This window comes from Manis javanica, chromosome 2 (assembly GCF_040802235.1).
Source record: "Manis javanica isolate MJ-LG chromosome 2, MJ_LKY, whole genome shotgun sequence".
NCBI classification, from domain to species: Eukaryota; Metazoa; Chordata; class Mammalia; order Pholidota; family Manidae; genus Manis; species Manis javanica.
In genome coordinates this window covers 73,167,501-73,672,500 of record NC_133157.1, presented here as the reverse complement: position 1 = coordinate 73,672,500, position 505,000 = coordinate 73,167,501, and the positions used below count along the sequence as shown (strand labels likewise).

Here is a 505,000-nt window from a genome sequence, read left to right as displayed (position 1 = left end):
AAGAGCATGTTTGTTTTAGTGGCCGGTGCCGGTCCTTTTGCAAAGCATGAATATTAGAGTACATAGACATAAAAATATCCTCAGCTCTTCACTAAAGAAAAATCATCTTCCTTTTAGTCCAAATTAACCTCATCTTTCAGAGAAAAACACAGATAAAATCCCAGAACTTCACAAAGAATGTGCTTCTTAAGGTTTAGGTAGAAAGCTGGTATGGATTTTGCCTTCCCCCAAATCCTTCTTACCCTCAAGAAGAGTTTATATGTCTGAGAGATAAATTTTTGAGTTCATCCAGTAAAGCTAAAATGGACTTTGGCATCAGATTAACATGGTTCAATTTCAAGGTCTTATTGTTTAGCAGATTTCCTTGACATCTCGCCTGAAGGTTTCAGCCCTGGGCAAGTTCACTCTGGATTCATTGACACTGAATAACTACAATGGAATATCGGGGGTAAAAAGGGGCTCATACCAAGCTTTACTCTCACTGCAGTAGGTCAAGTGCTAGAATCCTATCTGCCTCTGGCTCAGCCTCTGCCCCAGGCTCTGCCCTCACTTCCAGCCTCTGCTCTCTGTCCTGCTCTCTTGTTCTCTTATCTAGGCTCTGCTCTTAGCACCAGGGGGACTTTCTTTACCGTAACACCAGCAGCAATGGTTTATTGCCAACAGGTGTAAAAGCATGCAGCTGTGCAGTAGGCTAAGTATTACATCAGTGCATGTATACAATGGGTAGATTAGATTAGGATTAGGTGAGGATCCTGCTTCCCTAGGCCTTCAATTTTCTCTATACTCCACCTCTTATGATTCTCACCTCATAATCTACCTGCCCTCAGTATTCTGTGATAGTCCCTGTGTGAGAAAGCTGGAGCATTGTAACCAGATTCCACAACAGCAGCAGAGGCTATAACAACATTCAAATAACAATAGAAATTATGATATAGATAACAACAAAATTATTACAATAATAGTAATCCTCAATCCTGAGATTTATTGCCACCAAGTGGTCATTCCAGCCATATTCAACCAGTTCTACTTAGATGAGTCCATGACTCACACTTTCCATAGGGGGCAGTAGTGGAACCTGTAGGGAGATTCATGCATACCCAGCAAGCTGCAGTTTTTGCTACCATGTGTGCCCAATCCACAAAGACATTAGAGGAGATTAACCTTAAGGGTGATAAAACACATGTTTTAATAACACCAACATAAGCAAATCTTGTCCATCAGCTAGGATACATGCAAGAGAGTGGTCCTGTGATAGTACTGTGGCAGGAAGGGGGTCCCATCTGGTTCTACTATGCCATACCTTTACCCCTTTTCCTATGAGGGCTACTGAAGGGTCTATATATATAGTGTTACTGGAGGTGCATTCACTGGCCATAAGGATAAAAAAAAAACTTTCCCGGTAAAATGCTTTTACCTTCTGGCCATTTAGGGTACACCACTGTGATCTATGGGGCCACTCTACTATTACTCTAGGAAGACACAGGAATCCAGCTTCCAGGCCTTGTCCCCAAGGTACCAGGAGGGCCAGCCATCACTGGTCCATGTGTCAAAATGTCCAAGGTCACATCCACTGAATGGAGAATCCAGGGTTTATTGCAGTTGGTGCTGGCAGCAAGATATTCTGGAGGCCAAACCCTGGTTTCAACAATTCCTCCTTGGTTTGTACTTGCAGTTGTATAGGGGAGACAGCAATGTATATTAGCATATTTATGGGGCTCAATGTCCCCTTCCAGGGCTTCTCATTCAAACACTGTAGCGCTGTCCATAAGCGGATTGACCATCCCCATATATTATTAGTGTCTGACTTCAGGCCAGATTTTATAACATTGTACCTCTCTATCATGCCTACCAGGTTGTATGGTACATGAAACTTCCACTTTATCCCTAATAGTTGCATGCATTATTGTAGTGCACATCCAGTAAAGTGGATGCCTTGATCAATTACCTGCAGTTGGCCATAGGCTGCAAAGATATACTTTCGGCCTCTTTTGGTCATTTGCTGGTCTGTGCAATGCACAGGAAAAGCAACCAGAAGTCCAGTAGCTGTGTCCACATGCGTCATGGCATACTGTTATCCTTCTGACATAAGCAGAAGCCCAATATAGTCTATCTGCCACCTGACAAGGGATATCGGCCTCTTAGTTATCATTCCAGGTTTCTATGGGACTCAATATAAATCCCTTTTAGAGTATACAATGCACTTCTGCCCATTCTGCTGACTTCTTCAAAGGTCCAAGGCAGGCCTCACCAAGCGGCTACAGTTCACATTGTTTTCTACCCTGCATGCAACAAACATTGATGTAACCACTGGGCCACATCAGAGGCAGGTTTTCCTTCTACCCAGCATACCTGGGCCAGCGTGTCTGCTTCACCATTTCCTGGAGGTGTCAGTGGCAAATGGCCTGTCACATGATATGTTGTAACTGTTTTAGTCTAACCAGAGGCCCATAGGTCTTGCCATAATTCTTGCCCCCAAAGGGGTTGGTGACCAACCATCCAGTTAGCATGGTACCATGTCAGTAGCCACAGGGTCAGGCCTTGATAGATGGTCCAGCTGTCAATGCAGACAACTACATGAGAGGGCTCCTGGGTGATCACAAACCATACTGCCCACAACTCTGCCCATTGACTGTTCTTCCCCTCTCCATTCTCCATTCATATTGTCTCAGTCTTAGCATGGAAAGCTATGGCCCTCCACTTTGGGGACTGGCCACTGCTGGAGCCATCTATGTACCATGCGTCTTTGGGTATATAGGGATTCTTCCCTCCAGATAAGGGCTTTCTGCTACTAATGGCTCTAAAGTAAATTCTGCCTGTCTTTCACTGGTATATGTCACTGGCTGCACTAAGCACTGGAGTTCTTCACTCAAGTGGCTAGTAGAGAGGGTGCTATGCTGCTCTAGGTATGCACCCCACTTGGCCAGTGTAGGTGTCTGTGCCATGCCACTCCATGGCTTTTGGGTCCAGTCTCGTACCCACCCCATGATGGGATAGGTGGTTGTTACCTTTATCAGGGTTCTTTGGGTGATGGCTCTGTAGCCAGTAAGGTGTGGTATATGGCAGTCAGTTGCCTCTCTATTAAGATGTGCCATACCTCTGCTCTTTTCCAGAGCTACAACCAGAATCCAATAGGTTGACAAGTTCATTAAAGCCACTGCCAAAAGCCCCAGCCATAACCATCTTCAGTTACATGAACATCCAACTTATAGGGTCTTGATGTGTTTATCACACTCAAGGCCTGCATGGACTTGACTGCCCATTTTGCAGCAGTAAAAGCAGATGTAAATGTCTCATACCACTCCCATCTGATACCCTTTCTTACCAAATGGTATAAAGAGCTACAAAATTTGTGCCAAGTGTGGAATAAACACTCTTCAGCAGCCTAAAAGACCCCAAAGCTCTGGTAATAATGCCACAATTATAGGGGTAGGGAAGGCCTGGAATTTATCTATGGCTGCTTCTGAGATAACTTTAGTCTTACCTGACCAGACAGCCCCCAAGAACTTGACTGACCAACCAGGTCCCTGAACCTTGGTGCTGTTCACGGCCCATCCTTTCTCCTCTAAATGATGCAGTAGTCTAGGTGCTACACCTTACAGGTCTGTAAAAGAATTGGAAGTAAGCATTATATAATACACAGTATTAGACACCCTATTCCCAACAGAATTCGAGCTTGTTTCACTCTGATAGCCTTATCCCTGTATTCATCTGTAACAGTCGAGGTCCCGGGAAACAGCTCAAGGTTGCAGTAAATCAGTGAGCATTCAGCTCCTGAGTCCACCAGAGCCAGGACACACTGCACATTCACTGGGGACCAGTGAATTGATATTTCAACATGTGGCCTTCAGTCCCCACCCAGTCCCCCAAGATAGATGCCTTGACCCTTCCCTCAGTCAAACAGTATTGCCCAATCATCTTCCTGCGAAGGTCAGGTGGGCTTGGCTTACTCTCCAACAGGAATTCCTGCAGAGACACAGGCCAGAGACACAGGCCAGAGACTGCATCTCCAGCCTCCACTTCTTGGTCCTCACCTTAGCCAACTGCTGAAACTGCTGCTCCAGCTTCAGTTCTTGCCACAGCTACAGTAAGATTTTATTTGACTTCCCCTCCAATTTCTCTTTATCTGCTCCTACCTTTATCACATCAACCCACATCTGGGTCCTTGTGACCTTCACAGAGTCCTTTAAACTCTTCCTATCAGTAGTGGACTGCACTCCCTTCCACGCCCACATCATATCCACCTCTCCCAAATCTGCCATGGTACAGGTGATCTCATTTAGGGGTTGCCCTAAGTGCGGTGCAAGAATGGCCAGAAGGGGCCCAAGGAGGGCTGGAGGAGCTGTCTGCAGTACCCCGAGGTAAACAGTTCCTTGCCTGGGCTGTGATTTCTGGAGTTATAAATGGTATTTTTCTTCCCCAATTCCTGTTGGAACTCAGTATACATCTGTTATCTAGTGGGGGAAGATGGTAAATTACCCTGATTGGGCCATAGAGTGCAAGGGGCAGCCATCAGCCAATTGAGGAGGGAGTGGTTCCCTGGCGTCTGGTATGCATTTTGTTATCACTGCCGCAGGGCAGGATGAGTTGTCAGGGAAGCCATCTTTCCCATTTCTAACGCAGACAGAATAATCCCATCCACCCCTACATCCCAAAGGTATAGGAGCTGGGCTGACATGGACACCAAGGGTTTCTACCAAAACCAGGAGCCCAAATCCATCAGCTCTGCCTAAATATTGGGGCAGAGCCCAGAGTGCTCCATGACCTGGGGATGGGGCTACACCTCTCCCAGAGGAACCCATGGTTGCTACATCTTTATTTTCTTAACTGCAACTGGGAAGGATTTCAGTAGAGGAGGGGTTGGTGCTTTCAGCACCACCTCCACCCCATTGTCCTCGTCTGACATATCTTCCACCATTTCCAGAACTGATGGCACCGCTATATCTTTATCTCCCCCACAGCACCTCACAGCCTGAATTCTCATGCTGCTTCTTCTTGCGCTATCATTACCTCCTTTACTCACTCCGCAGCAACTCACAGTGGTGCCATCTCAGTCATCAACAAATTTTTTACCTCCTCCATGGCACCTCACAGCTCGTGGTCTTGTGCTTCCTCTTTTCAAGCTTCTTGCAGGAGTACATCCTTCTCATTATGGCCTTTCTTAACACCGTGAGAAATAGTCAACTCATGGTTCCTGCCACCTCAATGGCATTCTGTTTCTTTAATGAATTCTCCATTTTGCAGAAGACCTCCTCTGTTGCCTCAGGCATCACCTCCATCTCCTTCCAGTCCTAGAGAGGGGCCCATTCCTCTAGAAGGCAAACCACCTTGACCATATATGCCTATTGGGGGACACCCAGGTGTCTCTCCATCCATAAGGGCAGCCCATTGAAGTATCCCTCCTAAGAGGGCAACTTGTTCCATTTTTCAGTCTGCAGCAAATCCTGTCAGACTTCTCACCTAAGGGTTCCAGCCCCATGCTTCTTGTTCTCTTCTCTAGGCTTTGCTCTTAGCACCAGGGGAACTCTTTTTATAGTAATACTGGCAGTAATGACATTGCCAGTGGGTATACAAGCATATGCCTGTGCAATAGGCTAAGTATTACATCATTACACATATACAATGGGTAGGTTAGATTAAGATCAGGTGAGGATCCTGGCCATGGGACTTCCATTTTCCCTACACTTGGGCATGGTATTTAACCCTTATAGCCTCAAATTTCTCATATGCAAAATGGGAATAATAGAACCCAACAGAGTTGTTATGAGGATTACATAAGATACTGACTTTAAATGCACACAGTGAATGCTTAATAAATGTTAGCCACCCATTGCTTACTTGGGTGTTTTATGGAGTAGGTTGCTATTGTATTTTGACTTATTGATCACTACTTTGGAATGGTAAAAATGCACCTATTAGAATTTTAATCTGCATGCTTTTAGATGATTTGGATCAATCATGTCATACCTGAAGAGTCTGGGGGTATTCTGCCATCTATATCCCAGTCTTTCTCTCATCTAATTCATCAGCCCAAAACAGAACTTTGAGAACACCTGCTCCAATATTTTTGGTGGCAGCTTAGAGCTGACCTCATTCAATTGCAAACTGCTTAACTTTCCATTCAAAAGACCTTCCCCAGTTGGGCCCTTGGGTCTACCTTAGAAATTTATCACCGTCTGTTCTCACCAAATGAAGTCAGTCAAATGCTTTCCCTAATACATAGCTACTTTTTTACCCCCTGACTTTGTTCATATAGTTCACTCTGTCTGAAGTGCACATGGCCTTCCACTACTTCCCAAAGTTGACTTACTCTTTAAGGAAGGCCTGGCTCAACAACTGTTCCCTCCATGAAGCCTGCGTGAAATCATCTTACTCCTCTAAGTATCTAGAACATGCTGTTATGCAAAAATCATGACCTACCTTTCTTATTATGCAAGCTTTATTAAAGTGTGAAACTTTCTTACCCATATTTTTATTTGCCATAGTACTTGACCCATCAAATCAGTGCTTCCCAAACTATCTGAAGAATAACCAGCTAAAAAAAAAAATGCAATCTGTTGCAGACTGGGATGTTTATAAAATACAATAAAAAGACTTATTAGAAAAATGAAGTAAAAAACAGACTTACAAAATACAAGCCTAAATATGTCATTAGTATTGTCAATAGACATAAAATTATCCTCTTGTAGTGCTATAAATTTACCTAAACTCTCAGTGTCTGTTCTTTTCTCATCTACTAGTAACAATTCATAGACTGTCATAAGATTATTTTAAAAAAGAAAGAAATATATATATTGGTCTCTGTCCAGTTTCCTGGCTCAGAGCTCTTCAAGTCCTTATAATTTCCTAAGTGATAAGAGCACTAGGAGCATCTTTTGTTCTAATTTTTTATCTTTGACCCTAGTTCCTGACATAGGCTTCCTAAAACCCTTGCAATTTCCTGGGTGATAGGAATGTCTTTTGTTCTAATGAGGTGACTCTGGGTGGGCTCCTGGGTGGCATCTGAATGGAGGCTGGTCACCAAAAAGACCAAGCTGTGAATATAAGCTTGGAATTTTCAGCCCAATACCCTCCCCACCCAGCTCTCTAGAAAAGGGCTGGAAATGGAGACAATGGTTGATCTATCTATATGATAAACCTCTACAAAAATCTCAAAAGTACTGGGTTTGGGGAGCTTCCAGATTGGTGAACCCACCCATATACTGGATTGTGACACACCCCCAACTCCACCAGGACAGAAACTCCTGCATGTCAGACCCTCTCAGACTTCACCCTACATATCTCTTCTTCTGGCTGTTTGTCTCTATCCTTTGTCATATACATTAATAAACTGGTAAATCTATGTATGTGTTTCCCTGAGTTCCATGAGCTGTTCTAGCAAATTATTTGAACAAGGAGGGGGTTATAGGAATCTCAGATTTATGGCCAATTGATTAGAAGAACAGGTGATAACCAGGACTTGCAATTAGTATCTGAAGTGGGGAGTAATCTTATGAGACTGAATCCTTAACCTGTAGAATTTGATGCTATCTCCAGGCAGAGAATGTCAGAATTGAGTTAAGTTGTAGGACCCACAGCTGGTGTTACAGAGAATTCCTTGGTGGGGGAAAATGCCCACATATCTGGTGTCAAAAGTAGGAATAGTAATGTGAGAGTAAAGGAAAAACACAGGTGGAAAACTGAGATTTTCCAACTCAGACTGGCAGAAGTCCACAGGCCATATATTGAGTAACTTGACTGTACCTAACTGCTATGTAAACATGTTCATTAAGTAAATGAATCCATGGAGTAGAGCATATTTTAGAACCAAATTTTTCCTTTACTTTTCAATTATTATTTGTCTCAGGGCCCATTCTTTAAGAATATAGGATAATTATTAATAAACTGATGACATTTGTTCCACATTGATTTAATGATTGCTGAATCTTATATTGATACATTTAAACAAACACAAATATGATTTTCCTTTTGAAGGAAAAAAGGGGCAGTAAGAAAATTGCTATGTAGTACAGAAGTTCAAAGATATTTTCTATTGAAGAAAAAATGAAAACTCACTTTTAGGCTTAGTGTTCTGCCTTAAATCATGCAATTTCAAGAAATATCTTTTAAACTGAAGAAAGATACATCATATAATTTACGTGGTCAGTCAGGAATTACACTAAAAATTTATTAGATCACATCTAGGGAATTTAAGTGAGCTCAAGTAAGTAAATTAAGTGCTGAGTTAATTAAATAGTTAATTAGTTAATTAATTGTTATAGTTTTAAGTAATGCCATTAACAAACTGACATAAATTTCAGTTTTACTTTCCTATATTTAGAAGTTCTTCATGGAACTGTAAAAGCTTGAGGGCCTAATTCTTTCCACAGAGTTTTGAACCAAATACTCATATAGTTATAATAAGATTTTTATTATTTGGGGTTGAAGGCAGTTTAAACCAATTTGTCTAATTGCCTTTATTTTTTGCTTTTGTAAGTCATAGGATACTCTCTTCATTTGCTTTTTCTTATATAAAATGGAATATCTAAGTGAAACAAACATGAAAACACTCACAGTGCATAACCATTTTGATGTATACCACCACAATTTTTTTTTGATATTGTTTTTAGGCATGAGGTTGTGGAAAGGCAGATTGCAGTTATTTGCTGTAAAACAAACCATCACAAAAGTTGGTGCTTTAAATAATAACAATCATTTATTTAGTTCAGAAATCTGCAAATTGTGCAGGGCTATATGGACAGCTCATCTGTCCTGATGAGGATTGGGTGATCCATATCTAAGATGGCTCATTCACGTGGCTGGCAAGCTGGTGCTGGCATTTGGCCAGGAGTTCAGCCAGAGTTGTGTCCTGGGGACTTTCCTCTCCTCCTGGGTCTCTCCATGAGGTTGTTTGGGCTTCATCACAGCATGGCAGCAGGCTTCCAAGAGTGAGTTCTAAGAGACCTAGACAGAAGGTGAAAAGCTTCTTATGACCTATCTTCAGAAATCACAGAACATTGCTTCTGTGGTATTATATTGGTTAAGAAAGTCGCCAAAGTCAGCCCATATTCAAGGGGAAAAGAATGATTCCACTTCTCAGTGGGAAGAACCAAAAATATAAAGGAGTACTTCAGTTCAGTAAGTTAAGGACTTGTAAACTCACATAGTAGGCCCTGATACTGAAAAAGATGGAGATTCAAAATGTTTCCTCAGTAAGGGATACCCCACAATGAGTTGAACATTATGAGCAATACCATGAGCAGACAATGCAATAGAAGACACATTGGATTTGGACAGAAAAATCTGGATTTCAGTTAAGGTTCTATTGTATTATCTGAGAAATTTTATCTTCCTAAGTCTGTTTCCTGATGTTGAAAAGGAGGATAATAATATCTGTCCTTTTGGTGTATATCTTAGAACAGTTGAGAAGTTCAATAGGTTACTGTATAGAAAAGTGTATTTTAGTTGGAGAAAAAAAATATAAGTGCATGGCTGGGTATTCTTACTGCCAGAATATACCCATTGTACTTTCTTCCTTCTGCACATCTATTGTTAATTAGTTTATACTGCATTTTCATTAATTTGTATACAGCAGTAGCCCATAATTATTATTATTATTTTTAAGCAGCCCAGAATTCTTGAACTGCTGTGATCATTGGGAAACATAACTGCATGACCTCAAGCAATGTGGTTGTACATTAGCAGGGTGGAATTACTACAACCAGGAATGTAGGAGAAAGCAAATTTCCCCACTGAAAGTTTGGACTTTGGAATGGGTGGAATTGGGGAGGTACAGGCACCTTACTTAATACTAAGTAGTACCTATTAGAGAGTGGTGCTAGACTGATTGGGGCTCACCCAAGGTTCTGCATCTACCAGGCTGTGACTCTGGGAGCATGAGTCAGGGTGTCTGTAGTTGCTAAGTGGTTGGGATTGTTGGTGGTGACCATGATTATTGCTCAGTGGGGGAAGCCAAAGTGATCTCAACTGGTTCTAATGAGGTCTTGTCATTAGTGAGCAATGCTGGGCAATTGGGCATCTGAGAGAAGTAAACATTGGAGATGAACAGGAAGGAATTGATTAAATCTAGTAGAGGAAGGAATTGATTAAATCTAATAGAGGAAGGAATTGATTAAATCTAGTCCAAGGAATTGTGGTTGTGGTTGCTTGATGAATAAGACTCTGATGTTCCCAAAGAGATCAAGACAATTCAGTGTCGTTCTCATGAAGGTAAAACTGAGCTTCTGGGCCAGCTGGTGGGAAGGAATGGGCCTTAGGGTATTAATTTCACCAAAGTAAGAAAGCCATAGACTTCCTTTAAAACTCTACAGGACTTTCTTTTACACTTTAGTCAGTGTTGTACATCTCATGTCATTTACTAGGTATGAAGTCCCTTAGGGCAGGCTCACTCCCTAATAGTCAGGGCTGACCCAATATTTGGTGGATTGTATTTTCAAATGAGTCTAAGATACACTGTAGCAAATGTTAGATTGGATACAAAAGAAGAGAGGTCTCATTGCACCCTGGTAATAAATATTGGCTTCCTTGAAGATTGGAAAAAAGAAAAAGGAGGCAAACCACTCTGGGTCATAAGTCAGCTACTTTTTGTTGTCTGTCTCTTGCAGTCAGTGTTCTTGGGTGCAACTGATGGGCAAAAATTGGTAAGATGACTTGACCTATACTTCTAAAAGCTCATAACTACAGTGGCGCATGTGCACAATATATACTCTGTAGAAGTGGAATTCTGCTCATGGTGGCAGCATTCACTGAATTTGAGATGGCACCTAACAATAATGTCCTAGATAGTGTGTGGGTAGAAATGGAGATAGAGAGCCAATAAAACAAATATTCCACATAATGCTTAACATGTATTTGCAGCAACTGAAGAGCACTTTTCTAAAGCAAGAGATCAATAGATGCAAAACAATATACAGTAAATTCTTTCATATTTGGACAGTTGGGAAATAAGTTGTTTATCACATATTCAGGTTTTTAGAAGGTCCTCCAAAGAGTATAATTTTTGGGGGGAAACACTGTTGATTATTTATTCAATACCCATCCTTTTTTTCCTCAGTAGCAGAACTCAAAATCGTTGGATCTGGTCATGTGCCTAGCATTAAAAGGCATTTTAAGACTTTCTTGAAGATAAGGGCACAAATAACAAGTATGTATTAAGTGAAGCTTTCCAATAAAGTTTTTCTGAATCAAAACTGCATTAGAAGGGACAGAATTGGCTGGAAACACAGGCTTTTGCCATTCCTGCATTTCTTTTCCTCCTGCCTAGACTGCTAACATTCTATTTGGAGTTGCAGAAGCTGTTTTGGGACCATGTGGCAAAGCTGAGAATGGAAATCACAAAATAAGTTGTGTATCAGAAAGAGAGAGCTGTGTTGCACATGACTATGGAGCTGCCATTCCAACCCCAGATTATCTACCTTCGTGAAAAAAATGTCCCTCTTCTCTCAATCACTATTATTTTTGGTTTCTGTTACTATTTGCCAAGAGAAAGTCTTTCTTTACAGTATAAAATATAATTATGTCAACAGTATAGAGATAATGCACTTATTTTATGTTTGTTTTTAACCCATCCTTATTCCAGAAATGATTAAAACTGGATTACAAGGATTATTAAAATACAGGATACCATAAGTTAAAAATGATGTCAACAGACACCCCACCCATGCCAAAAAAAGGTAAGGATATCACAAGAGATTCTCTGGGCATACTTTAATCTTTGTTCCCCTTAGTTTTATAACTCAAAGTTACATCAGGATCTTTAAGGCCATTTGGCCACATCATGGACATCATGTGTTAGAAATTCTGTTTCGCTGAATGCCACTAGGGAGGGCTTAGGGTAGTATAACAGAAACTCTCCTAACTGGCCATCACTGGTTTGACTCATCAGAGTAACAATACTCTCCAGTTCTTTGTAAAACAAACTGACTCCTGCCCTCTGTAGCTGGCTGGATAGTGGCCTGTGCAATAATCAGTTATGTTTCTTCCCCAGTCTCTATATACCAATTACACTTGTTACAGTAATGATATCGTTTAATTAAATATTGTGTGGTTTGGTTAACCTATAAGGGGAAAAGAAAAGAGTTATTTCTATGAAAACTAAATCAGATATTTGGAAATGCTATAATGATGAATTTTCCATAAAATTTTTCCTATGGATTAAGTGTAGGGAAGTCAATTGTAATGGGGAAAAAAAAAATCAGTCAAAAATCTTCCAGGTTGCTTTCGAAGGATCTTTGAAAGAGAGTGCATTTTGAGTGTGGTATGAAAAAAACTCCATGGGGAGCTCCAAGAGAGTGGACCCAGAAGCAAAGACAGCCCTATATCCAAAATTGGCTGATACATATATACTTAACTCTTTTAATTGAAAATAGCATGTTCAAGGTATATATATTTTTAAATAATTCTCCACTCAGTCGGACATTTTTTTGGATATCTTTAATGTACATTTACTTGAACAACATTATGGTTACTAGACTCCCCCTAGTATCAAGTTCCCCCCACATACCCCATTACAGTCACTGTCCATCAGCATAGTAAGATGCTATAGAATCATTACTTGTCTTCTCTGTATATATTGCCTTTCCCGTGTCTCCCCTGACTACAGTATGTGTGCTAATCGTAATGCCCCTTTTTCTCCCTTATACCTCCCTTCCCACCCATCCTCCCCAGTCCCTTTCCCTTTGGTAACTGTTAGTCCATTCTTGGGTTCTGGGAGTCTGCTGCTGTTTTGTTCCTTCAGTTTTTTCTTTGTTCTTATATTCTATAGATGAGTGAAATCATTTGGTACTTGTCTTTCTCTGCCTGGCTCATTTCCCTGAGCATAATACCCTCTAGCTCCATCCATGTTGTTGCAAATGGTAGGATTTGTTTTCTTCTTATGGCTGAATAATATTTCATTGCATATATGTACCACATCTTCTTTATCCATTTATCTACTGATGGACATTTAGGTTGCTTCCATTTCTTGGCTATTGTAAATAGTGCTGCAATAAACATAGGGGTGCATATGTCTTTTTGAATCTGAGAACTTGTTTTCTTTGGGTAAATTCCTGGGTCAAATGGTATTTCTATTTTTAGTTTTTTGAGGAACCTCCATACTGCTTTCCACAATGGTTGAGCTAATTTACATTCCCACCAGCAGTGTAGGAGGGTTCCCCTTTCTCCACATCATCGCCAACATTTGTTGTTGTTTGTCTTTTGGATAGTGGTGATCCTTACTGGTGTAAGGTGATATCTCATTGTGGTTTTAATTTGCATTTCTCTGATGACTAGTGATGTGGAGCATCTTTTCATGTGTCTGTTGGCCATCTGTATTTCTTCTTTGGAGAAGTGTCTGTTCAGATCCTCTGCCCATTTTTTAATTGGATTATTTGCTTTTTGTTTGCTGAGGTGTGTGAGCTCTTCATATATTTTGGATGTCAACCCTTTATAGCTGGCTCCTTTTTAATGTTGAACACCAAGCAGCTGCTACCAATCTATCAGCTGGCCCATGAAAAGAAATCCATCTGTGAACTGTAGTTTAGAGTAGGAGAGTGAAGCAGGCAGAAGTCATGGACTGGCATATCATTTGAGGCAGTGCAAGTGGGAAGTGTGTGTCCGGCTGGGATATCCACCATGATGTGGATCACTAGGGTTGTTCTGGACAACCCTGTTTGTATGTAGGGTCCCCTTCCTCTTAACTCCATCAGTGCTTCTTTCAGAACTGCACTCCAGATAGAGAGGATCATCTTGTCAGAGAGAGGGAAATGGCTATTGGGAGGCCCCTTGGGCTCACTGTGGCAGAGTCATGCCTCCACAGCTTAGTGTGAGAGCTGCGCCCTGGTGGCAGAATGTCCAGATTTGACCTTGGTGTCACCACTTCCTAGCTATGACTAGGGCAACTTCCCTATCCTCTTTGAGTTTCTCTTCTATCAATAGTGGGTTTATAAGGATTAAATGCACTAACGCATGAAAAACATGAAGGACTGGTTCCAGCACCTTCAAACCCTCTACAGCAGGGTTTTCTAAACATGAGCCCATGAATTCTTTGAAGTCCTAAGCACATTTTTATGCTCAGGGTCTGTGACTTTCATCAGATTCTCAGAGGAGTCTGGGACTAAAACCAAAGTAAAACAAAGCAAGAAAAAATTCAGACTTTCTTATTTAGAGTGCTGCTTCCACAGGTCTGTGGGAGGGTCTGAGGCTCTATATCCCTAACAATCTCCCAGTTGATGCTGAAGTTGCTGACCCACGGACCACACTTTGAGTAACAAAGGCTTAAAGTGTTGCCCCTTTATTTTCTTCTACCGTGCTGAGAGGCACGGTAACATGGTTATTGAAAGTATGAGCTCGGGGGCCAGACAGCCTAGATCTGCTTTCTGGCTTTGACCCTTACTAATTCTAAAATCTTGGTCAACCTGCAAACTTTTCTCTGCTTCACTTTCCTAATCTGTAAGATAGGGGAAATAATAGTACCTTCACAAAAGGGTTGATAAAAGCATTAAATGAGATAAAGAGTTAATAACAGTGCATAGAGAATAGTAATTACTATTTCTGGTTTATTCATCAACTTGTGAGTACAATCTCTATTGCCCTGCCACATACTTAGCTCTGTCTCAAGTGACATTCTGTGGATTGTCTCATGCCCAATGTAGTGTCTCCTAGTTGGCTTCCTCAGAACACCAATGACATAAGGGTCAAATAAATTTGTAAAACATAAAATATCCCTCTCTCAGGAAATAAGTATAACAGAAAACACTTGCTTAGTCCACTTTTTTACAAACTAATTTGATCACATAATTCAAAACTGTTTTTTTTCAATCTACCTCCTAATTCACACATGTAAGCCCTGATACCATAAAGTAGTCATCAGGGTGAAGTACTTACGGAGAGTGGCAGACAAAAGCAGGGTCACAGCAATGTAGGTGCTATTGCACCAGAGAGAGTGGCTCCTCCCAGTCATTTGGGGTGGAGAAGAAGCTTCGAACCAGTACTGTCCACCAGCTGAGTACCTGCCCTAGCGCCTGGAGCTCCTGCCTCCATGAGGGGCTGGGCACCAGTGAGGGCATTTCCTTATTCTTTCTTTTGTCTCTGCCACATGCCATCAGGCCCAGAGCTCACACATGAGCAAGAGGTGTCTAGGTGGGACGACGGCGACTTTCCTATCCAGTGTTAGGCTTATGCCGTCATTTTATTTCTCCTGTCAGTGTGATGATGTCTTTAGCGCTAATTCTCTTCTGAGGGAGCATGTGGAAACAATGATTCCTCTTCCTAACCCTGCCTTTTGGATCTATTTCTCTGCTCTTTTAAGGAAATCAAAGCTTGTGGCTAATAATGAAGCAAGAGGATATTTGTTTGTTTTTTCTAAAAAAGATAGGTCCTTGGGTACATGCAGATTGACAAAACAAATTAAGGTTTAGGATTTGACTAGTAGAGAATTTTTTTCTTTCAAAATCAGCTTTATTGACATAAAATTACACTGAAAAATGTGCTCATTTAAAATGTATAATTCAGTGAGTTTTGATAAATGTGTGCCTGTGTAACCTATGCTACCATCAGTAGATACTAGAACATTTAGATACTAGATATTAGAACATTCTTGCCACCTTGAAACATTTGCTTGTGTTCATTTGAAGTTTCTCCTGTCCTAAGTAAAAATGGATTGTGATTTGTATAGTCACAGATGTGCCTGCTCTTGAAAGAGAACCTTCATGCAAATGGCATTGTAAGAACAAACTATCTTACGTTTGGTTTCTTTTGCTCAGCATGGTTTTGAGAGTGATTATTTTTATTATGTATATCACTAGTATTAGTAGCAGAACGGTTTTAAAAATAAAACTTTCAGCTAACAAAATGTCAACCATTCCACACACATTATAACTTAATAATATATAAACATTGAAACATGCTTTTATGTTTTTAACGTAGGCCGACTCATAGGTTAGGAAGCCTGCAAGTGCTAAAATATTTGAGCAGCTGTGAATATCCTGTAAATGTGGAGGCTGTGTGGATAGTGGGAAGATGGTGGTCATGGAACTGGCCCTGTCATGGACATTGTGAGTTTAAGCAAGCTTCATCACCTGCTATGGCTCAATTTTCCCCATTTAAACTCCGTCTTGCTGCCTCCTGAAGCCCATCCTGGGTCTGACCTGTTTGTTTTGGGGATGGTCACTGAGCTGAGGAGCCAGCAGAGGGAGTAGGAGTCAACAAACGAATCGCAGGGCTCAGCCAGCATCTCCGAGGGCCTCTGTGATCTGTGCTGCCCTCGGCTCCGTGACCCAGGGACTACCCCGCCCCAGAGCTCAGCAAGTCCTGCAGTGGGCCAATTTTTTTTATTTTTTTATTTTTTTATTTTTTTTGAGAGGGCATCTCTCATATTTATTGATCAAATGGTTGTTAACAACAATAAAATTCAGTATAGGGGGGTCAATGCTCAATGTACAATCATTAATCCATCTTAAGTCTAATTCTCGTCAGTCTCCAATCTTCTGAAGCATAACGAACAAGTTCTTACATGGTGAACGAATTCTTACACAGTGAGTAAATTCTTACATGGTGAACAGTACAAGGGCAGTCATCACAGAAACTTTCGGTTTTCATCACGCATTATGACCTATAAACAATCAGGTCAAATATGAATATTCGTTTGATTTTTGTACTTGATTTATATGTTGATCCCACATTTCTCCCTTTATTATTATTATTATTTTTATTTTTAATAAAATGCTGAAGTGGTAGGTAGATGCAAGATAAAGGTAGAAGACATAGTTTAGTGCTGTAAGAGGGCAAATGTAGATGATCAGATGATCAGGTGTGTGCCTATGGACTAAGTATTAATCCAGGCTAGACAAGGGCAGCAAAACATCCACGGATGCAGAAGATTTCTCTCAAAGCAGGGGGGGTGAGGTTCTGAGCCTCACCTCTGTTGATCCCCAGATTCTCACCTGATGGCCCCCCTGCGACTGTGCCTGTCTTAGGTTGTTCCTCCCTTGAGGAATCTTACCCGTCTCTGGCTAACCAGTCATCTTCCGGGGCCATACAGGGAAATGTAAAGTTGATAAGTGAGAGAGAAGCCATATTGTTTGAAAAGGTTAGCTTTTTACTTCTTTGCAGATTTATGCCCTGTGGCTTCTATGCCCAGCACTTGTCTCGAGGTATCTTTACCACCTGGAGGAATTATGATACTCGGTAAATTCGATATGAGGCACGAATTCTATTTGAGGGTTGTAATTAGGAAGAAAGAAGAAAAGCTACAGATGTAGCATATGGAAGGAAACATGGGAGGACTGATTATTTCTTTGACATATCTTCTTGTAGAGTACCTTAAGTATGTATAGGTTTTAAACTACTAACTAATTTGCACACACATATTAACATAATAGGAATATGGTGACATAAACAAAGCAAATCTATAATTACCATCCATCTCCAGTGAAGCCAAGAAAACCATTTAGGCACCCTAGGCATTTGTGAAAATTTGTCTATGATATGATGGATATTGTCCAACTGTACTTGAACAGTCTGAGAGAAATCAGACAAATTAAAGCAGCCCATTTCTGGGATCTGTTCACATCCCATATGTTCTTTTAACCGTAGATAGTCTATAGTCATAAGATTTTGGAGTGCTACACCTTGCACCCCTCCCAACTCCTGGTTGAGTTCCAACAGTACAGATCCGGTCAAATTCGTTGTCTCACTGTATGCACATGCCAGCCTAGACATCTCCCTCCTCATTCCTATGGCAAGTCCAGGAGACGGTGGGCTGGATGCAGCCACAACCACAGCATCATCCGGATCCCTGTGGAGGCTTTTTGATGATCATCCCCCGGCACAAGTCCTCCAGAGAGTGCTGATGCTGGAAGCTCCTCCTCATATTGTATCTTAGTTCATTTTCTGGGTATCCAAGCTAGGCCTTGATCTTCTGCATAGAAACAAACAGACCCTTTGCGGTGGGCCAATTTTTAAAGTGACTTATGACTTTGGATAAGATTTCTCAAACAGATTTCTCTGATTAGGTGAGATTATAGAATTTTTAAGCAGTGTACCAGATCTTAACTGCAAATAAAAGGGGGGGTTAAACAAACAAGAGATCTCAGTGTGGACTTACTAGCAAATAAAATAGACTCCCATTAAACATGTATTTAAATTAACCTTTAAGATGCTGAAATTTAATGATTAGTACCCTAGAGAGGAACTGTAAAAAAGATCTTCAGAGTTTACTTTTCAAGAAACAAACATTAGCAAAATTAGATGGAGCTGTCAGAAACATAGTTCATAGAAGAGTCAAAAATAAAATATCATATAACATGTTTTCCAGAAGTAGCACTGAGTTTTCAAAAGCAGTTAACTGATTTCACTCTGAAGGCAGATCTAAATAAGCATAGTCCAATCGACATTTCGCGCCACAAAATTCCCCTCATCTATCAGCCCCGTACTTTTCAGCTCACAGAATTATTTGTTCTCTATTCACTTTGCTTCTATGCCCATAACTGATGTGGCATGAAATATTTATGATCTTATATTTGCTCCTCAAATTATTCTCTTCATAATATTGAATAGTCAAAACCAGGGAAAGGAATTAGGTTGGATGTGGCTTGCTGGGAAACATTCTGTAGGCTTTTAAACACTACTCCCACTACAAAACGTTGTTTTGAAATAACTACTTTGGTAATAAGTTTTGTAATTGTCAAATTCGCTCAGTAATATATGCTATTACTGGCACTTTTCAGACAAAAGGAAGAGAATCCTAAAAAGGCAAGTTGTAGAAAGCAAGCAATTGCAAAGTCTCTTGGGAGCAGCAGAAGGAAGGAGCGAAGAGAGGGAGAAGAAAACAAAGCGAAAGGTGGAAGGGAAGGCAGGCCCACGTGGGTAGAGACAATCTCCATCTATGTCATGTGTCAGGAAACCCTGTTTCATTTTTCCAGAAGCTACCTGTGAGACGTATATAGAAAAGATGAATCTGATGTTATTCTAACTAGCTCATACCACAGAGAAAGAAGGGAGCACCCCAGTTTTTTTTATTAGGAAAGCATAACTCTGATCTAAAAACCAGACCAAGATGGCACAAGAAGGAAAATCTAAGTAACCTCACCTATAACTGTTGATGCAATATACTAAGTGAAATACCATCAAATAGATTCCAGCCATACATTGGGAGAAAATACACCATGACCAAAGAAGTTTATGCTAAATGTTCAGGGATGGTTCAATATTAGGAAGGCTATAAACGCAGAGGGGTATGATGTAAAATAGGCTGGGCTGTTTTAAGATGAAACTGGAGGACCAGAAATTTGTCCAGTGGTTGCCTGGGGATGAGGATGGGGAATGTTCACTGCAAAGGAGCAACACAAGGGAATTTGAGGGTGACAGAACCATTCTTTAAGTTGAGTGTGGTGATGGATACATGCCTCTTTGCATTTGTCATTAGAACTGTACATCCAAAAAAGTATATTTTACTGTTGGTGAAAACAAATATTTAAAATATCAAATAAAAAGAATCTGTGTCATAGCCAATAAAGCCAATGATTGACTAGGTAAGAAGGTGAACATAATACATTCAGTTTTCTTAACTGTAAGATGGAACTAATAGTAATAATACCTGCTTCCCAGAGTTGTTATGAGATTCTGCTTAGCACAACATCTGACACAGAGCAAATTATCAGCCAATGTTAACCATTATTGGTAATCAAATGTAGCCATTAGGCACATAAATTCTGGAGCAAGAATGCCCAGGTTCCTGTTCTGGTCGGCCCACTGACTAGTAATATGGCCCCAAGTAAATCCTTTTTGCTTCTGCATCTGTGTGTTCTCTTATTTTTTAAATGTGGATAAGGACAGTCCCTACCGCAAAGGGTTATTGTGAGGGGTAGCTGAGTTAATTGAGGTGGGTTCCCTGGGACAGGGCCTGGCTGTGAAGGCAGAGGGATGGCTGGGAAGAAAAGGAGTGTGGCAGGGAAGCCCCTAGAGCTCCTGTGAGTTCAGAGGGGACAGGAGCATGAGTGTGGTCATGCACACATGTGTGCATAGGGGCAGTTGGTGTCGGTCTCCTGTTATCTGAATGAGCTGTACAGATAAGGCGAGTGGGAAAAAGTGTAAGAGAAAGCAAGTGGTAGAATTTCTCCAGTAAGCCTCTCAAGGAAGGTTTCCAGCTGTGGCAGACACAGTGGGCACAGGGCCTGGAGAAAAACAGACCTGGATACTCCAGAGACCAAGGGAACTAAAGAGAAAAGTCGACCTGGTGGTCGGTCCGTCAGCATGGTGTCAAAGGCAGGGTGAATTAAAATTTAAGGGATGCGCAAGTTTAAAGGCAAAGTAGGTCAAGAGAAAAGAGATTTAAATAGACCAGATTTTCTGTTTAATGATATATATTTCTATCCAGCTAACTGAAGAAAGAGGGAGGTTTCTCTGTGTTTGTATAACCATAGTCTTCACTATAGCCACTCAGGGTGGCTCCAGCTGGCCTCATGGAAGTGAGCCTCCAGTTGTCAATCACCATGTAGAAGTGATGGGAGGTCAGCAGACGTTTCTTGCCTCAGTGATTCGGAATTGACACCCTTTCACTGGTGGGCTGGTTGTGGTCACATGGAGCTGGGGAGTCCTCACTTGGATCTTTACCACTGGCCTCACTTTAAAGGATTGCACAAGTCCCAGTAAAATGGGGAAGAGAATATTTGATGAAAAGAGCTTTATCAATATGGTAAGAGAAAAAAACAGAATATGAAACAATATGTGGATCTAGTCTGGTTAAACACACAGCACAGGAAAATGACTGGACTGAAACACATGAAAATTGTAAATAGTAGTGGTCTCTGGGTGAGGATTATGGATGTCTTACATTTTTCCTCATATGTCTTTTATATTTTCTACAATAAAAGTGTTTTACTTTTGCAATTAGAAAACAGGAAATGACTACCATTAACTTAAAAGAAGAAGAGGTTCCCTTTCCATCTTCATAGCCCTACATATCATTCAGTAGCACAGATGGTTGCTACTTGGTATGCAAAGGCAGTGGTCACTTTAAGTGCTGACTACATTCTCTAACCTCTTGAAAGTGAAGCTCAGAGCTTCTCAATCTTATTTCAGCTCCAAAAATAGGAACCCAGATGTGGGTCAGAGCTGTGACCATGAGCCATCGTGGCTGGAGCTTGAATGGGAGTGAGTGCTCAAGACGTTTGTTCACAGCTCCCTATTCCCATGATATGCTTCTCCTTTGGGATCATTTCCTGTCACTTTGCTTGCTTTCCTCTGTCTCAGCTACTGTAAAAAGATGGAGCTTGCTAAGGCTGCCATCGTAAAGTGCCACAGGCTGGGTGGCTTAAACAACCCAAACTTATTCTCCCATGATTCTGGAGGCTGAAAGTCTGAGATCAAGAGTGTCAGCAGGGTTGGTTTCCTCTGAGGCCCCCCTCCCGGGCTTGCAGAGGGCTGCCCTCTCCTGTTTTCACGAGGTCTTCCTTCTGTGTGTGTGCGTATCCTAACCTGCTCTTCTTCGAAGGCACTAGGCATTGGATTTGGGCCTATCCTAATGATGTTGTACCTTAGCTATCTCTTTAAAGGCCCCGTCTCCAAGTATGTCACTTTTTGAAATACTGGGGATACAACTACGATATATGAATTTTGCCGGGGATGGGGCAACAGTTCAACCTGTAACAGGGTTGGAGTGCTTTCTTCTTAGGGGACCATATGGCTGCTCATAGAAAGTCAAGAGAGAACAGATGTAGGGCTTAAGAGAAAGGAAGCCCCCACCTCCACCCCCAAAAAGAGGCTACTTAAACCTCCTGGTTTTAGTTTAGCCCACCAGGTTAAGAAACCAGGGAGGAATTTGAGTAATCTGAGCCCACACTTGGTCTTTGTCCAGAGTGTCTATTCTGGGCACATAACCTTAAATCTGGCTGCATTGAGGCTGCTTGAGGATTTGGAATTTTGGTTATCTCCTCCTTGGAGACATAATGAATATATCATTCTGTTGAATTTGTGACCAAATTATCGGATAGACAAAAGCAAAGCAAATTTGAGAGCAGAGATAAGGTAGAATCTTATTCAGTAAATGATGGAGTGTGGAGGGGTGGGGTGTTAAAAGGGTGGTCCACTCTGGTCATACTACCCTTGATATTGCCATTCTCTGCCGAAAGCAAGAAGCATTCTGAGCAACTCCTATGGACTTTTAAGGCATGAGCCCTGGAAATTTTGCAGCATGGAACTGATATCCCTGACCTGTAGAGAGATAGAAGCCCAGGTCTATGAAGTTGCCTTTGCCCAGCCAGCAGATGGTGCCATTTTTCCAGGAAACTGAGCCAGAATTAGCTTGGCCTGCCTTTGGCCTGTGCTCCCAGCAGCGTGCTTGCAGCGTCTCTGTAGATGCTCATGCATAACCAGTTTCTGTTCTATAATGTTCTAGATGTCTTAAGTGTAGTTAGTCAAACGGAAATCTTCAAGCTTAAGAAAAACTTTAATTTTTCAACATGGGGATAATTAGAAAAAAAATCTTCGTGTCTTCTAGATGTATAATTCAGGATTTTATGCTTTCTTCTCCTCTTCCCATCTCCCAGCCCCGGTCTCCCAATCCCCTCCCCTAGTCACCTTGCTCCAACATACTGGCTGGCCTCATCTTTTCTTACTTTTTCTTCCTAAAGATCCTCTCATAATCTTTCATTGCTATGTATGGTGGTGGGTTTACTGAATTCTACAGTAAAATTATAACTCCTGAGGAATGAGTAGTTCTGAGTAATTTGGGGGATATGGAGCTGAGTATTTATCTTTTAAACTAGAAACACGTTTCTTCAAAAATTTTAATATAAAACTTAAAACATACAGAATACTTGAAAGACCAAAACAATAAGTGTCATATACCCATCATCTAGATTGAACAATTATTAACATAGGACCACTTTTCTTAATGTAGAAATGTGTGTGTGTGTTGTGTGTGTAAGTTGGTTGTAGGCTTTATGACACATCAGCTCTAAATATTCAGCATGAAACTTCTAAGGATAAAGACATTCTTCTAACTGCTAAGCCATAATCACAACCAAGAAAATTAACAATAATTTCCAAGTATTACCTAGTATCGGATCCACAGTCAAAATTTCTGAGTTACCCCCCACCTGTTTTGCAGCTGATTTCGTTTAGCTGGATTCTGTCAAGGGTCAGACTTTGCTCCTGGTGGCTTTGTTTGTTCCAACTCTTCCCCTCCTCCTACTTAAGATGATGGTCTTTTTTTCTTAACAGATGGGGCCTGTTGTCATTAGAATGTCCCACTCTCTGGATTTGTCTGATAATTTCCTCATAAGGTAATACTTAACCTTATGTGCCTAAGAAATCAGAGCCTAAGGGAAAGGCTTGTGTGCTCCCAATAATAGTGGTATTTCAAATTCAAATTTAGCATTAAAGGATATTTCTTACCTTCTGGGATTTTATAAATATATGTATATCTATATACAAACATAGTTATTATGTATATATATATATATATCTTTTCTTACACTAGTAACCTAAGTTCCTAATAACACTAATTTACTTATTTGCTTTACCCTACAATATTTAAAAAATAGCACCAATGTTGTCCATATGAAAACTAAGTGAAGATGAACATTTCTTTGTAGTTCTTGTCTTTACAGCATATTTAACGAAGGATGGATAGCAGTGTGCTAAGCTTAAAAATCACCAGAAATCATTTGGTCCTCTGTGTGGTTATGTCAAAAATTTTATATATATACTTGTTTATTTCATTTTGCTTTAAATTGCGCATTTAGTTTCTTTCCTTTTCAGTTAATTCTATTTTTGAATTATAGAAAACATTTACATGAGCCAAAATTATATAAAGATATAAAATCAGAGAATTCATATCTCCATCTTTATCCCTTCTACCTGGTCCTTCTCTGTTCCCTACAGACAACCATTTTTAGCAGTTTCTGGTTTATCCTTCCATGTTTCTTTTTGCCATAATGACAAATATGTCTTGTCCTCTTATTTTTTCTTCATGGAAAGTAGTGTACTTTTTTGCTCTTTTTACTGACTAATATGTACTAAAGAGTACCCCATATTAGTATATCAAGGTCTTTCCATTCTATTTTCATGGTTGCATGGTACTCCATTGTGTCGATGTGATTCATCCATTTCCTTATCAGTAGGCATATGAGTATGTGAAACTATTTTAAAACTTCGGTAAGTTTGGGTAGAAATTTTAAAAAATGTGTTTCTTACTCTCCTACCTTTATAAACAGAGTGCTGTTTTTCTTGCTGTCCCAGGTTCTTATCTGTTTGTTAGTTGTTGCTAATTTGCTTTGAACTTGAAAACTAGATCACCAGACTTATAACAATTGCTTGTTAAATAGGGGTCACAGACATGAGCAAGCTGCAGGGAGCTAGGAGGTAAACTACCCTATTCAGACCTATTCAGAAACTTTTCTTCCTTTTTATGCCTTATTTTGCTGTTTTGTTTGATTTACATTGATTTCCTGGTGAAGAAACCCTCTTACACTTCTAAGCTACTTTGGGATTATCAGAGGAAGGTAAATTTCCCCCCATATATTTATGAGTCTGGAAATTGGATCATGCACACCCCCATATGGAAGTAGCAAAACCTTTACTGCTCTGGAGACAAATTAGATTTGGTGGAGGGTGGAAAGCATGAGAAGCAAAAATGCTAGGAGTCTGGAAAGAGGGTCAGCACATACATACAACAATGTACACATACATACAGGTGAAAATATACCTGTAATTTAATACTTATATATACTTGTAATACCTGAAAATATACCTGTAATAATGTTATTTTTCTGCTTTCCTTGCTCCATGTTTTATTATAAGCATTTTACTATGTTACTAAGAACTCTATTAATTATGATTTTAAAATGGCTGAAAATAAAGCATTGTATAGAGCAGAATACTAAAAATCTACTTTTATCAGTGGGTCTCTTTCTATTCAAATGGAAACTGCAGAAAAATTCCATATGTGGGATTCTGACAAGATTCTGACAGTTTCATTAGGCAATTTTGGCCATCATATTTTAATTTCTTGCAGCTCTTTCTTGTTTTCTGTTTCATTTGTTCTTATTTCATGCGTGCAATATCTTTGCATTTCTCTGACATTCCTGGTTTTACAATTTTCTTGTTCCTGCATTAAGTTCCTCCAAACTATATTTTCCTATTTGTTTCAGTCTGTCTATTTCAGGAGGAAGACTTTCCTCCTGTTTCTAGGTTCTGTAGCTCTGCGTTGATATTTAAGAGTAAGACACTACAATGCTGACTGCATTCTGTGCAGATGGGTGAGGCCAGTCCACTGGTGGGCTTGACTATGGGATGATCGGGGCTAAGCTGGATCTTTGTGGTGGGGCCCCCAAATGCCTGAGTCTATAGACCTATTCTTTGGGACTGTTCATTCTTCCAGAGAAAAGTCCTGGAGTCCGGTGTTTAGAAGAAGGAAACCTGGTTGCTTGCCCTCTTGGATGTAAAACTGGGGAGGGGAGCTGAGAGTCTCATGGCTCAGTATACAGATTTTCACTTAATTCCCTATTTTAATCTGATGCTTCTTCATCACAACCCTTTGCCAGGCCTATGTCTTAAGCACTGAATCTCTGTTTCAGTGCTCCTGAGAATAGATCTCCTCTCTCTTTGGGGACAGTTAAAGGTCATTGGCTGACTGCGCAGAGAGGGCGGGACCAACTGTTCCCCGTACCAGTTTTCTGCCCCCTGCCTCTCCCACACCGCAGCTGACACTGCTGATTTCTGTGTCTCTCAGGGGGTTCGGTGTAGGTGAATCAGCATTTCCTCAGTGGTTTCTCCTTCATAGGCACTTGGGTGTCAGCTTCCTTCAGGTCTGCCAAGTCAGTCCTGACTTCTCCGTCTATTTACTACCCCCTGAAATTTTATTGACTTATCGTGTCCTCTATTGTCCCTTCTCTGGTTCTCTTTGTCCTTTGTCTACAGCCCTTAACTGTTACTTTAGTGGAGTTTTGGGAACAAGCTGAGGTAATGCTCATCTCCAGTCCTTCATATTTAACTGAAAGCCTCCTCAAGCAGTTTAAATCTTTCACTATATGGGAAATGTATTTAGTTTATGAAATATATGAAGATTCCCTAAAGCTCCATTACAGATTCTACTATATATTGTGTGATTATTAACAAATGGTTACCCTTGTGTTGGACATTTAGATGGTTTTCAATTTGATATTATGATAATGATGTGATACAAGCATTTTTGTACATGAATATGATCTACAGTTATGCATATTTTCTGTTAAAATTATTTAAATTTGCATTTCTTTAAGTGTACTTTTCCCCCACATGTGCATGAGATCTACATTTCTTTTGTGATTTATCTATTATATAGCATAATATTTATATTATGTATTATTATAATATTTATATGTATGTTATTTTGCTATACCAATTGCAATATTTTTCCGGTGTATTGTTTGCCTTTTAATTTTTGTTTACTTTTGCAGGCATAGACATTTCTAATTTTTGCACAAATGCACAAGATTTTTTTATTTATAATTTCTTCCATCAGTTTTAAACCTAAAAATATATTCTCCTGTAGACATTTAGTAAATATTTCTGATTTTGGAGATAAAGATGTGAGGATTATTGGCATAGAAGTTAGAGCTAGAGTTTTCTTTTGTATTAACATTTAAATATGTTTCTTATGTAAAAATTTTAAAGTAGAATTCATGTGGTATGTTCAAATTATATATGTAATAGATTTGTGACTGTTAAAATACATATAGAAAATTCTAGGAAGAAAAGACAATAAAAAATTCATAGTTGTCTTTGGGTATTAAATTTTTCTCTTCTCTCCTTTTCAGTATTTCCTATATTTTCTTAAATATGTGGGCATTCCTTTTTTTTTTTTTTTTATAAGATCTGAGTGTATTTTCTTTCTAAGAATCTGTACTTTAATTTTCTTTTTGTGAATTTTTTTTTTTTTTTTTTTGAGAGGGCATCTCTCATATTTATTGATCAAATGGTTGTTAACAACAATAAAATTCAGTATAGGGGGGTCAATGCTCAATGTACAATCATTAATCCATCTCAAGCCTAATTCTCGTCAGTCTCCAATCTTCTGAAGCATAACGAACAAGTTCTTACATGGTGAACGAATTCTTACAGAGTGAATAAATTCTTACATGGTGAACAGTACAAGGGCATTCATCACAGAAACTTTCGGTTTTGATCATGCAATATGACCTATAAACCATCAGGTCAAATATGAATATTCATTTGATTTTTGTACTTGATTTATATGTTGATCCCACATTTCTCCTATTATTATTATTATTTTTATTTTTAATAAAATGCTGAAGTGGTAGGTAGATGCAAGATAAAGGTAGAAAACATAGTTTAGTGCTGTAAGAAGGCAAATATAGATGATCAGATGATCAGGTGTGTGCCTATGGACTAAGTATTAATCCAGGCTAGACAAGGGCAGCAAGACATCCACGGATGCAGAAGATTTCTCTCAAAGCAGGGGGGGGTGAGGTTCTGAGCCTCACCTCTGTTGATCCCCAAATTCTCACCTGATGGCCCCCCTGCGACTGTGCCTGTCTTAGGTTGTTCCTCCCTTGAGGAATCTTACCCGTCTCTGGCTAACCAGTCATCTTCCGGGGCCATACAGTGGGCATTCCTTTTAAAAGTGAAAAATTAAATTCTTAATTTTCAAGACTAGTTTAGAAACAAAGTATGGATAAGTAGTTTTGAGAGACATGGTGATTATTTTCTTAGTGATACATTCTTTTAAAAATTTTATCATAAAAAACACTGTATGTAACTAACATATATAACTTGGTAAGTTTGGAGATAATTATATACCCATGAAACCATCACCACAATCCATGCCACAAACATATTCATCACATCCCAAGGTTTCCTCCTGCCCTCTGATTTATTATTATTATTGTCTGTGTGTGTGTGATAAGACCGTTTATTGTAAGACCTACCCTTCTTAGCAAAATTTTAAGTATAAAGATAGTATACTTTTAAGTATACAGGGAGGTTTTAGTGAAAGAGCTAGCACTCTGATACGGCTGCAGCTCACTATAGGAAAACGGGGAGAGAAGATTTGGGGCAGATAAGAACTGAGGCTTGGGAAATGTCCACAGCAAGGGAGGGAAGGAGAAAGTGGACTCAGTGAGGGATGAGCCAGAGAGGTCTATTGTGGGGCTGAGCACTCTGAGAAGTGGAGAGCCTCATGGAAGGCTGAGATGGTCCTGCTCAGCTGTGAGTATGCCGGTATGCCGATCCCCAGGGCATCCCTGCAGATGCTGCTAGGCACATCTGAAGACAACTTGTTGAGATAGAGAATTTTAGTGTTCCTTTTTTGTGTGATGTAAGTGTCTCGTGGAAGTGCCAAGCCCCACCTTAGCACTTAGTCACTGTCTTCTCAGAGACAAATTAAAATGTGCCATGGAATCCTGGCCCCCAGCTGCTCTTCTCCTTTCCTTGTTGAAGAAGTTATTAATAACTGAATTAGAAGGTTATTGTTTCTCACACACAAAGTTTAATTCCCAGAGCAGCGGTGTGCACCTTCCAAGAGCTATGGAACTCGCCGCGGTTGGTGGTGAGCTTACGATTTTCCAAACTGGGTATTTTGATTCTGCTTCTTCTAATTCTTGGGCTCATTCTTGGCATTTTCCTCTGCTTCTGACCCTTAATGCTGCTGCTCTGATGAGAAGAGCTCTAAGCCACTCTTTTGCAGTAATGGCTCCTGGAGAAAAACCTACTGTGTTTTCAGGGGATTGTGAATGGAAAAGCAATGCTGGGTTTATGAGGCTGTAAGACTTCTCAGGAGGGCAGGACAGCAAGAGGAAAGGTTGTAAACTACATTTTTGTTGAAGATAACATTTGCCCTATCATTTATTAAATGTACTTAGTTGCTGCACAAATATTTCAATGAAAACTAGGTTTGTGTAAAATATTAGACATTGTACAGTGTCTGGTATTTGGGGCTAATTCTTAATAGCATCACTGCCTGCTTCTGTTGGATTTCCACTGATTTCATTTAGATCAGTGACATATGAATACATCCTTAATGGTATAATCCATCACCTCATGGTCCACACTCAGGGTATTCCCACCAAATTACCCCTGTGCTAATTCTCTGGGTTTTGCAAAGATTGCTTTTCAGTTACAACTTGAACACATGGGTTTGCATGGTGGGGAGAAAGTGAAGGTTCCTATGGCCAGGATTCTCACCTGGACCTAGTCAGCTAGCTCATGTACACACGTGTGGGCAATATGTTATTATTGACTTTATATAAAGAGCTCTACCCAGTGCTCTGGCGACACTGTGGCATGGCTGCACAGCTGCACAACTGCAGGAGAGCAGAGACTGGAGTGGTGACAGCACCGAGGACAGAGACTGAGATGGCTGTGGGGCAGAGGGGTTCAGAGGCAGAGACGGGCTTGCTGAATACAGACTCGCTCTGAGTGGATGTAGATGAGATTCTAGTGACTGACCTGCCGCCAAGGGGATTAAGTTGGGTATAAACCCTTTCACTCCAAGAACGTTCCATTGTCATTTTTTGGTCTCACTGAATCTACAGTGACCTTGTCTGGAGCTGATACACATTGACAAGACACATGGCCTTAAAATCAATGCTAGTTAAAGTGACCCAAGCATAAGTCTTGGCTCTTGGTTTCCCATCTGAATGAAAATTACCATGATGAATAAGCAGTGACTCGAATAAACAAACATTTACTGAGTGCCAACTGTGTGCAAGACCTAGGGATGCCCTTCTGGTTGTGCTGTTTGAGCAGAATGCTATGTGTGTGACAAGGCAGGGAACAGAGGCAAGCAGGGCAGAAGAAATCTTGGAAAGTTTTCAAGATTAATTAGCACAAAGGTGGGGCATTTGGGATATCTGACACCAGATAGCAATAGCCGTACTAATTATACTCTCTTATTAAATCAGTTATGGTGAATGAGTGGGAGTCAATCAGCCAGTCTGGTCAAGGAGGCTGCAGTTGTTGTGAGCTTCTCTTTACTGTGTGTATATGTGGTTCTATAGCTCATATACGAGTGGATTGCATTTTGTTTTGCTGGATTTTTCTTGCAGAAGATTATCCCTTTTCTCAGTTACAGTAGAGAATGGAACTATAAGAGTAAGATGTACGAACATAAAATCATCTGGACTGACATATTCTTAGTCAAATCATTATGCCATCAACACTTTTTATTTTCAATAAAATAAATCTGCTGATTCCCAAGGCCATTCCTGCAAATGCTGCTAGGTATATGTGAAGATAGACATGTTGAGATAGAGAATTTTAGTGTATTTTCAGTTTCTTGGTGAGGGTGCTTTATAGTGCTGCAAAGGACATGTCAGGGAGCTCAAGGAATAAGTTCTAAATTGTGCTGTTTTATTATCAGACAGAAGAGTCTATGATGTGTTCTGTTCATTAATATTCCTATTGGGAGGTTAGATGGCATTTGAAGCTGAGTCGGGCTGGCTGGTGGGATCAAGGATGGGTGTTTTGCTCTTTGAGCACACACATGCTTACATAATATCTTTCTGGAGGTTCAGGTGAGTGGCATGTGAAGGCTGGTATGACCTTTCTTTAATTGGAGTCTTTTTGTAGGTTCATCACACTATAATTGGACCTTAGCCTTTAGGGCACTGAGAAGATATCTATGCCATTTTTCAGGAATTTAAATGACAGGCCCTCAATGCACCTAGTATTCAATATTCTCAAACAGAACATAAAAACGAAGAAAGTACATCTCTCTTTATTTTTAGAAAAAAAATTAAAATATCTGTGATTCAGAATGTTTACAGTTAAGTGGTCACATATATTTACATATGGTGCTTCCCAGAGGGAGACCATTCTGTCCTCTGTATTTTCTGTAATTTGGTAGTTAGATCTATAGTCTATCAACGCTAGAAGATCAGTCAAACTTGGATTATTTTTGTCAAGAATACTTGCTGTCTTGCCAATGGGTTTCAGCCCCGGGCAAGTTCACTATGGATTCAGTGTGACCAAAGAAATGACAGTAGAACGTTCTTGGGGTTATACCCAACTTTATTTCCACGGTGACAGGTCAATCACTAGAATCCCTTCCACTCAGAGCAAGCCTGTCTCTGCCTCTGGGCCTCTCTGCCCTGCAGCCATCTCAGTCTCTGTCCTCGGTGCTGCCACCACACCAGTCTCTGCTCTCCTGCACTGTGTCACCCAGAGCACTGGGCAGACCTCTTTATATAGAGTCAGTAACAATGTATTGCCCATACGTGTGTAGTGAGCTACCTGACCAGGGCCAGGTGAGAATACTGGCCACAGGAACCTTCACTTTATCCACACTTACATATGTGGTAGTGGGTATATATTTATTAAGTCATAAATGCTTGGTTGTTTCTCTGTTGTTAACAGTTAGTGGTTGTTGATGTTTGCCTAAATCTCTTAAACTCATTAGATTGCAAAATATTGATATTTTAGTTTTATCTTTCCTTCTTTGTCTATTAACTGGTATATTTCTTTAAAGAAAAATTTCCCTTATAAACTATTTGGTTAGACTGAGATAGAATTTATATGGGAAAACCAGGATAAATGTTTAATTTGGAGGCGGAATAGAGCTTGGATGGTTTCCAGCTAGTAAGACATCATTATGAGTTTTGGTTCAAATATCAATAGTATTTTAGGAAATTTAAACATATTAAAAATAAAAACTCTTTCGTGTTTACCCAGGTGTTTATTTTTTCTGGTGCTGTCAATTCCTTCTTGCAGATCAATGTTTTTAGCCAGTATTATTTGCCTCCAGCCTTTGGAATTTCTTATAAGGCAGGTACTTGCAATGAATTCTCTCAGCATTTATTTACACATGTCTTTATTTTTCCATAATTTTTGAAGGATATTTTTGTGGGCTTAAGAATTCTAGGTAGGTTTGTGTTTCAGTGCTTGAATGATGTCCTTCCATCATCTTTTGTTCTCCAGTGTTTCTGATGAGAAGTTGGGCATCATTTGTATCATTGGACCCTGTGTGTAACATGTCATTTTTCTCTGACTGCTTTAAAGTTTATTTCAATATTTGGTTTTCAGCTGTTTGTGGTATACCGAAGTGCTTTTTTTTTTTTAAAATCTTGATTGAAGTTTGCTGATCTTGTATTTATTCTGCTTGGAGTTGATGTGTTAAATCAATTTGGGGAAAATTCTTGACCTTTTACCTCTTTAAATATTTCTTGTGTCCCCATGTTCTCTCTTCTCTCCTTCTGGGAATCCAAAAACACACACACACACACACACACACACACACACACACACACACACACACACATATATATATTTAATATTGTTCCTCCAGTTTCAGATGCTTTATTCCACTTTTTCTCATTATGTTCCCCTTTCATATAGTTTCTTTATATCTGTTTTCAAGTTTACAATTCCTTTTCTCTGCAGTGTCCAATCTGCTGTTAAGCTCATTAAGTGAATTTTTCATTCCTGGTATAATTTTTACTTCTGGCATTTCCATTTGTCTCTTCTTATAATTTCCAGTTCTCTTCTGAAATCCCTCTTGGGCTCATATGCATTGGCCACATTCTCCAATAGATGCTTTAATATATTTTTCATATTTATTTTAAAGCCTTTGTCAATAATCCCTCCATCTGGATCTGTTTCCAATGACGGCTTTCTGTCTTGACCCTTCATGGGTTACATTTTCTTGCTCCTTCATGAAACTGTAATTTTTTTATTGTATACCAGCCATTTTCTTTAGACCAACAGAAGAGATTGACATAAAGAACATTTATTCCCATAAAAGGACAAACTCCTTTTTCTTCTAAGCAGCTTAGTAGTTAGCACTAATTTGTAATTCATTTGGATCTGAACTTTTTTGAAGTTTTAGGTTGATTCAATTCTCCACTGGCTTCAAATATTTCAGGGGCAGGATCAGAACTTTCTCTTCAGTAAGGACTGAGATCAGAACACTCATGAGATCTGGGAATTTCTTATTTTACAGATGAACTCTTTAAGTTTTGAACTATGGAAGATCTCTTCTGCTTTATAGCTTGGGTGTTTCAGCTTTTGGAGTCTTTGGGGAGTTCTCTTTGCTTTCTGGTTCTGCTCCTAGTATTTTGTGCCTGGAATAGCTGCACTACTGTCTTCCTCCAGCCTTTGGAGGGCTGCTTCAGTTTACTCAAGAAGGCCAGAGTGCCTCAGAGATATACTCCTTTCAGCTCTTTTGCTGAAAGAGAGAGAGGAACAGTGTAGTCAAAGGCATTGAAGTCAAAACACACCAGTTTGTTCAGGAGATTATGAAGCAATTGTTCTGGTTGGAATGCTGTGTAGAGATGGAGGGTAGTCAGCATGTGGACATCAATGCCTAAGATATTGGTTCCACTGTATTTAAGTGGGCTTTGAATGTTAAGACAACAAATTTGTACTTCTGCCCTATAGTAAGAAAATCTATCTGAATTTTGACCAAGAAAATGACATGCTCCAAATGGCAATTTAGAAAGATTCATACTGCAAAATTGTGCATGATGACTGAGAGCCAGTTTTGAACCAAGGAAACCAACAAGGTGATGATTGGAATATCCCAGACACAAGGTGCCAAGAGCTCTCATAAGGACCAGCAGAGAAAATGGGCCAGCTTCTCGGAAGAATTCTTCACCTCTCTGAGTTGTTCATACTCTTGCCTCCTTCTCCTAGAAGCTTCTAATATATGTTTTTTTTCATGAGCTTCTGTGTGTGACTTAAAAGGAAGAAGAATACATAATGCATATACATTATGCTACCATAGGAAAGAATTTTACTCAAAGATAATTGAAATATTAAAATAGAGTTCAGTATCTATCTTTTGCTGTAATTAATGTGAGGAGAAGGAATTACTCTTAGAAATTATATGTTGTTAGAACTTAATTAAGATCTGAGTAACAACTTTGGGGGGATGGTGGGTGTGTCTCAGTGTTGATAGACTGGGATATGCCATAGTAACAAATAACCTTGAGATTTCTGTGGCATAAGACAAAGCTTTACGTTTTCGTCACTACATGTCCATTTTGAATGTAAGGGCAAGGGGCATTTTGGCAAGGGGCACCAGCTGATGGCACACCCTCAGGAGCTCAGCTAGTGGAGCTGCTGCTATTTTGACCATTGCCCACCACTCCACCAGAAGGTGAGCCCCGTCTTGTAAAGCTTCTGTCCACAAGCGTCACAAGTCACTTCTGACATTTTACAGCCCAAACTCACATGACTCTACCAACTTGGGGTGGGGAAGTGCTGTCCTCTCATGGACTGGAGAAGTGAGGGCCTGAAGATGTATGATAAACTATAGTGACATCACTGAATCGCTCTAAAAATCTTATGAAAACTATGGACCTTCCCTCCAAAAAAGTTGTACAGATATGCATATTTTTGATACAATTTCATTTCTATCTCAAAGGGATCAAAGGCATTCTGAAACTGATTCCCTAAAAATCCAACTACAGGATAAGAACCTTACTTCTAAGTTACATAATCATTGCAATTTCTCTTATCAATATTGGTGTTATTTCTCCCACATCTCCTACCCCAAGAAAGAATATGAGCTCTTTTCACTTACTATGTGAAGTGCTGTGGGGGTCCAAACAGTATTAGATTTGGGGGATATGTTTTAGAGCAGCATAAGCTGGGACAATAAGTTAATCACTGCCCACTTCTTAGCAATGTGAGTGGGGCAAGTTACCTAACATTCTGTGTCTTGATTTTGTCTCCTCTAAAAGAGAAATACGAAAATCTTTACAGGCTTGTTGAACATTTGAGGGGACAGATATTTATGGGTCAAGGGCGTTATGCACTTTATGCCTAACAACCTTGCCAAGTTGGGTGGCATTGTGTATGTATGGGGTAGAGAAATGGTAATGACAATGGAACATAAAGGAGTATTAGAGGAAAGTAGCCCAGTGTTATACCACAAAAGGCATAGGTTGTACCCTTTCTGCTGATTTATGGCCTAATTACAGAAGCAAGGCGAATGGGAGCACTGAATATTGAAAGAAATTGTGAGGCTGGCATGGGTGATTGCCAAATGATTACTTTAGGTAGTAAGTGCTGTGAGTTCAGACTAGGAGGAGGATATTGCTATGGGTGGACGGATCCTGGGAAGACATTATAGAAAAGGCCAGATTTGCACTTGAAGAACAAAATTTGTCTTCATGGAGTCACAGAGGCAAATATAGTGGTTAGAAGGAATGATGAAACAAAGCCATGGAATTAGATGAAGCTATGTTTGTGAATGCTTTAGGCCTCTGACCCCAGTCATACCTACAGGCTTGCTGAGCCATCTGGAAGAGCCTCAGAGGCTTATAATAGCCAGGCCTAGGCCAAGAGGTGGGGGCAGGGAGCTGGGGCAGGAGGCATGTGACATTGGGACTTAAAATAAGAAATACGTATTTGGTTTTCATCCCTGTTTCTGGTACAGAACTCCTAAAACCCTTGGAACTTCCTAAGTGATAAGAAAGATTAAGGTGTTGATATTCATAACAAACCTCTTTCAACCACACCTGAGTTTATGTTCCTGAGGTGCTTTGGGAGAGCATCTAACTATGGGGTGGGGGTTGCCAGGGCGACCAACCACATGATCAGAGGGTGGACCCTTCAGTTCCACTCCCTGACCTCCAGGGAGAGAAGAGGAGCTGGAGGTTGGGATTAATTGCCAATGGTTCATAATTTAATCATCCATGCCTAAGTAATGAAGCCTCCTTAAAACCCCAAAGGGTGGGGTTCAGAGAACTCCTAGGGTGGAGAAACAGAGCACTTCCTCATGCCACCGTGCCAGGCTCTGAACTGCAAGGAGAGTAGCTCCTTTGTTAGGGCCCTCACCCTCGGTATCTCTTCCTCTGGCTGTTGATTCATGTCCTTTAATATCCTTTATAATACCTCAGTCATCTTGTGAATACATGGTTTCCTGAGTTCATTGAGCCGCTCTAGTAAATTAAATGAACCCAAGGAGGGGATGTGGGAACCTCTGATTTATAGCCAGCTGGTCAGAAGCACAGGTAACAGCCGGGGCTTGGAACTGGCATCTGAAGTGGGAACAGCCTTGTGGGACTGAGCCCCTACCCCTGGGACCTGCTGCTATCTCCAGGCAGATAGTGTTGTAATTGAATTGAATTATAGGATATCCAGCTGATGTGGGAGAATTGCTTGGTGGTATGAGGGCCTCCCCGTCCTGGGCCAACTCACTGAAACTGTGCTACCAGAATCTTCTGGGCACTTGCGAGGGCATAGGTAGCACTGCTGTTTGACCATGTGACTCAACCAGCTGCTTCTATTTCTGATTTGCACCAGTGCCCCCCAGGGAGCCAGAGCCACTGTGAGTTATTTCAGATCTTCTAAGAACCTAAGGAGGATCCGAAATCTTCCATTCCGCGGATGTTTACAATTGAATGGGGATCAAAATCATAAGCTGTAGTCATACATTCAAATGATGGACAAGTGAATTATTTAAAGTGGTGATTGTGTTTGGGGATCTTTCCAAAGCTATGCACCTTGTTTTGTAGCTGCTCCTGCCAAGGCTGCCGCACGCTTCACTGACGTGCTGCGGCATTCTTCTCCATCACTGGACAAAGGAGCAAAAGAGCACAGAGAGGCAGAGAGGCCCTCCACCCTTGGGTTAATGGTCCACTTGCCTTTTTCACCCCTCACAACAGTCATTACGGATGGGAGGCTTAGCAGAGTGCTCACCTCCAGCTTCAGAGAACCAGCCCCTGTTTTAGTATCTTCCTTAAGTTCATTGGCAGTGATGTAAAAAAAAAAAAAAAATAGTTCAGTCCCCTCTCTAACTCCAAATCAGGCATCCTTAGCAAAGAGGCCATCTGGGCTCTAAAAAGTTAAGTACTGCCTGTTCTATGTGTGATTGCCCCCAAATGGGTATTGTTAGGTTAATTGCTTATTGTCTCTATTCCTGTATCTTGTCAGGAGGGACTGATGGAGGTCTACAGGACTCGGATCTCTTAAAGTCATATGGAGCACTGTAAGGCAGAGTCCATTAAGCTTTAAGTTAAGAGTCATGTCTTGTCTCTGGTTTTCTAGTCCAGCAATGGGCCTTTCTAGGAACCCTGAAATTATAAGGTGGGCAAGTGTTCATTTACTTTTTGTTCTTACGTATAGTTTACTCTGATAAAGCATCTCAACTACTTTTGTGTATTGATGGGAGAGAGCCCAGTGTAGGCATCTGATAAATCACAGAGATTTATTATACTTTCCTCCTGCTTTAATTAATCTGCTAGTACAATTAAGAAAATAAGTTTGCTTAAGTGAGAGTGGAGCTGCAAAGTGTCCTGAGTATTGAAATACAGATTCCCTTCACGACTCAGCCAAACGGGGATGCAAACTCTAGCAGATATGATTTAGGAGAAGGCTGCCCCCTTCCTGAAGAGCATCTGTTTCCCATTGGGAAATTTCTCTTCCCCTGTGAGTGGGCAAATCAATCCAAAAACTAGGGCTTCTGTGCTCGTGGAGCTCCTGCTATGTGGAAGGGAACACGGAGAGGAGTGCATTACAGCTCCTCTCCCCACTGTCTCCATTGCTCCAGGCCCTCTAACAGGGCATGCTCATTCCAGCTTCTGAGCTTTGCAATTGCTATTCTCCTTGCCTGGAGGCCTGTTTCTCCACAATTTAACTCCAAGAGAGCAGAGATTTTGTCTTTTCAATTCACAAGTTATCCCCAATACCTAGAAGAGTGCCCAGCCTAGAGTACATTCTCAAAAATAAATAAATAAATAAATGGCAGTTGCTGAATCAATGAGGCCTTTTCTCCCCTCCTCCAGAGCAGCCAGGGGAAGAGGTGGTTGACCATAGGTGACTTAAACTTGACTTATATATAGTCCCTCTGTCCTGGAACTTGGACTCTTGAGTCAAGGCAGCAGGGTGGTGAGAGGCAGTGGGGGATACGGGAGGTGGCTCACTGGAAGGTGCCATGAGGACACACTGAGACTGGTCCTTGTGTGAGGATTATGGAACCAGCCTCATTTTTCTATAGCCCACACTTAATATTTGGCCCCTACATATACCTGAATATAGCCATACTATGTAATTATGGATTGTTTTCATCATTCTCTTGACTTCTGGTTTTGTTCTTCCTCTTCCTGGCTTATTACAGATAGCTGTCCAATCCCTGCTGTGTGAAATTGTGGCCAATTTTTATTTTTGCTATGTACCTTTTATTCCCTCTCTCAGAAAGAACTCTGTTTAATGTACATGCATTTTGTAAACAATTAGATTTTTGTATTATCATTTACACCTAACGGTGACCCTTAATGTCTTGCAGAAATAAAGGTTGAAAATGGCTGGCATAGAAGCCAAGATTTGGGGTTTTTCCAGTACTTGTGTCCATTAGAAGGGATGGTAGTCAGTCCTTCCAACTTAATTATTGTCTGCAGGCTGAATAAAAACCATTATTCCAGAATAATCAGAGGCTAAAAACCCTGAATTGACTTTTTAGGAATATATACCATGAATATTAAATAATTTCCTTAGTAATGCTTCCCTAGCCCAACAGACTTTTCCCCACATTTGGTACTTATGAAAATATGTGGTACCAGTAAACACTAAACATTTTGTTTAAATATTAAAGTTTATAAAGTGCCACATCAATTTTTAATGTGCAAGCTATCCTTGAAAGTCTCTGCTAGGTTGCTGTTCTGTATCAGGGAAACACTTCAGGGTCATTAGCCATGCTCTCGGGTTACAAGGAAAGGGCCTACTCCACCGCAAACCCTCTTCAGAGCATCTCTGAAAAGCCAGTATGTGAGCAGAGGGCTGGCTGGCTCTGAACCACTTTGAGGCTCTATTTCCAAAACTGCTTTAACCAGTCATATCCTCAGGAAGTTGCAACCCCAGGCACTTCTTCAGTCAACAGAACTCAGGGCTTCCTTCTTGCAAAGAATTGCTGACTGGAGGAGAATCTTCCAGAATATGCCAGTGTAGCAGTTTTTATTGGTGGAATTAGGGGCCCTGTGAAGGTGTCTCTGGAGGGAGAGTCGCACCCTTGTTTCCCCTGCCCCCCATCATTTCATGTGATGAGCTTCTGCAAGATTTGTGTGAGAGGTTGTAGTGTCTTGACTAATCTGGACTTCTATGTTAAGTGTTGCCATAGATGGGCACTCCACATTCTTTATCCACACATATGTGATATGCATTTACAATGAATGGGCTGAGGATGGTCAGGATCATGACGCCTGACTTGGAATGTGGGTGGCAATGGGGAGGAGGAGAACCAATCATGAACTTTGTTGATTTGATGCATTTGTCCATTCATCTGTTCCTTCACTTACTGCAGTAGTTAATTGAATGTCCCACAGCCAGAAAGCCCTGGCTATGCTTCAGGAATGTCAGACAGCTAGTGTGTTTGAAAATTAGTGGGATAGGGGAGAGTGGTGTGAGCTGAAATTGCATAGTCAGTGCGTAGGTGAGTTTGGAGGTTAACCTGTCATTGGTTCATGTACCTATTCAAACAGCCTCAGCACTACAGGCTCTCTCTGAGAGTAGGTACCATCTGAGCCTTGGACAGTTTTGGAAAACACATATATGGTAGTTCTCGACCTAAGACTGTGTTTTAAGACTTAGTTGCCAAGTCATTTGGGATATAAGCATGACAAAGGGGTTTGAAATTCAGAAATAATAGAAGATGGAATGGCTTGAAAGCTGCCTATTGGAGCTTCAAGAACCAAGGATTTTATAATGATTTGCAGCTTCAGGATAAACTGAATTATGAATAAGACAGAAAGGAAAGAAAATTATAATAGGCCTAGATCTTTACTAACCACCCAAAAGTACTGCTTGTGGTTGAAAATTTATGGCTCCTTTATTATGTGCATCTGTTAGCTTCACTGTCCAATAGGGTTGCCACTAACCACATGTGGCTATTTAAATTAAAAGTAAGTACAATTAAAAATTACTTCCTCTGTCACATTAGCCACATTTCAAGTGTTCAGTAGCTACATGTGGTTAGTGGCTATTGTATTGGGCAGCATAGTTATAGACCATTTTTATCATTACAGAAAGTTCTACTGGACAGTGCTGAACAATAATGTGAGGTGAAAACACCTGGCTGATACAGTGTTTCCCTCAGTCATTGTTCTGAGCCTTCAGCTCACTCAGGCTTTGTAGTCCACCTCCTTAGCACTTGGGGCAGGTGGTTGTGACTCCTACTTTCTGAGGAAAATGGACATTAGATGTGGACCTTTTAAAAATCTTTGGCCCTCCATCTCGATCACCTGCTTCCTTACATCTACACCTATTTCCTCATCCTTTGATAGGGAAGAAGCACCATCCTTCCTGTTTACTGTGAATCCCTCCATCTGTGCACTAGATTCAATTATTTTGCTTCATCGAGGAACAGGCTTGCTCACCCTATCTATCATCTATCTATCTATCTATCTATCTATCTATCTATCTATCTATCTATCTATCTATCTATATCTATCTATCTATCTATCTATCTATCTATCTATCTATCTATCTATCTATCTACCTATCTCTCTATCTATCATCTATCTATCTATCCATCCATCCATTTATGCTGTACTTTCATCCCTATTACTAATTAATATTATAATTGAGATTTTGTGCCTCTTTATCCCCTTCACCTATTTTACCCTCCAACCCCATGGTAACCACCAGACTCTTCTTTGTGTCTATGAATTCATTTCTGTCTTGTTCATTTGTGTTGGTTTTTAGATTCCACATATAAGTGAAGACACATGGTATTTGTCTTTCTCCACCTGGCTTATTTCACTGAGCATAATACCCTCTAGGTTCATCCATGTTGTTGTAAATAGCAAGGTTTCTTTTTTATGGCTGAATAATATTCTACTTCACATATGTACCACCTCTTATTTAGTCATTCATCTACTGAGGGACACTTAGGTTGCTTCCATATCTTGGCTATTGTAAATAATATGACAATTAACAGGGGTGCATATATCTAGGCAGGGACTTTCAATGTAAATCTGTATTTCTTCTTAAGGCTTAATAAAGTACTTTCACATAGCTTACAAACATTACAGGAGAAATAAATGAATCTCATTAGTAATTAGATCCCCTCAATATTAAAAGTGCCTGTTTCTTCATCTTCACTAGACTGTAATTTCTTGAGGGCCTGAAGTGTTTCTAGTTTCTATCTACTCTACCTGCAGAATGCTCAGCTCAGGGCATCCTGAATAAATTTTTGTTGGATAAAAGAATGAAGCAAAATGGACAACCTTGAAATGGGGTGCACTTCAAGTTAATCTCTTTCTCTTTGCTTATCCCCAGAGGAGGGTACTGAGCATAACATTAAGGAAGTATGGAAAAGAGTAAAAATTATTGATTGTTTAATACATTCATATGGCTGAATAGGCACTTCTGGTGTAGGTACAGTTGTATCTGCGCTGAGCAGCCATAGGAAGACAGAAGGCTACTTTGTTATTCATAATTTATCAAGTACATACTGACCTTTCTGCTATTGGACAGCTACTGAGTAAGAAAAAGAATCTATTCTCATCTAGCTTAAAGTCAGATCCTGTTTTGAGCTATTGTTGGTACAAAAATTCATGTTAATTTTTGGGGTAATTTTCTGAAATTTGGGTTATTTGTAGTTTTATTGAAATAAATCATGAAGTCAAATTTATTGGACTAAGTTTAGATTATAAACTCTATCAATGCTTACCAAATTCAGCATACAGTGTGTAAAAGTTGGCCATGGCTGTCGGGGGGATTTCGCTCCCCAACTCCAAGCTCTACTACAGAGCCACAGTAATCAAGACAATTTGGTATTGGCATAAGAGCAGACCCATAGACCAATGGAACAGACTAGAGAGCCCAGATATAAACCCAAGCATATATGGTCAATTAATATATGAGAGAGGAGCCATGGAATACAATGGGGAAATGACAGCCTCTTCAACAGCTGGTGTTGGCAAAACTGGACAGCTACATGCAAGAGAATGAAACTGGATTATTGTCTAACTCCATACACAAAAGTAAACTCAAAATGGATCAAAAACCTGAATGTAAGTCATGAAACCATAAAACTTTTAGAAGAAAACATAGGCAAAAATCTCTTGAATATAAACATGAGCAAATTTTTCCTGAATGTATCTCCTTGGGCAAGAGAAACTAAAGCAAAAATGAACTCATGGGACTACATCAAACTGAAAACTTTTGTACAGCAAAGGACATCATCAACAAAACAAAAAGACATCCTACAGTATGGGAGAATATATTTGTAAATGACATATCTGACAAGGGGTTAACATCCAAAATATATAAAGAACTTACACACCTCAACACCCAAAAAGCAAATAACCCTGTTAAAAAATGGGCAGAGGATATGAAGAGACAGTTCTCCAAAGAAGAAATTCAGATGGCCAACAGACACATGAGAAGATGCTCCACATCACTAATCATCAGGGAAATGCAAATAAAAACCACAATGACATATCACCTCACACCAGTAAGTCGAAAAGCATCACACAGCATCGAAAAGACTAAGAACAGCAAATGCTGGGGAAGATGCGGAGGAAGGGGGGCACCCTCCTACATTGCTGGTGGGAATGTAAGCTAGTTCAACCATTGTGGAAAGCAATATGGAGGTTCCTCAAAAAACTAGAAATAGAAATACCATTTAACCCCAGAATCCCACTCCTTGGAATATACCCAAAGAATACAACTTCTCAGATTCAAAAAGACATATAAACCCCTATGTTTATTGCAGCACTTTTTACAATAGCCAAGATATGGAAAGAACCCAAGTGTCCATCTGTAGATGAATGGATAAAGAAGATGTGGTACATATACACAATGAAATACTATCCAGCCATAAGAAAGAAACAAATCCTACCATTTGCAATGACATGGATGGAGCTGGAGGACATTATGCTCAGTGAAATAAGCCAGGCGGAGAAAGACAAATGCCAAATGATTTCCCTCATTTGTGGAGTATAACAATGAAGCAAAACTGAGGAAACAAAATGGCAGCAGACTCAGAGACTCCAATAATGAACTAGTGGTTACCAAAGGGGAAGGGTGTGGGAGGGCAGGTGGGGAGGGAGGGAGAAGGGGACTGAGGAATAGTATGTTTAGTACATATGGTGTGGGGGATCACAGAGAGAACAGTATATCACAGAGAAGGGACATAGTGGATCTCTGGCAACTTGCTGCACTGTTGGACAGTGACTGCATTGGAGTACGGGTGGGGACTTGATAATATGGGTAAATGTAGTAACCACATTGTTTTTTGATGTGCAACCTTCATAAGAGTGTATATCAATCATACCTTAATAAAAAAAATTGAATCTCTAAATATATACAAAGGATATTATGAGCAATTTCATACCAACGTGTTTGAAAATTTAGAAGAAATGAAAAAATTATTAGAAAAACAGAACTTACCCTAAACTGCTATAAGAAATGTAAATTCTGCATATCTCTTTATCTGTTGAATGTGTAGTTCGATAACCTTCCACAAATAAAACCCATCCCCTTAAAGAAAGCCTTTTAAAGAAGAACAAGTTGGAACATACTGATGGGTGAATTCTATCCCTCATCAAAGGAAGAAATAACATGAAATTTAACATAACCTTCCAGAGAAGAGAAAAAAAGAAGAAAGCCTTTCCCAAATTTTTTTTTGATATTATACAATCTTTATTCCCAAATTTGCAAATTTTGCTGTCTGCAACAATGGCGTGAAGGAGATGAACAGGACCAGCCTGTTGCTCCCTGGGGCTGAGCGAGAGGGCAAGTGTCGACGACTTGATCCTCCCCCTCCTTCTGAGGCAGGGGTAATACAAACCAAAACAGGATCTGACTTTAACCACACCAAGCCAGGAGATGTGTCAGCCTTGGAGGCGCAACAAAACTCAGCTTTATTGCATCAGAAGCCCAGTTATATAGGGGAAGATAAGGAAGTAGCAAAAGCCAATGGGAATTGATTATCTCATCTGTCACTAGGGTCTTAGGCAGGTTTTGGGTTAGGTGGGGAGGCGGAGTTAGGGCCAAGAGCGCACGTGCACGGGAAGCTAGTTAGGCCATGAATGTGGAAGTAGCGAGGGAGAATGGAAACCTCCAGTCTGCGGCCGTCACAGGCCTAAAAGAGGCAAAAGGTCCCAACACTAAAGAATGTTACAAAAAAAGAAAAATTAATGTCTTTCTTGAACAGAAATACCAAAAATCCTAAATAAATTATTAGCAAATTGAATCTAGTGATACTTAAAAGAATAATATATTGTGACTAAAATGAGGCTTAGAGAATGTGAGAATGAGTTAACATTCACAAAATCAACAGAGTAAAGGAGAAAAATCACATGGCTACCTGGATAGATGCAGAAAGACAATTTGATATAAATTCAACATCTATTAATAATGAAAACAATCTTAAATAGATAAAAACATCCTTAATTTCATAAATTTAAAACACCAAACTGAAGAACTGAAAACAAATACATCTGATAAGAAATTTTACAAGATTTCCCTCTGACTGGTGATGAGAAAGAGATGCTAAAATCATATTTATTCAACATTTGTACTGGAGGCTTCACTGATAATATAAGAAAAATAATATTAAAGATATAAGAAATGGAAGGGAAAAATAAAACTATCATTCATAGATGATGTGATTGTTAATGTCAAAATTTTAAAAGATATACTAGACATTAGATATAACAAATGAAGTGCAATAAATAATTTACACTTCTATGTAGTTGTAACAAATTAAAAAAGAATAATTAATTTAAAATTACTTTTCTATATAGTCGTAACAAATTTAAAAAGAATAATTTACAATATCATTAAAAACTTCAAATATCAAGCAGTAACTAATGAAAACTGTCTGAGATCTCTTCCCAGAAACTATAAAAGACTATCCAGAGACATTAAAGAAGACTCCATAAATCAATGAGTTAGATGAATAAGTTTTTTAAAAAGCTAGTGACCAACTACCTTAGCAGAAACAGTAAAAGGTGTCAAAGGGTTAATTCTCCACAAAGCATTTGTTTGTACCACTGCCCCTTCCACACTAAGAGCTCAAATTTGTGGCCATTATTTCTCTTACCTGGCAAAAGAAGGAGAGAATCCCCTGCCTTTCTTTTTGCATTACCATCTCCTGTCATGGGTGCATCCAGGTGACAGAGCCCAGGTCACATGCTTGTGCCCTAGCTGCAAGAGAGGCTGGCAAAGTAAATGTCTAGCATTTCTACCTCCTTTAGAGGAGATAATATTTATCTATCAACACTCGTAAGGTAGGCAATTCCCCAAACCTAAAAACAGGTTTAGGTGCTGGGCACTGAAAACAATAACATAAGGCCACTAGAAACATACATATTCTCACCAATAATGATTCCTCAGTTATTCTGGAGGTACTAGAGAGAATAAAAATCAAATAGGAAGTGAGTAAGTTATTAGTACATGCTGGGGTATGATTATTTTCCTAGAAAATCCATGAGAAACAGTGAAAATGGTTTCACAAACATTAATAGAATTCAGATAATCTACTGGACAAAATTAATAAACAGGTACACCTTCAGTTTATGGCTGGCTAAATGACATAGTGGAAGAAAAGTGGCACATAATAGCAAGAAGCATGAATGATCAATATAAAATTTAAAAGTGCTTCTGAGGGATGCAAAAAGATGACTTGAATAAATGGAAAGGTGCACCATATTTTTGGACAAGAGATTCAACATCATGAACATGTCAATTCTCTCTAAATAAATTCCTCCCTCCCAAAAAATTACCATTAGGATTTTTATTGGAACTTGACATTCTGATCCTAAAACAATATGGAGAAATAAATAAGCAATAATAGCTAGCAAAAATTCCAGAAAAGAGTAATGGGAAATATTTGTCTTATAAGTCATTAAAACAGCAAAAGGGTAAATATAGTACTTGAATATATATATATATATATATATATATATATATATATATATATATATATTAGTATTTGGTATATGATAAAGATGAAATTTTAAGTCATTGGGAAATGATGGATTTGCTCTTTTGATTGGCAGAGATTAGAGAATACTAAAATTACTAATATCCAACAGTGGAAAGATTAGTAATATCCAACAGTGGAGAAGATGTGGAGAAATGTGTAGTTATATAAACAGGCATGACTTTTATGGAGAGTATTTTCTTAGGATCTCTTTTAGAAATATGGGTAAGTCTTAGACTCAACAATTTCATTATAGGTATTCATCCTAAATAAATGCTTACATCTGTGCACAAAAAGTCCTTGGAGAATTGTTTGTAAGAGGAGAAAAATAGATTATAATCTGAGTATCCTTATAAACAAATTATTGTGTATCTATACTGTGGAATACAATGCAGCAGTTAAAATGAATGAAGTTAAAAATGAGGAAGATCATGTGAAGTGATAAGTGGCATTTCAAGGATGGATTTTAATGTTGAAAAGAGAATTATAGAATAATATACAATAGTGTGATTTCACTGACGCCAAACCATTCTCTCCTATGTACATATATGAGTTGGGTCATACTGTTATTTCAAGTTTATCAGTTTGCCAATGAGGAGAGTGAAGCACAGAAAAGAAAATATTAGGAGAAGGGAGGTTTGGAAGATTATCTGAGGGAAGAGCAATTCAGGCAGAAAAAACAAAGGCCCTGGAGCAGGAGTATGTTGTGCTGATTTGAGGAAAAGTACGGAGATCAGTGTGGCGGGAACAAGGCTGAGTGAAGGGGATTACAAAGAAGTGGCCAGATAATGTAAGGGACTTCATTATGCTGGGAGCCGCTAGAGGGTTTTGAGCACAAAGGTGACATGATTTGGCTCATGTTGAAAACCGATGGAAGAGGGGCAGAGGTGGAAGAGGGATGAGCAGGTAGGAGGCGACTTCAATAATCCCGAGACCTGCTGGTGGCTGGGACGGGAGGTGGAAGTGGTCCGATTCCAGATACACTCTGAACTTTTGTGATGGTTTGAATGGGGGAGTATGAGTAAAAGAGAGGACTTTTTGGCCTCAAGCAGCTAGAAGGGGAAGGTCAAGAGGTTGGGTTTTTGAGATGTTCAGTCTCAGATTTCTTTTAGGCATTCAGGTGGATATTTGGAGCAGGTGAGTGGGTATGAGTCTGGAATTCAAGGTGGAGGGCCAGGGTGGAGATGTCAATTTGGGAATCGTCAGCATATACATGTGGCTGAAATGTGTGAGTCTGGGTGAGATCGCCATCAGAGTGCGTGTTGTAGAAGAGAACAGGTCCAAGCTGAGTCCTGGGGGCTCTAGGCAGAGCTCGGGAGGAAGAAGAGGGCCCAGCCCAGGAGACTGGGAAGCGACCAAAGGATGGAAACCAGGAGTGTGTAGTGGCCTGAAGTCAGGTGACATGACGACTGAGAATCAGCCTTGGATTCCACAATGCTGTGGTCATTGTCAACCTTGAACAAGAGCAGTTTGGGTGGTGATGTGTGGGGAAGTCCCACTGGAGAGAGAGCAGAAGGAGAGGAATTAGAGACATGAGTACAGAGGAGACTTCTGAGGCATTAAGTTGCTGTGCAGGGAAGCAGAAATATGGGGCATTTCTGGTAAGGGCATGAAAGGTTTTTGTCGTTGTCATGGATGTGGTGTTAGCTGTTGCTTTTTAAAGATTGGCCAAACCACTGCATGTCTGTATGCTGAAGAGAATGATCTAGCAGCCATGGGAAGAACTGTTAGAGCCTCAAGAAGGTAAGGGCAGGGGACTTGGCTTTCACCAGGAGCAGAGCCAGTCCCTGTAGAAGCAGGAAGGCAGAGGAAATGTGTGTGACTCTGTGAGGATTCAGGATGTGGAGGTTCTCTGCTGATAGCGTCAGTTTTCTCAAGGGACTTGGAAACACTGTCTTCAAGCTGTGCATGAAGCTAGGAGGAGGGTGTTGGAGTTTGGAGGCTGAAGGAAAATGGGAGCATTTGAATGAGAGAGTGAATGGATTAGGGAAATGTAATATGACTTTCTTGTGATGGGGTCAGAGAACACACAGCTATTTTTAGAGAGGAGGTCTGGGCCAAAACAGGTTGTTTTTTTTCCCTAGGGAAACAAAACCTATCAATTCCCTGAGTCCCTTTCTTTTGATTTTTGTGTTTTTTTTTTTTTTTTTTTTTTGGAAACAACAACCAAGAAGTAAACTGTAGTTCGAAACTGGAAGACATGACTATCTAAGAGGAGGATCCAGTGCATTTCACATTTTCTGTTTCAGTGCTTGGGAAGCACAGTGTATCACATAACATGATCTTCAGACAGAATGTCTAGAGTTTTTAGAAGAAGAAAGTTTATGATGTACTGACCAATCCCAAACCAGACTGCTGTGATCACAAAGTCACTGGTAATGACAGAACATCCCATCATTCAAACTAAAGCTGCAGCAAGGAGCCACTGGCAAGACCAGAAGAGATTAAGTGCTTTTCTTACAGTCTGTTCCTTCCTGAAGCAGCCTGATGGACTGAATTACATTAAGTAATTAAATAAGGTGAGACGCTTCCAGAGCTATCCAGATACAGTCAGTCCCTCAATGTCCCTTCATAGCCAAATGTCCTGCTTCATGATCCCTGTGACCTAATTGTTTTCAACAACTTTCTTAGCATATCCTTGATAATGGACAACGACTAAAACCATCAATTTGTTTTGGCTTGTTTGACATTGAGTTGGACTGTGGTGAGAGCAAAAACTGGAAGTAATTTGAGACCGGATAACAGTTTTTAATAAACTAAAGTTTCAGTGAAACAGTGGTTTCAAAGAAAGGTCAGTTCCTTGGGATCTCACAGTGAACACCACTTTAAGTGTATAGACAGGCAAGTTCATCATATGTGTAGCTGATGTTTACTTTTTCTGTAATATTCTAACTATTCTTGTTAACTGACAGCTGATTTTTTTTAAATTAGGGCATTATTGATATACACTCTTATGAAGGTTTCACATGAACAACACTGTGGTTTCAACATTCACCCATATTATCAGTCCCCCACCCCCACCCCGTTACAGTCACTGTCAGTGTAGTAAGATGCTACAGAGTCATTATTCTGACAGCTGATTTCTTTATGCCACATAACTTGATCTCTTTTCCTCTTTTTAAGGAGTTATGTTAGTTTGGGTCCTCTGAGAAGCCGATACTATGATGGAATCATACATGCAAAAGATGTATTGGAGAAAGCATCTGTAAGAGAAAACAGGGAAGGAGCTGGACACGGTTGGGAGCACTGTCAGACTGCAATTCAGGTCTGACTGCTACGGAGGGAAGAGGGAGAGAAAAATCTTAAACTGAGGTGCAGTTCTCAGGAAGTTTTCACCAGGCTGATGGGGAGTCTAGAGTCAGAGCAGTCCATCGGAGGAGTCTTCCCTCTCCCTGAGCGGGCCTGCCTTAGTACCCCTGCCGTGTTAGTGACTGGTGGGGAGTGGCTCTGGGCAGAGTGCCTCACTTCCAGTGCAGCGATGGATTTCAGGAGCTGCCGTGAGCGCACTCCTTTATTAGTCTGCTTGGATTTGTGTACTAGCATACCACAGATGGAGGGGCTTAAACAAGAGAAATTTAGTTTTCACAGTTATGGAGGCTGGGAAGTCAGATCCAAGTACTAGCAGAGCAGGTTTCATTCTGCGGTCTCTTCTCTTGGCCTGTAGGCAGCTGTCATTTTACTCTGTGTTCACATAACCTCTTCATGTGTGGAGAGGGAGCAAGCTTTCTGGCATCTCTTCTTACAAAGATAATAATCCTATAATCAGGCCGCATCCTAATGGGTTCATTTAACCTTAATTACTTCTTTAGAGACACCATCTCCAAATATAGTCACATTGGGTTTAGGATTTTAACATGTGTATTTTGACGGGACATAAGCATTCAGTCCATAACGTCTATGCACAGTTGGAGATTTGAGAGGAGCAGCTTCAAAAAAAGAGTTTTATTGCATTATGTAATATAGCAAATTGCACAAGTTATATTTTATATCTCTTTAATTTTTTAATGATAAGAGAACTCTATTGAAGTGTAATCTATATACAGTAGAATGCATACATTTTAAGTATACAGCTTACAGTTTTTGACAAATGTATATACACTTCTGCTGCCATCACCTGCATCAAGATACAGATAATGTCCATCACTCCCGAAAGTTCTTGTGTTGACCACGATGTCCCAATAAATACTCTGGACACCTAAGCCCAGGGGAGCTTTCTGGTTGTAGGTAGCACTACAGGAAAATGTAGAGGAAGAAGGTAACTGGGAGTTCTGGCAGTGGTATTGAGGGAGTTAGGGTGACAATTTTAAGGAGAATGCCCAGGAGATACCTCTCCAGTAAGGTGGTCTAACCACTTGAAGGGGGCCTTCTAACAATTACTGTTATGTGTATTATGGCTGGTGTACCATTTAAGTCTGATTTTCAGTCATAATGAGTTTGGGATCCTGCACTTCTCAGACTTCTCACTCTTTTGACACTGTTGGGTGTGGGGAATTCCCAAGCAACTTATATTAAACAATCATACTTTTACATTGTAATAAGACAACTAAAACTTTTCCTAAAGAACAGATAACAGTTCTTATAGGGAACTTTGCTGTGTTCTATATTAATATTTAATGGATGGAGAATTGCTTTTATAGGTTCTGCTGAGATTCTCAAAAACAGATTCATTTACTCATTCAATATTTTATCTAATATAGTTAGTCAATAAACATTTGTAGAGTTCCTACTATGTTTGGTGTTTTGAACTAGGCACATGAGAAAGTCCAGGTTCTCACAGTCAAGAGTGGAGGAGCCAGAACTGCACATGAATTGTTTCTATTGTGAGTGGGACAACTTAAAAATAGTGCTGGGCTAGAGAAGACAGGAAGAATGGGCCACCAGAGAAGGGCACAGGTTAGTAACATGGTATAAATGGCACAATTGTGAGATGGGCTATAATGGCACAATGTACAAAATATTATTGGGGCCCAATGGAGGAAGAACTAATTATCTCAGGGAGCTGGGCTAGGCTTTACACAGAATACACTTTTTGCTCTCTTAATTCTTTCCTTTTAAAAATACTTTAAAAACATTTGTAATAAAGGTCAGAAAAATGTAATAGTATCAAAAGTATTATAACCCCAAATAGTAATCTCTTGCACCATCACACCTGCCACTCCGATCACATTCCCTAGAGGCAAACATTTTAACTGTCTCAGCTATTTCATTTTGTATTGATCTACATACTTCTTAAGATTATGCTTAGAATGATATTTCTTGATTTATTATCATTTTGACATTACCTATGGATTTCTTGTTAGGATAGATGAGAATTTCACCCTCTTAAATGTCACTCACTTTTCTGTTCCCCAGCCTTCCAAAGAATATTTTGATTAAATCAATATTCAGTGCTTACATTATTATGATCATGTAAATATTGTTCACTGTAGAGCCAAGAATTTTTAAATCTTTGTTTTCCTTCTATTAACATTGCATTTTTCCTGGAGTTAATTGCTACTTTTTAAAACTTGCATATTCCTGTGTACTCATCCTTAGATAAATTTTGTATCTCTCAGAAGATTTTTCCTCCCACATGCTTAAACAAATCAAGTGGTCCCTAAGTTTCCCTTTCATCCCCTCAAAGCCCTCCAACCTTTTGCTCTCCATCCTCTAAACTGGATTGGTTGCTTTATAATTCTCCTATCCAGCTCCTACCTGGGCATTTTATATCACCAGTGACCCCTGGGTTCCTGTATCTCTCATCTTCCTTGTTTTTAGTTCATTCATTTGTTTTGCTGGAACATATCTTCCATAGTCTTTAACAAGTGTTGCGGGTTGGCTTGTGTTCTCCAATAAGATATGTTGAAGTTCTAACTTCCAATACCTGTGAATGTGACCTGATTTGAAAATATGGTCTTTGCAGATGTAGTTAAGTTAAGATGAGGTCATTAGGGTGGATCCTGGCACAATATGATTGATGTCTCTATAAGAAAAGAGACACAAACAGACATACAGGGAGAATGCCACATGGCAGTGGAGGTAGAGATCATAACATGCTCTCACGGCCAAGAATGCCAAGGATTGTTAGCAAACTCCACGAGCTAGGAGTAAGGCCCTGATTATATTCTCCTTTCCCAGCTCCCAAGAGGGAACCAATCTTGTTGACACCTTGATTTTTGGACTTCTAGCCCCCAGAACCATGAGAAAATAAATTTCTGTTTCTTTAAGTCACCTAGTTTGTGGTAGTTTGTTATGGCAGTCCTGGAAAGAGTGTATTGGAGGTAAATAGAATCTTAGCAGAACTGAAAATGTCTTTATTTTACTCTCTTACAATAATAGGTCTTTCAATAATCAAAATAAGGCATATTGTCTGGGAACAGAATTTTAAGTTGAAACTATTTCTTAATCTCATGTGTGAAGGCATATTCCCCTTAGTAGTTCTAGTGGGCTGCTGAGAATAAGACTTGTTTTCTTCTTTTAGAAATTGGTAGAATAGACTCTGTATTTTCAGTCTACAGATGTGTCTTTCAGTTGTGAGTGACTTTCTTTTACTATTTCTTTAATATAGATTTTTTTCATTTTCATTCTCTCTCCCTGGTATTCTTTACTAGGCAGGTATTTATCTTCCTAGATTGATATAATAAAACTCTTCTCCTTGTCTCTGATCCTCCAACTTTTCATTGCTTTATTATTTTTCTTGAGAGATTTCCTTGGCTTTATCTTCTAATACTTTCCAGAAATTTAAATTTTGGTTATTATAATTTTAATTTCCAGAAGCTCTTTCATGTTCCTAGATTTTTCTTTTATATTCTAAAAAAAAAGATTAGAAGTACCAAGAACTGCCCTTGGGGAAAAAAAGAAACAAGGTCAAAGAAGTCCCCTAGGAGCGGAGGTAAACTTCCTTCCTCTAGGATTATCATTACTGCCTTTCCTTTCCTTGTGTTTCCTTCTCTATTTGCACTGCTTACCATTTCACTGCCTTAAACTATTTACTTTAAAAAAAGAAGGGATGCTAATGTCCCTAACCTGATACAAATCTGTCCATAGCAATGTAGAAAGGCCTTTGCATTATAGAGATTCTGATTCCAGAAAACAAAATGAAATATATTTTGACATTTTACCTATCCTTGCTCCCAACTATATCTTTTAAAAAGTGTTGAGCTAAGATTACATTTATTCTAAAAATCTTGGAGGGGATAAGCATGTGATGAGGGAATTAGAACTTAATGGAAGAGAGCTGGTGGAGTGTTAGGAGTGCTACTATTTCTTGTATTTGAATTTCAGAAGGTGGCTTAATATACTTTCCACATCATTGTACACTCTCATTAGTGGTTTGGGCATTCCCTTTCTTATTTTATTTATTTTCCCTATTTACCCATTTCCCCCACTCCCCTTCGTCTGCCCACTCCTCTCTACTCAGGTGACCATTCTAAAATGTATGAGGTGGAACCTTTAATTATGTTTGTTTTTGTACTATGTATACTATTTAAATATAGGCATTTAAATTTACTAAAATGGTGTGATGCTATAGACCTCATTCTGCATTATTCTCAAAACTATGTTTTAAAGATCTATCCATGTTGCTGTGTATTTATGAAGTTGATTGCTTTTAATTGATGCATAGTATTCTATAACATTATATTTATTCATTCTTCCAAGTAATGGATATTTGTATTGCCTCCAATGTTCTGTTCCATAAATGACCTTATGAAGAACATCTTTGTACATGTCCCCTCAAGAACTTCTGTGAGAATGTATCTGAGAATATATGCTTAGTCCTAGCAACATGTCTGCTTATTTTCACAGCATATTGCCAGACACAGCTCTAGAATGTTACACCAATCCACACATACACCAGCAGTTCAAAAGAGCTCCCATATCTCACATCCCTGCCAACATTCATATTATCCAGTTTTCTAATTTTTAACAATCTGGTGGGGACAGGATTATGTCTCATTGTTTTATTTTGCATTTCTGTAATCACAAATGAGTATGATCATCTATGAAGATGTTCCTCAAATTTTTGTGTTTCATTTTGTGTGACTTGTCTGTTATATACATTTTTTGTTTTGCATTTTTTTCTATGGGGCTTCCTGTCCTCTTGATGAATTACAGGAATTCCTTCTTTGCTGTGTGTTAGTGCCTTCTTAGTTCCAGATATTGAAAATGTTTTTCTCAATCCATTAGTTGCTTTCTAACTTTGTCCATGGTTTCCTTCATAGAACTGAAGTCCTTAATTTTGAAGTAGTCAAATTAATCATTTTAATTGTGCTGATGTTTGCACAACTCTGTGAATGTGCTATAAACCATTGAATTGTACACTTTAAATGGGTGAATTGTGTGGTATGCAAATTCCATTCACTAAAGCTCTTACCTGGAAAAAGAAGGTACTGTTAGATCGCCTCCCCAAAACAAAAAGCATTACTCAGAGTCCTGGCCTACCCTAAAAGATAAGAAAAAATGGGTCTATGACTGGGAAAGAAGGAATAAAATAGTTGTGATTTATATACATTATCACCTACATTAAAAAACTAACAAAATAAACAGTAAACTATTAGAGTATCTGGATATAAGATTAACTTAAAAATGCTTTACAATAATTATCAACCAGAAAGCATAACTAAAAAAAATTCATAGCAAAATAATTAATAAAATATCTAGGAATTAATAAAAAATTCACAATACCTCTGTGAAGTAAACTATTGAAATGGATAGAACAAATCTTAGTAGAGATTTTTCATGCTGTTGGTTGGGATGACTTAATATTATAAAGTTATTATTCCTCCCAAAATTAATATATAAATATAATGAACTCTCAAACCAAATTTCCAGGTGGGTATTTTAATTTTCTAAATGTTTATACTTATAGCCAATTTTAAAAGTCAGTTGTTAAAGTTTCCCCATTAAGTATTTGTCATACGTTTTTGGTATAAAACTGCTATCTAGTTAAGGAAGTTTCCTGTTTGCTGAAATATTTTAAAATAATAAATTTAGGTTTATGTTTCAAAAATGTCTTTATGTGTCTACTGAAGTAATTATGTGATTTTTCTCCTATAATGTATTATTATGGTGAAGTGTATTGATAAATTTGCTCAGGTTGAACCATTCTTGATTCCTAGAATATACTGTAATGATTTGAAATGATTTTTAGAATATATTGATGGATTTTCTTATCTAATATTTTATTTGGGTAGTTACACCTATGTTTACAGGTGAATTTTTTCTTGCATTATGTTTCTTTAGTTTTGAAATTAATGTTATAATAGCCTCATGAACTGAGCTGGGTTGCAAGTTTTATGGAACAACTAGCAGAAGATTAGCTATTCCTTTAAAGTTTGTTAAAACATCTATAAAATAGCATTCAGTATTTTCCAATTTTCTGGCTCTTTTTTAGTTGCTGATTCCAGGATTTAAAGATTTTTCTGGGATGTCTGTCTCTTTATCTCTGGCCTGCCTTCCTCTGCCTAGAAAACTCACTATTTAATTTTTCAAACAAAGTGCATGCATTACTCTGATTTTTAAGAAAGTTAATGTAAAACTATAAGGAAAAGCATTCATCACATGTCTCTGTAAAATCTACAAGTAATCCTGATAACAGAATCCAGTGTTAAAAACAGAATTTATGAGATTCCCATTTCTATAAGTTTAACAAGACTACAGACTAGATACTTTGAAATGCCCTCCCACCACAAAATATCCAAATGATGGATAAATTGGAGTAAATCTACTTTTAAATACATCGCTAAGCTCAAGGAGAATAAGGAAAGTACCCCCTGCTCCCCAAAAGAGACAGAAATAAATAACATGGACTGAAACTAGAATAGTGAATCAAGGCAGTCAGGTGCTCCAGAGCTGACCTGGAGGTGGGGGAGTGGCCAGGAACCCGCACTATTTCACCATCTTGTCAGGAGCAGAAGCTTCTTTTAGTTCCTTTGCAAATATGTGAAAGTGCAATCAATACCTTGATAAGATTTTATTACTATTACTAACAAGGTGTTCTATAAATGTATTTCTGTTCAGACATCATTCTGCCACACTGGGAGTTCATGTTTCTCACATGCCAACTGTAGAAGTTCTAGCAGCTGCCTGGCATTATTTTTTTTTCTGTGCATAAATAAAGCCATCTGAGTAAATATTGTAATTAGGACCATAATGGCACATTTTGATTGCTCTTAATAAATAACACCAAGCAGAATTGTTTCTTAGATGTGACACTAATGATCATTAATAGCCAAACTGTTCGATTTACATCAGAATGTCTTGGCTGCAAATTTTTGTGAGTGCAAACTACCATGCTATCAAAGCAAAAAATATAGGCAAAACTTTCTGTAATTGCCTCATTACCTTAGAATAATCTTCCGAAATCCATAACCAAAAAATTCAAGAAACTAGAAGCTGGCACAGCTCAGCAGGTATTTTTGTGAAGAAAATATGGGTAAAATTGAGAAAAAAAAGAGCAAGATTGGAACATTGTTAGCAAGTCTGGGCTCCATTCAGTTTTCATTTTAGGAAATGTTAATAAAATTTGGTTAAAAACAAAAAGTTGATACCTGGTGTTAGAGTCTGAAGCCCTCTCAATTTAGATTATAGAATTTTGCTTCTTAATTATCAAAGTGGTCAGATAAAGATGGTTCCTGTTGACATCACAGAGATGTGACTCACTGCTCTTTTTATGATTACATCATGTTACTATTTTACCTTGACAAAATTCAAAAAAGATTATGACACCTTCATTTGTTTGCAGTTTGCCCTTCTCTCCTTCCTAAACTTTAAGCTTTCCATTCTTTTACTATCTTGAAATTCATTGATTCTGAACAAATCCTTTATAGACTCAAAGTTTATTTTAGCTTTCTTTAAAAAAAGAAAAGAAAAGGGGATGGGGATTTTTGTTAAAAATGTTAAAGGCCAGCTCTGCAAGAGTTCCCATGAAAGTGCAGTAGTGACAGTGGTGTCAGACGCCAAGGAGAGGGCGAGTGAGCTGCTCTGCTGCCAGTGGGAGCACACACCCTGCTGCTGCCCCATCCCAGAACCATTCTGCTCATCGAGACAGACTACTCCATTCCTCTGGACAGAGCAGGCTTGGCAATATTGAGAAGGGTGCATTGTCTTCAGCACCCTCTCCCCACCCTCCATTTCTGTCACTGTCACTGTGGATAGAGTACCTTGTACCAGGCCACAGCCCTCTAAAGCCCCCTTTCTGCCAGCCAGGATGCCCAACTGGGGCTGTGCATTCATTCACCTAGTTCTGTGTGTGCTGACCATGTGCCTGCCAGTCATTGTGTTCACCTCACTTCTTAGGGGAAATAAAAAGTGGCATTGAACTGGGTCTTGAGGAGCAAGCACTAATCTGGGAGGTAGCGATGTGGGAGAGGCTGTTCTCCTTGATGGGAACAGCATGAAAAAGTCGTGGAGATTTCCAGCTACCTGACTTAGTCAGGGAAAGGCAAGAGGTCAGATGGGACTAGAGGTAGGTTATATGATATATGGAAGCCTGTTTGGGGGTAGAAGGAGGGAGAGATGGAGTTGAAGGGGAGGTGTTGGCCAGACTGTAAAGTGCTGGGCACTGGTAGAAAAGACAGAAGAGAAATCATCCCTCTTCTCCCAAGAAACATTGGATTTTGGGAGGCAATGTCTCCATCACAGTTGTTCACCAAGTCTTTAGCATGGTGAGAATTTTAGGATAAACTGGACTGGGCATGGAGATTTGTGCACAGTTGGCAAATTATGGCCTATGGGCCAAATTCAGCCTGCTGCCTGCTTTCTGTATATCCCAAGAGCCTTTAATAATGGTGTTACATTTTTTACTGGTTGATAAAAAGCTAGACATGTGAAACTTAAGTCAAATTTCAGTGTCCGCACATAAAGTTTTATTGGAACACAGCCACGTTCATTTGTTCTGCACTGACTGCTATTGTGCCACAAGGGTGAAATTGAGTAGTCATGACAGAAAACATCTGGCTCACAAAGCCTAAAACATGTACTAACTGGCTCTGTTTAGAAAAATTTTGCTGAGTCCTGTTCTAAGCCCTGCAGAAACAAAGAAGTAGAACACGGCGAGGAAGCCCAGATCAGGTTGGAGTCCTAGGAAGGGAGCTCAAGTTCTATGGGACTTTGTTCACACACACTATAAACTGATTAAGTCTAGGGACCATGATTCCCCAGCCCTTATGCTCCTGTAGCATACTTGGATGTTATAAATGACATGCTTTTTTCTAGTATGAAATGTGTGGATTAAATAACTTATTTTAATTCAAAATGATTTCTGGGAAACTTGGAAGACTATGTTGATAGTTGTGGCTGACATAAATTCCCAGAGGATTCACATGGTAGAACAATCATACAAAAAAGGAGTATCTTTCAGAATCAGGGATCAAAATCAACAGAAATAAATTGCTGAGAGCTTTTCTAACCTTTTTAAAGGTCATCTGTCTTTATAGAACTGTAATGCCAATCACATATTTCTCCTTTACTGTGGGTAATTCTAAAGTTCTTTTCATGAGGCTGTGACATTACCTTATACCGTATCTTTAAAACATTTTTTAAGCGCTCCTTATTTTCGGGATCCACAGAAATTATAATCACATATCAATCCAATTGAAGAGGAAAATTCATAATTGTGACGGTCTGGTTAAAGAAAGGTGAGCCAAGAATGTAATATGATAGGAGAGAAAAGCTGGTTGGTCATAAGAGCACAGTAGAGTTCTTAGGGCCACCTGCTGGTTGCTGTACAATAGCTCAGAACATTCAGCATTCCTAGCTGAGAACCTCCCCTGGAGTGCTAAGAATAGAGGTTGGATCCACTAGGGTTCAATTGTAGCAAAGAGAAACAATGAGTTATTTTAAGCAGAAAGAAGTTTAATTCAGAGGTTTAACTGTGTATGAAATCAGTAGAAATGCTGGTGGAGCAGGGATGTTCTAGGATGGGCCTTTGAGAATGACTCCATGGACACGGCAGAACTTAACAGCTTGAGGAGCAACCCCCTCTTCCATTAAAGTGGGGAACCAGTAGGCTGCTGCCAGATCAGGAACCTGCTGTTGTCTCTCCTATGGCTGATTCCCGTGGAACTGGGAATTGAGGGCTCTCAGATGGATGCCTCTGCAGAAATACCCCTCCACGACCTTATTTCCCAATGAAATTCAGCCAAGAGCGCAGGATTCTGCCTCACTTCCATGTTCCAGAATTTGCACAAGTGCTTCTAACTGGAGAGCCCTCACAGCAAGAGGCCCTGGGAAATGCATTTTAGATTTCTAGCCTCTATTTATAGGAGGGCACACTAGGAGGGGTGAAGAGAATGTTGAGGCTAACCACCTGTATTCATTTCTTCTGTTTTGAATGAATGCTATTCTTTCATTAGTGCTGTTACAAATAACAACAAGGTGTCTTAAGCAACACACTTTTATTATCTTATATTCTGGAGGCCAGAAGTCTGACAGGGGTTTTACAGGACTAAAATCAAGGAGTTAGCAGGTCTGTATTCCTCTGGAGGCTCTACAGGAGAATCCATCCATTCCTTACTTTTCTCAACATCTGGAGGCTGCCTTCATTCCTTGGCTCATGACCTCATCACTACGATTTCTGTTTCCATCATCACATCATTTTCTCTGACTCTAATGTTCCTCTCTCCTTAAAGGACTCCATGATTCTAGTGGCCCACCAGACAATCCAGGATAATCTCCCATCTCAAGATCATTAATTTAATCACATCTGCAAATTCTCTTTTTCCATGTTAGGTAATTTATTCACACAGATTAGTTGCTGACATCTTTGGGGGGATATTAATCAGCCTTCCATATTGCTCTTATCCAAATTAGTGAGGGAGGGAGCCAGCGTTTATGGAATATCTGCTATGTGCCAGGAACTTCATATATATTACCTCATGGAAAAATCACAACAACCATACAAAGTGGACATTATTATTTCTATTACAGATGAGAAAATGAGACTCAAAGCATTTCAAAAATTAACCCAACATTCCACGATAGAAAGAAATACGCTATCAGGCCATGAAGAGCCATGGAGGAATCTTAAATGCATATTGCCAAGTAAATGAGTCGATCTGAAAAGGCCACATGCTATATGGTTCCAACTGTATGACATTCTGGCAAAAGCAAAACCCTAGAGTCAGTTTAAAAAATTAACGGTTGACAGGAGCTGGGGCGGGGAGAGGAAGGGACAAACAGGCAGAGTACAGGGCATTTTTAGGGTAGTGAAACTGTACTGTATACCACAGTGGTGGCTACATGATATTATGCATTTGGGAAATCCCATAGAATTGTACAACACACTGAATGAACCCCATGTAAAATACAATTCATTAATAACAACTTATCAATATTGGTTCAACTGTAGCAAATATACTACAACTAATGCAAGATGTTAATAATGGAGGACACTCTAGATAGAGCAGGGGAGGGAGCATATGAAAACTTTGTACTTTCTGTTCAGTTTTTCTGTAAATCTAAATTGCTCTAAGAAATAGACTCTATTAATTTAAAAAAATTAACAACAATAAAATACTAGTCCAGCTGGTAGGTGGCACAACCAGTAGTTAATCTCAGAAATGTTTGGCTCTAAGTGTATGTGATTCAAGTGACACTATGAGTTCTGGAGGCTCAGAATTTCATAACAAGTGGGTCTACAAGCTGGTAGTGATGATCTCATCCCAATACTCACAGGTCTGCTTCTTTCTTAGTCTCTAGGGGTTCTTGCTAAGGACTCACAGTTGATAGTGTTGAATAGGGCTTAACAGGTTAACCTCCTGGTTTTGTTTACTTGCTGGGAGCTGTTACTTCAATCATCTTGCTGCAGTAAGTTCCAGGGGGTCTAATGGCTGTTGTATACCATCTACATGTGAAATCTGTTCCTTCAGTGTGAAATCTGATTCTCCACAAGTGAGTAAAGTGCTTTCCACACACACTGGTCCTATTTCCATTGTGATAGCTTAAAAACAACAACAAAAAGGCATTGTTTTTACTTAAACTGACTTGGGAAAAATATTCATTGATAAGAATTCTAAATTGGCCAACACTTCATACTGAGAACCCCCCTTTTCACTACCCAACCTTTGAGAGGAGGGCATGGTGTTTACACAAAATCACTTGAAACTAATTTTTCTGCCCCTTTTATAATGTCTTATTTATATCTTCAATGAGATTCTATCATCAGAGTTCCTAATTACTAATACTCTCCCCTCTACCATCTTATAACTATTACACTAGTGATACTTATATAATATATATATATATTTTTGGTAGAAGGATATTGGTGAGAAAATATAGATGAATAAAAGGACAATAACTAAATAAAACCACAGAATTCTTATCACCTAGATACAACTACAGTCAACATAGGTGTATATCTTCTAGATGTTTCCAATGCAAAAATACGCATATATAGCACGTATGATTTGTCACATAAATTAATGCTGAAGACAAGCTGTCCAGGGACCCAGGATTCCCAGATTTTGTTGTTCCCTTATTCTGTATGCATGTTTCCAATTCAAAGTCTGTGAGGGCTACCTGAGCTCCAACTATCATACATATTCTGGCCTGCAGGAATAAGGAAGGAGTGAAGAAGAGCACACACATTCCCTTTAAGGACACTTCTTTATACCGCATTGTCCAGAAGTCAGTTCAGAAAATATTTTCTTTATTCCAAGCAGCCCTTTGCTCAGTTAACCATCAGCAGCTGTATTATCTCAGGAGGAAAGGGAAAATGGATACTGGTAGATGATATTTTTTGCCAAACACACATTTTTTAAAAAATCATATTATTTTTACTACTTTCCTAACATTATTTTTTTCATGTTATAATCTAACATTAATGTCTTCCTAAGTCATATATGGGGATATACATATATACATATATATATATATATATATAAGCAAAATATTTTGATGACATTTTACAAGTACAATTTATTTAATCAATTCTCTGTTTTTGAGCAATGAGTTTTTCAAGTTTTTTATATTATAAACAATCATGTGGTAAATATTCTGGCATATACATCTTTTCATGTTTCTTTGACAGTTTTTGAGAATATATTCCCATGAGTAGACTTTCTGAGTCAAATGATAGACACATTGTAAACACTTTTCACATGTATTTTTAGAAAAGGTCAGTGGCTGGAGCCGTCACGTAGCAACTCATGAGAGCCAGTTGTCTGCATTTCTTCCTAACTTTGTATTCATTGACATATTATCTTGAAAACAGCCTCTGTGGGAGTATTTACACCATGGAAATTAGCAAATGCTCCAAATCAGAGCTTAATTTTTCTTCCGGAGAGCTGATTGTTAAACATTTACTAGTACACTACTGGAAAGTATATACAAATCTTCAGTCCTAACAGTTTATGGGGATCCATTATTTTCACCTCAAAATCCATTATCAGTGCTTAAAACAGTATATATTTTGCATATATTTTGTACTTAACCAGATCAGTGTGGTCCATTATGGACAACCAAAGTTTGCAGAGATTTGGCATGATTGCACAGTAACTCCAAAGGGAGTCTGTACTTTAGAAAATTGTGATTTATAAAAATCTTTTAAATAATTGCTTTGGCACACATTGTTGATTTGTAAGGTACACAAACTTAGCGACTCACAGAGAAGAAAGGGGAGAGTGATCTGAATCTATAGGTCTTTAACTTTCCATGATCACTCCATACACTCCATTAAGCCCATAGGAGGGGGTTCTAGACCTTGACCCCCTCCCCCAACCCCAATAGCGAGCTAACCACTCTATTAATGGGATTGTGTCTTACGTGTGTTACAGTGGAATAAAATTTGGGCCACTGAGTGATCTCCTTCTAAGAAGCTTTAATTCTATGAGAAATTATAGATGGAGAGGCAGCCTGGCATAATGAAAACAGCACTAATTTGGGAGTCAGGGTCTCCAGAATTCAAAGGTCTCACTCTGATTTGCTGACCTAGCCAACTAGTTGGTATTCCATTTTCCCTCCCCACTCCTTCTAGGTCTTTCCTACAAGGAATTCCCACATAGAAGAATAAGTTTTCCACCCAGCAAGAGCATAGGTGTAGCCACTTAACCTCTAGCTAACTGTACGCTCTTAGACAAGCCTCAGTTTTCCCATCAGTGAGATGCAGGTGTGTGTGGGGGTCGCATTCAGTTTGTGAGCCCTGCAGTTCAATGACTCTATGAAATCAGTTCACCTGTAGATCAAGTGTAGTGGAGTCAAAATAGCCTCACCAGTAGAAACTAAACTCCCTTGAAAGAAGCATTTGATCTAGCTTCTACAGAGTGCTGTGTGAGAACACAATGCTAAGATTTCATATTTTATGTATGCTGTTATTCTGTTCTCCCTGGAGGAGTGCAGCAGTGATGTAAGAGGTTATTGATGAGATTATGCCATTAGGGAATGCTTGTGCCCTGTGATTGTAAGGACTATAATTCACTTATACACACAGACATCAAATGTTATTGCAAAGTCATTGGGAAAATTCTAATTATCTTCAAGCCATGTATAGAACACCTATCTTTCATTAAGCAATATGGATAGGAAGTAAGATCAAACTGTGGATCTCAGCTGCTCTTCATACTCAGCACCTGTGGAGCATTTCAAATTCTCATAAGTCTCAATGGCAGTTACCCACCCAGTGTAAGCTGGAGGGTGCAATGAAATTTCCATCACACCCCAAAAATATCTTACCACCAATGCTTTTGACATGTTTGCTACTTGAGATGGAGAAATCCTTTTTCTACATTTTTATCTCCAGTAGTCCCTTGTTAAGAATATTACAATATAAATTGGTCATTAACACTGGCCTGAGATGGACAAGGCCATTGTCAAGTTTTTTAGGGCTGCTATAAAATATTACTACAAACTTGGCATTTTAAAAGAGCAGAAATTTATTCTGTCATACTTCTGGGGGCAGAAGTCCAAAACCATGGTGTCGGTAGAATTGGTCCTTCTGGAGGCCCTAAGGGAGAATGTGTTGCATGCCTCTCTCCTAGCTTCAGGTGGCGGCCAGAAATCTTTGATGTTCCTTGTCTTATAGATGTATCACTGCAACCTCGGCCTCCATCTTCATGTCACCTTCTCTGCTCTGTTTCTGTCTCAAATCTCCCCGTGCCTTTCTCTTTTAAGGACACCTGGCGTTAGATTTAAGGCTCACCCTAAATCCAGGATGATCTCATCTCAAGATCCTTAGCTTAATTACATTTGCAAAGACCCTTTTCCCAAATGAGGTCACATTAATTGGTTCTGGGGGTTGAACATGGACGTGCATTTGGTGTTGGGGGGAACCACTCAACCTCCTGTGCTGAGAGAAGCCCTGATGAAAGGTGTCAGAGTCAGCTGTCTGGTAGACAGACAGTAGAAGGGGAGAGGGGAGGAAGGCCACCGTCCAGTCTCCACCCAGAGACGCCCATCTCCCTCAGCCCAGCCCCTTTTGCCAGGCAGCACAAACATAAGCAGCTGATACCGGTCACTGGGACCTTTCAGAGCATGCGCGCTTAAGGAAGACATCGTTGCTAATGACCCCGAGGCCATCATAATATCATTATTAAATCATTTACATTATGGTTTGGGACCCACCGTAGGTTTCACTCAGATGCTCACGGGAAAAATGACAACACAAATGAGCAAAGAGGCTGAAGGAGAGGAAGCAAAACAGAGCCAAAGGATAATGGAAGAATGCCAAAATGGGAGGGAGGAAACCAAATAAACCCCCATAAAAGACACTGTAAAAACCCAGCGAGCCACTGCCTACCTCTGGTGTCAGCCCACTCCTCTGTCTCTGCAACGTAGTTTCCTTTCACTTTGCTAAATAAAAAAAGCCCCTATGGCTGTAACTCTCTATGGGGGTCTCTTGACTGAATTCTTTCCTTTGAGAAGACAGAAACAGGAATTTCACAATCCACTGCCTGGTAACATAGGGACACAGGATAACAAATTTTGGCTAGAAGGATGGTAAAAGAAAGGTTTTCAAAGATAGCATCAAGATAGTAGGTTGGAATTGGGGGAAAGTTTGGGGATGGGAAAAGAAGTAATTTCCATTTTACTGGATGGGCATTCTGAAAGGGGATGTGATAAAGCAGGAAGAAAGCTTTGCCCTCAGGCTCTCCCGGCCAATGGCATTCACTGGCCTAACAAGTTCTCTGGTACCAGCAGAGAATTAGGAATGTGAGTAGAACTGAACTGTCAGGTGAGTGATGTTTTCTCTGACTCCTCTCTCATCTATTTATTCATCATTCATCCATTTAGCAAACATTTTTTGAGCACCTACTATGTGCCAGGAGCATGACAGTCTGCCCCTTTCTCAAGTGCATCATGGGACTTTCTGTGTCTGTTTGCATCTGCACTGGGTTTGACAGTCTATGGAGTTTCATGTTATCAAGTCAGTCACTGAGATTACAATCAAGTAGAGTTTAAGTTGCCCCAGAAAATTCCTTAAAACATCTATAGAGTCACTCACATGGTTTTCTCTCTGTCTAAATAAATGGCTCAGACATAACAAGTAATCACTGGATGAAGTTGAATGGGGCACATCCTAGGATGATTAGGTTTCTTCTTCTAACATGATTACAATTGTTTTATCTCCCCCTTTGCAAAGCTTACAGAATTAAATTTGTGAAAATTACACATGTATTTCATGTTACTCTAGCCAATGCCACATGAGAAGTTAAGAGAGATGTAGCAATTGGAAACTTCTAAACTGGATAAACCAGAGGAAACTATAGGGATATTTTGTATACTTGTTGATTTAGAAATCATTGTTGGGTGGTTGAAAGAGACATGGCGTCAGATGGGTGTGGGTTTGAGTCCAGGTTCAAATTCTTTTGTTTGATACAGGTAATCAATCCCTCAGTAGACTCAGGTGGCCTACAAAATCTGGATTGCCTCATAGTTCATTTTTCATTTTAATGATGTCCTCATAAACACCAGTCAGCATCAAAGACAATAAAATCTTTCCTGAAATCTCACAAACATGCACTAGAGAGAAGAAGTCTGTACATGGTACATAATATACCTTTTTAAAATTCCCTCTCTTATATCCCTTTTCCAATATTTCACTCATCATAGATGGCAGTTAACTAAAATTACCACTTTTCATCTCTTAAAATTCTGGGAATTCTCCCAAAATTGTTTATACTCTGGCTCTTCTCTCTCTCTCTCTGTCCCCAGCCTCTGGCTTTCTTGATCTCAACTTCTTGCTCTTTCCACATGAGATGGTTTTAGCATTTTTTCAGTTGTCTTGACTACTTTTTTCCCCAGAGCCACAAAGCACAAAGCGAATTTACCAAAAAAATCTGGGTTTAACTTGGATTTGAATTGATCAGTCTGATTTTCCTAATTACCAGCTATGTGATCTTGGGCAGGTCACCCTAAACTCTCTGATCTTCTCTTTTCTTTCTTAATTCATAGAATAAAGCCAATAATACCAATTTAGTAAAGATAATTTGAAGATTAAGTGAAATGAAGTAATATATTTTCAGATTTCTATCACAGTACTGGCTCATCTTAGGCAATCAAAAATATGCTAGTCCTCTTCTTTGTAGACAGATCTCTGTGTACAGACAAATCATAATCAAAGTCTGCTGGAATCAGATCACATGAACAAAAGCTCTAAAGGCACCAAGGCACACTTTTGCACAGCAAAAGAAGACATCAACAAAACAACAGGCAACCTATTGAATGGAGGAAGATATTTGAAAATGATACATTAGATAAGGGATTAATATCCAAAATATATCAAGAATTCTTAAAACTCAACAACAAAAAAGAAACAACCCAATTAAAAAATGGGCAAAGCACCTTTACATTTTTCCAAAAAAGATGTACAGATGGCCAAGAGGCACATGAAAAGATGCTCAATATCACTAGTCATCAGGGAAATGCAAATCAAAACCACAATGAGAATATCCCCTCATACCAGTCAGAATACCTAGTATGAAAAAGACAAGAAATAGCAAGTGTTGGTGAGGATGTGGAGAAAGGAGAACCCTTGTGCCCTGTTAGTGGAAGTGCAAAATGGTACAGCCACTATGGAAAACAGTTTGGAGGTTCCTCAAAAAATTAAAACCAGAGATACCATATGACCCAGTAATTCCACTTGTGGGTATTTACCCAAAGGAAACAAAAACACTAACTTGAAAAGACACATGTACTCTTATGTTTATTGTCACATTATTTATAATACCCAAGATATGGAAGTAACCTAAGTGTCCATTAATAAATGGATAAAGAAGATGTAGTACACACACATACACACAAAGGAGTATTACTCAGCCATAAAAAAGAATGAAATCTTGTCATTTGCTATGACATGGAGGGACCTAGAAGGTATTGTGCTAAGTGAAATAAGTTGACAGAGAAAGACAAATACCATGATTTCACTTACATCTGGAACCCTCAGAACAAACAAACAAAACAGAAATAGACATAAATACAGAGAACAAACTGGTGGTTGTCATGGGGGAGGGAAAGGGGGCTGGGTGAACTTTGATTTTGTCTTTTTGGCCTCTTCTAGTTTCCATTACATGAAATTAGGAGTTATTATTCATCAATGGTATATTTCCACATGGCCAGAATATGCCCCATATTCCAGTACAATGTATTTTAGCATCATTTATGCCATGGTATCAGTATATAAGAAGTATTTAGTCAACTAATAGATTTTTAAATTTATTTTGCTTCCATGTTGGCTTTACATTCAAAATATTTCTCTATTATTATTGTTATTGTTATTATCATTTTCCTTTTCTTATCTCCATGGCTACCTGTCTTGGACTAAGCCATCACCATCTTTTGCATAGATGACAGGATGGACCACTGAGAGATCTGTGACTCTTTCCCCCAACCCAGCAGGATTGCTCCACATAGCAATTGAAATGGGCTTTAGAAAAACACACATGAGGTCATATTACTCTCCTGAAGGTTTCCCATCATTATTTTATCTGTAATAAAATTCTAACCTACCTGAAACTCGAGAGACTTAATGAGCTGGCCCTGTCTCTCTGAGTACACCTGCCTCTCCGCTCACGCTGGGTGTTGCAGCCACGCCGGCCTGACTTCTGTTAGTGCATTTGCCCTCATGCTCCATCTGCCTAGAGGTCACTTCCTCTTCATCTTTATGTGGCTGACTTCTTGTCATTCAGGTCTTAGTAGAGACTCCCTGATCACTTAATCTTAAGTAGACCTGACTGTCTCCTGGTCATTATCATATCATTCTGCTGTTTCTTCATACCATCCACTACCCTCTGACATTTTGAATTGATTGATTATTTATTTGGTTGCTTATTGTTTGTCTCTCTCCACCTGAATGTTCTGTGAGACCATATGCCTGTATGTATCTCTAGTGCCTAGAATAGTGCCTGGAACAAACAGAAAATGAACTTAATAAACATTATCTCTATGTACAGGGATTTGCTACAGACATGCTATAAAGAGCAAACAAATCCTTGATTCTTTCCCTCTCCTTCTAAGTGTCTCCCCTGTTAGGGATTGTCCCTTTCTAGTGCTTCCTGTAATCTGAGTCATTACCAGCCTCCTTTATCACAGAGAAAGAATCCAGCTTCCTGCGTCTTCCTCCTCCCCCACTCAATTTTTTCTCTACTCCAGGCTGCCTCTGCTGTGTGCAAAGTTCAACTATCTGCCTCAATTTTAATTATTCAGTGTTGAGTGAGTGTATTTGCAACACAAATATTTGAGGAATTGAAATGGTAATTAACAGATATATATTTGGTATTATTTTAAAATATCTTCTTGTCTTCCTGTTTCCTTAACTTCTGTGGCCCAGTAGTAATTCTGGTCTTAGTGATTCTTGCTTCTCCATGAGCATGTTTTCAGGTCTATGCTAACCTGAGTCAGAGTTCTGGAAGACACTGTCTTTGAATACAACTGAAAACTTCTATTTTGTTCCTTTATGGAACTTAGTGAAGGATTTCAAAAGGACATGCATTTCTTCCTATTGCTACCTGGTTAATGGGCCTCTGTTTTTTAAGGCTTCAGCTAGAAAGGAATTGATCAATAGTTGTAATTGTTTGAAGACCTGCCATGGAAAGAGCCTGGTGTTGGAGGCACTGGGGGAGATACAGAGAGGATTAAGACCAAAGCCTGTGCACTGGCCCCTTCGAGTCCCACCGGAGGGAGGAGGTGTGAGGACCAATAACAATAAGATGGCATAAAACATTTGCCATCCCGCCATGGAGTATGGCAAGGGATCGCAAGGGATTGCATGGCATGGAGCATCGCAGGGGAGCCATGCTACTCAAGCTGTGTAGAGAAGCTCAGTCTGGAAGAAGACCCCCGTAAGGCAGGGGCCTTCACAGCTGTCTCCCTCTATTACCCACCTTGATTTTATTATTTTCCATTATACTATTGGCTTTGTTTTTGCTTGCATTGTTGCCAAGGGTTAACTAACATTTGCTGAGCAGTGTGGAAAGGATGAGAACATAAACTTCCCAAAAGCTTTTCAGGACAGTGCTCCTGAAGAATAGAACACACAGGGACCAAATGGCGTTCTTACCATAAAGTACCGAAACCTGCTGTTAGTTAGTCAAACATTGACCACCCCATTTCCACTGAGAATGCCCCCCTTGTTTACAATGCTAGTGAAACTAGTGATGGAAAGTTTTCTAGAAATAGGGTTATGAGAGAATATTGAATAGAATAACCCTGTTGACAATTAATCATCTCATGTTTTCTTCCTTCTACTACTTCTATAGTTTTTCTTCTTTCCTAATTACAGCCCTTTACTAGAATTTGTGCCTCATACGTGAAATTACCAAGTACCATAATTTTCCAGGAAGTAAAGATACCTCAAAACAAGTGCTGGGCATAGAAGTCACAGAGCATAAATCTGCAAAGAAGTGAAAAACTAACCTTTTCAAAGAATATTACTTGTCCCACACCAGCTTTACATCTCCCTGTATGGCCCCGTAAGATGGCTGGTTAGCCAGAGACGGGTAAGATTCCTCAAGGGAGGAACAACCTAAGACAGGCACAGTCGCAGGGGGGCATCAGATGAGAAAAAGGGGGCCAACAGAGGTGAGGCTTAAAACCTCACCCCCCCAGTTTTGAGAGAAATCTTCTACACCTGTGGATTTTTTGTTGCCCTTGTTCAGCTTGGATTAAGACCTGGTCTGTAGGCACAAACCTGATCATCTACACCTGCCTTCTTACAGCTCTAAATCATGCTTTCTATCTATATCTTGCATTTACCTACTACATTAACATTTTATTAGATTCACATATAAAGTATAAAAATCAAATGAATAATCATACATTATATTTGACATGATTTTTTTATAGTTTAAGGTTTGTAGTTAAAACAGAAACAGTTTCTATGATATGAATGCTCTTGCATTGTTCACCATGTAAGAACTTGTTTAGTCCCTGCAGTAGTGGAGTCATAGAGACCTGTGTAGCATATGTCAGGGAGATTTTGGTATCCACACAGAAGAAATAGAAATGTAAATAAAAAGGGGAAATTTAGTTTGCTGCCTACTGTGCCCTATAAAGGGGTATAAGGTGAAGATATGAGTTTATGATTTTAGATTGCTTATAAATTTATTAAAGCTTCTAAGAATATTTTTGTGGGAAAGAATCCTAGCTAACTGTGGCACTAGGTGACCTGTATTTCACCCTGAGCTGATAGACTCCATAGTCGCTGCTACATACTGCACGCTCCTACAGTCACATGCACTACTTAGAAACTGCGTTGCATAGAAACGTAAAACACAATAGAGTACATGTTGATAGGAAAAGTTTTGGTCAAAGAACAAAAAAACAATCACTTGTCTAATGCTTGAACAACCATGAATAGATTAGAAAGTAAAAGAAAGAAAAAAGCTTGCCTATACTTATTAACCAACTGCCTATACTAATTAATCATCAGAAAAACAAAAAATTATCATATCCTTGTGCAAAATGGTGTAAATAAAGCTGTCATCGGCACTTTGTCAAGAGACTGCCTCCATCTGACTCCATGTCCTGTCTCTTCATACGCCGACTCCGTCCTGCACCTTCGGGCATCCCACCCCTAGGCTGGAGCTGGACTCCGGCACCATCCCCAAAAGCTGCCAGCTGTTACTGAATGGTTTTGGTGATCTCTGTAAGATTTTCCAAACAAAAAAAATAAAGACTCTCCTCTGTGGTTGTACATAAGTTTTTCAACTATGGAGAGGAATGGATCTATATCAGGTTTTTTTGTTGTTGTTATCTGAGTAAATGCTCAAATTAGGTTTTCATTGAAGTTTTGGTGTGATAATAGAACAGGCGGACCAACTAGAGACTCTACGTTCTAAAAGTGTTTTCAGAATAGTTTTCTTCTTCATTCATGGAAAGCAAGGTTTTGAGGACTGGGGTATGCGAGAAGGAATCCAGAATCCAGAAAAGGTAGGACCTGTGCCTAACTCAAATTTCTCAGTGAAGTCTAGAGGGATATTGCATGAATCCTTGAGAGTGGACAGAGCATTTGGATGACAGCATTTCTCAAGTGGTGCAGTTCCAAGCTCTGTAACCCAGGGAGTGGGTCAAGGAAGGCTTGATACACATGTTCATTGGGAAGCAAGTCCTCAACACTCACAACCCTAATTAAGTAGGAAACACCTTGTGCTAAGGGTCAAAGACTTGAGATTCAGTGTGATGCCCAGGCTGAAGAAAATACAACTAGAAAGACAAATGCTGCATCTGGGTGCTTGACTGCATGTTAATGTAATTAGATTTTTTTTTTCATTTCCTCTTGGAACTCCACTGGTCTTACAATGGAGAGATTTAGAGTAGGGAAATTCAGAGCAAAGAATTTTTTGCCCTCATTTAAATTGATGGTTTGTTGGACTTTTTAAAATATTACCTTCTATATAGTATTTCTGGAAACACATTGAATACTGAATTCAATACTTTTTTCTGAATGAAATATCACCATTGTGTAAGAAGAAAGATCAAGAGTCTTTGTTAAACAATTTAGCAGCATTTTTAACCTGGAATTTGAGGCATTATTTTAGGCTTCTATCATGAATAGATAATTCCTCTAAGGACATCAGCATTTGAAACCTAAGAAACCAGATACCTTGAACAAATCCTGCTAATTTTTCTCTTTTCAAGCTTGTTGGTTTACCACTCTTAATTACTGAGCTAAAAGTTTATGTTCTTTAAATCACATTATTATTTTTTCTGCAGGAAAACATTTTTATGCCATCTCAATGTAATCCCTTTGAGTTCTGCACAAACAGGTAAACTACAAAAATATTCAAAGACCTTTGTTGACATCTTTTTCATGTTCCTAATGGATATATAATGATTGTATGATTTAGTTTTATAGCTATAGAATTTTAACGTTGGAAACATCCACTCGAGTCTCCCATTTTTCCTAGGAAACAACCTGTTGATGTTACAGTCATAATCCAAAGGACTAAATCTCAAGTCTCTGACCATCTGCACATGGCGTTTTCCACGTCATCAGGGTTGTGGAGGCGGGTTGAGGATCCGGGCTGTGTAAAGGAGTACATGGTAGGGAAGAAGCAACTGCTTAGCTGAGCCATAATCTATGGCAGGAATTTTTAATGATTTATGATCCCCAAGCTTTTGGGACCTTTGCCTCTTTCCTTCTGGTGAATCTCTGGTGCATCTGCAAACAGCAGGTGTGAGAGTTATGTGGCCAAGTACAATTGGGTAAGTGAGGATGTGGACAACTCATTCTCAGGTGTGGTGGAAGAGCAATTGAAAGTGTAGTCAAGTGAGTACTCTTTCCTCATCAGTTGCCATGTTAGTATTTTTAGGTGGACTGCAATGGACAGACAGTGATGTCTAGCAGCTCAATCCCTGGGTTCCTGTGTTGGAATCCTGGTTTGACCACTGATGTGTATAATTTTAGGCAAATTGCATCTTTGTGTTTTAATTTGCACATATTTAAAAGGTGAATAATAATAGTACCTACTTTACACATTTGTTAAGAGGACTAAATGCTGCTAATATAAGATTAAATGGTATTTTGTGCTCAATAATCATTGGACTTTTTAATGAAATTTTTAATACAGTGGAATTTTAAATCCAAGATTTCAATTTTTGGGCATGTCAATAACCAATTTGGGGCCTCAGTCTTGCTGTCTCTGAAATGGAACCAGGTGTCGTCTCTGTTGTTCTGGATCTTGGAGGTTTGTGGCAAGGATAAGAGATAGACTCCCAAGACTTGGCACTAACTAGTATTCCACTTCCCCTGCAAAATACTTTCCCAATGGAAATGCGTGATGGGGCCATAAATTGAAATTTATGCTATAACTCTGAAACATGCAGTATTGTTTTGAAGGGACTGAAATACCTTCCTGTGTGAGGAGAGTGTGTAGAACTTGAACCAACCACTTTGAGCAGGGTAGTTCGAAAGGAAGCGGAGACATTAAGACCATCACTCCTCATCTTTAAGCAGGCTGCAGACCTGAGGCAGGCCACTGCCTCATTATCCTGATGACTCATAGATCCAGAGCACTTCTCTCCTCTGCTGTCCTTTCAAATTAAATTCATTGTTCTGCAAGATGTCTGCAGTTCCCAGAAATGACGCAAGTGTATGTGCCCTATTCAAAGCCAGACATTCTACTCTCAGAACATTCTCCCAGCAATCTAGGCCCTGCCACTTGCTACTACAGCCACTGACAATTCCAGTAACCCCTCTTTTTCTTTCTTAGCAGAAGGTCAGAGAGGATTGTGGCTATACAAACTCCTTTTTAAACAAGGCTTCCAAAGCCTATCCTAAAAAATGTGGATATTCCTGCCAAAACATGTAAGAAAACAATGAATTCCTTTTGATATTACTTGCCACAATGGGTGGTATTTGATCATCCACTGGGAGAAAAGCAGGCATATAATAGTTGCTTAAAAGCTAAATGAGGGACACTAGTTAGTACATATTAGTTAACAGTTAATGCACATTAATCAGTCTTCAGTCTCTTGTCTTCAAACAAGCTTGAAATGCTTTTAAATCCAGTCCAGGTGAGAGGCACGGTTTCTTGAACATCTTGTCACATGAAATAATTTAAAAGCAGCAAATATAACACAAAGTAAAATATATTTTATGTAAACATATAAAAGCAGCAAGAAGACTCCACCTGTCAGAAGTGTGGTTGGTCAGTATGAAAGTTAGCGTGGAAATGTGCCCAAAGGGTGAGTCAGCAGCTTCCATGCCAGCAACATGACATTTCTGAAAGGACGGTTTTGGTCAGGTATTTTTTTTACCAAATAAAAAGCTCTCCTTATTATTCCCCCTTCCATTGTTACTATTTTCCAATATGTATAGGGATATTAGCATCTGATTTTTTATAATCCTTTGAAGAAGCCATTATTTTCTCCATTTCACAGATGAGGAGAGTGATGATCAGAGAGGTCAATGAACTTGCCCGAAAGCACACAGCCAGCTGTTAAGTGCAAGTTTTGTGGTATGCTGGTCTGACCTCCAGGCAAGCTGGCTCTGTTACAGAAAACCTGAGATGCCCTCATCATGGCACTGACTGCAAAAAGAGCCCCGGCATGGAAGCAGTGCTGGGGTGTTTCTACAAGAACCTGAAAAGGAAAGACCCAGTACCATATGGGGTCAGGCAGTGGTAATTTGGGACCATCATGTGCACAAACCTTGCCATAAGAAACTTACCTTTCATGAGTAATGAATAGGCAGTCAGACATGTTATTGCTGAGAAATATTGCTAGCTGGAGTGTCTGCAGTGCCCTTTCCTGAAACAGACATCTCATCGTATGAAGCCCAGGTTCCAAAGCATGCATACTTGATATAGTATAGACACAAATTATATTATCTATTGTAATATATATTCTATAATATAATATAGCAATTTCACATTTTTACTGACTGCTGATCCATCCATAATTGACCCAGACATTCTTCTCTGTTGGGTTCTCTCTGTAGAGACCTTTGTTTCCACTTCTAGCTGCAGCAATATGTTTCTGCTCTCCTTGACAGACCCTTTGTAATAACAATAATGGCAGCCATGGGCCAGCATTTGGGTACTTTGCATGTATTATTGCATTTAACTTGGACAACTACCCTAAGAGGAACAATTATTCCTATTTTACAGATGAAGATGTTGAAGCTTAGAGAGGATAACTTGCCCAAACTTACTGAGACTGAAAATGGCCAGGTGTTCTGATTATCTATTGATATATAACAAATTACCCAGAAATCTAATGGCTTATAGTAACAGTTGTTTCATTGTATACCACACAATTTTGTGGGTCAGGAATTTAGGCAGGGCTCAGCAAAGAGAATTTAATTCTGTTCCACATGCCATCAGCTAGGGTGGCTTGACTGGTGTCAGAGAATCTCTTTCTAAGATGGTCCATCCACATGGCTGGTAACTGGGCTGTTAGCCAGAGTTCTTAGTTCTTCTCCATGTGGCTCTCTCCATGTAGGTGCTTGCGCTTCCTCATCACATGCTGGCTAGCTTCCAAGAATTCCAAAAGACAAGAAGTAGAGCCTGCCAATCCCTTAAAGCCTGATCCCAGAAACTGTCATGGTGTGGCTTCTGCTGTATTTTATTGTTTAGGAAGTCATGGGACTCATATAGATTAATGGAGAGGAAAGGTAGACCTGGCCTCTCATTGAAAAGAGTGTTAAATAATTTGCAGCCATGTTTAATCTACCTCAGCAAGAATGGGAACCCCAATTATAGTCATGACACCATATTGCATCTCAACTAGTACAATATCAGGTGCATTTCTCAATAACTGCATTTATCTCCTTGTATCATAGTAACTAGACTAAGAGCTCCATGAGCTACGTGAGGGAGGGATCTTGCCCTATACATCTTGGGTTAGGCAGGATGCCTATCTGAGTGTAATCAGTGATTCATAAATGCTGAAGGAATGAATGACAGGGAGGTGAATTCCAGTCCTGGCTCTGCTTCTTTTCTAAGCAGTTCTGTTAGTCCAAGCAGGATATTGAACTACCAAATGATGTAGGGTATCAGTTATATGCTATGTAGAACAATGGCTTCTCAATGTCCATGTCCTAATCCTTAGAACCTGTGAATATGTTAGGTTATATAGCAAAAGAGAATTATGGTTGCTAATCAATAGATCTAAGGTGGGGAGATTATCCAGGAGTATGCAAATAGGTTCAATGTAGTCACAAGGGTCCTTAAAAAGTGGAAGAGGAAAGTAGATGAGTCAGAGGGAGACGGGACTCTGGAAGAATAGTCAGAGAGATACAACATTGTTGGCTTTGAAGGTGGAAAGTGGAGGAAGGTGCCATGAATCAAGGAATGTAGGAGGCTCCTAGAAGCTGGAAAAGGCAAAAAAAAAAAAAAAAATGGATTCTTCCCTAAGCTTCCAGAAAGGAATGCAGCTCTGTTGACACCTTTAGCCTGGTGAGACCTATGTTGGACTTCTGACCTACAGAACCAACCATAAGATAATGAATTTGGGTTGCTTTAAGTCACCAAGTTTGTGGTAATGTGTTAGAGCAGCTTCAGTGGTCATTTCAGAAAGGCTTCCTGGAGGAGGTAGATTTGATCAACTTTTGCAGAAACATTGTTGGTGGAGAAAACCTCTGGGAGGTAGATTGGAATTTGAGTCCATCAGAAATATATTTTTTAATATTAAGGCTATATCATACTTACCCAGAATGTTTAAAATCAGAAGTGAAAGGGATAAAACTATTATCTGATTGTCACCAAATTCTCCAATGGCATCAGAGGCAAGGAAATCTTGGGAGTTTTCTCTGAAATGTTACTTGAATTGTGACCAACTTCACAGGCTTAAAAGCTGATAAAACACTTGTTTTACCTGGATGGTTTTTAATTGCTTAAGTCAGCAAAGAAACAGATAGAATCTGCAGCTTTCATACAGCTCATCACCTGAATGTGAACTGCAGCTTAATATTCCTATCAGCTTACTTTAATCAGATCCATAGACTCTGCTGATTTTTTTCACTAGGTCCTCCTGAATAAAAAATAACTGAATAATTACACATACACACACATGCACACACAGAGAGTACAAAAACCCTTCTCTATGTACATCTACTCATTAAAATATATTTATTGAGGATCTGTATATGGCATCAACTATGTTAGGAGTACATCACTGAATAAGACCAGCCAGGTCTTTGTTCCCATTGAGCTCACAGCCTGGTGGAGAACACAGAAAATAATCAGGCAATTTATAATAGAGTAGAAAATATAGGTTGCTATGACAGGATATGAAAGGGGCAACTGATTCAGTCTGGAAGTAGAAAAAGAGTAAGTCGGGGGAGACTTCCTGGAGGAAGATAACTTCTTAGCAGCATCTGCAAACCCTGAAAGAGTGTTTAAAAAGGGAATTCTCAGACCCAGTAAGCCTGAATTCTGGAGATGAGGCACTGGAACCTGTATTTTAGTAAGTTTACAAGTGATTTGGATACATTGGAAAGTTTGAGAACCAGAGGATCGTACCTGGGCTACACACCAGCCTCACCTGGAGCACTTTCACACCAGATTGATGCCGTGGTCCAACGCCAGAGATACTGATCCATTTGGTCAGGGATAGAATCAGGGGATCAGTATTTTAAAGCCCAAGTGATTATAATGTGATTTTGATGTGCGGTCCAGGTTGAGACCCCTCCTCTAAGCTGAGAGCTGAAGCATGAGTTAGCCAGGCAGTGGAGGTTAGTGAAAGGGCAGGAGGGGTATCACAGCTCAGATGTAAGAGAAAGTCTGAGGTCCGGGGTCTGGTAAGGCTAGAGAGTAACTCAACAAAACTCCTTGGCTTAAGGTAAAGTTCACAGCTATAAATGTAAGTGTTTATTGCAGTACTTCTTAAACTTCAGTGTAATAGAAATTATCTGAGGATCTTGTAGAAGCCCCCACCCTTACGCAGCAGGAAGGTTATATTGCCCCAGCTCCACTTGAGTATACATACCTGACAGTGGTTGGGGACTGCAGAAGGATGTACCTATGCATCAGCCCAGGACCCCCCTAAGGGCGCTCAGTTGGGGTGAACTGCGGATGCCGGTTGCTGGATGGGTATGTGTTGAAAGTAAGAAGGAAAGATGCAGCCTATCAGAACCTCCCAGCCTGTTCTTCTGATTGCTTTCCATCAAGGTCGTACTGCTTTTAGCTCAGCAATAACCCCTCACCCCAAATCTAGCTGAGTGCATTCCCTGGCCAGGCCGGCAGACCCAGCCTATTAAGTGACTGCGGAAGCTCTCTCTAACGTGCCAGCCAGTCAGGGAGGCGCTGGTCGAGGAGGGGGCTCTCCGGGGGCCTCTTTCCCTTCTTGCCACCCCGCCCTGGCCGACAGCAGCGGTGCCTGCGGCAGAGCCTGACTCTGCAGCAGCCCCTTGCACTTGGCTCGCACTTCTGGGCGCTGTCCATGGTTGCAGCATCTTTCGGCGCGCCACGTCAGGAGGCCGCAGCGGGGCCCTGCGATTGGCGGAGAAGCCCCTCGCCATCCCAACGCCCCCGCCCCCGCCCCACCGCCAGCTCCGGCCCGGCAGGCGCGTGCCAGCCAGCGTGCGGGCCGCGCCCTGGGGCTCCCGGGCGGCACACCCACTTTCCTTATTAGGGCAGAGCCCGGCGTCCAGAGCGTACGGCGGGGCGCGGGGGTGGGGCGGGGAGCCCTGGGACGCGACAGGCGAGGGCGCAGCCACAGCCTCAGCCGCCTCCGAGCGGCAGGAGGGAGCCGCCGGTCGCTGCGCCCAACCTGCTACTTTCCCGAGACTTGGCTCCTCTCCCCTGGGCGGAGATCTTACTCGGCGCCCCTCGGGTACCCCTGCTCAAATCTCTCGCAACGACATGGAAGAATTTTTGCAACGCGCCCAGTCTAAACTGGTAAGTTGAGGGGGCAAGGTTGTGTGCTTGCTTGCGTGTGTGCGAGCTGTGTGCGTGTGCTAATGGAGAGGAAAGGACATTGCAGCAGAGACAGAAGCAACTTTGCTACTTAGTTGTCAGGGTGTTCGGGCTGTCCCCGAGAAAGAATCTCTGAAACTCTGGTCCTTACAGCAGGCAGTCTGCCTCCAGAATCCTTCCCCACCGCCAAAGTGCTGAGCTGGGGTGGGCCTGGCCTGGGTGAAGTTGGGTCCTGTGTGCCCAGCTTTGGTCCCTTTGGCTTGAGGTTGGAGGCAGGCGGATCTAGCCAACTCTGCAATTTGCTTCCAAAGGCTGGAGGATGGATGAATGGGTGTGGTGCTCCTTGTGAACAAGAGCCCAGCCTTCTGCAGATACACTATATGTAGGTGGAAAAGGAAAAAAAGAATCCTTTAGAACTGTACATCCGCTGAAGGTGGTGGCAAAATGTGAGGAAGGCAGGGTGCTGACTAGGAAGGTCATGTGTGAATGCGGTTTACCCAAGCATCCCTCACACAGAGCTTGCTCCTTGGCAGGAGGTAGGGGTATTTTAGTGGGAACTGTGTGTCTCTCTGGTCCCTACTCAGATCTGTAACTTGAGGCAGAGGCAGAAGGGGAAAGCCCCAACTGTTGCTAATGATGTGAGATCTGCCAGACTATTGTTCTTCCGGGAGGACACCAGCTTGTTGGCTGGGTGTGTTTAACTGTATGGCTGTCCAAAGAGTGAACTGTAATTTCTCTGTGTATGTTCACAGTTGCTGCACATTCTAGAAAAACAGATCTAGCAGTTTCCCAATCCCAAATTGTTTGGCTTTCCAAAATATAGCATAGCAGTAATAAATATAATGGAAGGGTTTCTGTTTTGGCGCTCAGGAAAAAAGACTCTGTCCATTTGGGAGCAATATATTTAATGAACAGTGAAAGCATTTTTTATGGGTCTGGCATATGAAGAAATGCATAGTTTATGATGCCTTTAACCTTTAAACCTTCAGAGAAGCCAGAATGTGAAGCCTGCATTAAGGTGATGTCTTAATCACAGGGCAGGATATTTGCAGGGTTATTACTGTAAACTCATTAACCCTCAAACAACAAAGGGAGGACAAATTGAAGTGTGATTCTTACAATGATTTAACTGGAAGTATCTTTAAAAGGACCCTTCAAGTTGATTAATGCTAATAGAAGTACTTTGTTTTTTACCTTAAGCCTCCCAAATTGTTGAACATTTGTGGGCATTTCAGAACTGAAAATGTTTGTGATCATTTCTGTATTTAATACTTTTAGTTTTACTTGAGCACATGAAGGAAAATACTGACTGCAGAAACTCACTTGCATTTCTGGTAGTGTAAGTGCACTTTTCGTTCTTCACCTAAGAATGAGTGAGAAATGATCAAAAAGGAAAGTCAGTTTTTCTTTTTGTGTAGATGAAAATGAATGGCAATCAATGATAACACAATTTTAGACTGCACCTCTGCTCCATTGCCATAACATTTATTTTTACAATAAGTACTTAGATTGTGGGGTCTGGTGTAAGTAAGAAGTTTTTCTTATTTCTGAAGAGCAATTGCTCGAATGGAAAAGTTCCCTGTTCCAGGGCAATCAGTTGAAAGTAGTGGGTTTGTTTATTTACCAAGTCCCTTCATTAGAGAGCAAATGCTCTACATCATTAAAAAAAGAAAGAAAAAGAAAAAGAAGTGGTTTGAAATACTGTTCCTAGTTTCCTGCTTTTGCCAGAATAATTACAACTAATTTAATTTTTTCTTGGAATAGGTTTACTGTTAGAGATCAGATTAGCCTCTTGTGTTCAGACACAGAAAAGGTATTTCAGTCACTTTTAGTGTCACATTTCCTTTGAAAGATTACATTTTCTAGATAAATAAAATTTTTACTTAACATCCAACATTCAACTATAATAGCAGATAAGCTTTTGCTTTAGAGGATAGATAGTCTTTGTTTAGCAGAAAAAAGCTAAATCAATAATTATGGCATTCATTTGTGAGATGTGTATTCACAATAAAATGGTAGGATTTTTAAAACTTAGGCTAATCCTTTGGAAAATATTTTAAGGAGAAGAAAATTATCATGCTGGTTTTCACTTACACCTTATTAGACCAGAATTAGATAGAGTTTAGGTGTTATGTTTAAGCGGTTTTCCATCAGAAGTTAATAAAGATTTACATTTGCTCATATGTAGCAAAAGAGTTTTTCAGTTTCTTGGATAATTTTTTGGTCTGTTAAACTACCTTAAAAAAGTCTAATATGCAGGTTTTTGCCTATATACCTGACTTCTTGCTTTGATATTCTATAGGCATGATGTATAGTGGACATTCGTGGACATTAGTCAGTGTTCCTTCTAAAGTCTTCCTTAACAAAACTTCATCATCACTGGAGCTAGCTAATTCCAATAGACAAGAGGAATTTTCAGTTGCTAAATGGAGTAACTCCAGTAATCGAAACTTTGGAGACATTTTTTGTGTGTCTTTTTTTCCAGCTAGGGGCATTTATTATTCATCTGTCATTGTGAGTAGAGAAGGAGCTGTCCTATTCTAGGCCTGGCCCTGTGTTGAGCAGAAATCTTTGAAGGGGAAGGGATGTTTGTTAATTGTTATCAGGTAGTTCGGAGCTTTTTTTGGTTGAAACTGGGAAAGCCCTCTCTCAGTTCTAGTTTTCATCCCAGGCTGGTCCTGCTAGTCCTTAAACTAAGGGAGATACATTGACATAATCTTATCTCCCTTTTTCCTAAACCTCCCCTTCTAATACCCACCCTTCATTCCCAAGAACACACTGTGTTTCTCAGCAATGGCTAAAATAAACCCCAAGTGTGGCTTCACAGAGATTACTACCTCCTGGCACTCAAATGGGTCCTGCCTTCTGCCTGGGTAGGACAGGCTTGGGTGCATGGAACTTCTTTGTAAAAGCCCTTAGCTGAAGCTGGAGGGCAGCAAGGCGGGTAGTCACTCCTTCCAAGCACTGTTTCCAGAAATAGTACCTTCTTAACAAATTCGGAATGACAAATAGGAAACTGACACAATGATTGTTAAAAACCATCAAGACAGTAGAGTAAGCAGTGAGGCAGTAGAGATTGTTATCAAAGGGAGATGCCTTTCACCTGGCTCCACTTCCCTGATGTGAGGACCTAGCTGTGTTTCTGATCTGGACAGCCACTGCTAGAGCTAGAAATGAGAATGAAAACACATTTTCTTTTTCTTCTGCCATGTCCACCTGGCTTTTCTCCCACCTGCCCTTTAAAAGCTGGAATACGGACAGGGATCACATCCTGTAGTTGCAGGTCAGTCTGTAAGTTGTAGCCATGCTTTCCTTTTTTAGTTACACCATTTCTACGACACTGTCTTCGTCATTCTTACTTGTATCATTTCTATGGTAAGAGAAATTGAAGAAGGGTAGGGAATTCAGGCTCCCTGCCTTAGGCTGTTATTTAGGATATGTCCTCCAATTTCAGAGTGGTCAGCTTGAAGAAGTGTTCAGGCCAAGACAACCTCATGATGGCAGTAAATTGTCCAAGTTCCCAAGTACTTTGGGGCAAAAGTGTAGTCAATGAGGATCAGAACCCTGAGGCTCTGGCTGGCAGGAAGCCAGGGTGGACAGGCTACTGAGCCCTTCCCACTGCCCGGACCCCACCAGCTGATGCAATTCAAACAGCTGCTAATGGATGGGAGTCACTGCAGCCCACATGCCCTAAGATGTAGTCATTAGCCAGCCTTGGGTGTGTGTGGGGGGTGGGCGAGGACTGGGTTGGGAGAGTGTCAGCTGCCACTGGAAGGATACAGGCACATCAGTGTCTCAGGAATGCTGTTTTCAAAGAGAGGGTGAGGATAGGGTTGCCACTACAGTCTGGGGAATGTATCTGCCGCTTCAGCCATGACAGCTGCAGGTGAAGGGCTCATTTCTGCAGTGGGTATTAGTCAGTATGTGGACTTCTAGAGAAGAAAAATTCTGTGTGACCTAAATGTCGACTTATACTCCCTGGAATGTGGCATAGGCACAAGAAAGCACATTCAAAACCCTAAATGAACAACCACATTAGAGTTGATAGAAAGGATGGGGTTTAAACAAAAGAAAGGAAAACACTGCAGCGTGTCTATAATCATCTTGACTGAATAGGAGGAATATATTCTTCCTGATTTCCTTTATAGGAGGAAGGTTGTGCATGTCAATAAAAAGAATCTTTAAAGTGACTGTTCCATACCTTTTAAGGGGCTGTCATAAGGACTAGCAGTGATGGGGACACTGGAGAAGTAGTTTCTGATGTCAGGCCATGGGATCAGCTCCCTTCCCATCATAAGCAAAGGCTGATACACTTGAGACTGCCTCTTGCCAGAGCATTCAGGAGCAGGAAACTCAAGAATCCAAAATGCTTCTGTGGATGTGACCACCCGCTCTGAGACTGATGGGAAGAGAGCCTTGATTACTTGAGTCCTGGAGTCAGCTCCGTTTCTGCCTGCCTGAGCTTTCAGACCAAGGACTGTGGATTGTCCCAGCTCCAGGGCCTGTGGAGAAGACTCATACTTTTTCAGTGTATATCTCAGAGTAGATTGGTCTGCCTTAAAAGTAAAGACTTCGTCACTGCCATTCAGATAGCACCTTGGGTCTTGCAGGATGTGACCAGATGATCAAGGACACCCTTAATCGGTGATTTGGGGAATGTCCTCTGTTAACTAGGTAAAAAGGGAATAGCTTTCATATAACCAGTTTGTTTCTCTGTAACATTTGTTCCGACAGATATCAAAGAATTGGGGGTTGGTATATAAGTCCAGGGAGCTCTGTCTGGTAAGCAAAGGTGGCTTGATGATGAACACATCACTTTTCCTTTACTTCCACTCATCCCAGGAATGCTAGCTGAGCAGAGGAAAGGATGAGGGAGGAATAGCTGGTCTGGATGAGGCTGCAAAAGAGGAAAGAATATACGGGGACCAGAGATACAAAGTGCATGGTGTGGCCTTGGTCAAGGATACATTTTGAATTTTAGGGTTTATGGGACAGTCATAGAGTTTGGAATGTCCTTTGGAAAGAAATTGGGGAGGGACAGGGCTGAACATAGTAAGAGGCAGCATTCACATGGCCTTGGATGTGACGAGCACCCTCTGGGTTTGTTCAGTATGCAACCTGCACAATCATATGTGGCTGCCCTGCCAGGAGTTCCAGACTAACCTACACCAAACCTCTGGCAGTGTTCCAAATCTGTTTCTAACAGCCCTGTGGCTCTGGGATTTAGTTTCCAGGGAAAGGTGATCTTCTTAAGAGCTGTTAAGGGGCTAATTGGTCATAGATTGCCCTGAAAAATTGGACCCGTAAAGTCTGGGTTAGAAAAATTAAGCTGATAACACAGTCTTGAGTTTTAATCTGAAAAATGGATAATGATATCTACTTTGCAGGTTGATTATACAGCCAAAATTGTGTACCTACTGTCTTTAGCACAGAACCTGGAGCAATGGCTGCTTCTCTCCATTTGCCCTGAGCTGGTCTTTTTCTGTAGTTGCTTATCTTCGTGAGTAGCCTTATTTTTCATACAGTTTCTCCAGCTGGAAACTGCCTTCCCCATCCACCACATCCCCAGGTAGTCTCCATGTCACCTAGATAACTGCGATGGGGGCTAACCAGACTCTTGCACACCCATTCTCACTACTACCAGGGAGGTGGTTGTGAAAGCATCTTTTGCATCTCACCCACCCCTCCCTCAAAACCACATAAGCACTTTCTATTGCTGTCAGGAAACAGCACTCTTAGCATGACCCTGAGACCTGGACTGGTCTGCTGTTCAGTTTCTTCTGGCTTCTTCTCCTGCTCCCTTTGGCTTAAATAACTGTTAACTGTTATCTCTTCAGAGTAGATGAAGAAGGGAAGCCTTTGCTAAATGATTCCTTCCCATCATATCTCCCCACTTCATGAATCCAAGTCACATTTTTTGGTCACGTTTTTAGATTACTTATTTCAGTTTGTCATATCTCCATCGGGCATGCTTATTTGATTTGTAGGAGTAAGAACCAGGGTCTGTGTGTGACTTTGCTCACCATTGTTTCTCCGGAGCCTGGTGCAGTGCCTGATGTTCGGTCTGTAGTTCTGTTTTTTTCTTTTTCTGCAATTAATCATGCCATATTATTGTTAATTAAGTACAGACACCCTTCCAATTATGTCACCTAGACATCATTTTACCCATTGCTCTGTTAGGTGCCAGTCTCTGGGCTCTCTCTTCAGCCATGCTGAGGTGATACCTTTTCCTTGGGGAAGAGAAATCCATGGCCTTTGCAATTAACAAAAATGTTGGAAGCTGGCTGGCAAAGCTATTGCTACTGGCATCTTTCATAAAGCATACTGCAGAGCCAGGATGTCTCTCTCTGTTGGTGATCACACCAATTCTTCTCAGGTTAGCACCTCTAGTCACCCTACACAGGTTACCAGCATCAAACTAGCTGAAGTTGGTAATCTTGTCAGTTTCCAGATCAATCAGAATGGCATCGTTCACTTGGATGAGGGATCAGGGTAACAGATGGTTTGAGCGTGACCAGAAGAGGGATTCCTTTCGTGCTCACAGGAATCTTCCTCACTTTGCACAACTTGTACTTGCCCTCCTCGGGTGTAACACCGGGAACAGCAAAGCCACCTTTGATGTCATAGATGAGACAGAAATCCTGTCCGGTCTCATCAGTGCTGATCACATCCATACAACCAGCAGGGTGGGCTGTATCAGTCTGGACTTTGCCATCAGTCTTCATGACTGCTGAACATAGACTTCTCTACTTCATTTCCTGCCAGGGCATACTTAAGTATGTTCCTTAGAGAAGGGTGACTGGGAGACATTCTCTCAGCACATGGGGACCAGTAGCTGGACAAGGAACAGACGCAGAGGCCAGTTTATCCAGCACCCATTGCTTCGGCTGCTACAGGTTCCAGGTGCTTCTTGGGACTATAAGCCATGATTGTGGGAGGCACAGAAAGAGTGAAGTGTTTTTAGAATGAATGAAGCCATAAGGCAAGAATCTTGCACAAAAGATGACACATTGTAGTAGCTCAGTAAAAGTGTATAAGTGGATGGACAGGTGCAGACGCCTAGAGATCTGAATCTGAAGAAGCGCTGGTGACACAACGAGGAGTCCAGGTTAGTTTACTGGAAGGAGGCAAGAAACATTGAGGTCAAGGAACACCATGGAGTGCTTTGCATCGCTATGTACTTCACACAAAAGGTCAGTACAAAATGAGGAGGCTAGTTTTACACATGACTGCTTGGAATCTGTAACTGTTGGTTGAATTAAAGCATGAATGGATAGGAGAGAGTCAGGGAAAGGGAATGGAGCTTTGAATGCCTCTAAAAAACCACTTTGGATAGATCAGCAAACAGAGCCCATTAGAACCTTAGGTCCTCCTCTGTGTTGTTCAAAGACTAAAAATTAGACTCCCCCAGACGCAACCAGTACAACAATCTGCCCCACCTGTTCTGCTGCTGCCTCTGGACCAGTGATAATTTCCGAGTCCTTAAGCAGAAAATGAAGACATTCCAGACTGGCCTCATTGGTATTTCTGTCCAACCCTGGCACTACAGACCTGATGAATCATCCTGAGTCAGACCCCTTGTCTGGGCAGTGGGAAGGTATTAATCTCCCTTTGCAGCTGAGGAAACTAAGGCTCAGGGAGCTTAGAGGTTTGCTGAGGCTTCAGAGCCAATAAAGAGCAGAGCCAGGGTTTGCTTCCTGATCACCTGACTACAATTCCAAGACTCTGTCCCTCATATAGTAAGTGTCTCTGCCCACCAGATCTCCTGAAACACTTCATTCTCTTTAAATTAAAAGTAGACAGCTATATTCCAACTTTTAAAAAAGTGATCAACTTGACAGGCTTATAGGAGGTGGATGGTAAGCTTGCTTTGACCAAGAGGGTTCATTTCTTTGTGCTGTTTTATTTTAAGAACACTCAGACAACTGAGTAATCAACCAATATTATTAAGAACCTGTTATGAGAGAAACGTGGGGCTAGACTGTCTATGATTTGGCTGAATAAGTTGGGAGACACTCTCCCTCTAATGCCCAGGTGATAGAAAAATCAGACTGGTAAACTACTTGGAAGATAGGGTGTGTGACCAGCTGTTAGGTTAATCGGAAATACTGTGTGTAAAAATTCAGTGAATTTTTAATGATGAGAATGTATTTTTTTTAATGTGAAATTATCCCTCATTTACCCACCAAGGTTGATAGCACAACTTTGGATTTTGCAGATTTCTTCATTGTTTTTCTCCTTTTGCTGGAGATCTTAAGGATTCCTTTGATTGGTCAATTGGTTATAAGGTGGGGGTGACACCGCAGGTGACTCAGCTAGCAAGGAGGAGAGCTGGAATTAGGGCTCCATGCTCAGCTGCACCGAGCCTACGTTTGCTCTAAAGCCTGCTGTCTTAGCAGTGGCCAGGGAACTGCAGGTTGTATGGGGCACGCAAAGGAGAGAAGAAGGGAAAGAAGAGAAAAACGGAAAAGAAGGAAGGTGGAGGTGGAATTGCAAAGGAAAAAGAAGAAAAGAAAAGAATAGATGGATTCAGGGATGGTAGGGGGGAAAATGTGGCAAGGCATGGAAGAAAATCCTCTCCAAACCCAGTTTGGCATGGATGATAAGCACCCACAGTTCACGTATGTGGCGCTCATTTATCTGGCGACATCAGCCAACCCCATGTCTCCGGAACAATGGAATTATGCCAAAGACAGCTTTCCTTTTAGGTAGGTAAAATTTATTATTGAAAATATATGTTTAAAGTTAGTTCTTTTCTTACTGGAAAACCCCCCAATTCTATCTCTGAGCCTATATGTGACTTAATATGCATTTGACAGATTATTTGTAAGCTTGGTTTTCTCATAGAGAGGTGATGGAAGAAAAGGCTGCCAAAGGCTGTGATTGCTGCTGACTTACATCAGAGGAATTGCACAAACAAAACTGCATCAAACAGAATCTGTAAGAAGTAGACCCAGGCCCTCAAAGATGCTATTTACCCAGGGGTAAATAGTGCTAAATATCTGCACAGCCTCTGGGGTAAAGTTACCCCACTGATCTTCACAGTAATGACCCTGAATAATCAAGGAAGGAAGATCATTTAAGCTCAGTGTCCTGTGTAAGGAGATTATAGCAAGCAATTTCCAAAAAATTTCCAACTCAGATAATTAAAATAGAAAAAAAAATCAAAAGGAAATTGCTACATGGAGGGTAAGCTCTGGTAGTCCAGAAAAGTCTCTTGCATAGGAGACCTCATTCTTAAGTGAAGCCAGATATGTGAAATGTTATGGTTTATAACAAGTGATCATGAGTCAGGGCGGAGAGTGATGGTGCTAAAAATGTGAGCTTGCTGGGAGGAGGCATAAATAGGCTTGTAACCTGTACAAGATGTGAGAAACTCTGCTCCTCACTCCCAACCCCAGTCAAGAACTGGACTCCACAGAAAACTTGCAGCAGTGACCAGGAGCCTGTAAAATAAGATCCCTAAGGACAGCCTGAGAGGGAGAGGCAGCCCACTGAAGACCTTTCAATCATTTAGAAGGTTTTTATGGAAGAGTTTCCAGTCATAGGAACCATTTCTTTCCCTCACTTGAAAAAAAAATCAAAACAAAACAGAACATTTAGAATAAGTGGCTTTTTCAAAAAGAGGCCCATTGATTTAATAAGGTCCTTTTTTTTTTCCCTGGGAAATATTATCAATCAATTAACTGAAGGATGCAAAGAGAAATGTGCATGCTTGCTTCTTGCTCCCCAACATGGAAAAAAACAGAGGCAGAAGTTCATCCTGAATGAATGCTTTGCTCGGTTTTGCACTCTCACGCATGTTTTCTCTAGCTAGTGGATGCCGGCTAGGTCAGCACCTGGCTTGGGAAGACAGAAGGGTCACGGCAGGTGGACAGATCAGCTGCTCCATCATGAGTATGTCTGAGAGGACATGTGCCCAGCTGCTCCCCTGGGAAGGCAGTGCTCCTGGGCCCCTTTCCAGAGAAGCAAGGGGACAAGTTGTCCTCTGGCCCCCATTATCTGCTTTTTTTCCCCCTAGTTTTATTGAAAAATAATTGACATACATCACTATATAAGTTTAAGGTGTACAGCATGATGGGTTATTTACATATATTGTGAAATGATGACCACAGTACACACAGCTAGCATTCATTCTCTCATATAGAGACAATAAAAAGAAAAGAAAGAAGAAAAAAGGAGAGAAAAATTTCTCCTTGGGATGAGAACTCTTAAGATTTACTCTCTGAACAACTTTCCTAGCTGTCGTACAGCAGTGTTGGCTGTAGTCATCATGTACATTACAGCTCTGCTTCTGGAGTCATTGCACCTTCTCCCTGGCCCTTAGCACCAGGGTTTGGTTTGCATGTAACATCTCCTGGCTGAAATACCAGGTAGGATTCTCTCACCCTTTGGCAGCTACAATATAAACAGTCTCCCAGAGCCACTGCCTTTTAGAGGGCTGGATTATTTCAGGAAAAGGTGAGCAATATTGCAGCTGATCCTTGTGGATTAATATAAGCCTAAACTTCGATTCAGAGTTTGTTTTAGTTTTTGAATATTTACCAAAATTATTAAGAGAACTTTTTTCTTCTTTGTTTTCTTTTTAGGTTGTAGGCAAACTGAAAGTATGGCCTTAGGAAATCTGTACAGGTCATAGAAAAAGATAAATAGAGGGAGAATTTTATTCTCTAGCTAAATATTCCTTCTATTATTGTGCATTTGCTTTATAAGACCCTGAAATAAGACCATGCATGGAGCAAAGCACCTTCATTAGTCTGTGACTGATCACGTGTTTGCCAGGGGGCTGAAATCCTTGGACTGTGGCCTGAAGTGCCATCACTCTTGGGTCCAGTCTCCAAAAAAAATCCAGACATAAACTCACTGTGAGTGGATGCAGATCAAAATGCCATCCCACAGCTGGCTTTTAAAACATTTAAAAAATTTAATAGCTCTCCAAAGCCTTAGGTCACACTGAGCCTTATTGCAGGGTAAATGTATTTCTCACTTCTGTGGAATTATTTCATGTCAGAATAGCCTTCTGACCAAGCATGACATGGCTGTACAAACGAGGTCACACTCCCACAGTTTCAGATGCTAGCGTTTATGTAGACTGTTTTGATGAATCTCATCAACGCCAGGCCATGCTATGACTACTTGTCCCCCTTTGTTGGGCTTCTGCTGTCAGCAAGATTTAAGCTCAGCCACCCTGATGGCTACGTCACAGTCACATGGGACACTCCCTGGCTGACTGCAGACAGTGGTGTGGAAAGAGGCGGCAGGAATCCACCTGTTTAAGCACAACATTCTATAGCCATACTTTTCTGTTAGTGATTTCTTGCTTTGAAAACTGCTGTTTTAATCACAGACCTTTATATTTGAAACTATTGTAGTAATAATAAATCTTCAATGCCAAAAACAGATGACTTCGGACTTCTTTTCTGTTTCAACCTCTGGTATGTTGTAGGCTTCATTTATTTATAGGATAATTCATATTAAAGCAAATTGGAGAAATACAGGAAAATTGAAAAGTGAACTACAAACTTTAGGAAAAATAAATAAAAATAAAACATTACCCACTTTCATGGAGATATGTCTATTGGCAATATTTTGGCAAATAGTTTTCTTAGTCTTTCTTTCCTGTGCATAGGACCTAATATAGGATGTTCATACATTTGGTATGCTGATAATTGTTTTGCTTACATTATTGAATAATTTCCTGTGTTACTGAATTATATTACAAGTCAATACCTTATATAATGGCATGCAATTTAATACAGAAAATGTACTATGTTTAAACATTTTGATTACCCCTCCTTTATTGCCCTTGTTAATTACACCTATAACAGGCATCTTTGTACCTAAAACATGTTATTCTGTTTAGGATTGTGTCCTTGAAACAGTTTTTCAGATATATAATTATTGGAGCAAAAGATATAAATATTCTTTTGTTTTTTGATATCATTAATGTACATTTACTTGAACAACATTATGGTTACTAGACTCCCCCTAGTATCAAGTCCCCCCGCACATACCCCATTACAGTCACTGTCCATCAGCATAGTAAGATGCTATAGAATCATTACTTGTCTTCTCTGTATATACTGCCTTCCCCATGTCCCCCCTCTACATTAAGTGTGCTAATCGTGATGCCCCCTTTTCCCCCTTATCCCTCCCTTCCTACCTTTCCTCCCCAGTCCCTTTCCCTTTTGTAACTGTTAGTCCATTCTTGGGTTCTGTGATTTTGCTGCTGTTTTGTTCCTTCAGTTTTTTCTTTGTTCTTATACTCCACAGATGAGTGAAATCATTTGATACTTGTCCTTCTCCACTTGGCTTATTTCACTGAGCATAATACCCTCTAGCTCCATCCATGTTGTTGCAAATGGTAGGATTTGTTTTCTTCTTATGGCTGAATAATATTCCATTGTATATATGTACCACATCTTCTTTATCCATTCATCTAAACACTTAAGTGTTGCTTCCATTTCTTGGCTATTGTAAATAGTGCTGCAATAAACATAGGGATGCATATGTCTTTTTCAAACTGGGCTGCTGCATTCTTAGGGTAAATTCCTAGGAGTGGAATTCCTGAGTCAAATGGTATTTCTATTTTTAGTTTTTTGAGGAACCTCCACACTTCTTTCCACAATGGTTGAACTAGTTTATATTCCTACCAGCAATGTAGGATGGTTCCCCTTTCTCCACATCCTCACCATCATTTGTTGTTGTTTGTCTCTTGGATGTTGACCATCCTAACTGGTGTAAGGTGATATCTCATTGTGGTTTTAGTTTGCATTTCTCTGATGATTAGCGATGTGGAGCATCTTTTAATGTGCCTGTTTGGCCATCTGAATTTCCTCTTTGGAGAAGTGTCTGTTCAGCTCCTCTGCCCATTTTTTTAATTGGGTTATTTGCTTTTTGTTTATTGAGGTGCATGAACTCTTTATGTAAGTTGGATGTTAACTCCTTATCCAATATGTCATTTATGAATATATTCTCCCATACTATAAAATGTCTTTTTATTCTACTGATGGTATCCTATGCTGTACAGAAGCTTTTTAGTTTGATATAGTTGCACTTGTTCATTTTTGCTTTTTTTCCCTTTGCCTGGGGAGATATGTTCATGAAGAAGTTGCTCATGTTTATGTCTAAGAGATTTTTGCCTGTATTTTTTTCTAAGAGTTTTATGGTTTCATGACTTACATTCAGGTTTTTGATCCATTTTGAGTTTACTTTTGTGTATGGGGTTAGACAATAATCCAGTTTCATTCTCTTATATGTAGCTGTCCAGTTTTGCCAACACCAGCTGTTGAAGAGGCTGTCATTTCCCCATTGTATATCTGTGGCTCCTTTATTGTATATTAATCGATCAAATATGCTTGGGTTAATATCTGGACTCTCTATTCTGTTCCACTGGTCTATGGGTCTGTTCTTGTGCCAGTACCAAATTGTCTTGATTACTGTGGCTTTGTAGTAGAGCTTGAAGTCAGAGAGTGTAATTCCCCGTGCTTTATTCTTCCTTCTCAGGATTGCTTTGGCTATTCGGGGTCTTTTGTTGTTCCATATGAATTTTAGAACTATTTGCTATAGTTCACTGAAGAATGCTGTAGGTATTTTGATAGGGATTGCATTGAATCTGTAGATTGCTTTAGGCAGGATGGCCATTTTGACAATATTAATTCTTCCTAGCCAAGAGCATGGGATGAATTTCCATTTATTAGTGTCCTCTTTAATTTCTCTAAAGAGTGTCTTGTAGATTTCAGGGTACAGGTCTTTCACTTCCTTGGTTAGGTTTAATCATAGGTATTTTATTCTTTTTGATGCAATTGTGAATGGAATTGTTCTCCTGATTTCTCTTCCTGCTAGTTCATCATTAGTGTATAGGAATGCAACAGATTTCTGTGTATTAATTTTGTATCCCACAACTTTGCTGAATTCAGATATTAGATCCAGTAGTTTTGGAGTGGATTCTTTAGGGTTTGTTATGTAAAATATCATATCTGCTGCAAATAGGGACAGTTTGACTTCTTCCTTACCAATCTGGATGCCTTTTATTTCTTTGAGTTGTCTGATTGCCGTGGCTAGGACCTCTAGTCCTATGTTGAATAAAAGTGGGGAGAGTGGGCATCCTTGTCTTGTTCCCGATATTAAAGGAAAAGCTTTCAGCTTCTCATTGTTAAGTATAGTGTTGGGTATGGGTTTATCATATATGGCCTTTATTATGTTGAGGTAGTTGCCCTCTATACCCATTTTGTTGAGAGTTTTTATCATGAATGGATGTTTAATTTTGTTGAAAGCTTTTTCAGCATGTATGGAGATGATCATGTGATTTTTGTATTTCATTTTGTTGATGTAGTAGATGATATTGATGGATTTTCAAATGTTGTACCATCCTTGCATTTCTGGGATGAATTCCACTTGATCTTGATGGATGATCTTTTAGATATATTTTTGAATTTGCTTTGCTAATGTTTTGTTGAGTATTTTTGCATCTATGTTCATCAGGATATTGGTCTGTAATTTTCTTTTTTTGTGATGTCTTTGCCTGGTTTTGGTATTAGAGTGATGTTGGCTTCAGATATAAATATTTTTAAGTTTATTGGTAAATCTTTGCACATTAAGTTCTGGGTGAAAATCCACCAAAATTCAAGACTGACAAGAGTTCAGAAAGGTTAACTTGTCTCATAGAAAATTTTAACAAAGCCAGGCATTGAGTTCAGGTCTCTTGGTCTGTGCTCCTGACAAATTTGAGGGGTTGTTGAGTCTAGCAGGGAGGGTGCTCTGCTCATTTAAAAATAAGGATCTGAGCAAATAATGTGAAGCTGCCTTGGTGCTAAGTTAAGACTATCATAACATAAACTCTGCCAAGCCATTTATGACTGTTACTTGAGACCATGTGGTAGAATCTGACTAGCGAGGCCACCTCCTCTTTTTCTTTCACTTTCTCTCTTTGTCTCAAACGGATTGAGCCTTTTGAAGCAGTCAGGCTAGTTGCTGTTTTAATTCAAGACACAGTATTGTGCTTCGTGACTGCTTTCATCTACATGATCTTATTCGATCAACCTTGGATAGGGTGCGTGTTTATGGCTATGTCACAGATGGGAAGAACAAGGCCAGAGAGGTGAAAGCCAGCCTTACCCCAAGGACACACAGCTGATATGAAGCAGCACTGGGCATAGATTTCAGATGCCCAAGCCTTTGCTTCCAGTAGTATTTGCAGGAACAAAAATAGGTCCATACTTTCAAAAGATAGTTGGAAGGTCTCATTCAGAGTTCGGTGGCTTGGGTTCATCTCCATAAAAGAAAATGGCTGAGTAAAAATACAGGGTGCTTTTCCAAGAGAGGAATGTCCAAAGATAAAGCACATTCATGCTGAAGCTACATTTCAGAAAAGGCAGGAAAGCCAGCCTGTTGACCTTTGGGGTTTCATGTGATGGACTCTGACAAACAGCTTGCAAATATGAGATTAATGGATGTGCTATTGGTAGAAACATGCTGAGCTCCCTGGGTGCAGGAACCAAGTGTCCCCTGTAGTGGGAAGGAGGTGGCTGTAAGGCGGGTCTCTGAAGGGCCTGTGGGCATCATCCCATGTACTGTAATGGGGCAACAGGTGACTGGACGACACTTATGTTGACCTCAGCTGAGAGTTCTATGTAATGGAGGAAGGAGACTTACGTGCCTGTAACAAGAGCTCTTTCCCTGCACAGAAGAGGTGTGATTCTGTTAAATTCTCTCTCTCTGCCCATCCTCACTATTTCTCCATTTGAATCATATACATTAACTGGCACCAGACCTAAATTCATCCCACCTTGATCCGAGAAGAAGTACTTTTAGGTCACTGTAGTTTAATGTAGTAGAAGCTGAATTCTTATCTTTGACAAAGACTTGCACAGACAAACACATATATCTCCAGACCAAAATTTCTCATCATTATGGTACGACAGGCCACGTGGTTGCTAAATTCAGTGCTCACAGAGATGAAGCTGCAGCTCCAGCAGACACACGGGTCTGTGGACAGAGGTCATGGGCTGCTTGCTTCTTTCCATCTTCTCCTTTCCAAAAGGAGAACTTAATTAATTCACACTGGCAAAAAAAGTAAAACATTCAATACCTGACTGGAAGGAAATTTAGGGAGATGGGGCTCAAGGTTAGTCTGCACTTGAAATTCTGTATTAATGAAAATGTCAGGTTTATAGGACACCAGTTGTCCTGAAAGCCCGTCTTGATTTTTTTAGAGAAATCTATTGTCTATGGGATGCTTTGTATACAGGACAGCAATTCCTTTACAGATGTCAGGTTGAGAGGCTTTAATATATGCTGAGGGAACCATATTTGGGGTGATATTTTCTTGTAAGTGTCAGGATGGGAGTGAAAAAAGCTACCGCATCTGAGAGACTTAGCTGTGTGGTTGTTAAATCATGCACATCTGTTAAATAATTAGCAAGCTGTGGGTTGAGAGGTCCTGGAAGTAAATCCTTGTGTGCCACAACTCATAGCTATCCAGCTCCTTTCTGAATGCACTTCTGCTTTTTTAAAGACAGAGCAGTGACCATGGAGGGCCAGGTAGGAACACTCCAGTTAAGCTAGTGTCTTGCCATGACAAAGATAGCTTGCTGGGCCTTCTCTCTGCCTTGATTTCCTTCAAGTGTCTTTATCCTGCTCCTTAGCCCTGGCATTCACCCCTCAGCAAAACCTGCCCTTGGCCAGCAAGCAAGGGAGTTAATACCTGTCAGCATTTACTCTACCATTGATGTGTTTTACTTCATTTGATCTTCACAGCAGCCCTCTGATACGGGCATTATTATGCCCAATATACAGAGGGGGAGACTGAGATTCAGAAACGTCCAGTGACTTGCTGTAGGTCACACAACTGATCGGTGTTAGAGCTAAATTTCTAGGATCCTATACCTGGGAGCCTTAACTTATATTTCCACTTAAGCACACATGTCAGAGGCGCAATACGCCTGCTTCAGGAGGAGGGTGTTGCAGTGCCTCTTAAGCTTTCATGCGTGTAGGCAGCATGGTGATCGTGTTAAGATGCAGGTTGTGATTCAACACAGTTGGGCATGGGACCTGGAGTTCTGCCACTTCTAACAGGGTCTCAGAGGGTGCCGATGCTGCCAGCTCCCAGACCACGATTTGAGTAGTGAGGGTCCAGAGCACTGGTTCACTGGGAGGCCGAGGACACGGTTTGTGGCCCCTTTCAGGGGCATGCTGAACTCTGGAGGGGCTGCCCCCAACTGGAGAGGCTGTTTCTCCCCAGGAGCTGCCGCCTCACCGCATTTTCCTTCTAGCAGCTACTCAGTGTAATCACACTGCGGTGGAAGGGGCTGTCTTCTGGGATGTTAAAATCAAAGACGAAGGAAGAAATCTTTAGTGCTCATGTTTCCCGTGGGAGAAGAATTGGTGTGGGAGGAGAAAGGAATCTGCAGTCTCACCGCAGAGACAGACGTCGGTCTGATCACTCATTAGGCAGGGCCTGCACATCAGCCTGGTTTCTAATGTGTTGCTGTGAAAAGTATCTAATATCCCTTATGTTTTGCCCACGCAAAACAGTGGGGCCTCGTGGCTTTGGCAAGGACATATAACCGTAAATATGTTAAGGAAGTGGCAACATCTCAGGAAGTTCAGGGCTCCTAACTAGTCCCTTTGATTGATCCCAAGAGGAAAGCAGACTGGTGGTGGCTCTTTCCCCAGCACTCGCCAGCACTCGCTGCAGGAAACATGTCTGAATCACACTTGTTTTTTTTCTTTCAAGACAACACCATTCACATTTCCTCTCACCACTGTTTGGTCTCTCTTGATCTAATCTGAATTGTTTTTTATTTTTTCGTCTTTATTGATAACCATCTTTCGGGCAATCCTTTGGCGTGTGGATGCTTATTTGTTTCTGTTTCCTTGTCCCCTGTCCCTGTTGTAATGGTGCGTTTGTACAGGGATGCTTCATTAGGGTGGTGTCCTCTATTATTTATGCCCTTTCTCCTTTGGTGGTGGCTTTTGCTTAGTCACTGTGCTTCTTAGATGTGTTCTTTGCTCACTCTATTTCACACAACCCCTCTGCCTTTTCCAATTCCTTTTCCCTTAACACAGGATTCTGTGTCTCTTAACGCACTGGGGAGCCCAGTGTGGCTTGCGGAACCTTGTGTAGTTTGGGGATGACCAGCAAACATCTTCGAGTGTTTAGGGATCATTTTAGGTCCTGCTCTGTATCAATCAGCTTTCACTAGGTTATGCTCTGCTAGCAAAAATTCCCAGTGTCAGTTGCTTTCAATAGCAAAGGTGTAGTCCCCACTCATGTTACAAGTAGCTGAGGGTCGGCTGTGCCTCCCGGTGCCTCCATCATTCTGGGGTACAGGCTAGAGGGGCAACAGCTGCCTTGGGTAGGCTGCCTGCAGGGCAGGAGAAAAGAGCAAGAAAGCTAGTATGACCCAGCAGTGGTTACTGGAGCTTCTGCTCAGAACTGGAATAAGCCACTTCCACTTGTATGTCATTAGCCAAAGCAAGTCACATGGCCAAGCCATTGTTAGTGGAGCTGGAAGTATACTTTACCCATTGGAGGGCATGTACTGCAAGGTACATGATACTGCACAAGAATATATGATCATCCTTTATAAGAAGGGTAGTTAATAGTTAGGAATTGTATTGCAGTCTACTATGTGCTCTAAAACTAAAATTTATCCTGTCAGGTGGACATTGGATAGAATCACACTTGGTCATATCAGTGGGTAGATATTCACCAACTAAAAACTTTAAGAAACCTGAGATTCTTTGGCACTTTTTAATATTAATCGATTAAAATCTCCACCAGCTATTTAGTCATCTCCCATGCCTTCTGATGGGGCTTGGGTGGGGATCATTTCCATGGCCACATTTGGGATGACTTTAGGCTACATCTGTGTCCCCAAATTAGGGATTTGAGAAGCTGGTTAACTCCTTTAGGTCACCAGGGAAGCATTTATGAAAAAAGGACTGCCTGGGGAAAATCCTTTAATGCTCTGTGCTTCAGTTTCTTCATATGTAAATTGGCAATAATGATAGATGCCCCTTGCAGTGGGTCTTGAGGATGACATGAGATAGTAGATCTAAAACTCCTAGAATTGTGTTTGATACATAATAAAAATATTTGAGTGTTTGCTATGGTGATGGTAACAGCTTCTATCACTGTGGTATCTGAATCCCTGAAAGCATACTGAGAATTCCCAAACTGCCCATTTTAGAGCTGGTAGACAATGAGAACATACGTTTCTGAGTTTAAGATTTACTTACAGATAAATGAAATAAAAATTAACACCAAGTAAGGGCTCAAATTCCTGGACTCTTGATGAGACTAGCAATAATTTCTCTTAGAGAAATTGACCTCTAGATTGCATGTTCACACCTTCCAGTCTTTGTGTGCAGTGAACATCCTTTAAAAGTTGTTACGTAAAGTCCTTGATTTATCTGGTGACTACCATGCATTTGAGGCTTGTATGAGTGGGGACAGCTACATGGCGTGCCAGGAAATTCTGGACAAAGGCAGAGAAGAGAGCTAGGACTTTTGTCTGCAAGTCAGTGGCTTGGCCCCAGAGACTACTCTTGAGGGAAACTAGTAGAGATATGCAGGTTAGTGCTGGGAGCCCGTGGGGAGGGCGGGAGGGGGATTTCACTAGGAAGCATAATGAGACTTGTGGCCTGGACAAGCTGCTTCTGTCCCATCAACTCAGTCTGAGCAGCATCAAGATGAAGAGAGAGAGAGGGTCATGGAGTCAGAATGTCAAGCTCAGCACCTTTTCAGCTGTGAACTTGGACACACTTGTGAACATTTCTTAACCTCTTTAAGCTTTGATTTCCTCATAAATGTAGTTATTAGTTAATGTTAACCGGCCATGATCATGTGTAAGAGTATTAGATATATTCTTTAAATGTTCACAAAATAATTTTACTTTTCCAATAACCCTATTTGATAGGTACAATTATACCCATTTTGCACATGGAGAAACTGAGGTAGAAAGAGGTGAGTACTTGCTCACATCAGACAAGTAGAAAGGGGTGGAGCCAGGTGTTGAACCCAAGCAGCGCAGCTGCCAAGCTGCATTCATGTCCTCCACTGCCTCTTGGTGCAGTCAGAACTCTGTCTGGGCTTTGCTTCTGTCAAGTTAATCTGTTCATCTCTTCTGAGTCCTAGTCCACTGCCTGTCATGTAATAACTAGGTGCCCAGTAAACATTAATGGTTATTTCCTTTCTCCTTCCCTCGTCCCTTTCAGCTGTCCCCATAGACCCCAGAGAACCAGCATTAGCGGGGCTGAGGAATGGGAGCTCAGCAGCCTTGATTTCCCCGGGGAAGGCCTCACACAGCTCTCAAATGGACCTTGTATTTGCAAGTCCTGCTTCTGTCCCATGTACTGCATGAAGCTTTCTTGGTCCCGCCTTTACTGCACCGAGCTGGAGGGCGTAATGTCATCATATAAAGAAAGCCCTAAATGAAAAAGAATGATGGCGCAGTTTGGCATTCTTCTCAGTTTGCAATCAATCCTCAAATGAAACCCTTTCCTGCAATAACACACAGCTGATCTTTATATGTATTTTTCATCTGCTTTGGGCATCATCTAGCTTTAAAAAGTCATGAATTTATTCCCTTTAATCTACATAGCAACAAAATAGGGGCCTCCCCTCTCCTTCCCTTGGGACAAATAACCACTAAGCTTTGTTGCACACACAGAGCCACTGGCATGAAGATTTTAAATACATGACAAATGTTTTCAACGGTTGCTTCCTTAATTCTATCTCCTCCTACTAGTGATTCAATTTCAAATTGTCCCTGTGACTAGTGCATGTTCCAGAGGCAGAATTTTGTAGTGGAAAAATAAATAGCTATGGGGAGTCATGAGACCTGGATTTTAGTGCTTTCCCTTGTACGTGGGAGCAGTGTGACCTTGGCAAATCACTGACCCTTTCTGAGCTTCTGTTTCTTAAATTGCAAAATGAGAAGGTGCAGTTAGTTAACTGTTTGAGACCAGGGACTCCAGCACTTCAAGATGTCCCAAGGCAGGGATCAGTTTTAATATTTTAAAACTAATAGTGCTGTTAATGATAAATAAAAACTTTTAAAATATGGACTCCACAGAAAAAAGAGAAAATAGAAGAGGTCTTTGGTGGTAGAATATTGGGGAACAAGAACCAGTTCTTATTTATTTTTCTAGTGGTAGCTTCCTCATGGCTGGGCAAATCATTCACATCTCCAAGCCCCGGTTTTCTCATCTGTAAATCGGGGAACAATTTAGAATTTATCTCTGGAGTTCAGAGAGTTGCTGTGAAGATTAAATGAGATAGCGCATATGAAGTGCTTAGACGATGGCTCTCAATAAATTGTGACTGTTTTCCTAGTTCTTCAATGTGGCTTCAAAATTACCTATGGGAGATATATTATCTTTATCTTATTTTATTCATTTATTTATTCGAAGTATAGCTGATAAAACAATATTATATTGGTTTCAGCTGCATAATAGCAATTTAACACATATATACACTGTGAAATGCTCACCACAATGAGTGTAGTTACCATTTGTCATCAAAGTTATTACAATATTATTGGCTATATTCCCTATATTGTACTTTTCATTCCTGTGACTTATTAATTTTATAATTGAAAGTTTTTCCTTCTTTATGCCCTTCACCTATTTTGCCCATTTGCCCAGTGCCCTTCCCTGTGGCAACCACCCCAGTTTGTTCTCTGTGTTTACGATTCTATTTCTGTTTTTTTGTTTGTCTTTTCATTTGTTTTATATTTTAGTTTCTACAGATCAGCGAAATCATAGGGTATTTGTCTTTTCTCTGTCTTATTTCATTTAGCATAATGCCAAGGGGGGTATTTTAGATTAAACTAGCCCCTAACAGATTATTTCATAAACATCCTTAACTATTGGGTGGGCCTGGGGTTCTTTGGGATTATGGTGAACCCATGGATGAACCAGTTAATTCTTGCTTTCTGGGGAGCTGTAACCCAAGTGTGCTTTGTTCAAGCCTGTTAGCTAGAAATGTCATCAGTTAGTAGCATCTGGACCCAGCCAGAAGTAGGTGAGTGGGGAGGGGAGAAGAGAAGGGCAAGGGAAACATATGGAGACCCAAGTCCTTGGAAGTGATGACTGTGTACCTGTTTGTGGTACATGTGTTAATAGCATGCACACTCTCAACGATAATCGCTACCATTTAACCAGGTTTCACTATGTGCCAGACACTGTGCAAGGTACTTCACATACACTCTCTCGTTTAACTATCTTAGCTACACCATAAGCTCTTTTATCTATTGGCCAAAGCGAGTTTCATGACCAGTCCAGATTCAAGTGTGGAGAAATAGACTCACATCTTCTCCTCATGGGTGAAGCTGCACAGTCACATCACAGGCACATGGATAAACCATTTTTGCAATCAGTTTGCAGCAATCTTTGGAGTATAAATAACACAGAAGATCACATATTTCTCCAGAGTAACTTCTGTGACCAAGAAGAGGGGAGTTGGGTGCCATGCCTCCTAGCATCTTGAATCCCTTTCATTACATGCAGAGTCCAAGATGCAATAAAACTGAAATATGGTCCAGTTGTTTGATATACTCAGGAGCCATATTGTAATTATTTGGGGAATTTTGTGTTTTCTGAATTCACTTGGGTTCTTATGTTCAAAACAAGCCCCAAGCTAAGAATGTCACTTATCTATTATCTCAAAACTCTACCAAGCACAGCACAGTTAGTGTGGTACCCAAAGCTGTAAATATTTCCACAAGCCCTTCCAAAGGGAAGAGACTGAGTAATGAATCTTAACTTCTAAAAGTAAGCAAGGCCATAGCTTATTGATTCATGAAGAGTTGGTCAGGGCTGAAAAGTATTATCCAAAAATGGAATGTTTCATATTATAGGACATAAGACAATATAATGTAGCTCCTTGGACTTGAGGTGATTCATAAAATTCTCTTCTATTTGAAAGTGACACTGATTTTCCATATTTGGTAGTAATAATCTGGCTTTCTTTTGAAAAAATTTGCTTATATAAAAAACTGAGTCATTAAAATGTAAGCAAATGAAGGAGGTGTTCTATGAACAGTAAAAAACTTAACGGTGGTATGTGAATGATTCCTGGTAAATGGAGCCACATGTATAAAAATGTGACGAGGCAACCCCTTATTCAAAGTGAGAAAATTGGGACCTGAAAGAGGAAGTCAGTTACTGAGTGCATCATATCTAGTAAAGAGCATATCCAGGCTCTGACACAGGCCTCCCATCTCAAAATTCATTTTCTGCCAAGTATGCTCAACTACTCCTCCCCTTTAAGTCAACAACTTGAAATAAACAAAAATTTCTTAATATGCAAACATGTTTTATCAGGAAATGTTATAAAATGAATAATATTTTCCACCACTTACAATTAATCAGTTTATACACTTGGCAATAAGAATAGTGAGTATAATCACCATTTGCCAATATCTAAGGGAGATGCCTCGTAACTTTTTGTAGATTCGCTCTGTAAACAAATGCCTTTGTGTGCAGTTGACGTTTGTAATATGCTGTGACAAATATTGAGGCAGATATTACCTTATAAACACATTCACGTTTGACTATGTTAGATCAGAAAGAGATTTTCTAATCAGAGATCACATATGTACCTTTGAAAGAATATGTGAAGATGAATAATTAAGTAAAAACAAATATATATTATATGAAGTGCATGGAATGCATACTTCAACGTGGCTGGATCTTGTAAACACTATGTTGAGTGAAAGAAGACAGTAAAAAGTATCACATATTATATGACTCCATTTATATGAAATGTCCAAAACAGGTAAATCCATGGAGAAAGACTGCAGACTGGTGATCGCCAGAGCTTGTTGGGGTAGAGGGAGGCAATGCTTAACGGGTACAGGGTTTCCTTTTAGAGTGATGAAATGCTTTGGAACTGGTTAGAGTGGTAGTTTACCAACATTACAAATGTACTAAATGCCAGGGAATTCTTCACTTCCAAGTGGCAAATTTCATGCTATATGAATATCACCTCAAATAAAAAAAAACCCAAGCATGTATATACCTAAGCATATGTATCTATTTATATGCATGCTCATGAATGGCATTCTTGTTCTTTTATTAATTAGTATATATTTCTCAAACTTTCTGGTCTCAGGACCACTTTATGCTCTTAAAAATTATTGAGGATAACAAAAGCTTCCATTTATGCCTGTTGCCTCTATTAATATTTGCCATACTGTAAATTAAAATTAAAAAACATTCTAAAATATTAATTCATTAAAAATAACATAAGCCCATTACATGTTAATGAAATAACACATTTTATTAAAAATAGCAGCATTTTCCAAAACAGACCTATTTAGTGAGAAGCAGCGAATCAGCTCACAGTTCAACTGCACAGCTCAATTCCTTTTGCCTTCTAGACAACCAATGGTCTACAGAATGTACCAAAAATGCTTTCCTCATCTATACATCCCATTTTATCACAGAGTACTAAGAAGATGTGTATACTAGAGGTTTGAGATTTAATTAATTGTTTTACTTTTATCAATGACATTCCTAAGTGAAACTGGCAGTGTTTGCCCTGTGCCGTCATGGTGGTGAAGAAACCAGTGACCCTGGTCTAGCCCAGTACCACTGCCTTGATTCTTGCCTAGGCACCGGGGTCTTACCCACCATCGCTTTTCTACCATCACTGAAGTATCCACAGAGTGAAAAAGGCAAATAATGCCTTCTACTTTTTCATGCAAATAGATTTGCCTTCCCCTTTCAAGGGTAGCAGGGACCCCCAGGGGACTGAAGACCACAAAGGATGGACTCTGATTCCTCACAGTGAAGTACAAGGGTCGTGAATTATGAGTGCTTAAAACATGCATGGTTTTGTTTAATGTTAGGTCTTTTTCCAAAAAGACAGAGTAATATTTACAGTGGACATGAGCACCAGGGCCTTGTTTTAATCAAATTTGGAATCCTTCTCTCTGATACCCTCCCACCTCAGGGCCTTTCCTGGACCCTTTGCTCCGAGTGTTTTTCCTCCAGTTTGTGATCTTTTCCTCCCTCAGAGACTTTGAGGATTACTTACCATTACATCAGGCAGGAATATAAAGGCTACATAAAGGCAGGGATTTTCATCTATTTCTTTAACAATACCTAGAATACTGCCCAACACGTTGATGATCAGTAAACATTTATTGAATTGCTGTTTAATAGAGCATAGCTAAAATTCAACTGTAGCATTTATCATGCCTTAAAATGGTAATGCAGGGACAACCCCAACATGTATTTCTTAAGATGTACAAAGAAAAAGGGTTTTATGATCCCACAAGGTTATGAAACATTTCCCTCCCTTTACCCTCTCTCTCTCTCCTGCATGCACACCCACCCACACACATTCTTCCATACAGATGTGCAACAAACATGAAATGTCTAAGAGGCCCTGTGATATAGATGTGTGTTTAAATGGTAAACTCAATGCTTTCCAATTTTTTTACTATGTTCTCTGGAACATGCTTTGGGAAATGCTTCCCTGTACGCAGCCCCACTGGCTCACATTTCAGCATGACTGTGAAGGGCAAATGGGATAAAAGCAATGAATTTGCTCCATGTACCCTGGGGAGCTGTTCCACCTTCAGATATTATCATTAGTTCATCTAGTGAAAAATAAAATGCTTAATTTCATAATTCTTAATTTTCTGTGCTAGTAAAACATTTGGCGATACAAGTTATTTGGATTGTTTTTGTGCAGGTGAGGGTTAATCAGGACAAATAATAGTTGGACTTGTTATAATTTAAGGAGAGAGTTTGACAAATGTTCTAATCCTAGTGGTACCTGTCATGAAATCAATTAAACCCACAGAAATGAATACTCAACTCTTACAGATCATAAGGGGAGAAAATCCCGAAGAGACTACTTAGTAATCTTACTCCTTGTAAGAAATCCATACTGTGTGCCTTCTAACTTTTCTAAAGTGAGTGTTTTACCATATATCTCTTAGAAAACAGTCAACAGAGCATTGCCGTAGGCATTCAAGAACTTTCTCAATACAGGGCCATTTCTGGGGCTCTCTCAAAGTGACTTTTCTATGCAGCTAGAAGCTCAACTCGATTGTGGATGAGAAAAACCAAACCAAGGAGACAGTTGCTTCTTCACGACATCATTGTGGTTCCCCTCCTTTCTCAGGACACTCTCTTCAACTCCAAAGAATTCTCACCTTCAAGTCTCTTACACATCCATGTGCTTTAAGACTAAGGACTGCTCTACTGCTGTTCCCTTTTCCTTCTCTTTCTTGGCTGAATTCAAAGAGATAACTTGGCTCCTTAATCAGATGCCCTGTCCTTGAGGTCAGTCTGTGTCTTGCGCTGGTGGCCGTAAGGACTGTATGATGCACCCTGGTGCTGACCTTTCTTCTGCAGAGCACAGTTTCTGAGAAGTCAGCAGGGCCTGCAGCATCTTGCTTATACGGTTATTGATCCCTAACTCTGCCTTGCTAAACAGCTTGGTCAGCCCCAGAATCTGTCAATAACAACACCACTGCTAGCCCCCCACTTCCTGCAAAGTCCAGATCCCACTAAGGGTTGCAGTATATCTTTACACTGTACCTAAGTAGATTTTTATTTTCTGTCTTGAGCAAGTATATCCACTAGACAGATATTCTCTTCAAGGCCCAGGGGTTGGAAGTGATATTATACAAGCTGGCAGTTGCCAGTCCCTGAAAAAGCCTTTAGTTATGAATTATTTATGATCTAGAGAAAAATTTCCTTCTTCAAATAGTAGATTATTCATTTGACCATACTTGGTTACTGCACTTTAATGTCTAGATATTTTTAAAACCATCAGACAAACTGAGGAGAAATTCAACAGCCAAGGGAGACCTCTTTTGGGCAGTATGACTGGAGAGATTCCTAAAGGTCATTTCAAGACCCTGAGTGCAGTAATGCCTGGAATTCCACCATTAGGAAGCAATTCCTTTGATTCGTTTTAAGGGAAAAATGTACATGTCCTTTAAGATGCAAATCCCCTAGGATCCCTCTTTGATACTCATCTTCTTTTGTAGACTTGTTCTGGAGCATTAAAGCTAAAAGGAATCTTAGTGATCATCTGGTCCATCCTCCTTATTTTAGAGATGAAGAATCTGAGGCTGAGAAGACAGGAGTGTCTAGAATAAGGTCTCACAGCTAGTTAGTAGTAGAGTTAAGATCAGTACCCTGTGTCTCCTGCCTCTTTACTTGGAAGCTTTATTATCCTATGGCATCCTGAGGGGAAAACTTCCTTTCGAATATATCAACCTGTATTAAATTCCATCCCTAAAAATATTTCATGTAGTGCAGTTTGATTAACGTTTCTGTAGAGTCACAGAAATTCTAGAGGTGGCAGGCACTAGGGTAATTATATATAAAACTTCCTCTTGGGTTTAAGTCACTTCCAAGACTCAGTGGTTATTTTAAAACTGGTGCTTAAAGTGGCATGTTTGGGTTGTGGTGATATTAGGAACAGAACAATTGGGACGATTGGCAGGCATTGAAGATTTTTTTGTCAATTTCACTGAAAGTGGTGGGATGGTGTCAGGCCTCATCCCCACCCACCCCCACCAAGTGTAATAGGTGTGTCTTCATGCCTGGAGGGAGGGTCTCTGGGTAGCACAGAAAGAGGGGATAATACATCGAAGGAAGGAGAGGGAAAGTTTTAAAGGCGGTTGGTTATGTAAGCATGTCTGTGGAATCAGCATCACCCATTGCCTGCTGTGGAAAGTCCTGAAAAGTCCAAGGGAGATTGGCCCCAGAAAGGGGCAGGGCTGTGGCCAGGAGGAATGTGGTATGTGGCTCATGGACGTGGAATAATGCTCTTGCATTCCTTAGCAGAACCAGCTATTCCTCACATTATAGAAATAATCTTTGACAGTTCTCTGTGATTCACCTCAGTCAAATCCAAAGAGATTCTGATTCTGAGTATTAATTGTATATACTTATTTCTATTTAACTATTAAAATACTTTTCTTCTAAAAGTAATAGCAGACTTCTCTGTGTCCAGGTGAATTGTTTCTTTTGAAATGGGTCTTGCCAACAGACTTGTGGAAGTGATTTCCTCCGCCTCAGGGAAATAAGAGTTTCTATTATTAAAATGATAGAGAGCCATGAGTCTTACATTTTGATGTGCATCACACTCACCTGGGGAGCTTGCAAAAACACAGGCACCTGGGTCCCCCTTCAAATCTACTTGATCAGAATACAGCAAAGTAGGACCAGGGCCGTGTGTTTTTAAAGTTCTTTGTACCTGCTGTACCCTGTGATTTTAATTTTCTCTCATTTGAGACACATGCCAGAGAGCTGTAGACAGGAAAGAGGGATGGTTAGCAGTGAGGCGGCCTCAGTACTGGCAGAGCCCTTGCGCCTCAGTTCCTCCCTCATTCATTTAGGAACTGTGTTTGGGGCTCACTCAGCCCACTCAGACACAGGGCCTGCCTCAAGCTGTTCACAGGGTGGGATAGATAGCTCTGATGAGGTCTCCTGACAATTCAGAGACCTCCAGGACTCTGGCTGGTGTGGATGCTGGGGAGAGAACTCACAGAACAAGGGATATTTGAGCAGAGTTTGGAGGAGCAGCCACGGTTCTCTGGGGCCAATGAGGGGAGAGGGAGCTCGAGGTAGAGGGACCTGCCAGTGCCAAGGCTTGTGGATTAAAAGGTTACCGCCCTTCAGTTCCTTCTATGTCTGGAACATGCTAAGGGGTGTGTAGGAGGAGAAGAGCCTGGAAAAATGGGTGCACAGGCCTAAGGAATATGGATTTATTTTTACAGGGATGATCACATCTACAACAACTCCATTTCCAAATAAGTTCACATCCGTAAGCACTGGGTGATAGAACAAGTGAAGTAGGTGGTGTGCATGTGGAATTAGTGTTTTGAAACTGGTTCCTGACATTTTGGTGTTAACTTACTATTAATTATTGCAGTCTGGGGTACTACAGTCGCTCCCCAGACCCCTCTTTCTAATGGTGTCTTGTGGTAGTTTATATGCTCCTGCAGCTGCAAGGTCTTTCTCCTCTTTTCCTTAATCTCTTCTTTGGTATTTCCTGCATGCTCTGTATCTGAGGCATTGTGTGAGCCCACAGTTCCGGCATTATTCTTGGGGTCTGAATTATCTTATTAGAACGCACATGTCTGGTTCCTTTAAACATTAATTCTGAATTAAGCAGTGATGCTCAGTGACAATCCAGGGATGGGATGGAAAAGGTTGACTGTCTTACTGACAAGACTGGCCCTGGAATGTAAAAGTACTTGGTACTGCTTCAAGGCATACTTCCCAATATTTTGGGTTCACTTTTTAAGGGGTTTCATAAGAATCCTGTGAATTTCAGGGAAGGTTATTACTGTTATTTTCCCAGTATAACAGACGGCACAACAGAGACCCAGCTTGATTAACAATTTGCTGTACTGCTCATATTTCTTTTCTTTTCTTTTTTTTTTTTTTTGAGAGGGCATCTCTCATATTTATTGATCAAATGGTTGTTAACAACAGTAAAATTCTGTATAGGGGACTCAATGCACAATCATTAATCAACCCCAAGCCTAATTCTCAACAGTCTCCAATCTTCTGAAGCATAACGAACAAGTTCTTACATGGTGAGCAAGTTCTTACATAGTGAATAAGTTCTTACATGGTGAACAGTGCAAGGGCAGTCATATCACAGAAACTTCCAGTTTTCTGATCATATTTCTGATGTTTAGTGTAACTGGTATTTCCTGGGGCTCTGGAGGCTGGAGGCTCTACTTCCATTGAAAATTCTAAATAACGCCCCAACCAGAGAGGAGACTTTCCATGCTGGTGTTGCCTTTTGGTGTTTATAATGAAGGTAGCATTTATTTGAATTAATAATTCCACATCACATCTCCTAATAGATGTACTGAGCAAGCACCGTGGTGACAAGATAAGTTGCCCTGATTTGTTCCATATGTCTGTGTTCTAAGTATTACATAGTTTTAATTGGTTCCCTACAGAATAACGTTTACAAGCATATGGTATGGAAAATGCTGACTGCTTTTGTTTTCATGTGTTTTAGCACTTGTGGTGGCCCTGGTTCTCACAGCTTTACACATGAGTGTGAGGTCATTTCACGCACTTTAAGGGGTACTTTCTCTTAACCTGCCTACCGAGTGCTAAATGCCAGCAATGTGAAGTATCTGGTAGCCTGTTCACATTCGTGAAGATAACTAATTCACAGACGCTGTCCCTGTGGGCTCCGGTTGCCCGATACTTTCTCCTTCCTTGCCTCGTGCCTGACTTTCAAAGGCACTTTGAGGCCACCTGCAATTATGCTTCAGGGGAAGGTGTGCTGTTTGGAGCCCCAAAGAGCCAGGGGGCACAGTAGATCTCTCTGGTGCCTTGCGTGGGAGATTGACCAGTGGTGCCTTGAGAAAGGATTACAGATGTGAAATTGTACTCCTGGATTGAAGAGGGGCCCAGCTTTCTTTTCGGACATTAGAGCTTCTTTGGTACTTGGCTGGCTTCCTCAGGGAGAGCCATAGCAGAGTGCAGCTGAATTATTAATATTTCTGAGACTATGTACAAAACTGCTGCTTCTTTTTTAACCTTTGGATTATGGAAAATTTTAAACGTATACATAAATGGAAAGAATTGCATAATGAATCCTCAGTGGACCTGAGTTAGTGCACTGGGTTCCTGGGGCTGCCGAAAGAAAGTACCAAAAACCGAGTGGCTCAAACAACAGACATTTATTGTCTCACAGCTCTGGAAGCTAGAAGTCTGAGATCTAGGTGTCTGCAGGGCCTTGCTCCCTCTGAGTCACTAGGGAAGGATCTCTAGGCCTCTCTCCTAACTTCTCTCTGGCTTATAGGTGGCTTTCCCCTTATTTCTTCACATTGTCTTCCCTCTACAAATGTCTCTGTCCAAGTTTCCCCTTTTTATAAGGACACAGGCTACCGATGACATCATCCCCACTTCACTGATCACATCTACAACAGCTCCGTTTCCAAATAAGTTCACATCCGGAGGCACTGGGTGTTAGAACTCCAACGTATAAGTTTTGAAGAGACACAACTCAACTCATAACACTTACCTGCACTGCTTATCAGGGTTTTGCCAATCTGTTTCATCTCTTTCCACACCATACGTGTATACTTTTCTCTCCTGGGGCATTTTAAAGCAAATCACAGACACCATGCCATTTCAGCTGTAAACTCTTTGGTGTGCATCTCTGGTCAATAGGTAATTCATACGGGTGTGTGTGTGTATGTTTTCCATAACCATTATATCCCGTGGTTTTTAACATAAGGGGAAGCATAGAAAGAACAGTAGAAGCTGCTTCCTGTTCCGTCTCAGCCTGGAACGCTCTTACCTCTCTTCCTTGAAAGAAGGATGAAAGTCACCTCTGAGAAGTTTCCTGACACCTCAGAGCAGCTAATGGCTCCTGTCCTCTGTGCCCCACTGTTTTTCAGTGGCCTGTAATGTATGAGTGATTATGCTGTTTCCGTACAGATTGGTTCTTGCACCTCGTTGCCCTGCCCCCTCCCCCTTTCCTTAGCAGATGCTTTTCTACAAGCCTCTAGAGGCAAGGAGCTAAAGAGAAGCTCAGGGTGGGTGGGCTGAGGGAAGATTTGGCACGTCCACCCGAGCAGGCCTTCAGGTGGGCTGGCTGCTGCGACACTCGGCAGGGAGCAAGGGGACAGTCCCCAGAGGATGCACCTTCTAGTTGGCCAGGACTCTGGTAGGGATGGCATGGTGACTACTGTGGCTAGGTGGGGCCAAAAAGCAGTGGAAGCCTTCTGGAAGCAGTTGTCTGTGCTAATCTGTATAACGTTTATTACTTTCATTTTTCACAATGGTATTACCAATAGCATAATTTTTTCCAGTTACCATAGTAGTCCACACTTACCCCAAGATAATCGAGAGTTGGCCACGGTAATTTAAAAGACATATATGAAATGGCCAGAAAGGTAGAGTGAGGTAGGACCGAGGTCGGCCCCAGAGGCGCAGGATTATCGGAAACACTTCACGTGGCTGTCAGTCCACAGGGAAGGGACGTGGCAGGTGCACAGGCTTTGGGGCTCCCAGTCCTGGGGCAGCTGCCACGGGCAGGCCCTGCAGACAAGACTTCTTCTCTGAGGCATGGGCATGATAAAGGCATTCCCTTCTGGATTCTGAGAGTTTTGTGAAGTGGTACCAGGATCAGTGAGACCACAGAATCCACGGGACCAGCACAAAGATGCCCAGGAGACACAGTCACTTCGTGTGCTGTGAGTGGCCCTCCCACAGGGCACAGTCCCTGGGGGGTGTGAGTGGCACCTCCTGGGTCTGAGACAGTGAGGTTCCCTCTGCTGTCCTTACCAACTTCTTGTTGGCTACTTGAGTTTCTCTCTCCAGTTAGCTGGAATTTACCAACTGAGCAAGTGAGAAAAGGGGTCAGCTTCCCCCATCCGATGGAGGTACTGATGAAGAAATAGTCTTATGGGAAATACTTGTCAATTACTCTCCATATTTTTTGCCCACATTCTTTCCATATCTTTTCTTACTCCCACTCCACGTTTTACTTACTACCAGTACCCTCCTTCCACCCATCCTGAAACTTAAATAAACCCTCAGGGACTTTTTTTCAGCACCTTCTCCCTCCTTCCCACTCTGAGACTTTGAAAATCTGAAGATAAGAGTGAATTCAAAACTTGCTCATTACACACACACACACACACACACACACACACACACACACACACACACACATTGGGGAATCCTGCTCTCTATTTTTATTTTGATGAAAATTAATGTTTAATATGATCTAAAGACTTCTAATTGCAATAGGCTTCTGAAACAGAAGCAAAGAAAACACTCACACAAAAAAAAAAACAACTGTGGAGGAGAGCACAGGGTGGGATTTTGATCACTTTACGAAGATAAACAATGCTTTCTTAGTTCATGATCACTGCCAAGGTGTTATTACTCCCGTGGGTCTTCAAGCAGTAGATTCACATCTCTGGTTGTTGTTTGGTGAGTAATCGACAAGTATTTGTCATAAGACTATTTGTTTCTGTATTGGGATCTCCAAAAGCTTGACATCTGTACTACAGGCTGTGGGTTTGCATTAATTATCAGGTAGAAACCAATAGTTTCAAATATGTTGGATTTTCAGAGCGGACACCGAAGTATTAAGAAATCAGTATATAATATTCTAGTTGTTGTTGGAATGCCAGACTTCTGCTAAGGAAATTACTCAGAAAGAGCACTATGCTAAGGAAAACCAAATGGTAAGAAAATCTGAGTCTTTAATTAAGAGTTTTACATAACTCACCATTGAATGTAGGCACTAGCCAAAAATAAACAAAGATTTACTTTACAAGAAGAGTAGAAAATTTTAGAAGCTGATGTCATCCATTTTACAGCTGCTTATTCTGTTAAAAGATTTTGGTGGTTTGATGCATTTTATTATGTATTGTTAGGCTTTCTGTAGAATTTTAAAACCTTTCTCATCTGTCAGTCTTTGGATAAGTACTTTTTACTCTAAGTCCAATATGATACCTCCTTAAAAATTAAAATAACAAAATTTTCTTCTAATATACAACTTTCTTTTTTTATTGAAGTGTCTGTCAACACAGCAAGATGTTACAGAATCATTGACTATATTCTCCATGCTATACAGCTTTCTTTTTTATGTGACTGAGTTATTTAAAACATCAAGGCAGAAAAATTTGTTCAAATATTTCATATTAAAGGTATTTTCTGTAATCTATTCAGTTGATGATTTCCCATAAAATGACAGAAGTAAAATTCAAATTGATAGATTGAAAATTTTCCATATTAAGGGGCAATGTTTGGAGACTTCTGGAAATTCTAACTCAAGGGAGCGAACAAAGGGATAATATCTGGGCAGCTGAAAAATAAGTGATTTATTACTTAATACATAAAATCATATTATCCCAAGGTTGGAAGGTTCTGATGCTTGGAAGGAACTTCTCCTTAGGAAATCTGTTCTTATCAGAGTATTTCATTCAGTTAATGTTAACGTGTTTATGCTATAAAATATCAGTGGAATAATACAGAATTTACATATGCTCATAGTGTATGTCTGTTTCATCTCTGTCTATATCCTATTTACTATTTTGTGCCATACGACATGTATTTTAATAAACCTTTATTGAATGTCTAACTACCATGTGCCAGGTACTGTTTAGTTTGAAGAGTTTTCTACTTGGCAAGATATTCTGAGAGAGAGAGCAAGAGAGAGAATAAGAGGTCAGCTGGAAGGTGAGGGTTCTTCTGTCACTGAAAAACACACAGTGTAATAAATAATGGCATCATTAAAAACTGTCATCTTAGCAAAGTACAGTAATTGCTCTGCATATCCTTGTTCATTTCCCTGTGAACCTGCATAACAGCATCTTGCTGGAAACACACCTACTCCTCCTGCCTTCTTCCAGCCGCTTCTCTGTTCTTTACTGTCATGTCTGAGTGGGTGTCAGGCCAGGTGTGTGGTGTCACCTGACATCCATTCCAAATTCCACAGAATTTACACACGTGAGTATTAAAGCAATAGATCTTCCTGATGACAACAAAAAGCTGACTGCAGAAAAGCAAAGCTTCTGGGAAAAGTCTTCTGAGCACATCTTGGCTTGTTCATGAGGGGGAGAAAACCTGACTAATTAGCTCCAGCCCTTCCAATCTAAGGGAGAAAAAATAATTAAAATATCTGGAGCAACCTGTGCTATATAGTGCTTCGGGAGGAGGAGACATGTTAAGAGAACCTGATCTGAGAGAAGGCTCACGAAAATTCTGGGAACTTAGTAGAGTTGTAGAAGCCTTGTTTTGCTTTCTCATAAAGACTGCTAAAAAAAAAATTAAAATACTTATGAATCACAAAGTTTTCAATAGTAATGAAAATATTTTCATCAAGGAAAAAAAGTGAATTCCTAAAACTTTTAACAACCTTAAAGAGGAGAAAAAATAGCAACAAAAATTAGGACTATTCAGTTATTAAAATATGAATCTTCAGGGCAAATCTGAGAAGAAGTAACAAGCATAGCTTTCTAATCTTTTCTTTTCCTGATTGATGTTGTATTTTGAAGCTCTGTGGGTTGGATGTCGCTCATCGCTGGGCCAAGTCGTTTGTCCTAGAGCTGCAGCTGTGAGTTGCTCCAGCAGGGATTGCTTGAGTGACCAACCCGGGTGTGCTTCCATCTTACAGAGTTACCATGGCCCATGTTGATCTTTTAGTTCAGCTATTGGGAGAAGGGGGTCACTGCTCCAGTTTTCTCAAATCTTATGTAGATGTTAACAGTAATGTCATTTGCCTTTATTCCCATATGCACCTCATTCAAGGGGTTATTTATAATGATGGACAAAATAAACCAAAGCAGACCTGAGAGTGAACACTTATGAAGTAACTCAACAGCTGTGTCTGCACAAAGATCAACACCTTGTTTTTCAGAAAGGCCTACAATCTTAGTAGAAAGCCTTGAGACCGTTTGGAAGGGTAGGAAGACAGGTAAATTGAAATTCAAAGTGCATCAGATATTTGGTTATTTTGGATCTTTTCCCTCCATTTTTGATATAAGTTACTATAATAGTTTTACAAGAACCTTTAATGCATGTCATATATGTGCTAAGAGTCAGCCTAAATTTTCCCATGATATATTGATAAGAAACCATTTATGAAGAAACCTGCCATCTATACCTCCCTTGTGTTCAGAGGATATTTCTTCTTTCTGTAGATGGGGAAAGTGAAATGGGGAAATGGGTCTAAGTGCTCTAGTGATTCAGGATGATTGAAATCAAAGTTCTCCACCTTTTATAAATAACATCTAGTAGCTAATTATGCCCTTTTATGGTGGTTTATGGAGACTTTCCAGGGCCCAGGGTTTGACCTGCTGGATATACATGTACTTAATGCAGGTCATATTTTGACAGAGCTCCATGGCATCCTGGTTCACACTGCCTAAGACATTTAACAATAAAATTATTACAGTAGTTGTGTCTTCAGAAAAATGGATAAATTAAAATGTGGAATAGACTCAGAAGTGTTTTATGTCTTGAGAGGAAAGGGGGAAAATGTGTGATGACATAATAGGAATCATGAAATTTTTTACATTATAAAATCATTTAAAGCATTTTTTGGAACTTTGCACCATGAGGTAGGCAGAACACACATGTCGTAATGCTCTGGTGTGTGCATGTTCGTGTGTGTGTATGTGTAAGCAGAGAGAGAGCCCACCACCAAATGAGAGTTTGTCAAGATTGAGAGAGGAATGATTACTTGCAACCTATAATATAATTTTTAACTTTTGGGCTAGTGGGAAAGTGTTACTCCTAGTTCTGCTGTTTCTTAAGCATGTGACAAAGAGATGATACAAAAATTGAAAACTGCCTTTGGCCTAGATGTCATATCTGATATAATCATTTTCACTAACAAATGTTGATCTGAGCACCCACTCTGCAGAGCATGGCCTTGGAACTCTGAGTGGGCGATATGAAGTTCAAGATGTGGCCGGGCTGTCAAGGAACATCAGTCTGGGGGGACTGAATCTCTGATGTTGAGTAGCTGACCTCTCAATGCATGAGTGACTAGGGACTAAGGATTGAGAACACCAACACATGAATTGAGTTACTATTCAGTTTCATTTGTGTGGTTGACGTTTGTTCACACTCCACAGTACGAGTAGGACATTGAGCCAAAGAGGGAGCCTGGTGGACCGCAAGTGAGGGATGCAACTACTACCTGCTTCTGCTTCTCTCTCAGTCTTAGTTGTCTCATCTATAAAGAAAATGGTCTCTCACCTTGTTTGTTGTTATACAAACAGCATTAGTAAAAGTCTTTTGAGTACATTCCCTTAGGACATGTATTTATTTCTGAATTCTATTCATGTATTCCTACCATGAGGCACATTGTAAGATATATTTTTAGAAAACAAAATTTTAAAGGATGAGGTAAGTAGGATTTTGCATGGTTTCTTCTCTTACCCTGAGGTCTACTACCTCACTTTGGAAAATCATTGGTGGGTTTCAACTGGGTGAATCCTAAGGCCTCTTCTAACCCTAAACTTAAGTAAATTGAAATAATGTAACACCAATGATTCTCTCTGAAACTGTACTTGATCTAGAGCAACTCAAGCAGTCCCTTTCAAAAACAAAATGCAGACACATTCTGTAGTTGACAGAAGTCACTTGGTCCTTGGGAGCTAATCTGTTAAGTGCATGATTCCCAAACCAGTCACAATAATCTTAGGCTGTACAATGAATTACTCTGTCATATAAGACCTATGAATCTAAGTACACATATCAGGGATGAGGTGCAGAAATTTGCATTACAGTAATACCATAATAAGTGATTCTAGTGCACGCAGCAAGATAGCTTCACCGGAGTAGAAACTGCAGTATGCTTTTCTTTTGAGAGGCAGGGTCCAGTAAGGAACAGGCAGCCATGTGAGACAGTGGGAAGAATACTGAAATACATCTTTCCAGATCATTAGATATTAATGATCTATTAGCTATTACAAATAGGTAATAGATCATTAGCTGCTTTGATTCCATTTTATGGATATTCCATAATGCATCCAATGATTCCTTGACTGTTATACATTGAGGTTGTTTCTTCTTTTGCATTTTTTCTCCATTACAATACAGCTTCAATAAACATTCTTTGGGGCTTTATTAAATATCCATATTTAACAATGGATTAACCATATTTTAATAATAAGGCATTAAAATATTTATATTTATTGATTTTATTTCTATAATAAATTCCTAGAATTAAAATAAAAAAGTTGAGTCAAAAAGTATGAAAATTTTACATTTCAGTGAATACTGTCAAAATATTTCCACATTGGTTACTGCTGCCTGTAGTTTAACCAGCAGTGAATGCTATAACTTAATTCTTTGTTAATTTGATGGGCAAAAAAGTGACATTTTATTGTTTGTCTGAGTTGCATTTCCATGACTACTAATGAGGTTGAGTTTCTTTTCATTTATTCATTTCTTCTGTTAATCGTTCCCTCACATCTTTTACTTATGAACCCACTGGTTGTTTATCTTTCTAAATCAATGTGCAGGAACCCTTTGTGCATTAGGAATATTGCTCCTTTAACATCAAGATGGTACAAATATTATGCAATTTTATCTTTTACTCTATTATTTATCTTTTATCATTTTTATGCAGAATTGAAGAAGCTAATCATATGTTTTATATATATATTTATTGAAATATAGTTTGCATAAACATTATATTATTTTGGGTGTATAACATAATGATTCAATATTTGTAGGTATTGTGGGATCATCACTGCAATATGTTTAGTTAATATCCATCATCATGCATAGTTACATAATTACAATTGCTTTTTTCTTGTGATGAGAACTTTTAACATCTACTGTCTCAGTCCTTTCTGGTACTGTTGTCCTACCGAAATTTCACTTCTTGTAAAGACACCTAATGATACATTCAATACCTTAGATTTAAATTTAATTTGCATTATCATTTTTAAATGAGGCTAATTACAAAACAGAGGAGTATATGCATTCCAGTCAAGAGCTAGGAGACCAAGGCAGAATGTGATAGGTATTCTTGCAACATTTTCCAGCAAGCACAGTAGGTAGATCGAGGAAAAGATGGTACAGAGTGTACCATTGCTCTTTAGTGCTTGAAGTGATAATGTCACATTAAATAATGCATGCTTACTGTATACTTAATGCAATATATTGGACAACTTGTTCCGTAGATGCCCAAGGCCAGAGAACAAACTAAAATCTTATTTGTGTTACCAGAATTGAATACATCGATTATATTTTCTAATTTATTCACCAATGAAAGTAGGGTAAACACCCTAAAAAATACACAGAGAAAAATTCACGAAAAGTAGTTTGTCCATATGAAGACAATAATGGTGTCTATATGAAAAAATGAACTAAGATACTTATAATAAATCTTAAAAACATTAAGATACTATTTTATCTTTCAACGTGATAATGCTTAAACACAGAGTTGAAGGTTTGAAAATCAGGTGTTTCTATAGATGAAAATGTAAGTAAGTTTCTATGACCTTTCTGGTGAGCATTAAGATACTTATATTCTTTGACCCAGAAGTGTAAAATTTAAGAGTTTATCCTGAAAAATAACTAGGAATGGCCACAAAAATATTACCTTCCAAATAGTTCCTGCATTCTTGTTTATAATATCAAAGAGTTAATAGAACTTACATCAACAATAGAGGATTGACTAAATAATAATCCTTATTCAAGAATATTATATACATTAAATGTCATAATTATTTATTCATTCAATTTTTTCAATAGTTATTCAGCACCTATTGTGTGCAAAGCAAAAGGCTGGCAGCTGGGTTACAAAAGCAAGCACATGTCATCTCTGGCCATCACAAATCTATATTTTAGAATTTTAGAACACTCAGAAAGTTATTAAAAAAGAGAGGATAGAGTATTATGTATGATATGACCATAGTATTACAAAAGAGACACTCATAAAAAAAGTTGGAAGGAATACATTAAATACATTTTATGTTCATAGTGATACCTAGAATATATTAAAAGGTCATAGTGATTATTTTGGGTCTTGTGGGTTTTTTCTGCATATTATACATTTTCCACCTATTTCATAATGAACCTAAATGTTTTATAAAGTAATCAGTGTTGCTATGATAGTATAAAATAACTGTAAGTTTGACACTATAAATTAACCTTAGTTGACATAGGTGTAGGCTTCTAGGCATGAAAAACGTTCTTTTTCATCTGATCTTTAAAACTCTTGTATTGCCTTTGTTATCAATTATTTAGTAAAAGAAGTTCTTCTAAGCTCCCTCTGAAGTTCAGTTATCCACTAGGTGGTTTTTGAACTTTGGAATGACTCATCTGAAGATCTATCTTAGCCGGCTTGGGCTGCCATAGCAAAATGCCCTAGGCTGGGTGGATAAAACAATAGAAATTTATTTTTCATAGTTTTGGAGGCTGGAAATCCAAGATAAGGGTGCCAGCAGGTTGGGTTTTGGTGAGGACCCTCTTCCTGGCTTGTTGACATCTCCTTCTCCATGTGATCCCATCTGGCACAGAGAGAGGGGGAGGGAAAGCGGGGAAGGAGGCAGGGAGAGAAAGAGACAAAGAGCAGGTTTCTTATGAGAGCGCTAATCTCATCTTGAGGGCCCTACCCTCATGACTTGATCTAAAACTATTTTCCAAAGGTTCCATCTCCAAATACCAGTACACTGGAGATTAGGACTTTGACATATAAATTTGGGGGAGGGGGGCATGTAATTCAGTCCATGGCAAGGGGCACAGAAAGCAGAAGGTCAGAGGAGGCAAAGGAAAAGAACTGTGAACCTGAATGGATGTCTGTATGAAGCTGAATGAAAAAGACTACAGTTCTTGACTCTGGAAAGAGAGAGGCTGAGAGATTATAAAGACCTACAAAACCATGGAAGACAAAATTCTGGAATGGGACATCTATTTAAGCTAGAAGGAGGCAGCACCTAAATGGGAAATTGAAGAGCTACCCCATCCACTTGATAATAAATATATGGACACATTTCCCCAAAAAGTGCAATGGTTGGAAAACAATAGCTTAGAAAGCTATGTAGGACAATTCCTAAAGAAGCTCTTCAGGAAAGGTTAGGATCTGGGGAGACCATACTTTTGTCGTTGAAGCTGTGGAGGAAAAAAAATGGCCCTGCCCCCAAAACTGTCCTTTGAGCATATTGTCAGAAAAAGAATCTTGAGCAAAAAATTTGAAAAATTAAACGCTGTAAGTAAAATAACAATTCTGAGCCAAATCATTATTATGATCCTGAAGCATATAAACCGAATATGCAGTCAGTCCTTTAGTGCGCAGTCTGTTTTCAGGACGGGCACCAAACAGCTCCAGGAAGAATGGATGCAGCTGAGAAGGTGAAAGAGCAGCTGAGTCCAGGTCCAGCGTTCCAGCTGAAAGGAGCCTGACCCCAAGGGAGCTGGAGACCCAGACGGCCTGTCCAGGAAGGGCCTGAGGCAGCACTTGGGTCAGGCTTTTGGGTCCCCCACTGCCGACTCACAACAGCCTCGCATTTGACAAATATAGAAGGAGGTGCAGATGCCAGGATCTGAGATCCTGCTCCCTCCTTTTCCCCACGTGAGAGAAATTAAAGGAGGACATTTTTCAGCTTAGCAAGCAAGGCTGAGGGAAAATAGTACTGGGGTTGGGTGGGAGAGTGGTGAGGGGAGCGGTTATAGGCAGGATACTAACCTGAAATGATTAGGTTTTGGTTTTATCAGTGAGACAATGAAATCACCTCAAACTCATGTGAGTCTTATCATTGGAAGCTTTTTGCCTTTTCCTGATTCACTGGTTTACATTCACCTTGTATGCTGCTGTTTAAATCAGGACATATATGAGAAAACTAGGTATAAAATGCTTATGTCCTGAATTTGTAGATTCTGGTAAATGAAAGTAAATTATAGCTTTCTAGTCATGCATTATTATTTATTAATTAACCATTTGAATGAAATTAGACTAAGTGGCCAGTGGGCCAGATTGTCCTATTTGGCATATCATGGAGATTTAAAAAAGAAAGAAAAGAAAAGGCACCTGTCCAATTCCAGTAATCTCATATACACATAACCACACCCAGATGTGTCCACATGACTGCCATCAATAAGCTAAAAAGAATGAAGAAGATCTATAGTTTTGATCATGGAAAAATAAAAGTCTGTAGCACACTTTTTAGTGAAGAAAAGGAAGTTTCTAAAGACTGGGAGTAGAAGCATCCCATTTTTATAAAGTATATGTGTCAATATATATGTACAAACTTAAAATGTAGAATAATAATATGTTAATAGTAGTTATCTTTATCAGTTTTGGTTGTGTCTGACTTTTTATAATGGCATATATTTCTTTGCTTAGCAGAAAAGTAAAATTAAACAGGTTTCAATCGATGGGGAAAATCCCTGTGTTCTGGGGACCTTGTATGGATTTTTCACTTTTTAAAATCTTTGGTTGATGCCATGACCTTTATTCCCTCCAGCATTCTTTCCTTCTGGGTCCCAACCTTTCTCCAGCTAATAAGATTATGAGAAATTTAGAGATCAGGAGTTCTAGAAATCATCTTGAACTCAAGGCCAATGTCAAGAGGCATCTTGTTTGTTTACAAAAGAACATAGAATGTGACTTCACCCGTATCTGGCAGAGCTGACCCGGGGGCCTTTGCAGGACCAGCTGCTCTGGGTGTCCCCACAGCTCCCTGTGTCCTCGCTCCTTATCGGCTGTGACCCCTTATGCACCTTCTTCCACCTGGTTTTCCTTGTGATACTGACTGGGGCGGAGTTGGGGACCTACAGGGACACAAGCAGCATGTTAGGTTTCCTTCTGGCCACCCTCTGTGTCTTCTTACTTAGAATCCCGGCAGCCACAGGCACATGGGGAGGATACAGACCCTTTTCTGTACCCCTCATAACCAGCTCCAGGAAAATGTCTCATTGACTTGGAGTTCAAAATAGTCAAGGAGATACTAGCTCCATTGCCAACTCTTTCCTACGCCTGGGTTTCTTTAGAGATGCCATCCAATAAATCAAGAGACTTTTTAAAATTTTTTCCTTCCTTTTTTGGTTAAGGCTGAGAGACTAAGAAATGTGCCCTGCTTTAATGTGTGAGGAAAGAAGCTCTCTAATATCTGAGGGGTTTTTCTGCATTGTTTTCAAAACAAAATTCATTTCAATTAAATATTTTTTAAAAACATTTTCATAGGATTTTTTAGAAGAGAGGGTTGGGGAGGATGGGCAGCAGAGAAATCATAAGTGTCCTGCAAGGGCTTGTTGATTAAAGGTTGATTATGGGACTTTTGATGTGGGACTTTCATTATAGAACGTGATAGGCAGGAGCAGCTTTGTTTCTCAGAGGGAGGAGTCAGGAAATGCTGACTCAGGGCCCCAGGCTTACAGCAGTACCCTGAAAGCCCTCTTTCTGATCAGTTCAGTTTTCTGTGGGTGTGGCTGAAAGTGCTTTTGCCTGGCAAGTGCAGTTTCCTTTAATGGGCAGTTGAATCTGAATACTAAGGCATTTTGCTGGCTTTTAGAAAGAGGTAAGAAGTAAACTTCATTAAGAAGTCTCATTTTAGTAGTGTGTAGCATTTATACGTTTGGAAAGCATATTGAACTTGTGATCTGGAATACTGATGTGGTCAATATATTTTCTTTTAATCATTGATTACAGAAAGATGCTGTCCATCTATTTGGAAGTAAAGCATCTGTTTCTGCTCACTCTCAGGATTCCATATTGTGTCGGGCTTTTGCAGCACTGGGTTTAGGCATTAGCAATGAAATCTTCTGTCTCCTGAGATTCCATAATGCTTGGTGTGCCTGTCTTGAAACTAGGGAAAGGGTATTTACTTGCTGGATCCATTTGCTCCTGGCTAGAAGTTTACAAAGTCCCATTCAGAAAGTGTATACACAAGACAGTAAATATTTGTTGAACATGCTGGGCATAGTGTCACCTCAGAACCTTTACACTTGCTTTTCCCTTGGCCTGAGATATCCTTACATACTATTTCTTCACTTCTGTTCTTTAGTCAAATGCGGCCTTCTCGATGAACCTCATCCCAGTGCACCCTACCCCTCCACTTATCTAATTATTTATCTAACTACTTAGGTCATCGTATCCCCTTGCACTAAAATGCAGGTGCCATGAGGGCTGGGATTTTTGCTTGTTTTGTTCACTGCTGTATGTTACACACAGGTTTTTATTAGATAAATGACAGTAATAAATTTAATTTATAAAATTGTGCATATGTCACTTTGACTTGTGCATAATTTTTCTGCTTGTGAATAATCCAGATCCCAATTTAGACTGTTGCAAGGGACACAGATACTAAGATTAAACATTTGTGAGTCTATGTATGTGTGGTGATATGAAGTAGGAAGGAATCCACAGACCTGCAATGAGAGATGCAGAGAGTGTCAGTGTGGTCAGGAGTCTCTTCTGAGTTCCAGGAACCAAGCTTACTGCTGCCTCTACAGGTTGGGCCATTGCTGCAGAGTAGACCAGGAGCCCCCAAAGACCCCCTGTTACCAGCCCTGGACAAGTGAAATCAGTCCCTAGACTCTTCTGCCAGGACTGAACTCTGTGCTTACTCTGTTCACACTGCCAAGGTCATTTGCGGTGAGAAGCTTGAAACTGGGGCCTGTATTCTTTGTTTCTTGACCCCCAATTTGAAAAGCCAGATCCTGCACATTCCTTGAGCTCACCTACTGGTTGAGTTTGTATACTCATTTCATGTGTTATTTCTCCCAACAGTTGGGAGTCTGAGTATGATACATGTTATCTAACTTTTGTTACCCTCTAATGATATCTTACTGGATCTCGGTAGGAATCTGGTACTTAGGAACATCTGAGATATTTTGATGTTGAGTCTATCACTTCTAAGGCTCATTGGCAGGCACCAAACTTGTTGCAATGTCCCTTTGTCTGGTTCAACATTTTCGGCCAGCCTCAAAGTTCAGGCCATCTTTTTGGATTGTGGCATAATCCCTAGGAGGTCTCTTTAAAATCAAAGTATGTTACCTTAGTGGGTCACCCATTAACCCAGGAGTGTTCATTGGTATGGACTCTCCACTGAATTGCCTGTGGAGAAGCAAATAGATCACACAGAGCATGAGCTTCAGCATGGTGCACTTTGATGGGTTGGGCAATTTGGGAAGATAGTGTTGGAATATTGAAACTGGTGCATTGAGTGGAGATAGCAGAAATGGCACCTGAGAGGCCCTGACTTCGAGGGAATTTTTTGTGTGGGAGGAAGGGAGGTTAGAAGAGAAATGAGAGAGCATGAAAAGAGATGTAGCAAGAACCATCAGGGTTTTGTCCCATCATCTTCTACAGCCTCAGCTGAAAAATGATATGAACTTTTCCCCCTTTAAATCCTGAGGTATAAGAATTAGTCCAATGTGCTTTGGGTTCACAATCCTATTTAGCTCCTTTCTCTTTCTAAGTAATGATTGGTTTGGGTTTGGAAATGAATTGACACACATGCAAGTCATCTTACATCTCCATGTCTTCCTTCATGCAAGTTGAGTGTTGAGCACAATGTTGTGTGTAGGAGTTACAGAGCCTAGACAAGAGGGCAGATAGGTCAGCTCTGGGGTAAGTTTGATGCTATAAATGTCTGATGCCTTGCTGTATTTAGAATACATATTTAGCATTCTCTTTTCTCCTCAATCCCCATGCTCGCTCATTTTGTAGACATGAAGTCTATGGCATTTGTGGAGTAGTTGGTGCAAAGGAGAGGAGACAGGGCTCACTGCACTGGGCCATTGGTTCTGGGAACAAGCCTGGCCCTATCACAGACTCCACTGACTTATAAAAAGTGTTGTACATCTTCTTACTGTCTGCCTTACCAGGAGAAATGAGGTAATATCTACTTGGACCTTCAGACTTCTCAGAAGAACAGCGTTCTACAGTAATATGATTTCCTAATGCATTTGCTTGTGTTGTAATGGAGTATAATTCTACTTACCTAAATTTCTTTAAATACTTATAGAATATCTGACAGCCTTGCACAGGGGAAGCAGTCCCACTTTGAGAATGAGATCTGGGCTTAGAATTGCACCCTCACGGGGTACAAGGGAGCCTGCTCTAAATTTATAAAATTAAGGAAGCTGGAAAATGAAAGAATAGAAGCTAGAGTTGGTGGTGATGGAGGGAGGGAGTTGTAATTATTTTCAGAGTAAATCATGTTGTTTTACTAAAGATCAATATCTCAATATATTGTAAATGTGTATGTTTATTTTAATTTAGCAATATTACATATTGCATGACTCAATGCAGTATTGATCTTGCCATCATCATTCTCTGTATCAATAGACTCTTTACCGGAGACCTTTTTAACATTTACTTTATTATGTTCCTTGGGCCACAACCTGCTTTGTTTATCTTGTTTCTGACTCTGATACCAGCAGTTCCACACAAACGCTAACATCTTTGTAAATGCATCTGTAAAATAATAATAAGTTACTAAATAATGCTTTCTCTTTGTTCTGTGGAAAAAGGAACGTCTTTATAATTTTTTTTTGCAGTATAATTTTTTATGTAGACTTTTTGAGCCATATTACAATTGAGTTGCCTATTTAGTCACTACCAAAAGGACAAAAAATGGGGAAGGGTACATATGTGTCATCTCCAACATACTATAAACATATATATATATGTTTAATAGCAACTGATTTGTATTTTTAGAGCAATAATACTAATCATATCCCTTTCTCTGAGAAGAAAAATTACAACTTTCATTTTCCAGATTATACAATATAATGCATAGAGAACATACCCTGTCACCCAAAATGTAGCATGAAAAAATAATTACCAAATTATATGTTACATGCTAAGGACATATGAAAAAAAGTCACTTTGTCTCCTCTCAAATTAAGAATATCTTATATAAGGAAATGACACCGAATACCATGAAACTGCTCCTTAGACCACAATAATCTTACTAAAAAATTATGACTCAGAGTTACAGGTCATATCAAGTTAGATTGTGGAAATCTTAATAAAACCACGAATTTTGTAGGAAGGAGCATTTAGAGGATATGACTGCCAGTTGACCCATTAGGTGCACCTGGGCAATCAGAGGCTCTTCACCCCATCCCCTGTCCTTGGAATATACTTTCTGTCCCCTGTTCCCATAGTGGGGACATTTTCAAGGACACAGACTTGAGAGAGCAATGTGCTGTTGAGACTATATGTGGCTGAACCCAGTTAAGGCTTCCATATGAACTTTAAGATTCTGGTAGGCAGGTATGGAGGTCTACTTGTTGTATGGCTGCCCAAGACACAGCTTGTAATTTTCCTTGCTTATTAAAACTGCCACCGACCAATCTGGAGTGGTGTGCCACTCTCTTTGGTCTTCCTTGTCCTCTCTGCAAGGGGCCGGTTTCAGATTTCACCTGGGGAAGCTTCTGAGGTGGTAAAACAACAATTTTCTGTCCTGACAATTTACTAGAATTCAAACAAGCATTTCTGAATGTGAAACAAGTTATACAATTTTATGTCCTCATGTAAAACTTCATGATGTATGAAATTTATGAATTTCAGCAACTGTGTAATGAATAAAGCTAAGGCATCCTTTAAACAAAGATTGAAAAATGTCCTCATTATTTGCTGTGTTGCATGTTAAGTTGTGATGTTTTATTTGAATCTGTTTCAGAATCGAAGCAAACGCCTGGAGAAGGTCCATGTAGTTATTGGACATAAATCCTGTGACTTGGATTCTCTCATATCTGCCTTCACTTATGCTTATTTCTTAGACAAGGTGAGGGAAAAGAATGTTTTGCTTTTTATATTCAAATTTTTATGTAACTTTCAAGAACATTTTTTGGAAAAACAAGGGACCTGTTAGCTTTAATTTTTCATGTTCTGGTTTATTATTGAAGAGAATAATGTATTATAATCCACTAATCAACATATATTTATTGACTGTCTATATTAAGTGTTTTTCTGTTTATTTCTTACCAGCTGTCTTCATAATACATGGTTTCAGTCAGACCAATGTTTTCAAATTAAATTTTTTTTATAATAGTTGATTACTTTTATGGGAATTCAGAGAACTAACAAAAGTAAGGGTCAGAATTTCTTGTTTCCCTGTATCATCCTTGTTGTATAGTCTTGCCTTCAGGAGTAGAAAAATATGTGCAGAATAACCTGTGTGAATATTACATGAAGTACAGAGAATATTGGCTGGAATTTTCAGTAACAGAGGTATTACATTTCACATCTATATTCTGTTTTTGCCTTTTAGCCCTGACCTTCTACAAAAAGGTCATTCTCAGTCAGTGATAATCTCCCTTGAGCAAGAATTTTTGTATTCTGTGAAGTCTGTAGAGGTAGAAAAGACCTTTCAATAAATTGTTTTAAAATTTCCATTCCATAAAATACATCAGCCCATGATAATGTGTCACCCTAAAGCCTAAAATTATACATTATGAGTGTCGTAGTGCTATTTCCAAATCCGCACAATTTTTAATTTTCCGGAGTCTGATTTGTTTTAGTCCAATTTTGCTTGGATCCTTGGCTCTGAGCATATGCATAGCTGATCTACAGTGATTTAAATTCACATGAAACCCAGTCTTCCTGAATGAGCTGTGGGTGGCAAAAATGGCTTTAGGGCAGCAGCTGACAAAAATGCCAGATAAAATATTCTGATCTCTACATATGGGCTTTATATCACATTTATCTTTAAATCTGTTCAACTTTACAGGGGAGATTAATTGGTGTAAGGAGATAAATGTGCCTGTGTCAAGACATGGCATATTAAATACTAGTCTTATTAATTGGATTTTTCACTCCTAGAAAAAAATGTTGCTTGTTTTGAGAACATAGAGTTAACTGCCGGACTGAACTTTAGGCTGGTAGTGGCATGGAAATTGTGTAATAATTATAATAATACCACCAGCAACTCCAATGAATATAATAATGTCCAACAAAAAGAGTGGGAAATGTAGTTGTGATAGATAGATAGATAGATAGATAGATAGATAGATGATAGATAGATAGATAGATACATACATACATAGATAGATACATAGATAGATAGATAGATAGATTATAGTTAGGTATAGATCAATGTGTGACTTCTTCTAAGGCTTGCCAGTACGCTCTACTCCCTCTAGAGTATTAACACATAGAAGTACAGAGCTTTGCAGCTTCCCATGTATAATTCCATTGAAATACTTTTCACTCTGGTGGGTAGGTCCCATTCTATGGATTGGGAAAACTGAGGAGCAGAAAAGAAAATGACTTTTACAAAGTCACACAGCAGAGGCTGGGACTAGAACCTCGTCTTCTCACTGCAACTTTAGAATAAGTCCTGCAAGGATAGGCTCAGGCCACATGCTCTCAACTCAAGGTTCAATATCAAGAGTTAGATATACCTCTATCAGGTAATCAGGAAAAAAAGCTTGCTGGACATAAATTGCTACTGATAATTACACAACTGTGGCTCAGCATTAGCCTGACAGGTGGGAGAAGTACTTTGTTAGAATGGCTTTGGGCTTTGTGTACTAGTGCACTGGGTGATTCATTTGTTTCACTCAAATGTGCATTGTCTACTTTGTATCAGACTCTTCTACTCATTAGGGAACACAACTGAACAAAAAAGACAAAAATCCCTGCCTTCTTAGTGCTGAGACAGGGAGGTGGCTGATATAAATGTTAAAACCGTGTTGTAAGCACTTTGCTTGTTACAGAGCTGGTGATGATGCCATTTGCTTTTTGCAAAAACTCAGTGTCACCAAACCCCACATTCTCTCAGTGATGGTTAGGGTTAATTGCTATGCTTTCACAGTAATTGTTAAAAGCAACTTAATTTTTTAAATGCCTATAGAAAAATAAGTTTATTATTGTGAATCTGAAATTCTCTACTTCTACCCATTTCGTTACCCCCATTGCTACAGTTTTTTGGTAAGAGGTTTGTTAATGTAAGATTTTTTAAAATAACATAAGAGATCAACAGAGATCACCATCCTAGAGCCTGTGGGCCAAATCTGGCTTATTTGTGAGTTTTCATTAACCTACATAGTATTTTTAATTTTTATACATTTTAATTGTAACAATTAAACATCACAGATAACACCCCCAACCTAAATTTCTAGTTTTTCTTGAGTAACTGAAAGGTCTATCTATCCTGGACCTGAATTTTTTGCATGTTCCCGGTTAGCTGGAGCTAAATGGTAGGCATCTCATGCAGATGGGGCATATAAAACTTTCTGTGTCACCACAGTCCTCGCCTGCCCGGCTACAACCATGCTGGCTTTCTGCCAGTTCCAGAAAGCCATGTGAATTTGTTTCCCTGAAGAGGAGAATGTACATATTTTAAATGATGGAGGGTTTGAAATGAGACATGAAATATTCCAAGTAAGGCATGAAAAGGTTCATGTAGAGTTACAAGAGGTTGAAACATATTAAGGGCCACTTACCCATGGATAATACTGTACTAATCAGGTTCAGGAAAAGTTGGTTATGAATGTCAAATGGTTTAGCAAGGCCAAAGGACTTTAATTTCCTTTACAGTTGCTCCTGGGCTTGAGAAAATGTAGCTGTTTTGCTCCTGCTGGTGTCAGTGATTCAGTCACCTTTTTCTTGGTAGGTCAGCCCCCCTGGGGTTCTCTGTTTGCCAGTGCTGAACATACCAAGAACTGAATTCAACTACTTCACTGAGACCAGGTTTATTTTAGAAGAGCTAAATATCTCTGAATCATTCCACATATTCCGCGATGAAATTAATCTGCATCAGCTGAACGATGAAGGGAAGTTATCTATAACACTTGTGGGCAGCAACGTGCTGGCAAGGTAAGGCTCTGTGAGGTGCCCGAGGGAAGTTTGATCTTTTAAGTCTCTCCTGGGCAAAATATCACCTTGTTCAAGATTTTTGTGGCTTAGGGAGTCATATTAAACACAGAGGGCATTCAGAGGGAAGGAAATGTTTTTTCTTCTTTTATGTCAAATCTGGGCTATGCCCATCTTCTGTTTTTACTTTTGCATTTCAAATATGATATCTTTCAATGGAAAGTTCTCATAAAACTGACCAAAATAACGATTTTAAGCGATTTCAGTTTCTTAGAGCAACACAGCAGTCTTATGTATTGATGCTGAAAATGTGTAATGAAAATTGGAATTAAATGCTAAATAAAACTGAAAGGTTAAGAAAGAAATCTCAGTGGTGAAATGAAAAAATATACAGAGCAGCTATACAAGTCATTTGATGATTGGTTCATTCATTCATAGCATTTTATTTATTTTATACAAACAGGATGGACTTTTTAAATGTTTGTGTAGTTCACACTCCTTATTTTATGGATGAGAAATCTGAAATCCAGTGTTGCAAGTGACTTGTCCAAGGTGCTACATGCAGTTAGTAGAAGAGGTTGGATTAGAAATTGGGTCTTCTGCTTCCTTCAGTAAATACTTTAGAGTTGCTAATTGGTGCAAGAATCTAAAGGTACATCAAGAGAAATAAGATAAACTGTCTGCCTTCAAGGGCCTTACAATCCAACACAACAATGTCCTTTTGATAAGCTTTCTAGTGCTACTGAATGAAGCAAATCACTTGTTTAACATCGCAATAGTTTGAAATGAAAGAGTTTTTACATACTGCTTATTTGCTAATTGTTGATGACATTAACCAGTGGACCTTGACCTTGATATACATGAAATAAAAACCTGCAAAGGTATCTAATCTTTTATTTAACCTTTCTTAAGAAGCGTGTTTAGGTATGAATACATTGTAATGTCAGTCATGCAGTTCAGTTAAGAGTTTTGAAACTAATTTGCCCATGTGGGCTATTTTTATCCTCTGCTATTTGAAACATTCTTTGAATAATATTTATTGATCACTTATTGACAAGTGGTTGGGAGTTATTGGTAGGTTATTGGACTGATTTCGATTATCAGTGTTCAGGATGATAATGTGATTGACTAAATTTATGTGTTAACATCTTCAAACCAACTAATGCAAGTAAATATGGATAAAGATACTGCAAGAAGCCAAAGGAGTGAATTATGCAACTTGTGTCAGTCAAACTCTTAGGACAAATTTTGTAACCAGTGAAACTTGAAAAATTTGTGCTGGTTTTCAAACTAAAGTAGTGAATTCTAGCTTTGGGATTGTTTATGAAACAATGCTTTTTGAAAATAAATCGAGATCTTTGTTCCCTTCATTGCCACTCATTTGCTTTTGGCAGACAGAAAGAATGAAGTTAGTTTTATCCTCATCTTTCTTCCTGCCTTTGATAAAGCCAATTCTATCTCATGGTTAAAGAATGATTTTTTTGGTCCAGCACTGTGATTGGTCATATAAGCTTTGGAACCAGATTGTCAGAGTTTAAATACAGGCTAGTCTATTTACAAGCTCTATGACCTTGGACAAATTTCTTAATGTCTTTATGTCTCCATTTCCCCATTTGTAAGATAAGAATTTTAGTAGAAACTGTATCATAGGGTCATTTTATAATATAAAACATGATAGTCCTCTGAAAGTGTTCGTAATAGAAGCTCAATAAATATTAGCTATTGTTACATTATTATTTTCCAAGAGCAAAACAAGGAATAGTGCTAAGGTGTGAAGGTGTTCTAGGACTCTTGGAGGGGCAATTAGCTGGAACAAAATGTGGAAACACATAGAATAAGGTCCTCTGCTGAGTCATGTGAGCCTACTCATATATTTGGCTATTGAAAGAAAATCATTTGTGTGGGAGTGCAGATTAAATAATTCCAAAAAGGAAACATGCCATATATCTTTTTCTTCCTCTCTTCCATTTGCTTTACAGTGAGGACAAAACTTTAGAATCAGCCATTGTCAAAGTCATTAATCCAGTTGAGCAGAATGATGGCAGGCTTGAGTTCCAAGAATCTTCCTCCTCCCTCGTGGTGAAGGAGATTCTCCAGGAAGCTCCTGGGCTCATCACCGAACAGCTGGCTCATCTCCTCAGAGGTGAGAGATGACTCTTTCTATTAAATACTGGAAGGCTTAATGGAGTGTCTCTCGACTTGATCATGCAGAAAGAGTGCGATCTATTATTGGGTTAACAATCCCTTTAAAGACCACGGGAAGCTTCATCAGAGAGGCAGGGAGTAAAGAGTTTGTTAAAGAGTAGCATTATACTGAATATTAAAAATGTGCATTTAAAAATAAGCACGAAGGATCTTTGCTGTTTCACAAGAATATTAAATGGAGCTGCTGCACCTCTGTCGGGGAGCTGGAATAGCTCCTATGGTCATCTAACAGCTGCTGGAGATGCTTCTTGCCTTGCAATAGCGTGTGTAAGAGACAGAATTCCACATTCCTATATTGAAATAGCTCCTGATGCTTATATGTGTTTGGTTTACATAACACTGTTTAGACTGCAAAATAAGCACCTTTCATGTTGGTGATATTGTGTCAGAGCTTTCATAGCCATATTGTCACCTCTCTCGCTGCCCTCCTTCACCTCGTAATGTTCATTTTCACTCAACCTGCTTGAAGCACTGTTTTCTCAGCACATGATCATCAATTACTCTTATAATCTCTTTCAGCTCTGCAAGCAGAGCCCAGCAAATCCAAAAAGTGGTTTCCAGACTGGAAATAGTTCCCTTTGGTGTCACAAAACTACCACAAAAATTCAGTATTGTCTCATGTAGGACAGTTTTGAGTTGGTATAAAGTCTTTTTTTCTTTCAACACTCCATCTTGGTAGACGGAGATTTTTCTCAGAAGTATTTAACACAAGAAAATGAAGACCAGTGATTAACAGACTGAAAAAGTGAAAAAAGAAAGAAGACCTAGAGCTTGTTGACTCAGTCCTTCTGAGGACTCTCCTGCGCTTCCCATTTCTACCACAACTTTGGGAGAAGGCCCGAGTGTTAGATGGTTCCTGTAAATGTTTTAGAACGTATGGCCCCAGGAAATCTGTCTGAAACATTTTTTTGGCTGTGGGCATCTGTATAAATGCTCTGTGGTAACCTGAACCCTTAACTAAACTAAATAAGCATAAGCATTTATCTCTGTTGACAGAGCAGAAGGAAAATAAAGGTAACTGGGGATCTCAGTCAAGAGGGAAGTTGGTTGACAGAGCAAATGTGTTATGCAGGCAAACACTAGAGATACTTTGTTTAAATATCTTGCAAACTAAGAAGTTTAGTTTATTGTTCACAAAATACATGTGTTATTTACTAGGAAAGCAATGTAGCCTGTAGCCAATGAATAGCCCACCATCACAATTTTCTGTAAACAGTAAAATCATATCAAACTGTAATACATTGGTACAAAGATATGATTTTGCTGCTAATGATAATGATGATATTCAGATTTAGGGAATTAGAAGGGACACAGGCCCTTTTATTAGTTGCCTTAGTTTGCAGAGCTACCAAGAATTAGAGCAATGCTATAGGACATTTGTTTTTTTCCTGTCATTGGAGATTTTTCATAAAATTGGACTTGAAGTAGCATCAGGAAGCTGACAGAGCAGGGATATTTCATGTCACTTGAAAGTTGGAATGTGAGAAGATTAAGTGCCTCTACCAGTAAATATACTGTCATGAGAGAGCCAGAGTCCCTGAAGCCTGGGAGGTGGAAGACATAAATGAATTACTACAGCGGGAAGGGCTCCAGAGACCTTTGGTCAAAGTGTGCATGTATGTGTGTTTGTGTTCACATATGTGGAGGAGAGATGGAACATCACTGAACACTTTTGCCAAGAGGGAACTAAAGGATGGTGATCTAAGAAGTTTGACTTTACAGAGGCAACTCAGATACCCAGTCACAGACAAGAGGCCAATTTCTAGAAACTTCTGAATCTTTAATAGACATAAGAACACAATCAAGTCACCCTTCGCTCTGTTCACTAAACTCAAACTTGTATTTCAGAGTTTTCCAATCATGTATTAACACTAAATCTAATGGGAAGATTTATTTATATGCCAATAAATAATTTGAGGATTCTTTATTTTCATAAATGATTAATTCTCTTTCTAAAGGGTTTTCTCTATAAATGGCTATGATGTTACTTTGTATTTTGGGGTGCTCAAAGTGATCATTAATTTGACACGCATTTCTAGATTATATTTATGCATTCTTCTAGTCTTGAAGGAATGCAAAATTCCAATGCACACCTTTGCCATAAAGAATTTTGAAATATGTCTATTTCCAGATGTTGTGAGACTAAATACTTATGGCTGAGACTTGGAAGAATCTTTAAAAGCATCATAATTAGACCTCTGTTAAAGATACATTATTATAAACTTTTTACCAAAAAAAAAAATCTGAATTTGCCATTAACTAAGCACTTAATCAATTTGATTGGTCTTTGCCTTTTATTCTCATGGCCATATCCTAGGACAGATGCATCATGCTGAGGCACACTGTTGTGCTGTAAATAAATTTCAAGTGGCCATGACATTGACCCCCTCCCTCAGTCCCTGGTATGCTAAAAAAAAAATTATAACTTTCAATGTGTTCCTTAATATGCAAAAGGGTGGGTTTACTCTTCCTCAGTCTTGTATGTTAGCTCCTTCTCCTCTGTTCAAGTTCTAAGTATTGCAGTGCCCTAGAACTCTGTCCTGGGACATTTTTTCTCTATATATTATCCTTAGGTGACCTCATTTAGTTCTGAGATTTTAAGTTAAATCCGCAGACTGTGACCCCCTGTTTCTCCTGCTGTGACCTCTCTGTAGAATTCCACATTCATATCCAGTGCCCACCAGACATCTTCACATGAATGTCCAATTAGCCCTCACATAGCTGTAATGGAGCCCTTTAGGTCCCTGTACCTCCAAACCTGCTCTTACCCTAGTTTCCCCATATCTGTAAAAAGTCCTGCCAACCACCTGGTTACTCAAGCCACAATCCAGGAGTTAAACTTGATTCTTTCCTTTACCTTTCCTTCCACACGGATCCATCAGCAAGACCTACTGAGTCTACATCTACAGCATAACCCGAATCCATCCACTTTTCCCATGATCAAGCTGTGATTCTCTCTCCTTGACTAATGCAGTAGCTGCCTGACTGTTGCCCTCTTTCCTCCATAAAATCTGTTATCTGCACAGTTGTCAGAATGGCTTCTTATAGTTCTACCAATTGCTTACCTTTCTATCTATCACTAAGGTCCTCCCTCTTATCCCCTTAACTCCAGAGCGTAAGCTTTTTGAGAAAAGAAATCTCGGGTGTTTTTTCATGGTTGTGTCTCTGGTGCCTGTCACATAGGAGACCCTCAATAAATATAGTCATAAATGAATTTTGCAAGATTGTTTATATCTTTTCCATTTTTAGGATTCTGTTGATTTAGTTAGTAGGTCCATTTAATTCCAGCTCATCCCTCCAACCTTCTTAAGGTCTAGAATTTGGACATGGTTCCTGTTTCTTATTTACTTATTTTTAGTAAACCCGTTTCTTATTTGTGTTTTTTAGCTTTTACAAATCTTAGTAGAATTTGTTTTGTTATTTTGCAAGCATTTGTTAAATTGTCATCTTTTGGTTGTTTTAACCCTTTCAATGGAGTGTAGCACACATATAAAGAGGAATTCAAAACCTAAATATAAAGCTCAGTAAATTATCACAAAGGAACACACTTAACAATTACCTAGGTAACAAAATAGAACAAGATCTTTGTGCCCCTTCCAAGCACTACTCAGTTCCTCCCTGACTAAATGTAACCACATTCTGATTATTATAGTACACACTTCCTTGATTTTCTTTAGTTTTGTCTCCCCTGTATACCCCTAGGATACTACAGATTGGTTCTATTTTGTGTATTATATAAATGGAATCATATGGTTTATACTCTCATTGTTATTAGATCTCTACATTTATATTAAATGTAGTATCTATTTGCAAAGGTCTATCATCTATCATCTATCCATCTATTTATTTATTTATTTTATTATTCATATCCTCCCTCTATAGAATATGTGATGTGGCTTACAAACATGCATGGAAATAAAATTAAAAAAAGTCAGAGTCAGAAAAAATAAAAACATGTAGAGAAAAGAATAAGATCAAGATAGAATAAGAAAATTGAAGGAGTGACGATAGTATGCAAGTTGAAACTTTGGATATGAGCTTCCTGGAGCCAATGAAAAAATAGAAATCTAGTTAATTATAATGTTTTTATTATTACTAAAACAAATACATAGAACAGTTCCTCATTAAAAAAAATAAGTCTAAAGTATTTTTTCCTTGCATAAGCCTTCTTGAAAAGACACCTAATAACATAGTAGGCATCCTCCAACATATAGAATAGTGGTTAATTCAGGAACCGCATGCATTGTGTCAGGTACTTCCCACTCCTCAATCTGTTAGTGTATGGAGATTGTTTTAATTAACTTCACCTTTAGTCTAGTAGCTTTATTTTTCTGCTCCAAATTTCTTTTCTATACATGCTGAATTTTTTTTCTCTAAATACAGAAACAAATATTTAAATTCCATCATGCTAGAATCTGTTGTGGTCATATTTATTGCTACAGAGATATATCAAAAGGTTTGCACGTGGCATAATATTTATTTGAAGATTGAAGTAGAACCTGGCTATTGTGAGTGTTGCTAAAAGATTGTATACCAGTTAGAAGTAGGTATCACGTTGCCAGGGTAGAAACAGCGTACTCTTTCTCTCAGTCTCCCTTGTCACTGAGCCCTCTGGGCCCTGGCAGTTCAGTTACGGATAAAGGTCAGTGGGTTGGTTTTCATTCACAGCCGGTGTGTGTTCAGACTTCGTAGGAAATTGATGAAGTTGACATAATTTGCATTTTCTTACATTAAATTTCTTTCAATAGCTACGTCTTGCTTTTGTCTTTTAATAAGACATACCTCAAACTTAGAAATTTCAAGATACAGATCACTAGCATCACTTTCATCTGGAAAGGCACAGATTCACTGACATAGGTGACTTTCTAACTATTTGTGTAAGAAATTATTTGTCTAAGGAGTGTGCTAATTCCGATGAGAACATCAGGTGACCCTGATTTTTGGAAATGTCTTTCCACTTCTTCCCTTCCCCTCCCATCTCTAGTTGTGCTGCGGTGGTTCTTTTTCCCTTGTGTTCTTTCTCTTCTCCCTTTCATTTCATCTGTTTCTCTCCTTTTTGCTCCTCTCCTTCCTACAATCTACTTTTAATATCTTTTTCTTATCATTTCAAACAAGCTACAACATGAACCTATCTAAATGACCTTGTCACCTTACACAGTCTTGGGGGCTGAAAGGTGGTGTTTGGTTATGCCCTGAGTTTGTGCCAGAAACGTGCATGTGTGTGTGTGTGTGTGTGTGTGTGTGTGTGTGGTTTGGTGAGTCTGTGCGTTCCAGGTAACCTGCTGCAATGATGGGATTGCAGCCACTGATCGCGAGCTGTGTTTCCATCAAGACCACACTTCACCCAAAAAGCCTTTCACAATTATTTGTATGTCAGGCCTTGACAGAGCCACAGTATGAATAGTGAAACAAGTTACCAGCAATTATTCTCAGCTTAGAACATGGAAAAACTATGTGGTAGGTTTTTAAGAAACAAATTCTCTCCTTTCTTTGGTAGTTCCATTCGAACTTTAATAAAGAATAGTTGCTTGCTATTTTAGTAGCCTGGATTAACAGCTTCAGAAAGAGCCTTTTAAGGAGGTCAAATAGGAAAGGAAGAGAGCCAGATTTTTCCTTTTTTTTTTTTTCCCTCTCTTTCCCAAAGACTGAGTCATCTGTCTCCCGAAATGGTTACAAAGTCCAAAGGGAATTACATCGCTGTTTTGCTTAGGAAAATGGAAGGTCTGCCTTGGGGGTAGGGGAAAGAAATTTTTTTTCCTGCTAGATATAAAACTAGAATAATTCCTCAACCTCAGAGTTAATTATTTCTTCTGCCAAACCAAGATAAGCCTTGTTCTTAAATTCAGGCATTTTAAACTTATTAGATTATTAAGCACTTGAATAATACCTGCTTTTTTATCCCTTTCAGTCAAAAATGTGAGTCAAGTTGTGTCCTCTACCTTTTTTTCTCTTTCTCTCCTCTCCCCCTCTCTCCCTCCCTGCATTATTCATTCTTTAATTTTTTTGTTGCAGTATGAAAAAAATCAGTCCCAGGTGAAATAAGGAAAGAGGTTTAAATCCCTTCTTTTCTGCTAAGAATTTATCATGCAGAATATGCCTTTTCTGGGGTGAATGTTTCCCCAAACCACTTCTGACTTCATTAGATCATGTTTAATATTAATGTACTGCAATTGCTTTTGGCAAGAGGTCCTTCACTTCTCCATTCTTTGGAACAAAGAATATTGTGGTTGATTTTTTTTCTCATGGAATGAAATGTTTGTTACTATTTTATTGTAACTGCTATCTTTGTTGTTAATCGCACCCTCCAACCCCCCCGGGCTTGTGAATAGCTGGACACTTTGCGGTACATGTGTATGGATTTAAGTATTTTTTTCATTCTGTAGAATTTGCTGGAAGTTAAATCAACTCTTACTCCAAAAACAGGTTTAATTTTACTAAGATGTGCCTTTGGCTGCTGTACAAGCAGATGCTGATATTTTGCTAAGCATGTAGCTAAATAGTTTCTAATGTGAAGTTGAAAAATTTGCTATAGATGAGTCCTGTGGATAAAGTTGGCCCGTGCCCTTTCTTAATGCAGTAAAAGCAACTCAGAGTATGGGAAGCGTCTTTTCTGAGTTGTTTTTTTTCCCTCTTACGTCAGTATGTCATCGTTCTAATCATAAATCAGTGTCAAAAGTCACCTTCCATTCATTTTATTACTCTGTAGGACTCTGTTTAGTGAAGTATCTGTTAGATTACTTTTCTGTTTCTGTGCATTTTAAAGATCCCCCAAATCAAAGAAATTGGATTCTTGGTTTGACTATAAGCCAGCCACATTTTTGTGAAATTTATTCTGAAGTCTCTCACATTTTTATGCTATTACAGTTGTTTTCACTTTTAAATGTTATTTTCTAATTGTGGTTGTTTATAGAAATACAGGTGATTTTGCATTTTTAAACTTATTACCAGCAACTTTGGTAAGTGTACTTAATATTTTAAGCTTACTTGTAGACTCTCTGAGTTTTTTGCATTAACATGAAAACTGTGAGTTTTTTTCACCCGTGGGAAAGACTGTTGTTATTCCTTTTATTTTTGTATTATATTAATGATATATTATTTATTACATTACATAAAATTATACAGAAATGTTATCTTTTTACAGTTTGTTACTCATCTATCACTCTTACCTCATTATGTTTTATAAGTAATAAAATATTTTTAAAGGAAAAACTATTTTTAGTACTTTTTTTATTAAGCTATCATTGATACACAATCTTAAGAGGGTTTCACATGAGCAACGCTGTGATCACTACATTCATCCATATTATCGAGTCCCCCACCACCACACCCCACCACAGTCACTGTCCATCAGCTTGGCAAGAACACAGGGTTCCTACTTGTCTTCTCTGTGCTACACTGTCTTCTCCATGACGCCCCCACACCATGTGTGTGCCAATCATAATGCCCCTTAATTCCTTTCTCCCTCCCTCCCCACCTATATCCCCCTCCACCCACCCTGTCCCTTCCCTTTGACAACTGCTGGTCCTTTCTTGGAGTCTGTGATCCTGCTGCTGTTTTGTTCCTTCAGTTTTGCTTTGTTGATATACTTCACAAATGAGGGAAATCATTTGGTACTTGTCTGTCTCTGTTATTTCACTGAACACAATACCCTCTAGCTCCCTCCATGTTGTGGCAAATGGTACTTTCTTTTTCCTTTTCTTACACCTTTTACCTCCCTTGCTTGCCGTTTGCTTTGGCTAGGATTCACAATGCAGTGTTGAAGAGAAATGTTAATAGCAGGCATCTTTGTCTCATTCCTGATTTGAGGTGAGAGGGTTTCAGTATTCCACGATTAAATACAATGTTTGCTTTCTTTATTTGGTTTTTATAAATGGCCTCTATCAAATTAAGGAAATTATCTTCTATTTCTGCTTGGCTGAGATTTTATATAATGATTAAATCTTTGAGTTTTGTTAACTTTGACTCCTGGGCATCTATGGAGGTGTTTATTTGATTTTTCTCTTCTGTTCTGTTAATATGGTGAATTATACTGCCTGATTTTTTAATGTTAATTTGCCCTTTAATTCCTAGGAAACCCCTACTTGGTGACTGTAATATAGTATAGTACCCTATAATATATTGCTAATTTGATCTAGTTGGATTAGTTCTAAAACAATTTTCTTTGCATCTGTGTTTATAACAGACAGTTGCCTCTAATTCTTCTTCCTTGTTTAATGCCCTTATCAGATATTGGTGTCAAGATCATGCTGGATTCAGAAAAGAAGTTGGGAAGTGGTCTCTCTCTGTTCTTTGGAAGAACTTGTGTAAAGTTAGTGTATTTCTTTCTTAAATGTTTGAAACTATGGATATTAAACTATGGACATTTTTAAATAGATACAAAATCATCCAGATTTAAAATCCTTTTTCCTGCCAGTTTTGGCAAGTTGAGTTTTTCTAGAAGTGTCCACTTCCTCTAAATTTTAAAATCTAAGTTTGTTCTCATTTTGTAATGTCAGTAGAATCTGAGGTATGTCACTGTTTCACTCCTAATATTGGTAAATGATATCTTCTCTTACTCTCTCTCTTTTTTTTTTTTTGAGCAGTTTAAAAAAACTATATTAGTCTTTTTGAGGAATCAATGTTTTGTTTTATTAATTTTCCCCATATGTTTTTGTTTCCTATGTCTTTAAGTTTTGCTCTCATTTTGATTATATCCTTCTTTCTATATTTTTAATTGAATTTGCTGGAGTTTTTTTTTTTTTACATTTTATGCTTTTGAGGATATAAAATTTCCTCAGAGCAATAGATTTAGTTGCATCTCATAAGTATAAATATCATATTTTCATAATTGTTCAATTAAAATGTGTTTTAATTTATGTTGAGATTTCTTATTTTACCATAAATTATTTAAAAATGCATTGCTTAATTTTCAGACATTTGGGAATTTTCTAGTTTTGTTTTATCATTGATTTTCAGATTATTTTCATGGTGACCACAGAATATAATTTTGTGATTGTAATCCTTTGAAATTGTTAGGACTAGATTTATGCCTCAACAGGTGATCGAGTTTGGTCAATGTCTTTGTGTTAGAAAGAAAACACAGTCTGACATTGTGGATTACAGTGTCACTTAGGTTGTTTGTAACTCATGCTGCTCAAACAGCCTACATCTTTACAGATTTTTTTTTCCTACTGGTTCTTATAGCTCCTGAGAAAAATGTATTAAAAATTCCCACTGTGACTGGGTATTTCTTCCTTCATCCAGTTTTCTCAATTTTTGATTTATATATTTAGAAGCTGTGTTATTAGCAAATATAAGTTTACAGTTATTACCTTCCTGAGAGTTGACCCCTTAATAATAAAGAAATATTAGCCTTAATTTCAAGTCATTCTCTTGTTTCATGTCTGCTTTGTCTGATATTAGAGTATTATATTGATGTTCCATTTTCTTCTGTCCCTTTACTGCCAATCTTTCAGTATCATTATACTGAAGATGTGCTGATGTAAAACAGCATATTGCAATTGTAGTTAAGATTCACTCATTAATTTTTGTCTTTTAAATTAAGTATGTTTTCTCTTTATTTTGGTAAAAAACACATAACATTAAATTTATCATCTTAACCATTTTTAGAGAACCATTCAGTAGTGTTATGTAAATTCACATTGCTGTGCAACAGATTTTTAGAACTTTTTCATCTTGCAACACTGAAACTCTATTTCACTAAACACTAATTGTTTCTTTCACATGTAATATAATTACATTTGGGTTTTAATATATCAGTTTGATATTTGTTTTCTGTTGGTTTCATATTTTCCCCTTTTCCTCTCATTTTCTTACTGCTTTTATTCTAAAGTATTTTTGCTATTACATTCCCATTAGCTTGTTTGTTATGGATCCTTTCTAAAAAATTATTTTAGTAGTTGCAATAGACATTACAACATACAGTTAAAATACCATATAAATTATTTTAACCACTATCGTGATAATTCAAGAACCTTAAAACAATTTATCTCTACTTAGTTCCTTCTGCAGTTCGTTACCATTGAAATGTACTTAAATTACACATATATTTTAAACTCAATAAGATATTATAATGGTTTTATATAGTGAATATTGATTTATTCTTACCCACATATTTACATTTTCCAGTGTTCTTCTTTCCTTCCTGCATTTCTTTGCTTCCATCTGTAATAGTTTTCCTCTGCCTTTATTATTTTTTTTTAGTGTGGGTCTTGTGAAAAATATTTCCAGTTTACTTTTCTGAAAATGACTTTATTTTGCCTTCATTTTTGTATGTTTTCACTCAGTATTGAATTATAGATTGGCAACTATTTTATATCAGAGCTCTGAAAATATAATTCCTTGTCTTCTGACTTGCATTGTTTTAGATGAGATCAGCTCTCACTCTACTGTAGTTCTTTTGACAGTAATACATTTTTTCTTTGATTTAAATTTTTTTCTGTCTGTAATTTTTAGCAGGTAGTGTCATGTTTTTCTTTGCATTTATCCTGATTTGGATTCAGAATTTATCATGAATGTTAGAGTAATATCTTTAGTTAATTTTGAAATGTGATTGGTCATTGCCTTTCCAAACTTTTTTTCAGTACCATTTCTCTCCTATCCAAGGAGACCCCCTATTGCATATATATTAGATCTTTTCTCCATGTCCCCTATGTCCCTTATGCTTATCTCTGTATTTTTCACACCATTTTCTCCCCATGCTTCAGTATGAATATTTTCTTCTGACATATTTTCCAATTTGCTAATCTTTTCCCCAGTGTGTCTAATCTGTTATTAAACACATTTTCGAGTTCTTAAATTTGGATTAAATTTGCCATTTTAAAATTTCTTTTCACTATTTTATGTACTGATTATAATACTCCACTATAATTATCTTGTTAATTTTAAAAAATTTCCTATAGTTCTGATTCTATTTTTTTCCTCATGAGTTTTTTTCCTTTGGAGCTTCCAGTCATTTAGTTGTATTTCCTTTATGCCTGATGATTTTCTATTGATTGCTGAATATCATATATGAAAAACGTAGAGATGATGAGGCTATGGATGATGAAACTCTTTTGCTCTAGAAAGGATTTACTTTTACACCTAAAAGGAATTAGAAGAGTGTCAGATAAACTTTCTATTTTGTGTTTCAGCTCATTCGGATCAGAATTTCAGTCTTCTGGAAGACTAATCTATCTTTGCTTCACCCTTCTCCTATAGCAGAGGTCAACAAACTTACTGCATAGGGTCAGACAGTAAATACTGCAGGCTTTGCAGGCCTGCAATCTCTGTTGCTACTCAACCCTGTCATTATAGCACAAAGCAACCATGAATAATATGTAAATTAATGGGCGTGGTGTTTCAATAAAACTTTATATATAAAAAAACAGGCAGCAGGCAAGATTTGCCTGCCCACCATTGTTTCCCAACCTCTGTCACCCCAAGATGTAGCTCTCCAGGGGTCTCCTCTCAAAACCTGAGTTATTTAACAAAGACTCTTTCTCTGTGGTGAGCCCTAAACTCCAATTTTTGTCTCACTACCTGGGTGAAACTCCCGTTGTTAGATCCAATAACCTCAGCTCATTGGCTTCAACTTAAGAATCAGCAAATACCCACAGGGGAAAAGCAGCATTAAATGTTGGGCTCACATCTCTGCACTTACTTTCTTTCTAGAAACTTATCTTCTAAGACAGTCACGTGGGTAATGCTCTGATACCTTCACAGATTTTTTTTTTCTCCTGTTTTTGGTACAAGTAATCTATCAGAGCCAGAATCAGATGAAGTTCTTTTTTTGAGTTCAGATTCACCATTGCCTTAACAAAGAGTAGAAAATAATCTTTATGTTTCGGATTCTGTCTGAAATTGTCAGACAGAAGAGTATATTCAGAATCCAGTTGGTTATTCCCCACCTTTGAATGATAATTTGTTCTGAATCTGTCCATTCTCTGCATGCTGACTTCCCCTTCTTAGTTCTCATCTGAAACAGCCTTCTAATCCTCTAATATGCCTGTCTAATTTGTTCTTTACATGGTAGCCAGAATGATTCTTATAAAACATAAATTTGAACATGTTACCTCTCCCTGCTTTTTTTTTACCTCTCCCTCTGATATTTCCCCATTTCCCTTAGAATATAAAATACAAACAAAGATGGATTGTAAGTTTCTTTAATAAGTTGGCTCCCCTCTCTCTCTCTCCAGCCTAGTTTTTCAACATTTCCCCCTAAAACTATGTTACCTAGTTCTAATTAACTGCTTCCATTCCTTGAATTGGCCAAATTCCCTCTACCATAGTGCCTTTGCACATGATCTGCCTGCGTCTCTTTTATCTCTTTTAAAATCTCCCTCTTATCTTGTCTGCCAGATTCAAGTACCCTGTATTATCCCAGTGAAATTTCTTATCCCCCTTATATTGAAAATTTATGTGTTTACTTATTTGTAGTCCCTAAACTACCATGAGCTTCAAGGGGTAAGGTTATCTCTAGTTCAGCTTTAATCATTTATTAGCATCTAGTGCCTCACCCATAAGTGCTCAGTAGTTGTTTGCTGATGGAATGAAGGAATGAAACACTCGAAATATATTTACCATTATTTACTTTTCACTATGATGCTTTCATTCATTATTCTCAATACAACCTTTTAAACTGGAAAAGCAGTATTACTTCTGTTTTTAAAATGAGCAAATGGAAACAGAGGCCAGATGCCTTGCTTGGGGCTTTTTAGAACACTTAATGGTGAGGGTAGATCTAATCTCTAGGCTCTGTAGATCTCAGGATGTCAAGATTGTGTACTCTAGTTTTCCCCCACTCACTATTTCATTTCTACTCTTACATTCTTATCTCTCTCTTTCCTTTCCCTCCCCCTATGATTATAATTAAGGCCACATTGAAAGCTAGAGAGTTGCCACCTTGATTAATCAATAGGTTGGGGATTTTTAGAGTTTATAATTCATCATCAACAAAATTTGCTTTTCCCCTTGATCCTTTTGTTAGTCTGAGCTCCCGATGCAAGGGAAGGGGATGACAGGTGGCAACTCCTCCCTCTCATGGTAAGAAAATCCAGGAGTTTGTGACAGGTTGGCCATTCATATTGGCAAATTACTTCGTAAGCAAAACCTGTGACTTATACCCAGTTTGTGAATCCTTATAATTAGGTATAGTTAATAACTTCAAAATTGCCTGGAAGATGGGGAAGGGATTCCAGGTTCACCACTATGTCACATTCTTTTGCCTCTGACAGCAGAACTACACAGTCATTTAGCTGTTAAAAAGAGGGAGGTCCTATGTGAAATCAGAAATGCAATGAGTGGAACAGTCTTCTCTGTGGTCTCATAAAGGAAAACATTAAACCATATTTAATATTTTTAAATAGCTTACCATTAACCTCCATCCTGAAATCACTTAAAGCCAATGTATATCATTTTTCATGTGTTTGTGTGGGGTGGAGAAAAGCTATCATTTTGTTCCTTCATCCATAAATTGTGTGCCATAGAATGTGCTATAGTGAATTAAGCTGTAGAGGTTAAAATCTGGAGAACAATGAGGCAGAGCAGACAGTATCTGAGGTATTTTCTAAAAACTGCCTCTTGAATGCTTCACTGTGGAGGCCCCTGGTCCAGGCAAGAAACTGGAAAAGAAGCCTGAATGGAGAGGCCAGAAAATGTTGATTTTCCTGGCGCCTGTGCTGGCTTGGTTGGAAAGTTTAAGGCTATTTCTATTCATGCTTTTTAGGTAGTATCCTTTTCAAGATGATGACCATGGAGTCCGAGAAGATGTCAGAGAAGCAGGAGGAAATTTTATCTCTCCTGGAAGAAAAATTTCCTAGCTTGCCTCCGAGAGAGGAAATTATCAACGTCCTGCGAGATACCCAATTCAATGCTCAGGGTGAGTGACTGTCCCCAACGCTCAGGGTGAGTGACTGTCCCCCAGCTCTGCCACAGCTCTCACATGGGGATAGCCAATGGTATGGGGTACTGCCAGGCCCCAGGATGTGTACTTGAGTGCACCTCCACTTTCTTTATTGTTCATGCATATTGAAGATTTTCAGGCACTTAACGTTGGTTTACCTGGTAGCAGGTGGCCTGTGCTGCAGCCTCTCCTCTGAGGCCTTCATGTCTGGTTGTGTGGTTAATTCATGCATCTAACGTGCACCCCGGTGCATCATTGCTTGAAATCCCTGTGCTGAGAGGTTTCTATTTTGAGAATGCTGCAGGAACAGTGTAATGCACATGGGATTTCATAAATCAATTAACTTTAGAAAAAAGTAAAAGGGAAGACAACTAAGCAGATAAAATTGTTCACTGAAGCCCAGAAAGACATCTTTGCTTTCCCGTCAACATGCACACACCTGGCAGGTGGCCAGGCCAGGACTTAAAAACCCAGACCATCCATCTTTAAAGTGCATGGATTTCTCCCTTAGTTCATAATCCCCGGGACAGAGCCCCAGACAAAGCAGTGTATCTGGCAGGTGATCCCAGGAGACACTAAGGGGAGATGAGTACTTTACCAAGCAAGTTAGCTCAGCAGCAAACCAGGCCTTCACCCCACTGGGGAACTCTGGGAAAGAGTGTAAAATTACACCTCTGGGTTATCCCACCCATGGGCATCGTGGTGGTTTGGAATTTGTTCATCTGAAAACCCCAAGAGCTGATTGTTAAATTTCCAGGAATTTTGTGAGTTGGTTAATGTTGGCTTGGCAGCTTGAAACCAGCTGTGGTGGAAGTATTGACACTACAGAAATTAACAGATGCTGCAAATCAGTTTTTGTTGCTGGTTGATAAACATCTGTCAGCATACCACTGGACTGCTGATTGCTGCTCAGTCCCAGGGGCTGCTAATTCCACCAGTGTAGGCTCTGGTGGCCAGAGAGAGCCCTCGGGAAAAGAGATGCAGGTGCTGGTGGTTGAGTGGCATGCTGCGTGCCTGCAGTGAAAGAGTGAGGAATGTGGATGGAGCACGGACGTGTCCGTTGCACCGTTACATATACACATGTGTGTCAATGCACGTATACCTCTACGTAGAGCTGCTACGTGGCATGCATTTTGTCATTCATTTTCAAAACTACATAAAAATTTTAATGTCACGATATATTCTATACATCATTTTATGTGGCACTATGATGGATTGTGGTTTTTCAATGTTCAAGTTAAGGAAGAATGTTAAGTAGGTGTCTGTTTCCCCAGACTACTGTGATTGACAGAGCATCCTAAATTGGGAGGGCAAGTAGTTGGTGCTGGTGTCTTAACACACATCTGGGAAGGATATACATACTTTGCCAGGCTTCATCATGGTTTGGCCTGATCAGATATAATAAACTAGGGTGAGAATTGAATGTCAAGCCAGACCCTTTCCTGTTTTTCAGTGATAGATTTTACTGAAGCACATTGGTCGACTGTCTAAAAGTACAGTTCTGGATCATTTAGCTATTTTGGATTAATCCTACTGTCCTTGAAGGAATCTAATAGCTCCTATTGTCAGGGCTCATTACAGAGCAACCAATTCAATTATGATAGTTTTGTGAATCACATTTATAAAGTGCATTTTGAATTAAATTATACTTTAAAGCATAAGGGCTTACCTAAATACATCCTGAAAGGAAATTTTTGCCTTGTTAGGTATTATTTGGCTAGTTTGCATGGCTATGCTGGCTTTTCTTCATATGCCCACCTCCCCCCATTCCATTCTCTGCCCTTGTCTGCTATGGGCCTCCAGAGGTTGACCTCTGACCTTTAATCTGAGCTCCCCTGAAGATGACTGGCTTCTGGTTGGGTTTGGTCAATGGGAAGAGTTAGTAACCCATGGGACATGGGGGTCAAGGGAAGGAGACAAGAGAGGCTGTAGTATTTCTTCCCTGCTACCTTCCTGATGTGTTGTTTCTGGCAGCTCCTCATCTATAGTTCCAGACCTCTTTCCTTCCCTTGTCCCTTGCTAGGCTCCAGATGCCTCACCATCTTTTATTAATTTCCTCAGTCCCACCTACCTCTTTGTAAGTGTCCTGACATTAAACAATCTTCTTTTGCTTCATGAGAGTGAAGTGTATTTCCTACTGAGTTCCTAACTGATGCAAATACTGTCATGAATGTGATTTTTGCCTTAATATGTGTGTTTGTTATGGATAAAAGAGATATGAGAGGAAAACATTGAAGTTAACAGGGTGAGTTCTTTAAGTAATCCCTTGAGAATACCAAAAAAAAAGCTTCCCCAAGTATAACATCTTGTTTTTCCCCCTGTCATCCACAGGTTTAAGTATTGAACAGACAATGCTGAAGGACCTAAAGGAACTGTCTGATGGAGAAGTAAAAGTGGCCATTAGTACTGTGAACATGACCCTTGAGGTAAGGGTGGGAATGCTGTTTCAGCATTTTACACAATTGCAGTCTGAGCAACCAGAATACAGCGTTAGTCTTCTGCTGTGAAGGTTTCTTTGTGATATGTTTGGCTAGGAAGACAGATGATTATTTTGGGTGGAAAAATACTGTGTTAAGTCGGTGAACAAGGCCAAACCTGGATTCCCAAGATAAGTGTCATTTCATTTATCTCAATAAACTCAAGACCTAAATCACAAACACTCACATAACGTGTGTGTGTATCCTGTTTAAGCAATGATTATATGTGTGGTTAGATTCACTTTCTTTTTTTCTGTGCACTGCCCTGCATTGTCCATAGAATGTTTCTGAGAGAACAAGTTGTCCTTTGGCCTTCATAAGCTATTTGGATGCATGTCATTTTGGTAATCAATCGTGACAACCCAATATTAATAAGATCCTCTTTCCGATCTGTTAAATGAACGGCTCAGAGGGAATGTTATTCTTGTCTTTGTGTGTTTCCTTGGTAAATTACCTTTTGTCCACTTTGGGGGGTTTTCAATGACTTGTATGTTAATCTTAATTAACCTAATATGAATAATATTTTATGGAGGCACATTTGTGCTATGCAGAAGTCTGCACATTTCCCTACTGTTATTCTGCCTTGATCATGCTATCCGCCATTGATTGATGCTCTGAGCTCTCAAGTTAAGTTTATGGAGATAAAAATTGCTGTATAGGGGATTTATCTTTTGGTTTTTAGAATTGTAGGTTAGTCTTCTTTTTTTTTTTTTCATGATGATGGTGGCTATATCCAATATGTGTATTTCTAGGGAATAGCAGGCGTGCATAAGGGTATCCACACCTCAGAAAAACCCGAGAGCAAACCAGGTGCTTTTTCTGTGATTTCTTTGTAAAATTTATTCCCAGTTGATTGACATGGTCATTCAATTCATAGACCCATAGGAATGCCAGGAGGCAGACTGTTGTCACTAAAGGTAATCTCACCTGGTGGTTATATAGTGCCTCCTAGTTTATAGAGCACCTGCTCATTGAATGTAGTTGGCAGATTGACTCAGCTGTTTCTGTGGACTTTCAAATTGATAAATGCTCCATATAATTAGATGTTGATGTGACTCAATACAAGAAACACATGCAATTTGGGATGTAGTAACTAGATAATCACCTACAATTAGAAATCTGCTTTGTGTCTTGAAATCCAAGGAAAACATGGATCTTGCAAGGGTCAGTAGCTCTGAGAATCATTTCTCCTAGTTCAAGCCTTAGGGTTTTCTTTCTCTTTCCCCCTCCCCATGTCTCCCTTCATTTAGTGGTGTCTTATTAGGTTTTAAATGCCTTGTTTGGAATTCCTTTCTAAATTAACATAGAGTATCTTGTAATTGCTTGGGAGCTGTCTGGAGTTAGCAAATTATTTTAAGGTTATTATTATTATAGACTTACCGTAGCTTTAATGTACCTTCATTTATTTTATAGGGGTATACAAATGGCTTGTAAGATACGTTAAACTAAATGTACATCAAGCTATATAAATGATAAAATGATCATCTTAATCTTTACAGCAATTTACAGAGAGGTCCAGTAATTAATCAGGCAGTTAAATACATCTCTGAAAGTGCTATAAGATCTTCTCGGAGGAGAGAGAAGGACATTTGAACTTATAAAGATGGTTATACAGATTAAACTCTTAATGAGCTGAATGAGAGCTTTTCACTTGTGCGTAATGGGGATCTTAAAGATGACAGAGAAATGGAGAGGGAACTCCTTAGAAAGATTCTATATCTTTTTTGAAAGAAAAAATGTATATTGTTCAATATGTCAGTTGGAAAAATCCCCAAGTTAAGGGCAGAATTTGGTTTTCTCCATAGATCATCCTATGATAGAGTGGCATGTTCCCAATCCTTACATGTATTTAATTATATTTCAGCATTCCTTTACCATTCTCAAGGACCTCGCTTTTTAAAATAATGACAGAATCCCCACAATCTTATTTTGTGTGTTTTGAAACAGCTGTCTGATTGCCCTTTAAATCTAGATAGATTCTCAAAGAAATTAAATGCATACTGTATCCTAACTTAAATATATACTCTATCTTCCATTAACTTTTAACTTGTTTCATATGTTTAATTATGGTTAGATAACATTTTAAGTTAACTGAGGGTAATGATGATATCTGACTTCTCTCACCCTTTAACTTCCTGGCACAGTGTGGGGCACACAGATGATTGGTTAATACAAATACTACATATTGGTGTCCGCAGTATGTCCCTTTGGTATCTGACTTTTATTTCCTTTGAATTTAAATAAACATCTCAGAATGCAAAGCCACCAGCTGTTCATCCAGGGCAACCTATTTTGTTCCTTCTCAATCAGTTTCTTCCAGATAACTATGGCTGAAGGCTGAGATCAGATACATGAAATATGGCCCACATATTTATAGACAGTACTGCTTATCCAGCTGTCCCAAAATGGATTGGGTGGTTTTGCAAAATAGTTGTTGTCACTGGAAGAAATCAGCTGGAGGTTCTGTGGCATGTCAGGGAAAGAGAATTCCTTACATTTTCAAAGATCCTTTGCAATGCTGCAATTCTACAGTTGTATGTGTTATGGCCTTTATTTGCCTGATGACCTAATTAATTTTCTTGGGTGGAAATATTGAGAAAATTAAAAGAATCTGTCTCCTTGACACATACACAGCATGTTCTTCAGAAGGCACTGGTTTGGGAGGCAGGAACCACTGCCTCTGGCAGAAAGGTTAACTCCAGTCCTTTGTACTATAAGGAGAAAGCAACTAAACCCTTTGCCTCTCATTTTTTTATAATACATCACAAATGATCATTGTCATCTAATCAAGATTAGAGATGCTATTGAAAGATCTACCATAGAAAGCAAACACTTATAGTAATTTATAATACAGATTTTTTTCAATGCTTTTCTCCATATAGGAGGTCAGAATGAATGTGACTTTGAGGAACAGTGGATTAAAAAATGGCCTTATCAGAAGTGTGGCCCAAGGGGTAGCCCTTCTTACAGAGAGGATTTGAAAGCTAGGCCCATGGAAAAGACACTGCAGTTCCATTTCACATTGCCACTGGGCCATTCTGAGTCTGAACACAGCACTCTTCCTGTGGGGCGCACACACTCCCTATTGGAATCCACTTCTCTGGCTGTCAGTGTACCCGCTTCTTTGTGCCCTTTTCATTGCTTGCCAATTTGAGTATTAGAAGAGAAACAGGTGGTTTTGTTTCTGTTCCAACCCCTCATTTTAGTAGTGGAACCAGTAGAAATACAAGTTGCCAAAAACAAAATCCATGTTAAAAACTAAGAAGTATGAAAATCAAAAATAATAAAACCTTAATCCAAAAAAAAAGAGAGAGAGAGAATTTAGGGATATCATAGCACACGCTTAACAGGAATGAATTTTGCTTTATTTTTTTGCCAGTAGAGTGAAGTGGTGGTTACACATCCTAGGCCTAGTTTACTCCCTAGCCAAGCAGTGTATGGAGATGTTAAGAGGCAGGGACAGGTCTTTCTACTCTAACAAGATACCACTGAAGCGACCGGAGTTGCTCCTGCAGCACTACACTAAAGGGTCCCTTGCTAACACCACGCAGGATTACAGCACCTTTTAGCAACTCCTGATGGCTGTAAGTCATTAGCATCTTCCCTCAGGAAGAATACTTACCAGGCACCGAGCTGATCACTTTTCATTTTGATCAATCACATGATGATTTATTCCTGTGTACCTACTGTATCAGTTTGCTGAGGCTGCCGTAGCACAGCACCCCAGACTGTGTGTCTTAAACAACAGAAATTCATTGTCTCACATTCTAGAGGCCAGAAGTTTACGATCTGGTATCAAGAGGGTAGGTTTCTTCTGAGGCTGTGAGGGGGAACCTGTCCCAGGCTCTCTCCGGGCTTCTGGTGCCATCCTGGCCATCTCCCATGTTCCTTGGCTTGTCCCGGTATCATGTCTGCCTTTATTTTCACATTATCTCTTCTCTGTGCCTGTCTCTGGGTTCAAATTGCCCCTTTTTATACAGACACCAGTCATACTGGATTAGGGCCCACCCTAATGACCTCGTCTTAGCAATTTAATCCTCAACAACCCTATTTCCAAGTAAGGTCACATTCTGAGGTGCTGGAAGTTAGGACTTCAACATGTAAATTTGGGGGATGGATGCAATTCAACCCATAACAAATACTATTCATAAGAGTTGTCATTTTCCAGACGGCTTAAAAGAATAAAACTTATCATTAAGACTGAATGAACCTGTTGCCTGCCAAGCACAGTTCATCTTGTTACTCCCATGTGTTTTTATTTCAAATCAGTTTCCTTTAAATGAGGAACAATGGGGATTTTCTACTCTCGAAATTCTGTCCTCTTAATTTGAAGCTGGAGTCAGAGGGAATTGTTCAGGCCTGTTTTCTCTCTGGGGCTCTGCTCTGCCCAAAGCCTGGGGCCTCCTCACGGCCAGATACTCTGCTATTTGGAACTTGGGAGAGGCTCATGGGCTGCATTCTGGTAAGTGACTCAGACTGCTTACTCACTCAGCCCTATAAAGATGACCAGCCAAGCTGCACCCTGGGACACTGTGGAGGGAAAAATACCATTATTTTCCCTTCTCATTCAAAACACAGGCCAGAATGAATTGCCAAGATAACTGTTCAACTCTTCCCTAACAAAGGGAACATTTATTCAGGCTGCAGTGAAGCATTGTCGAACAACTGTAACTGGTGATTGAAGCCTGAGCAAACCAGTCTGAAATCTGGTTTACCGATTTTAAGGGCCAAATGCGATTTCTCCTAGGTGGGAGGTTTCTGATGGATCTGGTCTGGGCACAGCGTCCATCACTTCTGCTCACCTTTCATTGGCTCGGTCACATGGTCACACCTACCTGCAGAGAAGCTGAGAAGTGCAATCTAGTTTTGTGCCCCAGAAGAAGAACCAGTTTGAAGAATAATTTGCCAGTCTCTGCCACAACCTCCATCTTAGAGGTGGGGAGACTGGAATCTAGAGAAATTAAATTATTAGTGTAATGTAGAGGCAGGACCAAAATCCAACCCAGTTCTGTTCCAGTACTGGGTTCACTGCTTGGGATATGGTGACCACAGGCAAATGAATGGCAGAGTTGGAGCCTACTCAGGCATTCACTGGTAAGTCATCAGGCATCAGTCACTGCTCCAAACTCCAAGTGTCAGACAGCCTAGACATCCTGAGCAATCTGTGGTTTTCCCTACTCTTGGTACCAAGGCTTCCTCCTTATCTTTACATCTTTCCTTCTTTTAAAAATCATTTTAATTTTTGGTCTGTAAATATCATCCAATTTCTAACTATGCATAGTGAAAGAAGTTATGGGTCCCTGATAGAGAGGAGATTTAGCAAATAAGTCAAGTCCATAAAAGTCATAGGAAAACAGATCATGGGGCATGGACTGGATAGGACACACCAAGTAGGTGGGATAGGTAGGAGTTCTGATGTTTTTTTTTTCTCAGCCTGCCTCTAGAATTCAAGGACAAGGGCATTCTGGTTTACCTTGCTGTGATAAAACTTTTTCAAATCTGCATTTGAAATGGAGAGTAGCCTAAATCAGTGAAAAATTTTAATGGTAGAGATTCTTCATTGAAATGAAACAGTATTACTTTTGAGCACTATAGTAACTCCAGATGACAAAACTGAGCAGCTGTGGTGTTAGGAATTCTCAATTCTTACCTGACTGAAGAGTCCAAAGGGGTTTAAAATAAATGACAAACATGGTTAGTAACTTTCACTGTGTGAATTTCATAATCAATGGGTGTGAGGCATCTGAAATGGGAATCATAATTTGAAAAATTCCTATTTAAACAATGGTTTGTCAGATCAATGGCAATAGCACTTTGTCTTTGAAAACAATGTACTAAAAACTGAAGCTTATAGTATTTAGAATCCTTACAATTTGTATGTAGGTAGCACCTTCTGCAGATGGCCAAAAATATTTCAAAAACATCAAATAAAGTCTGCAAAACTAGCCTATCTAGAAATGCCTTGTAATGGAATTGCTCTAATCTGCAACTGAACTCAAGTTGGAGCCAATTTGGTGACTTACTCTGTTTATCTATTAGCCAACTTTAAATGGACTTAAATGATCCACAAAACTTGGTCCAGTAGCCATACTTTTCTATATTTATTTCCCTAAATGGTACCTCAGTACAGCTTTCCTAGCTCTCATTTTGCAGCAGGAATGAGCTAAACAATGATCCCAAGTTTAGAGATCATAAAGTTCTGCATTCGGCATTGTGCTTTCTTCGGCATAGGGTAACGCCCTGGACTCTGTCCTTCTCCCGCAAAATGCTGACAAATGTATTCACATGGAGGAGATGGAAAAGGGGGGGGTACAGAAAAGACAGAGCCTGCTCCAGGCATAAATTCTCCTTGAAGCTCAGGAGTCCCCACTGACTTCCTTCCCTGGGCAACTGTGCAGTGGGAATGAGATAATGAGATAAGATGCAATGAGGACACAGCCTCATCAAGAGGCTTAGGGGAATTTAGGTGACACTGGCCTCAAAAACAGAGAAGCTGCATGCCATTCCAGTGAGCCCCAATGTGGCTGAGTGGTAGTGAATGAACAGGGTAGAGTCAGTGTTCCATTTGATGGCATTTTACCTGGTGCATCTCTAGTGGACAATGGCTTTATGTGATGCAAATGTGGATGTGTATTATTCATTCCCATTCCCCCCTTTCATTATATCCCCACCCCCAAGATGCCCATGCATCTGCTTTTTGCACCAAGGGCTCAGAACAAAACAGGGCTGCAGTACCCTGACCTCAGATTCCTGAGGTCATACCATGGGTCAAGAACCTGGAGGCTTAAAACAACATATTATTACCTCTCATAGTTCTATGGGTTATTGGGTTCAGCTGGTGGTTCTTGCTCAGAGTTTCTCATGCACATGCAGACAGTGGTCAACTGTGAGCTCAGCTGGGACTGTTACCTGGCTTGTGTTTCTCACAGCATGTCACTTAGGTTCTAAGAGTGAAATATGTGATTTTTAAAATAGCTCTGTTTAATATGCAAACAATATCTTTGCAAGTTTACTGAAAATTTTACAGTAGTTCCCCCCACCCCCCAAACTGCACAGGTCAGCTCTAGCACTACATTGGGAGTAGACTCCAGTTCTTGATGTGGAGAACAGCACATGCATATAGGAAGGGAAGGAACTGAATGTGGCCCTTTTGGAGACTTTATCAAAGAAAGGAATTACTTCTGATGTCTGGGTTGTGTCATTAAGTTCCAGTCTTTCTTCTATAAATCAAGGAAAAGTAGAACCTTAATTTTTGATTCATAACTTCCTCATCTAGTTTCATGCACATTGGTCAGTGGTATCATATTTCTGACAGTTAATCGTGGCTCAGAGTGAGAGTAGGTAGGGCCACTGCAGCTAAAGGTAAGGTCATGTGTATAGTACTGAAGAGCCTCGAATCATTGGTCTTTAGGGTCTTTCCTGTTTGGACACAAAACATCGCAGGCGCCCTGCTTTCACTCATCAGTCACCATGTGGGTTGGGGTCTCAAGCTCTTGCCTAGAGGCCTTGTCCTCCCCACTGTCTGCCCTCATCTGTTCAGCTTGAGACACAGATCTTGCTCTCTTCAGTAATGCATACTGAATTGGTACCACTTTCCTCCTGAGCTTCAACCATCCTGTGCTGTGCTAGCGAGTTCTGATAACCCTTTTGGACCACATTTATGGATGACTTTAGATCCCTTGCAGCACTCCCCATCTCTCCTTATGTTTGCTCAGCTCTTCCCTCTTCCCTGTGCTCACCTGCTCCTTTCCAGAAACCCTGCTGCATTCTCCACTCCAACTTCTCCTGCCTGGGTATTAACCGCACTTCCTTCCAGGACTTCATGATGCGTATTTATCATTAAAAGGCCAATGAAAAGTTTTTCCATACGTCATCAAAATGCCTAAGGCTCTCCATGGAAATGCAGTATTTCTAGTACCCCTGTCCCCGTATTTGATGACCTCCCCTTTAAGCCCACAGTCACCTTTGGGGGCATGGGCATATTATCAGAAGGCATTTTGAATAAATTCATGTATTGCTGCATGATGCAGAAATAAAAATTGTGCATTTCTAGACCTTCAAAAGTCATAAGCAGGCAATTCTGTTTTAGTGAAATCCTTAGTAGGAGGTAAATTGATCCTTTCTTTGCAAAGGAAATCACTAATCATTGCCCACCCTGAGGAATGAGTTCCGTGATACCGGTAGAATCAGGCACCTCTCTTGTTATTGCCCTTTAATAAATGTTGGTATTTGAAAAGCTAAGAAGTAGGCTTTGGTTCTAGTCATTTTAATCATCCCATAAGATGACAAAGAAACTAGAAAACAGCCTGTTAATTCATTCTCAACTTCAGCACTCCTGAGGGAATTAAGAAATAGCATTTCACAAAATCTGTGACAATTTGAACCTTCTTCATAGCACAATATCTAATTCTCTTCTGCATCTTTCTTTATGAAAAGGGAAACCCTCAGGACATAGAGATATGCTAGGATGGCTGCTCTTTCACTCTGTAAATACATTTTTTAAGTGTACTATAATGTCATTTTGATGGTTTAATTTCTGGAAGGATTTGGCTAATTACATTTTTGGAATGTACTCAGACTGGTTTTAGCTGCCTGGTGTTACTTTTAATAGCAGCTGTTGCCTACCTTTCCTCTTGTCTATTTTCTCGCTCGCTCTCTCTTGCCTTCAGAGTTATTTTGCTGATTTGGAGACCTGACCTCAGTTTAAATTAGTTTGTGTGTAACACACCTGTGAATTACATGCAATATTTTAATGATTAATTACTACATTGTATCAGTTTGTCATACAGAAGTGGGCTGTGAAACAAAGAAAATTGTTGCCTCTTTTGGTGAGAGAAGACACCTCTACAGAAGAGAAGCAACAGTGTTGTGTTAGAGGACCCCTTTTCCATCCACATAGGTAAATGCTCAGTCGGTTCCTGAAGTAACAAGGCCTCTTTTTTCAGTGCACACTGAAATGAAATAATAAATTTATACTAATTTGCCACTGGCAATTCAGAGAAATAAGCAGACACAAACAAAGGAATAATTTAGGATAGTTACTTTCCAGAGCAGGCATCTTTTTTGTTGTTCCCCCCTCAACAGTGGTTGCTAGGATTGGCTGTGCAGTCGGTTGCAGAAGAGTGAGTTATGATAGGTCGGTGGTGTCCCCTAGTGGTGGGAAAAGGAAAACAGATAAGGCGCTAGAACTATGATTTGGTAATTACCGTCTTCTTTCCTTCAAAAGAATAATGTGTTCATTGTATTCAAAGCATGGCACTGAAAAGGTAGGTCATGGCATTTAGTATTTCCAGCTATGTTTTGCCTTCTAACAGTTCAGACTAGCATTTTTTTCATGATACCGTTATGAAATACATTGGCAGTTTCTTCTCCAATGCCATGTGAAGCACACCAGTTCTGGCCTTTAAAAGTGCTTTTTTTTAAAAAATCCTAAACCAAAAGCGAAATAGTCACTTTGTACCTACCTGCCCTTGTAGCCCAAACAATGAGGCTCCCAAGTCATTATCATCACCAGCTAAGCCTAGAGCACTTTGGACTGGCTGATGTGTCCTTGGTGCCCCAAAGTGGAAGAGAAGGGCTTGAGTGCATGCGCTCATTTCATCCATCCACTGACACAGCTATTTGTCAGCAATCATTTATCGAGCAGTTAACTAGGAGTCTGAAATATGGACTAGATCCTGCAATGCAATGGTTTCTGTCCTCCCTACGCTTACGAATGATGGCTAATTCTAATTGCCTTAATGGGCCAACACAGTAGATACCACAGTTTGTGACTCAATAGCTCTTCAGTGGGACCCAGGAATTTGTATATCTAGTAAGTTCCTTGGGATGCGGGTGCTGCTGGTCCAGAGAGCACTCTGAGTACCACTGGCTTAGAGCCACTCAATTCAAGTCCCAACTTTTGGATACATGGACACAGATGCAGAGGAAGGGAACTGGCATTCATTGAATATCTACTATATTACCAGCACTATGATAGGTGTTTTATATTAGTTATATTTTAAAATTGTGACAGCTTCCTGATGACATGCATAATTATTATATCTACTTGATAGGTGGGTTAAACTGAGACTCACAGAGGGAGTCTGTATTTAAATAAACTACCTCAAACCACAGACTAGGCATTCTGCCCCAGGAATATCTGATTCTAAAGTCCTTATTCTTTCCCCATTATTTTATGTTGGGTCACACGAAAAAAGCTAATTGTTACCATCAGGTACAAAAAATAAGTTCTGGTATGAGAGATAAGAAAGCCCCTGTATCCCCCAAACTTAGGGGCTTTAAGGAACAACAGTTTAGTATTTCTCATGACTCCACTGGCCTTGTAGAGCTCACTGGAGCAGCTACAGTCAGCTGGCGTCTCTGCCAGAGCTGGTTGATCCAGGGTGGCTTAACTCACCTGGTTGGGGCTCAGCTGGGGAGGTTGGGATGAATAGCTCATGGCCGAGCATCTCTCTGAATGTGGTCTTTCACCCCAGGCTTCTTCCCCCAAGAGCAAAAGCCGTCCTAAATGATGGAAGCAAGAACTGTGGGGGGTCACAGGTTCTGTATGACTACGTTCTTTTGGTCCAAGCAAGTCATGGGGCCAGCCCAGACAAAGAGTGAGTAAAGAGACTCCACCTACATATGGGAGGAGCTGGAAATAATTTGTGGCCATTTAAAGTCCACTAGAACCACCAAACAGGACTGTCTCTTTGTTACCTCATTACTCAAGTATTTGTAACTTTTTCCTGGTTTTAGTTGTCTTGGATTTTATTCAGATAAAGATCATGCTATCAAATGTTTTTATGTCACATTACCAGTGAGCATTGGGAGAGTACAGTGATGGAATGAAATTCTTTCTTTTTGACTGATGCATCTGAAAAACCTGTCTCCTAGGGTTGTCATTGTAGCAGATACAGAAATATTTATGACAGGCCAGCTCTGGGCCATGTGCAAGAGAGAGCCAGTGTGCATTTCTTAATAGATCCTGTCCAAGAGGACTGATGAAGTAGAAACAAAGCTGATCTCAGCTGAGAGAAGCTAGAGGCAGAGCCAGCTTCCTAAGGGCCGGTGAAGCGTGTATTCCAACTATTTAGCAGCACAGGGAATATAAAAGATGGGGGCTCCGGCAGGTCCACATGGAGCCTGTGAAGATAACCCATCTGTGAAGAGCAGATAGCTCTAATATTTAGTACTCCAAAAAGTACCAGTCAAGTAACAGCTGTCCTCCTCTCCCTACCTTACCTTACTTCCTTGTGCTTTAGTCCAGGGACTACAGTTGGCACAATGACTGAGGAGTGGAGGGACAGGTGAGGAAAAAATGGAGAGGAGATCACACTCCCTCCCACCAGCAATGGGCCTCCATGGAGGAGAGCAGAAGCTTAGCTCTGTTAAAGATTGCTATTTTGTCTACTAAATTGAGACAACATCTTGTGAATTGAAATGCCTGAAAAACTTCACCTGTAAGTCTAGAAAAATCATGGGGTTTACATGATTTATTTTTTTATGTAGGATCAGGGAAAGAATCAGCACTACAGCCTGACCCTACATCTGCACTTCATGAGTCCTGTTTGTTCCACGCATCTGTATATACCTATAGCAAAACAGGAGTTGCTGTTTCCTGGAAAATAAGGAAGGTGGTCCTGTCCCTTCCCTCATTCCATACATTCCTTCCTGCCAGGCATTGGTTCTTTTGTGAATTCTTTCTTCTTCAAAACCTTCTTGATTTTAATTATATGGGAATCCATTGGAAGGTAAACGGAGAAAGCAGTAAGAGCGGAAGCAAAATTTATGTATTTGCTTATGTTCCTGTCTCCTAAGGATATCCTTGGGCCTTCAACATTTTGGCTATTTGAACTGAAAAGAAGTGATTTGGAACTGAACCGTACTTGACAGGAAAGTGTGTCAGTATCAGCATTAATATTAAAAGCTAATACATCAAGGACCAGTTGTGTGGCATATTTTAAGCATGTTATATAGAGGCAGAGGAAGCTTTCTTTTTTGGAAGGACAGGAACACACTAATAGAACTTTCCAGTTATTAGTCCTATTTTTTATTTTTTGCAGACAAAGTTAAAATCAATGAAGCTTTCTCTTTTGTACTTAATGAAGATTTAGGTACAAGTTTGAACTTTTGATATTTAGTTTGATTTTAGTTTTTGATACTTGCAAACTTTCTTCCATTTTATATTCATGTATGTGTCAGGCATCAAGATGGTACATGGATTTGTTTTTGTTGCTAAGAGAAGCAAGTAAACATGTTAACATTTAATCTTCCAGTAATGGGATCAGAAACAAAAATCTCAGCGACTTACAATGCTGTTCAGAGATATTTTTCCGCTGCCTGTTGTGAGAAGTTAGGGTATGTAAAATAAATGATGTATGGAGCTGTAGGAATACGACTTTTCCAGACTACCTTATGTCTAAGGAACATTAAACATAGGGTTCTCGTTTAGCAAATAAATAACCATTCATTTCAATGGCTGCATAGTCTGGACTTTCGTGCATATTTTTGCAAAGATAAGAAGGGGCCATTAGGGATTTAATATAAAATAAATCGCCAAGGGGTCTTCTTGTAGTCCTAGTCTTTCTGCCACATGGTGTGTTACTAATGTGCATAAATGGGCTTAAATGAATTTGTTATCTGTATTGCATTTGCAGTATGTATATATTTATATATTATTTTTTAATTGTGTTTAAAAATAAAACATTAAATACATCATTTTGGAGAGTTGAAAACGTAGAATACGTAAATCAATCAGCTTCAATTAGTATTAAAAATGCAGTATATTAGATTTGCCTGTGGGTGTATTTACCCCACGGAGTTTAATATATTTTAGTTTTGTCATCTATGAGGTAGCCATATGGTTAATTTGTCACCTTTTAAGAATAGACTGTTACAATCCAAGCTCGATTAATGAGATAACACTTATGAGCCACTGAAAGAGTCCATGTCTTGGTTATTTTATTGATGCCCTAGGTCAGATTCTGAACATTGTCTCTGTGGAGTATTGATGGCTTCCAAAGGAGCTTTGCTACTTTACTCTCTTCCTGAGTCACTTTTACCATGTTTACAGTTACAGAGAGACAGTGACAGGAAATGTTCTGTATCATATTAAACAATTTGATAATTTATTATCGCATCCACAAGGTAATTGCCATAGAGTTTACTTTTTGACTTTCTTTTTTAAAGATCAGTGGAAATTGTATTTTTACAATGATAAATAGAATTTAATAAATTATAATCTAGTAAGAGTTAAAAGATAGATATGGCCTTTTATTAGATTATGGAACAATTCCAAGTGGTTTTGATAACATTTTGAAATGCAGTTATTCATCTCATAAAAATGGTTTTGATCTTTGCCCCATAGAAATAGCTCTTATTAAAGAAATCATTTCTTAAAGAAATTAGTTCCTTAGTAACACCAATTAATTCTTTATTATTTTTAGTTAATAACCTGCTAAGTGATGTTATATCGTATCCCTGCTAAATTTTCTATATCTCTTTCATATTCCTAACATAAACTGTGGCATAAATATATTCTAATATTCTTTTCTGCTCATCAATTTTATTTGAGGCCACCATATTCAAAAAGAGCAAATACTTTCTAAATTAGATGTATCAAATATTTCCTTGTTAAGCAGTACTTAAATGGATTTAATGTAATACTATCATAAGTAGAAATATCATTCAATTAAAATATTTATTAGATAACTATTAGACCGTGGTTAATAGCTTTCACTCATATTTGTTTCTGAACACACATGAAATCACTGTTTTATAATTTAACACAAGGAGAAAGGCAGTTCGTGAGCATGTGTGTATAAACTTTGCATTTGACTGATAAGGAAAATATCGCCTATTTTGACTTCTCTAAATTTGACCAATTTATCATTTGAGGGTTGTTATTCTTGCTTTGTAACTGCTTTACTGAAGATGTTTATGGTACATGGGCTTTATCAGCAGGAGGTGTTTTTTGAAAAATGTTAAGTGTAAAATGTATCTTATAATCTATTCATATGTTATTCAATGTTTGTTTCCACTCTCTGGCAGTGTACGCACACAATCCAGCACATATGAGTAGTCTTAAATAGATGAAAATCACCTTTGATTCTTTATCAATCCAGGTAAACAATCAGAGGAGCCGGGCCTCACTGCAGAGGTGAATTCTATGTCCAGAAGACTAGGGTGCAGAATCTTCCTTTTCAGAAGTGCTAATGGATACAAAAATTATTTAACCTCGTAGAGGTTAGCAATACATTTTCAAAAGATGCATTAGCATGTCAGGGTGATAATAAAAGATGTAAAAGAAGAATTGGAAATTAGTTTGGATATTTTAAACTTGAAAAAATAATTGCCCATAAGTGCCAGTAAAATATCATTTCATTTGCATTTTCTTTTGATATTTCCAAGTAAATTATCAATCATATCTCTGATAGAAAGATAGAGGGGGCTGGTATTCTAATCCCTGAATCTCGCATCTCTTGGGACTGCTGCTGCACAGTCCAGATGAGTATTTGCCATGTAGGGGAAACATGAAAAAAATAGGCACTTGGACAGTAGTTTCTACCTCCTTTGTGGTCATTGAACTCTTTCTAACTCAGATGTTTTTGTGCCTGTCACATTTGCATATCAGTAACTTCTAAACTATACTATGCAAGTCAGCATCAATTTTAACACAATTGCTACTAAACAGAACAGAATTTATGGTACCTATAAAGATATCCACAATGATCACACAATTCTCTTGTTTGCCCTCCTAGTCGGAACAGAACTTTTACTGCCCTGACCACCCTGGCTTAAGGCGCTCACGGGTCAACGTTCTTTCTCTAATGCACATGCTCTTTCTCCAGGGCCATCACGGCGTGACGCTGCTCCTCCTGTGCTTCACTTAAACAAATGATCACTACCCCCAGCCTCGCCTTGAATCCCATACCTTCCCTGTTCAGCATTCCATTCAGGCAAAAATAAGTTTCATACATGGATCAAAGTTTGGCAGCATGCTTATGGCGTGCTCCTGGCACATTCACTGAAAATCATTGATCTGAAAGTTTGATATCTTTGTCCTATATATGAAGCCTTCTTACCTTCATGACCTGGATTGGATCTCATGTGACTCTCTGAAGAGTTCTTTTGCCAAAGTTAGCAGCAGGCAGGACAGTGGATGAGATCCCCTTTCCTTGGAGCCTCTCCTGATCTGGGCTGACCATTTCCAGTATGAAAATGAGTCAGTGGAAGTTGAATCCAAGGAAAGAGAGATTTTACACCAACTCAGATTATTTATTACAAAAACCTCTTCCTCCTAGATCTATGGCTCGGTTGTGTGTTTAAGGACCCTCTAATGACAGCAGAGGGAATGGGGAGCCTGGAGCTTTCTGTGGCTCTTTCAGGTGTCCTGGTGTAGGCACATGAGATTATTCTGATGCTTACTATCTAGCTTTTTCCTCCTGGTAAGCACTTCATATTTTAGATTGTGCCATCGTTCACCCATGTTCACAGGAGCACTATTCACAGTGACCAAGAGGTGGAAGCCACCCATGTCTGTCAACAGATGAACAAATAAGCAAAATTGATTTACACATACAATGGAATATTTTTCAGCCTTAAAAAGGTGGGAAATTCTGAATGGGTGAACTTCGAGGACCTTATGCTAGGTGAAATGAGGCAAGTCATGAAAAGAGAACTACTGTCTGATTCCACTTTTATAAGATCTAGAGTGGCCAAATTCATACAGATAGAAAGAAGAATGGTGGTTCCCAGGGTCTAGGGAGATGGGGAAATGTAGAGTTCTTGCTTAATGCATACAGTTTCACTTCGCAAGATGAAAAAGTTATAGATATTGGTTGCACAACAGTGTGAATATGCTTAACACTTCTGAACGGTAGCACTTAAAAATGGTTAAGATGCTAAATTTTATGTGCTTTTTTTTTTTTTTACCACACTTGAAATTTTTTTTCAATGAGTTGTTATATTGAAGCTAAAGAAATTGAGCTCCATGTTGCTTTAGATGGGACAGAAGGGGAGAGAAATCTCATTCTGTGGATGCCACTCACTCTACCTGTTTATCTATGGGTGAAATCTATAAACAAAGAAGGAAGAAAACTCAAAGCACCAAAGTAAGATGCGCAAAAAGGGTGGCTAAGGTGTCTGGTGTTAGGAAGGAGAAGGGTGTTGGTTAGGCAGCCCCCCCCGTTACTCCCCTTCATACCCTGCCTATATATGTTCGAATATCTCAGAACTCTTATTTAAAACACAGATCACACACCACCTTCTTTTTCTCTCTCCTGTTCCAAATATGGTTCCAGAACTACCGTCGGGTCTGAGAGATCATCCACCCCAGGGAAACCTCAGGGAATTCTATGCACTCAGGATTTACTGCTGCTTCATAGCTGGCCATGTGGGCCCCTCCTGATCCTATGTACTTGGGGAAGTTCAAGGTCTTCTATGAAACACACATCTGTGAATAAAACCTTGACATTTGCATAAAGAACCACACTCTGCCTATAAAAATGACAACGTGGTATTACTAAACAAGGATACAAATTGGTAAATATAACATCTACATACCCAGACTTTGGGAAGACAATTTTTAAAATAATTATCTAACTTCATTCCTCTCAAATAATACTGAATGAGCACATAACTACATTTTTTGTTGTAAAGCATGCAAACATTACCCCCCAAAAATTTAGCAGAAAATCCCCTTGGTTATGCCTCAATCCCAAACCAGGAGTAATTGCCAGTTTAGTATTTTTTTTTCAGTTATTTCTCTGTGCATTTTCATATATATGTTCTAGTAGAAGTGTATACATTTTTCTTTATGTAGAATAATGAAAAGAGGAAATAAAAGAATATATTTTTTCTGGTCAGGTAACTCCAAGTGCTATTTTCAAAATAAAAATAACACACATGAAAGTTAGAAAAATTTAAGGGTACCCCCAAATGTCAGAAAGAAAAGTAAGCCTTTCTCTCTGTGCCAATCCCTCTCCCAAGAATAATACTGTTAAATGCTTGCATGTGTGTTTGTGTGTGTGTGTGATTTCATTTTGGAAGCAATCTTAATAATCGGAGAGATGCGTAAATAGTAGCTTTAAGCAGCATTCTTTCTATCCAACCATCTCATAATAAAACAGATTGCATAAGTAGCATGAAGTATGTATCAGGCCCTTTTGACATAAGTCAGGAAGAAAGGAGAGGCATGTGAAACAGAATCTTGATGATTCAATTTTTTCCCAGAATCCTCTCAGATTCCTGTCTTCTTATGAGGCATGTTTCTTTACATGTCCTTCATGAGGGACCCTGCTCTGTGCTTCCAATTCTTGCTGCTGTGGACTGTGACACTGTCCGTTTTGAGCTGTGCCCCTCACTGCGCCTCATTTCTGACCTCTCCACATCTTTTACCAAGCATCCATGAAGTCCTGTCAACTCCGTTGCCTGGTGACTCATGCAGCCCTCACCTGCTCCATCCCTAAAGCCTCCACTAGTTCAGGTTCTTGCTCTTCACCCTCTGGACTGTGTCGCACAGCTCCCTTCTGGCCCTTCTCCTCTTTAGATGAACTCCTCTGCAGTCCATCCACTGCACTTTCTAAATTACAGGCTATGTCATACTGCTCCTCTGCTTAAAACCCCTCCGTGCCTCTCCATCACCCACTGAATAAAGTCCTACTGCTAGTGTCCTTCAGCTGAGTCTTCTACCCTCCTTCAGAAGAACACTGTGCTGCATTCCTATCTTGTGGATGACTTGCAGACAAGGTTGGAAGTGCTGTGTTCTCTCCTTGCCTGTGCTTTAGAGAGGCACACCCTCACCTCTGTTGCTGTTCCTCCTCCTGTCTGCTGCCAACTCCTGAACCCTTGAGACTCACCATTTGCTTCCCCTGCCAATCCTCCTGTGCTTGAGAACTGGGGGCTCTGCCTCTTTGCTCTTCTAGTTCCATTTATATTCTTCAATCAGAATGTTTATTGCTTTATAATGAAACTTCTGGTTTGCTTAACTGCCTCCCTCTTCTAGACTGTGACTCTTTGACTATGGAAACTTTGTCTTCTTGCTCTTACTGTGAATTCCCCGCACTTATATAGTGTCTATGCTGGGTAGGCTCCCTGTGAATGCAGGCTGAGCAAATGAATCAGCCTGTGAATCCTATGTTAGCTGCAATTCTGTGTCTTCTAATTTTCATTATTTGCCTCACCCAGATCCTTTTTTTTCCTGTTTCTTTCCTACCACTTTCACCATCCTTTTTCTGCTCCTGTGTGTGGGGAGAATTATGACAGTGAGGTTTCTTTTGACAGCCCTTGCTTTTCAATGGTGCTTTTTCTTATTTTTGGTCATTGAGCCAACAGTTCCATGACACCTTCTGCAGTCTCTCTTCTTGGCTATTTAAAAAATTCCTTTGGAACTGGCAGGATTTGTAGTATGGGTGGTTGTCAGAAGAGTATTACAGTTTCCTTATCAGTTTATGTGGCATAATATTATTAATGACCACATTGCTTCTGTAAAGGAAAGGATTTTGTTTACCCAAGTTATACAAAAACTTAAAATTTAAATATTAAAGTCTAGATTGAACAAAATGAGACATCTGTGAAGTCAGGGTTTGAAGCAGTCAATGAGTTCCCTATGATTTGTAAGATTTGACAATGGTTTAAAGTAGCCTCCTAGTCTCATTATCTGTGAGTCTTGTTCTCTAAGAAATCCTCTCAATTAGAAAAGCTAGAGTCCAGGCAGAAGAGAGTAATTCAATACTAAATGATTTCTGGCCATTTGATTACAAAGTTATATGTGATTTTTATGTACACGTGAGATAGTGAATTAATGGGATATACTCTCCATCAACTACAGAAAATGGAATATGTGTTTCACAAAAACTACCACATTTGGATGCTGTTAATGAAAGTCTGTTTATTTAACATGAACACAAGGTTTGTATTTCCCTCTCCTTCCTTCATCTGCCCCTTTCTGTCCTTCCTTACTCTGTCTTTCTTCCTGAGACTTGTTTACAAGAAGCTATAAGGTAGCGATAACATGGTCACATCACTTGCAGAGAGCTTGACACTGGCTCTTAACACGGACCATCAGCAACTCAAAAGCAGGTTGGATTAAACTAAGACAGGTTAAGTTGCAAATTCTGTGGGTTGATGCTTCTCTTCAGGCTGTTTCAAGATCCAGGGGTGTCTGCTAAGGTGTAATTTAGAGAATGACACTGGAGGGACCAGGAATATGGCAGAATCTCTTTCAAAGGCAGAGGTTTGCGTCTAGTGCTTGGCTCTTCTCAGTGTCCATTTGCATTTTACCAGGTTGGTAGTTGTAAGATTATGCTTCTTTGACAGTGAGCAGATGTCTTTGAAGTCCAGGGCCATCTATGGTGGCATTGTTCAGAAGAAGGTAGCCTTGATTTTCCAACACGTGTGTGCCTAAGATGCCTGTGGCTGAGTCCTAGATGGAATAGCAGTTCATGCGAATCCATTCTGGAGGTTGGCCAGAGCTGTCTCTCAGCATCTGACAGCTGGAGCCCAGCCACCTGGGCCAGTGTTGTTCAACCAAGCCCCCATTCCAGGTAAGGCCTGTTGTCTCAGCCTTGCCATATGTTAGAGCAGCAGGAGTCCATCACCTTCTCCTGCCTTTCTGCATGTCAGGCAGGAGAGCATGGAGGTTTTTTTCCTTCTAGCAGGTCTAGGTCAAGAGACTGATAACTTGAGGGATACTAATAATACTTGGTAACAGGTGTTAAATGTTGAATATGTTCTGGACACTGGTAGTTACTGTTAGTAACCTTATTGTATAAAGCAGATGGCTGAGGCTTACAGAGGGTGTGCAACTCAAGATCACTCAGCTACAAAGTGGTGGGGAACCTAAGATTTATGCCCAGGCATTCCATGTCCAGAGATTGAGCACTTCACACCGCATCACCTCTGGGCGCCTTCTGAATGATAAGGCGTGTGGCCTGAGTCTGAATCCCCCCGTCTCTGCCTTTCACTTTATGAGCACATTTATTTGTTTTCTCAGAACCATAGTATCCCATCTGTGGAAAAGAAATTGAAAAACCTATTGCATTCAATTTGTTTTGAGGATTTAGTAATGTAAAATGCTTAGTAGTTCTTGCTACATATTAAGTGCTCAATAAATTGCTATTATTAAAATAATAGAAATTTTAATAAATTTATTAAATTAATACAAAATTTCTAGTCTTATGAAAACAATACAAAAACAAAAACAACTTCCTTGGCCCTAGATAAGCAATGCACTGTTGAGCAGCCAGAAGATGGTCTGTGGTTGCTTAAACCCTTACCAGGTAGGTTAATAATATCATTACAGGTCCATCCCTTTTTAAAAATCAGACCAGAAGGAATATCAGATGTGCTGAAATTCTATGTTTTGTTGTATGGAACAAAGAGCCATGAATTAGGAATTAAAAGACTAGAATTCTGGACCTAGATTTGTGATAAACTAGTTCGGTGAATTTAAGCTAATCATGTAAAACCCCCTCTGAGCCTTGTTTTTTCTTTTTTGTTTCAAGAACAGTAAGGGGCTGGGTGTGGGAATGGGGCTAGTAAATTTTGTGCTCTATAGAGCTTTTGAGTAAAAAATTCTATGATGTCAAACTAAGCTAATTCAGACTGTTATTGGGGTAGTTGAGCAAATGATGCCCAGAGTTTCTACTACCAGTTTTTCTCTTGTCTGAAAGGAACCTGGTCAGAGGTCAGGGACTCACCATCCTGAGCCGCTTCCAAGATACTCCACAATGATGTGTGTAGTCATTAGTGGCTCTAGCAAGATGGCCCCCGGATAGCTTTACCTTAGCCTGTGTGATTTCATTCTTTAGTCATTAATGATCCTGTCAGGCAAACATTTGTCAACATCGCACCCCTCCTTACAGAGACTATTTATAACTTTTGCTTGTATCTCTCCTCTTGAATTAATAACTATCATGTTTATTGCTTACTATGTACAGTATTATTTGTATTACTTACTTTGTTCTTTGTATACTTATCAGCTAGTGTTTCAGAGGGTATCCTTTTACTCTACTAATTTGTAACCCCTTTCAACACAAGAAGCAATGGTCTGAAAGCTCCCTCTACACTTCCCCTTATTTGTATGTTACAGATGCAATGTACTGCACCCCACATGGTATCACGGACTTGGACTTGAGAACTTCCTTATACTAGGTTCTAACTCTGGACAAATTGCTTAACTGTAAACATCAGTTTTGTCATCCACAAAGTGAAGAAGTAAGACCCAACTTTCAGGGACACCATGGAGAGTAGGGCAAATGTCATTGAAATGTAGTAGCGAGCTGGCAGTAGGTACTCGCCATCATTAGGTAGTTAACGTAATGATGCCCAGATCTAAAAAGGGGAAAAGAAACCTTTACATGAAAAGACCAAAGTGAAGACAAAGTTGAGAAAACGTTACCAGTTATTGGCAAATAATAATATCATCAATGTAGGAAGAACCTTCATAAAATAATTAAAAAACTGCTAACTCCCTAATTTTAATAAATGGATGAGGACCTAAACAAATAGCTAACAAATTTATGAAAAAATACTTTGCCTTACAAGTAATGAATAAAGTGTGCATTTAAACCCTAATATATGTTCTTTTTCTGATAGGATTATTCATATTTTTGTATAATGACGATGAGGGTGTTTGATCCCAAGCATCAGGCCTGCTTCTCCTGCCCAAACCATGCCATCTGGGCACATGAAGATGAATTGCCCAGCCTGTCATTCCTATCGTCCTGCCCTCCGGGACTTCAGTCCTGATCTGCGCCCCGCACGCACACTGCTTCCTCTCTTGCTCCGTGCAGGGAATGCAAACACTGATGTTGGCTACCTTCTCAGCCCTCTTTGGGATGTGGGCGCAGGTCACACCTATCTGAGGTGTTCCACTGTGCTTCCCCCCTTCTCTCCACCAGCCCTTCTTCAGAGTCCTGTGCATACCTTTCTCAAGGTCCCCCAGGATCCCCATTCTGATTCTTTCCCCTCCTCAGAGGCGTCGGAGCCTAGCCTGGAGGAACCGTGGTCTGGCTCCTTTTCTAGTCTTCTGTATCTGTCATTTGCTCCTTGATTCTCACTGTTCCTCAGTTGCATCACCTTGGCCATGCCCAATGGGTGCCCCAGGACTATTTCTATGAGACAGTAACCAGAAATTTAAATAAAATACTGGGTATGAAAAGCATGCTGTTTACTATATTAAAATGCTATTACGTACTATATCTCCTACTTCTTGTGTCTAAAGGCTGAGGATAAAGACGTATGTGGCAGGCCTTGCCTCCATTTGGCTCTGGCTAAAATGGCTGCAGACTAATATATATTCAGAGGCTACCAAGGAGAGCTGCTCTGGCTGGGCAAACCAGCCAACCTGGGGTAACCAATTTTAGAACCCACAAAATGAAAGGAAGAAACAATGGCTGTCAAGGACAGTTTGACTCCAGAGGTCTTTGATAAATATCTGTTAGTTGAAGGAGAGAATGAGGAAAAGGGTCGAAATGAAGAGAAAAAAGATGGAACAAAGCACCTGTACTGCCAGCACCATGATTCCGCTTTCCCATGTGATCCTGTTGAAGCCTCAAGGGGATGCTGGGCTACAGATCCATTTTTTCATCCCCATTTTGCAGATAAAGAAATAGAAGCTTGCAAAGGTTGAGTGATTTATCACACTGAGGTTAAGTGTCTGAGAAAGGACCCAAACAAAGCTATCTGGAAAGCCAAAATATAAACTAAAAAGAAAATATGTCCAACATTATGATTCTGTGCTGCTTGCAGTTTCTTTGTGGAGGTAAAAGGGCAACAACATTTTTGCTTTCTCTCTTGAGTTGTTCATTTATAAAGGCAAAACAAAAACAAAAAACACCACAAAAACAGAAAAACAAAACCCAGGCATTCTGTGTAGGAAATGATCTCTAGGTCTAAGACAGACAAATTCATGATTCTCCAAATATTTGTTCTAATGGATTTTGGCAATCTCCTTAAGACCCCTGCCCTATATTACACTTGGCAATAATAAAAATAGAAAAGTATAAGGACCATTTTAAGAACTAACTCCAAGTAATAATAAAATGTACTGTTCTTAATTTCAAAAAGTTTGGTCCTTAACTCTCTTTCATTGTTCTTGGAAGCCTCACTGGATTTCTAACTGTGGTGTTTCTTGAATGCTTGCTGGATATGATGACACTCCAAATAAACTGAACAGAATTAATTCAAGATAAGCATTTCTCCCTGTGTGTGTATGTCTTCCCACATTCGCCATCTGGGAAGCTCAGCACTGTTCTCACAGCAGCCCTAATTTATGGCAAACACATATCCACATTCAGTGAATATGGGAAAACACAGCCTTTCTCCCCTTTATTTTTATAAGCTTGACTGTGGACTTTTTTCTTTGCTTTTTCTGCATGGATTCTAATTTAATTAAATGGAAATTTCCTGGCAATAGGGGTGGGAAGTAGGTGGCCACTGTTGGGTGCAAGAAGAATGTCTACAATATCGAATTATATCTAGAGAGATGGAGAGAAGCAGGAAGTTTTATCATGACCTGCTTTGTAGATTTGAGCATCCAGAATCCACCATGACAGATGAAATGTTCTGATGTTGTAGGAAGATTCCCCATTGCCAATGAGGGGTCATTGCAGCTAGATGTCCTGCAGTGTTCTATAGCTGAATTATCACAAATTAATCTTTCAATTAATTCATTATTTCAATAAGCCAGGCCTTGTACAGGGCATGAGAATTGCACAGCGTCCTTCAAGTTGCTTCCAGGAGACCGATAACGATTTTAGCAAATCACCATAGAACAAAGCCAGGTGCTTACCTGCACTATGACCACAGCCATCCTGGAGAGTTCTGAGATAGCTTATGAAAGAAAGGAAGCTTCAAGCCATTGGGACAAGGACTACTTGTCCCTTCCTCCCTCCATTCTGCATTTTACTGGCCCATCTGAAAATCCCCTGTTGCAATTTCCCAAGGATCTTCTTCTCAACTAAGAAGTGACCCTGTCTCTGTTGCCTGTGCTCTTTGACCCCTGCTCATGATTGTCATATACTTATTATCCTTTGTAACGATGGGGTTGCACATATATCTGTGGGCCTTGTTACCTCATCCTTAGAACCAGGACGTTAAGCTCCTCCCAGCAGGACCCCTGCCGGCCCCTCCATACCTGGTACAGCATTAGACACCACAGAGGTGCTTAGTGAAGAGGTGTAGATATTCGTCCTTGGTTGTCAATCATCTGGGGCTTCCAGGATGTGAACTGACAGGGAAGAGCAGAGGCCCGGGCAGCACACTGTTACTCGATGGGGACGCCGGAAAGCTTCCTCCCTGACTGGGCTATGGCTGCACGTCCCTATGCTCTGGGAAAATCTTGTGGGGATGCTTCATGGTATCCCAATGAAGAGATCTCTGCCTTGCTCCCAGGTAGGCTCCAGATGGAGAACCTCCTAGGAATGATGCATATTCTAGTAGTAGTTGCTGTTTTGAATGTTGCTGCTAATTTATCAAATTCCATTTGCAAAGGGAAGCCTTCATATGGTGGCCCTTTAGAGGGAAAATGTTTAGAAAGAGCATGATTCCCTGATACTGGGGAAGGACCGCAGGATGAGAGGCTTGAAGGTTCAGGGTCGAGTCCTGGCTCCACCAGTTACTAGCACTGCCAACTTCAGCAAGCCAAACTTCTTTGAATTACATTTCTTCTCCTGTAATGTGGAAATAACAGTGATTACATCACAAAGTTGTGAGGTCTGATGGGACGATAGATGTGAAAGCCTTTGTGAAAGGTGGAACTCCACTGTCTTAGTAAATTCAGGGTACTATAACCGAATACCATAGCCTGGATGGCTTAAACACAAGAGAATTTTATTTCTCATAGTTTTAAAGGCTAAAAGATGCAAGTTCAAGGCACTCAGATTTGGTGCCTGCTGCGAGCCTGCTTCTTGGCTCAGAAACTGCCATTTTCTGGCATGTCCTCACCTGACAGAAGGGGCCAGGTGCTCTCTGGGGCCTGATTAATAAGAGCACTTAATCGCATTCATGAGGGCTCCACCCTCATGACCTAATCACTTCCCAAAGGTCCACTTCCAAATACCAGCCCACTGGGGCTTGGGTTTCCATGTAAGAACTGGGAGGGGACACAGATATTCAGTCTGTAGCGACTGCCAAAGGGGATGGGATTGTTTGGAAGCTGATGTTTCATGATGTTTGTATTGGCTCAGGATAGCAAGGTACTTGGAATGGACTTGTCTTGAAGCTGTGTGTTCAAAACATTCTCCACAGAAATGTAAAAAATACTGATTGCCCCTCTGAAAATACGAAGATGGAAGCTGAAGGAAATTCTGAGGTAGCCGTAAGCCCCCAGCAGGGCCTACCCTGGGAAAGAATGACTTTCAGGAGTTTGTACTCTCTCCTCCCAGCCAGGCATAATCAAGACAACTATCTTTTTATTTTTTATTTTGGTATCATTAATCTATAATTACATGAAGGACATTATGTTTACTAGGCTCCCCCCTTCACCAAGTCCCCCCCACATCCCTGTTCACAGTCACTGTCCATCAACATAGTAAGATGCTGTAAAATCGCTACTTGTCACCAAGTTCACAGTCACTGTCCTTCCACATAGTAAGATGCTGTAAAATCACTACTTGTCTTCTCTGTGTTGCACAGCCCTCCCCATGCCCCCCCAATACTATACATGCTAATCATAATGCCCCCTTTCTTTTCTTCCCACCCTTATCCCTCCCTCTCCACCCATCCTCCCCAGTCCCTTTCCCTTTGGTAACTATTAGTCCATTCTTGGGTTCTGTGCTTCTGCTGCTGTTTTGTTCCTTCAGTTTTCTTTTGTTCTTATACTCCACGTATGAGTGAAATCATTTGGTACTTATCTTTCTCTGCCTGGCTTATTTCACTGAGCATAATACCCTCTAGCTCCATCCATGTTGTTGCCAATGGTAGGATCTATTTTTTTCTTATGGCTGAGTAATATTCCATTGTGTATATGTACCACATCTTCTTTATTCATTCATCTACTGATGGACATTTAGGTTGCTTCCATATCTTGGCTATTGTAAATAGTGCAGCGATAAACACAGGGGTGCATCTGTCTTTTTCAAACTGGAGTGCTGCATTCTTAGGGTAAATTCCTAGAAGTGGGATTCCTGGGTCAAATGGTATTTCTATTTTGAGCATTTTGAGGAACCTCCATACTGCTTTCCACAATGGTTGAACTAATTTACATTCCCACCAGCAGTGTAGGAGGGTTCCCCTTTCTCCACAACCTCGCCAACATTTGTTGTTGTTTGTCTTTTGGATGGTAGCCATCCTTACTGGTGTGAGATGATATCTCATTGTGGTTTTAATTTGCATTTCTCTGATGACAAGTGATGTGGAGCATCTTTTCATATATCTGTTGGTCATCTGAATTTCTTCTTTAGAGAACTGTCTATTCAGCTCCTCTGCCCATTTTTTAATTGGATTATTTGCTTTTTGTTTGTTGAGGTGTGTGAGCTCTTTATATATTTTGGATGTCAACCCTTTATCAGATCTGTCATTTTTGAATATATTTTCCCATACTGTAGGATACCTTTTTGTTCTATTGATGGTGTCCTTTGCTGTACAGAAGCTTTTCAGCTTGATATAGTCCTATTTGTTCATTTTTGCATTTGTTTCCCTTGCCCAGAGAGATATGTTCAAGAAGAGGTCATTCATGTTTATGTCTAAGAGATTTTTGCCTATGTTTTTTTCTAAGAGTTTTATGGTTTCATGAATTACATTCAAGTCTTTGATCCATTTCCAATTTACTTTTGTGTATGGGGTTAGACAGTGATCTAGTTTCATTTTCTTACATGTAGCTGTCCAGTTTTGCCATCACCATCTGTTGAAGAGATGGTCATTTCCCCATTGTATGTCCATGGCCCCTTTATCGAATATTAGTTGACCATATATGTTTGGGTTAATGTTTGTAGTCTCTATTCTATTCCATTGGCCTGTGGCTCTGTTCTTGTGCCAGTACCAAATTGTCTTGATTACTGTGGCTTGGTAGTAGAGCTTGAAGTTGGGGAGTGAGATCCCCCCTGACTTTATTCTTCCTTCTCAGGATTGCTGTAGCTATTCGGGGTCTTTGGTGTTTCCATATGAATTTTTGAACTATTTGTTCCAGTTCATTGAAGAAAGCTGTTGGTAATTTGATGGAGATTGCATCGAATCTGTATATTGCTTTGGGCAGGATGGCCATTTTGATGATATTCATTCTTCCTAGTCAAGAGCATGGGATGAGTTTCCATTTGTTAGTGACCTCTTTAATTTCTCTTAAGAGTGTCTTATAGTTTTCAGGTTATAGGTCTTTCACTTCCTTGGTTAGGTTTATTCCTAGGTATTTTATTCTTTTTGATGCTATTGTGAATGGAATTGTCTTCCTGATTTCTCTTTCTATTAGTTTATTGTTAGTGTATAGGAAAGCCACAGATTTCTGTGTGTTAATTTTGTATCCTGCAACTTTGCTGAATTCCGATATTAGCTCTAGTAGTTTCAGAGTGGAGTCTTTAGGGTTTTTTATGTACAATATCATGTCATCTGCAAATAGTGACAGTTTGACTTCTTCTTTACCAATCTGGATTCCTTGAATTTCTTTGTTTTGTCTAATTGCCGTGGCTAGGACCTCCAGTACTATGTTAAATAACAGTAGGGAGACTGGACATCCCTGTCTTGTTCCCGATAGGAGAGGAAAAGCTTTCAGCCTCTCACTGTTCAGTATGATGTTGGCTGTGGATTTATCATATATGGCCTTTATTATGTTGAGGTACTTGCCCTGTATACCCATTTTGTTGAGAGTTTTTATCATGAATGGATGTTGAATTTTATCGAATGCTTTTTCAGCATCTATGGAGATAATCATGTGGTTTTGTCTTTCTTTTTGTTGATGTGGTGGATGATGTTGATGGATTTTTGAATGTTGTACCATCCTTGCATCCCTGGGATGAATCCCACTTGGTCATGGTATATGATCCTTTTGACGTATTTTTGAATTCGGTTTGCTAATATTTTGTTGAGTATTTTTGCATCTACATTCATCAGGGATATTGGTCTGTAGTTTTTTTTTTTGGTGGAGTCTTTGCCTGGTTTTGGTATTAGGGTGTTGTTGGCTTCATAGAATGAGTTTGGGAGTATTCCCTCCTCTTCTATTTTTTGGAAAACTCTAAGGAGAATGGGTATTATGTCTTCTCTGTATGTCTGATAAAATTCCGATGTAAATCCATCTGGCCCGGGGGTTTTGTTCTTTGGTAGTTTTTTGATTACTGCTTCAATTTCGTTGCTGGTAATTGGTCTGTTTAGATTTTCTGTTTCTTTCTGGGTCAGTCTTGGAAGGTTGTACTTTTCTAGGAAGTTGTCCATTTCTCCTAGGTTTCCCAGCTTGTTAGCATATAGGTTTTCATAGTACTCTCTAATAATTCTTTGTATTTCTGTGGGGTCCGTCGTGATTTTTCCTTTCTCGTTTCTGATTCTGTTGATTTGTGTTGACTCTCTTTTCCTCTTAATAAGTCTGGCTAGAGGCTTATCTATTTTGTTTATTTTCTCGAAGAACCAGCTCTTGGTTTCATTGATTTTTGCTATTGTTTTATTCTTCTCAATTTTATTTATTTCTTCTCTGATCTTTATTATATCCCTCCTTCTGCTGACCTTAGGCCTCTTTTGTTCTTCTTTTTTCAGTTGCAATAATTGTGACATTAGACCATTCATTTGGGATTGTTCTTCCTTCTTTAAATATGCCTGGATTGCTATATACTTTCCTCTTAAGACTGCTTTTGCTGCATCCCACAGAAGTTGGGACTTTGTGTTGTTGTTGTCATTTGTTTCCATATATTGCTGGATCTCCATTTTGATTTGGTCATTCATTGATCCATTGATTATTTAGGAGCGTGTTTTTAAGCCTCCATGTGTTTGTGAGCCTTTTTGCTTTCTTTGTACAGTTTATTTCTAGTTTTGTGCCTTTGTGGTCTGAAAAGTTGGTTGGTAGGATTTCAATCTTTTGGAATTTACTGAGGCTCTTTTTGTGGCATAGTATGTGGTCTATTCTGGAGAATGTTCCATGTGCACTTGAGAAGAATGTGTATCCTGTTGCTTTTGGATGTAGAGTTCTGTAGATGTCTATCAGGTCCATCTGTTCTAGTGTGTTGTTTAATGCCTCTGTGTCCTTACTTATTTTCTTTCTGGTGGATCTGTCCTTCGGAGTGAGTGGTGTGTTGAAGTCTCCCAGAATGAATGCATTGCATTCTATTTCCTCCTTTATTTCTGTTAGTATTTGTTTCACATATGTTGGTGCTCCTGTATTGGGTGCATATGTGTTTATAATGGTTATATCCTCTTGTTGGACTGAGCCCTTTATCATTATGTAATGTCCTTCTTTATCTTTTGTTACTTTCTTTATTTTGAAGTCTATTTTGTCTGATACTAGTATTGCAACACCTGCTTTTTTCTCTCTGTTGTTTGCATGTAATATCTTTTTCTATCCCTTGACTTTAAGTCTGTGCATGTCTTTGGGTTTGAGGTGAGTCTCTTGTAAGCAGCATATGGATGGGTCTTGCTTTTTTATCCATTCTGTTACTCTGTGTCTTTTGATTGGTTCATTCATTCCATTTACATTTAGGGTGATTATTGAAAGGTATGTACTTATTGCCATTGCAGGCTTTAAGTTTGTGGTTACCAAAGGTTCAAGGTTAGCTTCTTTACTATCTTACTGTCTAACTTAACTCGCTTATTGAGCTATTATAAACACAGTCTGATGATTCTTTAATTCTCTCCCTTCTTATTGCTCCTCCTCCATTCTTCATATGTTGGGTGTTTTGTTCTGTGCACTTTTTAGGAGTGCTCCCATCTAGAGCAGTCCCTGTAAGATGCCCTGTAGAGGTGGTTTGTGGGAGGCAAATTCCCTCAACTTTTCTTTGTCTGGGAATTGTTTAATCCCTCCTTCATATTTAAATGATAATCGTGCTGGATACAGTAATCTTGGTTCGAGGCCCTTCTGTTTCATTGCATTAAGTATATCATGCCATTCTCTTCTGGCCTGTAGGGTTTCTGTTGAGAAGTCTGATGATAGCCTGATGGGTTTTCCTTTGTAGGTGACCTTTTTGTCTCTCTGGCTGCCTTTTATACTTTGTCCTTGTCTTTGATCTTTGCCATTTTAATTATTATGTTTCTTGGTATTGCCCTCCTTGGATCCCTTGTCATGGGAATTCTGTGTACCTCTGTGGTCTAAGAGGCCATTTCCTCCCCTAATTTGGGGAAGTTTTCAGCAATTATTTCTTCAGAGACACTTTCTATCCCTTTTTCTCTCTCTTCTTCTTCTGGTACCCCTATAATGTGGATATTGTTCCATTTCGATTGGTCACTCAGTTCTCTTAAAATTCTTTCATTCCTGGAGATCCTTTTATCTCTCTGCATCAGCTTCTCTGCGTTCCTGTTCTCTGTTTTCTAGTCCATTAATGGTCTCTTGCATCTCGTCCATTCTGTTTTGAAGTCCTTCAGAGATTGTTTTATTTCTGTATTCTCCTTCCTTAGTTCTTGCATATTTCTCTGCAAGTCCATCAGTATGGTTATGACTTTTGTTTTGAATTCTTTTTCAGGAAGACTGATTAAATCTATCTCCCCAGGTTCCTTTTCAGGGAAGATGTAGCAGATGTCGAAGCTGTCTGTGTTAGTCTTATCTGGATCAGACTTTTTTTGCCTTTTCATGTTGATAGGTGCAGTGGTGAGCTACTGGCTTTCTGTCAGCTGGGGGAGCTAAAGCTTTCCACTTGCTCCTGGCCTCTTTACTGGGACAACTGCGACCCTTAGTGGCTTGTGTTGGTCAATTATGTGTAGACTGGGTCTCTGTATCTTGCCCGGCCGGTATGGAGGAAGCTCCCTTTCTGTTGGCATGGCCAGCTTCAGGCTGCTGCTCTGCTATGGCGGGGCCCCGGAGGGGTAATGGATGGGGGTCTGTTTGGCTATTTACCTCCGTGAGGGGTCTCAGAGCTGTTGCCCAGGGGGTTAGTGTGCCCAGAGTTCCCTGGAATTTCCAGCAGCTGGACTGTGACCCAGTATGTTTCCATCCAGCTGTGGCATCCCTGTCCCTTTAAGACTTTCAAAAAGCACTTGCTTTTCTTTGTCACAGGGGTGCTGGCTTTGGGACCTGTTCACAGGTCTTGCTGTCCTGTTTCCCTAGTTTCCAGCACTCCATGCATGCACTGTGTCTGCGCTCTGGTGCGGATGGCTGGGGCTGGGTGTTTAGCAGTCCTGGGCTCCCTCTCCCTTCCTGCTCGGACTCCTCTCCTCCCGCCAGGAGCTGGGGTGAGGGGCGCTCAGGTCCTGCTGGGCTGGGGCTTGTATGTTACCCCTTTCACCAGGCACTGGGTCCTCGCAGGTGTGCATGTAGTCTGGCTATTGTCCTGTGTCTTCTGGTCTCTCTTTTAGGATTAGTTGTATTTGTTATATTTACAAAAATATATATGTTTTTCGGAGGAGATTCCTACTGTCCTACTCATGCCGCCATCTTGGCTCCACCCTGTCGGACAACTATCTTAACACCATCTTGAACCTGAGATTCAAAACAACAAAACAGAGACTCAGATTTTGGACCTGACTTGCAGAACAGGGTGAACCAGACCTGTGTGAGCACCAACTGTGTGCCAAGAACTTAGTAGTTTCCCTGTACTTGCAAATCTGAGTTTCGCTCTTATAGGATTTTTGAGGCCAGCAATTTCCACTCACCAGCATGGCCCCACTTGGGTTATTGTCATCTGCACACTGGAGAAGTCACAAAGTGCATTGCTAGTGCTTAGACTGTGGCAGGCATTGCTCGAAGTGCCAGAATTCTGTGCCTTCATTTAATGCTCACAGCACACTGCCATCACCATTGTCATCAACAGCCCCATTTTACAGACAACAAAGATTGAAATTTCCTCCAAAGGCACATGGACTGGTAAACAGAGGAGCTTGCAGCCCAGGAAATCTGGCTCTATAATCAAATGTTTGACCACTTCCCTTGAAGAAGTTATGCTGAGGAGAGATGAATAGTTTATGAGTTTAAGGTCCAACATAGTAATTATCAACCAGATTCACAAGATGTTTTTATTCTTTTTAAAATGATGCATTTACCTGTGGTAACTCTACCTGTGGTAAGAGATGTGTTTCTTTTGACTGGAATAGATCTAGTTAGTGAGTTAATATTGGCTACTTCATGCTGTTTTGACTTTTGTGTCTTCAGTAAAAGTGAGGAAATGATTATTTAGGAAATTCCATGTCTTTAGGAGACAAACACCTTTTAATAAAAGTGGCACTGTGAGTTCTGAGGCTCTCAGAGTCTATTGTACAAGTGTTCTAAAATCGGATATAGGCACAAAGAATTTGAATTGCTGGTAGTGGCTTCAGAAGCCAGTGACTTTTGAGTAGAATTCTGAAGGGTGAAGAACCACGTGGAAGAAAGGGCAGAAGGCATCCTAGACAGAGGATGTTCTAGGGCCACGTGTGAAAAAGAAAGCAAGGTGATTGGAAATGGAAGAAGCCGCGTGTTGCTAAAGGTCAGGAAGAGTGGGAAGTTTGGTCAGATGTGAACAGATAAGGAGAAGCTGGGCTGTGCAGGGCCTTGGACGTCATGAGCTGGATTGGGCTTCCTTTCTGGGCATGGGAGACGGGACCACAGAGGGAGAGTCTAGTGAATGGGAACATTGCAGAGGCCGACGCGCTGAATGGACCAGGCTGCTGGGGCTGACGTGAACCGAAGCAGTGTCTGGTTGTGGAGAAAAAAGGATGAGTGTGGATGTGCAGGATTTCCTACCTCAAAAAAGAAATGAGCAAACTTCGTAAGAAGAAAAGAGACAATACATACAAAAAAGATAATAAACATGGCAAACAAACAGATTTTTAGAAGTCAGCAATGATAAATTTATTCTAAGTTGAATTAATGCTTAAGAAAATAAAATAATAATAAATAATGTATCAGTGTAATTTAAAAATAAGTCTAATAAAAACCACTTTGGTGATAAGAGAGTAAGAAAAGTTGTAGCAGAGAATAAAAGTGATATAGTATACCAAAACAATATAAGAAATAGTTATTTGGAATTAGGACTTTGTAAAAAGAAATTTTCAGAAAGTTTGAAGTAATTGATAGGACAGATAAAAACTGTGAACTCCTAATTGGAATTCTCAGATGTAGCAGATTCTGTGAACTCCTGAGTAAGGAGCGCAGGTGCAGAGGACCCTCGGGGACGGGAAGCCCTCTGGTCTTGCCCTTAATGACTTTGAAGGCCCGGGAGTAATCCACTCCTCCAATCGGCATTATTGGTCATCCTCTGGCTTCAGCGACCCCCTCCCGTTGGACCTAGTGTGCATTACCACAGGGAACCACTGGATTACTAATTCGCATGACTCATTGGGGATCACACTGTAATCAGTAATAAAGGGAGAGGAGTAAGTGCAGGTGGCAGAAGAAAAAGAAGCTGAATTTGATTTTGAATGTTTGAGTTTTACATACCTGAAGTTCATCTAAGGCAATATAGCCAATAGGTAGAGGCCGTTGGAGGCAATAAATAAGGGCCCGGGCATTCAGGTTAGTAGTGGGGATGGAAATAAAAATTTGAGAGTCACTGTTGTTCTTACGGAGAAGGACAAAACAACAGAATGAAGAGAGGATTGGTAAGTAATGTGTTGTAAGTAAAGATGAAGACATGGAAGCAAAAGCAGAAGCTAATGTGTATCACAAAAAGGAGCCAGTACCTGTGTTAGGAGAATTAAACTCCTGACACTGGGCCCATTAGTTTAAATCTGATGGACTGAGATCCCTGAGCCAGGCTTTACTGTTGACTGTGGTTCATAGGGATGAGGGACAGTGATCTCTCAAAGTTCTTTATACCTGTGTTTCTGTTGATCAGTGTGAGCTTCAGTCTATCTTTGAACCTCTGATGTTGATATCATTTAGAGTTCTTTTCTTCCCTATGAGCGTCAGTTCAAAGAACCTCATTCATTAGACCATCAATGAACAAAGAGGCCTGGAAGTTCAGAGATACATGTGGAAGCACCTGAGGTGCCTGCTCTCTGGACCTGGTAAATGATTCCTAAAAGATGAGAGAATTCAAAGTCTGGCTTCTGCTGAGAATTGAATATTCCCCCAACTGCCTGATGCACAACCCCAGCTGAGACCTAATGCAAGTATTTTGCTTAACAGAACTCGCAAATGCGAGGTGCTTCTAACAATATGTGTCAAACAGTGTGTAGCTGATGGTGGGAGTTAGATTTATGCATATTGTAGTTGTCCATTTCCAGCTGCTTTTGTGAAGTCAAACTTTTTTTATGTTAACAGATCACATTATTATCACATTTAGTGGAGAATAATGAGATATGATGGTGATACATCATTGGCAGCTCATAGCGCCATTTGAAAATATGCTTGTTTTTAAGTCTGAAATAGTGGGTCCAAGAGAGAGAGAGGCACACTTTGGTATGCACACAGCCATGAACACAGCTTTTAACAGCTAGCCCTGAGTAGCTCTTTGTAAATGCTTTATTGCCAGGGTGAATCTCACTCAACAGTGGATCACAAGGGCACCCTATTTCTCCCAATTAACAAAGGGCATAAAAACATCTCAAAGCTGAGGTAAGTGACCAGTGGGATTTGCTAAAATTATGAAGAGAACTGTGTATAGGATGAAACAGATAGATGTTACCCTTGAGGGTTAGCTCTGCATTGATTCTGTAAAAAGCTTGTTTGATGTTGTGAAAACGCACGCTCGGCTCACCCAGAGGCTATGGGAATCAATGGAGAACCCATCGTACCTGCCATCCTGGAGTGTCATCCCCACAACAAGTAGTCTATTCTCTCTTGCTCTGTGTGTCTCTCCTTTATCTTTCTTTCTCCATTTCTGTATTACCCTGGGAGGAGTATGGATGGGGAGAGAAATGAAGTGTATTATATAGGATAACATAAGATTCTCCACCTTGGCCCCACACCCCAAGTTTAGGGGTAGACCCCAAAAATGTTCCCTCTGTGGCTCTTGAATCCTGCAAATATATCTAAACGTTTTGTAATCAAGGTATATTTTCAGCATGTGGTAATGAATTCCCATAGGCGTTCCGATTTTTTGTAAGGTAAGATATTCTGTTTATTAAAAATGTTACGTCATTAAAGATTTAGAGGATGAAGAAAAGCCTAGGAGGCACAGAAATGAGCGGAGGAAGTCAAGATGGAAATCAGGTGGTCAGTGTCACTTTATAAAGTAGTTATTTTTGTACTTCCTTTTGTGTTTGTGTGTGGGGAGTATTTAAGGGGTTAAATATTCAGATGTTGTGTTTCATCTTGCTGTTTCCAGTGATATCATGTGCCTCAGTTGCACCAGATACGTGGCCTCAGTTGATAAAGTCACCAGCCTCTCTTATTGCCCTCCTCCTTTTGATGTGACAAATGACACATGTGAGCACACCCTGAACTTGAGTTGGGAACTACACATGAAGTTTTAGGCTTCTGGGCCTCACAAGCACTCTCTCTGCAGAGGGAATGATATGTAACTGACATGCCTAGGGAATTATAAATTAGACTTCGAGCACATGGGAGCAGGTGATGGTGATGACAAATGAGACTAAATAAAAGAATAGAGAGAGGCAGGGTCATGGGGAGCTGTAGTGCAAGGCTGAGCATTTGCACTTTATGCTGGAAGGAAAGATCAGGGAGGGATAAAGGGCTAAGTCTTTGGATTCTGAAATGCCGATGGTGTCCCTCAGGAGTTTTTCAGTTCCAGCAGTGATGATTTAAAACTAAAAACGTTTGCATAAGGATGTGGAAAATAGAATATGTAATTAAATCCCCACAGCTGCGTGTCTCACTGAATTCTTCCAGGTTAAAAACAGAAAGGTTGATCGGATACTAAGTAAGTGAAGTGACATCTTGAAGTCTTGCAAATGGGCACAAAAGTGAAAAATGAATTTCAGAGTGGACAAAGGCACTTAAGATGTTAGTGATTAGATAATTCTCTCCATAATCATTATGCTATCTGCTATCACATATAGTCCTGGGAAGGTCCTGAGACTCATTACAGACTTTCATTGGTGCTTGGACCAGTCCTCTGCTTCAGGAAAAACAGTCAACCGAATATTAGGCAACTAGATGACCATAGTCTTCAAATGAAATAGAAAATGTTTTTTTACCAATTTAGAAAGGTCACTACAGATCTGGGAACTAAACCTCAAGAAACGGATGTGACTGAATATATGTTGAGAACAGAGGATGTTGAGAACAGAGGTGCCTTGGAGATCAAATAAGGTAGAAAATGGAGGGTAGGAAATATGAGATTAGTCGGTCATGGACACACAGTTTAGGCAACAGAGCCAGAATCTTGACTTCCTGGCCTGTGGTTATCTCCTCCCTGCTTGTCCACCTCATGGTCCACACAGGATTCAGTTGGGTTTGTTACATGTCTTCTGAAACCATCAGGATCTTCTTGCCTGTTTTTCCCTTTCGTTGGGAAGGATCACTTAGTGACAGCATTTCAAACCCTGAATCATTGTTGAACAAAAATCCACAACAGAACTGATTTTCCTGTTCACCTTTTAAGGAGCACATCCATTTATGTTCGAACATCCTTCCCCAGTACACAAGCACTAGGCTTAGGCAAGACTTGTTGATGTCCCAAGAAGGCAGCAGGGTAACTGTCCCTGAGATATGTGAAAGTGAAGGACAAATACAGGACAGGAACTGAGCCAAGCGAGGAGTCTGTGAGGTTACATTCAAGAGGTCCAGACAGACCAGAGGAACCCAGGCAGAAAATGGGCAGTGCATTCTGGGAGGCTGGTGACTAGGAGGCACAGAAATGAGCAGAGGAAGTCAAGATGGAAATCAGGTGGTCAGTGTCACTTTATAAAGTAGTTATTTTTGTACTTCCTTTTGTGTTTGTGTGTGGGGAGTATTTAAGGGGTTAAATATTCAGATGTTGTGTTTCATCTTGCTATTTCCAGTGACATCATCTGCCTCAGTTGCACCAGATACGTGGCCTCAGTTGATAAAATCACCAGCCTCTCTTATTGCCCCCCTCCTTTTGATGTGACAAATGACACATGTGAGCACACCCTGAACTTGAGTTGGGAACTACACATGAAGTTTTAGGCTTCTGGGCCTCACAAGCACTCTCTCTGTCTGTTTCTTCACTGAGCACATGGAATATTAGTACTCACCTCACTAGGCTGTTGGCAAGAACAAATGAAATCACCTTGGTAAAGCTACTCTTAAGTGCCTGACATATACTAGGCCCTCATTCTCCTGAGCTCTCCTTAGAAGATTCCACAGTCCCAGTACTTCAGGGTTAAGGAATGCTTAAGCAGCTGACATACTCATGTTTACTAAGCATCTACTTTGTTTCTGTGCTTTTTCGTTTATCAGATGCAATACCTATTACATGTAGTGCTTTGGGCATTTTAAAAGAAACCAAAGAAATATAAGATACATAGATTATGTATGGTGGGCTGAGAGATCTTGGGATTGTCTAATTCAGGGCCCTTGTTTCATAGACCTAGAACATTTGTTTAGATCACAGAGCTCTAGGTAAAAGTAGAGTCAAGGATAAAAGCCAGGACTTCTAGCTTCCAGTCTTGTCCTCATTGTACCATGTAATTCATCCCCGCCATAAAGATGTCCAGTCTTGGGTGCATTGACTACTCAGAGAAATAATGTAGCGATGGTAATCTAAAATTGCATCTCTGCTGAGACTCTATGAGTGAACTAGCTCTTTGCTTATTGACCTTGGAGTATATTGAGGTGTTAAATATATATAATTTATTAGGATGTAAAGCAGTAGTACCCAAGAAAATATCTCCAAACCAAGCTATACTGCTTGTAACTCCAAAATTTTATTTTTACATAACATACTTACATAGAACCTAACACATGGCAGGTACTCATCCATGGATTTTACAAAAATTAATCCATTTAATCCTCATAACAACTCTAGGAAGAAGTACTATTATAGTCTCAATTGTCAAATAAAGAAAATGAAGCAGGGAGAGAATAATAAGAACTTTTCCCAAGATCATGTAAATATGAGGAAGCAGAATCTGGCTCCAGAGTTCATGCTCTTCACCATTTCAGCCAACTCCTTCATCCATGCTGTATGCTGTGTGCAAGGGATAGAGGGAGATAAAATACACAGTTCTCATCTGCATGGAGCTTTCAGTCTAGGGGGAGAGCTAGATAGTAAGCCAATAATCACACAAATAAGTATGAATTTCAAATGATTTTAAGAGCTATGAGAAAAAATATAGGGTGCTACTATGAGAAAATATTGTAATAATATAACCTAATATACTTAGATGGGGAGGTTGTGTAAAGCTTCCTTGAGAAAGTACTTTTTAAGCTTATAAATCAAGAATACACCAGAGTAGGAGAAGACTAAGGATAAAAGCATTGCAGACAAAGGGAACAGTGCAGAGGCTCTGAAGTAGGGAACAGATTGCCCCATTCAGGAAACTGATGGAATATCCATTAGGAACTGCATGGATTATAGTGAGTGTGGGGAGGAGAGAGGTGTGGATGGCTGGAGAGGTGGTCAGGTCAGATCATACAAAGCCTCGCAGGTCAGAGTAAATAGTTTGGATTTTATTCTATGGTAGAAGTCATCAGAGAACTGTAAAGGTAGGGACATGGCTAAGAATTGATGGGAAGGAAGTAAGAACGCAGGAGATGGAGTAGAGGCTCCCATCTTAGACCAGGGGAGCGGTGACAGTGACTTAGGGCAGGATGGGAGGCTGCGGAGCTGTAGTAAACAAGTTCAAGATACACTTTTGAGTTATAACCAACAGGATTTCTTGATGGACTGGCATGGCAATTAGGAGGAAAAAAACTGTCATGGATAAATGTCAGTTATGTTGCATAAAGATCGATGGAGGTACTGGATCATTTATAGAGTTGAAGAATGCTGGAGGTCAAGGTGGCAAGCACACCCCAGCTTTGCAGTGCAGTCTGCGTGGCCCTGGGAAATCCACATGCAGATGACTTTTGACGTCACTGTAAACTGACTCCACTGTGGCTCTCTCAGTGGCTGGCTCTGTGGGAACAACTGTCAACGCCTACAAAAACCCATCTTTGTTTTAGCTTCATCTTGTGCCTTGGTTTTAAATGAACCTTGGATACAAGTGACCAGACAAAATGGTCTTGCAACTTTTTGCCCAGTTTAGGATTTTTGATTTTTGATTATTTTTTTTCCTTCCTTCTGCAAATTTGTTCAATTCCAAATTAGTGAAGGCAGCAGACTATTTTGTTACTGGTTTACTGGCTGATAATCAGGTAAAGATAGAAAACATAACTGGATACCAATTTTTAAAATTCTGAGGTGGGGAGTGCCACTACATAGACATGAAGGTTTAATTACACCACTTTGGAAATCTCTTTTTATGCATTTGTTGAATTAGAGGCTAACAAAGATAACACCTTAAGAAAATACCATTATTTTTTCTAATTATGAAATCAAAGGTCCTTGTCCAAAGATGGATTTGACTAGTTGGAAGAATCTACCTAGTATTCTAGTTTAGTCCTTGTCCTTTCCTGTAGTAGACTTGTATTTTCTCAGTTGCATTCACATGATTTCTTTATGAAAAATATTTCTCTGTATAGAAGAAAGTTTATCATTTAGAATGTTAAATGCAATTATATTGACATATGGTGATAATGGGATAAAGCATACGGGTTAAAGGTTGCAGGAACCATGGCTTGGCAATTAGCGATGTAAATGAAACATTCATTATCCATCATGCTGAGAAGTTGATGAACTGTACAGTAAATCTGAGCCCACAGTCAGGACTGAGATAAGTCATTTCAGACAATACAGTGGAGTATTTATGAGCACCAGAGACAACATTGCAGATCCCTGTCATGGAGATTTCTTTACCTAGTAGTTTATGTGGAATAAAGACCTTACAAAGTCCAAACCACCATATTTTCCTTCCACAGTAATATATTTGGAATTCTAAAACTTTCTCTGAAAATTAAGCATTTTGACAGCTAAAGTGACTAGATGTTGACTATTGATGCTTTCCATAAAGTCCATGCCATAAAAAAGATGTATGGTAGATTATTTATCTTGAAGAAGAGCTTTGATGTCTTCCAAAATACACCTTGATTTTGGAAGAAAGCTATATACCTAGAGATCTTAGTTTTTCCCTAAAGAACCTTAATCCTGCGGGTTGGATTAGTAGCTGCTATTTTTCTTTTTCTTTTTTTTTACTGTTTCAATTAACTGTTTTTTTTTAATTGAAGTACAATTGATAGACAATCTTATATTGGTTTTAAGTATTTAACAGTGGTTCAACAGTTACCCATATTATTAAATCCTCATCCCCACTAGTGCAGTTAATATCTGTCACCACAGAAAGATGTTACAGAATCACTGGCTATATTCTCCATGCTGTACTACCATCCCCATGACCAACTTACATTATGCTTGAGAATTTTTGTGCCCCTTTAACACAAATTTTGTGCCCCTTCACAACTATGCACCCCTACTCCTACCCCATGGTGACCACCAGTCACTTCTCAGTCTACTGCTATTTTAGTACCTGGTGATTTTCAATTCTCTACTAAATGACTAAGCGAACATTAAGATACTTCAAAAAATAAGTCTATGTTTTTTTTTCACCATTTCCCATTTAATTATCTTGTACATATTCTAAAGTACTACCTGTGAACATCAATATTGCCTATCCAGAAAATTTGAATTTACATTGATTTTATATTTTAATAAAAACCTGTTCTTGAGTTTTTAAAAAAAAATTAATCACATAAAATAGTGTAATCAAAAATGAGAAAGGATTATTGGAGAAATATTAAAACTTCATTTATTTAAGGAAGCTCGTGACAAAGCCAGAAAGTTCAAGAAACCAACCAGAAAGGAAATATTGTATAGCTGCGGTGCTCAGCCTTTGCCCAGAACCAGAAATAACCTTTGTTAACAGCTAAATTTATTGAGGCTCAACTAAGGACAAATCCGGCCACATCAAAATTGCAAAAACTAGTAAGAGCAATATTTGACATTTCTTAAATTTCTAATAACCCAATGAAGTAGATCACATTATGATCCCACTTTATGGATGAGGAAGCTGAGCTCAGAAGTGAGAAATAATCACCCAGTTATCCAAGTTCGCACAGCTAGTAGAGTGGGCTGAGCCTCCCGTTCATCTGGTGCGATCCCAAAGTCCTCACCAAACCCCTTTGCTGCTGAGCTTGCTCCAAGCTCCTCTCCCCACCTCCAGCCATCCCAGGGTCCAAGTTTTGCTCCAACTTGGGGATTTTCTTCTTTTCATCATCAGGCAGCCAATGGCTTTCAGTTTTTAATGTCTCCCTGTACCAAACCAAAAGCAATTAGCCTTTTTAGATGTTAAGAGAAAATCATCCATGCTAATGAGTTGATTGGTTGAATTTATTGCCCCATATCTTTCTGTGGTGGTGAAAGGCTGCAGTTCTGCTCCAAGAGAATGCTGGTGTCTCTTGAAGAGACTGGGTCAGGGTGGTGCTCTTGCTCAAAAACACCAGTGGCCTACAGCAGTGGTCCTCAGCCCTGACTCACCTAGGAAACTTGAAAACATTGTATTCACAAGCCTGCCTCCAGACTGATGTAATCAGTCTAGGCTGGGGCCCAGTCACTGGTATCTTTAAAGGCTCCTTATAGTGGTTGTAATGTACAGCCAGGGTTAGGAACTCTCAGGTACAAGTACATGGTCTAGTCCCCTCTAACCTCATTTACTGTGACTTCCTCCCAATGCCCTGCCCACCCTGTTATAGGCACACCAACTTCTTTGCTGTCCCTGGAACACGACAAGCATGCTTTTGCCTCAGGGACTTTTGCCTGCTGTTCCCTGTGACTGGAACACTGTTCCCCCAGACATCTGCAATGAGCTCCCTGAGCTTGCTTCAGTTTTCTGTTTAAATGTCATCTAAACAGTGTGCTTCCCTGACTATAAAGTAATACTCCCCTTCCTCCTGGTATTTTCTATCTACCTTATAGATTTTAATAATCTATAATCAATTGACCTATAGATTATAATAATCTATAATCTATCAGTTATCTTGATAATTTTTCATTTGCTCGGTCTCTACCACAGCTGACATATGACATACTATCTTGCTTATGTATGTATTTTGTTTCTCCAACATGGAAATACAAGTTTCATGAGGGCTATATCCCCAGCATCTAAAAGAATGACTTGCACAGAGAAGGGGCTCAACAAAATATTTACTCAATTGAATAAATGAATAAATTTGGGAAGGAGAGACGGAGGACCTGCACCTGGAATTCATTTGTCCAGTCAGTCAGCAGACCATTTTGAGTGTCTTCTTTGAGCTCAGAGCCCTGAATTGTGGACACCATTTCATGGTGCCTGGCATGCAAGGCTCAGGTGGAGGGGCTGGTGTATGCTCTTGCCTGCTCCCCTGGCCCTCCGCATTTGCCTGCCTTCCTCTCATCCTTGTGCTCATCATACTTTCCCTCAATAGACTCTCCTTTTCCCCACAGTGAGAAGTGTAGTGTGAATAAGCCTTTCTATTAAACCTAAGGTTAGCACCCTCTCCCACTTCACCAGGGGATCCCTGAATCCTTTCCTAACTAGCCCTTAGTCCCTAGCTGTCCCCTAGGCCTGAGGTCATTGCAATTATCCCTGTTTGTTCTCTGCCCACCTCCTGCTTCTCCCCACACCCTCATCTCTCAGCAATACACAATCTCAAGGGCCATGGGGCAGGGACAGAAGAGAAGGAGCGTATATGAAGCTAGCTGGATGGCTGCACAGTGGCAGATGTGGGAACCTGACCTAGAGGAATAGTCTAGAAGTACTGAGAATCTCAGCTGATTGGAAGAAAGATCCAAGCCATTTTTCTGTGTGTCTGATGACAGTGAGAAAGGGAATTTAAGGAAGGTTTGATGACTCTTTAAACCACAAAATACTGCTTCATAGAAATGGGAAGGTTTATTCCAAGAGAGAGAACTGGAGCCAGCAATGTACAAAGCCCCCGAACTACAGGTTGTGATTCAGTTTTTGGAAGTGCTGGTACACCACTAGAACTATCTAGCAATATAATGAATTATGCGGATTCCCTTGTAAGAGAGTGAGGTTCTATTATCTATTCAAGGAAAGGATAGATGGTCACCATATAAACATAATATGATGTCATATATTCCAGTGTTAACTGAGAGAATCCAGTCTGTCAGTAAAGTCTTTCCGTTTTTAGAATGCTGTTAAACATCGATTAACAAGATATGAGGAAAAACATCTCTGAACTATGTGGAAATTATTGCTGTTTGAGAGGAGTTGAGAAAAAAAAAATAACCTTTTCTGGTTAAAATTCATATCACTTTTTTGGACTCCTTAACGATTCTTGTTAATTCCCATGTGATAGTGTTGTGATTTTATATGCCAATAACTGTACGTTGTATTTGATTACAACAAGGAATTACATTTAATCATCATAGTTTGCTGATTATTCATGCAGCCTAAGTTGATCACTTAAAACAAAAAATCAGAGGGAACAATGACCAGAAAAACAGATGCTAGTAATTTTGGCCAGTAATCAGGACTAAACTTCTGTAAGTCTGAGTGCTTACGAATCAATCCATCCTGATTAGTTACACCCTTGTGAAACAGCCCTACATATTTCACTGAATCATTTCACTTGCATTTACTGAATTATTATTTTTTTCTCATAAGTTGATTATTCTGGGAAACTAGAGATTTTTTTCAAAGTTATGAGGAAGTGATGTTTAATTAGTATAGTCCGTGTTTTTTTCTATCTCTTCTAAAATCTGGTACCTGGAAAACTGATTTAAAGTTTTTTAAAGGAAATAAGAGAGCATAAGTCTAGGAATGTTTCTTAGGAATGGCGATCATAGGACTGGGAGAGTAATGATGGTTAAAATAGAATGGGTAAGACCTAGTGATGGGCTAAGCCAAGAACAAGAGAGTATGCTCAGAAGTGTACATGTGCCATTGACCTGGAGACCCTGTGCATTTTCCAGAAGAATTAAGACCTAGGAGGATGTGTCTGAAATGGGATGATATAAAACCAGGTTTGCCCCCAAGAAAACATCCGGAGCTCTAGGGCAAATGTAAAGAAATAATAGTCCTTGCATACCTAAAATATAAGTAGAGGAAGAAAATGACATTTTTTAAAATGACAAACTATAAAATAGCCCTTTGCTATTGTAAATAGGTGAACTCTAGTTGGAGGTTTTCATTCACAGCCCCAACATCCTAAGACTGCTTTTTTGTCTTCCGGTCTTTCACACAGGTGTTTAGTGAACAAGGCCATTTGTCCCCATGTAATTTGATCTTCTGTAATCTGACTCAGCTCAGTTTGGCAAGTGACAGCATTTTTTTCTTCCTGTTGGGGACTTATGTATTGTCTTTATTATTCACTAAGCAATCTCAGGGTGCCAAGAACTTGAAGTAAATTATCTGTTTCTTACAGCATCTCTGTGGAGTGCACATTACTGTTCCCATTCTGCAGATGAGGAAATTGAAGCTTAGGGACAAAAGTCATTCGTGGCTGGTAACAGAATTTGAACTGATGTTCTGTCTCTAAAATATGCAACCTTTTCACTACTCAAAGGTGCTAGACTCCACCCCATCCCTCCATTTTTAACTATTTTATTTTTTAATCTTCAATTTTCTCTGGCTGGAGAAATGAACCTATTCCTTTTCCTCTACCCTGCACAAATTTTCAAGTAAATAATCTTGTTGTTATCTGAAACAATCCAGTTAAGTTTAAAAATACCTGTCCTCTCCTAGCCCTGCAGACTTAAAACAGATCTCCTGTCTTTTAAGTAGCCATTTCATTTAGTTCCTACTGGCTCCTTCTCTTTATAATTCTTATTTCTCTACTTGCTTTAGACCATCAATATTTTCCACCTTCTGTGGGGTTATTGTTACCAAAATTAATTAGTACGTGGGGTCTCCTAAGTAAGTTGCCTTGTTGTTAAATTCCCTTTTCCAACCAGTCATAAAATAGGTACAGGCATGAAAAGATCCTGACATTCTTATCGCACATATTTGTGTCAGGTGTATTAGTTTGTATGTGATGTGACTGCAGGGTGAATGTATGACAATTGGAAAGGCCGATGACATGAATAAGAAATAGATTGTCCAACACAGATCAACTTTTCTTTCAGTTTTTCATTCTGATATTCTCCACAGATTTGTATTTCTTCAATGGAAAAGGTTTGGGACAACTGTGGCTGTCTAATTCATTCTTTTTCAGTTAGCGCGTATATTAATACAAAGTTTTTTCTTGAGCTGGATGAATTCCAACAGCAACAAAAGCATCCCGTTTTGGGTAAATTTAACTTGGGAACTAACTCTGTGCCTAAAGTAATAATAATAGAAAGTAGGGAAAGGAGGTGGGATTTCATGTAGTAAATTCCAATTTAAGAAAATAAATTGTTCATTTGACTTGGCTTGACTTTTGCTTCTCAATATAATTTGCTCCTTTTCCCAGATGAGGTTTTGGAGCAAATAAGAACTTTCCCAGTTACCGGAAGGGAGCAAGAAGTGACATGGTTGTACTTCCCACCTGTCTTTAAAGCTGCTGCTTAGTTTTTAAATTCCATGTGTGTTGCCCATCAAAAGTTGCAGTTAGCTTTCCTTGGGGGAGAAAACTTATGCAGAGTTACAGAGGTTTGTCTTTTTCTTCTGAGAGTTTGCTAGAGCTTGAAGACAAAGCGTTCCCAGACTTTCCAGATTACACACTAATTGTAACAACAAATTGGATAGGCTTGACCCATCTCCTCCTCTGGTCACAGGGGCCCGAAATGACTACTGTCATGTTTTGAACAATTAAAGGGAATATTTTTGGCAAAATGATTGTGAATATTGAGCTGAAGAGTCCATCTCCCGGAGAGCCCTCTATACCTGCCGCTGAGAGGTTGCGACGACCTGTAACTTCTGTCTGTGGAGGGCACTGGCGCCGGTGCAAGGAGGAGCAGTGCATCTCGGCACCAGGATAGGGTGAAAACAATCAACAAAAACCTTTTTTCCTTCAGCACCCAGGGAGCAGAAAAGCCTTTCCTAGCTGACCCTCTAGTCTGAAGCTGGAGTGCAGGTCAAGGATCCATAGGGTAAAGGGCAGTTTGTGTTGCATGGGACATGCAGTTCTCTGACTTGTGTGGCAAACTATGTACTTGGCATCTTAATAAATCTACTGTTACATGCTGTTCGTGTTGTCCTCATCACAAACTGAGTGTTCTTTTAATCGCGTAAGCTGGAGTGGCTCTTCCTTCCTCCCTCGGTGTTGATGGTGCAAACCACATCTGACTGGGCTGCTGCCACGCCAGGCTGTGTCAGTAGGCTGGTGGCTTCTCCCCTCAGGAAGTGATCAGGAATAAAAGCAGAATGCATTCGCAGATTCTTGGGTCTACTTTTCAGCCAAAATGACATGTAGGTTTGGTTGTCCTGTTTTCTGGCTGTTGCTGAATTTTCTGAAAATCAATTTGTTGAGTGAACATTTAGCAAATTTTAAAATGATGTGATTTGCCACAAACTTTTGACATAAATATTTTACAGCCATTCAGGACTCTGTCCAATGTTACCTGAACACCATCCTTGAACATTCTGCTTATTTATTAATTTTCTTATTGAGTTGGATTTGTTAACCTTTTTTTAAAATTGAAGTATAGTTGATATAAAATTTTATATTGGTCTCAAGTATACAACACAGTGGTTCAACACTTATCCATGTTTTTAAATACTAACCCCAACTAGTATAGTTACTATCTGTCAACATAGGAAGATGTTATAGAATCACTGACTGTCTTCTCCACGCTGTACTACCATCCCTGTGACCAACTTACATTATGATTGAGAACTTTTGTGCCCTTTTATCCCCCTAACAGTCCCCACCCACCCACCCCAAACTCTCCCCCATTTCACTTCTCAGTGTCTATGAGTCTGCTATTTTGTTCATTTTGTTTTGTTTTTATATTTCATAAAAAAGTGAAATTATATGGCATTTATCTTTCTCCACCTGGCTTATTTCACTGAGCATAATATCCTCTAGATCCATCCATGCTGTTGCAAGTGACAGGATTTCTTTCCTTTTTATGGCTGAATAATAATCCATTATCTCTATATACCACATCTTCTTCATCCATTCATTTATTGTTGGGCACTGGTTACTTCCATTTCTTGGCTATTGCAAATAATATGGAAATGAAGATAGGAGAGCATATATCTTTTCAAATCAGAGATTTTATTTTCTTTGAGTAAATTCCTAGAAATGGGATTATTGGGTCACATAGTATTTCTGTTTTTAGTGTTTTGAGGAACCTCCAAACTGTTTTCCATAATGGCTGCACCAATTGACATTTCCATCAGCAGTATACAAGGGTTCCCATTTCTTCACATCCTTGCCAACACTTGTTATTTCTTATGTTTTGGATAGTGGCCATTTTGACTGGTGTGAGGTGATTATCTCACTGTGGTTTTGATTTGCATTTCCCTGATGATTAACAATGTGGAGCATCTTTTCATGGGCCTGTTGGCTATCAGTATTTCTTCTTTGGAAAAATGTCTGTTCAGGTCTTCTGCCCATTTTTTAATTGGGTCATTTGTGTTTTGGGGAACACTCTATTTAAAATCACCATTCCCACTCTGCTGTCCCAGTAATCCCTGACCCCACCTTAGTTTTCTTCATTGCACTACCCTCATGTGACATTGTAATGGTGTGTGCCTGCCTCCTGGCTAGCATGATGTTCCCTTGAGCAGGGACTTGGTTCATTTCTGTAGCTTTTGCTTTTGATGAGTAGCCAGCACATAGTAGGGCTTCAATAAATCTTTACTGAATGCTTAAATAAAAAATTTATGTTTAATGACTTTGGAGGATTTAATTTGTTAAAACAAGATGTATTATTCACATAATTTAAGTTTTTGGTAAAATAAAATGCTTTTGGTAGTAGAAATTACACAAAATAAAAATTTACAAGTCCTTTTTCTTTTAAATGTAGCACAAAATCCATGCAGAATCTCACACCATACAAATGTCCCATATTTGTGATGAAATCATAGGGTGAACCAAATTACTTAGGTGATAAGAAATTCAAAAAGAAGTGGTCAAAATAGGGTGAGGTGAGTTACAGAGTTCTTTTTCTGAATCAAGTCTCTTATGAAATGACTGCAACTCCAATTTTCTTTACAAGCCAAAGGAGAAGAGACCTGAGCGAAAATAGGAAGTGCCGGCTGGAGACAGAGACTTGGGAGTCATTATCACCAGCTGTTAGTCCAGGTCCAGAGCAGGAGCCTCTTTCCAAGGAAGAGAGCCTTACCTCTGGGATCCTCCTCTGCAGGCAGCCAAAGGAGATGGGGCCACATCTGACCTGCCACGGTAACGTGGAGAGCAATATCCAGGGCATGGAAGAAAGAGTGCAGAAGGTCAGGGAAATGTGACCGGGCAATCTGTCCCTACCTCCAGCTCCTCTTGCTTTTTCAGGAGCCTAAGCAAGGAACCAACAGGACTGGAAAGCCAGGGGAGAGGAGAGCAGCAAATAGTGGGACTGAGAGGTAACCGGGACAGTGGTCTGAATGAACACAGGAGACATCCTCTGCTATTGGTTGTTTTTTATGCCATGTTGGGTTGTGCTGGGAAGGCTGGATTTATTTAAAGACTCATGAGGGATCATATAATACATCTAGAGAAAGCCAACGGGTCCTGAAGAAAAGGAAAAGTCAGTAAAGGAAACAGGAATAAAAATGAGAGGGTTGTTGTGCTGTCATAGAAGCTAAGATTCTGGAAATTTTTAATTAAAGAAGTCATCAATGAGATCAAGGGCAACAAGAAATGGAAAACAAGAAGAAGAGCCATTCTATATGGATCATTATAGTCAATAGTCTTATAGATAGATGTGAGAGTTTATGCATTTGTCCACAGATATTCAGCCATCACTGTGCATGTGTGAGACACCATCTTATATAGTGGGCAATACAGAGCATAGCAGGAAATAAGACAGGTGAGGTCTGTGACTTCATGGAACTTACCTTCTCCTGTGGGGGCAGGTGTGATGGTGCTGGAGAGGTAAACAATAAATAGTAAGCAAGGAAAAGAAGATATCATTTGAATAATGATAGTGTGTGTGTGTGTGAACTGTGAGTGACAGTAGAAGGGTGGGCATAAAGGGTGATACTTCAATTGCATTAGACAGTACTTTAGAGAGAAATGCCTCAAATGTGAGAAAAACTGGAAATAGAACATTTTAGGTAGAAAAATGGCAAATCCAAAGGTTGAAAAGCAGGAGCAAGATTGACATATTCAGCCAATGTGATTGGACCTCACAATGTGAAAACAGAGTAGAGGAAGGTAGTACAAGATGAAATGAGAGAAATATGTAAGGATGAGACCGTGTGAATCAAAACAAGATTCCGTAAAGATATGGGTAGAAGACGTGCTGTCTGTGAACATGATCCAACTGTCTAAGAAGCTTAATTTGGTAGAGAGAAATAGAATGTTAATTGGTTCAGATGCAGAATCTAATAATACATGTTTTCTTGTACATAGAGGAGAATGAGCATCCTTAATGACAAAAAGAGAAAGATCCACAAGGAAAGAGAGAGTTGGCTTCTTTACATTGACGATTAATAATACATTCTCCCCACAAAACACACAGCCAGCCACTCAGTGCTGGTGTTAATCTGAAATAGGCTCTGCCTGGGGTATGGAACATATTGCATCCCCTGAAATTTACAACGCAGTTTAGAGCTAGTTTGCAAAATCCAAGAATGACACTGCACTTACATTGGTATATTTGTTCTGATGTTTAAAACCTTTAAAAAATAGGCCTTGAGTCAAGGATTTTAAAACTGGATCTTAGAGACCATCTAGTATAACCTCTTTGTTTTATAGGTAATCAAACTGAGGCACAGAAAAATACTGTTTGACAAGTTTAGAAAGCTAAACGGTAACAGCAGAGACCTGATTCTGTCCCCTAATACCCGATTCAAATGTCTTCTCACTAGTTAAGTCTGTGCCTTCTACATTTGAAGACTTAAGCCCCAAAGATGGATAGATGGATGCATGCATGGAAGGATATGTTAATGGATGCCTAGGTGGTTCATTCATTCATTAAGTTATGCAAGAAAGATTGAACAACCACTGGCCAGACAGTGGGCTGATTGCTATGAAAGCAAATGAGAGAACCATTCACAGTGCCTGTCTCCACTTTCTCGTGCCCTTTCTTTCTTAAATCGGCTTCAGGCAGGTTTATAGTCTCACCATTCTATTCAGACTTCTATTGAGACTTCTTTTGTCAAACTCACCAACATCTTCTGCTGTCAAATCTAAGGGTTTTTTTTTTAAATCTCTTCTTATCTTTCATACAATTGGCTACTTCCTGCTTCATTATCACCATTTTGTCTTGACTTGTATGACATTATTTTCTGGATTCCTCCAACCTGCTAGAAACTCCTTTTCTATCTTTTTTTCTGACTCCTCCTCTTCGGTTTAACTTCTAAATATTGGAGTTGCCAGCATGGTTTCAGCTCAACTTCTCTCCATGCCTGCTCTCGGTGATCCCATGTCAGTGTTCCCCTAAGGCACAGCTGCTGCTGAACTCAAAACTTGTATCTCTAACTTACCTACTTGACATCTCCACTTGAATGTCTAATAGGCATCTCAAATTTAATATGTCCTAAAAAGCACTCTTGACTTTTTCCTCAACTCTGCCTTGCACCATTCTTCTTCTTTGTAAATTCATTCCACAACACTTAACAAGTGTCTTCTCTGTGCTGTGGGCTAATCTAGACACTGGAGACAGAGTGATGAATGAAGCAAAAATCCCTGCCATCAGGTAGTTTATATTCCAGTGGAAGGAGAAGGATCTTATGGAAGCCAAGCAAATGGCTTTTTCTATCCAAAAAGCCCTGGACCACCACCACGGCCACTGCAATCTCCTAACTGGTCTCTCTGCTCCTATCCTTCTGCTGTCCAATCTCTACATAATTATCAGAACAATTTGTATAAAATGCAAAAAAACAAAAATTTTTAGTTGGACACCTCCCCAACCAACTTCAAACTTCTAGCAGCTTACCATGCTCTTCTAATAAAATCCAAACTTATTCCCATGACCCCCAAAATTCAGCATCATCTAGTCCTACCCACCACTCAGATCTCTCATTTGCACTCTTGGCCACAACCGCACCAACCTTCCCTCCGTTTCTCTCATCCACTGAGTTGATACCAAACCCTTTGCACTTGCTGTTCCTTCCATCCACAATACTCTCAACTCTGACTCTAAAGAAGCTGGCTGTTTCTCATCACTCAAGAATGTCAGCTCAAATATCTTACCGCCTTCCAGATCTCCCTGTTTAAACCTGTCTCCTACATCATCATGCTCTTCCCCATCACATAATGTTATATTCTTCATGGCACTTAACACTATAAGAAATTTTCTTTTTGATTGATTGATTGATTGATTGATTACCTCTCTGTCTCCACGCACTAAAATGCAACTCCAGGAGACCAGTGGCACAGTCTAGTCTGCCTCTTGGCTACTGTATCACCAGTGCGTAGAAGAGTGCTTGACACACAGAAGTTGTTCATGAATTTTTGCCCTGTGAATCAATGAGTAAATGAAATCAATGAGTGAGGATATTGTCCCTACACACTTGCCAACTATGTAATCTTATAAACCCTATGAAGTTGAGATCTGCAGGGCAATTCTAGACGTGTCTCTTTAGGAAGGCTAGTCCAAAAAGGAATTCCCATCTTTGCTGGTATCTCTCAAACCAGGTAATGCACACTAGGCTTAGAGATGTTTCCTTTCTTCTCCTATTCCTTGACTCATGGATGGCTCTTACTGCCTAACTGCAGCAGAAAGTTTCCTCTTCCCCATCCTGTCCCATCCCCTTGCCTGGCCTTGTCTTCCCAATCCCTGCTATCTTTTTCCATTCTGGGCCTCCCAGGTCCTCCCATCACTCCATGACATGCGGCACATGCTGCGCTCCAGCTGCCTTTCTTTAGGGTTCACCAACATGGCATTTAATCTCTCACTCCTCAGAGAGAGCCGAGAGGTGGGGAAGCTAAGAAGATGGCACCCAAAGGCTGTGTTGGGGAATGGAGGATATGACACCTTATCTTTCAAATTTTTGTCCCTTCACAGTCCATTGAAGGAACTGAGCGATCAACGGTCACCTTGTGGTTGAGGTGCTAAGTGTTTGGCTTGCGTTTTCTCCAGGAGAGAGTAGAGGAGGGGGCCACATCTAATTCAGACTCCCTGAAGAACAGCTAACACTTAAGTTATTGATAGCTCACGTAGGGTAGCTTTCTATGCTTCCTGAGGAACTAACCAACGCCTACATGGCCTCAGGCACTATTCTGAGTCCTTTTCAGATAACTTGTTCAGACCTCACGTAACTCTGAGACCAGCACTCATATTATCCCGTCTGATGGATGAAGAAACTGAAATTAAGTAACCTGCTCAAGATCCCATAACCAGTCAGTGACTTAACTGGACTTTAAACCTGGGTAGCCCAACTTCAGCTCCTAGGTGCTTTCTGATTACGGTATAATACCACGCTGACAGAAGACAACTTCAGTCTTCACATAGTTTGGGATAAGCCTTGAAAGAAGAGTAGTTTGTCGAGTCAAGAAAGAGGGGGATTTATCTTGAATGTGGCTGAAAGTACCAGATGTAGTTTTTCTGAAACAAGATTGCCAAACTGCTGCAAAACAAGCACATCCGTTCAGGCTTCCCACATATCCACAGCTGAGTTCTTGGCAAGGGGCCTTGCTTGGCAGCTCAGTCTGATATTGTCTTATGTGGGCGTGTACCTGTGCCTACGTACTAGCATCAGGATGAATGAATGCACATCAGTCATGGCCTGCATTTTGAACACGTATAAGAAATGGGGAAACCGAAGAGTTTTGGAGGAGGTGGGCTAGGGGATGGAAGTAAAATTACAATCACAACCTCTTCCTGTGTTTGTTAAGACATGAAATGAACATTTGTGGAATCTGGATTGATGCAGAATAACTGAACAAATTGGTATTAAAAAGTGGATATTACAAATGGGACTAGTCAGAAAGCTCAAGCCAAGCAGGCAACATCTAGATTAGTCTTGGTCATAGTCACTTTCTCTTCCCATGTTTCTCCACCCACTACTACTACCTCCTTTACTGATAAATTATCAGGAGATGTCTTTAGAGGACTTCTTCCTGTATTAATATACTTTTCTATGAGATAGTAGAAAGTATTATTATTCAAGACTTAGAAACATGTTAAATCCTTACAAGACTCAAATGTGGTGCTTTGTAATGGTGAAGTAGAATTTAAGGCAATAAATCACTTTTTCCGACAATACCAGTATGGTAACTTCCCAGTTGGCCAAAAGATACTCGTTCCAACAATTCGTTTGTTTAAAGTTTTCAGTCTTAGAAAAGATTTTGGAATTTGTTTCAGACCTTCCAGAGGCTGTTAATATATGGTTAGGAAATATTTTAAAGCAATTAAAGTTATGTGACAGTGTTTTAAAGTTGTCTTCAAATTGTTGGACCACACATGATAGATTACAGCTACCAAAGTAACATCATGTGGATCATAGTTTGAGTCACTTTTAAATTGCACCTGTAACTGGTACAAAAGCCATAATTTCCTATAAAACTATTAATGATATATTCTGAAAGCTACATAGGGTAGATGAACAAATATATTGTTATTTGGAGTTTATGAGTTCTTTTTTCTTTTCACTTTAATCAATGTTCTTAAGTCAAAAATCACTGAAAGAAGTATTTTTAATTTATTTGGTGGAAGTTGCTTATTTTTGTCAATGTTTTCTAATGGCTTTTGTTTTCCAATGGAAATACAGAGCCACCTAGTGACCAAAATAAAATCTCTTAAAAAAAAAAAAACCCCCTCCCAGCAAAAGAAAACATCATTTGGCCCTGGTCTTCGATGCTCAAGGATGGAAATTATATCTAGTTCAGTTCTACAAAATGAGAGTTCCCACAAATTCAGTAGATAAATCTTTGGTTTTATTGGGGGCTAAATACTTCAAACAATGAGATGATATGTATGTTTAATTTTTGCAATGTTTTAGTACAAATACCACTTTATCAAGTAAGAAATGTGTGACCTACACAGCATAAGCTACTATTCCTGACAGACTGATATCCCCTTTCTTGATGATGTGCTTGACTCTGGAGCTGTTCATGTGTTTATCTCTGGAAAAAAGAGAAGGTGAGGGGCTTACAGAGGGTAGGAGTGATGGTGGAAAGGGTTAGGAAGGTTTGGGGCAGTGTTACATTGCCCAGCTGAGGGTTCTGACCCATACTCATTTTGGGGCATAAAGAGTCAGGCAATTCTAATCAATTTTGCTCAATTAAATTCAGTGAACTTCTGTCAAGTTTTGATATGTACAAATTTCTTGCTAGGTATGAATGTGGTAAAGCTAAGGTATGTTTATACTGTTTCCATGACACCTCCTGCTCAGAGGTGAGCAGGCGCTGTGGCTGAGAACTCCACCTGCACCTCATCAGCTCGGTGGCCTCTAGCTAAAAGGGGCTTGTTTCTTCCAATCTGGAAATGGCTTCTCCAGCCTTACCTGGCACTGGAGCAGAGCAGGCCTTACAGTTCTTGTTCCTATTTGCCACCTTCTGATCTGCTCCTTCCTGAACCTTCTGAGCCCTCCCAGGCTTCTCATAGGTGATCATGGCAAAGTGAAGTCAGAGTCTTGGCTGAGTTCTCAGCCATTTGCTGCCTGTTATTTTTTTTCTCCCTCTGGACAGATGGCAGAAACTCCTTAGGCCCTCAGCCTTCTCATTGGTAAAGTGGGAGTAATGCTACCTGCTTGTCTGGATGGTGAGGGTTGAAGGAGATAATGCAGATGAAAGCGCCTTTGTGGACTGTGAAGTCCTGTGGAGTCTCACATGCCTGCATGTTTTCCAGGTACCGTGACTCAATACAGCGATCATTTCTTCTGTTATGCCCACGTGGTTCTTCTGCAGCTCTGCAGCACTCATACAGCAGATACCCCAGCGCCTGCAGGGCTGCAGGTCCTGAGGTTTGTGCACACAGGTTCCTCTAAAGCAGCGATGGCAAGACAGAGTTCAGTTCTACTTAGTTTCATCAAGCTGGCATTTAAGTAAATTCTATATGGTTTGCCCCAAAAACCCTTAGTACAGTTTTATACATAAATAGTGTCAGAAGTATAGGTATTATAAACTTACAAAGAACTGCGTTTGAAAGTATATTTTCCTTTCGTTTGTGCTTATTTAGTTTTTGAGTGATTTTAAAACTATATTTTCTCTTAATCTCCTGATTGAAGATAGTAAATGATAACTGGAAGAAAAATATTTATAATTAAAAAGTTATTTTTTCCAAATATACTAAATTAGAGTAAAAAAGAAACAAATACATTTCCAAATGCCATATTATGTACTTTTTTAAATGGGCACTTCTGAAGTTATTAAAGCTTAAGGCTGTGCTGAGACTTTAGGGATTTATTACTACTATAAACTAATGCCATTTTTCTTGGGTTCCCTGAAAGTGTAGTCCATGGATGACTGGCACCAGGATGACTGGCCCCAGAATCTCCTGGAGTGCTTGTTAAAATGTGAATTCCTGCCTCAAATCTCTGGGGTAGAGGCCAGAATCCACATTTTGAATGCATTCCTTGGGTAATTCTTTGTGAACCCAAGAACTAATATTTATTTTCAGTGCTATAATCTCTTGATCATTCCTAAGAAACATAGGGTTTCATTAATAAGTTCTCCCTTGCCTAGATTCTTATCACAATGTTATTATCAATTGAGCCCTCACTTTAACAGCCATTTAGTGACATTTGCTATATTAACCATCTCCAGCAGAAAAACTCCAAATGGTTTCTGGGACTTTAGTTTCAAAAATTTCAGTCTTAATGCTAGTTTATGCCCATTACATATTTACAGAAGAGTGAAAAGTAGTTTTCAACAACTAACCACTCAGAATGTAGCTGAATAATCAATAAAAAAGCTTCTCTTTGAGTTTGCCACTTGAGAGTATTTATTCTGGCAGTGGTTAGTACATCTAAATATTAACTAATTAATCTAGCCTGTAATAGTCACTGCTGGTTTCATTGAATGAGGTGAGAGTGGGTGAAGTCTGTAGACCATTCACAGTCTCAAAATGCAAATCAAGTAGCATTTCTTTGTAGGTGGAACCAAATGATTATAAACGAATGGCAGTACATCTCTTGGGATTGGACATAAAGGTCCTATAATCAGAGAATTGTATCAACAAACAGCTGTTGGGAAAATACTATTATGCTGTAATAGCTGCATTAAAATCCATTAGCAATCTTGATGGCCTGTTTGAATTTGATGCATCATTTGCTCTGAATAGCATTTATTCCAAAAGTTTTGTGGTTGAATTTATGCAGATTGATAGGCAGTGGCAGTGACATTCTGGGAGATTAATACCGATTACACACTTTGCCTGCCCTGGGTAACCCAGCTCTGAGAAATGCTGCAAATACTACAGTTTAAGTATCACTAGGGGGAGAATATACAGCGTCAAGATACCCTCCAGCGCCTTCTCACACTTAATGTGAAACATTCATTTTGCCTCCATGACAAATGTTCACATGCTGTATAAACGGGTCCCCTTTCTCCCACTTTTTAACAATCTGGCTTTTCCTCATCCTAGTACCTTTTCCAGATTCTAAGGGATGCTCCAGGGAGGACACAGTGTCCCCAGGACACAAGCTTGGCCAAAAATATTAGATATCTAACGAGATTTAAAAAAACACATGTGTTGACAAAGAGAATGCAGCCGTGCAGAGGATGGAGGAAGCGTCCAAAGTTAGGATAGGACGTGTGCCCCCCCCCCACCCCCCACCCCGAGCTGCTGGGAAGAATGGGCAAGTAGCGCCATCTGGCCAGTGAGCAAAGCAAAAAAACTTCTAGAGGTTTTATTAGTCCAAACTGAAGAGCCGTTAAGGCTGGGTTTATGCCAAACTCCCAGTTCCTGTTTGATGGAGAATATTAGGGTATGTTTCATACAGGTTAGAAGAGACATTGGGGCAAATATCTTATATATGTTGTGTGAGTAAAATCAAAATGTCATTTTGTATCTCAGAAGAAGCAATGCCTTTTAACTCATGCATTTACAAGACCACTAGTTGGTTGGGAGACTTTCAGATTTTCACCAAAAAGGCTCTGTAAAGAGCTGTATTTTAATAAGATTCCAGGTGTTAGCATGCATGTTCAAGTGGAAGAGGCAAGATTTGAGAGGATAGGACAGTTAACCTGGCTGGGCTTATCTTCCCTTCAGTGAAAGTACAAAACAGAGACTTCAAGCCTTAGTTACGTCCCTTATCACCTTTTTCTTTAAGTAAACTCTCAAATAACTCTCGCTAAAATTATATTTATCAGTATTTTGATGAGGATAGGAAAACATTGATTTTAAATATTTACCTAAAATTCCACATGATCAATTTTTTAAAAGTACTTTTAGCTAGGTCGTATGCACACCTTAAGCCATTTTCCTCCCAAATTTTTGAGTCCAGGACTTGAAGTCTTAGAATTCAACTTTTTATTAGTTGAGAATTTTAGTTTTTTTAAATATATGCAATAAAGAAAATGATAATTTTTAAAGTCTTTTCTTTCTATTCTTAAAAATAGAATCCTTTCATTAAAATCCCCCTTCACCCTTCATTCCTGCTTAAGGTGTAAGTGAAATAGCAAGCAGGCAGTTGTGGGGATATAGAGGAAAGGGGTATATCATTATTTTTAAATTAAATTGTATTTTGTATTTAGCATATTATTTAAAGGTGTTTTTGAAATTATTTTGGATTAAGGGACATTGAGTGATAAGAAAAGGACACAAACTCAAAGCACCAACTAGTTCTGTAGCCTCTTTTGTGTTGAAGGGGAGGGTAACAGGGAATCTTTCCAAGTTATTAAGGATATTTATGTTGTCATCTGGCTAAGACTTAGAAAAATATCATGGAGCTCTAAAATTGTTTGTAACAGCTATCCTTTATTGAACACTTTAGAGTCAGTTCTATAATGTGGTTTTGAAAATACAAGTTTATTCCAATGGATTGATATTAAGAACAGATGGAGCATAAAGCAAATTTCATTTTTGATTGTGCATAATTTTGTCCTTGAGAAACACCAGGTGAACATAGAAAACAGTACCCTCCTGAATGGAGCTTTGCTGGAACAGACAAAATCACACACACACACACACACACACACACACACAAACATCTACCCCCTACCTCAGTCACAGCATGTGTTATGAGCCACACCCATCCATGTCTGGTGCTAGAACTTTCAGTCTGATTTCAGATAACCCTCCTTCCAGTTACTCCACAGTAACTCACAAGCTTCAGCCCTTCTGAGACCCATTCCCAGAAACAAACTTTAGGTCTCTTTTAGATAAAGTGCCATATTTATTATAGTGTTTATTAAGCACTTTACCTGTGTAAAACAGTGCTACCATTTTTATTGGGCTCCTCTCTCTTTTTTTAATGTGTCACTGATGAAGTTTTTGAAGGTATGTCTCATCCCTGTTTTTCCAATAAACACTGTGGTTTTTACTGTGTGATTTTGCATAGGCATTTTTAAGGAATACATGTGCCACATTCTAGTAGAACTAACTAGTGCTTGGCTAGTACTTCATATATTAATTCAGTTATTCCTAACAATGACTCAGTGAAGTAATGACTTTTTTTTATGCCCATTTACAGATAAGGAAATTGAGGACAGAGAAGTTAAGTAAACTGTCCATAGTCACTATTATATAAATGAACCAAATATGGTCTCTTTCTGCTGGCCAACCCTGACCTGTGAGGTCTGTTCTTGAAATTGGAAATCTAGTTTCAGCCAAAGTGAGTGTTTTCTACTGCCTTGGTGTACACAAAATAGATGAAGTCGCTGTTGGGCCTCTGTCTGTTGATGACCTCGGTTTGGAATATTATTCTGAAAACTCCACGTTGATCTAGTCCTCATTGCTTGGAGTCCTGTCCTTAGCCAAGGCTATCTGTTCTGCCCATTGTAAATGTTGAGCCCGTCTGGTCACTGGGCAAATTTCTGTCCTCCTTCACATTCCCATCTCAAGCCCTGGCTTCCGGAGGGAGCTGCCCTGACTTCTGCAGGCAGGCTCTTACATTCTCTCCCCAGTGTTCCCTGTGCCCTTTGTTCACAGCGCCACAAGATGGCTCAGCATCTTGTATGTTTAGCTGCTTTAGGATTGCAAATTACTTTAGGGCAGAAAGTTAACACTTTTGTATCACCTGAGTCTGGCACATGGTATTCATTTCATCCATCCATCTTTTTATTCATTCACTCACTCACTTGCTCACTCATTTATTCATTCAGTAAATATCTATTGAGCATCTACCATGGGCCAGTCAATACTTTAGGTGTTCAGATACTGTATAAACATGACAAAGTCCCTATTATCATGGACCTAACATTCTGTTGTGGGCAGGGGAGACAGACAATAAAATATGCAATTAAATACGTTATATAATTTCAGGTTTTGAAAAATGCCTTGAAGAAAAATAAATGAGGGTCAGGGAATACAGAGGGCCTTCAATAAATATCTGTTTAATAAATAGTTGAATGAATAAAAAAGATAATGAAATAAAAAAGGATGAGAAGGCAAGATAAATCCGTAACAGAATTTTAAAAACCAAAGTGATAAATCAATGAAATGTCCTATATAATTGGTCAAATGAAAAGCAAAGATAGTCTGGAAGCACCCAAAGGAAGAAAAAATGGGAGGAGTTTGGCCTCTAAAACCCAGCAAGAAGTTGAGTTAATGTGAGAACTAATTGAGTGTGGTTTAAGGAGATATTTCTGCCTCCATATAAGGAGAAACCTTTCATAGACCTATCCAAAGGTGGAGGGAGCCATCTCAGGGGATCGTGACATTCCCATCGGCAGAACTGTTCAATCCTGGGTTTCAAAACCACTTGGCAGAGTGAAGTAGAAGGAATTTACTAATTGGGTGGGTGATTGAACTAAATGGCCTATAGGACCCATCCTTGAAATTCTGAAGTTATATGATTTTATGAAGACATCAACCAGTCTATCTCTCTTGAAGGGAAGAAATTTCAGTGGATGCCCCCAAAGGGTGTCACAGCTTTCCTTGAGATCTGGATCTGATAGTTCTCCACATTTGAATTAAACAGGAGAAAGATCTGCTGCTTTGGAATCCATCACTTGTTCTCCGGTTTACATAGTTTTATAAAGAATACGATCTGGATGTCCTGGGTTTTTTCTATCCCAACAACTATCTAACCAAATCTGCTTGGTTATTCATTTTGGCTGGAGGTTGGAGGGATCAGTCACAGTTTCTAGTAATATTTCCAATGAGAGATGTTTCCAAATACTGCAATTTAAACAAATAAACATTCTGCCACATTCCATTATGGACTTCTCTGTTAGACTTCCCAAAGAGGTACAAATTCAAAGTTCTTTACTTCCTGTGGCAATAGATAGGGGCAATCTGAGGTTTATAGAACAATCATTTAATGACCTGGCTGTGACAAATTATGTCACTCCTTACTCTTTAAAAGTGAAACATGAAATGGGAAGTGTTTCTGTCCACATCAACTTTCCGAAATAAAAACTGCTGGCCTTGAGCCCAGAAGAAAAACTAACTTCAGTATATTTTTAAGTATGTTTATTCCAGGCCTTTCTCCTGACTTTAAATTTTAGTTACTTCAGTGATGAATATCAGTGTTAGAGACCTTACTAAGGTTTCTGTGTGTGTGTGTGTGTGTGTGTGTGTGTGTGTGTGTGTGTGTGTGTGTGTGTACCCTAGGGAATTGCTGCCATCTGTCAGTGAAGAATATCTAGCATTCTTGTGAAGAACAGCTGTTTATATCCATCCAGACTGCTTAGCAGCATGTCTGAGAAGAGGCTATTTGTGAGGCAAAAGGGAAGTTCAACTTCTTTTGCATTATGGGTATGTTAGGGTTTAGATTTAGGTAGACTAATGTGTGGAGCCAAAACTCTTGGCAAACTGATACAGCAAGGACCTTCTGTTGAACATTAATCATCTTTTTCCTTAAACTTTATACTTGTCTCCTAGTACAGCTCAGTAAATAACGGATTTCCATGCCTTTTGCATTTTGCAGCAGAGGCTCAATTTCAGCCTACATTCCCACAAACTCTCCTTTGGGGATGCATTAACAATTCCCAAATTATATTTTTAGACCTGGCCATTAGTAATTTCTAGACAAATAAGGATATCTTTTCTGGACTATCCTATAGCTTGGTTTTCATACCAGCATGTTAAACTCAACAAGTCAAATGTGAACTTGTTCCCTTCTCTAATACCACTGCTACTGCCTTAGTTCAGTTCCTCCTCTAGCTTTACCCAGACTGTGGCAATCAAGACTGCAAGACCGCAGCCGGCCCAGGGGCACCTTTGTGTAAATTAGGAAAATGCCCCTTCCTTCCATTGATGTATAGTGCCCGATCTTGGACTGGATTTCAGACCCACTCTTCCCTCGTGTTGGATACCCTAGCTTAGAGCACAGCCTGCAAGTTGTGGCCCCAAACTTATTAGGCTACCTGTAGGTACCTGGCTTTCCGATCTTGAATACAAGTCATCTCAGGGCTGCCATTCACATTAAATGCAAATCTAAGCACACCCTGCTCACTTCTTAAAATCCTTCAGCGACTCTTCACTCCTTTCCAGTTAAAGTGAAACTGGAGTGAGTGGCTGCCAAGGGCATCTAACTTCTGATTCTTGTACAAATATGTGCTCCCTCAAACATTTCCTCCTCCCTATCTTAGGGGTAAAAGGCCTTCCTGATGATGGCAAATGTCTGACCTTCCATCAGAAGTCCTAGCACTGCAGAGGGGGAAGCGTAGGGGTTTGGATGACAAAAGAGTTGTCTTCAGAGAGAATTGGCAAAAGGGATTAGCTGCCACCCTTAAGTAGCATGGATTGAGGAATTCCTTCAAGGATCTATTTCTTAAGGGGTCCAGCTGATTTTTCTCCCCTTTGAGAAGTTGTCTTTCCGCATCCAGGAACCAATTTGTTGTGGAAGCCCACTAGTTAAGGAGAGAACAGAGTTTCAGAGTCCAGTAGAACTGAGTTTGAGTTGAGGCTCCTTCTCTCACCACCTGTGTGTCATCTGACTAGTCTCTTCTGAGCCTCAGATTCCTTACCTATAAAACGGGGATGATATTAGGGTTGTTGTGAGCAATGAATTAAAATGAGATATTGTGTTTAAGAATCTGGAACAGATCCTGGCACACTGAAGATTTGATAAATACTAACTTTTGTATTCCTTAGGACCCTGATTTTAAAGACAGAAAACCAACTTGACTCTAGTTAAGAAAAAAAAATGGGAAGAGTTTCACTAGCTTGTGTTATTAAGCCACAGACTCTTCCATCTCTCAGCTCTTCTTCCTTCTGGATCTCCTCTTCCCTTCTGGGCATAGGAGGTGTCAGTTGCTGTGGACACTGTCAAAGAAAAGAGTTCTAAGCTCAGAAGGACACCGGCTGGTGCCTCTTCCCTTTACCTGTCCCCAGGCGTGGTGAAAGTTCATCTTGGATCACCTGCCCATCCCTGGGGCTGAGGAAGGGGAAAGGGCTGGGCAGACAAAAGCAATATGGACTTGCTACTGTTTTCTTTCCTCTTTGATGGAAGGTAAAACTATAAGCCCAAATCAGGACTCCCAGAAACAATGGCTGCACCGTCTCAGTAAGGCAACTTGGTGGGGAGAAATGGGTTTGGCCTGATACCTACTCCTAGAGAACAGTGACTTCTAGACAAAACTGGCCCAATTGTGCAGAGCCAAATAAAGAGGTTCATCAAGGCATGGGATGGTGGGCAGCATCCTTTGATCCAGCCTCTGAAACGAGGTCCAGGGTAGAGTGGTTTGGAGTCCTAGCAAATGGGTCAGGCACAGACGTGGTGAACATGTGGTGAGAGTTTTGAGCTTGGGTGGGACTCCATTCGGAGCCCCTTTCCCAAAGAAGATTAAACAAATGGGTTTATAGGAGGGGTGGGAGTATGGTAGGGATAGGAGGAGAGCAATCATCCACCATGTGGGGAACACAGTGGCAACTCAGATGGCAATGCTAAGGTATGCTTTTGTAAGCCAGATTAGCAGTTTCAGCAAGTTCATATTCATCTCCATGCCCCAAGGTGTAGAGTGTGTAAGGGGACTGCTTAGTTTTAAGGCTGAGCATGCAAGAAGGATGATGAGGGACTGCTGTGGAGAGGCACGGGAATGAGGCAGGAGGAGACCACTCCATTCTTGGTGTAGACAAACCCCCATCTATGTGATCCCCCAAGTTCCTGAGACCCTTGCTGTCCAGCCCATCTCTAGTGAGGCATCTCCCCACTAAGGGAAGTTTTCTGTGATCCATCTTTTATAATGGAAGGAATTTTCCCTAATCATTCATTTAGTGCTTTAACTTCAACTCTCCGTATTGCTTTGACCTTGAAATGTTTAGTTTACCTGGTTTAAATCTTACAAGGGTATTTGCCAGCTGAATAAATGATTATAACACAGTCTCTGAACTTAGCATAGGAGATGCATCTGCAGTTTTTTTCTTGTTTGGGTAGATAATGACTTGCATTTCATTCATAAGGAGCTGACTGTTTAACAAATGAGTTGCTGAAGGCACCTCCGTTAACTCTTATAACCACAAGCGCTTATTAGTGCACTTGGACGAACTTGAGCACATCAACCAGACTCTACAGTAAAAAACAAAGACAATCTCATAGCTCTTTTCCTTATTCTCTCATTTTCCCTTTATCTGGTTTTTAAATTACAAAAATATACATGCTTTCTTACTACACTGATGGACAGTGACTGCAATAGGGCATGGGAGGGGTACTTGATAATGTGGGTGAATGTAGTAACCACATTGCTTTTCATGTGAAACATTCACAAAAGTGTATATCAATAATACCTTAATAAAAAAATTACATGCTTGTTTCATTGAGAAAAATGGAATAAAATAAAGAAAGAAGCATTAGTTAAATTATCCTGCATCCTACACCCCCAACTACCTTCCCCCAAGGACTTAACAAATTCTATGTTATTCAATCACATACAGACATATATATGAAAGTGTGTGTGTGTGTAATTATATAGATGATAATATTAGGATCATACTATATACATTGTTCTGGAATTTTCTTTTTTCTTTTAACAGTGTGTCAAGTAAAGAACTATATCCAACTCAGTCTTTTAATATCAAATGATATTCCTTTCTACAGTTAGATGTGGCATGATTGTCCTTTGTGGGGAGAGACTGCCCCCACAGAAGAACAGTCAGACTATTTCTAACTTTCTGCCACCATGAAAAAATGCTGCATTAACTGTCCTCATACATATATATTAATATAATATTTATTTTGTAGAAAAGTTTCTCTAAAGTATTTAGTTATTGACTTTTAAACTGTTAATTTTTAATATGAATGCTGTCAGATTATTTTCCAAAATTGTATTTTAACCTGCATTCTTACCAGCCCTGTCTGAGAGAACTCATTTCCTGTGTATCTTTACATCTCTAGATTTCTTCTCCCTTTAAATTAAAATTTAGACATCTGATAGTAGAAATGGTATTTCATTTGTATTTAATTTACTTTTTGCTTGATTACTTGTGATATTAAGTCTTTTTGTAATGTGTTCATTGACCATTTCCTTTTTTTTTTCTCTCAATTGCAAGTTTATTTCTTTTGCCCATTTTTCTGTTAGATTGTTTGTCCTTTTTCTTATTGCTTTTTTGGAGGGATATGTATGTCAGAGATTAATATTTACTTGTCATTATAACTAAGATAATTTTCCCAGCCCATCTTTTGATTTTTCTTATATATGTTTACACACAATTTTTAAATATTTAAATTTTATATAGTCAAATATGACCCTTTTCCTTTTTTGCCTTTGAATTGTTTGGTATTTTTAATAAACCCTTTCAAGTATAATATTATGTAAATAGTCTCTTTGATTTTCTTCAAATAGTTGATTATTTAACTTTTTTACATTTAGAACTTTAATCCACCTGGAATTTAATTTTAGCATTCTTTCTTCAGATGTGTACCAATTACGTTGACACCATTTATTAGTCAAAACACTCATTTCTCACTGAGTTTGAAACACCAGCCTTGTCATATATTAAGTCCTATATATATTTTCTGGGCTCTTTATTCTGGTTCACAAATTTATTATTCAACTTCTTTCACTGGCACCTGTTCCATGAAACACTTGTTTGTAATTAGACCAAACATATATTGATAACATCAGGGGAGTTCACAACTATAATATTGTAGTTTAGAGGAGAATCACATAAAGAAAAACATAGTCTTCTGATATTTGAGAAGACTGTTAGCGTATTTGATCTAAAAACTCAACTGATGGAGAAGTGAGCACTTCCTGCAGCTACAGCGCATCTATAGGCCGTATTTATATATGATTGGCAAATGTATTATACTAACTGGAATTTTCTTGCTCATACACAATAAATTACTTTTTAAATTTTTATAAGTGTAATCTGAGCCATTAAGGCTTGACTAGAAATCTGCTTTAAATTTTTAATGTGGCCCCAGCTCTAGGAAAGAATTCATTTGCTATAGAATTCAAACCCCACTAACTTAAATAAATGTGGAAAATCCCGTATAAATGAGATGTGAATTAGAGATTATTTTTTAAATAAAACTGTTTTTTAGCTTTCAGAAATATGAAAAAGTTTTAATAACCAACAGATAATCTGGTAACTAGAGGAAATTTGGGTATCTACCCTGATCACTAGCCAAGAGAGATTTCTAATTATGTATAACAATTTTAATTTTAATTAATTGCAAAAATCTTTAGTTAAATATAAAGGTTTTTTAAAAATTATTCTTAAGTAAAAGATTTCTCTTACAGCATCTGGATACCACTAAGTGTTTTCATTCAGAAAGCAAATGTAAATTTTGGACAGTCTAACATTTGAATTAATTAGTAGAGTTGATACTATTGAGCTTTTACTTTTTATGCCTTCTGGCTCTCTTCTTTGAACTAACTCATGTTGATAGTCAATCAGATGACCTTTCAATGTCTAATTCTAAATTTATCTCAGCATATAATTGGAAGCGATCTCTATTCTTTTTCACTGAGCAATGGATATTCAATAATTATTATTTTATTGAGAATTAGTTTAGCTCCACACTTTCATCTGCACTTCTGAAATCCATAAAGCTCTGAAACACCCTAGGATATTAAAAAATATTTGACAGGAAAAACTGACCTGGTATCTATAGTCTTTATCTCACTATATACATTTTGTTACATAAATATTTATGTGTGCTAGTGGGGCTACCCATGCATACTATTCATTATATGCACCATACTACTTTGCACAAATAAAAAAAATTCTGAATTATAAAATACATACCTCGCCCAGGGATTTCTGATAAAAAGTTATAGATCTATATTTGGGAAAAACCCAGTGGAACTTTTTGATGCCATTATTAACTATGACATTAAAGAATATTAGTAGTGTCATTTACTGAGTACTGACTGAATATATATAGGCACTCCTTGAAACTGAGATCTTGAGGCTATAGCTCTTCACATCGAGGCACTTAGAGACAGAGCTGTGTTGGGAACAGCTGGTATCCCAACCAGGAACGCTAGTGTTTATTCTCCTATCTTTTGTATATTTTTCATGAGACCTTTCTTTTACCCCAGGGGTTCCTGTTTCATTTCTCAAGTTGGTTCTCTGTGTTGTGTACAAAGCCACATCTTAGCTCCCTACCCACAATTTTCTTCTTAAAGGTAAAGAATGGATGACTTTGCTCTTAGTTTCTTGAAGCAATTTAAAGCACTTGCCTTTCCTGAGGATGAGAATAATGGAATATCCTAAGGAATCCATTCATAACGTAGTTTGTTCAAGGTCCTTAAATCTTAGCTGCTCCGTCAGTTTACTCACTTATAAAATGGGCTGAAAAGCCAGCTTTGCTTTTAAGGCCTTGATGAGATCATGCATGTGAAAGATGTGAAAGGTCAGGCATGGCCTGACACCTGATAACTTTGACCTCATCCCTCTAGAACTATCTTCCCAAAGCCAAGTATCATGAATCCTAAAACATGACAATCTACAATTCCTAATATTCAAAGTTTGAAATAGAGGTTACTTAGAGTTGGATCCTCAAAAGGAGAAGGAAAAAGACAAAAGCCAGGATGACTCTGAGTGTGCCCTGACGTGCATCCCTCAGCTGGCACTGAGTTTTAGGCCAACGGTGTTGGAAACTGCCATGTTCAGAGAGTGTCAGGGAGCTGGCAGACCCACAGTGGTTAAATCAATAGTTAATGATGTTCGTCATGTAATTTGAGCCTCTAGTTTGTTTATGCTAGACCAACTTTATCCATACTCCAAACAAATTATCTCTGATAATTACCAGCCCGAAGATAAATCTCTAAATGTTTTCCTGATGATAGTGCTGTGGTTGGCAGGTGTTAAAAGTGCCTCCCAGGGACAAAGATTGAAGATGGGCTTGTGCCCGCAAATCCTCCAGGCGAGGATGTTGAGCTTTCTATCCCACCATGTGCAAAGGAGCCTTGCATGGTGCCCCGTTAATGAAATCTAATAGGCAAAGGTCATATATCTTTCCAAAGAAAAATGCAAAGCTAGTCTGTGATAAATAGGCTCCATGGGGCTCAGTGGATGAGGTTTGGTGAGAAGCCCCATGTTTAAACAGTCAGCTTGGTTTCTCTCTAAGGTTTCATTTTAATATCACCCCAGAGTGATTCTCCTCACCTGGTTGAATGATTCAAATACATACAAAAATAAGAAATCCATGTGTCTTTTAGTGCTTTGAACCAAAGTGGCTGGTCATCCAATATTAATGTTAAACATTAACTACTGGAACTAACAATTTGCGTTAGAGAAAAACTACAGAAACCCTTTAAAGAAACCCTTTTTTTTAAACAACCTAATATCAATGTGCTTTTAAAGTCCCCTAAAGGAAGAAATCTTAGAATCTGTATGCTTTTAATTAGCATTACCAGAATACAAAATCATGCAAATGTGCAAGATTTCATCCAAAATTTTGTGCTGTTTAGAAATAGTCTGAAAAGCAATATGCCTAGAGCTAAAATGCAAAAGTAAGTTAAATCTGGAATTGTAAAGAGTTAAATAAACCAGATATTGTTGAATTGAATCACTGCTGGTTTTAGGAGAAGTTACCAGTTCATTTGCTGTAGTTGTACTGCTGAGCCAAGAGACAGTTCAATAAATCAACTCAAGCTTGATGGATTCTTCAATTCATTGAAATGAGTGCGTGGAAGAGAAAAGAAATCTCCTAGTATTCCCTCTTTGACAAAAGGGTATGCAAAGAGCCTGAATGGATGAATGGTTGATTAATTTTGCCAGAAATTTTCTTGACAGCAGGAAATGTGTTTTTGCATTACTCTGTTTGCCTGGGATTTATTTGGTAAAATATGAATTATTGCATGTAAATTTGTACCTGAGGCTATTTTGCTAAAGTAGATAGCTCCTGGTGAGGCTTCTGACCGTGGGACCTGTAATATTCTTGAATGGTCTTGCACTCCACACCATTACGGGTTACCCTACAGCAGTTTATATAAATGTCTGCCCTCGCTGATGTGAGTAGTAAAGGCAAGCATTCCCGTGATTCAATATTGAGCTTGGTTTGAGTGATCATCTGTGCCCCTCTCAAGAAGAGACGGGGCTGCAGGCAACCAACTGCCAACGCTTGATAATTCCTGAACTCATCAACTTGACGGTTTACTTAGAGACTCTTTACCTTTAAATAAACAAAGGAATTTCCTGTGCTTGTTTACAGTAAGCCTACAAATGAGCATGCTTCTTTGTTTCATCTCATCAAGAGAGGATCCAGTTACACATGAAAAGACCTAGGCTGCTATTGATGATAGCTGAACTTAGTGAGAATGGAAATAGAGATAGCCTCTGTACTTTCCCCTCTGCATCTTCCCCATAGAGTATGATGCCCTGCCACACGTGTGACTTTTTCTGGGTCACTGAGGAGGGGAGGGAAGCTTCCCATTATCAGAACCTGTATTGGGATAGTAGATTTAATTGGTCTAAATTGCTTCCATTTAGACCTCATCTGCTGCCATATTCAGATGCTGGAATACCAGAAAGCCCAAGGATGAAGCCACTCTTAAATTATTCAGCAATTTCCTGTTCATTTTGTTGTCCTTCTAGGGGTTAGCAACAGAACTCCATCTTTATTTTAGGCACCAGAACTTATCAATGGCATAAGGTGCATCATATAATATTTTGTGGTATGTGTATGTTTTATTCACATGCCAACACCAAGTCTCCCTAATGCCTATCAGCATGGTGCTTATCCTATTTCTGAAGATAAATGTATAAACTCTCTTAAAAGTTTTTGAACACACATACACACACACACACACACACACACACACACACACACACACCCTGCTAAGCCATGAGACTGCAAAATGTTCATCAACTATCCAAATTTGGCTTCTGATATTTTCTCCTTAAATTACAGTAAGAATGAGAAGTGGTTAAGAGAAAAATAATATTAAGTTAAATAAGCTTCCTTTTATGTTTGTGCCGGACATGGCATTCAACCTCAAGTGAGGACAAATGGTGTAAACAAATGTGTTATTGCAAAGCTCAGAAACCTTGGGTTCCAGGTGATGCTCTACCACCAAATAACTATATGGGGATATTCCTGACACCTCCTGAGTCTCAACTTTCTCACTTGGTAAATATATCACTAATATTTAGGCTACTACCAGCTATAGAATGGTAAACATCAATTAAGATCACTTCAATCGCGTATAGAAAAGCCAACATTGCTGTATGACATACATTTTTACTTTTCCTTAGTGTCATGTTTAGATTTTGATTCTCTCCTTGTTAACCTTTGTTCAGTGATAGTTTCCTAGTCTGACAGAGCCTACATATGATCCTAAAGTCTCCCACAGTCAGCCTTCCAGTTACTTCTGCTATTTCCCTGTCCTTGGCATCCAGAAATCTTACTTGGTAGGCTCTCCCAATTCTTTGGTTGTCTCGGTGACTTCACTCTAAGCCACTAGTTATAACTAATGAGGGAAAAAATACTAACTTCCATTAAAAATGGGGGCTCCATTTCTAAAATGGATAAAGTAATGATTTAGAAGAAAAGATTTTCTCCTGAAAGTAGCTTCTGCCCCTGCAAATGACCACTTCTATTATTATAATCACTTGATAGATTTTCCTAATTGTAGATCTGTCTCTCTATTGTTCCTTGGTTGTAAGTGACAGAACCTCATTCCAGTGTGCTCACACAGGGAACAAACTATCCTGGCACCTGATAATCCCCGGTGGACCAGCTTCTGATGCTCTTTGGCTCAAAGTAGAACCACGGCATCAGAGCGTGTCTCTTTTCTCTACCTCTCGCCTCCGTGTTGCTCAGTGTTGGCTTCATTCTAGGTAGCTCTCTCCCTGTTTCTCCAGGATGGCCGTGGGCAGCTCTAATTTATGTTAACCTTAGATCTCAGGATCTCAGGGGAAGAGGGAGCTACACAAAACTCCTATAAAGACCTGATTGGCCTAGCACAGGCATATCTTATTCCTGGACCATTATGTAGCTAAGTTGTTAAAGCACAGTTAGGCTGGGCCTGAGTCATCTGCCACACCTGAAGCTCAGTGCTGGGGAAAGAACAGCCTCACATCAGCCACACCAAGTGAGGAAGCCTCCTCCCCAGAGAAAGGAATGATGGACAGATAAAAATGCATGTGTTTATGACAAACTAAACCCCTCTTTTTATTTTTGCCTGAGTATGTGTTATTTACAATATTCCAAGCACTGTGCTAGCATTTTATATGAACTATCTCATTTAATTTTCTCAATAAACTGCATTATTATTATTCTCAATTTCAGATGCAGAAATCAGGGCTTAAAGGCTGAATAATTTACCCAAAGTTGTGTAACTAAAAATGTGATAGCTGAGAATCAAATCAGTCTGCCTCATTTCAGAGCCAAGGGTTGCTTCACTATATTTCTGTGTGTATTTCTCTATATATGTCACTATATTTCTCTGCTTCACTATATTGCATCACATCTTTTCTCTTCAATGTTCAATGATTTTAAAATTTAAGCATTTTTTGTGCCTTTATCACCTTCTTCTCTGTTCATGATAGATCCTAGTTTCTGAACATCCTCTCATCTTAGAATTATTAAATCAGTGAATATCAGAGCTTGAACGGAACTTACAAACACCTGTCCTACTCTGATTCTGATGTAAGGAAAGGAAATCATTTTGATTTAAGGAAGAGAAATCTCTTTTCCTGGAAAGACAGAAAAATCAACTCATTTTCTTGATGCTCAAACTCGATTAGCTATTCCATTCAATAAATAGTACATAACCTCAATCCATTACATACAAAGACTTCAATAAATATTTTTTTGACAATCAAACTAGCTTTTAGCTATTAGATTACTCAAATCATGAATTTTACCAATCCTTCAGAAAGAGAAAACCTAAAACTTTTTAGAAACAGGCCATTTTAAGAAAAAAGGATCTTATGGATCATAAAATTAACAACAGAAACCCTTAAATTACAAAATTACACTTCTTATGATTCTGGGCAGGAAGTCATGTAAAGATAAGGGCAAATCAATGAATTATCTGACCTGTGCTAGTATAAAGAATTCATAGGATTGTCCTGAAATATTACAGGTGAGGATTTAATCACCTTAGACATTACCTTATCCACTTAGGCTCTTAAAAATCTTTAAAAAATCTGTGGTTTTATCATGATTCCAGAGAAACTGCATAGTCAAGGAATTCAGTCAGAGGTCTCTAGTTTGGAAAGCCTGTTGGTCAGCAATCAACTTAGCCCTTAAAATTGTTGCTCTCCATTTTTCAGATACTGGGGCAATGCCTGTGTGTGTGTGTGTGTGTGTGTGTGTGTGTGTGTGTGTGTGTGTGTGTGTGTGTGTGTGTGTGTGTGTGTGTATACTGGGGCAATGCCTGTGTGTGTGTGTGTGTGTGTGTGTGTGTGTGTGTGTGTGTGTGTATACTGGGGCAATGCCTGTGTGTGTGTGTGTGTGTGTGTGTGTGTGTGTGTGTGTGTGTGTGTAGGTGACCCAACCATACAAAATGCAAAAACCTTGCTTCTTGTCCCCTCCCAAAGACCCAAACCTGTAGCATACTCAGTCAGGTAGAAGAGTGGTCTTTCTGAGCAGGTACAAAAATAACTCTACAGGTATTTTTCCATCAAGCCAGCTGCCTAGCGACATACTCAGTCAGGTAGAAGAGTGGTCTTTCTGAGCAGGTACAAAAATAACTCTACAGGTATTTTTCCATCAAGCCAGCTGCCTAGCTACTTTGAGAAATTTTTAAAAATCAATATAAATGGCAGAGATGGAGAAGAGAAGCAGAGTCCCAGTCTATCTTGGGAAGTGTTTTTGTAGATCTCCCGCTCGCCAGGTGGAGGGCTAGGCATAGGGCCGAAAGCTGTCCTGAAGCCTAGTCTCACTTCTCTACTGGGAGGGTCAGTGTTCAAATGTTCAAGCACCTGTGGCCTGTAGTTTATATGCTGTGTTAAACATCTGCCTTGACATTTTAAGTGTTTTGATTTATCTAGACTTAAGAAATGCTGGTGATTTCAGTTGTTTTCATTGGACAGTATATTCATTTACATACTTTTAGCAACTTGATAAGAAGATACTTCTTATCAAGGCACAGAAGCCATCCTAGCTATGGTTCCCTGCCCCCCAACTAGCTTGTGACACAGGGATCATCACTGGGAACATGACTTTGCTCTAGAGCACACACTGGGGACAGAGGCAGTTAAGGAGCTTAGAGAAATTGGAGTTGAAGGACATACTCCATGAGGAGGATGAAGCCAGGAGTAAGGTGATCAGCATTTGGGAGGTGAAAGCAGGCAGGAGGGGCAGTGCATTCCAGGGAAGGGCAACCTCAGCCTGTGCCAGGTTTTCTGCATTCAGGGCAGAAAATGCATGTCTGAACTGAGAATACTGATCACTCATTGAGTGTCTCAAGTTGCAGGTACATGCGAGGCATGTTTCAGTCCAGAAAGTCAGTGCTGTGGATGACATATCAGCATGTTCAGCAGAGATCTTTGAATGGGAGAAAATTGCTTTCTGTCCTATCTTCTAGCCCCTTGGTGGGCATATTGGCATTATTGGTGATCTTTTAGGCTGAGAGTGAAAACAGAATTGAGAATAATGGGGGAAAACAGGCAGACATGGAAGCTCTCTAAGCCAGTGACCCATGGTCCCTGGAGGTCTACTTCTCCATCATTCAGTCCACCTCTGTCCAGTCTATCCTCAGGGGGCATGCTGGGAGCCAGGGTAGAAAAGACAGATGCTCTCAGAGCCTCACTAATGGACATCTAAAGCCAAGGACAGATCAGACAAGCTACACTGCCCATTCCTGAGGTAGCTGGGCCTGCTAACCGAAGACTGTGGAGAACTGGGCTGCCTCTTTACAGCTGTATAAGAAATAAGGAAGCTTTAGCAGTGGCCTGATCCTAAAGTTAGGGCAAATGAAAGGCAACAGAAGAGGGTAATTCAAAACTTGTGTCAGAAGCAAGCAAAATATGTATGTGCTTGATGAAGGGGAGGTGTGGAGGCTGGGATTCTTAGAGGTTCTAGGCCAGGATAGACAAAGAGAAATCTGCAGCTTCAGGCCACCCCCTTCCCCAGAGAATGTGTCTTAAGTACAATTTTCTATGACAGACATGCATGTATCAGGACTCCTTGGAGGGCTGGATGTTTGCTGGTGAAAGGAGTGGTGGGTGTCTGGGTAAAAAGGAGATTTGGAATTGCAAGCCACTGTTCTGTTGCCATATTCTCATTTTGAAATAATTTCCTCTATCATATTAGGATCCTGCACTGTTCTTAAATAAATCCTATATTCTCTGGATTTCTCATTCTTCAAAAAAGAGAAAGATGCCAAGAATATTCATCTGGGAAATGGGGATAAAAACATACTTTATAAAATGAAATAATGTATATAATGTTTGGTTTGGGGTCTCACAGAGTCAACCCTCAATACCTGGAGCTCCCTGTAATACCTGGTAGTCCCCTGGGATAGCAGCAGGCCTGACAGCTACAACTGTATTCCATTTCATGACTTTATTTTTAAAGAGTCAAGGAAAATAGTATAAAGTGTTTCATTACCTTTTTGGGACTCTTTCTTTTCAGGCTAGGAATTTGAGGCCCAGATAGGTCAACTGTCCTGCTTTGGATCAAAGTGTGGTCCCCAGACCAACTGTATCCACATCACGTGGGAGCTTGTTAGAAGTGACAATTCTCAACTGGCCCCATACCTATCAAATCAGAAACCCGGGGACTGGGACCCAAGGGGTTATTTTCAGCAGCCCTCCAGATGAATCTGATGCAGCTAAAGTTTGAGCCCTATCAATTTGTTGTGACCACACAGTCAAAGCAGACCCTGAAGATGAACCATATTCTCCATCAGTCTGGACCATTACACTCTCTGGCTAATTTGTCAGTTACTTTCTCTAAACCTGACTGTTCTTTTAGACAGAAATTTTGGAGCTTACATAAATTAAACAATGGGCTGCAATAAAAGAATCTTAGAGAAGAACTTTTTAATGTATATGAGGTAAAAAGATAATATCTAAACTGTACTTAAGGATGGGTAATTTCTAATGATCTAACTGACAAATAAATTTACTGTTAATACAGTTGTAGCTGTTAGTCCTGCTGCTATCCCAGGGGACTACCAGGTATTACAGGGAGCTTCAGGTATTGAGGGTTAACTCTCTGAGACACCCCAAACCAAACATTATATAGATTATATCATTTTATAAAGTATGTTTTTATCCCCATTTCCCAAATGAAGGAACTGACAGTTAACATGATCAAGTAACTTGCCTAAAGGTGAAGAGATTACAGGGTATGGAGCTGAGCTTTGAGTCCTGCTGGGTTGTCAGATTTCAAAACCCATGCTTTTAAGAACTACATTATATTATCTGCTCATTTGGTCGGGGGGTTGGCGGCAGTTAGAACTACTTAAAAAAAATAAGATGTGCCCATATATTTTTAGAATTTGGGTTTTCCCAGTGCCTATGGAAGTTTGCTCAATGCCTAAAGAATAGAAACAAGAAGCACTGATGTAGACACTACTTCCACATGGCATGGATTGATAATTGTTTATGTCAATACCACTATTCTCCACCCTAGTTGCACATTAAAATAATAGCCGGAACTCTGAAAAATATACTGATGCCCAGGCTCCCCCTCCCCCTCTTAAACCAATTACATTTAAATTTCATGAGGTAGAGTCTAAGTATGTGTATGTTTTTACAGCCCCCTGCATAGCCTAAGGTACAGCAGTGTTGAGAACAGTCATGTAGACATACTGGCTCAGATCATTCAGACTCAGAAATGGATTTTGATGAGTTTTTCCCTGTAGCCTATTATCAGACAGGAAACTAGCCATCTGCTGAACACTGCAATACCTCAGACATGTTGCATTGCCCTCAAATATTGGCCAGATTTTGGGGTCATCATAACCGTTTAAAGATTAGTATGCCTATCATTTTCAGGAATCCCAAATATGAAATGTGGATGTTTAAAAATTCCCTATTTACTCATACCTGAAATGGGTTAATACAATTTTTCTAGACTAATAAAACTCTGAAAAATATCTAGGAAAACTTCCTTTTCCTGGCCCAGGAAGTGGGTGTTTTAGCAGAACCCTGAATCTTTCCTTGTAATCATCCTGCTTCTCCTTTGTTTGAGAGAATTAAAATGCTGTTTATTTTATAAGCACACCAATAGAAACTTGAAGACAATTAATGGAAATTTTTAATTTTTCCAGCTTAGAAAAGGGAATTTTTTGGCTGATTAGGACTCAGTATTTGTGTAGATACTTCCCATCCCTGATTTTTTAAAATTTCGCCATCATCTGAAACCAGACAGAAATAATGATATGGCCTGCTTTATGCGCTAATGTTTCTGAAAAAGTTGAATGTGATTTGAGTCACTTTTTTACATTTGCAAGACTGTCCTGCTACCCTCTAAGGCGGTTCTTCATTAGGGTGTTCTTGCCTCCACCAGAGACATTTGACAATATCTGGAGACATATTGGACTGTCACAACTAGGGGAGTTTGCTACTGGCCTCTAGTGGGTAGAGGCTAGAAATGCCGCTAAACATTGGGCAAAGCCAGAGGCAGCCCCCAGTAAAGAATTATCCAACCCCGAATGGCAATGAAGCCAAATTTGGAAACCCTGCTCTAAAATTACTACTTTTTACCTGTTACAAATTCAAATTTTTTTTAGTGTTTGGCCTGCTTAGAGCCCTTCTATAAATAACTCTTGGCATATATAACATGTAATGTGTTATATAATATTAACATATAAATACAACTCCTGTTCCCCCAGAGTTAGCCCAAATGGCAAGGCCTGTAGATCATTTGCAAATTGCATGTAAAGCAGATCAATGCCTCATTTGTGTGGTGCAAAGAGCAATGGAAGTCTGACACTTACAGTAGAGATATGGGCATCTGAAGACTTCAGGAGCCAAAAAGAGATGCCCTCACATTAATCTAAAAGAATAAAGATAAAGGAGACATGGCATCTTTTTCCTGGATTGATTGGATGGTACTATGAATTTTCAGCTGATTAAGCATTATTGTCATCTGATAAGCTTAACACTTTTAGAGATTTGTTTTGTCAGTCCTCCTCATAATGCCTTTCTTAGTTGGGGTACAAACTTCCATGAAAATGCAAGTTAACTAAATTACTTCACTGAAGTCATCTTCCCAAGGATTATATCTCTCCCTGTGATTGGGGCTTGGTTGGCTGGAAATTAAACGGGGATTTGGGAAATTATCTAATGTGTGTGTGTGGAGGGACCAGTATTAGTGTGTGTGTGTGTGTGTGTGTCATTTGTGCCTAATGTCTAGGGGGCTCACCTGTGGTCTATCTGCTCAGCCTCCCTCTTCTGGGAAATGACTCTTACCATCCCTCTTTTATAATGAGTACCATGTCTGTATGTTGTAGTCTTTCCAACCCACTCATTTCCTTGGTGCAGGGTTAGGCACCCAACCCAAATGGAAAAGACCAGAATTCCTTCTCCAAGGTTTTTAAATGCAAGACCAAGAGGGAACAAGCCCTGACTAAAACTGAAAGGTCTACATTGGAGTCGCCGCTGCCCATGTTTCCCACCACAGGGGGACAAGAGGTGGTCACAGGAGAGAAGGTGAAGCCAGAAGAGGATGGAAGAGTGGGACAGCCTGCTCCTCCCTGGCCCTCCCTGCCCTAGTCCCAGCTTGTCTCCCAGTTCTTTCTTTGCTTTTTCAAGAACGCTCCCCAGATCCTTCTGACTTTCTCTTTACTTCAGCCACTTTGAGTTTAAGTTTCTGTGACTTTCCACCAAGAGAGTCAGGACAGCACATTGTCCTTACCTGAAAATGAATTCCTAGAGCTTCCCCACACAGACGTCTCCAAATGAAAATAAAACCACAAACCCCAGAGTGTATGAGTCTGCAGGAGGGGGTCCCTGGTAATTAGCTTAGATTGCAACAAATGGCACACACAGACTGTTGGCTCTGCATGTGTGCTCTAAGATTGGTGTTTACCCTATTATATTCCAATTTAAGAATGTCATAAAGTTTATCAGTGAGAAAATGGAAACAAGCAAGAACACATATATGAGTGGGGGGTGGGGGGTGCCTTGACAGATAGATTTTTTAGACTTCAAAAAAATTTCTTTCATTGGGCGGGGAGCAAAGGGGACACAACCATATTGCCCACTTAAACTTGGTGATGGTTGGGTATTTTTAGCAAATGAGTTGTCAGCAGAAAGGCTTCATTAGACCCATCAGGCTATCTGCCCATGAAGAACGAATCCCAAACTGTACTGACAGCTTCCTTGAGCCAAAATAATGAAGCACCTCTGCCAAGAGCCATATTGTGCTCCCTGCGGGAGGAGCATGAGGAACAAAAGAGACAGTTTGATCTGCATTTGGTCAGGTTAATATTGACACAGCTTAGAAAAATCAGAAGTGTGTGTCATGTACATGTACAGCAAGAGCTCTGGAGATCTGGCGGGTGGTTTCCATAAATCAGAACGGGGTACCCAGAGAGAAAGGAAGGTTTCCTGCTCTCTTGAAATACTGTTCAAACCAGATGATTTATTTTTTCACTGGAAAATAAATAAATAAAGCTGTAAGTATTCAAGCTCATGGCTCAAAATAAGCCAATAGGGATTTTTTTTTAAACATCTATACACAATTATGGAAATAATTTATTATTATTACTTGGTAGCTGGAGTGTTGCCCAGGTTCTACCATTTCAAAAATAAAGCCTGACTAATGAGTGGATTTTCCATTACTCAGGGGTCCTCGGTTATTCATTCCCACATAGAAGTCCTTAAAACATAAATGAACATTAATAAAGGGGCCCTTGGGGAAACAACAGTTGAGCCCTTTCCTCACTGAGTCCTTAAATCAATACTGTATTGAAAAGTTTTGATGAATATGGGTCTGTTCTTATAGAAAATGTAAATTAGGCTGATCTGGTTAATGAGATGGTGACTTATTTATCTCTCATTGGTTGTGAACCTCCCCACATCCAAGTATTCAGTCTACTATTAACCAGTTGTGAGAGCCTGCCCGGGACCACGCTTCTATGCACTACACTATGTAAGCATCTTTTTACAGGACAGCTCTCTGCCACTCTACTATTGATTCTCTTTGTGATGGAGACTGTGAGGATGGGGTAGAATTTCAGCTTGCTCGATTTCAAGTTGATCTGAAACCAGCCCACTTCATTTCAAGAAGTTCTTGATTCAAACCTCTTCTCTCTCCTTCCCTTTCTCTGTGCCTCTCTTCCTTAATGATGTGATTATAGGAGATAATAACTATTTGTCCCATGGCATAAAGATGGTGATTTTGAATTTTCAATCAACATATGCTGTCTCATTCTATTCTTGAATTCTTTAACCCAAATGATGACCTTATAAGGGTGATTGCTTAAAAGACCCTTGGTTTCTCCGCTTAGGACATTCTTGACCAAGATTGAAGCATCTGGAGACTCATACACTATTTTGTCTTGATAGTTGTGCCTTTACAGTGATATGGCAGATTCTTCCTATTAAGAGGCCCTCTCCCACAGGGTAAAAATCACCACTTTTGTCTCCCTACCTGTAATCCTGTAATCCTAATTCCTGGTTTCTTTGGCCTTTTGAGCAGAAGAAATGTGATATTAGAAGCATTCTTAGATTATGGTATTTTTACATAGTCAATGGTAAATTAAGGTTCTTCCATTGTGTTAATGATAGTTAACTAGTTCATTCCATTGCTAGTTAATGAGATGATGACTTATTTATCTCTAACTGGTTGTGAACTTCCCCACATCCAAGTATTCAGTCTACTATTAGCCAGTTGTGAGAGCCTGCCTGGGACCACACTTCTATGAAGTACACTATGTAAGCATCTTTTTCCAGGACAGCTCTCTGCCACTCTAACATCAGTTCTCTTTATGATGGAAGAGAAACTAGGATAATTCTGGGTATCCAGTGATGATACCAGTTTTCCTGTGTTTTATTTCTTCTGTGTATACATGCATGCCCAACTCTTTCACACTATATATTACTGCAAGAATTTGGCAACATTCTTCTTTAACAGCAGTTTCTTTGGGCAAGGCTCATACACATAGTTAATGGTTAGCCTACATTTATATTTTTAGAATAGATGAGAAACTGGAAATTGATCATAAAGCATGATAATATTCAATCATCAAAACCTTTAAGTAGCACATTATAATTAACATATGTTAAAATTGAGGATATGGCTTGCTTGTATATAGTGATGAGGGAGAATCAATACCAAACAGTTGTAAATGGAATAGCAAAAAAACTCTTATCAAATTAAAAATGGAATTAATTAGGAATACCTTTGGTGATGAAAAATTTTCTCATTTAAGAATAACATAGAGGTTAGAATGTGGACTGTGAAGTCAGACTAACCTGTGTTCGAGTCCCATTTTTCAAAGGTATATATGATGACCTGTGTGAAATCAGTTACTTGCCTTCCCAAAGCCTCCCTTTTCTCAGTGCACTACAGACGATGTTACCCACCTCATTGGGGCATCTTAAATTAAAATGAGGTAAAGCATTGAACAGAGTGCTTAGTGCAAAAGCAGTACCTGATTAAGTAATGTCAGGTCATATACTATGGGATTAAATGAAAATATATTAATATATTTATTACATATTAATTTATATATTGTAGTATTTTTCATTTCCACAAAATCTTTTCATTGCTATAAAGAATGATAATATGTACTGTGTGACTCACTTCTCAAATATTATGTATAATTAGTTTCAATAGATCCAGTGAAGTTTGTACTAAAATGCCTTGGCTAGCTTATAAAAATAAGAATAGAGTTTTTAACAAAATGACATCTGGTAAAAACATGGGAAACATTCTGGCTTACCAATTAAAGGGTGTACAAAAAACAGAATAAATAAAATCTCTTAATTTATGCATTTTGTGTTCTCATAAATCATTTTCCTATCAAAATTATCAGACTTTATTATTGCTGAATATTTTAAACATCATAATGGAATTTTGGTAGCATAAATCATAAAGATTTCAGTTAGGACATTTGTGTACATACCTCAGCATTTTTCTTATATCTTGATTAAAAAATTGTTCTCAGTCTAGAAATAAATCTATGCAGGGTATAAATGTCAAACCATACTCTTAAATTTCAGTAACTCAGCAATCCATGCTGGCCACTGTGCTTACAAGGTAGTTATGGATTGTCAAATTATGTTTCTAAAACTCACTGTTCTCAAAAATTAAGTAATACAAGATGGTTTTTTTTTATTTTGCTATCATTAATGTACAATTAGATGAACAACATTATGGTTACCAGACTCCCCCTATTATCAAGTCCCCCCGACATACCCCATTTCAGTCACTGTCCAACAAGATTGTATTTTAATCTTGGTAGTGAGTTTTATTTACAAGCATCCTGCCTACAGACCATACCTGCTCACTTAATTTTTCTATTGCCTGCCAGAAAAAAAAATCAGACATAATAAATCTGGGAATAGCTTGTCCATGACATTAAAATTTTTTTATTTCATTTAATAAAAGCCTTACTTGATATATTTCATTTGTAATTTGTAAGAGAGACAACTGTTTTGGATCATGTGTACAGGTCAAGATGCTGGACATCAACAGAAAGTATGAAATGAGGACTAAAATCCCCTAAGTGCCCTTAGAGATGAAGCAGTGGAAATGAAGAAAAAGGCTCTATGGTGACTGAGCTGAAGGAAAAATCTCTACACTTTTTATTTGATGCTTTAAAATGCTGTTATTTTTATAGTGGCAAACAGCAGCTTACACCAAGTCCAACTTGGATAAATTGGATAAAGTATTAATTAAAGAAATAAACACTGCCTTACTCATAGTTTTGATATCTTACATTATTTTTCAAATGCCTTTGCTTCATACTCATGACTTCCTCTAGTTTTACATGTGAATCGCTTAAATGACCTAAAAATGTGTGTGATTAGTTCACATACATTATAAAGGATAGAAGCCAAAAAAATTGAACTGTGAATAGCCAGTTCCCATGCCAAAATTTGTGAAATACTTTCTGTGAATCAGATTAAACCCATGAATCCTCAGAATGGGTGAGTAACTTCACTTTTCCTGAGCCTGAGCTTCCTCATTTGTAAACCCCCCACCTGATAGGACTGTTATAAGAATTAAGAACATATATCAAAAGACTGGCCTGGTGCCTGGCATATCGGAGACAATGAACATTACATCTCTTTCCTTTCCTGGTTCTTAAGCTATCAAAAGGGATCCAGTGAATGGCACAGCCAGGTTTAACTTCATGTCTAGCTGACTCCAAATTCTACACTAGAAACCTTGGAGTGAGTGCCCTAAAATAATGGAGAGACACAATCAGATTTTAGATTAGCAATTTGGCTAAATTATAGCAACTTTAATATCAAGGTATCTGAATGTCCACTTTATATTAGATTTCAATATGTATTACTTGAATTCACATAGAAATTCTTTTTCTATGATTATAAAAATTATTTTCTACTTTGAGTCATGAATGTTTTCAAGAGTGTTTTCTTGTGTCATTAAGTATAATTTGATGGCATTATTTTTAAGAGTAGAATAATATTCTTTTGTGTGACTCTTCCATGATTTATTTAACCATTTCTGTATTATTGAATTTATTCTAAAATTTTTTTATTTTAGAATAAATTTATCCTAAATTTAAATTATTTCTAAATCTTAGTTATTAAAGTAACAATCCAGTGAAAAGCTTAGCATACAAACCTTGTGGGTGCATATCTGATTGTTTCTTTAGAATACATTTCTAACAATGCATGAGAGTGCCTATTTGGAAATATTTACCAATAATTGGAAAAGAAAAGATTAAATATTTTATTATCAGAGGATTTCTTTGACCACCAATGATTCAGATATTTATTGGCCATTTGAATTTCAATTGTGAATGGCCTTTTATGTCCTCCAACTATTTTTTTATTGCATGTCCACTTTTTCTTATTGATTTATAAGAACCCTTAATCTCAAAGACCTTAAAACCTCCTCCCAATTTAAAAAATAATAAAACAATAATATAATTACACTGAGAAACTTTTGAGTGGGTTTTAAAGCAGAGGAGTGTCATGATTCTGTTTACGTTTTGTATTTTAATCTTGTATTTTAATGCTCTCTCCTGCTGTGTGGAGAACTGGTTTTAAGAAGGTAAGAGGGGCTGCAGAGAGACTGGGCGGGAGGCTGTTGCCAAAGTTTAGGCAAGAGATGATGGTGACTGAGGGTAGCACAATAATATAGATGGAGGGAAGTGAGAGAAGTGTCTGGACTTGAGCTATGTTTTAGACATGAAGTTAACAAGACTTGTTGATGGATGAGGTATGAGGACAAAAGAGAATCAAGAACAATTCCTAGATGTTTGGCTTGAGTAACTGAGTGCGTGGTGGGAGTCAGTTGTATTTTATGTTAGATGCTTATTAGACGTTTACGTGGGAATACCATATGGAGAGACAAGGTTAGAATTCAAATGGAAATCGATTTGGTTGTCTCTGGCAGATAGGTGGTTTGGAAGCCATGTGACTGGATGGGATCACCAAAGAGAATGTGTAGATAAAGAAGGAAAAGGGGTTTGGAAACAAAGCTTGGGGTGGTAAACATTGAGAGGTGGAATAAGGGTGAGGAACCAGCAGCAGTGACTGAGAAGTAGTCCCTGAGTAGGGAGAAAGAACAAGGAGAAAGTGGTGTCAGGAAAAGGAAGGCAGTAACTGTTTCAAGACGGAGGGAGGGTCAAGCTGGTGGAATTATTCTGAGAGGTGAAATAAAGGAAGAACAGGCATGTGACTGGGGATCAGGCAACCTGGAAATGATTGGTATCTTTGAGTAGAGGAGTCTCAGTGGAGTGGTGGGGGCAGGAACCTGACCGGAGGGTCTCCGGAAGTCGGAAGATAAGAATATATGAGCGATGTCAGAAGAGGGGATTTTCCTCTCTGAAGGACTGTCCACATTTAAGTATTCAGTTGTTTACAAGACAATATTTAAATCACCTGTATTTCATGTGATGATCTAAAGCTATCAGCATATAGTGTAAAGACTAAATTTTTCTGAGCAATGGAATAATAACTAAGTTAGGATTTTGTGAGAGAATGGAATTTTCCACTGCATTTGCGTACTTTCAGCCACAAATGTAGTAAATCTGTTGAACACCATCACTGTCTGGTTTGTTATATTACAGCTGTTATTATTTCTGCTTCCCTGCCTCTGTCATCGTGATCATCACCCTTTCTTTACAGCCTTTGAGATCTACACCTTTGCTTCTGGCCAGGAAATAACAAAAGCCATGTCCAGATCTTCCTACTCATTCCAAAACTAGAATTACTCGGGCAAAAGGACTCATGACCCCTAAAAATGTTAATTGAATCTTTGGAGCCATGAGTGACAAAGGAGTGTAACAAGGAGCATTTCCAACTCTTGCTAACTGATGTACCGGAATAGTCTGGGGTTTTGCCAGTCATTTCCCAGCTGTAACGATCAGTAACTTCCTAAATTTCATGCAGCAAGGTCAGACTGGATCTATTTCAAATGTTGGGTGGGGGCAGGGTGGTAAATTAAGGTAGTATCTATTTTCTAAACCTTTAGCAAACTGGGTGTGAGAAATATATATATGTATGTAATTTGAACTTAAGGTGGGAAACATTTTGGAGACATTTGAGCAGATTAACAAATAGTATTTGTATACATGTAACTAAAACAGTAATTTATCAGGTAGAAGGCAGATGGAGGGAATAAAATGCCAACCTGTATGTACACTTGGGTTGTGTTAATGATGAAGTGCTGTTTATTCAGGACCAGCCTAGCTTGTCAGCAACATAAGAACCATTCCAGCACATGACTCCCTGCATAGCTAGGAGACAATAATAAATTATCTCCTATGCAAACAGCAACGGCATAAAAGCAGAACAAACAGACTCTGCCTCCCGGATTCCTGAAGATTCTCGCTCATTCCTTGTTTGATTCTGTGTTAAACATGCAATTCCTGACATTATCCTAAAGCCAGTAAGAGCAATTCTGTTTAGACAATTATACTGAGGTTGATAGGACACAGTTATTGATGATCTGTTTGGGGGTTACTGTAAAATGTAACTATTTTGTTTCTCTAACCTGCCTAAGTGATTCACATAAATCTGTTTTATCACTACTTAATTTGATCCTGTGGAATCTGAGCCACCCAGAGGAAAACTGGGAGAGTGTTGCCCACAAGAGCTTGATCCAAAGGATCACTTGAGATTCATAATGAAAATACAGATTCTCAGACCCAATTCTCAACCTTCTAAACAAGTACCTCTAGAAAAACAGCCCAGAAATACACAGCTCAGGGTGATTTTTATGATGAAGCCAGTGTGAGAAACAAGCTGCTGAGGGCTTCAGCCAGTACATTTTCATGACACATTGAGAGAACCCAAAGGATTGGTTTGTAGGAAAATACATCGGTGCACAAAGGCCTCCCTACGGCATTGCTTTTCGGATTTCAATGTGCATTCCAATCAGCCAGGATATGTGGGAAACAGGTCCTTCCTCAATGGGTCTGGGGCATGGCCTGTGGCTCTGCCTAGTGTTGCCAATGCCCCTGAACTTGAGTCCAGCAAGATCCTAGAGCCATCCTTTCAACATTGAAGAACCCAAACAGATTGCAGCCCAGCCAGCATTGTTGAATAGCAAATGCTCCACAAGCATGGCTTTAAATAATGCTTAATCTTGTGCTCAGACAACAGTAAAACCTGCCTGTCTTGTGTCATAATCATTGTTATTAGATATGAAAAATCTCTTAGAAATGTTGCACCTTCTTTCAAGGATTTATAAATGTAGTTGGAGGGGGGGGTAGTTATGTACATAATGAAAAAAATATTTTGAAAGGAAAATTGTAGGGCTTCTTGGCCAAAGCCTTTAGCCACTGGAAATAGGATGTAGGTAGGTCTGTTCATTCTTGTTTTCCTTTAGGACTGTATCTTCTTTTATGATTCATAATGGCAAAGAGCTCAACACTGAGGTCCGTGATAACACCAATGACAATTTGAAATAATTTTGTCCATTGAATGAATATTGCATATGTGATGAAGTCCAATGTTTTTAAAAAAATTCATTCTAAATATCTGCTTCTATTGTGGGTGAATTAATTTTTTTTTAAGTATCTATTTAAAGATTGTTATTATGACATTTGGATAATAAATAAAAAGCATGAAAGCCAACAGTATGCTTTTGGGAATGGACGATCATAAATTTCACTACCAAATCAGTGCAAAGGTCCTTGGTATTCATCAGCAGTATGCCCTGAGACCTTTGTGAATTCCCATGTGCAATTCTTCACAACCAAAAAGTGAGGTGCCTCATGAGGGTGGCTGCCACATGAGTGGACAACAACAGCTCCTTACGGTGTGGAAGCTGGCAACGGGCTGCGCCCACACACCTACCAAGGGTTTCATGTGGCTTCGCAGGGGCCTCACAGCCCTTGAGATGCCACTTGGCAGAATTACAGAGGACAGGTGGTAAGGGTATCTCCAGTATGGCTGGTAAATAATCTAATCCACAAATATCAAATCCATAAGCTTCAAAAAGCTGCCACCTATAAATATTAATCTGGTCATGGAAAATATCTGTACCCATATGCATGGCCCTGTTTAGCTCTTCATAGTGGTTAGCTGAGGACATACTATATGCCACTAAGCTAGGGGCTAACATATGGTCTTCACTATATTCCCTTAAGGAAGACAGACAACACGCCAACAGAGCCGTTCTCTTTGCAGTCAGTAAAACTCGAAAAGGCCAGCTTATTTCTGTGGATGATGAGAGCCCCAGGTCAGGGTACACTGTAGCCATAGGGCCCTCTTCCACAATTACTCATTCCTCCTGAGCTACCACTGGAGCAAGCAGATCTGACAACACAGCCCTTACTGGGCTAGAAAGCATTCAATGGCCTTGGCTAGATTCACCCTTAGGAATTAGACTTGGAGTTAACCATAATTAGAAAAAAATTATAGAGAAGAAAAATAACTTCCTCCTATTTTCCTAGTCATAAGTTGTAACAATAGTCAGCAGATAATCTATACATCTTATGAATAATAGGAAGAAAAGTTTGTTTAGCAAAGTCAGTATTTGAATAAATATTTTAGGAAAAATCATTAAGATATTTTTTCCTCCTTGTCTAAACTATTCTTAATAATAATGGCAAAGGAAGTCTCCTTCCTTTCTTGATTTAGGAAAACAATATTTTTAAGCCCTAGCATGGAAGTGTACAAATGTGTGTGCTTACTTCACTTGCACATAATAATAAATATCTGTCATAATACTTCCTAAGACTGGACAAATTTTTGGCATAACCCTCCAAAGCTAGGCAGTTTGACACTAACATCAAATTGCCTGTTGTTTCAGAACTGTGTGTTTCACAGAAATATCACCAGTGATTTGAAAGCATTTACAGACAAGTTCGGTTTTGATGCCCTCATCCTCTGTGCCAGCTACCTATCAGAGGAGGAACAGCCGAGACGACAGATCGCTGTGTACTCTGAGAACCTTGAGCTGTGCAGCCAGGTGAGAATGTCCCTGACCCCTGGGAAAATGTCACTGCTGGCTAATCTGCTGGCTCTCTAGACACACAGTAGAAGATAGGCACAGATCAGTGGCTTAAAGAAATTGGCCAAAAGATAAGGTCCTGGAGTTTGAGTTTTAAGAAATATTAGGGGTATTTTGTACTTTGGGTTATTTGTTTATTTTAGTTTTTAGTGCTTTCATTCAGATCTTTAGTTGTTAGTTTTGATGCTATGTGCTAAACTCACCTAAATAAATAGGCAGTAAGATAAATATTGGTCCTCTTTTTCTAATTGTGGTATAATTGACATATAATGCTATATTAATTTCAAGTATCCAACATAATGATTTGATATTTGTATGTATTTCAAAATGATCACCATGGTAAGTCCAGGTAGCATCCCACACTCTCTGTAATTAGAGGATTTTTTTTTCTTGTGATGAGGACTTTGAAGATCTACTCTCTTAGCAACTTTCAAATATGAGTACAATATCATTAACTATAGTCATCATGCTGTACATCATAGCCCCAAGACTTACTTATTTTATAACCAGAAGTTTGTGTCTTTTGACTCCCTTTCTCCTGTGTGGGACCCATCACCAGTCTTTCCTGGGTTGAATCCATGGAGAGAAAGACCACCTTCATCACCCAGAGGAGGGCAAGTCCTCCTTGGGGTACTGTTTTCTCTGAAGACCACTCCCTGGTAATCACTAACAAAGTTTAGTCCCTGTCTGAATACCTGTTTGGTGCCCAGTGTGTAGAAACTGGTGATCTGATGCCTTAATCAAAGTTAGTCTCCAGGTACTAAAATTCTGACTGAGTATTTGGTCAGATCCTCTCAGTTGATAGCTGAGTCTTTTAATGCAAGGCTCTGGATATAAGTAGACAAATTAAAAGGAGAAGGGCACTGGATGTACCAGACCAAGCACACTTAATCATTAATATGACAACATACGGGATTCATTAAAATATGGATGACACAGACATAGAACAGCGTCAGCACTGATCTTTCCTCACCAGTGAATTGGACACCTTGTCTATCCGCTGGTGGCCAGAGGCTTTTCCACGTCCTCACCTTCTATCCCCTAAGAGATCCATCTTGACACATGACTACAGGCACTGTCAGGCCTCTCTGTGCATGCTCGGGGCTGAATATCAAGGAGCCCCTCCCTCACTGCAGATTCATTCTGTGCCCTCTTTTGACCCCCACTCATCTGTGCATTTTGCATCACCTCTCCTCTCTCCACCACCTCTCCTCTCTCCACCAACCCTCCCCACCTGTCACCCAAGAGACAGCACCTCAGAATCTAGAGCAACACAAGGCGGAAACCACTCTAGAGAAATCCCCTTCTGCCGTGTGGTCACGGTTGGTTAAGACTCAGCCTCTGCAGCTCTCCTGCCTGAGTTCACATGTGACCCCACCACCCGTTAACTGCATTGTTTTGATCAAGCTACTTAACCTTCCCATGTCTCCGTTTCCTCATTGGCAAAATGGGGATAAAGAATCCCTACCTTGTAGAATTATTTTAAGGATTAAAAGAGGTAATGTAAAACCTTCAGAACTGTGCCTGCCATATGGAAGCACTCAATGAATGTGAATTATTATTAAAATTCTATCTATATGAGGCCATTCAAAGGCCATTCGAAGGCCCAGTGTACAAAATATTTCCAGTGTTTCCTAAAAACCATTGAGCTGCAGCCCAGTTCTGGCCCCACATTGACTGTCATACTTTGGCTTGGCTTCCCAAGTCAGCCTTGTCTGTGCTGGGCTCCATATCAGTGCCTCTAAGGGTGAGAAGGGGATGGTTGGAGCCTGAGTGCAATTGCACAGCCCATCCCTGGTAGCTGCTTCCCTTTCCCCCCTTGTCCTTTGCCTTATGTCCTTTCAGAGTTAAAGCAGGTCCCAGCTGCCTGCTACTAAACAAAAGCCTTTCTCCTGCCCTAGTCGCTTTTAAATCCAGCATTTTCCCCCTCATTCTTGTCAGCAACCAGAATTTCCTCTGCTTTTTGTAAACTTGAGTTTCACTCCTATTGGTGTTATGTTACAATGAGGAAAAGATTTAGGGGGCATCCATCTCTTTACCTGTAACTTGAAGGAGCTGGCAACATTGAGAAGCTGGATTTTGAGTTAAAAGAAAAGCTAATTTGACAGAACTGGAGAATGAGTTGTGGTACATTAAATGGGACTTTACATGTTTTACATTATACAGCTTTCAGTTTTGTGAGTTTGTAGACAGATGAACACCGATTAATTTTATATTAAGAAAAATTTAAAAAGAGAAATTGCCGAGAGTGTCTGAGTGCTCACACAGACCTCTGTGCCTCCCTGACAGATTTGCTGTGAATTGGAAGAGTGCCACAACCCTTGCCTGGAGCTGGAGCCCTTCGAATGCGGCTGTGATGAGATCCTGGTGTACCAACAGAAGAACCTGTTGGTGACGTGTGACCAGGTGGTTCGTCTTGTCAAGGAAGTAATCAGTAGGAGGTGTCCAGAGATGGTCTCCAGCAGCCGGACATCCTCTACAGAGGCCGTGGCCGGCAGCGCCCCACTCTCCCAGGGATCTTCTGGAATTATGGAATTGTATGGTTCTGATGTAGAGCCACAGCCCAGTTCTGTGAATTTCATAGAAAACCCTCCAGAGCTCAGTGACTCTAACCAGGCCCAGGTGGATGTCAGCATAGACCTTGTTAGCCCAGATAGCGGGCTGGCCACCATTCGGAGCAGCCGTTCATCCAAGGAGAGTTCAGTTTTCCTCAGTGATGACAGTCCAGTGGGAGAAGGGGCTGGGCCTCACCACAGCCTCCTCCCAGGGGTGGACTCCTATAGTCCCATCCCCGAGGGGGCAGTAGCTGAGGAGCACGCATGGTCTGGAGAGCGTGGTGAACACTTTGACCTCTTCAACTTTGACCCAGCTCCCATGGCTTCTGGGCAGTCCCAGCCTTCCTTCCATTCGGCTGACTACTCCCCAGCAGATGACTTCTTTCCCAACAGCGATTCATCCGAAGGACAGCTCCCCACAGAGCCTAAAGGACTTGACGAGATAGAGATGGACGTGTCTAATTATTCATCCAGTTCACTTTTGTCAGGGGCTGGCAAAGATAACCTTGTGGAATTTGATGAGGAATTTGTCCAGAGACAAGAGAGTCCCAGGGATAACTCTGAAAGAAATCTGAGCCTCACAGGTTTTGGGAGCGATGAATCTCCTTCACCGGAAAGGCTGAAAAATATCGGAAAGAGGGTCCCACCAACACCTATGAATAGCTTTGTAGAAAGCTCACCATCCACTGAAGAGCCACCTCTACTCTATCCAGAAGCTCTAACTCAAAAAGCAGTTGACGTGGGTCATGCAGGGCCTCCTCAGCTCCGTGTGCGGTGCAGCAGCTGGTGGGGTGGTTTGGAAATTGACTCGAAAAATATTGCAGATGTGTGGAGTTCTAGCGAACAGGAATCTGTCTTCCAGAGCCCTGAATCGTGGAAAGACCATAAGCCAAGCACAGTTGACAGGAGAGCCTCAGATTCTATATTTCAACCAAAGAATCTTGAATTCCCCAAGTCAGATCCCTGGGAGCCTGAATTTGGTCAGCCTGAGCTGGACAGCAATAACAGTGAAGACCAAAAGGAGGAAAATCTGCAGTTTCAGAATCTACCAGCTGAGAAATCACATTTGCCGAATGCTTCTCCTCAGGGAACAAACCACCTGATAGAAGACTTCTCCGCTTTGTGGCGTTCTGATCGCTCCCCCACAGCCATGCCTGAGCCATGGGGAAACCCCCCAGACGCTGGCGACCCAGCTGCTGCAGTGGCATTCCCAGCCTGGAGTGCATTTGGCAAAGAAGATGATGCCGAAGCTTTGAAAAATACCTGGAATGTGCACCCAACGAGCAGTGAGACACCTTCACTGAGGGACGTGAGTGAGTGGGCCATAGCAAGAGGTGGGTTTTCTTTTCCTTCAGAAGACAATTTGCCAAGCGAGGCAAACAATGAAGGCGCTCCAGAAATCTGGGGCAAGAACATGCGTGACTCCAGGGACACACTCCTCATCTCTGGAAATCCCAGGTCCGATCTGGGTCAAGCATGGACTAGTCCTACACCAGCAAAGGAAGATCATCAGGGTTTAGTGGATCTAAGAAGTAGGGGGAAGGTGTATGAAAAAGTAGATTCCTGGGACCTTTTTGAGGAGAGTATCAAGAAAGGAGGATCAGACATCTTAGCACCTTGGGAAGATTCCTTCTTATCGTATAAATGCTCTGACTACAGTGCATCCAACCTGGGGGAGGATTCAGTGCCTTCTCCCCTAGACACCAACTACTCCACTTCTGACTCTTATACTTCACCAACATTTGCTGGAGATGAAAAAGAAACGGAAAACAAGCCACTTGCTAAAGAGGAAGGTTTTGAATCAAAAGACGCTAACTCTGTCACAGGGGAAACTGAAATGCCTCCTCAATCACCGCAGCAGTCACCCAGGAATCGAATTAGCTCGGGTCCTGGGAACCTGGAAATGTGGGCTTCACCTCATGTAGATACTAGCTGTGAAATAAATGCCACTCACAGCCCAGATCAAGATTTATGCAAGACGGAGCCCGCGGAGACTGGGAACATGTCCACGGAGGATGACCTTGGGGAGAGCAGCCAGTCCAGTTATGACGACCCCAGCATGATGCAGCTGTACAATGAAACAAACCGCCAGCTCACACTCTTGCACAGCAGCACCAACTCCCGGCAGGTGGCCCCTGACAATCTTGACTTGTGGAACAGAGTGATTCTAGAGGACACTCAGTCCACTGCCACCATCTCGGACATGGATAATGATTTAGACTGGGATGACTGCAGTGCAGGTGTGGCGATCCCTGGGGAAGGGCCAGCACAAGGATACATGGCTGAAGGTGCCGAACCCGAAACCCGATTCTCAGTGAGACAGCTAGAACCATGGGGCATGGAGTACCAGGAAGTAAATCAGGGCGACTGGGACCTCCCAGCCTCCTCTGAGCCCAGCAAGGACACTGCTCCCAATGACTATCACATACTGAATGAGAAGAGTGGACAGCTAATTGCAAATAATATTTGGGATTCCGTCATGAGAGATAACAACATGTCCTCATTGATGTTACCAAGCTCAGCATACGTTACAGATTCAGAACAAAGCAAATCGCCTCCTGAAACTCTCAGCTCAGCAGAAAAAAGTAAGAACATTCACATCCCAGATGTGCTGGAAGCTTCTGAAGACAGAGAGTCGGGAGCACTTGATCCTGACAATCAGGACACATGCAGAGGAGCCCTGCCAGGTGATACAATGTCCTTGGTGGCCAGGCTTGAGAATCCAGGCCAGCTGGCATGCTCAGATCCGTGGAACGATCCTAGCTATGGACAGAGTGACAGTGAGAGGGAAGCCCACAGAGCTGCTGATCAGGAGCACCTCAGTGAAGAGGAAGAGATGGATAGAGCCTCGGGAATTTCTGGAAAAAGTCAGGAATGCTCTTCCCCAGTTGCATCTGAACATCAAGAAATCTGTGATGAGCCAGGCAAAATCAGCTCTTTTTCAATCACTTCCAGTCCTCACACTGAGGAACCCCAGAAGGTTTTAGAATATGACAAGGGGTCTTACAATCCAGACCTCTGTGATGTACAAACAGAGGTTTCTGCAAGTCACCTGCAGGCAAAAGAGACCTTTGAAAAGACCCTCATGAGTCACAGAAATTCAGATGAAACTATTGAGATTTCAGGTGGGCTGCAGTTAACAAAAACAGTATCTTTACCTGAAATAGATGTTGAGAAAACTGAAAAAGGTAGCATTCCAGAGCCAGACAGAGTGAACCAAGAACCACTTCATGAATGCCCCCAAAGCCTTGAAGTTTGGGATGGCCCTGGAGACAGTGGTCTGCAGGTCAGCTGTACAGGTTCTGAGAGAACTAAGAACCTGGAAGTTAGAAGTACTGACAATAGCCCCCCGAGGGCCAGTTCAGGAAATCATGACAAAGAGAGTACTTCAAGTGAGTATTCACATTCAAGTGCATCAAGTCCTGACCTAAATGATTCTTCAGCTGCATTACTTTCCTGGGACCATGGACCCAATACTGGGCATCAGAAGGAGAATCAAGGTGGTTGGAATGAACAGAAGCACCAAGAATCTGAACTAATTACTGCTGATGGCCAACTAGAAGTAATTACGGAAATGAAGGGCCTGGAGAAAAACAGAATGGACAGACTGGAAAAGAGCTTAGATCACAAGGTTCCTAAATTTTTAGAGATTTGGAATGACTCAGCAGATGGAGATTCCCTTTCCTCTTTATCCAGCCCTGAAACAGGCAAATATTCTGAACACTCAGGTGCATATCAGGAAGGCAATCTAGTGGTTAGCCATCAGGAGATAAATGAACATGACATTCCAGAAACTGTGCAGCCAGAGGGTGCCAAGTTCATTTCAGCAAGCTCAGGTTCTGATGAAGATAGTGCAGATGATGGCGAGTCAGTGGAGAAAGAGATCCTTTTGGTCACTTCCCAAGTTGCTCAGCATGAACCCCGAGTTTGGGATTCATTGGCTGAATCTAATAAGTTCTTGGTCACAGCTGATCCCAAGTCTGAGGCATTTTCTGCCTTTGTAGGCAGTTCAGAACCAGCAGAGAATGAAAATAAGTCAAACCTACTCTGTGACAATCAACAAAGCAGCCCTAATCACTGGAATTTCTCAGCACTTAAGGAGACTGAAATACAAATTACAGCAGTGGACAAGGAGACGAGATCTTCTCCGGAAACAGGGGAGACAGGAGACATCATATGGCAAGTATCTCCCAAAACTGAACCAAACAATGAAGATTATTCTAAATTGGAAATGCTTGGCTTCTCAGCTGAGAGTACCGAGTGGTGGAATGCCTCTCTAAAGGAAGGGCAACCAATTGAAAGTACATTTGAAGGGCAATCATCTAACTCAAGTGGTGTGTTAGAGACGAATTCTTCAGAATACCAGAATGTGGGTCCCTGGGGAGTACCCATTCAGGACGACACTGAACCCATGGAAATGCACTGCACTGATCCTTTCGGTGATAAACAGCAGTCACTCTTTCTGGATGGTATGGGGGAGAACTCCCACGAGCAACTTTGGAACATTCAACCAAGGCAGCCTGACCCAGAAGCTGATCAGCTTAGCCAACTCGTGATATTGGGCCAACTTAAAGAGAAGGATTCCAGAGAACAAACCTTCTTGTCTTCTGCTGGTGATGAACTCACTTCTGAAACACCTACCCAAGAGCAGTGTCAGAATACAGTGCTGTCTATCTGGAATCAGCCAGACCCAACATTTACTCACACAGATGACAATGGATGTGTTATATCTAATGTTTCAACTATTGAGTGTGAAGAAACAAATTGGTGGAAAGAAGAAAAATCATACCCCAGGGAAATGACAAATTCAAGCATTGCCTCAGAAGAATTCCATGCTGTCAGTTCTTCCACCCAGTTGCTAAAGAAATCTCTCCCTAGTGAGGGCCCCCAAGGCGAGTTTGTGCCAGATATTTTACATGGCAACTTCCAAGAGAGTGGGCAACTGGCCTCAGCTTCACCTGACTTGTGGATGGATGCTAAGCAGCCCTTCAGTTTGAAAGCAGATGGTGAGAATCCTGATATACTGACTCACTGTGACCATGACAGCAGTTCTCAGGCTTCCAACAGCCCTGATATATGCCATGATTACGAAGCAAAGCTAGAGACCGAGCAGCACATTGGGGCTGAGACAGGACCTGAAGGGGAAGCCAGGGAGTTATATCTCACCAAGCCAAAGATGGATGAAGAACCCAGTCAGGAACCTCGGCAGGAATTGGTCTCATACAATTCAGAACTATGTTCTGAAAACGCAACTCCGCTGCCTCCAGTCAGTGATCAGGCAAACAAAAATGACTCATCTCAGCCTGCCTCTCACAAAGGTTCTCCTGAACCTTCTGAAATAAATGCTGAAAACACTACAGGTTTACAAGCATCAGAAAAAGGATCCAACCCAGATGTAGCGCCATCTTTGGAACCTGTTGACAGAACAGTCTCCATGGCTGAAGACATGGGAACCAGTATTTTTATAACTCACCAAAAGCCAACTGTGAATGGCAACAGCTCCTGGATATCGGAGGGCTTGTCCCCCGAAAGTCAGACAGATGCAGGGGCCATGTTGGACCATGAGCCACCTTTTGCTGCTGAGAGTCCCAGTGCACTTCCTCACATGTTGTTTGCCTCAGACACTTGTCTGGATGTAAGCGAAGCTGCCTTTGACCACAGTTTCAGTGATGCCTCAGGTCTCAACACATCCACAGGAACAATAGATGACATGAGCAAACTGACATTATCAGAAGGCAATCCCGAAACTCCAGTTGATGGAGATGCAGGAAAGCAAGATATCTGTTCATCTGAAGCCTCATGGGGTGATTTTGAATATGACGTCATGGGCCAAAATATGGATGACGATTTAATGAGAGAGCCTGAACACTTTCACTATGGTGGCGACCCTCCGTGGGAAGAAGATGCCCTGAAGCAATCGCTGGCACCTTACACACCTCCCTTTGATTTGTCCTGTCTCACGGAACCTACTCTTGGTGTCAAAACAACAGAGGACGGTGGCGCTCCAGAGGATGAGTCTTTGGGAAGTGAAACAGGAGAGATCTTGCTTTCTGCCCTTCCTGACAGAAGAAGCAAGAAAAACCATGCTGAGACCAAGAACAGACAGCCTGGAGACCAGCTGGTTGTGCTGCATATTCACGAAGACCCTGAACCAATGGTTTTGCCGAGAGAAACTGACTCCAATATCGAACTGTCTCCTTCAAACATTGACTGGGAAGTAGAAACAGGTCATTTGGATTCACCAGCAGGTGGAGACATCGGACCACTAAATGGTAAGAAACACCTCATTCCTCCACCCGTTTCCCAAGAAGCTGCTGCTTTCAGGCACTTAACACATGTGTAAAATGCACTCTTCCTACCAGTGTGGATAAAGAGCAACTAACTACATTTGCAAAGCATGCAGTTACTAACCAAGTCCTGTGTTACAGCAGTAATATCTACTGCTTGTATAATACCTATCCTTGAGAGTGCATGAGAAAATCCAACAGCTCTACAAAATTAAAATATTTCTTAAATTATCTCTCTTTAGATGGATCATTTGCAAGGATCACGAATCACATAATGTGTTAATTAAAGCTTATTCTCCTCTTCTTACCTTCATCTTCCACTTTTAGGTGCCAGCGACGAGGGAATATTAGAGTCGGAAGAAGAAAAAATAATTTCTATTAAAGAGCCTGAGCAGATAGAACCAGAATTTGGGGAAGAAAGATTCACAGAAAAGAATGAAGATCATCACACCCTACACATAGATTACATACTTGTAAACCATGAAGAAAATGCAACCCCTAAGCCAGAGGCATGTGAAGCAAGAAAAAACAAATCTGAATTAGAAGAGTTTCACGTAGGTTCTGAAGAAACAGGGCTGCCAGGAACTCAGTTAGCAAGCTTTCCAGACACGTGCCAGCCTGCCTCTTTAAATGAAAGAAAAGATCATTCTGCAGAGAGAATGTCTTGCAAAGATGCTAAGAGATCATCCCTCGGAAGTCCTAGGCAACACCAGACTTGGATGGTCTTGGGCCAGAGTGAAGTCTGTGATCCATCAGCAGAAGCTAGGGACTCAGGGCCTGGGTGGCTCGGCAACGCTGTGGAGCCAGCCACTGATGCTGGCTTTGGCAAAGGTCCCCAAATGCAGGTTTCGGGAGAAATGAAACCTCTAGAATCTGTAGCTCTAGAGGAAGCCTCTGGTCTGAGCAACCAATCACAGAAGAGCAAGAGCAGAGGCAGGGCTGGCCCAGATGCTGTTATGTTGCAGCCCATCACCCATGACAATGAATGGGAAATGCTTTCACCACAGCCTTCTCAGAAAAACATAATCCCTGAAATGGAAATTGAAGAGGAGACAGAGTTTCTTGAGTCCAGAACAGGGAAACCAAGACCAAATGGGTAAGCAAAAAGCTAGATTTATTTTTCTCCTGAATACCACTTTATTAGAAACTGGGAAAATGGTAAGGGATTATGGAATGTAAAGAATACATAGATGACAGAAGTTTTGCTTATATTTATTGCAAAGAACACTGTCAGTAAAAGCAGCTGCTGGATAACCATAATGGTAATGATTTGTGTATATTTTCAGTTAAATAAGCTCCTTTGATTTCCATCCAGTCTAATTTTACTTACTCTTCTGATACTTAAAATTACTCCACCTACTCAATACCTATATTACTCTAAAACAAGCAGTTAGAGTCAGAGGGAAGGGCACTGACCTTTATTCATAGTGCAAGGCAGTTTGCACACACTGACTCACTGAATGCTTACAACAACCCTGAGGCGGTAGGTATCATTATCTTTATTTTACACATACTGGTGGGTGGAGGGATCTTGAGTTTCAGGAAGGTTCTATAACTTGCTTAGAATTAAGTAATCAGAGTGAACATTCTGGGTTCAAAGTTTTCCACCTCCAAATCTGTACCTTTCCAGCTAGCACATTGCCTATCATACAGAGAAAGTCATTCTGGTTTACTCAAGCACCTAATTTACTAGTGGGAATAAGGAGACTCCACAGCAAGCTTGAAATCTTTGTGTGAAACATTCCCTAGTTGGCTGAAAAACTGGCAAGCTACCATCACATCCTTCATTCATTTTCATTTATTCATTCATTCATTCGTTACCATAGGGTTTTTGGGAATATGTTCTGGGCCAAGTTTCTGGGTAGCAAATGGACATGGAGCTGGGAACAGGATGTCTATCCTGCCTTCAGGCTTCCAGGCCCTGTGGAAACTGTGTGGGGCTGTTCATTTCTCTGCATCTGCCCTTCTAAAGCCCTCCTGCTTCCAGGCACAAAAGGGCAAATTGTGAAAAATAACAAGTGAAAGGGAAGATCATATTTCCTCCTTAAAGTGCAGTGGAGAAAAGATGTCTTTTTCCTACTCATTTTGGGAGTATAAAGGTCTATCTATACACACCATGTGCTTACTGTGTGCAAGTCAAGGAATCTGGATTCCAGCCTGGCTCTAGCATGACTGGTTATGCATTTTAGGACTAACCCTAGGCTTACGTTTCCTCATCCGTAAAATTAGTGGGTTGGGCTGGAGAAGCTCAAGCCTTCCTACGGTATTAAAGCCCGTGAACTTAATATGTGTGTAAATAGAATGTGTCCAGAAGGGCTTTGGCATTCACCAGTTAAATTTCTCCATGAAAGGAACAAGGGAAATAGAATAGCAGGGTGCAATGCGGGTTTGTGAAGTGCCATCAAGAGTTAAAAGTTATACCACATTCAAGTGCAGCTTCCTAAAGCCAGACATTTTCAGTTGGCCTAATCTTTCTTTTGTCCTGTCAAGCTATTTCCTTCCAAAGAGACTCCAGATCTCTTACCAGAAAGGGAATAGCAGATGGACCCCAGCAGCCCTGCTGGCATTGTTATAGATTGAGCTAAGCACGCAGGAAGCCTGCAGTTGGCTGAGCTATTGTTTGGCTTCTTGTCTGCATTTCGCACATGCCCTTGGAATCCAACAGATGAGGAGTGTTCCGTTGTGCCACCAGCCCCTTTTCTTTCAATTTCTTTCCTCATCCTTTCCTGCTCAGCCCCTTTAGTAATGAAAAGTCTTCTCACAATTGCGAGAAGGAGCAGATTTCCTGCTGGCATCTGTATTACCTTTTGCAAAAATAATTTTTACCAAAGGTGCTTGAAAGCTTCCCTCTGTTCCAGATTTTGGGAGAGTGCAGAATTCCCTAAAATAGTGATTCCTAAGTGGGGTCCTAAAAACAGCAACTCAGCATCACCTGGGTACTTGTTAAAAATGCAGATTACCAGCCATCTGCGGTTCAACACCTCCTCCAGGTGATTCCGAAGCACGCTAAAGTTTGAGCAGCACTGGTCTAAAACTTACACACCCAGCCCTCTGGGAGTGTATAGCTTAGTAAGGGAGTTCAACATAAGTGAAAAGGTAGACAGTAGTGGAATATTTAAACCAAGAAAGTTAATGTCCAGTGTCAGTTTAAATATAAGTAGCTATCAATTGGCAAGCATCTGCCATGGACCAGGTACTGTGCTCTGTCCTACAGGACCTCCCCTTACCATGGCCACTGCCTGAGGGGAGAATCACACGGGAGGAAGCTAGTGTTCAGACAGGCTGAATCACTTGCTCAGGTTTATACTTAGAAAGTGATGAAGCTGGGATTTGAATTCACATCTCTGTGTCCAGAGGAAATGTAAAAGCCAGCAAGTCAAGATGAGAGGCATCTGTGTAGGGCATTTTTATGCAGGAGGAACAAGACACAGATAATCATCCAGCAGGGCGAGGAGATTGTGCCCAGGGCCCACAACACTTTAAGGGGCCCCTGAGAAGTTTTGGATTTCTTTTAAAAGAAAAAAGAAACAATAATTACACTCCTGGGTAGATTATACTTCTTTCTACCAATGCAAATGTAATTTTTAGATTTTTTTTTTTTTTAAGCAAAGGAAGGAGCTTGTGAAGGCAAAAGTGGCTAAGGCCCATTAAAACTGTGGTCCTGAGAAGTAAATTTGAGATGGGCATTAAAGGCAGGTCATAATCTGGGCAGGCAAAGAAGAGGGTGGGAAGTCAGCCAAGATACCTGGGAATGGGAAGCATAAAATAAAGGAAATCACGGAGATAAGAGGGTCATCACAGAAGCAGTGTGTGAAGAGAGCCTTATTTTCCCAACTGAAAACTGGCAACATTTTCTGACACATACTCTAATCATAGGACAGAATACCCCAAATCAAGACTCCTCTGAAAAGAAAAAAATGTTAAACCTTGTGTTCACAAATAAAAGTAGGTTGATAGTATATGCGGTGTGAGGTACCAGCTACAAATCGGCTTCTTGCCCTCCCCTCCCCTAGCCATGCCTCCTCTTAGCTCCCACCCTGTTTTGAGAGCGGAAAGCTGTGTTTTCAAAATGTAAGGAAGCAGTAGAAAGATGCCTTTCTTCCTCATACTCCATCTGCTGACTTTAGCTAACAAAACTTGGCGTAAGTGCTGGGACACGAACTCCCTTGTGATCGTCAGCTCTGTGTTCTGGCTCCCCAGGATCAGCAGAAACTTCTGCCAGCACCTTGGTCATTCTGCAGCTGCAGAGGTGCCAGCTCAGGATCACACACCAGTTCCCAAGACAGTGATGGGTATGTCTTATCTTTCCCAGGTGGTCACGGAGAACAACTGCAGAGTGATCTGAAGCACATGAAATGTTCTTACAGTGAAGAATCATGTGTATATTTATTTCAGAGAAGGCGTGGTTGCAAGGATGTCACGTGAAGGGGAATTTGATTACGTACTAGTCAGAGTTCTCCAGAGAAACAGAGCCTGTAAAAGTATTAGAATATATTGCTATTGAGAGTGAGAAACAGAGAGATACAGGAGAAAGAAAATGTTTTAAGGAATTGGAATTGGGTCACCCAATTTCAGGGATGGGCAAGTCTGAAATCCGTAGGACAGGCCAGCAGGCACGAAACTCAGACGAGAGTTGTTTCAGTCTTGAGTCCAAACTCTGTGAGACAGCAAACTTTGGCCAAGTCTCTGAACTGCAGACTTGAGAATTCCTTCTTTTTTGGGAAACTTCAGATTTTGCCCTTAAGCCTTTGACTGATTGGATGAGACTCATCCACATTCTGGAGAATAATTTGCCTTACACAAAGGCTGCTGATTTCAGTGTTAATCACATCTTAAGAAACCTTCAGAGCAACATCTACACTGGTTTTTTGGCCAAATAATTGGGCACCATAGCCTACCCAAGTTGGCACATAACATTAATCATCATAGATTATATTCAAAAGCCTGAGCTACAAGCCAGTGTGAAATCATTAACATTTGCAAACTCACCACCTGAATTATATAAAAATGGGGCAATTGATAGACCAACATACTGGCTTTCTATGGAAGTGGGTCAAGGAAATATCTGTGGAGGGTGATGCAAGGAAATAATTCCCAAGAGGATGAAGAAAACTGACAATACTTGTCCAGACTTTGTAGATCATGCAACAGTGGGTGGGGAGGGAGTTGTGGGCAGAGGGGAGGAGAAAGGGGGGAGCTGTTGTCACATGCACTTTCCAAACAGTGTTTAGAAGTAAACTGATCCCTATATTTGTGGAACTGTATCTTGTCTGCTAGCTCTGTGTGGTGAGCTATTTGGTGCACCCTAAAATAAAAATGTCCTTCGAACACAATATAGCTCATATTCCACATGACCTTTGTGCAATTTTTGGCCTTTCTCTCTCCAACAAACTGTGTAAAAGACAGTTTGTCTTACTCCTTGTGAGTGATGCTGATAGATCTTATGCTTTCATGAGACCTTCTGAAATGAGGCTTTTTCTGTCTATATGATTTATGGTTGAGGAGTTAGTATATTGGAGTTACACCCATGGGAATGTTGGAAATGAAAAGCAGGTAGAAATCTATCGAGTCGTTCTCTCCGTGTTGGGTAATGATATGTTTGGGCACTGGGAGAAGAATCAGGCTCTTTGAGCACATACCACCCCCTCTCTGGGTCTTGCTGTTTGGATGGGCTGTATCCCAGCTGCAGACATTTGCCCTTTTTCTGAGGTAAGCTGATACTCTATGAACTACAGCTTTCCCTTGTTTAATCTCTGTTTTTTGGCTTTGCTCTCAATCAAACCTGGAAGACCAAACTTGGCACAGACTCTCTGTTCATTTATTCTTATAATTATATTTGGTGGGTTATGTTTGGTGACTTTGTGGTGATAATTAAGTATCCTTAAAAGTCCTTTAAATCTGCACTTTAATTCAGGCCTTCGTCTCCTTTTCTAAAAAATCAAATTAAATTTTGGTGTCTCCCCTACCCTGACCCCTGCCACTCTGCACTTCTGGCCAGCCCTACCCAGAGCAAACTTCCAATGAGTGCTTATGGCTAGACAAATACATTCTTTTCTTTGGTCCACCGATTGCCATCTTAGAAACACAGGGAAAGTTCTATCATCCCTATTTCACAGACAAGCAAACTGGCTCAGTAAGTGACATCTGTTTAATATCATCCAGAAACAAGATAGTGCTAAAGCTGGGACTTGAACTTAAGTCTTCCCCCTTCTAGACCATTGCTTGTCAGTAAGACCCAGAAGACAAAACAATCATGTTTTTTAACTACTTCTATGGGTTGATGTTTTTGTTCCTATTCTCCCATCATCCCCTTGAAAGGTACATCAAGTTTAAGGGCCAAAGTTCCCAATGAGGTATTTTGAGACAGAGTCAGAACTTGCTTCTGACTATTCACACTGTCTTGTGACCTGCATGCTCTTTTCACACCTGAATGTGTATTTTCCACCATAGCTAATTCTTGATGGTCACTGCCAGGTCAGTGGGCTGCTCCTGTCTGTGGTGTGTGAGTCCAACTGAAGTGGACAGAGGCCAGAGGGATGTGAGAGAAGCAAAGCCCTTCTGAAGAGGCAAACGAGTTACTCAGCACAGCAGGCTTAATTGGAAAGTCGTTGATGGCATCAAAGGTCCTGAAAAATGTGCTAAGATTGGTTCACTGTCCCCCAGAGCTTTGGACAGTCTGTTTTCAAGAGCTATTTGAGAGTTTTTTTCAAAACAGAGGCTGCACAAAGTCACTGTTTGGGGCATGCTTTGTAGAAATCCAAGCTGTGCCAATGGAGGAAATGAGAATGACACCTTCCCTCCATTTCAACTGTTGGTTAAGGATGTGGCTTCTTTTCATTGTTTATGTAAGAGAGTTTTGTTGTAGGTAATGGCCAGGGAGTAAAATATGTAATTCACATGAACTATCTCAAAATGTTGATCAACTCAGAATCAGAATTTATAGAGGATCAAGTGAAAAATGTGTAATGCATATGTTCCTGTAAATTTTCCACAATCTGCGCTGGATTAAGCCCAACCCAGCCAAGAACTACATACATGTACCACATTGCCAAGGATACTATAGAATTTCTTTATCCTTTATTATTCTCATTGTGCACCACTGACTTTACCTTGATGGAAAACTTCTGGTCAACCCAGTGAAACTCATCCCTATGCCAAGGATATGATTGAGACCATAGTTTTATAATCAGAATACCTGTACTCTTGTGATCCAGTCCAATCCAATCTCCATCATGACTAGTAATGAACTATAGAAATGATCCCTGAAAGTATAGTCTTGTAATCTCCATCATGACTACAAGCTAAGGAATATGACTTTCTTTAATTAGTAATATTGATATAATTGGTCATATTTATCCTTTTGAGTTGGTTCCTTGGAAACTTATATTCAATACAAATTCATCACTCACTGGTATCAAATGATATAGAATTTTAGATTAAGTATGTTATTATATCAGTCCAAGTCCTAACTCCATGTGTGATTCTGCCACCCTTTTTCTTTCCTGGCTGTTTTTAAGTCATGTGATAGTGGTGGATTTATAAACCAATAGGTTATATATATCAACTTTCTCTTGAAGTGGAAGTATGAATGAATGTGTGTGTCCTCTTTAGAACTGTTCACGGTTCCCTGGAAGAAACTTCCTCGGGTTCCTTGCTGCTTCGCTCTGATCTCAGCACTTCTCTTCACGACTGGCTTCCCATCCTATCTTCTACATATTGAAATTCTACTTGGCACTTAAAACCCAGACCAAATGCCTCTTTCTTCCTTAAACATTCTGCCATCTTTTCAAACAGAAGAAATCCCTTCCTCTTCTGAGTCTCCCGACACTTGTACCTCTTTTGTGATCTTCCTCACATTCAACCTCATCTTATATTTATTAGAGACTTTTTTATTAACCTACCTGGATGGAAGCCACTCAAGGTGTGATTACAGCGTATACTTCTTTATACCCCACTACTTTAAACAGCATTAATACTCCAGTTGTAACTTAAGTCAAATGTTAATTGAAGGGGGATAGCAGAGTCCTTTAGATGAGTGAATCTTAGAAACTTTAGTGGACTATCTAGTTTCCTTCCACCATATCAAATCATTTAGATTTTCATAAATGACACTGGCCTGTGATGTTCCTTTATCATATAGCTCTTGTCTAGTTTGGGAATCAAAGTTATATTGACACTGTGAAGCAAACTAGGGAGCTTTCCCTATTTTTTTTCCTAACCTTTGTAATAACTTGTATAATCTGGGGTGGGCGTGTCACTTAAGATTAATTCATATTTATAGAACTGTGTCTTTTGCTTATTTCTGGGGGTAAATTTTTTACTAGACATTTGATTTCTTGATGATTACTGGTCTACTCAGGTTTTCAAATTCTTCCTGAATCAACTTTGCTATTTAATATTTTTCTAGAAAATTGTCCATTTTGTCAAAGTTTTCAAAAATTTTGAAGTTGTTCACATATTCTTATTTTTCAATCTCTGCTATAGCTGTAGTTTTATCATTCTTTTGTTCCTAATGTTATTTATTTGTATCTTCTCTCTTTTATCCTTGTTCAGTTATTCTAGAAATGGGATCATTTTATTAGTCTTTTCTAATAACTGTATTTGGTTTTGTTGATTTTTTCCTTTTTTCTACTTTATTAAATTGTTTTCATCTATTTTCTTTCCTGATATTAATATTGCTGTACTGGCTTTCTTTTTGTTAGTATGTATTATGTTCTTTCTGTTTATCTCAGAGATCCCTGCTCTTGCCACTGAGCACCAGTCACTGTTTATTTCTACCCACATAATTGAACTAGTTCATTGAGTCCCACGATACTCACATTTCCCTGCTGCTAACTTCCAATTGGTGTTCAAGACAGAAATTGGATCGTGGAATTGTTTGTCACACCTGACTCTTTAATCCAACTATATTGGAGGTGGCCTCCTTCTCAATTTTACTCTAATGATCCAGGTGAGTATACCTACCTACCTGAACCCCAGTGTGTCATCTGTAAGCCAGCAGTCGAGCACACACGTGTCTGCCCAGCCTTCCATGGCAGCCCTGCCCTGGTCCTTCAATCAGACTTCCGTCTCCATCCTACCAACCTGGCTCTACCGTCATCTCCACTCACTGGCTTGAGTGAGCCTTTCAAATGTAAATATCATCCTTTCACTGCCCACCTTCTTAAAACCCTCCAATGTCTTCTTATCTATTTTTGGAATAAAATCCTAATTCGTTACTGTAGCCTATAATGCCCTTGGTGTTGCTGTTTACATTTATGAACACTGAGACCACTTTCTCCACCAGCTCTCTGTCTAGAACTCTTTCAACATAGCTGGCTTGTTCTCCTCATTCATAGCTCCCCAGAGAGACCTTTGGGAACTGTTCATCTACAGTGGTAGGTATTGCAGTGACTCTAGCCCAGTGGTTCTCAACCAGGGATGATTTTTCACCCTGCCACCAAAGAAACATTTGGAGACATTTCTGATTGTCACAACTAGAGCAGATACTACTGTCATCTGATGGGGAGAAGCCACGGATATGGCTACATATCCTACAGTGCACAACAGAGCCCTCCACAGCTCAGGATTAGCCAGCCCTGAGGGTCAGTAGTGCCGGGATGAGAACCCTGCTCTGTCCTGCTGCCCTGCTTTATTTTCTTCCTACCACTTGTTTTTTCTATCTAAAACCATCTTCTGTTTATTTGATGGTGCTGTCTCTGCATGAGAATTTACCCTCCAGGGAAGCTGAAGGTTGGTTTGTCTTGCTCATGACTGTGCCCCTAGTGCTCAGAACAGCACTTGCCACATCGTAAGCACCCCGTAAGTGTGCATGATGGAATGAATGGGAAAGAAAGTCAAGTTTGGCCACATAATTTACTTCTAGTGAAACTGGTTATTTCTGGTGGTTGCTGCTTTCTTTTCCAAGGGAGATGTATTAGATTTAGTTTCAGAGTGACTTGGTTCAGGCTGCTGTAACAAATTACCACAGACTGAGTTGCTTATAAACAAGAGGAATTCATTTCTCATAGTTTCAGAGCCCAGAAATCTGAAATCAGGGTGCCAGCAATGGTCTGGTTCTGGGAAGAGTCCTCTTCCAGGTCACAGACCGCCAGCTTCTCATTGTATCCTCACCGGGCAGAAAGGGAGAGAAAGAGAGAGCTCTCTGGGGTCCTTTTATAAAGCACTAAACTCCTACATGAGGACTGTACCTTCATGCCCTCATCTAATCCCAATTACTTCCCAGAGGCCCCACATCCTAACACCATCACATTGGGTGAAGGGAAAGGGTTTAAGTCAGTGAATTGTGGGGGGCACAAACATTCATAACAGAGGTATTCTTTTCAAATGTTGCAAAATCCATCTTCTCCCTTCTTTTGAAATTTGAGAGCATAGTTACCTATGCTTGGTGTTCTTGTCTTTCTGTTCTTTATAATTCCTCCAAGATTCAAGCAGCCTTTCCGTCTTCTTAGAGTGCTATTAGCCACTTCCCTCAGCCTCACAGAGAAAAGCAGATGGGCCTGTTCAATTGTTTTTGTATTGGTCATCTGTTGCCTCTGCCAGTTTGAACGTCCAGAGAGGAAAAATTCTTCCACTTACTTAGTCATGTGCTATACCATCAACTCAAGTAGCATTTGATAACATACAATCTTCAAAGACCTTTTTTATTTTTAACAATCTTCAAAGACCTTTTTTATTTTTATTTTTTAACCTCAATTCATTAACTAGTAATTTGAATATATTAAGTTCTCAAAAACTAACTGTCCCCTGGAGAAATTCATATCTATCATGCCCTTTTTTGTCTGTATAGTAATGAGGATGCTACTTAATTCTTTTTTTAAAAAAATAATTGTAACAGCTTCAGTGCAATCAATAAAGTACTACCTTCCTTAAGTGCCCAGCTGTCTTAGCTATTTCTCCCTGGCACAATCTGAGAGAACATCCTGTTAGACAAAGAGAGATACCATTGGTGATAACAGATGCTCCACATTTCCCCATTTAATGAAGTGCTACTTAAATATTTTAAAGATACCTGTGATGGGCCTGATGACCATCACTTAATCACTTTCCATATTAATTAATGGCTGACTTTTAAAACAGATATTAAAGACAGATTTAGTTACATGATCTGTTCTACAACACCTGACTCCTCTTTATGCAGCCTCCAACTGCCCCGTTTTTCCTTGCCTCTAATGGGCTTCCTCCTCACCGAGATCCCAGGCTCAGCTCTGCAGCCATCTGTTCCCCCCCATGACTTGGCTCACCTTGGCTCTGGGCAATGCCCTTATGTGCTTTTCTTTTCACTGAAACTCTGCTAGTCAGTGACCCAGCAGTCACGCCCTCCTGATGGCCCCACCTCATAGCGGGAGATAGATGGCACAGGAGACATTAGTTCATCATAACTTCCAATAAACTTAAGTATTTTGTAGGTTTTTAGTTTAAATAAAGATTTTTTAAAATTGCTTCGTCCTTTCTCCCTTCCCTGCTGCACTCCCACCACCCCTCACAGCCATGGGGAGGTCAGGAGATGATTTTAATAAAAAATAGGAGCTAATGTTTCTTAAGTGCATACCATAGCCAGGTCCTCTGCTGGGTAATTCGCTTTCTCATTTTTTTAGACTTAGATCAAATGTAGATTACCTAAAGCTGTACCATCCCCCTCTTCTATCATAGCCCCCACCACCACCGAAAAAGAAAAAGATAATTAAACATGGGATTTCTAACACTCTACTTCTGAGGATGGTACCCAAAGTTACTTTTTGCATTGACATTTTGCTAGCTTATGATCTAAAGTCCTTGGTTTGTGTGACGATATATTTTTTAAGATCGCATGAATGTATGCCTTTCTCTTATGTAAACTTTTCATTCATCTTTCCTTTGCCTTAACTATATCAACTATTTCTGTTGATGTTTTTAGAATTAGTAATAATACTAGTAGCTAACATTTATTTTAAGTTTATTGAGATTTATACTCTCTAAGATATCTACCTAGATTATCTTAATTTAAAGTGTTATTATTATCCATTTGTGAAGCAGCAGTCTGAAGTAGCAGGCAGCTTAGAAACTGGTCCATACCTGCTAATAAGTAGTAGAGGTTAGATTTACACTCGGGCCTTCTGACTACAGGATCTACATGCTTTATGGCCACTCGCTTTGTCTCCCAGTAGCCAAAACTGTGTGGATCATGGACAAACATCCTACCTTTCTCTAGAACCTCTGATTGGGCTTCTTTATGAATCTTGCTATGCTTCCATTGTCATTTTATTATGGTGTTCACCATTGTCCGTAAAATGAAAACAATTACACTGTCATCTCACTGGATATGCTGTGAAACCACAGCGTTGTTTTTTTAAAGACATCTCAAGGGAACTAAATTCCTTCCAACCTGTGCTTTGAGTCTATTCACATCCAATCTCACTCAGAAACAGGAGTTGCAGCAGTTTCTCTGAGCAGACACAAAAATCAAGGGGCATTTCCGGCTCCAAAAAAAGGGGAGTGAGAGAGAATTTTTATGTTTCCCAAAGAAACTTTGCCCAGCCGCAGCTCAGTCAGCAGCCTGAGCAGCGCCGCGGCTTCTCTGGGAGGTCTGGAAGGCAGGTGATCGTCCTTATTTAGATGTGCGAGTGATCATGTGACCAGAAAATGGAGGCGAGTCTGTATTTCCAGTTAACCGCTCCGGAAGGCAGATGCTGAGGAGCTGCAACCAAGCATCCTTCTCTCCCTCCGGGCGGCCAGCCTCCTCGCATCTTCAGAAGGTAGGTGGGTCCTGGCGCGGCTCCAGGAGGATCGGGTCCGGCAGGACAGACTGCCACGCAGAGTGTTGTTCCCTCCGGCTGGTCTGTTGCTGCTGGCAAGTCGGAGGGGGAGAAAGAGGGAGATGAGAGGATGCGGAGCGCTGTCCAGCCCCTCGCCGGTGACAGCTGGCAGCTGCATTTCCTTCCTTGTCAACTCATACTGGGAAGGCTGCGGTCCGTTATGCTTATGCCCTAACCCCTTTCTTGACGATCAGGTGAAACAGAGAACACAGACTCTGCACAGCTAGAAACATTTTTCATTCCTTTCTGTCTGTGATGAAAATGGAGATACGAAATCAAAGGAAGTGACAGTTTGGAAACTGTTTAAGACTCTTGCCTAATGGGTATTACAATGTGTATTTGGATTATTTGACAAGCAGAGCGGCCCTGCTTCAGTGGCATCTTTATTTTATATTACTGCTAATAATGATTGAAGCTAGTAACACATACACTTTTCTTTTTTCTAATGCATCTTGTAACCTTTAAGTCTTACCTACGTTTTAAGCTGCAGATATAGGTCATCCTCAAAAATGGACTTATGTGTTTCTCTATTGGCTTTTCAAAGTCGGGAGACAGAACACACTAATTATAGAATATCAATATTTCACTAAGAAACAAAGTTATGGGATGAACTAAAAAAAATTAACACCTGGTCAATTTCAAACAAATGCATGGATTATTAATTTCCTTTGTGGAAACCACAAACAAAACTAGACTTCCACCTAGAAGGAGCAATTTAAAGTATGATTCTGCCTAAGCTCTGAGTGCTGGTCATGATGATTTAAAGGAGGGGGAACATAGTCTTGATACACTGCCCTTCTTTCATGTAAACTCTTGCCATGGTGTCGATCTTACGGATAACTGCTATGCGAGCCCAGCTCCCAAGCTCATTGCCTCCCAGGCTTCCTGCCAACCAGATGGTCTCCCATGCCCCTCCCATAGAGAAAAATAGGAGCTGCCACTGAATTAGTCCATTTCAAAATGTTCGTTTGATGAAAGTTTTATTGATATCGTAATTGATAATATTCACAGAATGTAAAACCTGGAATCAGTAGGTTAAAATTCCTGGTGATAAAAAAAAACTGGCCTATGAAATTTCTCTTGATTTGATAAGAGAGACTTCTTCTCTGGGAGGAAAAACTCTTTCTGTTTGGAACTACACATATTCAGGATAGAGAATGCTCTATATTAAAATGGCTTAGAGCTTGTTCTGCGATTCAGGGACAAATAAAAAAACAAGATGAGGCTGTTGGCACCCACAGCCTCACCTACACATCGCCAGGAGATTGAGCTTTGTAATGCAAAGTTACCCTTTCTGTCCAAAATAAGGTCTAGAGCTTCAGAGGTGCTTAAGGGTAATGAGCCAGATTCTTCTGTTAAGAGGAAGTCATATTAACTCTTTCCCAGTGGTTCCAGATCGATTTGATACATCCCAGTAAATTTCCATTTCCATGCCATTTGGTTTTATATTCTCAAAAGCTTTGTTCTCCCAGAAGGATTGACCTCTTATTAAAGATTCACAGTACTTCCTTGACCTTTAGACTTTGTACTATCTAGCTAGCTGAAGACAAGGTGTGGGGTTTGCACATAGGTTCAGGTATTTAATAGAGGCTGTAACAGGAAAGCTTGAGTTCACCTACAGTAAATGAAAGCTTACTTTTTTCTTCTTAGCTAGCCTGGAATTGTTTGCCCTGGTTGATATGTCAGGATTTTTCATGAACTCAGTCTTTACATGAACTGACTTCCTGGCATAGTATCTGAGTTTGGGTCAGGTCCTCAATTCCTTATGGATTCCAGTTAACAGTATAGTTGGGAGAAGGGGTGAGAAGGGGCGAAGGGAAAAGTCGTGAAGGGCAGATTCTGCCCTGGTATCCTATCTGCATCAGAGTTGACAAAGACCACTTGGATACAGCGTCTTCTGGATTAATAAGGCTAGGAATGGTGGGGTGCTGGGAGGTAGTGTGCAGGAAGGGTGTAGGAGAAGATGTAGGTGCTGTCTGAGCACCACTGTCATGTGAGGGCTCTGTCAACCATCTGCTGCTATTTTGATAGTTGCCTGATGCTCTGTATTCTCACATCCTGAGTGTTGTTAAGGTAATAGAAGCTGAAAGAAATCTTAAGATTCATTTTGACTCACTTCTTCAGTTTACAGGTAAGAAAATGAGCCCTAGGTAGAGTGAGGGATTGGCTCAAAATCAGTCAGTGGCTGGGATCAGAAGCCGGTGGCCTGGCGCTAGCCTTCATCTTGCACTATTTCCTTTCATCCCAGGGGTCTTGGGAAGCCCTGAGCAAAATCTAGTCCATGCATTTAAATTTCTCAGGGCTTAAAAAAGAAATCTGCCACTCTTCTGGTTTGAGGGTCAGGTGGCACTTCCTCATAATTTTACAACTCTTAGAAATTTGGGGAAAATAAAACTGAATTCCATTCTCAGATCCTGTGAATTTATTATGAACAAAATGCTATCCCTAAGGACTTCATGTGATACAAAGGTAATTAAGATGCAGTCTCTTACCTCAGCCTTGTAGAGAGGGAGGGATAACACAAATGGCTTGCGAAGAGCTGTGTGAAGTCAGTTCCGCAAGAGGTGTAATGGAGGGGCTCTGAGTCCTCAAAGGTGGGAGAATCTTACTCCTTCTCCTTTGTCATAGAGGAGCATGTACAGGATTCATGAGTAACGTAGACTCAATAGTTGGGGAAAGCATTTCAGCAGGAGGGAATATAAACCCAACTATAGAGGCAGAACTCTTACTCCTTCTCCTTTGTCATAGAGGAGCATGTACAGGATTCATGAGTAACGTAGACTCAATAGTTGGGGAAAGCATTTCAGCAGGAGGGAATATAAACCCAACTATAGAGGCAGAACTCTCAGTAAAATTTGGGAAGATAGGAGTTCATTTTGTCCAAAAGGCAGAGCATTTGGGAACACTAAGGGTGGTTTCATCTAAATGGTGGAGAGCTCTGAGGGTCAAACAAAGAAGTTTGTATCAAATGTGTCTGCAGTGGGAAGCCCATGGCTTTTGAGCTGGGTATTGTGATTGACAGTAGACTCACAATGGTGCGGGAGAGACAGGAGGCAAGATGGCAGATGGTAGTCCACCTGAAACATATACAGGCTGGAGCTGTACCTGGGATGGAAAGAAAGGAGGCAATTCCAGAACTGCATGGAAGAAAGGCATAGTGCTTGAAAATTGAAGGAGATGAGAATCTACTAGGGAGATGCCTGGAGAAGAATTGGCACACCTTGTGGTAGGTTATTATCCATTCCTTGTGACAGAGAATCTGCAGCTGTGCTGTACTTTAATAGAGAGTAATGGAAGCAAGATCAGGAAAGCATGCAGCTCCCTCAGCTGACCGAGGTAGACTCAGCTTTGGCAGGAGCCCTTGCAAGAAGCTAAATCCACATGGGATGAGTCAGCATTAGGTCATGGACCCAGTGATGGACCGTGGCTTCTGTGACTATGCTTCCATTGTTCCCAAGAGCCAAGTCTTCAAGCCACTGTATCTACTGAGGTGGACCTGTTGAGGTGGGTGAGGAGGAAGGTAACATCTTCCTCCAGCTGTCCTCTCCCCTTCTGGGCAGTGGCTGTCTGATTCTAATATTACAAGGAGAGGAAGGAGAACTCCCAATTTGAGGGGACAGGGATCAGACCAAATAGTGCCCCTGACAATCTCCAATAAGATTCTGACTGATAATATAGAGGAACAGAGTGAGTCTTGATTGTGGGCCTCAGAGCTGGGAATAAACTGGGGGGAAAGGGAACAGGAGAGCTCAGGAGCAATCAGTCCCCACTCCTCCCAGCCATCCATGGGGTGCAGCCCGAATACCACCTCTTGTCCAGAGACTTCCACGTCCTGCACTTGGAAGAACTGTCTCTGAAATTCCCTGGTCACCTCTCATGACATCTTACCCCGCCTGTGCCATTTTGTGTGAACCTGTTATGTGTCTTTCCCTCCTCATTCTCCAAATTTTAAATTATCTTAGGGCAGAATGTATGTCTGAACCATACACCCTCCCAGACTAGTTTAATGCTTTCCATATAGTTCTAGGACTGAAATGTTTGTTGAACTCCTATCTGAAAGAATATCCTGGGAAACAAACAGTGGGTACTAAAGAATCTACAATTGTCAAAGCTTGCAGGAAACTGATTTGGAAACCCTAGGTAGATAATCAGAATCGTTTAGGTGTAGTTTTACCTAGGATCTTTCAAAGTTCCTCCTATCCAAAAATTCAGAAAGGGCCATAAGCTTTCTATAGCACCCTGCAAAGCAGGACTTATGTTGTCCAAACCAAACATGGAAGCCCCATTCATAAGGCCACCACTGCCCAAGAAACAAGAGAACCATGAGAAGAATAAGAATGTTAACATGTAGCAATATGTTTTCCAACATGCAATGCCCAGAAATACCCAGAAAAGGTTGATGTAGTTGGAAATAATAGCAATAGATCTTCCAAAAATAAAATGGGAGTGAAAGCAATATGCTGTAATCTCAAGAGAGCAGCTGTGCAAGTGGTAGGTTAGGAGGACAGGTAAATGGAGATGAGAGGAGAGACAGAGATTCTTGATCTGTGAAGAAAGGTTAGTTTTGGTAACTGAAAGAGCATGCTTGGGATGGAATTAAGTCCCATCCCTAGGCTGGCCATGGGGGAGTTTTCTTTGTGTATTAAACTAAGTTCAGAGGGATCAAATGTCTTTGATATATGGCCTGAAACTAGATTTCCCATGAGAAAGCTCTCACCAAAGTTTTCATGCACTTACCAACCTAGAATCTCAAGGCTTATTTCTAACTAGCTTGATGGGTAGGTGGCTGGTCTTAGGCTACTGATTTTATTTCCTAGCACTAACTCACTCACCAAGAGAGACTTGGTCACTAGAAAATCGTGTGAGTGATATATCAGACAGAGCCTTGGAATCCATGTAATGCTATAATTTTGTGAACAACAGTTATTTAAAAGCAAAAGCACCTTTTTTTCCCTAAAGAGCTGTCTACATGTACACAGTGAAGACATACAAAGGTAAAAGAATCAGCTAAATGAACCTGATCTCCCTGTAAAGTTTGCATAGTTGTATGATTGCTGAACATATTCCTCAGGAGAGTCTGAAATTAATCAAGTTTCATAAATTAGCGTCAAACAATGTGATTATACTATGCAGTGGGGCACGTGTAAGTAAAGGTGATGGATTCTTTCTCTCAGTCTTAAGGGGCCTGACTCGAGCTTGTCTGTCTCTAGATCTGTCAGGCAGCAATAAAGACTTCCTGGTAGAAGGGATGAATGGAAGGACTCACATGCCCCTTCCAGAGCTAAGACTCTCCTCCTTGAAACTGGGGGTGCCAGTGAAGGTCAGATACTGATGTGTTTGCTTGAGGGGCCATAGTTATATTTCACAGCCTGGGTGGCTTAAACAAGACAAATTTATTTTTTCACACTCTAAAGGCTAGAAGCCTGAGATCAAGGTGTCAGCAGAGATGGTTTCTTCTGACGCCTCTCTCCTTGGCTTAGAGTTGGCTGCCTTCTCCCTCTGTCTTCACATGCTCTTCCTTCCTGTCTGACTCCTAATCCCCTCTCTGAAAGGGACAACAGTCATATCAGATTAGGGCCCACCCTAATGACCTCAGTTTGACTTAATTACCCCTTTAAAGACCTTATCTACAAGGATACTCCATCCTGAGGTACTGGAGATTAAGATTCCAACGTGTGAATTTTGGGGACAAGATCCAGCCCATATCAGTTACCTTAGCAATGTGACAGTGAATGTGCTGGAATTCCTGTTGGTTCCGTGACTGATAACTTGGCTCATTTGTCATACTTCAGTGTTGTCTTAAGGTCGCTTCAGGGAGTTCCGTGACCACCTTGGAGACTCACGGTGAATGTGGGAGGCATTGTTTAACCCCTAATAATACAGTTACATTAAATGTTATGAATAATATTAAGTAATAGAATAGAAATTTTGCCAAACACTTCACTATTGAAGTCTTGCACTATCCGTTCTATCATACCCATTCTGCAGATGAAGAAACTAAATCTTAAAGAGGTTAAGTAACTTTACTACAGTTAACATGGTTAATGAGTGGTAGAAGTGGGGTTGATCCCATTGAGCCCACCAGGATAGATTGCCTCCCTGTTTGTGAGCACTGGTTTTTCTTGATGAAGCTGGTCTGAAAGTCTAAGGAGAAACTCCTTGCAGCAGAATGAAGTTGAGGATGGACGCATGAAACAACTTCTTTTCAGCTTTAAATTGGGGACCTGAGGGGTCCAGAATCTCTAAAGAACATTGAAATGTTAAGGGTGATCCATTATTTTCCCATTGCCAGGAGGTCAGCTAACCTACCTCAGTTACACCCTAACCATTGGCAAGATGGAGAAAATCAGAACAGGAGGCAGCAACGGAGGTGAGGGACTCCAGCCGCCCCGGAGTCGGGAATGCGGCCAGCTTGAGTCTGATGCGAACCCCATTCATCTACTTGTGCTTTTGTTGCCTGTGCTTACGGTGTCATACCCAAGAAACCACTGACAAATCCAATGTCATGAAGCTTTTCTCCTATATTTTCTTTTAGGAGTTTTATAGTTTTAAGTCTTATGTTTAGGTCTTTAATAATTTTGAGTTTGTTTTTGTATATGGTAAGGGTCCAGCTGTACTCTTTTTATGTGAATGTCCAGTTTTCCTAGCACTGTTTGTTGAAGAGACTGTCCTTTCCCTATTGAATTTATTTCTGTGCTCTCTCTTCTCATCCATCAGTCTATATTTCTGTTCTTACGTTGGTACCACATTGTTTTGATTACTGTAGCTTGGTAGCAAGTTTTGTAGTCAGGAGGTGTGAAATCTCCACCTTTGTTCTTTTTCAAGATTGTTTTGGCCATGTGGGGTCCCTTGAAATTCCATGTGGATTTTAGGATTGATTTTTCTGTCTCAGCAAAAATAAATTTTGGAATACAAGGCACCTGCTTTTGAGAACACTTTTCTATTCTAATTTTTAGCAGATTACTGAAATAACACGGCAACATCTAATCCTTCTGTAGCATCAACTATGATGTGCCTCTGTCATCACCTAACTCAACTCATTTAATCCTTATAACAACCCCCTCGGTAGGCAGTGTTACTTTCACCATTTTAGAGATGAGGAAACGGGCCCGTAGAAATTCTGTAACTTGCCTAAGGACACACTGAAAAAAGGTCAGAGCCATGATTCAAGTGCAAGCAGTCTGACTCAAGTCTAGGCTTCAGCTGCTATCCTGTACTCTGTAAGAAGAAAAATACCATACAGCAGCTCGGGCTGTACTTGGTAGTCTCTTGGCAAATGCAGTCCAAGACATGCAGAGGCCCACACATCTCACTGGGTTATGTCTCAGAGCTCTGCTTCCCAAATTTTGTTCTGCATTAACATGTTACGAGAGAGAGAGAGAGAGAGAGAGAGAGAGAGAGAGAGAGAGAGAAAGGGGAAGAGAGAGAGAGAGAGAGAGAGAGAGAGAGAGAGAGAGAGAGAGAGAGAGAGAGAAAGGGGAAGAGAGAGACAAGAGAAGAAATATTTCTTGGTCAAAATGGGGTAAATAAAGCCAAACAGATTTGTTGTCTACAGAACATCTCAAAGTCTGTGACAGGTTCAGATGCATTATGAAGTCCCCAAAGGAGGCTATAATATATGGTGTTTCCCAAACTTAGTTGGCACAGAGCTCTTTTGCTAGGAACCTGTCCTCAGGGCATAGGCTTTGTGAATTGCTGGCTAAAACAAAGGACTGGAAGCTCCCTGTCTTGCCAATGGGTTTTGGCCCCGGGCAAGTTCACTATGGATTCAATGAGACTGAAAAATGGCAGTGGAACATCCTTGGGGTGAAAGGGTTCATACCAAACTTTATTCCCACAGAAACAGGTCAATCACTAGAACCCTGTCCACTCAGAGCAAGTCTGTATGCAGCAAGCCCATCTCTACCTCTGGACCTCTCTGCCCCCACAGCCGTCTCCATCTCTGACCTCAGCGCTGTCACCACTCCAGTCTCTGCCCTCCCGCAGCCTTGTAGCCATGCCACTGTATCGTCCAGAGCACTGGGCAGAGCTCTTTATAGAGTCAATAGCAACATATTGTCCATGCGTGTGGTGAGCTAGCTGACCAGGGCTAAGGGAGAACCTGGCCATAGGAACCTTCACTTTATCCACACACACCTTCTGTTTTCCTGTCACCACCAGGACGGTTTAGAACACTCAGGTCCAAGGCCTTCTTGTGTGTCTGTCCCTATCAATCACAGGCCTGAGCTCATGGGGAGCTGCCTGTGCAAGGGGATTCCAGAAATCTGCCTGTACCTTGCCGCAGCCTGCTTCCTGAGGTCACTGATGTCTGAGAAGTGACTGTTGTGAACCACAGCCAGTGCCTGTGTGGGAATGAAAAAATAAAGGAACTTCTTGCCGGAGGAAAGCAGAGATCAACTGACCCACCAGGAAGGAAATACAGAAAATAAAAATGGGATGGTAGCACCAAAGGCACAGAACACTGGGCATCCATCATGTAGTACTCAGCAAACGCTCCCGGCGTGCCGGCTGCCCAGCAGTGCCCTCAGCCCCAAGGATTCTGTGGGGAACATGGTATTAGCCAGCCTTTTAGGAACTGCCACCTGGCCTGTCTGAATGGAAATGCTGTTCTCTGTCTCAATTTCTTCATCTGGGTAACAAAAAATGATGCCTTAAAAGGATGCTATCCAGAAACAATGTTCATGTCAAAAGTTTAAAGACTTTTGGAGTCAGATATACCACATGTATCAAGGAGGGTCTTTTTTTCTTCTTTATGGAAAAGAAGAACAAATAGTGAAATTTTCAGAACTAAAAATGAAAAAGAAAAATATGTTTATTTGCAAGTTTAAGCAAATAAACAAAGAAACAGTAGAAGAACCAAGTAAAAAGAATAAGCTGTTAGAAAAGAGAAACTATTAAAAACCAGATTGCAGATACAGAATGCAAAACAAGGGTAGAACTGGATAAATTTAAAACAACCTACTGCACAAGATGAGTCAGCAATTGCTATGAGAAGTGGATCTTATCTATTTTAATATCCCCACAGATCAGACCTTCAGAAAATACTTGTTAGGATGTATGAATGTGATAGACATCTGGCCAGAGGGAGCAGCCGCACCTCCAGCCTGATGGGCTCAGAGGCTGCTCATCTCTGCCTTTCTCTGGTGATGTGCTTTGTCGTGCCTTCTGCTTCCTACACTTTATTTTGGAAACAGTAAGAGCAGTGATAATATGGCCGTGGGACGTGACAGCATATTGTTGCTACAGAAAAACAACTGGGGTTACAACTTAATTTTTTGTAATGTTAACTTGAATTTGCCCAAGTGAAGGCTTCTAAAAACCCTTATACCATCTTGGTATATTTAAATTACCTCTTTTTTTTTTAAATGCAGCTCATGCTTGCCTTTAAAAAATTAAAACAACACAGAAAAATAAATCATAAAAAGTAAAACTCCCTTTCTCCCCATACCTACTCCATCTAGATGACCATATTAATAGTACATTTCTATCCTTTTGAGATATTATCTGTGCCTAAGAATATGTATCAAGGTATATAACTTTATACAAATGATATCTGCTAAACACACCCTTGTCATTTGATTTATTTATTAAATATATCTTAGATGCCATTCCATGTCAGTCCATTTAGACATTTCTTTTGCACTGATATACCATAATGAATTTCACACTATAATCACTCTCCTGTTAATGGATTTTTAGATTATTCCTTATATTTTTGTAACAAAAGTAATTGCTTCAGTAGAAAATCTCCTTAGTCACTGAATGGACAACTTGGGTCCAAGGCTCAGGGTACAATGATGCAAAGTACTGTGAATCCTGAAGAGAGAGATGGTAAGAAACTGTCAACAACTGGATCTGATGCTCCCCCTATTTCTTAAGAGGTTACCCACCTCGCTAAACTCAACCATTACACCAGCCTAAAGGAGCAGAAGATAGGAGAGGTGGAGAGTGAGGAAATTATCAAGAGTCATTGCCTGATTAGGCGTCCTGGGTGAGTCCCTTCTGTCCCTCCAAAGGCAACTGAGGGTTGTCTTAAGAGAGTCATGGGTAAAGGTTCTGAATGCCTTCCACGGGGGAGACTGGCATCACACTTCCAGTTGGATGTCTGTGTAAGCAGTGGACTTGTGCCCTGATTCTGCCTGAGCAAATAAACAGAACACTAGAGAAAAGGTGGTAGGGGGTGACCTGTACTATAACTGATTGGTGGTATGTGTGCCCTGCTTATGCAGTGACCCCATGGACATTAGTGGATTTCAGCCATTTTATAGTACCCCACCTGTTACAGGCTGAATTATGTCTCCCCCATATTCATATGTTGAAGTCCAAACCCTTCGTGTTTGGATACTGGCTCTTTAAAGAGGTAATTACATTGAAATGAAGTCATTCAGGATGGGACCCTAGTCTGGTATGACTGATGTCCTTACCAGAAGAAATAAGGATACAGATGCACAGCAAGGGGAAAACCATGTAAAGACACAGGGACAGGATGGCCCTCTGCAAGCCCAGGAGAGAGGCCTCAGAAGAAACCAACCCTGCTGACCCCTTGACCTTGGACTTCAAGCCTCCAGAACTGTGAGAGAATGAGTTTCTGTCGTCTAAGCCTGCCGGCCTGTGGTACTTTGTTTTATCAGTGCCAGCAGACTAACGTGTCACCCAAGGTGGGGAGGCCCCAGCTGGTGGCAGAGTGGGAGCCGAGGGCGGTGAAAATGTGCAGTCCAGCCAGATCCCCGGTACCGGAGAAGTGCGCAGTGGCGAGATGCCGCAGGGCCTGGAGGAACTCACACAAGGCTGGGACACAGGGTGGAATCAAACCCCCTCCTCAAGTCCAGGCTGGGAGGAGGGGTGCAGGAACAGTCCAGCCTCTCCCGGCTCCCAGCGTCCCTTGCTTACTCACCCAGCCCCTTCTTTTGATCCAAGGTGTTGGAGTAAGAGGAAAGGAAGAGCCCTTTCCTGTCCTCATTCCCTGAGGCACAACTTCAGGCAGCCCCTCTAGGAGAGTGAAGGAGGTCAGATTGTAAGATGAGGAGTCAGCAGGTTTTAAAGGGAATTGGATTTTGAAAACCAAAAGTGACTTGTTAACAGGACTTGAGGAAAGGAGATTAAATCTAGCACATCTGGGATAGTGATGATTAGAGGAAATTTAACCTACTTCATGTTTCTGTCACCATCAAGTTCATTCTTTGAAACTAACTAGTTGTTATTTTAACATAAAACATCTGTTTACATATAGCTTGGTATATTTCTGAGTATTCCGATGCAGTATGTATTTTTCTTGTAATTGGAATACCTGGCCAAAAGCTGTAAGATTTTGATAAATATGGCCTAAAACTGTATCTGAATTTATACTCAATTCTCACACAGAAACATTGGGTGTGGCCACTTGCACAAAATATGAAAGCTTCACAATTTTAAAAACATATATATCCAACTTTGAAAAATTAAATTTTCTTCAAGTTTTTCTCACCTAGAGCAGGTGTCAGCAAACTGTAACCTCCAGGTCAGACCCAGTCTGCCAGCTATTTGGGGACTTACTGGAACCCAGCCATGCCCCTTCATTTACATATTGTTTTGGCTGCTTTTATGCTGCGACATTGTTCAGCAGCAGCCACCGAAACTGTACGGCCTGCAAAGCCTAACATAGTTAGTATCTGGCTCTTCACAGAACAACTTCGCTGACCCCAGCTGCAGAGAAGTCAGAGCCAAATCCTGTACCACACCCTGTGGTCAGCAGATATAATTGCTTGGGCAGCAGTTAAAAGTATCTGTGCAGGTTCCTGATCATATTTCTGGTGCCATATTCCCCCAACTCTTGAACTTCTTGGGGGAAAGAAGTAAAACGAAAGCAGTGAGCCATTGCATGGCACTGTGGGGAGAGAAGCACTGGGCAGGGAGTGAGCAGGGAGGCATCCATGGGCTGGGCTGCTGGAAGGATAGATTCCAGGTGGTGCTGAGCTGGTGAGGCGGGGAGGGCAGGGCTGTAGGAGCCTGTGCTGAGGCTCTGTTTGCTTGGCCATCTACAGGAGCTGCTGCCCTTGGTGCTGAAGACCGTCTTCATCGCAGAAGACTCAACAGTTGTCCACTTTCCGTCTCTCTCCTTTCATAAGAATTTCATCCTTGCTTAGCCACCTGCACCCCAACTTCCTCCAATATCTGTTCAGAGAGGAGCTTTTATTGTTGAGGAAGAGGACCAGGAAACACTAAGCTAGTGAACTTTACCTGATTATGTTTAGAGCAGTTACTTCCTTGTAAGAGCACTTTTGCAAGAGTCAGCTAACTCTTCTAAATTAGGTTTTGAAGAAATTTCATGAGAGTGATCATGTTTCAGTATGTGGCAGGACATAGGAGGAGCAGCTTACCTGAAGAGCAGGGCATCCTCACATCTCTAAATAACAGTGTTTACTCAACCTTACTGTTCATCTCCACCACCCGTGGACCCAGTGCTAAGCACCACATGCGCAGTGTTGGGAGCATCTGCCCTCAAGGAGCTCTGTGTGCATGTGTGGAGGTGAGGATAGGAGTGGGGAGGAATGTGGGGGTGGGGAGCAGATACGGTATGAATAAGTGATCACAAAAGCATGAAAAATGTATCCATTTGAGGTGAGCACAGGGTGCTGTTGAACTTGACCCAATGGGGTGGGTCAGGTTGAGATGTCTCAGTGATTGAGATGTCTAAGCTGAGTTGTAGAGGACAAGCAAGATTACCAGGGCCAAGTAGGGAGTGGGCGGGCAATAGGAGAGGAAGCTGTAGTTTGGCATGGTGGGCCAGACTGTGAAGGCCTGTGAGCCATGCTCTGGAGCCAGGACCCTTTCCTTGAGGCAGTGGGGATCAGTGAAAGGATTTGAACAAGAAGTTTAGGTTGAAAAGGATGTAATGTAGCAATTTGGAAGGAATGGGGAGTATAATCAGAGAAAGAAGGAAAGGTCTAGAGGTTTCTGCAAGGAAAAATTGAACTGGAACTAAGGCATTAACAGTGAGAATAGAGGGGAGAGGATGAAGAAAAATACAGGACTGAATGGTCACCTGGATTGGGAAGAAATGGTAGAGAAAGGAGGGAAAGTAAGAAACAATGGTAGTTGGGAGGTTTCGGTACTCAGATGGTAAGGAGAGACAGTCACTGGAACGGGGAATGTATTAACTAACTATTGCTGGGCAATAATTGATCTCAAAATTTAGCTGCTTCAGATGACATTTATTCACTCACAGTTTCTGTGTGTCAGGAATTCAGGAGCAAATTAGCTAGGCAGTTCTGACTCAGCGTCCCTTTCAAAGTTGCTGTTAAGACATAGCTGGTCCTGCAGTCATCCAAAGGCTTGATGGGGTCTGGAGGATCTTCTTCCAAGGTGACTCACTCCCATGGCTGTTGGCAGGAAGCCTCGGATCCCTCCTGGTGTTTTACAGGAAGCCTCAGTTCCTCACCATGTAGATCTTGCCATGGGGCTGCTTGAGTGTCCTTAGGACATGGCAGCAGGCCTCTCTCCCAGACTGAGTGATGCAAGAGAGAGCAAAGAGCACAAGTCCCTAGGTTCAGTCCAAACTCAGGGGGAGGGGAATTAGGCTCCAGCTTTTGAAAGGCATGTCAAAGAATTTGTGAACATTTGTAAAACCCACCACAGCGAATGTAGGATTAGCAGATCTGTGTAGAAGATGCTGAATTCAGTTTTGTACATGTTGAAGTTGAGACGCCTATGAGTCATCCAAGTTGTGAACTGTAAATTTACTTCATTAGCAAGTACATGTGCCTCCCCAATGTGAGGTTGTGCCATTTAACTTAATCTTCTCAACAACAAACAGATTATTGGCATGCGTTAATGTTGTAGAAAACATAAAATGAGAATGGTGTAGACCCCGTGGGCAAGTGGTAGAATTCTCCATGTATCCCCATTCACAGCCAGGGATCTTAGTATTATCTGAAAAGCAAATCGTTTAAATGATAATTAAGTTTTTCTCCTATTTCTGCTCAGTGGTCTTCAAACTTTAGCATTCATAAGATTTTCTGTAAAGAATTTTAAACACAACACCACATATCCTATAATTCAGGGAGCAGTTCAATAACTTATCCAAAGGTCATTTGGACCCTACAAATTGTTTTTGCTTCCAGAAGATTTTTAGAATCTGACTCTGGGTAAGGAGACTGCATTGGGTCCCTTACTGCTGAGAACCTCAGGTCAGTTGGCTGTGGTTTGTAGGTTTTGCAAAATCCCTGGAGAAGGTGGTGTCCAGGAGAGGGTCCGGGTGAGTGCTCCGCTTGTCTTCCTATGGTTTGCTGGCATCTGCTTTCCTTGTTCTCACCCTTTCTCAATGGTCTCAGCTGCTGGCTTCTAGGGTCCACAGTGCTTATCTGTTCAGGGTCAGTGAGGCCCAGCTGGGCAGCTAATCGTTTCCAAGAGCCTCATTTCATGGGCTCAGGTTCAGCTTCCTGTTGTGGGTCCTGGACACCCATCCTTGGCTTGATTACATCGAGTGTGAAACCCACTGCCAGCTCTGTCTTGCCTCCTGGTTGAGTAATTTGATAAGTGCCCCTGAGATTCACAGAGTGACATGTACCCTTACCTTAAATTGTGCAGCTACTTTATCAGACATGAATCCTGAAATGGCAATCCTCCAGCATCAGGCTTTCAAAAGCTAATTTATGTATTTAACAAAGGAAAGCAAGGTTTTGTTTTCTTGTTATTGCCATTTCCAGAGAAAGCAACTTTATCTGTCCAGTATATCTTATTTGACTAGAAGTAAGACATGAGAATTTTAGGAACTCTGACATAAAGGAACTTTTTCCTTATATAATCATTTTCCTAAGATATCTCAGCATAACCATCTGGTATTTTTCTGAAAAACAATGAACATCTTAACCTGCAACCTTACTACAATGGACCTGTATTTTTTAGTGGCCAATCTTAAAAGAATGATTATTCCCAAAAGGAAGTGCTGCCTGCTGTTGGTGCACATGCCTGTCCGGAGACATTATCATCAAGAATGCTCTGTATGTGCCAAGATTTGGCTCACTGCTCATTTCCTATGAAAAAGAACCTGATCTCAGGCAAGTCTGATCCTACAACCACAATTAATTAAATCTCTCCAGGTTTGAGAAATGCTGGAAGGATGATGTAAATGTAGACTGGGCTTACCTTTGCACCTGGTGTAAAGGTAAGAGGGTGCATTTAACTATCCAATAGTTTTGTGTTTGTTGTCGTCCCTCTGTGGTGTCAGGACTGCCATGCTCCTGCACGCTGGCTTCTTGATTAAGAAGCCTACATATCAGAAACATAAAATCTACTAACACACACACAGAGCCGTTCCCAAACTGGAATATTCCATTTATGTCACAGTTCCCCCTCTTGCTGGTATTTGTTATCATCAGAGGGGTACACAGATTTAGCATGAACAGCATTGAATCACATAAGAACATGGTTCTTTTTCCAACTTCCTGGGTTGAGTTGAACCCTTAGCTAATTCAGTCCATTTTATTTTCTAAGATCTGAATTCAAGGCTATTGATTTTCCTCTTAGAATTTCTTTAGCTGCTTTCACAGGTTTTGTTATGTAGAGCTTTATTGTTCAGTTACTAACACGTGTTTTTCAGTTTCCAAACCGTCTTTTTAGGATTGATTTCTAGATGTGTGGCTCTGAAGTCAGAGAATGTGGTTCAGTTGATGCTGACTTTTGTTATTTTACAAGACCTGCTTTCTAGTCAGTTTTTGTGAGTTTGAAAAAACTGTGTATTTTTATTGGGTATAAACCTGTCCATTAGATCAAGCTGTGTTACTACATTCTTCAGATCTATATCTCTATGCATTTTTTTCAGATTTATTTATAAATTCTTGAGAAGTATATTCAAATTTTCCCCCATGAAATTAATTCCTCCTTACAATTTATATTCAATTTTTGTTTTATTTATTTTGGGGCTACGTTGTTAAAAGCATACTGGCTTTGGATTAGTACATCTTCTGAAGAATGATTTCTTTTATCATGAAATAATAGCTTTCTAAAGGCTTAATAATGCTTTTCTGCCTAAAGTTTGTTTGACATTAATATTGTGACCCGTGCTTTCCTGTGGTTAATATTTTTCTGATGTTTCTTTTTGTATTACTTTATTGTCAACACTTCTGCATTATTATTTTTAGATGTTCCTTTTTTAAGCAGTATGACTACTCAGGGTAACTGACACCCGCTACTGAGACAAACAGCTCCAAATCTCAGTGCTTTAACACAATGAAAGTTTAAAAATTATTCTTTTACCTTTATAGTCTCTGTCATATTATTTCTTTTTTTTTTTTAGGACTTTTATAGCTAATTCTCCTGTTGAGTGTATCTGCTGGCATGGCAATCCCTTGTAGTTTTTCTTCCCTTACATGTTTGTAGTTTTAAGGTTTTGAATTTTGTTTTTTGGATGTGAGCTTGTCTTTCAGAGGGTTTTTTCTTCCTCCTAAATGGATTACCAGTGAATCCTAGATTGTAAAAGTAACCCTACCACGTGGTTTCACTTTTGATTCTTCTGGGAATTTAGGCCTCTAGGCCTTCAGTGATCCTTGGTGAATTTGAATTTGAATCTCTTAACTTGGGTTTCCTACATCATTCAGGTAATATAAAGTGAAATATGCTGGGCATATGAGTAGACTCTCTGATTCATTGGTAGCTTTTATTTTCTACTTAAGATTCCAGGCAGACTTTCCAAGTGCTTTAGGCCAGAAGGTAGAGTTTGTTCTCATCTCCTTTTCCCTAAGATCCAAAGCCTTACTTAGAAGTTCCAGTCTAGGCCTTTCTTTGTAGCACCTGGGGGTTACTTCTGTGGGGCTTTAAAGCCTATGTCAAGTCTAAAGCACAATGGGTTTACCTTTTCATCAATTTCCTAGAATAACTCTTAATTTCTGTCATGGGGATTTTCCTTGGTTTCTTTCAAGTCTGGAAATGTAGTAATTACTTTTTTGGGTACCCTGCCCTATACAGCATTTCTTTGTATTTATAATGGTACATGGCATCACACTTTGCCAGACACTTACTAATATCTTTTTTTGTTGTTGTTTTCGGCAAAGAGAGTACATCTGAGAGTTAGAATCCAGGGGTTTCTACCTTGAATTTAATAGCATTGCTTAATTTTTATTTTATTTAATCGATGTGTCTATTTATTTTAGGTATTTAACCTTTAAAATGAGGAACTTTTGTCCTCACTTAAAAAAAAATGTTCTTTCATGCTTTAGCACCTCAGACAAGAAGATGTGCATCCTCAACATGCGCCTGAGTTGAGAATGTGGGAAATGGGTCAGATATTCCCTTCAAAGCAATCAATAAAGGCTAGCTCTCCTAGTTCAGAATGGGCTAGATTACGATGTGGTAACAAAGAAACCCCACATGTCAGGAGCAAACACAACAAAAATCCTTCCTTGTTCACGTGTCCAAAGAGTTTTAGCAGGGGCCTCTGCTCCTCACAGCCCCCAAGGTGGGAATAGCACGTGGCACCCCGCACTTGCTCCTAATTCTTCTGCCGGAAATGACACCTGCCACTTCCAGTCTTAACTTAATTTGTCAAAGCCCGTGACCACCCTCACGTCAAAGGAGGACAGGGAAGTACAATTTACCCCGTGCCCAGAAGGCCGAGAGCCAGAAATAGTTGAAGAGCAGTAATGATTATAAAAACCATCCCGCAAACAGATAGTTCTGGATCCGTCCTCTAGATGGAGACATGGAGCTGAACATGTGTTTGGGAGGTCAGCCATAGTAGAGTTAGGTTTGTATTTACAACTTCTTCAGCTTCTTTGGTAGCTCCATTCTGCATACAGGGAACCCCAAATTAAGTAGGAGCTGTGGATGAATAAGAAAAAATGTTTATCCTCACGCTGGACTGGTTTGTTACCTAACAGATCTCAAGAGGCTTCGATTACTGACTGTAAAATTCCATTCTGCCCCATCGCTAACTGTTCTGTTTGGCCACTTTGTTTCTACAAATATTGATGAACCTAACAGGTGAATGTGGTTGAAGTATTTACAATGAGCACAACTTGGGTTTCTTCCAGATTTGCCTCTGGTCTATTCTGGTTCTGCTTTCCTTCTCTGTCCCTGAGGTTTCCTGAAATGTCCCCATAGCTCTCTATAATTACCATGGGTTTCTGATAGTCCCTCTTCTCTGCTCATGCCCTGATCAGAGCTTTCACCTCCTGCCTTCCCCCATGCATGCCACCACTGGCTTTCTAGCACCTTCTTACAGGGTCTCTGCTCTGTCTTGCAAAGGAATATTGAGAGACGAAAGCTCTATTCACTAATGTCACTGAGCACAGGGGTACTTCTAGGCTCTATGGAGATTTTTGTGGTACTGAAATTTTCTCTTACCTAGGCTAATATCCTAATTGTAGTAACTTTAATTGTGTTTTGTCCAGCCATGACACATACTTCAGTTAAACCACTGATCCTGATACTATGTTTAAAATGAGGGAATGTCATACCTTAAACCCAGTCAATGCTTTGTAATTTACAAAGTACTTTCATAAGTATTATGTTTATTCTCACAGTCAAGTGATGTTAGGTATTTACTATCTCCATTTAAAATCACAGAAGATGGTCAACTAATTTTCTCAAGGTTAATCAGCTTGTTAGTACTAACAGTAGAACTATAACATCATATGTAGAACTCTTTCAATATTCTATTAAGTTGCCCATAACTTATAAACATTAACAAAAACTACAAAAATTTAAGTCTGCCTCTGTTTTAAAGACCTTTGTATTTACTTGGGAATGAAGGCTAGCACCCTTAGGTGCTCTGTGAAGCAGGTAGGGATATGATATCTTTCCTTCCTTTTTTGATGACATGATGTCTGCCTTGAGGATGAAAAAATAATGCACATGTGCATTTAGTGTATGTCAAGCTCAATGATTCAATCCAACACATATTTGTTGGGTATTTACTTCTGCCAGGTACTGGAGACATAGTAGTGCAAAAGACAGCCACGGTTCGTGTTCTCGTGAAGCTTCAAGGCTAAAGGAGAAGGCAGTTATAACAGGTGGCAAAAAGAACTACAGTAGTATGATAACATCTTTTTTCTTTCAGTGTTGTTTTCAGGCATTGCACATTCTGTCCCTTTTACTGGTGAATAAACTGAGGCACAGAAGGATTAAATAACTTACCACATGACACACAGTAAGAAACAGAGCTAAGATTTGAATCCAGCTGTTTTTAACAGCAGTGTTTTGTTACTTTCTAGGTACTGCACAGTTGACTTCAAGGAGAACACACTCAGATTACTTAAGATGCCAAGGTATCATTGTAAGGAATCTTAAACACTGCAGCAGCATGGGACACCAGACATCTGTCTCCCTGGGCCCCATGACATTCAAAGTTGGGGTCTAGCTCAGGCCCTCTCTTTGCTCACCCTTCCCACCTCCATTGCTGGACAGTTTGGTTCCGTGCCACCTGGCATGGTGTGTGTCTGTGTGGCATGAGTCATCTTGTTACTACCAACACACTATTGCCTTTGATGCCCATGTCAATCTCTCACCCATTGGTCTGCTAGGATGCAGGGTTCCATTTAGAGAACATACAGGAGAGAAGCCACAGCAAGGGGATAAAGAAAGAAACTGCGTGAGGCTGTGGTTTCAGAGGGTCTATGGCACTGGCAGGCAAGGACCCAGGCCCTACTGCTCTCATCGTCATTTTCACCCGTGTGTTCCCGTCTACCACAAGAGCAAGGCTGGCCTCTTATGTTCCTCTATATCCTCAGTCCCTAGTGGACACTCAGTACATATTTGAAGCAAGAACAATTATCACTGTAACATCCAATTTTGTTTTCATTCATAGTATTTTGTTGCCAATCAGGAGTTTAACTTAGAACCTGGAGAAATTGATCATCCAGATATTTGGCGGCCCCAGATTTAAGTGGGGAGAAGTCTCAGTAAGACAGGAAGAGAGGGTTCCAGTTAAGAACTTTAATGCAAAGGTTTATCATATTTAAATTTAGGTTAGTGCCTACATCACAAGGAGTTACCCTAGATGAGTGGAATTATATAGAAGTCACCATGAAGAAAAAAAATTTACTGTGATAAATAGGGATTTGCTGAACAAGGGACAGGAGATAAAAATAAGTCAAGGAGAATTCAGTATGGGCAATGGGCAGCTCCCTATAAACGCATGTAGATTTGTCACAGTCTCTCCAGTATTTTCCTATTCTCCTCTACTTGTCTTACCAAATGGGCTCCCAGGAATGGTCCTAGGCTCAATGCCAAATAGAGACTTCAAAGAGATGGTAACTCATGACCAGAACCATCTTCAGGGACATATAATTCACAATGAATCTTTAAATAATCAAAGAAGGAATGGAAATAATAAGAACTGGTACCTCCTCAGGAGTATGAGGCACTTCATAGTCGTTGCTTAATCTTTCAGCAACTCATTGAGGTAGGGGGTGTATCTCTACTTTACAAATAAAGCAGATGAGATCAGCAGAGATGCTTTCCTCTGTCCACAGCAGTTTCAGTAACATGCTCAGATTTACAGAAGAGGAAAGATATACAAAGTTAGGCCTGGATTAACTCCAACGCATATATATACTGCCTCTCTTGTTGAAAAAAATATATATATTAAATGCTCCCTTAAGGATATTTTATTAGTTGTTTGCTTTTCCCGTTTCTGAATTTTTTTACTCAGTGTGTGTTTACTTATGTGAGCTGGTAGAAGTGGCTTGCTCTGTGTACAGAGTAAAACTGGAGTCCATGGTTCTCATTTATAGTCACTGCAGGAGGTCTTTATTCTAATTTGGGGTCACTTGCTATGGATTCAGTACACAGACTTGGTTTATTCCAAGGGAGTTGAAAATGTTACCCTGGAATCTCTAGATTTCCTTTTCAATGGAAATTAAATCCCACACGATTTTTCACACCCTCTGCTGTGTTTTCTTTCAGACCACCCTCAGAGGATGTAGGAATGGACATCCCCTTTGAGGAGGGCATGCTGAGTCCCAGTGCTGCAGACATGAGGCCGGGTGAGAGGAGCATTTGTTCATTTCCTTCAGCGGTATTCTGTATCCAAACATTTTCATTATGCAGTGAGAGAATTATTTCCTATGCATCCAACTTGTGATTTCCGTGATAAAAGTGAAGAGAGAAAAAAAATATATATGTGTGAGGAAGGTGTTAGGCTCCATTTGGTTAATTTCAGAGTTGACTTGAATATTGATGCTCACCAGTGTGGGCTACCTTTATCTCCTGAACCACAGCTGTATCTACCAACATTGTGAGTTCCTGTGATAATTGGCTACATATATCACAATACCAAATTCTAACTATCATCTAAGGTCACTAAATTTGTACTTAAGCGAGAGAATGTTTAAAATTAGAAATGTGATTTCCACAATGCTCAGTATCCTGGTTTATTAAAAAACAAAAACAAAAAAATCCTGCCCTCTAAGGTTTACAACCCAAGGCATATGCAAAAAGAAATCTTACAGTTTCAGTTGCAACCTAGTCTGTAGTCTGTACTAGAGTCACTGCTTTGCACTGTACCAAGATCATACAGAAATCTTAAATCCTGACGTTATCAGCCAATTCTACAATGAAATAAGAAGGGAGTCGATTTTTTTTCTTTCTAAGTATTTAATGTGCATTCTTCTAAATACCAGTCATGTGTGACATAATTATTTTTAAATGTTTTATGACCAAAAAGCATGACAGCCGCTCTATGACTACTCCACTCCTCAAGGTCACAATGCACTTCTGAATATCAAAGGCACTAAGGGTCTGGTTATAGCAGTTAGCCACATGTGGCTATTTAAATTAATTAAAATTGAAAATAAATTAGAAAAGTTCAGTTCTTCAGTTAGATTGGCTCCAGTGCTTGAGCCATATATAGAACATTTCTGTCATCATAAATACATTATCTCAGCACTGCTCTGAGAATTTGTATGAGATAAAAACCTAAGGTTTTTCAAACTCACTGGACAATAGAAATTTTTTTTCAAGTAATACATAAAAACATTCACTGGGACACAATTGGAATGATGTTCTATTCAGAAAAAAAAAGATCTCAATGACAGAGAAACAGTGCCAGCTTCCTTAGGACAAGCCCAAAGTTAGAATTACACAATTGAGGGTAGCCAGACGGCCTTAACAATATTTTGTGGTAAAGGAATCCTGAAATTTCTGTTTTTAGGCCATCTCTCTGCAATTGTTGAGTTGGGCTCAACTTGGTAACAAATGACTCTTCCAGCTCTGTTGCTGTTAAGGGAAGGGCACAAGAGCAGCAAGATGCATATTACAATAAAAGGGTGGGGGCTACTTCCCCGCCCCCTAACATAAGGCCGTCGTTTATGCTGTGGGAACCAAGTCAAGCAATGGTGGCAGAAGTGGTACTGACTGCTTGGTGAAGGGATGGGATCTGGGAGGGTACCTCCATTTTCTTTATACAAAAGACTGCCAGCCAAAGGAAGTCCATTGTAGATCACACACAGAGTTGTCAGGGACTGAAGAGAAGTGTTTTGCGGGTGTCTGGATGTAAGAGGTAAAGTCTTATCCTCCATTTCATAGGAGTGAAGTCTATGTGAACCATTGTAAGATATATATATATATACACACACACTTAACTGTTTTTTTATACACCATAAAAATTCCATTCATTTAAGTTCTCCAACTTGAGCAGGGCAGTTCTAAAAACTAGTGTTCCGCCCATTTAGCGATGGCTCCTACTTCCTATTTCTACACGGCCAGGGCTGGTATGGCAGGAGTGAGCCAGCCCTGAGGCCTGCTGCTGAAGACGGGGGTCCAAATCCCAGGGAAGGATTTTGCCAGGTGGACCTTTGATGAAAGGGCCTTAGGAGTGTTTTTCACTGGGGCCCACACCCGCTGTTGTTAGCCACACATGTGGTCTAATACTTGCTGCTGTTCTTTTTCTTTGTTAGAACCTCCTAATTCTCTGGATCTTAATGGCAGTCATCCTCGGAGAATCAAGCTCACAGCTCCAAATATCAATCTTTCTCTGGACCAAAGTGAAGGATCTGTTCTCTCTGACGATAACCTGGACAGTCCAGATGAAATTGATATCAATGTGGATGAACTGGATACCCCTGATGAAGCAGATTCTTTTGAATACACTGGGCATGGTAAGTGGCCAAAGTTAGGTGAAAAGTGAAAGAGTCTCTAAATGGCATTAGGAACAAACCTCCCTTGTTGTTGCTGGTGGCTTCTTTCTATAATTTCTAGAAGCTTCTGTTTGTATCTCAGGTCATAGGTGGCCTTGATTGACCGTTTAGAGCTTGACAGAATCGGTATGGTTCATAGAGGTCACGCATAGCCATTGCTCCTTTGTTAAACCCCTACTGTATGCCAGACTTTATGCTGGGGCTGTGGGAAAATTGTTACATGGTACAAGAAAATTGGAGCTGGGTTTTCAGAGAAAGAGAACTTTATCTGAAGATAAAATTTGAAGGGGAGCAATTAGAGTTTCCCAATTTCTTTGTGCAAGCTCCCACTTTGCAGAATGTTCTTTCCCAAAGGTCCTTACATGGCGGGTGCCTTCCCTTTATTCAGATCTTAATCAGGTGTCACCTGATTAATCAAAGGCACTCCCCACCCCACCCAGTCACTTTCTGTCCCAGCATTCATTTTATTTTCTATATGTCACTAAATGGAAATCATATCATTCAACTGTTTGTTTACTGTCATATCCACTCCATGAAAGTAGGAACCTTATTATATTTGCTGCTCTATCTCCTTTAAGTAGGAAGGAAGGAGGCATGGGGCTGGGTGTGGTAGGGAAAGAATAAAAAGGAAGAAAATTTAAAGTTGATGAATCAAACACTCCTGATATAAATAAATACCAGTCTCATTTTAAGTCTTTCTCTTGTCTAGTGAAATTGTGTTTGATAAGAAATACATACAGATACTAATCATTTGCTTTTTAAAATGACATCATACAGTTTCCATTTTACAGGGTATAATTCCCTAAGTTTATAATACTTGGAATCGAAAATGAGAGGATCCTGACTATAGCTATTGCTTTTACACATTGTGAAAATTATTCTAGTCCAAAAGAAAAACCACAGTTAAATGGTGTCCTGAATTTTAGAGCCATGTTAATTCTGACAGTGTCATTCATAGGAGACATAAGTAGGAAATTAGGAAGTTCATCACATTAGTTAATTCATTCAACCAGTGATCACTGAGCTACTGAGGCAGCAATGATGACCAGCAAGATTGCGACTCTGCCTTCCCAGAGGATAAGGCTTCATTTCCTCAAGTTAAAAAAAGAAGTAGCTGAATTACTTGTCCTACAGTTATTACGTTTAAATAGAGATTTTATGTTGCACTTTCATCATGTTCTTGAATGTCTTCTTCTTGAATTTCTATAGTTATCTGGGTATTTGGCCCTGCAAGTTGAAATACATAAACAGGAGAAGAAAGAAGGCCTTGAATTCATAGTCATTTTTACCATCTCAGAGGCTCTTCGCCAGCTACTCCATGCATCTCAGCTGCCCCAGCCCTTTTCCTGCTAATAAATTCTCACATGTAAGAATTATGCCTTGACTAAAAAATCCCTTTTAAGCTCCCCCTGTACTTCCCTGTTGCCCTGGAGGGCTATGTCACACCACATCTGAACCTTTATTTTTATAAATAGTAAAACTGTCAAGCAAAGTGGTAGTGGCTAAGTAAACTGGTAATTAAAGCTGCCACTGGCTGACATAGTTCTTTTTAGTTAGTCCACACAGCTAGGTTGAAAGAACCGGTTTAACAGCCACAAACCTACTTTTAGGTCTTAAATTCAAAGGACAGAATTTTAACGTAAGTGGAATTTATAGTCCATCCTGATTTGCAGATGAACAATGTATTTTCAGACACTTTTAAACAAACAAATAAAACTATTAAACATTGAAAACCCCAAGTCCATCTGAGGAGCTACATTTTATAAACAAGCAGACATAGATAACTGTATAAGAGGGTCAGAGTATATTTTAATCCCAAAGAAAGACTAAATGCTTGAAAGTTGCATGTTCTGGGGGTTTCTGTGTGAGCATGTTGAACTAGACATTAGGCATATATATATTCTGAATGACCTTGGAGTTTTTAAGGCACAGTGTTTCAAATGTGTCTGGTCGGTAGTTTATTTTGTTTAGTAAACACTTTCATAGTGTTTCTGTGTGCCGGGATCTGTGCTAACTGCTTGATAAATATTAACTGTTTTAATCCTCATGTCAACTCTATGAATAGGTATTATGTTTCCCCCATTTTATGGTGTGAACACTGAGGCACAGAGCGGTTAAATAGTTTAGCTAAGGTCCTATATCTAATAGATGTCAGAGCCAGCATTCAAACCCACAGTTGTCCTGACTCCCCGGCTGTGCTGCGTTTCCATAAATATACTGCCAATGAACCGAAGAGGGTCTTTACTAGATTAGGCTAACATACCTGAAGCAAAGAAGCCTGAAAGGCCCCCTCAGATTCACATGCCCTTTTATACAGTCATCTTCATGACTCCAGGGCTCTTATTTTACCAAATGCTAGAAGGATTTTCATGCCATTTGCCCATTTTACTCGGTAGCAAATGACAAAACATTCCTGCCAGGTATGTGCCCACAGTGTGACTTTTGTTTATAGAAAATTTTTGAACCTCGCTATCAAAAGATGTTAGTCTTCACTTTCAGGCCATTTTTTAAAATAATTGTGTGCAAATAGTTGGAAAATATCATTCAACATACCGATATAATTAAGACTTAGTTTCCTTTGATATTTACAAGTCAGGATGTCAGAAATCTGTAGATAGTGAAGGATTTAGGAAGCCAGTCTTTCATATTAAGGGAGACCTCAGCTTTTTTTTTTTAATGCTCTTTTATACTAATACTAGAAACTTAAAAATATCCAAAGGTAAAAAAAAAAAAAAAAGATCACCTATTTCTGTTTTCCAAACCAACCACAGAGTTATTTTTTACATATTAAGATCTCAGCAGTTATTTCAGAAGGGGAATGGAAAAAGGATAAAGAATTTTAGCTTGAATATTTCTGATAAGAATGTTATAAGAAATACTCATGTGCTTTTCTATTTTTTCTTCCTAGGCTCCTAAGTGATGTTTAGTGACCTAATTTAAACTATCTTTTCTAAAACTGGCCCCTAATAGCACAGTTTTCTATATAAATAAGGTACCCCCACATTTGTTTAGATAATCAGAGAGTCACTTCATTTAACTTCCTGAACTACAGTCTTTAATTATTTTCACAGCCTGAAGGCAACCAGCTTATAAAATCAGTTCTATTTTAACTCTGCTTATAAACTAATCAAGTGTCAAGCTTATTTTTTTTTTTTACTTACAAGCAACTTTATGCCATAATGGTGTGGTCGGAAAAGATTTTTCTTTGTATGTTCGTATGCTGAGTTTTTACATTCAAATTAACTGGCAGCCTGCTCTTTGTCACCAAAAGACCTTTAGAGACTCAAGTGTATAGAGGATGTATTTCCTCTAACATAACAAAGTTCAAACATAATGTCTTCTAAGATTATTCACATTATCAGTGCAAGATCACAATATAGAAAGCTAGTCACCTTTCACAGATGCATGTCCCTACCAGAAGGCCACAGCTGACAAGGAACATCAGCAATAGATTCCCCACTCGGGTCTGTATAGTTCAGGACATTCGTTGAATTTGTGTATTGTATCATCTCACGAGAGACAAAAGAAAATGTTCAGGTTGACTTCTCCCTGGTGTACTAGGGCTTAAACTTCAGCAGTCAACAGGGAGAAAAACTTGGTCTTGAGAAAAGGAAATGAAGAAAATCTAGCATTTCATAGTGAAGAGGACATGAGACCAAAAATTAAATTTTTGGAGGCCCTGAGGATGGAGAGTTAAATGAGACCTGACAGTTTTTACAGCAGTGCTCAAATGATGACTGGGGAAAGGATGGCAATTTATCATTGTAGCAGAAGATTTATTAAGATCAGGAGGTTATTGTTAATTTAAGGGAGTAAGTAAAGTGATCTTTGTTTCTTACTAGCTTGTGTTGTTGACTTCTAGAAATAAACACCTGAAGAGAATTTACTATATACCGCCAGCTCATGAATAATTTCCTTTGCCCATTTATGTCAACCAGAAGAGGTGAGGAAGGAAAAGGGGTTTTAGCAACTTGCCAGCTGTCTCTTAATTTCCATCACTATAGGATTAACAAACCAGAAGACATCAGTAAAATGAAATATTCTATGATCATAGAGTTTATATTCACTGTAAAGAAGCCTATGCTACATTACTAGGCAGGAGCACATTGTAGAACAGTATATACAGAGCATGCAGAATAAATGGAATCATCTTACTTTTGGGGGAAAGAAGTATGTGTGTGTGCGTGCACATAGAAAAAGAATATGCCAGCAAACAATAATAGAGTGATAAGGGTAATCTTTGCTGTTTTTACAGATAATTTCTTTATTGCTTGTACTTTTATTAGTGTGGTTTTTTTTATAACCAGGAAAAAGAATATCGTATACAAAATTTTTTTTTGGACACGGTAGCCTCTATAAAAGCATGAAGCAAACAAAACAAACAATCCCACACAGATCAACTGGGTCAAGCTAGAGCAGGCCAGAAAGTCCCAAACAGGATGAAGAGGGGTTGGTGGGTGGTGAATTCATGGCAGGGAAGAGCATATGTGTCCAGGAGCATGGAGGAGAAGTCTACATCAGAGCCCGGAGCTCTGAGGGAGCAGAGACCAGTTGGAAAGCAGGGTCCTGGGAAGGGAGTTAAAATGAGCATCTAAGGGCACTGTGCCAAGTAGAAGGAGAGACACAGGAAGGGATTCCAGATGAGTCCACTGCAGAGCGATGGATGTGCACCAGTGACACAGTGTTTGATCTGAAGCCAACGGTTGCTTCTTGCCATCCTTAGTTAGCTGCTGAGCGCTGGTGGGGACACAGAGGAAGCCAGAGTGAGGCAAGGCTCTGTAGGTGGTGTAGCTGTCGGTGTTGGCAGAAAACGCTTAGATTGCTTCCCAGCTGGACTTCATTTTGCTATTCTGAGTCACAGGCAATCAGACACATTTGAATGCATCTTGAGGAGTCTTCCAGAACAGAATGGCTTTGTTGTGGCTCCCTTAGATTACCTTTATTTTCAGGAACTTGTCCATGCTTTCCTGTATTTACCCCCTTACCTCCCAATTTTTGTTGAGTGTTCTGTACAGGTTTCCAAACTAAGTATGGGGTAGGTTGGGGAGAGTGAGTATTATAGGTGATTCGGACACAATTCCTCAACGCAAGAAACCAGTAGATTCAGAGGAAAATAAACTAGAATGAGACAATCACACTTTCAAGGTTTAATATGATAGCTTATAGGAGGGGAAAAGAAAGATAAGGGTTTGACTTAGCTAACTGATGTCTGTGATTTGAGGCAAACTACTTCAAAGTCAGTTTTTGCATGGGTATAATGGCCACTATAATACCTACTACTGTGCCTGAGACATGATAGATACTTAATAAAGTATTGCCATTACTACTGTCAAAGTGCCGTAGAAAGAAGATAAGAGCAGTGTAAATCAAAGGACCTTTCCCATGAATGGAAAAATAAGAATGATAATATTTCACAGGATTATTGTGAAGGTTATAAATAATCTTCTCCTTCAAATAACTTACACATACAAAGAATAACCAATATTAAACATATCTACTAGTATCCGAAGTAAAAATGGAAATAATTGCTGCTTATTTTAAAACACTTAAAATGGTTGCACAAGACTAGATAGTAAATTTCTCCCCTATGAATGCTCAGTGGATTTTTTAATTGCCCTGTGCACCCACACATAGGAGTCGTGTGAATTTTTGGCCTTGGAACATTTCTGGTCGACAAAGTTCTTTGCTTCTCCTTGCTGTAAAATCTTTCTGTAACATTTGGAAAACTCCATAGGCAATAATATCAAACGTACATCCAGATGTGCTCCCAATAGGGAAGAGGATTCAAGTCCATTGTAAGCGTCAAAGCCACTAAATATCACCAAGACACTAAGCTGAGGCCCCCAAAAGCCTCTGAGCGCTCAGGGTATGCCAGGAGCCGTGGCCCAAGGGAAGCAAGGTTATGCTGGCCTAATTACAGCCCTTCCCATAAGAAAGGCATGTTGTTTTCAACCTGTATGATCAAGAAGGAATGAGTACCAGCCTATCCCCTGCTTGCATCTCTACCTACACAAGTCAGCTCTAGCCCTGCACCTATACCCACCCTCAGCTTGGCCTCAGCAGTGCATCCGATTGTTCCATCAGCTAAGGTCTCACTGAGCGTCCTTCGTGTGGTCAGGGTGGTGGTAAGCTAAGCTCTGCACGAGTCACACAGAACAGGGAATCCATCAGGTCGACTCTGCCAGCGGCTAGCTAGTCACGGAATCACCTCCGCTGCTGAGGTCTTTCTCCTTCAGGCCTGCTCTGTGCTTCATTTCCAGAGGACCCCACAGCCAACAAAGATTCTGGCCAAGAGTCAGAGTCGATTCCAGAATATACGGCGGAAGAGGAGCGGGAGGACAACCGGTTGTGGAGAACGGTGGTGATCGGAGAACAAGAGCAGCGGATTGACATGAAGGTCATCGAGCCCTACAGGAGAGTCATTTCTCATGGAGGTAGTCAAGCTCTGTGCAGATCTGGGAATGGGGCAGTGGGGCAGCCATATTGCTTTTACTAAAAAAGGAAACTAGGGTTCTCTGCAGCATGACATCCCAAAGACCCTATTCTACAGTCAGTGGTTGGGGGACTGTAGAGCTAAGTATATGAACGACTACTCAATTCAATCAACATGGGAAAAGCCTGCTATGCAAAAATAAGTCTCCAGTGTAAAAAGTGCTTTTCACATATCTGATGGCTATAATCTTCAGTGCAAAGTTCTGGAAAGCCACAGCTGTCCAATTTAATAATGTTTGTCTGGAATTCATAGGGGTCGGTTGTAGGGTTTCATTGCATTGTTGTCGAGTCCACACCATCCTGGCCTATAGTGACGCCTTCCTTTCCCCTGCCTCACTGTTGGACCTGGATGGCAATGTGGCCCAGTGATAGTGCTCTGGGGCTGGGGGCTGTGTCCCCTAAGGGGAACCTTGCCCTAGCCCTGCAGAATGAGAGTGGGCCTAAATTTTGCTGAAAGTGACAGACAGTTGGGCAGAGGTGCTTCTAAATACAAAACGGTCTTTTGAATTCTCTTCAGAAGCTTTAGGAAGTATTTTTAGACTTAGCCTGGTCACCTTTTCCCTCCTACCTGAAGTTTGCTCCTCTGTAAACTCCATTACATCTGTGCCTGACAACAGGCATTTCCAGTCCAAGCCTCCACCTGCTTACTGAGGAAGCAGGGGCAGAGAAAAGCTGTGTTGTATATTTCCAGTGCTGTCTTGATTCATTTGGGGTTCATAAGAAGTCAGATGAGCACAGGCAACACATTTAATGTTGTCAGCTTCAGAGAATATAAATGGCTTTTGGGGTTTTCCACTGCATGCACTGCTTTCCTGTGGTCCCGAGACAGCACCCTAACCACCCAGCTGTTCCAGAAGAAGTGTAAGCTGGCAAGGCAACCATCATGCTTTTCCTTAATAAGGAAGCAAATGAGGTGCCTTTGCACTGCATTAAACCCACAGTGTTTGTTTTCTAACAAGCAAAAGGACATTTTGTTTTCCAGCTAAACTTCCCTCCGCTAGCAGATTTTCCACCTTCCATCCCATCTGTTGCTACCTCCACCAGGGACTCTGACTATCATAGTGAAGGAAAATGAGTGTAGGTGCCCAGGGCCATGTCCTTCCTTCCTCCTGCCCCACTGTGTGACCCGGAATGGTGGTATGGCCCAGTGATGGCGCTGTGAGGCAGGGGGCAGTGTCCTCTAAGGGGAAACTTGCCCTGGCCCTGCAGAATGAGAGCTGATGCTGAAGTAACAGCCAGTCAGCCTTAGAGTCAGCCCTCTGTTCCTAGGATGAAAACTGCCATATGAACATCAATCCAGACCTTCCCAGGTCGTACCTCCCCTGCAACACCCATCAGGTGTTTTTGGTTTGTTTGCTTTTTGGAAATAAAAAGAAAACTAAGGCTGAAGAAAAAAGTAGCCTGTGCTCCTTCTAAAAAGTACAAAAAAATGTAGAAGTCTGTCAAAGTAAATCAGTCCCCCAGTAATAATCCCCATACATTTTAACCACCCATGTCTTAGACCAAGAGTTCCTTTCTTGTGAAGAGGGCAGGCTCATTGCTTCGCTGCTATCCTAAGGCCAAATTATCTCTTTCTACCCTAGTAAACTCACCGGCTTGTTCTTTCAACCACAGTGAAATCAGTGGGAGGAATAGGTGGGGTGAGCACTTGGGTCTATTGCTAGACTCAGGAGAGAGTGATCACCATCAGCACATGGGGGTCAAAAGAGCCACAGCTCTGCCTGTCACAGTCCTTGGGAATATGCAGCTGACACCTCACGGGCAGCCTGGTTTGCTGTGCCCTTCATCCCTACATCCTCCCCACCAGCACTGCTTCTCTCCATTCTGTGTTGCGAGCTCAGTTCATATCTGCGTGACTGCCTGGTTTGTTTGGAAGACAAGGGCCCCTTGCCTGTCCCCAGCTCCGCCTCGGCCTTCTCCAGGTGCCGGCCTGCATGAGTATGCCCCTGGCTTGCAGCCTCCGGAACGTTAGCAAGATGCCACCTCTTCCCACACCCTTAACAGCTTTTGCACTCTGTAAGTAAAGATAGCTCAGTGTTACTTCTGAATTTGCAAAGCTTTGCCTGCTGCGTTGGGAGCTCACACCACTTTCACAGACCTGAGTGGTGATAAAGCACTGTCCTCAGTCACCGGTCTGCTGAGTGTGTCATCCCGGCTTCTGATGAGCATTTAAAAAGCAGCCCTCTGGAGAGAACATAAATCTTGTTTTGGTGTCTTGCATTTTGCTGTGAGGAAGGTCTCCCATTCGGGCTAGTAGAGAAGTGCCACTGTCCAGTGCTCTGCGTAGCACAACTTTGTGATGAAAGGGGTCTCCAAGTCAGCTGCACAGCTGAGTCCCACCCCGTGTCCACACCAGTTGGGAATATCGGTGGGTGGGTGAGAGCAGTATTTGAACAAATAATTCAGTCTTCAGCTTTGGTGACCTCAAAATGCACTATTACCAGGGGCCCTGGACACAATGTAGAAGGACAGAGTTCAAGATACATCTTTGCCGCTAATTTGTCTGTGACCATCACTTAACTTCCTGGGTCCTCAATGACTTCATCAGCCAAAAGAGGGTGATCTCAAAGCCAGTGTCACCTCCAATGAGCCCAGGAGCTATAATCCTGCCACCTGTTTAAATAAAAAGGCAGAGAGGTCTGGGTGGTTTAGATCAACAGTGTGGGGGCACTTTGAGACCAGAAACTGGAGCGGAGAACTTTTTTTGAACTTGGAGCAAAGAACACATTTAAATAACCAAGGACGGTCATACCGAAGTATTACATTCCTTTTTTGTGTTTTTACTTCTCTTATTCATTATAGGAGATTCAGGTAACTTCTCTGCAGAGTTGCTGGACAAATGATCCTGGAAAGAATGCGGAGTTGCAGGCTGGTGTGTGTGTGTGCGTGTTCTGGTTGCGACTGCCGTCTTTCCTTCTCTCTCCATTCCATTTGGTGGCCAGCACACTTGTGTTCCATCCCTTTCATGCCTCTGTGTTCTGCCTCAGGTAAGGGTCACATCACTGCCTGAGAGGGTCTCAGGAGGCCCCCCGGTGGGAATGCTCATGCACCTCAGCACACACACCCTGAAGTCGCCTCCCATTACTAAGAAGAGAGTCTGATGAAATGCACGTTTTTAAAAAACCAAACTTCAATGGAGTTAGGCAGTTGCTGACAGGAAACCTCACTTGATTAAGCTGCATATGTAGAATAGAAATTGGGTTAGCTGACCCTCTGAAAGGCATCTCCGAGGGACAAAAAGTGAATAGTCCTCCTCATTCTAGTTGTTGCACTTTGCCTGCAATTGCTCTCTGAAATACCTCCAAAGAACTGACAACCACGGCACCAGCTCTTGATTCAGAAGGAAAACTTCCACGAAGAAATCTTTTTCTGCCAGCTGCTTTCTTACATTTTACATTTCCTCCTCTCCTGTTGTCTTCCATCTTACCTCTTCTTCCCTTCCTATAGTTCCTCTGCCCAAAAGTACAAAAGTCCATCTTCATTTGCAAATTTCAGTTATTGTCATACAAAGAGACCTTCCTGATGTAGACAATGTTCAAGCAGTGGTAAGTTCATCTTTAAGTATCCTTGGCTTCAATGAATCTGAGTGAACTCAACACTATCACACTGCAAGGACAGATTGCATTGACACCAAGAGCTGAACTGCCATTTAAGATGATTCCTCAAGTACTGTTTATAAACCTCAGTCTTCCCTTTAAAAAAATTTTTTTTTCTTAGAAATTCCCCAGAAACAGGAAAAAAAAAAATGAACGTAACTGAGCAGTCATGATCTTGAAATTATGCTGACATCCTGGAACCAGAAAGCTGCATTTAGAAAGATGGTTTTGAAAGGATCCTTTCCTATCTGCTTTTAAGTTGGATTCATTATGTCTGTTGTCGCTTTTAATGAATTCAGTCTTGTTTGTTGTGCTGAGTCTGCACTGCATACCTTTGTGATGTTAGGACTGGTGCAGGCTAAGCCACCCTATCCTTTGTGAATTTCCATTCAGTTATGAATCTTAAATGAAATTGCTTGTGGAATAAACACATTGTGTGTTAAAATGTATCTTCCCCTGCATTTTCCTGCATACTGCATTCTAAAAAGAAATTGGTAAATACCTACATGTGGAAAAGATGGAACTCAAGCAGAAGATCCAGAGAGAAGCTTCTGTAACCTTGTTTTGCAAATGTGTTTCGTTAGGTGTATCGTTACATAGGTAGCATCTTCTAAGATATACAGCACACACACTGTATACAACAACCTCGGGTTATTAATACAAGCAAACCCATAATTTGGTATCTTTTTTGGTTGATGTCACTCTCTTCCCCCACCTCTTTTGTGGCAGAGCCATACTTTCTATCTTCATAGAGAACATCTTATTAAACTGCTTTTCAAGCGTTAAGCCCATTCAAATCTACACCCAGCCCATATTTTACTGCCATGTAATCAGCAGAGGGGTATTTAAAGTTCTGACAAAATGAAACACTGAGTTCTGATCAGGCTTGAGGGTGTGGCCTGTCTTCCTCCTCAAAGCATCGAGGAAGTCTTTATTTAGTGATTCTGAAGTCCAGAAATGCTATATGGGAAAAACTGCAAGTGTTGAAATAGGGAGATTAAAAAAGGAAAATACAGTGTATTGCTTCCATTTTTAAGTCTGGCAGACATGTGAGACACCAAATACAACCTGTGGAGATTTGACGTCTGCTGTGAGTTTCAAAGATGAGCTCCGAGGGAACACAAAGCTTGCTCAAAGAGTCGGGCAGAGCTTGCAAAAGTGGGGAGAATGTCCTGAGATGTCTCTACATTTTCCTTGACACTTGGAGTTTCAGTGGCCACACTGCCTCCTATTTTCTCACCACCACCTGCAAATAGCACTTCCAGCCTCCCCAATACCAGGAAGTATTCTCAGATTTTCCCCAAAGCACACATTTTCATAAAACTCAATAGATGCAGGCTTCAACCAGGCCCTTCTTTAGATTTGCCCCTTTTTAGAGACTAGACTCTGAATTCTGTGCCGAGTCATTCTAGGCCTGTCCAGAACTCTCCATGTACCCCTGTACTATCTGTTCAATCTGGAGACCCCAGGGAAACTACAGGCAAGCACACAGTCCTCGAAATCAAAGTGAAGGTGTTGTAGCTGTCTGCTCAGTGGCGTGAGTGAGTCTGCGGTTGTATTGCATTACAAAGACTAAATTTTTCCTTCAAATTAACTGGGATCTGAAACTAAAAAGAGCTAGAGAATCAGACAGAACCTCTTTCTTAGCCATTAAAGAAAGAAGTGTCATATAAATTACCTTTTTTGTTACATAAGTCAGGATTCCGTAAGCCAAAAAGTGTTGTCCCACAACCTTTGATAAGCTGATATTTATACACCCCATTCATGACCGTGTCAACACATGTAATTATCCATAATGCATGGATACCTTATATATCAAATATATTCACACTATATATTTAAGACTATACCTAAATAACATATATGTTAACCACTGAAAGATAATTTTATGTGCATATACTTATAGAAGTATAGTCTTTATAATACTCATTTAAAGATACATGTATTACATCCACAAATACACACTGCCATGGCTTCCAGATTTATTCTTTAGGTTAAATGTTATCTTGTTGAGAGCTTTGAATTGGTCACAAATGTCTTTTTGTTTGTCCCCAGGGTACTATGGGGACGGCCTAAATGCCATCATTGTGTTTGCCGCCTGTTTTCTGCCAGACAGCAGTCGGGCGGATTACCACTATGTCATGGAAAATCTTTTCCTGTGAGTGAGTGATACTTACAACCAAGTGCTTTGAGTTAATGGCTGTGGGCATGTAATGGCAGATAGAGCATCTTTAGTAAAAGGAAATAGATGATATGGAATATTCTAAGCCTTTGATGAAAAGTCAATGAAATCTCTGTCAAGGAACATTGCTCAAGAGGCTACAACATTTTAAAAGAGCTCTTTTATCAGTTGGATGAATTGAAAACAAAATGAACACAATTTGGCCTGCCTTTCAAAATTCCGTTAACATTTCTTTTGGGTGAGTGTTGTTTTTGTTCCCCGATAACATGTTCTTAGTCAACTGATAATAACCTGACTTCATTTATATCATGCATTATTGTTGACATTTTTGAAAGTCAGGTTTCTAACCCATACATTTTTCAAATGTACCTGCATTTTAAGGAAAAGATAACTATAAAAATACATGAGCAATACTCACTCTCAGAGAAATGATCTTAGGTATATGCATTCTTCTCAAGGTGAAGTGGTAATACAACTGTTCTTAAATGTCATACACCCTGTAATTTAAATGTTATATAATTATGGTGTGAATAAGATGAACCATTTCCTGTGGGAAATGAAAACACACCTTCTCCTTCCTGTGATCAGATATGTAATAAGTACTTTAGAGCTGATGGTAGCTGAAGACTATATGATTGTGTACTTGAATGGCGCAACCCCAAGACGGAAGATGCCGGGGCTTGGCTGGATGAAGAAATGCTATCAGATGATTGATAGACGGTACGTGCGCTCCATTATTTCATCCCTAATTTCACTTCCTCAATAACCCCCACTTCTAATATCCTTTTAATCTACCAAACATGATCAAAGTTTAGGAACATTGAATTATGTGGAGTTGAGATGAATAAGTTATAAAAATATTAGTAAAATGGTAACTTGTCACAAAAATCTGCAATAAAGCAAATCCTTCGCAGACTTGGTTAAATGTTGTCATCTCAAATCTGGTGACCAAGTCTATTTTAAACTATGCATATGCCAATACCACATGGAGGTACACTTTGAGGTGGTAAACCAAAGCATCCAGGATTCTTTACTGATGTCACATGATCTTGATGCTATTTACATGTACTGGACTATTGTGATTTGGGCAAATGTTGTGCTCTTATTTCAGCATTCACTGTTAATGCAAATTAAGCACTGGCCCATATGGTACCTTTGCCTGCTCTTTCCTCCAGATGCTTTACCTCCATCCATACTGGTTTTAATTGGACAAATCACATTATTTTCATCTATAGGACATTGTCATAATAAATATGTAAGTTTATGATGTCTATGATATGTGTGGCATCTTCTTAGATGTGGTTTAAATGTGATTCTTGTATGACAACATGTGAGTACCATGTTCTGTTAACTAAAATCCATCTAATGATCTGATCCAGCATTCATAAAGTAGCATGGCTAATGGTGGAAGACATGCCTGAGTATCAAAACCATTGAAGTGGCACTCTGAAAGCCAAAAAAAACCCACATGATACATTGTTACTATTTTTATTACATGAAAGAGGAAGTCAAATTGGCTAGGCTGCCAGTAAGAGTGTATTCTTTTCAAAATAGTCAAGGTATTGCTGACAAAAATGAAAAACATCATTAAGTAAAAATATGTCACTATGGTTATAGATTTATATACTCCGAGAATATAACCATTCTATTTTACATTCATTTGTAACGGAAAATGAGGTTTGGATCATAAAAAAAAGTATTCTTTTTATTAATCTCAGGCATTATGTACCTTCCAGTTAACAGTAACTTGCCTTGAACTGTCTAATGTTATATATATTCTTATTTGGGGATATACTTTCTGTTTTAATTTCCACTGAAAGTGGGTTAGGAGTAATTTTTTTTCTTTTTTCAAAATAGGTTACGGAAGAATTTGAAATCATTCATCATTGTCCATCCATCCTGGTTCATCAGAACAATCCTTGCAGTGACACGACCTTTTATAAGGTATGATTATCATTGTAGTAAAAATAGAAGTACTATAGTAGTTTTTTAAAAAAATACTTCTTCATTGTCCTATAAACAAGAATTCGTAAACTAAGAGCATATTTAGGGAGATGTATTTTGCCTTTGCCTTTGCCTTTCCTGGAAAGACTTTGGACTACCCACTGAGATACCCTTATTCAGAGACAGCAGGATTTCATAATGACTGTTGCCCCACCCCATTATTATCAAACATGACCTCTATATTGCTGGCTGTGAACATGAAGATGAAGTGGTGGGGTTTCCATGCCACATTACAAAAGGAAATAGACGTGCTTTTAAAGTGAGGTGGTATTTTGTAGAGAATAGGAGAGGTAGAATAACATGGCAGTGTCAAATAAAGACCAGCCAAGGACAGAAACAGGATCAATGTCTTAATTGTTCTATTTCTTCTAAACAAATAAATATCATGTAGGTAACTAAAGTTAAGTAAGGAGTCTGGGTAGCTTTGTTTTAATTCCCCCGGAGGATTTTTGGTTTCAATTCAGTTCAGTTCAGTGAATGTTTATTCATCATTCATGTTGTTAAATGCTCTGTAACCATACATTTTGGAGATGGAAATAAAAGTAAGACATGCCTCATAATACAATAAAATTTGAAACAGTTAAATGGAAGAGACAGTAGGCATTAAAGGTTAAATCCTTTTCTTTTTACATCAGTTTTAGTCTGCCTTCCAGATTCTACCTTTTTTGTTCCATGTTCACTTATATTTAATAATTCAGCTCTAATAATTAAAAAATAAATATTTTTTACATAAATACTTCTTACTATGAGAATATTGAAAAGTGATTACAGTTCAATGTTATTTACTGAAGGGAGTTTTGAGATAGTTAATTTCAACAACAGTAATAAAATTATACCTAAGGGTGTTGTGAATTAGATATACTAACATCTTACATTTGAGGGCTTAAACCCCTTATGACATGTCCTCTCAAGGAGGTACTAGTTACTATTTCCATTTTTTAAAACCTGAGGTTCAGTGACATCACATTGTCTAACGGAGGAGCCCCTAAGCCTGGTCTGTAAATGGTCAAGTGGGTTTTGTGAGCCGTATGGCCACAGTCACTGCTCACCTCTGCCACTGTGGGGCAGAGGCGACCATGGGCAGTACATAAACAAGCGTGGCTATGTTCCCATAAAATTGACTTAGAGCTCTGAAATTGGATTTCCTAAAAATTTTTAATGTCACAAAATATTCTTGTTTTGATATTTTTTCAACCATTTAAAAAATGGAAAAACCATTCTCAGCTTGAAGACTATAAGTAACAGTCAACAAGCCGGCTTCGGGCTGTAGTTTGCCAACCTCAAAGGTGAGGTAATATAGCCAATAAATGACAGACTCAGGCTCTGATCCTGATCGTCACCTAGTTATAAGGGACAATTTCAAGTACTTAAAGATTGTATTCTACAGTTTCATCACATTAGACCCTCTTTAAAGATCCCCTTTGTCAATCAATCTGCCTCAGTGTTACCAATTTTTAAAAGACCCCAAAAAAGAAATTTCTTAAGTGTATTATAGTATCTTTTTGCTGTTAAAGAATAACACCCATGATAGAAATATATGGCAAATTCATTTTTAGAAATGAATTGTGTTGAGCATTGGGTTAGACTGGAGACTAAAAAATTAAATAGCTCAGTTGCTGCACTCAGATTGCTCACAGCCTAGCAGCCAACGTAGGCAGACGCGTAAACAGTTATAACACAGGTACAATGGAAGCGCTGTGGGAGGTGATGCCTCGGTGAGGGTGATGAGCTCTGGCCTAACAGGTGGAGAGTCAAGGCTGAGAGTCCATGTCAAGAGAGATTTGCCAGAAGAATGACTCTTCAGGGTGAGTTTTGAAGAACTGATAGGACTGGGTAGCAGCACAGGTCCAGGCACACCAAGAGAGGACGTGCTTGTGTATTCTAGCGAACGAACACTGGAGCTGGAGGTTTCCCACTTGCTTGATTCTTCCTCCCTCTCACTCCACCTGCTCCATCGTTTATCAAAATCTGAATTTAGCTCAAAAACTCCAGAGGAAGGGAGAGGCCTAATGTAGCATCTCATTGGGAGTGTGTGTTTACCCCAGACTTATCAAGAGGACTGGAAGTGACTGTTTGGAGATAAATGTTGTTCACAAGTCATAGTGAACAGTGAGTGGCCCAGTGTCAAAACTGCAAGTAAAATGTGAAGGGTGGATGGATAGAGAAACAACTTTAGGAAAGTCTCCTGCCAGAGGGCACAGTAGTTGAACAGAAGGCAATACTGTTGGCAGACAGCTCAGCATGATCCCAGTAGACTGGGGAGGCCATTCATTTGAAACCATTCAAGAAACTCTGATGCTTGATCAAGTTCCCTTTCAAGTGGAATGATTGATATTTAAAATTAGTTTGCAATTACACCACATACAGAAATGCCTTCTTATTGTGAAATATCCAATCATTACAAATAAGACCAAGTTCTTCCTTAAACAACTGCCGATTCCTGTTCTTTACCCTCCTCCCCAGAGGCAAATTCATTGACCAGTTTCAGTGGTATACTTCCACCTTGTTTTTGGTGCCTTCATACAGATCTAAAATGATAATGTATAGATGAAAGCCATTTGTAATTCAAATACAATTACCGGGACACATTTTTGAACACTGGTCCAACACCTATTGAGAGTTTAAACTCTCAAACTAAACCTAAAAAGAAAAACTAAAAAAATATTGAAAAGAAAACTAAAATAAAAAATTTAAGAGGAAAATGAGTTTACACACATATACTTTTAAACTACATCAACTTTGGTAAATTCTGAAAGAGGTAATGATAAGATTTTTGTTTGTTAAAAACAAGCAAAAAAAAAGCCAGACTAATCATAAACCAGTGACTTTTAGGAGCGGAGGAGACACGGGGAGTGGGCCCCAAACCCAGATTGCCTGGTTTTAAATCTGCCACTTACTGAGGGCAGAACCTTAAACAAATACTTAACTCCTTGCATCTCAAATATCCTTATCTTTAGAAAGAGAATGATGATAATACCTACTTCATTAGAGCGTAAGAAGAAAGAGAAATGTTAATTCATATAAGCCATTTAAACAGTATCTGGCACATAGTAACTCCTCAAACAATGCAGCTTGTCTTCTGAGTAAGAGTGCTGGGGTAACGCGGTGAGTGTATCAGGCTTTTCAAGAAGCAGTAGCTGCCTCAGGAGAGATGAAGGAGGGACTAATGAGGTTTTTTCTTCTCTCCTTCTTTTTAGTTCAAAATTCAGCAGTAAGATTAAATATGTCAGTAGTTTATCAGAGCTCAGTGGGCTGATCCCAATGGAGTGCATCCATATTCCAGAGAGCATCATCAAGTAAGTCCTGATGATTTCAAAGATTTGGTAAGAAATATTGCATGTTTGGAGAAGGAGGTTGAAAAAGAACTCATTTCTGGAACAATGGGGAAATGGCATTATCTTATATTTAAAACAGACTAGTTCCAATAAATACGTGTTTTTCTTATGACCTGTAGATGACTGCTCTGTTTTTTCAGATCCTCTTTTACAGAATCTTCTCTTGAGATTATCGATTATTGTGCATTTTCACCCTGAATTTTACTGCCATTTTGGAGAAAGCATAAATTTAACATGAATCAGTAGATCTGTTACTTGGGGTTCACACTCCACACAGATACAGTAGGATCCAAGCATAGCTTGGATTTCTTTATTGCCTTATATAAGTTCATTTATCTGCATGACCCTAAGGGAAAAGAAAAGAACTACCCTTTCTCGGTTTTCTTCTAAACCCTTTTTCTTTGCAGTTCCTTCCAGGCTCAGTGGTGGGTGGCACAGTTAGGAATGACTCCCTTACTCAGTACAGGGTAACAGCCTGGGAGGAGAAGCCATGGACACTGAAGGTCTCAGGATTATGCTGCAAAAACAATAAGTTAACAACTGCTTGGAGCTGGGACTTAAAAAGCACGGACGCTGGAGAATGAACCGTCCTCTCTGGTTCACCATTGCAAAGAACCATTTGTTTTCTGTAGATTATGTTTTTCTTCCACTGTGTCTGAAGTCCTGGTTTTTTTATTTGATTACAATTGAGAGGAATTTAACCATCAGCTCAAAGAAAACAGACAAGGATACCCCGTCTTTCTCCATAAGATGGATAACAAAATGGACCTCCCAATTTGGACTTCCAAAAAAGAGTTCCCTAACTTTAAAAAAAAAAAAGGGGGGGGCACAGAAACTGGAAGGGAAGAACTCCTATTTAATGTGTGTCCTATACCACGCCAGGAATAGGAGTGCTTTATTTGCATTATTTATTTAATCCTACAGTAAACCTCTATTTACAGATAAAGGAAGATAAGAACTTAGTGAAGATAAGTTACTTATGTAAATTGTAAGTAGGAACAAAGAAAAGATGAAACTAGAATTCAAATCCATATCAGCCTGGCTCCAAATTCCCATGCCCTTTTCTAGTTCCTTCCTTTACCTCCTTTGTAGGATCCATCCAGAGCCAAAGCTCAGGAGTAGATGCATTTGGTTTTCCTGCATGCCGGTATAAGCCATGAACACAGGACCCTGACTGGGTTTGGAACTTTCAGTTGGCCCAGCTGCATCAGACTGTTCATAAGATCCTAATGATGGCTTCAATCCTCCTAGCTTCTTTGGGTTCCTCAAAACTCTGGCCTGCTGCCTCAAAAAGGTGCACCCCCATCTCCAAAATCCACTCCTACTCTTTAAAAGTACTAGAGCACCTGTCTCCTATAGTGCTATGTCCCTTTGCAAAAAATGGCAAGAATATTCTCTCTTCAAGTGGAAATGAGTATTGGCCCCTTTCTCAGGGCGGCAGTTGGAGAAAGAGAAAAAATGGGCTTTAGAGGCTTAGCATTAGATTTGAACCTTTCTGCCTACCGCTCAATGTCTCTGAGACTTCAGGCAACCTATTGAAACTCTCTGAGTTTCAGCTTTGGCATTCATAACATGCAGAAGTAGAATGCCTTTATGGAAAGGTCCTGAAGATTGAATTGGAACATACATAAAGTATTCAAGAAGCCTCCCAGCATGAGCTGACAATCCAGAATGTTATTTATTATAATCCCACTGCCTTTAGAGACTCACTATCATATGGGAAAATCTAAAGTTTAAGAAGTTAAACACACCCAAGCACTTTTCATTCATCATCTACACACATCAGTTTTTCAAGGGCTCCATTTGGCAAAAATTTCTTCAGGAGGAAGTGTTCCATTTGAAAGATTTTCGTTTGGAGGAAGAGATTTGCCATCATCCACATCCTCCCACAGTGTCCACGTTTTCTCCTGTCTTTTGTGATCCATCTCCTCTGGATGTGCTTTCTGCCATTTCAGTTCCTGGCCGTCACTGCTTCATTTTCATGTTATTCCATTTAAAAATTGACACAAGCCCTGACTCCTTCCGGTACTGAATAACATTCAGAGGATCCGATCATAGCCCCCAGCACAGTCAGTATTCAGCTGGGATGGAGCCTGCCATCAAGGAGCTTGAAGGAAAGAAAAATTTACCAGTCTGAAATCAGATTTATAATAATTGATTACAGTTGATTTTTATTACCTGTAGCAGTGATGTTCTAGAATACTGAATAGCTAATACTGAACCTCTGTTCCTAAGGGGAATATAGGGCTAAGTTCCTGAGAGCATCTAGTCACATTTTTGTCTACCAATTAATATGTAACCTTGTTTTATGTGTGTTTCTGTGTACAGATACTTTATATGTTGTTATTCATTAACATTGGACTCAATGCCAACAGGACTGTAACTTCTGCCTAAACAAAGCTTCTGTAACAGTGTATTCTCTGCAAGGCTCGTATAGCCTTCTGGTGCTTAGGAGCACGAGATAGCATTTCAGCACTATGCTTAGAGGCCATTTTAAGCACGAACAAAAAAAGCACAAAAATGAGAAAAATGTGGCACTGAGTAGACTATATGCAGGACACTTGTTAACAGAATGAGAGCTGTTAACAGAATGAGAGCTGAACGAGAAAGCAGAATCTTGCCTTAATCTCAGCTGGGATTGTGCCTGTCAGATGCCTCAAGTTTTTTGCAACTGAACATCTGCAGGTGACTGTGAAAGTGCCACATATATTGATTTTGGGGTTACAAATAAAGTTTAGCAAGTAAGCGCATTCACAAACATAGAATTTGCAAATAATTAGGATTGACTGTGTATAATTATAAATCATTGATTATATCTAATGAAAATACAGTAAGGCAATTTGATTGTTTTTGGGGTAGGCTTTTTCTCTCATGTTTCGATTGTTCCTTAAATCATTTACCTGTCGTTTTTTCCCATCTGTTTGTTCGTTTTCCTCACTGCATTCATTTTTATCCCATAAGGTACGATGAAGAGAGATCTTATAAGAGAAGTGTGAGGTAAAATCTCCTGATTTGCAATACACGCTGGACCCTCCGTGTGTGTACACCAGTGTCTTACTCGTGGGTGACCTCAACATGCTACCAGAGGTCATTGTATCAGCCTCTCGTAGTAGACCATTCCCAGACTTTGTCTTGTGTGTGTAAAGCTGTTGAGGTCAACCTCATTTGCAACTGAAACCTACTAAACCAGATACACCCCTGACTTGGCCCGGGCTGCAAGCTAACTTTAACTATACCCAACAGACGGATGTGGAAATGTTCAGCTTTTATTCAGCCAGCATGTTTCTGATCTCCTTGCAACTTTTCTAGCCACCTTCATGAAGGGATTTGCAGAGTAATCATACACAAACACTGAATGGGAGAAAATGATACCATCGTTAATCAAAGTGTGTCTCAGGGCTCCAGAGGATGGTTTTTAAAAGCACATACACTCCACTTATGTTTGGCTGTGCTTTGCTGGGTGACTCTCTCATGCTCTGCTTGCTTCTTTTTTGTTTCTTTTCTACACCGATAACTTTTGCTCATGCAGACTGGATGAAGAACTGAGGGAGGCATCAGAAGCAGCTAAGTAAGACTTGGTTTTCCTTCAGCAGCTGGCGTGATATTGGCTTGCATTTCAGGAATGAGTTGGGAGAACCTGCATGCTTGGTGTTACATTCTTGCATCTTGATAATAATGCTATATTTTGCAAGTTCCCTTTGTCCCATGATAGATGAGATTTCTGTTAATTGTACTATGATCTGTTTACCTCCATGATCTTGGCTATCTTGAGGAATGCATTTACTATTTAATTTTTTTTAAATGCACATGCAATTTTAGGCACTACAGCAAAGAACCCATCACAGGCACTGCTATATGGCATAAAATCCAGATGATGATTAGATATTTTGAGGCAACAAGACCTCATTAATTCATACTAATGGGGAGAAATGATGGCTGGAATTTGGAATATTTGAAATTTGGAATATTTTTATAGAACCAATTTCATGAACACCCAAGATTTTCTTTAAACACCATACTTAGTGACTTGGAAATATTGCTTAACTAACAGCTTCTGAGATATTTGAATAGAAAAAAAATTATTGCTCATTATTGTTAAAGAATAATTTTCGGAAGGCAAAATCATAACTTTACTGCAAATGTAAAATGAATACATGCCAATGATTTTAGTCAACTATTTAATGAAGGAACAAATAAGGTTCAACCAGTTCAAAGAGCATTTGAGGAGCTATATATCTCTAGGCAGTTTATAAAGGAATGTTAAAATAAGATTGTTGGTTTAGATACAAAATTGATTAATGTCCAACAGGGCAATAAACTGAAACCTAGGGTTATCTTTTCCACTGGACAGAAACTATTTACATCTCTGCTCAGAAAAATCTACAGGTTAACCTCTACCCCTACAGAGCTGTCACATAGACCATCAGTAGAGTCAACTCAGCACTGCTTTGAAAGAACATCCAGTAATTTCCTTTTCTTATTTCCAAGTTAAAAATAATTTTCTGACACTGTATGTTAAATGTAGACAAGTACTATTTGGAATGTTTGCTGTATTGAGTTTCTTCTCCATTTCAGATGTTGCTTACACTTAATTTATATAACTTGTTCCCATTTTAGTAGATATTGCAAAAGCAGAAAGGCTGGCAATGTCCAAACAGCTACAAATTCTGAATAAATGAAGTCTAAAATAGTGAAATTTTTCTTCAGTGGTGCCAATTCCTCACCAAAACAATCCTTTTAGGTATTTTTCCTACAGCACATTTTTATTGCAGGTAATTTGTAGAATGATTTGCCAATGTGTGGATCTTGGGGGTTAAAATTCAAGAAAAGGTTTTCACTTTAGGAAGTTTAGCATTAGTGTCATTTACTGTTATAACATTCTTATCCTCTGGTTTTAACCAACATAAGTGATACTCATTTAGAGCTAACAATACTCAAAATTATATAGATTTCTACTCCAACAGAATCTTCTTCATCTGTAACTCAACTGTTACAAACAAGAAGTTGGGGGAGGAAGGAACATTATTAGGAATCAAGGAACCAAATGTGGGCATAATGTTTACTTTACCATTTATCTGCTTAAATTGCACTGTGTCAGGAGAATCCCCAGGGTGAGAAATGGCAAGGAGTTTCTCTTTCATTTTTTTTAGGATGATAACACATTTATGAAATTAAGGAGCTGTTTTCAATATAAAACATGGGGAAAGGGAGAGAACATCAATAATTTTTCAGCCAAACCCATTATAAAGTCATATCATCATGTTTTTTCATTATTACCATAAAATCTTGCCTCCTTTAATAGATCATTTTGTCCTTCGGTATTTCTGCTCTTCCAGCTTAGATACCCAAATGAGACAGTCATCACTTTTGTTTAGTTTATGTAGCTTTCTCTTTTCTCAAATCCCTCCTTTTGTCCTCGTCCCCACCCCCAAAGCCCCTCTTCCCGGGCATATAAATAGTCCCAGGTGCTCCTGAGATCAAGATGTCTGGACCTAAAGAAACATCTAAAGGTGCATCTAAAGAAGCATGAAGCTCATGCCTAGTGCATAGTAGAGGCTCAGTAAATACGTGCTGCATAAATCGATGAATGTGCATAAAATTAAGATCATTGCTGTAGAGCAGTAATTCTCAAACTTCACTGTGCATCAGGATCGCCTGCTTGTTAAAACAGAGTATCTTGCCTCATCCCCAAAGTTTCTGATGCAGCAGGCCTGAGCCGCTGTGATTCTACCAAGTCCCCACTGATGCCCACGTTACCTGTCTAGGACTGTGCTTTTGAGGTGCACTACCTTACAGTAAATGGCTGAGTAAGAATGACTAGCTTTGTCTTAGGGGTCTAGGCTCGCACTTTGGATTCAGTAAGTCTGAATTCTCCAATTGATCCTATTTCTTTTGATGGTAATGATACATGTTTGAGGAATTGAAATACATCTGCACATTGGAAAATGTGTAAGGAGAAAGAATTTTATGCTATTGGCCCCACACGTGATTGAAATGGCTCTGAATCCTGCCATTTCAGCATACTAACTACATCTTCTCAGCTACCTTTCAGCCTTTGAAGTGGCCCCCAAATCCTTGGAGAGATTGTATATGATGATTTGGGGTTCAGAAAACAAGGTCAGTGCAGATTTACAGTTAGAGTCTAGAAGCCGGGCAACCCAGGTTCTTTCTATGAACAGGTGCACATTGACTTTCCACGTGACCTTTATTAGAAAGCTTCAGGCTTGTTCCAACCAAAGGCAAATATACACCTGACATGTTTTTTTTTTATCCCCACTAGTCTGTCTATTGTTCTGTTTCATTCCCACGAGTATTTTTACGCATTTACCCTCTCCCCACATACACATAGACCACCACCTCTAATGGACTTTCAGAAGGCAAATTCCTCAGCCTCTTTTATTTTTCCCTGGAACTTTATATCTGTACAAGAAAGAAGATACTTTTGAAGGATAAATTGAATATAGAGAGCCACCCTTATTTTGCAAATGGTGGGGAATCCATCTGCTGCCTTAGAAGTGACAGTACTAAATGAATTACAAATTGCTGTTTTCTTTGGAAAGATTATGCAAAGTTAAAAAGCAGAAAGGCTATGTTTGGAAGACTGCCTTTTTCTTGATTCCATTCCAGCTTTGCTAAGTTTTTCTAGCATACTGTCAACATTTGCCTGACTGTCCTTGTTCACTAGAGTTGCCAAATATCATCCATAGAAATACCAGACCACCGGCAAGAAGGGTGGGGAGAGAGGTAAGGAAAAAACCCTCTGCCCCACCCAGGGAGATACAGCCTTCTGCCATTTTCAACAAAATGCCTAACATTAATAACTGAACCTCTTCTGTGCAAACAGATACATCAGCTTTTCACATGGGAAATTATTCACATTACGAAAGGAACTCTCACTTAAAAAAGATCATAGAATCTCTTTAAATAGCGTTTGTTTGCCGATAATAAATATTAGCCAGAGGGGAGGGGAAAAAGTAAAAGTTCAAATGTACTAAGTATTAATCAGCAACTAATATAAACCAGATTTGAAATTTGAGGAATTTCACCAATATGGAATATCAAGAGCTGCTAGTATAACAGAAAAAGCATAAATACATTCATATGTCACAACCAAACTTTTATTTCCATATTTTATATGGCTACATTTTTCTTTCTGGACACATCCAATTTAGGTTGATGTTAGGATTCATTTGTATGGTAGTAAGTGTCCTGTGATTTTTCTGTAACAACAGCAAAGAAAGGTAACATGACATTTTTTCTTTTAGTGTTTGGGAAAATCCCCATTCTTGCAAAAACTGAAATTAACTGTGTTCCTATGAAAATAAAATTAGACTGCCAGAGAAGGATTGTCCTATGTGTATAAAATATATTACTTGGATTCCAAATAAAAGTTTGCAATATTCTGTTCGCTGAATACGCTAGATTGAAAAATCAGGAAAAAGTGGCAAGGAAAGAAATGGCCACTGAAAGTGTTTGGCCATGCTCAATCTTCCTTTTTGTGTTTCTAAATCATGGGCCTGTTACTGTATTTAAAAATTGATGGTAAAAGAATCACAGTTTAATCTCAGCATCTGTTCATGTTTTGATTTGATCCATATTAGCAAGGGGACAATGTGAAACAGTTTAAAATGCCCAGATCTGCTGTGCTTACAAAGTGGTAACAATGGAGACAATGTTTACTGCTTCCTGTTTTTTTCCTCGCACTCAGAACTAGCTGCCTTTACAATGATCCCGAAATGTCTTCTATGGAGAAGGAGTAAGAATTCACCATCTATATACAGCTATGTGGTTACTTGTAGTGTTGTATGGCTGGGCTCTGAAAGAAAAAGATACATCGAGGATTGGGTAAACCCCGTTTAGATGTTCAGCTTTCACGTTCTTTATTCTGAAATCAGGAACTTAAAGAGAAAAGTGCTAGCTTAACACCATCTCATTCATGAGCACCATTAAATTCCTTTCGGGACAACCTAAGTCTCTTCTTGGCCTTTTATTTTTCCAATCCAAAAAGGAGGAGAAAATGAACATGAGAGCCAGATGTAAGAGCTCTTGGGCAGGAGAATACAGTTCCTCTTTGTGAATTACATCATCTCTTTTAATTAATCAAAGTTGGGACTTCCATTGGAACTTAATATTTTGGTAGATGGGAGAGAAAGTGTCTTTGTTTTGAAAATCCCAAGAGCAATTGAATCTGCATGGGACCTTAGAAATGATCGAGTCTACTAGTCCTGTCCTTTGAGAAACAAATTGAACAGGTCTGAAGATCTTCCCATGTGCTAGGTTCTATGTAAAAAGTGTCATGCACACTAATGTTTTATCCTCAAAACAAAGCTGTGAGGTTCATTTTATAGATGAGGAAAGAGAGGCGTAGAGAGATTATTTGCCCAGTCTGATGTTTTACATTTGTAAAAATGACCCAGAGCTGGGATGTGAATCTGTGGGTTCAATTCTAGAGCCAGTGGTTTTTAAATCAGTGATGGTCTTAATTCTGGAATGGATACGTGACATCTGATCTAACCAAAGATTAGAGAGGAGGAAATTAGTCACCTAAGAGAACAGAGTTAATTATTGCTGCATAAGTTTCAGGCAATAAACTGTCCTCACCAACGTGCTCTCAAAGAGAATTTGGCCATCCAGTTCTAATCTAGTTTGAGAGAATTTAACATTGTCCTTCCCGACTCCAGAAGAAGGTGCAAAGATCAGACTGAAATGTCAGCTATTTCACATTTCATTCACTTTGGGCCTCCTTTCCCTTGAGTCTAAGGGGAAGATGGAAAATCACAGTGCAGTGGCTCTGTAGTTACCATGGTGACCTTACAGGGTAAGGAGGTTTATGCACAAAAACTCTGGACAGAAGGTCCCAGCTGAAGAGCACATAAAACCGGAAAGCTGTAATTGCTGCACCTCTTTGAGATGAAGACAATTGCTTCAGGCAGATTGCCACAGGAAAATTCTGCAAAACAAAAACACAATAGCCCCTCACTCCACCTAGTTTTTGCAAACCTTTCCTCCCTCAGCAAAACAGCGCCCCTCTCAGAGGAGACTCCTGGGCCCACAGTTAAAGGGCTGCGTGACTGACAGTCGCTCACTGGCCTAAGGCTGCTACATCTACGGGCTTACCCACTCCTTTACCTGCCTAGTCTGTTAGCTCCTCAGTTGTACAGATGAATGCTTGGGATGGGGAGAGGGCAACGCACTGCTGCTTGTCTGGGCTCATTCCAGGGCTGGGCGTGGGGAAGGGAGGGACGCTGCGAATAGTCTATATTGCCTCCCACTTCCTAGAACATGTTCTTCTCTGCGCTTCCCTTTTCTTCAGCCCTCTCTTTCCTAACCTTCACCAGGCACATGATTACTGCACAGGATGATATCTGGGATGAGGGGCAAGAGGGGTCAAGACATTTTTCTGCTGACTTCTACCCCTGGATTTCTAGATTTCTTTAGTATCAGAATAAGGGGCCTCATTTACCTTCTGGCTGCTGTGGGGAAGCATTTTACACCTGTAGCTACTAGTACTGAATGGCTAGACCACAAAATGGGCAAAGGTTCTTCCAAGAAGCTCAGTCAGACCAAGAATAAAATGATGTGTTGCAATACTGGGGTGGTCTCTCAGTTTCCTCAAAGAAAGAAGTGAGAGCTGGGCCTGTCTCCCCCACCCCACTTCCTACATTAGAATGAGTTTTTACACATCATTAAGAAGTATTTTCAGGTACCTAGTAAGGAACCTTGTTCAACACGAGTGAGAAGCCAAAATGGCCTATAGTAAATGGTCAGAAGGTTGTTACATCTCAGGGGAAAAGTTTATACAAGACCAACCCCATCTGCACAAAGTTGAGGAATATTCCTTTCATATTTCATTTCTGATTAGAAGTAACTTTTCTTCCAGAAAGCATACTCTTTTTAAAAATACCCCAGGGGCTTGCCGACTTCACTTTTAGGTCGGATTTTATGCATTCTCATGCCCTAAAATCTTCTAATATTTTTACATGTGTAAAAAGTATATATGATGCAGGAGATGTGGGTCTGTTTGGGAGATGGAAATTAGTACATAGCATTGCCATAGCATTAGCTATCATAAGCTCCGCAAGATAACTGTTGTCTACAACATTAATCTTTGGTGTGGCTTCCTATACTTACTTAAAAATCACCCACTTTTGGCTGTCTCGGGCTTCATCCATAAGCTGGGTAAGCAGGTTTCAGTCTTTCAGCGTTTTGCTTACTGAAAGAGAAAGGGATACAGAAAAGTCAGTTATGAAAACCAAGCTGTTTGCAAATGGCCTACATGGGGTTTTTGTTGTTACTGTTTTTCAGGGTTTTTAAAATCAGGTCCCATTTCAAAAAGACACTGAGCTACTACTACTAGTGCTAGACATTTGCTTGTGTTCACTATTGAAAACAGTTTAGACGTAATCTGTAGCAAGCTGTGAGAGATGATTGTTCTATTTTATAGATACAGAAATGGAAACTTAGATAAGATGGGTAACTTGGCCGAGGCCCCAGAGCTGCTAGTGGTACAATTGCTGAGGGTATTTCAAAGGAAAGAAACTTTAATACTACAAACTGGCTGGGCAGGCAAGGTGGGTTGCCTATGGCTCTATTTGCAAAGCACCTGGCGGGAAAGCTGCTCAGCTGCTGCAGATTCCACAAGCACAACACAGCCACCTGTGCGGTGTGCAGAGTTAAGGCTCGGCAGGGGCAGAGCCAAGCAAAAACCACAGATGCTTTCCAAATTTCTCTTTCCATACCATGCATTCTTTCTTTGTGGCTTATATATACTCTTCCTCTGAGTGTATTGGCCTAGCTCTCTCCTCCGGTAAATGCCAGGATGTTGTCATACATTCACTAAGAGGCAGAAGAGAGAAACAAGTGGCCCGAGGACATTTTAGACTTACTCCTTAGACACTGGGATTGCACTAGCCATTCTGAAAAACAAGATTTTCCTAGGTTATAAGAATCCAGCTCAGTAAGGCCAGCTAACCTCTTTCATGCAAAATCTTTGGCTCCAGAAAATGTTAGGTTTTCTTTGGCCAGTGTTATTTTATTGTTTACCATTGGTCTACCATTTAGCATGTGTTAGATGGACCTTACTTCAGGCACATCATATATTTGCCCCACAAAGAAAAGTCATTTACTAAAAATGTTAGATCCCTTATTTCCAAAATGCAGTGACGTTCCTTGTCTTAATCTTCTTTAGAAATGAACCTTCACAGGAGTCTTCTGCCTCCTTAGATCATTTTGAAAGGTGTAAAATGCTTCCAAAAATGGTTTTGTAAAAATAAACAGATTCCATAGTTTAGAGAAAGTCTAGTTTAGAGGATAGCATTCTACTGGGCTTTTCTTGGATAAGAAACGTGCATGATTTATTTTCAGTAAGTCCTTTAAGGAAAAAAGCAAATGCATGCCACTCCACATCATTACTAAATGTTTCTCACTCCGTTTCTCATGTTTCTCATTTTTTTCCTTTTTTTCGAAGTATTGACCAGAAGCTGAAAGAAAAGCCCTAGCTGGCCATGGCTGGAAGAAGAGGGTGCTTTTCTGCTTCGTGGTTTTGTCGAAACATATCTACCTGGAAGAGAGAGGGCTGATGGTACTTGTTTCCACTTTGCACTACCTGGTGCCATTCTAGGTTTCTAAGGGGAAAAACTGTAAGGAGATTTGTTGATTCCTAACATGCTTTATGAAATTGTGTTTATTTCCCTATTTTGCCGATTATGTGCCTCAAAGATGTTAGCTGAACCTTCACAAGAGAGCAGGACCTTCCGTTTCAATATTCTTGTAACCCTTTGGTGCAGTGATATTTCATCTCTTAAGACTGGTGTTGACCAATAAGATCACTTAGGTTCACTACTAATAGGGGATGGGTTTGTTTCCCTAGACTGACTGGATTTCTCCTTGGTAATCATTGTAGGTTTCAAATACGCAGGGCTCACCTCTCCCTAGGATAGTTGTTCCCAGGTCACTCTACCTTTAAAATCCTAAGCTTGCTTAACATGGCCATAACCCAGACCTGGTGTGAAGCCACCATCAACTGAGTGCCCAGCCGGTTCATGTCTGCATGAATCGTCTCTAGCTTCTCCAAGGAAAGCCAGGCTTTCTAATTCACATCATCTTAGTTTAGTGATCATGTTGCCTACAAATTGGTCTTCAGGAGTGTCATGTTTTCTCTGAGTTGGACTTTTTAGAAATCATCTTTTCTCCAGTGAATGTCGAAAACGTCCACCTCAAAAAACTGAAGGACCCACATCTGCATTTTTGCTAGCTCTCTGGGCTTTAGGCCTTAAACTTAGTTCCAGATGTTACACTTGAAGTGCCAAGGCCTTGAGTGTGAGGTGGCCCACTCAGAAATTTGTTATTTGGTAACATTCTGTTATCTGAATCTCTCTCACATGCATTATGAAAAGTAATCTGCTTTAAAACACTGTAATATGATCACAGGTTTAAAATTAAATATGAGTATCTACTATCCTTTGCAAAATATTCTTTGATAGTCTTCACATGCTGTCTAAAATACCAGGGTGATGTCAAATCTATAGACCTCTAGAAGAGGTTGCCTAAAACAGCCAATTTCAGAACACCACCTATTTTTGCATGGTCTTCTAGTTAAAAATAGTTTTCACATGTTGTGTTGGAAAAAGAATATTGCATGACACATGAAAATCATTCAAATTTCAGTATCCATATATCAAGTTCTATTGAAACACAGCCACACAGATTGGTTTAAGAACACTGTCATTACTTTAGCACTACAACAGCAGAGTTATAGCTGCAGCTGACCATGTGGCTTATAAAGCCTAAAATATTTACTTACTTTATAGAAAAAGTTTGCCACACCCTTTTCCAGCACATCATCCTTCCCCTTCCCTCATTTGTATTTAGTATTAGTTTCTCTAACAGAATGCACAGGTAAGGCATGCACACTAATTTATGCTTAAAAAAATATTCTGACATTCACAGTCAGTACAATAAATGGCCTGCTGAAAAAAAGACAGGATCATAGCTACAGAAGCTACGAAAGCATGACTCAAAGTGAAGCCTGCTTAGAAGGCTGTCGGATGTTTACAGGAGTGGCTGAGGTCCTGGCCTTACTCTTACATTCTTAATCTCCAGAATCACCTTACTAATAAGCTAGCAAAAATAAAAAGTGGAGAACAGGGCTCTGCCATAGTCTTGGGGTGGCAGCTACACCGGGAGAGCTGTGCAGAGCACTTTGAGCCCTGAGTATCGTGAGCTTTGAACACTGCAGTAGACAGCTTTGCACAGGTGACGAAATTTCACTGACTTTATATGCTTCATGTCTGTCTCCCACCCACCTTCCCGATGTGCTCTCGTATACACAGGTCTGTTCTCTTCCCTCCAAAGCCATAGCTATCTACATTTCCCTTATCTTCCCTTTCCACTGACTATCTTACTGAACTGTGTTCTTTTTGGGTCTCCTCCCTCATAAAACATCCAGCTTGTCTGAGAGAAAAACCCTGAGCATACCCTCTCTCAGCCCAGTGCTGTCTTTGGAAGCCCAAACTATGCAGTTGATGTAAGTCCAGTGACCCAGTATTCCGGTTTGTTCACCAGTTTGCCACTGTTGCCCTGGCGTAATTAACAATGCCCCTTTTCACTCAGCCGTGTCGCGTTCTGGAAGCGGAATTACACGGTTCCCCTAGCCACAGGATGTAAGGAGGAATGTGGTGTTCGGTAGAGTGGTGCAAGCCTGAGGACAGAGCAGTTGATCGAGGGCTCTCATTATATTCAAACAGACACTGCAGCAATCTGACCATTCATATTTTCTTTGAACTTGTGCAGCCTGTTCATGGAAGAACACTCAGGTGGTATTCTTTTTGAAGCTTCATCTTCCTATATGGAAATTGCGAGCACCTTTCCCATCCAGTAGCTTTGTTTGGGCTGCTCTGTCGGCTGCACAGCCATTCTAATACTTAGGCATCTACTATGTTATTATCTTTAGAAGACAAATTAATTGCATGTGCTAGAGCAAAGCCACCGTGTAAATTCGATCCAAGTAACTAGAATTCTAGAAGCATCCTGAAAAAACAATCCCTAAGCAGATAAGTAGAGATGTAAACATGCACATCATTAGCTATCTAGCTCTTGCATTCTGAGCATTCTTGCTGTAGTTCTGACTTCTGGAAACTGTTTTTGCACTTTTCCTGTGGATCTGTAGTTAAGGGAACCAAAGGGTCACTGGGGAAAAAGTCTTGTTTCCCTAAAATGGCAACTGCTCTCCACTTAGGTCCTTAATTAAGAGAAAGAAAATCTGCACAGCAGATACTGTCAAGGAGTGAGAAAGTTTGTTTGAGGGCAATAGCTGGATGTGGAAGAAAATGTCAAGTTCATGTTGAAGCCATACAATGTTCTATGGGGTTATCTTTTAAGACATATTCTGACATGTGTGAAGAAGTCACTACTCCAGGCCTTTGTGTTACCATTTAAAGGATTCAGCTCTGGTCCTGTGTTTGCTACTCATACAGTCACAACGCCTCAGTAGTTTGCCCCCTTAGAAATATTTAGATGTGCACAAATTAATCTTTTATATATTGAAAGGTTTTTTTACCTGGTGTTAGATTGCTCAGAATAAACTATCTATTAGATTTTGTTTTGGTAAATCTCCCTAAATAATGTGGATTAATAATATAAAAAATATGTAATGCCACCTATAGCCTCTCTGTATGGTTCAGAAATAAAAATTGATTCCACAAGTTTTGGGCTTTATGTCTTTGACCCAGCAAGACTCTGTGTAGTGTCACTTATTCAGAAGTTTTGTGTGGGTGTTGGTGGCACCTGGTAGGTGAGGACAGGATACATTTTGGCTTTCTTGCCACCCAAGTTTTATTCCCTTTCCAGTTCTGCCTTCCACACCTGAATGATCTAAGCTTTCCACATGTGTTGTTTACTCACTGGGTAACAAGTTCTCTCAGTGGTAGTGTCTCCATGTTTCATGGTTACCTGACTTTGTCAACTTCTCTTTTCTCTGTCTCTTGCCTTTTCATGGCATATACGTTTATTCTTAAATTAAAATATGTTAAATTGTTCATACATTTTGCTTTGAGCTTTGGGTGTTTTTTTTTTCCTATATTTACAACCTTCGGGAAAAATCAGAGTGAGGAATCACCACTCTGCTTCTTTTTTAAACCTAAGAAAACCAGTCTGTGCCTCTGCCTCTCCCAAGAGTTGGAATACCATAATGGGAAGTTCCTCTACAAAAAGTGAGACATTGAATGTTCTCATGATGAAGACATGAGTTCTGGTGGATAATGTCCTCTACCCAGAAAAGGGAAGAAGGACCAGAGAAGTCAGAGAAGTAACCTTCAGCCCGGGAGGGGCGTGCTCCTACCAGGTGGACTGCGACATTCGTTCTTCGCCCTTTACCTACCTGTGGTAGTAGAAGCTGGAGGCAGGCTAAGTGTCTGGTGGATACATGCTACGGCGTATTACACAGCTGTTAGAAATAACACACTGTGTGTTCATAGGGGAACATTTAAATCATAAGAAAGAGTGGAAAAATTCAGAAATGGCATAGTGCCACTTATATAACTTCTGAACCTACACATTCATACACAAAACCTTTTTCTCAAAATCCATGCATATGTAAGGACTTGGCACATTTATTGGAGTGAGCACAGAGGCTGGGGGTAGGAGTGGGGATCCAGGATGAAGATGGGAGCCTAATTGCAAATCCAAGTCAAAAGGAACTTTTTATAGGCTGAAGTTCAAAATAAATAAAATGAAGATGGCTTACAGTTTCAGCCACAGAAACTAAAACATTCAGCTATAGATAGAGAAAAGCTGGTGAAGACAAGTTGCCAGGAGGCTGTTCCCTTCCCCAGCTTCTCCCTTAGTAGTGCCTTTCCCTGCGGTGAGAGCGTCAGTGTGCTGCGGCTCGCTGGGAGCCACCCTGAGTGACATCACCCTGTACAGTCGGGGAGCTTTTAATTAAGCTGGTACCTTTGACACATCGATTCTCCTGCAGCTGTGAGCTTTACAGAGAAAAAAGATAGCTGTGCGAGGATAATTTTCCCAAAGAGTTCCACTCACGTTCATCCAAAACAACTCTCTCTAGGCAAAATTTTCTGTTTTTGACATGACCATTTTAACCACACTTAGCTGCCATCCGCCATCTCACCAGCCTTAACCCGAGTGAGAGACCTACATCCTTGATGTGTGATCATGCCCTCCTTGTGAAAGTCTTCACCCTTAGATTGGTGACCTGAGTTAATCCTGTTTTCCTCTGTATTCATTATCTATTATTACTTAATAACTTACAGTTGATTCTCATTATTTGAGGTAGTTATGTCGCATAAAATCACCAAGAAACCAAATCAGCAAATACTGAACTATTGCTCCTCTAGGAACTGCAGGGTGAGGCTTCTGCAAGCCTCTGATGGCATTGTTTCCATGAACTGATCAACATATAACCTTTTATGTGTATTTCTGTTTAAATACACTTTATTTAATATATAGTTGATTCATTAACACTGAGTGCACAGCCAACAGCCTGAATATAACTCATACCCGAACAAAGCTTTTCAAACACAAATTTTCTCCAAAAGGCACGTAACAGTCTGCTTGTGCTTAGAAACACTGGACAGCACTTCAGCTCTAAGCCTGGGGACCATTTTGAACAGTGAGACTACCAAGAAAAATGCAAAAAACATTGCACTAAATAGCCCATGAAAAGCACACTTTAGTTTACAGCATGAGAGCTGAAACAAGAAGCAGACCTTTGCCTTACTCAACTTGAGCTGGGAGTGTGTGCATCAGGCAACCCAAAGTTTTTGCCATTCTGTAAGTGTCCATAAGGGATCGTGAAAGCACTGTGAATATTGATTTGGGGGTTACAAATAAATGATAGTGACTAGGTGAATTTGCAAGTATGGAATCCATGAATAATGAAGACCAACTGTATATCAAAACTTAGTGAACTAAAATAACACCACATATTTATTATCTCAGTTTCTGTGGCATAAATGCCCATGCATCTCAGCTGGATCCTCCACCTCAAGGCCTGTCATGGGCTGCAATCATAGTGTTGGCCCAGGGTCACTCACAAGACTTGATCAAGGTTCAAGTGGGACGGAAGCTACTTTCAAGTTCATCCACATGGCTATTGGCAAGGTTCAGTTTCACCAAAGGAGTTGCACTGAGGAGCTCACCCCTTGCTGGCTGTTAGCTGGAGTCTGCCCTTAGTTCTTTGATTCTTGGGCCTTTCCAACATGGTAGCTTACTTCACTGAAACCAACAAGAAAGAGTCTGTTAGCAAAATGGAAGTTGTAATTATTGTAACTGATCACTGACCTGACATCCTGTCAATGTTGCAGTTTTCTATGGGTTAGAAGCAAGTCTCCAGATCCAGCCCACATTCAGGGGGAGAGAACTACTGGGTATGAATACTAAGAGGGGGGTCATTAGATGCCATCTTAGAAGGTAGCCTACCATACCCTTCAGTCTTCTGCAATTCCCCTTTGACCTCCTCCGTCTCCTCTTGCCTGTAAGTGACAGTGTTTCTTAACATCTCTCTTTGCTTTTTCTGCCATTTCCCCATGACTGCAAGTAGCACACATCTCTTCAGATGATTCAAGTCCTGCTTTTAATCCCAGCCTCCAAAGCCCCACCATCATTTTCTCACTCACTCCAGTCCCGGTGGGTGGGGAGGAGTGGAAATTCTCTACTCTGACCAGATAAAGACCATTTCTATACTGTCCATTGTCAGTTACATCACACATACTGAGATTTAAATCCTGGTTCTGATTGCCAGCTGTATTAGTTGAGCTAGTTACTTAACTTTTTTGAACTTCAGTTTATTTTTTAAATGTGCATAAAACTCTGAACACGTTTATGTAAGAGTTAAAGGGATTTAAATCCCTAGCCTAGTGCTCCTTACATAGAAAGCATTCAATAAATAGTAATTCTCTTACCCACCCTCTTCTTTTCTTCCTCTGCCCACTAACCCAGCCTCTTCCCTGTTAACTTGCCAACTTCTCCAAATCCACTGCCAACCCCCCGTTTAGTTTCTGTCAACCATGTCAGCATCTTGTTTTACTCCCGCCCCATCTTCTAAATAAACCGGCTCCCTTTCATCCTTCCCTCTCTTCTCTCAGACATAACCTATTTTACTCAATCCTCTGCCCTTCTCCTCTAGTTCTTTCCAAATTTCCATCTCTTGTCTTTGTTCAGTTTTCCTCTGGTTTTTTACTTTTCATTAAAAACAGCAGAAGAAATTACTCTCCCTGAAACGCTTGAGAGGAAGTTGTCTATATAATGCCTCATGACCCCAAATGTTTAGTGTATTTCCTAAAAACAAAGACATTCTCCTTATAACCCAATCCAACTATCAAAGCCAGGAAATTAACATTGAAACATTACTACCCTTACTACCGTCTAATCCAAACTTCAGGCCAGTGTGTTAACCGTTGATTCCTATTCTTAGTTTGGAGAATCTTCCTGGGCTATATTTTTCATTTACGAGGCATCACCATGTATTGTAAGGGAGGACTGGGGTGAGGCTATCCTTTCTTCAGAACCCATTAGTCATTCCAGTGCTCCTTAGAATTAATAAATTCAGCACTTGATAATACTTACTTTCTTTATAATCAATGTACAGTTTCCATCCTTCTTTATATTTACTCTCCAGAGGAAAAAGAAAGCTCTAAGAGGTTAAGAGCTGTGTCTTGACAATAGGTTTCAGCCCCTGGGAAAGTTCACTATGGATTCAGTGTGACCAAAGAAATGACAGTAGAATGTTCTTGGGGTGAAAGGGTTTATATCCAACTTTATTCCCACAGTGGCAGGTCAATCACTAGAATCCTGCCACCCAGAGCGAGTCTGCATGCAGCAAGCTGGTCTCTGCCTCTGGGCCCTTCTGCCTGCACAGCCGTCCTCTGGGCCTCTGCCCACACAGTTGTCCCACACAGCTATCTTCTAGGCCTCTGTCCTTGGCGCTGCCCCCACTCCAGCCTCTGCTCTGCAGCCTTGCAGTCCTGCCACTGTATCTCACACACACACACACACACACACACACACACACACACACACACACACACACACACACACACACACACACACACACACACACACACACACACACACACACACACACACACACACACACGACAGACAGACACACACACACCACTGGGTGGAGCTCTTTATCTAGAGTCAGTAGCAACGTATTGCCCACACGTGTGTAATGAGCTAGGCAACCAGGGCCAGGTGAGAATCCTGGCCACAGGACCTTTCATTTTATCCACAGCTGTCATAGCTGTATTTACTGAAGAAATGTCTTTTGACAACTAGATGACTTGGCAATTAGAACTTAACTTAGGATACACATAAGGGAAACATTTCTCTGTGCCTCAGTTTCCCCTTCTATCAAAGGAATAAGCAATGCCAACAAAGGAATGTAAAAATTAAATACATAAGAAGTATAAATATACTTTTACAATGACGAGATAAAAGAAACATCACATTACTTACCTTTTCTAAATTAAATTTTCTCTAGCCCTAAGCCTCCATTGATCTTTTACTCTTTAGTGCTAACATCTGTCAGAAATTACCTAGGACAGATTGTTTTGTCTTTGATATATCGTGGTTGCTACTGGGATGTTCCCTGTCATGACCATATGGTTCATTCAAAGGCAGGGGGTCCCACAACCTCTTGGCCATCTGGGATATCTGGTGACTTTCATGCAGTTTCCAAGAATAAGGTGTTTGATATTCAGTGACCCTAGCAAATACATCGGCTCACCCCACCAGAAGTCCTACTCCTGTTTAGACACTCACATACACGATATAGATGCATGTGGATTCCTCTGCCCATTGAGCCTCAGGTCCCTGGAGCCCCTGCAATCTTGGGCACCTCTCTCTGTTTCGACCCATTGACTCCATCTCCAGGCTATCTCCTCCCTCTAAGGAACACACAGCGACATTCTCCTCTCACACAGAGCCTCGAGAGAGTTGTATAACGGGCACCTTGTAACTTCTGATTAAAGTTGAGAAGCACACATGAAATTAACCGCCTGTGGCAGGCAGCCCCCAAGAGGACTCCCACGATCCCGGCCTCCTGGTGTTCATGCCCTTGTGCAATCCTCGTAGTGTAGGCTGGACCTCATGACTCACCCCTAGCAATACAGCCAAAGTGATCAGATGACACTTCCCAAATTAGCTTATAAAGCAACAGCAATGTCTGTCTTGTTTGCTCACTCTCTCCCCCATGGCTCTGGGAGAAGCCAGATGCCATAGTGTGAGCTACCCAACAGAGAATCCCATGGGGCAGGAGCTGACGTTAGAACGGGGACCAGGTAGGACCACAGGCTTGCCAAAAGCCAAGGGAATGAAGTCAGAAGCAAATGGATTCTCTCCAAGGTATGCCTTGTGATGGCTGTAACCCTGGCTAAAACCTTGAGTTGAGCCTTGTGAGCACTGAGCCAGCTAGGCAGTTGATGCTTGACGTGAGATAATAAACGGTGCTTGCTTTTAAGGCACTGGGATTTTGAATAATTTGTAATAGAGCAACAGGCAACAAATACACCGCCTTTAAGACCAGTAGCCCAGAATTTCCTGGAAGAGGGTAAAGTTACCTTTTCTTCCTTTTGAAAGTGTCCTCTAGCAGGGGGTGGGAAACAGCAGTAAGGAGCTTGGTCAGTCACCTTGTAACAAATGCAAACAAATTACCTGACAAAACAGAAGCAGGTACGGCGAGAACCCCCACAGAGGGAAGTCACCACCTTTGTCATTGGCAGTCCAAGCTCCCCTCCATGGTGAAGGACAGTCACATGCCCTGCACTGCATGATAATCATCACCCTCTCAAGCCCCTTCAAGGGGAGGAACAATCTGATGCTGTGGAGACGCAGCTGCCACAGGTTCCTAAACTGCCCCTGGGAGTCCCTAAAGAAATCCAAAAAGCTAGTTTCAGTTGAGGTTTCCATGGTTAATGGAAAGTCCCCAAAGGCTAGAACTCCCTCTCCTATCATGGAACCTACCCTAAACCCGGAGATTCTGGTGAAAGCTGCCTCCAGAAATAGGAGCTCCTTACACAGGACCTGACCAACCAGAGACTAACTTCCGGTCTGAGAGGCTGGGCTTGGGGGAAACTGGGATGGTCCGCACCACCAAGGCATCTACTCGTTCATGCTGTGGGTGGCCCTGACGTTAGGCATGGGGTGGAAGGCTTAGTGCATACAAGCCTATGGAGCCACAGTGCCTCTGTGTCCAATGTCAGTGACACCTACCAAAGCCCAGCTCTGTACGAGGTGAATTGTGGGCTCTGGGTCTGCAGTAGTGCCACACTGAGCCCTGCGTGTGGGCAGAACACATTTGAAACAACTTTGAGTCCAATATGTCCTAATCTCCCCACCTTTACTGAGCAAATGACCTTTCCTGCCTTTGTGGATCCTCCTGTTTTGCCATATGGGCAGAGGGGAGGAAAGGGAGGGAAGCTGGTGCTGGATGCCCAGCAGGACTGGGCCTTCTCTCCTGGATGCTTCCCCTTGCCATCCGGGACTGGGCTCGTCCCAGACCCCGAGGATGAAATCCCATTTGATGGGACTGTGGAGAGAAGCAAAGACTGGGATCCATAAGTGACTTCCAAGGACGGCCGAGGCCAGTCTCCTCAGGTCCATAGGGAAGATCACCCGCATGGGAGTCACATCGCCTGAGTTGTCTAGTCCTGGCTTTCCTACCTAATGGATGGTGACTGAATATCTCTGAACTTCAATTTGTAAGAATCAGATTAAGGGATGGCAAAACTTCTAGTTTCTAGTCCACCATGTAAGGAGCGTGGAAGTTGTCTCTCTTGTTCACACAAGGCAAAAACTGAACAAATGGAAAACCACCAGCTCTTCTTATATCCCTCAGGGAAATGAGGTCATAAGGCAAACAGCTGCCCCCGAAATTGAACAGAGAGGCAGGTACAGAGAATCACATGGTACTGGCACAGAAGCCCAGGAGCAGAAACCTCCAAAGGAGCAAGTACCGTCTTCTTCACAAAGCCTGCCCTCCAGAGAAACCATTTTCTCAGAACCTGACCTACTGGAGGAAGGAAGATACCTGACTGCAGCACCTCCAGCCTTCCTGGCTCACCCAAGGGAAAAAAACAAAACCCAAAACCCCTTCGAAGGCAAGGAGAGCTGGTGAAGGCAGAGCGTGGGCCACGGGCTCACAGCAGCCTGACTGCCGGCCTCTGGGGCGCTTCCTCCTGCCAGCTCACCACACAGCTGTCGGGCTCCCGCACAGTGGGCCATACAGGACTAGAACCGTGTTTCAGGCACTTTTGAAGAGGTATCTAGAGTGACTCCAAAACAACAGGGGTGTCAAAGACTAAGACACCAGAGGAAGGTTAGCCTCCGACACCTGTAGGTACAGCAAAGCATAAACCCAGACTTACGCCTAGCCAGAGAGCATAAGCCCTCACACTAAAGGCCAATTTCTTTTACCTAGTTTATCATGTCCAGTTTTCAACAAAACAATTGCAAGGCATATGAAAGACAAATGACATCATGGGTGTGCAATATTAATGGATAGATTATTAAAAGCAGAAATTTGTCATCCCAGACTCTAGGCTGGCTGGCTTTCTAAGCCTGCCCCACTCATGGGAGCTAAAGGGTGTTTTTCTAGGACCATAATCCAGAAGCTAGGCAAAAGAAACCTGGGGAGTCAGGGGGAGCCACAAGTCCCTAACTCCTCCACCAGTCTCAGTATATAGTGTAGCACTGGTATGTCAGATGGCTCTGGTGGCTTTTTCATTGTATATTCATGCTGTAGCCTTGAAGGCCAGCCCTTGGTCTAGCCTGGAGCCTAACCTAAGTCCACTTGCTCAGAGCCTGGGTTCAGGATCCCTGAGTCCAGCTAGCCGATGCCAGGGTGGCTCCAGGGCCCTAGAGAGATGGGCCTGGCATGGGGCTTCCTGAGTTGGTGCCGAAGCCACAGTATCTGCTTCATCCCAAGGCACAGGCAGGCCCACACTCTCAACTTGTCGTGGTGTTTTATATATGCTATTTAATGTCATTCCAAGTAAAGAAACATTAAGATTTTCCATGGCTTATGGAAAGTATGGTTTGCCATTCATCCTTTTATCATGGAACATTAGTATTAAAGGGAAAATTAACTCACATGTGGAATCATCAAATTTACACATTTGTATTTTGTAACTTACACACACATATGTATTTTGTTCCACCAGAACAGTGGAAACACTAGAATAAGACAACTCAATTGTTTTTATTTTACCTCTTAGGAACATTCTACCAAAAATCTCTGCCTTCTGTTTCCTGATGAATAAGGAAGTATTGAAAGGAAATGGAACTTTGCTTTCCTTCTATGGCATCCTTTTTAGCCTAAGTGGTTGGTTGCTGTAGAAAAGTAACTCAGAAACGATGCGATGGAGTTCCTTGGTCATTCATGTCTTGTAGATTGTCATTTCCTTCTTTCTGTGCCCATCGCAAGTTCTGGTTTCCAGGCTCCCAGTGCCCCCAACTTTCCTGAGTCACAGCCGTAACACATCACCCTGCACTTACTTTGAGACGTGCAGAGGTCCCACCAGAATTTTGAACTCATGGCACATCTCAAACATTACATGCAAATAGGGTGGCGAGCAGCAGGGCACATGCATATTCCTACTGCACTACATTCTACATAGCAGGCTATGTAGTCCATTCAGACTTTACTTACAAAACACAGGTGCAAGTTGAGAATTATTAAGACTCTCAAGGAGAGCATTAAACTAAGCTCATGTCCCTTTTGAGCATAGAATGTCATGTGCCTGCACAGGTTGCAGCCATGAAGTCAGTTCTGCCTGAGAGCTTGTTAGAAATGCAGGTTCTCAGGTTCCCCTCAAAGAAGAGCTTACTCAGAATGTGCATCTTAAAAAGATCCCCAGGTGGTTTGTGGGCGTGTTAAAGTGTAGGAAGCTCTAGTCTAGTCTAGTCTGGACCACTGAAGATTCGGTCTCCCTGGCTGGCGGCTGATTTGACTCCCTGGCTGGGGAGGTGGACGCATTGTCTCTAATTGGCCCCATCTCTCTATGGTCTCTCATCAGGGTTATCTGCAGCTTCATCAAGATGTGACCAACCTGACTGCCGGCTGGCTTTTCTGGAAACCTATTTAGGAGGATTTGCTAAAATCTCAGGTTTCCTTTGCCTTCCTTCCAAGCTCTTTGTATATTCATGAATCCCTGTGGCAAGGAAGAAATCAGAAAGGCAGATTTTAGGGGCTGGGTCAGAGGTGGAGCCCCCAAAATGGTGAAAGTCTTGTTAATGTACATGTCAATATAACACTGAGATGTCTTTCTCATTGAGAATTCAAAAGTGAGAATCTTGTTTTCTTCCATGCTTGTTATTTAATTTCACTTACTTCCTTATTTTTACTAGCTTCAACTTTTCCCAGAGTGTATGAGGATTCACTGTACTCTTCTCTTTACTTTTGTTTGAGGTTTTGCATGACAAAAAGTTAGGAAAACAAGAATAACCACCACCCCCCACCAGGAAATGTTAAAAAGAAGAGGAGGTGAGAAGAGGTTGGAAAATGTAATTCACTTTGACAGTTCCTAAGAATAACAACTTGAGAAAAGAAGTTAATTCAAAATTAGGAAGCTTCATCTTCCTGTTTCACTCTCAACCTCAGATATAAAACGGATCCACTCCACCGCTACAAGAGAATTGCCCCTCGGCGTGGGAGCCAAGCTGCGCAGCACCTCTGCATTGCAGTCCAGTCCAGTGTTTTCTTATACAACAGTGGGAGAACATAAAAAAGGGAAAGAAGTGAAAGGAAAAAGACAAGGAAAGAAGAGAAGAGAGGAAAAAGGAAGAGAAAGTTTTGAAAAGACACCTGTTAATTCTCTGGATGGGAATGGCTTCCTTTTCCTCCTAAGCTCATGACTCAGCCCACCAGAGGACATCCCCCCAATGGCCAAGCTCATCAAAGCTTGGTGGCTGCTTTTCTGGCATACAGACATCTCAGTTTTAAAACCCAGCTCATGCGTTCCCCGACCAGTGCTGGAAATGGCATACAGAGGGACAAACTAGGCTGGGGAATGAAGGAGCAGCATGGAGTCAGTGGGGGCATGCCTTGGACCCACAGAGAAAGTGGATGGCATGACTCTGACCTCCTGAAGGCCTTGGGCTTTCAGAGGCCTCCCCACCCACCTCCCTAGTCAAGGGCAGCAAAGATACAGCTGTGCAGTTAGCTCCTTGGGGTTGAGTTTTTACTGCATAACTCTGGGCTGTGAAGTATCTCCTTATAAATTGTCCTGCTTGCACAATGATTGCATTCTTTTGGATCACCAACTCAGGACATTTGGTAGCATGACTGACAGGGACATTTTAAATTCATGGGAAATACAAAACCCCCTTTGTGGGCACTGGTTTCAGGTAACAAGAGTGGAGCTAAGTTTTCCTTCTTTTCCTTTCCTTAGCCACTGAGTCTCTCGCCAAGGTGCTATCGAGTAGCCTGCTGACCGCAGGCCAAGGGAGGGAGGAGGAGATGAAAGACAAGTTCATCACCAGATGGAGAGTGGGATGGTTTCATCAGGAGACAGCTGCGTTTCCAAAGCCAGATCAAAATCACGTTCAAAAAGTGAAGCCCTGCTTAAAAGGCAAAGGCGTAGAGATCTGAGTGGGTCTGAACCAGACTAGGATGTGTGGAACCCTCATTCGCCCTCCTCCAGGTCCCCAGGGTCCAGAGGCACTGAGTTCCAGGTGGAAAGCCTCCACTGGCAGTGGTGGTCAGAGGCCTTGCAGTTTGCCAGATCTTGGTTCAATCCTGTATCTGCCCTTGGGCAAGTTAAGTTCTCTGAACCTCAACATCTTCATTTATAGAACTAGGACAATACTGTCACCTGTCTTCTTGGTTTTGGGGAGACATCCTGAGAAAATCTATGTAATGACCTAACAGCCCCGGCACACAGAGCTTAATAACAAATAGAACTAATGGTAGATATTGTTTTAAAGGGAAAGCTGTTGCCCAGAAGTCCGGCCCCACAGATTTCCAAAGGACATACGGTAGGGTCATCAGTGAGCTAAGTCCCTGAGTGACTCATTTCCTCCAGAACCCAGAGGTCTGGCGGGCAAGCCGCAGCCCTCGGTTAGGAGCTGTGCATCCACACCACTGCCTATTGGGAGAAATACATTACCTTTCTTTTTGCCTGGTTTCCCTCTTCCTCTTCTGCCTGTCTCCATCTCTTTTTTCTCTTTCATTCCCCCAAGGCCACATCAGCCTTACTCCTTCCTGACAGAGCAGCTTTAGGAAATTCATGGTCAGGATGCTGAGCCCCATCTGTCTCATGGAGGCAGCGAGGATGACAGAGAAGATGCTCTCTAAACCCTTTGAAAGCCAACATCCTATAATGATCCATTCCTCTTCTTTCTCTCTTCTTTCTTTGCACTCAAATTCCTGTGAGAAAAGTTCTCACTGGTTGAATCTGAGGCATATGCCCCTTGGAGGTATGGCAGTATAGGAAGAATTATGGGGGACAGAACCAGGGCTTCTTGGTAGGTAAGCAGACCTAGTGCTTCAGCCCCACTGAGACTGCTTGGTCTGTGGAAGAGGAAGAGGTTAATTCCTCAAAAGAAATCAGAAGGGAAGGGTCACACTGGGTTGGGATGGAACAAAGAGAAGGAAGTATTACAGCCACTGTTCAGACAGAATAAGATTGAATGCATCTTTCTCCCCTTTCCATTCATATTTTTATTCATTCATTTATTCATTTATCCACCTTTGCGTCTCTAGACCATGGCAGAGACAAGCCTTACCTGAACCCAAGAATGTTTCATAAATGTCATACTAAGATGTCTGTTAAAATATTTTTTAAGTTCAATAATATAGGATCCGCTAAGGATCCTATAGTACTAAATTGGGTCCCAAGTGCTGAAGTGGATCCCAAGTACTAAATTGAATCTATCCTCAAGGCCAATCAAGTCCAAGTTCCATGAGACCAAACCAGGCATACAGGATATTCAGAGGATCCCTGGGATATGGGCAACCCTTCAGATCTCCACCTGGAGTGGCTTTGTCCCCAATCCCAGGGATTTGAGAGCACTTCTAATGACATCTACTTGGTAGGGATGAGGACACCACTAACCAAGCACAAGACAGCTCCCCACAGCAAAGAATCCTGCCTGAATGCCAACAGTGCCAATTTTGGGAAATGTTTGGTAGATGCACAAGGGGGCCAGCCAACAATCAGATGCCCTTTGTTGAGTCTGAGAACTTCTTCTTCATAAATATTTTCTATGGCTGTAATCTAGTTTTGCTCAACCAAGTGTTAACTCTCCCACTAAGAAAGTCAGTGGGTCCCTAAAGGATCCTCACCCAAGATCCTTCCTATTTCCACTCTTAAAAGTGGCAGGCATAGAACCAACCTCATCCAACCCACATTTTCCATGGCATTTTGAATGTTAAGCTAAATGCTTTATTATAAAAGAAACAGAGTTTTCCAGCAGCCAGGACAAGTCTAATGTGAAATTCCTGTGTCTGAGGCTCCTTTAGCTGCCTCATCAATTCCAAATCTAATTCTCTGGCTTTTCATGGAGCTTCTGAGCTGCACCATATTCTTCCAGAAATTTTCCTTTTTGCTTCAATTAGCCAGTCAACTTATTTTGCTTGCATTGAAGATGTCCTAACTGAGGCAGAAATTCCTCACATCCCTTGAGTGACCTCCAAACTTCACACAATATCTCAAATGTATCCCACCCCATCACTCCAAGAAACATGGGACCCCAGAAAAGTCTTGGCTCACACCCTGTCTCTCTGCAATCTGACATTTGGTCACTCAGTCAATCAAGGGATCAACAAGTATTGATTGACAACCACACATGTTAAGCAATGCCAGATCAAGGAAAGGCATAGAGAAGAAGGGCTAATATTTGTTGGGTGCCTACATGTGTCAGGCATAGTGTTATGATCTTTATATTTAGAATCTCACCTCAGCCTTGTCTCTTTACTGGAAGTGGGTATTTCTCTCCAATTGTATATTCGAGAAAAATGAGGATTAGAGAAGCCACGTAGCCTTCATAAGACTGTATACCTGGTTGTTATTAGAATTAGGATTTGGGTTCACATCTGTCTCCAAAGCCCATGTTTCTTTTTCACTTTATACCAGGGATGGCAAACTGTGACTCATAGACTATCTTTGTCCACCATAACCTATTTTTGTCATTTAAGTATTATTCTAACAGCCACCCCATTCCTTCACTCTGCAATGACAGAAAGCCCTATCATGTTGCCTGCAGATGGTTTTAAAGGCTGCCTTGCTCTGTCCAGCTCAGCTACTTCTCTGCCTTCATGTGTCTTTCCAGAGGCCCTGCGTCTGTGTGATGATTCAGGGGTGTCCGGAGACCTCTGTCAGCAGATCTCTTCCCTGTCACTATGTGAGGGACTGGATGCTTTCTCTCAGATTCACTCTTAATGCTTTCCAGAAACTCATGGAACTGGTTTCATATGTTGTGTAACTTGGGAACAATCCTACATTAGCCAGACTGGACCCAGACAGAGTGGGTCTCACAATGAGGAAGGCCTACACCTCAACAACTTGGTGAGAGGCTCTGGGCCAAGCAGAGGTGCTGAGCAAAAAACAGATAGCACTCCTGATTGGGGGTGGGGGGGCTACTTAAAGCACAAAAAGCATCCTTCACAGTGTTGCCAGGCCCCTGCCCCATCTCTCCCCTGCACTTGGTTCCACAGGCCCAGCTACACTGGTTCCCGCTTAGCTGAGGTTTCAGTTACCTGGGGTCAACCAGCCTGGCAGCAGATGATCCTTCTGACACATCTTAGAAGGTCAGTGGCGGCCTAATGCTCCATCACAGAGTGTGCATCATCCCCTCACTTTGTCTCCTCACGTAGGCATGTTACCATCTCACATCATCACAAGAAGGTGAGGACAGAATAATAGGATACCTGGAGAGACAGAGAGCACATTCACATAACGTATTATGGTATATTGTTCTACCTTATTATTAGTTTTTACTATTAATCTCTTACTGTACCAAATTTATAAAAACTTTGTCATAGGCATGTACATATAGGAGAGAAGATAGTATATGTAGGGTTTGGTACTGTCTGCTGTTTCAGGCATCCACTGGTAGTCTTGGAACATACCTAGGGCAGAAGGGGAGGACAACTCTATTTTCCCTTTCAAAAGATACAGAGGTTGGTTGCTTCTATTCCCTCTAAAGACTGTGAGAAGGGGAAGGGGGCCATCTGGCCATGAAGGAAAGACTACGGAGACCACTGAAGATGCTTCCTCTTTAGGTGGAGCCACCCCAGGCCCTGAATGACGCTCTGTGTCCTGCAGGTCACTCTTCCTCCTTGGCATGACAAGCTAGGCCCTGCCTGCCTCTGTCTCAGTCCTGGACACTTTCCTCTTTACAGCCTTACATGCAGCTGTCTCAGCCCATTTTCAGTTTCCTGCATGGGACCCCCTTCTCTGCTCTCTCTGCTGGGAAGACCCTTCCTTCTGCCACATCCAGTTGACCTTCAGCAAGTGTTTCCTCTTGCCCTCCCCACAGCCTGTTTTTAGGGTCCCTTAGCCTGCTGTGAAGACTCTATTCTATCCTGCTCTTTCTCATTTTCCTTCTTATCAGCCTTCTCCCTTAGACTGTACCTCACTGGAATCAGGGACTCGCTTTAAGCCCCTGACTCAATGAGTGGCATCTACTGGGTGCTCAGGGAGTAGCCAGGTGCTTGGAGACAGTCCACTCTTTTAGCTTTTCTGTTAGCGAGACAAGCATAGACATGTACGTGTCCTTTTTGTGCTTATAGCATTATTCTTATGGCACAATATTACTTCCATGAACAAGCAGGACATAAAAAATGAGTCATAGTATAGATTGTCATTAAAAAAAAAGTTTTTGTTTTGCTCCTGAATCATTACAGGACTCCCTTGAATGTCTCTCTGACAGTTTGGGCTCTCTGCCCATATTTAAAAGTAGGTCCCAGAAAGTTCTGAGACTGTGGGTGAGATTTCCATGCAGAGGATGTGGCTTCGCTGTTTTCCTGAAGTACCGCTGCTCTCAGGATTTGTCTTTTAGGGGTTTTGGCATTCTAGATTCCCCCAAAGCAGACCCAGAGACAAGGAAATTTTCCCAGGTCAGGCAAATTATTTCACAGGTGATCTCAAGAAAGCCTAGTAGGAGGTGGAGAAGGAAGGAGGCCAGTCCAGGGTGAGCAACTGGTGCCCCGTGGTGTGTGGAATGCAAGTCATTGTAGGTCAGGAGCTCAGGGTTGCTGCCCAGTGGAAAAGCCAAGGAGCTGGGCTCTGTATCCAACTGCAGGGACACTTACTCTCGTATTTCTGGCTGGCATGTACAGGCTGAGAGGCGCATCTTCCTCAAGAACATTGCAGGAGATGGCAGGACCCCTCAGGGTATCTAGATGTGAACCCAGGGGAGAGGACCAGGGGCTGCTACAGGGTCCGCTTCTCCTGAGGCGAGTGCCTGCTTTCCTCCCTGGATGCTGGGAGGCCTGCTGCCAGCATTCTGGGATCTGAGTGAGACAAGAGGCCGAGTTCTCAGTATTCCATGTTAGCTTCTGCTTGGCCGCCCTGTTTTCAGTGTGGAACCCACCCCCTCGCCAGTCCGCTGTGCTTTTATCCGCAAGTCCCCATTGGGTCACACTCTCTAGAGCAGCACTCGCTGTCTGACAGAAATATTATGAGAGTCATTTATATTTGAATCATTTTAATAAAACAAGTATTTAAAAATTTTCTCAGTCATATAAAAACATAAAAATAAAGAGGAAAGATGAACTTTAATAATGTTGTATTTAACTCAGTGTATCAAAGCATTACTGTTTTAACATGTAATCAATATTTTTTAAAATATCCAGGTGCATTTTATATTTTATTTTATTGTACAAAGTCTTCCAATCCGGTGTTTATTGCACACCAGTTCAGAAGAGCCGCATTTTGACTGCTGAGAAACCACCTGGGTCTAGTGGCTACGGTACTGGGCAGCACTGCTCTTGAGAGTGAGCTTGCACCCGGGGCAAAGGTGGGGAAGGAGCAGGTCCTCCACTGTCAGGCTCTGAGAGTCCAACTCCTTCTTAAAAAGACTTTCAACCTGATTTTCCATTCACCCCCATTTTAGAGTGACCCCACTTAGATCTAAGGTCACCAACTCCTGAACATTTCTGGGGGTCCGCAGTGCCCAATGAATGGATGACTCCCTCTCCACTACTGCCAATTTAGAATTTAGCTTCTCTGAGTAGGCTTGGTCAGTTCCCTGTCACCCACTGGCCCCCCATCTTCATTTCCCCTACTGTGTCCTCTTCTCTGTTTGCCCATGTGGGTTTGTGCTTTAAAATAAATTTTATTTTACTGGGGTCTTTAGAGAGGACAGAGATAAACATATGCGTTCAAACCACCATCTCTAACAATCAGTTTTCCACATCATTGGAATTCAAGGTTTGTTCTTTTGTTAATTTGTTCTGTTTGTTAATTTAAATCATCTGACAACCCTGTATGTATGCAGTAACTGTTTCTTAAAGGAATGAATGTGTGAGTTACATGAGGCTGACTCATTCTTCAGATGCCGTTGCGTCCACATGTGCCATACCATGACCCCCTTTGGGTCATCCTGTAGGGAGCCTGTTCCTTTTCCCATTCATTAGCTTAGCTCAGTTTCCTGTGCAGTTACCACTGAGCTAAAAAACCCCTTGCACTCACACTTTGCCCATCCAAATAACCAAGCATTTGTAAAGGCACTTAGCAATCAACCTCATTGCCCCACTGTCTGCTAGAACTGACCACTTCCTTGCAATGTTTGTGCTATCTTTGTTTTCTTGATCGTGGGGATGTCTTAACTTTGCCTTCCCCAACCTTTGACCTTATTTCTTCTTTTGAAAGGTATTGAATTTCTTTCTGAGGTTTTTCTGGGATCTTTTAAAAATGAAGCCGAGTCCCTTTAACAGAACAATGTTAGAATCCTTATGGGGCTGGCAGGTTTGAGATCCTTTACTGGCTTGGTTTCACTTATTAATTCATTATTTGAGTATCCAAAAAGAAATGAAAATCAACTTAAATATAAATATGCACTAGAATTTCTTATGAAAATGCCAAAGAGGGATTTTATTCATAATATATGGGAAAACTTCTTGCTCATTCCTTTTGCGTAAATGGAAGTGTTGGGATTAAAGGACTGTTCAGCCGAGATCCCATTTAGTTGGCTTCTTTGGTTGCAGTAGGAGATAGTCAATTAGATACCTCTGGACAGTAAACAGAAATGAAAAGGGGAGTCCTAGAAGCTGATATATGGTGTCAGTACACAGGAAATTTCCACAGAGGAGATAAAAGAGAAGTGAATTTGGGGATGTAGTGTCATTGAAGGATGAATCTTCCTCTACAAAGGTTATAGTGAAACTAACAATACATATACAAATTGAATTAAATTGAAAGTTCTTTTAAGTTTTTCCCATAAGCTTATGGAGTTCTGGTTTCAGCAAGAGCTAGCACGTGTTACTCCAATCCCCACCTAGGCATACCATATTCTGTTGCCCCAGCATGCATTTTCAGCTCCGTGTATTGGGATATCCTTTAGTCAAATCAATTTTGTAAATCATAAAGAAAATAGCATTGGATTACTAAAAATTTGCATTACATTAATATTTGCTGACAAAATATTTTCCTTGTAAAAATATCACATTTGCATATGCTTTTATAGTTTCAAACCATTTCAGAATGCCTTACCTCACTTCATTTTCACAACTATCTCTATTTTATATATGCAGAGAAAGGGACTCTAATTAAAGGCATCTGATTTATCATCCCATTTATACAAAGGACTAAAGATAAAACAGGTACCAGCCTACCAACTTCTAGCTTGGTGCCTTCCAATGATGCTCTTGATCACTCAGACCTTCAAGTCTATGTCCAAAGATGGTCTCCAAAATAAACTGAATCAGAAGCACAGAACTTTCAGAGTTGACTCATGGTTTATTATGGTAAGATTTAGACCTTTACGTGTTCTGCACTCAATTCCAATGTGTGGAGGGGTTTTCCCCACACCACCAAGCAATTCTCAGACACCAGCTGGGTGTCCTAGAATTCAATTCAATTCTGACACTATCTACCAGGAGATAGCTTCAGATCCCACAGCTTAAGAACTCAGTCTGCAAGACTGTCCCCACTTCAGATGCCCATCAAGGTCCAAGTTGTTAGCTGTGCTCTGACCAACTGGCTATAAACTGGAAGTTCCCATGACCCCTCCCTGGGATTAGTTAATTTGCTAGTGATGCTTACAGGATTCAGGAAACCAATTTACCGACTAGATAACTGATTAATTATAAAGGACATTAAAGGGTGTGAATCAACAGCCAGATGAAGAGACACAGAGGGCGGGGACCCTAACAAAAGAATTTCTGTCCTTGCAGAGGGTGGAGCCTGGCACAGTGACACATGGAAGCATCTGGATTAGCAATTTGGAATCTCACTGAACTCCTTCTTTTTGGGTTTTTATGGAGACCTTATTCTGCAAGCATGATTGACAAATCATCGGCCCCTGGTGATTAATTCAGCCTTGAACCCCTCTCCACTCCCCAGAAATCAGAGGTAGAGACTGAAAGTTCCAACCTGTATTCATGGTCGGTTCCCCTGGCAACCAGCAACCCCATCCTTTTCAGGAACTGAGGACAAGAGACCAAATACTATAACAAAAGATGTTCCCATTACTTTATTGCTCAAGACATACCAAGGGCTTGGATGAAGACCAAATATATATGTGGACATGTGCTTCGGTCATCTGAAGGACCAAATATATATATTTCTCAATACCATAGGCTGATAAGAAAGACAATGTTTCTCTGCCTCTTTTTCCTCTTCTTCTTCTCTTTCCTACTAGAACAATTCAGTCTCACAGCCAACCAGTAGGGCAGAGAAAATTGGTCATCAATGGTCATGGGTTGGTGGTGGCCCAGGGCAGGGTGACTAGCCTGAACACGATGGAGAATTAATCCCTTGGGAGAGCCAGGCATAGGGTGTATCAGAGCCAAGGAGGGCTTCCTGTAAGAGATGTTCACGCTGGATGTGAGATCCACCACTTGCTGAGGAGAGCATCTCTGTGGAGAGACAGCCTGACATAGGGTGCAGGGGGGCGTGTAGGGGAGGAAAAAATTATTTTTCCTTTGCCCTTCAAGGTTCTTTGGCTGGGATATCCCTACAATAAAAGATGGATTAATGAGAGAAAACAGAAGTTTATTAACATGTGTGCCTCCTGTTTACATGGGAGACACCCAGGGCAACTGGCCTAAGCCATCCCCTTAAATACCACCTCCAGCTAAAGATGAAAGATGTTGGGGGGAGGCAAGTTAGGGGAGGCTGCCAGGCAGGGCAGAGTACAGGAGGGAGAAGCTGTCATGCAGATTGAAGCGTGAGTCTCCACTGCTACGAGTTTCTATGGTTTTAGTCATCCTCCTCTTCCTGGCACAAACAGTGATTTCCCTTATAAAAATAAATATCTCTTACAATAGGGAAACCTCACTTGGCTTTTCAGAGCTTCTTCTATGTCTGCTGTTTCTTAAAAATAACCAGCCTTATATACTGTAATCTTTATGCCAAATCTTAATTCACAATGGCAAATTCTGCTCCTTTTCAGGGCACACACAAAAAGAGGAGCTTGGCATCAAAGTGGGGAATCAGGATAAGTGGGTTGAGGGGGCTGCCCTGCAGCTGCTGTGGGAACCTGGGGACCCACCTGGGTGGGGATGCACTGTCTCAGCAGAGGGTGCGTTGTATGGGGATTCACAGATCACAGGCACATGGAGGGCAACTGCACACATTGCTGGCCTATGTGCAAGCAGTACATACCCAGTGGATGAGGAAGGCAGTATGCAGTAGTTGTGAGCAGAGTCTAAGCAGGGTGGGATGACATGTCATGTAGTCAATTGACTATCAAATGGTTCAAAGGAAAAAAATTCTTATACTGTTCTTGCAATTCCTGTATGTTTGAGATTGTTTAAAATAAAATTCATTTTAAAACAAAACTGGTTGACAGTTTTAAGAACAACAGCAAAGGAAAAGAAAGAAAAGAGATAACAGCACACAAGAGGTGAAATGGCAGGAAAATGTTAAGTAGTATGATTCCCACATAGATTCCTTTCCTAGCAAACACAATGCCCTTTGCAGTAAGTTACCTACTTGGGTGGAGAACAAAAAAAGCCATACCACTCCAAACAAGGCAGCCAGAAAGGTGTTCCTATTTCAGAACCACAGACAAGTCCCAGAGAGAATATACAAAAGTCAGTTCCAGAAAAAGGAAAGAGTCTCATTCCCTGTCCCATTATTGTTGAGAAGGTGGTTTGTCTTATTTGTTTATGTAACTACCACTTTGTAATTGGTAAAATTAGTCTCCTCCTTTCATTTCAAATGTCATCCTAATGAAAAGGTTTCAACTAGGAAAAAGTTCCTCCAAGCACAGCCTTGGAAAACAGGAAAATAAAAATTATTCCACCCCCAGACACCATGACTATTTTGTACTCTGGGTGCTCCTTGGAGTCCCTTTATGTACCTCCTTCGTAAACGGCTGGAAGCCTAGCATGCAATTGTTTTCCTGAGTGTAGCATAAAGCACAAGCTTTGAAGTTGACTGACCAGGTTCCACATCTGGCCTCTGACACTCTGTGACATTGAGTTATTTCTTAAGCTGCTATAAGCCTGTCTTCTCCTATATACTTCTCCTATATACTACCTTGTTTGGGGGCTTATGAGAAGATTAAATAAGATCATGGATGCAAAGCACTTAGCATGGGACATTGCACATTTGAAGATTTTGGAAAATACCCATTACTGAATCATAAGCACTTTTCCAAGTTTTTAAATCATTGTCACAATTACAATCTCTTGTCACTGCTCCTGAAGAGAGACTCAGGGAAAGCCTTGGTTGTATTCTTTCCAGTGGTTGGTGTAGCAGAATCTGCCAGCTGTTCAGCAGAATTGGTCTCCTTTTCTTCCTGTGCACAATGTTGGATGACATTTCCCAGACACGCTTGCAATTAAAGCTGCTTATAACAGCTTAAGAAATAACTCAACGTCCCAGAGTGGCGAGGCCAGATGTACAACTGAGTTCTGGCAGCAAGATGTGAGTAGAAGCAACGTGTGCCTCTTGCCACTCACAATCATCCATTTCTTTACCTTTTGGGCTCACTGGGATGGCAACACCCTACCTCATCCATGTGGCTTTAGAAACAATAATTTGAAAAAGGCAGAACCACCATTTGAATAAGTCCTATAAGTCTGTACAGCACAGGACCTTCTTCTGACAACCAGAAACCTCAGCTGGACGGTTAATGACTGAGAAATGAACTTCTACTGTGTTTGAGTTATTACCCATCCTTGTTTACTTTTGTTACAGCAGCTAGCATTCCTTGGATGTATTGTTTAGTTCTGAAAGCAGACATGGAAAAAAACTCAAAAACCTTTTGGACATCTCTTCCAGATTTTGTGAAAAGAACCAACAGGAAGGGCAGCTATCTGGGGGCAGTCTACAACCTCTTCACTCATTGTGGAGCAGGTTTTCGAAAAGGTTTACTTACAACATGAAACAGTACTTACATGATTGTTGAAGTCCTTTGGGTGATTTTTAACAGGTTGGTGGAGAAATGGTGAGTTAGTGGTATCATAGCACAAGGTCAAATCCTAATGGCCATTATTTAGAGTTTTAGTTTCCTACTCCTAGAAATCTCATAGGACTGCTGTGAAGACAATGAGGTAATGTACATGAAATGCCTTCCAAACAGCCTGGTCTGGGGTATGGGCTTAATAGATATTCACTCTCCTAGGTTTATCCCCTCAATATAACATTTTCTGAAGTTTGGTCCATGAAACAATAATTCCACGATGTGTTCTATTAAATATATCTCAAGAAAAGCTTTTATGTTAAAAAAATACTGAGACTGCTGAGGAATGTGACTTACTGAGGCAGTGTTCTCATTAGTATTGTGAATTATGTAAGAAGTCCTGCAGTAACTTCTTTAACTTTTCTTTGAACCAGTTAACCATGAAGTCAGCCTTCCCATGACATATGTGTTAATATCCAGCGCAGCTCATGTTCTGCAGGATATACTTTGAGAAACTGGCACAGTGCTTGACATATAGGGAATAATCAAGAGATGTCTAGCAAATGCGTTGTCAGCCACCAAAGTACCTTACCAAAGGAGTAAAGGAGCTCCCTTTTGCTCCATCTGCTCCCTGCCTCCTGACCCTCCTGAGTAAAACGGCTGCTGGAGCCTATAGGGTACTGGGTTCAAGCAAGGCCCAGGGAATTTATACTGGTTGAGACAACGAATACAGGTGGGGTCTTCACTGCCATGGGTTGCACACCTGCCTGGCCACAGTGCAAGAGCACCGGGTGAGAACCAGAAAAGATGGGATCCTGACAAGAGCCTGGCCAGATAGTTAAACTCACCCACATAAATATGCTAGTTCCTCCCATGGCCCAAGATGTTGAAAAGGCAGGCAATGGGTGGGCTCAGTTTTCCTTGCTCTCAAGTCTGAGCAAATTCAAGATGAAAGGGAAAGAAAGGACGTTTCCTCCGAGTGCCTCAGCAAGAACTGGCAGCTTAGCTGCCTGCCTTTACGCAACAGGTGGGCACAGGCAAAGTTTTCTGCATGCACCACCAGGCAGGGCCCCGAACTACTCATTCTCATTCCCAAGAACCAAGAAAAATTCAGAAACAAAAACAAAAACAAAGAAAAATCCAACTCATCTGAGGGGACCAAGCCTCAGAGAGAGGAAGAGAAAACATATCTGGAGAAAGAGCTAGGCCTGGGGAGGAAGGCAGCGTCTTGAATCTGAAAATTGCAAAAGCACTTAAAGTGTAGCACACAAAGTGCTCTCGGAGGGAAATAAACATAACTTCTGAATCAAAAAAAGAAAATCAGTAAATAAATGGAAGACACTGTTGAGCCCAAACTAGAAGATCACGTACAGGAGCACGCCTCTACGTCAGGGTGCACAACCTCTGGACCTCTCTACGCTCACGTGCTTCCTTTCTTCTGTTGTTCTTCCTGAAGCACCGGCTCCTATCTTAGGTCAGCCCTGCCACTTGTGGTTAGATACTCATCCTATACTTTCTTATCTACACAGACACGGCTCCAGCCACTGGCCTCACCTTGCTGCTATACCGTCAGTTTTACTCTCCCCGCTGCATATGCTGCAATATTCTCTGTCTTTAAAAGAAATATTTTCTATTTGCTCCCTCCCTCCTGTCACTGCCCCATTTCTCTGCTGCCTTTCGCAGTAAAACTCCTCACTTTCCTGTACAAATATCCCACAAGAAATTCCAGAGGACTACACTATGTCTTATACTTGGTTCTGTGACATGTGTTTGTGGTATTCAAATAGCTGATGGATTTAAGTGTTTTTGAATAATTAATGTTAATTTAAATTAGCAGAGGTTACCTACCAGAGTATGATTAGGTTTTGGTATTAAGAAGTATAACGAAGTTTTCATTTGAAATGCACATAGTAATAATATAATTTTTGATTCACATATTTAGCCCCGTCTTGACCCTACCCCAATCAGTCTTTCATCACCACCCCTGCAGCCAAACAGTATTTGTCGCTCTACCAATGACTTCCATATCAGCAAATCCAAAGGTCTCTTCTCCAACTCAACGTGCTCTACCCGTAGGCTGCCTTTGACCTCACTGAACTTGCCCTCCTGCCCGAGGCGCTGTCTTCACTGGGAGGTGGGTTCCCATCTCTTGGTTCTCCTCCCACAGCACACAGGGCCTCCTCGCAGCCTCCTTTGCTTTTTCATCCTTATTTTCCAACCTCAAATCTCTTCCCTTCTATACAACACTCATTCCTTAAATAATCTCATACAAGATCATGACTTTTATCCCCCAGTTTTATTGAGGTACAAAATTGACAAATAAAGTGAGACATTCAGAGTATACATGGTGATTTAATTGATACACAGTGTGAAGGGATTCCCACCCCCAACCCTGCCATATTGAGTTAATTAACACATCCATCACTTCATGTATTTACTTTTTTTTTCTTGGTGAGAACCTTTAAGTTACATGCTCTTAGCAAATTTCAATTATATGATACAGCATTATCAGCTGTAGTCACCATGCCACACATTAGATCCTCAAACCTCATTCATCTTTTAAGTGAAAGTTTCTACCCTTTCACCAACCTCTATTTCTTCCACCCCCAAGGCCCTGGCAACTACCTTTCTACTTTCTGCTTTCAAGAGTTCAACTTTTTTTTTCTGTTTTAAATTCCACATATAAGTGATACCATGTAGTATTTGTCTTTCTCTCTTTCTCTGTCTGACTTATTTCGCTTAGCATATAATACCCTTCAGGTTCATCTATACTGTTGCAAATGACAGGATTCCTTCCTTTTTAAGGCTAAATAATACTCCTTTTATATATATATACATCCTGCATTTACTAGTAGGATCATGATTTTAAATACCATCTGTCTGCTGCTGCTGATTCCCAAATTTTTCTCTCTAGCCAATATTTTTCCTTTACATTCCAAGGAAGATCCAACTGCTCACTCAATATCCTCATGAAGATATCAAATAGAAATTCCATATTTAACTTGTTAAAAAAAACAAAACCCCTAATTTTCCTCCTCAAACCACTTCTGCAGTCATCTTAAACACAGTAAATGAGCCCACTCTCCCAGGGTCCCAGGACAGGAAGCTTAGCGTGTCCCTGACTCCCCTGTCTCTTGGCTGCATTCAGTCTAGTGACAAGCGCTCCTGATCCTACCTGGGCACTTGTGATCCTATTCTCCATTGGCACCGTGGTCCAAACGCCTTCCTCTTTCTCCTAGATCATTGCAATAGACCCTCCACTAGACTACTCACTCCCACTCTGACTTCCTTAGACTATACTAAAATGTTGGCAGCCGCGCTCAGAAAATAGCGCCCCATGCAGGGCAGCCGGAAGGCCCCGAACTTCCTAATGACAAATCATCCCACACCACTAAACTACATGCTAATTGCGCCTTGGCATAAGGACCAATGAGACCCACCAAATGGTTATGCTAATAAGGCATATGGAGCCGCACCAACCAGGTCAGAGCATGAGAACTATATAAGCAAGCCTCTCCTTCCCCTCTGGGTCCTGCCCAACTCATTTGTTTCACAAAGAGCTGAAGAATAAAGCTTTCTGCAGAAGAATCCTGCTGTTGTTGCATGCTGTTCTTGCCGGCGAGGACAGGGCACGCGACAAGTGGTGCCGAATCCCGGGAACCAGAACATCACCGGCACAGGGAGGACCCTTCAGACATCTGGAGAGGATTCAGAACTGCAGGTCAGAAGAAAGCCCGGAGGGGGTGAAGAAAATCCCTTCTGGATCCCGGAGCGCCTAACGAGGAAAGTCCTAAACAAAGGAGATGACTTCGCTGTACCTCCTGACCCTGCTCCTGACACTGGAGACCCCGACTCAGGGAGTATTGAGATGGGGAATCCTGTCTGCCTTTCCTAAGCCTATGCCTGTCCGTTTCAATGCAGCCGTTTTTCCGCGCTTTTTCACTACCAATACTAGTATGAACTTGCCCTACTTAGTTAAAGACACCCTAGTAGCTCCCCTGGGAGAAAACCGATCCTTCGTAACTAATGGGTCATTATGCTTCACCACTCAGAATCTAGCTGGCTGTATCTCCCTGAAACGGAGGAAATACGGATGGTTCAGTGACATAATTCTAGAGGCCAGTAGCCTCCCCGTTATGTCAGCTAAATTTGAAGGGCCTAATAAGGAAGGGAGCCCGTCCTATAAGAACATGACTATCCACCAGATGGTTCTCTGGATCAATGGCACATTTGTACACTCTCCCAAGAACAATTCCACCGACAGGCCTCGTCAACCCAAATATGCCTCCCATTGTGTGGGCGACTATGAGGGAGAGCTGTGGCCCTGGACTGACTGTCAGTCAACTGTAGTAACGTGGGCAACTGAGAGGCAGGAGTTTACCATCTCCCCAGATATGGAGGGACGGCCAGCCAATGAGGCTTGGTGGCCAGTAAAGGTGCTCGAAGGCGAGTTTCGTCAGCAGCTGAGCATGAACCCCTTCCATAAATGGATGCTGTGTGGAGTCAATGGCTCGTGTACCGACCTCTCCCCCTTTTCCGCCCTCCAGGGTGGGGGAATCGGTGTAAAAAATATCACCTTTTGGTGCGAGAATAACCACATGCGCGCACACTGGAACATGATCATGACCCATAACAACGAGAACTACACGTGTTCAGCAAAATCAGGTCCAGAGTCACCTAATTCCCTTTTTCCACCTTCTCCAGTATGCGTATACCCCCCATTTCTGTTTATCTTATCCAATAGTAGCTTTGACTCCTGCTCCAATGAAACCTGCTTTCTGTCTCAGTGTTGGGATGCGCGTAACTTTACCAATGCTTTGGTAGTCCGCATCCCCCGTTGGGTCCCTGTTCCCGTAGACGCCCCTAACACCATGACTCTGTTTCGAGAAAGGCGCGATTTCGGTGTTACAGCCGCCATAGTGCTCCTGATCTCCGCGACCGCGGTCGCAGCCACCGCCGCTGGTATAGCTTTAGACACCTCCATCAAATCGGCTACAGAGCTCAATAACCTTGCAGCCTCAGTAGCTTCTGCCCTGGACCAACAGTCCACACTTGATGGCAAACTGAAAGGAGGAATAATGATCCTCAATCAACGCATAGATCTCGTGGAGGAACAAATGGAGGTGCTCTGGCAAATGGCCCAATTGGGATGTGAGCGGAAATATCGTGCCCTCTGCATCACTAGCATTCAATATAAAAATTTTACACGGGCAGCTAATCTGTCACGAGACCTGTCCCAGTATCTTTCAGGAAACTGGTCCCAAGACTTCGATGGGACACTAGAAGAGCTGCGGCGAGAAATTATCCACATCAACTCCACCCGTCTAGATATCTCCGTAGCGGAAGGACTCTCTTCCTGGTTCCTCAGAGCTCTCTCCCACGTCAAGGAGTGGGCGGGCATGGCTGGGATGGGCGTGTTCCTGCTTGGAGGTCTCATGCTCTTACTCTGGTTGTTATGCAGACTCCGCAACCAACATAAGCAGGACAAGGTGATCCTTGCTCAAGCCCTAATGGCGATAGACGTTGGCGCCTCTCCCCAAGTGTGGCTCAACATGCTTAAGAAGGAAGCTCGGCTTTAGCTTGAGGTAGCTCTTGCACCCTGAGCCCATGTGGCACTGCACCAGGCCCGAGTACCTCAATGCTTAATCACAGCTTTCTTTAAGAAGCTCATGGTGCAAGAGGGTTGAGAAAAAGGGTCCAAACCCTTTGTACCAAGCGGTCCCAACGCCAGCCAGAGGATGCGAGGCAAAGCACTGCAAGAGGTCTTGGACCCCTCTGAGAGGCATGCCTGACTGCATAGGGGTAGATGCCCAGAACCCCTCTCCAAAAAGGGGGCATCAGGAAGTATGATGGAGGTCAGGCCTCTGTCTCCGCCTCTGCTGGCAAGTTCCGCCTTGAGCTTCTGTTAGACAAAAAAGGGGGAGATGTTGGCAGCCGCGCTCAGAAAATAGCGCCCCATGCAGGGCAGCCGGAAGGCCCCGAACTTCCTAATGACAAATCATCCCACACCACTAAACTACATGCTAATTGCGCCTTGGCATAAGGACCAATGAGACCCACCAAATGGTTATGCTAATAAGGCATATGGAGCCGCACCAACCAGGTCAGAGCATGAGAACTATATAAGCAAGCCTCTCCTTCCCCTCTGGGTCCTGCCCAACTCATTTGTTTCACAAAGAGCTGAAGAATAAAGCTTTCTGCAGAAGAATCCTGCTGTTGTTGCATGCTGTTCTTGCCGGCGAGGACAGGGCACGCGACACTAAAAAACCTTTAGAGCAATCCTTTCAAAATGTAATTCAGAGCTCTGAGGATTAATTTCTCTCTCACTCAGCCCCAAATATCAGATTGCTATTCTACATGCAAGTCATGAAGTACTTTTTCCAACTCGTGATGAAACATGAGGAATGTATGCCTTTGGTGGTCATCTCTGACTTACGTGGAACCTCAGTGCTGCTAATGTGATGTGGTCATTGCTATGGTGGTGTGACTATTGATAAAAAAATTCTGAAAATGTTGGGAAGCCATGGCTTCCAACAAACAATAAACTCATATAACAATCAATAGGCACAATAAAAAGGCAAATAAACCAACTAGAAAACAGATACCATTTGAATAAACATTTCTCCAAAGAAGATAGGCAATTGACTGATACATTCATGAAGAGATTAGGAGAATGCAGTACTGTGAAAAAAAGACACATATTTAGCCATATCCCAATAAAAGTCTTGAATTCTAAAGATAAAGAGAAGATCTTGTAAGCTTCCAACAGAATGAGCTGGTTATCTACAGTGGGAAAACAATCTGACGGGCATCACACCAGAGCACAACACTGGAAATCAGAAAACACTGAAATATCATTACAAAGTACTAAGAGAAATTCCATATTCCATACCCAGTCATTATTTCATTAGTTTGTGAGAATGGATGAAAATATATATGAGGGAGGCAGAATATGCAAATTTTAGAGTATACCAGTATATCTGTGATGTACTAATCAAACATCAAACAATATAAATCTCAATAGGGGAAAAGATGGAAAAAGAAGAGTGTAAGCAATGAATCTTTATATGTATATATATGTTGCATAGATAAAAAGATTCTGACTAGAAATAAGTAAGGAAAGTCTAAATGAGGGCTCTAGAAATGGAAGAGTTACATTATAAAGACAATTCAAATGACAATCTAGAATTAAAATACTAAATGATATCAGAAAAATCTAGGTGTTGAAAGTTGGGTGGAGAAGAGGAGGAAAATAAAAATGTGTGAAAATGCACCAGGCATGAATCTTTAGCTGAACTTTGTCTAACCTTTAAAGGGCTGACAATATGACTTTTATTTAAGCTGCTCTGAGCAGGATGGAAAGACCCTCAATCCATTTTATAAAGTGAAAATAAATGTAATCAAATCTGATAAAAATAAGACGACACTGAAAATGATCAACAATTTCACAAATAACAGATTCAAGAAATTTAAATGAAACATTAACAAATTGAATCTGGTTATGTATCAAAAACAAAAAACTAACCAATTGACCAACCAACCAAGACTTCTATGAAGTTATGAAGTCAAGGGTGGTTTAGTACCAGGAAATTTATCAACACACTCTATCATCATTTCTTTGAGGGAGGAAAACCATATGATCATATCTTTAAGTGTTTAAAATGTACTTAGTAACACGGTAGCCACTCCTAAGAGTAAAATAAGAATTAATAAATTATTTAATATAATAAAGGCTATTTACCAAACAACAGTAGGTGGTATTCTAAAGTACAAAATGCTAAAATCATTTTAATTAAATAGAAACAATATAGGAATACTCACCATCATCATTCTGACTAAACACTGACTTAGAAGAGATCCCAAGCTCATTAACAGAATGAAATGAAATAGCCCAACATTTGACATAAGAACAGAACTGTGTTTTTGCTGATGATATGATTGTTTTCCTAAAAAGGAAACAACAGAACCCAAGGGACTCAAGTACAGATAATAAGAGAATTTGGAAACCTGGTTGAACAAACAATAAACATGTAAAAATCAATACTTTTTCCCATATCTTTACAATAATTACATAGAAATAGTAGGATGGGAAAATATTTCATTTACAATAGTAAAGTTTCAGAATAAGTTTAGCAAGAAAGAAACAAATCCCATATGAAATGTATGTGTGATATACAAACACATACATTTCTATGGGATTTTTTTCATATATATGTATGTATACATATGTATATATATGATTTTACTGAAATAAAACAATATCTGACCACATGAAGAGACCGTGCTTTTGAATGAGAAAACTAATATTACAGAAGTTTTCACAAAATTAATACATAAATTTAATGTGATTTCTAGGGCAACACTGTACTAGTGTCCCATGGCTGCTATAAAAAATTAGCTGCTATAAAAAAATTATAAAAATTATAACAAACAACCCAGAATTATTCTCTCACAGTTCTGAAGGTCACATGGGCAAAATCAGTTTCCCAGGCTACAGTCAAGGTGTTGACAGGGCTGGTTCTACCCGGAAAGTTTAGGGAGAGAATCCATATCCTTGCTTGTCTCAGCTTCTCACGGCCACCCAGATTCCTTGGCTTGCTGCCACTTCCCCCATTCTCAAAGCACATCCCTCCAGTCCCTGCTGCTGTCATCACATCAACTTCTCTTCCAACTAACTCTTCCTGCCTTCCCCTTACAAGGGTTTTTGTGATGCACTGGACCCACAGAATAATTCAGGGTCACCTCCCCATCTCAAAATCATTAACTACAAAATCCCTTTTGCCAAATAACATAACATTCATGGATTCCAGGCACCGGCAGGCAAATGTATTTGGAGGAGCAGGGAGCACTGCTCAGTCTACCACAGACACAAATAGGATTCTTAAAACTGCTATGGGAGAAAAATGCCCAAGAATAGCCAAGAATGTATGAAAAAGAAAATGGGGGAGGATGGGCACATTAGAAGGCATTAAAATAAAATCAATGTAGAATTTTAGAGAAATAAGTAGATTAGTGGAACAGAATAGAGAATCCAGAAAGATATACCAGTATATATGGAAATTTCACATGACTAAAGTGCTGTGTTAACTCAAGGAGATAAAAATGGGTTATTTAATAAGTGATGCTAGCACTACTATCAAGTCACAAAAACAAAAGACTTGTATCTCACAAAATACAAAATGGTATAAATGGCATAAGAATGAAGATTCAAATGCAAACTAAAACAAAGAAAACCTAGGGCGAGTGCAGTGTGGAGAAGAGGAACACCTTCTTAATGGAGCCTAGAATCCCTGAAGTTATTTTTAAAAAGACAGACGTATTTGAACATAAACAAAGGAAAAACCCTATCTTGACAATGTGCCAGGTAAAAATCAACTGACAAAAAAATATGGTTCAAAAAAGTTTGTAATCCCAAAGTCCAGTGTTAGTGTCTCCTTCATAAAAAGAACTCTTGCAAAAAGACAGGAATGAGACAAACAACCCATTAAAACCCATATGCTCTGCTTCCCTGTCATTTGCTCCATTTTTCCATCTTCCTATCTCTAAGGAAGGCTGGCTCATCTTTGGGCAGAATTTTCAGAGCTCTAAAATATGGTTATTTTTATAATCCTGTAATAGCCAGAACCAAATGAATAATGACTTTGCTGGTGACTAATACCAAAATGGTTATCTGTTCCTGCCAGTGGGAGAATCAAATATTTTTCACTTCTCTCTAACTGTTTAAACTGAAAAAAGAATGTTCTAATCCACTTGGTTTCTTCCCTTCTCTTTCTCTAGGCTAGAGACCACGTAAATTTCCATGAGGAGCTGTTTTAAGGATTGTTGTGTTTTTTTTAAAAAAAGACTCAATGTTACTTTGCTTTGCAGAGTAATCCTCCCATTTGAATTTCAGATTTTAAGGTGGGGTGCTCTGTTTGTTGCAGTATGTCAACTTTTCCCATTTCATTTATTCAGTAAGCTTACGCTACATTTGCAAAGAAAAAAATAACTCCCAGAGTTGGCAACGTAGGAGGAAAATAGAACCTTATGTTGTGTCTAAGAGCGCATGCTCTCTCCTTACACCCACAAAAGGATTTTCTATTTAAATTCAAATTCTTGCTCCCTCTTCTTAACTATAAACCTAGACTGAAGACAATGTGTGTTGCAGACAAATCTCTATTGAAATCCACCTCTAGAAGCTACAGAAATTCTAGAAGACATTTGTGGTGGTGAGGGTCAGAAAGAGATGAAGGAGAAAAAGGGTTTCAGCCCTAAAACCACACAGGCTTGACTCTGAGTTTCTTACCAAGTTTTTTTTTTTTTTCCTCTTTAAGCCTCCGTCTCCTCACCTATAAACTGGAAAGGAAAATTGTATCTGGTTCCCAGAGTTGTTTTGGAGATTAAATCACTGGAGATTAATAATTCACATAATTTAGTCAAGAGCCCAGCATATTGTAAGACCTCAAATGTTCATTACCCTTATTTTGTTCTTACAGAGAGCCATGAGCCCTAGATTAGGAGAGAGGCTATATTTTCATCTCCCTTCCGGGAGGTCGCTGGCCTCCCCTATATAAGGTGGAGGCCAAGTAGCAGAGGTTTTCACCCTGTTCGTCAGAGCCCAGGGATTCCAGAGAGGGGCCTGTGGGTTTCAGGGCATTGGCATGAGGCTAGGATGGTGGGTGAGGAGCTTGTTTTTTTTTCTATTCTATATAAAAGGAACCTGCCTAAGATTTCACTTGAAAACCCACTGATCCTCATAATCTGCAAGGCTACTACCATTCTATTAGTCAGTGGACAATCTTTCTTTTAATTTACCTAGTTAATTATTTTTTTCACCCACCCACCCCAACCCCTCCCCCATGGTAACCATCACTCACTTCTCTGTGTCTGAGTCTCTTGCTGTTTTGTTTTGTTTTTAGATTCTGCATTTAAGTGTAATCATATGGCATTCTTCCTTCCTTAAATGACTTTTCGCAGCTTTTTAGTAATCTCTTGTCATTACCTACCTGATCCCTCCAGAGAGAAGGAAACCATTTGAGAAGCCAATGTGTTTTGTCATGTGTTACTTTGAGGTATTTGCCTTCTCCAAGGTGCTTGCATTTTAAGAGTCCAAACAAGAAGAGGACAAACACAGATTGATTTTCTATTAAAAGAAATCCTGGCTTTACCAGGGAGGATGGTGAGGGAGGGCGGGTCTTTTGTAGAACTGCTAAAAATGACAATTCTAGCAACTGCCTTCTTGAAAAAATAATGACTGACATTTGTGAAGGGATTTCATCCCCATTTACACAATTTCCATCTCCACTTTCTCAGCTGATTAACACAAGCTTCCTGGAGGTGAGCTGTTACTTTTCTCCCATCTGCATGTCCAGGATGAGGACATGGAGGCCCTGCATAGCTCAGTGACTTGCTTCAGTTGGCAGAGTTTGGTCTTGACTCGAGTCATGAGCCCTTGCTGTCGCCTCCACCCAATATGGGGTGCCAGGCCTGTTGATTACCCACAAGACGCAGACTTCTGAATGCTGCCTTTGCAGAAATGGTACAAGCAGGATGGCTGGTTTTTCTGACGCTTCCTCCGTGGGGACAAAGGAATGGCTGTAGCAGACGTGTCAGCCCTCAAAGAGCTCTTTGTGCACATAAATTCCAGAGCTTTTATGAACGATGATGGCAGTGAGGGCTGCTTTCCCCCGGTTGCCAGAAAGTTGATGTTTCAGCCATGCCTGGCATTCCTCCACAACACTCTTGGCCATAGGCGCCGAGTTGCAGACTGCTGGATCAGTGAACTTGGGAGACTGGAGAAAAAGGGATATACAAATCTTAGCGCAAACGAAGAAGTCCTCACTTTTTAATGAGTGAAGTTTTCTTTCTCTGTCAAAATCCCTGGTGACGCAATTTTTTTAAGTTCAGAAAAGTAAACTTGAAAGTCATTAGCCACTGTGGGGAAAGATTGCCTTTGTCCATCACATTTACACAGAGCAGAGTTGATTCGTGCTTATATGTTGATATCAAGACTGCTCTGATATGACAGCAGATGTGTAATAATATCTCAATACATATTTGTTGAATGAGTGAATACATCCTTTAATTTTGGGCCAAGGAACTATGATAGCAGAAAGAACAAAGACAACATGATAACCTTCCCTGGAACTGTCCTTCATTATGACAGACTCTGTGGAAACACCAGCAAATAGCTCTGGGGGTCCTGCTTACTGCATGCAGGGTGATCACCTTGCCTGAGTGTTAGCAGCATCTTGGAGCAGGGAGAGCCAAGCTGGGTTATTCATGAGGTCTTGGGCTCTGGTTGAATTCAGGCAGGTCTTTCAGTGCAGGACTGTCATATGATAGTTTAGGATCGGTGACACAGCAAGATGTGGGTTTTGCAGTAAGTTTTGAAGCGTCTCAGAGAAAAGTGCTGTCTCATGCTATGCAGTGAAGTATTGAACAGTCCAATGTGATTCTATTGGGTTTTTGCAAAGTTATTTGCAACTTTCATTGTCTTAAGCAAGAATTTCTTGGAACAGAAGAGTCATGGTGATGAAGACAGTGGCATAGCGAGGTCACGGTAACGAAGCTAACACAACAGTGCAGTCATGTCACCTAGGCCAGAGTCTGCAAACTACAGCCCGAAGGCCAAATCTGGCCTGTGGACTATTTGTGTGAACAACATTTTATTGGCACACTGCCACATTCATTCCTTTCAGTATTGTCTGTGGCCACTTTCACATTACAAATGCAGAGTCAGCTAATGGTGGTACAGACTGTATGGCCATCAAGCCCAGAGTAGTCACCGTCTGGCCCTTTACAGAAAGTCTGTGACCCCTGATACAGACAGTAAGCTATGTGGGAGAAGAAGGTTTCATGCTTTATTAGATTCCTCCATTAAACAAGTATTTATTAAGCACCTACTGTGTGCAAGGCACCTTAATAAGTGCTGAGGATTCAGCACTTAAGACAAACGCTTGCCTTTGTGACATTAAATAATAATAAATCAATAAATAATATAAATCAGATAGTGATACATGGTCTAAAAAAAGGAAGACTGGAAGAAGATAGAGAGGTATAGGTTGTGGAGGGTGAAGGGGACTCTTCGGGTGTGGTAGCCAAAGAAGGCTTTTCTTAGGATTTACATTTGAGTAAGAACCTGAATGAAGTGAACTACCTATGTGAAGATATGGATAGGGCTCTGGGGGGGGGATTCCCATGGAGAGGGTACAAATGTGCAAATACCTGGAGCTGGAGTGAGTTTGGTGCATTGATAATAGCAAGCAGGCCAGGGCATCTAGAGCAGGGAAAGCAAATGGCAGAATGGGAAGAGCTGAAATTGGAGAGGTAACAAAGGCCAGCTGGATGGGAGAGCACCATGGCGGGTGGCAGGGTACAATTTTATTCTGAATATGCTGAAAGCTATTTGGGGGGTTTTAAGAAAGAGAGTGATAGGATATTATTTCTATTTTAAAGGCTTAGTCTGGCCACCATGTAGAGGATTGACTGTCATGGGAGAGGGTGGAAGTAGGGATGACTCGACAGAGAGAAATCCAGCTTAGAGTACATGGAAGCGGCCAGGGATAGCAAACAGCAGATGCACAGCAGTGTGACTTGGGCAGAATGTTAATGGCATAGCTAATATGACCTGCTAATGAGCTGGCCATGGGTAATAAGAGGAAGAAAGGTTCAAGGATGACTCAGAGGGTTTAGAATGAAGTGACTGGGTGAATGATGATGTCGTCTCCAGAGATGGTACAAGACTTAGGGGCAAGCAGGGGTGGCCATTCTGTGAGTAGGTTAGTATGTCCTGCTTTTGAAGGACTTAGCCTCACAGAACCCCTAGTATCACGATGACCATTATTACAGCCACTGTTTATTTAGAACATAATACATATCAAGCAGTAAAGATTATTTATGCTCCAGTCTACAGAAGAAGAAGCTACATATCAGGGGAAAAAACGTTATACAGGAGGGGTGACTCAGGCAGAGGCAGTGCCTTCTGAACAACCAAAATTAGGAGAAAATTTTTAAATGATTTCTTTAATTGCATAACTATGTTCATATGTTTATTGATTTGTTCATACACACTGCTTTGGCAGCAGGGAAACAAGAGAGCAGACTATATATTTAGTAAGAATAACTCTTTAAAATAGGAAGCTACTGTGAAGGTGCATTATTAGTAAAATCTACCTATGAGCCACACACGAATACAATGGCAGTTTGAGGGCATATTTTATATTGCTTTTCTGAAACACCAAACTAGCAGTTATAGGTTCTGCTCAGGGATGCTAAAGGACTTACTCCAAAACTCAAAACCAGTACTCAGTAGAGTAGGAAGTCAAACACAGCTCTCACCAAAGCCTATTTGCTCTTCATTCTGAAGGGCAGCCTCTTGCTTCCCTAACATAACTCACACTCAGAGCTCTGTTCCTCCCTTTACAGCAGTGATGGGTGACAGCATTTCCCAAGCCAGAATCCCAAGCCCCCTTGAACTCTGGTACTTTCTCCTTCTCTGGACTTTTCTCTTCCACTTCACTTCATGTTTTGCATTAGAAAGAAAGCTCAGCCAATTCCCAGAAATCTCCACATTCTGCACTATGAAATAACTAAACAGAAGACTGGAAAATGATCTGTTTGAGTTCAGAAGTCTTGGGCAGAAAAGTCCTAACCCTACAATCAACAACACAAATAATATTGTCTCTTTCAACCACAGGATTATTGTCATTACTATTTTTATTATTATTGTTATTAATTTCTGGCCATTTGGGGCCTGATGTTCTGCTTTGAAAAAGGAATGATTCACCTCATCTTTACATTCATGTCTTCATTTGTGCTGTACAATTTGCCCTTTTTCTCCCATCCCCTAATTCTCAGCAAGTTGAGAGGATTGCTGAGAAACAACAGTTGCATAAGAAAAAGGAAACCACACATTCATGCTATTTCAAAAGTTAGTGTCATCATGTGGACTCCCTAGGTTAGGGGCTGAGTCTTGATTTTCTTCTACCCACTCTCACCACCAATTTGTTTCCCAGCAATATCTAATTTACTACTTTCCCTTCAATACAACACTCAAAGGTGGCAAAATACAAGGCTTTCTAGGAGGAAACATCTGGAATGCCCTGGACAAAATCAAAAGCCAGAGTTAGCAGATGCAAGTGGCCACACACTGGGCTTGCAGCTTCATGCACAGGAAGAGGAGCCACAGGAGCCTGAGCGTGGAGAGCAGCAGGCTGCAAGGACAGCCACTCCCCCCACCCCCAGGGGGATGCTATGGAGGGTGGTGGAAACCAAGTAAGAGAATGGGCTGTAAGGTCTGAAAGGCCCACGTTTTAATCCGAGTTCTTTCACTTTGATGAATGCATTCATTCATGTAATAAATATTTATTGAGGGCCTACTATGTGCCAAGCATTGTTCTAGATTTTGAAGATACAATGAGGAACAACGAAATGCCTCCACCCTCAAGAAAGATACGATGAAGAAGGGTATACTCAATATGTGATGTTGGTCAATTTACTTAACCTATAAAAAAATATTTGAAGGATAAATAATACCTACCTAATCAGGTAAAACTTAAAATGAAATAATAAATGTAAAATGTGCAGTGCCATAGATATGCAGTGAAATAAAGCATAGCCATTATTACTAGGTATGTTCCCCTCATCCACTTAGTTCCCAAGTTCCTCCCCCAGTTAAGTCAAACACCCCTAAATATGCTATTGTCCCTGACAAGCAGTGGTATTGCAGACTGGGTGGTTGTGATCCTCTGATTTTAAAGGCATGGGCACTTACTGGAACTGGGCTGGGAGAATTCTGGGAAGTCTGAGCCCAGAGTACTCTGACGCCATGCTTCAAACTTCCACCAGGGTAGAAAAGCAATGGAGTGGAAGAGATTGGGATGGTGTATAAAGTGTCTGTGGAGAAGATAGTACAAAATTTCACCAAGGTAATGCAAAGTTATTCAAAAGTCTCAAGCACATAGGACAATCTAGAAGAGAGATCCTTTATAGTTTTCTAGTATTTTCATGTTGTGTTTTAAGACATTTGAGATGATAAGCCTCTTTGGTTTACTATGAAATCCAGCAAATTCTTAGTTAGCAGCCGTGTCCACCAAAGACAGAATTCCCAGTTGCTGCTAAGTTGTGGCATGACCTTAAGTTTAAGTAAATGTTTATGTGTAAGTTTCCAAATGTTAGCTGGCACAGAAATTAATCTGGAAAGAGAAAAGGGGGATTTTTATTCTAAGGTAAAAAACATAGATCCTGGAGTCGGTTGTTTTGTTTTGGGTTTTTACCCTTGCCCCCTCTACTTTTTTAAACATTTTTTTGGTACAGATGTGAAACAAACATGCCTTTATATCTACCAATTGAGTCATCTGATCTTCAGCCAAAAAATTAACTGGCTCCTCATAACCAGGTGCAAAGAATGTATCTGAGAGGTTATTCTACATACACACGAGTCAATGGGGTTGTTGTGTGAATCCCATGAATTTTCCAGTAAAGAAAACAGGCAAGGAGGAAAAAAGAAGCTTTTGTTGTTGCAGAAACCTCTGACCAAATTAGAAACAGACTGATTTGAAATTGCGTTTGTCTGGGGAATGGTCTCAGCAAACCCAGTCTGTATCCCTATCCCACGGAGAGCATCCTGGTACTAGAGGGAACACTAGGCACAATTCAAGACCCACTTCACGAGTCAGGGGATCAATGCCTTTGACATAACGCCATAGACTAGGCACTTTGAATTGAAAAATTTACCTCTTTGTTTAGTTGTAAGTTTTTTTAAATGCAATGTATGTTTCTAAGGTTTGTGAAATGTTTTCATTTCCTGACATTTAGAAGTGATTCCTGTACTAAAATGAAGAATTGTAAGTTGCTTTGGAGGTGTAAGAACTTACGTAAGAGGGCAAATGACAAGAAACAGTACTGAGCAACAAAATTCCTTTCTTATCTTCAAAGGTTTGGATTCTGAGAATCCACCAAATTACATTCATAGACCTTTGGCTCGTTCCTTACACAACCAACTAGCTGGGATCTAGTATGATATGTTGCAAGTTTCCAATAGTGTCAGTGTGGGGATACTGCACTGATGAGTATACAGTTCTTTTTTGTTTTGTCAGATTAATTACCAGTTAATGTCCATCTGAAATACAGAATTAACTTATTTGTAAGTCTAGCAGTTATTGTTGGAGATCAGTGTTCTTATTTTCACTGCCTATCTACAAAAGAGAACCAATATTTTAGTTCCTCCTAGTTGGACAGTAATAGATTTATGTTTGCGTGAATATCTGGACAAAATGGCATGTTGTCATCAACTAGCATCTGAAAGCACAAAAGGACAGAGAATTCATCATGAAGGAAAGAAAAAAAACTGTGAGGCGATGTAGGAAGCTCTGCTACATGAGTATTCAATAACTAGTCTTCCTCTCTTCCTAACAGACCCATATTTTGTTCAAGTCTCTACCTACCAGAGAGGGTAGCTCTAGACCCACTTCAGAATTAAATCTGAGACTACAAACTTTTTAAGCTCAGACTAAGAAACAAATTTCATGCCTCTCTGTAACGTTTGTGGAAAATTGAAAAGAAATTTTAATAAATCAATATTCACCTTTATAATGTGTATTATGTTTTGATATGTTTCTTCCATTATATTCCTTTCTTGAATGATGATTCTAACCCACTAAACTTGATTTCCTGACCCACTAATAGGTCATGGGGCAAGTTTCAAAACAGTGACCTAAGCCTGTCATGTCGATCTTACCCCTCTGGGCAATAGAAGGCTTTAGGCTTAGTGATCTAATTAAGATCATGAGACATGAGAGAGGTCAGCCAGGGATTCTTCTTGAAAAATTTCTTCACTTTTAGAATTTAAGGGGTGCACTGTACTGAGATAATGAGTTGGAAGAACTCAATATTATTAAAATGTCAATTCTCCACAAATTGATCTGTAGATTCAACACAGCCTCAATCAAAACCCCACAAATATTTTTTTGTGTCTGTTAAGAAGCTGATTCCTAAAGTTATACAGAAAGGCATAAAAAAATAGAAGAGTCAAAGCAATTTTGCAAAATAACAATAATGGCCTCATACAACCAGACTTCAAGATTTACTATGATGAAGCAGTCAAGGCAGTTTGGTATTGGTGAGACAATAGGTACATAGATCAAGGAAACAGAATAGAAAGTCCAGAAATAGACCCACACAAATCATGTCCCTGATTTTGATCAAGGGACAAAAGCAATTCAAAGAAGAAAGGATAGTCTTTCAAACAAACAATGCTGAGAAACTGAACATGCATATGTGAAAAACTGAACCTCAGTCTGTCCCTCACACTTTATACAAAAACAATCCCAAATCTTAATGAAAACTATGAAACTTTTAGAAGAAAACAGAGGAGAAAATCTTCATAAACTTGGGTTAAGCAAAGACTTCTTAATCAAGGAAAGCCAAAACATGACAAATTGGACTTCATCCCAATTAAAATCTTTTGCTTCACATAGGAGAATGAAAAGACAATTCACAGGCTTTGGAAGACAGATTGGCAAAACACATATAAAACAAAGATCTTGTATGTGGAATACATAAAGAACTCTCAAAACTAAATAGTAAGAAAATATGTAGGTTTTCTAAAATAGGCAAAAATTGGAACAGCATCTTCACTAAAGAAGATACATAGATGACAAATAAGCATGGGAAAAGATGCTCAAATCATTAAGCATTAGTGAAATGCAAATTAAAGCTAGACACATATTAGAATGGCCACAAGAAGAAATCAGCGCCTGCCAGTTAGGGCTAAGGGGGAAGGGCTGACTACAAAGGTGCAGCACTGTGGAGCTATTCTGTATTTTCATTGTGGAGGTGGTTACATGATTCTGTATTTTTCAAAATTCAAAGAATTGCACAATCAAAAGTGAATTTTATGTAAACGTATACATTTTTAAAGAAACGCAAAGGAAGAGATGGTCCCTTTTTCTGCTCAATGTGTGAGATGCGACTTCTGAAAGTAGGGCAGCCATTTGTCCCCATGAGTTCACTAGAGTGAAAACATAACTAATATGCACAAGTGGCAGTATATAAAAGGTGAAAGAACTTGGGTATTCAAAGATGTTATTGAGCCTCTTGGTTACCTAAAACTGAAACGAACCCATCTTGAATCTTAGTACGTAGAATAATAATTTCTTTTCTGCTTAAGCCATCTTGAATTGGGTGGTTATTTGTAGCCAAAAGTACCCTGCACAGAGTCTCAATTACTTTGTTTCAAAAAGTGCTTCATCCCTATCATTAAAAAATAAAGTTCACGGGTCTTTTGAATGTTTTGAGTGATTTGAGACTATACTCAGGACCAACTTATATAGAACTATTTCTACAAGGAAAAAAATACATGAGCTTTGACAGATGTATCCCTCAGCTTATATAAGGAATTTTTATTTTTATTATTTTTTAATTAAGGTATCATTGATATACAGTCTTATGAAAGTTTCCTATGAGCCACATTGTGGTTTCAACATTCACCCATATTATCAAATCGCCCCTCCCCATCCCATTGCAGTCACTGTCCATCAGCATAGTAAAATGCTATGGAGTCATTACTTGTCTTCTCCATGCTGTACTGCCTTCCCATGACTTACCTATATTGCTAATTATAGAGTGTCCCTTAATCCCCTTCTCCCTCCCTCCCCACCCCTTCCCTTTGGTAACTGCTAGTCCCTTCTTGGAGTCTGAGTCTGCTGCTGTTTTGTTCCTTCAGTTTTGCTTTGTTGTATATAAAGAATTTTTAAATTGTGTGTTTATTCAGCTTTAAATAAAAGATTATCCTGGACTTTTGAAATGCAAAGTGAGTGAAATATGCGTTAGGATTGGTAGGTGCCATAATTGGAAGGAGATGGTCAAATCCAACCGACAGTTGCCTGTTTCCCTTCACAAGTGCTTCCTGTGCCTTCTTATCTCTTTCATCATAATGAAAAAAAGTGATGTCATTTATGACCTTCAGGTTGAATAATTTTGGAACCAAAAAGAAAATGAATATCAAAATATTTCTTTGGTATATACTTAATGTCAGATGCTATGTCACAGTGTCCTTATTGAGATGAGATGAGGTGTCGTGGGCGCATACGACAAGAGCATGGACATCAGCTTGAATGTCCCATAAACGCCCCAGAAAGTGACCTATGGGCTGTCTGAGGCAGGGGCCATCAAGGCAAGGTTCTTGAGTTCAAATGATACTTCATTTAAAAATTTAAACCAAGTGGGAGAGGGGAAAAAAGGAAAGGCCACTCTGATACAAGTGACCCATAGTATGAGTGACAGGTTAAAGCTAAGACATTCTGAGGCAGCCACCTCGGTAGGGCTCTCCTCATTCAGGGAATAATTTGAAACCTCAGTCTTGACAAAAGTGTGTTGATTTAAAAATTCTTTTTATGACCCATTACGTGAACAATAGAGCTTCCTCAGCCTAATCTCATGGTTCGCAACTGATGGTAGTTTTGTCCCTTAGGGGACAGTTGGCAAAGTCTGTAGACATTTTTGCTTGTCACAACCAAAAAGGGGGTGCTCGTGTCATCTGGCAGGCGGAGGCCAGGACACGCCACCCTTCCTGTGATGCAGAGGACAGCCCTGCAGCAAAGGATTATCTGCCCCCAGTGTTGTGAGCACCTGCCCTACCCCCATCTCTAAGGGCCTTCCCCTGCACCAGTAATGTGCAGCTTGAATCCAAACACAAGAAAACAAATAGACAAAAAAAAATCAGGGGACATTCTGCAAAATAATTGGCCTGGACTCTTTAGAAGTGGCAATGTCCAGGAAGAGACACACACACACAAGTAGGTATGTGTTCTAGATTCAAGGATATTAAGGGAAAATGACAGCTAAATCCGACAGGATCTTTGGATCTTGAACTGTAAAAACAAACAAAGGCTGATGTGTTTTGAAAAGAATGTCCTTGTGTTCAAGAGACACACGGAGAAGCATTTAGCAGTGACTTGTCATCGTGGTGTCCGTAACTTAATCTCAAATGCCTCAGCAGAAACAAACTGGACTACACAGTAAGAGAGAGGTAAATAAAGGGAAATGTTAACAAATGGGGAATCTAGGTGAATGGCTATTCATTGCCATGTTCTTTTGAAATTTTTAAAAAATAAAAATGTGAAGGGAAAATTATGGCATCAAGTGGGCTGCCTCTCAATGACTCCTGCCTTAAAAGGCTATGTCAAGCTCAACATGGATGTTCTTAATGCCATTGAATTGTACACTTAAAAATGGTTAAAATGGTAAATTTGATGTCATGTATATTTCGCCACAACTTTTTTTAAACGGCTGTGTCAAAAGGTCTGCATCATGCCTGTTCTCCACACAGGGGAAGCAGCAAGTCTTATCTGAAGTCTTATCTGACTGATACAGGTGGCCAGGAAATGAGGCCTGAGAGGGAGGCAGAGACAATAAGGCCATTAGACAGATAAGGTGAAGTCATTAGAAGCTGAAGGCAGCTAACAAGGTGAGGATGATTTTTCTAGATCATTCTGCCTGGCTATAGTGCAGTTTGCTGGGGCCAGTTCTAATGCACGGACCCCAGGTGTCTCGGTTGTTTTTATTTTGTCTTGATTTTTAATGGGAAAGAGTGTTAAATAGCAATGTGGGCTCAGCTTCAGATATATCATGCTACTGGCTTGGCAGCTCCTGGAAGCAGCCTGCTGAGGTTCAAGTGCTGAGATGGCTTCTGGAAGGTTAGACTCAGCCACCCTGGCTGGGACTTCCGACTTCTGGCAGCCAGACCACAGAACCAACTTGGAAGCTGGAATGTAGCAAAAAATACTGACCCCAAGGATCGCTCTTGTCTTTCATGGCTTAGAGAGGGTTCTTTAGAGCTGTCCAGGTAGCATGTTTTTTCTTTTTAGCATATGCCACATCAACAATTGAATGATCTCAGAAAAAGCAGAACAGTCATTGCACATTTTGGTTTTTGTCCTCTATTTATCAGCCTCAGATGTCCTTTCCTCCCTTCTGGCCCCTCCCCTTTGGTCCCTTCCTTCCTTTCTTTTGTGTTAAAATATACATAATATAAAATTTACCTTTTTAACCGTTTTTAAGTGAACAATCAGTGACATTAAGTACCCTTTCCCTTTCAGTTTAAAATAGTTTTTACAACTATTATTATAAAAATTAACTTATACATATGATAAAAAATAAATAAAAACACTATGGAAGGGGGCAAAATAAAAAAAGGAAATCTCTCACTCTGTGCTCCCACAAAATGCTGACGTTTTTGTGAATCTGCCAGAAACATTTTTTTTGTGGACCATCACTTTTTTTTTTTTTTGAGAGGGCATCTCTCATATTTATTGATCAAATGGTTGTTAATAACAATAAAATTCTGTATAGGGGACTCAATGCACAATCATTAATCAACCCCAAGCCTATTTCTCAATAGTCTCCAATCTTCTGAAGCATAATGAACAGGTTCTTACATGGTGAACAAGTTCTTACATAGTGAATAAGTTCTTACATGGTGAACAGTACAAGGGCAGTCATATCACAGAAACTTTCGGTTTTGATCATGCATCATGAACTATAAATAATCAAGTCAGGTATGACTATTCGTTTGATTTTTATACTAGATTTATATGTGAATCCCACATTTCTCCCTTATTATATTTTTTTAATAAAATGCTGAAGTGGTAGGTAGATGCAAGATAAAGGTAGAAAACATAATTTAGTGCTGTAAGAGGGCAAATGTAGATGATCAGGTCTGTGCCTATAGACTAAGTATTAATCCAAGCTAGACAAGGGCAACAAAACATCCACGGATGCAGATTTCTCTCAAAACAGGGGGGGTGAGGTGGAGCATCACTTTTTAGTATTCACACACATGCAGTCACTTGTTCCTCAGGGGTAAGGGGCTTCAGGCCTCAGAAGCATAATGGTTGCCTTTTCTTCCTGGAGATGGGCATGAATTTTCCTTATACACTGTGTGACTATATGCCCATGAGCAGACACACACACAGACACACATACACACATGCATACATTTTTATGACTGACCTATATACACATATGAATGGTTTATATGTTTGTGCATGTATTTTATACTTACCTAATAAAAGAGTAATATTCATACTGCTCCATACCTTGATTTTTTAAACTTAATAATACATCTGCCCCATAACCACCCAAACTCACACATACATTTTGCTCATTCTCTACTCTAAAGCTTTAGTTAAGTAGTTCCTCTGCCTACAAATACTCACCATTTCTCCTCTCAGGTAATCCTTCAGAGCCATCAAGATCTATAGTATAGTCCATATTCTCCAAGCATAAATCATAATTTAGTAGCTAATCATACAGGAACAATCACACCTCAGCGGAACAGTGGGTAAGCTCTTGAGTGAGCCATTCCTATGTTTTGGCCTCAGGTCCACCGCTAACTAGCTGGGAAAGGCGTCTATGTAAATCCCTTTGGATATTTTCCAGAATTTCTCTAGACTTATTTTCTCATATGAAAGTTTTGGCTTTTTTTATAAAAAGGAACAGTGATATTATTATTACAGTAATTATACACCTATGTTAGGTGCTTATGCTAGAATTCTCCAGAGAAAAGATTAATGGATATATATTTCAAGAAAGAGAGAAAAGAGAGAAAGAGAGAAAAAGAGGTTTATTTTAAGGAATTGGCTTGTGCAGCTGGGGAGGCTGGCAAACCCAAAATCTCCAGGGTAGGCCCACAGGCTTGAGACCTAATGAAGAGTTGCAATTCAAGTCCAAAGGAAGCCTGCTGGCAGAATTCCTTCTTTTTCTGGGGAGACCAATCTTTTTATATCAAGGTCTTCCACTGATTGAATGAGCCCCACCTACATTATGGAGAGTAATCTGGTTCAAAGTCTGCTGATTTAAATATTAATCACATCTTAAAAATAGTTTCACAGAAATATCTAGAATAATGTTTGACTGAATACCTGGGTGCTGTGGCTTAGCCAAGTTGACACATAAAATCAACTGCCACAGTGCTTCTTAAATTTAAAAATACTGGAAAAGCACACATATAATTTTTATGCCCTTCCATCCCAAATCCAAACACCTAAGAACAAGAAGTCTCAATATTTAGTAACTACTACTCTCAATATTTCTATACGGCTAGCTAGGTAAATAGAAATACACATAAAAGATAAGAAGCATATACTACAAATGCTATTTTAAGATAAAAATTCACCATTTAACATTTCTTCAAAAGGAGAAATACAGATTTAAAGTACTACTTCAAAGAAATATTTCTTTACAGTAAGTATGTGGATTCCCAAAAGATCCTTCTGAGGCTCAGTAAAAACATGATATAAACCCATAAGAAGTTGGAGTCATTATGGGTTTTTTCTCTTATTTTCTATTTGTTTCTGTTTTAGACAATCAACTCCCTATTATGAAAGGTAAATTAGCACAGTATACGGCCTCTGGAGTCTCTCCCTTTCTCCACTTGCCAAAATATGTTATTTGCATTGTTATTATTAGTTTTGCATTGTTAAGGTTTATAAAACTTACCTAATGTGAAGAATAACTTCCACATTTGTTTCATTTTAATTTTATACATAAATATCTTCAATATTTAGAACCATCTCTTTTACTAAGCCTTTTGTATTTCTGACCTCTTAATTTTGATTCTTTTTTTGGTTGGCTAGACTTTGTCAACAAATCTTATTTTTTTCTCCCAGATCGTTTTTTTTTTCTTGAAAGGTTCTTGAGTGCTATATACACAGTGACTAACTATCCATGTTATCTGGGATGCTCATGTTCTATCACTGAAAGCCCTGTGTCCCAGGTAACCCGTTGGTCCCAGGTAAACAGGGACAGGTGGTCACCATAGCCTATTCCCTAAGTTCTTGTTTAATACGTAGAGCAGTTTGCAGTCATGTTCCCCTGGGAACACAGTCAACATTGTGTTGTTGATTTCTGGCACTGAGCATTGTCAGGCAGAAGTACGCAACAGGCCTTAGGTGTCCCCTGCATACTTGTTCTTTTTGCTTGGAAGCCCATCTGATTCTTTCCTTAGTCCTGATGTTCAGTAACTTTTCCTCTCAGCTCTTTCTAAGTATGGAATGTGCTTTCTCACTATGTAGACTAAATTTTTCATCATTTCAAGTGTTTGTTCTTGTTTTAAATCTTTGAATATTTTCTCCTGTTTCATTGTATTTTTTTCTCATTGCCAAGAACTCCAGCAATGTGTGTGTTTTCTCTGTTTACCTCTCTGTGCTTCCTTTTGAATGAATTCCTTAGTCTTGCCATGCTTTCTTACTTCTGTCCTGTAAGTGTTCCCCCAGTCAGATAACAGGTCTGTATTATCTACTAGGCTCATGAGAGCCATGACATTAGTAACCATCGTCATCCTCTTCTCCATCATACCCATTACAGAAACCTGCCGTGCCCACTGCTCTCACGCGTACTACTTGATTGCGTTTGATTTGTGCCACTTGAAGCTTTGAATAAGGAAATGTTGACATAACTTCGTTCAGTTCCATTAACTAAATCATTCATGTGCCCCTTTATTGAATACTTACTAAAAATTCAATATGATGCCACATGTTAGAAATGCAAAAACGTATAGAACATATAGAATAGGGTCACCGCCTTCAAGGCAATTCCAATCTGGCAGGTGGGGAAATAGAGAAAGAAGGCTAAGCACAGATAAATTGCACTCTTCCTTGGTAGGTATCCCAAAAGAAGAGGGAACTAATTCCCTAATAGGAGCCCAGAGGGTAGAGAAGTGTGTACACTGTGTATGGAAGAATGAGGAGTGCTTAGATGAGGGGTAAGTGTCAGGGGAGTGCGCACATTCCAGGCGGGACCTGCAACATGCATGCTGCTGAGTTGAAAGAGACCATATTCTATGCTCAAGGAACAATGAAATATTTGAGGTGGCTGGAGCATAAGGTACAGGAAATACCATATAAGACATGCGCCTGGAGAGGTAAGTTAGGACCAACTGACTGACACTCCATCCTCATTTAACACCTTAACTCTGGAAAAGGGATGTTGATGAGTTTAAGTGTTTTTTGGAGACTCATATATGTGGATCAAAATTTCTACATACCATCCTGTATCTTACATCCATTACTGGTTTCCTTCTGATTCGTATTTGATATTTCCAGCTGATTATAAGAATATTCATCTATTTTTTTGTTTTCTTCATTCAACCTCCTCTCCTAAAGAAATCAGTCCTGTCCATTAATATCTTGCCAGTATAATTAGAGCAACATGGAAAGGAGAGGACAAATACAGATATCTAAGGAAGCAGTCTTTTATTGAAGACATAGTGAGTTTTAATTTTGCTTTGTTTTTAATATGAGAGCCAATTCAGGTAGTACCGTCCCATGAAGGAGTTATTAGTGTGAGGGAGGGATCGCTCAAGGGTGGGTTGGCAGTAAAGTATCTATGTTGACTCAGCTGAAGGCAGAGTTTTCTGACCATTAGAACCCACAGAACCCACTCCCTGGTTCCAGAACCTACACAAACAACCAGGGCTTGGGATTTAGGGAAAAAAAAATTTAAAAAGCTTTTACAGTTGATGTACATGTACCAGTAGGAAACTATAGTTTCTTGCTTTTGAGAAAAATAATTTTGAGTGTATAGTTGGCACATTTTTTTCAAAGTATCAAATCCATTTTAGAAAACAACAACTTGATAACTTACTGAATGTGGGGTTTTTTTAAATTGAAATATCTGGCAGATGATTAAACACAGCCAACCTACAGGCAATTTTCTAGACTTAGTGAAAAGGTCGACTTAGACAGAAATCAATGAAGTAGTTAGGAGGAGCCATAACAGAGGGCAGAGGAGAGAAGCTGCTGGAAAAAAGAACAGAGGAAAGTGGTTAATAGGGACAGAGTATCCATTAGTCACCATAGGCAAAGTACCTGGTACTTTCAGAGAAGCACAAAAATTATTTAATTTATATTTATTTCAGAGTCAGAAGGAAAAAAAATGAATATATTATCATGAATCCAGCCTGGATTATTATATTCATCTTTATAATAATGCAGCTGTAAGTAATTTTCAATGTTGTTGTTGTTTTTTTTTTCTGCAAGAAGAAGCCACAAAGGCCAAGTGCTGAGGGCCCTAGAAACTACTAATGTGGTCCTGATTGCTAAATATGTTGGCTCAAGGCCTAAGAAAACATAACCCTAATGTCTTCAGTTACATTAACACTGATAATGCACCCATTTCACCAGCTGGGTGGGCCGCCTCCACAGAGAAGTGAGATCTCAATACACATCTCAAAGTTTACACAGCTATTTCTGGAGACCCCCTTCCACTTGCTCAATAACAAGGCATGAGGAATGCGTTCATCTTTCATGTCAGACACGAGTGCCCCCCAGAAAGCTGGGCAGAAATGCCACCTTCAGATGCAGAGCTGGAACTGTAGCTTTGGAAGACATGTGGATGAGGAGGTGTGCATGGAGTGATCCAACCCCATAGCTAGGAAACACCTCAGGCTAAATACAAAATGGAAAAAGGAGCAAGCAGATTGCTGTGCTAGGATCTGTAACCATCTTCTGAAATTTATGTTTTTCCTATTTTCTGCTTATTCATTGTCAGTTATCTCTTAGTATGCTTGGCAAGGTGTGTTTGAAAATTCCAGCTGTAGAAAGAGAAATCAAGAAAAGCTATTTTGTTTCTGTCTGCCTGAAAGACTGGGAAGGGAAACTGGTGCTCTCTGTGCACCAGCTGTGGATGGCTGTGGTGATGAAGAGATTCTCCGAGCGGAGACTCCGAGCGGAGACTGAAACTCAGGGCCACAGGTGGATTCTTCTCACCTGCCAAATCTTTCCAAATGGTATTTCTTTTGCTCTTTCTTAAAATTACATAAGTAATTTGCATTCACTGTAGAAATGGTTGAAAGTACAAATAAAATGTTTTTAAAAATGAAATCATTTGTAACCTCCACCAGTAATAACCATTGTGGACATTTTAATGTATATCTTTACAGATCTGTTTCTATACATTCAAATATATGTATGAATACTTAGAAACTAGGGCCATGTGTATATACTGTTTTGTAATCTGCTTGTATTTAACTCATTATATTGTGACCCTTTCCATGTCAAAAAATATTTGTCTACTGTGATGATTCTCAAACCTAAGTGTGCATCAGAACCAGTTGAAGAGCTTTAGACAACACAGCTTGTTGGGTCCCCACCCACCCATCAGTATTTTGGGGGTGGAGAAGGGGCAAGAATTTTCATTCCTAACAAGTTGATTCTAATGCTAACTGGTCTGGGGAGCATATTTTGAAAACTGTTGTCTATGCCACCACATGGACTGCTGAGTATTTCACCACATGGATGGATGTATATACCTAGCTGTTCTCCTTTATTTTGGATTGTGGATAAAATGAGAGTTCCTGTGGCCAGGATTCTCACCTGGCCCTGGTTGACTAGCTCACTGCACACAGTGGGCAATACATGGCTGTTGGCTCTATATAAAGAGCTCTGCCCAGTGCTCTGTGCGCAACATGGTGGTACAGCCACAAGGCTGCAGGAGAGCAGAGCAGAGGCTGGAGTGGTGGCAGCGTGGAGGACAGAGGCCCAGAGGACGGCTGTGCGGACAGAGGGTCCCAGAGGCAGAGACAGGCTTGCTGCATACAGACTCGCTCTGAGTGAATGAGATTCTAGTGACTGAACTGCCACCTGGAAATAAAGTGGGTATAACCCTTTCACCCCAAAGAATGTTTTGCTGTCAGTTTCTTTGGTCACACTGAATCCATAGCAAACTTGCCCGGGGCTGAAACCCATTGGCAAGACATAGATATTTAGATTATTTCAAATATAAACAATGCTGAGATAAACATCCTTATAGCTAAACCTGGACTTTGCTTTTATGAAAGACCAGTTTCCTTACACTGAAATCCAAGAAAGTGAAAACACTTGAAAGAGTTCTCACTACTTGGAAGTGACAGAGGAGTAAGTGATCAAAGGCTCCTGGTCTTGGGTTATCTAGGGCTCACTGTGAAAGACCAGACTGCCTGTGGCTGCAGGATTCATGGAACTGCCGAGGGCCAAAGAAGTCTGCCCAGAGCTAATTTCCTTCTGCTTCCTCATAGTCCTGGCACAAGTGAAACACTGCTCCATGAGGGCAGAGGCTTTATGTACTACTTAGTGTCAGATGTGGCCTCAATGAGTTGATGAATAAAACATTTTTAAAACCAGAAAAGGGAAGAAAGAAAAGATGGAAAATGATTTTGACCGTGATTATAGAGAAATACGTATGAGTCAGAAACATTTTAAATGTGCTTCATGTGACCAAAACATTTCTGTTATGCAATACTAAAAACAATTACCAGAAAAAATGGCCCACAGTGCATTGTCTTGAGGCCTCAGGTTTGGAACAAGTTTCAAACATACTAAATTTAATGAATAGGAATTTAAAGAATATCTCAAAGCTAGATTTCATAAATAGGAAATTGATTAGAAAACAACCTACTTAAAAAATGCTCAAAAGTCATAACAGGAGAGTTTACAAAAGTAATGTAAAATGAAAGAAGCCTGAGTCGAACTCATAAAAAGAAAGTGCAAGTCAAATCATCATTATTTTTTCCCCTAGTAGATTAGTAAATATTTTAAAGTTTGATGATACTCAGGGTTGTCTAGAGTATGGGAAACAGGAACACTCATTTACTTGTTAAAAGGTTAAAACAACTTTTGGAGCACAATTTGGCAATATCTATCAAAATTTAAAAAGTAGATAATATTAAACCTATAATTGTATTCTAGGAATCTCATGTATATGTTTTCAACTGTTTACCAAAATATACAAAGTATTTACTAATGCATTATCTATAATAGGAAAAGACTGGAAACAACCTAGATGTACTTAGTGGAAGAGGTTCTTCAAAGAAATTATAAGTCTCCCATGCTATCCCTTAAAAACAATATGCATTATACTTATGTCAAACATATACAAATTTATCAGTAAGTGAAAAAAAACAAGGCGCAGAACATTTGCAGAATCAAATTCCTTTTGTATAAACAAATATAAGCATATATATATATATGTTTACATGAAAGTCTATACAAAAATTTTTTTCTGAAAGGAAATCCCAAAAAGTTGTTCATTATCATTTCCAGATGAGGAGGTGGAGGAATATCAAATATTGACATGGGAGTGCAGAGGCCAAAATCATTAATACTCACAGGGATGGGGGAAGACTTCTTGGTTCAGGGGGGCATATCTGATCCAAATCTTAATGGGTGAACCAAGTTTCAAAGTCTTCTACAATGCCTGAGAACATGGTTTCTTTTTTCAATCATCTACTAAAAACTTTTTATAATGTTCACACATATATTCATAGCAGATTTATTCATAATGGCTCCAAAATGGAAACAAGCCAAATAACCATTAATAGGAGAATGGATACATGGTTAGGTATTCTACACAAATCGGTGGAATTCTACACAATAATGCTAAAAATGAAAAATAAATTAACTGCTGCCTGCAACAATATGGATAGAACTCACAGACATCATATTGAGCAAAAGAAGCTAAACACGAAAGAATTCATATGTGTGTATGTTCAAGAACAGTCAAAAACTAACGTGTTGTGGTGGCCATTAGAATGGAGGCTGCTAAGGTAGTTTTGGATTGGCAAGAACATGAGGGAGACTTCACACTTTCAGTTTCTAGCATGTCACTATTCACAGTATGACTTCCTAGTTTATGGAAACAAGGAAAGAAGGTGGTGGTAGCTTCCTCCCTCCTTGCCTCTCTTGCATCTGGCAGAATGAGAGGCAAACTGTAGGATCAATGTTCCCTGGTGAGCCTGTGTCTGTCCCCAGGGCAACCAAATTCTCCAGGGATCACTGCCCTCCCTCTCTTAATCATGCTGGAGATGAAACAGGCTTGAGTGGGCTTTGAAGAAAGGCTGAGGGCTAAGCGGCTTAAAAATGAGAATCCTCAATTCCAAACAGGTTTCTGAAGCCGAGGCTGTATGCGCTTCAGAATGTTGACATGTGAGAGCTGGCATGTGAAATTGTCTTTTGCTACATTCTTTCTAGGGGGAAAGGGTTTGTGCTACCTGGCAATCACCAAGATAAGGAGTGTGGGAGTGGGAGTAAAAGGCTTGGGAGCAGATTTCCCAGCTCTGAAACATGGTGCTGGAGTCCTTCCAGGGGATCCACATGGAGTTCTGAATCTGGGAGAGTTTGGTGAGGGTGCATGGTGTGTGTTCATTTGTGACCAGTGAGGGACAAGCTCGGGTTCATTAGCTGTGTAGGTATTTGCAGAGTGAGTACTTTATACCCACCACTCAGCCACCTGGTTATGTCGGTTTGGAGTCTGCACCTGGAAACGGCACCCTGACTTAAATGCCTAAATCAACATAGAAACCTATTTTCCAGCCTGTAAGTCCAGAGGCAGAGCAACCTCAAGGCTAGTTGATTCAGTGACCCAACCACATCACCGAGGACCCCTGCTCTTTCCCCTCTCCACTTTACCATTTCAGGTCACGAGCTGACTACAGTTGTCCCAGGCATCACATCCAGGAAACAGCAAATCCAGAGGTTCTGTCTCTTCCAAAGTCCTCTTAGGAGTCTGGAAGCTTTTGCCAACCTTCAAATGAATCACTGACAATAGGAGCAACTCAACCCTGACTGTTTTAAGCTCATCAGGACTTCAGCTTGGAATGTGGGCTAGAATTGCCTTCCTCGGAAGCACATAGGGGAGATGGTTAAAGGGGTGTGTTATATGCTCAACGCAACTGAGGTGCTACCAGCAAGGAGGAGGGGGAGATGGAAGGTAAGGGGACAACTAATAATGTCTGCTGGAGTGACATGGATTAGTTATAAAGCCCCTCTGAGCCTGTTTCCTGATCTATAGAATGGAATTAAAAAGACCTACCATATAGGTAAAAATACATGGGAGAGCAACTTGCTCAGCATACAGTAAGTGCTCAGCAAATATCCATCCACTTTCCGCTTTCCCTTCTCATTCAAAAACAGGTGTTCAACCACTTCTTTTTATACACCTACTATGCACCAGGCCCTGTGCCGACATGGTGTTGAATAAGACATACACAGTCCCTGATACTTAATTTTTCAGGAGAGAGAAATAAAATACAATAATTAACACCAAAAGAAATTGTGATCATAGTAATAATGAAAGGAAGTAAAGGGACATGCCATCTTCAAGGAATCTTTTAATCCTTTCTTTTCAATTCAGAGAGAGAAAAGAAAAAAAAAACAGGTGGTATTTCATTTCTCCGGAGTATCGAATATGGAGGGCATGTTCATCATATACTGGTCTTTGCACCTTTAGTCTCTGTTGCCTTTTTTCAAAAAAAGAAAGACTTAGCCCAGTTATGTTTTCTTTTCCCATCATAATTCTGCAGTGGTAACCTAGTTTTCATAGATTTCTATTACAGAGAAATTTTTTTTGATCCCTCTGCTTATCTGTGGTTGAAAGAATAAAAATGATTTCTCCAGTGAAATCTCAACAAATGGTAACAGCCATAGGAGCAGCATAAGGCATAGGCGTAGCTTTAAATATTTTTTAGTTGGGGCAGAACAGTAAGCCTGAATGTCATAGGGCTGGATCCCTTCAGAAATTTTTATAATTCTTGCATTGTCACAAATATCAGCTACAAGCATTACTTTACATTCACAAACTATGTAATTCAGAGCTTCCTCAACTTGGCTGTGTACCACAGTACCTTAGGGAGCTTGTTAAAAATACAGATAACATCCATCCTCATTATTCATGAGTTCCATGTTTGCAATCTGCACACACACTATATATAGTCATAACTCCAACATCCTTACCTGGGGTACTCATCCACACGTACAGAGGCAGAAACTCTGGTCACTCAACATGCACGTTCCCAGCTAAGGAGAAGCTGGGCAGTCTGCTTATTTTAGCTCTCATACTGTACACCAGTGTTATTCCATGGTCTTTCCTCCTTTTCTTAGTGCCACATTTTGTGCATTTTTGTGGTTTTTCTTGGTGATGTTGCATTTAAAATGCTCCCCAGTGCAGTGCTGAAGTGCTGTCTAGTGTTCCCAAGTGCAGGAAGGCTGGGGAGAGCCTTATGGAGAAAAACACGTGTTAGATAAGCTTCATGAGTCTTTGTGCTGTTGGCTCTGAGTTCAGTGTTAATGAACCAACATTATACGTACGGGAGAGGAAGAGCAAGTTTGCCGATCTGTGTGTGAGGCTGCTCTAGAAAGTGCTTAAGTACCACCTATCATGCCTGATGAAGCTATGGAAAAGATGGAAATGGCTAGATTCATGGATTCGTGAGATGACAACAGATTTAACAACAAAAAAGGCACAGTGGACAGCCTCTGTGTGAGACTGAAAGCCAAAGAAGTCTGTGGTCCCATCATTCAGAGTCAAGAAATGCTCAAACTTTCTTTTCAAATGCGGAGTCAAGCAAGTGCTGACTGCTCATGTGTTCCAGAAGATGAAAAGGCATGAACTCTGTTAAACTTCCAAGGAAGGCTGGTCCTGCAGACCAGGAGACTATGAAACAAGTTTTCAAATATTTGCTATGTATTTTACAGAAACAAAACTATGTGGAGGAGAAGATTTTTAACACTAATGAGACTGGCTTGTTTGACAGGGAAGTTGGCAGACATACCTACATAATGCAAACGGTATTTCAGTTGATGCAAATGTGAGCAGAGGTTCTCAGGAACCTACCCTTGTATTTCCCTTTGCAGCAATAGTTCAGTATTTATTAAGCTAGTGTTGGTAGTGACGTCATAGAACAGAACTACCCTGAAGAACAAGAAGCACCTGTACCTGGTTTACAAGGTGTGGTTCAGAGATCTGCATTTTTATCAACCCTTTACTTCCAAAGCAGGCTACTATTTGAGGGTCATGGATAAAATGTTTCCACATACTTCCAAAAGCTTATCCTATTTCCAGTAGGTATTATTTTTTGTTGGTTTTTTTTTTCTGGATTATTAGGACCCGCTGGTGAACTGCTTGGTCTGGCCTCACAGAGATCACTTTCACCTCCCGTGATTGCCTAACAGGAAGTTGCTTGGGTGATTTTTTTTCCTAAATGGTGGCTGATTCTCAAGTGAAATCACATATACCAATTGAGACAGCCTACATCTGTCTGTCTTCTCAGCCATCAGACTGAAGCTGTATCTGGACAGAAATCATGAATATTTGGTTCACCAGGGTAATACCTAGTCAGTGAGTTTTCATTTACACATCCTCTGCCCAGGCACTGTGATGGGAATTGAATTCTTCCAATAGATAAATCCCTGGTTCTCAAACAGGGATGATTTGGTGCCCCGTAGGACACTGTATCTTTGGTTTGTCACAACTAGAGGGAAGCAAGTGTAACTGGCATCTAGTGCACAGGGACAAGGGATGTTGCTGAACACCCTTCAATACACAGAGCAGCCACCACCCCCAGGACAAAGAACTATCTGGCTCACAATGTCAGTAGAGCCCAGGCTGAGGAAAACCTGCTCAAAGAGATGGAATAACCACAGGAGGCAATTTCTTATCCTCAGACATCCCTGCCAGAGTCTGCTGTTGAAATGACACAGAGGGACTGAGTCACATCACTCCCCACAGCCTGCCTACCATGCAATAGTTATGTGGAAAGATTCCCAGGGAAAGCTTTCCTTTCTCCTATCCCACTGGTTTGTTCCTGTTCATCCTAAGCCAAGAATGTGTGTGTTTTTTCTCACCAAGTTTTTACACACACATCTTCCCTATTTTCATTATCCATGCCTATTTCCTTGTTTGCACCTCATACACAGGGCAGTCCAATTTTGTAGGAAACAGGTGTACCCTGACCCTCTTTGCGGAACTCTAAATGGCTTGGGAAAAAAATTGCATCCAGGGACCCACGAACATACACTGCCTCCACTTCCTCCCACCTCTCTTCCCCAAGTGAATAAAAGCAGCCCCGGCCTGCCAGAGACCCAAGCTCTCACACCGCTCTTGCTGGATTGGATCTCCTCTCCCATTATCTTGGTCACATGCTGAGGCAGTGAGGAAAACATAACAGATTCCTAAAGATCAAATTTCCTGAACAGAAATATATGTGGGCAGAGGAAAAATGTGACAGAATACCTTCATTCAGGTGCAGCTTATAGTTTTCAGTAAGGATGTGTTTCACAGTGAGAATAAAGACAAGCTGAATTTAGCCAAATGTTAGATGGTTGTAAGTAAATTTATGTTCTTTCCCTTCTACTGTTATGATTTCTATTTAAGAGGGAAAAAATATATATCTAAAATATTTTTTTCCTTAAGTGAGGTTAATCAAGATTAAGCAAATTAACTTTCTTTATTCATTTACCACATAATGAGCTTTAACTATATACCATGCTCTGTGCTAGGCTTGGAAATACAAAAATGAAAGGGCAGAGTCCCTGCCTCCAAGAAGCAATATCAGGTATTAATTTAATATTTTTCAGTTAAAAAAAATGTACAGTTACAGACTAAGAGAAAATATTTGCAAAAAACATATCTGATAAGGATTGCTAACCAACATATACAAAGAGCTCTTAAAAATCAACAATAAGAAAACAAACAACCCAATTTTAAAAATGGGAAAAAGCCCTGAATAGACACCTCACCAAAGAATATATACAGATGACAAATAAAGATGCTCCAAATCATATATCACTAGGGAACTATAAATTAAAACAATGAGATACCACTACAAACCTACTACAATTGGCCAAAATCCAGAACACTAACACCAAATGGTAGTGAGGGTATGGAGCAACAGGAACTCTCATTCATTGCTGATGGGAATGCAAAATGATACAATCGCTTCAGAAGAGTTTGGAGGTTTCTGATGAAACTACACATACTCTTACCATATGATCCAGCAATCATGCTCCTTGGTATTTACCCCAAAGAGTTGAAAACTTATGCCCACATGAAAACCTGCACATGGGTGTTTATAGCCACTTTATTAAGACTTGTCAAAACTTGGAAGCAACCAAGATGTCCTTCGGTAGGTGAATAGATAAACTATGCTACATCCAGACAGTGGAATATTATACAACTCTGAAAAGAAATGAGCTGTTTCGTTGCTACGTTTGTAGAATATGGACAACAATTGTGCACATGCCATAAGATTATGGTGAGGACTAAATGAGCTGATATTTGTAAAATGCTTAAGATAGTGTTTGGCACATAGTGAAAGTGAAGTGTTTTCTAGTACTTCACTCTTATTATTGTTGTTGCTGTTATTGGATTGGAAGCATGAGAGATCTGAGGTGAGGAGGTGAGAAGTAAAGTCCCTATAGCCATAGTTTACTGTCTTCATCAACATAACTGCTCTAGTCCTGAAAACTCACCCTGGAAGCTACAAATAACTTCATTTTTCACTCCAGGAACTTCCTCTAATACCCATCAGTTCTGCAATAAAGGAAAAACATCAAATGCCAGTTTATACTCCAAGACTGTTTGAACACTTTGTCTCAAAATCCTCACCTTTGATATTGTATCCAATCCTAATCTATTTTGTCATTGTCATTATTGAAGATCCCCCATTAATGGATCAAACTAACCAGAATTCAAAGCTTCAAAAATAGCCCAACATGGCCCTCTCCCACCTCCCACAAGTCTTGAGATGGAGCTGGCCATTCTGGTAGTGAGCAATGGCTCTCCTCTGTCTTAGGGACAGATTGTCTTGGCAATATTTTCAGGAAGCCAGCACTCAAGAACAGGCAGCTTGGAAGGTGGCAATACTCTAGGTGAGAGATGATAAGGGCTCAACAGGGCTTAATGACACAGGAGCAATTGAACAGAATCACTGTTAAGAGGAGAGACTATAGTGACGGGCTGTGAGCACACAGCACTCAAGGATGCCTTTTGGGTTAGTAACTTCAGCAACTGGGTAGATCACAGAAGGGTTTCCCAAAGTAGTACCTGTAGTTTGGTGGGTGTAATTCAGTATATGCATTGACCTGACATAATTGGAACCAGCTTTGTTGAGCTTATTCTGATTTCTGCCCATCTCCAAGCACTACCTACAATGACCCCCTCAGAGGTGGGAGGGCCTGGCTACAAATAATGTGAGTTAGGCCTCTCAGGTTCCATAAGAGGATGCCAGCCCCATGTCCTGCTCCATTAAAATTCTCTTCTTAATCAAAAACTTCACCTGGGCCTACTGTGGTACCCTTGTTCGTTCTCTGTGCCTGCCTTCATGCCAATTTCTGAGTGGCTAATGCCCAGAAAATATAAATTCCACTCTCAAAGCACCGATGTAGATTTTTCCTGAAGATTTGGGGGGAAAGACAAAGGTAAGGTGACCGCATCATCCGGAGCGTAGCACTCAAAGTGCTGGGTCCTAGAAATTGCCTCAGTGCCAGGCAAATCAGAATGGTCCATCACCTGAGCTCAAGAAGAAAGTTGGGACTCCCTTTACAAACTCTGCTTACTCTCAAGTTTTCCTCCTTGGCTGCAGGCACACCCACTGCCCTGGCCCCAAAGGCAGGTCTTTCCAGTGGGTGCCTCCTCCCCTCACATTCCTTAACAAAACCCATCAGTTTGCATGATTCCGTTCACAACACAGAAGCCAGCCCAAAGGCCTGAAGGGGCAGCCACACAAACCTATAGTTCCTCGCATTCCCGGGCTGCCCTTCTTTTTGTGTGTGTGAGGTTCTTTTTATTACATTAGCTTGAGAAGAAGCAGTGGTCAGCCACAGGAAAGTATGGTTAAACAGAGACTGCTGGAAATTGGGGGTTAATACTTGTCATACACTTCATACCCAAACATTTCCCTCTCAAACCTCCCATGCTTTCTGCAAGTATTAAGACTGACAGGACTTCTTGAAACCACTCCTTTTGTGGCTTCCAGACTCCCCTTTCCTGCCTTTCCTCTGACCTTTAAGACAGTTTTGGCCCAGGATTTCTCACCGGCTTCTGCTCCTCAGCTTTGCCCTCATGGAGCTGATGCTCACCCCACTTCTGGCTTCTGCTCTTTCTCTCCTCTCTCCACACAGTCTCGGGGAGGATTTCAGCAAGATGTAAGGGTTAATTCTTTTTTGTTCCCACCCTTTACTCCTCAATACATTTGCTTGTTTAAAAACAGAAGCACTAGGGTTCATCCAATAAGAAGTTAACATCCAAAATATATAAAGAATGCATATGCCTCAACACCCAAATAACCTAATTAAAATATGGGCTGAGGACATAAACAGACATTCTCCAAAAAAGAAATACAGATGGCCAACAGGCACATGAAGAGATGATCCACATTGCTAATCATCAGGGGAATGCAAATCAAAGCCACAATGAGATACACCTCACACCAGTCAGAATGGGCAATATCCAAAAGACAAGACATAATAAGTATTGGAGAGGATGTGGAGAAATGGGAACCCTCCTACACTGTTGATGGGAATGTAAATTGGTTTCAACACTGTGGAAAGCAGTGTGGAGGTTCCTCAAAAACTAAAAATGGAAATACCATTTGACTTAGTAATTCCACTTGGAGGAACTGACCCGAAGAAAACAAAATCCCTGATTCGAAAAGATACATGCACCTCTATGTTTATTACCACAATATTTATGATAGCCAAGATATGGAAGCAATCTAGGTGTCTATCAACAAATGAATGGATACAGAAGATGGGGCACAAATACACAATAGAATATTATTAAGCCATAAAAATACAAGAAATCCTGCCATTTGCAACAACATGGATAGACCTAGAGGGTATTATGCTCAGTGAAATAAACCAGGTGAGGAAAAGACAAATACCATGTGACTTCACTTATTTGTGGAATATAAAAACAAAGTAGAACAGAGGGAACAGAACAGCAGTACATTCACAGAGACTGAGATGTGACTAGTGGTCACCATGGGGAAGGGGTTCAGGTGGGTGAGTAGGGAAGGGTGAGGGGGTTAAAGGGGCACAAAAATTCTCAATCATAATATGAGTTGGGCACAGGGGTAATAGTACAGCATGGAGAATATAGTCAATGATTTTATAACATCTTTGTATGTGGACAGTAACCACACTAGTAGGGGAGAAGATTTAATAATATGGGTAACTGTTGAACCACTGTTGTATATTTGAAACCAATTTAAGATTGTATATCAATGGTACTTCAATAAAAAAAGAAGAGTACTACATCCAAAACAGGGAGGGATGTGGGGACAAAGATAGTTGAGATAGTATAATGCAAATGAAGAGATCAGAGAAAAACAATGCTTTAAACATGCCATTTGTTAAAGATTCGTGCACTTCTCTGCCTCCTTTGTAAATTGGGCCAGTGGTAGCACCAACTCCAAGCGGGCTGTAAAGTGGAAGGAGGTAATAGGTGAAAAGTGGTTAGAACATGCAGTAAGGAATTGCTCAGCAAATGTTGGCTGTTACTACTGGTTCAGTGGGCTTTAAGGAACATATAGGAAGGGGCTTTTTTTCTCTGGGTGGAGGAGTAGGGAACACTTCCCCAAAAGAAAATATTTCTCCTTTGAGCCAAGTGAAATGATGAATTCTTTTGGGCCAGAAAGAGTTTATTAATAGTCTGATGAGAAAGAAAGGAAATTATAAATACCCAGTAATGTTTAGGCTAGTGATTAGTTCTTCAGAAATAAATCCTTTTTAAAAAATCCTTTTTTTTCAAAGCATTCATCTCTGTTTCCTTGCTTATCTAAAGGTTGTTGAGCCTTCACATGAAATGTACAAAATTCTGGAGTTAAACAGGATCCTCCTCCTTCACCATTATTGTTCATCCAAGTTACGCCCACAGTTGGATGTCTGGATGGATACTACCAGAAAGTATGAACAGTTCCGAGTCCTCCTGCTGAAGGGGAACATTTGTGTTGCATCAACATGCAGCTGAAAGAACCAGGCCATCCTCACGTAGTGAGCAATTTAATTAACACTTACCTGATATCAGACAATGAAATTCCATATATAGACTCTAATGAGCTAGAAGCAAAACTGCTGTCAATCTCTGCATCCTGGGATCTTGAAGCTAGCTTGACAGCACCCTAGGGTATTGGGTAAACTCTTCTGGTTGGTGCTGCCTAAGTTCTCTCCACCTAGGGTATACAATCCGAGTGTCTTATAGAGTTAGCCAGAGTGTGAGGATTGGACACATTACTAAGCATCAAAGCTTAAATCAAAGTATTTCTGTGGGTGAAAGAGGAGTGGAGAGAAAGGAGAGCCCCCCTCCCTCCCCCCATAAAGGCTGGGGGTGAGGAGCCTCAAGACTCCCTAAGGCAAACCATATGTGGAAAATGCTCCACATTTGGCAAGTAACAATTTTATAGAGCTGGAGGAATATCAAGATGTGGTCTTTCAGGGAAATTCTGAATGTTCCTTTGTGTTTGGTATCTTTTTTTTTTTTTTTTACATAATTGAGATCACATTATATGTAGTCTTCCAATGTGTTTACTTCTGTTTAACTGACAGTAAATCTCCATGATATTATGCACACTATAAGAACACCCCATCATACCCCATTATATGAATGTAAAAGTACACAATTATTCTTCCATCACTGGAGAATTATGTATTTTTACATTTCATCACAAATAAGGATATGGCAAACATTGGGTTTAAATGTGATCTTAGAACAATTCTCTGATTATTCCCTTAGGATGTTTTCCAATAAATGAATTACTAATCAAAGAATCTGAATGTTTTTAAAGGCTCTTCATGGGGTCAAATTGCTTTTCTGGTGGCTTTACCACTCCTCCCTACGGTGCGAGGAGACCTTCTCAACATGGTCTCGTAAGTACTGAGGATGAATATTAAAGCAAAAACAAAAACAAAACCCTTACTAATTTGGTAAGTAAAAAAATCAATTGTTTCCACTTGGATTATTTTATTGAATTTCAATTTCTCACTAGCCACTTGTAATTCCCTTATTTCACTTACTGTGAATTGTTATACCCTTTGTTAATTTCACTTTTGGGCATCTTAATGCTTTTTAGAAATATATTAGTATAAGGGGGTGGAACGGCAATGGGAAGGAAAGACCACTCACTGAAGGGTACAGGGTTTCTTTGTGGATAATGAAAATGTTCTAAAACTGGGTGTGATTGCTATACTAAAAACCATTGAATTGTAAACTTTAAATGGATGAGTTGTATGGTATATGAATTATATCTCAATAAGGCTGTTTAAATAGAGGCATAATTTCCATATTAAAGTATGTAGCCTCTCTCTTTCAAACTTTGTCAGCAAATGCTTCAATTCTGATTGCCTTTTGCTTTCTCATATTCGGAAGATACATACACTTGGTTAAATCTATAATCCATTCCTTAATGAATCCTCCCAGTGCTTTTATTTGGAAAATTCCATCCCATGCAGAGATAGTTGCAACATGTTGTTCTAGTTTATTGTCATTCTTAATCAATCTGTATTTTGGTATAGATTATGAGGCTATAATCTAATGTCCTTCAGATAGGTACTTTCTAAACCAGCCTTTCCTTTAGTGTATGTAAAAGAGCATCTACTTCTATGTCATTGCTAAACTGGTCTTGAGTTCAAGTGTAAATAGTACACTTTTCATATGTTTTAACTTTAAAACATGGCTTCATATCTATTAGAAAACTCTATTACTTTCCTCTTTCAAAGTATTCCTAGCTAACCTTGCACTTTTTCTTTCACATGAAATTTAGAACAATTTTTTATCAACCCTTTGAAAATATGATTGAACTTACATTTAACAAATGTACTGATCTGGGAAGAAGAGGCATGTATAGCGTATTTGGTAAAAGCTAACCAGCACATGTATTTTTCCATCTATATGGGTCTTTTTGTCCCACAAACACCTTCAGTTTGTCTATACGTTTACAGAGCTTGTTGCCATGAACAACAGTAATGCATTCCCATCATTCGTAAAACGTTCTTTGCTTGAATATGGAAAAATGATTTTTTTGAATATGGAGGTATTTGCTCATTTCACAAAAATTCTAAAACAAGATTCCTGGGCTTTCTACTTGGACAGTTGTATCATCTGCAGTAATAAAAAGTCTTTTCTTTCCCAATAGTTATAATTCATTTCTAGTTTGGGTCTTATTACATCAAAAAATATTAAATCAGCACTCTAATGACAAGCCCTGAAAACTTTAACAAAGCACATACTAAAAATTAAATCTTTGACAAATGGACTCATGGAGTGTGAAATAAAGAAAAGCTGGCCACTATACTGGGGATCTCCAAAAGTATTAAGGCCTAAATTTTGAAGGTTTCATTAACTCTGGAGTCTCAAATGGTCACCCATGAAAAACTAAAAACCGTCTCTCAGTTAAGTAAAAGGCTGAACAGTTTGTATCCGCATTCCTGTTAAAAGATAAGCAAAATGTTTATTTTTCTCTTAATTTCCTTCTGGTCAGATGCTCGAAAGGATGTGTATTGCCCCCAACTTCACTTTACATCTTATGCATACCCCTCTGAAGTTCTCTCTCTCTTGGCTATCTCTTTGAGGATATATGACTTGGGCTCTTTAGAACAAATCTCCCACCTCACCCATAGAAGTAGTACCTTCCCAGGTCTAGGTCCAAATGCTGGCTCAAATTAAACTGTTATTTACAAGTGCTTTTAATGAATTTTTTTTGTTGACAAAAAGATATGTATATAAAGCTATCAAGCTTGAGAAGGATCTGAGGTTTATCAGGTTTGTCACTTTCTAGAATCTGTGTCATCTAAAAGGGACTTAAAGCACTTCCAAAAGGGTTTAAGAGATCAATGAGAGGCCATTTACAGAAAGCTCTCAGTATTTGGAGGGCAGGTGTGAGGTGAGCCTTTTTCCCTCAGCTGTTCCCCCACATGCACACCTCCACAAGAAACAGATCCTGTTAGTTTTGTGGCCATTGAGCTGGAACTGACTGGAAAACTTCTCCCTCAGGAGACACAAAGCTGAAGCTAGTAATGCCCTAGAATGTAATACTGGCTATTAAGTTAGTCTTCAAAAGCTCCCCCTCTAAGTCTTTTCATACAATCTGAGTTAAATTTTTCTGCTTTGGCTACATTCTGACATTTCTGCCTGTAGTAGTAATCCTGTATTTTAACCACTACTCACACACCACACTTGATTGCAAAGTACCACATCAACTATGAGATTTAATACTTAAATGCTGGTAGCTCAGGAAAAAAATAATAATGTGGGGACAAGACATGGTTTCTGAGTGGTTGATTTTAATGGTGATATGACTAGTTACATATGCATTCAGGCACACCCACATTCAAAACACCAAACCTACAGAAGCCAGATCACCATGAAAACGTTGCATTTATTTTATATTTAATATGAGAAATGATTTTTGTTTTTCTAAGCCAACTGAAAAAGTCCAGCTCAATTGACGCTACAGATGAAATGAATTAAAACACGGTTTCCTCCCCCAAATAACTACAAAAGAAAATCTACTTGTTACCTCATTTAAGTGAATTGTACTTGATGAATGACACAAATACATGTTGACACAATAATGCCTCACACTTGCAAGACCGAGCAGCTGTTTACCACTGGTCTGGGAAAAGCCTAGGTAATTTGCTTATAAAAGAAATGTTTTTTTGTTTACTCTTGTTCTTAATAGTATTGGAATCTGATGCAGTACTTCATTAACTAGAGTAATCCTTCCATAAAAAAATTGCTGTTTATGTAAATCTAAGGATTTGTGAACAATTTCTATTAATTCCCTACAAAAACCCCTAAATGGCAGTAAACAGAAATTAGTGTTTAGCAGGTGATATGTATGAAGCAACTTTGTTAATTTCCATCTTTCCCAAAGAACATGGGCTTCCTTGTGAAACCATGTAATTCCTTAAATTGCTTATCCGAGTAATATCAATTTCATTTGCTTTAAAAATTATGCTGAGAAGTATAATAAAAGTCATCATATATAATCCCTGTAACAGACATTAACAATAGGGTAATGTTTAGACACCTCTCAGTAAACGCCATTCTAGAAGATATGGTGCCAGTTACTTCCAAGATGTGGTGAGTCCAGTTTTACTGTGGGGGTTGGGAACATGTACTGAAAAGCCTTGTTTTTATGTCTATATATAGTGGTGAAAAATTCTTCAAAACCTGCCAACTTGAATGTAAATCAGATGCTGTCGCACTACAATTACAATGCTGAGATGAATGATAACTGGATAGTTGTTTTTTTTCTTTAATTTTCAATTTTGCTAAGTTCAAAAATTCATACATATTAAAGAAAACAGGGCATGATGTTAACAACCAGTGATTCCAGGTGAGGGTTATGTGGTGTTCACTGTACTATCGTTTTTAACTTTCAGTGTAGATCTGTGAATTTTCAAAACAATGAAAAAATGCACAAAACAGAACATCATGAATGAAGTAAAAATACAAGACTTAGAGACAAAGTATGTATCAGTGATTATAACTAGTTTTAGAGTAAAAAGTGCCTTATCTTATAGACAAGTCTTTCTGCTTAGAAGAGCATGGGAGAAACATTACACATACATTAAAAGAACAAATTGGTTTAGAAGGCAATAGACAGAATATTTTACATATAATGCTCTCACTGACATCTTTTGAGTTTTTAAAGCAAGTATGTTTTTCTTGGTCCAACACTGGTTGTCATATAAAATCATGCAAAACACAGCAATACACTGATGTGCACATTTACAAAAAAAGACAAAGGCTTAAAAAAATGTGCAACCTTTGTCCCAGAGGATCCGTGTAACAAAGCTCTCCAGAGAATGAAAATGTTTTCTAAAAAAATCTTTTCTCAAGTTGAATGCCTTAAAAATGTCTGACATGAATTTCTCACGTACCATATAAGTTGGCTCTATTTTTAAAAATAAAGTACACAGTTTTGATTCTTGTTTAAAGTCTCAGATGAATGATAAAGCTCCACATTTCCTGTTAGATCTTTGGTGAACAGTATCAGTTTAGCAGAAGAGCAAGGTTTTGTTTTTGTTTCTTAATCTTCTTTTACTTTGAGATAGGAGACAGCACAAGAGTAACCTCAAATCACTTTTGTGAAAACGTACAGTGAAAAATCATACAGTATAAGAAATACTAATATTGAAACAATCTACCCCAAATCTAATGTTCATTCCCTTAAGGTTTGCCGGGCTAAGCATGTCATGCAGAACACACTTCCTCCTTCCTCAAAGGCCCTGAGAGAGAAGGAAGTACAATCCGAGGGTAAAGGAACCAATGGCAGGTAACATGAGTAAGGGCAGCAGGCGCCAGGTCCTTTCCAATGGAGACACAGGGACGTTAGGGTGCAAGACTATGGGAAGTTGGACACAAGCAGACCCAAAAAGCGACATTCGTAATTTCTGGGGATAATGCTGATTGCTGGTTTTAATCATGGACCTCAGAAGTCATCTAAGTATGACTTTTCTTCCCTGCCCACACCCCCATACCTATACTTCATCCTGTCACAGCTCTCTAGGCACAACACAGTTTTGAACTGCGCAGGTTCACTTGTACGTGTTGGGGTTTTTTCCCCAATAAACATATTGGAAAATTTTTTGGAGATCTGTGACAATTTGAAAAACATCTTTTCTATAGCTTTATTATAAGAACAGAGTATACAAAACATGTAACATACAGAAACATGTTAATACCTGTGTTATCAAAGATTTCTGGTCACAGTAGGCTATAGTAGTAAAGTTTTGGGGGAGTCAAAAGTTTTATGTTGATCTTTACCTGTGCAGGGGGGTAGGTGTCCCTAATACCTGCATGGTTCAAGGGTCAATAGTGCTGTCAGTCGGATCCCACAAGAGAACCGGGCAGTAATACTCAGCACTATGAAAACAAGTTTTACATAGTTTGATAGTAGAGTCTAGGGTGACTGAGAGGAGGAGAAGAGAAACAAATACTTGTAAAACCTGAGTGTTACTCTGTAGAAACAAAAATAAACTCTATAAACAAAAATGTTTTTAATTTTTTTAATAATTGATAGCTTTTCTAATCTAAGATGATTCACAGAATCAACTAAACTAGAAACTATTTCCTGTTGTTTTCTTTAAAAAACGCATGTAAATTATTAGAAGCAAGAATTAGAAATAGTCCTGTTCACTCAATCCTGTTTTTGCGAGCTCCCTGAGATGGTATACATGGACACGCTACCCAGCACAACGTACAGCAGGACGTAAATTACACACAAGGATCATGGAGAGCAAAGCAGAATTTCTATTTCAACAAATATAACCTACAAGATAAATTATATCCTCATGATTGGTTGTTGAGACAGATTTATCCAAATCAGGAAAACCATTATACTTAAAGCTCTCCAAGTCATTTTGGCACAGGTTAAATCTTATCATTTCAGTAAGTCCCTGAGCTTGTTTCACAGGCTGCTTTTTGTGTTTGGCCTCTTGTCCTCCCACCTGGGCCACCTCTTCCTAGAAGACCTTGCCACCCACTTTGGCCTCACATTAACTTTAGGTAAACGTTTAGCACTGTAACTTTTCTAAGTGACTGTGCTCTGCCAAACCATGTAGCGTCTCTGTAGAGTCTCTTCCCCAAAGGGCACTCCCTGCAGTTTTCCTGGTGTTTATTAACAGGGTAGAAGAATCAGATGGGGTATGACTCAGGCATCCTTATTATTTCTAAACTGCCCACAGCAAATGGTCAGTGTTTTAACAGGTCCAAGGCTTTATGCCTCAGATGCTCATCCAAACAGTGGATGGCAAAGAGGTCGATATCTGTGTCAAACTTATTGGCAAACAAGTGGTGTGTATGAAGAATCCAGTTCAAGTCACCTGCTCCAAAAATGCACACAGAGCGCACGTGGACTCCGCTGCAGGGGGGGTAGGGGGCGCCCTTGGAAATGTCACCTTCAAAGTACTGCCACTTGACAAATCTAGCAATCGCATGCATGTCAGACATGTCATACTTAGAGCTCAAGGACAGTGAGCCTGGGACTTCAGGGATCCTTTGAATAGTGGCCCAGAGATACTCATCTGGGCTGTATGTGTCTTTTGCCCACTCCATAAACTTCTGGATTTTTTTGTTCTTGAGCACATACCCTACATAGTTCCTAGTGACTACAAAATAGGCACTGCCTGAAAAGAGAGGCGTTTCGAGAGGGGGGTGCATTTTGTCAGTCCCCGTGTTGGTCAGCTTTCCGTCCACAACTGTATAATGCTTTTTCCACCTTTCTTTTTTATTGGATGGCATTTTCTCAGTTTCTAGATTGTTTTGGCCCATTAATGACTTGAGCTTCCTGACAATTTCCAGGTTGGTTTTAATAGGAAAATCCATACCGCAAAGATTGATCAAGTACTTCCAGTCTGCACTCATTCTATAGAGGTCCTGCATACAGTTGAGGTCAGCCTGAACCCGACTCCATGATGCGTACACCACACTCTCCAGCTGACTGGCCACAAAGATGTTACTGAAACAGGATGCAATGCCAATCACTGCAGCCAAAAAGGAATCCTCTGATTTTTTGTCCACGTGAATGCAATAGAAATTCTGAGGCATATAGATGGCCCTCAGGAGCCTGTCAAACATTTCAATTTTGTGATGAACCACTATAGAATATGCTATTGGAAACTCTGCCTCTTCTTTACTAAGGGGCTCTACGATATATTTGCGCCTCTTGATGAAAGAACTACAATCACTTGTCATGTTTATATAATCATATGTTGTCCACCGAGAGCGCTTTCTGAATTCCACTGTTAGAATCTCAAGCTTTACCTTTTGGATTTCACCTATATCACCCTGTAAAACTTTGGTGCAATTAATATTACTACTGGGATTCTCTCCAACGAGCTCCAAATGTCTAACGCTTATGAATTCGGGCTTTTGATGAATTCTTAAAACAGAGAAGGTGACTAGGGAAAAAACAAGAAGCAAGAAGTAGTATTTAGTGCGATAAGAAAAAAGTCTCCTTCGCAGCAACTTCCTCAGCATTTCAAACAACAATCAGGGTTTTCCTTTATTAAGGGCAGGTCCCAGGCTTCAAGCAGTAATGATTCGCCTTGTTTTTTGGGTAAGACTGGTCAGTTTGCATTTATCAGAAGTGCAAAGGCATCTTGAAATGGAGAAGAGCACTAAAACAAAAATAGAAAAGACACATATAATATATATATTTATATTATATATATATAAATATAGTCCTACATGACATCTCTATTCAAAGACTGTCTTCTTTGCCACGAGTAGTGTTACAGGAAATTGGCATCTCTAGTATTACTGTCAGATTCCTAAACAAAACAAAACAAAAATGTTCAAAAAGCCAAGTACAAGGATGTACTAGAACATCCCTACAATGAACATTTCACCTCTCAATTACACTGAGATACAAAACACAGATGAAGACCTAGGCTATAATTATTGAACTAGTGAGGTTTTTACCCTGTGCCAGTTCTTGTCTTGAAATCATTACTTATCGGGTTCCTCCTGACACAGAGATTAATGTCCATCAATTGGCATCAGCAGCCTCAGATATCTGGAAGAGATCAGATCCATTCTGTTCTTTGCCAATTAAGGATTGCAGCTGCACAGGAGGAGGAGCTCAGAAATGGCCGTGACGTTTAAGAATCTTTGGAAGAAAAGCGGATCAACTAAACTTCAAACTAGTTCAAAGAGACTCGGCTGAAATCAGACCAGATTTGGACCTGTTTTGGATTGATCCCAGTTCAGTTCCACAAGAGGCATCACAGGAAGAGAAGTCATGCATTCTGAAAGGGAGACCCAGCCTAGTATTTCCTACATTAATTATAACAGGTTATAATAATTAAGCCTTATAGAAAAACAACACTTATTTACAAATTATACATTATGACAGACTTTTTGTTTATATTCTAATTTCAGGAGACCAACCCACTTTTATTACATAAAATGTTTACAAATATTCAAATATTGTCTTGTTTTCAAAAATCAATTTTATAACGTGGCAAGTGGTTCTATAACTAGGTCCTGCTGTGCCAACAAAGAAAGTCACATACCATCAAATAAATGTCTCCAGACAGACTGTATTACAGAGAGTTTGATTAGTTTTGAACACCAGAATTAATACTAGAACTTGTAAATACTTACTTAGGAAATAAATTGCCAATATTAACAACAGATTAAATGATCGACCATAACCAGTATAGGATAATGTTATGAGAAGTACTTGGGCTTTTTACCATGTAGAATTAAGGAGAGTCTGGATCATTTAGTTCTCTCACTCCAGGTAACACCCTGTGCCTATGTAGAGTGCTTCTCATGCCACCAGGGTTCTTAAATATACCAAGCATCCAGCAATGGTGTTGTATCCCATGAAGCTTTTTAAAGCCTGTGAAATGAAAAGGGAAATGTGTGAAGGAATATAATGCACATTTGAGTATATACACACTCAGAAAGCATGCTGGTGAACTAATCCTACATATTCACTCATTTTCTCAAAATTATGGTTGGTTGATTTCTTTTAAAATTTACTTCTCTTTGGTCTTAACTTATTTTTCTAATGCTGTGTTTGTGGATTGCTAAAGGTCTGAAAACATCCTGCAATTTAGGCTGAGGTCTTTCAAAGAAAACTCAAGTAGCGCATCCCAAATTGCAAGACCAAGAAGAGCTTAATGGTCCAAAATGATTGGAAAATCCAATATACCCTATCCCCACTGTGAAGATTCCCAATGCTCACTGGCTCACTAAGACAATCCTGCAATTGAATTAGCAGCATATCTCTTCTTCTTAAATTACCTTGTCTACCACCCCAAACCTCTATTAGAAAGCAAACATTAGGAGAGTCTGCTAAAATACAGTTAGCCTCTCAACCATTAAAACACCAGATCATAAAGAAAATTACGCCCTTAAGCAATGCCTGCCCCTTAAGGAAATATGTCTAATTATTAGATGACTTATAAGCTAACTGAAGAGATTTAAGTGTCCTCACACAATAAAGAATTCAGACTTTAGGAAATTAACCCAAGAAAGTCACTAACCAAACAAAGAGCCACAACAAACCTTGGGGAAGGCAGGTACACAGGTCTAATTTCCAGAGTTCAGACATGATAAAACATTCACTTTCAACAAGAAAATTACAAGACATGTAAAAAAAACACTAAAGTCTCACCCACAAAAAAAGTAGTCAATAAAAACTGTCTATGAGGAAGCCAGGTGTTAGACTTAACTAAACAAAGACTTTAAGTCAGCTAATATAAATATGTTCAAAGAACTGAAGAACTAAAAGAAAGTATGCAAATGACATTTAACCAAATTGAGAATGTCAATGAAGAGATAGAAATTATAAAAAAGAACCAACAGAAATCTGGAGTTGAAAGTGCAATGACTGAATTTAAAAAATGACAAGAGGGGCTCAAGAGCAGGATTGAACTGACAGAAGAAAGAATCCGTGGAATTGAGGACAAGACAAGTGAGAGTGTTCAGTCTGAGGAACAAAAGGAAAATGAACAGAGCCTCAAAGACCTGTTAGACACCATTAAGCATATCAACAAATGCATAATAGGAGTTGTAGAAAGAAAGGAGTGGGGAGGGAAGGAGCTGGGAGGACTGCATGTATGAGCAAGGAAGGTGGAAAAAATACTTAAGCAACAGCTGAAAACTTACCAAATTTGAATTTTCAAAATTAATCTGCACATCCAAGAGGCCCAATGAGCTCCAAGTATGCAAAATGGCAGTTTGGCAGTTTTTTACAAAGCTAAACATAAGCTAACCAACTCAGCAATCATGCTAGGCATTTACCCAAATTGAAAACGTATGTCCACATAAAAACCTGCATATGAATGTTTATAGCAGCTTTATTCACAACTGCCAAAAACTGGAAGCAGTCAAGATGTCCTTCGATTGGTGAATGGATAAACAAATTGTGGTACATCCATAACACTGAATATTGTGCAGTGATAAAAAGGAGTTATGAAGCCATGAAAAGACATATTGTTAAGTGAAAGAAGCCAGTCTTGGAAGTCTGTATGATTTCAACTACATGATAATATTCTGGAAAAGGTAAAACTATAGAGACAATAAAAAGATCAGTATTTACCAGGGGATTGGGGAAAGGAGGAACAGATGAGCAGGTAGAGAACAGAACATTTTTAGGGTGGTGAAACTATTCTGTATGATAGTGTCATACTATTTACATGATATTATGCATAGATCTGTACAACACAAAGAATGACTCCTCTTAATTACAATTCAATTACTAATGGTGATGTCACCATTAGGAGTTTTATGGTTTCAGGCCTTCTATTTAGGTCTTCAATTCACTTTGAGTTCATTTTTGTATATGGTATGTAAGACATGATCCAGTTTCATTCTTTGCAGGTAGCTGTCCAGTTTTCCCAGCACCATTTTTTGAAGAGACTGTTTTCAAGAGAGAACAAGAAAAATACAAGTCCAAAACACACACCATGTTTTCTCACACAGAGTCTACTACAGAACTTGGCAATTAGCTTAACTAGTGTCCTAGAGAAGGTCCCTCAGTGGAACACTGCTGCCTTTCCTGAAAGAGAAGACTTTCTTGTGTACCTCACCATGGATTTTTTTTTAAGTAGAAAGACATCCTTAGAAGACATGGTGGAAGAAAAGAAAGAAAACCAGTACCTATAGGCAATGGTTCTTAATGCACTGCTTTTTGAAATTAAAACTAAGAAACACAGAAATATTAAGTTCTAAAAATACTGAAAGGAAACTCTGGTCTTTTGTAGTGATGGTAATAAGGACAATTAGTCAAGGAAAAGAAGCATCAAATATGGTCATTAGAAGTATTCCAGCATAAAAAATGAACAACTTTAACCAGTCAGAATCAAGTGCAGCTGTTTACTTACTGGAACGGGAGGGCAGACAAAATGACCTGAGAGAAGAGGCAGCAAGTAAAAATTTGAAAAGCACATGGATGAAAGGTAACGGATTAAGCAGACATAAGAATCCAGGCTGACAGCGGAGAGAGCTCTGTTTATGCTACAGTATCCTCAAAAGGTTCAAGGAAATGGTGGCACAGATACCAGTGAGGGATGAGTGTTAAAAACAAGAAAAAGAAGAAAAAAAAAAAGTATTGACTGCCAGCTGTTTTCACAGCAATTGGCCTTCCACCCTGAAACCTGGCAAAGACCCAAAGTGAGTCCCTGCAGAAGTTCTCCAGACTGGGGCACACCAGGCATCACGGAGAGCTGGGCTTACAGCTAGGCAACAGTAGAACTAAGTGAGCCCAAGGACAAGGAATAGTGAGGTCTCATTCTCTACTCCCAGCTATCAGCTCCCAGAAATTTAGCAGCCAAACCAACACAGGAGTTTATTTACTAGGAAATGCAACCAGGCCAAGACTTAAATATGCTGCTTACCCCAAATATTCAAAGGCAATAAACTGTGCAAAGGGGAGAAGAAAACTATAATATCTTCAGAGAGATAAGAAAAGCTATAGCATTCAATCAATCAGTAAGTGCGGCAGATTATAATTGTCTGAAAACAGACAAAACAAAACTCTCCCCCCATATGCTCTTTTGCAACATGAACTTGCCACCCCAAATCAAGAAGTAGTCAAAATTCCCTTCCCCGTGAATCTGGGGACACTTACATTTACACGGACCAGGAGTTTGTCAGATTTGTCACTATGTGGCCACTCAGGCTAGGTCATGTAAAACCACACAGTTCCTCCCTGGCTGTTGTGGCAAATTTGCTCTTCAAAAGCTTCTGTTTAGAACCAGCTTACATGTTGTAAGAAGCCACATGGAGAGGCCATGCACAGGTACCCAAGTCAACAGTCCCAGCTGAACCCAGTCTTCAATTCATCCCAGCCCAGATGCCACACATGTGAGTAAAGAAGCTACCAGGTGACTCCAGCCCATAGCCACGAAGGTCTCATCTGAATTCCTGACCCACAGAATTTTGAGCAAAAATAAAATGGATATGTTTGTTACTACATTTGGGGCAGTTTGCCTCACAGTAATGACTAGAACAAACAGGAAACAGAATAAACAGAACACCTAGCAAATAAAAAGATAGTTCTTAAAAATTAACGAGATGGTAGGAAAAATTGAAAAACTCAATAGAAGCATTGGAAAATAAAGTTGAGGAAAACTCTCAGGCAGATAGGCAAGTAGGCAAACTGACTTATGGAAAAATTAGGGAAAAAATACAGTAATTTAGAGAACCAGACCAGATCTACCATCTGAATACAAGGATCTCCAGAAAGAGAAAACAGAAAAAAATGGAAGGAAGTCGTCAATTAAACAATTCAATAGGTTTTCTCAAAGTGAAGGAATGGTTTCCAGGCTGAGAAGTCTCTTGGAATATCAGCACAATGGATGAAAACTGACCCACAACAAGGCTCATTCGTTATTGACTCAATGTCTAAATATTGGGAAAAAGAGTATTATATTACATAGAGAAAAAAAAAGAGTATCACATTATCACATAAGTTTCCATTGAGTAGGGGAAAAAAGCCACGTGAAAAGGGTTCGGCAGCAGAGAATCTTCACATTTCATAAAAACCAACCACAGAATCCAGATAATGGAGCAATGCCTTTGAGGGAGTAGGGAATAATATATATTTTATTATGAATTAACATTACATAACACTCAGAACTGCAAGTAGAAAGATTTATGTGAACAGACATTTGTACATACCACTAAGAAAAGTTCAGATGTTCCTGTTCAGCCTATAATTATACCTGGGACTCCTAGATAAGGAGAAAGATAAGGGCTCTGCACTGGCAAACCTTTGTTAAGGTTAAACCTGGTCCATGTAACTGTCAACTGTAATAGAAAGGGGTAGAATTCAAAACGGTGACATCTTTTCTTAACAGTTTCTACCAAAGTAATTCTGGTTTCAGTCCAGACCTATAGGTAACATAGATAACCTATTGCACCATTTTTTAAAGTACTGGAAATATTCTTAAAAAATACATATGCATGCATGCACAAATACAAGGATATGCACACATCGGTGTGTCTGCACAGGTATGCATAAACAATAGCTGGGCAGATAAATCAGGGTCCAAAACATATTGCCTTTCTGCAGCAGAAAGCATGTTCTATATTAGTTCCCCTGAATACCGCCCCCCTTCCAGAGCTCAATCTCGGACTCTCCAAGGAGTTCTGTAGCCCAGAGGCTGCTGTGACTGGTGCCCAAATGAGGCAGGTAACTCAGAGGATGGTGACTGAAGCAAGGGTACACAAACGGCACCCCGCAGCAGGCCATGGGAAAGAACAGGAAGCAGATAAGATTCTAAGGCCAGCTGTTGCCATTCAGGGTGGGGTCCTTTCCGCCATCTGTGCCTCCCCTCCTTGGCCTCCCTCATCTGGGGGGCCCTGGTCTCTGCCCCCACCCACAATCTTGCCCTGCCAGGAGGGTGTGTCTGCTGCCTGAATGCTGTCTGTGACTCTCTGCAGTGAGCTGCCTAGCTTTCAGAGGTCTTACATTGAAACAAACTCCTAAAACCCAATCTGTGCCTGCTTCTCTGGACTAGCCAGAGAAAGCTCTTGGGGTCCTCATACCTTACTCAGCACTATGACCAACACCACCAAGCTCCAAAGTGTAGGTTACTGTCTCCCAGAATTCATCACATGGTTTTCTTAGGCTCCAGCCAAGGAACAGAGGCAAAAGGGGATCTTCTATGACCATCACTGGACCACATTTCCTGTGCCCCCTTTGGAAAGGGGGCTTTCTATATGAAATAAGGTACTACAATTAACACCAGAGAATGTACTGAAGAGAGGGAAGGGACGAAACCATGTCTCCCTTCTTCAGATCTCCACATCCCAGAACCAGGCACAGAATGTGGCACAGAGAATCACTTAATTATGTTTGCGGAATGAATACAGTCTCTTTTAAGCAAAGCCCATGTTTCTCTCCAAAATTTAACACCGATTCTTTCTCCCTTCTGAATATCAGAGAAGGTTTCTCTTTCTAGTCCTCCATATTTGCAGCAAGGACTAGCCTATTTATAAAGCATATCTGAAAGTATGATCATTTTGAAGATGAAATGATAGTGAGTTTTTAAAAAGTCCAAACCCCTCAAATGCAAAAAAATGCAATTAAAGAAACAGCATCGAAATTTTGAAGGCTAGTCGGGGTAAAGGTAACTGACTTGGTGATTTCAGAAAGCTGAATCCTAAAGCAGGATGGAATGCACAGCACAGCTCCCCTGGTCCTGCAGCACCAGCCACCCCTTCTTCCTCCAGAGCCTGCAGACTTGATGGCACAACTCCTCTAGAAGCACAGAAGTGGAGTTAGAAACTAAGCCTGGTTGAAGATTTACTGAAGAGGAGGTTAAGATTCCCAGGCCCTTCCCCCTATTCATCATAATCCAGCAAATACTCTTCCCAGGCACAGTAGAAGATTCTGGAAAATGTAAAATTGAGGATATCTGACCTGGAGAGTATAAAGCACAGCTGAGGGCAGAAGTACAGACCTGAAACAGAAATTAAGTCAAACTTCCTCATTTCCAGAATACTGGCAGGCAAATATACCCTCCAGGCTTATTCCTCAGAGAACAGAGAACCACAATGTACCCAAAGAAAATTCATGACCCAAGAGATAAAAAAAAAAACAACAACAGAGAAAAGCTGGAGAGGTATCAGTTAACCTTATCTATATAGCCAGCTACCATCCTTAGTCACTTAAAACAACAATTCCTTATTTCTCCCTACTTTCACAATCAACTGGGCTTGTTCACACGTGCATGTACAACTGGGTATCAGCTGGAGTGCCCTCATCCTCCAGTAGGCTAGACCAGCTTCTTTATACGGCAGCCTCAGGGCAGTATTCCAAGGCAACAAATGCAGCAGCTCCAAAGCCTTGTAAGACCTAAGCTCTAGAAAGTACCATCATTTCTGTCCCCATCTATGGGCTAGAGAAAGTCATCAGGCCAGCTGCAATTCAGGAGGAAACAGGGCCCTACACCTCTGGATGGAAAGGGAAGAAAAACTGTATTGCAAAGGGGCATGTACACTGTGATGGGAGGAATGTGAACACATTAAATATTCTATCACATAGAGAAATTAAGATCAAGCAAAGAAATGAAAATTTCAACAAAATCCTGGTATTATCATCTACAGAGACATAAGAGAAACTACTGTAGTCACGAAACAAAAACAAGAGGCTACAAAAAAGGAACAGAGAACAAAAATGAACCCTTAGGGATCAAATATGGCAGCTGAAATGAAGAATTCATTTGAAGAGTTAGAAAATAACATTGAGGAAAGCCCCAAAACAATAGAGTACAAGACAAATAAATGGAAAACAGGAAAATCAGAGGATTAATACAGGAGATCCAATATTCATATAGGTGCTCCATAGACAAAGAAGAAAATGAAGGGGAGAAATCCATTAAAGAAAGAATTGATGGAAATGAAGGACAGATTTTTGTCAGATTTAAAGAGCCCTATTCATACCCAGCCCAATAGATTAAAAACAGTCCTACCTAAAGATATGACTTGTGAAGTTTAACAACACTGAAAGAAAAAGAAGATCCTAAAAGTGTCCAGAGAAGTGATGTTAATAAGTCCAAAGGCTCTAGATTTTAAAATGGAATTGAATTTCTTAACAGCAACACTGAAAGCTAGAAAAAGGTACCTTAATATAACAGAATAAAATTTAACTTTTACCCTTGTGAATGCCAAATAGTTCAAAACTGAGTTCAAAATTCTGAAGGAAAACTATTTCAACCTAGAAATCCAAATAACCAGCCAGGCTAGTGTTCAGATGTGATGGAGAATCAAGGTATTCTCATACATGCAAAGTTGCATGCATCTTTTCTCAACAGGCTCCTGCAAGAAGCACACCACCAAAAGATGAGGTGTACCCACAACTGTAAATGCAATAACAGTAACACCATACTGGAGTACTTCATATGCTCCAGGGGCTCTTTTAGCGGTTTACCCAGTAATTCAGAATCTGCATGACAACCCTACCCAGAAGGTACTATTTTCTAGACAAACTGAGGCATCAAGAGGTTAAATAACTACTGAAGTCACACAGCTAGTCAGTGGTAAGGGCTAACATTCAAATGTACAAAATCTGACCCCCAAGTTTTTGCTATACTTCCAATCAAGAAAAAGACAGAAAGCCCAATAATTAAGGCACCCCCCCAAAAAAGAGAGGCAAAATAAGTTATCAGGATTATGGAGAAGAGAAGTATCAGGATATGCATGGGCCCTAGGATGCAACCGATCAGCTGATCTAAGTCAAATGGCTCTAGGAGACACTTCTTTAAGACAAAACTGAGAGAATTCCTGATGCAAATGAATGTATGTCAGAGATCTGACCTAGATTTAGTGTTGAGTAAATAAAATACATAAGTAACAAAAAAATATGAAAATAAGACATTACCTCTGGAGAAAACAATAAAGTGCAATAAAAGAAAACCACAGTATGCTATTCTCTCTCAGCTTACACATGGTCATAACAATATAAACATTGAGTTGTTGGGCTAACAAATATTATAATATAGAGAGGACCACCAAACTATATTCATAGGACATCGTTCACACATTCACTCCCATTTTCTTACAAATACAGTGCAGTTTTCCAGAGGCTACATGTCATGATTTCTCAAAAGAATGAGTGCAGAGGGTGAGTATTTTCTGTTTTCTACTAAGCTGTTCCCTATTAAGGCAAACATTACAGAGATTTGCAAAAAAATAAAACATTGCTACTCTTCCCACTAACTTTGATGGAAGGGGTTTTCATAAAAGATATTACCATGTTAATATGTAAGGGGTTTATCATTATCATTTTCACACAAATACTATTTTTTCTCAGTTTTAATTTCTAATGGGATAAATACCAATAAATGTATTGGACAAAAACAGAAAATCCTTGTGATCTTCAAGAAGTTTTAAATGTAAAAGGTGGTGAAAACAGGTTTTGGAACCACTGATGGGGGGGATGGGAACCATGGCTGGGAAGTAAGTACATGAGGGTAGGATTTAGAGATAAAACAAGTAAATCCTCTTTAACAGCAGAAAGTCAACAGGAAGAATCTAAAACTGAAAAATCTAGAAATAGCATAAGCATGTTATTTAGAGATTTGGAAATATATAAAGAAATCTGTAAAAGAGTTAAAACTGGCTACCTCCAGGTGTGGCTTCTAGGCCTCTATGTGTCTAATATGGTAGCCACTAGCCACCTGTGGTTATGGAACCCTTGAAACATAGTTAGCCTGTCTCAAGAAATGAAATTGTTTTTTGGTTATTTTATTTTAATTTATTAAAATTAAATGTAAAAAAATGGAAGCACTATAAACTATATTTATATTAAACACAACTTTCCTCTTTTGGTAGAACTCCATTTTACTTTGATATCTATATTGTGTAAGATATTAATTATTGCTCTATTATATCACATGTATAAGACACAGGCATCATTTTAATACCTCATTAAGAGCTTTGTAATACTGCATACATATTAAAATGATAAAGTTTTGCATATTCCGAGTTAAATATAATATTAAAATTAATTTTATATGTTTCTTTGACTTCTTTTTAATGCAGCTACTAGAAAATTACACAGGGCTCCCCTTGTATTTCTATTGGACAATGGGGTTCTAGGGAGTAGAAAGTTCTGGGGCCTTGGGGGAAGAATGCAGTTTTTCCTAACTACGGCTCTTTGTTGGGAGACAATTCTCCAGATCCCTCATATTTCTGCCTATCTTATGAGGCACTAATTGCCCTTTTTGTTCTCATCTATTTTTTCAAAACTACTTGTATAGGGAATAGCCTGGAAAGATGAAGACAGAGCTTCTCTCCTTAACAAAGGGTATAAGTGTGCTTATAGCAGATACAATAAAGATAATGGCTCCTGAAGCAAAGGGAAAGCATGCTTACTGTCCACTGTTCAAGATTTGGGTCTCCTAAGAAAAGAGATCTTTCCTGTAATACAACCTACTGCGTTTGCAGGCATCATCTGCCTGTTTGCATTGCCTTGCAGGAACCGCCTTGCAAGACTCAAGAAAGTTAGATGAAAAATGCCAAGACTATGCTACTGTTATTGTCAGTGGCAATAAACGGTTCATCTCCGGCCCAGGAGTCTCGTATTTTCTGCCAGGATCCATGAAAACTATGACAGACTTGTTAGCCTTCAAGTAGGGTAGAATCTTAGACCTTTCATAGTTCTTGGCATGTGCGTGGGAACATCTGCTTTTTAAAAAAAAACACACTTATAACTTTGATTAAAATAAAGGCTACATTTTTCTAGAGTCTTAAAGGTAGTGATTAAAAGTAACAGCCATAACGAGTCCTTAACCATATATGACAAACCCACAGCCAACATTATACCTAACAGTGAGAAGCTGAAAGCTTTTGCTTTAAGATTGGGAACAAGACAAGGATGCCGACTTTTCCGACTTCTATTCAACATAATACTGGAGGTCCTAGCCACGGCTATCAGACAACACAAAGAAATAAAAGGGATCCAGATAGGCAAGGAAGAAGGCAAACTGTCCCTGTTTGCACATAACATGATATTGTACATAAAATGCCTAAAGAATCCACTCCAAAACTACTAGATCTAACATCTGAATTCAGCAAAGTTGCAGGATACAAAATTGGTGCACAGAAATCTGTGGCATTCTTATACACTACCAATGAAATAGCAGAGAGAGAAATCAGGAAAACAATTCCAATCACAAATGCATCAAAAAGAATAAAATACCTAGGAATAAACCTAACCAAGGAAGTGAAAGACCTATACTCTGAAAACTACAAGACACTCATGAGAGAAATTAAAGAAGATACCAATAAATGGAAACACATCCCATGCTCATGGATAGGAAGAATTAATATTATCAAAATGGCCACCCTGCCTAAAGCAATCTACAGATTCAATGCAATTCCTATAAAAATACCAACAGCGTTCTTCAACGAACTAGAGAAAATCATCCTAAAATTCATATGGAACCACAAAAGACCTTGAATAGCCAAAGCAATCCTGAGAGGGAAGAATAAAGTGGGGGGAATTACACTCCCCAACTTCAAGCTCTACTACAAAGCCACAGTAATCAAGACAATTTGGTACTGGCACAAGAACAGACCGATAAACCAATGGAACAGACATATAAACCAAAGGAACAGACTAGAGAGCAGAGATATAAACCCAACCATGTATGGTCAACTAATATATGACAAAGGAGCCATGGACATACAGTGGGGAAATGACAGCCTCTTCAACAGCTGGTGTTGGCAAAACTGGACAGCTACATGCAAGAGAATGAAACTGGATTATTGCTTAACCCCATATACAAAAGTAAACTCGAAATGGATTAAAGACTTGAATGTAAGTCATGAAACCATAAAACTCTTAGAAGACAACATAAGCAAACACCTCCTGAATATAAGCATGAGCAACTTCTCTGAATGCATCTCCTTGAGAAAGGGAAACAAAAGCAAAAATGAACTCATGGGACTACATCAAACTAAAAAGTTTCTGTACAGCAAAGGACACCAACAGAACAAAAAGGCATCCTACAGTATGGACGAATATATTTGTAAATGACATATCTGACAAGGGGTTAACATCCAAAATATATAAAGGACTTATACACCTCAACACCCAAAAAGCAAATAACCTGATTAACAAATGGACAGAGGATATGAAGAGACAGTTCTCCAAAGAAGAAATTCAGATGGCCAACAGACACATGAAAAGATGCTCCACATCACTAATCATCAGGGAAATGCAAATTAAAACCATAATGAGATATCACCTCACACCAGTAAGGATGGCCAGCATTGAAAAGACTAAGGACAACGAATGCTGGCAAGGATGAGGAGAAAGGGGAACCCTCCTACACTGCTGGAATGTAAGCTAGTTCAACCATTGTGGAAAGCAATATGGAGGTTCCTCAAAAAACTAAAAATAGAAATACCATTTGACCTGGGAATCCCACTCCTTGGAAATTACCCAAAGACTACAACTTCTCAGATTCAAAAAGACATATGCACCCCTGTGTTTATTGCAGCACTTTTTACAATAGCCAAGATATGGAAGCAACCTAAGTGTCCATCAGTAGATGAATGGATAAAGATGTGGTACATATACAGAATGGAATACTATTCAGCCATAAGAAATAAACAAATCCTACCATTTGCAGCAACAAGGATGGAGCTGGAGGACATTATGCTCAGTGAAATAAGCCAGGCAGAGTAAAACATTTGTGTAGTAAAACAATGAAGCAAAACTGAAGGAACAAAATAGCAGCAGACTCAGAGACTCCAAGAATGAACTAGTGGTACCAAAGGGGAGGGGTGTGGGAGGGAGAAGGGGATTGAGGGGTATTATGTTTAGTACACATGGTGTGGCGGATCACAGGGAGAAGGGGAGAACAGTGTAGCACAGAGAAGGCACATAGTGAATCTGTGGCATCTTGCTGCACTGATGGACAGTGACTGCATTGGGGTATGGGTGGGGACTTGATAATATGGGTAAATGTAGTAACCACATTGTTTTTTCATGTGAAACCTTCATAGGCGTGTATAGCAATCATACCTTAAAAAAAAAAAAGAGTCCTTAAACATAACTCACACAAATCAATATTCTAAAGCTTGGTAAGCCCAATGGATATTGGAATTTCCTTTCTTCCATTTTTCCCTTCTTTTACAATTCCATTAGCTGTTGAATCGTACAATAAAGCACATTTAATAATTCCATAAAATTTTTAAAGCATAAATATAAGTAATGAAAGTTACTCTATGACCTGCTCCTAATTTTAAATTACATTAAATAAAACTAGGTTTCATCAGTGTGGTCACCTACAAAGGAAAAATAAATAAAGGGTTTTCCATGCCTGAATGAATGGCATGATAAGTTCTATAGAATTTTTTTCCACTTACTCATTACACTACTTTGGAACAAAGTGTCACTTAGATAACTAACCCTTGCATTTCATTCATTATTGGAAATAGTATTTATTCTTCTGTTCCCATTGCTTTCTCCCCTGGAGCCACAGGAAGCTGCTGGCTTGAAAGAGGCCCTAACCTAGCATGTCTGCCTAGAGGCTTGGCAGGAAAAGTGAAATACAGCCCCCAGTCTATGCCACGGAATGAAAAGCTCTAAGTCCATCACAAGGAAAAGAAAGGATCCAGCAAGGCTTCCTCAACTACCACCGACCTGACTCTTGGAAGATGACAGGATTTAGATACTAGGAAATAGTAGAGAAAGGTATTCTCAATTTTCTTTGCATGGTTAGGAAGCCAAGGCCTGAGCAAAGGAATCCTAAAAGGAGAAGAGAGTGTGATATGTAACCTACACAAGTCTAACAAAGAGGAGGAGGGTAAGAGGTAACAGCTGTTTGCCATTCATGTCCCATAACCCTAAAGCTTCCTTCCACATTTTATCATGACACGAAGACTGTTTCTCAATATGGTGAACCACAACAAAAAATACATTTTTAAACACTTAATTGGAGACAAGAGCAAGATTTTAGTGAAGAAATCAGAGGAGTAAAAAACAGGAAACACACACACACATACACACATACACACAACAGATGATTATTATTCAGCCTTAAAAAAGAATGAGGTTCTGATGCATGCTACAGCATACACTGTAGACATTATGCTAAGTGAAATAAGTCAGCCCACCAAAACACAGAATAAATACTCTGATTCCACTTAGACAGGGTACCTTGAGTAATCAAACTTACAGAAACAGAAATCTAAGAGGGGCTCGGGGTGGGGAAAGAAGTTATTGTTTTACTGATACAGCATTTCTGTTCGGGATGATGACAAGTTGTAGAAATGGACAGTGGAGATGGACACACAACTTTGTGAATATATTAATGTCACTGATTTTTCCTTATCACTCCATCAGTGACACAAGATACCTGATGGGTGGGGTTTTTTTTTCTTAAACCTCTTTGGTAGGATTAAAAAAAAAGATGTAGCTGGCTAATAACTTGACTAAATACCTTCAGAGTAGATGAGTAGATGTTATTTAGAAGAGGCTTTTTAAATTAAGAGAAGACAGATATAAGGGAAATGTATTAGGAGAGTATAGGGAGGAGTAACTTCAGATTGTATGAGTGCACAAAAAAGGACCTTTTGAGTTTAGTGTCATGAAAATTGGGAGATAAAGAAGAGAGACCATCTGTCCAGCTCCCTCTCCAAAGTGTTTGCTACTGCCTACGTGCGTTTAGTCTTAGCTCAGTTTTGCTGAAGTATGAGTAACAGCTAAACTACCTTAGAAATGGAAAAAAACCTGTCCTCCAAGGCAGTAGTGTTCATTTGCAAAGGCTGACCTTGACAGACTTAAAGGGAAACATACCTATTCATGTGCACACACACATTTGTTAAAGGAATCTTCAATCTCTTTATCACAAGCCAAAAATGTGTATAGAAGATATCATTGTTCACTTCAAAATTCCAGACTGAAGAGTAATTATTTTTTTCTTTCTTTCTTTCCTTTTTCTTTTTATCTAATACTAGGTAGTTTATAACACTGAATTGAGCGCTATGGTTTTATAGAAACAAAAACTTTGGTTAGATTTAAAGGTACTTTAAAGTTCATTTTGTCCAGTCTTAATTTCTAAAATAAGAAAACTAGGGTGCAGAAGTTACATAGGCCAGGCCACACATCAAGAACAATTCTTTAACAGAGACGTCTTAACAATGACCCGTTCCTGGCACACCTGCTCATCACGCAGCTCACAGTTACTGGGTTTCCTGAACAATACCAATTTTAGATTCTCTAAGCTTTAAATGCTTCAAAGCATTTAGAAGAAGTCCCAAAAATCTGGGTCATACCACGTATCTGGATTTTCATCTTGCTGAAAGTAATTCTCAGATCCATATGAAAAATATTCTCAATCCATATGAATAAATATAAAGCTAACCATTATTAAGAATGAGAAATGCTCTCTGCCTGATTTCCTTCACCATGTTAAAATCAACCTCTTGTACCTGGTCCCTTTGGCGAACCACAATGTTCACCCATTTGAAATCCAGTATCATTGACTCCTGTAAGCCACAGAGCACCAGAACTGTGCAGAGCCAAACAGAAGTGAACATAAACCCTAACTATGCCATGTCCTAACATGTGGTTTCAGGAAGCTACCTAACCTCTCTGAGCCTTAGTTTCCTCATCTGAAATATGAAGCTTACAATACCCTCCTCATTTGGTTGGTGGTAAATAAAAAACCTATGAAGCACTGGAAACAGTGACTGATATGCTGCAGTTGCTCAAAACAGGAATTATTACCATCAACTCTCATTTCAGCATTTAATGCCACTGAACTGAATATGCTTCATGAGCTCCTAGTAACTGGGGTCTAGTCTCAGCCTTATTTCTTAGCGCCTGTACTCACACAGCTCCCTGGGCCTAACACAGGCTTAATTGCTAAGGGCTCCAAAACTGAAACAGAAAACAAAAAAGTCCAAATATTTCAAAACTCTACTTCCTTACTCCCAAAAAAGTAGGGCAGTATCTTGGATGCTTTTTGTTAAATGTGCCTTTTAGCACATAGTCTTTTCTAGATAAGGAAACTTAAATACAGCATTTAAATGCTCCAAAGGATAGTGTCAGGGAGTGTTAACATAATTGAAAGCAGTATGTGCTGAGTCTTACAGACTGAATATCTATAAAGAAAACCCCAAACAATTGGCCTCATACTGGGTGGTGCTCATCCAGTCTTTAGGATTGACCTCATCTCTCTTAACCTTTCTGTACTTTGGTCTCCTCACCTGTGCACAAGAGCAGTTGAGTTCAGTTAGGGGTCCCCAACTCCTGAGTGATAAAGCACTTTGCTGTTCCTCAGCAGATGGATGATGGACAGAGACCTGGGAGGCTGAGCACTGACAGGGCTCAGCATCAGGAAAGCGGAATGTGAAAGGGTATTCCCATTGCAAGACAAAATACTAATCAGACTATATTTCCACAAGTAAGAAACTTACTTTTTTCTCACACTGACAGTTTTTGAAGTTTTGGGCACACGGTGCACTGAAACACCATGTGTTCGTTACTATGGTGGTTTCTTTTTTGTTTTCTTAGAAGTTGATATTAAATTGATGGTGCTTTTACAATCAAAGTTGTTGCAGATTTAAGGACACTGTTAATGTTAAGAGTTAGCATTTTGTGCCAAGCATTTTACATATTTTCTCTAACTCTCACAACCCTGTAAGTAGCTATTTTTATTCTTACTTCACAGTTAAGTAAACTGAAGCTTTAGCTGTTTTGAATATGGTCATTTGCCCAATTTACCAGTATGAAAAACTTGAGTTGTATCCAGGGCTGACCTCCCAGAGGGCGGAGGGTAAAAAAGCAGTCTCACTTTCTGGCCAAGAACAATACTGGACCCAGTTATTAACAGCTTTGATTTCCACTTTAGCTTACCTCTTAACTTTTCAGGGAGCTCCAGAACCTTCCTAATCTTCCTGTTGGTATAAATACAACAAACTCTCCTCCTGAAGGCTTCAGCCCTAAGCTACATCAGAGCAACTTCCTCAATTCTCAAATGGGTATTTGTGATCTGAGCTCTGAACATTCCCTTTAAGCAGCTTCATATACTTGGGTGGCAAACTATCCATCATGTCATTTCTTCTGAATTACATTTAGGTATATTTGTTGAACCTGAATCATTGCCAAAGCCAAGAATGAAGGAATTCTCTATGTATGACATGAAAGAAGGTTTTTGAGATGAAAGGTCATTCAGAGATGAGCTGCCCTCCAGTCCATATGAACAAATGCATCATAAAAGAAGCCTCCAAATGTACTATAAGTATGCACTGGAAACATCCGAGAAGGACCCAAAATTATTCAAGGGTCATCTTTTTATTTGGGGAAAGGGTATTTATTCAGACGCTTGTGATGTTTAAATTTAAAATTTTTCACTTCAGGAATTTTTTAAATTGTAAATTGAGATCAAATCATCCCAATCCTCCCACATAAACTCCAGTTAAATATGGTTAATGATTTCCAAACAAACAAAAAGCCATCAGGCCAGGTACACGTAATTTTCGTGTTCCCTTCTGATGCCTGCCCAAGGACATTACTGACTCACATTTGTGCTCAGATGTAATAGAAGGGGGCAGGGGAAGATGTAATAGAAGTTGGGATTATATTTTCTGTTCTTCTTGTGAAATGAAGAAAAGATGACAACTAACCTAGGCACCACCACAAAGATTTCTAAGGCCTCAGTATTGAAGGTTTCATTAACTCTCGGAGTCCCAAACTGACCACCCATGAAAAACTAAAGACCATCTTTTAATTGAGTTAAAGGCTAAAACAATTTGCATACATATTCCTGTTAAAGGATAAGCAAAATGCTTATTTTTCAAGGACATAAAACCTTCGTATGACTTGGGCTCTTTGGGACATACCTCCTACCTCACCAGTAGGAGCTACATATTCCCAGGCCTAGATCCAAAATTTTGGCTCAAATAAAACTCTCCCTTTATTTTCAAGGTAATTTTAATGAATTTGTCATCAACATGCTTTTTTCATTTAATGGGTAGCAAAGAGTCTTCATTGGTTTTTCCACAATTAGTATGTGCCTTGTATCTGAATACTAAGTGTTTCCAAATTATATCATTACAAACAAGAGCTATGAATACTTTTGAATATGCTCATGGCTTTGTTTTCTCTTGGCTTTTTAAAGGATTTTCCTTGGAATTCCAAGTGTCAGATTCTTAGATCAAAACTTAAATATGTCTATGGCTCTTGACTGTCTTCCAAATGGACTACACTTTCTTAGAATGCCCCCAGTAGTATGTGAGAACCATTTTCTCTACATTTATTGTAATTATCTTAATTACATACTACATATTCACATACTGTAGAATTATTTTTATCAATATTATGACTAAAATGTTATATCACTGGGGTTTCATTTTGTATTTTTTGGATTACTGGTGGCTTAATATTTTCTCTTTAGTCTGTTTATGTGTAAGAGGACATTGGCAGCAGTAATTTCAGCTCTGGAGCCAGACTGCCCAGATCAAAAACCAGGCACTATCATCACCAACTCAGGCTTCCATAAGCCCTTGGCTTCATATTTCAGCTTCTTCACTATTAAAAAAAATAATTAAAGAAAGTAATAATAATTTTAAGTGACTTAATTGGGTTAAGGGTGATACATACCTTAGATTTTTTTATAAAAATAAGTGAACTGACCTATAATGTACATACACTGAATTTGAGACATAATGAGCCCTTAATGAATGTTACCAAATTTATTCATTATTATCATTTACATTTTCTGTCTGGATATTGTTCAAATATTTAATTAATGTCTATAGGTAACTTTTTCAGACTCCCAAAATCAGATACCATATTTCAAATTTACTAGCAAATACCTGAATATACTCAATTTAATTCAACAGCAAGCAGCTTATACACAATAGAATCCTAGGTTCTGGGAAGAAAATACAATGATAAATAATGCATCTCCCCTAATTTCAAGGAATTCACAGGATGGTTATTTGCTGATCCTTCTGGGGGAAATTATAGGCTTGCTCAATACAGTTAAGAACTATTTTGAGAACAATGTATCCATTGTAGTACTGAAAGGAGCTTGAGAGAGCATCTAGTCCTTTTAGAAACACCAGCTCTGGGGGGCAATTACTAGGTCTTGGGGGTGGGGCAGATTCTGTGGCCCAATAAATTAAGAGAAATGCAGTTACAAAGAGTTAGACAAGATGCTGTCCTCCTGGGCTTCTTTATTAGCTTTTAAGAGAGTAATGCTCACTGTGAATATTTAAGACTGGGACAAAGGACATGGTAGTCAGCATTTCTCCAACTTACTTGACCAAGAAAAATTTTTTTCAGAGGAGAATATTACTAGACCACATGGAAAAAAATCCAGCTGGGCCCAAGTTCCACTCTCCTCTTTAACTTGTGAGGAAGCTGGGGCCCAGGGAGTCAAGTGACTTTTCTAAGGGTCAACACTGAGTGGAAGGCTGGGCTGACCTGAGCCTGGGACTTCATCTATGGAAATATGTCCTTTCCTTCTTACCACATTGCCTCAGCTCAATTCTTTTTACATCTTATGGGGGAAGGATGTGGAGAGGGGTAGGGAGGGCCACCCCTGAACCCCAGATGGGAAATCTGGCTGTTCAACGTCTATCAAACGTTGCTTCTCTTTTCCATTGCCTCTCAGTAGAGATAAAATTTTATAACCAAAAACAGGAAGAAAAAAAAAATCTAGAGTCAAACAAGAAATCTAGTTTTTGAGTTTTTATACTCATTTTTTAAATCCCATCCCTGCCAAATGGTATTACTGAGCATGCTCAATCTACTTTTGCTATGGTCCAAAGTCACTTCCACCATCAAACACTGGTCCCTGTTCTAACAGGTCCAATTTAGCACAAAGGAAAATCCTCAAAATGGTCAGAAATGCCTGTGGACACCAAACAAGGTGTTCAACTTGAAGGCGCTCATTTCAAATTTGTACATGTTTCTTAAAATACTCTATTTGTCTAGCCATATCTCCTATTTTCAGGGAACTCACAAGTTCTCTAATAAGAGGTAATAAACACAGCACTGCTAGGTTGTCTGTAAGGTGCTTTTAAAACACTTCAGCATAGCCAGTGAGATAGAAATGTGTCAGTACACTATGCCCCAAAGGCTGGGGAGGTTAAGCCCCAAACAGGAACCCATTCCTGGGATGGCCACTCACACTTTGCAACTACTACACATGCTTCGGCATTTTCATTGCAAACCAAAGCTTTTGTCAATTAGAAGCAGTGTTAAAACTGGATCTTCCTACATGAATTTAATGACATTGCTTAGCATAACGTATGAGAAGAGTAAACAAAGATGAGATCAGGATGCTTCAGTTATGTGGATGGATTAGAGATATTCTAGAGGCATGCCCTACATTTGTCACACGTAACAACAAAAGGACAAACAAGCCTGACAAGTCAATAGCCTGGGATGCTGTCCTAGGCAAATTCCTGGGTCCAGCTGCTGATTCCAGAAAATTCTCGAGTCCAGTCCGATGGTCAGCTGAATCCTGCTCCTACCCCAAGTGAAGTTTTTGTGGAAGATGCAGTCAGAGCCCCTAAAAAGGGCAGAGCTGACCTCTGACTTGCTTTCAACCTTCACCTTGAACTGCAGAGAACTGCACCCCTCCCCACTCTCTGCTTACCAAAAGACCCACACTGGCCCAGGCAGGTGCATGGGCAACATCAGTGAGCAGGCTCTCCAAGCAGAGGAGGAAAAACCACCCGGCCAATGTGTGAAGGACTTAAAGTTCTTACCTGTCTGGGACCAAAGAACTCACCACAAGATTTCTCTAAGTTCCATGTTTTGTTTTGCCTTTTAAGTGTTTAAAGCGGCTTGTTTAAAGGAAGTTTAATGAATATATTTCAAGAGAAACAAGACATATAGTGCATTCACTACTTTTCAGAGTTTGAGCACTTATTTTTACTCTAGTAGCAGTTTTATTTTCCACTGAATGAACTATAGGAGCATATCTCAGGGAAGAGACAATTTAAAGTTTATAAGGAAGGAAGTTCTAAATTGGTGAGTGTGTGACTCAGTGTTTAATGACAGCTTTAACTTTTTTAGTACAAACACTTACTTTGAGTAAGTACCTTGATATGTACGTGTATTTCTTTAAAAATTATATATACTACTGTACTAACAAATTATAGGCATTACAAAACAAAAAGATGGAGAAAAAGGAAGTAAAACCTACATGATAATGAAACTTGCTCACTATAATTAATATTTGTAATGAAAGCAGTATATTAAAAATGCTTCACTGTTTTTGAAAACTCTTGGCTAATGATTTTGTGATATGAACAGCTGTCACATTTTTATAAATTTAATACAAAGATTCAAAACTCATTGATATTCTTCAGTTACAAGATACAAAAGACAATTCTGTTTCCAAGTTTTTAATGGGCTTTTTTTTTTTGAGTTTTTACAAGTCACAAATCTACCATGTTTGTTGGCAACATGTTTACATTACAACGAAAACACTTCTAAACAGCTATTTCCAAACTGCCTCTCCATAGCCTAAATTTCTTTTGGAAAGCAATCACTCTCCCTCCTCTTTGACAGAACTTCACATTTATCTTGGATTTTTCTTTCTCTCTAAAGTATTTGTGACTACTGATAGCATAGCAAAGTTGGAAAAGGGAGGCAAATTTGGAAGCTGTCCTTTGTTAAAGAAAGATGTAGACTCAAGCACTCTTAAGAGTATTGTGCAGAAAATCAGGGAAGCTGAATGGGGGCAGAGATAGTCATGCTCTCTCCCCAGAGCTGTACAAGGACTGTACAGCTTTTACCACCTGAAGAAGCCTTCTTTCTCATGCTTCATCATGCCAGGACATAAATCCAATACCTCAGCTGTTAAACTTCAGCTCCCTTGGCTGCAGGGAGAGGGCTGAGGAGAGTAGCTCAATACACCCGCATTACACTCATGGATAAGTCCAGGTATGCCCTTGAGAGATGCACTGATTTAAAGCCTTCGTGTTTACCAACTTAAACAACTGAATGATACCCTCCACCTCTTAAATTACCATACTTCATGATATACTTAACAGCCAGGTGAACAGGACCTCACCTGAGCAAACAATCCCTGCCCCCTTCTCCACCTAGGAAATCACACTCAACATACAGGACAGTAGGCTGAGAAGGCACCACTGCAAGACCGATTTTAACTATCAACACAGCTAGATTTCTTTCTTAAATGCTTGTAAAACTGTAAGTAAAAGGTCTCATACTTAACTCCAATACCCCATGGGACTGTCCTTTGCATTTTGCTTTCAATGCTAATATATTTGATTCACAATGGTCTCAACCCCATTTTCATAAACAATTGTCAAATACTCTAAGCCCCAGGTAATCAGCGGGAGCTCAAAAGTACAGAATGGCTTTACCTAGTCTGAGACCAACCCCTAGGTGAGTGCTTTCAACCCTGGCTGAATAATGTAACTACAGCTCTCAGAGAATGCCAACACCCCCGAGTGTGTCCCCCTACCAGGGATTTGAGGGCCTTGGTCTGGAGCCTGAGAGGCAGGAAGTGTAAAAGCTCCCCAAGTGTTGCTAACATACAGCTGACCTTGAGAACCTGGAGGAGGTTTGCAAAGGCCCTTCCCCTCCAGGAGCCTCACTTCCTAGGGGCTTGGATGTTCATCAGAAGAGTAAACTCGCAGTTGAGCAATACTTCCTTTAGCCATCAAGTGCAAGGTTGAAGATGGGAAGTAATTTGTAGAAAAGGGGGCAACATGCTATTTCAGGTGCACAGGGCTGAGCTGTTTGTACAACACCCAGACATCAAATGTGGGGTTTGTGTTCCTTCAACACCAACTGGATATTCAACCCTTTAACTCAATCCAATCACTAACTATGCACAGATGAAGGCTCAGTTCCACAAGACTGCCTCCATATTAGAGGCCAGCTGCAAATGCCAGGCCAACTCAAATTCGGGAGTTCCCTAACCCTCAATACTTTACTTACTATTACCGGTTTATTAGAAAGGCTACAACTCAAGAATAGTCAGAGGAAAGAGATGTATGGGACAAGGAATGAGGAAAGGGGAGAGCAGGTTCTATGCCATCTCCTGGTACGCCACCTCTCAGCACCTTGATGTGTTCACCAACCCAGGAACTCCCAAAGAGTTCAAGAATTCAAGCTCTCCAAACTGTTCAAGAGTTTTTATAACCCATTCTCTAGGCATGCACTGCCCCCTCTTTCCCAGAGGAGAGAGTGGGTGCAGCTGCTGAAAGTTCCTACCCTCTAATCACTTGGCCTTTCTGGTGACTAGCCAATTCTGATGCCCTCTAGGGGTTACCATACCTTAGTCATTAGCATAAACTCGTGTGTGGAAAGGGACTGCTTAGAGGAACTCAAAGACATTCCGGACACCATCACTCCACATACTCCCAGGGTTTAGAGCTCTGTGCCAGGAACCTGGGTCAAAGACCAAATACATATTTCCTATTATACCACAAGAGCTAACACTAATAGCATTAATTAACACTTTCCAAGTTTACCACAAGGCTTGGCACTAGAAAATGTTTGATAAAAACTGGCTGATGACACAGTTGACTTTATACACAAACACACCAAACTCAGCAGATGGTTTTGCCTCCTCCTGCCAAGAAAAGAGAAATCCTCGAAATCCTGGTCCCCAAATCTAAGGCATCTTTATCCATCCTCTCCCTCCCTCTTTACATCAAAGACCAATTTCCCACCTGTGTCCTGGAATTCACCCCTATCATTTCTGAAATGATACCCAGTTCTATCATTTATTTCTCACTCCCACATCCTGAGCTTCTTACTCTCTACCAGAAACTTTCCTGAAGCATTAGATCATGTTCAAGTCTTTCTAATCTCAAGTGGAAAAAAAAGAAAAAGAGAAAAAGAAAGAAAACCACAGACCTTTATCCTGCATGTGCACTTGTCTTCTCAGTGGCCTTCACTAGCTTCTCCTCCAAACACAATCTTACCTTCTAGCACCAGCCCCTTTCTAGTCTCATCCCAGCTGGCTCTTTGGAAGATCTTTTGTATATGCAGTGACTACACGCAACAGCTCCCAAACATGTATTTCCACCATAGATCTCTTTCATGAGTTTCGGTGGCCTATTCCTCGTCTTCATGTGGCTGCTCACAAGCAGAATGCACCTGAATGGAATCTTCTTCCCTCCCTCACCTTATGCCCACTCCTCCCCCAGTGTTCCCTAACACTGTAAATGGTTTCACCATACTATCCCACTCATTTATGCCAGAAACTGAATCATCCTTGATACCTTTCTCTTTATCAACTATAGCCAAATAATCACCACTTTCTTACTCATTTTAACTACAAACTCAACCTCTCTCTCTGCCACTGGCTTCTACTCAGCATCACTGCACCATTCCTGGGAGACTGCAAAGCCTTTGTACTATTTGCCCACACTCCTCTCTCCCCCTCCTCAGGGTGGCCACACATGTGCAGCGACAAGAGAGGGGACTGGAGCCGTTGGCCTGGCCCAGCTGGTATACAAAGCAACACATCTTTTCTAATTGGGCTATCCCGAAGGGAAGCCTTTTTCTAGTTTACATAAAGGCACCAAACATGCCAACAGGGCCTATCCCTGCAAACCATTCTCCACATGACATTGACAAAGATCATTTAAAAAAACTCAAACCTAATCAGCAATTCATTTCCTGTTTAACACCCTTCAGTGGGTTCCCACTAGCTTTCCGTTAAAGTCAAAAGTCCTAAAAATGACCCAACAGGCTTCATCCCAAGACATTCATGCCTTGGCCCTAACCCTTTCAGCCTAGAACTTCAACCTCTAATTCCCTTGACTTCTTCCCATAAAAGACTACTCTACTCAATGTATACTTCATAGCAAATAGAAACGGACAGAATCATTTGCAGTAGTATTACTTTGTTTCCTACCACCTGATTTCATGAAAAAACATACAGTATTTACACCACAGGTGAGAAATTTTCATTCACCCAAGAATGCAATTTCTAGGGCAGAGAAAACAAATCTGAGTCCTTGTGTTTAAAAAGAAGCCAATATTTAAAATCAGGTTTTACAATTTTTTTTTAATGAATATTTTTCAGCTATATTTTTTGGGGAAAAGATTCTGGCCACTCTTTGGTGCAAGATTCTGGCTCTATGCTTTCATCCTGACCAAGTGGTGGAGCCCAGGACTGGGCCAAATTCCTGCATGGCTACGGGAAGGGAATGGCTGATACCCACCAAGACTTTGTAAGGAGGTCCTCTGCAGGTCACCTGGGATGAACTATAATTAATGAAGGATGGAGTCCAGTACATATTTGTGGCCCAGGCTACGGAAGTCCTTCCTTTTCAAGGCCAGGTTCAAGAGAAGGCAGCTGTAACCTCCAAACCCTCACCATGATATGGAAAAAATACCAACTTCCCTCATCTACCAATAAAACTCTGCAAAAGTAAATTCATGGTATGTTGTACATTGTTTTAAATAGAGGAGTTTCACCAGTTCTAAGAACTCCAAGTTTGCCTAAACTACCATCTTGAAGGCCTGCAAAAAAATCTATTAAGCAATAGCAGATATCCAGAGTTCCACTTTTCCTTCTTGCCAGAACTGAAATCTGCTACCAACTCCTCCCGCAGTGGGGGGCCGTGTCTGGAACTGCCTGAGCTCGTAGCAGGTAATTTACACTGATCTTTAAAAACCATTCACCCCTCCTTCTCCCTTCTATAAAACAGACCTGCCTTTCAGAGCAGCTCTGGAAGGGGGGCAGAATGCCCAGAGCAGGGGACAAGTCCCTGACCATGTGCCTCACCTAACCACCACCAAATTCAGGCCATATAAAGCTGTGGCCGCGTTATCTTCCCAATTCGCCTCTTGCTATTTGTAAAATGAAGACTCTCTTCCCTCTAGAAAGAAATAAAGCAGAGGATGCCAGGTGGGTACAAAACTTACCTCCGCCCGGGCAGCCCATAAGGTCCAGCCTGGATCTGCAGGCGGCCTCATCCACCCGGAAGAATGAGCAGTGCGTGGCCCGCAAGGGTGCCCGTGTTCTGCTCTGCATGGAGAGAAAACGCTGTAAATAGTTATAACTGTCAGTGCAAGCTTCTTCCACTTCAAAAAGCCAATAATCCAAAACTGTGAAAACATAAATCAGAAATTAGGAGCTAACAAAATAAAACAGAAACCTAGGAGGGGAGTAGACTGCGTTTAAAAATCACCTGTTTTCTTAACAGACCCAGCAGCGCGAGTTTCCTAGACACGCGCGCATATCGGACAGGGAGCGAGCAGGGTGAGGAAGGGAGAAGCGTTAGGGATTCGGAGAGCCTACACACCACACCTCCAACCCCAGCCATCCTCTTTCCCAGTTAGCACCTCTTTCCCAGTGGTTTGCCCCAGGGCGAGTCACTTTAAAACCCTGGCGTAGGCTCTTTCATAAGTAAAATGGAGATAATGCCGTTTCGCAGGGCTACGGGAAGGATTAATGAATTTAAAGCCGCTAGCACCCAAGGGACCGCAGTAACTGTTCGGTCCCCGGCTCTCCACTCCCTGCTTCTCTACGCCCGCAGCCAAACCCTCTGATTTCTAAGCGCCTACCCGACACGCGGACCAGGGGGAAAGAGGCCAGAAAAACTGGCTTCCAGGTGACACCGGGCACCGAAGTCCTGGCCCCGGAGCAATGAGAAGGATCGAAAAGGGTGCCCAGCGCCCTGGCCGACCCAGGGCGCACGTGCTCGCCGCAGACTCCTACTCGTCCGCTGCCTCCAGCCCCGACTCCGCTTCCTGTTCCCGGACGAAGCCCATCCAGCCCGCGACAGCGGGGCTCTGGCTGAGAGCCGTCTCCCTCCCTCGCATCCTTCCCATCCTCACCAGCCGCCGGCGGTCAGTCGAGCGTGTGCGAGGTGGGGTGGAGGGAATGGAGGAGTTGGTTACCTGAGGAGAGTGTCTGCTTCTGGGGCGCACGAGGGTGCGGTGCCGCGCGGCACTCCAGAGAAGCAGCGCGGAGCTGCCCCGGGCCAGCCGCGCACTCGCCCGGCGCCGCGCTGAGCTCCCGGCCCTCCCGGCCGCAGCCTCTGGGCCTCGGAGCCGCCCACCCGCGCCCACGCCCGCGCGCCACGCCCCGGGGCCGCGCCGCGCCCACTTTGGAGGGAGCGGAGCTGGGGGCGCCCGGCGCCGCGCTAAAATGCGCGCGCCCTCTGGGCCTCGCAGCCGCTGGGCGCTACCTCTTTCGGTTTCCTCAAACTCGCCTTGGCTCTTCGTTCTCCAAACGGCGTGAGAGGTGAGCGCGTGAGTGGGATATTTTTCCAAATGTTATGCCCCCTTCCTCTGAGTCAGGAAACGCAGGAAGTCCTGTCTTTTCTGATTTTAAAAATATTTTTTTTTTAAAAAGGAAAAAATGTTAAGTGCCAAGGTTCTTTTTGTAATGTAAAGCTTAGAGTTGACCATTTTTTTTTCTGATAAGCTTCACGAAATTTACCATTTAAAAACTTACATTCACGCGCATTTTCACATAAAAACTAAGGTAAAAACTAAGTTGTGGAACCATCCATTGTAGTGCAAAGTAGGAAATGCCTTTCTCCCGCCCTATGGCACAGGCCTTTTTATCAATTATAGAAGGTCACACAGTCTCCTTTGTAGCAAGAGGAATATTGGGTATGGGTCTTCTACCCTGGAGATTTTAGCTCCTAGAGAGCAGAACGGGCTTTTATTTATCCACACATCACTTAGGTTTGGAGGAAATCAGCACACATGAATTGAAGTAAATGAAGGAACAAAGGGCATGCACTCTTGCTTCTGGCCCACCGTACCCTGCTGGGCCTGTAACTGTAACGTAAAGCTCAGACCCTGTAAGTGCCTTTCCCTGGAAGAGGAAACTTGACAGATGTCCGTCATTCACAAAAGATCACTGCTTAGGGGAGACATGTAAAGACAGAAGGCAGGGCTAGGCTGGCCTTAGAACAAACCATGTATGGTTGAGGCTCACCCTCTCAGGTTTTGGATCTGAAGAGGTTACATACCCTGGGGGGCAGTGACTGCTTAGACATGTCCACACAGAGCAGAAGGTGACTGTCTCATAAGTGGAGCATAAATTAGCCACATAACATAAAGCATCCTGGTTTCATGTTAACCCACCTGTCCCTTTTGTGAAGACCTGGTCTTTTCTAGGCTTTGGAATATTCTGGGAGGATAGCTCAGGACTCTGTCTTCTCACCCTCATGCCAGAGTGTTTCTAGGTGAGGCAGCACCATGCAAGCCCGCTGTAGTGACAGTGACAAAAGAGCTAATGAAATATTCCTGGAGGAAGGTAAATCTTTGCTCTTTCCCAAGGAGATTCCCCCTCCAATGACAGTCTTGGAAAATCTTGCTTTAATTTTATTTAGGAAAGTAATTTTCTTACAATGCATATGTGCAAGACCTAGAGCAAGAGGGAACACATGAGTTCCTTTTCAACTGTAGTTTATATTTTTATCATGGGAACAAAAGTTTGAACCCAAAATATCATCTGCAAATCTACACATAATTTGCATTTCAGTCAGAACTGTAAAAAAGTAACTGCAATTTGTTTTCTCCACCTATTGCTAATCCAGATGGCCTTTTTTACTAAGGGACAAAATGGTGTTTTTTAATTTCTTAAATAAAGCTATTACGAAAATTAGCGTGTTGCAGAAACCCTCATCATACAATATGAAATTAACTTCACAAATTTTATTAATTTCTTGTTTGAAGCTAAGCCTGCCACTTCTTTCTGCTAAACTAAACATGTTAACTTCATCCTCTCTTGACCAGCTTTTTTCTAACTGGGCTTACATCAAGGATATTTTTGTTTTTAACTGTCAATATATACTTGGTATGCCAGCAAGAACGCTCTCTAATTTCTAAAGCGGTGATCAAATTTGCTTGCTTTTGAGTTATCTACCAGTATCATTAAACCTTTATATATTAAAGAGGAAAGAAACTGTGCATATCTTATGACTCAGCAATTCTATCTTTGCATCTACTTAGCAGTTGTATCGTCAAATGTGGTAGCCACTAGCCACATGTGGCTCTTGAGCCCATGAAATGTGTGTAGACTGCATCCAAATGTGTTGTAAGTGTAAAATACACAGTAGATTTTGAACATTTAGTATTAAAAAAGGAATTTAAAGTGTCTCATTTGTATACTTTTAAAAATAATTATATGTTGAAATATACTTTGGATATATTGACTTGGGTTATATTAAAATTTTTAAAATAAAAGGGGATGAATAACATTTGTCATTAGCATAATAGTTGGATCTTTGAATGTATGTTGCCAAAGCAGAGCTAATTCTGCTCCCTTACAACGCTCCCTTGTATAATATAGTATGAGCATGGATGGATTGATGTCATCATTTAACTTTAATATGTAATATTGTTTTGATAGGAAAATTACTTTCAAGATCCAAACAACGGATTTACAAATTAACTTTCAGAATGCATCTTTTTTGTCTGTTGGATGCTGCACATCTCCCATAAATGTAATCTACTTTTTTTTTTTTTATCACAGTAATATGTACCCATCATGATTCCACGCCAATAGTTCAGAAAGTATTTCTAGATCTCTTAGGGATGTATCAGTCAGGGTCCAGGCAGAAAACAGAGAATTGTTGTTAAAGAGACTTTAAGGAATTGGTTAAATTGGTTATGGAGGGCTGAAAAGGTGAAAAGGGAAACAGAGAGATTAGCAGCTGCAGGAAGCAGCTGCCACTGGTCTCTTGAGAGAGAAGCATAGGATTATCAGAAAGAGCTGGGAAGGGGGCCCTAGGGAGCTGGGACTCAGACCTCTAAGGCAGGGGAGTACGCAGCTGGTGCTTTTATTTCTAAAGGTAGATGTTCAAGCTGGATCTGAGAGGGTGAATCAAAAGCTAGAAATTGGAAACAACTGCTCACCCAGGGAAAAGAGCCATTGCACGGTGACACTGGCAGGAACCAGAAGCAGGAATATCAGGGAGTAAGTCCCTTCCTCCTCCAGCCATCCAGTCGCCTCAAGCTCCCTCTACTGGCAGAACCTCACAGCCAGGCCACAGCATCACAGAACAGAGAACACGGGATGGGTGAGCTGGGAGATAGACCTTAATAACCAGCATAAGAAGCAAACACATGATTATAGTTATCAATTATCCTAATATTACAGATGCAGGGAAGTACTGATAAACACAGCTGTTAGAGTGATAATTCATACAATTGCAATACATGTTCAAAAAAATATCCTAGTAACACTGCCATTAAAAATACAGCTCAAATAAGGGGACAGTGTTCAACTCCCACACCCACACCCTTTTGTGCTCCAGGAAAAGAGCTTACTGCAAAGAGTCCCCACTCTCCTCAAATGACTGAGATAACACTCACAGAGAGCTCCCTTGTTTACCTATAACAAGGCCAGACACAGACCCTCAGAGTTCCCTTCTTTGTCTTATAAATAATTAGCTGAGCTCTTTGTCCCCACTGACCAATCTGTTCAAAATGCATGCTCACTTTACTTGGATCAAACTTTGTTCAGGCTTCCCTCCTTCCCCAAGGCTTTGAACTTTCATCCACCTTTACCCTAAACCAGCACTGGGACACAGAATAAACCCCTCAGGGCCCCTTCTCAGCTGACCTCAAAGGCAACATTTCCTGATCAGTTGTCTGATCATGCCACCTGCTCCTACAGATTCTTTCTAGCCTGGTGTGGGGAAGTTGGGGTTCCTGTGGCCAGGATTCTCACACACAAACGCCTGATGATGTAACTGGCCTGTTGCTGGGCTGCTGCTTCCACATCTTTAGGCAATAAACTATTACTGCACTATATAGAGAGCTTGGCCCAGTGTTCTGGGTGGAGGCTTGGCCCAGTGCTCTGGGTGGAGGCAGAGATGTTAGTGCTCGCCGTACCACTGGAGAACAAGCCAGGTAATAAACCCTTTCACCCCAAAGAACATTTTGCTGTCAATTTCTTTGGTCACACTGAATCCATAGTGAACTTGCCTCTGGCTGAAACCCATGGGCGAGACAATTGGTGAAAGTCGGCAGGGTTCACTGTTGACCAAGGAAAAAGACAGGCTGCCCTTATGGGAGGGGTACTTCAGTGGGCTGCCCCTGTGAATGGGGAGACAGTGCATCATCCCCCAATGGGTATGTGGTCTGAGGTGGCTTGCCTCCTAAAGGACTGGGCCCCACCCCAGGACAGGAGGCAAGTGGAGGTGACACCTGAGGCAGTAGGGGTGGCCCTTGATATAGTAAGGGAATCCTTTGAGAAGCAGAGTGCCCGGGAGGCAGCGGGAACTGTGGGTTGGCTGCTTCTCACAGTCTTAAAAAGGTCTACAGAGGAGACCCAAGAAATGGCGGCACGAGAACGCCAGCTGCAAACTTCAGTAGATTCCCTGAGGAGGGAAGTGGCATTGATGCAAGAGGCGGCACGAGAACGCAAGCTGCAGACTTTTGTGGATGCCTTGAGGAGGAAAATGGTATTGATGTGGGAGGAGGCGGCCCAAGAAAGCGAGCTGCAAATCTCTGTGGATTCCCTGAGGAAGAAGATGGCCTTGATGCGGGAGGCGGCAGCACGAGAGCCCTGGCAGCAAGGTGCCATTGGAGACAAGACGTCAGTGCTGCAAGATGTTCTGAAGGAAGAAGAGGCCATCAAGGAAAAAGACGAACTCCTAAGGGAAGCACAGGCGGAGGTGGCATGAGAACATTGACAGCGAAGCATTGAGCTGAAGGTAAGAGACCTTCTGAAGACTGAGGTAGCAGTGCTGCGAGGCACAGTAGAAAAGGTAAAGGTTGTAGCAGCGGAGGCACTCGGGGGAGGGGAGAGAAAGGTGCCATCAGCCCCAGAAATGGAGGAGCTGGGGAAGGATGAAGGGGTGGTGCCAGAGGCACTGGCTCTTCCTGTATTGAAAGCATGCCCAGTTGTTGTAAAGAAAATAAAGACCCAGCAGCTGAAAGTTCCCCAAGGAGAGGAGCAGCCCCCTTCCCTGTTCATGGAGCACTCTATGGTCCGCCCCTATACTCAGGCTGAGCCGGTGGATTTGGGCTCCTGGTTTAGGCAGAAGCCCTTGGAGTCAGTATCAGCTTGGCTCCTGCGTCTGTGGGACTTAGGGGTGGATGGAATTGTTCTGTCGGGATCATAGATGGGAAAGCTGTCTTCCCTGACAGTGCAGCCAGCCTTGAGGCAGCGATTACAAAATGCACATCAGACCTCAGGGAGTCACTTCCTCCTCGACTGGCTTATGGCTGCACTTCGTGCTGTGTGGCCCAGTCTGGGTGATCTGCCATCCTCTCCTATTAGATGGCAGACATATGCTGAGCTCCAACAGGTGCTGCAAGAGCTAGGCATAAGAAATGTCATCTATAGTCCAGACAATTATAATCCAGATGAAGAGATTTTCACTACTGGGATGAGAAATATTATACTTCAAATGGCTCCTACATCCTTCTTTGGGTCTCTAGTGGCCATTCTTTCCCCTTACTTAGGGCATCCCATAAGCATGGTGACATATACAGTAGCAGACTTAGGAGAGGCAGAAGCAATGAGAATCCAGAAAGAAATAAGACCTGTTACTCACAAGAAGAATTTACAGGGCCCTATGAAGGTTACAAGGACCCAGATGTGGGTTGATTTAATACGGGCAGGAGCAGATGGAAGGAAACTAGATGGAAAGTCCAACAGGATCTTACTAGAGCTATGGCAACAGCTGAAACCAGAACAGCAGTTCCAGCCATTAAGACCAAAGAGGCAGAGGTCAGAGATACAGCCACAAGTCCGGCCTGTGTGTTTGCAAGACTTCCTGCTGGAGAACGAGCCAGGCTCACTTGAGCCCACACAGGAAGGTGATTGGGGAATGCAGTTTGACTGAGGGAAAGGTCAAGATATCTGCCCTGAGGAACCAGGGGGGGACCAGAGGCCACATGTTGAAATAGCTATCCATTGGTCCCCAGTGAACATACAACATGTCCTGGCTCTGGTGGACACAAGGGGCTGAATGTTCACTGATTCATGGTAACCCTGAGCGGTTCCCCAGAACCCCCACTATTGTAGATGGATATGGGGGGAAGGCTATCAGTAGAAAAAGCCCAAATCCCTTTGGGAACAGGACTTCTACCCCCAAAAGAGTATACTGTATATATATCTCCTATTCCTGAGTATATTTTGGGGATTGATATCCTGCAGGGTCTGTGGTTGCAGACCACTGCAGGTGAGTTCAAACTGAGAGTACGTGTGGTGAAGGCAGTTCTGAGAGGACATCCTAGGTAGGCACCTGACCATAGCTTTGCCTGTGCCTCAGCAGGTGACTAATACCAAACAATACAAACTGCCTGGAGGGCATAAAGAGATTGGAGAAACTCTCTAGGAGCTGGAAAAGGTGGGTATTATAAATCCCTCCCATAGTCCTTTCAATTCCCCAGTGTGGCCTGTAAAAAAGCCAGATGGCTTCTGGCATATGACTGTGGATTACAGACAACTGAATAAAGTCATACCCCCTATGCATGCTGCTGTCCCCTCTATTGCAGGCTTGATGGATATCCTCAGCCATGAACTAGGAACATACCATTACGTGGTAGACCTTGCTAATGCCTTCTTTTCCATTGACCTTGAGAGGGAAAGTCAGGAACAGTTTGCCTTCATGTGGGAAGGACGGTGGACTTTCACCATCCTCCCACAGGAATACCTCCACAGCCCCACCATCTGGCATGGACTTGTAGCCCAGGACTTGGCTACATGGGAGAAACTGCCAATGGTGCGGCTGTACCATTATATTGATGATGTCATGCTCACGTCCGATTCTCCTTCAGATCTAGAAGGTGCAGCACCTAGACTGCTGCAACATTTACAGGAGAAAGAATGGGCTGTGAACAGCACCAAGGTTCAGGGACCTGGTTAGTCTGTTAAATTCTTGGGGGTTGTCTGGTCGGGTACGACCAAAGTTATACCAGAAGCAGTTATAGACAAAGTCCAGGCCTTTCCTAACCCCACAACTGTAGCATTGCTACAGGAGTTTCTGGGTCTTCTAGGCTACTGGAGAGTGTTTATACCGCACTTGGCACAAATGCTGAAGCCCTTATACCGGTTGGTACGAAAGGGCATCAGGTGGGACTGGCCTTTACTACAGCAAAACAGGCAGTTAAGGCTGTGGAGGCCTTGAGTGTGATAGATCCATCAAGGCCCTGTGAGCTGTATGTTCATGTCACTGAAGATGGTTATGGCTGGGGTCTCTGGCAGCAGCTTGAACTAACTCGCCAACCTGTTGGATTCTGGTCACAACTCTGGAATGATAGTCAGGTCATCTTTACAGTGGTCATTAGGAAGGCTCCTGTACCTGGCACTTGGCAGGCTTCTAGCTAGGATCCAGAAAAGTGCAGGACACAAACCTCCCTGTGAGTAGGACAGAGGGACTTTATGAAGACCCTGATTATTTGTGTTTGCTACCCCAAATTCTGTGAAACCCCGTGTAATCCACTGCTTCCTCCCATGCCCCTAGGAAAACTGCTTTTGTCAAATTCAGCTCCACATGATTAAATGCAGGAGGTACTTACCTGAACTCATCTTACTGGCCTCTTACAGGATCTTAGCAGCATTCAGACAAATAAGCACTCTTTGTCCTTGAAACCCTGTCTTCTGCTGGCCACTGAATCATCCCCTTCTGCTCCTGTCACTCCTTCTAAACCTGCTGGTTCCTCCTCATCTTAAGCACAGCAAAGCCTCAAGACTCAGACCTCAGACCTCTTTTTCTCTCAATAGTCCTTCCCTATGACCTCATTCAGCCTCACACTGCTAAATATGTCTGTAGTTACCATGGACGTCTCCCTAAATTTTACCTCCAGTCTGTACATCTCTCAACTCTAGATTCATATTTCCACCTGCTTAGTTGGCATCTCCACCTGGAGGTTAGATCAGCATCTCAAATATGCCCAACACACAGCCCCTAATCTCCCATAGCCTGGGTCTCCTGCGCTCCTCTCCCTCACATTTATTTGCAACTCCATCCATCCTGTTGCTCAGGCCAAAAATGTTTGGAGTCATTCCTGACTTGTCCCTCTCTCACACACAGCACTTAACCAATTCGTCAACAAATTCCTTGGCTCAGTTTTCAAACTATATCCAGATTACGATGTCCTTGGCTCCACTGCTACCCCTGGTCATTCTCTTGCCAGAACCTCCTGCTTCCTCTCAAGCCCCATCAGCCCATTATCTACACAGCAGTGAGTGGTTTCAGACGCAGATCAGAGTTGCTCAACTGCGTGCTGGTGAGAGAGGGCTGGGGGTTGCCAACGGTGTTACAGTGGTCTCTGTAAGTCTGCCCCCCATCTCTTTGCCCTTATCTCCCATCCTGTCCCTCATTCACTCAGCTGTAAGCATACAGGCTTCCTTGCTCCTGCCGGACCGCACCAGGCATATTCTCATCTCAGGTTTTGCCCTTGTTGCCTCTCTGTCTGATGGACTCCTCCCCGAGCTACCAGACCAGGCTCACATAGAACTTCACACTGTTACCTTCGCTTAAAGGGCATTTAAATGGCAACTCCTCCCCACCTCTTGCTGTCCACTTCCACCGTTTTATTCTTAGACAGTTTCAATACATCATCTAAAATATATAATAATAGTATGTCTCACTTAATTAAAAAAAAAAATCTGTTCCCCTACACCAATAAACAAAAAAGCTTCCTTTGAGAGCAGATGTGGTTCCTAATCTGTCCTGTTCCTGGTATGTCCCCATGTGTAAAAGTACTTAAAGTAAGAGTTCAATAATATTTGAGGAATGAGTAAGGGAACAAATGACTGAATAATTTATATTTACTGCAAATGTAATGACTTTAAATAATACAGATTAATTATCTAGCCGTTTTCTAGGGCAGAAGTCTGAAATGGGTCTCAGTGGCCTAAAATCAAGCTGTTGGTAGGGCTGTGTTCCTTTGTAAAGGCTTAGGGAGAATCCATTTATTTGCTTTTTCCAGCTCCTACAAGCCACCCACAATTCTTAGCTTGTGGTCCCTTCCTCCATCTTCAAACCAGCCAAGGCTGAGTCTCCTCCACTGCCCCCTCTGGAAATGCCTTCTGCCCCAGACGTATGGTACCTCTCAGTGGTCACTCAATCAAAACTGCCTCTCAGCTGGTTGTCATTGGACAAGATGCCAATAAATGACTTTACATTGTTGCTGGGCAGCTGTGTCTGGGGAGGTCTCTCCCTGCGCACCATGTGAAACCTTAATCTGGGTGGGGGAGGTTTCTTGACTGGATGAGAAAGAATTTTCAAACAGGTTGGACAAGTGTAGGTAAGGAAGGAATTCATTAAAGTGAGAGCAGCAGAGAATGGCAGCAGCTATACAGGCAGTAGAGAACAAGGAAGAACAGAGGGAAGAGAGGGAAGCTCATTGAACTCCTGTTAGCACAGGGCAGATCCCTTGCCAGCTCCTAAAGCCAGGGTCATGTGGCATCCAGTGTGTGTTTGAACCTACATGTTGTGGGAACTAAGTCCCTATCACCCTAGGATTTGGGGGAGCCGCAGAGCACTGAATGAAGTGAGATTATGTTCTAAGAACTTCCCAAAAGCTAAGAAAGGAGATTTTCAGGCAGACTATTAAAGAACATGATCGTACAGCTGCAGTGCTGTCCAGGTCACCCAGGTGATGGGAACTTGCAAGCCCAGATCAGATATCTTAGTGGCTTCTCCCTGCTTGTCTGAAGTAGGACAGAGAGAATGAAGATTTGTGCTTAAGTCCAGAAAATAGAATGAAATAGCAAAGTAACAGAGATGCTTACCACTGAGAGAGTACAGAGACATAATGCAGTAAGTTGACCACTGAGGCTTTGTTTAACAAGTGCACACTCAAAGAAAGGGGAGTGTGGGCAGTCTCACACAGGAGGTGCACTTAAGGGCTTAGGATTCTGTCTTCTAAGGCTTTCAAGAATGGGGCAAAGTGTGGGGTGGGGGTATTGGGCGTGGGCTTGACTTGTGGTTTCATGATGTCTCTCTCCAGTGAGAGACATTATGTCACTATCACAGTCAGGTCTCTAGATAATTCTGTAAGGTAAACTTAACAGAAGGAATTTATTCATCTGGTTCCTCTCCAAGATAGTGGTTTCCCTCAGGCATTGGGAGCATACCAGTTAAGATTGCTTGCCCTGCCTTATGATAGGGTGGGTTATTGTCTGATTACCAAAGAGTATGTTAGGCATCTTACCTCCTAACTCCCTGGTTTTTAAAATGGAATCTTATCCTTAAGATGGAGTCCCTCCTGTTCTTACTATCCTGTTTATATCCTGACATTTTTCATCGTAGGCAGGAAAAGTTAATCATGCTTGTCCTGTGTCCCTGCCCTACGTTAACATCAAGGTATGCCTCATAAGGTTTCCTCTTCTGAGACATTGACCTTTTTTAAGAGGAGTTTTTTCAGCTGTCAGAGAAAACCCATGTGGTTTATACAGTTAAGGGTTTATCTTTCAGACAAACAAGATCTCTGGGAGCAGCAGTTCCTGGCACTGGCTTGGGGATACAATGGCATCAGCACACTTGACCCGGCAGCGGCCTTTCTTGCCCTTATGATCAGGATGGGGCTGCTGCACCCAAGCGTCACATCCACACTCTAGACAAGCAGGAGAGACAGAGCAAAGATGACATCACTAGTCATGTCTCTTGGGCCAGAAAAAAAAAGTCTTTTGAAAGGGCACCCCCCCACATACTCACAGACTTCCCTTAATGTCTCAATGGCCAGAACTGGTCAACGTGGACAGTCCCAGCAGCAAGCAAGTCTGGGAAAATGAGGGACTGTATTATCATGATGATTTAGGCCAGTCCTGATCTAGGATCTGTGGATGGGGATATTGCTGCTACAAACAGGATTTCCATTTGGTTTGTGTCGGGGCACAAGGCTTAGTAAATAAATACATAGGATGCCTAGTTAAATTTGATTTTCTGACAAATAATAAACATTTTTCTTTAATATAAGTTTATAATATTGGGACATATTTATATGAAAAATTGTCCATTGTTTATCTGAAATTCAGATTTAACTGGGCACTCTGTGGTTTATCTGGCAGCCCTAAGTTAGCAAGGAAAAGGGGAAGTGGATGTTGAGGGCAGGTTTCATAAGATCTGCCATGAGGGGGACAGCATTTTATTCCAAAAGTTGATTGTACGTTGGAAGAATTTCAGGCTTCAACCACAGGCTGGCTGGTGGGGAGCTTCCATGCTAAAATCTTGGGGAAATTTTGACCTTCCATTCATATAGTTGTAGGATATCCTATGCAATCTCCATGTCTTCTGTGGCGTTGACAGGAGATGTCCACTCTGACAATTCCCAACAAAATGGCTTCTCCTTTCCAACAAATGCCTCCTGTCCTGCCCATTTCCATTCAGAAATTTTTCAACTGTGGAACGCACAACAGAAAAGAGACAGAAGCAACCAAAATACAGCTTTACTCAAATTAGTCTGTGCCCTTCTTTTTGACTGGTTCAACTACTGACAATGATGGGGTTAGTAATTTACAACCTCAGCACTTAATTAATCTGAAAAAGTTCATTAAAAAGATGAAATTAAATTCAAAACATTAGGTTTTAGATAAGAACTCTGATATCTATCAACTCCTTTCCCCTCTTCTTTTTTTTCCCAATGTAACTTAAGTGTTCTGTAACCAGCAGGATATTGGTTTCTGTGGCCTGACAGTACCCTTATCTGTATTTTTTGACATTTATTTTGAGCCAGAGCTTGTGAACAGAAGTATGTCTAGAATCACATGATACTGAGGTTGATTCTAACCACCTGTGGATATTTTTCACAGATCTTATTAGTATTATTGAAACTAAAACCATACTATTAATTTTAAAAAAATCATGAGCACTTTATGTCTTTGGATTTCTCAGATGTAAAACCCTAATTCAAAAATTATTATATTATGGTTCCAATAAATTGCCTGAATTACCCATTAGTATTCTCCAAACTCCTTTGGGTCCCAGGAAACCTCAGAATGAATAATACAGCCTTTACCACATCTTAAGCCTTAATGGAAGCAATGGCTGGTAGAAGGTGACATCTTCGGTACTTCCTTTAACAGTTTCTCTGTGACTTCTCTTATATGAGTGTGAGTCACATATTTTCTTGATGTCTCAAATTTCCCATCTATGAAACAAAGTATGACAGAAATATAACTCAGTTACTTGAAGTACTTTGAACATGATGTTATAATATCTTAGCACAGTGTGATTTTGTGCACTGTCTAGACCACTCATTCTCAAAACTCAGTGTACATTGGGATTACTTACGGAGCTTTAAAAAATACTGATGGCTGGGGCTGTACCAAGGATTCTGATTTAACTGACATGGAGTGTAAGCTGAGTGTTGGCATTTTTTAAAGCTCCCCATATGATTCTGAGGTACACCAAAGTCTGAAACAAGGGAACACTCCTCCCCAGGAGCTATAAATAGACCTCTTTCCCATGTGCGGCTCCCTAGTCAAAGTCCGTCAATCATACTACAAGCACAGCCTCCCTCTCCCTACTTTCTTCCTGAGGACCACAAGTGGGGAGGCAGGCAGCGGGCTGTGGGGCCTGATTCACACTGAAGGGGGCTCAGCCAGGTTGGAAGCTCATCTACAGGGGCGCTGAAATCTGACCCCAACAAATTGAAAACATGTAACTCAGGTTTCCACCCACAAAGGTGGGGAACTGTAAATTGATGTCACCCTTACTCAGCACAGCTTTGGTGGGGCCTGGGAACTGGGGAAGCTTTTGTTCTCAAGGCAGTCTTCAGCCTCAGTATAATTCCTTCAGCTTCCTTGAAGTTGGTATTAACTTGTTGGTGGGGTAAAGACTTTTGAAACTTCTGAGTTTTGAACTAAACAGCTTTTAGAAGAAAAGGTCAGAGAGGTGTGGTCAGAAGCAGGAAGAGAAAGGCAGCCCAAGGCTGCCACACCAAGTTGAGAGGTTTGGGAGAAGAGTTATCTCAAGGGGGAGTTTTATTTTTTTAAGAGCAAAATCCTGACACCATGCCATCCAGCCCCTCCCCTCCAACTCCCCTCTGGAATCTTGATTCAATTTTATATTCCTCAATAACACACTAATCCTAGCACAAGGAGAGTGAAAGGAAAGGAGCGACACACAGCAGCAATTCACCGGAGAGTTCCGCTTTATTAGGGAAAGGTGCTGGGTTATATAGGAAGGGGCATGAATTGATTGAGGTGTCACTTCTACAGGGCTGTTGGCTGTTGGCTAGGTGCTGGGATTGGGAGGGGGGTGAGAGGTGATTGGGCTTCAGGTGGCACTGGTGGGAACCGAGGACCCCGAAGAGAAGCCGGAAGTTTGCCATCTTACTGGTGGGGGCCCTTCATTCCCCCTTTTCTCCTCTATGGGGTTGTGGACGTTGCTTTCTCTCTGCCTGCTTCCTGCTGAACAGGGGCGTAGAAGGGAGTGAGGGTTTGAGGATTGGGAGGAAAGGGTTGATAGGACTCCCCACAGTAAGGATGAGTAAATGTGGACTTCTTCAGGTTGGAAATCAATGAAGGTTCCCTGTAACCATAGGTCAAGGACCTGTTGATTCTAATGGTACCAAGAGGATATGGGTGTCAGGAGCCAGGCGTCTGCGGGCATTGTTTCCAGGAACAGTTTCCAGTGGAGAGAGGGGTCCATCTCAGCGTGTGGTGAGGAGGTCACGTGAGGGTGAGGGATCTTCTGTGGCCAGAAGCTGGTAGTTCCTTAGTAAAAGTTGGTTGAAAGCTTGATTAGAGATTTTTCCGACTTGGGATTTGATGAACTTTATTATACAGGGTAAGAAGAGACAGGCGAGAAGAATGATTATTATGGGGCCTGCAATGGGCCAGAGCCAGGTGAGGAGGGGGTTTGTTAGTATTGAAGAGAATGGGTTGGAATTGGAAGCAGAGTGGAGGCTGGAGGCAAGGTTGGTGAGTTTGGTAATGTCAGTTTCCACAATGCCGCATTCGTTGATGTAATAGCAGCACTATTCCCAGAGGAAGACGCAGGTGCCGCCCTTCTCGGCTGTAAGCAGATCTAGGGCCCGCCGGTTTTGAAGGGTGACTTTAGCTAGCGAAGTGACCTGTCTTTGGAGAGAGGCTAGGGAATCGGCAGTGGATGTCAGGGCTCCCTCAGGTTTGGCGTTGAGATCTCTAACTGCCTATAGAGAGTGACCCAAGGCTTCTCTCGAAAACCCTGCCCCAATGGCTGAGGTGATCAAAGAGCTACTGACCTTGATGGGAAGGAAAGCGGCTCTTTTTGTGCGCGAGGGCAAGGGAGGTTGGAGCTCAAGAAATTCTGCCATGCTGTAAAGTGTTAACTGTGGGATTAGGGTGACGAGAATGCAGGGTGTATCGGAGCTGATAGGCAGTGAGTTGAAAAGACTGCCATTACACTAAAAGAAGTGTCCCGGTTGCATAAAAGTCTTAGAGCCGGAGGTAGGGGTGTAGATAGAGAGGCAGTGAAGTGCGCTGGAGGGGGGTGGAGTTGGGCCTACACAGTGGTGGATGGTGAGATTATCTGCGTATTCTGGTTCCCATAGGGGTATGCCTGCCAGAGGGCAAAGGGGTTGTCTTTCTGCATGGAAGGAGTAGTTGAAAATATTAAGGGGCACGGCGGCCAGCAGTGGGCGCTGTAGTGATGCACACAAGAAACAATTGGCGGTGTTAAGGGTGTGGTTGAGAAAGATGGTGGTGTCCTGAATGAGCTGTAACGAAGAGTAGGAGAAATGAGAAGAGGGGCGGGGATAAGAAGATGAAGAGGCCCGTCAAGAGTTTGGATAATGACTTTTTCGGAATGTCTGCTATCTGATGCAACTTGAGAGATCTGGGAATGAGAGGGAACATACTTTTGAGAGATATGAAGGGTACCGTAGGGGGTCGAGGAACCCCCTGTAGTAAACTGAGGCTGTGACTCTGGCAGCTCATCAAGAGTCCCAGGGATCTGGGATTGATAAGGAGAATGAGCCGTTGGGATATTTCATGAAATGGTTGGAGGAGTAATACTGTGGGTACTGGAAGTTACTCATGTAGTGAATGGCGCAAGACCAGTAGGGACATCTCCTGTAGGTGTCTGGCTATCGCCTGCAATAGGCTTGTTTTTGGTCATAGAGGAAGCAGAGGTAGGGAGAATAAGGGTAGCTGCTAGTGAACACTTCAGTGGAGGGAGGAAAGTGGAGGTATAAAAAGGCGCAGAGCAGCTTTTCAGAGGGCAGTCTGGTGTGGCAATGAGGGCAGTAACTTTTGTTTGATACTGTAAGTCTGTCTGACTTTGAATCGCCATACAAAGGAGGCTGGGGTGGCGGGGAAGACAATAAGAATGAGGAAAAAAGCAAGAGAGCAGTAAAGGAGGAAAAAGTCATGATTTGGGTATGGATGGCAAAGGGGGTGAACGGGATTTTGGAGGAAAGAGGACAGTAAGGTCAGGAGTCCGGAGGGAGGGAGAGTCTATAAACATTTGTAGGTTAAGAGATCTTTTAGGTGATGTGGGGACAGAATGGTAAGGGGCGCCCTGAATGTCAGTTTATGAGCTGCCTTCTGCAACAGCTGTCAAGCAGCTAATGCTCGTAGGCAGGGGGCCCATCCCCGAACTGTGGGGTCTAATTGCTTGGAGAGATAAGCTACTGGGGCAAAGGATGGGCCATAATATTGGCCTAGGACTCCTAGAGCTTGACTGGACCTCTCATGAATGTATAATGAGAAGGGCTTCGACAAATCAGGAAGATGGAGAGCTGGGGCTTCTACAAGGGCTTGACAGAGCTTAATGAAGGAGTGTCGGGGTGAGGAGGATAATGGTTTTTTTTGGGGGGGGCTCTTGCTGAGGTCGTATAGGGGTCTTGCCAACAGGGAGCACGGAGAAGTTAGGGATCTACGTTCTAAAATATCTAGCCAGGCTTAGAAAGGGCCTAGAAAGGAAAGGATTTCTGTCTTGGTTTTGGGAATGGGCAGGTCAGAGAGGAGCCATTTTCTGTCTAAGGTAATGGACTTTCTTTGTTGAGATAGAAGGAATCTGAGGTAAGTGACAGGAGGGGAAGAGATTTGAGCTTTGACAGGGGATACTCGGTAACTTCTGGAAGCTAGAAGGTTAAGTAGGGAGGCAGTGTCAAGTTGAGACTGTTCCCACGAGAGACTGCAGAGTAGAAGATTGTCTATGTATTATAATAAGGTGGACTTGGAGTGATCATGATGAAACTGTTTGAGGTCCTGAGCTAGGACCTGTCTAAAAATATGGGGACTATCTCAGAAGCTTTGTGGCAAAACTGTCCAAGTGAGTTGTTCAGAATGTCTTGTGTATGGGTCCGTCCAGGTGAAGATGAAAAAATCTTGGGAGCAGGGGTCTAGAGGGATAGAAAAATGGGTCCTTGAGATCTAGGACTGAGAAGTGGGATGCTGAGGCTGTATGGATTTGGAACTAAGGGATGGATAGGGACAATGGCTATGTTGATGAGGCGAAGGTCTTGGACAAGGCGGAAAGATCCGTTTGTTTTTTTAACAGCTAATATGGGGGTATTAAATGGGGAGTGAGTGGGTCTGAGGTAATTTTTGTTTAAGAGATCTTGAATGATGGGTTGGAGGCCTATGAGGGCTGAAGTAGTTAGGGGGTATTGGGCCTGACAGATATACTGAGAGGGGTCACATAATTTGATAGAGGCAGGGGGACATAGGGCCACGGAGGGGCTTGTAATGTCCGAAACTTTGGGATTTACAGGGTGTATGAGGGCAGAACCAGAGCTTTCATTGGGTAGAGGGGGGTCGTCGGCTATGAGGGTCATCAGAAAGGGAGTACTAGGGGCTGTGGGAGTGGATACAGTTATGGAAACGTGGAGGAGGGAAAGGATGTCTCGTCCTAGTAAAGGGATGGGACACTGGGGCATAACCAGGAAGGAGTGGGAGAAAGGTATGGGATTGTCTAGGATTGTGCATAAAAAAGGGGGAGGGTTTGAATGGGAAAATCTGTTTACCTCCTACCCCGACTATAGGAGTAATGGCTGGCGTGGTAGGGCCCCGGTATTCTCGCAAGACTGAGAAGGTGGCTCCTGTATCTAGGAGGAAGGAACCTGGGCTCCTGTTTGGTGATGGAAATGGTCGGGCGAGAAGCCCCCAGGCCCCATCAATCTTCTTCTGCCAGCCCCACTACGGCGGGCTTAGGATGGGGGTTGTTCGTCCAGCCTCCCCTTCGGGTGGTTGGGCAATCAGACCCCCAGTGGCCCTTTTTGTGGCATCTGGGGCATGGGGTGGTAGGAGATCTGGGGGAGGGGCACGCCCTTGACCAATGTCCCTCCTTTCCGCACTTGAAACAAGCTCCTGGGGGGGCTTGTTTGTAGAGGGGCGCCCAGGTTGTGGTTTTATCAGCTGGGCCAACATCTGGAAATTGGCCTGATCAGCCTTTTGTTTACGGCGTTCTTTCTCCTCCTCCCGGTTATGGAAGACTTTAAAGGCCACTGTTAGGATCTCAGTCTGTGGGGTAGTGGGGCCCTGTTCTAACTTTTTGAGTTTAGCTTTAATGTCGGGGTAGCTTTGAGCTAGGAAGTATGTCATAAGGACATGTCTTCCTTCAGGTGTTTCTGGGTCCAGGCTGGTATGCTGTAATAGGGCTTGAGTGAGTCTGTCTAAGAACTCAGAGGGGGTTTCGTCTCTCTTTTGAATTATGTCTTGGAGTTTTTGAAAATTGACTACTTTACGAGCTGCCTTTTTCAGACTTGCTATTAAGCAGTAGGCAAAAATATCTCACGAGCGGAGACCTACGGTGGTGTTATAATTCCAGTGTGGGTCTTGTTCGGGGACAGCAGTGGGGCTAGGGGGATAGGTGGGGTCAGTCCTATGGGTTTCGGTAGCGTGTGTTTGGGCGAAGTCCCAAACTCGTCTACGCTCTTCAGGGAGGAGAGTATTGGCCAGGAGCATGAAAATGTCATGATGCGTGAGGCTGTAAGATTGGAGGGTCCATTGAAACTCCCTGATGTATGTCGTGGGATCAGTGGAAAAGGAACTTAGGCATTCCTCTAGTTGGGCTAAATCTCCTAAATGCCTTTGGATCCTGCTACCTCCAGGAGGGGGGGCGATAATTTTGGCAGGCTTTCAGGACCAAGTCTGAGGGGAACTAAAGGGTTCTGGCTCAGTCTGTGGGGGAGTGACGTGGTCTAGCTGCGCCTATTCAAGCAGGTCCTGAAGTGTGGAATGGGGGCAAAGAAAATAAAGAAAGATAGAATCAGACCCACATGTTGCCAGCCTGCAGCCCAGCTGCTTGCCTCTGCTGCTTTAGTTAGGCTTGAACTCATGACTGAGGTTAAGAGTCCCATGCTCTACTAACTGAGCTACAGCAGGCTCCAGTTAATTGCTTATGAAATGCGTAAACAGAATGTTCTTTGTTCTCCATTCCTGCCACATCGGCAAGTGGGGGAAGGGCATGGCTAGAGGCAGGGGCGGTGTTTCTACACATCTTCAAGGTCTCCCTATTTTCAGAGTGAAGAGTCTTGGCTCATCTTCGAGGACAAGATATGTTTTTGTGGACAGATAACTTCCAAGGACTGCACCGGTTGTTCTCTAGCTTGTGCTTTCCCATGCTGCGTTCAGACATGGGGGAAGGTGCTTTCCCATTCTCCCTACAAACATGTGAGAAGACAAAGGCGGTCCCTAACAGGGGAGAAATAGGTGATGAGGGCAAAGATGGAGGAGGCCCCCGGGACCTAGTTAAAGGGGAGGCTGAAAGGCTCAGGCTTAATTTGCGGGGGACGAAGGCAGAGGAGGTGAGATGGGGAGGAGATGGTGGGGAAGGAAGGGAGAAGGGCTGTTGTAGGAGAAGGGGAAGGGAGTGAACGGGAGGCTTCTGCGGGGGCGGCGGCTTGCAGGCTAGGAGAACTTGGGAGGGGGCGGGGGGCAGAGGAGGAGGAAAGCTTCGATATAGGGAATCTCCTTCCATTTTTTCAGGCACTGGCAGTAGTTAAAGAGATTGCGAGTGATGTTAGGATCAAGAGTTCCCCCTGCAGGCCATTGGTTGTTATTGTCTAGGGGGTATGTCAGCCAATCTTGGGAGCAATATTTATGGAGAAGTTTTGGTTTTATATCAGGCATCAGGGAGAGGGTAGCCAGATGCTTAAGCAGGCATTCAAGAGGTGAACTTTCAGGGAGGTATGAGGAGGCTCCCATGGCTGAAGGACAGAGAAGGAGACAAACAGGGGAAGACGAACGGAGATCCTCGGACTGGAGGCAGACCGCAAGGAGACAAAGGGCGTCCCCGATGATCCTTGGTGGTCTGCGGAAACTGGTATATGAGTCGGAATTTCTTAGGAAGTGTGGGTTGTCACCCAGACTTCCCTAAGAAGGCAGAGTGCCGGAGTCACGAGGTACCTAGCGCTAGGCATTTTTGGCAAACAGAACAGATTTCAGCGGACGGAACAGAAGGAGGAGGGGGCGGGGAAAGGGAGCGTTCTCATCCGCAAAGGAGTCACCTCGTTTATGGCTGTTGGAGGGGTGAGCCTGAGAGTCTGCCACAGCCGTGAAGGCCTGAGGCAGGGATTTATGGCTGTCAGAGGAGGGGCCTGAGGGTCTGCCGCAGCTGTGAAGGCCTAAGGCGGGGATTTATGGCTTTCAGAGGAGGGGCCTGAGGGTCCGCCGCAGCCGTGAAGGCCTGAGGCGGGGAGAGTTCCCTCCTCATCCCCGAGCATCAGGGCCTTGCTGGACGATCAAGGTCAATGGCACTGCGATAGCTTGGGGAAGAGTGGCCCACTCCGGGGGGAAAACTTACCTAAAGGCCAGGGAGGAGTGGTGAGTGTGATGAGCTAGCGCCGGAAAAAGAGGACGAGGGCAAGCTGCTGCTGGTGTCGGGGGGAAGACGGGGCCCAGTTGGGGTGTCCCGTCTCCTGGGTTTCGGCACCAATGAAAGGAAAGGAGCGACACATAGCAGCAATTCACCGGAGAGTTCCGCTTTATTAGGGAAAGGTGCTGGGTTATATAGGAAGGGGCATGAATTGATTGAGGTGTCACTTCTACGGGGCTGGTGGCTGTTGGCTAGGTGCTGGGATTGGGAGGGGAGTGAGAGGTGATTGGGCTTCAGGTGGCGCCGGTGGGAACCGAGGACCCCGAAGAGAAGCCGGAAGTTTGCCATCTTACTGGTGGGGGCACTTCAGAGAGTATTGTTTTCGAAGAACTCAGAGAAGAGATGAGAACATTGGAGTGTAAGTCACAGTAGAAAGGGGCACACAGCTTTTACAGAAAGTTGCTGTGACCCATCTCCACTAAGTACATGCAGACAAATATTTAAAGACTTATTTCCTTGAAAGAAGCATAGGCACCCATGTGTCTCAGTTCTGCACTAGGCAGAAATATTTTTTAAAAAGCAGAGGGACAGTGTAGTATGACAAGGCTTACAGCATTCATTCTCAAACTTTTGCAGATGCCAGTGACCAGGAAGGAGGGCGGGCTCAAACAGATTGCTGAGCCAGCTCCCAGAGTTTCTGCTGTATGAGATGGGGCCCATTTCTAACAAGTCCCCAGGCAATGCTGATGCCACAGGCCTTGGGACCACCTTTTGAGAACCACTGGTTCTGAGGGTGCTCATAGAATTTATTTCCTACACTAATGTTTATGAAATTTTAACAGATTTTATGAGAAAAGAAGAGTGTGGTAGTTAAATGAATTGAGTTAAAAGAGGTTTCCTTTGAGAAATCAAAATAACTTACTCTCTATACATAGAAAGTTTACTGTCTATATGTATCTGACTTTTCCAATTCCAGGAAATTCTTACCCAGAAAGATAAAATGGCAAATCATTTTTTAAATTTATTTTAGTTAAATTTTTTAAAAATTCATTTTATTCCGGGCACTTCCTGAAAACACACTAATCTGAACATTAGACTACTCAATTTGCCCTCCTTAAAGTACATACACTTTCCTGGGAAAATAGAGAGCATCTTGTAAGTCCAGGGAAAGGAAATCCCAGGACAAAATACTTCTAAAACTAAAATCAGTCAAAGGGAGAAATAAAGTTTAAAACCTGTTTATTGCTTACAAACTGAAGTCCCAGGCCGTCTTTCTTCTCTGCTCAAGCAGCAACCACACCAGAATATCTCGCCTGGCTTTAGTGCATTTGCATGTCACCAGCATTCAGAGGTGTAAACAAGTAGGCTTTAGTTCATTTGCATCTTTCCTCAGGGGTGGAGAAGTTCATCTCCGTATCAGTGGGTGATTACCTGGGCAACAGTGGGTTATCTGTACCTGAGAGGTGAGGGGGAGGGCTGGTGTGGTTGCTGGACAGCTACATGTAAGAGCAATAAACGGGTTTTAAACTTTATTTCTACCTTTGACTGATTTTGGTTTTTAGGGGTATTTTACCCCGGGATTTCCTTTCCACGGACTTACAGCAACTAAATTAATTTTGCCACAAAGAAGGAAAATACTCAAAAGTAAGTCCCATGGACTACTACAATATGGTGCTAGTTCTCTAAGTTTTTTGGTGAAAATCTATTCTACTTATTAGGTTCATCATTATCTTCAGAAATAGGGAGGTTTTTAAACTAGACTCCCTGAAATGGAAGAAATTTATCTTCTGCAATACAGCCTGGCTTTAAATGGCTGGTGCTAGAATTGTTCTTGGATTTCATTTCCAGCCCCCTGGACACACACAGTCCCTATCAGTTCAGAGCCTCCTTCGGCCCTGTTTGTCTGGGGCCATCTAATCCTTAACCCAGTTATTAAACTGCTTGCCCTTAGAGTATATTCTTGAAAATGGAGACACTTTTAATCAAATAAGCTATAAAGAAAAGGCAATTGGATACCAGTAACTCAAATCTTTGTATCAGTTTATCTGTCAGTGTATATGTTCTTGTAAGATAAATTCTAGCCAGAATAAGCAGGCAAAGAGAGGCAACAAAGGGTCAGATAATTTATTTAAATACCCCCAGGTGAGGTTCTGTGGCCTTCTTGCCAGAGGCCAGAGAAGTCACACCGGGTTAGGGAGGTGGGGCACTTATAAGGGATTAGGACAGGGAGGAGTGGGCAAACTATCTTAGGGGGGTGTTGAAAGGTATGATTGGCTAAAGCTGACATAATAGTCAACTAGAAACTTTTTTTCCTTCTAAGAGGGAGGAGGCTGACATCCGGGTCTTAGTTGGCACATCAGGATGGAATTCAGGGAGAGCTGTCCCCTTTCCATATACGGCACGGACTTTGGGGTCTGTTCTGTTCTCCCCCTATGGCATCTCTCTGTTCTGTTTGCATGTCCTTGTTTTTCCTTTCTCCAGCCTAACAGTTCTTTCATGAAAAGTATTGCTAATTGTAGTCATTACATCTCAGTCTGTATGTTTGTGTGTCTAAGTGTAAATGAAAAATATTTTTCTTTCTCCAGATGCTATTAATAAAAATTAATTGATTTAAGGACAAACACTTGTAAAGATTGGGCATTCTAAAACTTCCTAAAGCAATCTACAGATTCAATGCAATTCCTATCAAAATATCAATAGCATTTTTCCATGAACTGGAGTAAATAGTTCTAAAATTCATTTGGAACAACAAAAGACCCCAAATAGCCAAAGCAATCCTGAGAAGGAAGAATAAAGTGGGGGGAATTATGCTCCCTGACTTCAAGCTCCAGTACAAAGCCACAGTAATCAAGACAATTTGGTACTGGCACAAGAACAGACCCATAAACCAGTGGAATAGAGTAGAGAGCCCAGATATAAACCCAAGTATATATGGTCAATTAATATACAATAAAGGAGCCATGGACATACAATGGGGAAATGACAGTCTCTTCAACTGCTGGTGTTGGCAAAACTGGACAGCTACATCTAAGAGAATGAAACTGGATTATTGTCTAACCCCATACACAAAAGTAAACTCAAAATGGATCAAAGACCTGAATATAAGTCATGAAACCATAAAACTCTTAGAAAAAAACATACGCAAAAATCTCTTGGACATAAACATGAGCAACTTCTTTGTGAACATATCTCCCCAGGCAAGGGAAACAAAAGCAAAAATGAACAAGTGGAACTATATCAAACTAAAAAGCTTCTGTACAGCAAAAGACACCGTTAGTAGAACAAAAAGACATCATACTGTATGGGAGAATATATTCATAATTGACATATCTGATAAAGGGTTGACATCCAAATTATATAAAGAGCTCACACACCTCAACAAACAAGAAACAAATAAGCCAATTAAAAAATGGGCAGAGGAGCTGAACAGACAGTTCTCCAAAGAAGAAATTCAGATGGCCAACGGGCACATGAAAAGATGCTCCACATCCCTAATCATCAGGGAAATGCAAATTAAAACCACAATGAGATATCACCTCACTCCAGTTAGTATGGCCAAAATAGAAAAGTCTAGGAACAACAGATGTTGGCGAGGATGTGGAGAAAGAGGAACCCTCCTACACTGCTGGTGGGAATGTAAACTAGTTCAACCATTGTGGAAAGCAGTATGGAGGTTCCTCAAAAAGTTCAAAATAGAAATACCATTTGACCCAGGAATCCCACTTCTAGGAATTTACCCTAAGAATGCAGTAGCCCAGTTTGAAAAAGACAGATGCACCCCTATGTTTATCGCAGCACTATTTACAATAGCCAAGAAATGGAAGCAATCTAAGTGTCCATCAGTAGATGAATGGATAAAGAAGATGTGTACATATACACAATGGAATATTATTCAGCCATAGAGGAAAACAAATTTTACCATTTGCAACAACATGGATGGAACTAAAGGGTATTATGCTCAGTGAAATAAGCCAGGCGGAGAAAGACAAGTACCAAATGATTTCACTCATATGCGGAATATAAGAACAAAGGAAAAACTGAAGGAACAAAACAGCACCAGAATCACAGAACCCAAGAATGGACTAACAGTTACCAAAGGGAAAAGGACTGGGAAGGATGGGTGGGAAGGGAGGGAGAAGTGGGGGAGGAGAAAGGGGGCCTTCGATTAACATGTATAATGTGGGGGTGGGGCACGGGGAGGGCTGTGTAACAGAGAAGACAAGTAGTGATTTTACAGCATCTCACTACGCTGATGGACAGTGACTAATGGGGTATGTGGGGTGGGGGGACTTGGTGAAGGAGGGAGTCTAGTAAACATAATGTTCCTCATGTAATTGTAGATTAATGATACTAAAATAAAAAAAACCCCAAAACTTAATGATTTTAAACAATTTTTTATTTCTTGTAATTCTGTGGGTTTGGCTTGGCTCAGCTGGGTGTTTCTTTTGGGAGCTCCATGGGGGCTGAAATGTCCAAGACTCTTCAGGCCTCTTTCCATATGACTCTTTCTCTGTCTTGATTCCTTGTATCATGCCTAGCTCCTAAGAATATTGAAAGTGTTACCCTTAAAAATAAAAGTTATTTTATCAGCAAAACCAGGTTTATTTGGGGATAGCAGAGAACTGCAATTTGGGACATGCAAGCCATGGTTGTAAGTCCATGGAGAGGAAATCCTGGGGCAAAATACCTCTAAAAACCGAAATCAGTCAAAGGGAGAAATAAAGTTTAAAACCCATTTATTGCTTACAAACTGCAGTCCAGGGCCATCTCTCTCCTCTACTCCAGAAAAAGCCAACAAGGGAACCAGGCCCCTCCCCTTAACCTCTCAGGTTTAGACACACCCTCGATTTCCCATGTAATTACTCATTGACATGGAGATGAACTTCTCTCCACCCCTGAGGCTATTAAAATGCACCAAAGCCAGGCGAGATACTCTGGAAATGTTACAATTTTATCCACAGGCCACCCCTCCAGAAATCTCACCTTGTCTACTCATTTCCCTTCTTCCGCAATGGTCTCTGGGTGAGGAAACTGGAGCATTGTGACCAGACTAATGACACAATAGCAACAGCAATAAAATCATGACAATCCTCAAGCCAGAGGATTCGGCTACGTTCAAAGCCTTATGAAGATTAAGTCAATAGCTCGTCCATTCCATAGGCAGGCAGTAGCTGAGAGTTCAGACAATCATCATGCAGCAGCTACAGCCAGGGGATGCATTCAAGCCACAAGGACTGTAGGAGAAACTAACCTTAAGGGCGATAAGATACATGTTTTAATGACACCAGCATACACAAATCTTGTCCATCAGGTAGGATACATGCAAGAGAGTGGTCCTGTGATAAAACAGTGGCAGGAATGGGATCTCATCCTGGTCTAGTATACCAGACTTTCACCTCCTCCCTGTGGGAGTTACAGATGGGTCAATATATAGGGCTATGGGAGGTACATGCACCGGCCAAAAAGATAAAACAAAACTCTGCAAGATGCTCTTAACCTCCTGGACGTTTTGGGTACACTACCATGACCTTTGGGGGCCATTCAGCTGTGATTCCAGGAATACACAGGAGTCCAGCTTCCAGGCCTTTCCCCCAAGTTGCCAGAAGGGCCATCCATTGCTGGTCCATGTGTCAAAATGTCCAGGGCAAGGTCCATTCAACAGTGTCTCCAGGGCTTAATGCAGTAGGGGCTGGCAGCAGGATGTTACACTGCTGGCCATATCCTGGCTTTAATAACTCTTCTTTGGTTTGCACATACAGTTGTATAGGGGAGGCAGCAAGGTGTGTGAGCATGTCCACAGGGCTCAAAGCTCCTTTATGTGGCTTCTCAAACACCACAGCACTGTCCATAGATGAACTGACCAACCCCATAGACTATTGGTATCCAACTTCAGGACAGATTTCAACAAATCGTTGTACCTCTCTATCGTGCCTGCCCCAGTAGAAGTATATGGTACATGAAATTTCTACTTTATTCCTAATTGCTGCACCCGTTATTTTTTTTCCCCACCCATACCCCAATGCAGTCACTGTCCATCAGTGCAGCAAGTGCTGCACCCATTCTTGTAATGCATGTACAGTAATGTGGGTGCCTTGATCATTCTCAATCACTTGTGGCTGGCCATAGGCTGCAAAGAGATACTCCAGGCCCCTCTTGGTGGTTTGCTGATCTGCACAACGTGCATGAAAAGCAACCAGTAGTCCAGTAGCCATGTTCACACGTGTCATGGCATACCAATATCCTTCTGATATGGGCGAGGCCCAGTATAGTCTATTTGCCACCTGACAAAAGGTATTGGCCCATTTACTATTGTCCCATGTTGCTGTGGGACTTGGTGTAAGTCCCTCTTTGAGCACACTAGGCACTCCTTCTGAGCTTTGCTGACTTCTTCAAAGGTCAATGGCAAGCTCCACTGATGGGCTACAGCCCACATTGTCTTTTGCCCCATGTGCAACAAATGCTGGTGTAATCATTGGGCCACATCAGAGGCAGGCTTTCCTTCTAGCCAACGCACCAGGGCCAGTGTGTCTGCTTCATCATTCCCTGGGGATGCCAAAGGCAAATGGCCAGTCACATGATATACAGTAACAGTCTTAGGCTGACCAGAGGTCCTTAGGTCTTGCCACAACTCTTGCCCCACAACCATCCAGTTGGCATGATACCATGTTGGTAGACACAGGGTCAAGCCCCAGTAGACAGCCCAGCTGTCAGTGCAGACAACTATGGGGAAAGGCTCCTGAGTGATCATGAGCCTTCCCCACAAGATGCTCTTCCCCTCTCCCTCCTCCATCCATATTGTCTCAGTCTTAAGATGGAAAGCCACAGCCCTCAACTTTGGGGGCTGCCCATGACTGGAGCCATCTGTGTACCAAGCATCTTTAGATATACGGGTTTTTCCATCCTGATAAGGAGTCTTGGCTACCAAGGGCTGAAAAGCAAGTTCTTCCTGCTTTCCACTGGTACAGGTCACTGGCCTCAATAAGCGTTGGAGTTCTCCACTTAAGGGACTAGTAGACAGGGCACTGCACTGCTGTAAATATGCCCCCCATTTGACCAGTGTAGGTGTCTGTGCCACAGCACTCCATGGCCTTTGGATCCAGTCTTGCACCCACCCTGTGATGTGATGGGTGGTTATTATGTTGGTTGGAGCTGTTCCTGCAATGGGCTCCATAGCCAGCAAGGTGTAGTACACAGCAGCCAGTTGCTTCTCTATCAAAGTGTACTGGACCTCTGCTCCTTTCCATAGTTGTGACCAGAATCCAATAGGTTGGCATGTCCATTCAAGCCACTGCCAAAGATCCCATCCATAACCATCTTTGGTTACATGAACATCTAGCTCACAGGGCCTTGATAAGTCCATTACATTCAAGGCCTGTTCAGCCTTGACTGCCTGCTTGGCAGCAGTAAAACCAGCTGCATCTGTCTCATCCCAGTTCCACCTGATGCCCTTTCATACTAACTGGTATATGGGCTTCAGAATTTGTGCCAGGTGCGGGATAAACACTCTCCAGTAGACCAAAAGACCAAAAACTCTTGTAATACTGCCACAGTGGTAGTGGTGGGGAAAGCCTGGACCTTGTCTACAAATGCTTCAGGAACAACTTTAGTTTTACCAGACCAGACAACCCCCAAGAATTCCACAGACAAACCATGTCCCTGAACCTTGGTGCTGTTCACAGCCCATCCTTTCTCTGTAGATGTTGCAACAGTCTAGGAACTGCCCCTTCTAAACCTGAAAGCAATCAGATATGAGCATAATGTCATCAACGTAGTAATACAGGCGCACTGTTGGTGGTTTCTTCCATGTGGCCAAGTTCTAGGCTACAAGTCCATGACAGATGGTGGGACTGTGGAGGTATCCCTATGGAAGGATGGTGAATGTCCACTGCCAGCCTTCCCACATGAAGGCAAACTATTCCTAGCTTTCCCGTGCTATGTCAATAGAGAAGAAAATCATTAGCAAGGTCTACTACATAATGACATATTCCCAGCTCATGGCTGAGGGTATGCAGAATGTCTGCTATAGAGGGGATAGCAGCATGCAAAGGGGGTGTGACTTCATTCAATTCCCTGTAGTGTACAGTCATATGCCAGGAGCTGTCTGATTTTCTCACTGGCCACACTGGGGAATTAAAAGGACTATGAGTGGACTTTATGATGCCCACCCTCTCCAACTCCTGTAGGGTTTCTCCAATTTCCTTGTGCCCCCCAGGGAATTTATACTGCTTAATATTTGTCACCTGCTGAGGTACAGGCAGAGCTACAGGCAGGTGCTTAGCATGTCCCCTTAGAACTGCCTTTACCACATGTACCCTCAGTCTGAACTCATCTGCAGTGGTTTGTAACCACAGGCCCTGCAGGATATCTACCCCCAAAATATATTCAGGGATGGGAAAAATGTACACAGTTTACTCCTTTGGGGGTAAATACTCTGTCCCCAATGAGATTTGGGCTTTCTTCACTCTAATTACCTTACCCCCATAGCCATGTATCACAGCAGGAGTCCTGGGAAAACGTTCAGGGTTGCCATGAATCAAAGAACACTCAACTTGTGTGTCCTCCAGTGCCAGGACACATTGTACATTCACAGGGGACCAATGAATTGCTAATTATACATGTAGCCTCTGGTCCCCACCATGTCCCCCAAGGTGGGGACTTTGACACCTTCCCCCCCTCGTCGAACCATGACGTGCAATCATCCTCCTGTGGGGGTGAGGTCTCAGGCAAATCTTAAGTACTGTCTCCCATGAAGTTTTGCAGGGACACAGGCTGGGCATGAGGCCTTGACTCTGGTTTTTGTGTCCTGGACCTCAGCGGCTGGAACTGCTGCTCTGGCTTTAATTGGTACCACAGTTCTAACAATATTCTATTGGGCTGCCCATTGAGTTTTTCTTTCACTACCCCGGACTTTATCAAATCAACCCACATCTGGGTCCTGGAGACCTTCACAGGGCCTTTTGCACTTCTACTTTCAGTCATGGCCCATACTTCCCTCCATGCCCTTATTGTTTCAACCTCCCCCAGATCTGCTAAAGGACGAGTAGCCTCACTTATGGGTTACCCTAGGTGGGGGACAAGAGTATTCACTAGGGACCCAAGGAGAGATGTGGGAGCTGTATGTAGCACCAGATTTATCATTCCTATAGTGAACAACTCCTCATCGGGGCCCTGGGTGTCCATATTATAGATGATATTTTTCATACCCAATTCCCACAGTACCTTTTGGAGCTCTGCATATGTTTTTCAACTACTAGAAAAATATGGCAAATCACCCTGGTTAGGCCAAACTACCCTGATGGCAGCTGTCAGCCATTCCAGGTGTATCTGATTCTATGAGGCATGACTGGCATTTTGCAACTGCTGCCCGAGAGAAGATGAGTCATCAGGGAAGCCATTCTACTCATCTCGGTACCCAACACAGCAATGTTTTCCACCCCCATATCCTGTAGACGTAAAAGCCATGTAGGCAGAGATTCCAATGGCCTCTGCCTATACTGGATGCTCATGTCCATCAGCTCGTCCTGTGTATAGCGGCGGAGGATGGAGTGCTCCACAACCTGGAGAGGGGGCTGCTCCTACTCCTGAGGAGCCCATGGTTGTTTCATTTTTATTTTCTTAATTACAGCTGGGCAGGCCTTTAAAACAGGAGAATATGGTAACTCCGGCAGTGACATGGGTAGCAGATCTGCTAATGGCCCCACCTCCTCTTCTCCCTCGGGCTTCTCCACCAACAGCTCCTCTTCCACCACTTCTGGGGCTGAAGGCACTGCTCTTTCCTTCCTCTCCCCCACAGCCTCCTGCAATGCAGCTTTTCCTGCTGCCTCCCCCCTTGCTGCTAAAGAGTCCTCTAGGAGCGTGACCTGTCTTTTCAGTAACTGTCTCTCTTCTTTAATAGCATCCCATAGGTTATTGCCCAGCTCCTCCAAGCGATGTTGAAGTGTGTCTCTCTCCTGCTTAAGTCCCTCTCTCTCCTTGCTAAGCCTTTTGATAATCCTCTCTTTCTCCTGTATAACATTTTCCACTATCTTAATGAAAAGAGACCCTACAACGCCAGCCACTACATGGCTCCCTAAGGTCTCCAAGCAGTCTTCCAATTCATGGAGGACTAATTCTGCAGCTTCCAGTTTCTACCCTTCCCCAATTCTCTAAGAGGTACTTTACCCTAGACCAGTTTCCCACTAGGGGTTCCCAAATCGGAAGCTCTACAGCTGGGGGAAAAATAACAGGTGAAGTGGTACTCTCTGCTGCTGCATCTGCTGGGGCCTCCCCACCATCCACAGGAGCAGCCCTCCCAAAGATCACGCCTATTGTGACAGATTTCGGGTTCAGAGGAATCCTGCCGACTATGCCAGATGTAAGTGTGGGGAGAGGAAATCCTGGGGCAAAATACCTCTAAAAACCAAAATTAGTGAAAGGGAGAAATAAAGTTTAAAACCCATCTATTGCTTATAAACTGCAGTCCAGGGCCATCTCTCTCCTCTGCTCCAGAAAAAGCCAGCAAGCAAACCAGGCCCCTCCCCTTAACCTCTCAGGTTCAGACATACCCTGGTTGCCCAGGTAATTACCTATTGACATGGAGATGAACTTCTCTCCACCCCTGAGGATATGCAAATTCACTAAAGGCAGGTGAGATACTCTGGAAATGTTACAATTTTACCCATAATGGTAGTACCATAGGCAAGACTGGAGAACAAAGCAGAAGCTATTATAGAGGATGTGGATGAGTTAGGAGAGGGTGTTCTAAGCAAAAGTCCATTGGAGTAGATTCCCACATGTCATGGCTTCTCCTTGGCTGAGTTGTGACAGTCTCTCACTGGCTGGGATGTTACCCAGATGGCAGAAATCTTACTGCCTCCTGCTGGGGAGTAAAGTAGCTAAAACAGTATGGTGTGGCTCTCTACTGGTGGGGTCTGAATTTATAGGGAGTGGTGGGCTTGAGAGCTCCCCCTGCAGGCCTTCTGACACCATGTTAGTGAGGTTTCCCTTTATTTTCACAAAAGCATAGAAGTGAGTGCTGCAGATCTCTTTGGGCCCACTCTATGAAGCATAGCATCACTTCTACCTAATTTTATTGGTCAAAATTATAGGTCTGGGCCGCCTTCATAGGGAGGGGAAATGGATTGCACCTCTCAATAGGAGAGGTAAAGAGTTAGTGAGCATTTTAAATTCATCACATTATTTTTTATTTCATCAGTGGTAATTTTTCAGTCTAAACTGGCCTACACATACTTTGTTTCTCTTCAAAAAATAGCTATAGCCTTATAGTTGAAAAGAACTCAGCAAATTACAGAAAGGTCTGTACAGCTGTTTTATTTTATATATTAGGCACAAAAAAAAAATAGTGGACCCTAAAAATTCCTATCCTAATTATGAAAAAGGGAAAAGAAAACACCAAAAATTTGGGAGACAGACTGAATTGTTAAATATATAATTACTCTTAGTAATATCAATATTTTTGCCATGATTGTCATATGGCAAATGTATCATGAGATTGAGAGAACATAAGATAGGCTCTCAATGAAGCTAAGAATGGATAATTTTATGAGTAAGTCCTGCTTTTAAAGGAGTTTTCTGAAAAAAATTGAACTTTTATCTCCAGAATCTGAAAAGTATTTACTAATCATTGTGAAAATATTCCAGAGGCCTGGGAAGCTTTTCTTATCTCTCTTCTCAGAGATTTTTAGCATATCTTTTTCTTTTATACCGTCATTGAACAAAAACATATAATTTTAAACATTTTCTTAATGGGAAAGAAGTCTTCCATTGTATAATTCTGGCTTCTCTTCTCCACTTTATCCTTCTTAAAGAAACATATATTCAAAGTAAGCTCCAAAAATCATAACTCTTCAAATTAGAGCAATGTATTATCAAATATTTTTGTGACTGAGTATAGCGGTAGAGTGCAATGGCCTTGCCTCAGCAAAAACTAAGTCCAAGTACATGAAGCAGTGAGTAAGCTAAAGTCTTCTGAGAAATTTACAGTTCCACTGTGCCTGGTGAATGCGGTTTCAGGCCAGACCACCCCAGAACATGCCACTTGCCAGAATATGGCATGTAGGATTATTTCAAGCTGAAGATATTTAAGGCCCAACAGATTCAAGATCTTTTTATCTCCCCTTAACTGCTTAAAAGAATTTAGATAAGGAGCCCGTACCAGGAAGAGAGCTATTACCAGAGATAACTTAACACAAGAAAGATTTGTCTATGTGGCATGGCAAGCATTTGTTTACCAAACATTTGCTTCTCCCATTTTCCTCTAAATTATCTCCCTCCCCTTTGAAGTCCCAGATCTCTACACACCCCAAGCCCCTCCTTACCTCAGGATGGCATATAAACCTCTGTTCCCTGTCAAACAGCTGGTTGTGTCTATATGGGGCTCCTGCATGTTCGTAATTAAATTTATTTTTCTCCTGCTAATCTGTCTTGTGTCAATTTAATTATTAGACCAACCAAAGAACCCAGAAGGAAGAAGAGTCCTCCCCTACACTAGCATAATTCCTTAAAACGTTGATTTTCCGTTGCATTGTTAGTTGTAAACATCAGTGAAGTAAAAAACAAAGTGGTGATGTGCCACCTTGTGGATGCACAAAGAATTACTGTATTTTTTTCCCCAGGGTGAGAATTTAAGTGTATTTTGTTTTTTCCAATTCTACAAGCAATAATTGTTCAGTGCAAAAAACACAGGAAAAACATAAAGAAGAGTGTATACTTAAATGTTAGTGTACTATATGCAAAAACATTTGTAATCATCCCATTCTTGATTTGGAGTGTACCCCATTGAAGCAGCACAATGAATGAATGAAAGTACTTTTCTAAATCTAATTTTTTTTCAGACCAGCTGCTGGCCTCCAGGCTGGATATTAGGATCTAATCTTCCAGAAATATTATTGATGTCCCATTTGGGTAGGAGGTGATAAAATTTTGTTTACATTCCACATAGGTATAAAAATTATTTATTAATACTGTTGACAACTCTCCATTTCCATGTGTGGGGTGTATTTATTAAACAATCAACTAAATATTTCACTATGGGTTATTATAGGATAGCTGTATATAGAAGAACTGGAGATTAGTTAACTGTTGGGGAGGAAGAAATTTCCTCTACCCCTCAAGGTTCTTCTAGATGGTCTAAGTGTTACAGTTTGAATTCGTTCTTCTCGGTTCTTGTTCCCCACCACAACAAAGAATTGAAAGGCAAGAGACACAATAGCAAAGCAGAGGGAAAGTTTTATGTGAGTACACTCCAAGGGAGGAATGGGTCAGAGTCAAGGTAGATAAAGGCCCCAATCAGGCCAGAGGCTTATATATTGCATTCTGGTTAGGAGGTGCCTCTTTGACTGAAAGGTGGGGTTATTTCATTTACAGGTCCATCTATATAGTCCTCCGTCTCAGTGAGCATGGTCTTCCCTGTGATGAGGTATGATTTGGGCAGTTCTTAGTTTGTTCGATTGTGCTCCCGCTGGGGTCTGGTTGGGAAGGAAGTGATCTCCCTGCAAGGACTTTGTTGTCTTCACAGGGGACCCCCTACCTGTGTGGAGTTTGGGTGGCTTTTTTTTTTTTTAACTTTATCTGGGTGGCTTCTTCTTTGAGCCTTATCTTTCCCTTTTCTAGTTGCTCATGTCTATCTTTCTACCTAACATAAGAAGTTGACAAGAAAGAGATCAATAGGAGAAAAAAACAAATTTAGTTACATACATATGGAGAATCCAGACACAGGTTCCAGACACTAAGGGAAAATGAGGTATGTATGTACTCCTGAGCCAAGAAGGGGGTTGAGACCTGAGACATCAAAGGAAAAGGGAAGCAATTCACAGGAATATGAAAAGACTAAATGTTTGGTAAACAAATGTTTGCTGGGCTACACAGAAAGGATGGGACATAGGAATTTAACCAAACTTTGCCATATTCCTCCCTATCTACCATCTCTAGGTTACAGTATGATGTTCTCTATAGTAATAGCTCTCTTCCTGGAGCAAAGTTCTCTATCTGAATTCTTTTTATGCAGTGGGAGTTTCTGAGTGTTTGGGGCCTTCACTGTTTTCAACTCTGAAATAATCCGCATGTCACAACGGCACATCTTGGGGTGGCCTCTCCTTGACCCCTACATCTCCCAGAAGGGGTGATCTTAGGTCCACTGCCAAAGACAGAATTTGGGACTAGATGGCTCCCCAACATTTCATAGAGTCTTCATATGCTTTTGGGTTTATCAAGTCCAAGCTACAGGTTTCATTTTCCTTTTCTGCAAAATGGCAGACCAGATTGGTAATTTTCAAACTGTGGGCTTCAAGAAGTTCCAAAAATATTTGATCCAATTTTCATTATAAATATATATTTTACAAATTTAGTTTATATATTATTTAAAAATATGTATTTTCTGAATTTAGTATGTTATAAAGCTATACATAGTGATATGACCCAGGTTTTGATATATTTGAAACAGTAAATATGTTAATGTATCCTGAGTAAATTTATACAAAATAAATTTTCAAGTTTGGACTGCAAAATGTATTTATGATAATAAAATATCACTTTTGATTTTTTTTTATGTTGGGATTTCATGTGAGATTTTATATGTCTGTTTTCAAAGATGTAATTCTGAAGACATTTATATTGCGGTCAGCTCATTTTTACTGTAGTCTCTCTGACAGATCAACAGGTAATCATAATAGTAGCAGCTAATACCAGTGACATAGGCAATCTAGTTTAGGGAGACAGCCAGGACCTGGGAGTCAAAAAACAACAGATATTAGTAGATTGAGGCCAGTTCATGTGGCCAGCTAGTTAAACTAGGTTAAGCAAAAACAGATTCTAGGGAAATTAGCTGCTGGCAAAACAGGTTAATCAAACGCAAACCAGCTTAGCTCTAGATGGGGAGCAAAGTTAACCCACAGGTACCCCACAGTTCACTGTAGATTCATTAACATGAAAAATCACACCGCTTGGTGCCATGACATTTCCCAGGCTGACCATATCAGGGCAAAAAGAGGGTATAGCCCTTAACTGTCCCTATTTGGAGAAAATCCCACTTATCCACATGACTGTTCCACCCACAGCTGAAACTCCAGCTATAAGACCACCCAACTGGAACCTCACCAAGCTGCTCACCTCTTCAGCATGCCTACACTCCCTCTTTGAGTGTGTATTTTGCCAATGTTAGCTATTTTTGTCTATACCAATCATAATTCTTTCAAAACAACTTATGTAAGCCTGTGATTTTTTTTGCCTGTATAAATTCTGTCTCTACCCCTTGCTGAAGACCCCAAATTAACTTTTGGTTTTGCTTTGCAGCCTCAGTTCTTTCCTGTTCAACATGGGCATTTGAGAAAGTTTGCTGCAGTTTGAAAAATTGGAACTGACAGGTTCAAATCTAAAGCTTTGGAAAATCGAAAGGAGTTTGGTACAATTGGGCAGGTAAGAGAAGATGCCTTGGATTCAGTCAAAGTAGGGGAGAAGGATGGATTGGGAGAGACTTGGTGACTGCTTAGATATGGAGGGTGTGACCCCTGATGTCAGACTTAAAGGTCAGCAATTTTTAGATTCTTTTTTTTTTTAAACACTTTTTTTAGAGGAGTTTTAGGTTTACAAAACAATTGAGTGGCAAGTACAGAGTTCCCCTATATCACCCTACCTCTGCCCCCACAGTACCTCTATTATTAACATCTTGCAGTAGTGTGGTACATTTGTTGTCATTGATAAGTCAATATTAATACATTATTTTATTTATTATCAAATCTACATCTCAGTGGTTCACCAGTCCCCCTGTCCCTCCCATCATCCCCACTCACTCCCCTTCCCCTTGTAACCACTTGTCACTTCTCAGTGTCTATGAGTCTAATGCTGTTTTGTTCCTTCTGTTTTGCTTTGTTTTTATATTCCACAAATAAGTGAAATCATACGGTATGTCTTTCTCAGCCTGGCTTTTTTTTTTTTTTTTTTTCATGGTGAGCAAATTCTTACATAGTGAATGAGTTCTTACATGGTGAACAGTAAAGGGCAGTCATCACAAAAACTTTCGTTTTTGATCGCTCATTATGAACTATAAACAATCAGGTCAAATTCGTTTGATTTTTATACTTGATTTATATGTAAATCCCACATTTCTCCTTTTATTATTATTATTATTTTTTTAAATAAAATGCTGAAGTGGTAGGTAGATGCAAGATAAAGGTAGAAAACATAGTTTAGTGTTGTAAGAGAGCAAATGTACCTGATCAGGTGTGTGCCTGTAGACTGTGTGCTAATCCAAGCTAGACAAGGGCAATAAAACATCCACGGATGCAGAAGATTTCTCTCAAAACAGGGGGTGTGAGGTTCTCGGCCTGGCTTATTTCACGGAGCATAATACCCTCTGGGTCCATCCATGTTGTCACAAATGGCAGGATTTCTTTCTTTTTATGGCTGAATGATACTGCATTGTGTATATGTGCCCCATCTTTTCCATTCATCTATTGATGGACACTTAGTTTGCTTACCTATCTTGGCTATTGCAAACAGTGTGGTGATAAACATAGGGGTGCTTATTTATCCTTGAGTCAGGGATTTTGTTTTCTTTGGGTAAATTCCTAGGAATGGAATTCCTGGGTCAAATAGTATTTCTATTTTTAGTTTTTTGAAGAACCTCTATACTGCTTTCCACTGCAGTCACACCAGTTTGCAGTCCCACCAAGACTGTAGGATGGTTCCTATTTCTCCACATCCTCGCCAGCATTTGCCGTTTCTTGTCTTTTGGATAGCGGACATTCTAACTGGTGTGAGGTGGTATCTCATTGTGGTTTTAGTTTGCATTTCCCTGATAAGTAGTGATATGGAGCATGTTTTCATGTGCCTGTTGGCCATCTGTATTTCTTCTTTGGAGAAGTGTCCAGGTCCTCTGCCCATTTTTTGATTGGGTTATTTGTTTTTTGAGTGTTGAGGTGCATGAGTTCTCTATATATTTTGGGTGTTAACCCCTTATCAGATGAGTCATTTATGAATATATTCTTCCATACTGTAGGATGCCTTTTTTTTCTGCTGGTGGTGTCCGCTGCTGTACAGCTTTTTAATTTGATGAAGTCCCACTTGTTCATTTTTTATTTTGTTTCCCTTGCTCAAGGAGATGTGTCCAGGAAAAAATTGCTCAGGCTTATTATACTCAAGAGATTTTAGCCTATGTTTTTAAAACATTTTTTATTAAGGTATTATTGATATACACTCTTATGAAGGTTTCACATGAAAAAACAATGTGGTTACTACATTTCCCCTTATTATCAAGTTCTCACCCATACCCCAATACACTCACTGTCCATCAGTGTAGTAAGATGCCACAGATTCACTATTTGCTTTCTCTGTGCTACACTGCTTTGCCCGTGATCCCCTATACCATGTGTGCTAAACATAATGCCCCTCAATCCCCTTCTCCCTCCCCCCTGCCCACCCTCCACACCCCTCCCCTTTGGTAACTACTAGTTCTTTCTTGGAGTCTCTGAGTCTGCTGTTATTTGGTTCCTTCAGTTTTGCGTCATTGTTATACTCCACAAATGGGGGAATCATTTGGCACTTGTCTTTCTCTGCCTGGCTTATTTCACTGACCCTAATGTCCTCCAGCTCCATCCATGTTGTTGCAAATGGTAGGATTTGTTTCTTTCTTATGGCTGAATAGTATTCCATTGTGTATACATACCACATCTTCTTTATCCATTCATCTACTGATGGGCACTTAGGTTGCTTCCATATCTTGGCTATTGTAAAAAGTGCTGCAATAAACATAGGGGTGCATATGTCTTTTTGAATCTGAGAAGTTGTATTCTTTGGGTAAATTCCAAGGAGTGGGATTCCCAGGTCAAATGGTATTTCTATTTTTAGTTTTTTGAGGAACCTTCATATTGCTTTCCACAATGGTTGAACTAGCTTATATTCCCACCAGCAGTGTAGGAGGGTACTCCCTTCTCCCCATCTTCGCCAGCCTTTGTTGTCCTTAGTTTTTTCGATGCTGGCCATCCTTACTGGTGTGAGGTGATATCTCATTGTGGTTTTAATTTGCATTTCCCTGATGATTAGTGATGTGGAGCATCTTTTCATGTGTCTGTTAGTCATCTGAATTTCTTCTTTGGAGAACTCTCTCTTCATATCTTCTGCCCATTCGTTAATCAGGTTATTTGCTTTTTGTGTGTTGAGGTGTGTAAGTTCTTTATATATTTTGGATGTTAACCCCTTGTCAGATATGTCATTTACAAATAAATTCTCCCATACTGTAGAATGCCTTTTTGTTCTGTTGATGGTGTCCTTTGCTGTACAGAAACTTTTTAGTTTGATGTAGTCCCATGAGTTCATTTTCGCTTTTGTTTCCCTTGCTTGAGGAGATGTGTTCAGGAAGAAGTTGCTCATGCTTATATTCAGACTGTAATGCAGTTTAGTTCTATTACATATCGCTTTCCAGTTTTGCCAACACCAGTTGTTAAAGAGGCTGTCTTTTCCCCTATTGTATATTCATGGCTCCTTTATCATATATTAATTGACCATATATGTGTGGGTTTATATCTGGTCTCTCTATTCTGTTCCATTGATCTATGGATCTGTTCTCATGCCACTACCAAAAATTTTGATTACTTTAGCTTTATAGAAGAGCTTGAAGTCAGGGAGCATAATCCCCCCAGCTTTGTTGTTCTTTCTCAGGATTGCTTTGGCTATTTGGGTTCTTTTGTGGTTCCATATGAATTTTAGAACTGTTCTAGTTCATTGAAGAATGCTGTTGGTATTTTGATAGGGATTGCATTGAATCTGTAAGTGGCTTTGGGCAGGATGTCCATTTTGACAATATCAATTCTTCCTATCCGTGAGCATGGGATAGATTTCCATTTTTTTGGTGTCTAATTTCCCTCATGAGTGTCTTGTAGTTTTCAGAGTATAGGTCCTTCACCCCCTTGGTTAGGTTTTTTCTTAGATATTTTATTCTTGATGCAATTGTAAATGGAGTTGTTTTCCTGCTTTCTCTTTCTGCTAATTCATTAGTATATAGGAATGCAACAGATTTCTATGTATTAATTTTGTATCCTGCAACTTTGCTGAATTCAGTTATTAGTTCTAGTAGTGGATCTGGTGGATTCTTTAGGGTTTTCTATGTATCTGCAAATAGTGAGAGTTTAACTTCTTCCTTACCAATCTGGATGCCTTTTATCTCTTTTTGTTGTCTGACTGCTGTGGCTAGGACCTCCCATTGATACATTATTATTAACTAAACTTAATAGTATAGAAGGCAAGGGTAGGCTGCCCCAAGATGTGCCATTGTGACATATAAACTGTAAACAGTCAAGGTCCCAGATTCAGAAAAACACTTTTATTTCCACCCCACCCCCACCCCCTTCAACTGCATAAAAAGAATTTAGGTGGAGGAACTGCTCTAGGAGGTGACATATCACCTTATATAACTACAATATAATGTGAAGTAGATGGATAGACAGGGATGTGGCTAAATTTGTTAAAATTCTGCTCTGTGCCCCATTGTTTCTGTGTGGCCCAGCAAACATTTGTTTACCAAACATTTACTCTTTCATATTCCTGTAAACTGCTTCCCTTTTCCTTTGAAGTTTGGGATCCCTAACCCCTGCTTCTTGGTTCAGAATGACATATATACCTCATTTACCCTGAGTATCTTTGAAATCTGTTTTTTTCCCCATATTCCTTCCTTCCCTCCTTCCTCCCTCCCTCCCTCCCTCCCTCCCTCCCTCCCTCCCTCCCTCCCTCCTTCCTTCCTTCCTTCCTTCCTTCCTTCCTTCCTTCCTTCCTTTCTTCCCTCCTTCCTTCCTTCCTTCCTTCCTTCCTTCCTTCCTTCCTCTCTCTCTGTGTCTCTCTCTTTCTCTCTTTCTCCTGTTAATCTGTCTTTTTCTTGTCAATTTGATTCTTGTACCAGCTAGAAGAACCTTGAGAGATGGAAGAAAATTCTTCCTCCCCAATAGTTTACATCAAAGTTCACACTTTGGGCTGTGCAGCTTATGACATGGGCATAATGTCATGTATCTGTCATCACAGTATCATACAGAACAGTTTCACTGCCTTAAAAACCCCGTGCTCCATCTTTGTTCCCTTAACCCTCACTCCCCCATTTCCTCAAACCCTGGCAGCCACTGATCTTTTGACTGTTTTCCTAAGTTTTACTTTTTCCAGAATGACATATAATTGAAGTCTTATAGTATGTAGCTTTTTCAGATTGGCTTCTTTCACTTAGTAATATGCCTTCAAGTCTCTTTCCTTCTTGTGAGGTAATCATCTCTTTTTATATGGATGGGTCACAGTTTATTTATCTACTAAAGGACATCTTGGTTGCTTTCATGTTTTGGTATTCTGAATAAAGCTGCTCTAAAACATTTGTGAGCAGATTTTTGTGAGATATAGTTATCAACTCATTTGGGCAAATATCAAGGAGTGTGATTGCTGGATCATATGATAATAGTATATTTAGTTTTTGTAAGAAACTGCCCTAGCAATGAGTGAGAGTTCCTATTGCTCCACATTTTTGTCAGCATTTAGTTTGTCAGTGTTGGGGATTTAGCCATTCTCATTGAACCTGATACCTCACTGTTGTTTTAATTTGTAATTCCCTGATGACATGATGGTGAACATCTTTACATACTTATTTACCATCTTGATATCTTCTTTGGTGAAGTATCTATTCAGGTATTTTGCCTTTATTTTAATTGGGTTGTTTGTTTTCTTACTGTTAAGTTTTAAGACTTCTTTAGATCCTTTTTATTTTATTTTTCTTGCAGAGACACCACCAGGGAAATGGGCTGCTTGCCCACTGGCAGAGGAAAGGATGCTGTTAATGTAGCTCAGAGGGTGAAATAAAAAGCATATTTTAAATACTAGGTAAAAAGCACCTAAGTTTGATAAAGACACACACACACTCTAAACATATGTAAAGGTAATTGGAAATGCTAGGAAGCCTGTTTTTGTAGTCAAATAAGTGGAAAAATAATCACCTGAATTGTTTCAAGCATTTTCTTTGGCCACTGAAGTGGGGTGAAGGCGTCTGATTTGTACTTTAGGGGAGTCCTTAGAGAGAAAACTTGTAATGGTAGATTGAAAGGGGCTCTTAGAGGGCTATTTTATTGTGAAGTGACACAGGACGCTATTGAGCAGCAGTAAAGAGGAAGAAGTCTTCCATAGTCTATGCTAATTACACAGTAATTACTCATAGTAGTTGACGTGTCGACAGGGTTAAAAATATTGGAGCCTGAACGCTGCAATTTAGAAATCATCTAAGATGCCTTTCCTTCTTTATAAATTGGGGTTAATGCTGTCCTCTAAAGCTGATGTAAGGATTACATGATATTGTGTAAAGTGCTTAGCATTATTTCATTTAATTCTTAAAATCATCCTGTTCCTTAACCTCCCATGATTCATTTATCTATTTAATCTTCTTTAATACGCACCCTCCTTGGAACCCTAGACAATGGAGGACTACGATCCAGGGCCTGCTTTACTAGGTTCTCACCTCCTGGCTTATTTTTCTTATCATTGGTGACAAATGCTGATCATACTGAATTTTTACCACAGTGACGAATGACGATCAGTCTAGCGGTTGCCAACGAGTTGAAGAAATTCTCTCTTTGACGCCAGGATCGTAATGAAAAGGAGGGAAGGAAAACAGACACCCAGGACTGTCCCAGAACTGTCCTGCCACAGCCTCTCGGCTGATACAGAAGCTGCCGCCAGTTTCCACCGCCTGCTGAGGGAGAAGTAAGGGAAACGCAGCCCGGCGGTCGGGGGTGAGGCCGCGTCGGGGGTGGGGCTAAGATGGGGCGGGGCTACGGAGGCCGAGCGGGCACCGAGGCGCTGGGCTGGCGGGGCGCCCTCCCGCGTCGGTCTGTCCTTACTGCGCCTTCTTCCCACACCAGCCTTACTTCCCCGGTCGCCGCCGCTCCAAGGGAGGAGACGGCAGCCGCTGAGTCGCCCGGCAGCCTCTGTTGGGTCAGCAGTGTAAGGGACTCGCCTGCAGGTCTTCGGCGCCTCCCGGCCCGTCGTGAGTTCCCGGCTCGTGTCCCCCGGCTGGTCCGGGGGGATCCGGGCACCGCCTCCACGGCAGCCCCGCCGGACGCGCTGACCGGGCCGCAGCCCGCGCCCCGAGCAGACGGCGTCATGAAGCACCTGCCCTACTTCTGCCGCGGCCAAGTGGTGCGGGGCTTCGGCCGCGGCTCCAAGCAGCTGGGCATCCCCACGGGTGAGAGCGGGAGACCACGGAGCCCCCACCCTAGGGCTGCGTTACGGGCGTAGGGGGTCGTGAGCCGAGGGTCCCGGAGGCGGCGGGTAGAGGTGACACCCTCCTCTCCGCCAGGTTCCGGCCGCGCTGAGGCGGAGGACCTTTGGTCGGGCTGAGGGAGCTGGCCCTTGCCCGCGCGGCTCCGAGGGCTGTTGCGGGCAGGAAGCCGGAGGCTGAGTTTCAGGATCCCTCTTTCCCCGCCTCCGCATCCAGGCATCCTAGAGCTGCTAAGCATGGCACGTACTTGTCCATTATAAAACGTATTGTGGACCAGATTGGCTAAATTCTCAAGTCAACTGTAAGGTTTTCTTTATTTAAATCTGTCGTTAGTAGTTATCTGAGAACCAGATACCTATTTGGTCTTCCTCCGTTAGTTTTGTAGCCAGGACCTTACCCTACGAATAATTCAAAATATATGCCAGGGCTGTCCCCACTCGGAGCTTGGGGTCGAGACATGTGTATTTCGAAAATAAGAATCTTATCAAGAGATTTCGAACCTTGAGAAAAACCAGGTCTAAAAACCCAGCTTCTGTATCTGGGTTTTTACCCCTGTCCGAAGATTGTTCTTGTTTTTTTTTTGAGAGTGTCATACTCCTACTATAATCTAGTACCTTGCTCCTTACCTATACATTTGAGGAGGAGAAAGAAATCCGACCCAGAATATGGAATGATGGGATTGACAGTCATTGAGAAGGTCCTAGGAAATTTATAAGCATAATGATTTAGATTAGCCTTGCATGTGATTTTTATAAATAGTTAATATGAAACTCTTAACACACGAATATTTACTTATATTTAGCTAACTTTTCTGAACAAGTAGTAGATAATCTTCCAGCTGATGTATCCACTGGCATTTATTATGGTTGGGCCAGCGTTGGAAGTGGAGATGTCCATAAGATGGTGGTGAGCATAGGATGGAACCCATACTACAAGAATACAAAGAAGTCCATGGTAAGAATTTATTTAGCTCTCTAAATGGGATAATGATTTAGGGTAATAAGCAATATTAAATGCACATAGAACTTATTACTGGTAATCACAATATAATCCAATAATATAATTTTTTCAGCATACTTGAAAGATTTTAAAGTTTAGTACATTTGACCCTTGAACAAGGGGTAAGGGAGTGGAAGGGGTGCAGACACTCCTCCAGCTGAAAATCCAGGTATTACCTTGATGCCCCCAAAGCTTAACTACTAACAGTCTCCTGTTGACCAGAAGCTTTACGATAAACAGTTGATTAACACATTTTGTATATGTATCATATACTGTATTCTTACAACATGTAAGCTAGAGAAAAGAAAACATTTTTTTAGGTGGTGAAAAATCTCCAAAAAATTTTCCAGTGTATTTTTTTGGGAAAAAAAAATCCTCATGTAAGTGGACCTGTATAGTTCAGACCGGTTTTGTTCAAAGGTAATTACTGACTGAATAGAGTAACTTCAACCTTTCACTTTCAGTCTCTGTGTCTTAGGATCTAAGTGAGTCTCTTAAAAATGGGGTAGAGTGGGGTCATGTTTTTTTAACCATTCTGCTGATCTCTGCCTTTTGATTGGAGGGCTTAATAATGGATTTAACTAATTACAGTTAAGGCAGGCTTCTGGTATTTTGCTTTGTTTTCTATATGTCTGATAGCTTTTTGTCTTTTACTCTTTTGCGTTCAGCTGATTTTTTTTTAATAGTGACACATTTTCATTCCCTTCTCACTTTCTTTTTTATTTTCTATAGATACTTTCTTTGTGGGTTGCCCTGGGGATTGCATTTAACACACTAAAGTTATAAAACTCTAATTTGCATTTACACCAACTTAACTTTTAATAGTATTGAAAAAATCACAAACTACATCTTTATATGTTGTGTGTCCAACAACATAGATTAATCATTTTTATGCATTTATCTTTTAAGTCATGTAGAAAATAAAAGAAGTTACAAGCCAAACTTATAATAATTTTTATAACTGCTTGTGTTTTTACATTTACTGGAGATAAAAGTGAAGTATTTAAGAGCGTGTTTCATAAAATTGAGCTTGTTACAGTTAGTGAAGTTCATTCACCCTTTAATTACTTGGTCACCCTGTTAAGATAGAAGTGCTTAGTACATGGATGGTGCTTTCTGATCAAATTTCTCATCAAATTGCTTTTTTTCTCCTTTAAACCACTTTGAGGGTATATTCTGCTCTTTTCACAGGACCCACACAGTTTAAGGGCTTAATTTGCTTGATATGGCTGAATCTTGGCCATCTATAGTGTGTGGCAAAAACAGTGACAGTTGATCTAAATTTCATCCTCTTTGAAGAGTTTATAGATAAAGTGTGTCACAGTTGGGAAACCACAGGGCTAAGTACTGGTATAAACAATGAAAATGGCCTAAACTGCTTAACACTGTGCTCAATATTTCTCCTAGTATAAGGATATGAAAATTATTTGTTGGAGTAGATAGGAAAAGAATTGATGAAAGAATATAAAATATTTTTCTGTAGAGTGAGGCTGGAAATGAAAGAGGGAAGGCTATTATCCCATGACTAATTTTTCCTTCTTAGCTACTCAGATAACTAAACTATTAGTATAGAGCCATTTAAGGAATTTTTTAGAAGTCCTTCCATTGTCATGAGAAGCTCAGTTTTCCATCACTGGAAGGTTCATAGTTTTCAGAATTTTTCTTTTTCCTGTTATTTGCCAATAACAAGATATCTTGTGCTCAGATCTTTCCCCTTTTCAAAAACTGAATTAGCTGTCTTACTGACTTAAAGAATTTACTAGTGTATTCTAGATTCAGTTCCTTTGTTGGAGCAACGTATTGCAAATAGCTTCTCTCAGTGTTGCTTTTTCTTTTTAATTCACTTAAATGTAATGGTGTCTTTTGAAGAACAGAGGTTCTTAATATAATCCAATTTGTTTTTCTTTTATGACTAGTTCTTTTTATACTCTTATTTCAGAACTCTTTTCCTTCTCCAAAGTCATGAAGATGAACTCATCTATGTTTTCTTCTAAAAGCCTAATTGACTTACTTTTCTCATCAAATCAACATTTGAGTATGGTGTGAGATGGGGTCAAATTAGTTTTTTTTATATTAGATACTGACCCAGCCCATTTATTTTAAGTACCATCCTTTCCTGACAGCACTGTGTTGTCCCCTTGGTTATAAATCAAGTGACTTTATATGTGTGAGAGTCCAAAACACACTCATATATATACTTGTTCTCCTAGTTTGTTCTTGGGCTATCACTGCATTGTCCTAATTTCCATAGCTTTATAATAGTTCTTAATATGTGATTGTTTAAGTTCTCCAGTTTTGCTTTCAAGATTTTTTGGATAATTTTGACCTTTTGTATTTCTATATAAATTTTAGAATCACTTGTTAGCTTCTGTCATTTATTTAAAAACCTGCTGGGATTTGATTGGTATAGCATGGAATCTATAGATCAATATAGGGAGAGTCGATATCTTAACCATTTCTCTCAGTAATGTTCTGTGATGGTAGTGTTGAGATCTCTACATATCTTAGTTTCCTTTCTGTCATTCAAAATTTTATTGATAAGAAAGGATGCAAGTCAAATTTATAGGTTTGTAGCACAAAACTGTAAGATGCCCATTTATGTCTTCTAGCTCAAACCTCTCAAGTAGAGATGAGAAAACCAAACCAACAGCCAAGTGTACAACTCCAGACTATTGATTCTTAATTCAGTGCTCTTACCTATAGTACTACCCTCCTTTTCTTTAACACTTTTAATTTGACATAGCATGTAATTTCAACTCCTCTGTAGTGACTTACTAGATTTACTAATTAATAAAATCAAAACTCTAGTAAGAGCGGTATTATAAAGAAAAGTCCTGTTTCTCATATCCATATTTTCTTCTTTTAAATTGTTTAAATCAGGATCTATTATTTTTTTATGGTATTCATTAAATATGTAAGTCCCATTATGTTGTATAAGAAGTTTTATCTAGGGCTACCTGGAGGAATCCTATTTTAATGACCCCAAAGCATCATGAACTTCCCCCCAACAAACCAGAAAGTTGTAAAAGGCGTATTTTTTTAAGACAGAAAATAAAACCTTAACCTAATAGTTGTCTCATACGATGTTTCCTTCCTTTCTTGGTATGAATCATTTAAGTGTACATGATAAACTTTTGCTGTGTTACATAAGAAAGAATAACCAATTGCCGAATTCAGATTTTCATGTTTGATTTATTTTAAATAGGCTGTTTTAAAGTATAATTTACTCTCATTATCTCTCTTGATTTTATTACTGTGAATGACCTACCTGTACTTCTAGTTGATTTGTAATAGATGCTTCAGTTTTAAGGTACGTTATAGGTTAGATTTTAAGTCAGATACTTCAAAATATGCCTCCTGTCTCAAGTTCCATGTTTCTGAATTGTTTAAACTTCTCAATTTCCAGTGCTTCCAGTCTAGTCCAGCCTCAACCCTGTTCTGTATTTGTTTGCTTTCTTAGCTGGTTTTTCTGCCTTTTGAACTCAGATTTGTTCTTTATAGGAGTCTTCTAAAGTTGAGATTCCAGAGCATCTTCTACTACCTCCTGCACCATTTTGCTTCAAAACACCCTGAACCCATTTGTCACATCACTCCTTGATCAGGAACCTGCTTTGGTCTTCTGCCCCCACGTTAGTCTTCAGCTCTGCCTAATGCTGAAAGGTTTCTACTTCTTGGTGCATGGAGACACGTGGACCTGATAAACCTTCTAACTAGTTCTTCTAGTAGTAACATGTCTTAATACCTTGCTCCTTCCCTTTTGGTGTCTTTGCTAAGTTTTTTTTTTAACCTTAATAAGATTCTTAATTACTTTAGTGCTTGTTACCTTTTTCTATAAACTGCAAATCATGCAAGATTTGTAGTATAACATCTACCTTACTCAGTTATATTGTTTACATATAGGTCAGGGTCAGGAATAGGAGCAATGGGAGAATTTAGGAAAAACTGTACTTAAAAAAAATCCTGTCTTTAAAAATTTTTAAAGAGTTGAGTGTTTTATTTAAATTACCCCACTGTAAATGTGAAGATATGTTTCAAATTTCAGGAACTTTATAACCTGATGGTAATCTTAACATTTCTTGACTGTAGGAAACTCATATCATGCATACCTTCAAAGAGGACTTCTATGGGGAAATCCTCAATGTGGCCATTGTTGGCTACCTCAGACCAGAAAAGAACTTCGATTCTTTAGGTAAGTTCTTATTAGACCTTCTTAAATATTAATTGCTGTGGGTAGTTCTACTGATTCTACTAGTAATAACCATAGCTGGGCAGATAATATTTGAGCATTTAATATGTGCCAGGCACTGTTTTAAGTACCTTACATGAATTAACTCATTTCATCCCCACAAAAACCATATGAGGAATTATTTTGCCCATTTTGTGGATGAGGAAATTGGCACAGAGAAGTTAAATAATTTTCCCAGTGTCTCATAGTAAGTGATGAAGCCTAGCTTCAGCCTAGCAGGCTGGCCGTTTCTCTCAAACAGTACGAGTTAACAAAGTCTTTATTTCCTTTTCCCATCTGAAGGAACATGTGTGAATTAACTGATGAATAAAGGATGCCTTGCCATGCTTGAAGTATAAAAAACTGTATCAGAATATTTGAAAAATGGTATCAAGTATCTTAGTGTAGTGCTGTAGCTCTGATTCTGTAGTGTCCTTTTACAAGTATAAACACTGAAGAGAATTGACTGAATATTTGTTTCTTCCATTTGATATTTGCAGTGTACTTTATGCTACTGCCTTTCTCTATGAAATTGCAAGAAGGTTAGGGACATTTTTGTATGACATTGACTTTTACTTAAGTCTGGAAGAAAGGATGGGACAGACATTTCCTGGGCATCTGCTCTGTGCTGGAGATGCTGCCAGCTTGTGAGTCTTTAGAAGTAAAGGAGCAGTAGAAAGTATAGAAGCAGTTTTTCCTTACCTGTATACCTGTTTATTCTCTCTGCAGAGTCACTCATTTCAGCAATTCAAGGTGATATTGAGGAAGCTAAGAAACGACTAGATTTACCAGAACATTTGAAACTCAAAGAAGACAATTTCTTCCAGGTTCCTAAAAGCAAAATAATGAATGGCCACTGATGAAAAATCATCTTATTTATTCATCACTGTTTTCTAGTATTTTGTTGCTCATAGCTATGCAGTCTCACCTTGGTTATATTTCCAAAGTCAAACATTTTCCTACAACTGTGAGTTAGTATAAATAGTACAATGTAGTTACCATATTATACTTCCATTATTCAATTAAACCCATCATGCACCAGTACTGAAAGGATTCATTGATTCATTTTAAAAATCAAGATTGTTTTTTATATAGTATGTTGATTAAGATGGACCACTAGAAAGCTCTTAATATCTTATAATGGAAATGAAATATATGTAAGTATGGTAAAAAAGACACAAGTCACTAGTTTGAGATGAGAACTATAATCATCATGGTAAAATACTAACACGTATGTACATGTCTGGAATGCTCTGCTAAATAGCGAAGGCTTATAAAAGTACAAGTATTAAACAGGTTTGACAGTTTATTATAAACTTAAAAGGAAAATCCCAGACTTTGTATTTTTAATATTTTGTGCATTAGTGTGTTGTTATAGACATGAAGACTTGGGAAATTTCATTTTAATTAGTCATTTCCTCAAATCAGTGTACTGTGTTCCATTTTTGTTACAGCTGCCTCCATTCTAACTGGTCTAGACTCCTTCCTATCATTTTCTTTCTCTTTCAAAGCAGTAAAGTGAGTGTTTTTCAAATCTCTAGCTCTCATTTTTGTATTGTATAATTCTTCTCTCTTTTTAAGAGTAGTCTTCAACATTGTTCTTGACTTTGGTTCTTTTTTCCTTTAAACAATTGTCAGTGTCAATTTTTTTAATCCATTTTCATTTAACTCTACACTTAACAAAGGATTGCACTTAAATCTATCATTCTATCCCTTCACTATGTGAACAGTGATTAAGTGCACATCTGTATTGCATTTTAGGAAAAAAAAACTTCATACTTAGGTTTCCTGAAAGTTTGAATGAACACATACAGTTCATTTATATATACCAGTTTCTTAAAGAACACATAATACTGTTTCCCCTCTAGGAAACTATTTAGGAGCCAATAGAAAGTTATTTATTTTTAATGTAATTACATGTTCCTGAGCAAATGTAAACCTGTAGTTGTGCGTACACAGTGTAATTTAATGCTAGATAGTTGTAGCTTGAGGGAAAAGCATAAATAATAAAGTTTTAGTTAATCTTCATACTATTCATTTTCCTTTCCTAGCTACTAAGAAGTGATTTTTGGCCACTCAAGACCTTTGTTTATATTGGCAAAAGTTGAAATCTTTGGATATTTAGGAAATTAATATTACAGATTGTTTTGGCCCCTGAAACAGTACATTTCATTATTGTTTACTTTTAAAGGGTAATTTTAAAGGTAACTCTATAAATAATTTTTGTCCAGTCTGCATAAATGAGCTAGAAAACTGATTTTAACAAAAATATGAAGTATTTAGAAAAACATCCAAAGCTAATGTTGGAGAAGGGGGAAGTATGGATAATTTCAGTTAGATCATGTTTTACTTTTTGGTGTATGGATTATGGCAAACAGTGTAGTATGTGTCTTTTTCATTTTTTGTCTATGAAAATATTTAGAAATGTGATTTACTGTTAGGAATCCTATACTTGAAAGAAGCCTCAATTCCCAGTGGCTTTGTAAAGCAAAGTTAAACATGGAAAGTGTAGACAGATTTGTTTGTTTGAAGTGCTTGCTGCTAATTATGTCCTCATTAAGTGCATGGAAGTTCTTTGATAGTGTCACCTTAACATTTTGTTAAATAGCCATTACGTAAAAAAGTCATTTGGTGTGAGGTTTAGGGGTTAATTAATAGTGTCTACAATTTTTTTAAATTTTATATTATAAATTGTAGTATCATTTTTTTATTAGTTTGAACGTTTTCAGGCCTGGAAATAAATTTTAACTAAGTGATGTTTTTTTCTTGCCCTGTGTCAGCTTGAATTTTTTGCCTTGCATATGTAAGTTCCTGTTATGTTGGCTGATGGTTACTCCAAGATGTGTTAGAGGGCCTGAATAGCAAGTTACAGGCAGCAGCTGGAGGCAGCACCTGGGATACAGTGGTAGTTCTACAACAAAGGCCTTACCTTTAAGAGCTTCTCTCTCTTTTTTTTTGCCTGTACTACAGTGACAAGTTTGTTTATTTACAGGGCATCAGTACTCTCAAAAGTCCACTTTCCGAGAGTGAGGAGTCCCCATTATGCTTTAGAGGTTACAAGAGCCAGAGGAGTATAAATAGGGTTGAGTTCCCATCCACAAAATCCTGCTCCAGAACAGGGTTCTGTGACCATCATGACTTGTGTCACCAACCCCATAGCAGTGACTTCGAACTCAGCCTCTGTATACGGGACTTACAGGTGCTCATTCAGTGCTCATCTCCAGTGCTCTCAATTACAGAGGCTTCAAAAGTTGTCATTAGGGGTGGCCATGTAACATAGTTCTGATCAGAAAGATGTAAGTAGAAGTGTACTTGGAACTTAGGAGGACAGTTTGCTTTCCTGGTAGAAGTGCTAGACTTTTCCTGTTCCCCTTTCAACCTGGAAAATAGCTATGAGATTGGCAGAGCAGAACCAGTCTGACCTACCTGCAGAGACTGGGCTAGGAAATAAATCTGCCCTGTAAAGAGATGCTATTATCCTAAGCAATAGCGGAAACAAATGATAGAATAAATTCTGCAAGGATGAGACTGTCGGTCCCTCCCTTCTTCTGACCCTCAGATAAGGGAGGAGACACGAGATATTGAAATCTGAAAGGACCAGCCAGGGGACTCGAGGCTTAACAGCGCAAGAGTGATGCTGAGAGGGTACCCTTCATATTTATTGAGCAAACAACAATAGAAATCTGTGTGGGGGGTCTTAATACACAATCATTAACTAACTCTAAACTTAAATCTCGGCTGTTTCCAGTCTCCTGAGGTGCAACATCTTACATGGTATTGAAACAATAGCAAGGGCAATTATGTAAAACTGACTGTTTAGGTCTTGTTTGTTCTGTTCTTGATCACGTATCAGGAATTACAGGAAAAATAATCAAGTCATATATGATTATACATTTGATTTCTATACTTGATTATTAATCCCACATGAGACAAAAGCATTATCAGATACAGAATTTGAAATGACTGCTTAATGTATGTAAATAAAAGTGTTAAAAATAGTGAAAATAACAAGGTTCTGTAAAATTTGGGAGGATTCCAAAACTCTCAAAGTATAATTTATAACGATGAAGAAGCAACTGAAATTAAGATTCAACAGACATGTTAAGTATAGATTTGACAGAATTGGTGAACTGGGACATCCATGACTGCTGTCATGTACTTCTTGTCTGCTCCAAGTTTACCTTCCATTCTTTTTGTGTTATGGCTGTGTTTTGCCAATGAGTTTCAGCCCCATGCAAGCTCACTATAGATTCAATGTGACCAAAGAAATTGACAGCAAAACGATCTTGGGGTGAAAAGGTTATACCCAACTTTATTTCCAGGTGGCAGGTCAGTCACTAAAATTCCGTTCACTCAGAGAGAGTCTGTATGCAGCAAGCCGGTCTCTGCCTCTGGGCCTCTCTGCCTGCACAGCCGTCCCACACAGTCATCCTCTGGACCTCTGTCCTCAGCACTGCCACTACTCCAGCCTCTGCTCTCCTGCACCCTTGCAGCCGTGCCACTGTGTTGCGCCCAGAGTATTGGACAGAGCTCTTTATATGAGTCAACAGCCATGTATTGCCCACAGGTGTGCAGTGAGCTGGTCAACCAGGGCCAGGTGAGAATCCTGGCCACAGGAACTCTCATTTTATCCACACTCCACCCCTTCAGGATTCTCTCCCCTCAATCTATGTGCCCTTAGTCCTCTGTAATGGTCCCTGTGCAAGCAAGCTCGAACATTGTTCTCCAGCCTCTCCAGAAAAAGTCTTGCAGACACACAGGCCAGACTCGTGACTCCATCTCTGACCTCTGCCTCTTTAGTCTTAATGGCTTGATCTGCTGCACTGGTTTCAGTTGTTGCCATAGCTCCAGTAAGATCCTATTTGGCTACCCATCTAATTTCCTTCTATCTACTCCTGCCCGCATTAAATCAACCCACATCTGGGTCCTTGTAACCTTCACGGGGTTCTTGTGAGTCACCTCGCATTTTGTAATCGTTGCCTCAAGGTGGGCTGCACTGTCAGGGAAGACAGCTTTCCCATCTATGATCCCGACAGAACAATTCCATTCACCCCTAAGTCCCACAGCCACCTGCTCAGCCTGAGTATAGGGGCGGACCAGAGATTGCCCCACGACCTGGGGAGGGGGCTGCTCCTTTCCTCGGGGAACTTTCAAGTGCTAGGTCTTTATTTTCTTTATAACCACAGGCGTGCTTTCAATACAGGAGGGGCCAGTGCCTCGGGGACCACCCCTTCATCCTTCCCCAGCTCCTCCATTTCTGGGGCTGATGGTACCTTTCTCTCCACTCCTCCAAGTGCCTCCTCTGCTACAGTGCCTCCCAACAGTGCCAGCTCAGTCTTTTGGAAGCTCTCTTACCTTCAGCTCAATGCTTTGCAGCTGTTCTCGTGCCACCTCCACCTCTGCTTCCCTCAGGTGCTTGTCCTTTTCCCTGATGGCCTCTTCCTCCTTCAGAACACCTGGCAGCACTGCCATCTCGTCTGGTAAGGAATTGTTTACCTCTCCAGTGGCGCCTTGCTGCTGGCGTTCTCGTGCCGCCTTGTCTGGCATCAAGGCCATTTCCTTCTTTAGGGAATCCACAGAAATTTGCAGCTCACGTTCTCGTGCCACCAATTCTTGGGTCTCCTCTGTAGACTTTTTTAATACTGTGAGAAGCAGCCAACCCACAGTCCCCGCTGCCTCACGGGCACTCTGCTTGTCAAAGGATCTACTTATTATACCAAGGGCCACCCCTACAGCCTCAGGTGTCATCTCCACTTGCCTCCAGTCCTGGGATGGGGTTCAGTCCTCTAGGAGGCAAGCCACCTCAGACCATATACCCTCTGGGGGATGTCTCCCCATTCACAGGGGCAGCCCGCTGAAGCACCCCTCCCATAAGGGCTGGCTGTCTTTTTCCTTGGTCAACAATGAGTTCTGCTGCCTATGCCAATTGTCTTGCCAATGGGTTTCAGCCCTGGGTAAGTTTGCTATGGATTCAGTGTGACCAAAGAAATTGACAGCAAAACGTTCTTGGGGTGAAAGGGTTATACCCAACTTTATTTCCAGGTGGCAGGTCAGTCACTAAAATCCCATTCACTCAGAGGGAGTCTGTATGCAGCAAGCCGGTCTCTGCCTCTGGGCCTCTCTGCCTGCACAGCTGTCCCACACAGCTGTCCTCTGGGCCTCTCTGCACAGTTGTCCTGCACAGCCATCCTCTGGGCCTCTGTCCTCAGCACTGCCGCCACTCCAGCCTCTGCTCTGCTCTCCTGGAGCCTCACAGCTGTGCCACCGTGTTGTGCCCAGAGCACTGGGCAGAGCTCTTTATATAGAGTTAACGGTAATGTATTGCCCACAGGTGTGCAGTGAGCTGGTCAACCAGGGCCAGGTGAGAATCCTGGCCACAGGAACTCTAATTTTATCCACAGACTGACTCTACATTTCTTTGGCAGTTGGCTTCCATTTGGGTCAGGTCATACTTGGAATTTGAGCCCTAGCTTGTGTCCCAGGCAGTTCAGTTAGGCCTTGGATCTACGTGGTGCTTGTTGTTCCTGTTCCTGAGTGTGTCTTTGGAATAGACATATTTGACAACTGAAAATTCCCATGTTGGTTCCCAGAACATAACAAGGGCCAAGTAGAGCCTAGAATAGAAAGCCAAATCAGTGCTCCATCTCTGGAAATTGCAGAGTGCCACCATCAAGAATCCTGCAAGATTCAGGGTAAAGGCCTCTGTCATATTTCTCTGTTGCAATGGTACAGAAATTTGCTGGATCTTGGAGAATGACTTATGAACTAATCAGATGTTGACCTCAACTGCAGCTGTTGTCCAGGATGTATAAAGCATCTCAACAAATTTTCAAAGATTGGTATGAAGCACATTTGGTCACAATACAATGGAGAAAAATTATTTTCAAAACCTAAAAATATCACAATGTAAAGAAAGGTATGTTGAAATGAATAATATGCAATATGCAAAGACTTATGGTATGTAGCGAATGCTTTCCTCAAAAGATTTATGGCTTTATATACATAAATCAGAGATAATCAACCCAAGCTTTGAATTCAAGCTAGAAAAAGAACGGCAAAAGAAACCAGAGTACATATAATATGAGTTTATACAAATTTTAAGAACGGGAAACCAGCCAAAATGTCGGAGTGGTTCTTGGGGACAGATGTGTCTTGGGAGGATTATAGAGGCAGTTAGGTACTTCTGTTTTACTGTCCTGTTTCCGGAACTGGGCAATGGTAGCATTGTGTGCTTACATTGTCAAAATTCACCAAGATTTATACTTGTGCACAAATAAGAAAAGTGTCTATATAGCTCAGCTGTGAATATGTTACATGGTCATAAAACTCATAGTGCAGTTTTTATATAGTAGAATATGATATACATATATTGGAAGGATGAGGTGCTGAGGGTCTCCCAAAAGTTGGAATTAATAGGATAAACTTATTTTCAAGCAATATATTTTATTTTCAGATTGCATGCTCAGTTTATTTTTGTTCAGTTTCCAAACATCAGGGGAAGGACCTCTGAGGCTAATGAGTCCACCTTGTGATCGGAAACACACACACAATAGAGCTGTGTGGTTGTCCAGGATAACATGCTGTGATGATGATGTTCCATTTTTTCACTCTTCAATTATTACTTTAAATGCTACATCTGCCTAGGGACTATTATATTAGGCAATTCAACTATAGAAGATCCGAAAAGTCGGGAAACACAGGTTAAGTAATATATTTATGTTTTTCAGATTAATTGGACCCATTGCTTTAATTTTTAGGCAATTCATTCTGAAAATGCATTAAGCATATTCCTTGAATATGTACTGTTTAAATTGTTTCCCAACCTTTTGGATACTATGTATATGGTATTCTTTATGACTACTTAGTTTGCTCTTTTCTAATTATGCATTTATTTTCAGCCATTATTTCTCACATGAGCATTTAAGTTTAAAAATCTCCCTCTGCCTATTACAGGTTGATCTGCTGGCAGATAGAAGTCAGCCACTTATAAAGGGAGGGAGCTGCCCATTGTATAAATCATGTGCACACTTCATTTTGAAATATAGTTGTAAAATTGGGAGAGAATAGGTATGGATTTAAAGGTACTGCAACCTTTAAATCTGGAGTGTCCAGGTGAATTTAAAATGCTTATTGTTCCAGTTGGAGGCATACATGATCAATTTTCTTCAAAACTAGATTTGAGATGTCAAATTGCCTGCCTCTAGGGTATTGGTCTTAATAGAGTTTCATTAAAATCAATGACAGTTCTAAGACAGTCCTAGTTCCCTGAGTTACCCAGGACAATGGGGAGAGCAGAGCTGCTGGGGGGTGGGTGCGTGCGAGTCTCTGCACTATTGCCATTTATAGTGGAGTTAGGGATTAGGTGTTGGAAAGTCAGCCAGCATGGCCAAAAGGCAGTTAGAGAAGCCAAATTACCCATGAAAACTCATCTTTAAATCACTAAAACTTGAGTCTTTGAAGATCAAACCTAAGATGAATCCTTTTGTGTCTCTTGGCATTTTGGCCAAGACCTCACCCTGGGACAGTAAAAGCCTTAGTTGAGTTTGAACAGGCATGGGTAACTGAGCAAATAAAAGAATCTGCCTTCTTTCTCCCATGCTCTCGTCCAATGAGCCCATGTAGTTGAATTCTCATAAGTTAAATACAGGTGTTACTATGTAACTCCATTGTATTATCTTTTGTATTTCCTGAAGCAGACCTAAGTTTCCTATGTTACCATTTCAGCTGGGAATCCAACTGGTTGCAAGTAACAGAAATGGATTCTGGGTGATTTAAGCAGGAAAAGACTTTATTGGAAGAATAAACAGAAGGGGAAGCTGGAAACTGTGCAGAAAGGGGACTTCAGAACTAGAATCACACCACAAAGCCAGCTCATCGAGGCTCATGCTGCTGAGCCAGGATGCAACCTTCCACCAAATGCCACCAGAACCATGTCTTCCACATACCTGGCAGGCCATTGTTGCCCCAGAAACTAATCTCTGTATGATTAGCATCTGAATGGCCAAGCTTTAGTCCTATAACCATGTATTAATTACAAAAGGTTTTCCACCAAGGCCCAAGCAGTGAGAAATAAATTCTCTAAACGTATGGTAGCAGTGGATGGGGGAGTGGGGGCAGGTCGTGGGGAGTCTTATACTGAGCAGTAAAAAAAAAAAAAAGGGAGGAGGGACAGATACCTACTACTATTACCTAACTGAAGGAAATGATCTGAGTACATGCTGTCCATCCACTCCTTCAGCCATTCCAAAAAGCAGTATTTATATTAAGTTAGAATGTTTCAGAGAGACTGATAAAGCTTTTTGTTTTCTTTTATCTAAAGAAAAAAAATTTAATCCACAGGGATTCCCTTTGTATCTAGGAAGCTCAGGGCTAATGTTCACACAGTGGCTATAATCACCTAGAATCCTGGTTTTGAAAATGTTCTCCAAAGAGCCCTAGAGCTTCATGCAGCACCCTGGGCAATGGGTAAGCAGAGGGTCTCTGCGCCTCCCCACCTGCTGGTGCTCAGGCAGTACTCTGAACTGTCTTTTACCCCTGGGTTCCACTGAAGATTCCCTGTGATTAAAGACCTCCGAAGCTAAGAAATTCTTGATCTTCTGCTTGTTGGTCCACCTGCTAACCTCCTCCTCAAGGCTCACATTCTATGTTTCCACATCAATTTCATTTTGTACACATAATAGATGGCACCAGCAAGCACTTTTGTGGAAGCAGGTGGATATAAATCCTAGAAGAATCACTCCCCCTGGGGCATTGAGAGGATTCTCTGGTGTGGGTTCTGCTTAGATTCATGTAAACAAATAACCTGCTGCTAACTGAGTCACTCAGAAGTCCAGGTTAATTTCAAGGTCCCTTTAGGCCTCTCTGAGCATTCAAAATACATTTTTTGGCTGCCCAGGGAGTTGTTTTTCTTACTGACTTGCCAGTATTAAAGGCTCCCCATCCTGTATAGTATTTCTGTCAAATGAAATTTTTGTTGTTTTCAAATCTATCTCCTGAACCCAACAAAACCTATTACTAATATTCTGAGATTTCTACCATATATCAAAACCAGAACTTTCCCTTGGTCCTTAGCTGACCAGCTAGACCTGTTCTTTGCTGTTTTCTACAGATTTAGTTTGAGACTGTTTTTGGAGTTTTAGAAAATGGAAGGAAATGTTATCTTGGATTCTCTGCCCTTGTTGAAAGTTTATCTTCTTCATTTTATATAGTCTTGCAAAGAGATGGGGACTGAAATATCTATTACTGTTACAGTTTAACTGCATTGAGATCATGTTTTTGTATGAACATAGTTATAAAAGCCAAACAGATAACAAGGTGCCCATTGAACATTCAAAAAAAAATTGTAAAGTCTTTACATTTCACTGTAGAGATTTGTGATGTGGGTGATTACATTCTCTCCATTTCATCATCAGTAGCAAATTTTATTGGTTGTAGCAACAGGAGTTTCAGTGTGCTTTTATTTACATCACTTCATTGTTCTCATAAGACTGAGACATCTGGTGAAATGAAGAACAAAATTGAAGATAAGCGCAGACCAACTCAAACTGTGTAGGTAGAAATTTTAGAGCTGAGCATGGAATCCAGGCCTTCATCCCATTTCAGGAGGGAAACAGTAATAGGCTAAGCCTAGCCACCTGGCTCTAGAGGAGCTATGTACATGGTTACCCTGGGAGCTATGGATGGTCGAGTTCAGGGCAAGGATGATCCCCAGGCCCACCAGTTAGCAGCTTTTGCAGGACATGGCAGCTCACACTTTGCTAGACTCTTTCCTTTACTGGCTGGAGGGTTTCAGGCATAGGGTAGAGTTAGCAAAGCTGAGATCAAACTTAGTTGAGGCAACAAAAAGGCAGAAAGTTCACAAATACATAAGTCTCAGTCAAACTGACATATTGTGGACAAGAGCAAGGTCACTGAATACAGAGTAACAGGAATGTGCCAAGGATCCAGGTCACAGACTGGACCAGAACTAATGTCAGGGGCGAGTGCCCAGGATTAATCTTTAAGCCCCTGGCAAGCTTTCTGGGCTATCTGTTGTTACTCCACTGACATCCATCTTTGTTTGCTATAGAGTTCCATCATACATGACTGCAGCAAGCTCACATTCCCCAGTAATCTCCAAACTCTGACTGCTTATTCTAGACTCCAAGCCTTTGTTCATTCCCTTCCTCTGCTTCCCTGTAGCCACCCATCTGTAAAATTATGTGAATGAATATGGGACTTATTTTCTCCATCTTTTGGAAGAGCCTGCCAAGGGTAAAAGTTTTTTAACTGATGCTAAAAACCCCACATTCCAATACCAGGTCATAGAAACTCCAGGTCATGCTGAAAGAATGCCCATCACCTCCCTCTTACCCACAGAGGAGTGGAGCTGAAGAGGGAGAACAGCTTTGGAGATAACAGTGTGCTCTGTTTGCAGCCCCATCAGGTGTATCACCTGGAGCTTGCAGTCCCTAGGTTGGGAAGTAGAACTAAGACTTGTATGAAAAACTGTAGCTAGATTGGCCATAGACAACAGAGAGCAGAGAGAGAGAAGGCCATGCCTTTACTGTGAATGGAGGGGAAGAGGGAAGGGAGAAAATCTGGGTTCTTCCCACAGACTAGATAGGTAGATATGGCTAGAACCAAATCTGAAATCAGACTCCACCCAAGATAGCAGCCTGGAGCAGTGAGGTGACCCAGCAGACAGGCGGAGGAGGGATTCCCAGAAGGGCAGGGTCTGAAGGGCCTAACAGGGACTTTGGATGTACTGCAAACATTGTGAATGAGTTGCCCCTGAAGAGGAGATTTGGAGAGAAGCCACTTTAAGCACAGGGAGCTCAGAATCAGCCAGGTAGAGCTGGGCTCCTTTCCTAACCATGGTTTCTTAAACTGTGCATAATGAAATCAGATTAGTGGCTTGTGGTGGGCTTCAAAACATAACAGTAATTAGAATATGAAGGATAATATGAAATTTGATCAAGTATCATTTCCTGAAATTTTGCTTCAGTTTTGTAAAGAGGGGTTGGTATAAACATTTTTTTATTAGGGCTCATGGTCAAAAAAAATTTGAAAGTGTCTGTTTTAATTTGCTCTCCTGTTTGGTTCTGGAGGGAGTAGGCAGCTGTAATCTGGGAGACAGAAACAGGGCCTCTGGAACTAGTTTCTGCATAAACTCAGACAAGTTGTTTTACCTATCTGTGGCTTATCTGCAAAACAAGGATAACAATAGGGCCTCCCTCATAGGGTTGCTATGATGATTAAAAGGATTAAACATGTTGATCCATGTGAAGTGCTTTTAACAGCTCCTGGAAAATGGTTGTAGCTGATAAATGCTAATTATTGTTGTAAGGTGGTTGTTTCTTCCCCTGACGGAAGATAACAGTGTAACTTTAAGGACACAGCAACTCCTCCCTAGATCATATTCAACGAGTCCAGTTTTGGTCAGCTGAAGACAATGATTTCTGTGAGCAAATAGGCACTCCACAGTTGTGAAACCATTGTGTGTTAGCACTCTGCCATGTGCCAGGGGTACAAAGGAATAAGATAATGTCCATGACTTTGAGGAACATGCAGTCTCTCTGAGAAATTCCAATAAATTCCAATTTCTTTGACTTTAATGCCATTACCTATGTGGTGCCTGGTGTATTTTAGGTTCCTAGGAAACTGTTGAGGGTGTTGAGTGCATTTCTATGGAAGAATCATGAACTTTCTTTACCTCACCCAGATGCAGTAAATAAGTGAACATCATGTCCCCTCATTTTTTCGAGCACCTTCAAGATGTGTAGGGAAGAACAGACACACAGGAGACTTTTCGGCAAATGCCAAAGGTCTCTGAAAGTCTGCATTTGAGGAAGGATGAATTTGCTCTTATAGACAGCCTCCAGTGTTTATTTCATAGTGCTTATTGAAGAAAGTTCTCAGGAAAGGAATGAGAAAGGAAATGGGTAGTGCCAAATGACTGAGAAGAATTTTACAGATTTCTTCTCTCTTTGCTACTCAGAGCAGCTGACAGGCCAACAGGGAAGAAAGAGCAGAGGCAGCACAGCCTCCTGAATCATTCATGTGGGCTCCTCCCTCCATTCCAACATTCCCAACGCCTTCAGCTATGTAAGTGGTGCTGTCATGTCACAACCCAACAGGAAGGCCAGGCTGGGTGAATGGGGCCAGTCCTTCCCACTCCTTCCTGCCCTTTGGAGCATGGCAGACTTCCAAGCAGGTTGCATATGACATTAATGCCTTGACAGGGTGCTTTTGTTTTTAGCCTAGAGGGAGTAGAAACCAGGATTAAAAAAAAGAAAGAAAAAAGGACTAATTTGGGAGAATAAATCCCTTCCCCTGATTGCCTTAGAAGGAGCTGCACAAAGGTGAGGTCCAATGTCAAAATGTGTGCGTGTCTTTCCTAAAAGGGCCAAAAACCGTCTTTAAAAATGGCAACAGTAAAAGTTTACACTTAATTATTGTGCAGTTCACAAGTTTACAATACAGCAGGCATGACCACCTGCATGATCTCAGCTGACTTGGCCAGTGTCAGATGGAGATAAGATGAAAATGAAGATATCCTGGACTTGAAGACCAGCTGTCTTTCAATTAAGCTTTGCATATCTGAAAAGAAATTAATCTTCTATATCAAGCCACCTGCCTCAGAGTTTTCCTTACTCTACCTATTTTATAGCCCTTAAGGATCTTTTTTACCCCTTTTCCCCAAAGCTACCACCTTTGCTATATAAATTCTTTGACCCACTTGGAGGTAGTTGCAGAAGCTGAGGCCTTTTGCAGACCTCACCTGGCTCTGAATATATTGAAGTCAGCTTTATGGCTGTGCCACCTGGGCAGCCACACAGGCCTGATTCCTAGAAGGACCCCATGCTAAGTTTCAATGCTCTGCTGCAGCCATCTTAAAATTCTTAATTTACACTGGGCCCCACCATGTATATGTAGCTGCCTCTGATTGACTCAGTGTTCTGAGAAACCACATATAGATGGTTGGCCTGAGAATATTGTTTGATTTCTCCCAGTTTCCATGGTGTAGGTGGCATACCTGCTTAGGAGGGACAACAGGTGGACAGGGAATAACAGCAGTTTACAGCAGACTTTCACACGCATTATTTCCTTCAGTCTTCACAAGAAATGTCAGGAGACAAGCCTGTTTAAGGCCATCAGAAATCCACCTGCAGGAGATGAAATGGATTTGACAGGAAAACATCAAATCTCTTTAAAAGTGAAAATCAACAGAAAAACAGGACAGAGAATTTTTCCAGATGTTATACAACTGTGCTACAGAGGAAGTTACAAAATCAGTAAAGGAGTCGGCATGGAGTTTGGCCAAAGGGATTACAGAGAATAAAAACTCTAATCCTGGACCAAGAGAGAGACAGACATTGTTCTGTAGCAGCCAGAGCTGCATCCTTCTGATCCCTATCAGCCCAGGGATATTATCACAAAGTCTGGCTACAAACTCCTTGTCAAGGATTCTATCTTTGCCCAGTCATTTCCTGATTAGCAATTTGATTTGGTTTCTGTGTTCTTCTGTTCCAGGAACAGATCCATACTGAAAACACAGCTCAAGCCACCTTTATAAGCTTGCGGGTGTGAGATCTAGAATCTGAAACCCAGTACAAATACCACTTTTTGACAATCTTGCAGCTCACGTACTGTGGGTTTTTACTTGCTTCCACCCAGTTGGCTGACCTTCTGATCTCCTGCCTCTGCCTGTTCCGTTTGCTCAGCTCTGGTTCCAACCTGATGTCTGAAGTCCAGGCCACTGTTGCTTGCTGCGTGGCGCCAGCAGGCTGGATTCGAATGGAGGAATGCGATGCCGGTAGCGTTGTCCTCAACTCCCAGCCGTTCAGGGCCCAAAGGACAATGCCCTCCTTAGTTCTCATCTCCATGGCTCAGACAGACCCATTTTCCTGCTCTCAGGAGGCCACTTTCAAATCCTGTACCTTAAGGGTTTTTCTACATGGATGCAAAGTAAAACTGACCTAGAGAAAGACTGGATTGCTGTCCTTCCTTTCCCAACATTCTCAGCACACGCGTATGGTAACCTGGGGCTTCGTAGCCTAACTCTAACATTGGAATTTTTCAAGACTTGGGAGAAGAGGGGCTTATTGAAGAAGCATGGATTCTCTTGCAAAATCAGGCAGAAATAGGATTTCTATTAAGAACTGTTCTGCTGGGGTGAAAATATGGTTGCTTTTTAGAGAGTGAAAAGCTGTGCGGAGATAAACAGATTTCATTAGGTATGATGCGCTGGGCCAGTGTGTTTATGACTGTATGGCTCTTTGACTGAAATTGTATCACCTCTGTGGAGAGCGAATTTTATTTTCTCCTGGTTTTAAAGCAAATTGCTGTTCAGGTTTCTGAAAGAACAATCTCCTGTTTCTTCATCTGTTGAGAAATCAAGAAAATCTAGGTAATGATCTGTTTACTTGAAACCACTCATTTGAGAGTATTTGCTTTGCAGAGAAGGCTTTGTTAGCAAGTGCTGAGTGGATGTGTCTTAGCTTTCAAATCAGGTGTACAGAGCAAGTGAAGGCTACTTTTCTCTCCCTTATATAATCTTGCTTCACAAATCCTTTCAAAATATAGGTTCATGGGAGGGAGACTAATAAGCTCTCACTGCTACTAAAATGATATGGGAGGGAGGGGGAGAAGTTCACATTTACAGTACCCCTAACGGCTGCTAGCCTTACTGCATAGGTCATCTCATTCCTTTCTCATGGCACCTACAGAGGTCTGGAACTCAGGTTTCCCATACATAGTGGAGAATGGGAGAAGTTCAGTAACTTGCCCAATATTCCATACAAGAAAAGGTCAGAACTTGAATTTCACCCCAGGAATCTCTAAACCCCAAATTCATGATATTTCTATTATGCTAGACCATCTTTATGTAAATAAATACAGTAATGGTGAAGCATTGTCCAACACAGATTAAAAGGAGCTTCATTCTTGGGGATAATTTGCAAATAGACAGAATGAGTTGTAATTATCAGAACCAAAGTGAAGGCATAGTTCGTTAAGCGGGCATTGAGCCAGTGGTTTTTGACATTTGTGGAGCTTTCCCACTTTTTAAGTCCCTTGGTGCCTTGAGAAGCAAGAACACAAGACAAGAATACAATGTAGGAAGAGAATGTAGGGTCCGCCAGGGACACTGCCTGCTTGCCATGTTTGCTTTGCCTCTACTAACTTCAAGGGGCCCGGGGTGGCCAGAGAGCTGATACCCTTCATCATGTGTACTCGAAATTGACTTGAGATTTCAAGTTCATGTGAAAATGCTTGTCATTTTACAGCCCACAGGAAAGTCAAGATAAGAGACTTACTGACCACTCTTAAAGACTTCCCTAAACTTTTCTCCCCAAAAAGCACATAGGTGCATTGATTTGCTTTTTCTTAACAGCCTCTGTTTCAATAGTTTTATTATTTTTTCCCTACTGAATTATTGCATTGCTTGCGTTCACTCATATTTTGTGGTTATCTGTACACGTGTCTATTTTTCCTCATCAATATTAAGCTCTTTGGAGGCAGATAATATTATTTTTGCTTTCTACAGTTCAGCTTGCATAATCCACATAGGTTTTTAATTTAAGAAACAAAATGGTAGTGTACATAAACTTTTATATCTTGCTTATTATTATATGTGACTATTATAGCATATTTTGTATAGTCTTTATAAACTCACTTTTAGAGTATTGTAAAGTAGTTTTAAATTATAAACAAAAATAAACATTTTTATGTGAATGCTTTTGTTCTGTTTATATTTTCCAGCAATTAATTGGTGAATTCAAATAGAACAAACATTGAAAAGACTTGACACATTTTACTAAAGTGGTTTCCAAGAGTTTTATTGGCTATGGTAGGCAGAATCCTAAAATATCCCCTCAAGATTTTTCACTCTAATCCCTAGGACTGCATCTATGATGAGCTATGGTGTCTGTGATTGTGTTATGTTATAGCCAAAGGGAGATTCCCCACATGGGCTTAATGTAATCACATGAGACTTTTAAAAGCAAAGAGTTTTCTCCAGCTGGGAACAAGAGGGAAAGTCATAAAGATTCAGAGTATGAGGAGGTTCCAGTGCATGGCTGTTGTCTTTGAAGGGTGTGGGGGTGGGAGGTTGCACAAGACCAGAGAATGGCCTCTAGGAGCTGAGAAGGACCCCAGGCCAACAGCCAGAAAAGAAAGTGAGACCTTAATCCCATAGCCCCAAGAAACTGAATTTTCCCAGCAATTGAATACCTTGGAGAACAATTTTTCAGAGTCCCCAAGTAAGAGCCAGCCTTGAGAGCTCAGGCAGAGAACCCGGTCAAACTCACCTGGACTTCTGACTTAAGAAATTGTGAAATAATACATGGATGTTATTTTAAATTGCTAACTTTGTGTTAGTTTGTTAGGTGGTAATAGAAAATGAATACACTGGCTTACTCTATACTAAGTAACATGAAATTGTCCATGTTACCACAGGTAGCAGTAGACAGAATTCTGGAATTGTGTGCAATACTTCAAACAGTCTTTGCTAAAACATTATTATTGATCAAATTTGTTTTTCTTTGCAGGTAGAAATGAGCAAAAACAAAATGTTTTTTGTAGCCTTTGATAGCACTGAAGTAGGGTAATTAATGAAAAAAAAAGGAAATCCTGGGTAAGAGATTTGATACTGTGAGAAAGAAAACAATCACAGAGGAAAAGGTTCTACCTCAAAAAGAGTTGTATGTTGAAGCTGGCTTGTTCCAGTTCATGAAAACCCATTGCTAATTTAGGAATCTTACAAGTTAACTGTTAGACACAGCCATTATTAAAAATGAAGTTATAAAACTTTCAATTGAAGAAATTACATTAAAAACACAGGTAACAAATACTTCTTAATTGTTTTTCATTTCTAAAATATTTTACATTTTACTATTAGCTATGCTCTTGAGGTTATTTCCATCTAATGCATCTGTATGGTAAAATACTCTATAATGATTAGCTTCTTTACGTTTCTTGCCAACTCCACATTAAATGACATCACATCTGAAGCCTGAAATCGGTGTTAAGAAAAACAGGCCCAACAAGGGGCCCCTTCCGCTAAGTCAAATCTCCAAACCTAACTGCAGTTTCAGCCTCTCCCAGGAGCAGAACTTGAAGCCAGTCAGTCGGGAACTTGCTGATCTGTAGTGAGGTCATCTGTATAAGACCCTTGCTCATCCTAAGGGAGGGTGACCTTACCTGAAACAATCCCTAATCGTTTGCTAGTAACTTTTTGCCTTACCCTTCTGTCTATGAAAAACCTGCCATTTTGTACAACTCTTCTCAGAGAATTCCTCTACTAGCTAGATGAGATGGTGCCCCACACATGTATCACTTAATAAAGCTATTTACATCTTCAAGCTGACTTGGCTGAATTTTGTTGTTTACCATTGGCCATGATGGAGAATTTACACCATGGAAACTGGCAAATGCCTTTTCTGAGTCAATGAGATACCAGGGAAGTTTTTCTGAGACTTGGATCAGAGGTAGGGCCTTTTTCCTATTGGATGTAGACTTAAGAATGTGAAGTCTGGCACTGCCTGCAGCCATCCTGCCGATGGGAGAGGAGGCCTCCAGTAAGAATGCAACCAACGTCGCAAAAGACAGAGAGGGGAGAGATGGACATCAACCAGGACTAGATGCCATGGTTTGAGTCCCATTTCCAGCACTATCTGATCCCCCACCTAATCCTAGATTTTTCTATTAAGTGAGTCCATAAATTCCTTTTATAGTCAAGCCAGTTTGGGTTGACTTTTCTATCATTTATAACTAAAAGCAGCCTAAAGGGGACAGCAGAATTTGTATCAGGTCCAGAATCATACTTCTAGCCACTAAAGAGGCTTTACTGCAAATAACTTCACCAGAGGGAGGGAAACCCTCCTGAACTCAAACTTGTTCTGCTTTGTGTTCTTACAAACATTTGCTTCACTTTGTGGTTTAACAAGCCTCATTTCCCTTGCAACTGATTTCAGTTCTTATCAGCGAACCCTTAATAGAGTGAGAGGCATTCTTATGAGGCTGTCTAATAGCTACCCTACCCTTTCCTCCTCTTGGTAATGGAAAATTTTTATTCTGGGTGGCAAAGCCCCAGAAGATGAGTCATGATTGTTCTAAACCCAGTAAAGTAATCTCCTCACCTTATACGAGATATTTGCCCTTAGGCCTTTTTTACAGCTAAGTTGGCCACAAGGTCTGGTTTTGGCTTTTACCCTTAGCTTGGATGACACACATATGCAAGGATTTTCATTCCTATAATCCCTCAACAGATATTTGCCTTTAGAACATGCCGTGTTGGTCACTAGGGCCACAGAGGTGAACACCACAGAGTTTATCCCTCTTATTTTTTCTTCACCCTCATGACTTTTTCCCACCCATTTCCTGCATATGTCTGAGAATTATGCAAGGTAGACATAGATGGTTTTAAAAGTGAAATCCTCCATTTTGATCTCATTTATTCATCATCAGATGTGTTTGCATGTGGGGATCAGTTAGATCCAAACTCTGCGCCAAGCATACATTGATAGAATTCTTATATTTCTCTTTGAAACACAACATATTTACACTTATCACATTTCAGTGCAAAATGCAGATTATCACTTATTTCACTGATGGCATCTAAACTTGGTATTTCGATTGGGTAGTCGATTTAGAAATTTTTTTTTTCGTAAGTGTTGAAGTAGACCTTAACTCTGAACAGATTTTGACAGGCCTATTCCAAGGTCAAATGTATGTATTAAACACCCAAAGACTTAATCTTCGGTTTGTCTCAATAGCAGTCTTTTCCCCCAGTTGATGCCACTCCTGAATCCGTATTCAGAGATTCTTAATTCTTGATTTTTTTTCTTTTATATGGTAGACTCTCCCATGAATACTTTTTAATGGGTCAATTTATTGTTCTACCTAGTTAATGCTCACAATTACCTAAAATTATTTCTTTAATCACTGACCTCAGATGATGGACCTGGATGGCAGGATCCCACAGGTGCTTCATCTGCATCCCCTTCTGGTGATTCATTATTATGGCAAATTCTCCAGCTAAAACTAATCTCCAAAGGAGTGAGATCCAGGGATACTGAGGAAGCAAGATTCATTCTTGGGTTGGAAGCAGAATAGTAGAGCAGAAAGAATATGGACTGGAGTCCTAGATTTCAGTCCTAGTTGGACCACTCCCACTCACAAACACCCTGACGGTACTTTGAGTCTTCACAGAGCCTCCATTTCCTCATTTGTAAAGAGGGATCCTGCCATTACTCTAGAGCATTAGTGTTGTTGGGATTAATTAATGAGAGGCATTTAATGAGAAAAATGCCAAAGACTGTGTCTGGCCAAGAGACAGCATTGAAAATGGTAGTTGTCTTGCTATTATTAATTTTGTTCTCCCTAAATAGACTGCAGGTTCCTCAAGTTCTGACTGATTCCATTTGCTGTCGTTTCTATCTAGAACAGTGCCTGGCACATGGTAAATACTTAATAAACACTTGATGAATTAATATTTTGCTATGATTATCATAAAGGTCAATTCAACACCTTGTTAACTCCAGTGACTTCCTCAAGGAATACCCTCTACAGCCTCTTTTCATTTTCAGATCAAGTCCAAGCATGAACCCTCTTCCTGTGAAGCCACTCCCTACATGTTTTAATTTGCAGTTATCTTGTAATTAACATACACCATGTCTCCTCCCCATTTCCCACTGAACATTTAACTGAGGACCAAATAGACTTGCATAATACAGCATGTGGTCTCTATCATTGTGTAATTGTTTCATATATGTGAGTCCAGTCTTCTTAAATTCAATTCCAACAATATTTCTTGATTGTTTACCAAATGCTGGGCACTGTGTTAGGTTCTGTGCTAAGGAAATAGTAGTGGCCCTAAGGAATACACACTTTTTAGTGGAGACAGATATCTGATCAACAATTATATCACAATGTGAAGTGCAAAGCTGTCTGCACAGAGTATCTAGGTTGCAAAGAGGTAAGATAATGATTAACTTTCTCCAAGAAGGTCACGGAAGACCTCCCAGAAGAGGTAAAGGGAAGATGATTTAAAGGATGGGCAGAAATGTTCCAGTTAGTCAAAGAAGGGGAACAGCGTATGCCCAAGAACATGAGATATTAGCAGGATGTTATCCTGGAGAACTTAGAAGCAATTCAGTGCTGTGGGAGTATACATGGGTAAGCTAAGTAGTAGGAGAGGCTAGGATCTGGTGGGTGGGAGGACTGGAGACAGGCAGGTGGCTGTATCTTGCAAAGTTTGAATGTCATAATCACTGAAGGTGACAGGAAGCCTTGAATGTGATTATCCAATGGACCCTATAAATGACTGATAGCAGGGTAGAGGATAAATTGGAAGGAAAAAAGTTCAGCAATAATTCAGGAGGAAGTAGGAAAGGTCTGGATGACAAAGGCTAGGGCTTAATTGAGTCAGTGATGATAGGCCTGAAAGACACATTGAATCGATAACTGATATGACTAATTTAGTTATTTGGCAGTAGAAATTTAAAAGGAAGAAAAAATAGCAGTCTTTTATTGTTTTGTATTTCTTGGTAAAGCATAATAATAACGCATAAAAAGAGCTCAGAAATAGTACATTAATAAGCAAGTCCCCATAACATTATCTGGTCTTGATTTAATTTTATTTCCAATTTTAAAATTACTTTTGTGAACTGGAACCTTCCAAGCCTCTTGGTGTATTTCCAGTCTACAAGGATTCTCTTGATATTTCCAAGTAATTTGCAAACAGATAACCAAAAAACTGACTTGTTTTCCAACTACAGATTTATCTGTTTAGTCAGCTGTTAGCATAGTATTCAAAACTATGAGAACAGTGTGGCAGGACTAAGAACAAAAGAAGAAAGATGTCAAACTACCAACACTACTGCACAAGTCTTCCTTTGAGGCTCACATAGAGTAACAACAAGAGAATTTTTCTTAGGATTCAAGGTTGTCTCGACCACATTTAATCTTTCACTGTGCATCATAAACACAGATTTGTCTTGGAAAACGATTTCCAGGCTACACAAAGACATGTCAAACTCAGTCTATCAAAGCTTTCGAATTATCAGGGAAGATGAACAACACAATATAAACAGAATTACTTATTTTCACAGGCCATAGACTCTATAATTACACAGCAAGAGATGATAAATTCTTCCATTGTTATGGTGGCTCTGTTACGTGCATTTTTGTTTCTAAGAATTGAAAAGGAAACTATCAGAGCTTCACATAGATTTTGAAGGGATGATTTTAAATGACCAAAAATTTTGGGAATGTATCATGTGCGTGTTACATACACATGGTCTCTTGAGAATTTTTGTTAAGAGAGGGTCGGCAAACCACATCTGTTGGCCAGTCTGGCCCATCACCTGTTTTTCTACTGCTCTAAGAATGGTTTTACATTTTTAAGTGATTGAAGAAAAAAAATCAAAGAAGAATAGTATTTTATGATATGTGAAAATTATCTTAAATCCAAATGTCAGTGTCCATAAATAAAGTTTTCTGGAGCACAGCCCACACATCTGTGATGGATTGGCTGCATTTGTGCTACAGCGGCAGAATTGACAGCTGAGCAAAGCCTGAAGTATTTACTCTCTGGCTTTTTCCAGAGAAAGTTTGCCAGCCTTTGTTTTAAGGACTTTCCCCTAAAGAAACACCGAGGCCTTCAGTAAACTGAGGACTTTTTTTTTTTACAGAGGTTTCCTGTGTTAGTGAACCATTATGTTAAAAGAAAATGCATGAATTTAGTAAAAGTAATAAAGTTGTCATATCATAAAATAAAATAATAGACACGACTTCACTGTACTTTGGATGCTTCTTTCCCACTTTATGTCAGTATAGCATAGTTATTAAGAACATGCACTTTAGGGGCATTCTTTTTCCTTCAGTCTTGATTAGCTTTTTGTGACCTTAGGCTAGTTGCCTGTTGAAAGTCAAAGGTTTCCTATAAAAACAGGGTACTCATGGTACCCACCTCATGAAGTTATGGTATTAAGTAGAGGGTGATTTTTTTAGAAAGCAATTACTTAGCTCAGTACCAATACAGAGCAGGTGAGCAATATTTTTTTTTGATGATGATGATCACCATCTGAAAAGGTCACTTTCTGGTGGCCCATTACTAGTACTAGTGCCTCTAATGTCTGTGTTAGGCACAAGGAAATCAAGAGCGGAGCAAAAACCCTCTCTGTGTATCACTGTCTGCAGAAAAACTGTCCCAGGTGCACAAATCCAAGAGTGTACTTGACAGAAGAGTGGAAAAGGGAAACCAAGATGTCTGAGAAAAAACATCACAGAGATCAGAGTGTTGGAAGGCGGGTCAGCAGCTGGATTGAGTTTGTGAGCAGGATGTTGGGATTTTCTCTGTCTATTCCAACTCTTCCTATGGAATGTCCACAGTCCTGTGACATGCAGGCTGCTGATGAAAACGCTTCGATTTAGCAGCTAAAGTGCTTTTTTCAGAGTGGATGAAGGTTTTGTCATTTCATCCCATTTTATGTTAGCTTAAAACTGCCATTTTTCTTTTATTACTTGATGTCTTTGCTGGTGCTTCCAACCAGAAAAGTTCTCAGCAAATCATGAGGAGGTAATGTGTATACCTTGGAAACTTACTGGTTTCCCTCCTGGGCTTGCTACTGCCTATCTCCTGCCTGAATTTGCTCTGTCCCTGGAATCATGACTGTGGGTTACTGCAGAGGAACCAGAGGTCAGCAAACATGTGGTTCCTTGGCTGGCAGGCTACTTCCCTTTTCTTTCCTCATCTCTAAATGGGCTGCAAGTACCCAGAGCAGAGGTGACCTCTTCTGCTCACCAGGGCCAGTCTGGAGTCGATCAATAAATGGCAATGAGGAGGACAACCCTCTTTAGTTTTCCCTCACAGGCTGAATCTCTGCCTAAAGAGAAACGACAGGGGAGAAAAATCCCCTCAGACAAACAACTCTTACATCTCTTTATTCTCCTAAAATAGTTTATAGAAATATCAGGATCCAGAAGGCAGCAGATATCTCCACAGCACAGGTGAGAAACAGAATTCCTACAGGCCCATTTCCTTTTTCTAAAATCACATTAAAGTTTGCATAAATCTCATTTTTTTTGCTTGAGGTGTTTTGTGTCTTGACATACGGTTTTGAGGAAAAGCCCTCTAAATTAAATCCTTGTTCTTCAGTTATGGTTAATTAAGTTTAGCCACACAAAAGAAGAACAAAACACTCAGCATTCTTATGTACGCTACTTGGACTCGTGGGTAAGAAGACAGACACCCACGTATCAGCCAGGTGTGTGGAGATAAAATCCCAAAACTGTAAATGTCACATATATGCCTGTGAGCAGAATGGGGGTGGGGGTGGCTGCGGCATCTATTTATCGGTAAGAGTAGCTCTCATCATCGTATTCCAGCTGGTCTTCCTCCTCCTCATCCAGCAGCCCATACTTAAACTTCCTGTAGACAGTGCCGTCTTGGCCCATGTAGACAATGTCGTCGTCGTCATCCTCGTCATAGTCCCTGTCCCTGTACTCAATCACCTCGTCCTCTTCAAAGCTGGTGCTCTGCAGATGGCTGCTCTTAGAGGAGTAATAAGACTTCCTGGGGTCAGCCAGCTTCTCATAGCCAGTCTTTACCCTGGGCTGGACTCGGCCCCGCGATTTCCTCCAGACGGTCACGGCTGCCCCAAGCAGAAGCGCCAGCATAATGGAGGAGGTGATGAACAGAGCTGTCTTGGAATGCTCGGCTGCAGGCCCCACCTCATTTGCTCGAAGGACACACTCATCTGTTGGAAGATGACCCCAAGGGAAGAGGGGACAGGGAAAAGGGTGGGAGAGAAGAAGTGGGATGCAGAAGGTTAGTTCCTGTGGTTAAGAACTTTGCTTTATCTTTGAACTCTAAAACAGTAGAATTGCTGTATTTGATTTTCCTGGGGGGCACACCACTGTACAGAACTGCTGTGTGCACCCCAAGGGGGTTCCAGTCTGTGTCCGATGATGCCATCTAACCCTTCTAGGATGGTGAGTTTGAGATCCTAAGGGAGGCTCATCAGTCCCATACCTCCTGGGTCTGTCTCTAAGTGTCCAACCTTACCAAAAGATTTCTTTATTTCCCTCCTGAGAAAAGTATTCCATCTTGGGCCAGGCTGCAGTTATTGCTAAATGCTCTATTTTCTGTTTCAACTCCGATTGTCTAAGAGACTGTTTCTTCTCCCCAGCTACTCCTAAACCTTGTCCAAAAAGGTTTTTCCGTTATTCAAGGGCAGAGCAGGGTATTTATAAGGCCATTGACTCTTAACAGTTGTGAGGGGCCTTAGAAACTACTTAGGTCAACCTGCTTGACAGCTGAGGAAACTGAGGGCATGGAGAGGAAGTGAATTGTCACAGTGTCAGAGGCAAAAGCTTGTTTTTGGAGCAATCAGCTTTGAACCCAGGAGGGAGTATAGCTCAGGGGTAGAGCATTTGCCTGCAGATTTGAACCCAGGAATCCTAACCTCATGCTACAGTCTGGAGATGTCAGGTCAAAACACTCTGACAACTGTTTGGTATAGTTCTATGATGGTTCTATAGCCCTAATTTGGCAGGCAGTGAGGTACCTTCTTTAAATTCTAAGAACCAAATACAGTGATTAGGAATTTCTTCTATCATAATTAAGAGTTCTAGAGTTGAGAGCTCTGCCTCCTGTCCTTCATCAGGCTCCATTTTGACGCCATGACTGAGAAAATGGAGTAGCAGTGTTGCAGAAGGAAGGATTAAACTGTAACAACAGTGATGAGCTCATTTTTCTTAATTTTCACTCAGTTATACAGGTGCTATTATCTGCGTAAGTTACTTAATTTTTTTTGTATTCTTTAACCCACTGAATGGGAGAGTAAAAGAAAATATAAAAGAAAGGAAGAAACAGGCTTTGTTGGATGTGCAATTTGAATTCCACAAATATTTTTTCAACCACCTGGGTCTGCCCCTCAGATTCCTTTACAAGATTCTAGGTACATTCTATACACTAGCTTAACGGATATAATACTGCTGCCAATTGTTTTAGGAACAATTATTTTTGCTTATTGTACATTGGCCAGTTAGGTGTGATTCATAACCACTATGCATTTTTCTGTTTTTGCTAGTGATAAACAAGCTTTCTATTTCATATTTTCATCCTTATGAGATTTAGCCTATAAAGCAGAATTTCCTCTTCTAAAGTAATAGCGCTATCTTCATTGCTTTCATCATTAACAATATCAGCACAGAATTTTTCTCTGGAGGAAATATCAAAGTATTAGAGGGATGGGTAAGTAATCTGTGTGTAGTACTTGGAGAAAAATAGTACCTGAGGCAGGAGAATCAATAAAAGCCCTTTTGAATTGGTTTCAATTACTAGGGTGCCATATGCAATCACGTCTTACTGTTCAGTCTTAGGTCTAAAGAGTCAGGGTCAGCCTCTGTGATCTGGTTTCTTTGAAGGAGCAGATAATCAAGAATATTTAGACTTTTGCAGAGTTGCCTTGGGTGGATCTTCAAGTGCCACAGAAGGCCTTGGAAAGCTGACTAAATAATTCTTAGTTGGAACAGGCTCGCAGAAACTCTGCACCCAAATGCATACTCTCCTGGTTTCATTTAAAGCCACTGATATGATGAGGGTTATTCTTAGTTGACACAGCATGGACATTAAGCAATCCAGCCCTGAAGGTGTATGTGGGGAGCCGGGGAAACCAGCTACTTGCTGGGGTGGGAAAGCTAAAAGAAGGAAAAAATTAACTTTTCAAAAGATGGTATTTAAAATTTAACTGAAATGTCTGAAAAAAAAAAAAAAGAAATGGCTAGTAGCTATAGGTCTGTGGACAGAGTCATATAATTGCGACATCTCTTTATCAGGCCATGAAACATCTCAACCCTAAGGAAATGATGCACTTCTGGACTACAGAATGTATTTCAAGGACATATTTTTTCTTTTCAGAAGGAATTAGTCCATGTGGGATCTTTCTAAGTTTGTGGCCAATGAGGATCAAGTACCTATGTGGAAAGGGTTGGGGGACCAGGAATTGGTAAAGAGGGTTTTGTTTCTTCCCAGCCTTCAGTAGAAGTTCATTTCTTGAATGCCTTAAATCTCTAATGGGAGCCCTAGATTTGGGCTGACTTCTATAGGATGATCCTTCAACAGAATCAAGGTAATGTTGGCATCAGATTCCTTGATAGTTGCTTCTTTTCCTTTTTTCCACAGAGAGAAGAATAAAAAAAGGAATAAAGTAATTTACAAAGATGGTTTATAAAAATTTATAAAAACTCTAGACCTACTTGAGCTCTAAACTTGGAGGCAGCAAAGCAGTGGAAAGAATGAGGGCTTTGCAGTCCAAAGGATCCGTATGCTAATTCCAGATGAGCCTCTTAACCTTTTACCTCTACCTTGATTGGTATGGCCTTGGGCATGCTAATCAAGCCTTTTGAGCCTCAGCTTCCTCATCTGTAAAGTAGAGTTAATAATATCTACTTATATGAGATGATGGACAGAAAAGTTCAAGTCCAGTAGGCACATAGCAGGTACTCAATAAAATGGCAGCTCTGTCAATTCTCCAGAATGGCCCATCCTCTCCTCCAGGCCCCTGACCCTGCCTCCATCAACTTCCTGAGGAAAACCCTTCCTCTGCAGGCTGCTTGCCCTCTCCCCTCACCTGTGGTGTCGTGGCAGTTGCAGCACTGCGTATGGGTGGGATCGGAGGCATTGCAGCAGGGCAGGCAGCGGCTGTCATCCGCGTGCAGCAGCAGGTTGGTGGGGCACACGGTGCAGTTATTCGTGCCAGGTCCCTTGCATTCTATGCAGCTCTCGTGGCATTTTTCACAGTTAAATTTCTCCCCCTGTTAAGAATAATCAGGAGATTCCTTTTGAGTGTGGGGGAATACACAAGGCACTGGCGTTCCCAGACGTAGTTCCATCTTGTCTCCATAAGGGAAGGAGACACATGAGGGATTGCAGAAAGATGGTTTGCTCTGGGTCCATTTTGATAGTTCAGGGTGAAATAACCACTTGTCTGCACTTGGATGGAACCATAGCTGGACCCCTCCCTCTGAGATCTGCTGGTGACAGTAGTGGGAGAACAGGCTTCTACAATAGCTCAGGTCACAGACTGACAGCTCACATGCTGTACCTGGTCAAGGATAAGTTTTTTCTGGCTTGTACTAAAGTGACCTTCACAGTTACAAAGTTTTTCAATTAAAACATTTCAAATTGGGATATTTCACATATAGATCAGTTCCTAGTTTCTCTTTGAAACCTAGAAGACTTGTCAACACTGGAGTCATCACTTCCACACAGCAATGTCAGAGACAAAGCCGAGTGACAATGGCCCTCTTTCTGTTTTCTCTTACTTGGATACACTGCCTAGCACTTGCTCGCATGTCACCAACATGTAGGTGAAATGTCAAATTCTACTTTCCGTTAAGCCTGCACTGGAGCATGTTCCTTGACCCAATACCCTTCACTCATTCACATCACCTGGTTGGCCTCTGTGGTTATTAGATTCTTGTGGCCCTGCCTCAGAATAATATAAGTAGTGAATGTTTAGCAGTTAAATTTTAATGGGAAGAGAGTCAAGAGATGAGGAAAAAGTGGCTTCTTCCCTCACATGTTACTCCTTTGCTGGTGCTGGAAATGTGGATGAAAGAAGATATATTTCTACTTTTACTTCTGTACTTGGGAAGGATGGACACTGTCTTTGTTGAGCACCTTGACATATTTCAGGCACTGATAAGGTGCTTTCTCAGCTGTTATTATGTCACCAAATCCTGGTTACAATCCCAGTTTTGTTACTACTCATGTGATCTTTTGAAATTTTTTAATCTCTCTGATCCTCAGTTTCTCTGAAGTGTAATGAGGGCTCTTGTCAGAATTTCAAGAGAGCTCATATGTGAGTATTCTGAGTTGTGTTAATTTCACCATGGAGAGAGTTACTTAATTTCTGAGGTTTACAAACACAATCAAGAAGTTAGTGGACTCAGAAAATCCACTGTTCCAAGGCAAGCAAATTAAATGTATCTCTCTTAAATAACTGTGAAAGGGTGCAGGAAATGAAAGACCAACATCAGTTCTGACATTATTCATACTTTTCAGGTTAGGCAGCAGAGCGACAGGAGGGAAGATGTTACTTATTTCTGACATAATATTCCTGTGGAGATCTGAAACATCTAAGGTCATGAGCAATGAACGTAAATCCCAAAGTCCTCATTACTTAACTTCCCTGTTATTTATCTCAGGTCTTCTCAGTTCCTTTGATTGAAATTAAGGCTACTGGTGGGTATCACCATTATTCCATGATGCAATGGCAGAAAACTTTAAAATATTAAACCTGAATTATAGTGAGTATAGGAATTTTAGGACATTTTAATTTTGCTCTGAATGACATGCAGAAGCTAGCTGACATTCCTCTGTAGAAATGACAGACTGCACCCCATGCCCTGCCCTCAGTACCTCTCCCACTCTGTATTCTCCCACCATACAGTCTGAGATGCAGATTCCTTCCACTAGGTGGTAACTCCACACACAGGATAAGCAACTGAACACTCCTTTTCCTGAAAGAAAAAAAAATGGTTCTAAGTTATGAGACTGACCTTAGATTTCAACCTCTGTCTTGGACCCAAAACACTTAGGAGCAATAAATATGTCAAGTAAATTGAAGTAGAAGGGTGAGTTGATAGAAGATATGAAAAAAAAAATCTACAAGACACCAAGTGGAGGCCTGGAAATTATCCAATTAGTCCAATCAATGAAAAGACTCAGTTTGGAAATGGATTTGGAGATGACATCATTTATTACAATGAGGGGAAAGATTTTTGGAGAATGAGAAATCATGCAGATAGCTCATAAAACGTTTACTTGTCATTCTGCTTATAGTTTAACTAGTACAGAGGAAGAGTTTGATACCAGCTGATTTTGGAGGGCCCCAAAACTTAGTTGGGTAGTAAATCATGATTAGGCAGTTCCTAACTGAGAAACAACACACTTGGAATGTAAAAGTGCTAGGGATAAGATAATTTAACAGACCATATTGTCCAGTGGTTCTTAATTTTGGAGAGGGTGGTGGTGGCAGTGATAGAGTCCCTTGAAATTCTTTTGAAAGCTAAAAACTCTCTTTTCAGAAATTTGACATTCAATATGTTTATTATTACTTTTTAAATAAGTGAAAACTAAGGCCCAGATATGTGAAGTCACTCATTTAAGGCTACGTAGGTAATGGTGAGTTAAGATTCAAATTCAGGTTTGTTGACTCATAGTCCAGTGCTCTTTTGTCATACTGTCTGCCTTACCATGTGAACCACCAAGAAAAACAGAATTCACAGATTCTGTTTCCTGGGGAGGTAATATACCTCTCTTCCAATACATAGACCCCAAGAATGACTGAACCAAATATTTCCTTCTATCCAGATATCAAGGGAAAACTTCTGGAAAGAGCTTGGAGATAAGAGAACTGAGCTCTAGTGCATTCTGTTAGGAAGGCCCTGTCATTTCATAACAGGAGCAGGCAGATAGAAGGGGTATGGAATGTGCCTGGATTGTGAGCTGGAACTTGATACAGGTCTTCCCATTAGAAGAATATTGTAAAGAGTGAGCTTGAACTAGCACTGTAAGTCCTGTTCTTCACAATCACTATGGAGTTAAATTGACTTTTCATATCTGATCTGTGAGCTCAATCATCTATACTGTTTTTATGGAAAATGAATTCTGAGCATGGAACAACAGCTTAGAAAATAAACCTTTATTACCCAATTGCTTCTTAGATTGAGGCTGCCTGTAGTGATAGAAATTCAAAGCCATTCTATATTTATTTTACCTCCAGCTTCATACAGAATTTCCTACATGTTCTGGAACATAACTGTGGTCTCTGATGAAATAATCCATCTTCCCCTACTTCCTTCCTTCCTTCCTTCCATTTCTTGCCTTACATTTATCTAAAATACAGCTTAGATGTCTTACTCCAATTTTTAAAATACACAAGTGTGTGTTGTTTTGTTTTTAGGAAGAGAAACTAAGGGCAGGAAAAATTAAAAAAGAGCAAAAAAAGGCAGTAAAAAGATGAAGGTCACAAAATTTGTGACTTAAGGTTGGTGACATTTTCCAGAAGACTAGCAGCAATTTGGCTGAGGTCTAGATCCTGGGAAATCCTCAAATGCACTACCTGTCACCTTTGGGTGACAAATTGATGACACCCTTTATATGTCTTACACTTATTTTATAGAAAAATCTGTATATTTAGGGTACCTGGAATCTTTTGCAAAAGGCAATTTCCAGAATGTTTCCTATTGTTTTCAAGTTTAGCACCCTACATTTTATCATTGCTTTTAAGGATCTGCAAGAGCTTTGGGACCTATAAAGCCAGCATTGGCATTTCCCTTTAAATTCAGAACAGCTCACCATCTGCTCTCCCAGGGACTGACCCCAATGGGTTGAATTCAGCAATGCCAAGTGATCCCTGGGGTCTGTCCATGGCTTTATTCCACACAAGGAGAGGCCACTCTGGAGAGCCAGGTGGTTTTGGCTACCAGCCTGGATTTGTGTCTCAAACAATTTTGTGGGGCAGATAAATATAGAGGTTTGTGTGAGAAGGCAAGGAATGAGTTAATTAGAGGAACTAATTGCATACAAGGGTACGTATTAGGCCTTAGTGTGCTATTTCCCCTTTACTCCCCACCCTGCTCAGTGCTTGTATCTTTTATTAACACCCCAATATTACTGGGAAGTCAAATGTGAATGAGAAACAGTCTGGTCGGTAAATTGCTTATTTAGGTTACCAATTTTTCCTGTAGCTTTTGTGCATTCTCATTTCTTAGTATGACACACAATATTCTAAGAAGGGATTTATCTTTTTTTCACCTACTTTATAGTCCAAGAGAAAGCCTATGCTCAAATTCTGTAATCTATAGGTTGCAAAAGCAGAAGACAACACAAAGATTTGTTAACCAGCAAAGGATGTGTGTGGTATGGTGAAGAAAGGGTAGAAGAAATGAACATCAAAGATAGAAAGCTTCTACCAGGCATGTGGGGTTCACGTAAGATTCAGGAGGAGGTGGCACATTTAAATGCTCAAGATGACTTCAAGATTCACCCAAATATCCCCAGCCATCCCTTGAATACAATCGCAGGGAGACTGTGTTGATGAGGTTTTTTTTGTTTTTTTTTCAAGACGACTTTTATTTTAGAGCAGTTTTAGGCTTACAAAAACATTGGGAGGGAGGCACAGAGATTTCCCATGGACTGCTTGCCCCCACACATGCCCAGCCTCCCACATTATCAGCATCACTCATCACTCATCAGAATGTTTGCTTCTTTTTTTTTTAAACCAAGGATGAACCTACACTGATACATCATTATCCCAACATTCATAGTTTGCATTAGCGTTCTCTCTTGCTGGTGTACATTCTATGGGTTTGGACAAAAGTATAATGACATCTACCCCATCATTATAATATCAGATTTCACTGCCCTAAAATCCTGTGCTCTGCCTATTCATCTCTCCCTGCCTCCCACCCAACTGCTGACCTTCTACTGTCTCCATAGTTTTACCTTTTCCAGAATGTCATGTAGTTGGAATCATACAGTATGTAGCCTTTCCAGAATGACTTCTTTCACTTAGTAATATGCATTAAGATTCCTCCATATCTTTTCATGGCTTGACGGTTCATCTTTGTTTAGTACTGAATAGTATTCAGTCCTGGATGTATTGATGAACTTTTGAGACTGGGAATGCTCAAAACCATCATCCTTAATCCACCCAGGAAATCTCAGACTCAATTAAAGGAATTTACGGTTTTTCAAACTGTGCTTACAACATCACTAATAATTTCTCCAATCCCTGCAAAAATCTTATAAACTGGTATGGCTTGGTTTTGATTGGCTGATGTTAAGAGACATTAACTTACCTAATGGAGGTTGCCTGGTCTTGATTAGAAACCAACTGTTCCACCCCCACCCCCTGCCACTGCACTGCACTAGAACTCTGGGATTAGGGTTGTCAGATTAGCTAATTGAAATATAGTATTTAATCCAGCAATCCTAGCTGAAATAAAGGCCCCACACATCTAGCCATGATTGTATAAGAGAAACTTTCAATTTTTCAAAGAATCTTACAGAAAGCCAGTATTTACTATGATATGACTAATGAGAATGCCAACTTTCCACACACACTCCCTCCGAACTCCACTACCAATTCAGTGTATTCTCTTGTTTGCTATTTTATTCTGATTACAAGTATTGAGTAGCAACTATAGTTGGTGCCTCTGGAATGAAAAAAAGAACACAAATGAATGATTACTTAATGCAGTTTGGGAGTCTAATTCTTTCAAAGATTGGAGTCAATTGCAGATGGGTGAAGAATGGGAACCACTGTATGGTAGAGTTCTCATGGAGTCGCCTCGAGGACTGCCTGGAAGCAATGATAGGGCTGGGGAAGTGGGGGCATCAGATGGGGCTTTAAGAGCCCTCCTCTATTCCAACTGGAGCAGCTCTGCTCTAATCAATTTACATCATAGGATTCATCCTAAGATTTCATCTGAAAAAGATCATCTACTGCTAAAATACCATCTGAAACCATTGTTCTAAACTGGAAATGTGAGGTATCAGAGCAGCCCAGCAGAAGCTTGCTGGGCGCATAAATTGGAAATGTGCTCTCCTATTCAGTAACTACTAGCCACATGTGGCTCCTGGGCACTTGAAATGTGGCTAGTCAGTCTAAATTAAATTGTGCTCTAAATGTAAAATAAACATTAGATTTCAAAGACTTAGTACAAAAAAAATAATGTTTAGTATCTCAATAATTTGTATATTGATTACATGTTCAGCTAATAGTATTTTGGATATGCTAGTTGATAAATATATTAACATTAATTTTACTTTTTTTTTTATGTGACTACCAAAAAGCTTAAAATTATATGCACGGCTTGCTTTATATTTTGATTGCATAGTATCTCACCATGCTGTGAGATACAGAGAGAAAATTCTAGGACTGGTATGAATAGTCCATGAGCACTCCCAGGTTACTTTAGATTGTCCTTAGTCTAAGTACTTTCTAGCTAAGAGGAATTTAATGTTTATGTTACTGAGAGTCACTCTAAAACAACACATTGTTACTGAGCACTCCACCCACTTTTTTTTCTTGGTATTAAGACATTTCTTTCAGTTAGAGCTGCAACCAGCCTAAGAAAGCGGGGCCGCGTGTTTCAGAGGACCGCCTAAGGCGGCTGCACAGAGTAGATAATCAAGACCAAGCCACGGCGCTGCTATGCCGCTCCGCAGTCCAACGCTCTGCAGGTTTCTCCGACAGCAGCTTCCACCCTCCCGGTTTTATTTATTCTTGTACCTTTTCAGCTCCTCTGCTTGTAGCTTGTCGAGCTTTTTCTGATTCTGATGGAATACACAGTCCCTCTGTTTTTGTTCCCTCTTTCCAAGCTTCTCCTCTTTCTTTCTCTTTCCAATTCTTCTAGTTGTTTCCTTCCCTCTACTCTCTGTCTTTTTCGCTTGGAGCTTTTGTTATTGGCTGTTACAGCTCCTGAAGTTTCTGCCTGACCAACTGTCGTTTCTTTTTTTTTTTTATAATTAAAAAAATGTTGTGAGAAAATTGTAGGTTCACACAGTTATAAGAAATAATAGATCTCCTACACCTCTCACTAATTTCTTTTGCCTTTTTAAAAAAATCAAGGCATCATTGATATACAATCTTATGAAGGTTGCACATGAGCAACATCATGGTTTCAACATTCACTTATATTATCAAGTCCCCCCACCCCATTGCAGTCACTGTCCATCAGCGTGGTAAGATGCTATAGAGTCACTACTTGTTTTCCCCATGCTGTACTGCCTTCCCCTGACCTACCTATATTGTGAGTGCTGATTATAATGCCCCTTAATCCCCTTCTCCCTCCCTCCACACCGCCCTGCCTCACCCCTCCCCTTTGGTAACCTAGTCCCTTCCTGGAGTCTGTGAGTCTGCTGCTGTTTTTTTTCTAGTTTTGAGTGAAACCATTTGGTACCTGTGTTTCTCTGCCTGGCTTATTTCACTAAGCATAATAACCTCTAGATCCATCCATGTTGTTGCAAATGGTTGGGTTTGTTTTCTTCTTATGTACCATGTCTTTATCCATTCATCTACTGGTGGGCACTTAGGTTGCTTCCAAATCTTGGCTGTTGTAAATAGTCCAGCTGCCGTTTTTTAATTGACACATTGCTCAGATGTTGATGGTCGAATCAAGACATCTCCATGTTGCAGGCCCCAGACTTGCGCTCCCGGCCGTGTACTCCGGGGTCCCCCAGGAGACGAGCTCCCGCTGGGAGCAAGCCTGGATCGCAGGACTGGGCGCGCGCCCCGAGGTTCCAGCGTCCTCGGAACTGAAGGTGTGGGACTTCCTGCAGGTCTCCTCTGGGTAGGAGCCCAGTATGGGGAGTCCCAGTTCCGAGCCTCCTCAAAGCCTCAAGCACCTGCACCACCTCATTGCTGGGCTTCTCGGTGCCCGGCTGCTTGAGGGCGACCATTGGCCGGCGGCCCCTCCAGGTGAACCGCGCCGGCCGCCGCCCCGCCTGCGTTGCGTTCAGGCCCTTCACCGCGCGGGAGGAGCCCTAGTCATGGCGGCTGGGGCCCAGGTTTTGAACTAGGTGGCGCGCACCCTGATGTAGAAGCGGCTGAGCTGGCTGGATTTGCCACCGAAGCAGGCCGGGAAAGCTCTGAGCGGACTTCGTGTTCTCCACGTCACCCTGGGAGCAGAAGCCCGCTGTCTCTTGAGCTCCGAGGGTCGAGCAATGGCCCCTCTGCCCCAAGCCCTTCAGCCTTTCTTCCCGTCCCCGCCCAGCAGGAGAGGGACTTCCCGGGCTGCTTCGGCTGCGCGGGGCTGCGCCCAGGGCATCTTGGTGATGCGCTCGCGTAGAGGCCATGCGGAGGGCAGCGCTCCGCCGCCACGCCGTGCGGTGGCCTGTGGTAGCAGCTGCCACGGAGGGCGGTGGGCCTGCGCCCCAGGTCGCCACCGCCCGGGCCTGCCAAACCCGCGGACGCCACCTCCCCGCCCGCCCCGCGCCACCACGGCCGCCGGAGGTGCCGCCGCCGCCGCCCGCTGAGTGCTGGAGATACAAAGTTGAGACAGTAATTTGCGCCTCTGAGGACTTCACGAGAGAGGGAGACAGACAGACAGAGACAGAGCAGGGACCTTGACTGCCTTGTTTGCTGATCCAGACTGACATTGTCTGGGCCATAATGCTGGATAAATATTTGTTGAATAAATAAATACATGAATGAAGGCAGAGTACTAAGGGAACACAGAACGGAGGATTAGGGAAGGCATTTCTGTAGGAAACGCTAACTCTAATGAATCAGAAAGAGGTAGCCAGGCAAAGCAGGCTGGAAAAAGTTTTCCTGAAGGGGAAAGGGCAGGTTTGGCCCTGGTTTCATTATGCCAGGATTAGCGGATGGCAGGGGAGGGTGGTGAGAGAGAAGGTTAGTCCCACGATTAAGAGATTCCTAGGCAAAGCTCAGTTAGTTTGCATTCTATCCTAAAATTAATGAAGAGTCGTTTTTAAGCAGAGTAGCATTGTTAGGGTATTTGTCATGGAGAAAGATCAATCTGAGAGCATAATGGGGGACTGGTTGGGTATAGAGTGGCTAATCCTAGCCGCAAGAAGACCCATTAGAGAATGTGGTAAATAATTCAAGTAAGGGAAGATAGGAGTCTGAACTAAGGCCATGATATTAGAAAGGCAAGGGAGGGGAGATAGAATGAGTAGATACCTACATTTGATAGGACTTGAGGACAAATTGAAAGTGGGGGTTGAGAGAGGAGGAGCAGAAGGTAATGACCAGGTTACTGTCTCAGGCCGCTGGGTATGTGGTGGAGCCATTCATCAAAGAGGGAGCATAGGAAAGAGTGGTCTGGATGGGGTGAGGTAGGCTGGAGAAGAGTCCATTTCCATTTGAAGTTTGAGGTGTCTGCTGGGCATCTGATTAGAGATATTAATAGGCAATTGGGTGTATGGAACTGGAGCTCAGGAAAACCATTTGGGAAAGAGAAGTAGATTTGGTGGCATCTAGACACAAGTGATAATGAAAGCCACTTCAATCTGAGATGGCTATATTCATATGTACTTGGGGCCAAGTTATTTTAAAATATCAAGAAAGTGCTTGGGAAGGTCAGCTTAGTGACTAGACAGCAAGGGTGGTTGGTGTTCTTACACTGTGGGGAAGGAACTCATTTCTCATCCTGTTATCCCTACTCCTTAATGTTTTTATGTGATCAACCTACTGCTCTACGAGGAATCATTTTGGAAGGGAAAGGAAGCAAGATTAGAAGCAGGCTCTAACAGGCTGGCCTTTTCTTGTTTCATCTAAAAGTCTTCAGTATCAAATGCCAAACCAAACTAAAAGAAAAACCACTCCAAAATTCTCCCAGACCCCAGGCATGTGCATTAGAAGAATGAAGGTGGACAATAATTCAGGGCATAATTCTCTTCTATGAATCTGATTATTAGTAGCACAGATACATTAAAAAATCAGGTGTACGTTAGGTTATGAATTAACCCCTTCATACTAAACATACTGAAATAGTAGTCTAAATATAAAAAGAGAGAACCAAAAAAAGAGAGCAGTGGGCTCAAAGGTAAGATGAAATCTCTTTGTACCAGAGAAGGAATATAAATGCAAAATAGTAGATTCAAGCCACTCGCCTGCTTTGCTCCAGGCCTAGTTGTATGTAGTGGTGGCTGTGAGTTCAATTTGTTTACCGTAGTAGGAACTAACAAGTTTCCTATGAGACCTGGGCTTAAACCTGGCTTACAGGTTAAAACAGGAGTTAGAATGGGAATCTCTGACCTTACAGACATCACCTTCTGACCAGGAACTCCCCCTGGGCAGCCCATTGGATTGCTGATGGGATCTGCATTGTATCACCTCCAGGAATACTATAACGTCCTGTTCCACCTCCAGGAGTACAATAACGGACTGAATTGCAGGGTGGGAGCAGGGGCAGTTAGTTAACCAAAGAACTACAAGACTGTAAGAAGTAAGGAAAAGGGAGAAAGTGAGGGAACGAAGAAACAAAACAAAAATACAAAGTACATGGATAAAATGAATGCTGAAAAGGACGGTAAACACAATCAACAATTAGAATGTTATTTGCTTCAGAGAATATTAATTTTATAGAAAAGTTTGACAGTTTTTAAAATCAGTATGTTGAAGATACTCAGAAAAATAAATGAAGACATCTCATAAAAAATGATAAATTAGGTAACACACAGGAAGACGTGAAACAAAAGAGGTTATGAAAAGAAAAAAATTAGAAATCTTAAAAACAAATCATTTTTAATTTAAAACTGAAGTAACAGATGGGTTGAAGACACTAAACACAGAGAACTTAGACACTAAACACTAAAAATTAGAGAAGTAGAATAGAGTACTGAGGAATTAACCTAGTATATAATCAAAGAGATAAAAATATAACAGAGCAGGTAGGAGACAGAGATTGAGATCATAGATTGAGAAACTCTTAAGTTACATAATGAGGAATCCTAGAAAAGGAGACTGGAGGGGAGAGTGGAGGAGCAACACAGGAAGATCTAATAGCTGAAGAATTTCTAATTTACAAAAAGACATTGGGAGTTATTTGTTTTTTATTCATTCATTCATTTGGTAACCACTTAATGAGCACTTACAATGTATTATATTCTAGACTAGGAACAGTGGATACAAAATTAATGTGGTACAATCCTTGCCCTGAGCATCTCACAACTAGGAGAGATGGACATGTCTCATTAAAACATAATATAAAAGAACTATGCTAAGCAATCTTTTACAGAATCAAGAAGAAGGAAGAACATTTCTGGGAGGACTAAGAAAAGCTCCCCAGAGGTGATGACATTCAAGCTGGACCTTTACATTGAGAGTTCCTTAGAATTTTGTTCTCCAGGAAAAGGAAATGCATGGACGAAAGGCACAGAGGCATGAAAGAGCATGACATTTGGTGGCTGCTGAGTGGTTCTAGGTTCTAGAGTGCATGGAAGCAGAGCTGAGACCATAAGCTAAAAGAAAGGACTGGGAAAATAACTTAATCACCTTTTAAAAATAGGAAATCATATATTTTTTTAAGAAACTTCTTTTAAAAGTATTTAATAGATTTCAATGTATACAAAGGAGAAAAAGTCTTAAACCCATTCATATGCATGGTCATATCACTACATAATAAAATAACCTGAAATTTGGCAGGTGGATTATTCTTTAGAATATGCTAGCTTAATTTATAAGTTTACCGTCCAATTTTAGCTCCTGTTCAATTTTCACATTTGTGTCTAGCCCTGGGCAGCTAATGAGACCGGGCTGACATAATAACCAGTAAATAGCTCTGTATGCAAGGAGGAAAGAAAGGCATTTGTTGACATCTGTCTTCATGGCATGCTTCTAAAGTTTCATTTCCATTTATTTTCAAAATTGCTGAGTCATCAGATCAAATTTTCTTAATTTTGATTGACTTCATAGCAGTTATTGAGCATCTTTTGTGAATTGTGTATTTTGGAATCTTTTTTTGAAGTATAATTGTACATTATATTGATTTCAGGTGTACAACACAGTGATTTGACAGTTATGTACATTATGAAGTGCTTGTTGTGATAAGTGTAGTTACCATCTGTTACCACACAAAGATATTAAAACATTGACTATATTCCCTATGCTGTACTTTTCATTCTTGTGACATTTTTTTTTATAATCGAGGTCTGTACCTCTTTATCCCCTTCACCTCTTTCACCCATCCTTCCCTTCCTCCCCTTTGGCAACCACCAATTTGTTCTATTTATTAGTTTATTTCTGTTTTTTAAAAAATATTTCACATATAAGTGAAATCATATGGTATTTGTCTTTGTCTGACTTATTTCACTTAGCATAATACCCTCTAGGTCTATCCTTGTGGTTGAAAATGGCAAGATTCCATTCTTTTTTATGGCTAAGTAGTATTTCATTGTATATATGTAGCACATCTTTATGCATTCGTCTACTGATCGACACCTGGGTTGCTTCCATGTCTTGGCTATTGTAAATAATGCTGCGATAAATATAGAGGTGAATATATTTTTTAAAATTAGTTATTTTTTTTCTTTGGGTACCCAGAAGTGGAATTGCTGGGTCATATGGTATTTTTGTTTTAAGAAAAAACATAATATTGAAAGTTTTTTGAAGGACAAAAAAGTAAATGCACAGACTGGAGAGATATACAGAAGTCATTATGAACAGTGCATGTTCATATATATGATGACTCATGATAATAAAGTGTATTTTTCCCCCCAAAATAAATTCGATGCAATGCCAATAACAAGGTATTTTTTTTTAAATAAAATGAGGCTGCCGATAATAAAATTTATATAGAAAAAGTACTAGGAACAGCCAAGGTAATTTCAAAAAGGATAACAGGAATATGTCCTATGAGTTATCAATATTAATCTAATGAGCTTTACCAATTAAAATATTGTAGGAGGCATTTCTTTCTTAAATGTTGAGAAGAATTCACCCTGATCACCTTTCTTTGTCAAGCTTGGAGGATAATGAACAGATCTGAATTTTAGAAAGATCACTGGCCTGTTGCAGATGAGGGGCAGGTAGCAAGACCACAGTTGGGGTGACTTGTTGACTACTTCAGAAAGTTGCCTAAGAGATGCTGAGAATAGAGACAGAGACTTGAGTAGAGAAATGTTTAGGAGAGAGAATCAACAGACTTTGAAGTTTCCCTTTATGGTAGGTGGGTTGAGTGGGAGGCATGGGGAGGATAACTTCAAGGTCTCAAACCTGGGCAGTTGGTTGAACAGTGGGTTCATTAACAGAAAGAGTGAGTACTGGGGGTGTGCTTGCCCTTTGACATGCTGCTTTTAGGGATCTCTCAGACAGAGAAGCAAGTATCTAGAAAATAAGAATGGAGCTTGGGGAATTGTAGCATATGTAGTTGTTTAAGTAATGAAAATAAGTTTTGCTAGGCTGATTGTAAATTCAACAGCTAGAGAAGGAAGACAGAGCAGGGGGAACACTTCCTGGAGGAGATGATCTGGACCCTGAGGGATGGGAGGTATAAAGAGGAAGCAGTGTGGGACAGGAACAGCCTGGGTTAGAGGGCAGCTGCAGAAGCTGAGAGAGAGCAGAAGGTGCTGATGTTGGAGAGGATGGGCTAGGAGGTTGGCAAGCAAGAGGAACCTCTGAAGGTAGGAAAGGAGAGGGTTGAGCCTGAGGAAGAACTTCTTTTTTCCATTCACTTGTGCAGAGGGACAGTGACACGCTCACCTTTGCATTTCTCGCAAGTTGGGTGGCACCTCTCACATGTCTGTGTGCTTTGGTCTGCATAGTGATGCTCTGGGCAGGTGCGGTGACACTCTCCCCTGGAGCGCAGCAGAAAGAGGAGTGTATCACATGACAGGCAGTCTGTGTGCTGTGGGCCCCGGCACGCCTTGCAGCTCTTGCTGCACCGCTCACACCATCCAGTGGAATTTTCTGCATAATATCTGAAATCAATGCAGGGAGCAAATACTGAATACTAAGCTTGGCTCCTAAATAGGATAATCTATAAAAATCACGATTAGTCAGACAGTGTTCATTCATTTACAAATGGGATAACTTTAGACTCTTTACTCATTAACTTTACTCAGTAGATACATTACTAATTATATTAATCTAATGATTCTCAGTTTTCTTACCTGTAAATCGGGCATTACAATCTTTTCCCTGCAGTTTTGTGAGGATTAAATTAGATTAACACATATGAAGGGACCTATGACTTCTCACATGTAGATGACAATTGTTTCTCACTACCTTGGCCTTCCATAGATCCATATGCTTTTCCACCTGAAAGTTCAGAGTGGTATGTCTAGATTGTGTGCAGTAACTAAACTTGTAATTGTGGATTTTATGAGCTCATGACAGATTGGAGAATTAGCAGGGTATGAATGGAGACGTTTAGTGGGACTTGTTCCTTTTGTAAAATCGATGTTCCACACACATTGCTTAGACCTCACACATTTAACCTGACCAGAACGGATCCTAAGCAGAAGAGAAAGAACCTACATTGACAGTCTTGAACTTCCCTAACGGAAGAATGGAATGCTTCACCTCTGCCTTGTGATTGCTTGTATCCTTTGAATTATTAGTGAATTTGGCACATGAGTCTGACTTGACAATCTGACCCTTTGTGTTGTCTCAGGACCATGGTCATTCTGCCTCTCCTGTTTCCTCTTCTATGACCATGAACTGCCTGAAATTCTGTAGAGACCCTTAGACCTGGACTGTCCTCTCCTTTCTGTTCCCTACTAGCAGTGAGACTTCTGTTGGGTTATGTAAGTGTTCTGTGACTTAGCTTCCTCATCTGCAGAATGGGTTTGCTTATAGCACTATTTGGAGTGGTTATGGGATTGAATGAGAGAAGTGCGTTGAGCACCTTACCCTTCCCTGCATTGCGGCAGGCACTCTTTTCCCAGCTGGAACCAGCCCGCCTGGCAGGAGAGGCACTGTGTGCTGCGTCTCCCTTCACATGTCCTACAAGAGCTGTGGCAGGGGGCACACCGGTGGCTGTCCTCATCAGCATAGTAGCCCTCAGGGCAGTCCTGCACGCAGGTTGTGTCTGCCAAGGGAGAAAAAGAGGCTGTTTTTGTATCAAGTATGACACATGTCTCTTAAACCTCCTCTTTGTGCTCCCCACTGTACCATGTGGGCTGTACCATCCCTGTGGGTGATGGGTATCCTTGGGAGCTAAGATTTATGTCCAAGAAATAGAATCAACCATTAAACCATTAGAAGTTAAGGGAAAACAGAGTTCAGTGTGGATGGCACTGGTAGGCAGGAGACAGAATCCACAGTCTGTCAATATGAGCCAGAGGATGTTCCAGGTCTCCCAGGAGGTGGTGTACATTTGAGGCAGGGACTGGAGCAGCAGAGTCAAGGCTATATTGAAGAAAACAAAATGCAGGGCCAACATGATGGCATGTTCCCACATTTTAGCCTTGCATGTGTTCCCTCCAGTATTTAACCTTGGTTCTGTTTTGCTGTCTACACAGGGTGGTTCTTGAAACTGAAATGAATTAAAATGAAATAAAATTAAGACTTCAGTTCCTTAGTGGTATGACCATAGATGTAGAACATTTCCATCATGACAGAAAGTTCTATGGACAGCAAGTCTCTGTTTTGCTCATGTATTTAACAAATAAGGTTAAAACCTTAAATCTACTGCTCTGTACAGCGAGATTGTTGTAGTGAGATTGTTAGAGTTGATTGTTAAACATCATACCACCCCAGTCCTTTCTCCTCCAACCCCAGTGGAATCTCTGATTCTGACCTTTTCTTCTTTAACAACACTTAGGAGTGAAAGGGGGTAAAAAACAGATTACTGGCTTCACAGTTTAGCACAGTGAAGTTCTTAGAGGCAACTTCTTCCCCAGTTTCTTCTGCTTAACCTCACAGAATGGAACCCAGGCTCTCCTAGGCCAAAAGCCAGTTTGTCTCTATAACTCGCATCAGCATTAAGCACAGGTCTGGTGGAAGAGCTAAGTTATATTAGAGCTGCTGTAAAAAGTGCTATGGACTCAAACTCAGTGCTGGGAGACTCTCTGGGCTCCTTGAGGGCGGAGGCCACGTCTGTCACCTCTGATTTTGTAGCACCTAGCCAAGTGCCAGGTCCCTGGTAAATGTTGTTTGCTGGTGATTTTGTTAAAGTTGGGTGTTGACAAGGGTTCACCATCCAGTTGAGGTAGATGGTTAACTAGGGAGAAGCCTTAATCCCCTAAAGATGAAACACTTCTTTTTTAGTTTCCTTTTGCTACTGTAACAAATCACCACAAATTTAGTGGCTTAAAATAATATAAATGTATTATCTTGCAATTTTGGATATCAGGAAGTCTAAAATGGGTCCATGGGGCCATCTTCCTTGAGAGGCTCTGGGAGTAAGTCTGTGTCTTTGCCTTTTCCAGGTTCTAGAGGTTGCTGGCACCCCCTGGTTTGTGGCCTCCTGCTCTATCTTCAAAGCCCGAGCATAGCATCTTCTCTCTTTCTCTTCTACTGCTCTGATGTCACATAGCCTTCAACTACTCACTGATCATCCTGTTCCCCTCTTACAAGGACACTTGTGATAATCCAGGATAATCCCCCCAAATCAAGACCATTAATTTAATCCCATCTGTAAACTCCTCTTTTCCATATAAGGTAGCATATTCCCAGGTTTGAGAATTAGGATAGGGACATTTTCAGGGGACTGTTACTCAGTCTCCCACAGCCTGCAGAGGAGTTAGCTAGTTTATAACGAGCCTGACGCTAGTAGACTGATGGTGAGGGCGAGGGTGGGAGCATGTGAGGAGATCGGGCCTGAGCACATTGTGGGCCGAGCCCGTGTGGGACTGCAGCTTTGTTACACACACGGGCTGAGGTCTCTGTTCTGGCGTACTTCACATGCTTAGCTTAAAGGAAGACCACCTTGTGGTGATAAGACATCTTCCTGCCTGCATGAAGGCCCCTGAGGTGATCACTGGTCTCACTCTGAACTGGGGATAATTAGAAAAGAAGGCCCTGGGGGTTGCGATGATACACGAGATCTGGAATGTTCTCATGAAGCAGCAACTGCCGGGAAGGAAGGTCAGTGAGATTTGTGTAGGAGGAGCTTAAGATGGATGGATAGAGAAGATTGGCATCCTTGAGTGTTTCCTGTTGATGAGGAATGGTGTGGAGGGTAACTCAGGGCAATGATGTCCCTGCTGATGACACCTCAGCAAGAAGAGGACAAATCGCTGCACATTTCTATGCTGAGCGCCTTTCCTCTCAGGTCCACTGGGTCAGGGAGATGAATGCTAACACTTCCAGGCCTTCAGCACACCTGTCCCTTTCTTCCCTCTATTCTACTCCCCTCCACTGCTCCTCCTTTCAGTTGAGTTTTGTTCTATTTTCTTTCTCCCATACCTGTGGAAATTTTCAGGTTAGAAGAGGTTAAAGAGACATGACAACTAAATGCAATACTTGACTCTAGCCTGGACCCTGTCCTAAAGGGGAATTGATAGACTCATAATACAGATCGTATGTTAAAGTATCGTATCACTAACGCTGATAGCTGTACTGTGGTTATGTAGAAAAGTGTCCCTATTCTTAGGAAATACATGTGAAAGTATTTGTGGGAAAGGGACCATGATGTATGTAACATCCCCAGATGGTTCAGAAAAATATATTGCTGATTATGTATGCATATACACAGAGACGGAGAACAGGCAAACGCCAAAGCCAGTGGTTGGAAAGGTTAACAAGGGGGAAGTGGGTAAAGGGTACATGTGCAGTGTTCTCCGTCCTGTGCTCACTCTTGCATTTTTTCTGTACGTTTGAAAAATTTCCAAGCACAAAGTAAAACATAAACAAGAAAGAACACCAGTACCACTTGGGCACCAGGCAGCATACAAAATAGGGTCACAGATGGAGGGAAAGACAGAGTCCCCCTCCGAGGAAACGTGACTCACTGAGAAGAAGGCTATCCTTCCTGCAGGTGTGACACTGGTCGTCGGAGGGCCCCATGCAGCGGAAGCACTTGGCGTGGCAAGGCTTGCATCCCAGGGCTGCCTCATCCCAGTACTCGGCGGCGGCACATTCCTTGCTAGGTACACACTGTCCATGGCTGTCCACCCTCAGGCCTTCCTGACAGGTCGTGCAGCTCCCAGACGATGAGCAGGTCTGGCAGGACTTGTGGCAATCTGTGGGCCGGGTGGGCATGGCAGAGAGTGAGGGAGGGCCAGGGCAACCCTCTGGGGAGTCATTTCCCCTGGAAAATGTGTTTGCACTGCTTCCCCATTTCTCCTAGACATTTCTAGGGCTTTGCCAAAGGTGTGGGGCCATGAGTTGGGGACAGCCCTGGGGTTTTGGGTGGAGCATTCTTGCTGCATAATGAGAAAAAATGGCTCTTTCTTTATATTCTCTTTAATATCTAGAGAGCCCTCCCTGCAGTAGCCACCTCAGAAATATTAGTAAGCCGCCATATAATTACCCAAATGGCAACAAAATAATAACAAGCAATTCTGCAGCAGCATGGCCACACCCTGTTGGTGGCCTAGTCACCACCATAACCCCTATTCTGTGTTTCTCCACTGACCTCCCAGAATACCTTGAGCTCATCACTAATGTACAATTGTGGGTCTATATTATAATTGTTGACAAAGAAGGCCTCTTGTGGTCATTTATGAATGCACAGTGCATATGAGAGGGCCTCGTATATAACCGGCACTCAGTAGGTATTTTTTGGGCAAATAAAATAACAACAATTCACTTTCACCTTGGGGTTTGAGCGGTTGCCATTCCCTCTGCCTAGAATTCTCTTCTCCCAGATACATTCATGGTTGGTTCCCTCCTTTTCTCAGTGATGTTGTCCCTGCTGCCTTCTCTTTCGTTTCATCTGGATTCTGCCTACCTTCCTGTCCCCCTTCCCTGCCTCACTTTTCCTTCTGACTTATTCTCTTTAGTCTGTCTTCCCCAGTGGAATGTAAGCCCCATGAGGGCAGGATTCTGCCTGTATTGTCCCCTCTGCTCCCCAAGGCTGGAAGAACATTCAGCACCTGGTGGCCTCCAAAAACATACTCACTGGTTGAATGGATGCATGGCATTATTATTGTGATTATTATCATCTCATTTGATCTAGATCAGGAAATTGAGGCAGGAGGTGCTAAGTCACTTGGCTGGAGAAGGGCAGGATCAGGCACTGAACCCAGGACCTTAACAAAAGCTCTTGCTGTTTCTGCCCCAGTGCCTTGGGAAAGGCAAGGGATTCTTAGAGATGGCTATGCTATCTCCTAGGGAATAATTTGGGGTGACCAGAATGGATCCCAAGTCCTTGTGTTTCTCAGAGAAGATCTTTCTCCGAGATTGCTTGGTTCCAGATGCTTCTCTGAACCTATCCAGATCTCAATTTTCAGGTCAGATCCTTCTGCTGCTTCTCTCTGAAAAGTCAGGAGGTCACCCTTTTTCTTCCAGTACCAGCTTCCCTCTGCCTCCCTTGGGATTGGTGGAAGGTGCAGTGCATTTTTAGGCCTCAAGTCAGTTTCCAACAGTTGAGTTGTTCTGAGGTGAGCCTGGGCATCTATTTTTTTAAGTTCTCTCGCTGATGATAATGGGCAGCCAGGGATGAGAAAATTAAATCAGGTAAATTAAATAAATGTACTCTGAGACCTGTAAAATTCTCTATGGCAAATTACTTTAATTACTGAATACTAGAGAAAGGCCAGAAGTGGATCCTGAGTTCTTGCCCTGGTGCAGGCAAGGTAGGCCTGTAGGCCTTTGGCCAAGTCACTAAACTTCTTGTGGAAACCGACCCACAGCTCTGCTTCCTGACTCCCATGCTCATCCCCACCTTTTGCTGCCCTGGCACAGCTGCCTGTTTGCAAGTCCACAGGTAGTCAGGTGGGACATTGACACTAAAGTGTGTTTACATAAAGCACAAAGAGGTATACCCAGATCATAACACGAGAGCAGAAAGCCTTCAGGAGTAAGATGCACCTCATGTCCTACCAAAAACTCCCTGACTGAGTTCTGGGAGGTGGTGGCCCCAGGTCCTCCTGCCACAGGAGTTCAACCTCAGCCTCTGCTCTTGTTGGGACTTCTCAGGATGTCTCTCTAGTGCTTTCGTGGTGGCAGCATAGGGGCTAAGATACCCCTGGCTACCTAGCTACGGGGAGTTCTGGAAAAGTCCCCTTCCTCCAGGATGTTCTCTCACTTGTTTGAGAATTCCTCTAGTAAAGGGAAATTGATTTTATTTTTATCTTTTGGGTCAACCAGTTCATACCCAGTTAAAGCATAAAGAGGCATAAATAATGGCAGATCCTTTCTTGAATGTGTAGGGATGGACATGTGGAGGGGGAGATGGAGTGGAGAATCCAGGGCAGAAATCAGTGAAGGTGTTGAGGAGGGAAGAGGGGAGGGAACTAGAGGCACCAGGAAGCTCCTCTCTGGCACAGCTCCCCTTAGAGTGCTGTACATTTTTAATGGCTTTATGTTTTAAGGAAAAGCTTCCATTTGGGTGACTTTTGAAGGCTCATCATCTCTGTTATAAATCTTCACATGAGAATTCTTTTTTGATCAGCAGTTCAGAGCCACTGGCATGAGGAGGGTCAGCCTGATTTGTTAGTAAGAGAAGTTACATGATCAAAGCTTATATATGATTCATTTAAAAAGTTATAAATTAGAGCAGATTCAAAATACGCTTCCTTGAGCAGGAGGGGAAGGGATAGGATGACAGGTCTGGGGCTAAAACTGTGCAAGCCCCAGACCATCCTTTGTCTCTGCAGAGGCCTGTGGCCCCACTGGGCTCCCTGTGATGCAGCATTTGGCTCCACACCGGGAGCCTTTTACCTTTGCATTCCTTAATCTCTTTTTCATAGTAAGTTCCTGTTGGACACTCGTCCAAACACCACCCATCGTAGAGAACTGAGGATGTGTCAGCACACAGGTCACAGTCGTCCTCGGAGGGGCCACTGCATTTCAGACAGTCTTCGTGGCAGGGGACACACTGGCCTGCATCCGCATAAAAGTGGTTGGGACAGGACTGATGGCACACATCCTGGTACAGGAAGAAGTCAGGCATACACTCTGGGAGAAGGAGAAGTCAGCAAGTTATCACTGTGAAATCAGCAAGGTCCCACTCTGGGGGAAGGAGAAATCAGCTAGGAGACAGGAATTCATTCCTTCTGCAGCGGCCAAGCCTGTCCCTGCCACTTCGTCTCATTTGACCGCAGTGTACATGTGCCCCATCCCCACCCCATTGGGCCATATCCTCCATGTCTCAGAAGCCGTGCTTTGGGGAAGGAGACCACCTATAGTGGCCTGATGGTATGGAATTGGGTTTAAATCCTGAAATGATCTGCTGCTTAGAGGTGCAAACAGTTACAGTGCTCGGACAGTCCAGTGGTGGCCGAGGTGCTGGAGGTATTGTTTGGAAAACTAGGCCGATGAAATATACATGGTTAATCAGCATGAAGCCATGGGTCATGAGTTTAATTCATTTGTATTCATTCTCTTATTTTGGGGGAAATCCAAGACAATACTGTAGGTCACACCTAGAAAATCCGTTGGATAGGGCAGCACCAGTTAAATGAACCTGTCCTATTCTGGAGAGGAAGTTAGGCAGCCTGCCTTGGGAGATAATTCCAGAGAAAATAATCCTAGCCAGAGTGTTATTCTCAGTTTCATAGTTGCCTGAACTTTTCTTTCCTATCTTTTAGCAATTCTCTAGCTACCTCTG

The 505,000-nt window shown here is 40.7% G+C and overlaps 4 protein-coding genes, 2 long non-coding RNA genes and 1 pseudogene across 27 annotated transcripts in view; 2 read left to right on the top strand and 5 right to left on the bottom strand.

Moving 5' to 3' along the window:
- The first annotated feature begins 78,370 nt into the window (after positions 1 to 78,370).
- Positions 78,371 to 311,956, top strand: PRUNE2 (prune homolog 2 with BCH domain). Of its 12 annotated transcripts, XM_073228673.1 has the most exons (21): positions 78,371 to 78,603; positions 125,757 to 125,861; positions 128,694 to 128,896; positions 130,873 to 131,036; positions 144,804 to 144,956; positions 147,312 to 147,406; positions 234,359 to 234,517; positions 236,849 to 243,386; positions 243,729 to 244,497; positions 275,383 to 275,436; positions 277,076 to 277,155; positions 279,067 to 279,267; positions 285,567 to 285,740; positions 291,450 to 291,552; positions 292,165 to 292,296; positions 293,434 to 293,520; positions 296,778 to 296,876; positions 299,877 to 299,912; positions 300,445 to 300,483; positions 304,624 to 304,671; positions 308,383 to 311,956. In XM_073228673.1, the coding sequence occupies exons 1-21, from the start codon at positions 78,568 to 78,570 to the stop codon at positions 308,411 to 308,413; spliced, it is 9,306 nt and encodes a 3,101-aa protein (XP_073084774.1). In that variant the 5' UTR covers positions 78,371 to 78,567; the 3' UTR covers positions 308,414 to 311,956. The 12 variants fall into 12 exon arrangements, 11 of the variants coding, with proteins under 11 accessions (XP_073084774.1, XP_073084777.1, XP_073084775.1 ...); XM_073228676.1 differs by lacking the exon at positions 275,383 to 275,436; XM_073228674.1 differs by lacking the exon at positions 299,877 to 299,912.
- LOC140847707 (small ribosomal subunit protein eS4, X isoform-like) lies at positions 84,285 to 90,123 on the bottom strand (annotated as a pseudogene).
- A 66,907-nt stretch (positions 311,957 to 378,863) lies between the features above and the next one.
- On the bottom strand, positions 378,864 to 408,745 carry GCNT1 (glucosaminyl (N-acetyl) transferase 1). 7 transcript variants are annotated; one of them, XM_073228665.1, is made up of 5 exons: positions 408,586 to 408,745; positions 407,608 to 407,710; positions 405,001 to 405,114; positions 382,448 to 382,596; positions 378,864 to 381,367 (listed from the first exon to the last, which is right to left on the bottom strand). In XM_073228665.1, the coding sequence occupies exon 5, from the start codon at positions 381,225 to 381,227 to the stop codon at positions 379,941 to 379,943; it is 1,287 nt and encodes a 428-aa protein (XP_073084766.1). In that variant the 5' UTR covers positions 381,228 to 381,367; positions 382,448 to 382,596; positions 405,001 to 405,114; positions 407,608 to 407,710; positions 408,586 to 408,745; the 3' UTR covers positions 378,864 to 379,940. The 7 variants fall into 7 exon arrangements, with proteins under 7 accessions (XP_073084766.1, XP_073084767.1, XP_073084771.1 ...); XM_073228666.1 differs by lacking the exon at positions 405,001 to 405,114 and adding an exon at positions 386,886 to 387,014; XM_073228670.1 differs by lacking the exon at positions 405,001 to 405,114 and adding an exon at positions 386,886 to 387,014 and having other exon boundaries at positions 407,608 to 407,728; positions 408,586 to 408,737.
- Positions 408,746 to 408,809: 64 nt separating this feature from the next.
- Positions 408,810 to 458,580, top strand: RFK (riboflavin kinase). 2 transcript variants are annotated; one of them, XM_073228671.1, is made up of 7 exons: positions 408,810 to 408,931; positions 443,646 to 443,768; positions 449,889 to 450,071; positions 450,230 to 450,552; positions 451,391 to 451,542; positions 455,674 to 455,776; positions 456,542 to 458,580. In XM_073228671.1, the coding sequence occupies exons 3-7, from the start codon at positions 449,959 to 449,961 to the stop codon at positions 456,670 to 456,672; spliced, it is 822 nt and encodes a 273-aa protein (XP_073084772.1). In that variant the 5' UTR covers positions 408,810 to 408,931; positions 443,646 to 443,768; positions 449,889 to 449,958; the 3' UTR covers positions 456,673 to 458,580. The 2 variants fall into 2 exon arrangements, with proteins under 2 accessions (XP_073084772.1, XP_073084773.1); XM_073228672.1 differs by lacking the exon at positions 408,810 to 408,931 and having other exon boundaries at positions 443,659 to 443,768; positions 449,952 to 450,071.
- LOC108405007 (uncharacterized) lies at positions 408,957 to 416,585 on the bottom strand. Its single transcript, XR_001855067.3, has 3 exons — positions 416,182 to 416,585; positions 411,562 to 411,743; positions 408,957 to 409,910 (listed from the first exon to the last, which is right to left on the bottom strand). It is a non-coding gene; the product is annotated as an uncharacterized lncRNA (long non-coding RNA).
- On the bottom strand, positions 432,742 to 441,265 carry LOC118967085 (uncharacterized). Its single transcript, XR_005053887.2, has 3 exons — positions 440,675 to 441,265; positions 433,341 to 433,608; positions 432,742 to 432,898 (listed from the first exon to the last, which is right to left on the bottom strand). It is a non-coding gene; the product is annotated as an uncharacterized lncRNA (long non-coding RNA).
- Positions 458,581 to 476,999: 18,419 nt separating the features above from the next.
- PCSK5 (proprotein convertase subtilisin/kexin type 5) overlaps positions 477,000 to 505,000 on the bottom strand; it is a 433,086-nt gene continuing 405,085 nt past the window's right edge. The window contains exons 32-38 of one of the 4 annotated variants that reach the window (XM_073228663.1): positions 504,112 to 504,348; positions 501,237 to 501,467; positions 498,193 to 498,370; positions 497,041 to 497,258; positions 485,226 to 485,326; positions 483,433 to 483,616; positions 477,000 to 480,555 (exon numbers count right to left, since the gene is read on the bottom strand). In XM_073228663.1, coding sequence (XP_073084764.1) covers positions 480,149 to 480,555; positions 483,433 to 483,616; positions 485,226 to 485,326; positions 497,041 to 497,258; positions 498,193 to 498,370; positions 501,237 to 501,467; positions 504,112 to 504,348 — 1,556 coding nt within the window. In that variant the 3' untranslated portion in view covers positions 477,000 to 480,148. The remainder of the gene's footprint in view (positions 480,556 to 483,432; positions 483,617 to 485,225; positions 485,327 to 497,040; positions 497,259 to 498,192; positions 498,371 to 501,236; positions 501,468 to 504,111; positions 504,349 to 505,000) is intronic. The other 3 variants (XM_017664305.3, XM_017664306.3, XM_036991294.2) reach the window with 3 other exon arrangements.

What these genes read in the sequence shown, in the direction of transcription:
- PRUNE2 (XM_073228673.1), top strand. Translation starts at nt 78,568, where the DNA reads ATGGAAGAATTTTTGCAACGCGCCCAGTCTAAACTG. An exon ending in TACCCAATTCAATGCTCAGG is followed by an intron (nt 144,957 to 147,311) that starts GTGAGTGACTGT and finishes TGTCATCCACAG; the next exon opens with GTTTAAGTATTGAACAGACA. An exon ending in ACCTTGAGCTGTGCAGCCAG is followed by an intron (nt 234,518 to 236,848) that starts GTGAGAATGTCC and finishes CCTCCCTGACAG; the next exon opens with ATTTGCTGTGAATTGGAAGA.
- RFK (XM_073228671.1), top strand. Translation starts at nt 449,959, where the DNA reads ATGAAAAGGAGGGAAGGAAAACAGACACCCAGGACTGTCCCAGAACTG. An exon ending in CACCGCCTGCTGAGGGAGAA is followed by an intron (nt 450,072 to 450,229) that starts GTAAGGGAAACG and finishes TTCCCACACCAG; the next exon opens with CCTTACTTCCCCGGTCGCCG. An exon ending in GCAGCTGGGCATCCCCACGG is followed by an intron (nt 450,553 to 451,390) that starts GTGAGAGCGGGA and finishes ACTTATATTTAG; the next exon opens with CTAACTTTTCTGAACAAGTA.
- GCNT1 (XM_073228665.1), bottom strand. Translation starts at nt 381,227, where the DNA reads ATGCTGAGGAAGTTGCTGCGAAGGAGACTTTTTTCTTATCGCACTAAA.